Source organism: Anguilla rostrata, chromosome 5 (genome assembly GCF_018555375.3).
Source record: "Anguilla rostrata isolate EN2019 chromosome 5, ASM1855537v3, whole genome shotgun sequence".
Taxonomy (NCBI): Eukaryota; Metazoa; Chordata; class Actinopteri; order Anguilliformes; family Anguillidae; genus Anguilla; species Anguilla rostrata.
The window spans coordinates 17,293,200-17,730,699 of NC_057937.1; the positions used below are offsets into that span (position 1 = coordinate 17,293,200).

The 437,500-nt window shown below is 45.2% G+C and overlaps 22 protein-coding genes, 3 long non-coding RNA genes and 3 other non-coding genes across 39 annotated transcripts in view; 17 read left to right on the plus strand and 11 right to left on the minus strand.

The window, feature by feature from the left end:
• Positions 1-1,097, plus strand: part of nup93 (nucleoporin 93) — a 41,919-nt gene extending 40,822 nt beyond the window's left edge. For all 3 annotated transcript variants that reach the window (XM_064335431.1, XM_064335433.1, XM_064335434.1), the window contains one exon: positions 1-1,097. This exon is cut by the window's left edge. The gene's annotated coding sequence lies outside the window, so the exon portion shown is untranslated.
• A 2,632-nt stretch (positions 1,098-3,729) lies between these two features.
• slc12a3 (solute carrier family 12 member 3) lies at positions 3,730-20,219 on the plus strand. Its single transcript, XM_064335442.1, has 26 exons — positions 3,730-4,075; positions 4,760-4,903; positions 5,330-5,405; positions 6,056-6,151; positions 6,463-6,602; positions 6,778-6,888; positions 7,315-7,426; positions 7,723-7,853; positions 8,545-8,629; positions 9,038-9,195; positions 9,988-10,095; positions 10,201-10,324; positions 11,010-11,111; positions 12,037-12,192; positions 12,608-12,707; positions 13,061-13,172; positions 13,353-13,490; positions 14,025-14,131; positions 14,466-14,548; positions 14,644-14,709; positions 15,029-15,130; positions 15,615-15,726; positions 16,277-16,363; positions 16,944-17,079; positions 17,817-17,884; positions 18,190-20,219. The coding sequence occupies exons 1-26, from the start codon at positions 3,788-3,790 to the stop codon at positions 18,329-18,331; spliced, it is 3,084 nt and encodes a 1,027-aa protein (XP_064191512.1). The 5' UTR covers positions 3,730-3,787; the 3' UTR covers positions 18,332-20,219.
• On the minus strand, positions 15,738-17,810 carry LOC135254872 (uncharacterized). The gene is made up of 3 exons (XR_010329980.1): positions 17,234-17,810; positions 16,921-17,058; positions 15,738-16,414 (listed from the first exon to the last, which is right to left on the minus strand). It is a non-coding gene; the product is annotated as an uncharacterized LOC135254872 (long non-coding RNA).
• A 490-nt stretch (positions 20,220-20,709) lies between the features above and the next one.
• Positions 20,710-31,169, plus strand: herpud1 (homocysteine-inducible, endoplasmic reticulum stress-inducible, ubiquitin-like domain member 1). The gene is made up of 8 exons (XM_064335443.1): positions 20,710-21,199; positions 21,768-21,845; positions 22,889-22,966; positions 23,861-24,033; positions 24,812-24,922; positions 27,482-27,814; positions 29,540-29,651; positions 29,863-31,169. The coding sequence occupies exons 1-8, from the start codon at positions 21,041-21,043 to the stop codon at positions 30,079-30,081; spliced, it is 1,263 nt and encodes a 420-aa protein (XP_064191513.1). The 5' UTR covers positions 20,710-21,040; the 3' UTR covers positions 30,082-31,169.
• Positions 31,170-34,597: 3,428 nt separating this feature from the next.
• Positions 34,598-45,734, plus strand: cetp (cholesteryl ester transfer protein, plasma). Of its 2 annotated transcripts, XM_064335447.1 has the most exons (17): positions 34,870-35,009; positions 35,795-36,010; positions 37,060-37,174; positions 38,045-38,176; positions 38,810-38,880; positions 39,177-39,264; positions 39,764-39,833; positions 40,262-40,322; positions 40,563-40,654; positions 40,888-41,067; positions 41,471-41,521; positions 42,196-42,351; positions 42,704-42,771; positions 43,972-44,014; positions 44,091-44,160; positions 44,357-44,442; positions 45,291-45,734. In XM_064335447.1, exons 2-17 carry the CDS (start codon positions 35,887-35,889, stop codon positions 45,366-45,368), a joined length of 1,485 nt encoding a protein of 494 aa, XP_064191517.1. In that variant the 5' UTR covers positions 34,870-35,009; positions 35,795-35,886; the 3' UTR covers positions 45,369-45,734. The 2 variants fall into 2 exon arrangements, with proteins under 2 accessions (XP_064191516.1, XP_064191517.1); XM_064335446.1 differs by lacking the exon at positions 35,795-36,010 and having other exon boundaries at positions 34,598-35,009.
• Positions 45,735-48,753: 3,019 nt separating this feature from the next.
• Positions 48,754-81,170, plus strand: nlrc5 (NLR family, CARD domain containing 5). 2 transcript variants are annotated; one of them, XM_064335448.1, is made up of 50 exons: positions 48,754-48,899; positions 50,087-50,391; positions 50,954-50,995; positions 52,421-52,483; positions 53,316-55,062; positions 55,551-55,634; positions 55,866-55,949; positions 56,881-56,964; positions 57,538-57,627; positions 58,165-58,224; positions 58,734-58,781; positions 58,956-59,039; positions 59,485-59,574; positions 61,269-61,331; positions 61,606-61,641; positions 61,815-61,898; positions 62,047-62,130; positions 62,573-62,662; positions 63,274-63,321; positions 63,447-63,518; positions 64,306-64,389; positions 64,942-65,025; positions 65,400-65,489; positions 65,677-65,736; positions 66,396-66,479; positions 66,739-66,780; positions 67,292-67,375; positions 67,763-67,852; positions 68,201-68,266; positions 69,595-69,678; positions 70,043-70,126; positions 70,388-70,471; positions 70,836-70,922; positions 71,102-71,170; positions 71,826-71,876; positions 72,436-72,519; positions 72,639-72,722; positions 72,910-72,993; positions 73,263-73,346; positions 73,484-73,570; positions 73,971-74,054; positions 74,494-74,598; positions 76,067-76,150; positions 76,407-76,490; positions 76,735-76,818; positions 77,268-77,351; positions 77,690-77,767; positions 78,625-78,708; positions 79,100-79,183; positions 79,973-81,170. In XM_064335448.1, exons 2-50 carry the CDS (start codon positions 50,100-50,102, stop codon positions 80,052-80,054), a joined length of 5,664 nt encoding a protein of 1,887 aa, XP_064191518.1. In that variant the 5' UTR covers positions 48,754-48,899; positions 50,087-50,099; the 3' UTR covers positions 80,055-81,170. The 2 variants fall into 2 exon arrangements, with proteins under 2 accessions (XP_064191518.1, XP_064191519.1); XM_064335449.1 differs by lacking the exon at positions 66,739-66,780.
• A 1,499-nt stretch (positions 81,171-82,669) lies between these two features.
• Positions 82,670-128,495, plus strand: cpne2 (copine II). The gene is made up of 16 exons (XM_064335450.1): positions 82,670-83,118; positions 97,098-97,300; positions 102,215-102,394; positions 102,965-103,039; positions 103,137-103,208; positions 103,588-103,671; positions 104,450-104,539; positions 106,072-106,170; positions 108,762-108,848; positions 109,391-109,450; positions 110,791-110,924; positions 111,470-111,524; positions 113,680-113,731; positions 115,948-116,081; positions 124,189-124,425; positions 127,949-128,495. The coding sequence occupies exons 2-16, from the start codon at positions 97,127-97,129 to the stop codon at positions 128,054-128,056; spliced, it is 1,641 nt and encodes a 546-aa protein (XP_064191520.1). The 5' UTR covers positions 82,670-83,118; positions 97,098-97,126; the 3' UTR covers positions 128,057-128,495.
• A 2,581-nt stretch (positions 128,496-131,076) lies between these two features.
• Positions 131,077-142,102, minus strand: psme3ip1 (proteasome activator subunit 3 interacting protein 1). 2 transcript variants are annotated; one of them, XM_064335451.1, is made up of 9 exons: positions 141,973-142,102; positions 139,405-139,475; positions 138,566-138,694; positions 138,320-138,418; positions 136,937-137,059; positions 133,993-134,125; positions 132,937-133,007; positions 132,020-132,181; positions 131,077-131,444 (listed from the first exon to the last, which is right to left on the minus strand). In XM_064335451.1, the coding sequence occupies exons 3-9, from the start codon at positions 138,684-138,686 to the stop codon at positions 131,440-131,442; spliced, it is 714 nt and encodes a 237-aa protein (XP_064191521.1). In that variant the 5' UTR covers positions 138,687-138,694; positions 139,405-139,475; positions 141,973-142,102; the 3' UTR covers positions 131,077-131,439. The 2 variants fall into 2 exon arrangements, with proteins under 2 accessions (XP_064191521.1, XP_064191522.1); XM_064335452.1 differs by lacking the exon at positions 141,973-142,102 and adding an exon at positions 139,830-140,322.
• Positions 142,103-144,739: 2,637 nt separating this feature from the next.
• On the minus strand, positions 144,740-147,049 carry LOC135256100 (uncharacterized). Its single transcript, XR_010330372.1, has 3 exons — positions 146,705-147,049; positions 145,617-145,930; positions 144,740-145,099 (listed from the first exon to the last, which is right to left on the minus strand). It is a non-coding gene; the product is annotated as an uncharacterized LOC135256100 (long non-coding RNA).
• Positions 147,050-149,277: 2,228 nt separating this feature from the next.
• Positions 149,278-151,908, minus strand: LOC135254877 (uncharacterized). Its single transcript, XR_010329981.1, has 3 exons — positions 151,807-151,908; positions 149,968-150,182; positions 149,278-149,368 (listed from the first exon to the last, which is right to left on the minus strand). It is a non-coding gene; the product is annotated as an uncharacterized LOC135254877 (long non-coding RNA).
• Positions 151,909-153,108: 1,200 nt separating this feature from the next.
• On the plus strand, positions 153,109-176,404 carry rspry1 (ring finger and SPRY domain containing 1). Of its 2 annotated transcripts, none has more exons than XM_064335454.1 (15): positions 153,109-153,472; positions 154,369-154,894; positions 158,395-158,447; positions 162,812-162,924; positions 165,036-165,162; positions 167,175-167,233; positions 167,412-167,478; positions 169,164-169,295; positions 169,956-170,071; positions 171,624-171,767; positions 172,240-172,351; positions 172,595-172,697; positions 173,458-173,610; positions 174,655-174,759; positions 175,084-176,404. In XM_064335454.1, exons 2-15 carry the CDS (start codon positions 154,533-154,535, stop codon positions 175,178-175,180), a joined length of 1,743 nt encoding a protein of 580 aa, XP_064191524.1. In that variant the 5' UTR covers positions 153,109-153,472; positions 154,369-154,532; the 3' UTR covers positions 175,181-176,404. The 2 variants fall into 2 exon arrangements, with proteins under 2 accessions (XP_064191524.1, XP_064191525.1); XM_064335455.1 differs by having other exon boundaries at positions 154,381-154,894.
• A 5,685-nt stretch (positions 176,405-182,089) lies between these two features.
• Positions 182,090-187,633, plus strand: arl2bp (ADP-ribosylation factor-like 2 binding protein). The gene is made up of 7 exons (XM_064335457.1): positions 182,090-182,246; positions 182,906-182,975; positions 183,163-183,224; positions 184,000-184,106; positions 185,251-185,336; positions 185,822-185,918; positions 186,665-187,633. The coding sequence occupies exons 1-7, from the start codon at positions 182,228-182,230 to the stop codon at positions 186,770-186,772; spliced, it is 549 nt and encodes a 182-aa protein (XP_064191527.1). The 5' UTR covers positions 182,090-182,227; the 3' UTR covers positions 186,773-187,633.
• On the minus strand, positions 187,633-198,468 carry pllp (plasmolipin). Of its 2 annotated transcripts, XM_064335459.1 has the most exons (5): positions 198,262-198,468; positions 197,746-197,915; positions 191,176-191,349; positions 190,653-190,748; positions 187,633-188,458 (listed from the first exon to the last, which is right to left on the minus strand). In XM_064335459.1, the coding sequence occupies exons 2-5, from the start codon at positions 197,896-197,898 to the stop codon at positions 188,351-188,353; spliced, it is 531 nt and encodes a 176-aa protein (XP_064191529.1). In that variant the 5' UTR covers positions 197,899-197,915; positions 198,262-198,468; the 3' UTR covers positions 187,633-188,350. The 2 variants fall into 2 exon arrangements, with proteins under 2 accessions (XP_064191529.1, XP_064191528.1); XM_064335458.1 differs by lacking the exon at positions 198,262-198,468 and having other exon boundaries at positions 197,746-198,249.
• A 1,267-nt stretch (positions 198,469-199,735) lies between these two features.
• On the plus strand, positions 199,736-199,818 carry trnal-cag (transfer RNA leucine (anticodon CAG)). Its single transcript has one exon. It is a non-coding gene; the product is annotated as a tRNA-Leu (tRNA).
• Positions 199,819-201,444: 1,626 nt separating this feature from the next.
• On the minus strand, positions 201,445-201,527 carry trnal-cag (transfer RNA leucine (anticodon CAG)). The gene has a single exon. It is a non-coding gene; the product is annotated as a tRNA-Leu (tRNA).
• A 115-nt stretch (positions 201,528-201,642) lies between these two features.
• tmppe (transmembrane protein with metallophosphoesterase domain) lies at positions 201,643-210,455 on the plus strand. Its single transcript, XM_064335456.1, has 5 exons — positions 201,643-202,662; positions 202,908-203,018; positions 203,699-203,864; positions 204,731-204,870; positions 208,315-210,455. Exons 1-5 carry the CDS (start codon positions 201,924-201,926, stop codon positions 208,503-208,505), a joined length of 1,347 nt encoding a protein of 448 aa, XP_064191526.1. The 5' UTR covers positions 201,643-201,923; the 3' UTR covers positions 208,506-210,455.
• Positions 210,456-211,196: 741 nt separating this feature from the next.
• On the plus strand, positions 211,197-227,664 carry tgm2l (transglutaminase 2, like). Its single transcript, XM_064335460.1, has 13 exons — positions 211,197-211,339; positions 213,086-213,262; positions 214,560-214,793; positions 215,487-215,605; positions 216,821-216,949; positions 217,616-217,793; positions 218,857-218,995; positions 219,675-219,778; positions 220,219-220,461; positions 220,870-221,139; positions 222,123-222,283; positions 223,006-223,142; positions 224,884-227,664. Exons 1-13 carry the CDS (start codon positions 211,324-211,326, stop codon positions 225,029-225,031), a joined length of 2,055 nt encoding a protein of 684 aa, XP_064191530.1. The 5' UTR covers positions 211,197-211,323; the 3' UTR covers positions 225,032-227,664.
• Positions 225,690-226,619, minus strand: exosc6 (exosome component 6). Its single transcript, XM_064335462.1, has one exon. The coding sequence runs from the start codon at positions 226,617-226,619 to the stop codon at positions 225,795-225,797; it is 825 nt and encodes a 274-aa protein (XP_064191532.1). The 3' UTR covers positions 225,690-225,794.
• Positions 227,665-228,224: 560 nt separating the features above from the next.
• Positions 228,225-247,111, plus strand: aars1 (alanyl-tRNA synthetase 1). 3 transcript variants are annotated; one of them, XM_064335464.1, is made up of 22 exons: positions 228,302-228,381; positions 228,680-228,726; positions 231,827-231,985; positions 232,372-232,560; positions 232,738-232,883; positions 233,325-233,516; positions 234,542-234,686; positions 235,520-235,665; positions 235,941-236,049; positions 236,149-236,299; positions 236,913-237,037; positions 239,216-239,360; positions 239,934-240,112; positions 240,577-240,690; positions 241,247-241,453; positions 242,071-242,255; positions 242,559-242,667; positions 244,647-244,760; positions 245,043-245,162; positions 245,347-245,433; positions 245,563-245,676; positions 246,036-247,111. In XM_064335464.1, the coding sequence occupies exons 3-22, from the start codon at positions 231,842-231,844 to the stop codon at positions 246,219-246,221; spliced, it is 2,907 nt and encodes a 968-aa protein (XP_064191534.1). In that variant the 5' UTR covers positions 228,302-228,381; positions 228,680-228,726; positions 231,827-231,841; the 3' UTR covers positions 246,222-247,111. The 3 variants fall into 3 exon arrangements, with proteins under 3 accessions (XP_064191533.1, XP_064191534.1, XP_064191535.1); XM_064335463.1 differs by lacking the exon at positions 228,680-228,726 and having other exon boundaries at positions 228,225-228,381; XM_064335465.1 differs by lacking the exons at positions 228,302-228,381; positions 228,680-228,726 and adding an exon at positions 229,495-229,602.
• Positions 247,112-248,386: 1,275 nt separating this feature from the next.
• st3gal2 (ST3 beta-galactoside alpha-2,3-sialyltransferase 2) lies at positions 248,387-268,340 on the minus strand. The gene is made up of 6 exons (XM_064335466.1): positions 267,931-268,340; positions 261,694-261,887; positions 256,815-256,994; positions 256,455-256,500; positions 255,800-255,919; positions 248,387-253,260 (listed from the first exon to the last, which is right to left on the minus strand). Exons 1-6 carry the CDS (start codon positions 268,270-268,272, stop codon positions 253,087-253,089), a joined length of 1,056 nt encoding a protein of 351 aa, XP_064191536.1. The 5' UTR covers positions 268,273-268,340; the 3' UTR covers positions 248,387-253,086.
• Positions 268,341-288,784: 20,444 nt separating this feature from the next.
• LOC135254888 (stimulated by retinoic acid gene 6 protein-like) lies at positions 288,785-301,521 on the plus strand. Its single transcript, XM_064335469.1, has 19 exons — positions 288,785-289,051; positions 289,148-289,190; positions 289,893-289,954; positions 291,876-291,967; positions 292,628-292,770; positions 293,001-293,121; positions 293,450-293,535; positions 293,835-293,956; positions 294,807-294,883; positions 295,196-295,304; positions 295,812-295,875; positions 296,156-296,240; positions 296,450-296,525; positions 296,625-296,673; positions 296,801-296,903; positions 298,698-298,820; positions 299,030-299,196; positions 299,766-299,906; positions 300,366-301,521. The coding sequence occupies exons 3-19, from the start codon at positions 289,895-289,897 to the stop codon at positions 300,503-300,505; spliced, it is 1,758 nt and encodes a 585-aa protein (XP_064191539.1). The 5' UTR covers positions 288,785-289,051; positions 289,148-289,190; positions 289,893-289,894; the 3' UTR covers positions 300,506-301,521.
• Positions 301,467-311,464, minus strand: cog4 (component of oligomeric golgi complex 4). The gene is made up of 19 exons (XM_064335468.1): positions 311,287-311,464; positions 310,911-310,993; positions 310,682-310,796; positions 310,330-310,504; positions 309,686-309,879; positions 309,347-309,452; positions 309,004-309,161; positions 308,422-308,480; positions 308,083-308,216; positions 306,958-307,076; positions 306,411-306,577; positions 305,958-306,129; positions 305,395-305,457; positions 305,067-305,186; positions 304,873-304,965; positions 304,551-304,634; positions 303,887-303,988; positions 303,554-303,682; positions 301,467-302,051 (listed from the first exon to the last, which is right to left on the minus strand). Exons 1-19 carry the CDS (start codon positions 311,422-311,424, stop codon positions 301,917-301,919), a joined length of 2,346 nt encoding a protein of 781 aa, XP_064191538.1. The 5' UTR covers positions 311,425-311,464; the 3' UTR covers positions 301,467-301,916.
• A 198-nt stretch (positions 311,465-311,662) lies between these two features.
• Positions 311,663-343,982, plus strand: sf3b3 (splicing factor 3b, subunit 3). The gene is made up of 27 exons (XM_064335467.1): positions 311,663-311,820; positions 313,628-313,767; positions 313,896-314,051; positions 315,551-315,721; positions 318,999-319,171; positions 320,254-320,395; positions 320,962-321,074; positions 321,487-321,624; positions 322,238-322,341; positions 322,573-322,738; positions 323,345-323,440; positions 323,746-323,818; positions 325,624-325,775; positions 325,873-326,028; positions 326,687-326,842; positions 329,084-329,227; positions 329,788-329,910; positions 332,045-332,199; positions 333,023-333,197; positions 333,954-334,159; positions 334,382-334,535; positions 335,749-335,874; positions 339,255-339,467; positions 340,538-340,636; positions 341,668-341,811; positions 342,408-342,512; positions 343,108-343,982. The coding sequence occupies exons 2-27, from the start codon at positions 313,698-313,700 to the stop codon at positions 343,246-343,248; spliced, it is 3,651 nt and encodes a 1,216-aa protein (XP_064191537.1). The 5' UTR covers positions 311,663-311,820; positions 313,628-313,697; the 3' UTR covers positions 343,249-343,982.
• On the plus strand, positions 319,621-319,700 carry LOC135256214 (small nucleolar RNA SNORD111). The gene has a single exon (XR_010330419.1). It is a non-coding gene; the product is annotated as a small nucleolar RNA SNORD111 (small nucleolar RNA).
• A 7,024-nt stretch (positions 343,983-351,006) lies between the features above and the next one.
• On the plus strand, positions 351,007-366,361 carry il34 (interleukin 34). Of its 2 annotated transcripts, none has more exons than XM_064335470.1 (8): positions 351,007-351,817; positions 352,651-352,750; positions 353,495-353,816; positions 359,131-359,240; positions 359,672-359,749; positions 359,897-360,076; positions 360,688-360,841; positions 363,769-366,361. In XM_064335470.1, exons 3-8 carry the CDS (start codon positions 353,777-353,779, stop codon positions 363,822-363,824), a joined length of 618 nt encoding a protein of 205 aa, XP_064191540.1. In that variant the 5' UTR covers positions 351,007-351,817; positions 352,651-352,750; positions 353,495-353,776; the 3' UTR covers positions 363,825-366,361. The 2 variants fall into 2 exon arrangements, with proteins under 2 accessions (XP_064191540.1, XP_064191541.1); XM_064335471.1 differs by having other exon boundaries at positions 351,007-351,526.
• Positions 366,362-373,198: 6,837 nt separating this feature from the next.
• lonp2 (lon peptidase 2, peroxisomal) lies at positions 373,199-397,958 on the plus strand. The gene is made up of 15 exons (XM_064335472.1): positions 373,199-373,557; positions 374,919-375,177; positions 375,558-375,689; positions 377,224-377,346; positions 377,680-377,843; positions 379,255-379,349; positions 381,854-382,112; positions 384,886-385,027; positions 387,828-387,978; positions 388,313-388,439; positions 388,722-388,870; positions 391,996-392,129; positions 394,957-395,164; positions 395,580-395,770; positions 396,581-397,958. The coding sequence occupies exons 1-15, from the start codon at positions 373,325-373,327 to the stop codon at positions 396,809-396,811; spliced, it is 2,598 nt and encodes an 865-aa protein (XP_064191542.1). The 5' UTR covers positions 373,199-373,324; the 3' UTR covers positions 396,812-397,958.
• A 2,840-nt stretch (positions 397,959-400,798) lies between these two features.
• siah1 (siah E3 ubiquitin protein ligase 1) lies at positions 400,799-422,783 on the minus strand. Of its 2 annotated transcripts, none has more exons than XM_064335475.1 (3): positions 422,626-422,783; positions 410,587-410,643; positions 400,799-403,137 (listed from the first exon to the last, which is right to left on the minus strand). In XM_064335475.1, the coding sequence occupies exons 2-3, from the start codon at positions 410,594-410,596 to the stop codon at positions 402,287-402,289; spliced, it is 861 nt and encodes a 286-aa protein (XP_064191545.1). In that variant the 5' UTR covers positions 410,597-410,643; positions 422,626-422,783; the 3' UTR covers positions 400,799-402,286. The 2 variants fall into 2 exon arrangements, with proteins under 2 accessions (XP_064191545.1, XP_064191544.1); XM_064335474.1 differs by lacking the exon at positions 422,626-422,783 and adding an exon at positions 412,099-413,982.
• Positions 422,784-434,258: 11,475 nt separating this feature from the next.
• The window catches only part of n4bp1 (nedd4 binding protein 1), a 22,794-nt gene continuing 19,552 nt past the window's right edge, over positions 434,259-437,500 (minus strand). Inside the window, exons 5-7 of the mRNA XM_064335476.1 lie at positions 437,432-437,500; positions 436,844-436,945; positions 434,259-436,451 (exon numbers count right to left, since the gene is read on the minus strand). The exon at positions 437,432-437,500 is cut by the window's right edge and continues 39 nt beyond it. Of these exons, the coding sequence (XP_064191546.1) occupies positions 436,127-436,451; positions 436,844-436,945; positions 437,432-437,500 (496 nt within the window). The 3' untranslated portion in view covers positions 434,259-436,126. The remainder of the gene's footprint in view (positions 436,452-436,843; positions 436,946-437,431) is intronic.

The following is a 437,500-nucleotide window of genomic DNA, read 5'->3' on the forward strand; positions in this document are numbered from 1 at the left end:
TGCAATAAATGGACGCTTCCAAAGGATAGAAATGGAGCAAGACTAAAATCCAGCTTCGATGGCATGATTCTATGCACGTGATGAAAGGACGTCATACTAAAGTCTCCCCTACATTTGCATAATTTAGGAGTGGTCTTAAACATGCCAAAGAGAAAGGTACACATCAATCTAGTAGTTCTGTACCTGCCCACCCGATGGGTAATGTTTTTGGGGTCGCACCATGCAAATTTGCAATGGTCACCGATCCACCGGTCACCGATTCTTATCTACTTTATTGTTCAAGCTTTCACTGTACTTGTGATATCAAGCTCTATCTTCACTTTAACTATAAGGAAATCTGTACAGCCTTTTCCGGACTGTAGATCATTGGGACACTGTTGCCCTGCGGTTGTGTTAATAAAGAAGGTGGTTTTGGCGCAGTTTTGGAACAAATCTGATCAAGCTGCTTTGTTGCCCTCCCCCTTTTAGCCCCGCCCCTTAAAATTGCCTGTGATTCACACTACCACACCCAACACATAGACACATACTGAATACTCTGCTGCTCATTGCCATGGAGACCCAGCCCTGAGAAAGCACTAATCCCCCCCCCCCTCCTCGCCCCAAACTACTGTTCCTATAGAAATCAAATCTGAAGTTTGGGAACAGGATATGCTCTGGGCTTTTGCTGCCATGGAGACCAGCCAAGTGTGCCGCCCACATGCTGTCGTGGAGATTAAAGTGAAGTTTTGTGGCCGTTTATGCTCATCTGCTTCGTTCTCCTGGAACTTCAGAAGAGGATATGTTTTCTCCATGCCCCACGTCGCCATGGAGACGCAACGGGCATGGGTGCCGCAGCTGGTGTTGTGAATCAGGCCGATGCCGCACGACTGCTAGAACCCGGCTATTTCACAACACCAGGGTGGCACCGTGCCACTGCCAACGGGTCTCCAGGGCCGCAGGACATCACCGTGACAACCACAGTGCCTCTTTGTCTTCTGTGTCGTTTATTGCTTCCAATTGTTTTCTGGTGTTATTTTGTCAGTTTTGCCGTTATGTATTACATGAAAAAAACTCTTATTCTTCAACTTTTGTTTCAATAAACACTTTTTTAATCTGTTGCATCGCACTCCTGTGGTGAACTGTAGGTGTGTGTTGTGTGAAGAAAAACATACTGCTAAAAACAGAAAAAAAAGCTGGAAAGCACCCAACACTTAATAGCTCTCAAAATGAGAAATTCACGGAAATAAAATGGCTGAATGAACTGACTGTATCTTTAAAACTTTTACCTTCACCCTTTACAAATCACAAGTCACCTCTGTAGAAATACCACTGATCTCAATAGTGAATGCATGGTCAGATTTTGTGGGCTTCATAAATAGGGACAAGTTATCTGAGTGATGTAAATTTTAGCTAATCGAACACAGAATTTTACATGGGATCAAGTCCTTGGACACATCAATGACCCTGCTTTTATTGCAGTCCCTCTATGTGACTCACAATGATTAGATTTTCTTCTGGGAAGGTAAATTCACTGTTTTGCTGTTTATTCAGACCATGGGATTGTAGTATAATAGCAATACCAGCCTTTACAGCATTATAGATCTACAAGAGAAGTGAGAATCATTCTTAGTCACCTCATTGGCAATAACTGGGTAAACAAACATTTAGAAATATAGGAGCCTGCAATCATGTACATTACCTTGGTACAATCACAATGACTTTACAAATAAATGAGTATAGAAATTACAGTACGTGCAATATACGTAAGAACAAATAAATGCAAGAATTTGTCCTACAGTGAAATTAAGAAACCCTCAATGTGTGCATCTGTAGACTACATCAAGACATTCTTGACATCCCTTATTTATTCATTTATTTTGGTCAGAGCCTGTATTCATAAAGAACTGCAGGATTCAAGGATCAGTTTGACCTTTTGACCTGTTTGACAGGAAAACTCCGCCCCTAGATCACCATTCCTGCTCTGAGACACTTTATGATCACAAGCCCAGGCCGCTAACCACATAAAGGTGAAGGGCGGCCATTTTGGGATTTCACGCTCTATTATTCATTCATAATGGCCGGTATCTCCCCGCAGCATGGGCTTTGGGCCTGCTCTGAGGTCAGCATGAATTAACAAATTTATAGACTGCCCAGGTTAATGAAAGAACGCAGTGTACGCACAGGACTGACAAGGTCACCCTGAGGAAAGCAGGTGTGTCTTTTGTCTTTAACACAACATGACCAAGAGTGTTTTCAAGGTTGATTTACATTATACATATTATTACATGGTATTGTAGTATATGGGTCCCAACTTTTTGGTCATCCTAACTACTGTCAGTATTCTCATGCAGTTTACAATGCCGTCTTTTAGTGGCAAGATATAAATCAGACCTGTGTTTGTGGATCTGTATTAAGGTCATCTGGAACACTTAAATTCATTTTATTCATTAATAGTGTTTGACCAGGAAGCTCAGTTATAAAATAAAATAGTTTATATTGAGGATCTGGAACTGAACAAAGAAGAAGAACAGGCTTAAGTTCTCTGTTGGAGAACAATGAGTTTTTCAGGCTGTGTGGTAAATCATGAGAGTTTCCAGGTTATCCAAAAACTGTTCACTAAGGGTAAGGTAATAGGGTTATCATGATTTGCTTTGACAATGTGCCATGACATCCATAACAGCCAATCTGTCAGTTTATTTGTGATTATTTCATGTTTTGCGGCAGATTACAAACACCGATTTAGTTTATAATTTATGACACTCTTAGGACTTGGGCATACAAAGTAATTGGCGACATAGAAAAGAAGGGGCGACATAGCTCAGGAGGTAAGACCGATTGTCTGGCAGTCGGAGGGTTGCCGGTTCAAACCCCGCCCTGGGCGTGTTGAAGTGTCCTTGAGCAAGACACCTAACCTCTAACTGCTCTGGCGAATGAGAGGCATCAATTGTAAAGCGCTTTGGATAAAAGCGCTATATAAATGCAGTCCATTTACATTTACCAATTGCTGCAAAGAAAACTTCAAACTCAAAACACACCCGTAAACTTATGTCAGCTAACGTTTCTCAGCATATAAGTAGAAATAAATTATTATATTGATTATGTCTGGTCTTCTGTCATTTGTATTAAAGTTCTATCTATGTTACAGAAATAAATACCAGTTTGGCTACAGGTCACTGTTTTGGTGAATTTATCAACACGGCTGTATAGCTACATCAATCATTTTCACACTTTTATTACTCAGGTCTTCACTAAAAGAATTTATTATTACTAATATTATGAATGGCATAATATTAGTAATAATAAATACAAAATGTACTATTTATTTAAAGGATCAGAACACCTGTTTTCCCCACAAAGAAAGAGAGTTATCCATTAGCCAGCCCAGCAGTAGTGAAAGGATAACAGTCAGTGCACGGCTGAGCTGTGTTTGACATGGTAATCAAGGTGCATTGAAATGTTACTTCCTGATCCAAGTGTCAAAAAAATCCCATTAATTTTAAGCAGGTTTAGACTTCTTGTGTCCTTGTGATTTGCTGTTAAGGTTATCTGGCCATAGATCAGCAGTTATTCCGCGTAATCATGGTGTTGTACAAACAGTGTTATTGCAAAAGGCCTCGAGGTGATCTTTTTTTTTTTAAAAACCTTCAAAAAAAATTCTTGAGCCATCTAACATTACCATACATGTAGGCCTGCTGGTCCTGAAACCAATGGAAGGCGGTTACAGCCAGCTCTGTGGCGTATAAAACCTCAGCTGACTATATGGATCTCTCAGTTTTTGTGGAAATCATCTGTGGCGTCCACTCCAGTAATGGCAGATGTACCGCCGATCGAGTCCGTGAAAATGACCTCTTTTAACAAACAATTGAAAGTGCCGCCGGCAGGTTCGGATGAGAGTTATGCAAGGTACCTTTATGACAATTCGAAAGACGGTACTTACCACAGCAACGGTGAAGCAAACTCTCAAAGCTCTGCACCGTTCTCAGGCTACGATACTTTAGATGAGGCACCAAACTACGATTTTTATGCCAACACTGTGGTCCGAGGGAAAGTGCGCAAGTCAAGACCTTCTCTCTTCCAGCTCCAATCAGTACTTGAGGTGAGCCCAGGCTACTGGAAAGTGAATACAGGACTGTAGACCATTCAATCCAATTTCAGAATGCTGGTTAAATTAACTTTGTGTTTTGCATTGTAAAATACATAACCACTTAATAACCATGATAGATACACAACCTGATGTTGGACTACATCTTGTTGTTGAACGGAACAATGCGTTTTGGATATTGTACGGTCCTGTGTTTGTCTATATTGTTTTGAGATTTTGTTTGGTTTGTTTGTTTTTTGAGTGCTGTAAGACAAATTATGGTTTTGGAGGAAGGTGTTTAATTAAATGTAGAAAAAATTGTTTTGATAATTGGTGTCTTATTTAAGTTTCTGTCTTAGTTTTGATGAAACTGAAGTAAGAATTAGTTTTGCCCAGGTTAGTAGGATTGTATCCATAGTAGTGAATTACTGAATCTTCAGTATAAATGGGTGGTCCACAATCCTAGCGTTGGATAGCTATGACGGTCTGGCAGTTTTCGTTTTCTCCTTTAAATGCCAACGACCAATTCATACCCAAGAAACCAGGCGATTTGAGTTACTGTGTAATCCACTGCTTTAATTTATCAATTTAGTGTTGAGTAACACCAAGAAAAGACATACCCTGTGGCTCTCCAGAGCCAAAGCTGAGGACCACTGGCAAAAAAACAGAACTTTGGTCACCCCCGCTCCCGCCTTACAGGAGGATAGTAGTCCCCCACCGCTGTACGAGGAGGCCAACCGAGCGGCCCATGGGGGCATTAATGGTGAGGACAGCTCAGAGGATGAGGGGGAGATGGAGCCTGAAGTGGAGCCGACGAGGTTCGGGTGGGTGCAAGGGGTCATGGTGAGGCAACAGCGCCGCAACGAAACAATGAATGCTCACACTGTAGCAACACTGCTACAACAGCCAAAACCGCAAAAACACAGCCAAACCAATCGAGGTGTTAGTTTCATACTCGATATCAGTACCATCTCCAGAATGCAATTCAGAGAACTGTATTGTGTACTTCATCTCTACCTGAGCTGGGTCAAATATTGTATTTCAAGTACTTGTCATACGCAGTACTTGCAATTGAAATGCCAGTAGATTTCCTGCAGGTTATGCATTCATTGGGCAGGTTCACAAGGCATTTTAAGCATACTGATAGAATGAGCCAGAATGCAACATGTCTTCCTGTTTCCTAATCAATCAAAGTGTAATATGAACATGAGAATGGCTTGCAGCACCTGTGCCCTCTCTCATGTTTCTGAATCGCGCCAACACCTCCAGATTCGCTGTATGCTCAATATCTGGGGAGTGATCCTGTACCTACGACTGCCTTGGATTACAGCACAGGCTGGTATTGGTAAGTAACATAAAGTGTGTGTGTGTGCGTGCGTGCGTGCGTGCGTGCGTGCGTGCGTGCGTGTGTGTCTTTGAAGTGTACAAGTGAGGAAGTGCATGTGAGTTTAAAGTAGATGTGTTGAGGGGTGGTCAGGCTAAATATGCCACTGCTAACCTCAAGAATAGCTTGACGGTTGGTTTCAAAAGAGCTAAGACATAATACTATTGGAACTTTCACCCCATCTTCCTCATTTATTCTGTTATTTTAATTAACCAGAATGCTTCGCAAGAGGGTGATTTCAATGCCAATTTTGTAAATGTTCATAATTGTGTTAGTTACTATTTAATTTGAAAGAGTAAAATGTATGGTTTTACTTCAAATACTTTAAATCAGGGGTGTCCATTGTTATGAGGAAAGGGTTGATGCAGGTGCAGGTGTTTGTTTTAGCTCGGCACTAAAACTCACGCTTGTACTCATCAATGTCTTGGCTGAAAATTATGATACTTCATGATTTGAATCAGGAGTCACATGTCTGCCTTGATTGTAGATGATTGTTTACTTTGGGGTCAAGGTAATATAGCCCAGTAATTCCATATATTATACACATTTGTTTGTGTACTTGAATAAGGTGTCCAACTTTGTGTAAACACTCTTTCCCCTCCTCTCCTCAGGTCTTACATGGGTCATCATCATTCTTTCCTCCTGCATCACTGGCATCACTGGCTTGTCCACCTCCGCTATTGCTACCAATGGCAAGGTCAAAGGAGGTACAGCACACCCATCTGTCAAGGACAAAGTATACAAGGCTGTATACTTCCCTCTCTGAAACTGGAATTCTTGTGTGTCTTGTAGTGTGTACCTCCTGTGCTACATGCAATTTGCCTGGACTGTACTTCCTGTTTGAAAGTTACTCTGCTGTACTTCCTGTCTGCTCAGTATCGGGACTGTACTTACTGTCTTTTCATTTGTTTGACTGTACTTCCTGTCACTAAGTACTGTACTTAATGTGTGTTGCTAAACTGGTTGGTACTTCTTGTATTGGACCTCATGGTGATGCAAATTCCTCTTCCTCCTGTAGGTGGCACTTACTTCCTGATCTCGCGCAGTTTGGGCCCTGAGCTTGGCGGGTCCATCGGGCTGATTTTCGCTTTCGCCAACGCAGTGGCGGTCGCCATGCACACCGTGGGCTTCGCTGAGACCGTGCAGTCACTCATGCAGGTAAAAAGCAGGCATGGGCGTGAGGCTGGGTAGAGGTCTGTACACTTGGCCCTTCTGCAACAGATTTGTACAGGAGTGTTCTTGAAGAGTTGGACTTGAATAGTTCAATAATTGGGCCTCGAAGGATCCTTGAGGAACTTTCTCCGTCCACACCTGCCCTCCTCTCCCCCTCCAGGAAAGTGGCGCCAGCATGGTGGACCCCATTAATGACATCCGCATCATTGGAGTAATCACTGTCACATGTCTGCTAGGTATATCTCTGGCTGGGATGGAATGGGAGTCGAAGGTCAGTCTGGTCATTAGAGGGCGCTCTGTTTCATATGTCACACATCACATCAGGGCTCCCCAACTGTGGACCTGGAGGGCCCCAGGGATGTACTGGTTTTTCTCATTTTTGTTGTTGCTCCACTCTTAATTGAATAGCTAATACTGTTGTTAATACAGTTAACTTGCCTCTCCTAGATTTTTGGCTCTGAGCTTGCTGAACTTCTCAACAAAAAAAAGCTGACCCTCCAAAACCAGGGTTGGGGAGCCCTACAGATCTCCCAACTGTCAGAAGGCATACCTTTGTCTTTCAGAGTGAAGTTTTTGTTGTGATGTGAGCCTTCAGCACATCTCTGTTAGCACAAGTTGAGTGGATGTGTAGATGGGACTAAATTTTAGACCCCTGCCCTAGCATTGCTGGCGTTTAACCTGAATGCTCCACTCACAGGCCCAGGTGATCTTTTTCCTGGTCATCATGATCTCTTTCGTAAACTACTTTGTGGGCACCGTCATCCCAGCCACGCCACAAAAGCAGGCCAGAGGCTTCTTCAGCTACAGAGGTCAGTGGCCATTTCCTGTATTATGTTCATTTCAAACTTGATTTGCTGCTCTGAGTTATATCACTCCTCCTCTTGGGTCATAATAAGCTACTAATTGACATCTACTCCATTTGTGAAACTCTTTTGCTTCATTACACAATTACATTGTCTTTTGTTTGGAAACCATTTAAATAGACAGTGCCAATCATTGTGAGTTTGTTTTCAAGCCATTATTGAACTGCATGTCATGGGATTCTTGAAATAGGATCATTCCTAAGAAAAGGCTCATTTCCCCCACATTGCCTTTGTGTCTCCAGCGGATATTTTTGCTGCCAACTTTGTGCCGCAATGGCGTGGGCCAGATGGCAGCTTCTTTGGCATGTTCTCCATCTTTTTCCCTTCGGCGACGGGCATCCTCGCCGGTGCCAACATCTCTGGGGACCTGAGGGCAAGTTCATTAATTTGGCTTGGCACATGTCCTTACCTAGGGTGACCTATCGTCAGTGACGAGAAAAATTATAAATAGTGTACCTCCCCAAAAAAGTGTTTGCTTTGCATATGGCTCTGAGATATAAACAAGGAAAGCAACCTATACTATGTATGACATATATACATGCAAGTACATATTTCAAATACATGCATTTGAAATACTGTCCATCCCTGCCTCCCATAGATATTGACTATATTGATGTTCTTTCCAAAAATATTCATGTACAGTAACTGCATGTTAACTGATGAAGCTCAGCTTACGAGCTCAATGAGCCAGAATTGAGCATGTAACTTCATTCTGTTCAGACAATCCAGAACACAACTTGAAATGTAATTCATTTTTTAATTCTCATACAACATTCTGGGCATTTTTGAGCTCATTAATTGATTTTAAATTTAATTTCCTGAATTGAATAAATTGAAATTGAATTCAACTCTGGTTTATATTATATCACCAGAGACGATAGGTGTAGATTGAGAGCCTAACGGAGGACCATCTATCAAAGAGCAGTGGGAATATTGTATCTAGTGCTGTTGATTTGTTGTGTTTTTTTATAGGTTTATTAAATTATCTATTAAATTAATTATTTTAATTAATTATTACATTCCATCCCCCTCGCTGTTATTCCAACATTGGTTCTGTTGTGTAGGACCCAGCGGTAGCCATTCCCAGAGGAACCTTGATGGCCATATTCTGGACCACCATGTCCTACCTCTTAATCTCCTCCACCATCGGTGAGCTCACAGCACTCCGCCCCCCTCGTCTGTCCGGAAACATCTGCCAATCAGCCATGAGTCAAACCTGTTCTTTTGGAGTCATCAAATATATATTTTTGTCAAAGCGTCTCATAATCAAGGTCCTGGTGGGATGGGTTTTTCTTTGGAGTTTGCCTATCTTATTTCCATGGCCTAAATTGGTTGTTGACTGAAAGGAAGCCACAAAAACCCACAAGAGACTGTGGTCTTCCAGGACCGGAGTTTGCGATACGTGTTATAAAGCAATGTAAAACACATCTATGTATACGCATGACATTGGTGAAATTTTAACCTTGAAATGTGTGTGTGTGTGTGTGTGTGTGTGTGTGTGTGCGTGTGGGCCTGTGTGTATACACGTTTGCATGGGACCTTGCGTGCGTCTGTCAGCATCATGCGTGTTACGTGATGCATCGGGTAGTATGAACGACTCCGTGCCAATTTCTGAAACCGGCAACTGCGTTGGACTGGGCTGTCGCTACGGCTGGGACTTCAGCGAGTGCACCAATAACAAAACCTGCGCCTTTGGCATCAGCAACTACTACCAGGTAACTGATCCTCTATAATGATAATGGGCCTCGTTCACAAAACGTTTCTTAAATTATTCATGCTTTTGTTCTTAAAAATGTTCCTACGAAAAACCAATATGGGATTCATGACACGTGTGTAGACCTTTGTTTTTGTGCATATCCTCGGTGTATGAGATGATGAATGCTGGCTGTTTGTGTACATTTTATGCTCAATCCTGTTCATGTGATTTGCATAAGGAAACAGGCATGAACAAATACATATAATAAAAAAATGATGGATGCCAAAATGGAAACTTCCTTATATGCAGTTTACGATCAAATGTGGTCATACACGTTTCGTGAATGAGGCCCAATATGTGTATTTTACATTTGATCTGTAAAGGCTTTTGCACTAGAAATATTGACAAAGAAATAAATGAATACATAAATCAAAATAAATGTAATGAAGGCCATTTTGAGCAGACATTTCGGTAGTAAATAATATTATACAAAATATATCTAAGGCTTTGACTCTAATGCAAATGACTCCTGCTGTGTCTGCTTTATGATTCACCACCCCTGTGAAATTCCTTAAGATGTCTCTCTCTCTCTCTCTCTCACTCACTCACTCTCTCCCTCTCTCTCTCTCTCCCTCCTCCCTCTCTCTCTTTCCCTCTTTCCTTCCCTCCCTCTCTCTCTCCCTCCATCTCTCTCTCTCTCACTCACTCTCTCCCTCCCCCCTCTCTCTCTTTCCCTCTTTCCTTCCCTCCCCCTCTCTCTCTCTCTCTCTCTCTCCCTGCCCCCTCACACTCTCTCCCCCCCCCTCTCCAGAGTATGAGCATGGTGTCAGGGTTTGCTCCCCTCATCGCAGCTGGCATTTTTGGGGCGACGCTCTCCTCAGCCCTGGCTTGCCTAGTCTCTGCACCCAAAGTCTTCCAGGTACTGTCTCCTTTCCCCCCTTACCCAATTTCCCACATTTCCATATAAAAAAGATTTGCACATGTGTGTGTGTTGTTATTCATTCTGTATCCCTTTCTCTTCCAGTGTCTGTGCAAAGACCGGCTGTATCCCTTCATTGGGATATTTGCGAAGGGTTACGGGAAGAACGATGAGCCAATCAGAGGCTATGTTCTGACCTACGTCATCGCCATCTGCTTCATTCTTATTGGTACGTCTCGTCATTTATCTATATAAACTCAGACATGCCTCCTGCTTCCAAACGAAACGCTCTTTTATAAAAAGGAGAGAGATCCATCCTCCTGCCTTACATATTTTTTTTAACATTATTCAGACGGGATAACAGAAAGAATAATATAAGAGAAGGGATATCTGCACGGAAAGTGTCATGACAGGGGAATCAAGCCTCCCAACTGTGGGCTGGATTCATGTAGGGCTTGAGAGTTGGCCGCATCACGGACTGCACCACATGTCTCACCAACACAACGGTTTCCAAGATTTTAAGAGCTGGTTCTCTTGCCATTGTTTGGTCATTTAAGACATGGATTTATTACCATTGTTTGGTCATTTAAGACATGGATTTATTACCATTGTTTGGTCATTTATTCATCCTAATGACTAAGGAGTGGCTATTTCTGAATGTGCCCTTGATGTAAGACAGTCTGTGAGGGAGCTGTGGACGCCCTCGTTCTTCAGGGTCGTAGATCTCTGCTGTAAGCCTGGCAAAGAAGTGCAGTTCAGAGCCATGAACACACCGTCTCTCTTTGGGACGCGACAAATAGCGTCTAATTAATCAAACGAACCAGGGCTGTGATGACGGCATTGATTCTGTGACTATGTGGGCTCCGAGGGTAATGTGATAAAGTGATATTGTCTCTCTGGCTCCGCCCATGCAGCTGAACTGAACACCATCGCTCCAATTATCTCCAACTTCTTCCTCTGCTCCTACGCCCTCATCAACTTCAGCTGCTTCCACGCCTCCATTACCAACTCACCAGGTGAGGAGGGGACCTGGGTGGGGCAGGGCAGAGAGGGGGAATTACTTTTGGAGAAAAGCCTGTAGAAAATAAGCGGGCATTATACTTTTGCTTGGTGCACAAATAATATTTTATGTCCACGAAAAACACAGTCATGGACACACAAACACACACACATACCCATGTAAATAAACGTATATGCACACACACCACAGGTGCAAACACACACATACACATAAACAGACACACGCACAAACACACATGCACATGTATATAGACATATACAACATATATATACCACAGACACAAGCACAAACATACACATAGACAGACACAAACTTACACACAAATACAAACATACATATGTATATAGACATATACTGTACACACATAACACAGAGACACAAACATACACACAGACAGACACAGACTTGCACACGAACACACACATGAATATAAACATATACAGTATATACATACCACAGACACAAGCACAAACATACGCATAGACAGACACAAACTCACACACAAACACAAACATACACATGTATATAGACATACACATACCACAGACACACACCCAACCACACACAGTCATGTGACAGAGGACTCCCACCCAAACACACACAGTCATGTGACAGAGGACTTGCACCCAAACACATACAGTTATGTGACAGAGGATTCAGATCCAAACACACACAGTCATGTGACAGATGACTCACACCCAAACACACACAGTCATGTGACAGAGGACTTGCACCCAAACACATACAGTTATGTGACAGAGGATTCAGATCCAAACACACACAGTCATGTGACAGAGGACTCGCACCCAAACACACACAGTTATGTGACAGAGGACTCCCACCTAAACACACACAGTCATGTGACCGAGGACTCGTACCCAAACTCACACAGTCATGTGACAGGGGTGTTACTCCCTCAGGCTGGCGTCCCTCCTTCCGGTACTACAGTAAGTGGCTGTCACTGCTGGGATCGGTGGTGTCTGTGATCATCATGTTCCTGCTGACCTGGTGGGCCGCGCTCATCGCCATCGGCATCGTCCTGTTCCTGCTGGGATACGTACTGTACAAAAAGCCCTGTGAGTGAAGCCATTAGCCATAGCTACCTTTACTCTCTCAGTCCCATTGAGCAGTTTTACCTTGTTCTAAAATCAGTGATCGTCCAATTCAACTCAATTTCTCGTCTAGCGCTTACAGAAACGCTGTCAGAAAGATGCTTTATGAGACAGCAAATACACAATGCATATGCAATAATAAATGTTTGTTTGCATACAGTATATGGTTCTTTTTTTGTTTGCATATGAGAACTGTGTGTACAGTTTCTGTGAATCGTGTGAATTTGTTTGCGAATCGTAAAATATGTGTGCCTATATGAATTGTGCGTAAATTATTTGAAAATACCATGTGAATTAAGTTACTTTTATATAATTTTATTTTATAAATTATGCTTGAATAGCGTGGGATTCACATGCCAACTGTGTATCTGACTCCTAGCTGTGAACTGGGGGTCCTCTGTCCAGGCCAGCTCCTACAACACGGCCCTGTCCCACTCTGTCAGCCTAAACTATGTAGACGACCACATTAAGAACTACAGGTAAACATGGGCACGTCCACAGACCAACTTGAGTCATCAGTATCTCAAATGATAAGAGTGGTCATTGCTTTGACTTACGTTAAATTTCATAGTAGGTGTAAGAAGTAGATTGAAGATATGGTGCTTTATAAAGCAAATAGATTTGCATCAAGTTGCTGCTTAAAGTCTATTGCATTAAATAGGTATGCTTATCTATCAAACAAGTGTTCAGGTTTTGTTAAAAACAAGATAATGAACTGACCAACCAAAAAAAAAAAGAAAAACCCAAACTACCTGCCTATTTTGCCTGTTTTAAATCTCCATCTCTCTCTCTGTCTCCTCTTGCCCCCACCCCACCATTCCCCCTTTCCAAGGCCCCAGTGTCTGGTCCTCACTGGCCCCCCCAGCCTCCGCCCAGCCCTGGTGGACTTTGTTAGCACCTTCACCAAGAACCTGAGCTTAATGATATGCGGGAACGTGGTTGTTGTGAGTAGTTCTGTATTTAACTATTCAATTCCACAAAACAATACAATAATCGTGATAAATGTATTTAACGGGCACACACACCTTTCTGTCTCACTCCTAATTTGTCCATCTCCCTTCCTTCTGTCTCTCCCCCTTCCCTGTCCCTTTCTGACCCTGCCCTCCTAAACCCGCCCCATCCAGGCTGGCCCCTCCCCTGCAGCCACGGAATCGGCGGGAAGTAGCAGTCATGTGGCCTGGTTGAACAAGCGACATGTCAGGTCCTTCTACCGTGGCGTGGTGGCGGATGACCTGCGGGGCGGAGTCCAGATGTTGCTGCAGGTAAACCAGTCACTCCTCCCCCCTCTGCCACACCCCTACCACACGCAGTTATGGAATCATTAAATCAATCTTCCATTTTGCATGGCACCATTTACAAACGGGTTGTCGTATAGCACTTCTTTGAGGTTTTTTGTGGAGGCAATAAAAAAAAAACTAATAATTAAGCCAATATGAGGAAAGTTCTTCCCTGATCACTGAAATGTGGTAAAGCTGAACATAATATCTCTTTAAATACACAAAGTAGACTTTATTGTCAAGAGCTTCGAATTACAGGGTTCTGGTTGTAGAGAGTATAATTTTGAGATGTGCGTTTTGAGCGTTAAAAGGCCCAAATTACTGTATTGTTTCGTGTTCATTCTATTTGCATTCCTTTCGTTCTTTGGTCAATTTTACTTCAGTTTTTTAAAGCAATTTCAGGTGTTTAGCCTGCTGCATAGAAACACAACAGAGGGACAGCATTCCATTTTTTCTCATTTTTGCCGGTCCCTTTGGTGTCTGGTTCTGGTACTGCTGCTGGTTCTGCTTCTACGCCAGGCCTCTGGTTTGGGTCGAATGAAGCCCAACGTCCTGGTGATGGGATACAAACAGAACTGGAACCAGGACCGGCCGCACTGCGTGGAGAACTATGTGGGCATCTTACAGTGAGTTCAAACAATTATTTATTATGTGTGTGCGAGTGTATGTGTGTGTGTGTGAGTGCACGCATGCATCTTACAGTCAGTCATCTAACTCCTACATGAGTACCATTCATAGTACTGTAAGTGTGTGTTTCAGTGATGCCTTGGACCTATGGAACAGAGTATGATACTGAACATGCAACACTGTGTGCACTGCACATTTCAGCAGTCTGTAAAAACACTTGCGTACACACGTGTGTATGTTTGTGAGTGTACATTTATTCATGTGTGTGTGTGTTTTATGTGTGTGTGTGTGCGTGTGTGTGTGTGTCTGTGTGTTTATGTGTGTATGTTGCAGTGATGCATTCGACCTGCAGTACGGAGTGTGTGTTCTACGGATGAAGGAGGGACTGGATGTGTCCCACAGCCTGCAGGCACACGGTGAGGTGAACACGTCAAATGTAAAAAAAAGAAACCCTGCATTGTGTCTGCACACGATTCCTAAAGCCCTAAATCTACACTGCTGTCCCCTACAGTCAACCCTGTCTATGAGAGTGACATCGGACTTTGCCCCCCACCACCACTCCCTGCCAATGCCATATGTACGTATTAGAGCTCTATAGCATTATTTTATTGGTCTACACCTGGTGTCTGCAATCCTGGTCCTGGAGAGCCTTTTTATTGCTCAGAACTGAATTGATCATCCAATCAGATTATACAGTTCACGCAAAACACCTGGTTTCTTCAGTCTGAATTAGTTGCTGATTTTAAGATGAAAACAAAAAACTAGAGACCCTGCTACTCGCCAGGACCAGGACCATGATCTCTGGTATATACAATGTGGTGGGGATGGGTATTTCTCATTATCTGATTGGCTGAAATCATAAATACATACAGCTGATAGAAACATGTTGTTTGCAGTGGATCCTGACGCTTTGGTGGCCGCCCCGCAGACCAGCACAGGGTTCCAGTCCAAGCAGGGGAAGAAGACCATAGATGTCTACTGGCTCTCCGATGATGGAGGTGAGAGGTTACCATAGATACACAGTAAGGTCATCAGGCTGGAGGTTTCTCCGCAGAGGATAGCCAAAGACCTCCCTCAACTGTGCACTTGGGGAGCTGCTCAATTATTTGGTGCTAAGGAGTTCCAGGGATGGAACCTATGGCCCAGCAATGTAGTAACAGTATGGAAAGTACAAAATGGAGCTTCAGCCATCTTGGTTTCCACATAGACAATACATTAGGTGAGGCTAAACTCAAACCATTTTTTCACTTGCTCCACAACACATTTCCCCTTGAAATGAAGGATATTCTCTGTGCTTCACTGCCTCCCTCGTTGACATGAACAACATGCAAATTCACTTGTTAAATGTTCTCTTTGTTAAAAGCTAATGAAATTGGAGGAGTGTGATGGAAAGTTACAGTAGTTGTTTAATTAGATAGGGATGGGTGTGATGCTTATGTGATGTCACTGGGTCAGAGTGATGTCATCTTTGTGCGCCGGCAGGTCTGACGCTGATGCTGCCCTACCTGCTAAGCCGGAAGAAGCGCTGGGCAAGGTGCAAGGTGCGCGTGTTTGTGGGCGGAGAGAGACAGCGAATGGAGGAGCAGAAGCAGGAGTGAGTGCTGACCCTCTTCCCCAGTGGCGCATTCTGAGTAGTCAAAGGAGGAAGGAATTTGTCCAGTTTCTTAGGACTGTTACGAACATGACTGGTATACCTTCCTGTGATTGTGTGAATCCCACCACTCCCCCTCCTACCATGTGTCAGCAATAAACCAATCAGCTGGTGCCAGTTCATTGCCGGTGGTCCATCTGGGTTATCTGGTCAGATAGGTTAATAGGACTGGCCAGGAGATTATAAGGGAAACAATGCTTTACTGGGGGAGGGGGAAATTACTGTTTACAGAGTTTCACAGGTAGGTCCCAGACATATCCACTGGGTGTATGTCTCTTTCAATGATTTAGTCATTTGTATCATCATTGTAAGTTGCTATTTATGAACATTTTGCATTCAAGACAGCCAATGGAATATCACTCTTCTGTAACATTACATTTTAATCCATACAGTAGCCAACCACAAAAAGGAATCTGTACAATTCTGTCCTAAAATAACTCTCTTCATTGGAAAAAAATGGGGCATGGTCACATGACCATTGTCTCTCTTCCAGGATATTGGCCCTCATCAGCAAGTTCCGCCTCGGTTTCCATGATGTCGAGGTGCTTCCTGACATTGGCGGGAAGCCGCAGACTGAACAGTAGGGCATCACTGTTCTGACTCCTCTGTCCTACCGTTCTTCCATATTTCTCTGGGAAAGCAGTACACAGGCAACACTCTACAGCTTTCCCACAAGACGCCATTCAGAATAACCAAAATCCTCTGTAATGCATAACCCCTCTGTGTGTGTGTGTGTGTGTGTCTGTCTGTCTGTGCATACCCATACTCTTTTATCTATAGTTCAGAGAGTCTTATGTCCCTGTACAGGAGTCACTCACTCAGTCTTTCCCTGTATCTCTTACCCCCTCTCTGCCTCTTTTCCATTAGCTGTTTCTCTTCTCCCTTTCCTCTTTCTTTCTTCATTTGGTCTCCCTCTTATTCAGTTTTTCACATCTTATGCTTTATTGCGATGACATATTTGGGTATACACATTGCCAAAGTTTGCATAGCTGTCATAAAAATGAGCTTATTATATGAAGAGCGACAATAACAAGGAACGACAAGGCAATGACATCACCTACAGTGAAATGTATGAAAATGAGCAGGGGTCACTGAGCGGCCGCCTGTTCCCTCTCATTCTTTCTGTGCCCCTCTCACCCTCTCTTGTCCTCTCCCTCCAGTATGAAGAGATTTGAGGACATGTTGGGGCCCTACAGGCTGAATGACGGGCAGAAGGACAGCAGTGCAGTGGAGCAGCTGAGGGAAGGATGTCCCTGGATGATATCTGACGAGGAGCTGGAGAGAAACAAGGCCAAGGTGACGCTATTTCAGGAGTGTAGCACACAGACACACAGTATCTCTCTCTCTCTCACACACACCCACACAAACTCACACATACACCCACACACATACATACACACCAACACACACAAATGTCAGGTCACAAGTGTGTGGGTTTTGAGCAGCTTACTGTTGTACAGTGAGACTGTAAACTCCTCAGGGAAGGTGTCTGTGGTGTGGGGATGGCTGGTTTAAGCAGCCACACCTGCCCTGGGTCAAGCTAATTAGACCTGGCCAATTGGATAATTGGTTAAGAATTAGATAATTGGCCAGGCTAATTGGGCCCAGGAACAGGAGTGGCTGCACCTGTGCGTAGTGAGGTAATCACTGCGCACAGGTTAAATCTGCCATCCCCACTCACACGGGGAGCTTCGGTCATGACTGGGTTACATCTGCTCACTTTGGCGTTACCATCTTGCCAAACCCTCTTGAAAATAAATCTGGACTGTTTTAACATCATCTCCCTGTGTCTCTGTGCTGGAGGGCCCCAAAGAAAGCCACTTCGGTGGCCTGTGGTAGGCGTGTTTGCCACAGTGTCCGATCCAGCTAATCATGATTAATGAATGCTTGAAAGAAGTGACAAATTCACAAAATTATTGTCTGTAAACAGATTACCATACATATTCAAAAGTGTGTGTGCATGTGTGTGTGTGGGTGCATTTGTGCCTTTATGCCTGTGTGTTGACACTTGTGTGTGTGTTTATGTGTATCAGTCCCAAAGACAGGTCCGTCTGAATGAGATTCTACTGGATTACTCCAGAGATGCTGCCTTGATTGTCCTGTAAGTACTGTGTAGTAGCTCAAAAACAGACTGAGAGTTACTAGTCAAATTAACTCAACTGAAAATAACTGTACTTAATTGGCTCTGTCAGGGAAAATTATTGAAACAGCCTGTTAATGCAGAAAAGTACAGTTGTCCAACCTGGAATAAATGCTCAGAGTTCAGGGTTTGTTCAATCAAAATACAGTTTGTACTTCGACACCTTTATGCGTGTCTCTCTCTCTCTCTCTCTCTCTCTCTCTCTTTCTCTCTCCCTCTCTCCCTCCCTCTCTCTCTCTCTCCCTCCCTCCCTCCCTCCCCTGCAGGACCATGCCTGTGGGACGGAGAGGGGGGTGTCCCAGTACCCTCTACATGGCCTGGTTGGAAACCCTATCACGTGACCTGCGGCCCCCTGTCCTGCTCGTCAGGGGGAACCAAGAAAACGTTCTCACCTTATACTGCCAGTAACCCTGGACAACCCTTTCAACCAATCAAGAGCCTCCTAACAGCTAGGGCAACAGCTCATTGACTTTAAAGCTAACTGATACTGACCATCAACACTTGAAGACCGGTCTACTTACTGGTTATATTATAAGACAGGAACCTCCCTAAATTAAACTTGGTTATATTTTATAGTTGCTGCGTAAAGGTACCTATTAGATACAGTTTAATTGATTTCAAATAATCTCGTTTATATTGGCTAGCTACAGTTTGCTCATTTTTCTAGTGCACTTAGGAGAATGTTAACTACTAGCACTCAATGGAATGCATGGTGCTACTGTACATCTTGTGCTTGCTTATAGTAACAGTGCAGTGAGCTCTTGGGTATGGAAGTTCATTAAATGGAATTGAAAGTATCTTAAAATTCAGCAACAGTTGCTGAGCCAATTTAAATGAAAATGTGCAACTAACCAAAATGTATAGTCAGATGAATGTAATTTTGTCATGAATATTGGGGAAAATATGTTTAAGTGTGAAATATTTTTATAACTATTTTAATGGTGTCAAATAAGGATGAAAATATATTTGTTATATTTGCCACAGTTTGTGGAGTCCCAAGAATATGCCTTCACTAGAAATTCATATGCTGAGGAATCATAAATCAAGTTTTATGGTGCGTGCGACAATTTACAATTAAAAAAGTATGTGGCTGAACTAATACAGTCAACGCAAGGCCTCCCCATCTGATTAAAAACTGGTTAATATCCAGCTGTTTCTTCACTTTACTAATGCTGCCACCAAAAAGGTGTGATTCAGTGCCACGGAGGGCAGCTGGTTTTGTGCTATTTTTGTAACCACACACCGCTTCGTTAGCGTTTCTGTCAGATAGCAGAGAACTCAGAACAGAGCCACACGTGTTGTATGTCAGTGAGCAAACTGAATTGTTGCTCTTTAAAAATTGTACCAATATAACAATTCTTGTTGAAGTTCTACATATAAGCATATGCTACACATGACACTTTACCTGACGGTTTGTCATTTGATGTATTTTGTTTTGCATTGTTTTCCTGATTTAATCTTTTTTCCTGCTCTCTATGAAGCACTCTTGAGTGCTACAGAAAGGAAGCACAAAATAATAACAATAATTATTATTATTCAGCAATTGGAACTCATACACACATGGATTACATTTTATCTCTGTTCACACACTATTTTAGGTATTTTGTGCCACACAGTTCTTATAATAAGAAGATATCTATACAAAAGTCATAGTACTGTATAGATAACTCATACATAGCAACAACTGACCACCCTCTCTTTCCCTCTGAAAATTATCCTCTTCTGAAAATATAGTATATGGATTCAACCAACTTGGACCTGTACCAAATGAGTACTGGAATTTAAAAGTAAATGAACATTTCCTGAAGGAAGAGTCAATCATTTAAAAAGCAAATATGGATCAAATATACCAAGTGCACAGCCAGTGAATATTGATTTACAAATGCTTGGTATGTCCAAACAAAAACTGCCTGACTGAGTTTTGTATGCAGTACATGTACTTCGTCCCCATGTGTCTCTGAAGGGGATTATGGGTTTAAAATTGATACAAGGTATTTCTAATTTATTTTAAATTGATTTTATGCTGTGCACGCATATTTACTTGTGCTTTTGGGTACATATCAACTTGCATTTGTGAAGTATATAGCCTACTGTTTATCTTATACTTGATTACTGTATTATAAAAAATATATATATTTTGTAGGCTAACTGCCCTTGTATCTTCCGCATTCCTGTTGTTGCCCTGGAATTTCATGATAATGGTATATTTAACTAAAGCCTGGTGTTTTACTTGGTTTGTTATTGCAATATAGATCATTTTAATGACTTGACTTCAAATAAACCTTTCTGAAATCCTCATGTGCTTAAACTATTCTTACTAAAACGCCCAGAACAACTAGTTGTGTCTGTCAAGCAAATATGTGTCTAGCTATTTTATGAATGGCGTGTGTCATCGCCTGCTTTTAAACTATAACGAGAGTATATGTTAAAAAAGCATGTTGTTTTCGTTCCAACTGATGTTTGGCAATCTCACTAAGTAAAACAACAAGGCGGTCAAATTACAGACCCGGAATTCACAGGTCAAACACTTTTCTCTTTCTGTCTACAGATGTCTTGTGCTTTCATTGAAAAATCATAACAGTTTTTGTTTATACGTGAATATGAATACGCATTGTCAGCAGCCAACTAATACATCTTTGAATTCATGTTCAGCCGTTGATTTTTTCTAGATTGTTACATCAGCCTCATAGCTAGCGGTATTTACGTGGAGTATGCGCAATGATGTGCTATTCTTCCAAAGCTTCCACGTCTGAGCGCGAGTGTACATTAGCCAATCAGAGGCGGCCACACTGTATTTGGAAACAACCCTCCCTACGATTTATATCAGCCGACCAAAACTTCCTATTTCGCATCTGACAACCCAGAACTTTATTTTGTGCGGGCGTTCATTCCGTTGTTTTTGGTGTTTGTAAAAGATTCGGAATCGTCTGACGCGTTACAATTAGAGTAGATAAGTGCTACAAACCGTGTGTCTTTGTTTTTACTTTTGTGTAAATTTCGAATAGCATATCAACGTACTGTTCTGTTGGTTGTCGTCTTTTGCTGGGTTACACAACTCACTAGATTTAGGTTACTTTTTTGTAAAGGGAGGAAGTGTAAAAGTACATTCGCAAAAAAATGGATAACCCGAGTAGTTCTCCGGAACAAAGGACGCTTACGATCGTTGTTAAAACGCCGAATCAAGCCCACCACGATCAGATTATCAAAGGTATTGATATAAACTGGACGGTGAAGGATTTGAAGAAGCACTTATTCCAAGTATACCCAAATAACCCGGTAAGTGGAACACGGTCATTTGAAACAATGTATCGGTATGCAGATACCTCGTGTCACAACTCGTTCGCTATCATAAGACAGGCCATGGGCAGTAGAACAACAGTGCCGCTAACAAATATACATTGGTTGATTCGAACCCAGTTTCTTTTAAAGCTGCTTAAAATATCCGTGTGAGTGTGACGCAATCGTGGAATCGCAGTTTATAGAATTCTTAGCTAGAATCTTTAAATATGCATTTGTTGAAAGCCCCTCTGACCAGGACACACTTCTCAAATGCATAGTGACATAATTGATGTGCTTGACGTTCTGAGTACTCTTAATATAGTGAAACGTATCGAGCCTTTCATAGATACTAACTATTTAAATCCGCCTTTTGTGACATTGGGAATGTTACTTCCAGTTGGCGACTGAGTGCATGAAACCTTGAGTAGTTATCTTGTCAGTACGTAGCTCGAGCTTTGTAGATAAGCAGTAGCAGGTGTTGGCGACCACAGGCTGACAGAAGTGGACCCTGATGTTGTGTAATTCCTGCTGTCTTCTGACCTTTGATCTCCACCCTCCACAACAGCCCGAGAAAGACCAGAGAATCATCTACTCAGGCAAGCTGCTCCTGGACCACCTACCAATCCGAGATGCCTTCAGAAGGGTAACACCATTCATACATTCAAACATGTGCTTTTTTCATTTCTTATTTCTAGTCATCTCTTAAACTGTTCCTCTGGATCTCTGGGTTGTTCTAGGGGCTGTTTCAGGGAATGCCATAACAAACAGTGGTGGTATTTTCCTTTTACTAGAGGAACATTTTGCAGCTGCTTTATTTAGCATTTGATGTGCTAAAAAGGTTAAATCTAGTTTCTCTGTTTGTCACCCTGTGTCCCCAACATTCCAAAATACATGTAACATTCCACCATCCACTGAAATGAAGTAGGATCCAGTGTTTCGAATTTAACAAATTAGGTTTATTTGTTGGAGTCCTGCTTGGCTAGTGTTTCTGGCCAGTGTTGGATGTGTAAAAGCTGTGGTGCCTCCCTCTGTTACTGTGCCTGAACGACACAATGGGAGCTCAGATGAATAGCACAAAGGAGGCCCTAGACATCCCAGAGTTCCCTGGTGAATCCAGCTCACAGAAGCACCTCAGTTTAGCTCTTCTCCTCTTCCTGTTCCAAACACCCAGTTATATTTCTTTTTCGTTAGCCACAGTAACTGCTTGCAGTTTTGCATTAATTCAAAGCCTAGCTTCCATCCAAATTGTGAGTTTTGACTAGAGTTGGGTGTTGTCCGGGTATCTGGCAGGATATCACATTCCAACTAAACCAACTAAACCTGATCCTATATACCCCTGGAGCTGTGTTTACCAATCTGACTGACCAGTTATCAATGATCAGCCTGTCAAACCTGACTAACGGTGAGCTCAACTGGGAAAAACATCATAGATAGGGCCACTGTATTGCCAGGAACGGGAAACTTTGATCCAGAAAGTGTCGTGGGCCACTTCACAAGAAAATATCTGAAAAGAATGAGATTTATGAGACCTGAGCCTTCAGATTCCATCTGGTTTTTCCTCTGTGCCGTAAGTTATGTGCTCTAACCCTGGATTCTGTGTTCTCAGTTCTGTGTTCTGACCCTGGGTTGTGTGTGCTGTGTTCCAACATTGTGCTCAGTGTTCTAAATGTTCTGTGTTCTTCTCAGTCGGACCCAATGCCCACCGTTCACCTGGTCTGCGCCTTCAGGGCTCTACCGGCGGGTCAACTGGGAGCTCAGCCCAAGGTAGGCCCCTCCCCCTTTCCAGAATTCTCCCTGGTGCTTTTTTGTTGTCGTTCATGTTAATGACCTGGGCTTTTCTGAAACAAAATGCAAGAAATGCTACACGCCGGATGCTTATCTACAGAGGAAGCTGTACTTCTCCATTGCATGTGCGGTAGAAACTTAACCCAGGCCACTTGTTTCCCTTAAATGATGAAGCACACCCTTTGATAAAGAACAAAAATGAGATGAGTCTGCAGATGAGCTATATGTATAAAGGCAGAGGGTGTGTTCTCAGCTGCTCAGTTCTCACAGTGCCGGGCCTGTAGTCACAAAGCGTCTCAAGGTATTACTGCTGATCTAGGATCAGTTTGGGCTGTTGGCTCACAGTGGATAAGGATAGCACGGGGGACAGAAACCTGATCCTAGATCAGCGCTCCTATTCCTATTCCCAGATGCTTTATGAATATAGGGTCTGATCGGGAGAGAAGTGGAGCACTGTCACCAGAAACCTCTTCTCCCCTGTGCCGCTCGGCGACGCTCCTTTGTCTGCTGTGTTGTGTGAGAGGACTGTGTGAGAGGTGTTGTTTCCCCTTTTTTTGTGACTCGAGACAGGTGCATCCAGCGCTCCGTAGCCATGCCTGCCCGGCCCCCTCCCCGGGGGGCTGTGTTTCGGTTCGATGTGTTTTTTTTTCTGAAAGGAAGCCGTTAAGTTGCAGATTCGATTAGAGACGACGCCGCAGTTTCACACCAGGTGGTTTTATTTTTTAGATGCTCAGCCGCGCGAGAAGCGTGCGCTGGCAGAAAACCACTTCCTGGTTTGTGCGCGCGCGTGCACGGGCGCGGCGTTCGTGGCATTTCCTGGTGTGCGCGAGTTTGCGGTTTCAGATGTGAACAGTATCTGCCTGTCGCCCCCAGGCTCAGGTGACGCCGGCGGAGCAGCGGAGGGGGGGTCCCTCGCCCCTCGTGACTGGAGAGGACTCGGGCGCCCCCGCGACCCCTCCATCACCCCCGTCGGGGCCCCAAGCAGATGGGCTGAGACGCAGAGGACACCCCACGGGCTCGACGCCCCCCTGGACCGGTGCCACAGCGTGAGTAATGTGCCCCCCCCCCCTCCCCCCAAAACACGGTTGGGGTTACACTGCACCTCCGGGTTCCTGAGAGACTCAGAGACCGAGGGTCTATTATGTACATTAAAAATAAGACCAGTTAAAAGTGGGGGTGACTTTTCTGTCAGGTAATGGTGAGTGTGTGGTATACCTCCATTAGGTTTTTGACTGTGTGGTATCTCTCTCTGTTCTTTGCTCTTAATAGTGACTGCACTTTAGACCACTCTGTTTACTCACGTGGCTGACGCTGGCCACATGGTGTTTTGATATTGTTGATATTGACCATGTGGTGTACTATGAGACTGTAGGGCACATCATAGTGTTGCTAAGGGTGACCGGGTTTTGGAATGATATTCATGGGGCCTGATGGGTATATATCATAGTGTTGTTTACAGCGACAGCGCTGTATGTAGGAATTTTGTTGATCTTGACCGTGTGATATATTGGCAGAATGTTGTTTACTGTGACCCCCCTGCACTTATAACTTTGCTGACGGATGACCGTAGCGCCCGTGGGGACATTGTTTACCGCGAGGCGACCGCGAAGGTCCGTCCTAATGTTGCCGGCGGAGGTCCGCGGCGGCGTGCCGGAATGCCGTTAATCCCCGACCGCGTGCCCCGTCGGCGGAATGTTGTTTACGCTGACCCCCTGCGCCGCGTAGCGTCCCCGGCGGCCATCGGCGCGTACGCTAGAATGTTGTTTATGGCGAGCGCGGGTCGCGTCGCTGCGTCGCTGACCGTCGGGGTTGTCCCTCCCGCAGGCCCTCCCCGGCGCAGATGACACACCCGACGTTCCCCACCTACTCCCTCTACAGTCCCCAGCAGCTGCTCTGGCTGCAGCAGATGTACGCCCGCCAGTACTACATGCATTAGTAAGTGCTCACTCCATTACCGCCAGTACTACATGCATTAGTAAGTGCTCACTCTTTATTACCGCCAGTACTACATGCATTAGTAAGTGCTCACTCCATTACCGCCAGTACTACATGCATTAGTAAGTGCTCACTCTTTATTACCGCCAGTACTACATGCATTAGTAAGTGCTCACTCTCCATTACCGCCAGTACTACATGCATTAGTAAGTGCTCACTCTTTATTACCGCCAGTACTACATGCATTAGTAAGTGCTCACTCTCCATTACCGCCAGTACTACATGCATTAGTAAGTGCTCACTCCATTACCGCCAGTACTACATGCATTAGTAAGTGCTCACTCTCCATTACCGCCAGTACTACATGCATTAGTAAGTGCTCACTCTCCAGTTACCGCCAGTACTACATGCATTAGTAAGTGCTCACTCTCCATTACCGCCAGTACTACATGCATTAGTAAGTGCTCACTCTCCGTTACCGCCAGTACTACATGCATTAGTAAGTGCTCACTCTCCATTACCGCCAGTACTACATGCATTAGTAAGTGCTCACTCCATTACCGCCAGTACTACATGCATTAGTAAGTGCTCACTCTCCATTACCGCCAGTACTACATGCATTAGTAAGTGCTCGCTCTCCATTACCGCCAGTACTACATGCATTAGTAAGTGCTCACTCTCCATTACCGCCAGTACTACATGCATTAGTAAGTGCTCACTCTCCATTACCGCCAGTACTACATGCATTAGTAAGTGCTCACTCTCCATTACCGCCAGTACTACATGCATTAGTAAGTGCTCGCTCTCCATTACGCCAGTACTACATGCATTAGTAAGTGCTCACTCTCCATTACCGCCAGTACTACATGCATTAGTAAGTGCTCGCTCTCCATTACCGCCAGTACTACATGCATTAGTAAGTGCTCACTCTCCATTACCCGCCAGTACTACATGCATTAGTAAGTGCTCGCTCTCCATTACCGCCAGTACTACATGCATTAGTAAGTGCTCACTCTCCATTACCGCCAGTACTACATGCATTAGTAAGTGCTCGCTCTCCATTACCGCCAGTACTACATGCATTAGTAAGTGCTCACTCTCCATTACCGCCAGTACTACATGCATTAGTAAGTGCTCGCTCTCCATTACCGCCAGTACTACATGCATTAGTAAGTGCTCCTCTCCATTACCGCCAGTACTACATGCATTAGTAAGTGCTCACTCTCCATTACCGCCAGTACTACATGCATTAGTAAGTGCTCACTCCATTACCGCCAGTACTACATGCATTAGTAAGTGCTCACTCTCCATTACCGCCAGTACTACATGCATTAGTAAGTGCTCACTCTCCATTACCGCCAGTACTACATGCATTAGTAAGTGCTCACTCTCCATTACCGCCAGTACTACATGCATTAGTAAGTGCTCGCTCTCCATTACCGCCAGTACTACATGCATTAGTAAGTGCTCACTCTCCATTACCGCCAGTACTACATGCATTAGTAAGTGCTCACTCTCCATTACCGCCAGTACTACATGCATTAGTAAGTGCTCACTCTCCATTACCGCCAGTACTACATGCATTAGTAAGTGCTCACTCTCCATTACCGCCAGTACTACATGCATTAGTAAGTGCTCACTCTCCATTACCGCCAGTACTACATGCATTAGTAAGTGCTCACTCCATTACCGCCAGTACTACATGCATTAGTAAGTGCTCACTCTTTATTACAGCCAGTACTACATGCATTAGTAAGTATTCACTCTCCATTACCGCCAGTACTACGTGCATTAGTAAGTGCTCTCTCTTTATTACCTGCATGAGTGAATGGTCCTTTCTCCTACAAGCATTAGTAAGTACTCACTCTCTACTGGTACCTGGTTGAGTAATTCAATAAACTTTATTTATCCCTGCGGGGAAATTAATTGCTGGGCATATCATCAGTCAACATCAAAAACAGACTGGACACAATACACATAACAACCTGATGTCATATACAACAGAAATTCAAATAAACAAGCTCACTTGTAAAGGCTCACTTTGTAGTGCCTACTACATGCAGTAGTGGCACTCACTCTCTCCTACTGCGTGCATTAGTAAGAACTCACTTGCCTACTACTGTACTATGTAATTGCTACTACTACCTGTATACCCCATGCATTAGTGAATACTTGTTCTCTACTACTGTAATACATGTGTGGACTCATGTATGTGGGTAAAAATGTCTCTGTATAAGAGCTGCCTGTCGCATAATAAATTCAACAAGCAGCTGTGGAATGCTAATCCTTCCTCTGCCCCTCTCCCCCATGGGATTTGTTTTGGATGCCTTCTGCTGCCAAGTGCTGATCCAGGGTCAGGTTACTTGCACAAAATTCCATCATCACCTTTGAGAGTTAAAGGGTTATACTGATTCAGGATCAGTGCTTGGAGGTAGAATCCATGCTATCTGCCAGTGTGATTCACTGAAATATGGAGGAGCAGACTTCCCATAATGCTTTGCTGGTGCTGTCCTCGTTTTCCCCGCGCTCACCCTGCCCTCTCCCAATTTGACCATTTAGCCAGGCCGCCATGGCAGCCGCTGCCTCCGCCCCCGTGACGCCCGCCCCCGCCCCCCACCCCGCCGCCCTGCCCAACCCGGCGCCCATCGACAACCTGCCGGCCAATCAGAACGTGGCCGACCCCCAGTTCATCAACCCGGGCGGGGCCAACCCGAACTTGCGCATGAACGCCCAGGGCGGGCCGGTGATGGAGGACGAGGAGGACGGCAACCGCGATTGGCTGGACTGGGCGTACACGGCGGCGCGCTTCACGGTCTTCCTCAGCATCGTGTACTTCTACTCCACCCTCAGCCGCTTCGTCCTGGTCATGAGCAGCCTGTTCTTCATGTACCTGTGAGTGCGCCTTTATTCTCATATACATATTCATATTCTCATCTGTATTAATATCTGCCGGTAAAATGTTAATTTATCAGTCTGCTACTCGTGTACCTGTGAGTGTGGCTTTATTCTTATATACATATTCATATTCTTATCCATATTAATATCTGCCGGTAAAATGTTCATTTGTCTATTCATGTACCTTTGACTGTACTTGGCTCATATTACATAATCGCATTCTTACGAATAGGTGGACGCTTCTTTCTAATCGGTGTTTTTATCTGCAGTTGAACTGAGTTGAGTCATCGGTTTGGTCCACATGTACCACTGATTGTGCTTTGTATTTTTCAAATATACCTTCGTATATACAGCTGCAGTATGTGGGCTCTGTGTTGTGCTAGCAGGTGCAAGCAAGCAGGTTTTGGTGCTAGGCAGTAACCTCCAGGATACCGGTTGTTTGTTGTTGGGGTGGGCTCGTCCGGGATCGTGTGTGTGTGTGTGTGTGTGTGTGTGTGTGGTTTTTGTACAGCCGTCAGGATACGTGTCGTTTGCTTGTGGGTGGGCTGTCGGATCGTGCGTGTGTGTGTGTGTGTGTGTGTGGTTTTTGTACAGCCGGAGGAAACTGCTTTGCTTGTACTGTACCTGTCCTTGAGCGTTATGTAAACAGTGCCGAGTCAGTGTTCTTAACCGCTCATTCTAGAACGTACTAGGAGGGGCGGAGCTTCATATGTGCGCGGTGTGTCATCACTCATCACTCCTAGACGTGAATGTTTCCTTGTGTTTGTGTCTGTAAATGCCAGTCTGATATACCAGTATTCCAGTAAATCACAGAAGGTTAGGCAGGAAAAAAACAGAACTGTTCAGAAGGGTAATCTTTCACTTAGAAGAAGCATTTATTGATTTTACAGTTTGGCTGAAAGCTAGCAATTTATCCAGTTACTCTCACTAATTCAAAGTGGACACCGAACAATATCAATAGTTCAAAATCAAAAGCTCACTGGTTGGCAATTCAGGGGATGTTTGTTTTTTTCTTTCATTTTCTGGGCGCAACGACAGATACAGAGGAACGCTAAGCTCAGTGCTAATCATAACCCCAACAATAATGTCAAAACTCATTTGGAGTCACCATTTCGGGCCACTCTGTTTTACTGCTCTGGTCACTAACCTAAAGCACGTGGCCCTGGTATTTTCCACTGTTCAGCTGGAACAGGGATAGCCCTGCTCTGCATGCTGATTGGCTGTCTCGCTCTGCTCTTGTTGGTTTAGGATAAGCTGGAGGTCGCGCTCAAGGACGCAAGCGTTCGCTGATTTAAAAAAAAAAAGACTTGTGCTGGGATAGCCGAGCACACCTTTGCCAAAGCTTTAATAGCAGCGGCTAATCTGTCAATTTGTCTCTGGCATTGATTTAGCTGGTCTGGGAATGTTGGGGATTGCTTTCAATGCAGTGTTAAAAGCGGAAGATTAGCACAGCCTGACACATTCACGCATTGGTGGCGAAACTAAACTAATCCACTACATTTCTTTGCATGGCTGACCTCTTTGGCTCCACTATGTGGATATGTCACGGTCTGTTCAACCCCTGTTTCATTAACCGTGTTCCCTGTGGCTCTTGTCCTTCATTGTGGATTGCGCAGTTAAGATGTCGGAATACTGACCCCTCCCACTTTCTCTCTGTATTTGGGAGTGTCACGGTTTGCCTGTATTTACCTGTATTTACCTGTTCCTCTCCTTGCTCCTCAGGCACACGGCTGGCTGGTTCCCCTTCCGCCGGAGGCCCGTAGTCCCAGTTGCAAATGAACAGGCGCCAGAGGTCATCCAGAACCAGCAGAACCAGAACAGGAACCCAGAGCTGGTAAGACCCGAACCTCCTGCTGGACATTTGTGAAGTGCCTAGTGGGCTAACTGTAATGGATTTAAACCTGCTGTAGTCTTTTTCTCCGCTTCTCCATTGTCACAGTCACTGAAACCCTGTGTGTGTGTTTGTGTGTGTAGGTGTGTGTGTGTGTGTGTATGTGTGTGTAACTGTTCTGGATCTGAGAGTTCACAAACCTGTTTGTTTGCAGGGGGATGTCCCAGTTGGTGGAGGCAATGCAAATGCAGATGAGGGTGCAGAAGAAGAGGGCGGGGCGGTGCAGGAAGGGGCGGTACCGGAAGACGCCGCTCTCCCAAACGCGGTGCTCGTGCCCCCGCACAGAGTGTCTCTGGCCTGGACTGTGTGGGTCTTCTTCAAGGGCTTCTTCGCCTCCCTGATCCCCGACCTTCCGCAGGGCGTGGCCAACTGAACGGCAGCGGCACGGCGGCACCATGACATCACTGTGGGGGCGGGGCCAAGCCTTGTGGGGGTGGAGATTTTACGTGGTCGGAGAGCGTTTTTGGGATGTCCTGTGGAGGAGAGCCGTCTGTGGTGATTTCTGTCACATTCACGCTGAGGGAGAAGCTGTCTGTTAACTTATAAACATTCCTGCCCCCTCACAAAGGACAGTTGCCAATCCAGCTGTGTCGCCCCCGGCAACCGTGGTCAGGGAACTGAGCACCGCCCCTTTTCTCCAGAACTCCTGCGGATGCGTAAGAGACGTGTAAATCTGCGTGACTCAAGGGCAGCACTTTTGTATACGGTTGAGTTCCTCTTTTTTAATATTATTATGCACGTTGCTTCTCGCCGCGGCTATCTTCAGTCGAGGTTTGTCCGCCCTCCTGTCCTAACGAAGCCACGCCCCTCTTCCAGGATTTTGATTGGACCTGAGGTGTGACGGCGCAGCGAGCGTGTGCGAGCACGAGCGCGCACGTGTGCCCGAATGCTGGTGCACTGGGAGGTATTAAGTGTATCTGTGTGTGTAGAGGAAAGATGGGGGCTCATGTGTCCTAGTCAGAGGACCATGCAGTAGAGAGAGAGAGACAGAGGGGGAGAGATTAGGGGGAGAGATTAGGCTGAAGGCAGCACTCGTTTGTCTCTTTCGCTTTTCCTTTCCCTTCCCTTTCTATGCCAAAGCTGCAGGTGAAGATGCAAAAGAAGTTTCTATTGATCAAGTGTCTTGTGACCCACAATTGATTTGAAGTAATAATTCTCAGCATTGTGGATATTAATCCTTAACATGCACATGCTAAATGTAGTTTAATATTAATGTCTCTCTTGGTATCAACATTTAAGTAATCTATACAATACTAATCCCATTTGGGATGGTTCCTTTTAATGGTACCCACATACACTGAGTGTAGTTTTATTATTTCTGCCAATTAAATCAGTCTGTTTAATATATTTCCATGCTTTCTATTGTAAAGACCAGCTCTTTTATCGACGCTGTTGAGAAAATGTCTGAAATGAATCTGTATTCGCGTGAAGGTTTATTAAATAAATCTATTTATTTTGTCAGTCTGGCCTCTGTTTCGAGTGTGTGAGTCATTGTCGTGAGGGGTCGAGGATGACGTGCAGAGACCAAGGTTCTTCTTTTAACAGTGGTCGTGTCAACCTTCATGGAATGTAATACTGTATATACCTCCAAATTTCTGTTTTTGAAAAAAAAATGTCAGCGGATGAATGCTTGCATATTACTATACTGTTCTCGCAATAAAAATAATAGAAATAATATTGTCCTGAGAAAATCTTGGTTGTTCAAAATGTAATTTTAACTGTAAGTGGAATCGAAGCCCTTTAATAGTGCATGAGTCCAAGCCTTGTGTTTAATTTACTGTACGCAGTGTTGGAGCTGTTGGTGCGCCAGCCATTTTCTATAGGGCTGATCTATAATCTTCTTTTACCGGGCAAATGAGCAGCTAGAATATTTCCTCTGTGGCAAATATATGCACACAATTTAAACATTCACCTTTTAGCGTATAGATAGATAGACACTCAACTTTAGGAACTTTTGGAACTTCTGTTCCTGTGGTGGTTGATCCACAGCAATATTGGTCAGTACAGCTCACATAACATGAAGAAAGAGGGCATTGAAGATCCATTCAATCTTTAGTCGACATCCACCTGTTGCCATAACAAACAGCGTCAGTCTACCCAAAATGATCCTTGATCTGTTTTGAGATAGTAAGATCATATAAATATTTCCAGCATGTGGCTGAACCACTCAGAACTCATCTGCCCAGTTTTAAAGTGACTGTTGCCCGGCAACCTGGAAAATGGTGCTGGTGCATGGGTGATAGGTGACTTCCCCAGGCCTGGATGTTTCTGTTTTGTATTCGTGTCCTTACTGGTTGAGTCACGTTTTCATCTGATACTTCTTTTTTTTTTTTTTTTGGCTGCTTACGTTCAGGTCGGTGCGGACAGCTTATTCCTGGAACCGATATTCCCGGCATGTTTTTTTTGTACGGTCTTGAGAGTCGTAAAAATATCACAGGGCGGGTGGGGTGAGAGGGGTTTCTCAAGAAGTCTCTGAAGTCACACCAGACAACCACCACATCCTTTTGATTTAAAGCAGAAATGGGTCATCAGTTTTTTCTTGATTATTACTTACTTTACAAAACAAAACTAATGATTATTACAAAACGTCTTCAGCCCCATCCCCTGACCCAGCATCTACTGAGAGAACACAGTGTCCCGCCAAATAAGGTCCATGCAAGCTCCTTGCGTACTGTTTACTGCACATTATAAACAGTTTCCAGAAAAAAGCAACCTTTGTCCTAATTTAAGTCATTACGTACAGACCCAGTCCAATATATAGTTTCCTTGGAAAAGAAACTTTATACAGTTTCCAACTTGATACAGAAATAAAGTGAAAACAATGTAACGCAATGCACTTTCTAAATATGGTGGTGACCTAGCCATGTCTGGTAGTTTTTTTTTACTGTGTTTTTGTCAGTCCAGTAGGAAAAATGTTTTATTATCAGCCTCTTTTTTTCAGCTGGATGGTTTGGATGAACTCTTCCTTGAGTTCTAGCATGACTAAAATTGAACCGAGCCATCTGTCATCTTTTGAGTCATTTTTTTCTTCTTCTATACGCAAGTTCAATAATTGCTACATGTAGAATTAATCTCCCTTTGCCTTTATTATTCAAATTATATACATTATCCTACAATATTTCATCTTGGGTTGTATGCCCAGATATATTGTTATGGTTTGTTGGATGTTCTGGAATGAAGCTAAGCAGTTGTCCAATCAGGATTCATTGCGTCTCACAACCAAGACGCTATGCCCCCTTTTACACTTTGTTGCTTTTGGAACAAAAAATTGTAAATGGTTTACATTTGGAATTAAGTTACACACACTCTCTCTCTCTCTCTCTCTCTCTCTCTCTCACACACACACACACACACATATACAATGAGCTTCATAATGGTTAGGACAAAAACAGAATGTTTACTTGATTTGGCCCTGTACTCCACAGGCTCGTTGTGATGACGAAGGTCACATTCTTAATGACATTCCAAGCAGTGGATTTTCATAAGTCTAAAATTTGGCCTATGTTTCTGACTGTTCTTTCTTGTTTCTTTGCCTCATAATGGCTTCCTTGACTTCATTGGCACAACTGTGGTACTCATGCTGACAAACACCAGACTCCAAAGAAAATTAAAAGGCTAGAAGCAAAACTAGATACTGAAAGCAATTGATACTGAAGTCTTATACTTGCACTAAGAAAGCAATTGAACATACCTGACTAATCAGAAACACCTGTGATGCAATTTGACAAACATTATGATGGTCTGAAATGGGGAACTATTTATAAAAAGTGCTGTAACATCTGTATGGTCAAACAAAAATGTAAAAAAATACAGTGAATTTTTTGAATACAAATTTAAAATTGTGAAGTACAGAGCCAAATCAAGAAAAAATATGTCTTTGTCCCAAACATTATGAAGCTCACTGGATATATATATATATATATATTCTGTATATATCATATATATATAATAATTTGCAAGTAACACTTCAAAAGAAACCCAACAATCAATGACTGAACAGTGCCTGCAGTACTTGCACTCATGGTAAAGCAGCAATGTGGGTAAACCAATATGGTCTTCCTCCAGTTGCAATAGCCCCACTGGTGCTATCTAACAGTGAACAGATGGTGTCCTCGTTTCACCTGTTGGCCTCACCTCTGAATGGCTTGTGTCTGCCATTTGGCAGAGATGTGTGGCACAGCCCCTATCGCAGCTGAATCGGGCTGGGGCTCGGGCACCGTTTCTCTCTGCTTTCTACCTGTCTGATGAATGCATTCTCCCAAAATAACCTGCTCGACCCCCACCAGTCCGGCTTCAGGCCTGCCCACTCGACAGAGACTGCACTCCTCTCTGTCAGCCTCTCATTCACCCGCTCGTAACACACACCAACAGCAAAAGGTGCCCCCCAGCTTGTTGAACGCAATTAGGGGTTGGGTCTTGCTCCAGAACACTTTCACATTTTTTACCCAGCGAGCCAGGGCTCAAACTGGCAACTCCACGATTGCCAGATAATTGTTCTAGCTCTGGGGGTAATTTCACACCTGATGAAAACAAAAAATATAAAACTTTAAATTGTTAAACTTTCACCCAAGGGAAGAGCTATCCTCAATACACAAATGTGGGCTGCACTGACGATGTCTTGGCACTGAAACACATTTGTTCTACAAAAAATATTTGTTTGAACTGACTTGTTTTTGAGTTGAGGGATTGATTGTTTTGTTTTGGAACTCTCACAGAGAACTTGCTTCAGTAGCTGGCTTCCTGATTGGAGGAGAACAGGGACTGGGTGGAGCATCCGCCCCCTCCAGCAGAGAGACCCTCTGACCCACCCAGCTATTTATTGCCCTATAGTAACCCCGTCCTGGTGTGAATACTGATGGGAAAGGTTGGCCAATTCTCTCACACACACACACACACATACACACAAACAAAAGAACAGCACACACAAACACGGCTCTTGTTGGTTAAAGAATTAGCATCTATGTCTCTACGAGCTCCCATCCCACCCCCACCCAGGATGGGACAGCCCCCCTGCCCTGTTGTTACCTCCTCTCCAGCTCTCCCTCCATACCCAGGTGGAGTCAAACAAAGCGGATCTACAGGGAAAGATTCCCAGAACTACGCACTCAATATAAGAGCCAACGGGACGTCCCGAGTTTATTCGGCCGGCTGTCAGGTCACGAGCTGCGATGGCGAAGCTTCTGTCCCTGTCCCTCCTGCTGGGGAGCCTGATTGGGACGACCCAGTCGTGTGTGGATCAGGCTTCCGCGCACACGCGCACTGGGATCGTCTGCAGAGTCACCTACCCAGCGGCACTTGTCTGTGAGTACAGCTGTCCGTCTGTCCATCAAACTCTTTCCCTGTCTCCTCTCTCTCTCTCTCTCTCTCTTATTGCATGCAAGTCTCTAAGGGTGAGCATCTCTCCTCTTATTCTGAATCCACATTCAAATATGCAACAGCACATGAGACAGGAACCAGTCTACATCAGGACACCAGTCAATAAATTAAATCTATTCCCATAACGGATTGAGCTGTGATTTGGCTGAGTGGATTGATCTTGTCTTAAACTCAAAAAATTTGATATTTTAAATCTTGGAGACCACAGCAGCCGTCAGTAGATATTCCAAAACCCTGAAGTTCACATTGAACAAATCTGCTCATCTCTCAGCAGCTGGTGACTTTTGGATCTGTTCTGGCCTTAAATGTAAATTATAGTTTACTCTCACAGTAACAAACTCTTTCGCTGTAATGAACTGTAAATTAAGCCTCATAGAACATTACCTCTCTTTAATGAATTATAGCCTTCACTGTGGATAACTTACTAGAGTAAGTGAGCCTCATTTCCACCATATTTCCCAAAAACAGCAACTATTTCAGTTTAATTATAACTTTCATCTTTTCTCTAACCTCTTACCATCTCTTAAGTCTGTAATTAAGTTGTAACACAAATGTAACTCACTATACCCCTGTAACACTCTGTCAACTACAGTATGACTCTCTCTGTGATCGCTATCGTGCTTTAACAGTTTCTTCACTTGTCTCAGCCACTTAAATTGTGATAGCAGAGGTCTCCCCACTCTCTGTCTTTTTTTCTCTCTCCCCCTCAGCCTCTCTCACCCTCTCTCTCGCCATGGCAACTTTCTGAGCACAGTTCTCTGATTTCACGGATAATCACTGAAAGCATCTAAATCAAACATCCATGAGCCAATTCCACAGTAGCTGTGCTCAGCTGGGCTCCTCACCAAAAGCTAATGGAAGTTTTTTGGCTTTGAACTGTGCATCTAATTGGGGTGTTGGGACAATAAGTTTACAAAACATGAAAGGTACTTTGGTGGTTTTGTAACTGAATCCTACGGTGACAGTTGCTTCCTAATAATTGTATTTTCTTTCTTAATGACCAAGTCTCTCTCTGTTGCCTCAAATTCTCTGCAACTAATCAGTAAATGTGTGTCTATTTTGTATATGTTGTGCAGTTTGATTCCTTAACCATTTCATAACTTTCACATTTATGTTTTGCCTCCAAGTAGTATGCTATAGTCTTCCTGCCTCTGGGAGACTACAATATCCATGTTTAGAGCTGATGTTGCATACAGGCATAAGGACTTTTGCAGATTACAGTCTTGCCTGTATTTTTTAATTTCATGCCAACTTCTGCCCATACTCATTTCCTTTGCCTGATCATTTACCCAAACTGACATTTTAGCTCCATTTCTTAATAAGGCCCTCATGACACAAAAATGCTTGTCCTTGCATCCTTATATGTAATGTTTTACTGTGGTCTACTCTATGAGTGAACATTCATTGATGTGTGAAGCTAAATTTATTCATTGAACCAGGGTATTTTGGTAGAAACATACACTGTATACATATCCTCAGGAACAGAATGGCCCACCCCTGATTTAGATGCTGTGTATAAGACAATTTTTCTTTGCCACCCAAATGTGCAAGTCCATGGTGAATGGCAAAGCTGGGACATATCCTTGCACTGTCTTTCCTGATGTGTCAAACATGCACATCTGCCCCAATGTGTAGCACGCAGTTATGTTAAGCTGATTTGCAGTTATGTTAGAAATATAATGTTATATGGCTGTCTTCTGAAAAGCATCCAGGAGATAACATGAATGGAACATTACAGATGGGGGTGGGTGTTCCTCTGTGGTGAAACAGAGTTTCTGAGCAAAGTATTGTAAGGGTTCCCGCAGTGCAAATTTGATTTGAGGGCATTTTCTACAATGTTTGGCAAGATGATCAGGTCTTGAAAATTCCTTCTCTACTCATATGGAAAACTGGGTCAGTCTTTTCTTCTGTCCCCCTGTTGCTAGAGCTGGTGACGTCATCGTTTGTCCCACTGAGGTATTCATTCTCTCTGCAGTGAATGAAAAAACCTCTGAAGTGATCCAGGCCGTCTTCCAGCACGCCCAATACCCCGATGTTAAGGGCAAGAAATCCCTGCCCGTAATAGGGAGGGCTCAGTACAACCTCAAGAAGTGAGTGTGCCGCTTACCCACAACTCAATCAGCACTTACTCAACATCCATCCGCTTCCCATTCATTTCTACGCTCGTATCCTCAACTCAATCAGCACTTACTCAACATCCATCCGCTTTTCATTCATTTCTACGCTTGCACCCTCAACTCAATCAGCACTTACTCAACATCCATCCGCTTCCCATTCATTTCTACGCTTGCACCCTCAACTCAATCAGCACTTACTCAACATCCATCCGCTTCCCATTCATTTCTACGCTTGCACCCTCAACTCAATCAGCACTTACTCAACATCCATCCGCTTCCCATTCATTTCTACACTTGTACCCTCAACTCAATCAGTACTTACTCAACATCCACCCGCTTCCCATTCAGTTCTACGCTTGTACCCACAACTCAATCAGCACTTACTCAACATCCATACACTTCTCATTCATTTCTACCCAGCTCAGTACTCATCATTACTTAGTAAATACACAACATTTGGCCAATACTCACTACTCAGTACTTAATGGCTTGTCGGGTGATCACCCAGTACTCTCACAGCCAACCCAGTAATGATTCTGTTGTACCTACTTGTTTAACTCTCACTGTGGTCATCCACTACATGCTCAGAACTCACATATCTTGCACACTACATGGCTGATGCCTTGATAATTCAAAACTCACCATTTCAGCAGTTAATAAACCAATGTTCATTCATTCATCTCACTTAAGTTGGTCAACCCAGACAGGCTCATGTCACCGTAAGGCCACAGGCCTGGCACATGAGACCACCACTTCCTGCACTTTGATCCCATGGATAAAACCCAATATGTTAACCGTGACTGGGACTGCATATATCTCACTCTGATTTCTTACCTCTCTCAGTCTACATATCTACAATCTAGCGATTGGGCGGAGCGAAGTTGAGCTGCGAGAAGATGATGTCGTCGGGATCTCCATCGCTAACGTCTCCGCCACCTTCCAGGGAACCCTCAGATACGAATATGGAAACTGGCTGTGAGTCATGTCCTTTTCCATCACACCCCATCTGGAACTAAATCAAGTTAACATACTGTAGTCCACGGCGTGGTAGCCTGCCCGAAACCTGTGAAAAGTGCATAGTTTATGATCAGCAGAGGTGGAAAGTCCAGGGATCAGAAAGTTAAAGTCCTGCTTTGTGTGTCTTCCACCCATAAACTCAGCCAGCTGATTTTACAAGTCAGTCTACCTACTGGATGAAGAATTGTACTAATTAGCAAATCCAGGTGATTGGAACAAAATACTGGGGAGGACTTTCTGAACCTGGTTGTTTTCACCTCAGTGTGCTTGTAGTTCATCACTGTTGTTTAAATTGGGATTTATTTATATTTTCTCCCATGATTTTTGACAGAACTTTATGTCATTAGGACAATATCAAAGCAACATAATTTTATGTTATGTGTTAACTGGACTTGTGAATGTGTGTTTTTAAGCATGTGGCAAGCCCTTTGCTGTACATGAATACCCAATAATACACAATAGTGTTAAATGTCTTTATTTGTTCTTTGAGCAAAGAAAGGAAGTAGAGGAAATTGCTGGTGGGGGGAAATGGGAAAACAGGCGTAATATGGCACTGTCAAATTACATCCTGATGTCATCTCTGTTGGACAGCATCAAGGTGGCGCAATCTGTGGCTTTTGAGATCGAGACCCATATTGATCTGGTCATTAACCCAAGGCTATGTAAGTACCATGCCAGCACAATCATGAGTAAAGTCAAAGGTCAATGTGAAACAACATTTATAAGAGATTTCACTCCACCTCTTTCCAAGAACATCATTACAGAACTTATCTAATGATAGACTTTGTTATTATACATGCCATGTCCCTTGAAGGCTTGTGACCACCTCCCATCTCTCTCTCTCTCTCTCCTTTATCTGCTCTTGCTCTCCTTTCTTTCTCTCTATCTCTCTCTCTTGCTCTCTCACCTCTCTCTCCCTCCCTCCCTCTCTCTCTCTCTCTCTCTCTCTCTCTCTCAGATTGCAGTAATGGAAAAGTTGCTACAGACACCTCAGACTGCTACCTCACCTTCCACAAGCTCACACTCCTACTACAGGGAGACAGAGAGTGAGTGAGCATTGCCACCACCCATCTCTCAGTACAAACCACCATATCTCCAGACCCCAGAGTTCACCAAAATGGGCAAAATACATTACATTGTACTTTGTTACAAATGACAAAAGGTGTTATCAAAAAAGTGTAATCTAATGTAAAATTAATATAATCAATAAAGTACAGCCCAAATGATGGAGGCCTATGTTGCTTCGAAGATGTTACAGAGGTATAAACCAGATCAAAAAATACAGAATTGAAGAATATATTTTATACCCACCAAATCCACAGATTACAGTCATCCACGTGTGTGCGTATATATGTGTGTGTGTGTGTGTGTGTGTGTGTGCATGTGCGTTTGCATGTGTTTGTGTGTGTGTGTGTGTTCGTGGTGTGGATGTCTTAATTAATGAGGGAGTTTCAAAATTGTATCTGTGTTTGTGCACTGTATGCCTGCTTTCATATGTGAATACATCTGTTTGTCTTTTTCTCTGTGGTTGCTGCTGGGATACAGCCCGAACTGGCTGAAGAGAGTTTTCACAGACTTTCTCTCATTTACCATCAAAATGGTCGTCAAAAGCCAGGTAAGGACTGCAGCGGGGGGGGTGACCAAGAGCCAGTGCTTGCGGTAGAGAGAGGGAATGAACACAAATGGCAGGGATGGGTCATGAAGTCACGCCTGACCACAGATGCTGACCTGGGACTGTTGCTCTACAAGCACAAATATGTGGCTCAACACTGCCCCCTGCTGTCTCATCAGAAGAGGAACAATTTTCCACTTCTGAAGCTGAACAATGGCTTAAGTCAGGGATACTCGAATCTGGCTCTCGATGCCAGCAGTACGGCTGGTTTTCTTTTTTATCTGATCATTAATTGATTGACCTCAGGAGCCAGATTTTAGAATCCCAGGCATATGCACAGTCAAAAAGAGATATTCTTTCAGTTCTAAGGTTGCAATATACAGTATATATACAATTTTTGTATGTGCTCTATCTTTTTGGTTTTATTTCAGATCTGTAAAGAAATAAACAATCTGGCAACCATTTTGGCTGACTTCATCCAAGAGACAGCAGGTATGAGGGTGAATTATGGGTTTACTGGCATCTAAAGCTGTATGGAAAATAAAATGTTTGATATGTGTATGGTGATTTATGATGACAATGACAATAATTATGATGATGATGATGATGGTGATGATGATGAAGCACTATCAGATCTTAAGGAAGCTTTAGCATGTGAACTTGTGCGTGTAGTGTACACGTAGCATGCATTGTGTATGCATACTTGGCCAATCTATGTGATCGATCCCACAGAGCACTTTTTGAGCGATGGCGACATTGGCATGGACGTGTCTATCACCTCTGCCCCCTTCATTACGTCCAATTACATCGAGTCTTACCACAAGGTACCATCCCCCATCTGTCTGTCTGTCTGTCTGCTACCAGAGTGTGACACTCTTTTCAGTCCTTTTGAGTGTAGTGCAGGCTCAAGCGTAGGCCTATGTTTATATGGTTCCCATCCCATTGTGTATGATTGACGTTAATGATGTAATATACATATTGTACATAATTATACACATAATGCACATTATATTTGTTTGGTTTGGTTGTGATGACCTTCCTTTCCCATGATTCCCAGGGGCTGACCCGCTACAACAATCACACTGCAGTCATCAACGCCTCGGTGTTCAGTCCCGCCCAGCTGACCGAGCATCGCATGCTGTACTTCTGGGTGTCTGATGACATGCTGGGTCCCCTCGTGACTGCTGCGCACCAAGACGGCCGCTTTTTCTGCAACTTCACAGGAAAAGAGCTGGCAGTATGTCTCTTAGAGGGCAGTGTGGAGCAGTGGTCAGAGAAGCAGTGGTCAGAGCTGTACTGTGGAGCAGCTGAGTAGCTATGTGGAAGAGTGATAGTTCTGGTCTCAAGACAAAAGAGTCACTGTAAATAATATCTCTTTTAATTTGACTTATTGTTTCAATAACAAATTGTAATCTACTCCTAGTGTGAGCAGATTCCCCAGAAGGCTGTGTACATAATGCAATGAGAACATACAATATTGGCAGTTACAGTCAGAAAACCCATTGAACATGATCTACACATGATTTTTTCCCCACAGTCTATTGATTTTTGATTTACTTAATTTGTCATGACATGTCATGAGTGCCTTTTCTTTTGCATTATTACATTATTGTGATACAGGTTTATGACTGTGATTTCAGGGCCTTTTTGAGACGGATCTATCTACACCTATGCCCACTCTCTTGGACCAGGTATGCTGATTGGCTGGTTAACCTACGTGGGGTTGGTCTGTCTGGCTACACTCCTTCACGCATACTTATAGAGGCTGCAAATTATAAACGTTGTAGTGTAAAGAATCAGAGAGGTATAATTTTGTTTGGAGTTTTGTAGAACTGCAGTACTGAATATATAGGGAACAAATAGAATATTTTTGGGACAGAGGCAGCCAATCACAGAAGCTGCCTATGGCCATGTGATCAACCTGCTGGGCACAGGCACCATGGAAACATGGAAATCCTGACTTGCTGAGCTCCAGTAAATTTGTGTATTCAATGTGAAGGTAACAAATGTTCCTTAACAGCAAACAAAATCAAATAGTTGGCTCCAAATCCTACTGAAAAGGTGACATACTCTTAATATTTGATGCCACTTCAAAATCAATGGACTGCATTTCAAATCAAATGACAATCAGTTACTTCAACATAAGAAAATGTGATTTTGCATATATGTGTATATCTGTACGCATGACAGAGCATATGTGTGCATGAGAGTATCAGGTTGTTCATGTCTGTGTGTTAATGTGTGTGATTAGGCACGTCTGTGTATAGCTCTGTGTGTGATTAGGTATGTCTGTGTATGTATCTGTGTGTGATTAGGTATGTCTGAGTATCTCTGTGTGTGACTGAGCATGTCTGTGTGGTATCAGTTGTTGTCCTCAGGCAACTCGGTGCTGAAGGCATGGAGTACGTCCGTGCCCCACCTCTGGACGACCCCCCAGGGCACATTTGTCCGTTCTGTGGCTGCAGTGGAGTGGACCAGTGGTTCCGATGACCTGGACGCCCCCGCTCTCTACTTTGAGGCGGTCAGCTGACCTCATCTTGTGACATGTGACCCCCTCTGGGATACACCAGCAGACTGTCACCCTTTTTGCTCGTCGCAGTATATGACATCACCACAGATTTCATTTAAAAAACCATTTGGTTCAGCACCACAATAGTTATACACACAGAACAGTGCTTGATTCCAAACAACACTTTTTTTCCCACCTCGGACGTATAAACATGGCGGGGGGGGGGGGGTTAACATTAGAAGCCAAAATTTTACAGGTATTTAACATCTTCACACAATTAGCTATCTTAAGCAGTGCCGTGTCTTAAACACAAATATAAGACTGATAACTGATACCAGCTCATTAACAACTCACTCTCTTCCAGGAAGTGGAGGTGGTTGTCAGAGCAGACTATGCTGAGAAGAAGCTAATCCTGAATGCCACGGCAACACAGTGAGTGTGACGCAGGCCTGACCAATGGCTGCACACAGGGCCGCAATGCAGATTTCCTCATTCGTAACCAGGGACTCATAAACAGCACGTTTGCTGCTAAGCTATATACTAAAATGTTTAGCGTTAATAACCATCTAGCAGTTTTTACTAGTGCCCACAAGGGACAAAACATGCTCTGTCAGAGTAAAATGTACTGTATCCGTGTTTTTTAGGACAAGGCAGTTAACTTTGTATGTATTAAATAAGGAACAAATGAAATAGAAAGATTTGTTGATTTTTTAAAAAGCCTCAGTTCTCCAATGAAAATGCTGAGGTTGTCAACACAGTGGTTATTATGCATTTTTGGAGTTAGCAAGACTGCACGGACTCTGCTTTCTTAAACTAGGCCAATAAGCAATACTATTACTAAACAGACGAATGTTTGAAATTCCTTCTGGACTTCCACAAGGTTCTATTTTGGGCCTACTATTCTTCTCTTTGTACATCCTCTTGGCAGAGTCATCAAAAAACTGGTATTAATTTCCACCGTTGTGCCAATGATACTGAAGTGCATATTTCTGTGTTACCCGAGGATAAATGCTCAGTCAGCACCGTAGTCAGATGCGTGACACATGTACGGCTATGAATGCCTCAGCATTTTCCCCAGAGGGGAAAGCACAAATTTTGACAATATCCAATATGATAGGACATGTTGCATCTGTTTTGATCTCTGAGCTGATCTGTCTTTGCACTGGTCATTTTCAAATTTTAGAATTGAATGTAAGTTCCTCTTGCTTACTAAGCTCAAGTTGAAGACCTGGCTGAAAGACCTGTTTAAAATAGTTTTGATATTATTTTTCTGTTGCATCATAACATTACCTCTTTCCTGTTTTGGTCATGCATTGTTACATTTTTTTTAAATCAACTGTTTATGTTTTAATTTACATGTTTTTTTTCTAACCTTTCTTTGATTGACTGGTCTTATTTGTTTTACAGTTTGCACTTTGGGTTACAACAATTACTTGAATAATGCATTAGAAATAAAATTATTATTAATTATGCACAATGAGGATACTTATCATTTATTATAATTATTGTTGTTGTTGTTGTTGTTGTTGTCAATGGCAACTAAAATTTCTCATATATAATCTTGTGCTATTCTTCACTTAAAGAGCGTATAGATATGTGAGCTTTAACTTGTTTTTAATTTGATTTTTGTAGAGTCTCCATCCTGACGGGTTCTTTCTCCCCAGGGAAACAGCAGGTGCGTGGCAGTGATGTGAAAGCCTGATCTGTGTCTGTGTTTGATTACTTTTGTCTGATGCATATTTGTGCCCTAGCTGTCAGAGGGTCAGGTGGAGTACCTGAAAGAGGCAGTTGAGAAAATTGGCATTCCAAAAGTAATATCCTGTAAGTCTCTCACCAAAACTACACTTAAATGGTGTGTGTGTGTGTGTGTGTGTGTGTGTGTGTGTGTGTGTGTATGTGTGTTTTTGAGTGTGTGTTAGTGTTTCTATGTGTGTGTGTGCGAGTGTGTGTCTGCACATGTTTGTGTGTCTGTGTGTGTGTGTGTCTCTAATCGATCATGTAATCCTCCCACATATAGACATGGAGCCTGGTCTCACCACTGTGATGAACAGACAGGGCCTGGACCTGTTTGAGATCATAAATCCTGAGGTTTTGTTCCACCAGGTAGCGTGAGCTCATCTGAACACACCTGTGTGCACCTGTCAGTATACCTGTCTCACACCTGGAGCCTGATCACAAACTGCAGCAGCAGTGCACTGGCACTGTAGCCTACACTAATGAGCCCCAGGGTTTGGCCCACCTCAGTAAATTAATTTAAATTCAATTTTTGAATTGAAAATGGCCATGATGGTCTATATGAGAAACTTACAATGACTTACAATTGAATCCCAACCCAGGTGGGTTCTTATATTCTCTGACCCTACAACCCACGTAATGACCAAAAATTGTTTTCTGTGACCTACCCCATGATAGAATCTAGCATTTACCATATGGACAGATATGGAATCATGTCAACCAAACTGCAAGCACACTGTGACCATTGGTGTTAATGTTTGTGGAAAGTGAATACACATTAGTACCCAGGTTATGTTTGTTTTGTGAGTCTCATGACCCAGTCCTACACAACAGGACATAAAATCTGTTCTGTAATACCACTGTTATTGGTGCTTTACCGGTTTAAGGGAAACAGCGTGGCCTATCAGACTGTAACACTGTTCCAGACTTTGAGCCCTACAATACAGCCCATTTGTATTCTTTCATCATCTTCCCCCTTTCCCCCTCATTTATGTTTCGATGTCTCTGATCTCCGCTTTTGTTCCCCACTTGTCTTTTTCTCTCTCTGTCTCTTGCTGAAACTCTAATTCAGATATGCTTTAGTGGGCAACTGAACAAGGGTATAAACAGGGCATATGATTAGATATGGTGTGACATATTTAATAACACTACTCCTGCTACTACTACTACTATCAATAGTAATAATAATTATATATCTTTCTCTCCCTCTCTTTCAGGGGTATGTGATTGTTCAGCTGGACTTTGGATTCCCTCATCACCTGTTGGTAGACTTCCTGAAAAGAACTTTGGAGTGATGACATGTTACATATACACATACACGTCTGCAGATACAGTGTCTGGCCATTTGGACAGTGTTGATGTGCACAATGTGTTACACTTTGTTTTTAACTGTTATATGTACAAATGTAACTATTTGTCAGCTCATTTTAATGTTTTAGTTATGAATTTATTCAATATGTTGTTGTTAATATGCATAGCAGCATAAATTATACTAGCACCAGAACCAGTAAATATCTGAACTTTTTTGTCCTAGTTATTGTGTAATGATGTTACTGACTTGCTAGGAGCCCACAGAAACCTGAGTAGTCTTGTTTGTGTATGGTATTGCGTAATTTATAATAAAAAAGTTTCACGACAAAAAATAAAATTAAATAAATTCATCATAGGGAGTTTTTGAGTGACAAAATCCCCTAAAACCACACTTTCACATTGCGCTTACTGTAAAATGTGAACATCCCCTTTTGCCAATATCTGCTTTTATAAATCCAGCCACTAGAAGGCAGTATATATACAGTACTGTGCAAAACTCTTTGGCCACACAAAGAAAATTATATTTAAAGCTATTTGTCTTGGCAGTAAGTGTTTATTTGCCCAAGCAAATACCATACAATGCTATATGAATGCATGAATGAATTAATATTTATATAGCACTTTTCCGAACGCTCAAAGTGCTTTTCAGTGATGAGTGGGAACTCACCTCACCAACCACCAAGTATAGCACCCACCTGGGTGATGCATGGCTGCCATTTTGCACCAGAACGCTCACCACACATTAGTTAAGGTGGCCAATTAATGGCTAGAAAAGCACAGGCTTGGTTACCAAGCCTCTCCTCAAGGCACCCTGGCCATTTCCTGTATTTATTCAATTCCCACACCAACACAGCTCATTCAACTTAGTGAGATACGGATTAGATAAACTAGGTGTGCTGGTGTTATAATCTGGCAAACATATGGAATAGGTGGGTGCGTTGAGGAGAGATCTGGAAAGCAAGCCTGTGTTTTTCTACCCATATCAAAAGATATCAATAACTCAAGAAATTCTTGTTACTTTTTACCAAGTTAATGTTTATCTGTATTTATTGAAATGTTATATAGTATTATTATTATTTTTATATACGATGACTTGAAGCGAAAATCTTCTGATGAAACACTCACAGTTTTTGATTAGACTGGCCACCTCAAACCCCGAATTCAAAATAATGGAAGCTGTGTGGGAACGGTTAGACACGGAAAAAAACTAAAAGCAGGCAAAGTTGAAATAAGAGTTATAGCAAGGCCCGCAAAAAGCTTGAAATAGTTTCATTCAGCTGCAAGATGATCTACTCGAGTAATTTGCTTCAGTTTTGCATTCTGAAGGAGGCCATGCAAAATACTGACTTACTTTTAAAACGCAAGAAGTTTTTTCTACTTTTCATTGTATTAATGTTGTATAAACACTTTGTGTTTACATCAATGCTATATCGCATTTTCTTTTTTCTCAAATAAATACTTACTGCTCATATAAATGGATTTAATTAGAATTTTTTGGACAGGATGTGTTGAATGTTGTGCCTGTTGAACAGGAAGTTCACTCAGAATAGTTTGCTATTCTTTTCAGCACTCCCATGAGATGTTTCATTCCTTGCTGTGGGAATGTCACCTCTGCTAGGTTGGTGGTGCACTGTAACATATTAGAATATGTAATTGGCGTACAGTGGCCACTGAAAATGGTCCTCTTAGTCACCATCCCTGAAACGTTCTGCAAACAGATGCTCTTTGCTCATTATTTTCTGCCTGGCTCGTGAAATGAGGTGGGGGGGGTCAAAGAGGAAGTTGTTGTATCTGCACAGGTCCAGAGGTTTGGAGTTACTGTTGATATCAGCCATATTACGTGGGGTTACTGGGGCAAGCAGGTATGACAGCAAGAGGCAAAATTGTCATGAAGTACACCTACAACTCAAATCACTATGACCTAATGACCTTAGCAAGGGTGCAGACCTAAAGCTGAAGGCATCTAGCTACTGAATTATATTTAAGATGCCGTTCCAGATCTAACAGGTTCCAGTCAACCTCTGGACTTGTTTTCTTTCCTGTTCTTCCTTCTAATTAGTGAGGAGTGAAGGAACAGTCCTTCCTGACCTATCAGCAGGTTAACAGAGACGGGCTTGAGCCCAGAACTAATAAACCTCTGGCATGGACATCTTGAAGAGAGAAATACTTGAGTGTCTTTCAGATCTGACCTTTGCTTCCTTCTAACCCTGCCCATCCATATTCTTTGCCAGAATAATACCAACTCATTCCACAGTCAGTGCCTAAGCAGCAAGGGTCTGAAATGTATGATCACAGCAGCACATAAAAAACAAAGAAAAAGGCTATTCAAACTCATTAAAACTTATTTTGGTTTACTCAGAAGAGGGTGGGGAGGTAAGAAGGAGATTGCCCAGAACCATTTTGTAAATAAAGATACACCAGTGGAGATGTGGTCCTGCCAGGAATTTGTGCACCGACCATGAAGTTGTGACTATATTCCTAAATTCAATGTGGACACCCTTTAACCATATACTGACGGAGCAGTACAATGTCTCAAGAGTGAATCTCACCCCTGAGCATTTCATAAACACCACTTCATTTGATGAAGTAATAATGAAGTAGCTGGTTACCTCTACCCCTACTTCAACTTTTACATAGACAGATCCAAAAAACTATGTCTATGTGTCTAAAACTATGTCCCTATTTTTTAGTGGTAAAATGCTTTGGAATCACATTTGTATAAATGGCATTATATGATCTGCACACTATTTAAATAAACAACATAATTGCATCCATTACTAATAAAAGACACCCTCCTACCACAGGGTGTATGCTTACAAAATTCAAATCTGACCATTTTTAGTTTCCCCCCCCCCTCCCACCATCATGACCCTTTTCACCCTCTAGTTCAAACGGCTGTTTGGTGCAGAAAATCAGAAACCACAAGGTCAAACTGAATTACTCTATGATGCAAGTGAATTTGGCTCTGCTTTGCCTTCAATATGGAAAGGCGATATTGAAAAGAGGCATGTTTTTTTTTTATATCAACATCGCATTGTTTGTTCTTCACTTGAACTGTAAGCTTAATGTTTGCATTTATGCAACAGGTACTACTACTACTCTATGCTGTTGTATCTCATGATGAAAATCCTGCAAAGAAAGAGCAATGAAAAGACACACCACTGCAGACCTGAAGACGATTTGACCATTTGACATGTGATTAACTATCTCCAGTCTCCCATAATGTGACCGCGAAGCCAGTCACCTTATATAATTGGCATAACATTTTGGAATTTTGTGGGAAAATCTGCGTCATTGGTAGGCCTACTGAAACTTTTTTCACCACGTGTAGTTCATTTATCTACTTATGAATACGTACGCTGCGGAGACTGAACTGTCCTCCGCGAGCGTGTGTGTGTGTATGTTTTGTTTTTTCTCTTACTGCAGATCGAAAATAACCGAAAATGAAACCAATATGCCCTTACCTTTCACTTTCGCATTCTGTTACAATGCGTTGCGATGCGCTGCTATCTGCGGTAAGATTGTGTTTAAATATGACCTTTTTCTATGTTTAAGATATTTGGCTTATAGAAATTAATTTAATGATAGTTCCCTAATGTTTTCGTGTGTTGTTTGCTCACTGGGTGGGAAAGGGTTAGTGGCAACAAAAAATATACACAAATAGGACAAGGCGTGCACTCCTCTGTTCGTGTACGTGTTGCCGTATTTGTCAATAGAGTCTGTCGTAGCCTAGCCTACATGTCACTGTTACTTGTAGGTTTGTTAAAACGGGGCTATGCAAGTTATAGCCTACAGCATGCACGCCATGGATCTACAGAATTAAACAGAATAAAACGCCAATTCAAAGACCGGCACGAATGAATACTGCTAATTAAATTACAATTTCAACTAACACATCTCGGCAGTGGCAACCATACAGCCCGCCCATGTTCAGTACGAATTTCTTTTCACCGTTAACGACTAGGCTACACATCGATGGGCGCGTGCCTCTAATGCCCAGTCCTGTGTGCTTTATTATAATTTTTTTTATAAAGACTAATTCCAAGCAGCAGCACGTATTAAATAGATTGCGATGGTGTTAGCAAATGCTATGAATTTGATGGTCTTACGGGTACGGGGTTTCGATTCACGTTCATAGATTGGAGAAAATAGGCTATAGGTTCATGAATGAAACGCTCGGCACCGCGGAATGTTCACATCTTGCATTCATAATTTTAATATTAAGATATCGGCTACTTTTTAAAAGATTGTGTTGCATTCGTGTATGTATTTGTTTATTATGGATATCGCGCTCTTCAGAATTATTGGCACCCTCATTTACTTTGAAGAAAATGCTGGCTAAAATGTACTTATTTAAATGATCATAAACAATTTTATTCTGAAAAAAATGTTTTCCACAGTTATTAGCACCCCTGCATTTATTACATTGTGCATCATCCCTTTGCAGTGTTTAATGTTTAACAACACTGAGCCTTCTTTGATGTTTGATTAGGTGGGAAAACCTCATCAAACATCAGCAAGGGATCTGAGACCATTCCTTTCTCGCAGAATCTCTATAGAGAGATCAGACTCGTTGGTCTTCTCATGTGGACTCTTCTCTGCAGCCCACCGTCCTTACATAACCTTCTGTATTTTCAATGGGGTTTAGGTCAGGAAACTGCGGGTACCAACCACAATCTGAATAGCCTATGCATCTTTTCAGCTGATGTCTCGGGATGGAAGAGGTTGCAGAGGAGGCGGATGTCCTCACGGTGGTAGCTGAAGTGCGCTCGAGGCTGGTCGAGGTCCTGTACAGAAATCCAGACCCGGGACTTGAGTCTTTATTGCAACTGGCGGGACCTGCAGCTTCTGAGCGGCTTCGGCGCGTGACAGACAGGAGAGAGCGCATTTCCCTGCTGGTGGATCATTTTAGAAGCACGCGACCAGAATGTGCCCGGTTTGTACACATCGCATCAATGCAATGCGAACTGCCCCTGGACTTGGAATCTCGGCTGCTCTCTGCAGCTGGTAAGATATGTAGCGCCCGCTCACATTGACGTGAAATTTATCTGAAATATAATGTAGCCTGGGGCCGGAAACTTGTCTTTTAGCTCTAGAAATATTTAGACATATCCCAGTCTCTTGTGTCCTTTGAGCAAAGCAAATAATCACAATTTCTTCTGTAAGTACCCAGCTGTGTGAATTCATTATTTGAGAAAACAATTTGCTACCTGGGTTTATGTTTGAAACATGACCAGATTTTAAAAACACACTGACTGAAATAATTAATAATAATTAAATTAAAGCAAAGCCATCTTTTTAATTGAGCGCTTTCAACAGGGACTTATGAAGAAATATTGCATTGACTTCAGTCAGACTACATAAACCATTCAAGATAATTAAAATAAAATATATTCTGTTGTCTTAGGGCAGGACGGTTTATCTATAGAGCAGCACAGTTTGCCATTTTCCATAGCAAACATGGCCTAATCCTTTATAAGGTTATGTATAATGGTAGTAAATTTTTTATGAATGAATACAGCACAAGGTCGCAGGTTGGTCCTGAGGTCACTGGTTTTGTCTGTTCCAGGTTGCCATGCAAATGAGGAGACCCCAGACCATGCCGATCCTGGTAAACCCTGCTACACCTCTGCATGGCTTCCTAAATGTGATACTCTACAGCAGAGATGCTCTTATCTGGCCCTTAAGACCAGCAGTACGGCTGGTTTTCTACTTTTCTACCCAATGCAGGGGGAACAATTTTCCCAAATGAACATTGAAAGTATAATAATTCTATTTAGGTGTTAAAAAGTACCCTGTACAAGCAAAAAAAATGTACATATTAATTATGTATTGCTGGCTATAGTCACAGTGTATGTACCAATAGGGTACCACACGCCTTTGTAGATTTTTAAGTATTGTGTCATACATTTTGTATGTAGTTAATTGATCGATTAATGTCACAGATTAGCCAGGGATTTAACTCACACCTGGTGTCCCAGTTTTAAATCAGTCCTAATTAGAGGGTAAAAATGAAAACCAGCAGTATTATTGACCTTTAGGACCAGATTTGACTATAGCTCATGACTAAAGATGATGCTGTTCACATCAAAACAATGGTTAACAAATGAAATGAGTATTTCCATAACAATTAGTCATGAGTTAGTAGAGCAGATTTATCTCTCCTTTCATTCTGGAGTAAAGATCTGACATGCTGAATTTGACGTGATAGGTTAAAAACTCATTAGTTCATGCTGAATACATTTTTTTTTTTTTGAAAACAGCCTCAATTTGTCTCAGGGACTGATGGATTTTTGATCTGAAGTAACCTTTAGTCTGCACACTTCCTAATAACCACACATCCCTTAAAATTCAAACAACAGATTCAAACAGTTAGTAAAGGTTAAAAAAGAGGAGGGGGGCAGTGTGTGTGTATTATGTCTGTGTGAAAGAGAGAGTGTGTGTGCCTGAGAAATACTGGGAGGGGAAAGACAGAGTCACACACACTGCTCTATTCTCAGCCTGGCTCTTTGACCTCAGGTGGCAGACCTGGCGACAAACACAATTCTGTAAACACTGCGGATGGCACCCAGCTACAATAACACTAGAGGAGATTATGCACTTTAATTCTGATTATGCACTTTAATTCTTTAAAGTCTGCTGCCCTGTTGCCCGTGTAATACATTGGTGCACATTTTTTGCAGTTTTAGCACATGATATGAGTAGCACGGCATTTGTGTTTCCCTTCAGCCTGTGTGAATATGTCCGTGTTCCTGTTTCCTAACATTTCAAGGAGATACAGTACGTGCATAATTTGAAAAGCCGTTTGTAATCCGTTGCTTAGACACGTGACAGCCTATCAGAAACCCCACCCTCCCACCCCTCCAGGAGACTTCATGGGCTGCCAAATAAGGAAATGAAAGGCAGGAGGTGTTTTTTGAAAACGAAAGAAAAAGAAGTTAGCGTTCATTTCAACATTAGGCGATGTGTTTTTGAGAGTATTGCTTTTTTTGAGATGGATTTCCATGTAAGTTTTATCATTATGTTGTTGGCACAGAGCGCATCATTGACCAACCAGATGAGCATGTTCCCCAGCACCCTGGCAAACGGCTGAGAAGAGGTACAAATGGCACCAAGCACAGCCCAACCCACATCTGCTCTCAGCACTGCCTGCTCTTAAGGGGGCACTCCATCTAGCCGAAAAAATATATTCATATATTATTTATTATATTATATAAATATATATTATTTATATCATATATTTCTATGTTTATCACATTAAGAATAATTAATCTACCTTTATCTGTTTGAGCTTCCTTGGGGGGAGTTTTAAATGTTTTAATTACATTGAAGATCCTCCACAATATTTCACCTTAGTTATGACATCCTTTTTTTTAAAGTAAATTTGAAACATCCTTGTTCCCACCCTAGTTTGGAATGCCTAATTCAATGCCTGTAGCAGCATCCGTGCAGTGACCCCTGATGCTGATTCAGGAGAGTGTAGACATCTCAGATATCCAGAGCATGCGCAGGCAACTAAGAATATTTATGAGTTCGAGGAGTTCTACTGGGAAGACTAGAGTGATAAAAAGTTCAAAAAGCATGAATAGAAAGACTTGTAAAACAAAGACTGAAATATTTTGAAGCTTTTGTATATCAGCCAAAGGAGCAGTTTCTAAGTTCCATGTTTAGTTGCATTTAGTATTTTGAATCTGTAATAAATTTAAATAAATACTAGTCATGCATTAAAATTTGCAGGAAGATGTCATGTTTGTCATTGTATCATGTAGAGATCGGATCAGCTTCTGTTACCTTCAAGATTCATTTTAGCCCTTCAATTGACCAGGAGTGCCAAAATTGTTGCAAACAACCCTATATCTATGGTACGTAAATACATGTTAAATATGTATGTATCTAATATCATGTCTGTATGTATTTTTCAATGCATTCAGACTATGTGGAAAGCTACAGCACTGCAGTAAAGACCACGCTGCTGCAGAAGTATGAGAGGGTGACCAAGGGTGTGGCCAGGGAGGTACGGCTGGACAGGGCCAGGGTCATCCTGCAGCACAGGACCACGTCCAGACAGAGGGAGAGATTGAAGTCTCTGTCTCTTGACAGTGAGGACAGTTCCACAGAGGATGTGGTGACAGTACAGTCCCTACTCAGCTCCCTCTCCAAATCTCCCCTGACTGTGCTGCTGGGTCCAGCCGGGTCAGGGAAGACTGTGTTGATGCACTGTGTGGGCCAGCAATGGGCCCGTGGGGAACTCCCGGACTTCCACTTGCTCTTCCTGCTGGAGTTCCGTCAGCTCAATTTGGTCACACGGAAGCTGACGCTGATAGAGCTGCTCTTCCACTTCTTCCCTTGGTCTGATGACACCTGCAGCCACACGCACAGAGAGGAGGAGGAGGAGGCACGTAAGGCAGTGCTGGCCTACATGCAGGCTAACCCTGAGAAGGTCTGTGTGATCTTTGATGGTTACGACGAGTTCCGCTCGAAGTTCACCCGCTGGAAGACGGATGCCAGTTGGGACCCCTGGCGTACGCTGTTGGTCCTGGAACTTTTCTCGGGGCTGTGCGGCGGGAGGATCCTCCGTGGCTGCTCGGTGCTGGTGACCTGCAGGCCCCGGAACACAGTGGACCTTCCGGAAAGGGCCATGGAAGGCGAGCTGCTAGGGTTCGACCGACAGCAGGTCAAGGAGTACGCCGAGCAGTACTTCCAGGGCAAAGGTCACAAGGAGGACTCGGTACGCCACCTCCTGGCCAGTCATCATATCCTCACCATGTGCTATGTGCCGGCGCTCTGCCACCTGTGCTGCGTCTGCCTTGACCACCACTTTTCCCAGGGGCCCCACTCTACCACTCAGCTGCCTGCTACTGTCACTCAGGTCTACCTCCAGATCCTCACCGCCTTCCTCAGCAAGGTATCGGGAGGCAGGCCGGAGGACGAGGCCACGCCCCCTATACAGAGGGATCAGGTGGAGCTAAAAGAGGTATGTCAGCTAGCCATGGAGGGGCTGGACGGCAGCAGGATTGTGTTCTCCACCAATAGCGTCTCGCCACACCTGCTGGAATTCGCCACTAGAGCGGGGTTCCTGTCCCAGTTCCAGCTGACGCATGACGACGGGTCCCAGGGGGTGGGGTGTGCTTTTTCCCACCTGGCCATGCAGGAGTTCCTGGGCGCGTTGCACCTCATGACCAGCCAGAGCGTGGAGGAGCCCCAGCTCAGGAGCAATCTCAATCTGAAGTCCCGCTGGACGGCCCGCACCGACCCCAAGACCGTCTTCACCGACACCCTCCAACTGTTCGTGTGCGGGCTGGCCGCTCCCGCCTGCGCCCCTTCCCTGGTCCAGCTGATGGGGGGCGGGGACGGGGCCAAGGGGCGGGTGGAGAAGCGGCGGGGCGCGGTGCTGAGGATCCTGCGGGGCTTCGCGGGGAACCCCCACCTGACGGGGCCCAAGCTGGTGGAGCTGTGCTGCTGCGCCCTGGAGACGCAGGACGTCCCCCTGGCCAGGGCGGTGGCGGCCAGGCCCGGCTTCGAGTTGCGCAACATCCGCCTGGCCCCCCCCGACATGGACGCCCTGGCCTTCGTGGTGTCGGCCGCGGCGGCGCCCGTGGGCCTGGACTTCGCCGGGTGCTCCATGGAGACGGAGTGCCTGCAGGCCCTGCCCAGCTGCCCGAGCATCGACTACCTCATGTGAGTCAGTCAGTCAATCAGTGAGCCGTTCAGCGAGTCGCTCAGTTGATCACACAATAAACCACTCTCAATTATTCCCTCGCTCCAACAATAAGGTTATTACTGTGCTGTATTTGTATTGTATTGATGTGCTCAAATATTTCAACCATGTGGCTTTTTAATGATAATTTTGATGTTTGCATTTAGTTTTGAAGGTTGTGTACACACTAGTGAAATTAGTGCCAAAGTGAGTGGAAAAAAACAAACTTCAAAAGAAGCAACACTTATGTTGCAACATCAGAAAGAAATCGAAAGTACTTTATCTGAAAATGAAGCTTAGATTACAGAAGTTATGTCATGAGTTCTCAAAAATATGCTTTCCTGATAAACCTACCAAAGTAACCTGTCTGGATTAACATATTTTAAGCAAGAGAATGTGCATTTATTTTCTTGTCTTTGTGCCTACGATTCCTCTGTGTATTTTTTAATCTTGTTGTACGTGCTCTCAGTTTTCGTAGCAGGAAGTATGGCGACGCGTTTGCAGAAGTGCTTTCTGGCGTCCTTCCCGGACTACCTGCCCTGAGAAAGCTTGAGTGAGTTTGACACCTACTTGTAACACGTCTGTCCTCTCCCTAAACTGTCCCGTCCCCTGTTCCTCTGTGTTCCTCTTTATACCACCCCCAGTCTCTAGCATACCAACAGGAAGAGAGTGTACTCGTTCATGATACTGACCTGAATTTATTTGTGTGTGTGTGTGTGTGTGTGTGTGTGTGTGTTTGTGTGTATTTGTGCAGTATGTATAACAGTGTGTTGTTGACCCCTAGATTGATATGTGGACGTCTGACGGAGGTTGGAGCTGCTAAATTGACCACTGCTCTGGAGAGCTGCCCAGAGATCAGTGAACTCAAGTATGGGACAATTCCAATATTATAAACAATGTTAACAATTATGAATAATAATATGATGTAATTGTTACTGAATTCATTATTATAAATGTTAATAAGAATATAACCATTATTATTATTATTATTATTTATTTATTTTTTTATTTTTTTTGTTATTATTATATTTGAGGCATAGAATGTGTTGAGTAACTCACCCTTGGTCTTGGAATGATCACAGTGTCAGTTGGCTTAAACTCGAGCTAGGCCCTTAAAGAGTAATTGCACTCTCTGTTTCAGCCTGCCTCTGCCTACTTCACAATTTTGAAAAATGCTGCCTGGGTGGGTGCAGTGTGTCCATCTCATTTGCATAAATTATTCTCTATGCAAATGACTTTGTACACTGTTGGTGCACCTGACTCATGAAACTCATACAGTCAAACTAAGCATTGCAGATCAAATATGAATCAAGATTCAGCAAATGTATGGCCTATTTCTCACATCATATTTTAGTGGAATATGAGTTTATGAACAGCTCACCATGTTTCTCCGGTTTGAAAATGTTGGACCAAAACCAATCTAGCCAAACAGGTGCCAGCAGTGTTCAAGTGGTGCCCAGATACTTTTGGTTCTGTACTCTGACATCAAGAATGGGGCAGGGCTAGAGTGGAATGCAGAAAACATTTTTCGGTCATTGGAGGACTGCACCAAAGCATTTCCTACCAGTTTTTTTCTGCCAAATGATATTATTTCAGAAATAACAGATGGATTAAATGCTTCTTTGTCAAGTAGGCATAGAAACATTAAAAGAGGTTTAAGCACAGGAACAGTTTAGCCTCTCAGCACTGGGTGGTGGGCTGGCAGGCCTGTTGGACTCTGGCTCTCTAGTACTGGCACTGAGCTGAGTCACCCAGACTTGGCATGATGGTCATGTAGTCATGTGAACTCCCTCTGACAGCCTCAGCGATAATCACCTCAGAGACGACGGCCTCAGGAAAGTGGCAGACAAGTTCCCCAAGCTGACGTCCCTTCGTTCGGTCTCGTGAGTATGCGACTTCCTGTCAACCCAGGCCTTCCACAACTACCAAATAGTTCCACAACAGCTTCCTGTGGTTTAACAAGCCTGAAATAAGATGGTGGGAAAGTGGGGCGGGGACCTTATATGGTAATGACAATCACAAACTGTCATTCTAAATTATTCATTTGTTTAGTACAGTATGTAGTCTCATCCAAACTGGAGTGTGATAATAAACACATATGAAAGGGTTCACTGCGATCATGATCTTAATGTAATGTGGAGCACCATGGAGAGACTGCGTGTTTCTTTGTGTTGTGGGGTCTTTGTGTTTTGTGTGTGTTGGTGCATTATGGCTTTTGCTTAGGCTAGTGTTGTTTTGTGCTGCCTGTGTGTTGTGGGTATGGTGGTGCATTTATGTGTGTGTATGGAATTTAGTCCGCCCTAGCTGGATTTAAAGGTGATTATCTGTGGTAGGGCAATACATACACCATACCGAAAGTGTTTGGTGTGTGGTGCAGAGTCAAAATTATGCATTAGGAAACACAGAATGACAACTCACTTATATACCAATGATGCCTGTGTTGTGTTCGTTCCTAGATTGGGGAAGAATAGTTGCAGTCTGGATGGAATCCTCACCCTCCTTGAGAAGATGGCGGCTTACCCCACTATTCAGGCCATACACACTGAGTGAGTCAGGAGCATTCTACTTCCTGTTTACTTTCTGTTCTTCATCTACATTATATCTCTTATTTAGTAAAATAGAAAAAAAAAATCTAAAAGACTGCAAACAAGTGTAAATATCATCTCAGAAATGATTAGACATTAAATAACTTTAATGCTCAATTAACATCAAATCTGTGAGAATACATGGAAAATGGTGATCTTTCATTTAAAAACTTTTAAATACTGCACAGTTGGTTAACAAAATACTTGACTGTTTCCATAACAATGAGGTAAGCACTGATTGAGTGTATCTGTCTTGTCAGCCTGAACTTTGACCTGGTGAATTGTGGGGGCAATAGCAACCATCAGCAGAATTTTGAAACTTGAACTGAACAAAATTACTTCAGAAAATGTTCTAGAATCCTCTTTTTCGCTCACAACCTTCTGACCTGAACCCCAGGCTATAAACAAGGCTGGAAAAACTATTGTAAACTTTTTTTTAAATACTTCGAAAATTATCTGACCAGTTACGAAGTAGTTACAAAATATTTTTTCTTTCAGTGGCCAGAAGGACTTCAGTGAAATCAGAGTGTTATTTTCTCAGCGATCCAAGTCTTTAAGGTGAGCGTTTGATGTCTTATGGAGAGCAGTGGAGAAGAGGAACCTGAATTCTGCTTCTCCTGTGTCTGAGCAGATCCGCATTGCATCAGATCCTCATTACTCTCCAGACCTGGCTCAACTCAAAAAAGATGTTTTATTTACAACTACTGTATGCAAACTATGACTAGCTATTAACTCAGCCACACCTTCATTCACTGTATGTATCCCTTTGAATACTGCTTGCCAGGTATTTGGAGTAAGAGCTTGTCTGCTTAAGTTTAGGATTGAGAATAAGAGACTTTAGACATTACACTGTCATTCTACATCTCTCTGTCTTGCTCCTCCCCTGTTCTCCTTCCTTGTATTTTTCTCTCTTCCTTTATCTCTTTCCCTTGCCCTTCTCTCTCTCTCTCTCTCTCTCTCTTTTCCTCTGTCTCAAATTTAAGATGCTTCATTGGCCTTTGCATGTACTGTCAAAAACGCTTTACGTAAGCAAGCATTAATGGCCCTCATCTCTCTGACACTCTCAGTGCTCAGGCAGATCACTGTGGCTCGACCCCTACTGGACGCACTGTCAGGTATGTGACACAGCTACTGGTTCCAGGGATGTGCTGTCTCACAGGCGGTGGTGATGTGTCAAACTGTGTCCTTAAGATGTTTTTGTGTAAAGAGAAGTAAAACTGTAAAACGGTGAAAGGAAACCTGAACTCAAAACTGTGTTTTTAAGATGTTATTTTGTTCAATTCCTTCAGGCTTCTGAACTGCGGCTTTACAGCTGAAAAGATGAATCAGCTTTGTCAGATCCTGACAAAATGTCCTGGCATGTCTGCCATTGAGTAAGTTTCTTCAGTTAACATGAAACAAAAACTGGATGGTGACATGTTTTCCTTTTTTTTATTTCTATGACATTTCTGTTTCTATTTCCTTGCCACTCAAATATTATATATTCTTAAATACACAGTTGTGGAATATATCTAACATTACATTTTAAAATAGGTCCACTGACAGTATATTGCAAGGTATTCCATTCCTGAATGGAGTGCACCCAAAGTATAATCTGAACAGACTAGAAGGCACTTTTGCAAATAAGAATGGTTTTTGCATAATCTTTGCAATGCGCTGCTTTCAGCCAAAGAGTCAGTATCACAACACAAGCACACCTTTGTAGGCTTCACTATAAAGAGGAGCGACATCCGATCCCCGTGCCCGTGTTTAGGCAGCTGGGTGCTTTCTCGTGTGTATTTGAGCCCTGTGACATCACAGTGTCGTTCTCCCCTTCAGTTTGAGCGGAAGCACAGTGTCGCTGGACGGGCTGGAGATTCTGACTCGGACTCTGGCTGTGCGTCCCGACGTGAGCGAGATGGACGTCAGGTGCGCCGTGTCGGAGTTCCCGGAAGGGCTTCTCTCTGATTCTTTTATTTTTATTTTAGAATTAATGAACGCAAATAATTGACTTGAAAACTAACCTAACCAGCGACAGTGTGTCAAAGTAATGAGCTGAACTTGTGCTCAGACATGAGTAGGTTTAATGCCTAGGAGGGGTGCCTTACTCAGATTCTGTAGTACCTGAGTAAGGCAATCTCCCAGGATTCATCTTTTGTAAGTATTCAGCTGGTTTGTATATAAAACTAAATGAATAAAAATCCAGGATGTATAACTTAAATAGACCTGGACAGAGATGGGCAGTATTTCAACTACATGTATACGCAGCCATGGAATATATTTACCTTTGCATTTTCATGTATTTACATATGTCTGAAATTATATTTACATGTGTTTTTCACCTGTATTTCTGTGCCATATGCAAAACAACCTGCACATCCACCATTTTGTTGTAGTTTTTAAGCTGTTCTTTAAAAATGAAAAAATCATGAGTAGGCAATAACAGGCAATCACATACTGTACCCTCCATAATGTTAGGCACGTATTTTTTCTTGATTTGCCTCTGTACTCCACAATTTTAAATTTGCAGTCGAAATTAAAGCACAAACCAGAATGTATAAAAATACCTTTTAATAAAAGCTGAGAAGCACACGTGAATTATAGGATACAGATCCAAATCATGGAAATAAATGTGGCTTTCTCCCAAACATTATGGAGGACACTGTATGTCAGATGTACACAAATCCAATTTGAGTGTGTGTGATTGGTATACTTTAGTGTAGCCTACTTTGGCCCGTCATTTGCTTATGTCTGTCCTGCAAAGAGCCTGTGCAGTGTGGGCTGTGTGCTCCATCCAACCCCCCTGACACCACATACCCCCCCCCCCCCCAACCCCCAAACTTTACCAGCACGTAAAAAGTTTAAATCTTAAATACATTATTTAAGAAAACAATGTAAAGCTGCATCTATGGGGAAAAAATGATTCAATCCTTTCGTTTTCCTGGCATATCTATGAAATAAAGAACAGGGCAGAGAGTGGATCACTGCCTGCAGACTGTGGATTCAGCTAGCCTTCATCCGGGCTGTCCTCACATATCACAAAGTTAAATCTGTAAAGGAATACCAGTGCCAATCCTCACATTTTAACCCTTAAACATACCAATCTGAGCCGGGTGTTGAGTGAGGCCTGCTTCATTGCAGTGCTGTGGTAAGGCTGCTGTAAAGACGCGGTCTTTTGTTTGCGCAAGTCAGCTGGTGCTGACTCATTTTGTCCCATACGCTGGGTTTGTGATGCAAGGTGGTGTAAGGTTGTTTCCTGTCTGCGCCGGATATCTGAAGCTCTGAAGCAGTGCTGTGCTATCAGGCCGTGTCAGTTTCTGATTCTGCTCTGTTTGATTATCGTTCCATCCCTTCGTTTCAATGGCATTGGACTCTTTGTATTACTCTCGTTTTTGTATGTCTCTGTGATGGGGAAAGGGGTTTTGATGCATGTAAATGCACGCAAGCAGACGTACACACACAGTAATATTATTGCATCATGCATCATATATTGCAGTTTTATATTAGGCCCTGGCAGTGTATGAATGCAGTCCCCTCTGGCTGCTTCCTGTGGTATTGATGTGGAAAGAATGGCGGTGATGATTTTCAGGCCTTTCATGGCTGCTTCTCTTTAATGCCCTCAGGCTTCAGGAGCCAACAAAGATATCTGTTCTGTACTCACCAGAGACACAGAGACACACACCTGGGTAAGAGCTTGACTCCCGAAATGGGTTATTAATATTATTAGTAGTATTATTATCAACAACCACAACAATAAAATAATAATTATATGAATACTATGACAAGGAGTACTACTACGACTACTACTAATAACAATAACAGTAACAATGCTTGTATGTTTATTAGAACCAAGGTTAATTAAGTACGTATAGACTGTGTATTATCTCAGATTTAATTACATACGTCAATTCTGATTAATGTTAATCTAGCATACTGTTCTGTACTTCTTCCTGTCTGTAGTACGGTGACAGTCAAGAAAACTGAAAAAAGACTTCGGTAAGTCCTCATTACACTGTCAGCTCAGTATTACTAATAATGAGTTACTGGGACTATGATAATAATGATGATGATAATGATGAGGAGGACGATAACGATGATGATGACGATGCTGATGAAGATGTTAAGTGTGGTGACTGTGCTGCCTCCCGTACACCAATGATGTTTTTCAGCCTGGTGTCCTGTGGACTTCGCCCTCCTGACCTAACCAGGTTGTGTGAGGCCCTGAGGGAGTGCACTGCACTAACTCTGTTGGAGTAAGTATGAGTAAACATACTCCAGCACTGAACACTGACTACTCCACAGTCCAGCAAAGGCCGGAAATTAAGCCAGATCTTAATGAGACAGTTTTATATTTGTCCTTCCACCCTCTGTTCATCACCCTCTCCCTCTCTCTCACTGCAGTGTGTCTGGCAATGCACTTGGGGACAAGGGACTGAAGACACTAGTAGATTTCATTCCTCAACTGAGCGTGATCCAGGAAATAAAGTAAGAGGTTGCCGTGACTACTGCTGGCAGGTGCCACTTATGTCCCAGGAAATGAGTTTGCCCGAGATACTTGTCCATAGATTTGCCACCTTCCCCAATTAAAATTAAAATAAAATGTTGTTTAAAAAAAATAAAGGGAGCCACACCTGAGGGTGTTTCTGTGGCATAGCTGGCATACCTCACCCTTTTTATGGACCAGGTGTCAGCCTTTAGTTTTAGCAGTATGACAGGCTGAGAAAGTGCAGTACATTAAATAGGCAGCATTTGTGCTTTATTCTTTTTTGATAATTCATGACACTTGCTTTGTGCTTCCCTGCCCTGATTTCCATTTCTTCTGGTGGAGGTTGTTTTTTCACAGCCTGGACTGAATGAGTTCACAGTGTAACTGAATATCGTTTTGAGAAAGTGTGCTGCTGCATTTGTCCTCCCTGTGTCCCTGTAGTGTCAGCGAGAATGCAGTGACCATGGAGGGGGTCCTATACCTGGCGGGCACCCTCTGTACATGTTTAACATTACAGAAGGTGGAGGTTAGGTATGTATGCATACACATACACAAACGCACACCAGCTCAGAAACACATGCAGTGAGCTCCATAATGTTTGGGACAAATACTTTTTTTTTCTTGATTTGACTCTCTACTCAAGAATTTTGGATTTGTTATCAAACACAGATTTTTATTAAAGTGTTTTTTTTAAAAAGAACCTTTTGATTTCACCTTGTAGAAATTACAGCACATTTTATGCATAGCCCATTAATTTCACGGCACCATGATGTTTGGGACAAATGGCTTCACAATTGTTTCTGATTGGTCAGGTGTGCTCAATTGCTTCTTTAGTGCAAGTATAAGAGAGCTTTCAATATCTACAGGTATTTTTGATTCTTTTGGAGTCTGTTATTTGCATTTGTCAGCATAAGGACCAGAGTTGTGCCAAACCTTAGGCTTACCAAAATCAACAGTTTGGAACATCATGAAGAAGAAGAGAGCACTAGTGAGCTCAGTAATGGCAAAGGGCCTGGTTGATCAAGGAAGACCTTTACAGTTTATGACTGAAGAATTCTCCTGTACCTGACTAATCAGAAACACCTGTGAAGCCCAATTTGGGTACATGTTTTGTGAATGATTATATTTTCTCTTTTAATCAGTCATGGGGGTAAGAAATGTCTGGTGATGAAGTTTCGCTCCAGTGTAAGGTAATGTGAACTTTGGCTTGGTCAAATTTCTATTTATAAGCTACTGTACAAGCAGCACTCAGTTTAGTGAAGAGATTCAACAGGACGCCGTCTTGTGATGTTTCATGTAATTGCTGTCCTATCAGGAGGAAGTCTGGGGAGCGGCCAGATGTCCCACACCCACAGCAGAACGGGATACACCTGTCTAAGAAATTCAGGTAACACATATGCATATTAAACAGAGAGAAGACACCAGCACTCTTACTGTTCTCTCAAAGTTTTACCTTTATAGTGACTCATTATCTAAATAATAAACTGTATTTATTAATAGTTTCTTGTAAATACTTCTCAAACTATCGTCTGGATTAAAAGGAACAAAACAATTGTTAAAACAGAAAGAAGATGTGAAAAGATACATCAAGGCATTCAACACAACAATGAAAGTCATAAATTAAAGAGATTGAAGATTAAAGGTCATAAATTAAAGATCAAACGTAAGATAAAGGAGTTATAAAAGTTTTACACAGCTAACAGCAGCTTGACTACTGTAGGTGTGGTTTTAAAAGTAATTGGTTATCTTGCTATCTATTCTTTCAGGCAATGCATTCCATAGCTTACATGAGCTACTTTAATGTCTCATCCAGACATTTCTCATTCCTTTCTCATTCCTTTGGTTATGACTGTTAAAAGAATGTGTCTGGCTGGTGTTTTGTTAAGTGCTTAGTATTAAATTACTTTTGATTCATTCATCAGCTGAAATGCAACATGTTAAAGCACTACTGCAAAAAACGTTTTTCATACACTTAAACACAGTTTGGCATGTGCCTTTTACATTGAGTCCATGTACTATAATTCATTTCCGTCTGAGTCCTCCTCATATCACCATAATAAATCTGTGAATCTGCCGTAACTCTCACGGACTCAAGGCCAGTCGGGTTCGCTATGACGACGCGAGCCAGCCCAGCTTCGCGTACTCTGAGGTAATGAGGCCTCTCTGCGTTGCAGCCTCACTCACAGCGATGTCCAGCCTTCCAGAATCGACAGGCTCTGTGGGAAGTTGTCACACTGTCCAGAACAACTGGAGCTCAAGTGAGTTTTCCAGCAGGCCGAGTATTGACTGTGTGAGGTGGACAGTGTGAGAATAACATTGCGCTGGGTTAACAGAGTGCGGCCGCTTGAGGTGAATCATGTTTCTTTTCAGACTCTAAAATTAGTTCAGATTGCAAATGGCCAGACCACAAGAGTCACTTATTGTAGCAGCAATCAGCCATACCAGGCCATACCATCTAACAATGGACAGAGGGTGGTTTGCTGAATATGTGATATATGTGATGTATGCCTCCTCTTGTTCTCCCACTCCTTTGTTCACTCCCTTGTGTCTCATAGTTTATGTTTGAATTTGTCCTAAACTGGCTTGGTGTTGATGTCATTGGTGAGGTAACATTGCTTACAGCACAAAAATGTCTTACAAAATTGAGTTTCATTGCTCTTAACTGCACTTCTTTCATGAGGCTTACAGTGGAGCCTAGCACACGAGGATAGGTCAGTGCAGCCTAGACTGTGCTCTGGGTATGGGCAGGTTAAACTATGGTTTCTTGCTGTTATATGGAACTTCTGATCTATTTTCCCATTTCTCTGCAGTTTTTCCCACAGCTCCCTGAGTGATGTGTCCATCGAGAAGCTTCTGCAGCGACTGCCGCACATGGCTACTCTGCAGCTGCTGCAGTAAGACCTCCCACACTGATCTCTAACTCATACTGATCCAGCGATACCTGATACCCCTTACACTAACTCCTGATATCGCTGATACCGATCCTGCGATACCTGATATCCCTTACACTAACTCCTGGCATCGCTGATAACGATCGTGCGATACCTGATACCCCTTACACTAACTCCTGATATCGCTGATACCGATCCTGCGATACCTGATATCCCTTACACTAACTCCTGATATCGCTATTATTACTCTTGATATCATTAATATTGATTATTGGTCACCTGATATCACTGATACTGATGAAATAATATAACATATAGTAATCTCACGTTTATCCTTCTGTAGAAACAGGTCTGACTGTCTCATCTCTTTTGCTCAGATTAAATCATGTCCAGATGTCTACAGAGGGTGCCTTGCTATTAGTCAGATCACTGATTGACTGCCAACGCGTCAAGGCAGTGGAACTCCGGTACAGTAGCACACCATCGTGCCAACAAACTCACTTTCCCACAAATCCATTGGTTTGTGTAACAGGCTACCCTCATCGCACTGCTGCTACTACAGATTTTGGGAGCTGCGAATGACATTATACCATCATCGCTCATTTTTTGAAATTATTGTCTAGATTTCCTCTTCCTTCTGATGCATTTTCCCAGGTCGCAGGGAGAAGCCTGCATCAAGTTTCAACAAATAAAAGCAGAAGAGGTGGCATGCAAGTGAGTGAATGCTCAGTTTAACTGTAGTCTTAGCTAGCTGTTTTCCTCTTCTGTTTTTCCATTTTACACTTTTGCTTTTTTTGAGAGCCATTTGTCTCTCATAAACACTTCTACTACCCCAAAACTTTGCTGTAGCATTGATTTGGGGCGATGGGGAGGGTGGGAGAGAGATTGCTATAAGGGTGGCTACCAGCTGAGGTTAGTTTTTTAAATAGCAAGTGTGCAAATTTATTTGATGTAAATCTAAGCCAATAAGATTTAGGAATATAACACATGCTGTTGTACTTATATTTATTTCACAAATATTTACTTTCACAAATGCCGGACTAGTAAGTGCCCGACTGGAGGTTGCGCCAGATGATGTACTTCTGACCACCCTACAGCATAATGATAATTTTTCAGCTGTGATCTCATCAATCTGTGGTGCCCCCAGCGCTTTATGGTCAAACTGTAGACACTGTCCCCTGGTATAGCTCTTGGTCAAACTTTGGACCCCACTATGATCTGTGATCTGTTTGAATTGTGGCTCCCCCCCAATACTGCAACCTGTTAAGACAGCCCCCTGAACCTGGCCTGGTCAAATTGTGGTCCCCGCCCCCTCATTGGGATGGGGTTGCACTGTGGTTTCCCTGACTCCTGCTCTTTGTGGGCCCCTCCAGACTGACGCAGTACCAGCTGACCTGTGGAAATGTGGAGAAGCTGTCTGGTATCCTGCAACAGTGCCCCCGAATCTCAGACCTGGAGTAAGCATTCCTCCCCCCCCCACCATGTGTGTTAAAGCTTTCTCCAGCTACCAGTACTTGCGTGTTAAGACTACATCAGCTGCACAAATGCAGCGGAAAGGCGGGTTCCGATCAAGTCATCGGCCATGAATGTTGTTTTTTTCAACATTTTCACTGGAAAATTTTGTTCACTGTGGACTGCTCATGTTGTGGTCTGTGAGATGCAATGTGTCAAATCTTTCAGGCCAGAGTTAACAATGAGTTTGATCTGCTCCAACAGCTCTAAGGCAGGCAGCAGCTGTTCCTGGAGATCTACAGTCCTGTAGGTCTTCATTTCAACCCTAATTTGGTACACCTGATTCTACTAATTCTACTAATAGCAACAACTCACAAAGGTCTCTAGCTGGTGAATGAGGTCTGCTTTGTTAGGGTTGGAGTGAACACCTACGGGATGGTCGATCTCCAAGAACAGGGATGAGCCCTTCTCTAAGGGAAAACTTTTAGTATGCTAACCATCACTTACATGTTGTCTTTACTCAGTGACTATCTATGTTCATTCATGACTTGTTCTGTTGTTGCAGCTTTGATGTGAACGGGGCTTCGTAATTCTCATTCTGCACTACAGTAGTTCTCTCTCTCTCTCTCTCTCTCTCTGTGTCAGGTGTTCTCTGTTTCCTCACACCTATCAGATGTGTGGGTAGACACTGATATTTTTGGAACGTGGTTCATCATTACAGAAACACCTGTCCCAGTTTTGTGGCATCATGTGATCGAAAGCTTCTTGCTTATTTATGTATTTGCACGAGCTCATCTGATCGCCTTTTAAATTTCAGTCTGTCTGGTAACCTGCTGAGAGACGAAGGCGTGCGGTGCTTTGTGGAGTTCTTACCCAAGCTACAGATCTCCAACTCTGTGAAGTAAGCAGGCTTTCCAGAAGTTTCCACGGAGAGCACGGTGCATGTGATTTCTGCTGGCAAAGCATTGCTCTTATGTCTCCTAAGTACTGAAGCAGCATCTCATCTGACACAATCTCTATTGTAGCTGTTTACAGCATTGAACTTTGGTTGTGTCGGTGGTAAAGAGTGTCGTAGCAAGATTTTTACAGTTTTTTTTTTTTACCACCACCACCTTCCCCCTAACCACAACTCCAGATTCTCAGATTCTCACATACTTTCTTGTTCCACTGGAAAACATTTTAAAGATGTGTTTGTGACCTGGCAGAATGTCAAGAAGACAGCCAAGAAAAATGTAACACAGTTATGGCTTTGGCTTTCTTCAGGTGGTATCTGAATTTTTCTCCACAGGCTCAATGACAACAGACTGACCCAGACTGGGGCTCTCTGCTTGGCGAACTCCATAACCATATGCAAGCGTGTCATGGCAGTGGAAGTGAGGTGAGGCCATCACCTACCAATCAACAACATGCAACCTTGGCAAAATACCTGTCAGTTAGGCTGTCTCTCTGCTAAGAGCCACTCTTCATAGTCTAGAAATGTTTAGATCTCAAGAGATCTCAAGACGCTTTTGCCCATATAAGAGATGGCCATGCCAAGGAATGTGCCTACTTATACAATGGTCAGCCCCTCAATTAGCTTCCATAAACTTTAGCTCTGCCTTCACTGAATTCATGTGATTTTCATAGAAAATGTGGGTTGCATCCTGCAGGTGAACGACATTGCTTTCACCAAGGTTTCCATGCAAGGCTTCTCCAGTTTACACAGTTTCATAATTTTGTCTTGTAGCCTAGGGTTGGAGATGAAGTCTCTCATTCGGTTTATACAGGACAACGACAGTGGCAAAGCACTCAGGTAAGCTCGGCGAACCCCCTTCTGGAAGAGAAATAACTATTCTATTTAAACAACCACATCCTTCCCTACACAGTCTGCAAGCAACTGAGAAATTGAATGTCTGTAGTATAATGCAGGAGTATGCACAATTCTCTTTCACCCTATGAATGCTAGAATTGTCTCAAGGAAACAGACCTAGGTTAAATACGTATTTATTTTGGATTCAAATACTTTTCTGTGCTCTATTGATCTTGCCTGGTGTAATTGAGCCTGCCAATATGACCAGAAGGTGGGGTTTGCACTTTTTGACAGTATTTAATTGGTTCCAATACACCAGACAAGATCAGTAAAGCTTAGAAAGGTATTTGAATCCAAAACAAATACGTATTTGACCCAGGTCTGCAAGGAAATAGCAAATAAGAATTCATTTCTTATTATGTGCACTTGGGTTGACCAACACTCAACCGGGGAGACAGAGTGTACCCTCTTTTTGGTGTTATTCAGCACTTAATTAAAGAAATTTAAACAATTTGCAGACATTAGCAAAAATTTGATGATTAAGCATTTAACTCATCTTTCTTGGTTTCTTGGGGCTAAATTGGTGGCTTATTTATTTTGAAAACAAAAATCAACAGATTGTATTATTTTCCAGGGTCAGCAGTTCCTATATGTGTGCATACATGTATTCATGCGTATGTGAGTCATTCTCAATGTTTATGCTTCTGTATGTGTATGTGTATGCGTATGGTTGTGTACCTGTATTAATTTATTTAAATTCAGTTTTTACACTTTGGGCCCTATTCTGGTGGCAATGGTAGTGCAAATGCATATGAATAATAATATTACTATGTACCGTTAGCCGATTAATATTCAAATAAATTGAATAATAATACATCTGGTATTTCACGACTACTTAAACTGTTTCACTTTCAAACTTAATGTCCTAATTGTATTGTTTAGTAATAGTCCTAGACATGCTGTTTTGTCTATTTTTCTGGTTCTGGAGGTTCATGGTTCATTGCAGTTTAATGTCCATCTTTTTGCATCAGAGCTTGATATTGATAAGCATAAATCTGGTGCTACTTCAGATTTCTCACAGGATCGGTTGACTGTGATGGACTTGTTAGTTGCAGAGCAGCATGACAAGTGCATCCGTGAAATGTAATTGAAGTGGAAAAAACTTAAAAAAGTAGTACAGTCTATAAAGTTTTAGTTGGCCTACTACAAGTTATAATTAAAGGGCTGTGGTTTGGTTTGCCACTAGAGTTTGATAATGACTGTGAAACAGGGCCCTTGAAGTTCTCCCTCTGACCCTCTCTCTTTTTCTCTCTGTCCCTTTCTCTCTTTAGTCTCCGAGAGTGTTGCTTTGGAACTGCCCACCTTCAGAAATTGGCTGATATTCTCCAAAACTGCCCCCATCTGCACAGATTGGAGTGAGTATGTGGGAGAAATTACCTACCTGACATCTATCACTATCTATCGTGGTGACAGTTTTGAGATCGGGGTGTTCATGACTGTGATGGCGGTGGTGGGGAGGGTGATGACAGCAACAGTATGGGTGAGGGTCATAATGACATAAAGTGTTGGGTCATAAAGTGTTGAGGATGGTAGTGGCAATGAAGATGAAACTGCTAATGACCGTAATGACAGTGTTAATGTGTTGAGACTGTAATAATGACACTGCTGATGATGACAATGATGTAATAATGGTGATTATGGTGGTGATAGTGATGTAATGTTTATGAAATTATGTTGTGTTATTTTTTAATCTCCTTGGGTAATGGTGACCTCTTTCAGGTTGTGTTGTAACACACTGCCGAATGAGGGGTTCCAGATTCTGCAGAGAGCTCTGAGCGGACTTCCCTCTCTGCAGCTTCTGGGGTTAGTGTACTCACATATACTGAATTAATGCGCTGTATTTTCTCTCTCTCACTCTCTCTCTCTCTCTCTCGCTCACACACACACACGCACACACACAAAAGAAGTGTGAAGCATACACATTCCCAGTCTCCATCTCACATTACGCAGACTTTTGTGCAAATGGTCAATATGTTTTCACCATAAAGATACTCTGTGGCTCTATAACCCTAACAGACTCATGATTTAAATGGGTTAATTCAGCCAGATATTTCCTCCCTTCAGGATTAGGAAGAATGGGCTGAGTGCTCAGGTGATCAAGGAACTGCTGAAGGAACTGGGCAGCCTTACCAACCACCTGGAAATCAGGTGAGGGCGTGGTTCAGGTGTCCCTTTGGTCCCAATGACCTTTTAAGGGTGTCAAACCAGTTTCCCAATTTACTGTTTCCATGAACTTACAAAGGTCTGGCTGAGTTCTCAGCTCTGGGAATGAGGGACAACTCTGAGGAGTGAGGTTTTTATAGAGGGAGGGAGATGTTGGAGATGAAAACAAATATGGAAACAAGGTGTTTGTGACCACTGTTCATGTTCACTGTATCAAATTGAATGGATTACATCATAAGGACAAATGTGTGCAGTCCTTTTAGGTTTGAGTTAGGGGCATGATGTGTCGCATAAATGATGCATGCACAAAGGTTGATGATGTCACAATAATGGTGTATTTTCTTTTCAGAATCGAGGAGCCCTGGATCAAAGAGGAAGCAGCGGTCCAGCTGGTGTCCAGCTGCCTGGACCTGAATTCCAGCATAACCAAGATCAGGTGTCTCATGATATGCCCATACCCTCCTTGTGACATCATTAGCTTTGGCTGACCTGCTTCCGAACAGGAGTACTTGTTCCTGGTCCTGGAGGGCCATAGTCCAGCAAGTCTTCCCAGCTATCTTTCAGATGTAATTTGTGGTTAATCATTGAGTTGACAATCTCTTTATTTTCCTGCAGAGTCTATAAAACAACTGTCAGCATCACGCTGGAAAAAGAGGACACCATGACAACGCCGCTCCCTTCCCGGTAAAATGCCCCACTACATGCCCCACATGCCCCACTTTGGGTGGCCTACCCACCGTAGTTAGACAGGGGCATGTGTGTGGGGTTAACCACAGCTGTAACATTTTGTGACTTGTTCTCTGAAAGTATGTTATGGTAAAAAAAAAAAGGTCAGCACTGATGTGGGGTGTGTTTCGGATGATATTGAGGTATATGACAGAAACGGATTGTTTTCTAACCTTTCTGTATGACCACTAAATAAGTGAGCGAAATATAGCATCCAGTAGGTAAGATGCAGGTTTTATATCTTTTTGGAATGTCCATACAGACATTATTTATTATCTAATCTGTTCTGGAGTTTTTAGTCTTCCTAGAATGCTATCTAATGTAGTTAGCTAGCAAGCTAATGCAAAAATGCAATAATTTGCAAGTACAGAAGCATCAGCCAAGATCCTGTCTTTACATACATATTGGAGGAGTATCTCCGGAGCAATATGTTGAGATTTGCAAGTAGCGAACTGTTGAAGTTTCCTGCTAGCTGGTAAGAAATTTTGCGAGCACAAACCAAATGAGTTTCTACTGTTACCATAGTTTTTTGGGCTTGCTGGAGAAAAAGAAAACAGCCTCAGTGCGATGAGTGAATAAAACAGTTCCTGTTGTATCTTGCTTTGTTTTCCAGAGATAACTCCATGAAGGCAACTTCAACTTTGTCTCCTGTGAAATCCATTGGGTAAGAGATTGGGCCTTGCAGTTTATTTTGAAAATCAACTGAAAAGCCAAGGGCTTGTTATTCTGCTATATGAAAAGGTAGCCAGTGCACGCTGTACTATATTGATAGCACCTTAGAGTATTCAAGTCCAGGCTTGGCATGGTGTAAGTCAGTCTCTGGAAAATTACTTTTTTGTGCTGTAATTTTAGAGCAGGGGTGTCAAACTTCAGTCCTCCTGGGCCGCATTGTTTGCTGGTTTTCGGTGTTTCAGCAAAAGTAATCAAGTCATTGATTGGCTAGGGAGTACTCACACCTTTTTCTCAATGCCTTAATTGGCTGCTCATTGAAATCACATATACCTGCAGACACTGTGGCCCTCTAGGCAGTTTTGACACCCCTGTTTTAGAGGTTTGAGTTTTAGAGGGTTCCTACCAGCGTATATTATTTTGAGACCTTATCCTCATTTCGTTGGAGAGCTAATTTCACAATGTATTTTTATGTAGTCCTTCTAGCAGTATAGTCATTAGAAGGTCTCTCATATGCAAATGTCACTGTCTTATCCTCTTACTCTGCCCTGTAGCCTAGTTGACTGTGATCTTCAAGGTCATCACCTCCAGTTTCTACAAGCCATCAGCCAAAACTGCCCAGTACTGCAGGAGCTAGAGTAAGAACACTCATAGACATGTCTGTGTGTGTGTGTGTGTGTGTGTGCAATTGTGTTTGTGGTGTGTATATGTGTGTTTGTTTTACACTCATGTATCTTTTCCTCTCCATCACCTTTAGTTTGTCCAACAATAGCATGAGTAGGGAAGGGGCAGAGTTTCTTTCCGCCACCCTCCCAAGTTTGCCCGATCTCAGGAGACTCAGGTGGGTTGTTATGCTTGCCACCAACTGCCTCTGGATTAAATAATGGAATGCCGAGGTTTAATCAACCATAATAATTCACTCAAAAACTGTCACCAAACAAAAACTCGAAGCAAAATGAAGTTCTCGGTAGATGAGTCTCAAGAATACTGTGATTCATTAATTTTTTTATGTATGCTAATGTTTTCAGGTTAGGGTCGAAACAGACTTCTGAGGATGGAGTAGAGATTCTCACACAGGGCCTGTCCCACTGTCACAGCATAGAGAGCCTGAGGTAAGCCCTGACCTGTTCCTCCTCTCACTGCAGTAACAACTGTCACTCACTGTAAGTGGCCTGCTGATAAATCTCAAGCACTTATTTTAAATACACTCTTTTAGATGGCAGTAAATTTTGCTCCTTTTGTGAACCACCCATTCCTGACAGCTTCTTATATGGATGGGTTCCCATACTGCTTGTGAGATGGACAAACGCTATGTGTGATGTCATGTTTTGAATTATTGTCTAACCCTGTTGTCCACCCACCCACCCTCTTTCTCCTTCAGCTTGGCTCATCATGTGATCAGCGACAGGGGTGCCGCTACCCTGAGCAGGATGCTGCCCAGACTTCAGAACCTCAGAGCCATCGAGTAAGCATCCGTCCCTTCCCCTCCATTCAAAATTACATAAAAATGTAGTTCTGCCTCAGCAATCCCCTCCAGCTCCTGCAAGGATGGAGGGAGAAATCATTTTTCTTTCACTCTCTCTTGCGCCCTCTGTCCTTCAGTCTGTCCTACTGCTCCGTCCTCACCACTGTGGGATCACACGACCTGCTCCACGGTCTGCGCTTGTGCGCCGCCCTGGAGGACATCAGGTGAGGCGCACTGTCATTATTTCAGTTTTCGTTCGTTTTCTTTTTGCACTACCTGTAGTTGCAGATGGTGCTAACAGTGCTAGCTAACTGTGATGTGGTAAAATTGGCCAAAATATATGAGCAGTATGAAGTCTGGGGCTTGGTGCTTTGCAGCCCCCACCACATCTGACCATATTCATTTTTAAAGCCCATTTTAATTATGTATTTATATGATGATATGAGATACAGAGGTTTCCCCATACTGCTGTGCTGTGCTGTTTTGTTTCTCATATTGCATTTGAATGTTTCTTATGGCACTGTGTAATGGTTTTATTTTAATTTGTTTTACACAAGTGGCCTAATGAATTTCCCCGGTGGAACAGTAATTTTGACTGATTAACTGACTGTCTCCTGGTGCTAGCCTGGACTCAGTTCAGCTGGATGCTGAGGGGATCTCTCTCCTGGCTGCTGGACTCCAGCACATGGCTTCTGTCAGGAGACTGATGTGAGTACGGTTTACTGATACACCGCAACGCTCCACTCATTCCTTATACGTAGTGTACCTCACCATGGGCCTGACTAGTAGGGATGGGGATGGGAGGAGCTACCATGGGGCATAAATCACTCAGTCCTATATGAACCAATCAAAAAGGTTTGTTCAGTATATGAAAACACTATGATTGGTTCATGTCAGAGAATTGCTGATAACGGGTGATACCCACACCCATTTTTGATTCAAGAAGTCCATCAATAAGGACTTCACTGTCTTATCATCAGCATTTGTCATCATCCCTGTCATCATAATCTCATTATGTACTGTTGATCCTTTCACCTCTGGAAAATTTAACAACATGAGGATTTATGGAATTGACCCTGCGAAAATGTAATACAGAATCTTCAACTCACTGAGGCTGTTTTTTTCACGCCATGCATTTGAACCCCAGATTGAACAAGATCGCCATGACGACAGGCAGCTCAGAGCAAGGGGGTGAGGCCATAATGGTTCTGCTGAGGTCTCTGGAGGGGTTCCACAGGATGGAGGAGATTGAGTGAGTTTCCCACCCCCCCCCCCCCTCACTTGCTTGCTCCTGCTTCAGATCCACTCCAGGTTTCACCTCGAGACAGGAATTGGTAGTGCTTCAAATATGTATCAAGTGGTTGTAACACGTATTTTAATGTATTGCCATAAATGTATGAATCAGTTGGTAAACTGAGGATAAAGTTAGACTTCTATTTCAGAGCTAAATCTTGTTTTAGTTATAAAATCAAGAGGAAACTCATTTTAGCTGATTTTTTAACAGTTTTAGACTATGGAGACATACTTTACATGCATGCTTCCTTCACTATTTTACATGCCTTGGACCCCGTTTACCATAGGGCTTTGCGGCAGTGTAATATAATGGCTAAGGAGTTGTAACCTAAAGGTCGCAGGTTCGATTCTCCAGTAGGACACTGCCGTTGTACCAGTAAGGTACTTAACCTGCATTGCTCCAGTATATATCCAGCTGTATAATTGGATACAATGTAAGGATAAGAGCGTCTGCTAAAATGCCTGTGAACATTTGCAAAAATTGATCCACTGGTATATATTCATTTATAAAACAATAATTGGTCTACTTCCTTCTTACCTCAGCTATCTGCTAATTAGAAATTCACTAAAATGGACTGCATTTATTTTACAATTGATGCCTCTCATTCACCCATTCACACACACCCCAACGGTGAAGGGCTGCTATGCAAGGCACCAATCAGCTCATTCGGAGCAATTAGGAGTTAGGTGTCTTGCTCAGGGACACTTCGACACGCCCAGGGCGGGGGATCAAACCGGCAACCCTCCGACTGCCAAACAACCGCTCTTACCTCCTGAGCTATGTCGCCCCCTTATGTCGTTATCACCTTCGCTCTAGTGATGTGATGCTCTTGAAAGTCCCTCATCCCTCATTCCTGTAATGAATTTGGAAAGTTGAGTTTCAGATATTTTGCACCGTACAGTTGGAACAATCTTCAAAAAAATTACTTTCAATTGCTGTCTTCAAGTATGTAATTCATGAAATATGTTCCTGTTTTTAACTTCTGCTTTGCTTTTTAATTACTGTTTCAATACTGTCTCATTCCCCATTTGATGTTCATAACTCCTTTGTGTACTCTCTTGTGTAACTTTGTGTTTCATGGCAGGTCCCCCTTACAAAAGAGTCTCAATTGGGGTTTTTTACTGGTTAAATAAAGCTTTAAAAAGAGTTCTATCATCATTATTGCATATTGTATATTTTTTTATTCCTTATTTGGTGTTTCAGTGTCTTTTTGTGGGATGGCTGTTCCTTGTTATGTACTTTTTAAATTGCAAAGGAATTTCCTTCCTGGAAAAGGAAAGGTCTTCGTTATCTCTGTCTAATCTAAATCGGCTAAATTATTACTGACTTGTCAGTGTAAGTGAATATAATAACCATGCATCAGGATCCTCATATGCATCGGTGTGACTCTCATGAACCCGCTGTCTTCTCTCCTGGCATCCTGCAGACTGGATGAGATTTGGATGGGTGACCATGGGGTCCAGGAGCTGGTCAGACACCTCCGAACTTGGCTAAGGCTCAGGAGGATCAGGTGCGATCTACAACCGTTTTAAAGATAAGAATTCTATCCAAAATGAGCCAATGCGGATGCAGGTTTCTGTTTTAGCCCAGTACTGGTACTACTTCTTAAGGTCTTGATTGAATACCATGATCAGTTAATTAGTTGAATCAGGTGTGATAGTGCGGGGCTAAACCAAATCCTACACCCTCACCAGCCTTTTGGGATATGATTGGAAACCCCCCAGTTTAAACACTCCCCATCTGTCCCTCCGCCTCCCCCTTCCCAGCCTGTCAAAGAACTTTGTGAGTGATACAGGAGGAGAGCTGCTTGTGGAGACCCTGGGCCACTGTACCACACTGGAGGAAATCATGTAAGAATCAAACCAGCAACCCCCTGTCATACATATTATGCAGAATAGCCGAGGGACACTTCATGATCCCTTTCAGATTGAGCAGAAATATGGTGTTCTGCGTGGGTCTGATGGTAATCGTGGTGGTGGTTTCTGGTCTGACACAATACTTATAAAGTACATCCAAGGAGTATTTGTCACAATGCAATGCGCTATTTTGTATTTTATTTTTTTCTTCCAGTCTAACCCCACCCTTGTGTCTTAGTCTTTCCAGAAACAGCCTTGGGGTTCTGAGTGCAGCCAAACTGGGTCAGGTTCTCCCTGTGCTTCCTCAGCTCAGAGTTCTGGAGTAAGCCACATACCTTTACACTTTCCCAGAATGCATTGCAATAAATTGAAGGTATAGGGTACCTATACACATTTCATTTTGCTGTTATTTAGCCAGGTATGTCAAGTGAGTACACAATCATCTTTTGCAGTGATAACAACCTGGAGCATCATTGTGGGTCAGGGTGCAAGGGATCGTGTAGCCAAATGTTAGGGGTCATTTGGTGGCTAGATGTAGAGAGCTAATTCTGTCGGAATTTGGCCAGAACATACGGGTTAACATCTCTACTATTTTGAAAGGTGCCATGTGGATCTTTATTGATCACTATGAGTCAGGACCTCAGTTTAACGTCTCAAAAAGAGGGGATATGTAATTCCCTTTTTTGAGCCAATTCATGTGACATTCCGTTCTTGTCCATTGAATTCTAGATTTACAATGTTGCTTTTGTGTTGTTGTTTTTTCCCCTCCAGCCTGTCAGAGAACCACTTTGGGGCAGAAGGAGCTGTGAAACTATCAGAGTCTCTGGTCCAGATGAAATCTTTACAGAAACTCAAGTAAGATATGCCCAATTTCTATAGGCTACAGTTTACAGAAATGTCTGACCACCTGCTAATTTCCAAGAGCCAAACAGGGCTCCCAGGACCTAGACTGTGCTAACATGAAGAAACAGTAAATGTCTTAGGTCAAGGGCCTCTGGTCTCTGTGTGTATGTGTGTCTGTGCGTACATGTTTGCATGTGTGAGTGTATGTGTGCGTACATGTATGTATGCGCGTGTGCGTACATGCATGTTTGTGTTTATATTTGGGTGCAGAGCACACTTGTGGTTGGGGAGACCTGTCGCTGCACATGCGGCTGTACAGTTTTAACCTGTGCTCTGCGTCTGCTTTGCAGGCTGATCTCCATTGGGACCCAGGAGCTTACCGGTTTGGCTGCCTCGCTGAGACACTGCGTCTGTGCAGAGGAAGTCAGGTGGGCGCAGACGTATTGTACGTGCAGTCTGAGGCTGATGTGACAGTGACCTTTGCCCTGACCCCACACTACAGACCCAGACAGAAAGGAAATTGTGTAACTCACGAGTTTCCATAATCCTGCTGTGCTCCGCCCCTCTTTGAATACAAGGTCACACGCCCCCTCCATTCTGTATGCATTGATGACTCTAGTCTCTCTTTGTTAATCCACCTCACTCCCACTCCTTCATTTTCCTCTCTCCTTCCTCTCTCTCTGTATTCTGATCTTTCAAATCCCTTCAGAGAATAAACTGCTGAACTGAAAGGAAAGGAAAGGAAAGTAATGTAATTTTGCACAAATTTATATTTCTACTTGTCACACGCCATGACTACCCTGGAAGGGACAGAAGAGCTGGACACACGGATATACGGATTTCTCCGGCGTTTTTATTTCGGTTAAGAGAGAGAGAGCAATCGGGAAAAAAAAAAGAAAAAACCTTTGCCCGTCACCCTCACGGTATCTAGGCAAAAACAACAAACTAAAACAACAAAGACAAAATAAAAGGAACTTTTACAGTTTTATACAGTTTCACTTTTCAGCTCGGTCTGTCTCAGGGGATCCCCGGTCTACTGTGGGAAGAAGCACACTTTTAAATCCTGGACTGATACGTAATATCATCCAGGTGTGTGCCTGCTTAACCAGTAGGTGTGGTCCTCTAATTGCCCTGAATTCCTCCCGCAGACTGAGCCCTGCCACACTACTGTACGGAGTTACAGGTTAATTCAGGGTTAATTCAACTTTTACAGTGATTCTGTGACTGATAATGTCTCTCTCTCTCTCCCTCTCCCTCTCTCTCTCTTTCTCTCTGTCTCACTCAGTCTGGCCTGGAATGGCTGTGATGACTCGGTGGCCTTGAAATTAGCAGAGGTCCTGCCTCAGTGTCAGAAGCTGAAATGTCTGGAGTGAGTTCCGACTTTTTCCCACAATCCCGCTTTCCACCACCCACCACTTCCCATTTACAGAGGAGTCTTTCGTTTTCAGTTTCTCCAAAACCTGCCCCTCGTGATATACTATGCAGTGCTTATTGTTGTTCTTAAATTACCAGTGAATTTATTTTTGTGATAGATTTCCAGCTCAGATCTCTAGCATTTGCTTCCTGAAGTGAAATAGGACCCACTTTTTGTTGGTTGTTATGTAATAAAATATATATCTTTGTTTGGAGAATTACAGTAGCACAAAACCTGCTTTGTTGGTTAAAATGTGAATTGTGCAACATGATCTCTGTTCTGCAGGTTTATGTATTGTATAATCCCAGTGTTGGAGTTTACAGTCTTGTCTTATCTCTGTACACAGTTTGGAGTGCAATAAGATTAGCTTAGCGGGAGCTGAGGAACTGGCTAAAAGCTTACGATCCTGCCCGTCTGTTGAAGTTATCAGGTAAATACTATTGTGGGGTCTCAGCCTGTGGGTTTGTCCATTCTACACCCCTGGTCATGCTTCTGGTGCATTGCATTACATTGGTAGAATGGGCACCAGCTGTCTGTCTGTGGCAGCTGTGCATGACGTGTTCTCCTTCACTGTGAAGACTGCAGCTCAGCTGTCGGACTGCAGAGTGAATGTAAGGACACAGCTGGCAGCACATGATTTAGATGCGCTGATGAGACCAGAGTGGAACTATGGTATAGAAACATTCACTGATTATGTTCCTTGATGGTCATTTGTATTCTGTACAACATTTAGATGAAAACACATTAATTAAATTAAATTAGCATTTTTATTATTCCCAATTCTTATTATTCTTTCTTTGTGTTAATACTTCTACAACTACTATTATTGCTACTACTGCTATTACTTCTACAACTAATAATAATAATTATTATTATCATCATCATCATAATCATAATTGGATGAGAAATAATATATTTGGGTTAAATTGCTTTCAATAAAAAGATGACACAATTTGTATTTACTGGCAATTGCATGTTACTGATTGTGTTGGGATGATGAGGTTTCAAACAACCAAAAATGGACGATGTGAACCAGTCAATGTGTGTTTCTGTGTGATTGTGATTTTGTCAGTGATTGACATGCCAGTGATTGACAGCTCATAGTGGCTTCACCCATTATGCAGTCCATGAAGCCTCACTCGCTTCTCACTAGTCTCTGGTGTTTTACTTGATCAGTGGGCACATTCTGATTTCTGTGTTCCCCGTGTGCGCGTTTTAGACTCTGGAAAAACCACATCGGCAGTGAAGCTGCTGAACGTCTGGGGACCAAGGAGCCGAGACTGAACTTCTCCTCCACCTAGGCTGCAGCCTGCTGAGGCCCACACAAAGAAGACGCTCATTAAACCCAGAGGAACTCTGCAGTGAGGGACACACTACCTGCAGATCGGCAGCTGTGCGCTTAGCACGCTTGCGTTTGAGTGCAGTCCTTCAGTAAAGCAATGGCCGGAGTTTGCAAATCGGCACTACGTCGGTCCACTGGTGGACTGTTCAGAAGCTGTGGAGATGAGGACCAACTGTGAAGTGAAGGCAAAATGGGTGGTGAATGGTCCTGCCACCGGTGGTCTGCCGTAATGCCGATTTTCAGACCACTGACGCGCCAACATCAGTTCCCTTGGCAGTCAGACAGGTCCTTGCTTGCTGGAGAAGGTAAGATTGGGAGAGGTATGATAAGAAGCACTATTTTGCTTCCTTGTAACAAGGGAACAAAGGAGACATTGACTTCTAACAATGGAACATCCCCTGAAAATGCAATATAAATTGAAATAAAATGTGGGCCTCCAAAACAGACAGTTAGGTGGTTAATATAGCAGAAGCAGGCAAAGCTGTTGTTTTCCTTCTGACATTTCTTTTTAATCCTTACCCCCCACCCTTTCCCTTTCTTTCTGCCGTTATTTATGATGAAACAACATCCTCATATTGACATACAGGATAATGACCAGTGTTGCCAACTCTTATGGATAGTCTCCAGATCTACCTGTATAGTACACTGTTCCAAAGTTGTCAAAGCAAGACGTAAAACTAATGCTGGGGCATTAAGATTAGATATTTTTATATCTCGAGTTCTGTATAGTAAAATTCTAATCAATGTCTGATGCATTTTTTTTCCACTTGTTTTCACCTAATTTTGTTAACCCTGGAGACAAATCCATTGAAGTGGCAATACTGTAATGGCTGCTGCCTGATGAAGTCTCATCTACACAGATGCATAAGGACTGAGCAGGCCCCTTTGAGTGACAATACTATTGTCACTCGAAGCCATAATCCATTTCTCTGACTGCTTCTTTTGTGTTTCCTTCTGTGCCTGTTGTTTTTGTTCATTCTTTGTATTTTTTAAAATAACTGTAAGCATTCTACATTCTGGAATGCTGTATGCTGTGCCAATTGCAATGCAATAATAAATTCCAAATATTGCTTGACACTTTGTGTGGTAGTCTTCTGTTTTGGGATTTGAACCTTTTTTTTATCAGTGTGAGTTACGTGGTTATTTGATCGACATCTTGTGAAACAAATATTGTTTTTATATTAAAAGAGATACTTGCTGTTTTTTTTGTTTGTTTGTTTGTTTTTTGTGGTGCCTTGAGGGTGGTCTTGTGGGCCATGACATCTTCAACATACATAGAAGAAGGTATTAGAGGGTCAGTGGTCGACGGGAGGTCAGTCTGCTTTAATGCATAATGGTAATGTGATGTCACGTTGTAGAAGTGTTTTTGTGCAAGAGAAACGGCATACAGTACGTGTGAATGCTTTTCATAACGCACAAATGATGATGACTGATGTGATCCGAAATTGGAAATACTGTAGCTGCTGTTACTGCTGTTCTTAGCCACTAGATGGTAGCACATATTCATAAAGATATCTTGATCGTGAGAAAAAGTTTTCAGCTTCCTAGGGCAGATACAGTAAAATATTATCGTGTTATGTTACTAAAAGATGGATGTGTCTCTTCTAAATACATATCACGAGGTTGTGTATAGTCAGAGAGCTCAGTGCATCTAAAACAACATTTTAGGATAACCACTGTGCATAGCCTATTTTGTGTAGCTAGCTACTACAAATGCTCGACAAAACTTCACTTCTTGTCATTACAAAGCCAAAGCTCATAGCGCCAATCCCACTTTAGCCATTGCCGCACCAAATAAATAATTGTGTAAATAAATACAGAATTAGGTGGAATTAAATGGGGACTGATATCTAGGTCATTTCAGCGTCTTTGGTATTGTGAACGGATAATTTAAACGGCTTTATGTTTGTCGCTAAATTATATTTTAAATATTTCACACGACTGCTACTGAGAAATATGAACATTGTCCAAAATTTACGTCATAAAATAAAACGAATTAAAATGGAGAACAATCACCTGAATTAAATTATTTTATTTTTTTATTTTATTTGGCTGCTCATATTGTCTCCATCTTTCCTCGTAGCTAATCATTCATGCCTACCCTTGTAAACACAGAATCAATTGTAGTCAACAATGAATAATACGACATTGCTTCTAATAATTAATATTTGATACTGTAATACATAAATACACAAACACATTCCAATAAACATAAAATTAAATCACGTGTAGAAACCAGACACCCAAAATCTCGGCGTTAGGTAATTTCTGGGGGGGGGGGGGGGAACAACAACAACAAAAAAGAAACAAATCATTAAAGCAATTAATCTCAAATAGTAATACGGGAAATACAATGTCTCGTTTGGTTAGTCTATTTCACGGAATTATCCTCGTTTTTATTATATTCAGAAACGTTTTGTAAATGATTTGGAAGAACATTCGTGTTCTCAGCGCCTTTAGGGCAACAACAGAAAATGCAACCGTTTAATGCCGTAGTACAGCATGCGTTCAAAGACATGGGTGACGAGATCAATCTATATTTTCATAAAGAGAAAACCACGTGGTTGAGATGTTGCCTGTGCGGGTATTGGTAGTGATTCTGTTTGCAAACAGCACTTCTCAGGCGGGTGTGTCTACGCTGCACGGTTACATCAGCTGCACTTACATGTGCGCAGGAACGAAGAAACTATTTCAGAAAGTGTGTTAGTAGACTAGTATATGTGCGTTTATTCGTGTACGCTGCTTGGCAGAATAGCCACGATTAGGGCGGAGTTCTCCGATTGCAAAGTGAAGGGTCGCTGGACTAGCCATTTTCACGTTACTCACGAGAGGACATTGTCAAATGTAGATTCAATCTAGGTTGGATTCATTTCCCAATCAGCACGTAGCTTCGTCTCGGTTGGTAGTGGCACCGTTATATTGGATATAAACAACGCCGTGCACGATCTTGGAACATCGGAACTTGAGTTCAAAACTCGAAGAAGGAAAGGCACTCGTAGCAGAACAGCGCTCGACAGTATAGGGTAAGTGATTTTGGTCCGATGTACATCTTGAAATATGACTCCAGAATATAATTCGTACTTGATTGTAGTTTAAAATAGTCGCCGGACAGTATCTGTGGCATAGATTGAAATATCGGTGGAAATCGGTATAACTGCTTTTTCTTAAACAAATGAAAGTTCGTGGGATTGGGTATATGTAGTGATTGTATATGCAAAATACAATAACGAGGTATATAATGCAGGGATTCAGTGCAAGCTTCCTGCTGTAAAATGGCTGTTAAAAGAAGTCTCCCAGAGTGAAGCGTTCTCGAAGGATTTGTACCATTATCGCTGTCTTACTTGGGTTCGGTCACTAGTTTCTTCGTTTTGCAAGAAAGTAAACACCTTACGACTTCTGCTATCCCAGTAGCTGCGGTACTGCAAGTCGTGCGTAATTACACTTCGGTTAACTTTAATGCAATCGCGGCGCGATGAATAAACCGTCTGTTAATTAAATACATGGTAATGTCTCCGTAGGCTTGATGTGGGAAAACGATATAACGTTGTTGTGCTATTTTCAGTTAAGCCCCAAGTCCACGTATGTCATGATGGTAGGTGTTGTTGTGTCAACGTGTTGTTGAATTTGTAAAACCAGGAATGCTTTGCGTCAGTCGGACGGGGGGAGCAGTGTTAGTACTAATTTTCTGTTTCTTCCCCTCAGTACTGTTAAGTAACTTGATTGTCCTTTTGAATTCGATCATTTGCGCCACACGCGGCGTACTTTCACTATGGTTTAGTTTACTCTTCTCTGTACAGGGGGTTGGGGCGAGGTGACGTCAGAAGAACCATTTGCGCTGCCACGTTCCAAATCTTGAGTGCTTGGGTGGGGACACTTTAATTTTCGCAATGCACTAGCTGATCGTAGGCCAAGTACTGAGAGCATACAGATAAGACGTAGCGCACTCCCACAATAGCACATGTCTCTGAATGTGTGTTACTCTACTTTGAGGGTTTGAATGAACAGAATTACTGTCATCGAGTGAGCTTCAGGAGGTGAACTTTGCATTCAGCATTTGCATGCGAATGTCACAGCTTGTTGTGACATGCAGTGGGAAAAAAATGTGCGGTAGTCCTAAATGACAGTATGTTCAAATATTGTTCACGGGATTGCAAGTTTTTGGATATTTGGCGAGATACAGTGGCGACTTAACTTTAAATGATCTAAGGGACTTGGTTATATTTTTGAAGTCGAGTATTTCATACATCCAGTGTTATGTAGGCCTCATCTTTGTTATGATTATATGCAGGGTAGTTGGATAATGTGAGATTTTGCTTTACATGAGGGGACCACTGTCCAGCAGATGATGTGGACTCATCCTGGAGATAAGTAGATGATAAGCTGTCATTCTGGGTAGAATACTCTTGCTTGACCCTGCGACTTTGAAGTCTTGGGCTGGAATTCCATCAACAAATAAAATGTCCTTAACTATGAGTATCAATTAAAAGCAGAATTAACATTTTCCTTCACAAACACTGTTTGGCGAGTTCAGTAGATTACGAAACTCACCAAAACGAGTTTGGTAAGAAAAGGTTCTTGCTTTAACTTGTAAGTTAAGGACGCATGTTGATTGAATTAGAGGCCTATGTCTGCCTGTAGCCATGAGCCTGTTGTCTGCTGTAAACAGTCTCAGGTGCAGATTGTCTGTCAAGTGAAATTTTATGTTATCAGAGTTTGGTTTTGTTACATTCAATTTACAATTTGTACTCTCTGTGAACAAATTTGCCAGCAGAGATGTGCGCTCAACTTTCTTTCAATTAGAACACAAAACAGGACCTTTTTTAAAGAAGGGATAAGTAGCCCCCCCCCCCCACACATACACACACACACACACACACGTATACACACACACACACATGTATATACACACACACACACAAACAGCTGATCGTGGGCTGTCTGTTGCTGCTGTAGCTGAACAGAGCAGGCTGATTTGTTCTAGGTCTACAGCGCATGCGAGGCAGTGAACACGGTGTGTCTCGTGGCTGTTTGCACGTTCTGCTGTGCGTTTCCGTTCCCATTGACCGTCCGGTGGAGCGCCGTTAGTGGACCGGGGGTCAGACTGTCAACTGCCGTCGCTCCGGACACGCGGGAAGCAGAGCACTTTGCCACCGACGTCAACGTGGTCACTTCCCACGGTGAAGTCTCTGGAATCCCGCCGCCCAATCGTTGTGGCTTGTCGCATCAGTCAGAGTGACGTCTTGATAAAAGACCCAAATATCAACCCGCATGCATACAGATATTTTAGTTTATTATCGTTTGTCATTTATTGCATGCAGGACTTACCGATATTAGGACTTTTGACCCCCTTCATTGATTACCCCCAAAAAATCTTCTTGGGAGCTAATTTCACAACCAAGTGCCTCAAATGGAGTTATGCCACTACAGCGTAAACTTTTTAAAAGAAAAAGCAAGATTACGATACAGCCCAAGTATTGTTTATGGAATAAAATAGCCTGTCGTAAAACACATGCTGAAGATCATAACAGAGCACACTAGCAGTATTATAACAACAGTGCGATACAGTACCATAAGATGCTATGTACACACGTTCAACATGAATTAAAGTCAAAATCCGCTGAAAGCACCAAATCGGAGGAATAAGTATCTAAGTGCAGGTAAGCTATTTCTTATACCAATTAAGAGTATTCAGTTGTAACTACCCTGTGGCTTGGAGTTTAATTCCGAAGACAAGGCGCTGATTTCAGAACAATTCAAAGTTCTCCCCCCACCTGTTCTTTGGTGATTCTGACTGTGGGATTCACAAAGAAAATCGGCTTTTCCTGTACAGCAGAGCGCCCGAGGAAGTAGAAGACTCAAACAGATCCTCCTACAAAACGTACAGCTCCGTGAAGAGATTTATACTGCGGTCATGAAGCAGGACTGAATTCAAGCCTGAATTTTTCGGAGAACAAGTGATCAGGGTGTTGTGTTTCGAGCAGTGTGTGTGTGTGTGTGCAAATTTAATAACCGGAACTGCTGTAGTGTAGATTCTGTGAACCACTCCCTCCACCCCTTCCCAAAAAAGAAAAATCAGGCATTCTGCTGGATAGGCCTAATCCGTCCTGGACATTACACAGGCATGCATCAGCATTCCACTGTCTTTATCAGGTGTGATTTGTCTTTGAAATTTTTACACAAATGAGTGTGGCCATCTAGACAAAGCTAGTGGCTTATTATTAATGTTTTTTTTATTATTGATGTTTCAAATAATGACAAACAAAGGGGATCCCAGATATCTACAAAGGGTAATCAGTCAGGGTTGCAGTCAATTTTTCAGATTATGAATTAATATTAGTTGAATTTTAATGAATAATTCCTGGATTAACTGCATTGAATTGACCCGAACACTGATAGATAGATAGACAGACAGATGTATACATATCTATCTATCTGTGTGCACGCAAATGTGTGTTTCACTTATATGAAGATCCACTTTTGTCATAATGTGTTTCACTAAAATTTGTTGTGATGACAGAATTTGTGCAGGCCCTTTAGAATCAGAGAGAACACTGAATAATTAGAACAGTTAGTTGTAATGAGATTATCTGTTCATGGTGCTCCCCCTCCCTCACTGTCACACATGCTCGCACACTCATGCTGTTTTTCTCACTCTCTCACTCTCACACATGCACACACTCATGCTGTTTTTCTCACTTCTCCTGCACATCGCACTCATCGTTTCCACTCTCTCACGTCACACTGCACCACACTCATGCTGTTTTTCTCACTCTCTCACTGTCACACATGCACGCACACTCATGCTGTTTTTCTCACTCTCTCACTGTCACACATGCACGCACACTCATGCTGTTTTTCTCACTCTCTCACTCTCACACATGCACACACTCATGCTGTTTTTCTCACTCTCTCACTCTCACACATGCACACACTCATGCTGTTTTTCTCACTCTCTCACTCTCCCTCACTCTCACACATGCACACACACTCATGCTGTTTTTCTCACTCTCACACATGCACACACTCTTGCTGTTTCTCTCACTCTCACACATGCACACACACTCATGCTGTTTTTCTCACTCTCACTCTCACACATGCACACACACACATGCTGTTTTTCTCACTCTCACACATGCATGCACACACACATGCTGTTTTTCTCACTCTCACACATGCACACATACACATGCTGTTTTTCTCACTCTCACACATGCACACACTCTTGCTATTTCTCTCACTCTCACATGCACACACACTCTTGCTGTTTTTTCTCACTCTGTCACACTCACACATGTACACACACATGTACACCTGCTCTTTTTCACATCTGCTTTTTTTTGCTTTTTTGCTCAGTCACTCAGAGCCAGTGTGGCAGAGGCCTCCTAGCTGAGTTTCCTAGCGGAAAGAGGCCATTCTCAGGCTCTTCCCTGTCTCTTCCTTTCCTTTTCCCTTTCCCTCTTTCTCTAGATAGATCTCTATCTCTTTTTGTAATGATTCCATTGGAATTCCAGTATGAAAACATTCTCTCTCTCTCTCTCACTCTCTCTCAATTCAGTTTTTCAATTCAGTAATATTTTATTGGCATGACTGTACATACACGATGTTGCCAAAGCAGTTCACACATGATACACAAGACAAATAATTAATACAGTGAAATAAAATAAATATATGATTTTAAAACAGACAACCTACAAGTTGAGTGACAAACACTAACAAGAACAAAAACTACTAACAAAACAAATAATGGAGACGATGCCTTTCTGGTTGTTCCTGATTTTGTAACAGGAGGCCACATAATGCTACTCAGTGCTACACATTCTGTTTTGTCCTCCTGTAGCTATATAGAGGAGTTTTTCCATATTATTGTAATTTGGGAAGTTAGGGGAAATGGTTCCCTGGATGAGAACCGATTTAAGATATTTATTGACTTAACTAGAATACCAGGCTGCGTTCTCAAATCGCTAAGCATGGGAAATATTCATGGATTCTGGGCTGGCAGAAAAATACCATATTTATGGTGGAGATTTGGAGGGGGGAGGGAGTGAGGGAGGGAAGCAGGGAAAGAGAGTGAGAGGGAGGGAGGGAGGGAGAGAGAGAGTGTGTGTGTCTGTGAGACTGAGTGTGTGTGTGTGTGGGGGGGGGGGGGTGCAGGGTCTGTAATGAACTAGGGCTTATAGCATCCAGAATTATTGACCCATATCCAGGCTGGTTGTGTGTCTGAGGAGTGGGATGAGATGCATGTGGGTGAGGCACTTGTGTTTATCGCTGACGGGTAATGATGTTTGCGTGCTGGTTGTTAATGTATCTGATTGTGTAGAAATGGTGACAGACACCAGCACACACACACAAACGCACAATGACGCACACACACGCACAAACACAAGCACGCACACTCACTCAAATCAGAGTAATACTTCGCTACCATATAATCATCTCACAGTGCTGCTGTGATGTTCCAGCACCCTAACAGCACAGCTGCACTATTGCTCAAATGTTCCAAGAATTAGATCTTTCTTTTTTTGGTATCTTATCAAGCTGGAAGGCAAAAAAAAGATCAGTTGTCTTGAGTCTTTTCTCTGGAGGGCTGGCGTGGGTGCAGGCTTTTGCTGTAGCTTGGCATGAAAACAGCCAAGTCAACTAATCAACTAGTTGTGGTCATCAGTCAAGAGGTTCATTAGGTGACTCAGGGGTTTTTGTGCTTGGCACACACACCAGCACTTCTTGGATAAGGTCCTGGAGTTCTGCGGTAAATCTTTACAGCACCTGGTTTCCAGACAGCTCAAAAGGTTACAATTGCATAGTTTTAGTTTGTAAATACAAAAATGTGAAATTGGCATGCTTATGGCCTTGCAGCTGTCTTAGGTGTTTAATTTACAGGTGCTTTAGGGTTTGAGGCACTTAGAGATATGTGTGGGTCTGCATGGGTCTCAGGGTTACTCAGAGGCCATGGTGAAAAGGTGGATTCTGAGGTGGAACTGTATCACCTACTCTGCCTGACCACATCCAGGCATTGTCATGGAAACATGTGGCATTGCCTTTGACAGTGACGGGAGAGAGAGGTCTCACGAGTCATATAATGGGCAGGCCTGCCACTGACTTCTGACAACCGATGACATCACTGCTCGCCAAACACAATAAACCAGTCCAAGCAGTTTTTGCTTTTCCACAGCCACTTTCTGACTTTGATGGTTATTTGTTTGCATGTTTTTTTGTTGTGTCAAGCCTGCAGTTTTGGCCCTTCTAACCCCCTTGGTCCTCATTCGGGTCAGTCATGGGTGTAAATGGGTGTGGTCATGGTCAAGGGGCAAGGTTATAACAGGTAGCTTGGAATGCAGAACATGGAAGGTAGGAAGGTATCATTCAACGGGAATATGATGTCTTCACTAAGGAGAAGTTGTGTGGGAGGTAGGCTATGTGGAGCAATGTTGGCTCCTTAGACGCCTGATGGTGGACATGAAAGTTGGACAGCAGCCTGGCTGTACCCGTCTGGTCCAAGTGGGGAACTGCACCTATAGGCAGCGCATGATGTTAATGGTCAGACATGAATTGTAGGTGGAGCTTTTTTGAGGTCCACATACAAGTCATCAGGGGTTCACGTGGAGGGGCGGATAAGCATTCCAATTCATCCAATCTCTGCTGCTCTCCTTAAAGACACCCGCCCCCCAAAACCCCTCACCCAGCGACCCACCACACTTCACCCACTCGGGAAACCAGACTGTTTCCGCTAACCCAACCACATTTTATCGCACCTGGTGAGACAGGTAACAGGCAATTAAGCGTTAAAAATACTGCCCCGGTAAGTGGTGTTTACTGTGTCACATGACGGTGAGCCAGACTTTCCACTAGTATCTGTTTTTTTTTTTTTTTTCTTAAAAGCAAATCGGGCTGTTGTGTCTGAGCTAGACTTTTCCACCACGTCAGGCTCACGGTTCGAGACAAGCGGGATGGAACGTGGCTATCGTGGCGCAGGTGGCACTTACGGGAATGGGGGTATATATGCGGGGTTGGGGCCGGGCTTTGGGACAGGGATGGTGAGAGACCGAGGAGGGACACTGACCTTGCGTGGGTTGGGAGAATGCTGGGGGATTTGGGGTGAGTAGTTAGCTGCCTCCTTAATCTTGTTACGGCAAATAAAATTTTACACACAAACACACTTGCATGCACGTACCAACTCTCACACTTTTTTTTTCTTGCTTCAGCACACACACATGCCAGGTCACTCTGTTCTTTTCACCCAGATTCCAGGAGGATAGAACTGCACTCAACCAAAAATGTAATACATATTGATTACAATAAATTTAATAAAGGACTGAATAAATTCATTGAAATTTAGATTTGAATACACTGTGTTTTGTTAAATTATTGGCTGAGTGCTGACCTGTTTTACTTTAAATCTTATCACTATTTTGGCTTCTGCATCCTGGTTCAACATTCATCACAATGCAATGTTTGAGCATAATTTTTTAACTCAATTCTGTTTACCTGGACCCTGTGGGTCCAGACCAGGTAGGGGTACCTATCAGGTGTGCACTGGTCATGTCCCCTGGGGGTACAAAGGGTGCATTTTATCATGGCGGATTTGAAATTGAATGTTGAATTTGAATCTCTTTTTAAAGTTTTGTTAGCGTATTTTTAATTTGATTGTTTGTGTTTTGTATTTCATTAAAGCTATGGTTATTTGATTTTTAATGTACCAATGAGAATGCAGAAAAGACGTGCGCTCATAATTGAAATGATCCGCGCGCAGTGTACGTACTGCTTGGGACAGCTTCAAACTGCTTTCTCCCTAGCCCCAGGAAACGTTGTTCCAGATTTGATCATTTAAGAACATGTGCTGTTGAGGCATCTGAAAAGGATTACACAACTTTAAAAAAAGCTATGAGATTGTCGCCTTGTACCAATGCTGTCATTGTGTCCTCCTGCCAAGAACTGTCCACCTTTTGTGGAAAAGATAGTGACTCATTCATTTCAGCCCGGGCAGTGATGGAACAAAATGGAGCGTGCTTTTTGTTACAATGCTGCGTTTGGGTTTCTTCATGCATTCAAACTCCTCAGTTGGGAAAATAATGACAAAGGAGTAAAATAATGAGCTCCTATAGTCTGTTTCAGACGTGCACATGCATGCACATGTCTGTGGCGGTGTGTGGGTGAAAGAGGGGGAGAGAGAGCGAGTGTAATTGTGTGTGTGTGTGTGTGTGTGTGTGTGGATGTGTGTGGGTGTATTTGTATGACTGAGAGAGAGAGTGTGTGTGTGCAAGGTACAGAGAGAGAGAGAGTGACACAGAGAAGAAGAGAGCAAGTGTATTTTTGTCTGCATGTGCGGTTGTGTCTGTGATAGCGTGTTTTTGTGAATTTTTGGGTAGGCCTGTCGCTAAGAGAAACAGTGTGTATTCAGTGGGGGTGAAATAAGTGCGTGTGAGAGAGAGAGAACTTGCGAGTGAGTGTCTGTGTGAGAGTTATCATGCATGGCACAACCGCAGACGGGGCCAAGGAGTCGGGAGCAGGCAGTGATATGAGACTTCGCTCTGTTACAGAAGTAGGTTACTGGGCCATCTTGACTCGCTTCAGATGTTTTATGTGTAACCACCTTTAACCGTTCCTATAGTACATTATGTACCAGCTCTGAAAACCCTGGATTGCGGGGTTGTCGTTGGAGAGTTACCCCTGCACTGTCAGAAGCTAGCGACCCAGAGAGCGAGCACCTGTCGGACCACCGTTGGTGCCAGCTGTCGATTGGCCAGCATTTTGCAAATCGCTGCTACGGTAGTCCGCAGGAAGGGGAACGATCCCCAAGTGGTCTGTGGCTCTTTCAGCGAGGGCCATTCACAAAACAGCTGTACTAATGGCGGGCCGCCCATTGGTAGCTAGTGGGCACTGCCTGTTCACTGCCTGGGAACTAAACCACTTTATTTAAAGTGCTTATGGCTGTAGTCCTGCAGTCATACAGCCTGCAGCCCAGGGGGCACTTCAGTCTGTAACCCTCTTGTGTGTAGAATGGAGGGATTTGATTGGTTAGAAATGAAGCCTGGTTGAATGTGCATCTGAGGTGGAATGGCCTTACTGCATCCTATGCAGGTCTTCACTGTTCCCATACACTTCAGTTCCTCATCCTGTGTAGTTTTATAGCTCTCTCACAAATGGAACATATACTACAAAATACTGTAAATATGTACAGAGCTATGGTTGTGCAGGAATAAAATGTAACTGTGGAGACAAAAATTAATTACAAACCAGCTAGCTGTCAAATTTAACAGACAAGAAGCTTGCTTTTTAACTGAGGATAAAACAATCACAGCAGAAATAATATTTTCAGCTAATATCTAGTTAGTTTGTTCTCTAAATTTCTTTTAGCTTGCTGGCAATAAATTAAGTATATGAGTTGGATAGATATCTACCATTATTGTTTTACTTCAGTAAATTGCTGTTTATTTTAAGAGTAAATATCTCAAATCGATTGACACATTGTGCCAATGGATGATCTCAGTCTCAATGTAGCTACGTATTACTGAATGATCAATTTTAGGTTAGTTAGGCTTAGGTTAGTTATTTATAAGCATGCGTTGGTACAGAAATGAATGAATGATAAAGCTGTAACAGTGATTTTTGATAACCAAGTTACAGTTGAGAAAGGACAAAGTATTCACGCTAGCTGATGGAATGCTGTGTGTTTTGGACTGTACCTGTAGGGCATTTCAGAATCTGTCCTGATCAATACCTGCACTGAAGCACTGCGCTCTGTCCTTTTGGGACCTGAGTATCATGTGACGGGGGAGCGATATGCCACTTTCCTGGGAGCGGCCTGCTTATTTTCTCTGTACAGCCAGAGATGACAGAGTCTGTGTGGCGAGGGTGTGGTTGAGCTGAAACCCAACACCGAAGATTTCAGCCCTAGCGCACTGTTCCGCAGTGCGGGCCCTGGCTGTCGGAGGCAAAAGAGATGAGCATCTTTCTCTCCGTGCGTCTGCATGGTGTGCACCAACATGATACCCACTTTCCCCCTTGACTCCAATCCTTGTCTCTGATTTCACACTGTGACAAGATGGGCTTTCCCAGATGTGAATCAGCAAAGCTGAATGAATGCGCTAATGTTTTTACCAGCATTTAGATTTTCTTTGGAACACTACAATGTTCCTAACTTGAACGTTTGAAACATTGTAGTGTGTTTCAGGCTCACTTTACTTTTTATATGTTTGAACCGAAATATGATGAAAAGAATTAAAATGAAAGAACAGAAATCAAAAGAAAAAGAAATATACAGAAATGTGTTTCATTGTTTTTAATCTGCAGTCTTGTACTGTGGTATCATATTTTTTGTGCAATAGTGGTGTGCACTGCACCAGTCAGAGCCATGCCTGTGTGTCTGTGTAATGCTCAGTAGAGCTTCCAGGTGCTTGTGGTTTACTCTTGCAGCTGGAAACTGCTCAGCTAGTCTGCAGTACCAGCAGTAGCAGGCATTGTAATGCAATGCTGGTTTTTTAATCTGTCTGGTTTATTGGACAGAAGCTATTGTTCTCAGGGTGTGGTCTTGCAGTAGGGACTGAGATCAAGTTGTTTCTGGTCTTGTTTTTGAGGGGCCAGCTTACCGTCTGTTAAAATTAGTTCAGAAATGTTGGATAACTACTTCAGCATCTTCTGAAGCACTTTCATTGGCTTGCAGATAGGTCGCTCAATAAGAACCACCTCATTTTTCTCACTTCCTGCAAGTTTATCCATGTTTGCCATCCGTGTAGGTTAACCTGTGTCTCGATAAAGATGCAAATGAGCATCTACAAGGAGTTGTTTGCTTCTGCTCTCGTCCAGGTTTGCAGTGTTCACTCTATCCAGTCTTGAAAACACTGCTGTGTAGTATTTAGACGTAGCATCATTGGCTTTGATTTACCAAGCGTGGCCCACAGTTTTCTAGAAAGACACAACCGGTACCAATGGCCAGAAAATGCTATCCTGTTGGTGATCTACTGTCAGTCATAGAAGATCTTGTGAAGTGCTTGAAATCTAAAGGAGTTAAGTTGCATACGTCTCCTTGACAAGAACATTGTGGCGGGGAACCTGAATCAAGACCTTCGTAGGTTTTACTTTGTAGTATGGAATCCTGTTTTCCACCTGTCATTTGGTGGGGTTGGTGAAAACGGTGGTGCAATGACAGGCATGATGTTTTCAGTTTTCTGTTGCCTTGCTTTTCTGATAAACTGTAAAGTTAGCCAGGGGTTTTCCTCAAAATAGGGTTTAGGTGGTGACTGTGTGTGACAGCGACTGTGGTTGATTCGGCTTTACAGCTGTCACCTTGTCCCGTGGTCTCCCTATATTTAGCTTCATTAAGGATGTAAAGTTTTAGTCTTCAAGAGACCACCACGATGCATTGATATATGCAAAAAATGTAAACGTGTGACAAAAACATAAACAAATAAATTGGAACAATGTAAATATTTATTGAAGGCTTACAGCCTATACAAAATGCTTTAAACATTGTAAGTCTAGGCCTACATCACATCATTCTACAGGTATAGTAGTAATTGGAATTGTCATATGTCTTAAAATGGGTTCCATTTTTGTCACTTTAAAACTAAAGAGAAAATATGAATTAACCTTTTAACTTAATGAATCTGCACAAATGCCTGCTTGCTTTATTGAGATTATTTTAATACATTTACTCAATGAATGTTTGCACCCTTCTTTTTGTCACTGGTGTTACTTGTACCCTACACAACATTAAAGGCTTTTCAGAAGTTCAATCTGCACAGAACAGTGTAGGTAAATGCGATAGAATCCACTTAATTGCTTAACAGATTATCGCATAATTCTGGTATTAGCATAGACTTGCCAAATCCTGAACCATTTCCCATTCATTCCATTCATTCCAGAGATAAACCATTGGCACATATTTTTGAAATTTTCATGAGATTACAGTATGTGCAATTACATCACACAATAATAAGTATGGTTGACTCCTAAGTTGCACACACGGTCATTAGCAGTCTGTCTGTTTCATTCTTTAATGCGAGTAGCCTAAGTAGAATCTACTGTAGGTAATTTAGTGTGTCTAAGGTTGCAGGCAAATTTAAGAGCAGTCAAAACTTTAAAAATCTGAAATTACCAGCAAGCCTGTTGTGAACTTCCTGCCCCAATTGTGATTTGTTGCATTTCATTGTTCATAGGTTGGTCAGCTGGGCTGCACTTTTTGGTGGGCTTATCCTCAAATAAAATTGACAGATGTTATATCTGCAGGGATAGAAAAAAGCTTGGCAAGCAAGGCTAAGGTGTTTCTGGATTCAAAAGAAATAAGGATCCCTTCAGAGAGAACATCAGGCAATCAGCAGTGTCTTAGCAAGAAGAAGCCCTTCCCTCATCTCAGTGTCTTTATCTGATACAGTTTGTGTAGTAAGTGTGACTGTGTTTTCAGATTAATTATCTGTCGCAATACCCATTTATCATTTCTAATGCACTCGGTGTTTTTTCTTCCTACCTTTTACATCACTTTTTTTACATCAGCCTCAGTCTTTCCCTGTCTTTATCAATTCTCCTTCTTCGTGACAGTGGCTCTGCAAAAGCGTCTGTACCAGTAAAATGTAATTGAGCAGTGATGTTCTGCAAAGGAGCCTTGCATGCTCCAGAGTAATGTGTGGAATGTACAGAGATGGACCACTGACTTGTGGGGCTTTTATAGATGTTATGAGAAAATTGTAATTTTTCAGCATCCCTAAAATGTACTTGCGTGGGTTAGGCTAATGCATGTGTATTTTAGGGCGTTCTGACGGTAAAGCACAAACATATTGGAGGAGGGGATGGAAATGTATCCACATGACCTGCTGCAGCTGATTTATCATGGCTGGTGGTCGTTGCGGTAATTGCATCTGTTTTTCTTAAGAGGAGACTTCATCAGTGTGTTAGAGTAGGGAAGAGTCGCCATAAATGTAACAGTTTTCGAAATTTTGCTGATTTATTCAGAAAATATTTATCTTTGCACTATGAAATTTTACTTGAAACAACTTTGTCATGTCATTAGCCATTTGCCATTTCAATTACATTCATGACTTAATCGAGTCGGATACAATTAAAACCGAGATGCATGCAATCTGATGTTACATTCATGCCAGTCGGCAGAGGCCTGGATAATTGTAACAGCAAATTAAAACGCCCTATAATGTGCGTGCAGGTTTTTTTTCTGCACATACCAATGTTATGCTCCCAGAAGCAAGGGTTCCACAAGGCTCCTCTGTGTCTCCATAGAAGAATCCTATCTAGTTGAAGGGTTCTTTGTCTTTGTTCACATTTCAAGGTGACCGTGCCTGTCCATTGCATTCATGGATCCTGACGCTTGTCCAAAACCCTTGACTTCACCCGAGATGGAGCAGTACAACGATGTTGCTTTCCTGCATGCGCAAGACGCATCTTAAATACCGCCAGCGCATTTAAATGAACTCTCAGCGGCTGCGCTCATCTGCATAACCCGTCTTAGTAAATACCCTGCTAAATTGAAAACATGTGGTGATTTATAATTTTGTGGCTCTGAAGGTAATTTGCGGCATACTTAGTAAATATGGCCCTATACTGTATGTGTAGAGAGCTTTGCTGGGTGTAGTTTTCTAATAGGTTTGTGTATTAGAGCTTTTTCCAGGGTGTAGTACTGTGTGTTCAATGTATCAGACCTTACAGTGAACTGTACAGGGTACAGAGAAGTATTCTTTTAGCTTTTGCTGTGCATCAGAGTGTCTTTGCGTGGTGTAGCTTAAAGTCAGGATCTGAGACTGCAGCCCTGAGCCTCTGTGTCTCCTGGTTTACAGTCAGTTTAAGTGCTTAATCTCAGTCATTTATGGGAAAGGCTAAACTGGCTATTCCACATGGCATGTGTCCAAGGCTGAATGTGGCTGCCGGCTGGAAGGAAACTGCGGAATCCTGCAGGCGCTGGGGTCCTCTGGGAGCTTAGGTCCCTGATCTGAAATGTTAATCCATAATCATAAAGAATGTAAGATGAAGTGCTGATATGTGTCTGTCTGTCTGTTCCCAGGCTGTGGCAGGGCAGCCTCTGTGGCCCCCATGGCCTACACCCTTGGCTCCGGGCCCGACCCTGGGCCCGCCGTCGGCACCCAGTACTGCGTCACCAAGGTGGAGCTGTCCGTCAGCGGCGCCAACCTGCTGGACCGGGACGTCACCTCAAAGTCCGACCCCTTCTGCGTGCTCTTCCTGGAGGTGGACAGCAACTGGGTGGAGGTGAGGGAGAGATGGAGGAGAGGAGGAAGGGGTAGAGGTGTGGGAGAGATGGTGGGGAGGAGGAAGGGTGTGGCAGTGAGGGAGAGATGGAGCAGAGGGTGAAGGGTGTGGTGGTGAGGGAGAGATGGAGGGGAGGAGGAAGGGTGTGGCTGTGAGGGAGAGATGGAGCAGAGGGTGAAGGGTGTGGTGGTGAGGGAGAGATGGAGGGGAGGAGGAAGGGTGTGGCAGTGAGGGAGAGATAGAGCAGAGGGTGAAGGGTGTGGTGGTGAGGGAGAGATGGAGGGGAGGAGGAAGGGTGTGCGTAGAGAGAGGCAGAGGGTGAAGGGGGTGGTGGGATAGATAGGAGGTTGGGATGGGGTTTAGGGGGAGTGGGGGGTCTGTGAAAAGGGCACAAATTTGTGTGAGGCTGAGAGGGGAGAGAATTTTTGAGGGTGAGTGGGGGGAGTCAGAGTAAAATCAAATAAAATCCATTAAATTAAACTGAAACTGTACAAATGAAAGATATAGTAACCAAGTACAGAACCTAAAGACATTCTTATGAACAATTATTTTTATGGAATGCAAATGCTTTAAAGCTTACATAATATGCTTATGGGCTTGTGCCCATAGACATATTTACATACATATTTTTTTCGGCTACATGTAACTGACAGCAGGTTTTATTTTTTTTTGATTGTTTGTTTTTTTTTTTAATGAGTGTCTATGTAGTATATAAGCTTCTGTGAGATTGTGAAACTAATAGTGTAAGATTTGGGGCTGGGGACCCAGGGTCATTTGTAAGAATGCAGAGCATGAATACTACAGTTTCCTGCTATTGGCCAATAGGGCAAGCCTGAACAGGAAACTGGTGCCACAGTTGCCTGGGTGACGGTGGAAGCACACAATGTGCGAGAGCGAGAACGCTGAAACAGGAAGGAAGTCCTTTGAAGAAAGAAAAAATCCTGCATTTTTCACTGAGTAGTGTATATAGCGTGAGACTTTTGATGTTCATTTATTGAAACTCTGAATTTTCAAACCTATCCCAGCCGCCTATGATAGAGTGTATAGAGAGAGAGAGAGAGAGAGAGAGAGTGGGGTGGGCATACATGGGAGGAGGGTGCTGTCATTACAAACAGAGAAGGGATAAGATAATGGGGAAGGAAAAATAAATTAGCATGAATTAGATGCCAGTGTAATAATCCCTGTGAAGGTAGCTTTGTCACTCATCTGAATGACATTACACCCAGGGAAGAGGGAAGGAGGGGGGTGGAGAGAGACAGGCGGGCCATGAGTGAACAGTGTGAATGGGGGGAAGGAAAGAAAAAGCGATGGATAGATGGAGAGAAAGAGTAAGGAAAAAAGAGGCAGAGAGATTACCAGACATTTCCAGCGCATGTGGGTGAAATGTTGGTGCTATTGTAATGTATTGTCTGAACATTCTAAGAATAAACCCAGTGGTATTCCTTCAAAGAAAAAAAGCAGTACAAATTATATCACAGTTTTGCCAGCTATTTATCAAGCTGTTGTCTGCGCTACAGTTGTCGTCATAACGTACAAAGGGAAATTTTAATTACTGTTTGCTGTAGCCTGAGTTATTTTGCGCACAACACGATGATGTAGCAAGACCACAATGAAGATGCAATATGTCCTTATAAGGGCTGTGCAGCTAGGGTCATGCACTTTTTTCCTGGCTACATAACCCACTGAATGCATAGAATACATTCCCCGTGACCCATCCCTTGTAGTCTAACGTATGTTCAGATATTTTGAAGAAACAGCCCCGTTTAACTCGAATGTGTGTTGTGCATGTGTGGTGCTTGCAGTCCGTTCTCCTATTCCTGTTGTGGCAGAAGTCTGTCTAATCCCTGCCCCCATTTCTAAGAGTTCTCGAAATGCCCCTCCACGCTCTGCACATGAGGCTGTCTCTATGACAGCCCCACAGGCTGCGAGTGTGACTCACACAGTGTGTGTGTGTGCGTGTTTGTGTATGTCTGTGTGTGTGTTTGTCTGCACCCCTGTTTCTGCATCTGTATAAGTGTGTGGCTTTTTTAAGCTGGTGTGTGAGCTTGTGTGTATGTGACCACGAGAGAGATTAAAAGAGTGTACATCTGTATAAGTCCTTTTTACAACTTTTTCATGTTTTTGAGTCTGTGGCTTTTGTGTGTGTGTGTGTGTGTGTCTGTGTCTGTGTGTGTGTGTGCATTTGCTTGTCTGTGTACTGCAAACTCTTCGCCCAGAACATTAAGAGATCACCAGAACCAGTAACCCCTATCCTCGCTGCCATCTCTAAGCAACTAGAACCAGCCAATGCTGTATGAGGCCACTGGCCTGGTGAAAATTCTGCCAAACTCGAGCTGCTGGAGTCGTGAGCCTGCAAGGTCAGGCTCAGGATCCGGGTCCTCTGAGCCATGGAGCACCACAGAGAGGTGGTTAGGCCCAGAGAAATCTCACTTCATCCCTCAAATGCACAAGCCTGAATGGGAAGCAGAACAGCCACACGGCTCCTTGTCTCTTACTGCTCGTTTCATGTGTCTTACTTGAGAATAGGTGTTTTTTTTATTGTGTCACTTGTGGACAGAGAGTGAAGTGTGATGACACCTTACTGATTATGTAACTGGTGGTCAGGAGGTGGTATTTGGGGGGGGGGGGGTTGTGGGACATGAATAGGAAGTGGGGGGTGATGCCGTATGTGCAGCGCATCCATGTTCACACGGCGGGAGAGTGAAACGGGAACGAAGAAGAGGAAAGGGACATTTTACAATCAGTTCAGAGCGACCATGCGTTAGTCACCCACTGACTGCCTTTATCATTATCAATGAATTGGGCGGGGCCCACCCCAGTTTCCCCTCCCATACCCCAGGCTTCACATCATCACAGCCATTCATGCCAAATTGCACTGCACGAAAATGAGAATGTGCCAAATAATAATTCAGTTATAATTATGGCAGTTATTGTGAAATGTTCTGCTGTTTCTGATTTGGGCTGCATTGTGTTCACTGAGTGCTGTTACAGGCCTTGTGAGATTCTACATTTCTTCTCCCTCTGTCATTGAGGGCATGAGTGGGCTTGCAGGCTCAGTCCTTCACAGTCCATCTAGTACAAGCTAAGCTGCTACTGTAAGTGGTGAACCATGTGACCTGAACTTATTCCCCTGCCTAAAACCTCCGGGGACCTATGAATTCATTTCTGAGGTATTATACACACATAAAGTGTTAAAATGAAGTCGTAAATTGTATGTATGGTGGAGTTATGTTGTGGTTGTTGCACACAGTGTGAAAACAATACAAAACATGCTCAGTGCAAAACAAGATTGCTTGCAGAATGAGTCACCGTTTTCAGGTTCAAGAGCACGAACACTGTCACTGAAAATGTAACAAGACCACTTATTGATTTATTTTTAGATTGGATGCAATTTCATGATTCTAATTGCTAGATGCATTAAAACTAAAAGCTGTTAATTTACTGTGTAGCTTTCAGACTTTGAAGCCAACATGTTTGATTTTTATGAGAATAATGGTTTTGAATTCACACAGCTTTTAAGTAGGCCTAAGCTTTCATGCAGACACATTTGAAGTGCAGTTGAAGTTACAGGCTTGACACCTTTTCAAGACTGTTAGAAGTTTGTGTGAATGACATCAACTTCTACTCATTTTAAATTGAGTGCATTTTGGTCTGTGATATCCCCGTTATGCAAGAGAAGTGTCTACATTTGTTCTCACTTTTTCTTATTGCCACTGTGAACTGGGTCTTAGATCTGTACTCAATGCCAAAATCACTATTTACATCTTTCCACAGTCTATTGTATTTCAGTGTAGATTTTAAATATTTTGAATCTGCTAACATTCATGAGAGAAAAACAGTCCTCTGTAACAAATTTGTTATCTACACTTGTAAACTTTTTGTCAACTTCCAAATAACTGATTTGATTTGATCTTATTATTATATATTAGTTTCTATACAACAAACTACTGTATCATTTTGAATTCATTTGGGAGAGAAGCAAAAGTGCTCTATAATGAGGCCTCCCCAGTATTGAAATTTGTTCTTGAATTGATATGGTATGTTAACTGTACCTATATTTTGGGCGGAAACCTGGCAAATGAAATTCAATATAGCTAAATGTTCTACATGTGGGAAATAAAAGCATAAGGAAGGATTACACGTTTTCAAGACCAGACTTGTTGCGGTGCTAGAAACTGTCTTGTTTGTAGCTAAACGGTGAGCACTGGGTACTCATTAGTGGTAGGACAATGGTGAGCATTTCTGGGCTGAATGGCCTGTTCTCATCCTTATGTTATCTGTTCATACAGGTTTAGCATGGGTAGTGAATACAGTCACGGAACATCCAGGGGTAAAACTAGTCCCATGTCAATAGGGCTTTAGATAATTGATAGACACATGCTTTGATTTAACCCTGAAACCATGAGGAGGTCATATCATTTTCTATTTTTACTGATGTTGGTGTGATATAATGATTTTGTATGGATCCAGAGAGGACGCAAAAACATAAATTACGAATCACCTGCCTGTCCTACTTCAATATTTGGCACCGGCTGTAGTTTTAGAACCCAGAGTTTGAAGTGATGTCATCCACATATCTGGAGCATCAACATGACCTCAAGTACCAAACACCCACAGCTTTTGTCCTGAGTAGGAAACACTAGAAGGGTTGTTTGGGTCCAGCCCACTCGGCTGTATGTGGTTTTGTGTGTTTGTGTGATTGGGCATTGTTGTGTGCATGATTTTCTGTTTTGTTGCTTGCATATGTGTGCATTTGTATTTCTGGGTGTATTTGTACCTAGATTTGGGGCTATTGGATTTATGGATTTGTTATGCCTGTAAAGGCATTCTAGTTTGTAAAGGGACAGAAGACATGACTAAAGTCCTCTCCTGTGTGTTTGTGTGCCTGTGCACGTGTGTGTGTGTTTATTCCAGATTGGGCGAACAGAGACAGCAGTGAACAACCTGAACCCAGTGTTTGGGGTGAAGTTCCAGGTTGACTACCACTTTGAGGAGATCCAGAAGCTCAAGTTCGCCATGTTCGACGAGGACAAGTGCAGCACTCAGCTGTACGAGCACGACTTCCTTGGAGAGTTCACCTGCACATTGGGGGTGGTACGCTGTCCCCTCTCACCTGGTTCTCACCTGTCCTTGCCCTCTGACGTCTCTCACCTGTTACCCCTGCTCTATGACCTCACACCATGTTCTCAACTCTCAAACCTCCCTCCCCTGTACCTGGCCTCTGCTACCCGGCTTTCACCTTAACCTGTGACCACTCTCAGCTGACTGCTTCGGCCTGTTAATACTTACACTTCTCTCTGATCTTTCTCATGGGTCACCTGTCAGTGACCTGACGTCTCATCTGGTTCTCACCTGCCCATGACTTCTCTGTTGTGTCTTACCCACTATTCCCAGGGTCTTCAGCACTGTGTACTCCTTTGCACTCTACTTATATCGACTCCCTTCCTCTCTCTGTTGCTTATCTAGCATAGTGGGGCTTGCACAATCAGCTAGAAAGCTTGGATTTCTGCTGTGAAATTTCCTCTGAAATCAGGCTTTGAGGAGCAGTTAGGTTTATTGCAGCTCAGAGGACTTAGAGTTCTGTGCTTCTCATGTGTCTCCTGCCCGTTTGAGTTTGCCCCTCTCTTGCATCTGTCTAACCTCTCTGGTACCTCCCTCCCGCAGATCGTGTCCAGTAAGAACTTGCATCGGCCACTCATACTGGCCAATGGCAAGCCAGCGGGCAAAGGAACTATCACGGTGAGAGACGATGTGCAAAACACGTCACACAGGAACGCACGCATTCGCTCACGTGCTCAAACACTGCTGACATTGTCATCTTCGGTCTCTATTGCAGATAACTGCACAGGAGCTGTCAGACAACAGAATAATAACGATGAACATGTGTGGGAGAAAGTTAGACAAAAAGGTGAGGGACAAAATGGATCACGTGGGTCTGAAATTGACTCTCTCTGTATTTAGCCCTTGGCACCGAAAGTTGAGTGAATAGTGTAATCAGTCACTTTAAGTGGTAATGCTTCCCTGTATTCATCTCTCAATCTGTTTCTGCTACAAAGTTCTACTTCCCCCCAGCATTTCACTCATTAATTTATGCCAAATCTTCTTTGTGTTTTGTTACAATACCTACTGAATATAACCTTTTTTCATGTTGTTGAAGTGCATGTGACAACATTTTTACACAATATTTCTGCAATATGCAGACTGAGAGACTTAGGTGTCTGTGAAATGTTGTCCCCCAAATAACAAGATTTACAGATCCTCCTTTTTTTAAACTTTTTTGATTCCAGGATTTCTTTGGAAAATCAGACCCTTATTTAGAGTTTCACAAGCAGGGGGAGGACGGGAAGTGGATGCTGGTTCACAGGACAGAGGTAAGTGTTTGTCACATGGGTTGGGGGTGGAGAGGGTGTGGGATGTGGGGGAGGGATGCCTGAACGCCTGCTAGTGTATGCTCAGTTTATTTATGGAGTGACAGAGTTTAACAGGTGAGCACACCTCATTTTATTATGGAAACAAATTATCTGCATACTCATGACACTCTTTCAGCTCAGATTTTTTGTTTCTGTCTCATTCTCTCTCTCACTGACACACTCACAAACACACAAAACATACACACACGCTCTCTCTCTTGCTCTCTTTCACGCACACATACGCACACGCATTCTCATAGATAAACCGATTACGGTACAGTCGTCCGGTTAAAACTTCTGCTTTAATCTATGATAGAGTTAACTGTTAGCAGATTCAGCAGTCTAAGAGCCTATCTGCCCCTCACCTCTAACAATGCCGTACAATGTTTAAAGTATACTGTTAAAGGGGAGTGGGAGAATTGAGCCCATTGGTTAAAGAGAGAAATAATATGTGAGTAGACTGGAGGAGATCAGAGTTCATATGTGAACTTAGCTGAGATACTGTCTTGTGTGGCTGTAGCCTAGGTGATCCACCTTGTTTTCATTCCGACTGGAATGTGTATGTGTCTGTGTGTACAGTATGTGTACAGTATGTGTGTTTCTGTGTGTGTGTCTGTGTGTACAGTATGTTTCTGTGTGTGTGTGTGTGTGTCCCTGTGTGTGTCTGTGTGCACAGTATGTGTCTGTTTGTGCCTGTGTGTGTCTGTATGTAACTATATATATATGTGTGCCCTCTTAGGTGATTAAGAACACTCTGGATCCCGTGTGGAAACCCTTCACCATCCCACTTATCTCCCTCTGCAATGGAGATGTCGACAGGAACATCAAGGTGGGTCCCCCAGGGGCTCTGCTTCCTGAGTATGTGTCATAGAGGGCTGGGACTCCAGAGGATTGGTTATTGATGGGCGGGGCTTCCTGGGAATTGGTCAGCGAGGGGTGTGGCTTCTGAGGATAAGCCAGTGAGGGGCGTGGCTTCTTGAAGATTGGTCACTGAGGGGCGGGGTTTTCTAAGCATGGGTCATTGAGGGCTAGGGTTCCTAAGTATGTCATTGAGCCTTTTCAAGGGTGTCTGATCTGAGAAGTGGGGCTACCTGTGCATTATATGTTGTTGGTCTTTTTGAAGGTTGATGGGGCTCAATTAAATTTCTTAGCTGCGGACCCTTTTGAGGTTTGTTTGGGTGGTCAGGATGTTGGCACTGTCTGGAGCCATGGAGTCTGGTACGGGCAATAAGCAAAAAGAGCTTCAGTATAATCGAAAAATACTGCATAATTGATAATAGGTGATGATACATTAATAAAACCCCAGTTTAATAATTAATAAGCGCAGACACAGCTGTGGAGCATCAGTATGTTTTTTCTCATTATTTGCAGATTTACAGATGTGAGAGCTCCCAGGAGAAAGAGCTCTTTGATGAAATGAACATCAAAATTTGCTTTCCTGTCTCTTTGCATGGAGGCCCTGCGATTGGCTACTTATGCGGGGAATGAATGGCAGGCAGGGTCTTAATAGCATGTTCAGTGTTAAGTGATACTGAGGCGCATATAAGATTAATTTATTATTAATAAATATATACCATTACGGCAAAATTAAGCTCCACTCAAACATAATGTGAGCTGCTCTGTGGCTGCAAAGTAGAACAGGGTCAACAAGCACCCTCTTGGCAGCCATCCCACCGCTTCCTCTCTCGCACGGTCGCCCGCTGGTGTGCCCATTGTCTCACGCTAGCCCAGAATAGCCTTCAGGAAGTTTTCCACATCCGCGTTTACATTTCCACCTGACTAACTAGCACCTGGTCGATCCTGTTTTTATTACTGTTGTTATTCCTAATTTTCAGTACTTAAAATTGAAAGTTTCCCAAAACAAGCGTTTGTGGGCTGTTACCTTGAAAATCTCTTTCATCATAAGAGGGGCTGTAGGACTGTAGGTTTGCACAGGGATTATTTACGCTGTTTGGCACGGCTTAGTTTGCACATTGTACCTCTCAGTCGGTGGCATGAATGTTGCGTGTTACTGTTGTGTAGTGGTTAGGAAACTGGGTTTGTAACTCGGGTTGCAGGGTCCATTCCAAAGTGAAGCACTACCCTTTAGCAAGGTGCTGAACCTGAAGTACTTCGGGTAATATCCAGTTGTATAAGTGAATAATTCGCCAACAAGAAAAGTAAGCTCTGTAAGTCACTCTGGTGGGTGGCTGCAAAGCACCTAAGTCGAGTACTTAAATAAATGCACGTAAATAATGAGTAATATGACTATGTGAGTAGAATGGAGTAGAAGAAAGTTTTGTTTTTTGTGCTCTGTTTGGATAGTGCTGGGATTTTCGAGCGTGGTCTATATCCCTGCTCTCCTGCTTTCCTCTCTCGTAGGTGCTATGCTATGACTACGACAACGATGGAGGCCACGACTTCATCGGGGAGTTCCAGACCACTGTGGCCAAGATGAGCGAAGCCCAGAACTCCCTGGAGGTGAGAGCTGACTCTCCCACTGACCTGCTGTGGGGTGGGGGCAGAAGAGTGGTCTCTATCACCAGCTACTGTGGGGCCAGAGGACTGGGGTAGAGCACTCTGCCACTGACTGGTGTGTGGTGTAGTTCAACTGGCTGAGCTGAGGGTTTTACGGACTGTCTGTGCAGCATAGCCACGGAGATTATCGAGTCATTTCCTGTGAGCTGCCAGTATTTGCACAGAGGGCCCGTTGTACGTTACAGTTCTCCCCCCGTAGTAGGCAGTGGTAGAGTCCACAGTTTCACCACCACCCCTCACCCCTGTCGACAACCCTGTTCTCCCGCAGTAGCTGGTGGAAAAGTCCACTCTTCACTCACCCAGTTTGCCTGTAATCACACAGTTCAGTTGTGGTTTTAGCGGGGCTGAATGTGTTGGGTTTTCTCTGAGAATGTTGTTGCGGCGCGTTGCTAAGCGACAGAGCATAGCCACCTCAATTTTTTTTCCCCCTCTGAGTGGATTGTTCAACGTCCTCTTGGTTTCACGACAAGCTAGAGTCCTCCTGCTGGGCAGTTCCCCCAGGGCCTGTGATCGGGTCAGCTGGGCCAGGTCCAATTTTGGTGCCCCAAGGTACAGGCTATACATAACGAAACTCACATTTGTCCAATAATTATTCAGTTTAGTCCAAAATAATCTTCCTCACCTTGCTGGTTCTTATATCCGGTTTTGTCCAGTTTCTCCCCCCAAGGTAATGCAGGTCAACTTATCTTGTAACATCGTGCTCAAATTCTCTGGATTGGATGACCTGCTCTACACTCCATTACTCTGAATCGGGTGACCTATTCTTTCCTCTGTTCTTTACTCTGGATTGGTTGACTGGTCCTATTCTCTGTTCATTACTCTGGATTGGCGGTTCAGTTCATGATCTAATGTAAATTGAAGTGCTGTGCTGTTGTTAGGCTGTTATTAGTTAGTCAATAGGAGTGATGTTGCACAGTACATGATGGAAAGTCTTGAAAATTGGAAATGTTCGTTTTCGCTCTCTCTCTCTCAGCCTGTTATTTTGTACTGTAGTATATTGTAGTGTATCCTAAATTCATATCTAGAGTGCAAATGAAGATCAATTAAGTTTCCCTGCTGCCTTGCCTAATGAAGGCGAGAGTGCCCCCTGTCTGCGTGGTCAGAGTGTTACAAGTGTTGCAAAGAGGGCGATGTCCTCACCCTGTAACGGTTGACCAATAATTAGACAGCAAACCTGTTCTCCTCAAGGCAAGAATACGTGTAATTGAGAGAGCGATGGAGAGAGACAAAGAGAGAGAGAGAGGGAGAGATGCTGGAAGAGAAAGCGAGGGTGAAAGAGAGATAAGCAGAGCATTGTCTTTGAGATGCAAATCACTCTGGCTTCACAGTTCTCTCTCTCTTTTTTCCTGCTCTGGCACTTCTGTTGCCGCCTGTCACAGAAGCGCAGATAAGTAAACTGATGAACTCATTTAAATAAAAGACAAAGACTGGGTTTAGGATGCGTTTCAGTGCAGTGGAGATGGTGGTCAGTGTTGTGGGTGGGGGCAGGAATAATAATTTATTTTTTTTAACGGCGCGTTTGTTGTGCAGTGGCTGCAACGAAATGTTTTGCATCTCATTGTCGAAGTCGGAATCACAAGCGCGCTTACACGTTTTTTGTTTTTTTCTTTCCCGCTCGGCATTTCACGCGGTCCTCGCGTCGCGTTACTGTCAAAAGAAGGCGCTCCTCGCGTTCTCTCGCACCGTTTACACTGTCTGTTTGCTTAGCAGGCTTCCCTGTCTCTCTGCTGTACTGGTAGATCATGGTCAGTCATTTGATGGAACAGGAACTCACCCTCACGTTGTTATTTCTTTGTTTTTTTTTTTCTTTTTTACAAATCTCCACTTCCTTGTGAATATGGTTGTACGCTTCCCCTAAAATGACTAGAGCGGTTTACAGTTTGTCAAGTTTTCCACATCACGGTTGGCGCTCACGAGATTTTGGTTGTTTTGAGGTCTTGTTGGAGGGAAGCCACTTCAAGAGTTGGAGGGGTGTCGGTTTCCGTCGAATGCTAACAGATCCAGTTCCGTCCTTCAAAGCCAAATTGAAGTTCTTTAACATCTGAGATGCCATTGTTGGAGTGTTATTTTCGTCTCATTGTACTGCTGAAACTGTTCACTCTCTCCAAGTTTGGTTTCAGTCCTTTAGATGGTTCTGATGCAGCACCATTCCTGGCTAAGCCTGAATGCGTTAATCAATTGTCCTTTTTTATGCATTTTCCAATTTTTTTTTCCTCCAAACTTGGAATGCCCAGTTGCATTGACTAGCTGTGCTCATTGCTGCAACTATTATCGGCTGGCAGAGAAGCAAACGCTCTCCTCCAGAGAGAGATGAGATGTGGTCCCTCCAGCCATCTAAATCCCTCCCTCCATGGAAAATGGCAAGACCAGTTATGCCTATGCCCCAATCAGGACTCAATACTAGACCAGTAGGCCCATCCGCACACTAGAGCAGTGCATTAGCGGGATGTGCCTGATATTGGCTTAACTTGAGCAGCCTCTTAGTATTTCTCTTGTGTTCCCGTGGTAACGCCCTCGCCGTCCGATCCTCCCAGGTGGAATTCGAGTGCATCAATCCCAAGAAGCAGAGGAAGAAGAAGAGCTACAAAAACTCTGGGATTATTATTCTGAAGTCATGCAGGGTAAGCGGCTCATCACCCCCCCCCCCCATTTCCTAATGAGGCGTTTCGCTATGCAAATGGGAGAGGAAATGAAAGCTAAACAAACCTTCGCTAAGTGTATTAGAAATGCATGACAAATCACTATGTGTACATTTGCTGATTTGCCTATTAATTGATTCTTTTTGTGTTATTACGGACTAAGCGCTTGTAATTGTCGCTTTGCTGCAAGCGATTTTAATTTTCCTTTTGCCGCCAGATTAATGTAATAACCTTCGATTCCCAAATCTATCATAGCAATAACTTTGGGTGGGAAATGGCCTGCGGCTCGCTTATTGTTTCTTACTCACCTGAGTCGGCAGCGTACGCTGTGTAGCTGCAAAGCAAGAGTCCTTTATTTCACAGGGCCGCATCGAAGCCTGGCACCTTCTGCTAAAAATGTCATTATTAGCCAGTTGGCACAGGCGTGGCAGTCTCGTCACAGGGACGGACCGAGCCGTCGCTAATCGTTTGTTCATGAGTCACGGGGCAACGGGTGTGTGACACAGCTGGTCGTGTCTCCTCAGATTGCGAGAGACTACTCCTTCTTGGACTACATTCTGGGAGGATGCCAGCTGATGTTTACAGTAAGTATGAACTCGGCCCTCCTGCCTCTCCTGTGAACTTTGACCCCTGGCCCTCACCATGACCCCTTACGCCCCGCCCCTTCAGTAACATCAGTATGCCCACTCCTATATGTTTTGCGAAAAAAATAAATAAAAAAATGTACACACAAGCACATGCGCACACGCACGTAGCCACACACACACAGACCCCGCCAGCGGCTCCGTCACACAGGGCGACCGTGATCGAACGCGACAGCGGAGGCCAGGGAGGTGACATCATCTGAATGCAGTGCGAGGCGCGTTTTTGATCCCTCCTGTTTACACCGGTTCGACGCGAGCTCTTTTGTAGCCCTCGAACAACAGACGCAAAGCTTCTCCCACATTACGCGCTCGCTCCCTGTTGCTCCAGTTACGCGGTGCTGTTTTTTATGGTCATGTTTGCTCATTTTTTCCAGTTATGAAACATGGCATTGTCCTGGTGAACAGGATCTATATATAACACGGGAGATTTTTTTTTTTTCTCCTTCTACTTGCGTGATTGTCGGAAAGACGCAGATTGAGAGAGAAGGTGAGGTTGCTATAGTTACCGCAGCCTGTGTAGAAGCGGTTTGTATGTCTGAAGAGGAGGGAGCGAGAGAGGGAGAGAAAGAGCATTCAGACAAAAACCAGAGAGAGAGACCTTGGTGATACTGGGGGGGGGGGAGTACAAAAACTCACTTGTGAAGACATTGCCGGTCTATACAGCTCCTGTTGAGATCATTCTGGTACACTGCAGCTTGTTCTTGCGCTGCCATAATGCTAACAGGTGGGAGCTGCGTCAAGAGTGGCCTGTATGTGTTTGCATGTTGGGTTTAAGGCACACTTCCACTGAGTCTATTTCTGAGGAGCTCTGCGCAAGTACGCAGCAGTGCACATTACCTTTTTGGAGGGAAGCCTCTTCAAGAGTAGGGGGGTATCTGTTTCTGTCAAATGCTAACACATCCAGTTCCTACCTTCATAGCCAAATTGAAGTTCTTTAACATCTGAGATGCCATTGTTGAGGTGTTATTTTCGTCTCATTGTACTGCTGAAGCTGTTCACTCTCTCCAAGTTTGGTTTCAGTCCTTTAGATGGTTCTGACGCAGCACCATTCCTGGCTAAGCCTCAATGCGTTAATCAGTTGTCCTTTTTTATGCATTTTCCCTTTTTTTCCCCCTCCAAACTTGGAGTGCCCGTTTGCATTGACTGCCAGTCCCTCTCCTGCGGTGCAGAGCCTGTGAAAGGGGCCTTGCTGAGGCTGAAATCTGTCCCCTCTCCGTGCGTGCTTGCGTGCCTATATTTCCTTTTCCCCTCCATTCATTTCATCTCTCTGTGAATCTCAGGTGGGCATTGATTTTACCGCCTCCAACGGGAACCCGAGAGAGCCGTCTTCTCTGCACTACATCAACCCCATGGGCACCAACGAGTACCTGTCCGCCATCTGGGCTGTGGGCCAGATCATCCAGGACTATGACAGGTGAGTGCTCATAGCTACAGCATCTGCTTACACTGTGATTATTATCCACAGCGACACACTGCTGCATCTGGGTACACTGGGATTATTATCCACAGCGACACACTGCTGCATCTGGGTACACTGGGATTATAATCCACAGCAACACACTGCTACATCTGGGTACACTGGGATTATAATACACAGTGACACACCACAGCATCATGCTATACTGTGATTGTATTCTCTGTCTATAGGCCACAGACACATTATGGATATACACTAATTTGAAAGTTATATGCCACATCTATGAACTCAGTTCCATTGTGCACTGCTAATGCAGCTCAACTTCACCGACTTCTAAGCTTTGCCGAATGCTAGATTCTGCACATTTTGTTCTTTTCAGGCCTCATTTTGTTGACCTGTGCACCTCACTTTTTCTCCGTCTCTCTTTTTTCACTCTTCTCACTCGCTATCATTCCCTCTCCTTTGCTCCTTCTCCTCTCTCACTTCTCCTCTTTTTCCTCTGGCTCGCCCTCGTCCCGCTCCTGATGGTGTCTCTTCCTCAGCGATAAGATGTTTCCTGCCCTGGGGTTTGGTGCACAGCTTCCTCCTGACTGGAAGGTAAATACTTTCAGTATCATGAGCAGGAAATGGATAATAAGCAGGAAATGAGGGTCTGCTGGATATAATGTTCAGAAAGCGAGTCACAAGTTTTCATGACCTACTTGCTACATGGCAAGGCAGGAATCATATGGGTTCCATGTGGAACTAATGAAACCAGTTAGCAGAACCAACCACGGCAGAAAAGAATAACAATTATTATTATGACTGTTGTGCAAAGTAATATGGAGTAGTATGTACTGTACTAATAATTAATACTCAGAGGTGGAAAATTCAGGTTCAGAAATTAAAAGTCCTCCCCAGTATTTTGTTCCAGTCATGTGGATTTGCTAATTAGCAGAATTCTTCAGCTAGGAGGTAAAACTAATTAGTGAAATCAGCTGGCTGTGTTCATGGGTGGAAGAAACACGTGGTAGGACCTTCATTTTCTGACCCCCTGGACTTTCCACCTCAGTTAATACTACATTAGAACACATCGATACTGCTTTAACTCAATTGTAGACATAACAACTGAGGACGTGAACATTTTGTACTTCTTTGTGTGCTGTGAAACACTATTGTTGTGGTGTTGTAGGAGACACCATATTGATTTGTAGCATGGAACCAGAGTGGAACAGAAAAAATGCTAGGCATGATCAACATCCCCCCCCCCCCCCCGAGCGAGCACGTTTCCCCACTTCCATATAACCGACGCCCTACAGGCGCCGCGTCCGCGGCATAAATCAGTTAATCACCGCGCCCTGACGCCCTGAGGGCACTCTGTTTGATGTCGGCGTACTATATGGACCACGCTTCTGTGTACATTTTGTCACACTTTGCTTGCAGAGAACGCAGGCTCTGATCAAGAGTCTGGGGTTGGGAGATGGAGGGAGCGAGAGACAGAGGGGAGGAGAAGAGGGTGGGAGAGAGGGGGAGGGCAGAGAGAAAGAGAGAGAGGGAAGAGAAAAATGCAACGAATATATCCGTATTTCCATGATTATGCAATGGGTTCATTGTCTCCGTTGGGTTGCCATGGCAGCGCATCGTGGAGAAAGGAGAGAAGAGCAGGAAGTGAGGAGGAAGAAAGGGAACAGAGGGGAGGCTCAGCAATCGACAGAGGAACATGTTGCTCCGTGAAGTTTTGTACTGGGCTGAACAACTGCGTGAAATAAAGAGAAGTGAAGAAGAAGGACGGAGGGAGGAGAGTGAGAAGTGGAGAGTGGGGAAAAGATAGGAAGAGCAGGAAGAGGAGAAGGATGGGAGGGTTAGAGTGGAGGAGGGATAGGGATGAGTGTTTGACAGTTTTAACCAAAATTTGACTGCTAAAATGTGCCAAACACTGTGAAAGAACACAAGGAACAAGAATATTTATTTTAATACTGAAAACAAAAAAGCTGGTTTTCCAAAGGGATGGGACAACATGCCACTGAGAGTCAGGGAAGGGATAGAGAAGATTGAATGGGGAAAGGGGAGGGGAAAGAGAAGATTGAATGGGGAAAGGGGAGGGGATAGATAAGATAGGAGGGGGAAAGAGGGAGGGGAAAGAAGATAGGAGGGGGAAAGGGCAGGGGAAAGAGAAGATAGGAGGGGGAAAGGGAGGGGATAGAGATGATTGAATGGGGAAAGGGGAGGGGAAAGAGAAGATAGGAGGGGGAAAGAGGGAGGGGAAAGAAACGATAGGAGGGGGAAAGAGGGAGGGCAAAGAAAAGAAGGGGGAGAGGAACAGGACTGACAGTGTGGCAGGAGCCCTCCCCGCAGGAAGATCCTGTGACTGTACAAGAACAAAAAAGAACATTTTTAAACCGTCTTTTAAGTGGCATTGATTTGGCACAACCGTTAACTGACAACACTGTGGTTTTCTCCTGTTGTGTGATGCAGATAATTGTTATTGCCACATGCTGTACACTTAACAGCCTCGTCGGATGCGCGTAATTAATTGCTATGAAATGGCTCTGCTGCGGACGGCTCCGGTGATGACAGGCCGTCGGCGACGGGAACGGGGACAGGGTGCTTGTAGACGTCGGGAAACGTCTCGAGGAGCGGTCCCTCGTCCCTGCGCCTCGCGGCCGATCTGTCCCCGCGTCGCGAGCGTTCGCCGTCGCCACGGCAACCTCTCTACCCGCTTCCTTCGCCCTGACGGCCGCCATCGGCGCTCTGTTTTGTTCCGCCCCCGCAGGTGTCGCACGAATTCGCCATCAACTTCGACCCCACCAACCCCTTCTGCTCAGGTGAGTGAGTGAGTTTGACACAACGGGGTTTAGCAAAGGTTTCATAAATAGTTCACATTCTACTCCTGCCTTGGGGGGGGGGGGGGGGATTGCACCTTCAAATGGTGCAAAGGTGCCAAACATTTTCATCACACTATTTATAAACCAGTGCATGAATAAGATGTACGTCTGTAAACAATGTAGATTAATTAAAATGTTTTTTATTGTCTATAGTGGGAGTTGTCCTGACAGTCAAAGACTGTAAATAGTCCACAGGAAGTCTGTAAATAGTCCTTCAGAAGTGCAAGAAATGAGGGAGGGAAAATGACAGGCTCCTAATTGGCTGTCGGTTAGGGTGCTCACTGCATGTATGAGCTTGGCCACATAGCTTAAGGATGACAGGACTGAGCCGACTACCAATAGGACTCTATGGTGGGCAGACCCGGCTCCCCCAAGGATAGTGTGTGCCTCACTAGGCTCAACAATACACCAGGAGCCCACAGGTTACCCAGTGCTGTCAGTGAGAGATAGCGCTTCTTGTTTAATTGCTGCTGGTTTCTTATAGCAGTGTGTCATCTGTTGCATAGAAAATGGCCGCTGGGTCGCAGATGGTTAGGCTGGAGAAGACCATCAGGGTGGCAGTGTAGGGTAATTGTCTTATTCTTGGAAAAGTTACTTGTGACTCATTTGAGACGCTGCTGTTGTGCTCTTTGGGCACTTAGTCTGAATTATTTTGTTAAATATTCAGTCGCATAAATTGGTTAGCATGTGAAACTTTAAGCAGTGCAGGTCACTTTGGGTAAGTCTGACTGCTGAGCAAATCAAAACATAGAAATAATAAAGAAGCTCTGTTTGTGTTCAGATGCAGTGCTTCTTACACCGGTGCGGGCAGTGTAAAGGAGCTGCCCTTTCAAAACAGCGGAGGAAACAAAAAGCAGAAGGAGTGCGGTCTTCAGTGGGGCCACAGCGGGCTGTGGCGTGTCGTACCGCTGCGATCTGCACCAAACCTCGCTGCGCGTCGGCTTCCGTCTGGAGAGATCTCCGGATCTCTGAGCTCGCCGCAAAGCCTGGCGGGCTCTTGCGCCTCTTAACTGCCTTCAGGAAGAAGCGCTTCTCCACTTACTGTCGGAGCGAAAATGTGCTTTTCGCCTCCCCTGCGCCCCGCGTCTGCTGACAGAAACGCGGTTTTAAATACCTCCTGCCGTCCAAAGGTTTAATCCCTTTTCAAGACGTTAAGCGCTCGCCGCGTTGAGTCACGGCGTGTAATTGGGACGCGCTCGGCGCGGCTGAACACGCCGACGGCGGCGCGCTGGGCGGGCCGGGCGGCGTTACCGCCGCCACCGCGCGGGCGGAAGAGACGCGTGCCGTCCCCCCGCTTCTGGGGTGCGGGACCAGAGCCGGGCCGTTGCACGGGTTTCCTGCCAAATCCTGCGCTTGATTGCGGAGTTGATTTTATTCCAGCCGTTTGTTTGATTCGTCCTGCAGATTTCGCATGTATCCTTGGAGAGGCTAATTTGTTGTGGTCCAATATAGGAGCGAACCATTTTCATCAGTGCGTGCAGCAGTTTGGAAAATGAAGCCGGAACAACTGGTTGGAATGAAAGACAGAATACACACTCCAGGCCCTCTATGGAAGACAGCTGTGAATCTCTGGCCTTGCTCAGTGCATTATTATATGCAAAATATTAGAGGGAAAAATCAACAGTTTTGCGTCATCACGTCATTTACTGGTTTACCTCCAAATTTTCATCTGAAACCTTCTCCTCAGTCATCAATAATGCAATGTCTCTCATTTTACACTTGCATTCGAAAACTTGGGCTTTCAGAATGCAACGTCAAGCACTTGGCAGTGCAGCTGAATGCAGCATACCGGGTTTTCAAATGAGGGTCCCAGAATAAAACATGCATGCTATAGGTAATGCGAGAGTCAGGCGTCTGTTTACACAGGGGCAGCGTTCCTGATTCCTGGAATGGTGGTTCGAAGATATGGTTTCATTGTTTGGGACAGTCCCTGCAGAGCAGAGTAAAGCAGAGCCTGAGCTTCCTGCTGCTTTCTGCCTCTCGAAGACTGACCCTGGATCAGCATATTCAACCCAGATCTCAACCCCCATCATTATGTCACAAACGCATAAACTGATCCAGGGTCCAGTGACTAAAGGGGCGGGGCTGTGCGACGTTGAGGTATGTGCATGTTTCCATAGTGATGTAACGCATTTCCTGTTTCCACACGGCAACAGGCGTGGAAGGGATCGTCCAGGCCTACTCCACCTGCCTGCCACACATCCGCTTCTACGGCCCCACCAACTTCTCTCCCATCATCAACCACGTGGCCAAATTCGCCTCGCAGGCCGTCCAGCAGGCAACTGCTGCTGTAAGTGGGGGTGGGGGGTAAGACGGAACAGGGCTGAATTGGGGGGTGGGGGTGTAGTAATAAAAAACCATAACAAAATGTTTTTGGCTGGACCGCAACAGCGGGGCCAGCCCTATAAATGCAAATGTCTGTGACTGAGTGACTGAGTGATGAAGTTACACCATTGGTTGGCCGAGTTATGAAGTTACACCATTGGTCGGCCGGATGAAGTATGTTAGGTCCAGCCATATACTAGGTTTTGACCTGGTCTTGTTACATTGTGCAGTTATCATATCATCATATCACAATATGCTTCATAACTTACCACCACAAAAAGCGGAAAGTCCTGGGGTCAGATAGTAATGGTCCTGCCATGTCTTTCTTCCACCCATGAACACCAGCCAGCCGATTTCACTCATTTTTAAACAGTGCAGCCGCAGGACTGAGGCTGCATGCGCTGGATTGGATCGGAGCCTTTGTGGCCAGCCTCTTTGGCATCGGCCTACATTGCAGAGGCATCCTTTCAGCTCCCTTGAGTCATGTAGTATGAACCGGTCTCGAAGGGAAGGACTGGCTAGTTTCCTCTGACCCACTGAAACAGCAATCTTCATTCCTAGTCCTAGAGAGCCCCAGGGTCTGCTGGTCTTTGTTTTCGCCTTAATACCAAGCAACCATTTCCCAAAAAACCAGGTAAGGTGAGTTCGCTGTGTTAATCAACTGCTTTAATCGATCAATTAAGTGCCGAGTAACGTAAAAAATCTACGGACCCACCGGGACCAGCGGCCCGTCAGGACCAGGAATGAAGATCACTGCACAAAGGGCTCGAAGTTCTGATCCGTAGCCAGAACGCCGTTTTCCCACTGGGAATGCCGACTGCGATGCTGCATTGGGCACGACTTCGTTTCCTGGTTCTCCTTTGAGACCGTGATCATAATTCCATATCTGACCCGCGTTCAGGCTTCACACTCAGAGCATCACACCCCCGCGGGAATGAAATGTTTATTGCGGTTACCATAACAACCAGCACACGCCATCGTCCATGGTGACGGTAAGCCGATTGTGACGCACTTGCTGCCGTTCTCACAGGAGTATCAGAAATGGCTTTCCTTTCCAGATTGACAACAATCCTGTCCATTTCTGACAGCAGTATTAGGCAAGTGGGAGAGGGACCCGTTTGTGTCATTTAAAAAGCAGCCGCCGCCATCCCTTCAGACCGCAGTTATTACCATAATCCGACCTGACAGGAATACCATTTATCTGCTCAAAGCGAACGGGATATTTAATTGCTACGTGATCTCTGCTGTCTCAGGGTAGCCAGATAACTAATAGGGCTAAACAAACAGACTGAACCGTACGGGTTCTGGTACAGTTCTAATCTTAGTCCAGATCTTCCACAAGAACTATGTAGCTCTGTAGCTGACAATTTTGAAAGAGTTCTGATATTGTAATACAGCTGAGACACCTGCTGTTGTGCTCTAAACTTTAAAGCTGGTTCCCAGGTTGTTAAAAAAATCCCCGTCTTCCTGAAAATATACTAACAGCTGGCTTGTAATCCCTCAGCCAGTGAGTAGCTCAACGGTTTTGCATAATATGAGTCGATCCCAAGCCTTTCGCACTGAGAGAAGGAAAGGCTTACGTATTTTCGCACGGATGGAAAGGGGAAAGCAGTGAGGTCATTCGACAGCGGGCTCCTCGGCCAATGGCTGATGGATTTTCAAGCACTTATTAAAATGTTCCTTCGCATTCGTAAAGGAGAGAGGTTTCCTCAAAACTCGCCGCTCCCTCTTCTCAGCTGAATCACCTCTGGGATTCCGTCGGGTTCCGGAAGAAGCAGCGCAAAAATAGAAAAATGTTCAAATGGAAAAAGCGTGCTACTTTACTTGAACGTGTTCCAGTTGGTTTTTTTTTTTCAACGCCGGTGACAATGGTGCTCTGTGTTGGTTTCGTGGTGCAGGAAGAGGCGGTTAAAATGCAGTTGGGTTATTTGACCACAGTCAAGGGTTATTAGACCCTTAGTGTTTTCAACTCATGGTGCTCTGGCTCACATTTTTTCTGTGGTCATGGAATTGACCACTCCCTTGCATATGACCACCCCCCTTCCAAACACACAGACACACGCAGAAACACACCCACACACACACACACACACACACACACACACACGCATGCACTACGATCAATCACACACCCAGGGGTTGCCGTGTGACTCCTCTGTGGATGTAGTCTTTAATGAGGCTCCTTGCTGTTGTGGATACAGGCCAGTGTGTCAGTGGGAGGGTACAGTAAATGAGGGAGGGAGTGGGGCCCCGTGTGTGTGTATGTGTGTACAGTGTGTGTGCATGTGTACAATGCATGCTTGTCCTCGCACACATTTTCGCATGCGTGAGAATGAGCATTTTGCAAATCAGCACAAGAGCCATCCCCTAGTGGCAGGATTGCTCACCAACTATTTCACTTTAAGAGCTGAACCCCATCTCAGTTTCCTCACCTCGACTGTCCACTGGCACACAGGCACAAGCAGAAACAGGCTGCACGGAGAGACACAGGCAGAAACTGGTTATACGGAGAGACACAGGCAGAAACAGACTGTACAGGGAGACTCAGGGAGAAACAGGCTGTGCAGGGAGACTTAGGGAGAAACAGGCTGTGCAGGGAGACTCGGGGAGAAACAGGCTGTGCAGGGAGACTCGGGGAGAAACAGGCTGTGCAGGGAGACTCAGGCAGAAACAGGCTGTACAGGGAGACTCAGGCAGAAACAGGCTGCACAGGGAGACTCAGGGAGAAACAGGCTGTACAGGCAGACGCAGGCAGAAACAGGCTGCACAGGGAGACGCAGGCAGAAACAGGCTGCACAGGGAGACGCAGGCAGAAACCGGCTGAACAGAGAGACACAGCAGGGCAAATGGGGGGCCTAATTGTACTATGTGAAAGAGCAGGAATGGGCGGGCGTGTTATCAGTTCAAAGTGTACCGAAGCTGCTTTGAAAGACACTCGCTGTTCCACTCATTTTATCAGCCTGGAGAAAGGCAGCCATTAAAATTTCCTTCCAATTACGGTTTATTTATAGAGAATAGGCTCAGCGCACAAAATGGTCCCTCTCTTTCTCTCCCTTTCTCACCCTTTTCCCCCGTTCCCCTCGTTTGTTTTTAAACACTAATGAGATGTTGCTCAAAGGCACAACCAACATGGTCTCCTGCCTGCAGCAAGACATTAAGAGAAGTGTCTCAGAGAAGGATTTGACAGTGAAAAGATGAGGGGGCTCTAGTGACTCGGGTGACCTTTTTACTGTATTGGGGGGGATTTTGGGGGTAATGACCTTGCCCAACTTGAAGGTGGCAACCCATGGGACTGACAGTTTCCCTGGGGAAGAAGAGGGGGTTGATGGGGGCCCTATTATCATAGAAGAGCAGGTGGGGGATGGGTGGATTGGGGGGGGCTGCGTTTTACGGTCTGGGAGGTTGTCATGGGAACCCATTCCACATGTGTAGATGCAGAGAAAATTAACTGGCAAGAAAGCAGGCCCAGGGTGAGTGACAGAGAGAACAACAGAGAGACAGATTTAGAAGTTAAAACAGGGGGAGAGGAACAAGAGTTCTGTTACGAAGACGAGTTCCATTATCAGGAAAAAAATGTATGTTCTTGCTCGGCATCATCACCTTCATTGGACCGTTTTGTACTGCTGCTCGATCCGAGCCGGAGGAAACTGTTCCACGCCCTTCCTCCAGGGGGTGCTGACGCCCCGCCTGTCAGGCAGAACTCAAAGGGGGGTTTTCAGAGTGCAGGCAGACAGAAGCTGGCCTTTGCATACGAAACTCACCACCTGAAGATGAATATGAGGGGTAATTAATGAGCTCAACTCTTCATTTCTGGCTCTTTAACAGAATTTTTCCAGCCGGTTAGCGTACTTGAGCTTGTCTCCGCGCACAGACAGGCCGAGCCAACCTGGGCGGAGGAGATAATAGCGTGCCGTTACTAAGCGCGTCGTTTGAAGGTTCGGGAAAACAGCGCGGAGCCTTTTTTGTCCTTAATTGCTCCCTGTCAGCTTGCAGACGGAGGCAGTTGGCTCCCTCTTCTCGTGTTCTCCAGAGGCGAGGGGAGCGTCGCGGCTTCGCTCCGCGTTCGATGATGTCGCAGCGGACCTTCGAGGTCACTAATTAAGCACCGCGTGTCGTGAGGTGTTAACATAGGGGCGGGAGCCATGTTAGCACTAGCGCCCCCCACAGTGAGTGTGGAGGTCAGCGGTCAGGGGAGAAGGCCTTGACGGGGCACGGTGCCCGCGTAGCTCACCGCTGTGGTGGCACAGCACTGCACCACCCGTCCTTTTATGGCGGGCAGCAGAGTGCATCTTTGGGAATCGTTTGAGAAATTACGATAGTGTGGCGCCTTTTGAGTGCTTGAGAGAGAGAGACAGAGACAGAGAGAGAGAGAGAGAGAGAGAGAAAAGGAATTGTCATACTGGAATTCCAATGGAATGAGAATTAGTGTCAATAAAAGACACTAATGAGAGGGTGAGGAATGAGCATTTGTAGCGGGGAAGAGTCTGGGGTGTGCATGTGTCTGTGTGCGTGTGTGTGTGTGCATGTCCCTGTCCCTTAATGAGTCACTAATAAGCAGGCCTGTTGGTACATTAAAGGGACAGACTTCTGAGGGCACAGCAGGGGAGGGAGGGGCCTCTATCAAACACCAGCTAGTGCTGCTGGCCCCTCCAACCAATCAGTGATGGGGAGTGGGGGCGGGTTGTCATGTACACTAGGCAAAGACTGGGCTTTCACAAAGGAAGCAACAGTGGGCTATAACTGAGTGGCTGTGTGTTTGTGTGTGTATGTGTGTCTGCACAGGAGTGCGTGTGTGTCTGTGTGTGTTTATGTTTGTGTTTGTCTGTGTATATGTGAGAGAGAGAGAGAGAGCATAATTCTGTCTGTAAAACCATAATGATGCTGATTTCTGGTAATGAGTTTGGGGAGTCAGTGTGGTAGACCCTGAGTAACATTCTCCTGTCAGAACACACTCCTTTCCCCCCAGTGACAAGAGTGTAGAATTTGGGCCTGTTTTTGTTCTGCTCATGTCTTGTGGCTTGTTCTGGTGCTCGCATGGTATCAACTTGCTTCCCATTTAGAACAATGATCTGTCTGAACAACGGAAGAGTTCTCTTCTTGCGTAATGCTATTTCCTGAGCACAGCAGCCACAGATAACAGCACGGGTAACCGCATTCATGAGAAGCAGTCACAGCGCACAGAGCACAATAGTCACCAGCACAGTCGTCACAGGGTACAGTAATAAGTAGATAAGTTATACAGTACTGAACCAAGTGGGGTAATTTGCATTTAACACATCCTATCTACTTGTGCAGGGCACAGTAATCATAAGCTCAGTCATCACAATGGTCAGGAATCTGCTAGGTTACCAGTCACCGAACCCAGCTGTTGTTGATTCAGTTTTTAAAAAAAGCAGTGATGGGCTGGAGGAAAGAGCAGCCCAGCTCTAGTCTCATTAGCTTAGCCACTCGCTATGCAACCTGTATCTGGAGAGCCCTGCACACCAGCAGTTGCAGCTCCCTGCTAGCGCACACTCAGTGCCCAGGGCCCGTGTCAGACAGGCCACCCGGGGCCCTCACTCTGTCATGCCACGGCTGGTTACAGAGCCCCCCCCCCATCCTCCCCCCGCCCCTCGCCTTCCCCTTCCTGTCCTCCGGCAGCTCATGTAGAGCTGTCAAGTCAGAGCAACTTTGCTGCGGTCGGATCTTATCAATTCACCGTTCACTCTAATGCACGATTCAGGAAAGAGGATAGAATGAGAAGATCGTTCACTAGCAATGGGAAAAGGAGTTCTGTGAATGCCATAATAGGCGGAGCTACAGTGAGCTGTCAGTCTCTGGCTTTGTTTGAGCAAGCGAATGAAAAGGCCTGACTCTCCACCGCAGCGCATCGTGGTTGGTCCATAGCAGTGAGTCACTGATTGGCGTGTTGTAGCTGTGTAAATTTTTTGGTGTTATGAAAGCCCTGCGCTTCACTGTGGCTGCTCAGGCGGTGGTGGGGCAGGGCACAGCGATGTTCAGTTCAACTTGCCTTGCGGGTCTGAGCATATTCTTCATGTTAAAATTAGCATTGACAAGCTGTTGTTGGGGGGGGGGAGAGGGTAAGCGGTTAGCGCAGCTAATTCTTCTTATTTTGGCTTTGCTATTCTCTCTGGTTCTGTCGCCTTTCCCTTTCTCTATTCCTCTGTGCTCTCCTCTACTCTCATTCCATCTGTTCTCTTTCTCCTCCCTCTGTTTCGCTATCTCTGTAGCTCAATTCAATTAAAACCATTTTTGGCATGACAAAAAAGAGCAACAGAGGGAGAAAAAGAAAAAAACATACACTTGATCCTCTCATTCTTCTCATCACTTTCTCCAGGTCCCCATACCCCCCTCTCCCTCTCCCTCTCCTTCTCCATCTCTCTCTCTCTCTCTTTCTCCCTGTAAATTTCTCTCTCTTGTCTGCCTGGCTCCCTTTTCATATTCCCAAGACTTAGCATCTTAGGACACATGATGGGTACTGAGGAGGCTGTAGGTTTGTAGCACTGGACTGCCATCTTATCTCAGCCCTTAACTAGAAAGAATGGACTCAGTAGAGTGCCAACTTCTGCCAAGGTACAACAACGTCCTCTCGCATGAAAGTAAATATCTTACCAGTCCTGTCATCACTTGTTAAGATATGGTTAGCCTGATGGTGGCGCTAAAGGAAAGCGCATGGGGTCACCAGAGTCAATAGGTTTCTTCCTCTTGGGAGTATCAGTGTGAACAGCAAATTACATGGCAATCCAGCCATTACTTTTCCAAAAGTATTTTGTCAAGGAGAGATGGACAAACCGATGGATAGACAAACATTATTAAATTATTTCTTTGGTAGAGAAATTTTTTTTAGCTCTAGACAATTGTTTTTTTTTTCTCCCAAAGGGCTGAAATAATTTTTAATTAATTTAAAATGTCTTTTACTCTGGATTTTTCCAGCTTGAATGAAGTACTCATTAATATTCTGCCTGTAATCGAGGGACTGATAGTGTTCCTCCCAAATTAGCTTGTACACCTGTGGTGACGCTATATAGTTTGGTATATAAGACCATCTTCAGCACACAGCATCACTTCAGTGATAAAGGCAAAACGCCAAAATGTTTGAATCTCATTTTAAAACGACTGAGCGAGGATCTTTCCTGAAAGTCATTGCCTACAGCGAGCAAACCAAGGTCAACAGAGAGGACTGATGAGACAGCCTGGTTAATGGGGCCGCTACACAGGGACGCGTCGCTGGATTCTCACGCTCGAGTGAAACCCACTCCACTCCTCATCTTTTGAAAGGATGTGGCCTTGAAGGCGCTCGACCCTGATCCTACGGTTCGCGCCCTCTCCTGCAGGACTTCAGCACACGTGCTGAATATCGTGGAATGCTCTGGAATGGCTGTACCTGTTCTGTAGGGGCAGACGGTTTAGATGGTTTGGAGTTCAGGCTGAGGCCTGTATGGCCGCACGGTGCCTGCTGGTCTTCAGAGTGTCTTGGCGCTTAAGTGCCTCATTTAAATAATTAATTGGCTAAAGAGTGAAATTGGCTTGCTGATTGAAGGGAAACCGCACAGGCCTGCACTCTGTCCTTCCAGATTAGTGCTGGCTGCATGCATGCGAATGTCACTCTTTAACTCTGCTAAATCTGCATCTGTGCGACCGCCACTCCGGTCCAAGCTCTGCAGGGCTCAGCTTGCCTGGAGACAGGGTCCCATATGTCCCGGGCAGACGGAGGGTTTGGGGGCAAGGGGGACAGGTTTGCGGGCAGGCTCTCGTGTGGAGTCTTGTGGCTGTGCCCTTAAATTGGTGAGAAATTACAGAGAACGCTGCTGTTTGCCCACGTGGGCGTCATGGGAAATCAGTTTTTTTTGTTTGTTTGTTTGTTTGCTCATTTAACAAACTTGGACTGGTACCTTTTTGTGGCATCTACTCACTTCTGCTCCATAACATCCCTTTGTGGGAGTGTTTCTCTGTTTTGGTCTGTAGTCTCACTTCCTCTCTTGCTCTGTGCCCCCCTCATGGTAACTACTCTGTAGGCCCCCTCCCCCTGTCTGTTCTGATGGTACATTCCTCTCTCCTCCCCCACCCTACAGCAATACTTCACCCTGCTGATCATCACGGACGGCGTGATCAGCGACATGGACGAGACGCGCCACGCCGTGGTGCAGGCCGCCAAGCTGCCCATGTCCATCATCATCATCGGCGTGGGCAACGCCGACTTCGCCGCCATGGAGTTCCTGGACGGGGACAACCGCGTGCTGCGGTCGTACACGGGCGAGGAGGCCGTCAGGGACATTGTGCAGTTTGTCCCCTTCCGGGACTTCCGCAACGTGAGTCCCCCTCCCTTTACTTTCCCCCCCTCCGCAGTCTCAGTAATAATAATAATAATGCACTATTCTACAGCAACTTATCATACAAAAAGCCACACAAACATAGAAAAGAGAATTGTCAGTTGCACATCGCCCTGTGGATCTACCACCCTCAGTCGACATTGGCACTGTCTGGATTCGATCCGAGACTCAAAAGTACGGGGCTCCTCCTTGCACCACAGCATGTCGTTTTAACTGGATGAGCCACCCAGCAGCCCATGAGCATATATTTAAGAGATCATTTAATGATGGCACAGAGGTGTGAAATCATACGGGAAAACAGGAAAACAACCTAGGTTGTATTACGTACATTATGGTGGACAGATTCGAATACATATTTTAATTGAAATACAACAAAGGCATTTCTGTTCCCAATTTTATGTGACTAAGGTGTCTTGTAGAAATTAGTGTTGGCACACATTTTTCGGCTTTTGGTAAATGAGAAATGGTCTAAAACTGGTTTAATCGTACACAGCATAGCAAGGAGAGGCAGTTGCAATTCACACAAAACTTCACTCCGCAACCTTAGTCACATTTGAGAATCGGCCTTTCGCGCCTGTATCTGATAGATTTCAGTATTCGCCAGCCGCAGCGAGCGAGGCTGTAATCGCCATACAATTTTTAGTGTCAGCGCATCGGTCTGCCACAGGTAAATGTAATTGTCTCTGGCACCCCAAGGTACATTCACTCTATGGCATTCTACTGGATTCCTAGCTATCAGTCCGCGTCCGTCCACTCTTCTGATGTTCCTCTTCATTGGCAAAAGCCAGTGTTCAATAGGAGTGTGTCCAGTGCAGTGGGAAATGGAGGCCTGTCCCCCGGCACATTTTTAATGGTCTTACTCTTTAACGGTACACGGCAGATTGTGGCTGGATCAAAGCTGGCCTTCGCGATCACTAAAAGTGTCTGGGCCTACCGGTTCATTAATAGACAGACAGCTGTGGACCAATCACTGTGCTCTCTTCATCCTGTCAGTCTTTTTAGAGGTAATTAGAGCTCAGAGGCTGTCAGTGCTCTGGAAGATCTTCTGCCATTCACTTTTATAGATTATTTCCATTCCCCCTCATTTTTCCTTCAGTTGAGAGTTGAAAACTATGTGAGATATGGTTTGAATGCTCAGTTGTTTGGTCAAGTGATCATGATGTTCTCCACGGCGAGGGATTTTTTTGTTGCCTCCGTCCGTCCAGTCTGCGTCCCACTGTGACGCAATATTGGACTTTGGTGGTTTAGGTCCAGTCACGTGACTCAACCATTTACCTGAGTTCTCAAATTCAACAAAAGTCCTGGACTCAATGATGAACTGGTTAGATTTTGGTGGTCAAAGGTCAAGGTCACTGTGACCTCACAAAACACATTTTTGGCCATAACTCAAGAATTCATATGCTAATTATGACAGTTTCTCACAGATGTCTAATAGGATAAAATGATGACTTGATGACATTTTATATCCAAATGGTCAATATAGCCAGGAAAAGGAACCAGGGAAGGAGTGAATTATCACTTGCATGAAGCCTTTCCTCCTGGCTAGGCCCCATTGTTTAGAGATTGTACTTAAGCTGTGCCCTTTCAAATACAAGCTCTCCTCCGAGACTTAGGTGCTGAGAGCCATTGGAAAGCAACCCTGAGTGACTAGAAATTATAATATGTGAAGAGTCATTGATCTAGCCAGGAAAAGGAACCAGGGAAGGAGTGAATTATCACATGCATGAAGCCTTGGTGAAGTGATGATATTTTATATCCAAACTGGTTGGCTGAGGCATACAACCGCGAGGCGGTGTTTCTAGTTTTATTAAGGTCATTCACCTGGCTAGGTCTTTACATGGACCGGAAAAAGCTAAACCAATTTGCCATGAAGCTTAGCATTTATTTTAATTAACATTTTAAGGGAAAATAAGTGTGTACTGTGACATTCTTCAGCATAGAATGAACATTAGTTTGAAGAATAGTTCCCAGGAAGGGCATGGAGATTGCATAACTCATGAAATTGCCCCTGACAATTTTGTGTTAAAAGATAATATCTGGAATAAGTACTGATAATACTAAATAATGCATATAAAAAAGCTTTTAAATGTATGTAATACATTGTTGAAATATACACATACAACATCATTAGGTGTTGAGTGGTCTCCATAAGTAAGTACTGTGTATTAAGATGTAGTTACATAGTACTTACATAATACTGACATATGTAGTTGCACAGGAACCTGGCCACTTTAATCTAAATTCTGTCAAATATGTGATAGAAATGACTGGCGGGTCAACAGGAAAACAGAAGGCATGATTATCACACATAATATGGCCTGTGAGGATGGATTATGAGCAGTTCTGGAATCAGTGTTGTGGTATCAGAGGACAGTTCTGACAATAGTGCTGAAGCTTAAGAGGACAGGTCTGAGGTCTGTCACAGAGTCCAGCTCTGTGATGTCAGAGATCACATGATCAGAGCTCTTTTAGTGCCTGGAGACGAGGCTGCTTGTGGCTGCTCTGGACTCACACCAGTTCTGCTGTGCTTGTGTGAACAGGAGTGGGAGTGGGAGTGGGAGTGGGCGTTCTGGGCCCCATGTGACTTCCTTAACAGGAGGAGAGAGCAGACACCAAAGCCTGGCTCCAGCCCATCCACAGGAAATGAGAAATTAATTTCATACAGGAAGTGCGGGGTGGCAGAAAACATGCTTGCCCCTGCCAGGTTTCCCTGCAACACAACTAATGAGGGAATCTGCCATGATACACTTTGATCTCCAGTTAACAATCGCAGGAGTTCTGGGAATGAAGACAAGCAATGCTTATATCCGGCAGCATTGAAATCTTAATTTTCCTTGTTCCTTTCCTCAGTTGCTTCTGAACATGTCACAATTAAACAAGGAAGTGAAGGTCACCATTTTGAGTCAACATCTTTCTTGAGTGAAACCCTCAGCACCTATACACTCTAACTTTGTTTTGCTTTGATAAGACTTTAATTATAATATCTTTTTGGGACAACTGCATATAAATAATATTTTAAAATATAATTGAATGGCTCATTATTATATTCGGTATCGTTAAGCTTCATTTTACATTACCTTTCCGTTTCTTATTTGTGACATTTACAAAATGCGTCTGCTGTTCATTCTTTTCATCCTTACTTACACTTACGCAATGATATTTATTTCACTTATATGTTTAGACCAAAGTGTTGTGAGACTCAGTTATGTACAGTGCAGTTTGTTTTTACAAAGGAAGCATCGTTGGCCAAAGACAGATTAGGTTTTCATCATTCATTGCAAGTTGAACGTACGGTCATAGCAACCAGTTAGCCCTTTCACAGCAAGGTCAACAGCAAGGCAACCAGACAGGGAAAGAAGGAATGTGTTTTTTAAAGCGATGGAATGCGGCCCCTAGCTGAGTTTACACGACTCAGCTAAAAGGAATCCAGCCCAATAGAAAATGCTAAAAGAAAAAAGCTTAATTTGATACTGGTATTTTTGTGGGTTTTACTGTCTTTCAGGCGCCGAAGGAAACTTTAGCCAAATCGGTGCTTGCGGAGTTGCCCCAGCAGGTCACACAGTATTTCAAGCAGAGGAACCTGTCGCCTAGCAACAAAGCGCCAGAGTGAAGGCTTGAGGCCTGGGACTGATTTGCATGTTGCCAAAATCTCCTCGCTGTTTACAAAAATAAAAAAATAAATAAAAAGACACGCAAACAAACAAAGCAAACTGCATGAAAAATTTAAATACGTTTTTAATACCTTGTACGATTTTTAAAACCGACCCCTCTAACCCCGCTAACCACCTCCCCTCCCCCCACCCCGGCCCAGTCCAGATGCAAGACTTTTTAGAAAACAATGAAAAAAGAAAACAAGGAACACTACTCAAGCTCCAAGGCTTAAAAAGAGAGAGAAACAAGAAAAAAAGTATTGAATGTACCTTTGTACTGATGTTATCTGTTTTATTACCGTTGTTGTTTTTATTTTATAATAAAATGATGTTAATAATGTTTTATGTATCTCTTATGTAGTGCATTGTAAAATCTGTGATAAAAAAATGAGTACCCTTGTCAAGGTGTGACGTTGGTGATTTCCTACGGTTTACTTGTTAGTTTCTGTTAACACTCAGGTCAATAAATTCATCAGCTGCAGAGACTAAAATATTAGGAACTGTGTCTGTGTGAATAGACACTGTGTGTGTGTGTGCGTGCGTGCGTGTGCGTGCATGTGCAAATGAGAATTTTAAATATATATTTTTCAGTATGTTATTGTCTGTGTGTATGTAAGTACTTGAGTTGTTATGTTTTAGAGTGTGTATTGAGTATATAGGGGTCATTATGTGTGCCTGTGAGTTCAATCAATCAATCAAACTTTATTTATAAAGCACATTTCCGACAGCCGGTGCAACTCAATGTGCTGTACATAAAAAGAGTTTGATTTGATTAGATTAGATTATTTAGCACAATTAAAATATGAAACAGAAGAGATTTAAAAAACAGTGAAATAGTGCAGGAAGAGGCAAGAAACCCAAGGGGCTTATACATGGCCTCACCCTAAATAAAACGACAACAAAAACATACAAAAATAGATAGAGCATAAATAAATAAGAAATATTGTTTGCTAAATATAGGATAAGATACAACAAACAAAAAAAAAACTAAAATACATGTGTTTGTGAATGTGTATGTGTATGCTTCCTACTTCACCGTAAGAGTGTGAATGTATGTGTGTGTGTGTGCATATGCATGTGCACACAAACAAGCGAGCGAGCAAGTTTATCCGTGTTCGTGTGTGCCAGTGTGTATCTGCGTACACATGGACATGTGACCCACTTTGTGAGTTAGTCAGAAGATTCTTTAAACTGAGTTGGTGTGTGTAGAGGTCATTAAGCTTTAGTGTGAGTGTCCATACTAGAGCTATTATGCTTTCGTGTGTGTGTATAGGGGGGTTATTATATTACGAGAGCAGCGTGTGTATTTCTGAAAAGATGTTTTTGTTTGTATGTGTGAGAGCTGTGGGTTAGAGGGTAAGCAAATGTTTGTATAAAGACAGCAGTTTGTGAGGTTTTGTGTGTGTGTGTGTGTGTGTCTACAGGAATCCCTGTGTTGAGGATATATATAGCGGGTCTAGACTGAGCATGCACAGCGTGTGTCCATGCCGTGATAACATGTTGGTATTCAGCAGAAATACCATTGCAGGAGGTTCAGTGGGGCATTTCAACAGTGGAGCCATTCAGATGGAGCGGGTGCTGTTATGACCACACTGGTAAGTACACCAGTTAGATTTTCACTCAGATTGGAAAGGTAAATACGCTTCTATTTTGTACCTTTTTACCCCTTTTATAATCATGGTTTGTACTGAAGCACACACACTCTTCTGATAAACTGATAAACTTACCCCCAGCTCCAAACTTAGACATGCATTTTTTACATACTACAACCCACCCAGCATACTACAGGAGAGCTAGCGTTATGTGCCCCCCCAGCCCCATTTTTTTGGATGTAACTAAAATTTTTAAACCAATTGCATCAATTCTGTGCAAGCTGAAGGGAATTCAAACTTGCGATTCAGACATAAAATGTGAGACAAAGGGAAGCGGTTGAATAGCGTGAGGCGTGTGTGAAATGTCACACTTCTGCAAGCCGCCCTCTGAGAACCTGACCAATGGATAAGCTGCAACGTCCAGGCCTGTGCCGATTGGAGGAGATGCATAACCGCTTATCGCCTTGTGTATAGCTAGCGGGTTAGCCTATTACCCCTTATGAAACTATATTAAATCGAAGTCTGAAAATAACACAAAAATATACTTACAGAGTAACACACACACACACTCATGGACACAGGCATACATGGTCAACCCCTCTGGCTGTGTCAGTCCACACACTAGCACAACTTTGACCCACTCATTGTGGTGCATATGATCTTTTTCACACCGCCATCATAACGTTTATTTGCGATACACTCAGCTGAAAGGGTTGGTTCTTATCCAGTCAGTTTATAATCCCTTTATGACACTGGAGAACTAGGCCAGGGTCAAATAAATTTATTTTAAGGACTTTTAACTTCATAGCACATAAATATATATATATATATATATACATATACATATACATATATGCTGTAAATATATAATGGATACATCTACTTTTACCAGTTTTAATAACATTCTTTCAAGAACTGCAGAAGCATTTCACATTTTACCAGAATCTAAATGGTTCAAATTCTTATTTGACCAGGGTCAGCAAAAAACGTAATTTCTTGTAATGTGCGCATTTGAAATTGCAGTTGCATTTTTGAGTGAATTTTATTGTGCAGTGTGCATTTATGTTGAATAAACAGCAGGTGTAACTGCTGTTAATAAGCCAACCTTTGTGCTTCTGGGTAAGATTCAGATATGCAGGGCGGGTGGTGTAGTGGTCGGAGAACTGGACTACAGTAATAAGGATGTAGACTTGATTCTAGATCGCCCATCTTTTTTTTTTGCCTTGGAAACGAGGGGTGTGGACTCTTTAGCCAATCAGTGACTTAAGCAAATCACTTAGTGCTGAAATAAATCAAGATGATACAGGGTGTTACTGCTGCCTTCCCAGCACTGCAGCTTGAAACCCGCTATAAAGAGTCTTCAAAAAAACACACGCACAACTCAAAGCCACTCTGAAAACTGTTCCTTTTATTCAGCTCCCCCCACCACAAACTTGACTTGCATAAAATTTCCACATCACACACACACAGAGAGAACACTCTTGAAGAAAGAAGATAAAATTCGCCTAACAAAACACTCTCTTCCCCCAGTTTTAACAAAAACACCAACAAAATAAAAATAAAACCAAAGTAGAGAACATTTTGCAGCAATTCCTTGCGCAGCATCTTCTGGTGCTGCGCAAGACGAGGTCTTTCTGTGAAGGGGGGAGGTGTCATCCTTTGGTCCTCCGCTCCCATGTCTTCCCTTCGCTCATTGGCTGAGCAGAAGGAGGGGGCGGGGCACTGCGTGCTGGAGGCTGGGCTGCTGAGGGTTAAACTGTGGAATTAAACACACGGCAAGGGGGGCGGAGTTAAATCACACGGCCGGCGGGGGGGAGGGGGGTTAACCTCAACCTCAGAAGAGCTCGTGCATGTTTGTCTAAAAATGTCAAACTGTTAAGCACACTGCAGCTGCCTAAAGTAGCCTCATACTGTGTACATTTGAAATTTGTGTGTGCCAATGTAATGTCTGATGCGTTTGTGTGTGTATTTACTGGGTGTAGCTTGGCTAGTTAGCTTGTAAGCGCAGTGAGGTGCAGTAAGGCTAAGGCCTTGTAGCAGGTTACCATGACAACACTATCAGGTGACACAAGCCTCAGGGTCGGAATAACAACGTTATCCTTTGCTAGAGCCATTTTTTTTGCCTTTAGCCGACTGGTAATGTGTTCGCCTTAGGAGCCTTTGGGCGAGTGAGAGGTACGGGTTCAAATCTCGCTTCTCACTCCTTATTACCATGGACTCAGGCCAGTATTTTTGCGCGTGTACACGGACGTAACCGTGGATGCAAGAATGCGTGTGCGTGTATATGTATGTGTGTGCGTGTTTTTGTGTGCGCATGCGCGCCCTCTCTACCTTCGCTGTCGCTGCTGGATTCGGAGTCGCTGCTGCCGGAGTAGGCTCCCAGCCCCGGCAGTATGCCCACGCAGACGGCGGCCGACGGCAGGTGGACCACGCCCGGCCGGGCGGCGCCCGCAGAGACGGGGCGCCTGCTCTCGCCTTCACTCGCCTCCTGCTCTGAGGACACAACAGACACGCAGATACAGTGACACAGCTCGCTTCACCCGGCCCCGACGGCCGGGCGGGGCCTCCTCCAGCGCAAAGTGGGAGGAGCTAACGCACGCTCACTGACGGGGACCAATCGCTGTGCGCCGCTGCGGAGACCGACGTCTTTGATTCGTTCTAACAGGTCTGCGACTGACAGTTCGCTGGAGCTTCAGCCATCACGGGGTTCACAAAACCTCAAGCTTCTCACACTGGTGTCATTTCCCACATCCAAATTTTCCCGTCGTTATTATAGCTAAATCTGGTTACTAAATTGTATTTTATATACCTTTTAAATGTTACTAAAGGAACTCTGGGCTGCTGAACCTGAAAGGTACTATGCAAATGTATTATAAATTATTATAGTACATAACCATGAACACTAGAACCACATCCAGCAACAGCATACACCGTTTACATAACACTTGTTTATCCAGCAAATACTGAGAGGTTGTGTATTTGTATAGTCCGGTAGTTTGCATTTAACCGATAGCCACTCTAGTCATTAATATAATGAGCGTTGCTGTTATATTGCATTACAGTGTGGATGTTAAAGTGCCTGTGATAGTGTTACTGTAGTTTTACTCCCACAGCAGTAGTGTCAGTTTTGTGTGACGGCTAATAAATATCTGAGCATGAGTGTATGGTTTTAGAAAAGTACCCAATGCATGATAGGCGCCCCACTGCCCCGCCTCCTCAGACCTCTGACTCCGCCCCCTACAACCCACCTGTTCGGGTAACGATCACCTCGGTCCCCTCCTGCTTCTGTTTCTTGGAGCTGTCTGACGACTGTGAGGAGCTTCAGTTGAGCGAGAGGGACGGAAGGAGAGGAAGGGAGGAAGGGATGCAGACAATAAAAATATTAATATTTATTTAATTGTAGCCATTTTTATTTAGTTTTGTTATCATGTTCCATATTTTCCAATTATCATGCATTTATGTTCACTGCTTTGAAAACATTGTTTTACCATGAACAGTTGTGCCAATAAAGCATATGTGAATTTAAATTTGAAAGGGGAGAGAATGGAGGTCACCGTAGTGGCTCTACAGTTGCATCCAAAAACCATAAACTTGCATCCTTTTGTCCCTCACCGGACCTACAGTACTGTGCAAAAGTCTTAGGCACCTGTAAAAAAAGAAAAAATGCTGTACAGCTAAGAGCTTCAAAAATATGAAATGAAGGTTATTAATATCGAAAAATAATATAAGTAGCATAAATATTATATTTATAAATAAATCATGTTTGGTGTGACCACCCTTCGCCTTTAAAACATCATTCTTAGGTACACTGTCCTGCAGTTTTCAAAAATCGCTGTAGTGTCAAGCATTTTGAAACTTGCACAGTTCTTCTGCAGATTTGGCGTTCGCTGATTTGGCTCTCCAGTAATCCGAGACCCTTGATCAAGTTTTATCTGAAAAGTACTTTACTAAATATACTTTATTACAATCCAAAAGTATCTGTAAAATTCATTTTTGAAAATTCATGTTTGGAAATCTCAAATTTGGTCTTTTCTACTGACACATTAATGCAGAAAACAAAAAATAAACATCTAAGATCAAATATATACTATACATTATATTTAAAAATCTAGGGTGCCTAAGACTTTTGCACAGCACTGCATATAGTCTGGACAAGGTCAAGCAACGTGGTAGAAACATCTCCTAGTCAACAACAATGAAGATCAGAGAAGTGAGGGATGGAAGGATGGAGGGACGGAGGGAGGCAGGGGGGATGCTGACTTTGGGCGGGGCCCTTATCTGCAGCAGAAGGGGGCGGGCCTCACCTGCGTCTTTTCACCGCCCCGGCGAGCAGGTGAGCCTGGGACAGGTGGCTCTTGTGTTCGGTCGGTTTGGGGGCCGCCCGCTTTTCCGGCTCCTTCCGGCTCTCGCTGTGGGCCGTGAGCCTGCTCCGGGCGTTGTGAGGAGGCGGGGTTAAGGGGAGGACCACAGAAAGGGCAGCACAGACACGACGCCGCTCGGACACACCGCACTCCGAATAGCACACCTATACTCGCACGTACTCCAAAAGAAGGGTCCCCATTATCCTACCACTCACAAAAGTGTTCGCCTCAGAAAGCTGAAACAATCACCCTGAGCCACCAATTACCCTCCACTAAACCAGAACTACCAATTACCCTCCACTAAACCAGAACCACCAATCAGCTGCCGCAAATTCAGAGCCATCCTAATCCAAAAACACCCGTCCCTCTCCACTAAACCACAACCACCGATCCAATCCTCCTTACTAATTTATCTGTATTTATTTATTTGACAGGGACAATACACATTGATCAACATCACTATTCTGTGATGTAAATGTGCCAGATTTAGCTAGATCGCTAATTTCCATCTGTTGTCCCTGGGCAGGCTGATGTCAACACATTAATAACAAGCAGACCAGACTAGAAGCCATAGTACAACATTGAAAGCACATAAAAACAGACACACAGAGCTTGTAAGCAGGCATGAGCAACACAGAAGCAGGCACATGCAAAGGACCAGAACCTTGACCAGAACCATTCATTTTCCAAGTGTCTCCCTCTGTTTTCGGACAACTTCAGGGCACACGGTGATACGCGACTCAGAAGAGAGCGAGGCAGACAAACGGGAGATCAAAAAAAAAAAAACTACGGCTCACTGCTGCAAGCCCGCGCCAAGATTACTAACCTTCCCTGCCCGTCGTCGCAGACAGCCTGTCCGTGAGGTGTAGTTGCCGTGACAACGTCTGCTCCTAGTTATGTACAAATGGACGCAGATACGGACTGTGCATAGACGTGTATATAAAGGGCTATATTTACATGGGGCTTTAACTCCTATACGGATCACCAGATATGGATGTAAATACCCTCAAATTAAAACAGACAGTCTGCACTTGAACCTCATATTCATCGTTTTATTTCACATGCAATGTGCTGGAGTTCAGAGCCAAAACATAACATTTTCGCTGCCCTGATACTCCCGTATTTAGCTGTCCGAGTCCATCTGGACAGGCGACTGAAAAACTGCCTAAATATTAATGTACATGTAGGCTTGTGTGGTGTGAGAAGGGTTGACAACCCCCCCTCCCCCCCCCCCCCCACATCCATCAGGACATTACACTGGTCCAGGCAGAGGGCCGGTCAGAGAGCGGGAGGTGTGGTCATAAACTGCGAGTCTCCAGGGAACCATTCTTTGCAGGCGCAGGCAGAGAGCAGTTAAATCAGAGGGAAGGTCTCTCTCTGCCTGCACGGGAACTGCTGTGCTGCCACGCCTGGAGATCTGGGCTCCATCAAAGCTCTTTCAGTGAGAATTAGAATAAGATCTGGGGAACCATACGCTGACTATTTATACAAAAAAATCTTGTAAAAAGAGGGCTAATTAATTAGTTCTAATTCTGTACATTTTCCCCCTCCTTAGGTAATTGCTCTGAGTCTCTGGGGCGGCAGGGCATCGTACGGCTCTTCATGACTCAATCAGTTCCTATAGTAACGGCGGAACCCTCCGGGTCCCAGAGCAGGCGGGGATGAGAGAGTCTGTTCGCATCCTTACAGTATGAGAGAGACTGAGGGGAGGGGGTGGAGCAACAGTCAGAGGGAGGGAAAGGAGGAGAAAGAGGAGGAAGACTGAGAAAGGGTGGGGAAAGGAATGAGAAGAGAGCGAGGGAAAGAGAAATGGGAGAAAGAAAAATTGAAAGAAAGAATGGAAAATGATTGAGAGAGAGAGACAGAGGGTGTTTGCTTTACCCACTTAATTTTCTCTGGGCTCTGGCTATACCCCATGCCTGCACTCTGCGCTGATATGCCCTACTCTAGGGGGTGGAGTTATCATCTCCAGTTTAATTCTAGCAGGTGACAGGCTAATGCTAATTATACTGACTGTCCCATCTTCCTCTGTAAACACAACAAATAAACATATTGCCCCAAAAAGCACAGGTGGGAGCGCTGAACAAACAGGAATGAGTCACGCGGACCGCGCCAATCTGGGCACACCCTTCCCAGAATGCAAGTGTGAAACATCGACGCAGGACTGCTTTTCACCCTTCCTATGGAGCCAAACAAGAACAAACCAGCACGAAGCCTCTTCTGCTACGATCCCGCTGTAGCGAAGCTGGCGACAGCCGACTGGGAAAAAGCTGTTCCGCCCACTGCCGGGGCTCGGCCAATCGGGCGGCAGCGAGAGGCGCTGCGCTTTTCCGACAGCGGCAAAATGGCCAAGGGCGCTCTTCAGCGGCTCCAGTCAGCGCGAAAGCGCAGACTAATGAATAAAGGAACCGGCAAATGAACGTGTGAACGGTCCGCGGGGGTGCGAACGAGCTGGCGAACGGGCCCTCCTGCGCCCCGCGGATTCACGCGGCGCGCCCGCGCGCGGACGGCCCGGCTGACGGCGAACGAACGAGCGAGCGAGCGAAATTAAACGATTTGATGAGCCCCCGCGTGCGCTGCGTGGCTCCTCCCCACTGCGCCCGCATCCCATGCCGAATGCCGAGAGAGAGATATTTTGTCGCGCGTGTAAAATTCGCATTTTAAACACAGATTAAATTTGATTACGTTTTCAGGTACTAGTGAGGACCTGAAGAATTCTCCTCTCTGTTTTTATCGCGCATTCACTTTAATCAACTCAACATTCCGAAGGCAATTCACTCTGTGAGACAAAGAATGAAGCCTCTTTGAATTCTTTGTTGACTGAATGTGAATGAACAAATGCCTGAATGGACGCAGGCGATGAGGACTGGAAGACAGCGGAAGGATATTCTGTACTCCTTCAGCTCCTGCATCTCCTCGTCCCTCCGCTGCTTCTCCACCAGAGACTGCTGCCTGGAGACCTCGTCCAGGAAGTGGCTCTCATCCTCGTCCAGACCCTTCACCATGTTTTCTGCGCAGTGATAAAAAAAAAAATAACGGCAATTAAAAAGCAGAAAAACAAACCAGGTTAACCAGCCGCTCCAGCGCTTCGCTGTGGAGACGGTGTACGGCGAAATCTACAGCGAGGCTGACTATTTTGGCAACAGGAGCACCTCACTTGTCAGACTCTTAATGAGAGATCGAGGGACTGGAATGAAGACAACGGCTGCCGTTGCCAATCGCTGTTCTGAGGCATCAGGACCCATTAAGATGCGTCAAAAATTGCAACTGCTTTGAGTTCTCCACCTGCACAGGAATCAGCACTCCTTCAACTAGTGAAAAATTTAAAAAATTCACATTTTAAGACATAATTTGTTTACACGCATGAATCACACTAGTGCACTGTTTCATTAATAAAGTACGGAAAATATTAGACCCGCATTTTCATCATCATAAAAAAATAATCTGTTCCCCAGAAAATGGTAGTTGAAGGACCCTGCAGGGGATACAGACGCACATGTACGGAAAGCTGAAAGCAAAGAAATGGGGGGATGGGGGGGGGGGTGGTCACCAGGGAGACAGGGAGGCTGCTGTAACCAAGCCAGACTCCAGTCATCGCTCACAGGAACAGACCTGTTGCTGATCTAGAGGCAGCCACAGACCCCATCTGTTCTCTCCGTCTCACACACACGCACAAACACACACACACACGCACGCACGCACACCCAACAAAACACACACCCACGCAAAGCCACCCCCACACACATGCATGCACCAACGCAATACACACACACACACACCCACGCACAAAGCCACCCACGCGCCCACACACACACACACACAGATAGACATAGACACAACCAGCCCTCTGCAGTATACACACACACACAAACACACACAGACACGCCACGCACGCACACACACACACTCTTCAGGCCCTACTGTCACGCCACTGTCTCCACACTCTGGAGCTGAGGTGTGCAGTGGGCGTGATAGAGAAGGTGTCATTCTGAGTGTGACTGAGTCCAGTCTGTGTCTCACAAGTGAGAGAGAGAGGGTGAGAGTGAGGGAGAGAGAGAGAGGGTGAGAGAGAGAGAGAGAGAGAGGGTGAGAGAGAGGGAGGGAGAGAGAGAGAGAGAGAGAGAGAGAGAGAGGGAGAGGGAGAGAGAGAGAGGGTGAGAGAGAGGGAGGGAGAGAGAGAGAGAGAGAGAGAGAGAGAGGGAGGGAGTGAGAGAGAGGGTGAGGGAGAGAGGAAGGGGAGATAAGGGTAGAGAAGGAGAGAGAGACTTACTGAATTTGAACTGCTCCTCATACTCTTCCTGCTTCTTGTCTTTCTGCTCCTGAAGTCGCTCAAACAGAGACCTGGCGTCATACTCCTCCTCTGGAGCCTCTGCACAGGGGGACCACATTCAGGGACGCACACAAACAGCAAAGGTTATAACGGACAAACAGAAGGTAGTAAAGGCTTTTCTGGACGGGTTTTCATAGGGGTAGGACAGTGGTTTGAGGACAGGCATTCATATAGAGGGGGTCTAACCTTCGGGGTCCTCAGGTTTCCTGACTTTCTCCCACTCCTCCTGCCTCTTCTTCCTCTTCTCCTCGATCTCCGACTCTGACACAAACTTGCGGCCTAAGTCCACACCCCCCGCTTCAGCCATCACAGCACCTGGCAGACATGAAAGACGCATGTGTATACATGCACACACGAACGCAGGCACATACACGCACACACGCAAGCACACACACACACGCACACGTACACACATACACATACACACGCACGCGAGCACACATAGACACACGCACACATACACACACCCGTACACACACACTGGTACTTCATCTCTCTCTGCAAAATGGCAACTCTACACTAGGTCTCCGATCTTAGCCAAGAAAGGTCAGGGAAGATTCAGGCTTTTGTTCCAGCCCAACAATGAAGCTCTTGATTCAACTAACCAGGGTTAGCAAAAGACCATGATTAGAGGGTTAGCTGATTCAGGTTTTTTAGTGCCAGGCTCAAGCCAAAGCTTGCAACTACACCAGCACTTTGCAGGAGAGACCCCTGGCAACTCCATGCCACTTAAGAGAGGAACAGAGAGCATCTTCAAACTCTTAAGTTACAGCTATCAGTGTAACAGCAGACCCTACATTTACAGATGCAATACATCATGACATCCATACAAACGCAGCTGTTTCTCAATTTGCCTTCCTCAAATCACTTGTCTTCAGTCATAAATGGCTGTATGGGGACTGCATGAGAACTGCCCTTTGAAACAAGTGTGCAATAACTGCCCTAGAGGCAACTCTCCACTCCGAATGAACAGGTGACACTGGAATCTTGGGCATTTCTGAGTTGAGCAGGAGAAACACACTCACTGGAGTCAAGCCAATGAGAACGACTGGGTGCTGTTCATGAGGTCCGCTGTCCTATGCAGAATCTGGGCGTCCTGTCCGGGTGAGAAAGGGGGCGAGATCAGAGACAAGACATCGAGAGTTTGCTCGCCAGTTTGAGAGTGGGTCGGTAACTAATCCATCCAGCCCACCTAATAGTTCCCATTTAACAGGCTTAAAAATCTTGTTCCTTCACCATACAAATCGCTGTACAATTTTGAGGTAAAGGGGGGTAGGAGATACAGAGGCTCTATCATTTAGAGAGAAGAATAATGAATTGTGTTACATCCAAGGGCGCAATGTTGTTTATTCTTCTTATAATAATAATAATAATGATAATTAGTCGTAGTCTTTAGTCTTTTTATTTGCTTTGCAAGGTTGTAAGTATGTAAATATTGCAAATGACTCACCCTTTAACTTTAAATAAGGAAGCTGTAGTAGGGAGTCGGGAGCAATTTCTTTTGAATGTTTCGTTTTCTTCTGTGCTTGGTTAGGGAGGAAGCTGGGTTACATTTTTGTTGTTATTGTGCGCTTTTGGTTTGTTAGGGTTTTTTTTATTTATTCCTTCCTCAATAGGTTGCGGTGCTTTGTTTGTTTTGGCCTGCCCCCTCCCATAGACCTGAATTGCTTCTCTTTTCTGTTTATTAAATAAAAATGTTAAGTTTTTTATACAAATTTTGTTGGTCTGGTCGGTGCTGGGACGGGAGAGGGAATTCACACCTACACTTTTTATGTTGCGCCCCTAACCTAGACTGTGGGAGTAACAATTGACTTGCATTATTTTCATTTTATAGAACTAAATTACAGTTGTATTCATGGCACAAAAGGTCTTTGTTGTTAGAGAGATAACTAAAAATGAAATCAATAAACCTGATCCTTCCCGCTCGCTCTGCTCTCCACGCCCACTAACGGGGGTCCTGACAGTTCAGCAGGTCCAGGATTGTTGCAGTATATGCGGCAAACAGGCTCCGCGTTCAACGCCGGCGGTGTACAGATTCCCCGCTCCTTCCCTCCCACTACCGCCCCCGTGCACGCTAAAGTCTATCGAATGCCCTCAGGCCGAGGCTATGAACCACATCTCTTGCGCGCTGGGACACTGCAATCGACAGATGCGCCTGCAATCAATTGTTCCAGCAAAAGTTCTTGAAGCCCACCACAACTGCAAATACTCCGGTGTATCGTCAAAGCAAACACACATATTGTATGGAAGATGGTCATTATGAGGCAATATAACCTACCCTGTCCCAGCATCAGTCTCAGAATACTCCATACAATCTAAAGGTGTATGTCGCCATCTCCTGACTCATTTAGGAAATGCATAACAGAAATAAACGTTCGCTTTTAGCTGTACATGGGGGGGAAGTACCAGCTGTTGTAAAATTATGTACATATAGTAATCGCGAAACAGATTCTCTTTATGTATAGATAAAATGAACACCTGTGCCTGGTGGCAATGCACTAAACGTCCACAGGATTAGTAGTCAACTCTCAGTGAGTAATAACAATAATAACCATGTTCATATGAAATAGGCTAAACTCCTAACAGCACTGTAGTCACAGTTCTTTGAATTTGAATACGTTTTCGAACTTTGGTAGGTTAAACTAAGATTTACAAGCCAATACATATGTTCCAATGGATTTTATGAGAAACTGTGTAGTCTTAACATAAAATTGGTTTCAGTTTCATGTTAAGACGACGCAAATTCTCATAAAATCCATTGGAGACGACGAGTATTATTAGCTTTAAAATTTTTGTTATCATCAAACAAATATGTCAATCTGATGTCGTTACTGACCAGAGAACTGGACATCTGTGCTAGATAATTATATAGCTAGAAGAATAACTTAATTTAAAAAAATACAATTTATAAAGGTATCCAAAAAATAATAACACGGTGGGATTACCGAGCTATCTAGCTAGATCTTGTCAATTGCATAAGGCACAAGAAACCAGATCAGCGATCGATCTCTACCCTGCAAAACCACCTGAATCGTAAAATTCTGTATCGACTGTAGATAACTGGGCCAATAGTGTGTGTGCATTTTTGACAGCTAGCAATATTCCTATATTGACAAGCAAGTAGAAGTAGCTAGCTAACATAATCTGAATGGCCCACTCCTGCCTAGTGGCTAGCTGCAAGCTACTTGACTGCCTTGCCAAATCGCTCATCTTGGGCCCACGACAATATTTCTAGAACACCTTGACCCAAGATAAATTAATTATCTAGTTAGCTATTAACTGGTTACTGAAAAGCAAACACCATTTTGATGTTGTGTAAATTAGCTAACGTTAGCTAGGTCGGTATTAACCAGTGTTAGTCTAGCTGCGTTCTTGCAACGAGGTAGCTACAAACCATTAGCAAGCTACAGTAGCTAGCTAACTTAATAGACAGTCAAACACATTAGAAAATAGTGACCAGGTCTATTTCCTAAATGCTAATCAAACCAGTTATTGCATTCAATCGTAAAGTGCAAATATTGTATTATATCACTCATAAATAACAGCTGTGTTGCTAATCCTAGACAAAAAAATACATTAAACATCAGCTTTACCTGATCCAAGTAGCCTTGTGTCACTGTGAACACTGTCCGTTTCTTCCTGTCATTTTGTGTAGTATTGTGGGAAATGTAGTGTTGGGCCAAAAACGACAAAAACAACAACAATAATAATAATAATAATGATGATGATAATAATAATAATAATAATAATAATAATAATAATAAACTGCACAAAATTATGCACGTGTGAAAACTGACATCCGCAATATGGAACTGTATGATTCAACTGCAGGTTTGGTTTAAAGCTCTAGACCACACAACTGCATACCACCTGGAACAGCTAATCCTAATTTCACCATAGTTTTGTTGTTCCAGTTGTAATGCAGTTCTGAGGTGTAGGCGTTTAAAGCTGAGATTTAAACCCCGGCTAATCACATTACAAATGACGGCCAAAATGGATAGGCCTATGTTTTAGACATTGACGGTTGAGGTTTGTATTTTCATTCTCTGCAAATGTTCACGTGTTTAAGTTGTACTGCAGTCATTCAAAAGCAGTCTGGGATCTGAACAGGATGTTGTACTTTTTTTTTTCATACCCATTGTATTTTCCAACTTACGTGCTACAGGTACATGCCAAGCTACCCGGGTCCCTGTTCAGACTTGATATGCAATGACTATATATTAATTTGGGAAAATATTTCTAAATATAAAACCTTTTTTTAACAAAAAAAAACAACTTTTTAAAATTTTGCTGGGGGTCTCTGGATACCTTTGAACCTGGGTGGGGGTCTATGGAGAAGAAAATGATGAAAGCCGCTGCTCTTGAGTAATCTGTGTGTTAATATTCCAGACGCCTTGACGGAAGATTCCGTTCAAAGATGGCTGTACTTAATAAAGTTTGAAATGGGAACCTCTTTCTATTATTTGCGTGGTTGTGAAGTGCTTCTCAATGTGTGCACATTGAACTCAATTCAGACCGAACGATCCAAAATGATCTGCTTGTTTACGTAGGCTGCATTACATATAGACCATTTATCTTAATATAGTCAGGAAAGATTGATACGAGACGAAGATTGTTCGTTTACCAGATCCATTCATTTTATGTTTAAAGATTAGTGGATCAACATGTGCTTACTGTGAACTAAAGACTTAGCCGCGCCCAACGCTGGAATAGTTTTATGACTGTCTTGTTGCTATGTAGCTGTAAATGATGACCCCGTTAGTGCTGGCATGCATGGACCTATTTTTATACAGTCTATGGCATGAACTCAAGTTTCGTCTTTTTTTTCTTGATGGGTTTAAGTAAGATGGTCCTATGTCCGTGCTTAGAGGGGCACTTCCGCCCCATGCGCTGCAAAACATCAAACCGTTTCCTTGAAAGAAACGATTGCCTCTCGAGGAAGCACCTATTTTGGGAGGCACACGGTGCTGTTTCAGAACATTTCAGAATTTTTCTGTGAGTTAGGTCTGCAGTAAGCCCATGTGTACATGCTGCTCTGGGCACAAATGTGCTTCATGACACTGGCACTTTCGCACGACTCCACAAAACAACCACAGCTTCCATAACAAACCTTGGCATTCATTACATACGTTGTTGATTTTGTGCTAACTTCAGGGTAATTATGCAATTAGAATTTTTTTCTAGAAGCTAGTCTTATTAATTTACAGTTGCCTCCATAGTAGCAGAACAACCAGGCCTGTTCTCCGAATGAGTATACTGACTGACATCTCGTGTGGTAGTAGCCAAATCAGGTAATGGGGACCATTTCAAATCACACATTTTGTAGGTCTGCTTATAAGCATTTCTTATTTGCAACACAAATTCTTAAAAAATTATTTTAAACCACGCTGCACTTCAACACACCAAACAGTTCAAAATAGGCAGATATTAATATTCGTCAAACAGCAGAGGGAGAAGGGCAGGTGGGCTTTAGCCACACTCCGCCCGGTAGAGTGAGAGCACCTATTATCGACCACCTTCGTTCGACAGACAGGAAAACGTAAACTGATTTGCAACTATATAGGAAGTTGCAAGGAAAAATGTAGGAAAAATGTCCTTGTTATCCCCTAGTGGTTATTTTTTCAGTAGGCTACTTTCGCGATTTCTTTCTGTTCCGGCAAATAAGTCAGAGGTGGTCCTAAGGCAAGCCGTTTTAACATTTAATCGAACCACGCTCCTATCTGTAGATATCTGTAACAGCATTTCTCCTAGTCAAAATTGTATTCTCACTAGTCAGAATGGTAATTAGAGATATCTGCAATGACATTCTCACTAGTAGAAATTGTATTTCAAGATATCTAAAACTTTATTTTATTTAAGCTAAATAGCGGTTTAACAAAACAGTTATTTTAGTAACTTGCTGTTCCCAGCTCATTTCTCTGGTATCGTGAGGGCATTTTGGAATAAAGTATTGAAAACAAATTATGTAACATGTATCACAAGAAATTAATTCACTGCAATCATGTGATGAAGGTGATACAACCTTTAGGGTGGGGATGAATAATTGTGGACGCTGGAGTTACAGAAATGATAAGTCTTCAAACTCTGAGGAGATAACACCACTAAGATACTTTCGGGTTTTCACTGAAACTGAGACTTTGAATGAACTAAATAGAGTACCTACATGGCAACTATGTGAAAAATAGCCTGACTTGAGTGCATGTGGTCACACCAAAGCTGTGAGTTGCTCTGTGGAATTGGAGCGACAGCGTGTAGGCTATGTAAAAGCACACTCCAAGGAGAAGGGAGTTATGCTCTCACAACTGAAGGACTTTCAAAATGCAGTTGTCAGTTAAATTCCATTTTATTTGAATTGCAATTTTTACAGACAGTTGGCACCAGGCCTGAACCCCCAAGACAATGAGCAAGTAAGATCACCAGTGGAATGAAAAACACTCAAAACTGTGGCGAGAAAAAACTCCCCAATGGGAAGAAATCTCGGGAGGAACCCGGTTGTAGAGGGGGAGCCCATCCTCCGCTGGCTGGCCTGGTGTCAACTGTAAAGATAGGCTGACAGGTAATGGAGAACGGCTGCTGCCTGCAGAGATGCAATCAAGTGGTCACACTATGCCACAGATCCCCAATGCCTCAGACATCTTAGCGATGACAAGGAACTGGAGGAAGTCCAGGGAGGCGTAGTCCGACAGCGTCCCACGTGGTGGAGTGGCGATGCCATGCACCCTGTGACAAAGGACAAGGTTTGGGAGGGATTGATAGAGAGATGTGGGTGGGCATGAGTGTCTCCTGTGTGAGAATGGGAGTGATAGACAGGTAGAAACAAACAGCATCTGCACAACAGAAGTCATATGGACAGCTCTTAATTTAGCCTGGCTTACCTAGTCTCTAAACTGACCACATCTACCCCCCTAGACTGGGCTGCTGGTGAATCCCAGACTCTTGTTCACCTTGCTGGAACATCTTCCAGGCCCAAGTTCATAAGAGCAGATCTAGTTCACCACTCCCAACTCATTTATGAATACGGATGTGTGTATGAACCAGTGACTTCTTCTACCTAAGATAACATACATTTAACAGCATACACAGAAACTATATTAGGCTATTCCTACTGGACTTGTGCATCATTATCAATATGTGTTGTTAGAACATAACTAAAGCTGTCTTATTATAACCCAAGTATCAAACTAAGCACTATTTATTTTGGAGCAATTCAATACAATTTTCGAGACTCTTTCCTCACCATCTTCTCCATCGTTTAATGCTTCTTGTGCTGTTTTGTGGCGACTTGACTTCTTTTGGCTCCTCAATGAGTTCAGATAAGTCCAGAGAGCTGGTGAAAGATCCCAGTGTCCTGGTAGCTCTGCTGGATCGCCCAGGACCAAATTCATAACTGTAGGCTAGTGGTGATCTGGGATCAAGTTCTAGCCCACTTTGCCTTCTTTGCCCTAATCAATGGTTAAGGCCAGGCTATGGGCCAAGGAAAACCGATCCCAAATCACCACTCCTAGAGGATGAATATGGCCCATGGCTGTTGTCCATTGCCATAAATGAATACTGCAAAAGATTAAAAGAATAAAGATCCGACTCAGCGAGATCAAACCGAAAGAATCATCTGGGAGCATAATTCCTTCACAGAATAATGGATGTGTGTACGAAGCAGTGACTTCTTCTTGCTAAGATAACATACATTTAACAGCATACACATAAACTATATTAGGCAATTCCTACTGGACTTGTGCATTATTATCAATATGTGTTGTTAGAACATAACTAAAGCTGTCTTATTATAACCCAAGTATCAAACTAAGCACTATTTATTTTGGAGCAATTCAATACAATTTTCGAGACTCTTTCTTGTGGGTGGGCATGAGTGTCTCCTGTGTGAGAATGGGAGTGATAGACAGGTAGAAACAAACATAGCATCTGCACAACAGAAGTCATATGGACAGCTCTTAATTTAGCCTGGCTTACCTAGTCTCTAAACTGACCACATCTACCCCCCTAGACTGGGCTGCTGGTGAATCCCAGACTCCTGTTCACCTTGCTGGAACATCTTCCAGGCCCAAGTTCATAAGAGCAGATCTAGTTCACCACTCCCAACTCATTTATGAATACGGATGTGTGTATGAACCAGTGACTTCTTCTAGCTAAGATAACATACATTTAACAGCATACACAGAAACTGTATTAGGCTATTCCTACTGGACTTGTGCATCATTATCAATATGTGTTGTTAGAACATAACTAAAGCTGTCTTATTATAACCCAAGTATCAAACTAAGTTTATTTTGGAGCAATTCAATACAATTTTCAAGACTTTTTCCTCACCATCTTCTCCATCGTTTAATGCTTCTTGTGCTGTTTTGTGGCGACTTGACTTCTGTTTGCTTCTCAATGAGTTCAGATAAGTCCAGAGAGCTGGTGAAAGATCCCAGTGTCCTGGTAGCTCTGCTGGATCGCCCAGGACCAAATTCATAACTGTAGGCTAGTGGTGATCTGGGATCAAGTTCTAGCCCACTTTGCCTTTTTTGCCCTAATCAATGGTTAAGGCCAGGCTATGGGCCAAGGAAAACTGATCCCAAATCACCACTCCTAGAGGATGAATATGGCCCGTGGCTGCTGTCCATTGCCATAAATGAATACTGCAAAAGATTTAAAGAATAAAGATCCGACTCAGTGAGATCAAACTGAAAGAATCGTCTGGGAGCATAATTGCTTCACAGAATAATGGATGCGTGTATGAAACATTTAACAGCATACACACAAACTATATTGGGCTATTCCTACTGGACTTGTGCATCATTATCAATATGTGTTGTTAGAACATAGCTAACTAAAGCTGTCTTATATATAACCCAAGTATCAAACTAAGCACTATTTATTTTGGAGCAATTCAATACAATAAATAAATTAACAAGAAAATAAATTTCAAGATACTTTTCTCCACAGGTCGCGAATGCTTAATCGTACACAATATTGAGATCCCCCAATGCGTTTCAATTGACCGCGTTTCAATTGGTTAGCCAATCCTAAACTAACCAAAACTGCCCCGCATTATAGCCTAGGCCATGTTAATGCTTTCCACATGTCCTGTGTTTTACTGAATTTACCTTTTGTAGCTTCATGGTCCGAACACAATTATTGCAATTCAGAGAACAGCAAACCCAGCACTGAAATCCCAATTTAGCTAGATTTCTTCACTTGCTGCATGCAAAGCGTTACGACATTTACAGCAAATGTCTAGTCCGCTAACCTTGGCTGAATGTAGGGCGTCCACATTGAAAGCCAGGTCATCGGCGGTAATAGCGGCTCCAAAGTCGATCAGTTTTACTTGGAAGGGCTGGCGGCGCTGATTCACGAGCATGTTTTCTGCTTGATGTCAGTTTGGCCAGGGCTGTGACCACCTGGAGAACAACCTTCCGGATGTCCCATATTTTAAACTTCATCAGCGCGTTGGCTTTCAGGAAGGCATCCAAGGTCTGGTCCATTACCTCTTCCACCAAGTAAATGTGAAACTCGTCCGCGAAAGCTTCGTAAAAGCAAACGATGCGGTAGATCGAAAGCATTCTCGCCCGTTAGAGCAGCGAGAAGTCGTGCTTCTTGAATGCATATCCTCGAGTCGAGTGAACACGGGACATTCTCTTCACGGCCACCATTTTCCAGTCGCTACGACGCTGGGCCTGGCGACCTGGGCGAACATACCATGGCCTAAGCTCTCGACAGAATCTCGACAGAATCCCGAAAGCGTCCCGAACGTCCCGAAAGCTTTGTCCTGCCACAAAGAACATGAGTTTGTACAAGGTACAGTACTTGACCTGTTTTTTTGTTGTTGTGTGTTAAATTTATATATGAAATTTCAAACGTTTTGATGACGTAACAACAGACCATGCATTTTCCACATGGGACTTCTATTGCGTCACGTTCTGGTAGTCATAACTATAAATGCATTCAATGAATGGAAAAATTAAGCAAAAATTCATAATAAATAAAATCAATAAAAATTATGTAGCCTACCGCTACATAATAGCGGTAGGCTACATAATAATCCCAGATCCAGAATATAAATTAAAGCAGGGTGAAATTGATTCATCTGAATTTATCATCTAAACCAGAACTAGGTCCGCATTGGTGGAAAGGGGGTATCTGTGGTGGATACTCATCTTGAGAGGGAACCAATAATCATAAGATTATACTCACTTGAAGAATGCTGTCTGTTTTACCTGGATATTACGTGCTCTACAGCTAGATAATGATGCTGTGATCTGATGGGTGAAGGGACTTTTCATTCCTCCTGAAATACTCACCACTACCACTGTCGGCCCATGATGAAGAGCAGGAGCCATCATGAACGGATTTTTGCCTGAGGAATAACCGTCACTAACCGCCCCTCACTGGGCACACATTTAGGCTCAGGTACAGTTCCGGCCTGCACGTGCCAAGTGGAGGCAATTACACATGATAAAATGATGAATCTGTCTTTATGTACTGGGCTGAAGGCAGCTTTTGCGAATAACAGAAAACAAACTGATGGCCTGACTTTTAAGTACAGATTTATTTGTATTGTATGCAGACACCACATTCCCTTTAAAAAATAAAATTTTAACATGCCATTTGCAATGCTTATCATCTGTATGACTGGCTATTTATAGGAGCAGATGTTGCTCATCTGAGAACTGAGCCTGGGGGCTAAAGCCCTGCAGAGGTTTGCTGGTCTTGTGCAGAGATTCTAAGACGTCATGGGTTTGGGTAATCAGGGTTCAGGACAATGTCAGAAATTGATTAGAAGGATGGCAGGTGTTGATTCGCTGAACTTTGGAGAATGGCAGGTGCTGATTGGCTAGCCTTGAGAGCATGGCAGTTGACCATTTGCTGAACTTGGGAGGACAGGAGAGGTGGAACCTCTGTAGTTAGGAGGATGAGAGGCACTGAGACGTACTCGGTTGGTTTTGGTCGTCGGATCCAGAACTGACGACCACAATCCTAGTCAATCGTCTACGAAGAGTGAAGGTCAGACGGAGAGGTCAGAACATCTGAAGGTACCTTAATGTAGACAGACATTCAAAATGTATGCATGCGTATGCGTGCTCCCTTCGGTTTCATCATTGATAAAATACCAAATGGCACCACCTGCTGGAACACCGTGGAAAGTTAACATTTTGTAGGCCCTCTCTTTAAGATTTACAACGCTTCTCTGGCATTTAACCTATACCATCAGATGCTGTGGGGTCATTTCACCTTTCATTAGAGATACCGTCGATTATAATTTATTGTCAGATTTCTCTGTAATTTGTCTTGTGTCACAAGCCGTACACCTTTTCACACGGAGGAACAGGAACACACTGATACTCTTAAGACAGACGGTACTAACACATTTGATTAATAATAGATCATTATAAAAGGCACACAGGTACCCATCTAACCCATCTTAACTGCACTGGCCCACACTGCACCCTGCCCATAGCACATTGGCACAGTTACATTTCATTTCCCCAGCCCACAGCACTTCCCCATGTTCCCTGTGCTGCCCATGGAAAAGTGCGTGATGGAGAACTACACGCGGCCCTTCCAGCACCTGTGCGTTTAAGACTTACTGCATTAAGAGCTTCTGGTCCTGACGGCGCCGGCGGATGCAGCAGAAGATCGAAACGGCCAGAAATACTACCAGCACCACCACGATGATGATGATGAAGGTGTCGGATTCCAAAAGTTTCCTGAATTTTCCAAGAATTTTCTGAAATTGCCTGTAATTGGTGGTGATGTGAGGCTCTGAGCTGCCCATGGTCCAGGCCCTGCCCCCAAACGCGACCTGCAAGAAGGGAAAGGGCTAAAGCTCATCTATGAGCAGAAACTCCAGCACAACAATCAAACACCATCATCACACACTGATTGCTGTGTCAAGTGCAAATTAGGGAAGACACGACTTCAACAGAAACCATTTGTATTTATGTAAATAATTACATTTATGGGGGATGAGTATATTAATTTTGCGCTTTCATCTTTATGAAATGTTGGAGAGCAGGTGCTAAAGGGATATGAGATTTAAAATAACCAAAAATGGCTAATGGCGCGGCGCTATCAGTGACTCACAGATGTAAACAAATCATGATTTGCTGAGCAAAATAATTTTCAGTGATTGACAACTTCATTGTCACCCCATCTTTCATGAAAACTCACTCTGACGACCAATGAACTGCGATAAACGAATAATATTAACAACAATAATTTTTACTTTTTTTGTTTTGTTTTTACAAAATAAGAGGCCTGTCCTTATTACACACGTATTTTATGCTAATGTAGACAGCTTTTTAAATAATAAATGATCAATAGGCTACATGTTTTAATTGATTTGGGACCGTCAAAAACACTGCAGAACGTAGGCTACCTATTAGGATTGCAAGCTGTGTTTCCGTTTTCTCTGCTCTTACAATAACCGGAGGAAAGCTTATTATCCTGAAGATAATAGAGCCAACATAAATAACCGGATTTTGTTTTGTTACGCAACAGGCTGTCCCCTGTATGACAAATTACGACGTAATAGTGTTTACCCGAGCGGATGACTTGGCTCTTACAACAAGGTAGCTAGGTTAACCCATGGTCCGATTAAATGGTTTCTGCTACCTGGGTAAATAGATTATTTTTGAGAATCACCAAGTTCGTCACAAAACTCATAATGCTATTTGCTAGCCAGCTAGATCGTTACGTCATTATGTGAGAAAGACATTTAAACATTTGTTTGACAAATAGCACCCTTGAAAGCAGGCGGAGCCTGGAGGGGATTATGCGTTTGGTCGCGCGTGTTTGTGCTTGTGTGTTTGTGTATCTGTCCGCAGCTAATCTCTAACCGGCCGCTAGGGGCTGCAAGTGATCAACAAGTGCTTCGCCTGGCGGAGATCTGCACTCTACTGAGTGCACTCTTCTAGTTTGAATTGATTTCCATCATTGTCCATTGAAATGCATTGAGTGCTAACTCCTCACTCCTCCTAACCGGCCGGTAGGGGCCGCAAGTGATCAACAATTGCTTCCAAACGGACAGACAAGCCTGGCGGAGATCTGCATTCTACTGAGTGCACTCTTATAGTTGAAAATAAATTAGGCTAATTCCTAAAGCAGCTTCTGGTGTCTTGTATGTGATTTTAAAATGACAAATTATAATTATGTCATGAAATGATGGACATTTGTGGAATAAAAGTTTCTTGTGGAAATGATTCTGGGCTAGACTAGGCGGGAAAACGTCCGCCATACGTTTACAGTTAACAAAAGCTATAGCAGAACATTCCCACAACTTGCACGCGTTTACAAACCATGATTTCTAAAATGACTATCCAAAGACTAATAATCTTTAACTAAGTTATTTCTGTTTATCTGTATTACGATATCTTTACTGATGCTCCCCGATGTGAACAGTTAACTTTTTGAACTTCATTACGCACCCTGCTCTATGAACCCTCGTTCGCCATTCGAGTCGTCAGGCATCGGGAGAAAACGGAATTTACCGAAGGTGACGTCAGACGCTTCGCAAGTCCTGTGCGCTAGCTGCGAAGAGGCAACAAGACACATTTTTTTATCGACAAACGTTCAAAAATACAATGTGATACATTAAAACAATATCAAAGACAAATTCTGTAAATATGTATAAGAGACAACTACAATAAGCACAAATGACACTGATAAACGGAAAGAGCAAAGGAAAGAGAAAAGAATAAAAAAAGACACGGGGATGCATTGTATATTGATCATAATGACATAAAAACCTTATATAATTGACAAATATTAAAAGTTCTGATGGCCTTTGCCAACAAGACACAGCGCGACATCAATTACGCTGTAGGCGGATTTAAAGCCAACGATATGCTGTAGATCGAATGCGTAGCCTGGACTTGGAGCTGAATAAGGTTTGGAAAGTCTACAAACTGTACACCCTATATTATTGTAAATGTGTCTACCTTCGTTTAAATCGTCAGTTTTTTCCCCTATTGGTCGACAGATTAGAACTTCTAACATGAGGTTTTTAGTTGGGAGACGTGGTCTAGCCCAGACTAAGCAACTTTCATTAGGCTAGGCTCATCTGTTTCATTCAAAAGCCAATTAAAACAATGGCTTAGGCTACACGTGCAATGATAGATTTCATAATCAACAACGCATTAGAGCGCCACCTACATTCGTCAAATTCAAGTAACATTTATTCACATTTGTCAAGAGCCCCGTTCGTTGTAACATCTGTAATCCGCTACACTATATTGTAGGCTATTCCGGATCCATTCAGAATAAATTGTGCACATGCACCATGAAATATGATGGCCGTTGATATTCCTGTATGGTCTTCAGAGTAGGCTAAGTCCCTTGTGTATAAAATTTACCTAACTCTATTAGATGTGCACACGTTTGCGTTATAGACTGTTTTGTAGGAGAGCTGTGCTTTTTAAATTCGCAACCTAGCGTTTTGCCATTCGTTTATCTTCTCAGAAACTTTTCTTTAAAGACGTGGCTGTGATTTCCCTCAGTCTATAAGTCGCATTAGCTTTAAGACTTTCGTAATTGATTAAAAGAAATGGGTCTCGCTTTCGCTACAAAAATATAAAGAACCAAGATTCGGTTTGTGGTTACCAGAACAACGTGTTCCAAATAAGAATACTGAATACCGGGTCAACAGCGGAATATTATTGTGCATGTAAACGTAGGCAACTCACGACTGGCAATTGTGTATTAGTTACTAGGAGGAGCCTGGGGGGGGGGGTCTTGTAGAACAGCAGTTCCTACTGACATCATCAGCACTCACCGCCTGATTCGGGCCAGGAACAATATCAGAGAAGCCAGAAGCGGTAGTTAGCTTGCTAGTTACCTCTCATGTTCAGTCGGGCTATGGTTGACGTGCGGGATTTACAGTTAATAAACACTAAGGGAATTGGAAGAAACCATCTACTTTAACCTGACCACGTCCCAGAACTAAAAGGTCGGTTCGAAAACACAAACTAGCCAGCTGTCGTAGCTAACTAGCGTGCTACTTCCCATTTGCGTCCTGCTGGAGAGGCCTGCCTCTTTCGTTCATCACCGCCCTAGAGTAGGAAGCTTTTACCGAGATTCTCAACTGTTTGCTGGGTAAGTGTGGGTGTAGACCAGTTGGTTATCTATCGCAGTGTTTCAGTGAATTCAGTTTATTTTTATAAGAACTAATAGTTTTTAAATATACATATTTTTACAGTAAGTTAAATGAATTTCAAGCCAGCAAGCTAACTTGGCTAAATTAATGAGCTGTCTGCTTTAATCAGCACTAGTCTAGCTATCTAGACTTACATAGACGGGTAGGTTGGCATGTGGCTAGTTAACTAAATTAGCTAACTATCCGAATTGTATTTTTCTGAATTTGCTGATCGATTTTAAATGTGCAATAGTTTTATACTATCTACTTGGCTTCTTAGTTAAAATAGATGGTTAGTTAACGTGAGTATGCAGCTAGCTACCGATACCTATCGTGTTAATTGACAACATAGCTAATAGATAACAGTAATGAGTTTTATTATCATGTGAATTTGCGAAGTAACTAACTTTGGTAATTTAGCTGCTTTTATTGTAGCTGCATTATCGACTAACGAGATAATTATCAAGTTGTTGGATATCACTTAGGAGTTAGATTTATATAACTAGCTACTATATTACTACAATAAGAATTGTTACCATTTGGAACGAATGATCCATTTCACTAGTTACTCAGTATTTCTTTTCTAAGACATTCAAGTAGCGAGTATGAGTGGAGTTGCTAGACATTACGCCCTTGAGTTTTAAAAAGATGCGACCAATCTTACCTAACTTTAAGATTTTTACTTAACTAATGTTGGTGAACGAACTAGCTGGGACATACTTGTGTCACTATTTTGAAATTGTGTCATATAGAATCAGTGCTCTGCGTCTGCCAGAAGTGTCTAATATTTGAATCGGCGTATCTGACCAAGAGGCAAATGCTTGCCGTATGTTATTATTTTCTTACACTGGCGCAGCTTTTTTTTAAGGTCCGCCTGATGTGCAGCCCCAGCGACGATGCTTGTTGACTCTGCAGCACCCGCTGCGTGGCCCGCTGCTCAGCTGCCAACAGTTAGCAGTTGCACCATGCCTGACTCCGCCTGGATCGTCACGAGACGGTTCCTCAAGTCCTCCAAATGATATGATCGTAGCCGCCTGGATTGCATTCTGTGCCAGCAGAAGCCTTGCGCGTGGTCTGCTGCTCACCTTAGAGCAGCTGCACTTGCTACGGTTTTGGGAGCGTGCCACCGCAGCCGGGACCATGGGCAACAGCTGTGTGTGCAGAGAAGACAGTGATGTGGAGGACGGACCGGCGCATCGCGGGCAGCTGAGACGCGTTGATCATGCAGCCGCAGAGCCACCGGAATCACGCAGTAGCCGGCCCCGGGACCCAGTCAGACCGCCTCGGCGCGGCCGTGGACCTCATGAACCTCGGAGGAAGAAGCAGAACGTGGATGGACTGGTACTGGATACCTTGGCCGTCATCAGGACACTAGTTGACAAGTAAGTGCACACCGAAAGTTTAGCGAAGGTACCCTATACTTGATTCGTTGCATTTTATTACAAACCCGAGTTCACAATGAAATGGTACCATTCAAGTCGCACATGACATTCAATATTTGTTTGCAACCCCTTCAAAGAAACAAAATGTGACATGGAAATTGTTTGGAGTGGAGGTCACAGAGATGAAGGCCTTTGTGAACAATGGGAACTGTCAGAACTCATTTGTCATTAAGAAAAGTTGAGCATTTTGAAGGCACTCTGTCACCCTGCGGAAAATCCAAACTTAATGTTTACCATCTGTCTCCATGTTTAGCTTCACATCGTGGTAATGTTTATTCATCTGATGTCAAACCAACAGGGCAGCATATGTCTGTTTTCATTAGCCTGGCTAGTGGATAGGTAATGTTTTAAGTAATACAGTGCTTTTATGTGCGTGCACACTTAATGGTCCATTGGTTAGGCATAGATTAGGTACTCCTGCTGGGTTTGTCTGTGGGTAATTGCATTCTCTGCATTCAAATTAGTTGCTTGTGGGGTGCTGTTCGCTGATTTTTCCGTTAAGCGCAGACCAACCAGTTTCCAGCCTAGCTGAAGTCTCGGCAGTGCGGTGCACACCGACCTGCGTCTGCACTTCCTCCCGGCAACCTTGCCCGATTGCAGCAGCCTGTGGGAAGTGTAGTCTGAGGCTTTGTGCTGTAAAAACCAGAGTGGGCACAGCCAGGTGTGCCCAGACAGCAGATTTCAACAGGACCTCTCAGGAGCAAACGCTTCCCAGCCAGGGCATCTGCTGCGCCGTGTTTCTCAGTGACTGTTCCGGAGATGTTGCAAGAATAACTCTTTCTGCATTTTGGAGCCTCCAGCTATGGAAATTACCCGGCTAGGTTTTGGTGTTATGTGGGGGTGTGATTATTTATGATTAATCTGGGAATCATTTATTTTATTCTACCCCCCCCCTAAATATAGAGGGCTTCTGTGTGATATCTACGCGTACATATCGAAACATGTTCTAAAACAGAATATACTTGTGGCTTCACAGACATTTAGGATCTGAAACATCATTATTTCCGTTTTAGTCAGACATAATGAGATGAGATTTATTGGACCCTGTGAGATAATTTATCTTCTGCATTTTACCGATGGGTTAGTTAGTTACTTAGTTACTAGTTACCTGGGAACAGTGGGCAGCCACAGTGCAGCACCCGGGGACCAACTCCAGTTCTGAGGCCAATGCCTTGGTCATGGACGATGGCAGGCGTTCACCTAATCTAGTCTTTCGGTGTGGGAGGAAACGGGAGTGTCAGGAGGAAGCTCCCAAAAAAAAAAGGGGGAGTACATGCAAACTCCACGCAGAGAGGATCTGGCCTGAGGATCGAATCCGGAACCTCCTCTTCGCGAGGTGTAACCACCGCACCACCGTGCCACTCTCTGTGTACATGGTTTGTCACAGTAGAGCCAATCTGAGTGGTGGTTACACCTGCATGTAGTTGTTTTGTAGACACTGTTATCCAGAGTGACATACAAAAGTGCACATGTAGGTTTAGTGGAAGATCAGAGGCAAGGTGGTAATGGTCAGTACATAAACCTACACCATAACGGTAAATTCCATAGAAGGTGCCAGTGGGAGGTTGGGCATGTGGTGACTGGTGAGTAGTAGTGAATCTGAATGGTTTGAGGATATAGTCTTGTTTATCACAGGCAGTTATTATGGGTCGGTAACCCCGAATAAAGTTCAGGGTTTGTAGGGTGTGGAGCGAATCAGTCTCGTTGGAACATAAAGGCGGGTCCCGGCTTGAAAGGGGTGCCCGTTCCCCGCCGGCCCAACGATCAGGACAGTACAAGGGCGCCGTGATTTCGACAGGGTCCCGCCTACGCCCGCCCCGTCCGCTCCTCAGAGAGCTGGGCTCGGGGCCGCGGGACCGGGCCGCCAGGAGAGACGCCGAAGCTCCCCGCTGTGCTGACCCTCTGCATTTTTTAACCGGGAAGCGTTTTAGCTATTCATATATTCACTGCTTTTACTTATTCATCTCCAGCGCCGTAGCCACCGGGCTGTCGCAGAGCCTTCAGCTGGCTTCATGTATTTTTAAAAGGGCCCAGGCCGGCCTCCGTGCCAGCTGTTGCTTCTGCTCGTCTCCGTACGCGCACTACGCACACCCACGCTGTAGTCGGCTCTCTCGTTCATTGGACGTACGCACGCGCGCGCGCACACTGACACGCACACACAGACACACACACAGACACACACACACACACAGACGCATGCACACATACCAGTGGACACCCATTTATCGCACGTTGATCTGACACACAGACACCCATACCTTTCTCCCCTCTCTCACAAATTTAATTGGGCTCCTTTCTCTCACACGCACACCCACATTTGCAAGCTGTTTTATGGGCCTGCGACCGCACTCAGTAGCTCACGAAACGGCTCCGCTGTGTCAAACCAAACTATGGGCACACGGGCATACTCTGCAGCTCATTTCTGTTGCTTCTGCTCTCATGGACGGTCACGTTCTAGAAGCTTCAGCCCAGGGCCTCCTGCGTCAAGAGAGAGGGTGTCACCAACAGTGACACGTCTTCCCGCTCTCTCTCTCTCGCGCGCGCGCGCACACACACGCACACACACATCATATGTTTATTTTCGGAGCCAGCTTGCATGCTCGCATTGACCCTTTTCTAACGTGGTATATTCGGTGTGATATGTTGGTAAAAGCTCCCTTTCTGATGGCATCTCGTTAGAGCAGCGCAGGGGGGGCCAGGGAATGGTGCCCCACGGGCCCCTTGCCTTCCCCCTCGCCCTCGTCCGCGCGCTGAAAAATCAATCCATCACCGCCGCTCTGCATCGCCTCACCTCTGTAATCATCCTCGATGCGACGTACCCAAAGGAGCCTCTGATTCACTCCTGTCTTGCTGTCCTCGACAGAGTCTGCAGTCTGCTTTGGCCTCCGGTGAAATGCTGGTCTGATTTACTGTGGGTAAGGAGGCAGTTGCTGTGGTAATAGGGAACTCTCATAATGATTGAAAAATTAACCTGACCCAGTTGAAGGGTGGCCGGGATGCTGCTCTGTTTTCCTCTGATGGGCCGTTGCTGTGGGATGGAGTGCTTCTCCTCCCCCCCCCCCTTCCCCCAGGGAGCCATACTGGTTGTCACCAGAGTCTCGTCAGGACGAGTGATGGGCGGGCATGACGGGGCTGGGCCATTTCCCATAAATCCCGGGGCCTTTTTCCTGTTCCGCTGCTGCTCGGAGCCCGAGGTTCTCAGAAACGCTCTCAAGTCCAATAGCGCCAGTGGGGAACCAGTTTCACAAACCCTAAAGGGGTGGAGCTATCACATCATCATCCATTTGAACCAATCCTAATGTTTGGGCATGGCAAATGGGCAGGGTTCTTTCTGTGGAGAGCAGGATATTGTCCACCCGTTAAGAGGTTTGTGAAAGCTCACTGTAACTCGAGAAATGACTCATTAAAATCCTGTTTCTCTCTTTTTTCCCCCCCTCCAGTGACCAAGAGCCGCCATACTCCATGATCACACTGCACGAGATGGCCGAGACAGGTAATTAGGGCGTCCGTCTTAATGGTGTGATGTCATTACTGTGTCATTACCACGTCGCAATGGTAAACCGCTGCAGCAGTGTTTCGAGAGAACATTTGGAAGTGAAGGAGAGACTTTCTCTCTTGATGAATAAATCCATATCCATTTCCTGCTCATCAAGCCAGTGAGTTGAGCACATTCTGCTTCCGGAACTGAGCAGTTTTTTTAAACTTCTGCGATATCGTAGTCAGGAGCGCACACAATGAAAATGTATGTGCTTTTGCAGTGTAGAGAAAGCGAGGGCTTCTTCAGGTGGATTATGTTTTTAACGCTAAAACCGCTTAATACTTAAGACAAGGCCCAGAAAAACTGTTTACAGAAACACTTCAGAAGAGTCCAGTCGTCATTGTCATGACTCAGATTTTGTGCATGACACGAGTATTATGCGTAGGTAATCATGTCTAGATATCGCATCTGCAGCGTCCGGTCAGCGAGTCCTCTCAGTTTTTCCAGATGCGCTTAGTCACTTGACACATTGAGGAGCTCCTCCTCCTCCTCACGAAACGAAGATCTGGCGCGGGCCGCGATGCGAAGCGAGCGCCCTACCGGACGCTCGTCCGCAAGCCGAGAAGCCGGCTCTGCTCCCTCGCGCGATGACGCGCGGCGCCCAAGCCATCGCGTCCAGCCAGACCCGTTTCATCACAGCAAACAGGAGGATGCAAAGTCCTGCCAGAAAAAGAAGCTTTTTTTCCCCTCTGGCCAATTAAAGCGCTGTAAAATTCATGTAGGAAAAGCACAGAGCCGTGCGAGCGTGCCAGCCTGCGGTTCTGAGCATGATATCACGATTTAAGGCCCACAGGATGTGGGGTGGAATGCCCCAGTCTTGCAAGCGTGTGCTTGATCCCAGTGGAGTGGAGGAATGCTCCTCCTGACGTTTGTAATGCCCTCTGCCAGTCGATGACTTGATTGCCTTTTAATGTTCTAGTGGAGGCAGACCTTCACTTTTATTTTCCGTTCTGTTATATTGCGAATTGGAAGTCTGAGGCTGGGCTCGAGCTTTAACACTTTCAGGTGTAAGATCACAAATATGTGATTAGAATGTTCTTAACTGAACGTTCTAATGCTGATGTAACAATCACTACTGGTAATTGAAAGCAACGGAGTCCTAGAACACTGACTGAGAATTCTGAGAAAACATTCCAAAAATCCTACTCTTCAAAGCCAAGATGTTAGATTGCAAATATGTAATTAGAATGTTCTTAACTGAACATTCTAATGCTGATTTAACAATCACTACTGAGGTGCGTTCAAGTTCAGGGAACAAGGCGAACGTTTGCAAACTATTTCAAACTTTTTTTCGTTAGCTTTGTGTTCGCCGCGAACGTTTGCAAACATAAAAGAATGGTCTGAAAAGGTAGTTTGCAGCGAACAAAAATGGACGCTGGACTGAGGAAAATGTTCCCAGATGGGTATTTCAATTGAAGATGCCGATAAGTGTGATCAGTTTTTTTCAATAATGTGATTGCTAACGCTGGCCAATGTTATTATTGTTCGCTAGCTAGCTATTGTTTTTTTTATCATCGATGATCACAGAAGCGGCTGTGAGTACAAACACTCTCGTCACCATGTCTGTTTATGTTTAATGCAAACAATTTGGAATGTTCGTAAAAAGCCGTTCGAATTGAACTGTTCAGAGAAAACATGTTCGCCACGAACATTCGCCTCTGTTCGCTGAACTTGAACGCACCTCTGGTAATTGAAAGCAAGGGAGTTCTAGAATGCTGGCTTAGAATTTTGAAGAAGAAAAATAAAATACACAAAAAACTACTCTTCAGCGGGTTAAAGGCCTGTGTCCTTACCTCCCAGCCGCATTCCGATCGGCTCTTCCCTCGTTTCTTTGAAGCCTGGTTAATTCATTAATGCGGGCCTTCGGAGATCGGGGCCCCGCCTGTGGATCGGTTACTGGCGGCAGCCTGAAGCCATTCCGCTGGCCCGCTCAAGGCTGCCCCGCCCAGACTCGCGTCGCCGCGCAGCTATGTTCCCGTCTGCCACCCCCCCTCCGCCCCCCGGGGGGGTCAAGGCCTGGCTCCAGAATGTTCCGCCTGGTGTCTCCCTCGGGTAGGATGCGGCAGAGAATCTGAAAGCCTGTTCTAAATCGGGTGTTCTTGTGTGCGTGCGTGTGCGTGTGTGTGTGTGTGTGTGTGTGTGTGTGCGCTTTCAGGGTAAACTTTAATTTTATTTAATTTTAAATGAAATTGTTAACGCGTTATTTATAAATCCTGTGAAAGAAAGCCTGCCTGAACGTAGGAGGACATGATTTGTCAGGAAGTTACTGGGTAATTGTGCAACCTACACGCCTCTCATTTTCTATCCGTCTCTCTCCTCTCTTTTATCCTATCTTATCTCTCTCTCTCTCTCTCTCTCTCTCTCTCTCTCTCATTACTGGGTGGAAATAATGTAGGAAACATTGGGTAGCATTGCTTTAGAATGTTGTGCTCTTTCATTTGTGTGAGATGCAGCCCATATGTTAGTTGACTTCATTTTCATATTTGCAATTTAAATGGAACCCCCAGTTGTTCGATGCACACAGCATATTCTCTCTAAATGTGCACAGGTTAGCATTCATTTTATCGGCAGGAATGATACTTTGAACATTATTATATAAACCATCCCGCCCAACACACACACGCGCGCACACACACACACAGTACTGTTCCTAGTTGTTAATCTGTCTTTCAATTAGCTGCACTGAACAATGTTGAATTTTATTTTTGCTCTTTTTGTATTTGGCCAGGTAGGGTATTAGGTATAGAATATTTCAGCTGTCCAAGGACATGCCAATGGTGGAATGGAATGTTAAGGGCATTGGATGATTGGTGATGTAATAAGTAAGCCTTTCCCCCACTGGTATTGGGGTGTGGGGGGGGCGGGGGGGTGTCAGTGCCCCTGTCGCATGTTATTTGTATGATCTCCTGTTTTTTGTGGGGGGGCCACAAGGATTCAGTTTGTTCCTGGAATGCAGCTGCTGTCGATATGGCCTTTGTGGAGTGAGAGAGTGTTTTTCCTCAGAATAGCTAATATTCGCCCTTGCTTCAGCTTTGGCGGCTCTCACAAGCCTGGCTTTTCAAACATCTGGCAAAAAGCAGGTGAACGCGAATCTTTTTCAAGGTAATGCTGGTTATCTCGTGCCATCTAACGGTGCCTGCGACATTTAGCTTTGTGACAGAGGGGAGCCCAAGCCAGGCTGTCGGCCCAAGACTGGCTCAAGTATCAAAACGTTGTTACTCCGGCCCTGATCCAGACAGATGGGGGTGACATGGTGGACCTAACGAATGCAGAACCCAGCCTGCTGTGTAATTGGTAGGCGGGTTAGACTTAACGGGGGAAAAGAGTCGATTCAGTTTCGCACAGAATAAGAAAATTTGGCCAGATGGGAAGACTTGAAGCCTCATCCTCAACAGCCTCAAGTATTTAAAAGTCCAGTTGAAGAGGGCCACAGATGTGATTTCCTTCTGTGGATTCCTTTCAATCGACGGCCAATTCAGGACACCAGGTGAAGGGACTTGTTCACATCTCAGCGACTCTAATTAAGCACTTGAGTGCAGGATATGACATTGAAGTCCCTGCTGTACAGAGATGCCTGGGGATCAATGCCTGCTTTCCACTGTGGTCATTCTCCCCCCCAGCCCGCCCTGTTTTTGTTTTTCACTTCACACTGGGGTCACAATGGGCACGGCTGATCTGCATGCGGCTTGATCCAGAGATTAGCTCTGGAATATTTGGCCTGAGTGTGTTTACTCTACCAGGAGAACCCCAAACCCCAGAGGCACTCTCCTCCCCACACAAACACCTGCCATTTTCTCTCTCTCCATCTCTCACTTATTCCATCTCTGTCTCTCTTTCTCTCTCAGTCTTTAATTCTGTGTCACTCACAATCTTCACTTCAATCATCACAAATTATCTTTCTGTCTTTGTAGTGTTCTCTTTCAAATTTAGAATGTTTCATTGGCAGGAAGTACATTTGTAAATTTTGCCAGTACGTACAGCAATACATTTGGACAGGAACACTGATGAATAATCAGTAAATACTGTACATAACTTGACAATGGCAGCAGTCGTGATCATAATGTTATTCTGCTTTTGTGTCTATTTAGATGTTATGGTTCTAGGTTGGCATAGTTACCAGCATAGTTACTCAGTCAGGTTGTGTCACTGTTGCTCATAGAAGTCATAAGTGGATGCTTTTATGTTCTCTCGCAGTCGGTCCGATGAGAACATTTGCAGCATTCGCGTCATGTGTTGAGTTAATGTTTTTCAGTGCCGCAGTTACCGTCCCCTTAACCTTTTCCCCCCGTCTCTCTTTATCTTTCGTCCCCTCCCCCCAGATGACGGCTGGCTGGAGGTGGTCCAGTCTCTCATTCGGGTGATCCCGCTGGACGACCCGCTGGGCCCGGCCGTGATCACCCTGCTCCTGGACGAGTGCCCGCTGCCGACCAAAGTGAGCGCCGTCCGCACCCCGTCAACGCCGAGCTCACGCCGCATCCCGCCTGCAGTCACCTCCGTGGAAATTTACAGCCGTTAGGATCGAAGAGGGCGGCACGCATGCAAATTAGCATCGAGCGTTACATTAACTGACATTTGGCAGACCCTCTCATCCAGAGCAATTTACATAAATGTAAATGTAAATCTTTACATCATATCCATTTATGTAGCTAGATATACTGAAGTGATTCGGGGGAAATGTCTTGCTCCAGGGTACATTGGCTGTGCCCTGCCTGGTGGGATTTGTACCTGAAACCCTTGGGTTTTAAGCCTTGGTCCCTAACCACTACACACTGCCACCAAAGGCATTGGTATAGGAGATTGAGTTTGGCTATAAAAGTTCCCATCTTTTTGGGTCTTAAGCAGCTATATCAGCTCATTGAAGGGAGTTTATCAGAGTTCCAGAGCCCACGCTGAGACTCTGGCCAGTGTCCAGGCTGCCACTTCCGTGGAGTCGCTGCTGCAGTGTGAGAACCCCCGCTCCTGAGACGGACTCGGATCGGTTTTCAGTAGCGGCATTTCACAGCGGTTTCTCAGCTGGCTTGGCGACGTTTAGCTGGCGGCGTCGCGGCTGGTTACAGTTAGTCCCGCCCTCTTCCCCTCCGAGCGAGCCAGTGAGTCACCGCACGCGTCTCCCTGGCTGCAGGCAAAGCTCCGCGTTCGCCTTCGCAGTTCCGAGCACTCGCGGTGCCTTCATCTCCCAGAGGCATCCTCTCCCTTTGAGATGAATTCCAGCCTGCCTTATGTCCCAGGGTTTACGTAGCTCTTTACAAACAGGCCACTGATAAAATGATTTGGCAGCGTTGGCAGTTATCGGTTAGGTTTGTCATCTGCACGGTCTAAGTGCTTTTAAACATTTGGTTGTGGGGCTGCGGGGAGTTTTTTCATCTGTGAAATACATTCCTGTTCCTCTTCAGTTTTGGGCAGTCCAGAAACCATCATATTTGTCACTATAAACCTGTGCGCTTGGCTAAAGAAATGATGTGTTCAAATGGTGTTGATTAGTGATGGATAGAAGGCAATTATATATTCATATTTTCTAGTACAGTGGCTCAGCTCATATAAAAGCAGGTGTACAATAAAAGTGTTCATACTTTCTTATAGGGTTGGGTTCCACCATTCTATGTATAAAAAACAAATAGATTCAAAATATGTGGGTAAAGACTTCACTTTCAGCCAGCTGTGTTCTCTGTGGACAGGCACACGCAGTGAGTGAGAAATAATACATATAGCTGAATGCATTCAGTCAACCCATACACAGTACAGCCAGAATCAAACTGAGGCAAGTATAAGATTTGGCTTCACTGCTGAATGTATGTGTATGGGTTGCCTGAATGCATTGGCTCATTTTATTATTTCTCGCTCACGGTGTGCAAGCAGGCGATAATGCAGTCATAGTGATAATGCAAAATGCAATACCTGCGACAGAACGGCAGCGCGCAAGTCTGGATATGCTTACAGCTGGATCAAACACAGTGATTCATGGAGTCAAATTACGTTAGATCGGAGAATTGCACCGTATTCCACTGCTAAAAAAATTTGTCTAATTTTTATGCTTGCGTAGTAAATACGCAAACGTTGGCTAGATATTGATAGATAAATGGCTAGCTATCTAGCTTAGTGTAGATGTGTAGGCTCAGCTTTTCAGTACCACCTGTTTAGCAAACAAAAACAACTTAGTCATTACTCTATAACCGTTTTCATAGACCTTCATCAATATAGCTAGCTATTTAACAATAATAATAATAATAATCAAAGAATAATCAATCAATCAATCACTTTTAATGACCACATGACCAAGGTCGGTGGAATTTGCTTCAGTACATGGTGGGAAGCTCAATACAGCAGTGTCAGTAACATCAAACATAGATAGACAATAAACAAGGTAACTCGTAACTAATATTTTTACCCAAAAAACGTAGCCGTACTTCTTCCAAGTATATACTTGAAAGTAAATAAAGTTAAAGCGAGGTTTGAGAAGAGAATCCTGCCGGCCATTAGAATAGAGAAGGAGCAGAGTAGCCCCATTCTGTCGGTCTGACTGCCGTGGCTCCGCCTCCTCCTCAGGACGCTCTGCAGAAGCTGTCGGACATGTTGAGTCTGAGCGCCGCTGTGGCGCGGCAGGACGCCGTCATCCCAGCCAAACACCGCAACACTACCGCCGTGCTGGGCTGCCTGGCCGAAAAGCTGGCTGGTGAGTCCTCTGAACGTATGCGCCCACACACACACACACACACACACGTCCCTACATATACATACTTAGGCATACATACACACAAACACACACACACACACACACGCCTACATATACATACTTAGGCATACACACACATGCTCACATACGCACACACAAACACATATACACACGTGTGTGTGCATTCATACTGTATACATATGCATACACACACACACACACACACAGATACAATTTCACTTGCAAATTCATCCACCTTCACACATTCACACGTACATACTCACACACCGAACTTTTGCTGTTTTCCTGTTTACATGGCAGATGGCAGAACAGTGAAAAGCAGCATGTTGTTTTATTTTATTAATTTTTCTGCGTGGCGCACCACACACTCCAGTGCGTCGGCAGAGGCGTTCAGGTCACACGCTGCACCTTGCCCCAGTTTGCTTTAGCAGAGCCCCCTCTGGGAGACACGAGCGACGCCCTTTCTCAGAGACGCGGCCCCCTGCACTTTGCTGCGCGTAACGCACCAAATCCCCCGCGCACTCTGCGCAGAGCTAGCTGGAGGTCAGTGAGGGCACGGCCTTGAGGTTCAAATAGGACGGCATAAACGGCGGAGACGCCGGTCGCTTTACAAAGCAGCCGGGAGGCACGGTGAGTCGTGCGGTAGAAGCACCCGCCGGCGTTGTGTGAAACGGCCATCGTCTGTTTATTATTAGCTCTACAAGGACGATGGGATGGAAGTTGGAGGCGCAGGTTTTTTCTTTTTTCTTGTTTTTTCGTTCGCATTATTTTTCCTGAGCGTCTGGCTTCTGCCGATGTTCAAACCCGCGCTGCCAATTAAGAGGACTGACATTTTAAAACCGAGTCGGGGGCATCTATTGTCTGATTCTGCGGCTGACTCACCGGCGGCAGAGCTCTTCTCCCCCGTCTCCTCGTCCGTCACTCCGCCGAAGTCTTGGCTAACTCGCCCTCGGTCTCCTGGTCCGCGCTCTGTGACAACCGCGGAAACTTCTCTGAGGTTCTCAACCCCGCTTCAGGGCTCTGAGCTTCCTGTGAAAGACGCATCCGTGCTCCAGAGCGACTGCGCTTCCGCAGTCCCCGACCGGACTTTTTCCCCACGGCGCGCGGGACTGCCTGCCGCCGTGGGCTATGCGTGGCAAATTGTGGTCACTCACTCACTCACTCATGTACGACCTGAGAGGGACGTTTGGTGGGACGCATGCGCAGGTGGTGCTTCGTTTAGTAGGACTTTTGCGCAGGTGCATCTCCCAAAATCACCACTTCGAACGGCACGAGATTTTTAAGCACTGCTTTATCGCCTAACGTTACTTTAGCTAACCCTAACATGTTAGCGTTTAAGCCTACTTTAGTTAACCTAGTTAGCGCGTACCACCAATACACACGGAGGACAACAAATAACGTTACAGAGGTGAGGACATGCCATAGCTAGCTAGCTATACAGTTAGCCAAGTTTTACCCATGACACTTTGTGCAGGTGCGCCATGGGTCTGGGTGGTTTCGTGCTTGTTACATTCCAGTTTTTAGGCATTTATTCAGAGTGACTTGGAAAACTTGCATTATTACATGCTATCCACTCATACAACTGGCTACATGACCAGCCTTGTGTTAAGTACCTTTTTGTGCCCTTGCTCTGTGGTGCAACTGAAGTGCCCTACTTGGGAAACAATTCTGCAGTGTCTGAGTTTCAAGGCCAATTGTGACTGAGGTGAAACTCCAAAATCAATGATCAGTGTTTGAATATGCTGCACTGTTGACCTTATTGTTATTGTTGGCCTTTTTAACTCTATGGCTGTAATCTGTTTGCCCTCTCATCCCTTTCCCTCTATGGTTTTGCAAGGTCTTATGCGGTTAAATGAACACTGCGGTGCTGAGTGCTGTGCTTTTGGACCCGTGTTTGTGACCCAGCTCTCTCTCTCGCTCTCTCTCTCTCTCTCTCTCTCACACACTCTACCTCTCTCTCTCTCTCTCTCTCGCTCTCTCTCTCTCGGCAGGTCCAGCGAGCATCGGCCTGCTCAGCCCCGGGACCCTGGAGTACCTGCTGGAGAGCCTGGTGAGTGAGCGCGCGCCGCCGCTGGCCCGGGTCTGTCTGCTGTGGAGGGGAGCGGTGAAGCGCTGGAGACCCACGCCTTTACCGCCCGCTCTGACTGGACCTGGCCTCACTGATTTACGACCGTGTCCCCGCACCGCCCTTCCGATTGGCTGACTGACCCGTCCCTCTCTGTTCCCAGAGTTCCGAGGCCCACCCCACCGTCATGCTCTTCGCTCTCATCGCTCTGGAGAAGTTCTCGCAGACTAGTAAGTGCGTGCCTGCGCATTAGTGACGCCCAGAACGGTGTTCATTTCTGCATTTCAGTTTCTCTTCTATTCTCCCTGCTTTTTCTTTCTCTTTCTGTTATTCTCTCTGCCACTCATTCTGCAAGGAAAGGGTTTGCATGAGGGCACTCTTCGGCTTCAATGTTAGGATGAACTGACCCTTTTACTGTCTGCCTCGGGAACCCCTCTGGGATGTGTTGTACTTGGAACATTATCCCCTCTCTTGGGTTTAGGCAGTAGGAAAGCAAGCTTGACATGTGGTACTAAATGGTGGATTGTGTTATAGCTCCACTATGTTGTTTGCTGAAATTATGTTTCAATTTATCAAGCTTTTTTTTGTAACTAGTGTATATGTTTTTTTTTTTTTTTTTTTTAATCACTTGCAACTTGGAAACATTGAACAGCTTAAATAATAAAATACATTTTGAAATCTATAGTAGAGTACTCAGTCAATTTCCACCATTTACGCTGTAATTGTTGAAAGGAGATGTTGCAAGGCAAAGAGTTGAAGAGTTTACAGCCTCTGGGAGTTTGCGATGGAAATTCATCTGCTGAGCAGTAGGACAAACAAGGCTTTAATTCTCAAGTGATCAATATTGGCCAGTGCAGTTTCTGCGCAAGAATATGAAATGAAGTATCCATTAAAGTGAAGCTAATGTTTAGTGAGTCATGCGCATGGTGGTCGGTGTTAATTACAGCAGAGCCCTGTTTACTGGGCTGGCGGTGGGACTGAGCTGGGTTTAATGGAGACGTAGTGCACTCTGCTGCACATTAGCGTTCAGCACGGCGAGGTTAAGGCTCCGCGCCCTCACGCCTAGAGCTCGGATAGCTCCAGGGCTAAGAATGACAGGGTTCTGTCAGCTTTTCTCCAAGCGTTTCTTATCTAAATGAGAATGTTCTCGTGTCATTTATTAATGCAGTCTGAAGTCCAAGGCTGCGTAAATAATTAAGCGTCGGGTGAATCAAAACGCAAAGTAATACGGTGAGCTCCGTAATGTTTGGGACAAAGTTCAAAATCCTGAGCCGACCTTTGAATTGCTTTTCCTGGGTTGATGACGGAGGAGAAGGCTTCTTTTATCGTAAACACAGGACCACAGCTAGAATTTTAAAAATCCTGCACAGTATGCCTTTAAGGCAACTAGCCTCCAAAACAAGTGGGAACTGAAGCGTAGGCCTGTCAGAGCACCACCAGAGATACCAAGCACCTGGCGATGTTTGTGGGTCACAGACTTCAAGCAGTCCTTAAATGCAAAGGATATACGACAAAGTACTAAACATGACTAGTTTAATTTGCATAACATTAATAGGTCCCAAACATTATGGTGGCCTGAAATGGATATATATATAATATATATAAAAAGTGGTGACATTTCTACATAGTGAATCCAAAGTGTGTAAAAATACCCTTAAATTTAACCACACGTGAATTGTTTGATTATAAGTCTAAATTTTTACAAAGCCAAATCAAAAAATATATATTTGTATTTGTCCCAAACATTATGGATGTCACTGTACACTTAAAATGTTATTTCAAGTATCTGTTAATTTACACAAGAGTAACATTGTAGAAACAAGAATCTGCCAATTTTTACAACATTTTAATGTGAATGTCCAGGCCTTGCGAAGAAATGCAGACGGCTAACTCTGGTGTTCTGCGCTCGTCTCAGGTGAGAACAAGTTGACAGTGTCGAATTCCTGCATCAGTGATCGGCTAGCTGTCCTGGAGTCCTGGGCCAACCACTCGGACTACCTTAAACGGCAGGTTGGGTTCTGCTCTCAGTGGAGCCTGGACAACCTCTGTGAGTCTTTCACGCTTCTGTCTGTGTGTCTGTGCACATGTGCGATTGAGGTGTGTGTGTGTGTGTGTGTCTGGCTGCATGTGTGTGTGTGTCTGTGTACATGTGTGATGGAGTTGCGTGTGTGTTTGTGTGTGTATGTGTGTGTGTGTGTCTGCTTGCGTGTGTGTGTGTGTGTTTATTTTGGGGATGATGAATTCTCATACGTGTATGATGGCTGCAGGCAGCTGATGTGGGGAGGGGGGGGTGTTGAGTGAGTTGTCGTGTAGTGAGGAGATTAAGAGATTTGACACCCCAGTCAGGACCCCCTCCCCTCCCCCCTCCGTAACAAAGTCAGACACAAATGACACACAACACTACAACAGCAACAGAAATTTAAGCCAAGTACTTATTTTTAAAAAACAGTTAGATGCTCCTGTGAGCTGTGTAAGCCTCAAACAATGGTTCTTACCATTTTCTTCACAACATCACGTTCAGCACATGCTGCTCAACCCTCACAGGGGATCTTGTGTGCTTTGGTTACATTTTCTGACATTGTAATGTATTAATACTTCTTTGGGAATTATTTTATATCTTGGAACATTTTTAGCATATCTTTGCCTGTCCCTGACGGTGGCTGGTGTTTTTTCGTGACTGTTGTGGCCCCCCTCTCTGTCTCCGCAGTCTTGAAGGAGGGGCGTCAGTTCACCTACGAGAAGGTGAACCTGGGCAACATCAACGCCATGCTGAACAGCAATGACGTCAGCGAGTATCTGAAGATCTCTCCCAGCGGGCTGGAAGTGAGTGCGGCCCCGTCTCCCTCCTCAGGGATGTTCCGGACATTTCCGGAGAAGTCAGGAAATGTATTTTTCGGTCCATGAATTTATTTATCTCTTATAAAGTCCACTCTTATCTGCTTTTATTGCTGGCATATAACATTTACTCCTGCTATTAGCTGGTAGTATAAAATGAGCGCTTTTAATTTGCATGCTTATGACATGCCCAAGTCTTCCTACTCGAGACAGTTATGGTCTGAAATTCAGGATTTCCGGATTAGTCGGGAACAATCGCATCCCCGCGCCACCGCCTCTCTCTTCCGCCTCTTCTCTTCCCAACTTCCACCTCCACCCGGCTGACGGACATGCTGTCTGACTCATTGGCCCCGCCCCCACTCTGATTTTGCAGACAGAGCCTGACTCAGTGTGGATTCGCCTGTGTACTGAGTGTCGTACAGGCGGCCTGAAATTTGTTTTGGGGGTTCGGGGGGGCCCCCCGCAGTGTGGAGAAGCTTTCATTTTTCGGGGTACTGAAAGCAGAAACAGCTTACCACGGACTGGTCAGCCAAAATTTCCTGTGAGATTTTAGAGCAAGTACCGCCACGACCTCCTCCTGCTGGCCGGGCCGGTGTTTGGGGTCGCGGTTCCAGAACTCAGCCCAACCATCTGCTGAGTAATTGGAACCTAAAACAGAGACCGGGTCAGGGGCCTGGCGGGTTATGTGGAAGAAAACTCAGTTCTGACTCTGGTTCGGAGGCTGGTCCAGCAGAATCACATTCATTAAAGCCTATGCCTGCGGTGAACACGTACACAGTACGTTCTGCAGTCTCCAGAGTTCACCTGAAGACAGTTGGTTCATTCCCTTTTTTATGCCAGTGATTTCTTTACGCAAACGTTTCTTTAGTAAATCATTGGTTATCCAATGATCTGCTTGCTTTAGCTTGACCAGCTCCATGGCTAAGGTAAGTTTTTCAAAGAGTGCATGAGAAAACAGAGGCCGTGCTCTAGCACTAGCTGGTCGATCCTGGGTGCACTGCAGCTGCCTGGTTTCATATCTCAAAACCTCCCACACCCAGCGTATTGGAAATCGCAGGAGTTCTGGTTGTGCACACTGCCACAAACAAGAGTTCTGTTTTTTTCAAACTTGGACAGTTATGAAAGCATGTCCTTTTGACGGTTCCCTGATTTTGCATTCTGTGTTCTGTCATTGTGACCAGACCTGTGTATGACCCACTTGGGATTTTAATTACATGGTAACAGTTAGCAAGTAGCCATTTGTTTATGCAACATTAGGTAATCGCACAAAGAGCCCCTTGAAATAAAGCGTGGCCCCTGTGGCTTATGTTTATGCATGCTCCTTGTGTGGTTGGGTACAGTATGTACTTTCTGTTAGAACTGGATAGAATATTGGAAATGTTTTAACTGTTGCGATGACAATACAATTTGGAAACACTGCTGCACATCTGTAGCACACCTTTCTCAGATAAAATATACATTAGAAAGAAGAATGTTGTTTTGTTTGTGTACACAGTGCACCGTATTTTGGGGTTGACCCCATACCTCCCTGTCTCCTCAGGCGCGCTGCGACGCTTCCTCTTTCGAGAGCGTGCGCTGCACCTTCTGCGTGGACTCGGGGGTGTGGTACTACGAGGTGACCGTCGTCACCTCAGGGGTCATGCAGATCGGCTGGGCCACCAGGGACAGCAAGTTCCTCAACCACGTGCGTGACCTAAGTGTGTGTGTGTGTCCCTGGAAGTGTGCGTGTGTGTGTGTGTGTGTGTGTGCCTGGAAGTGTGCGTGCGTGCGTGTGTGTGTGTGTGTGTGTGTGTGCGTGTGCGTGTGTGTGTCTGGAAGTGTGCGTGTGTGTGTCCCCATAAACATTTCGTTTTTTTTTTTTGTGTATGTATTGTGCATTTGCCTTTGTGTTGCGTTGTCAGAGTGATGCGCTTGCTTGCATTTTTGTGTGTTATTTTGAGTTGCAAGCGATATATAATACTTCTAATAATATAATACTGCGTGTGATTGAGAGACAGGATGTTTAATATCCGTTGGTGCGTGAAGCGGAGAGATTTGTAGAGAGATATGATATCTTTGAGAAAATGTGTGTAATTGCTGTTTGTGTGTGATCGGGAGAAGTGTGTGCATGAGATGGCGGTATGATGTAATGTTGTGATGTAATGTATGTGCTTCAGGAGGGCTACGGTATCGGGGATGATGAATTCTCATGCGCGTACGACGGCTGCAGGCAGCTGATCTGGTACAACGCCCGCAGTAAACCACACTCCCACCCCTGCTGGACGGAAGGTGCGTGCAACCCCAAACTACGTCCCCCTCGCAAATCACACCCAGGATAAGTGCTTCCATCTGACAACCTTCAATTCTTCTGCTGTGTAAAGTGCTTTGGGACCGTTTGTCCCGTGGGTCTACCCAAGCAGGTTTTTGTGCCAAACCACACAGACTTCCCCAGATTGAAATGTTGGAGGCGATCCTTGTTTCCCTTGAAGTGGGTGTGTTAGTTGTGTGACAGAGCCGTTCCCCCGCCTGCAGGCGATGCCATTGGCTTCCTGCTGGACCTGAGCAAGAAGCAGATGGTCTTCTACTTAAACGGGCACCAGCTGCCTCCCGAAAAGCAGGTCTTCTCTTCTACCACGTGAGTGGAGCCTGAAATTTCTTTCTCCCCCCTTTCTCTCTCTCTCTCTCGCTTTGTCACTCTTATTCCCTCTTCGACTGGGCAGTAGGGGGCACTCTTCTCTCTGGACCTAGTAGATCATCCATTACCTCAACACAGTGATGGAGGCACCGTGCTGTAGAAGGTGTCGTCCTTCAGAAAGGACATTAAGCCTGACTCACTATGGTCATTAAAAATCCCGTGGCGCTTTTCGAAATAGTAGGGATGTTAACCCCTGTGGCCTGGTCAAATTCCCACATAAACCGTCTCTACATGTGGCCACCTAATTTCCCCTTGCATCTCATTGGCTACATTATCCCTTATGTTCCCCGCCCACTTTGCTTCCCTAGGTTGACTTGCATGATTTAAAAAAATTACAATGAAAATCCCACCCTCTCTTTGTTCCATTCTCTCTCCCTCTTTCGTTATTCTTTCCATCTATCTCTCCCACACTCTTCCTTTTGTTCTATCTCCATCTTTCTTCTTCTCTCCCTCCCACTCCCCCTTCTCCCTTGTGCATTTTAAGGAGAATTGGTCCTAAATATGAGTACAGGTATTACCATAGATTTATAACCATAACTCAGCTATGATGACTGTTATCATACAGTATTTTGGATCAATTACCATAGATTTATAACCATATGTGCATTGGTTTTCGTTGGCATCCACCCTGCCCTGATTCGTAAATGTGGTTTATTTCTCATGTCCGTTTCCCTTCGGCCCCGCCCTCTCTCCCGTCCAGGTCTGGCTTCTTTGCGGCTGCGAGCTTCATGTCCTATCAGCAGTGCGAGTTCAACTTCGGGGCCACGCCCTTCCGACATCCGCCCCCCGTCAAGTTCAGCACCTTCAACGACTTTGCCTCGCTGGCGTCCGACGAGAAGATCATCCTGCCCAGGTGAGCCGTTGCCCCTCCCATTCCCTGGGCCCAACCTGAACAGCCAATCCCTGGGATCGAAGAGCTGCAGGAACATGCAGATTCCCACATTGTACCATTCCGCTTTTGAAATGGCTTAGTCATGCGCAAAAGGTTTTTGCTTTGCATAGTCACTCACTGGCACAATCCCACAGGCCTGTTTTGGGCCTGTCTTAATCCAGGCAGCCATACTGACATCACAACAGAAGGGTGAATAACTGGGTTCTTGCAACCAATGGGGAAATTTGACTGGGTTGCAAAGCAATAGCTTCATCGACAGTTCCAGTGCGTGATGGGATACATTATTCAGTTTGTTGCTTAACCAGTTGATTAATCTGGGTGTTGTACTCCACGTTGCTCTCTCCTGCTGCTGTTGGGTCACCCAGCCTTGTTTAGCTTATGTTGAGCGAGTGCTGAGGGTTGTGGGAACCCCACCCACACAGCCGGTGTTACCGGTGATTCTGGGGCAGATGCTCGATGCTGGAAACGCAGGTGTTTTATAGCAACTGTCCCAGGCCTGTGAGCCAGTTAGCTGGATGTTGCCAAAGCTGGTTCACGGAAAGAATGGTTCACAGGGAAACAATTGTACAGAGACCTAAGATGTCATTCATATGATTATATTAATAATAGCTGACATGTTAGGTAAGTGATTGGGCTAATTAAATAATTAAGAGCAGAAGTGGATACAGCCCTCCCAAGAAGATGGGTTCACCTCCCCTGGTGTAAACATCAAAGGCTTTAATCACGGTCCCTCTTTGCGATCTAATTGTAACTAATGACAAAGATGCAATTACTTGCATAAAATGGAGGCTGTGTGAAAATGATGAGCCTAGGTGGGCAGTGAATGGCCTGCTGTCTTCATTATACATTCTTACTGTAGCTTTTGTTTGGACGTTGATGTCTATTGATGGCGCGGTGCTGGATGCTCTGTAGTCAGTAGATAATGGATGGGCCGGGAGTGGCTGGATGGCCTGTTCTTATGCTCTGTGCTGCTGTCTGAAGCTCCGCCCCTCCCCTGCGTTTCAGGCACCGGCGCCTGGCTCTGCTGAAGCAGGTCAGCATCGGAGACAATTGCTGCAACATCTGCTGTGACCTGATGGCCGACACGGAGCTGCGGCCCTGCGGACACGGGTACGAGCCGGGGGGAGCCGTTTTAGGGTCTGGGGGGCTGCTGATGTACGGGGGTGTGTCGGGAATACGACTGGCTTTTCTGGCTGAGATTTCTGTTTAGTTGCTTTCTGACAGTGTAGCATTCAAAGACCCTCATGTTCCAAGTCCTTTGGGTGCGTGTGTCTGTGTGTGTGCGTGTGTGCGTGCGTCTGTCCGTCTGTCTTTTCCTTCCTTCCCTCCCTGCTTAGTCCTCTGCTTCCGTTTCCACTATGTCACAGTGCTGTAGACTGTGCTGAGCTGTTACCCATGCGTGCGTCTCTCATATCCTTCCCCCTTCTCCGGCAGCGGGATGTGCATGGAGTGTGCCTTACAGCTGGAGACCTGCCCGCTGTGCCGTCAGGACATCCGAAATCGCGTCAGGCTCATCTCGCACGTGTCCTGACACACGCGTCGCCCAGCCAATCAGGGGCCAGGATAAGGACAAGGCCGAGGACACGTCCCCCCCCTCTCCCCCCGCGACTGTCGCCGCTCAGACCCTGGCCCCAGACGCATACCACCGAGAGAGCGAGAGAAAGCCAGAGAGAAGGAAGGACAGATTTGATTTCTCCCTCTGAGCACCCTGCAACACACTCCCTGAGCACAGGTTTGGGAAGAAGAGCGCGTCCAGCTGGCTAAGACCAGAAGTATTCCAAAGAGCGAAGGATGGGAGAAGCTCCTGCTCACAGCTCGCCTGCTCTGCTCCGCCCACTCGCAGTCACGTGCCTCGCCCCTTTCCCCGCCCCACACTACTCTCTCAGATTTCGTTATTATGCAGACCTTCAGGTTCAGTGTTAACATCTGTTTTTTTTTAAATCAGATATTTTATTCCAGCAGTTGAAAGTGGAACAATAACAAAGACTGTTCTCTCACTTCAAAGATCCTGCAAGGCAGTGCCAGTGCTAGTCTTCTGACCTGAGGGACACGCCCATTTTAGTCTCCGCCCCCAAATCCCTGTTCCCTTCTTTCTCTCATTCCCCACCTACATTAAATGGGTTTGGAGTCATTCCTCGACTTTCTGCTGAGCGGTTTGGGTAAAAGACGAGTGTGTGCAGATCAACATATGCGATTGCTTAATTGTATAGAATGAATGAAACCTGTTTGGTAATAAAAGCTTGAATTAAAAGAAGAAAGAAATTCAACATTGCACAGTAGAGATTGTGGGAATATTTTGATACCAAGGGTGATTAAGATGACATCATCTCTTGGGCTACATTCCGTGGATGTCCCTCAGAAGAAATTCCTGAATCCCCACTACCCCCCCCCCCTTTCCCAAATGCAGCACTGTCTAAAATGGGGACTGTACTTGAAGGAGCAGGTGAGGTCATTATTTGACCTCGTTTTGGGATCCCGAAACTCCCGAAAATGTCTTTACACTTATTGCCACAACGCCAACCGCAGCGAACCAGTCACGGCATCAAGTCAGCAATCTCAGCATATGCAGTAAATACCATAGATATCTTTGCAAACAGGTGCCTGTGTTCAGTCAAGTAGAATTTTTTTTTTTTCCTTCATGAAAATTTTCTGGTCTGGTTTTTTTTTTTTATTAGCTGTAATTCACCCCTGTTGTAGTTTTCTGTCAAGATGTTCATTTTTATTTACAGACAATAAATTTGGGTTCCCAAAGTTAGGTTGTGTGGTCACATTCATCTTCATTTATTTTATTTGAATACGTTTTATTTTAATAACCGTTTTGGGTCAGCAGCAGGACCACAATGCCCAGCAGGCTGAGCTTGTGCACAGGGTATGCATTGAAAAATCCGAATGGCTAACTGAACTCATAAAATGTACATTTACTGTGTCCGGAGTTCCAAAGATCATAGAATATTATTTTAAGGATGAGCTTGAACTTATTTCTGGACTGTGACATTTGTAAGAAGTGGTGTGTTAAAGGGTACTTTGGAAATTGCAAGATTATTTATTGGTGGAATCAAGTGTAGTTTGTGGAATGTTGTCCAACTCCTCTGACACGATTGCTTGGAGACTGGATTCTAATTGTTGGGTTTTTTAAATCTTTTTTTTTTCTTTAATCGTCATTATGATAACCTTTACTTTTGATTAAAGCTGTTTTACTGTGCAAAGTCCCTTGCTCTTGTGTTGTGAGTACTGGACCTGAACAAATTATTCAACGTTGGATTCTCCAGTGATAATTGTAATCCAAAAAATAACCTTTTTGCCAAAATGTAGGTACTGTTCCAGGGTCAGTGCTTTGGGACAGGATCTGTCAGCCCCTTTCCCGATGGTGTTATATCATCTTTTTGTGACATTAAGCCTATAATAGTCGCTTGAATTAAAATTTTTAATTAGGTTTTTTTTTTGTCATATAAGCCACAAAATTAATATCCCCCTCCACAGGAAGATTGGGGTTTGGTATTTTGAAGACTGTTGATTACCTAGTTAACATTGGCTTTACATTTGAACCAATTAGTGGTGTGAATATTTGGGTTGATCAAGCCCTGGTGTTGGCTCGATGAAACATGTCAACAGCTTGTCTGATGGAGGGAATATCTGTTGGCTAAGGAAGTTGGCAGTCGGCATTGCTTGGAGCACAACAGTAATTTCTGGCTGCTCTTTTTGACTGGCAACATTGTTTGACCTTGCTGCTGTGGAAAGCTTCCTGACCTCTTTTGCTCGTTTTGCTTGAAGTCTGCTTTATCAGAGGGAGCAGATCAGTAATGCCGGTCTAGGATCCGGTTTGCCCCGTCTATATCCTATTATATTCATAGTGAGCTCAACAGTAATACTGATCCTAGATCAGCACTTATACTTGGATTCTTCATCAACATAAGCCATGTGCTGTTAGTGAAGGGGAAAGGCTGGGCCAGTCCAACAGGCTCTTTGAGTTGGTACCCGAGAGTGCTGTGTTAGCCTGCATGTTGTAAAGGTTGAATGTATACTTCATTATCCCCTAATATGTGTCCATTAGTTCTTAGAATTATTACCTATTACTGGCTGCTCTTCTAATTTTTGTATTATGCCATTTGATGACTGACATACACTTCCACTATTACAAGCATAGCTGCTTATGGTCGCTTTCAGTAATGGTTTGAGGGTGCAACACTTTAAGCACTGGAGTGAGGTCATGCAGAAAGTAGCGTCCTCTCGTTTGAGTATAACAGTATGTCTTGAGACCCTTGGTAATTTTGTGTCTTGTCATGAGTCAAAAGCAAAACGCTGATGTTGTGTGAGAGACGGCCTGTGTTGAGGGTGTGTTTGGTGTGACTTCCCCTCCCGCCCCTGACTCTGGAGCAGTCGGGTTTGTTTCATTCCTTCTTATGGGTCGGTGTATGTCTGTGGTTCAGTGGGGTGGGCGCTGCAATTGGCCTTCTGGTTTGGGCAGTTTTCCAGTTCTGCTGCAGCTGGGGCGCATCTCTGCCAAAACACTGCCTGTAAGTATCTCAGTGCTTGAAGTAGATGGTGGTTATTAAAAGTATTGTCATACAACCAATTCAAGTCAACAAATTCACCATAAAGCAAATCTCTGAAAGTAATTAAGTTGATGTAAAAAAAATCTAAAAAAATATTAATGGATTCTGTTGTTCCCAAATAGTTAATATTGAGTGCAATTAGTACACGATGGCTAATAATTGGAAAGGTTTACAAAGATGAGAACAAATCTTTAATTTTGGGGAGTTTATAGGCATCTGCATTGTAACTGCAGTACATTACAACTACTGTTTAAATATTTGTATACTTTTTCATCAAGTTTAAAAGAAAAGTTACTTTCTGGGATTGGTATTCAAATATTATGAAAGCATATTACTTTGAATTATTGTATAGATTACCTTTGAACCATTTAAATCATTATATTTCAATTCTGATGAAGAGGACCAACAAAATAGCAAAACAGTCCAGCTGGACAACCCAGGATTTGTGCGGCTATTGATTTTTGCCACCATTAGTGTTCTTTGATTTTAGTACCCAAGCATCATTACGCTTAATTGCTTCCGGAAAGCTTTCTATGAACACTGCTTAAACCATTTAATTATTTCGGGTCAAAGGGAGGCTTATTCAATTGGCTGTAGGAGCCATTTTCTCTTCAGTAGTTGCAGAAAAAAGAGCACAGCACTCACAGGGGTGTGAAATGAAGTTGGTCTATACCCACAAAATGGATGATTTCAGTTATCACAAGCTAAAGTGTCATTCAAAAGTAACAGGCAGCCTCTGAGCAGAGGGTCAAAGTACAGTCCATGTACTCTGAAATTGAAGGCTGGAATGTTAGCTGAATATCACCTGATTGCATTCCTTTTGAGGCATTCAGCAGATGCTATTATCTTGTTTCTGACACCGCTTACATTCGTTATACATACAGTGTTATGTACATAGCTGGATATTTACTGAAGTATGTTGATCAATGATACCATGACACTGCCTCCACTTCTGAATTGAAAGTGCAAACTTTGAATCAGAAGCCCACTTCACTATCCAATATGCTACACTGTAAGGTGAGTGGTGCTTGAAAATACCAGTATAAAATTGAACAATAACAATATATACACAAATTGTTATTTTAAAAAACCACTTTCAAAAAATTATTAATTGTAAGTGCCTTGCAAGCCATTTTAAATACACAATTCATACCACCAATGCACATTGCTCACCAATAATGAACAAATAATCCAAACATTGATTTTTCTTTTTTTTTTTGTGCCAGTTCTGTTAAGACATTACACAATGTTTAAGCTTAGGTTTGCTGCTCAAATAAACTCATTTTTAGCATGTCATTGAGAGTTTATTGTAACACGGAAGTTCTCTCATCTGACCCAGAACTTTTTGTTTAACAGAACCTTCACCATAAAGGGCACACACTTTTCCCATTTTATTGAGGAACCCTCCTGGGTTCCTGGACCAAAGATGAAAAACAAAGAGACAAATGATGTTTGTACTGACAGTCTATTAAAATGGCAGAACATTATTTGTAATGTCAAAAAATTAAGTTAACTTGGCTAGATAGGAGACCTGGTCACATCATCCCCATTATGACATCCGAAGAACTGATTCTGCTTATCTAGTCAGTTTTAGAGTTTGAAGTATCGCTGTGCCCGGCTGACTGGTAGGCCAGATATTACAGAACTGCTGTACATTGTTGCCTGCCCAGTGGCCTCCTCAGTCATTTCATTCTGTCCATTTGTTTCATTGCTCTGTCCATTTGTCCCCTCTTTCTCTTTTGTTCTCAATAACATTGACCAAAGCCTATTTTTTGCCTTCAGTTTTCTTAGCGCCGTCTTCCCCGCCTCTCCTTTCAAGGATTTTGTATCATCTTCTTCGAAGACTTCCACTGAAACCGATGCTGGCAGGGTCTTTGCTTTCACCATTTCTCCCTTCAGATCAACGTCTTCCCATTTCTCCCCCACGATCCCTTTCTCTAGTGCCGTGCTCTTCGTCGTCTCCAACTCTTCCCTGAGTCCCATAATTTCTGCTTCCAGGTGCATTCTCTCCTTCTTACTCTCTTTCTCAGATTGCTTCAACTCATTTTCCAAATGCACCCTCTCTGCTTTCCACTGTTCTCGTTCTCTCTGCCCCTCCTCATCCTTGTCCTCTCTCTCCTTCTGCCACAGCTTTCTCTCCATAAACATTTCATCTTTCACACTCTTCACCTCTCTCTTTTGCATTTCCCTGAGTTTTCTCATTTCCTCCTCCATGAGCTCTCTCTCCTTCTCCCATTCCTTCCTCTCCATATCCCTCCGTTTCTCCTGGTGCTCCCTCTCCCTCTCAAAGTACTCCCTCTCCTTTCCGCACTTTTCCCTGCACCTCCTCACCTCCCCCTCCATGCTCTCTCTCTCCTTTGACATCTTCCTCTGCAGCTTCCTCCGCTCCTCGTTAAACCCCTGCTCTTTCTCTGTGAACTCCTGCTCTCTCCTCATCTCTCGCTCCACGCATGCTCTGTCCAAGGCCATGGCCCTCTCCATTTTCTTGCACTGCCTCTCAAACTCTGTCTGCGTCTCTCCTTCCAGACTCTTCCCCACCTTCTCCAGCAGGCTCTTCATGCTGTTCCATGCCTCGCTCAGTTCCTCCTTCTCCTTCATCCTCTCCTCCTTTTTGGCCCTCAGCCACTTCTCCAGCGTCACTCTCTCCTTCTCGCACTGTTCTTTCTCCGTTTTAATTTTGTCCTCACGTGTCACTTCATTTACGTTTACCTGCCTCTCTCTAGAAAAGATATAGAGCTTAACACCAGAAGGCATTTACTTTTTCATATAATATACTTGTTGATATGAAGCCGCCTTGTACTCTTTGTTAGTACTGATTATGTAAGTTATTGTGATGCCATGAGGTTTCAAGGTATCAATGACAACAGCACATACGATTAATCAAAGATAAATTACTACTTTAGAGAAAACATCTTTCCTAGTATCTTCGACTGATCGCTCTGATGTGCAGAAAAAATATTAAGGGACAATTTGCACTGTCATATACAAAACCCAGATTGAATATAATTGCATAATACTAACTGCATATTACTGCGTTTCTCTCACTCTCTCTGAACTGTATTATGTGGGCCTACATAGGGTACATACGTATATCCAAAGCGGATTCTTTTTCTGATCGAGTCCATTCATGTAGGCTAATGGCCCATTATTCCCGCTGTCTTATATAAATAAAGTTGCCATGCTGACAGGTCGGTCGTAGTAACGAACGCTTTATTATAATCCTTAATGTTTAACCTTCATTGTGACGCCGTTATAAATTACTGCTGTTTCGTCGCACTTTGAATCGTAGACATTCCATAAGATATGTGCCACCCATTAAGAGACGTACGTACTCTGTGATCTTCACAAAGGCCCGTTCATGACAGCAAGTGTGACGAACAACTAATGCATTTATGAATCGTCGTCGCTTTTGACCTAGATGGGGAAATTCCGTTATGTTTATTAAATAATACCCATACCTGTATATAACACATTTGTGATAGGTTACTCATAATTAACGGAGGAATATTGTAAGGAGTAACTATCACGCGCTGAGTCCAATGGCCTAATCCACACTTTTCTCCTTCTTTTTGCACGGGAGGACATAAAACTTAAAATCAATGTTCTTGGCTTTGTTATTTGTACAGTCCAATACACAACAGCTTTTCTGCATTTAAATCTCGATAATCCACTGACTGTTAATACTCTGTCTTGCTATATCGTCGGACTTACTTTGTCCCACACCGTGGGGGCATAGCCTATTTTATACAGTCTATGATTCATACACTGTTTATATGATCATAGCGGACCCCGCCCCTTTATACTTAAATTGAACGTAAAGGACCAGTAATTGTTTATGAACCAGAATAATCGTTCTAATAAATGAAAAGAACCCCCAGTGTGGATTTCTTTTAATTTATTACAGAGCGGAACTAAAGTCATTTCGAAAGAATATTCTTGACGGACTGTATTATGATTGGGGAGCGTATTCCCGTTGCTGTGGAACCGTATGAAAGAGAGCTAACGTAAAAGACAACCAAAAGAGGATGGCTATGAGACAAAGAAGTAAGTCAAATATGTTTACTTATTTAATAACCTAAATTCAAAAATAATGGTATATATTAGATGAAAAATAATTTCTAGTTCTATGTTGAAAATAAGCCGACTTGAGACAATTTTTAAAAACATTGTGTCAACGTTAGCTGTATATCGTTAGCTTGATAATTTAGCAAGCTTGCTAGCTTTATACGTGAAGCATATATATGTTTTGCATTTATTTATATTTTTCCTTCGTTTTTGCTAAACAGAATTACATAAACGCAACGTTCGCTGGCTAATAGCACTTGGCTGCTGGCATGTACATAGCAGCTTGGCTGCCCATAATCAATCGTTGACGCGTAGCCGATTGTCATAGCAGGTGTGCTACAATTTCGTTCCGTTAACGTTAGCCTACTTTTAGCAAAGTGAACAATGTGAGAGTTGTAAGGCGTCAGCAATTGTTAGCTAAATACGATAGTGATGGCTGCTGTCGTTTGTGTGTGCGTGCCTTCCCATACCCAGACGGTGCCACAGTGGGCTAATCGGCTAATACTGATTAACAACATTGGCCCTCTCTGGGTCGCTGCTTACTGGCTAGGTCAGTTACCTGGAAACGGTACATGCTGGGCTGTGTCTTTGTGAAGCGGTGTTAATTTTTTAAAGCGGGACGTTGTGGCTTTTCTAAGATGTTTTGTTGGATGGCGAGGAGAACGCAGTTGAGATGGAAGACTTGGAGGAAGACTTCGCTGTGTCCAAGTAAGCGTGTGTGTGTGTTTTTTTTTCTTTCTTCATATTTCCCGTCAGGAGAATTTGTGTCATTGCTGCGAGGTGTGATTGACAAGCAATAAAATTTATTCCATCCGGCTGAAGGCATAATGCGTGTTAATCATCGCTATCATTATAATAATACCCTGTCACAGAACATCGTATTTCCTCTTCCTAGTTCGTCGGATGCAGATGCAGCCTTTGATACAGTAATTGGGAATATCGAGGACATCATCATGGGTAAGAGTCGGCTTGCATCAGTACACTTACGTTTGCTGACCACTGAAAAATATGTGAGATACTTTCACCACCAGTGGGATTGAGGTGCTGTACAGGAAGTTATGTGTAGGTATGTTTTTCACTAAATTTAATGCTGTGGGTTCAGGGATGATCAGCAAGGGATAAGGCTGTCATGATGTCACCATACTGGTAGAACAGTGAAGAGCTACACCAATTACAAAGTACAGTGGCTGACACCAGTAGAACAACACCTACAATAATGGTTCGATACTTTCTGGCTGTACTTCCAATATTCCTGATAGAATTTCTGGGAAGCAACCAGAAATTGTCCATCAGTCAGAGTCACTCTCAGCATTGTTCTTTTGGTTGTTAACAACAAATGATTGGAAGAGCTCCTCTCTTGATTTCTATGAGGAAGGTGATATCACGACTGTCTAATCCCTGTTTTGTTACCCCGCGGTAGGAATGGTAAAATAGAAATGGGACATTGGTGTCGTCACTATAGATTTCTCAGGGGTTACCACTTAGAAACCGGAGAGGACCTCAGCCAGTTGCGAGGTATGTTGGTAACGGCAAATGGAACAACGCCATCAGTGGAAGTGGAAGATACTTACTTCTGCTGAGCCTGCAGGGTAAAGTGACATCACATCTGTCTTATCCCTACTTCATCATCCCTGGGGAGTTTCAGGAAGTAGGCTACGCGCTGTACAAGATGTGGGCGCTGTGTGGGGACCTCGGTGAGGAGTACGCTGACGCTCTTGCCTGTGCTCCTCAGAGGAGCGCTTTCAGCAGCTGCAGCAGGGCTTCATGGAGAAATACTACCTGGAGTTCGACGACTCCGAGGAGAACAAGCTCAGCTACATGACCATCTTCCATGAATATGTGAGTTGTGCACACAGACATGTACATGCGTTGATTAAACTGCATACCAGCACTCGTATTCATGCATGCAGACAGACACACTTGCACACGCGCGCATTAATACTTGATCACTTGATCTCAAATTCAAACACACAGACCCACAGTGCAGTCTGTAAGGGCTGCAATTCCTGCATGGTTCTCCTGATAGGGATGTAAATATCCACAAATAAAGCTGACCGTCTGCACTTTCTTTTTTATAAATAGTTTTATTGGTGAAAAGCGTAAGCAAGCAATAAACACAATGCCGGGTTTACAGGTCACCATTTTTCATATTTTCTTTTCCCCACCCACCCTTCCACCCCGCCAAAACCCTGCACAACAACACCACATATTACAGGAAAAAAATAATAATAATTTTTTTTTTAAATAAGAAGGGGAAGACAGCAATTACCTATGAAAGCCAATACAATAATACTAACAATGGGGTGAGTGAATAGATGGCCAGGAAAAAGAGAGAAAAAAAAATAAATCTTCCAACTTGTTTGTATTTGGCCATGAGGTTAAGGAGTTCATTAATCAGGGGCCCGCTACAGGGCGATGGTATCGTGTAGAAACATAGACAATCAGTCAGGGGGAAGAACAGATAAGCCATTAAAATAGGAGACAGAGGGTTGCCACTTTTTTAGAAAGCGCTTGCTAGACCCTCTAAGTGTAAACTTTATCTTTCCTAAAACGACATCACATCTTCCAGCCAGGCAGAGAATGGAATGGGGGCGGGGGGGGTAGGCGTAGGCGATTTCTAGGTTAGGAGTATTCTTCGCCTGGCTAGAAGTGTTGCGAAAGCAATCATGTCGACCTCTTTGGAACTGCAAGGGAGGGGCTCCACTGGCAACCCAAAGATGGCCAGTAATGGGCAAGGCTATAACCTGTTATTCAACAGCGTCGAGAATACATAGAAAATCGAAGACCAATATTTTTTATTGTTTATTTTGGATCCCCATTAGCTGTTGCCGGAACGACTGCTAGTCTTCCAATATGTTCCAAGCTTTGGGCAAGACCAGAACATATGCGAGAGGTCTTCCTGTAGACATGAACGGTACATAATGTATACATGTTACTTATATGTGCATCACACTCAAACACAGAGCTGTCCTCTCTCTCTCAGATTGAGCTGCTGGAAAAAGACATTGAACAGCAGCTGGTAGAAAGAATCCCTGGATTTAGCATGAACTCATTCATTCGTTCACTCCAGTGAGTATAACCACCTTCATTTGTTCACTCTACACTGCTTCTCTGACCACTGCTCCACACTGCTTCTCTGACCACTGCTCCACACTCCTGCTCTGATCACTGCTCCACACTGCTGCTCTGGCGACTGCTCCACACTGCATCTCTGATCACTGCCCCACACTGCTGCTCTGACCGCTGCTCCACACTGCATCTCTGATCACTGCCCCACACTGCTGCTCTGACTGCTGCTCCACACTGCTGCTCTGACCAACTGTGTCGCACTGCTTCTGTGAATACCGCTCCACACTCCTGCCCTAACCACTGAACTCCCCCTTTCCACTTCTGGTGTCTCACCCCCAGCTGTTTTATGTCATGGCACTAGGTGGCAGCACATTGCTTCCGGGCACAGTTTGAGCTCGCGTGTGAGCGCGGAGAGATTGCATCTGACCGAGATGCGCGGCGACTGATCTCTATCTCTCCTCCCCGTCTCCCTCTGTCTTTTTCAGGCAGCACAAGGACGAGGTCTCCGGAGACATCTTTGACATGCTGCTCACTTTCACAGACTTCCTGGCCTTTAAAGAAATGTTTCTGGATTACAAAGCTGTGAGTCAGAGCCAAGGCGTTCAGTCTGTGTATCCGATCGGTATCACAGTTTGCGCTGCTTAGTGTCACATGCGCAGAGACAGCGTTATCTTTTTATCTGAAATGTACTTCTTGTCCCCAAGTGTGTAGTCTTATAACGTCAGATGCGTCCATGCTAACATTTTTTCTAAGGAGCACCTGTGCTCCTAAGTTTAAAAATTTGTGAGCGTGCCAGTGCATACCAGTTAGAAGTTGTGAAGTTACTTTTCCAGTTAGCACACATCAATTTTGAAGTTTTCAGGAGCAAATTCTCCTAAAACGGGAGTACTGTAGAGCACTCGTTAAGTGTCCAGCTTTTAGCTTACACCCCAGTGTTCTTTGCAAAAAAAAAAAAAGTCAAAGTCTAGTCATTTGATTGGTTTACATTATGGTCATTGCCTGAGGCTGTTTTTTGAATAGCCTGTACTGTGAGATGCCGTGGCGGAACCGCTCGGCGCAGGGTTGCAGGAAGTGCTCAGTCTGGTGGCTGAGTTTCCTCAGTCTCACTGAAACAAGAGGAAAGATAGGAGGGCATCGTGAAGCACAAAATGGGTGGAGCTAGCATGTGCTGTCAGTGGCTTTCTTATCTGTGCCAGCCACAGTGTTTTGCTATGCAGAGATGTCTCTGAAAGGTTCGCTCAGGTCGGTGATGGACAGTCAGACAGTAAAGTAGCTCCGCCCAGCTTTCTCTTGCCTCATTGTTTCCCTTTCTGCTCTTGTGTCTGCAGGAACGGGAGGGAAGGGGCCTGGACCTCAGCGCCGGATTGGTTGTTAAGTCTTTGAACTCCGCCCCCTCTCCACCCTTCACCACGTGCACGGCTTCCCAGATTCAGTGACCCCCCTTGAAGACAACTTACAGGAAACACAATCGCGCACATGCACACGTACACACACACACTCACACACGCACGCACAAAGGACTAACGAAGACCACTAACTACATTCCCTGTATTTAAATTGTATTCACCAGATTACCTTGTTTTCACTGCAGCGAGTCTCGCTGCCGAACCTTCATTTGTATATATTGGATGTTTTTGATCAGTTGAAGGCTGACGTGGTTACCACACAAGATATTACACCGTTCTTTAACGTTTTAACTCACGCCCCAGCGTTTTGCTCGGGTGAATGTTTCGGCGTCGCACGGCAGGGGTAGCTGGGATCATTTCAGAAGCGCCCAAGGAGAACTTGCGTCGTCAGTGTTTTTGCATTTGATTTTTTAACTGAGATGTATTTCATGCTTTATTTCGCTTTTTTTTGCCTCCGTTTGTGCTCTGCGAGCCGTCGTTACTTAGCGGAGTTTCAGGGATCCCTGACTAGAAGTTTCCGCGGTGGAGCTGGAAGGAATATAGCTACCCATTGTCGCTTCAAGAAGAAGAGAGAGTCTGACTTGCTTTCTCACAATATTGAGATTTAAAATACAATAGTCTTGTAACGGGGAGAATAGCATCAGTTTTGCACAGTCGTTCTTTCAGTGGTGAAAGATGTTTTTTAAAAATTCACATCCGCTTCTGTGTTGTCCCATCCCTAGGTGTTGTACGTTATGCGATGGGACTCTGTAATGAGAGATCTACAATTTTATCCAATTTTATAAATATTTTCTGTATTTAATTGTCGGTGTATTTGACCTGGCCTTGTTTCGTTTTCTGCCAGTGTCTTCTGTAAATATGGATTTATTTGGAATAAAGAGTCCAACGAGTCTTTGTCACACTGTCGTTTATAAATAATACAGACATTAAAGGACAATGCCAGCAACAGTGTTGTTGCTCAGTTTGCTTTACGGTCTTTGAAAATGAGTAATACAAAAACATCAGCCTTTTCTCACGTACGCAGCGAAGATAATCACACTCTGTCACAGCTCTGAACAGGCTTAAAAAATGCGTGTGTCAGCATAAGGCGGTGTCTGTGTCATGTATGCATAGTTTGGTGTATGTGTCTAGTGTGTTAGAGAGTGTCTGTGTAGTGCATGACTAGTTTGTGTGTGTGTGTCTCTGTGTCTGTGTCTGTTGTGGAGGTGGAAAGTCCAGGGGTCAGTAAGTAAAAGTCCTGCCAGGTGTTTCTTCCACCCATGAGCTCAGCCAGTTGATTTCACTAATTAGCTCTACCACCTGGCTGAGGAAGAGTGCTAATTAGCAAATCCCCCCCGAATAGACAGGCTACAGCCGTCTCCAGTCCCCAAGCGGTACCCGCCTCCGTGGTCATGGTGACACTTCCGGAGTGACGCGTGCCATTTAAACGAAAAGGGTCTTCGCTTTACTGTCTCGTCTTCATTCCGTCTGGAGTTCTTCGCCCGGGTTGTTTCACGTACGAGTCCATGAGGGTGGGCGGGGGGTACAGGTAGGTAATTGGGACGGGACTGTGAGGTGAAGGAGGGGTGTGGCTGGTCCATTTGTGGGGGGGGGGGGTGTCTGATGTGCCTATGCTGGGACAGTGCTGCTGGCGGCGTTGCTCCCGTCTCCCCTCCAAGATAAGAAGGCAAAGAAGGTGCTGGCGCCGTAGGCCAACGTCACCACAATGGCAAAGAACTAGAGAGAGAGAGAGAGAGATATCAGTGTTCCTGTCACGCAGTGAGCACAGCAGTGGACCTAAATTAGGTAAGTGGGTACAGGGTCTGCTTGTTTTTCTTTTCACCTTAAATTGAGACCCATGTACCCGGGTGAGGCGAGTAATCAACAGTTTTAATTTGTCAGTTAAGTGCTGAGCACCAGTAAAACCAGCAGGTCCTGCACACCTCCATTCAGGACCAAGATGGAGGACCACTGGGCAGTCTACGCAGTTTCTCAGGCCACTTGTAGTCCCTACAAGCAGCTTAAACAAGGCTTCTTGGGTCCCATTGTTGCAAGCTCCTGGTCAGAGTTGGTTAATGACAGCGCCTAACTGATGAGGGTTCAGCTGTCATGCACATTATGATCAATTCCTGTTCAGTTCTGTTCACTAAAAAACAAGCCTGGCTGCAGGGCCTGTTTCAACCAGTACACCACAACCCCCCCCCCCCCCCAGTAAATTGGTCTACTCATTTAATCATTTTTACTGTGAGGGTTTACATCTGCCTTTCCCAGAAACACTGCAGTGACATATTTGTCAAGTGCATGACAAAAGCTGAAGTCTATTATTTGCAGTCTGACCCAGTGAGTAATTGCACAAATAAAGTGAGTTGAGAATGGAGTCAGAAACAGCACACCGATCATGAATCAGCAAGTTGTGCTCACGGTTTGTATCCAACCCTTTCAGGTCACATGACCAAAATGATTAAATTTTATTTCTCTTGTTAAAATGGGTGTTTATAGGGCAGATTTTATAGGCCCCTAACTTTCTGGGAGAGTGACACCTGGGGTTACTTTTTAACACAGTATAATGTTTGTCTCTTGCATAACAAAGACGTTGAAAAGAAGTGGCCTGCTCTCCTGTTGGGGGGAGTGTAAAGTAGGAATGGGTGTGTAGCCCACTCTCTCAGCCCCCCTGAGTCGGTTGAACCTGTGCACTTGGAGAGAAAGATATTTGATCCGCGAGGCTCTATACTGCTGAGCTTGTCATTTGTTTTGCAGCGTTAGAGTAGCATTAGCAAAATGTTTGATCCTGTGGACAATTCTTCACAATTTCATTCCAGGGATATCTTGTGATTGGCGGGAGAGAGAGAAAACAAACGATTCCCTTTCAGAACTACGTTTGTTTACAACAGGATTTTCCAATTGCTTGCAAAGCTGTGTAATTCACCAACTGCTGAGAGAGACATTTCTTTCCGGATGCAGTCCTCCAAAGGAAAACCTTACTGGTTTTTGCTTACCGCAATGTAGAACATGTTTGGGTTCCCACTCTATAAACTCTGAATCTCGCTACCTTTTCTCATCTGACCGTATTGGACATGTCAAAACTATTACGCCAGAAATGCTTATCTTCACACAGGGCTACAGCCTGTATCGAGACTCGTATGACCAGTAGAGGCTACAGCCACCACCCCCCCCCCTCCCCAATTACAAAAAGGCAAAAAATGATTAGTTGCTGGCAATGATCTAATGCCTGGGGTATATAAATATATGAGATAAACTCTGTCAGATATGCTGTGATGAATCAGATTCTTGAGCAACGCTCGGTTATTCTGTGAAAGGGGGTGTGGGGCTGGTCAGGTGCTACTGAGTAAATAGGCTCTGGACTCTGACCAGAGATGTAAGCGAAGGATTGCATACTTAAACATGTCATAGAATCCACCTTGTAATCTGGAGTGTTAGGATGGATGGGTATATTTAGGGCTGATTTCAAGTAACTGGATGTTTTGTGCGTGTAATAAAGGGAAGTTGGTCTCTCTCAAAAATAACTCCCCTGCCCCACAGTGTGTGTATTCATTCACAGCCCAGTCTAGTTATTATCCAGCTTTTCAGTCTCTTTGGAGCTCCTCCACCCTCTTCTATTGTGGAGGCAGGCTGGGAGGAGGAGACGGGATTGGCTTTCTGGGTGAGGCTTCATGGACTTCAATATGGGCGGAGTTACCACGTTCTTGGTAATCAAATTGAAACAATTGTAGTGTTTACTGACTAAAATCAGTTTGGCAGCAGCTGGTATCTGTATCTATTATGTATTTCATGAAAACTCGCCTGCACTACAGTTCCCAAAGACAAAGGGTTACCCTTGTGTATTTGCCCTTGTTGGATTGGCACGAGGCTAGCAAAGCTTTATATGGGTAGACACCACGGTAAGCAGACCTGTTCCCTGCCCTGCACTCACCGCTGCTGCCCCCTGGTGGCTGTTGTACACAGATGCGGCATTGGCAAGGAAAGCTGAGAGGTAGAGGATCGTTGCTGTTGCATTGAAGACCAGCAGCTGTCAGAGAGAGATGAGACACAGGAGAATTACGGGTTATGATTCTACACAAAGCACTCCAGCTACTAAACATTCAACACAGCCTTTTAAAACAGTGCCATGCTGAATAAACAGGTTCTCTGTATCAATGGAATTCATTACTTGTGGTCTTTTATGTCACACTGCCAAAGATAATAATTTCTCTGCAGTCTGTCTGGAGACAATGCAGCCAAGACAGAATTAAATACCTTAGTGAGTACATTTTGGTATTGACTGCTGTGGTGAGACAGGCATTTCAGATGTAACAAGCACACGCGTTTATACACACATTACACAATTTTGAAGTACATATTTTCATGAACAATCATTCCATTGTTAGTGTTGATTGATTGTGTGTGTGCATGGGTGCAGGTGTATGTGTGTGTGTGAGAGTGTGTGTGCCAATTACCATCAGAGGCCAGGGCAGAAAGCCCAACTTGTTCCGAACCCCGAAGAAGAGTACGAAGAAGAGGAAGAGGGTGAGAAGCCAGAAGATCACGCTGACGAACATCACCCAGCCGTAGGCCGGGACGTTGGCATAGCCACTGGCTGCAATCAGGGCCCACACCAGCAGCCCCAACACCTGGGGAAAAAGCCAAGAGTCAGATACAACTACGCCCAGGGTAGCACAGATCCAGGAGAAACCTGAATCCTGTCCTACAGTCATATAGACCCTAGGCGAGATACAGACATACATAACTCATCAGTTTGTCTGGTATCTGGTTCTGATCAGACAGAACCAGATGCCAGACAAACGGTTGTATACACCTTGACAATACAACCATAATTATGAACTGAACAAAACCAGACAGAACCACAGTCCAATCAACCTAGACTTAAATCAACCTAATGTCCCTTACACCCAGCCCCAGAGTACCACTGAAGCTCAACCCTCCTATTATGTTCAAATTAACTAACAACTTTTATGTTTGGGGTCAATTTGACCCAAGCAATATAAACCTGCAGAAAATAATTGTAACTGAAAGTGTTACCCAAGTTTCTCTCTCAGCTACTTTAGGCCTTTCTACTGACCATCGTAATAGCCCAATAAATAAAACATGACTTCCCCCTTCCTCCCCTTATACATCAAGTATTGATTTTATATGACTATTGCGAAATATGCAAATGACTGTACAATCTCATTCATTGACCCAAAATTGAGAGCAAAGTATGTTTTAGTGTTTGCAGGGCTTTATGTTGGTATTAAGTGCTCATTAAAAAAGAAAAATAACATTTGAAAAGAAACACACCCTTTATTATCAAGCATAGTAACATTTTATGTTCAGGGTCAATTTGACCCCAGGAAAAAATATTTAAAATGTCAAACATTTCAAACGTTTAGGTTCAGAAAACACTCCAGAACATCAATAAGTAACACATGACAGTTATTCAATAATGAAGAAACACCAATTATTACATTACATTACATTACCAATAAAAATTAAATTAGTCACCAGAATTGAGTTTCGATAAAAAATGAACATAACAGCTCAACTAGGCACCCGTGGGTATCAATTCTTCATTCTGACGAGATAGGTGCAAGTTTGTCACGCTCCTGTCAACACTGGCTTGTTTCTCTGTCATCAAAGCGTATAATGTGGGAGAAAACATGAAATGTCTCCAGAGACATTGCGGCTGGAAAAATTGCCCTACCAGTGTCAGCATTCCAAAGGCTTGCTGTTGCTTCACCTTTTGACTTGTACACTCCTGCCAAAATAAGCAACCCAATATAGGATTGCTAGTGGGTCACACCCAGCTCTTTCCAAATGTCACCATACACACGCCTCCCCTCTAAGTTTGTCATCTCAAGAATATCCTTTTGCATTGATGGTGTTATGAAGAGTTCAAATGCAGACTTTATGTCTTGTACATGACTGCTAGCATATCTGGTGGGGCCTGGAACCATTTTGATGACATTAGCAGCACTACGTCTACCCTGTCTTTCAACTGATCCAGACCATAGTAGTTTTCCATTTTTGGAAGTGAACATGTCAGTTCTTGGTGGTTGAGAGATGACGGGGGTTTCTTGGGGGTTGAGAGATGACAGGAGGGTTTATTGGTGATTGAGAGGCAACAGGAAGGTTTCTTGGTGGTTGAGAGATGACAGGAGGGTTTCTTGGTGGTTGAGAGATGACAGGAGGGTCTTTTGGTGGTTGAGAGATGACAGGACGGTTTATTGGTGGTTGAGAAACGGAGTAGCACTGAAGCTTATGGTTTCCAGAATTCCCTTACTTAGAAGGCACAGCGCAGTGACCCCTGCTAATGTGAAAAAGATTAAATTTAAGACTACTTAGTTCTGAATATGTATCAGGTTAATTCCATTTGCAATGCAAGGTAACCATATAATAAGCAAATTTTGTAATAAAGCACCACAAAAGGCCTATTTGTGGGACAAAGGTAACATCAAGTACAGGATGTTCTGGCTAATATGGAACTGAGAGCAACCCTACCTTGCTGGACAAATCCAGGGTCATATAGTCCCAATTGATCAAGGGTGTGTTGCCTTTTCACCTGCTTTTCATGACCCATTTCTTAAAGATGTCTCAACAACATGACTTCCTGGGACTGACTCACAGTGCACAGAGGTTGCCAGAGAGCAGGGATTGATCAGCTCTCATTTCAGAACCCAACTGGCTGGAAGCGCATCGTGTTGATGACATCACTCCACCAGTAAAAGTACATGCACAAAAGGCTTGCTTTATACAGTGGAATTCTCTGTTCTAATTTGAATTCTAGATAAGGTATATCTGCAGTGTTATAATCAGCCAGACAACCTCACACTGCTGTTTATGGTGTTAATGCATATGAGAAATGGAGACATTTTATATAGGCAGAGATGTCACCGTGCTCTAAAAATGGCAATCATGAGGTAATCTGGCTGATCTCCCTTTTGCAGTACTGTTCACCACTGTTGGCATGTTGTCACTGCCCATTTCTGCCCAAAACCTGGAGGCGCCCCAGCACTCAGCCAAAGGTTCGCCAGAACATATCCAGTTCAACCGCTTTCCTTCTTCCAAGACTTGTTGGCAACATTAGGTGGAATTTATCCTAAAGCAGGGGTGCACAACTCCAGTGCAGTTTCTGTTTCAATCAATCCGTCTGACTCAATTTTATAAACTGGGTCACAACAGTGCTGGTTATGACAGTTAAAGACTTTTCGCCAAGGATAGGTGTACAGTCAGCAGCTGTAACTCATGAATCATGACTTTATCAAACATTTCAACTCAGATAAATGATCTGGCTGAACAAGATTAGAAGTTGACACAAATCAGGAAGCATTTCGTTCTGGTGAGAGAGTTGTTATAGCACAAGATAGCGTGCCTGCTCATGCATAAACCAGTAGTTCCCAACCCTGTTCCAGGCGCTCTACCATCCTGCAGATTTTCATTTCAACCCTAATTTGGCACACCTGATTCAACTAATTAGCAGCACAACAAGATCTCTAGCTGTTGGATATGGTGTGCTTTGCTTGGGTTGGAATGAAAACCTACAGGATGGCAGATCTCCAGGAATGGGGTTGGGAACCACTGTAGTAAATGCTGAGAGAAGCGCTGAGGCTTGACACAATGCTAACTGGCCTGGTGACCAAGGGTGAGAAAGCCGGTACCAGGAGGGCTGTATCTATTTCTGGATCATTATTTCATTAACCCTATCATTTACAGCATCTGTCATTCTAGTTACTTTCATTGATGAACTTATGAATGACACCTGACGACTGTTCTTGCGTCTCAATATGTATAGTACTGTTACTGTTTAATACAAATAAGGAACTGCCATTGATGTATAATGCAATTATTATTAGCAGGAACTTGCCAAACCTGAAACGGATCCTTTCAGGAACAGGGTTCCCCACCCCAGTTGCTAATACAAGTCTCCACAGGTGGAAAGTCCAGGGATCAGATACTAAAGGACGGAGTGTAGCACAGTGGGTAAGGAACTGGGCTTGTAACCGAAAGGTCGTAGGTTCGATTGCCGGGTAAGGACATTGCCGTTGTACCCTTGAGCAAGGTACTTAACCTCCATTGCTTCAGTATATATCCAGCTGTGTAAATGGATACAATGTAAAAATTCTGTGTAAAAAAAGTTGTGTAAGTCGCTCTGGATAAGAGCATTTAGTCTGCTAAATGCCTGTAATGTAATGTAATGTAAAGGCCCTGCCACGTGTTTCTTCCATCCATAAACTCAGCCATCTGATTTCACCAAGTAGTTCAACCGCATGGCTGAAGAATTGTGCTAATTAGCAAATACAGGTGGTTATAATTATATATATATTATACTGGGGAGGACTTCTACTTTCTGAACCTGGACTTTCCACCTCTGAAAGTCTCAATTGGCTAATAAAAAGCGATCTGGCGAATGGGATGGGCTCGTCTGGGGAGGCTATCCCAGTGTAAGAAAGCAGTGCTGATTAAGTCTGGTGTGGAATATTTGATGTGGGATGGGGATTACACAGAAACATTCTGCCTAGTTCTAATCTTATCCAGTTGATGTTTGTCCCCGATTTGAGTGTCAAACAGTGCTCAAGGTGATAGCGGAGCACCCCTTCACTGGCAGGCGCGTGTGTGTATAGCAGGCGTGTTAGTCTTTAAGGACCGCACTTTCTGCTGGTGTTCATTGTGTTTCAGCACATAAGTGATTAATTTAAGTCACTGATTAGCTAAAAAGTCCGCACACCTTGTTTCCAAGGTTTCAATCGGCTGCTGATTGAAAGGAAACCATAAACACCTGCAGACATTGTGGCTCTGTAGGACTGCTCTTGTACAGGGGTGGGGCTAAAATGTACAGTTTTTATGGCATTAAAGTTTCACAAGGGCCTAAACAGAAATTCACCACGTGCGTCTAGGTCACCGAACGATAAAGTCAAAATGACTACTCAGACGATGCAAAGTAATGACGTGATCTATTATTTACCGGCGGGATCGTGTTTCGCAGTTTACCGGCGCACCCCAAGAATGACACCCGACTCCCTTCGCGTTTTTGCCCACTTAGCCCGATAAAAATGTCCACGGCACAGTGAGTGAAGAGCAGTACTGGGTAAATTCAAAACAATCCGCCTCCACTTTGACCAGTACGCTCTAAACCAGTTTAATATTTTTTCCTTCACAGTAAGCACAAAAACACATATACGCTTGTATGTTACCTGAGCCATAACAACCTTTTAAAATCTCCCCCCCCCCACCCAAAAAAAGCATATCGCCTCTCCAAAGCTGACATGTGGATTTTTCTCCACTGTGGTGTTTGCCCACTTGCAGAATTCAAACAGGCCACTGTCTCATTCCATGCAGTGACTGAGTCAAAGTCCTCTGCAGCCACAGCAACAAAATAAAATGACTTTGCTCAACCCATTAAAAATTTTCACAATAACTTCCTGCATTTTAAGGGTATTCACACAGGTACTTCCTGGACTTCAAGATTATTCAGCAACCGAGAACATATCTGATATATGTGCTTCACATGAATACTCTTGAGGAATGCTGCTGTTGCCAGGGTCTGAAAGTGGTAGTGACATCATTTCCCATGCCTCTTCATAAAAAAACAAATGCAGTCCATTTATAAATGCAGTCCATTTCATACAATAAGCATGCAAAAAAAAAAATTACAGCTCAATGCAAATGGCTTTCGTCGTCCTGTTCTCTCTCTTATTACTCGGGGATATTTGATAACCAAATACCTGACCCAGAAGAGAGAAATAAAAGTTTCCCACGGGCGTTTCCTGGTTCCGTGTATTATACTGTATGTATTATAGATGTGAACAAAGATTGGTGTAAGAACGCTCTGTGCTGACAGGCTGTGCTGGAGTCGGTGTTAGGGGCGGGGACTGTATCTGAGAGAGTTGCCTCAAACACTGAGGCCCCTGGTGCACCCCTCCCCTGGAGACTCACACACCAGTGCTGGTGCTCACCTGCATTATTAAAGGCTCTCTTTGTTTGGGCAGGTGTGTTCGCCGGGGCAGGTAGACTGGCCTCTCCGCCCGCCGCATTTGTTTCGACACCCTCCCTGAGTGTTTGGGGTTGAGGCCCGGGGCGTGAGACAGCTAAGCCGCCGACCCTCCCGGGCAATGTAGAAAGACAGGGGCGTGGGGGAGAGGTCGGAGTCCGGGCACAGGGGATGGGAGGATGTTTTTGGGACCCCGCCCTGGGGAGGATCGTGGCGAGGCGGGTTTTAGCCTTGCATCCAACGATGGTGAAAAAAAGTTGCTTTTTTTGTTGAATGAGTGTTAGCTCAGTATTCCACATCAAATGAACCACGCATGAGCTCTGCCACTAAGCTCAAAAAACAGAGGGACACTGTTTGCCAATGGAACAGAATGTAGCTACTCCCCCTTGTTACAGATGAACAGGACATGTGGCGACAGCACACCAGACAGAGACACACCTGAGAGGCAGTACCAGTGTGGCGAGTTTCCTTCATCCCTCAAGCCAACCTGATATGTACTCTATGACGGCTGACTGCTACCTACACTCAGACACACACTTTAATGAGGCTCTGCCAGAACTGGCCCAATTAACACTGATTGATCTAACAGTTAGTTAAACATTAGACATTCCTATTGCCCTAATACCCATCAAAAGTGAACAATAAATTCCAGTAAAAAAAACTGTGAAACAGGCATTAGTTTGATTTCTCAATTCCCAACCTGAAAGGTCTGTTATGATCATTTCTGCTTGTAACCTTCTACCACAACATCTACTACCATTATTACAGTAACTACTAATGCTACTCCTATGACAACTGCTAATGGTTGCATAAAAAATACTTTAAAATAAAAGCTATATGACCATGCAAACTTTTTTTTACATGCAGAGTCCTGTCTGTCTTTACACCCCTATCTCCTCTGGAACACCCCAGTCATCTGAGAGGGGACACAGCGGAGCTCTAGCTCTCCGAAATGCAGTCGGACACATGTCAGGGAAAGGGGACACAGAGAGGGAGAGGGGAAAAAGGGAAAAGGATGCAGACGGCGTGTTTCTTCACTCACAATTTCCACCAGCATCAGGCCGGCTGGGATGGTCCTGAGGAAGTCCATGTCCATGGTGACGTACCGGGACGCCATCGCCTGGATGCGGTCCCCGCCGCCCTGGGGCGGGGGGGAGCTCGTCTCCGTGCTCACCTTGGCCGGAAAGTCCGCCATGGCTCCGGACCGCCCGCCTCAGAAAAAAAAAAAGGCAGAAAAGGGAAATCCGAAAAAAAAGGGGGGGCGGTGTCGTTACTTCTGGCGGCTGGAGCCCACACAAGCGCGTGGAGAGGAAGGGCGGCGATAGATGATTAGTGCTGCGCTGCGGTTCCAGCCACCGTCACCTCTGCGGCTCCTCTTTCCAGTTCGACAGGTGTCTCCCGGCAGCTCCTTATACCACACACTCTCTCTCTCTCTCTACCGCTCGCTCTCTCTCTCTCTCTCTTTTCACCTCCTCTCGCTCTCTGTCTCGTAAACACGCCTACTCCACACTGACACATCGAAAGGTTTTATATGCGCTGGGCGTTTCAGTGCGCTTACCTGTTAAATATTAACGCAGTGTGGGGTCAGCTGGTCTACGCGCAGTTTGAGCGCGGTTATTGGGGTTGAAGGGTGCTCTCCGGAAGCCTCCTCTTTCACCCATGTTGTTAGACCACAGGTCAAGTTGGTGCCTAATCCTAAACGTTGGATCACCCCTGATTAAAACCATTGGATTCTCCAATGACACGACATGTCTGAGAGAGAGAGAGAGAGAGTGCAAGATCAGCTTCAATTGCAACAATTCCACCACTTGACCTCAGAACACAAATATTGACACTCCGAAAGAGAGATTGCTGCAAGAAAACAAAAGCTAAACCACACAATTAAATTCCTATTCAGTTAGCTTTGAAGTTTTATTGCCACAACTAAAAAACTACATTTTATTTTTGCTTGTATAACATGTTTTATTATAAAACAAGTGACTTATAAATATCTCTAAATAGATCATATTTTTAGTAAGCCACAATTCACATTTGGGTGTGAATATGTGTGTTTAATTTTAAGAAATTACACATTATTATGCTTTTAAATTAAAATGTTTACTGTTGGAACCCAAGCATAAAATACAGGTACAGGTACCATTCAAATAACTGATTTTTATTTTATTTTTTACAAAAAACTTTTAAGCCATAGATCAGATTATTAATTTCATACAAAAAAGTGGCATTGCAAAAAATGTGGTCCTTGCTGGATTCATATTTTAGACCGCATTTTACTGTCTTTGAGCAAAGTGAAACCATAAATAACCATGTTGATAGCAATAATGAATATTGAATACATTCTGACATAAGTGTCTCATCTAAGACAAAGTTCTGGCGGCATCATTCGTTTTGAAACAAACTGAATGCAAACAAAGTCTGAAGAATCAAGAATGTGATCCACCACCGACGAGCTGCTCAGCCGTGCGCTGTATGTCAGAGTTAGAGTTGAGATGGAGTCCTACTTGCTGTTATATTGTAATGTTGATCTGCTTTTTTGCGGGTTATGGCATCACTCTCGGGATGGATATGAAGGCGTAACGCAAGCACAGTTTAAAGGTTCATTCTTCATGACAAGGGGCAAGAACTAGTGCTTCGAAAAGCGCATCCGTGGTTATGAAACGTTAAGCCACTTCCAAATAAACGGAGACGCTGCAATTCTGAAGGAGCTGGGCGTGCTGTTAGTCCTCGTTATTCGTAATGCTTGACGCTATAAAGCAGGCTCCAATTGAACGAGTCTTAATGTATTTAACGTAGGTCTACTGCCAATTTATGACGGGTGGTATTCGACAGAAATTTTTGTGGAATAGTCCACTAGTCGGTTTGCCTTTCTGTTTCTTTATAAGAACAGAGATACAACGGCGACTCCCCACCTGGAGGCTTTGGTAGCTCGTTCATATCCGACCGCGACCTATGATGTGATATTAAAATTATTATTTATTGTCTATATAACCAGAATTTGGACACTGGTTTCCTCAATCATGTCAACATAAATTGTCAGGATGGCCGAGCGGTCTAAGGCGCTGCGTTCAGGTCGCAGTCTCCTCTGGAGGCGTGGGTTCGAATCCCACTTCTGACATCGCTTTTCCCCCCCGAAGGAAATCGCGCATTGAGCTCTGTTGGACTCCCAAAATATTAACCTGGGGCGACGTGGGTTACAATACAACCGAGGACACCGCAAATGATCACATGCGTAAAACCATGAATATAATAGTTTGGTACGAGTAAAACCGTCATATATTAAGTGTCAATTTGCGTATAGAATATCAATATACAAGTTTTATTGTGCAATCTGTTTGCTTAACCCTTCAGAATGATTTTTCTAATATCTAATTCAGTGTTCAAGAACTCCATTGCTTTCGATTGCCAGTAGTCACTGTTACATGAATGCTCAGCCTCTACATTCTAATGACATATAAATAGTAATCAATCAATACTGTGTGCTTGTTTATAAAAAAAAAGGTTTATTTACATTGTTTACAATAGTACTGTTTCAGAAAATTGCTAAACAGTCATGTGTGTCTGAATCATTTTTCTTTTTTCCCATAACCATTTCTAAATAATGCTTATGCATTGGAGTCTTTCTCTCGTTTTTGCATTGGCTAATTAGTTTGAATCCCACTTCTGACAGTTAGTTCAGATTCAAAATTCTTTTCAGTTCGATTTGAAAACATTTGTGGGAGCTACTTCTACTTCTAATTTGGTATTTATTCTGTGTCAAAAGTGTACACATATGTGTCATCACCAAACGGGTTGTATTTTGACACATTTAACTGATTTTGATGTAATTTAACCTAATTTATATTTAAATAGTGCATGTGATATCGTAACTATCAAGCTAGACCTCCCTAGTCATCCATGTAGCCAGTTATTTGGATAAAACGTTGAGGTGGTGATGACACCACATTAGTTGAGAGCTCGCAATTCTTTTAGATTTTTCCCACGGCCTGCAGGGCATATTGTGGTCACTCACTCACTCACTCACGGATGACCTTTGAGGGACGTTTTGTGGGACACATGCGCAGGTGGTGCCAGCTTTAAAATTTTACATTTTCAAACTTAATTTTATATCTTTTTATTTTGTTTTATTTAGCTCTCTCGGTATAATGTTTTTGGTATCTCTTTATACTATTTGTACTGTTTTCTATTTTCTCCACTGTAACACTTTTTAATTACTTCTTTCTTATTTTTATGTACAGCACATTGAGCTGCATCACTTGTATGAAATGTGCTCTATAAATAAAATTTGATTGATTGATTGATTGATATATATATAATATTAACATATTTATACATATACAGTATTAATATTACAAATAATTACAACAATAATTAGAAATAACACAAAATGCCTAGCTGTGCCCCTGCCTAGTTTCCTGTCTATTTTTTGCATACTGTACCTCTGTTCTCCACATTTGGTATCCTTATTCAAGGTTCATGGCCTACTGTCCTCGCCTGCAATCAGGGATAGATGTCATTTTTAGACATCCCTTTAAAAAAGGGACAAGCGAATTAACCTTGGCAACTAGCTGGCTAGCTACGGATACGTATGAATATGAATTTTTACGACGTTTTAGCAAGCTAGTTATGAACCTCTGAAAATTTGCGCTGTCCTCGGTTGTACTGTAACCCACGTCGTCGCGAGTTAATTTTTTGGGAGCCCAACAGAGATTAATGCGCGATTTCCAACGGGGGAAAAAAGTGATGTCAGAAGTGGGATTCGAACCCACGCCTCCAGAGGAGACTGCGACCTGAACGCAGCGCCTTAGACCGCTCGGCCATCCTGACAATGTGACAAAAGTACTAGTGTTACAAAAAAAAAAATGAATTACTCTGTATGAAATTGTTGACCGCATGTCAATAATTGTATGTATTTTTATAGTTTCCCAACCCGACATCATAGCTATCGCATGCCTGTAGCAGCAAAATGCTTCTGCAACGTTGCAACACTGCCAGTGGACAACGCGCCGAGTTGAACCCAAGCTTGCGGAAGTAAATCAACACAGCTTGAATGTGTAGACCACTAGCTAGCTAAAGACTTTTGGAGTGTCGATAGGACACGATGAAGACGTCAAACTGGAGGTAGCGATTTAGTCTTCTCTGTTCGTGCTCCCGACAAGTCTTTCATTTGACCTTTGTCTTGTAAACACATTCGCCAGTAAGCGACACAGCACAAGCCGGAAAATGTTCAGCCTGGGGAAGTTGTCCATGGAAATTAAACTGGCCATCGCTACAGGGGTTGTGTTTTTCTCTATGCTGATTTCCCGAACTCTCTTGTCCGAGACCATGGACATTGTTACGCGAGCCAGATTATTCCGGGTTCAGTTCCTGCTGCTGGCCAACTCTATCTTGCTAATCGGCTCGCTCTACATTTGGAAAAAGACTGTGTCGGCGCTTACCAGCTCAATATGCATTTCTTCCCGGATAGCACAATGCTGGAGAGGAGTCGTGTTGCTGTTTCTCATATTCGCCCACTCCAGCCATCTGTCTATGTTTTACCTGGTTGGAGAAGAACCGTATTGGTTGGCGCTGATGAGCTACAGCTGTTTGGGCGCATACTTCATCCTCGTGTTTTTACTGTTTGCTTTCGGCTGTGCAGGATATTGTCATAAATTGGTGGCGCGAGGCGGATCGACGAACAAGACCGATCTCCCGACATGTGCAGCTACTGTTTCTGCCCCGTCCGCCTCTGGTCGCGTTCAAACGATCCTGGCTATCTTATTGACTGTAATCCTCACTGCTTTAGGTCTTAGAAACGCGTCCCTGCCTCCGGAGATAGTCCGGGTTGAGATCGCCTTGGAAAAACTCCCCCCCTCCCTGGACTACCTTAAGGTTGTCCTCTTGTCGGACATCCACTTAGGTCCCACTGTGGGACGGTCCAGGCTCGAGCTGATAGTATCCATGGTGAACAACCTTGATCCAGGTAGTTATCAAGAATTACTATGCCATAACTTCTACCAATTTGCATTTTTGTTCAAGTAGAGCAAGTTTTTCCTTAGCATTTGCATTTGATTACTTTGCAGTAGTGGTACAGTTCTTTTACAAGAAGTGGGGAGCAGCATGCATTCCACTGATTCAAATTGTTTAAATTCTTTAAGCCTGTGCTGTTAACACTGATCTGGGTGCTCACTGGATGTTTGGAGAGTGATTTAGTCTGCCTGTCCACAGACGTGGTTGTCATCGTCGGTGACCTCACTGACTCCCAGGTGTCTCGGCTACTGACCGTCTCTGAGCCACTGCGTAACATGAAGTCACGACTGGGATCCTACTTTGTCACAGGTGAGACGGGGTCAGGAGTCAAGGGTCAAGGGTGAAAAGGAAAGATTCCATTACTAGAATGGGTTGACAGATGAAGAAGCCTTTCTGCCTAGGTTAAGTTCTGCCACATTTTCTCAGTATCACAACCTGCTTCTTTTCTCCTTCCCTTCTCTCGGCACTGTGTGCCCCCTTTTCAGAAGTGGAAAATCCAGGTTTGGAAAGTAGAAGTCCTCCAGAAACCTGCATTTGCTAGTTAGCATAATTCCTCTGCCAGGAAGCAGGACTAATTAGTGAGATCAGGTGGCTGAGTTCATGGGCAGAAGAAACACATGGCAGGACTTTTACTTTCTCACCCCTGGACTGTCCACCTCTGCCCTTTTAAAAGTAGACAGAAGCGATGGGGGTGAGGGTTGCAGAAATGCACCGCCCTTCCTCCCCCATTTTCCTTCATAAAGTTTGTATTTTTTTACATTTCCTGTTACGTTTACCTTAAGGCATTTACATTATGCTCTTATCCAGGGTCATTTGTATTGAATTAAATAGAGATACTGAGTTAACAGCATCGTGGCCTGTAGTAGTTGTCATTACATTGACCTACAATAAAACATTCAGTTTCATAGTATGTGCAAGAGGATGACTGGGGATTTTTTGAGGAAGTTTTTGTAATGGATTTCTTTTCCCTCTCCCGTGCATGCTTTCAGGCAACCATGACTACTACACTGCGGATGTGGAGAGATGGTTTTCCCACCTGCGCTCCCTTGGCATCCAGCCCCTGCACAACGGGAATGCCAAGATCTTCCGGAAAGAGAGAAAGGAAGACTGGATCTGTTTGGCCGGCGTGGACGACCTGGAGGCCCGCATGCTACGGTGAGCGCAGCTCCCATGAGCCCTCGCATGCCTCTGCTGGATTTCCCTTCCCTTCGTGATGTGTACGGTGTGTGGGTTTCTGTTGTTACTCAACACTTAATTGATCAGTGAAAGGCGTTGATTACACAGTGATCTGACCTGGTTTCTTTGGTCTGAATGAATAAGGTTGCTGAGTTTTAAGGTGAAAACAAAAATCAACCACCCTGCAGCTCTCCAATAGCAAGAATGAATGCCACTGGAATAGAGAACTATTCTTTCTTATTCTGTTAGGCTTGGAATAATGTGCTACCAAGTATGTAAGTATGCAGAATGCAAGTATGCATAATGGAGCACAGCCAGACGGTCACAAAATATTTCAGAGAGCATTAGGAAGTTCAGAGTTTAAGAATCTAGAATTTCCCCCAAATAACATCATGCCCTAAAGAATCCAGATAAATATGAAGAAAATCAAGAATGAGTGGATTTCTCCATAAACCTGTGTCCATACCTTGTGTAGATGTGCATGGAATGACTGCTACAATTGATGTCTGAGGCCTTCTTTTTTGAACCCTCTTTAGAGCAGAGGTCCCCACTCTTATCAGAGAAGTCTTGATTGTAGATTGTGATTAGATGATTAATAGAATCAGGCATTTAGTGCTGGGCTAGAACAAAAGACTGGGGAGCTCTATTATAAAACTTGTGTGGGGACAAGATGTGCTTTAAGTCATCAAGGTGACAAGGATGTTCTTGTTGTTGCTTAGGCAACGATCATTTCTTATTTGGGTGATAATGGGGGTGTTGTCAGTTTGAGAATGGTGCGGGCCATTCACTTATTGGGATGACAGGGCAGGGTGTTCTATGTGTCATTGTGACCTGTGCTATGATAGGTATCCAGGACATGGGATGGATGTGACGGAAGCTCTGGATGGTTGTGATTGGGAGTTACCCATCATCCTCCTGGCCCACCAGCCACGTGCCGCCCTCCAAGCCCTGCAGGAGAGGCCTGACATTAACCTAGTGCTCTCAGGTAGGCCTCAGCGTATTTAAAGTGCATTCATATTTACTTATACTTAGGCGTTGAACAGATGTTCACATCCAGAAGGACTTACACAATGTACCTTTTTTAAGAAAAATGCACATAAAAAATGCTGACTTCTGTATTTCATTTTCAGTTTACATTCACTCTCATTCATTTACATTCATTTACTCTTTATATGTGTCTTGGACTCAGAAATTTTGGGAACCACCTCTAAGGTGGGCACCACAAGATCCTCGTGTTCTAGTTTAGTGAGTTACTGACTCTCCGGAATAGAGAACATACAGCCATGTTTCCCCTCAATTTGTTTAGGCAAGGCACCAGCAGTACCAACCACTGAGCATTCCTTGAAGTTTCAAAAATAGTTTTCTTTGCAGCTCAAAACAGGTTTTAGTACTGTCAACAGTAATAAAAATAAATAAACGGCTGTCTTTCAAACACTTTAAACAATATACTGATATTGAGTATGTAATTCATATAATATGATTAAAATAATGAATTATAAATATAATAATAAATAAATGATAATAATAAAAATATAATGTGTATATTATGTATATTAATCCTATTAATATTATTTTGTTGTATATATATATAACAACTTATTTTTAAATATTATATAATAGAAATATGTAATTGATTGTTTTTTAGAAAATGGTTATTAAAGTATGTCAGGTCCAATCCCAGTGTGCTAGTATCATTCCATGAGAGGAGGAAGCTTGATTCCTGTGCAGTCTGCCAGGTCTGCTGTAACACTGATGGGAAATACACTGGTGTTTATGTTGTGGCGTGCTGGACTCTGTGTACAGAGAGTGGGATTCTTGATGATGGTTCATCAGTGGACTCCCTGTCCTGACGTGACTCTCTCTGCAAATGTTTTTTGCCCTCAACTGCATCTTTAAAGAAGTGTTATTCCATGCATTACATTATGTCACTGTGCCCTTTGTTCTCTCTCTCTCTCTCACACACACACATATACACACTCTTTCTCCCTCTTGCTTTTGAATTTTTTTCTCTAGGTGTCTCTCCTTTTTGAGAAAAAGTTTTTTATTTAATAAATATACAATATTTCTCTGGGTCTGAATCTGTGGACTCCTCTCTCTGTGTTGACGGAGGAGCCTACAGATGGGGAGCCATCTCCTCGGCGGGAGGTGCCAGGGGCAGAACTGGTGGCCCCCACCTGACGACAGCGGTCTTTGCGTTCTTATTCAAAGAGGCTGTTGGTCTGAATGTCTGATGACTGACTGACTTTATATTTTTTCCTCTCCACTCCTCTTTCTTTTGAATTTGGTGACATTCATTCCCATGAAAGAGGCGATTCATGACTCAGCTCGTATGCCCTAACCAGGCCAGTATTTCCGAGGCATCACACTGCTCCCCTCCTATCCCTGTCCTGTCCCATGTTTGCTTGATAATGAAGTGCCTAGTTACCAGGGTGAGAGTGATCACGCAAAAAGGCACCCTTTCTCTCAGAAGTAAGATATCTATATTTCTTGTCTGTACAGTTGTGTAAGGAACCGGAGGAGTGTGTGATGCTTCTGGTTTCAGGTGCAGATACAAGATTCACCTCCAAACAGAGAGAAAAGACATAGAAGATCACATAGGCGCTCAGATGTGCTTTTGATTTAACATATTAACAGTTAGATAGGATAGTTAATGGAATAAGTTATCATGATTAATAGAGTGAGCTTCTGTAATTTATGTTAGTAATTTTGTCATAAGAGGCCAATGATATTATTATTTTATTTTATGTTATTTTTTAATTTTTTATTTTTATTATTTTGGGTCTAAATATTTCTCTAACTGATATTTTCTAACTGATTGTTTCAAATGGATGCAATGCCCAAACCTCTTGTAATTACCTTTCAGGTATGGTTTACTTACGGTTTTCATTTAGTTTAAATCCTGTTTGGTGGCCCAGTCTATCACTGTGTGCTACATGCCACCCCTGGTATTTGTTTACAGATTTCTTTCCAGGACGTATCTGTCAGGTGTAAGTCAGACTTGTTTTGCTCCACCTTTTTCTTTTTTTTTATGACAGCTGCTTTCAAGAGAAGAATGAATTTGCGAAATAGTTTCCGAACTGAAACAGTGCCTTATTGTACCTCCATTTGCAGAGCGCTGTTGCTGTAGCTACTGATTTCTGGTTACTTCCCATTTCTGGTTACACCAAAAGTGTCCCAGCTAAAACGTTGCTGTAAAACTTTGTAATCTGCGCAGAATGTATGCAGTGTTCCAGGCGAACCGTAGCGCAATCTTAAGTGCGGACTGACGCCTTGAATGGAGTTGACCTCTGAACTTTGGAATGTTGTTGCGAGGTTCCCTTGAATTAGCCCAGGAAGTTCCGTGACAGACGGTGATGTCACTTCGCAGGGGTGGAGGTCAGTTTTTCGGGGAGGTGTGAAGGCGTGGGCGGTCACCGTGGTCCTTTTTGGCCGTAGGATGAGGAGGACGCCCAATTCCGGAAACCTGACCGACGAGGCATTCCTCCTCTCCGCGTCATGGGCTGTCCCTCTGGAGGTCCGTCATGTCTCGCGAGATGGGGGCGGGGCCACTAATCCGCTGATTAGACGGCTGCGGGTCAGCTGGGATGAGGGCCTCGCGAAATATGTAACGGTAGCATGCTAAGCCGGCGATTTATCACGGTGTCCGGAACGTATTGTTCTGCTCTCCTCGGCGGGACACTCACCGTCCTCGGTTTCCTTATCGAGATGGACCGTGTATTGACTAACCGCGCCGATGTCAGTGCAGATAAACAGCCCAAAGCATGCTGCCTTCCTTGCTCTATTTGAAATATGGCGTAGAGTAGAATCTATTCATAGATTCTGTTCGTGAATCATCTTATATAATTCTGTCATTTCAGGCTCTATCTTTAGAAAGGTGCACTAGAGCCGGAGGACCATATGAATTGAGGCATTGCATGCATCTTCAGCCCTATTGGGGCAGAATCGTATGCAGTCATTCAAGCAAGCGTGCGCTAAAATGGTTGAACACAGTTTTGCATTCTGTATTTGCTGTGGGCATATTACAACTACAAAGAGCTCCAGGATGAAGGAGATCTGCGATCATGCAGATTTGTATGTTGTAAGGCTCACAAGTACAAATGTGCAGGTGCAATATGTCTCACTCTTAAATGAATAATCAACTCTTATTGGCTTTGTGGGTTATCAATCACGCAAATTTGCTTTATTATGCACAGCCACTCGTCGATATTCGTGTAATCCGTGAGTTTATGCACGCATTGAAATCTGCTTATCTGTGTTACTTGTTCATCCTTGCTAACTTAGCCTGGGTCTGATGGGGTAGTGGACCATGATATATTAAGACTATACAAAAATTAGCAGTGAAGCAAATTTGGACAGTTTTTAAAATGAGCGAGTTACAGACAGCTTTGTGTGACGCCTGTCTGTGCCTCCCTCTCCCCTCTGCTCTCAGGACACACCCACGCGGGACAGATCTTCCCCTTGTCCATCTTTGCCTACCTGGTGAACCCGTTCTTCTGTGGGCTGTATCGGGTCGGGGAGAGCAGCCAGGTGTACGTGTCGGCTGGCACAGTCTACTACGGCTTTCCCATGAGGCTCGGCAGCAGGGCTGAGATCACAGAGATCCTGCTCAGGACTCCCTGAGAGCGGGGGATATTGTCTCTCTCTTGCACATGCACACACTCATACACACACTCTCACACTCACACACACACCCACACAAACACACGTACGTACACTCACACACACACACACACGCATACACACACACACACATGCACCACAACATTGTTTGCCATTGTTTTTTTTTTGTTTTGGGGTTTTCTTTTTTTTTGTTTGCTTTCTCATTCCCAAAATCCACACACAACCACAAACCAGATTTGGGGACAATTCCTTATCAGTTCTGTTTGTTGTCAATGCAGATTTTTGTTCAATTAATTAATTGAAAATTCATAGTATATTATGGGCATTTCTATTTTATTTTATGAATTGATGTGGAATCGCCCCAGATCTGTTTCTCACACACTCTCACACACACACATAAATGAAGTGCCACTGATTCTTTGGACACCATTGTTAACATACATGTACACCTAGACTGTTAAGACTGTTATGTAGAAGCTGTGCAAGTAATCAGCCTGTTGCTTGCAAACAGCCAAAGAAATTCCTGTTTGTATCTGCAAGTTTATACACTGTGTAATCCTGTCACTTGGAGCCAGAGAGCAACACAGCATGCCTTAGATAACAGTCAGTCAGCCACCCACCAGAATGAACCTCAGAACACCAAGGAGAAATGTCATGCCACTGATATTAGTCCTCCTCATCTTCACCTGTAGCAAAGAATTCTTGACAAAGAACAGGAATAATAACACAACCTTCACATCCTTAGTGTATTATCATAATTGGAAAGGAAATGGAGAGCAGTTGCACCAATCACAGTAGTACTTCACGTCACTTCTTCCAGGATAGGGATGTCACAGGCCAGAGCCTCACGGTGCCAGGCAATGCCACTGGTGAGGAACTGCCCCCCATTTTGTTGCCTGTTTTACTGATTCTTTGGTGTGCCGGTTTGAAAAGTGGTTGTGGGTTAGCTTTGGAAAAAGGGAGTGTTCCGTCCCAAGTCTTAGCAGTTCTGAATACTGTAGTTCTGTAGTTTCAGCTGTTGAAAGAATGGAAGGTTCCAGTCTTTGTGTTTTTCACTGCAATAGGGACAATTCTTTTTATTACATGCCAACTTTTAGCGACAGCTTTCCCAAAGTCCATACAAAAGGTCCCTCCATTCTTTTGTCCACAGCTCAGAACATTGGAGACAGAGGAGTGCGATCTTTTGCATGGAGCTTGGAGCTGTGTACCACACTGTTGGCATTTTTATGCTGTGTGTTGTTATTTTAAATAGTTTACCAATCATTCTGTTGCCGGAATGAAGGAAAGAGGAGAGGAGTTAGAATTACAAAAATTGTGATCGCCAGGGTGATTCATTGAAGTTGTTAGTTCAGGTTTTATTAATTATTTTATATAATTGAGAGTTTTTAATGAAGTCGTTTTTAATTAAATTCTCTGCATTTGAGTCACTCACCTCCCGGAACTGTTTTTTTAGTTTTTTTTGCCAGTACTTTTAGCTTTGTTACTACGAGTCAACTGTGATCCACACTGTATGCCAAGAGTACAAGGTCGGGCGTCCCTACCACGCGCGTTTGGCCTCAGACCTCACCTCAACTTTGTCTGTGGTTTCAGACGGTGCGGTTTTTTCACTGCACTTGGGATATTTGCATACCCACTGGCGTGTTTGCTGTATGTGATGCATTGATAAGACACTTTAAACGTTCACAGAAAGCTTTATTGCACTGGCTTTGCCTATTTTAAGGACCATGTCTGCCTTGTTTGTCGTTTTAAAACCTGTGGAATCAATACATGTTTGTTTCGTAACATTTGAACTAAGCATGAATCTTTTCCCTTTACTAGTTTTGGAACAGGAAAGTTTGCAAGACAATCTTATGTTAGAAAAAAAAAGATATTATGTTTGCATTTAAATGAATGCCAAAATGGAACCTGCCATGCACTGAATGAAATGCAAATAAATTTTCAGCAATCCTACATTTTTTGGGCTGCAGAGGTGTTTTGTCCCCCCCCCCCCCCTCACACATCTGCTTGATGGTCACTGAAGGCCTTGGACACGCTTGGGCTTTTCTGAGCCAAGGTCCAATAGAATCTGCTCCATCACAGTGCCAGAGAAAACACCGGGAGAGCCAATCTGTCAAGGATGGCAAGTTTCCTGAAAGTTAAACCTGCCAGCCCGATGTAATTGTTCCTCTGCTTTCACTCACGCTCACCGTTCCATAAACTAAAACAAATGTATTGCATGGTCTTTTGAGGACTCCCCCCATTAAACATAATAAAATCCATGTTAAGTTTAGGTGATTCCAAGACAGGAAAGCACGATGACACTGTATTACCGGAATACAGATGGACACCTCCTCCTACCCCCCAGAACACACACACTCCCCCGACGGACAAAGAGCCCAGTGTCTGACCTAGGCTCAGAGAGGTTCCCGTACGCTTCTCACACGGCCTATAGCAAACACTTGACCTCACTTCCTGTCAGTTATTTAATATGTTGATGTAACCAATCGCGGCGCTGGGGCTGGTCAGAGCCAAGCCAGTGCTCTGAAGCTGCCAAAATCTGTGCTGACAAGAGTTTGCGGAGGGCGAGTGTGTGTGTGTGTGTGTGTGTGTGCGTTTGTGTGTGTGCACATATGATGGGGAAGGGGCTGGCGGACGGGATAGAGTGGGCTGGCGGGCGGGGTAGGGTGGAGTGCAGGGCGGAGGGCGGGGGGTTCTTCAGCAATATAAACGGAAGGTTCAAATGGATTCAGTAGGAAAGAGAGAGAGAAGGAGAGGACGCAGCTGAAAAAGGAGAGAGAGAAATCAGCTAACACACACGGACCCACACAGGAGCCACAGGATGACAGATCGCAGCGGTGAGTGACGGATGTCGCCCTTCTTGGTTTGTGACGCTTCACACTTGCAGTCCTCAGCCTGTGTTACCTCTGTATTGCAGTTGGCTGCTGTCAATGTTGTACGTCAGTATTATTCCCATTAATTGAGATGGAATTTTCCAGAAACATCCTCGACTTGCACTCAATTGCACATCAACTGTCATTATGAAGATGGCAAGCACTGTTCTGCATGTTTATCATTTAAGAGGTGTAGATCTTATGTGCTTGTGTTTATACATTAAATATACATTAATATATTTCTCCTGTACAAATTTTTGTAGGCACTAAGACTCCACTGCCGTGTGTAGTGAGGAATGTTAATGATGGTGTCGTATGGCTAGATTTCGGGGCTAGAGTGGTTGCAGCTGTGCTTCATTGTCTGTAACTGGTCCAGACTATATAGAGTCAAGTGAAGCTGAAGACACAGTTACATACATGCTCTCAAGTCAGGCAAATAAATGCTGAAATCAGCAAAATGCTGACATAGTGGAGAGAGGGTGAAAGTTTTGGCTTTGAACCCTACTGAGGGATGCCAGCGATATGTGTAAAATATGCAGAAGCTGATTGCGAAGAACCCCCCCTCTGACAAAACAAACAGTGTCACAATCACTTTTTTTGTGTTATTCTTTTGTAGACGAATGTTCCCAGTTGAAATAATATTTTCAGACTCAGGTTAGCCATAGAATGGTGATGTTATTTTGGTTTTACAGAATTTCTGCTGGTTTTAAAAAGGATGGTTTGCCAAAGGGAAAGGCTAGTATGGCTTTCTAGATCAAATTCTAAGTACAACATTAACCCCAAGTTAACATTAACGCATACTGGCACTTTCACGGTCTTCTTGGCAGAGTTGATTTTACTTTGTTTCAGTATCATCCACTTGCAAATTGCTTTTGACTTGATTGGGTATAATGTAGTCCTGTGTCTATTTTTCTATATTTAACATGAAACAGTTTCACTTGTACCCAGTATTCATTTTCTTATGAAATCTACATATATGTGACCAAATCTCACTTGTACAATTAATGTTGCTCCATGTAGTGGAATGTGTAAAGCAACATAACAAGCAATCACTGTACATTAAAAGGATGCTATTGCTAATTAGCGTGTTATTCTAATTAGGCGCTAGCGTGTTATTCACAGAAAACAGGTGAAGGGCCATATTTAGCTTCAAGGTACTGTGAGCTCTGCACTGTCATTTTTACTTCATCTCAGTAACCACTACCGGCCTTCAGTACTCTTGGCACTGATTGGCAGGAAGTGACCTCACACTGCTTGTTATTCCCGTGGTTTGTCTCAAATACATTTTTTAAAATGCTTTTATTAATATTTTGGCACATCCACAGGGGCAATTCTTTCAAAGGAATGTTCACCTATGGGTTTGGCACTGGAAGAGATTTGTTCTTGTTTGCACTCTCCCATACTGTTAGTGGATAATCCAGTACTGATTTGGCGTTCCAAAAATTGTGAAAAAAGGGTTAAATAATAATAATAATAATAATAATAATATTTTAAAATAAATAACTTTTGGTATGAAGGTGCTTAGGGTTTTCTAACTGTAGACTGAACCAGGTGTGTTCTGGCACCTCAGCTGTCTGTTAAATACAATAAACAAACACATTTAGTCTTCTTGCAGAGAAAGGTAAATGTGAAAGAGGAACACTTGCACACTAAAAGTGCTCCCGAACAAATGATGACATTTGAGTCCCGCTGCTTTCCTGCCTACGCCAGACGTGTTCAGCGGGGTGGACCTGCAGTGCAGGGTGAACAACCGAGCCCACCGCACAGAGGAGATGGATGCGGAGCGCCTGCTGGTCCGCAGGGGACAGCCCTTCTCCCTGGTTCTGCAGTGCACCGGGGCCCCGCCCCAGCCTCCCAGACACCGGCTCGCCCTCGTCCTGCACCTCGGTGAGCCCGCTCGCCTGGCTCCGCCCGCCGGGCTCTCATTGGTCAGCTGGTGTCACCACCAGGGATGGGGGAAAAAAATACACAATGGGTCCTCTTACAAAACAGAAAGTACCTCCCAAATAAATGTGTCTGTAATCTGCAATCAAAATGGTTGAGGAGAAGGTTGCTTTGCATGTGGTACAGAGTATGCAACATATATGTAACCCTGGTTAAATTTAAAATACGTTCATGCAATATATATTTCAGCATTTGAAATATTACCCATTTTAGATGGTATATTCTAGATGCTATATTGTCACACCAAGAATAGTTTGTTTTTAACCAACAGCTAAAAACAACAGAAAGCTTTAAAAAAAAAATGTTTTTTTTACAATGAATGCAACTTTTTAAAAAAGGCTCATGTTTATTTGAAAAGAACACTGCAATGATAGGTGAGAGACGACCGGTTAGCTGCGTATGAATGGATTCACACTATGAACCTGTATGGGGAATTCCTGGCCCTGGCTAGCAAGTAATTACATGCAAATTTTTATATTGCATGGTATGTGACTCATCATTATACTGTACACACTTTATACATCACAAACTGTTTTATAATGATTAAGACACTACAAGTTTTCCTGGTTGTGTTAACTGTTCAGTTCTCTCACATGTGAAGTCACAGCACTTACACACTTTCTAAACTACTAAAAAAAACTTGAACTGCAGGAGTCTTTGCATTCGTTGACAGGTGACAAATGACAATAAGTATTTTACGATGGAAAAAGCTGATAGCTATCACATTCTTAAACGTATTCCGCTCAAGGCAAAATATGCACTTTGTGGTACTACTGCTATATTCAACCTGAACAGCATTCTTTGCACACTTTCACCTGCTACACACAGTCACAGGCAGTAATTGACAGGCCTCCTTTGCTATGAGGAAAAAAAGTGTGATTTTTTTTGTTTTTGACTTCTGCTCAGATAGCTCATTAAAGTGCTTGTCTGTTTTATTTGCAATTCATTCACTTATTTTCATTTTCAGCAACAATAGATTTGGGAGTGTGTTAGGCAGAAAAACAAATTTTTTCATTGTCACTTTTGTGTGCTCTCTCTCTCTCTCTCTTTCTCAAATTAAAATTAAAATTTCAAAAATGCTTTATTGGCATGAAATACATTTGTACTTATTGCCAAAGCGTACTCACACAAACAGGAATAGGAATACAAACAACAGTGAAATACAAACAACAAACAACTCTCTTTCTCTCTCTCCCGCCCTCTCCCCCCCCCCCCCCACTCTCTCTCTCTGCCTGTGCAGGTAAGCAGAGTGAGGTCGTGGTGAAGGTGTCAGACTCGCGTGTTTGGGGGCGGGGCCAGTGGTGGTTCAGCCAGCAGAGGGCACAGAGTGAGCTGCTCCTGACGGTGCACAGCCCAGCGGACGCACCTGTGGGGCTGTACAGCATGACGGTGGTGCTGCTGTCCCCAGATGGGCAACTCCAGCAGAAGACCCCTGTTGGGCACTTCTACCTGCTCTTTAACCCCTGGTGTAAAGGTGGGAGTTACACAAACACACATACACACACAAAGAAACACACTGACACACATACTCACACACATGAACAAACACACGGACACACATACACACACATACTCACACACATGAACAAACACACGGACACACATACTCACACACGAACAAACACACAGACACACATACACACATACTCACATATGAACAGACACAGACACATATACAGTCATACATGTGAAAAAACATACATACACATGCTCACACACAACAAACACATGGGCACCTATGTGCACTGTAGTACACAAACAGAAAGACACTATTTCTGACATGAGATGTAGTGGCATAATACATCTCACATGGCATAATTTACAGCATATTGATCTGTCACCCACAGTCCCTCATATCACAGGGAATGCTGGGTATTGCCTTACATCCTCCCCATCACCCCATTTTGTTTCTTATATGCCCTGGTGACCCTCTGAGTATGATCTGCCCCTTGAGTACAGTGACCCAATCACTGCAGAAGAAAAAGACGCTCAAGGGGACAACAGTGCTCTCAAAATAATTTCCCTGCTATGTGTCGAGAGACAGGTCATGTTTATCAGCACCTTAATACCCTGTGGAGCATCTCCATCTCTCTCTCCCCATCTCCCTTTAATTCTTCCCTTCTTTTGCTGTCCGGTTGTGTACCTGCCCCCGTCCTCCCCCACGCAGGTGATCCAGTGCACCTCCCTGATGAGGAGCAGCTTCAGGAGTACATTCTCAATGAAAACGGGGTTCTGTATCAAGGCTCCTGGGACCATATCCGCACACTACCCTGGAACTTTGGGCAGGTAGTGCACCCGGTTCTGCACATGCCCTGCCCTGTCACAGACAGCAGCTGCGGAAAGTTCAACACACAGGCAGGGCGGGTTCATACAGGCGCTCTACAGTAATCACATAAACCAAACCTTTGTGTGATGGGTGACATTTTGGCTATAAGGGCGTTGCAACAAGAGGAGCTCGTTTTTGCCAGTGGATTTATTTTCTCTCAAATTCTAATGCAGAGAATAGTGAAATTTAGACAGTTTACAGGCAGGGATCGGACAACAGGGCAGAACATGGAGGAGAGAAGGGGAAAGGGTGCAGAACCCTGGGAATCGGCAGTCCGTGAGAGTTCTGGCAGCTCTGTGACAGGTCGGGTGAATTGTGACAGCTCGGTGATGGAGGGCTACTCAGTGCTCGGGCTGCAGTAGGCCAGGCCTGGCCAATATCCTCCTGGTGGATGTCAGGCATTTCTATTCGAGAGGTGCGAGATTAGTGAGTACACAAACAAGTGCTGGTTCCCCACCCTGGGAGACTGGCAGTTCTGGAGAGGCCTGGTTCCAGACTGACCTCAGGAGAGGGGGAGGGGAAGGAAAGGAGAAAGGGGGAGGAGAGAGGAGTGAAAAGCACTACCCGCAGGGTATGGGATACAAGCGTGATGCCGTTGGCATGGGTGCATACACTCTTGTGCCTTTGATTGGAAAACATATGAAATGCTTTTGCATTGGATATTGTACACACACTGGATTATGAGATGACTGATAGTTTTTGGCATAGGAAATATAAAGTGTAATATATTAGGTATATGATAAAATATAATACCTTTTGTGTAGGATTTATAAAACATTCAAAAAAAAAAAAAATATATATAATGTGTATATTTGGTACAGGAAATATAAAGTGTACCACCTTCGGCACAGGATATTTACAAATATAGTGCATTTTTCATTGTATATATGACATTACATATTTGGTGCATGATTATATAAAGTATAATGTATTTGGTATAGAAAATATCAAATATGGTATGTTCAATATATGAAGCATAGTGTCTGGTAGAGAATATATAAAGTGAATCATATTTGGGATGGGAAATTGTGTACGGTTTAATATAATAATATAGTATAATTAGCATAGGATATGAAAGTATATATCCTATGCTAATTATATATTTGGTATACAGTATTATATGATATGGTGATGTAAACTGAGTAAATTTCCCTCTTGTTTCTGTTCCCTGGTAGTTTGAAAAGGGCGTGGTGGATATCTGTTTTGAGATCCTGGACAACTCCCCTGCAGCGCTGAAGAACCCGGAGATGGACATGGCCAATCGCGGCGATCCGGTTTACGTGAGCAGGACCGTGACAGCAATGGTGAGTCTGCCAGACGCCATTGGCTGGCCAGGGGGAAGCGGAGAGTTACAGTCACACAAACACAAAACTCAACTTACGCGGAACTGTGTAATCGCAGTCACCATGAGCCCCTGCACTGCCTGCACTGGTCTGAGCATAACAAGCTAAAGCTGGAATATAGTCTACTCTGGCTCTAAAAAAACCAACCGTATGAAGCAACTGTCCTAAGCACTTCAAAAATCCCTCAAAAAAAGTTCTCCTGAAAATATTCGATGTAGATTATTTAGTATGTAGCATACCTTTGTCCTAAATATTTTTAGTAACCTATATATAACTATAAGTAATATATGTATGTAGTTCATATGAAACTGTTTGTTCACATTGGTGTCATTGACTATACTGGTGTTTTTGCCCTCTAGTGGTAAAATCTCAAACTCATCATTGAGTAAGGGAGAGCCTCTTCACTGTGTACAACTGCTTCATTCAGTCTGTAACTCTGGACTCAAAGTTTAATACCAATCATTTCCCTCAAGGTTTTGATATGAATGTCAGACAAAATGGCAGCCCTCACTGAACAAAAACTGTTCTATGAATGTTATAAAAACCATTTTGTCTGCTGATGACTTGATCTGAACTAGCCTTAGCCACATGACTGACCCACCGTGCTATCTGTGCACCTTGACGCAGGTGAATGCTAATGATGATCGGGGTGTGGTCTCGGGTCGTTGGGACGGGGAGTATTCGGACGGGGTGGCGCCCACGCGGTGGACGGGCAGTGTGCCCATCCTGCGACGCTGGAGCGAGGACGGGGCCCAGAGGGTGCGCTACGGCCAGTGCTGGGTGTTCTCCGGGGTGGCGTGCACAGGTGAGGAACATCACATACTCAACATCCAACAAACCACACTCTACAAGGGCAAGATGAGTGGGAGGACATGCCCAAAGGGGTGTGGTTAACACCGGTGGTGGGAGGAGGGGCTAAAATACCCAAATTAACTGCACGGACCTGTCCAGGGGGGTGTGGTTTGGGAAATGTAAAATGAGGAGTTCAAAACCATGTAAAGTACCATGGTCTGTGCGGGCATGGGTAATAATAATAATAATAATAATAATAATAATACATTTTATTTATAAAGCACTTTTCAAGCAGTATCTCAAAGTGCTGTACATGTTGTGAGGTCAATACACAAAAAAACAGTAGTACACTTTTTAAAAGAAAGAAAAATAAAATAAAATAAAATAAAACGACCAGTACCAGGAACACAGACAAAATAGTACAAGGTTAAAGGTTAAAACAACAAGTAAAGAAGTCAAGGAGGAAGTTATTTGAAGGCAATGCGGTACAGGTGGGTTTTGAGACCAGTTTTAAATGAGGAGAGTGTTTGAGGGAGCTGAAGGTGGTTTGGCAGTGAGTTCCAGAGGCGAGGGGCAACAGCACTGAAGGAGCGATCACCCATGGTGCGGAGTCTGGTCCTAGGAATCTGGAGTTGGTGGATGGCCTTGGACCTGAGACTGCGGGTGGAGGTTTGGGGATGTAGCAGGGCCTTCAGATAGGTGGGGGCATGTGAGTGAATGCATTTGAATGTGAGGAAGTGTAGGTAGAGGGAGCACACTACCAAAGGGTTGTGGTTTGTACAGGTAAGAGGAGGAGAGAGGACACTACCAATGGTGTGTAGTCTGTATAAATGAAAGGAGGTGGCAAGGCACATCAAAACAGACATGTTCTAATTGGACCAGAAAGACAAAGAAAGACAAACTGTGCACAGTTTATACAGATGAGAGGGAAACACACGGGATCACAGGAATATGAATATGAATCGGATACCTGTTACTTGCTAGTGAATCTGTTATTGAGTATCTGGAGAAACTTACTCAGAGACTGACCACTGACACTCTTTGGTGAGTAATACACCTTTTTTCCCTTCCCACAGTCCTCCGCTGTCTGGGCATCCCCACCCGCTGTGTCACCAACTACTCCTCAGCCCACGACACGGACGGAAACCTCGCCATCGACTACTGGTACAATGAGCAACTGGAGAGTGTGTCAATGGGCAGGAAGGACATGATATGGTGAGATCACTGTGCCTTTCTTCAGTCTCGGGCACATTTCCTGTCCTCGCTCTTTTCCACTTCCTGTTGCCTGCCTCTCTGACTTTCTGGGTTCTCAAACTTCACTTCACTCACAAAAGAGGAATTTGTTTAAAGATATATGCTTTAAGTATTTAATGTAATTACTGCAGTCACCGTAGGGGGGTGCTTGCACATGCCACATTGTTCCCCGGTGCATGGACGTCACCATAGTTTAAGCACTGGCCAAGGTCACATGATGCACTTTTATAATAGTCCTTTCTCCTCACCTGTAAGAAAGTGATCGGCTAAACTCCTACTTCCTCCTTGCTTCCTTTGCCAATTTCCTGTTACATCTCCTAGTTTTGCTCTTCTCTTTCTCTTTTCCATCCTGCAGAAATATATTGTACATTTGACCCATGTCTTCTGTGATAGTTGCTATAGCTAGATAACCTGTTCTGCAAAAGAGCTTTGTCTCCATAGCAACATGTCAACCTCCTGTTTTCTTTTCTGTGTGTGTGTGTGTGTGTGTATGTGTGTGTGTGTGTGTGTGTATGTGCGAGAGACATTGATATCTGACTTTTATCTGACTTCCTGTTATCTGCATCTGCTTGTACATTATAACCTAACTGGCTAAATCACCTACTGACTTCCTGCTTGTTGTAACTGGCGGTGTGTGCAGGAACTACCACTCCTGGGTGGAGTCATGGATGGGTCGCGAGGACTTGCCCAAGGGTTATGATGGGTGGCAGGTACTGGACCCCACGCCTCAGGAGAGAAGTGATGGTGAGACACAAGCCCTGCTGGCCAGACTCATAATGTTACAGTAATATGACACAGACCAGGTTGACACCTTGATGTGAAATGCTGCCTAACTTGCAAATAGTTGATAAAAGAATGGTCAGTTATCTTCTGGTTTATGAAAATCTTGAGTAGATATGGCTCTTCATTGCTCTGGATAGGAGCATCTGCTAAATAAATATAATGTATTGCAATGTATTGTAAATGTAATGCTTGAACCAATCGGATTACAGGAATCCTATCTCACAGACCGTAGCTTCCTTTCCCAGGCACTCAAGCGATAGATTGTCCAGTGCTGAGACCAGTGGAGCTATGACTACTGGGCAGTGTTTTACTTTGTCCATCAATTTATCTTTATCTCCCCCTTCCCCTTTCTCTCCTTCTATCTTTCAATCCTGTCCCGTTCCCCCCTTTCCCAATTTCAGAGGTGTACTGCTGCGGGCCCTGCCCGGTGCGGGCGATAAAGGAGGGGGAGGTGGGGGTGAAGTACGACGCCACGTTCGTGTTCTCAGAGGTGAACGCAGACCTGGCCACTTGGATTGTGCACCCAGACGGCCAGCGCTCCCAAGTCTCTGTCAACCAGAGGACCATCGGCCGCAACATCAGCACCAAGAGCATATATGGAGACTGGAGAGAGGACATCACTGATCTCTACAAATACCCAGAGGGTACAGCAACGCACACACACACACACATATGCAGAACTTGTACACACCAACACACGTACACATACACACATGTGCACAAACCCTATACACTCATACATGCATGCAAACACACACGCAAACACATGTACCCATAAAAACACACACACACACATAGAACACTAGCTCTGTGAATGTTTGTAGTGTAGACATACAATAAAAACAGACTTTTATGCATTTGACCAGCCTGTATAAGCAATAAAGGGTGTTTAAAGGGAATGCATCTCAATGTAAGTGAAGATCCGATTGCAGATGCAAACATGATCTCACCTACATGACTCAGGCCTGTGACCAAGCTGGGGGGTAGAACATAATCTGGATCCATAGTATATGGAACCTTCCGTAATTTACAAGTAACCCCCACCCCTCCAGGTTCGACGAAAGAGCGGGAGGTGTACGAGAAGGCGGGGCGGAGGGTGGCACAGCTGGACGGGGAGGAGCAGCAGCAGCTGGAGCTGTCCATCAGGCACGCCCAGGCGGTCCACGGCACGGACTTCGACGTGATCGTGGAGGTGCGGAACACGGGCGAGGTGGACACGCCCGCCCGGCTCACCATCAGCTCCAACGCCGTCACCTACAACAGCCTCCACCTGGGCGAGTGCCAGAAGAAGAGCGCCAGCCTCACGGTGCCAGCGCAGAAGGGTGAGCGGCACACTGAGCTCTGAAGTGAGCGTGGCATGGCTGTTAAATAATACCGCTGTTAAAAGGCAGCATTTCCTTCCAACATCCATTAGCTTATTCCATAAGTGAAAATTTGCACTGCGTAATTGTGAAAGCACATTCCATCAGCAGAGCATTGTGTAGCACATTAAAGTACAGCGTGGCACAGTGTCGTTGATTTACGTGCAGCACAGAATGGTGCACCAGAGCATAGACTAACAGAACAGAGCAAAGCATGTTAGAGCACAGCATTGCACTGAATTGTGCAACACAACAAAACACAACGCAACATAACAACATGGTAGGAAATAGCACAAACGCATGACATGACCGTACAGGACAGCACTCCTGTAACTCTACCACAGGATTTCATCATGGAGGACGGAGTGTGGCACAGTGGGTAAGGAACTGCGCTTGTAACCGAAAGGTCGTAGGTTCGAATCCCGGGTAAGGACACTGCCGTTGTACCCTTGAGCAAGGTACTTAACCTTCATTGCTTCAGTATATATCCAGCTGTATAAATGGATACAATGTAAAGTGCTATGTAAAAGTTGTGTAAGTCGCTCTGGATAAGAGCGTCTGCTAAATGCCTGTAATGTAATGTAATGTAATGTAATCATGCTTTCATCATGAGACAGAAGCATAGGCATGGAAAATTTCAACTGTGAGTGATTGCTAATTGCTAATTGCTCAGTAGAGGTTTCAGTCATGCCCCCAGTTAACTCAACAATGAAGTTAAATTGATAAGGGTACATTGCTAATTGTGTTATGTAATATGTCTTTGAGTATGTAGTATGTCTACTACTATGAGCTCTACACAATCGTGGTTTTCAGGTAGAAAATTGACATAAGTGCCACTTCAATAAGGCTCATTTATTATACTAATAATGTCCCAAAATGCGCTGCTGACTCCATCTGCGATTTTCTGTTACTTCTTCCCTTATCCCCTGTTATTCCCCATCCAGTCCTCAAGGAGGTGCTAAGGCTGCGGTATGACCACTACGGCTCATGTGTGTCTGAGCATCACGTGATCAGGGTTACTGCCCTGCTGCTGGCAAACAACCACCATGACATCATCCTGCAAGAGGTCAACATTCCTCTGAGCATGCCCCAGCTTGTGGTGAAGGTAGGGAACACCTGCTTGTACAGACAACAGGAAGTGATGTATGCAAAATATGGCGTGCCTCCTTGAGTGGCACATCATGACATCTCAGCAAAAATGCTTTCAACATAAAAAGTCTAGTTACTTGGATGTCTATAAACACAATATCAAAAAATCTCTGTGCACCAATTTCAATTTCAAAATGATGTTACAATTTACAACAAAACTTTCTTCACCATGTTTCACAGAAGCTAAAACTAAATAAAAAAGCAGTGCTACTGGTTTTCCTACATTCATTCAATTAATTTGGGCCTGTGCTTTTTAGTTAAGGTGCCAAACTGAGTACTGCATATATATGTGGCGTGGCCCATCAAGGCATAGTGGATGGCATACCCGCCATCCCAGTAACTAATGCGATTCTTTTCAAAAAATGTGTTATAAAAGTGGAGAGGAATGTTACATAATATCAAGATTAAGCACTGCTTTGCCAAGTAGTAACCAAGGTGTTGCAAAAGTGAATTGAATGGACCAGTTGGACCAAAATAAACAATACCAACTGTTGTATAGCATGCTCTCGTACGGTCTGGTTTCTGAACCTGAGGTTGTAAAAAAGGTTTCTGACATGTTGAAATTCATTATACTGTGTGAACTTTGTTCTTGAAGTATTGCTACTCACCATATTCATTTACAATGAGTTTGCTGACGTTAAACGTTTTTTCTTTTTTGCTTCTGTGCTTCTGTTTCAGGTCCTGGGAGAGGCGGTTGTGTCTCGCAAGGTGACCGCCCATATTACATTCACCAATCCGCTGCCTGTCTCCCTCCGAGGGGGCGTGTTCACTGTGGAAGGGGCCGGACTCACCAGAGCAAAGGAAATCCCAGCGCCGTATGTATCTTGGATTGTGAAAACAGACTCTGCACTAATGTTGTGGCACTCACATTGTTTTTTTTGAATTAGGATTATTTGAACGCACTGGTCTTAGACCAATTTTAGGGTGCAGAAATGATCATTAACAGCATTGTGTTTTGGAGAGGCTGTGTCTGGCTGCATGTGTACTTGTTGCCTGTGTGTTCGTGAATGAGGGCCTGCTTGCTTGTCGTATCCTGATGTATCTGTCATTTGCTGCATTTGAAAATTCCTCAGTAAGACTGTCTGTCAGGCTGCACTGACTGACTATGCTTGCCTGCTGTCTCTCTGGAACTGTACTTTCCCCTGAGAGGGAATTACTGTACTTCAATCCCTGATCTTTGCTCTTGTATTGCTCTGGATAAGAGCATCTGCTAAATGCCCATAAAGAAAGTAATAATATAATACAGAGAATACTGTACAGGTGTAGTACAGAGAATGCTGTCTGTACAGGTGTAGTACAGGCTGTGCTCTTTTTCTGTTTACCTCCCCCCTCCACGCCACCAAGCTCTACCACAGAGGGCCATCCAATCCAAACATGGCTCTGCTTCTGTCCTTCCATTTCAACCCTCTCCCCTCTCCAGCACCGTCCGCCAGCCCTTACCATACAAAGACCTCCGATCCAAAAATGTGATGTGAAAATATATCCCCGCTGTCTTCTTGGAATAGAAATGATATTTCATGAAGAAGAGGACTGGGAAGAATTTCATGGTCTTTTAAGTGTTATTTTCAATTATTGAATAGGTTTGTACTTGGGCCCAGTGTTCAATAAGATCTCAGTTAGTGCGTTTGTCCAAAAGGGCCCTCTTTGTACGGAATGTACCAGAACTGAATGTTCAGTTCCATTACTGAATAAAAAAACTCTGCCATATTATGAACAGTGATGTGGATGAACTCAAAAGAATGTGGTCAGTGCTAAGGACAGCCCTCTAATTTTATACTAGCAGTATGTCGCCAACCCTAACACTGATCTTTATGTACCCCTTCAATAAAGGTGCTGGTTTGAAATAACTGCTTCTGTAGAAGGGAAAGCATACCCATAAATGCTTCCAGTCTTTTAACACTACCAGTTACTCACCTTACACAGCATGCATTAAAATGACTTCTTTACACTTTCTCACCCTGTCTTTAATGGCTGAAAGTATCTGGTAACGTGTAACTCCTCCCAAATTTAACTATCTTCTTTTCTTTCTAATTGTAGGCACCATAGATCAAAACTACAGATCTGCAGTTCTGGAGAGCCAATGTGTATAGTGGGTTTTGTTCCACCCAGTAATTCTGATTCTGATTTAATATTCCTAACATAGTATGCACCAGTGGCGCTTCGCTCCTGTATTCCAGTCTACAGAAAATGATTGGGCGACAGTAAAATGTGTTCACTTATGCAGGCTGCAGCTATAATTAGATTTTTTTTTTTAAATCAGCTGATGTACATATGTTTAATAATTAATTAGATAATGAAGTTTGGCCCTTGTTATATACCCCTGCCGTCGCAGAACTCCTCTCCCCATTTCTGAGCGTTTGTGTTTGAAAGGGAGATTTAGAAAACCTGGGCAATAGGCCACCTAAATCAAGTTAGTCAGTGATTTATTTCTCTTGTACAATTTAACCATGCAAGAGAACTTTATCTGTGCGGAGTCGCTGATGACACACAAGACTCCATCCATTTTGGTGTGCGCATGCAGCATTGGACTTCCCATAACTACTTGTTCCTTCACAGAGGGGACATTTCACCAGGTCAGGAGGTCATGGTCAAGATCTCCTTCAGGCCCACTCGTCCAGGCCTCCGGAAGCTTCTGGTGGACTTTGATGCAGACCGGCTGAGGGACGTCAAGGGCATAGCCACTGTGATTGTCCGCAAAAAGTGAAAGGAGAAAGACCTGAAGCCACAAGGAGCCCAGACTGAGAAAATGTGTTCAATACAAACTGTATATTTGTGTTCAATACAAACTGTATATTTGTATATCTATAAAACTTTCCGTTGTGTACTGTATATCACAACCGGACTTGAGAAATGCACTCAGTTGCTGCCATGGAGATTATCCAGTTCTTATAAATGTGGTGTAAAAGATCCAGATTTGTCCAAGCCTAGCTAGAACCCAGATTTCGCATTGAATTAGTCAAAGATTTGTCACTGTAATAGTCTGTGAATTCGAACCACTGTTTTTTCCTAATTCTTTTATTATATTAATAAAAATGTATTGCATGATGTACTGGAGTTTTTGAGCCTGAGAATGCTTACGCCCATATGACTAACTTGCACTTTAGATGATTTCCTTCACCTTCTTTAAAACTACAGTAAGTATTAAATTCCTATTGCACATTCATTGCTGTTAAGTGAAATGGTGAAAATGTAACGGTTATTTCCAGACAGTGTTTCATCATCCCATGTAACATTCTTTTATCATCTTGTTAACGCTAAATCTGTTGACATGCTGCATTTTGCATACTGTTTTTGTAAATAGAGTCTGCATTTAAAAAGCTGCATTCAGTTCCTCGCGACTACATACAAATGGCAATTAAAAGTACAACGTCCATGTATTATTTATTAACAAAAGCATATTAAACATCAAATGTGAAGCATTGAATTTATATAAAAACGCGCAAGCAAGCGAGTCCAAAACAAGCCTGTCAGTTCTCAGGTGGTGGTGCCTTTCTACGCACGGACTTGATCAAGGCTTGCTGGACAACTGGATACAGCTTGTGGCATCCCTCGATGCAGACGCGCACGGCTTCAACCAGCGTGTCCTCTCTCATCTCCCCGTCTGACTGCAAGCCTGACACCTGGTTCAGAGTGGGCAACAGCGCCACCGTAACGCTGCCCTGGTTTTCCCCGTTGCTGGTGACCCAGCTGCCGCTCTCCTCTGGAAAAGTAGGGTCGATAAGATAGGTGTCTCCGTCCTGTCGGAGCGAGCAACCTAGTACCAGGTCGTACATCTCGATACCGGCGTCAGCGAGCGCCATGGAAGCACAGGTAACCGCGTGGGCAAGAACTGAGCCGTCGTTTTCCAGGATCATCACGTTGACTTCTATCTGCGAGCGCGGATACTTGTGCAGGCACACCCCTGGCCGCAGGCCCTCCAGCAAGGCATGGGACAGGTCCTTCTCCTCACTGCCCTGGATCCACGCGCCCCTCTTCTGGCAGGAGAACGGGGCTAATCTAAAGTCACATAACAGCCGCCCTGAATTCATATCCGTCTCGTCCTTTCTCTCGGTTTCCCGAGGGCCGTACACTGAACAGATCAGTTTCGTGTTCCCCGCTTCTATGTACGCAGACCCCTTGGCTTGGCTGACCAGACCGCATCGTGCGAATACCGGCCGCACGTCTGTCTGCCCTCGCTGTCGGCCATCCCCTCGACTTTCCTTCGAGAATACTTTCTTAGCGCTTTCAGGGATAAAAAGCAAAGGAGACTGTGATTCTTCCGGACCCCGCACTCTTTTTGTATCGACCGGCATGATAAACTAAAGCAAGTAAAGCATGCAACAAGCGACATACAAAGATGGAGTGCGATACGTTACGTCAGCGCAGTATTGGGCTGATGGGAGGTGAAGTCCACAGAAAGCAGCTATGTAAAACGTATTGTACAATTGGGACTTCAACTCCCGAAAGCCTCTATGTGAAACTTTTTTTTTGAGTTTATAAGAATATCTGGAAGAACGGTGCATTACCACCATCCAGTGTTGGTTCTACCCTCAGTTGATACTTTTTCAAAACAGTGGTTAGAGAGCTAAACCGGTTTGTTTTTGTTCGGATTCTGTTGAAAATATGTAACTAGAGTCTAGCAGATTACTTATACACACACCAACTTCCCGTTTGTCCTTCTGTGTAGGTGATGTGTGTGTGTGTGTGTGCGTGAGAGAGAGAGAAAAATGTTTAGTTACTTCATTTTTGTATTATTATTGCACAATCCAGATTACATTTAATCTATCACTACCCAACACTGTATATCGGTAATTCTGGGGCAAAACGGAGCCTTTTTAACATTGACCTCTTGGATCTTTCTGATATTTGACACCCATAATGTAACCTTGGAACAATTACCATTGGCAACTTTTGAGAAACACATAATCATTAATACAGTTGGGATGAAGTGCCCATTTTCTCTCTACAGTTTGACAATCGTGAATGGTAAAACAATATCTTGGTCTCATTGTAATCACAAAGACTTGTTATACAACATTCTTTGCATTAATCTGTTCCCGGAACTACTCCTCCACATTATTTAATTAGCTCAATCATATTTTATCTTATAGTTGCATAAGCACAACATACTGCAAGTGTATTTTAAATATTTTACTGTGCTCAAGTACAGGAGTGAACCAGTGTATAGAGCTATCAGAAAAGTAAATTTAAGATAACTGATTGGAACAAAAATCAGGACTGTAGTTGTGCATCATTACTGTAACCAGTCAACCTCCCCTTGTAACAGTACTATACAACAAAACGTAGAAGACATCCCACTCTGTGAATTGGCATGTGTATACTCTGGACTGTGTAGAACTATATGTAAAATGTGAGCAAATTTAGCTTTGAGATAATATGATTATTAATATTAATTCTTAATAAAAAAATAAAATTACTGTCTCCAATTTTCTTAACGCTGGTTTGTGTTTTTGAGAGGCCAAGGTTAAAAAGGGCCAATTTTCCCCTTACCTATATATGGTGCTTAGCTGGAATTACCAAGATTGCTAGCTGGTCAACGTTACATATTATATATTTAAATTGAAAAAAATTAAATAGATCTCAGACATTCCCTCGCCATGTTAGAATGACAGAAGTCATTTGAAAAGTATAGCTATGAACGTGGACAACACAGTCCTGGGACGGTTTCGGGAGATTTCAAAAACATATTATTTGCATAATGTTATTAGCTTTTTTTCAGAACGTATCGTGCGGAATATTTGATTTTATTTCATCAGTATATTTTTGTGCGTTAATGACGTAAAACGCAGTCTTCAAGCCGCATGTGCGGCTCGTTGCTTTTTCATTGCATCAGCCACGAGCCACCGGCACCGCGCGACCACATCCAGGTCGCTTTGCTGACAGTAAATTGACAGAAAGTTCAACCAATAGAAAAAGAGAAAGTTGCTACTCTGGCGTGAATAAACCAATGGGATATTCGTGGGTGCGCTTATTACTGTCTGTTTCGGTGTTGTTTCGCCCGCGTGCGTATACTGATTACGGTTTGAGAGAAGACGGATAAATCTTCCGATAAACGTGAGTACTGAAAAAGTGTGGAGCAGTTATATGCATTCTGAAGGGGTTTACTTGTAGAGCAATTTTTATTCCTTGCTAATTTGCCACATCAGCAGCCCATTTGCTTCAAAACCGGTTTGAGGAAATACAATTGAATGGTGTGCGTCATCTCTCTGCTGCAGGCTGTCTGAATAAGCCCGTGAATCAAAATATACTTAGATTCTTTCTTATCATATGTATAAATGAGGACGCGCCCTCTCTTTCATGTTTAGTTAATGTTACAACATTCATTTGTGTTGTTTTTCGGTTTGCATCATTGCTACCTGGCAAGTTACAGCCGCAACAAGGCCATTCAACTGACAGCTCGTAAGTTATAACGTACGTTGACAGTACAATTGCTATCCTCAGTTAGCCTATGTTAGTTATATGGAGAGAAGGAACCGTCTGTTTAACTGGAACTAGTTTACTGCATGCGGCTATCCAGTGTTGGCCTGCCACACTGTGTATTTATTACTCTGCGTTGCCAACAGTAATTAACGTTAGTCTTTAACGAGAAGTGGGTACTGTAGCTAGTTCTACTAGTCAGTGGTAATTATTTTGAACGAACGATAATAGAAACGGCAGCGTCATCGTCTGTTCGTAGTTAATCTGGCTGCAGACAGGTAGCTAACAATTAATCGAACGGTCGCGTTTATGTTCTGTCATAAACCACGCGATCCCCTCCGAGCATGGCAATAGAGGAGAGGAGAGGGAGAAGAGGAGAGATCAAGTCCGCTCTCTAGCGTTCGCGTTCAGTGTCACTTCCTAGAGCAGTGGTTCTCAGACTTGGTCCTGGGGGACCCCTATGTATGCTGGTTTTCGTTCACAAGCTGGTAATTTTTCTTAAATAGGTGCTTTTCATGTTTTAGAGCTGGGGTTCCAGAAAGGGCCAGTGTGGGTACACACACCCGATTCTACTAATCAACCACTAGAGTCATTGCTAAGCACCTTGATTAGTAGAATCAGGATCAGGTCCTTTCTGGATAAGGCTGGGGACCCCAGCTCTAAAACATGAAAAGCACCTAATTAAGAAAAATTAACAGCTTGTTAAAATTCTGGGATTGCTGTTGAGGTTGGAATGAAAACCAGCATACACAGGGGTCCCCCAGGACCGAGTTTGAGAACCACTGTCCTAGATTGTCAGTGGTTCTTAAAGTTGTAGCGTTATCTTGTATCTTGAAGTATGGGTCAAGTCACTTGCACGTACGAACCTATTTAGATAGTGAGGTGGGAGGTTCCATTCCGAAGTGGGACACTGCCATTTTACCCTTGAGCAAGGCGCATGAATTGCTTTACTACTTGTCCAACTATATAAATCGGTTGTATATAAAGGATGTAAGCTGCTCTGGATAATAGCGTTTGCTAAATACCTGAAATGTAATGGAAGGTAGTTAAAATAATAAAGCTAGTTGTAAAATAGTAAATTCCCTTATTTCTTTATGCAAGAAAAATACAAAACATGCTTGCTGAACTAATTTCAAATGAGCTGATATTGCAAAAAAAAAACAAAAAAACTGCCAAATATTGTTGGTCATTGGTATTTTCTGCCAGGTGTGTTAGCAAGAAAGACATGAACTCTTTTTGTGTCTATGTGTCTGAAATCATATTTAAGCAGCCATGTTCAATGAATGACGGTGCATATTTGTCTTAATTGTATTTGCCTTAAATGGTATAGCTATAAAAACTAATGACAAATGTTTATTTAAATGGATTTACAGTGGTTTAGAAACATAATAAATTAAGTTAGAAATTTTTGGATTTTGGAAAAGATGGTGGCTTGGGGCCTGTCATTTGGGACTTTATCCTCAAATGTTGCTAATATAGCCTGTGGAGTTGCTCCTAATTAACTGGACTGTTGACTTTTTATGTTGACTGTGATTTTCCATCTTGGCTGGGGGTTCCTTTGCATGCTGTCGCCTGTCGCGTTAGGTTAATTTGGGATGTTGCTACCTCTGGTGTAAATCCGGTCGCTATGCTGGAGGTGTGGTCGTCAGGACCGGGACCAGGGCTGTTTACTGCCCTGCGCTCCCTCCCCCAGATGTATTTCCGACAGCTGTTTCACTTCCTGCGTGTCTTCAGGGATTTATTAAGCCGGTCTCTGGAGTCGAAAAAGATGGCGAGGGGAAAAAAACGCTAAACGTATTTTGGAGCTTGCAAAGTATGTTGCAGTAAACTGATTGGCAGGTAGACCTTGTTTTGTGCTTCTTGTCCCATCTTGGTGGTCCAGGGATGGTTCACAGACCGCATTGTCCTCTTTGACCTCCAGAGGGCTGCAGAATAACAGGTGTCTGCAAGTCATAGCCGCAGCCCCACCTGAGGATTCCTCAAGCACGAAGAGGCCCTCTTGGCTCTAAGCAGCATCAGCCTCTGCCGTGTGCCCTATTAATTATAGCCACAGGTTGTGCTGACTGTCGGCTGCCTTCTGGTTCAATGCAGATGGTTGTCTCCAAAAATCGAACGCTCGAAAAAATGCTGTGTTTGAATAACTGCCTGGCGGGTTGGAAAATACTTCATTTTGTATAGTGTGGATGGAAGCAACTCTGTACGAAACGCAAATGGAAAGAGCTTTACTTTTATGTGAATGCCTGACTGGCACAACTCTTCTCTAGAGAACTGGGGACCTGCTCATTCTGTTTGTGTTCGCACACTACGAACTAACTTTTAACACCGTCTGAGCGGTGACCAATATGTAAGCATGTCGGTCCTGCAGGTCCACGAATACGGTATTGATAGTTATCTTGTCAACTCAATGCATCGGATGGGTCTTAAAAGGATTGCCGGCTCTTAGGATTTATGGAATGGTCTTGCTGTATAGGAGTGCTTTATTGTGGTTATTTAAGAGAGGAGCTGGGGCTCTACTGGGTGGCTTATCCTGTTGAGGCACTGTTCTGGTGTATGGATGGGCTCCACGGTCTGGTATCACCCGACCATGCAAGGGTGACTCATGATTTGCAGTTAAAGTAATGTTGCCCCGAGTTGGGGAGGGTTATGCATCTTGATGCTCTCTAGCAACCCCTGCTGGTCAATCAGTTGCACATGGTATGCTAGCTAAAGCACCAGCATGACGCGTCTTCCTCCAGCTGATGTCTCTGCAAGCTTAGCTCCTGGGCGGCAGTGTGAAAACAAGCGTCCGCCAACATTCTGAGGAGATTAAAGCATGGGTGTGACTGCGTGTGACTGGGCGTTCCAAAATCATGGAGGGGGGAGGGGAGGGGAGGGGAGGTACAGGATAAAAAAAGAGTTGTTTAGTGTGGCGGGCTAGCTTTCTAATTCTTTGAATAAATTACGGAATTTGCAATTTCTTAACCTTTTACCTCAATCAATATCAATGTTTCAATCAAGCCAGTGATTTTGAAAACTTGGAGAGGCCATTTTAAGATGGGTCCGTGCCTGCGTCTCTGTCTGTGTGTCTGTTCGTACCGTGTAGGCAGCAGCTCCCAAAATGGACTCCTCCCTGACTGCCGTTCAGATCCGCGAAAAGTTCTTCGACTTCTTCCGGCGCTACGAGCATCAGTACGTCCACTCGTCCGCCACCGTGCCGCTGGACGACCCCACCCTGCTCTTCGCCAATGCCGGCATGAACCAGGTACGGAGTGACATCACCAGCTGTTGTCCTGGTCGACTGAGAAACCACGGGTAGCTTATCGCTGTTTTTCTCTCACTGAAGTCTCCCAGACCTGAGGCTCTAACTGGTTTGAAATATCTTACTGTGGTCTAACCTACAAGTGATCCCGCATTGGTATATAGAGCTAATTAGTGTCAGGTAATTGGTGGAAATGGACACATGACTATGGGAATGGCCCATCAGGAAAGGAGTTCCCCACCCCTGACCCCAAGCATGATAGTTCAGTGCTTTTTCCATGTCAGAAAGGTTGTTTGATCCATTGATTAATTTGGTCTGCTGCCCTCTGGTGGAGATACAATTTTTCATATATACCCCTCTCTCTCTCTCTCCTTGTCCTCCCGCCACAGTTTAAGCCCATCTTCCTGAACACCATCGACCCCTCCCACCCGATGGCTCGCCTTCGCCGCGCGGTAAACTCGCAGAAGTGCATCCGCGCCGGCGGCAAGCACAACGACCTGGACGACGTGGGCAAGGACGTCTACCACCACACCTTCTTCGAGATGCTGGGGTCCTGGTCCTTCGGGGACTACTTTAAGGTGAACCTGACGGATTCACATCGCCCTGTGTCAGCGTCCTGTCCCGTTCCTGGGGCTGCTTGGAGATTTCAAATTGTGCCCTAATGCTTTGCGTGTGTGTGCATGCAGTGTATGTGTGTGCGTGCTTTCATTCATGCTCATTGTGCTCTCCTCTTTCTGTTCTTTCCCCCCTTGCAGCCACTGGCCTGTGAAATAGCCCTGGAGCTCCTCACTAAAGAGTTTGGGATCCCCATCGAGCGCCTGTACGTCACCTACTTTGGGGGGTGCGAGGAGGCCGGCCTGGAGCCAGACCTGGAGTGCAAAAAGATCTGGCTGGATGTGGGGTGAGTGGGATCAGGACCGCACGCGTGCAGCTCCAGGGCAGTTTCAGCATGGCTGCAGCTGAATGTGTGTGTCTGGCTTCCTCAGAAACGCTCTGTATTGACTTGTCCTCTTTATACCTGTTTGTATCCCTGCTCGCCTCTTCTCACTTCCTGTTCCCCCTCTGTAGCTGTGTGTATCTCCTTTTTGTTGTTGTTGTCTGTTTTCTCTCTCTACACGTGTGCAGGAATGGGGCAGTGTCTGAAGGCATATTTGCACATACGTGTTCCCTATGTAACTGGGGCTGCTAGCCTCATTTTGCGTGGTTTGTACCTCCTTTGGCACCCTTAAAGCAGCCTAGGCCTCGACCGTTTAGCTGGCAGTTTGCATTTATTCGGGAGGCGCTGTGTGACCGATCCTTACGGTGTGTTTTTTTGTCCGTCCCCCGCCTGCGCGTTCCTCAGGATGGAGGAGTCTCGCATCCTCCCCGGCAGCATGAAGGACAACTTCTGGGAGATGGGGGACACGGGCCCCTGCGGCCCCTGCAGCGAGATCCACTTCGACCGCATCGGGGGCCGAGACGCCGCGCACCTGGTCAACATGGACGACCCCAACGTGCTGGAGGTCTGGAACCTGGTGTTCATCCAGTACAACAGGTAGCCGACACGCACACAGACACGCACATGTACACACACACACACACACACACACACACGACACGGCCGTGCCCCTGCGCGGATACCACTGGGACATTACCGGTACTTACTGGACGACCAACTGCGGATCTGGACCTGCACGTTACCGTGCACGCGTACGCGCGCACAGACACGCACACGTACACACACACACACACACACTGGCAACTTGCATGTAGCATTATTTCCCCTAGGATTGGTTCTGGCAGTGGTGCATGAGTTTCACAAGGGTTCTCAGGTTTACAGTGTAATTCAGCGTTGCATGCACTCATCTACAAACACACATGCCTGCACACGCTGCTGATTCTTGGAACTTCGCCGCAGCTGATTTACGCCTCAGCTGATTCGCTGATGTTTGTGATGGCATCTCGTTCACGCGCGCCATTATGCCAGTCATCCACCACTTGTATGTTTTTACCACACGGTATGAATGAGATTGGGTAGCGAACAGCACCCCAAGAGACTCCCATAATGCTCCCTGAAACCGCTAGCAACCAAAGACGTTACATATCACAAGCTTTAGACTTTAAAACGAAAGTAAATGAGCGCCACCATTTACGCAAGTTTATCGGAATGTAAACAGTGTGGCAAAAGATGAATGTTCTGCTGATAGCAGTGTCAATGAAAGAAGTGTTTTTCTAGATTATATGGGCCACTGCTTCACTCGTTTGTTTCACCCAAGTTATTCTGAGCCAGTGGTCCCATTTGCCTCTAAGCATAGCTTAAAAGATAAATTCTAGCATCGGTTCCAGACATTCTGCAATGGTGCTGTGGCACTGCTGTCTATCTAGGGGAGACATTGCATAGTGTGTGGTAACACACTTTAAAACCTATTTTCAAAGCACAATGATGTAACGCACACAAACACCCTGACACACACACACACACACACACACACACACACACACACATTCGCACACACATTCACCTCGTCTCCAGACCCTTACCTGATTGGCTCTCCTCCCCTCTGCCTCCCCCACTTCCAGGGAGTCTGAGACCGTGCTGAAGCCCCTCCCTAAGAAGAGCATTGATACCGGCATGGGACTGGAGCGCCTGGTCTCCGTCCTGCAGAACAAGATGTCCAACTACGACACCGACCTCTTCATCCCATACTTCGAGGCCATCCAGAAGGCAAGGCCCTCACTAGACTCCCAAATCACCCCCCTCCCCAGGATTTTCCTGGTTAATTACAAAATTCTGATTTCCAGACCCTGAACACTTCCCACTAGCGTTTAGCTGTATTGCTGAACATTCCCCCCTGCTATAAACTGTCAGAGATTGCAGAAGCACACTAGATGCACGTCCTTATGGCAAACCCAAATCCTCTGTCTCTGGTCGAGGCGTCCAGGGTATGGGAATGAGGATTTGCTGGTTTAATCAGGAAAGGTCCATCGCTGCTGGCTCCTCTGTAGCGCTCGGGTGTGCGGGCCCTCTCCGTCTGTCCTTCCGTCAGTGATTTCTCCACCTATCTGTCTGTCCTGACGTCTGGTGAGCCATGTTCCTACAGTTCTGATTGGTCGGCTGTATAACACTGCAGTCTGCAGGGGTTGACATTAACGGTTGTCCTGGGGTAGGTAAGCGAAGGAGTCAGGCGAGTGGAGAGTGGTCTGTGGCTGCCTGATTGGGGAAAGTGAAATTTTGTTACGTTAGCGAATCAGACGAATCGCACAAGAAAGGACCATCCCTTATTCCATGTTGCAGTCAATTCATTCAAGTACCAAAAGAATGGTAGCATGGTTTGATGTTCTTGATGCAAGTTATTGCCTATTTCAGCAAAGAGTAATATTGGTCTCCACTATAACCAAAACATAGACTGTGTCATTTTCAATCAAATACTGTAGCAGTAACACAAATTTGGAATGGGCTGGTTGTCTGTATTGAAGTGCGTGTGAGCGTGTGTATCTGTTACTGTGCAGGTACGCGTGTGTGTAACTGCGATGCTCTCGTCCGTTTCTTGGCTGCAGGGTACGGGTGCCAGGCCGTACACGGGGAAGGTTGGTGCTGAGGACACTGAAGGCATTGACATGGCGTACCGTGTGCTGGCAGACCACGCCCGCACCATCACCATCGCCCTCTCCGACGGGGGACGACCCGACAACACAGGCAGAGGGTGAGCACTGTGTGTGTGTGTGTGTGTGTGTGTGGTTGTGTCTCAGTGTTGTTACCGGCGTGTGTCCGTGTGTCTGTTTGTATGTCTGTGTGTTTCTGCTGTTACCTATATATATGTGCGTGTGTGTTTGTCTCAGTGCTGTCACCTGTTACAGCAGCGTGTGTGTACGTGTGAGCACACTAAGCCTTTTTCCTCCTGTCTGTGTGTGTGTGTGGCGTTTGCGTGTGTGTGTGTGTGTGTGTGTGTGTGTCATGCATGTGTGTGTGTATTCACAGGTACGTGCTGAGGAGGATCCTGCGTCGTGCGGTCAGGTACGCCCATGAGAAGCTGGGAGCTAAGAAGGGGTTCTTCGCCACGCTGGTGGATGTGGTGGTGGAGTCCCTGGTGAGGACCGCTTCTCCCTCCTCCTGCTTTCTACAACTCTCCCTCTCCTTTTCTCCCTAGTAATCTCACCTCCTCCCATTCTCACCTCCTCCCCTACAGGGAGACGCTTTCCCTGAGCTCAGGAAGGACCCTGACATGGTCAAAGACGTCATCAACGAGGAAGAGGAGCAGTTCCTCAAGACGCTCACCAGAGGGCGCCGTATCCTGGACAGGAAGATCCAGAGCCTGGCAGACAGCAAGACCATCCCAGGTACACAGGCAGGGAGCAGGGGGGGGGGTCTTTAGCAAGGCACACCACTTTTTTTGTATGGGCCAGGAGTCCTACCTTGCTGGTGCCTGTTTCAGAAGTCTGACTGAAATCCCCAAGCACGGCTCACTCAGGGCTTCCTTTGAAAGCAGGGCCTGTCTCTCTCTCTCTCTCCCTTCTCCTCCTCTCTTTGAGACGTGTGCGTTTTCTCTCTGTCTCTGAACCGGTGGTATCTGGCTTTAAATCCTGTCACTGTCCATCAATCGCCCCTATCTCTTTAATGCCTCCCCCCATCTCTCTCTCTCTCTCTCTCCCTCGCTCTTTCTCTCTCTGAAGGAGTGAGTGACAGTCTGGTGCTGATTCTCCAATACTGCATTACAACTCAGCTTTTCTTCTCTTTTCTTTTTCTCTCCTTTTTTTCTTTTGACATCACCAAACAATTGTTATAGAAAGAACTTTCATAAGTTGAGAATATAGCTCTAACTATAGCACAAAAAAAGGATAGCCTGGTGTCCGTCCTTAAAATGTCATTGAATAGTCAAGGAAAATGATAATGGTTAAAAGCAAGGAATGAAATATAGTGAATATGAGGACTAACGCTCTGTTTGCTGCCCAGGGGACACGGCCTGGCTGCTGTACGACACGTACGGCTTCCCCCTGGACCTGACCGCTCTCATCGCCGAGGAGAGGGGTTTGGGAGTGGACATGGAGGGCTTCGAGGAGGAGAAGAAGGCGGCCCAGGTGAGACCCAGAGAGAGGCCAGCCTCACCTTCCAGGCTTACACCTCCTTACACCCGGGAGGTGGGAAATCCAGGTTCGGAAAGTCCGCCCCGGTATTTTATTCCAGTCACCTGGATTTGCTAATTAGCGCAGTTCTTCAGCCAGGAGGTTGAACTAATGAGTGAAATCAGCTGGCTGAGCTCATGGGTGGAGGAAACACACGGCTGCACGTTTACTTTCTGACCCCTGGACTTTCCACCTTTGCTTATACCCGAGGAGTCTAGAAGCCTGTCATTGTCGTTCAGTTTTTTTTTTTTTTGTGTTGTTCAGCTGCAAGCCGGGTGAGAGCCATTAACCTGCCCGGTTTTCAGCCTCGTATCCAGCGTTTTATAACCAGCCTTTCCAGCCCTGTGGAGGGTCTAAAGCCGGTCAGAGCCGGTGATTTGAACGTAAACCGCTAGACGCGGGAAAGTGGGTGAGCGGCGAGCGGTAATGGATCTCGCCGCTGTGAACCGCCCTCTTAAGAGTCTGATGTGTTTAAGCTGACACGTCCCTGGCGTGCCTGTCACTGACACGGTGAGCGCTTCACTCAGACGAGAGAGAGAGAGAGAGTGCAGAGATAGAGACGGAGAGAGAGAGAGAGAGAGTGGGAGGGAGAGAGAGAGAGAGAGAGTCCGAGAGAGAGACAAATGGAGAGAGAGAGAAAGGGAAATGGAGGGAGGGAGAGGGAGAGAGTGCAGAGAGAGAGAGAGAGAGAGCGCAACAGACAGAGAGAGAGAGAGAGTAAGGGAAATGGAGGGAGGGAGAGAGTGCAGAGAGAGAGCGCGACAGACAGAGAGAGAGAATGAGAGGGTGAGAGTGGAGCTCAAACAGGGAGAGAAGAAGGCTGGTTGTCGAGGGGAGGGGGCGGCACCCTGCAGGCCTGTCGCCACACGCCCGTGTTTCAGGGTCCAGTGGCGGCGGCGGCGGCGCGGAAAGCGGCCCCGGGGGGATTGTGGGACGGAAAAGGGCAGAACTAGCAGACGGTGGAAATGGCCCGGCGCTGGGGCGGCCGGCGGAGCGGAAAGCGCCGCGCTCGCTTCGCCCCCGAGGCTCCTGGGATTGAGCCGCACTCCGTCGCTCTCGCGCCGCTCCCTTTAATTAAGTATGCGCGTTGGAGCGGGAGCCGCAGTGTGGCAGGTCTGGGCCACCTCTCTTACAAATGGGCCTTTGTGTTCACGAAGCAGCCTTAACAACGAGTGAACGAACCAAGCATCTCCCTCCGTCCTCCCTTCGTCTCTCTTGTCCTCCGATTCAATTCACGAACGTTCCACACCTTGTTAAGCAGAAAAATACAGTGCGCACATGGACATCTGCTAAAACAATATTTTAAAAGATCTTTTTCCTTTATATCGGGATCTGTTTTGTACAATCATTCGTTTGGTCTGTTTTCATAGTCTCTTGCCAGGGCCCCGGTCTGACAGTATTTCTCCAGCAACCGGCAGTCATTTTGAAGCAGACAGGCTTGGCCGGGGGAATAGAATGGAGGCTGTGGAGTCACTGAGCCTCTGCTGGAGTGTGGGGGGATTTATCAGTTGTCAAGTGCTCTGAGGTTGTGTTGTATTGGAAGAATCTACGTGCGTGGCTGGTGAGGGTACACACATGCAGGTTTTAAAGAGCCAGCGCAATCAGATGTTTTAAGGGTTTTTAAGGGTTTAAGCCACAAGATGACATTACAAATAGCATTTCCCTTTTTGTTTTTTTTTTTTTAAACCTGTTGTTCACCAGGTAAGTTACCATCAAAACTGAGTCTAAAGTGTCTATACTTTAATTCTGGAGGCAGGGATGGATCTGGAAATTTTGTGCTGGAAAAAATAAGATGAGAGAGGGCCCCCCAATGTGCATGCACACACACACACACACACACACACATGCTGACGAGGCCCATCTGTCCCTTCACTTCAAGTTTATCTCTGTTGGGCGCGCTGCCAATCAGTTAAAACGCAAATTGGAATGTCGCATGCCGAAGTAGCACGGCGTCCAGGACCAGTTTTGGGACAAACCGGCCCAATGACCTCCCGCGTCCAATGGCGTTCTTTTTCCAAATCGCCGGCATTTCGGCGCCCTGCTCGAGCTGAAACCCGGGGCGATCTCTCTCCGGTTTGAAAAGTCTGTCCGCGGCGGCGGCGGCGGCGTCACGGTGTCCGTCTCCCCCTCCAGCTGCGGTCCCAGGGGAAGGGCTCCGGGGAGGAGGACCACATCATGCTGGACATCTACTCCATCGAGGAGCTGCGCAACAAGGGCATGCCGGCGACCGACGACCTGCCCAAGTACCGCTACGCCGCCGAGAACAACGGCGCCTACGGTGAGCCGCCGCTAGCGCGCTGCCTCGTACGCTGCCACGCCCACGCTGTCTCCCGCGTACCGTCTCAAACTCTGTACTGAACATTCATTATAACTCAAACAGTGTATGTGTGCGTTTGCATGTGTGCATGTTTAGCTCTGTTTGTGTTTGAGGTGTGAGTGTGTGTGTAGGGTAGTGTTTGAGCGTTGTGTGTGTTTGTGTATTTGGGCATCTCCATGCCAGAGTATTGTGTGTGTGTGTGTATGTAGGGTGTGTGTATGGCTTGTATATTGTATATATGTGTGTGTGTGTGTGTGTGTGTATGTAGGGTGTGTGTATGGCTTGTATATTGTATATATGTGTGTGTGTGTGTGTGTGTGTGCGCGTGCGCGTGTAGGGTGTATGTATGGCTTGTATATTGTGCGTGCGTGTGTGTGCGTGTGTGTGTGCCTGTGCGTGCGTGCGTGTGTGTGTGTGTGTGTGTGTGTAGGGTGTATGTATGGCTTGTATATTGTGTGTGTACAGTGTGTGTGCGTGTGTGTCTGTGTGTGCACGCGTGCTGAAGCGTCTGAGCCGCCCGTGCGCTCGTTCCAGTGTTCGAGCCGGCCGTGGGCACGGTCCTGGCTCTGAGGAGAGAGCGCGCGTTCGTGGACGAGGTGACCACGGGCCAGGAGTGCGGGGTGCTGCTGGACCAGACCTCCTTCTACGCCGAGCAGGGCGGGCAGACCTACGACGAGGGCTACATGCTCAGAGAGGACGACTCCGCAGAGGACGTGAGTGCCCAGCGCCACCAGGGGGCAGCACCGCGCACAGCCTGTTCAGATGGATTCGTTTCTGTCCTAATCATAATCCTCACTGGTATTATTATCATCAGGGTCTCACTGATTGCGCCTCTTATATTTAATTGTACAAAATGAGCTGTGTATTATCTCACACACACACCCCAAATCAAGTTTAATTTACATCTTCTGCTCTCCCTTACTCTCCCTTACTCCCTTTTTCCTTCCCTCTCTTCTCCGTCTGCCTTGCTTTCTCTTGCCTCTTCCCTCTCTCCCTCTCCTCCGTTTTCATTTCCTCACTCTTGACTGCCTTCTCCTTCCATCGTTTTTCCCTTCTCTCTCACCACTTTCTTCTTCTCTCCCTTGCTCTCATCATTTCTGCCCGCTCCTCTCTCTCTCCCCCTCTCCATCTCTCCTTTGCTCCCTGTCCTCCGTTTCTCCTCCCTTCCCCGGAGCAGAAGATGGAGTTCACGGTGAAGAACACGCAGGTGCGGGGCGGGTACGTGCTCCACGTGGGGACGGTGTACGGGACGCTGAAGGTCGGGGACCGGGTCACCCTGCACGTTGACGAGGTAGGCGCCCCCCCCCCCCCCCACAGCCCTCTCCCCCATACCTCTCCCGTTCTTACGGTCCGTTCAACTGACTGCGTCCCTTCTCCCTCTTTACACGTCTCCCTGTTCCACTCCCGTTTCTCTCCTCCACCTCCTGTTGTTCTCCATCTCCCCTCTTTTCTTTTGTCTCACCCTCATCCCCCTCTCTTTCCCTTCATCGTTTTGCACACTGCCCGTCTCCCATCCCCTCCTCTCTTTCGGTACCAACCCCTTCCTCTCTCTCCTCCCTCTATCCTTTATCCTTCCTTTCCCTCGTCCATTTTTTCCATTTTCTTCCTACCTCGTTTTCTTCAACCCTCTATCACTTTCTGTCTCTATTGCTGTCTCTATTTTCTCTATCATCTCTCTCCAATCCTGTTTCTACCCAACCGTCTCTCTCCCTCTCCCTCCCTCTCTCTCTCCCTCCCTCCCTCTCTCCCTCTCTCCCCCTCTCTCCCTCCCTCACCCTCTCCCTCTTTCTCTCCCCCTCACCTTCTCTTCCTCTCTCTCCCTCCCTCTCTCTCTACCTCTCCCCCAGGCTCGCCGCCGGCCCATCATGAGTAACCACACAGCCACTCACATCCTGAACTTCGCCCTGCGGGGGGTCCTGGGCGAGGCCGACCAGCGGGGGTCCCTGGTGGCCCCCGACCGCCTCCGCTTCGACTTCACCGCCAAGGGCGCGCTCAGCACGGGGGAGGTGCGCCGCACCGAGGAGATCGCCTGCGCCATGATCCGCGACGCAAAGGTCAGGGGTCAGGGGTCAGAGGTCGGGGTGGGGAAGGTCACTTCCGTACATTTACATTCAGCGGCACAAAATGGCTGCCGAATTGACAAGCTGTTAAAATGGTGGAGGCGTAGGTTGCAAGCTTTATATGAAAAAGAATTTATAGATAAAAAATTCCATTGCGTTTTGTTTTGCAGTGGGCAGCTGCTGCTTTTCATCATTTCAGCATTTCTGTGTTGACAGTGACCTCCGTGAACTCGAATCGTTCCCTCTCTTGTGCTGTCAGTCTTAACAGTGTTCTGTCATCCCCCTTCACCCCGTCTCACTCACTCCCTCTCTCTGTCTACTGCTGCTGTTTCTCTCCTCCCACACATGTTCTCATTTGCTTCATTCCACCTCCACTGTCTTCTTTCTCTCTCTCTCTGTCACTCTCTCGATCTCTGTCTCGCTCTCTCTCTCTCTCCCTCTCTCTCTCTGTCTCTCTCTCTCATTCTCTGTCTCTCTTTGTCTCTGTTTCTCACACTCTCTATCACTCTTTCTCTCACTTGCCCTCTCTTTCTCTCCGTTTGTCTTTCTCTGCCTCCCTCTCTCTCTCTCTCTCCCTCCCTCCCTCCCTCCCGCTCCCTCTGTCTCTGTAGCCGGTGTATGCGATGGACGTTCCTCTGGCCGCCGCCAAGGCGATCCAGGGCCTGCGCGCGGTGTTTGACGAGACGTACCCGGACCCGGTGCGCGTGGTGTCCATCGGGATCCCCGTCCCCGAGCTGCTGGCCGACCCCGGCAGCCCCGCCGGCTCGCTCACCTCCATCGAGTTCTGCGGGGGCACGTGAGTGCGCCCCGGGGCCATCCGGACCTTTCCGGAAACATCCAAAGTTCCACACGTTCACAACAAAGAGGGGGGCAGGGGGCAGGGAAGGGAATGGAGAGGAGGAAGAGGGGTGGGGGAAGGGAATGGAGGGAGGAGGAGGAGGAGGAAGGGAAGGAGAGGAGGAAGAGGGGGGGGGAAGAGAGAGGGAAAAAGGCAAGAGAGTGGGAGAGGTGGAGGAGTGGGAGAGGGAAGGAAGGGGAAACCGCTCGAGAGCAGGGAAGTGCCTGCCTGCCTGACCTTTTGTCCTCTTTTGGCATTCAGCCACCTGCAGAACTCCGCCCACGCTGCTCCTTTCGTCATCGTGTCCGAGGAGGCCATCGCCAAGGGCATCCGGCGCATCGTCGCAGTGACGGGGGCGGAGGCCCAGAAGGTGAGAGAGGAGAGCGGAGGCGTGTGTGTGTGCGTGTGTGTGTGCGTGTGCGTGTGCGTGTGCTGTGCGTGTGCGTGTGCGTGTGTGTGTGTGTAGAGGTTGAATCCTCAGCAGCGATGGCAGTGAGGCATCGTGAGTGCATAAATGGGCGGAGCTACTGTCTATATGCTATCGGTGACTTGCTGTTTTGAGCCAGTCATTGTGTTGTGGAGAGCACTGCCAGATCTGATTTGTTTTGACAAGGCCGTGATTGACACCTTGTCGCAGCTCCACCATTATTCGTGACGATACTCCACCACTAATAAAAATACTGTTTATAAGTCTGCTGATGTAGGTGTGTGTCCCTCATCCAGTAGAACTAGTTTATTTTCCCCCTATCAGTCATCTCTGAATTGGGCGAGGGCTTATTTCGGCCTTATTAAAATACCTTTTCATTTTGAGTGCTTTTCACAACGCAGGAGAATCGCCGTGTCCTCCCACCCTTTGATTCATTTTTTTAAAATGTAAAAACAAACGCGCTTTCATCTGGCGTGGAGCAGGAGCGGAGTCCTTGGGCTGCGATCCTGCCAAATGGTATCGTGCCTACTGGAGAAACAGACGTTTGTTTTTCTAGTGCTGTCATTTTCAGGATGCCTTGATGTGTACGGCTCTCTCCATGTGTATGACAGGGAGCTGCCAAAAAAACGAAAAGCTTGAGCAAGTGAGGGATGCAAAATGTATCGAAAGCAGATGTGTTTCCTGAACCAAACCCTTTAGAGTTGGTTTCTTGGAAATGTTTTTTTCAGAATTCAAAGTCAGTGTTCTAGAACTGTATTGCTTTACATTTCCAGTAGAGATTGCTGCAACCGCCTTAGAATGTTCAGTAAAGAACATTCTAATCACATATTTGTGGTATTACACCTTAAAGGGTTAATTACTTAAGCAAGTAACATCTCGGTATGCTCAGGGTTGTGTGTAAAAAGGCCTAGTTGGCTATTATTTCGGCTGCCATAGAAGAAGAGCTCGGTTGTTAGAGCACATTTTGGCAGGAGCCTCAGTGAATAAGGATGCTGAACTTGCCGTTTCGTCGGGAACAAATGATGTTGGCATTAGACTTTTGAGGGAGAGACCACATCGAATAGGGGCAACTGTGGTCAAAAGCACCAAGTTAACTCCACTGTGATATCCCCGCACCAGTTCAGGATGCAAGGCTAAGTAAGTTGACTGCTAACACCAGTCTGGTGTGAGCAGACACAGTTCATCATGAACGGTCTGTGGAGAAATACAGAGAAGGATGCTATGGTCGTTGTTGTTGTTTCTGTTATTTTGGCAGTTACCTGTGCGCTCACATTTATTCATTTAACAGACACTCTCATCCAGAACCGCTCAAAGGGATGGTTCTGTTTCTGTGTTTTTTTGTAATATTAAAGTTTATTGCCCAAAGCAACTTGAATATATTAAGCGTAATTGTTTATGGAACTTGTTGCTTCTGCTGGAGTTACTCGTGTGGTGTAGTTTATTGCTTTAGACCATTAACTCCCAAATGCCTCTATACCAACCAATGTAAAGCTGGTAGATCTTCAGAAGTTGCGTAAGAATCTAAAATATCCTTCATTTGGCACTGCCCCGGACTAATCACAAACATATATACTAAAGCTGAAATAATGTTTTAAAATAAAAGCTCCAGAAAGTGATCTATCCCTTTAACAGCTTACATGTTTTTCTTTTGTTTTCATTTCTTTTTTTCCATGCAGTCCATTTATACAGCTGTGTATCTGAAACAAGGTCATGCATCCTACTGAAGGGCAAAGCAGTGCACCGAGGCATCAAACCTGCAACCTCTAAATTAGCACAGTTCCGTTGGACTTGGACCACACACTGCCAACCTCGATGTGCGCGTCATTCAAACTCTCCTCCTCTTTGTGTGTGTGTGTGCGTGTGTGTGCGTGTGTGCGCGTGCGTGTGCGTGTGTGTGTGTATGCGTGCGTGTTCTCTCACAGGCCCAGAGAAAAGCAGACGCTCTCAGGCAGTCCCTCTCTGCTCTGGGGGAGCAGGTGAAGGCACAGACCGCCCCCAACAAGGACGTGCAGAAGGAGATTGCAGACTTGACTGAGGTTAGCACCTCCACCGCACTTGTTTGCGCGGTGTATGTGTCCCGGTGTGGGTGCTTGTGTGTGCATCCCTGTGTGTCCCTGTGCGTCCCTGTGTGTGTGTTTGTGTGTGTGTGTCCTTGTGTGTGCATCCCTGTGCGTCCCTGTGTCCCTGTGTGTCCCTGTGCATCCCTGTGTGTTCCTGTGTGTGCGTCCCTGTGTGTCCATGTGTGTGTATTGGTGTGTAATGCATATTGTGTGGTGTTCAGACATGTCTGTGTGTGCGGTTTCTCCCTCTCTCTGCAGACCCTGGGCATGGCCGTGATCTCTCAGTGGCAGAAGGACGAGATGAGGGAATCCCTGAAGGGGCTGAAGAAGACCATGGACGACCTGGACCGCGCCAGCAAGGCCGACGTGCAGAAGCGGGTGAGCGCGGGCACGGGCGCGGGCGACGGGCGGGTGCCGTGCCACCTTTGCCGCCACCCTGCCTCCCTGCGTTTAGCAGCGCAGCGGCTGGGTCTGAGGGCGCGCCATAATGCCGTTTCCAGCAGTGCCCGGGTCCGTGAGTGCCTTTATCTCCGCATCGACCTCGCTCTTTTCCTCCCCTCAGGTATTAGAGAAGACAAAGCAAATGATCGACAGCAACCCCAACCAGCCCCTGGCCGTCATGGAGATGGAGAACGGAGCCTCTGCGAAGGTAACCCTTTCCTGGCTCCCTGTAGGTGTGGAGCGTCTCTCCTCCGAAGTGCCTGCAGCAGGGTGCATCTCTCCCGCAGGGCCCTGCGCTCTAACTCGCTCTCTCTTGTCTTGCCCCCCCCCCCCCCAGGCTCTGAATGAGTCTCTGAAGCTGCTGAAGTCTCAATCCCCCAAGACTGCCGCCATGCTCTTCACTGTAGACAGCGAGGCGGGCAAGATCGTCTGCCTGTGCCAGGTGCCCCAGGTAAGCTCTTAGGAGGCCTGTGTGTGTGTGTGTGTGTGTGTGCCTGTCTGTCTGTCTGTTGTCATTTACATTTATGTGCATTTACCATGACATACTGTTTCTATTCAGCTACTTTTTACATTTGTGCACATGCAAATGAGACTTGATTGTCTGTAGGGTTTTCCACCAATTATTCCATATGGTATTCCATCTCATGACAAACTTTGGCAATTTGTCTTGAAAATATGTGGAGGGACCCAAAGCCAATAACACAAATATGATTACTGTAAAAACTGTTTTTCAGTTTCTTAAGGGCCTAAGAAATATTAAATCCCCTTCTCCCGCTTTCCCTCACCCCCCCTTTTTTTGCATCTTTTCAGGAAGTGGCAAATAAGGGCCTGAAGGCCAGCGAGTGGGTGCAGGAACTCTGCCCCCTGCTGGACGGAAAGGGAGGAGGCAAGGACATGTCCGCCCAGGCCACTGGCAGGAACACGCACTGCATACAGGAAGCGCTGCAGCTGGCCAACGAGTTCGCTCGCCTCAAACTGGACAACATGGAGAACTAACAGTCGGGGGAAGAAGGGGGTGGGGTTCATTTGGGCAGGGTGGTGGGGGGGTTGAGGTGAAGGGAAAAGGACTGAGAGTCCTCCAATGCATACCCTGGGGTGTCCCGGCTCCACAGCCACTCAGACATTCCAGACAGCGAGTTGTACAAGCAGATTTACTCATCTTGTGCTAGGGAATGAAGGCAGACAGCGCCTCCTCTCTGTGTGGAGGGGGACTGCAGTGCATGTGTAGATAACCTGCTTTGTTTTTTCCTCTATCATTTGTCTCATCCATCAAGCTCTTCCGCACATGTTGTCTCGCCCACATTGTGGGGTGGATGTATTCTAGTCTTAACTGATGTAATTGTTGGTATGTGGGTGGTGGGGGGAAAAAAAAGGAGTGTTGTGTCTGGAGAAGACCAGCCCACTAACGAATAGCCGTCCTCTGGCTCTCCCTCCCACTTTTCTACACTCCTTATCCTTGTGATGTCACTTCCTGCAGGATGACTGAGAAAAATCTACCCCCGCCTCCCAATTCAAAACTGACATTACTTGCACTATAAGAACAGGAAACATCCAGCCCTGCTGTGTAGGCGAACTGAAGAATCGGCCGAGCCCGAAGCACACAGCGGTCAACCGCGGTCCTACCGCTGCTGTCTGCCCGTTTAATAAACGGTCGACCGCGGGGAGCTGTGCTAGTCCGTTCATTAGCCTGGGCGCGGGGAAACGAGCCGTCTCATTTTCACGCGTCGTGTCAAACGGGGAAAGAAGCGGTAATAAATCACGCGGCGGATGGCTGTCCCGCGCGGAGCCGGTGGAGATTTATTATAACACGCTGATTACAGTCTGATGTTGTGACCTGTTGCTGTCGGCCCGTGTCTGCATCCCTCAATAAAGACTAGTCACACGCAGCCGCTTCTTTCAGACGAGTTCATTTCGCGTGTGTGTGTGTGTGTGTGTGTCGGTGTGTGTGTGCGTGCGTGCGTGCGTGCGCGCTGTGCTTGTCGTGCTGTACACATTACATTACAATCGCTTGGCAGACACTCTATGAAGTGAAGAACGTGTACTCTCAGGAATGCGAGATGTGATGACCGAGAAGGCACAGACGCCCGTTTATAATCAATAAGTGTAAGTTAGGGCAAGTTTACGTAACTAACAACAAATTGGATTGTAACTAAAGAAAGCAGTACTAGATAAAGATAATACGGGGTCAGGGGAGCCATGGTGTAAACTGAATGTTGAGTACGCCGTGTGTGCGTGCGTGCATGTCTTTTCATCTCCGTTTTGGTGCCCCTGCCCATGCATGCCCGTGTCAGACCAGGTGAGACCAGGTCAAGGGGAGCCACGTGGCTCGTACTGTTGCGAGCAGTTAATCTGGACCCAGGGCCAGAGCCCGCCCTCCGTTTCAAACGGGCGCCTCGGTTCAGCCATACATCATCCCCGCTCTCATTACCTTCACCTTGACTGGCGCTGCCACGGGGACGGAAGGGAAACGACCTTGCTCAGAATCTCAGATCGGGTTTGTCAATGGTACCGACCATCCTACGGCTGGACCTAGGCACGCCCCTCCCATCCTGGCCTGGCGGGGAGCGCATACCCATTTACTACATCCAGCAGTTATCTCCTTCTGCATCTGCTTCCAGTGCTTTGGGCTTTGTTGTCAGACTTGGGTTTTTGCTAATGACTCTGTTGTGACTGCCCCTGGCCTAAACCTTTACAAGTGTGCTTTCGCACGTCTCTGGGTAAGAGTCGCTGACAAACGGCTAAATGTGGAACTAAGTCCTGGTGCGCGTTCGAGATTCGAACCGTTTCGTGTGGTTTCACGGGGGTTCCCCTCGAAGGCCGCCTTCACGCTAAACGGTTTGCGGCGATCTCAGATGTTTCCCCCCGTTTTGTGGGCACGCCAGAGGTGTAGCCAGAAGCAGAGAGCTGCGTAATTAACAATTGATGACACGGGATGCAATCGGGATCCGCATCAGCGGCCGTGGTGAAGGCTCCCTGCAGCTGGCCCTGAGCCCAGCACACCTCCTGTGAGGCGAGTCAGACGGCAGTGTGCAGTCGACCCTACGAGTCACGCAAGTGACATGAACGACGACGGCAGCGTAGCTGGTGTTTGTGTGTGTGTGTGTGTGTGTGTGTGAGAGGGAGACTATACAGTCAGAAGGGATGGATACAAAACCAACATCTGTCCTTTCACCGTCACATTTATTTTTTTTACAATAGCATAAGATAAAAACAGTCCTTTGTCGCACAGGTAAATTGTGGTTATAAAAGGAAAGGACAGATCAAATGATAATCGTAACACTGATGACAGTCCTAAGAGCAGTAACACTCAGAGTATGTACAGTTTGTGTCGTTGGTAAATAAAGTGTGCCAGACGCATGTGTCCTGTGGGACGGGGGGAGGGGGGCGTTGGTAGATCCCCTCTCTGCCCCCTCACCTCCCCATCACACTTCAACAAGACCCTTAAAAACATTTTCAAATTTTAAGAAAACTCCCAGAATGACTTTCTGAATGAGTCGGAGAGAGAGAGAGGGTTCATTCCAAGCGCTTATTTTCCCTCCACGCATCCTTTCCTCGTGTCCTTTCCCTCGCTCCTTAGCTCCACCCGTCAGAGGACGCAAGGAAAGGAAGCAAGGAAAGGACACAAGGATGGAGGAATCGAGGAAACGTGAACCTGGCAAGTGGAACGTCCTTTTTCAGTGAAGCGGCAGACTGAAACCACATCAATTACAGACGTGGCAGATGCGGAGAGGTGGATCCACAGGTCAATCATTTATACGTCACGTTCAAAAAAAATACTTCCACTTACTAAAGATGCACTCATAGGCTTTGGGAGCCTACTCGCTCTTTACTCCTGGCTCAGTCAAGGAGCAATTAACAGGTTGGAAAGACCAAAAAGATGGACCTTGTTCGATTTCCAGATCGGGCAAGGACCGAGGAGACAAAGAGGGGAATAATAAGCAACTGGAATGAGCCCAGAGACTCCCGAGTCATTTCAGATGCTTTAATAAAAATGTGCATTTTAGCCACCACCGCAAGTAGGTGGCGGTGTTTCCATCAGGTTATATTCAGAGACTGCGCAGGGGCTCAAAGGGTTAGCTGTGTTGTGAACAGGGACGTGAGTGGGACCGCCAGGCTTGTTGGGATTCACTGATATTTAAATCAGACGAACAGTGGTATTCCACTGCAGCAGCCCATCCACGGACAGTGGTATTCGCTGAGCCCACAGCTGCAGCCCATCCACGTGCCGTACAGGTCACGACATCACAAAGGGAAATGTGACAAAGTGTCAACGGTTTGCGATGGGGGAAGAGGGGACTTTGGCAGAGTCTGGGATGAAAACTATTTGAATCCTGCAAGCCTCTTGAGCCTATCAGCTTCCCTAGAGTGAGCCTCTGAGCCAATCAGAGAACCACCGTTGAGAGAATGTGGCAAAAACCCTTCAGAGTGGTTTGGAAGGGGGTTAATCATGAGCTGCAACATAAATTCTAAATAAACAGGCCCAAAAACAACTGGAGCAATATGACGACTGTCACCATAACACTCTTTGGTGAAATATTGCACATCAATTTTGTTCTCTTGTCACATACTGAAAATATTGTAAGGGTGGCAGAAGAGCTGTCCTTGATATGACAAAAGAAAGTGCCTGTGGTGGAGGGATATGTAACTATAAACATATTTTATGTTCAGGTGCTATTGTCAGAGATCTCTGTATCTCAACTCACAAAATAGGGTCAGGTAAGTCGCAAAATTAAAAATGTAACAATGCCAGATAATGTAACAATGGCAGGTAATGTAACAACGACAGGTAATGTAACAACGACAGGTAATGTAACAGCGGCAGGTGATGTAACAATGCCAGGTAATGTAACAATGCCAGATAATGTAACAATGCCAGGTAATGTAACAATGCCAGGTAATGTAACAATGCCAGGCCATCACTGTAAATAAGATTCCAAGGTTAATTGTCCTGCCTGGTAAAATAAAGATCAAATAAAAATAGATTTTAAAAGATAAAAATGTAAAAATGAGAAGAAAAAGGTGAGCATCTTTGTTCTCCCAGGAAAGAGAGAGAAATAGAAAACGGTGAAAAGGTGGGAATGGTCTGATCTCTAGCACCCAGTGACAGAGAACTGAAGTAATTTCTCTCTCTCTCTCTCTCTCTCTCCTGGTGTCTCTTCGTTTTCAGCACCTTCCTTTTTTTCAGAGGCTTATAAAAAAGGGAGTCGGGCGAACATGGTAAATGTACAGAGTGTGAAAAGGACGCAGTGATTCTAATTCGCGGTTTAAAAAAGGCACGCCATCGTCATGGTAACCCTCTCTGGAAAAAAACAGGAAGAGAGGCATTGTGTTGAGGGAATGGGATTGGGGAGAGGCGGGGTGGGGGAATCTCAAAGGAGGTGGGACGGAGAGGCGGCAGGTCTGGTTGGGGGGGGGGGGGGGTAAATGTGACCACCCCTCATCATACAATGGGGAGATGCAGCAGCAGCCAGACTGGGGAACTGGGGCCTGTTCCATTTGGGAAAATAATGATGAATGCCCCCTTGTTTGTGTGTGTGTGTGTGTGTGTGTGTGTGTGTAAGCGTATGTGCTGACTGGATCCCTGCACTGTCCCAGACTGAAAACCAGGTTGGAAAGTTGGAAAGATGGAGGAAGCAGCCCAATAGTATATAGTGAATGACTGCTTGACCTCCCCTTTACATGGGCCTTATTTGATATATATATCAATCATTCACATACACATGCATTATACATTGTAATAAACTGTGACATTGGAGAGTGCCCCCCTAGTGGCGGGACAATGCAGGGAGGCATAAGAGAGAGTGCTTAGGAGCACCCTGTGAAGCAAATAACTAGCTTGCAGGGAAAAGGCACTAGGGCGTGTGTGTGTCTGTGTGTGTGTCTGTGTGTGTCTGTGTGCGTGTGTGTGTGTGTGTGTGCTCCTGTGTGCACAACCTACAGACAATATGCATATCTGTGTTCTTGGGATCTACCTGAAAATCAAAACTTGCAGAAAGACAAAGCAATGTGTGTGCTGCAGAAAGTCTCTCACACACCCACACACACAGACAGACACCTGATTTCATACATTCGTAGGCTACTCCTTTAAAAAAAAGAAATCTAAACTGCAGGCTTTTTTTTTTTTTTTTTGCTTTTAGCTTTTCTTCCTTTAAAAAAAAAAAAATCTGATGTTGTCACGGAAACAGCGTACAAGCAGAAATCGCGTGGGGCCGGGCAGACGGCGATAAAGAAACGAGCGGGGAGAACAGGAGGCGAAGGGCGGCCATGTCAAAGTTGAAGCCTTCTGGTTCCCGCTCCTGCGCGGTGGCGGGATCGACTGGCACCCGCGCTCTCGACTGACATCGGTGCGGTTTCCATGGCAGCGCGGCGTGAGGAAAAAAAACGTCGGTGCAGAAAATCGATGCCTGCCCAATGTTTCGCTCCGCGCCCCTCCGTGGCGCTGTACGCCCGTGGCGCGTGGGCGAGGCCGACGTCTGCGGCTCCCGCGGTTCCTTCTTTTGAAAAAAGGAGACGTCGGTGCCGCTCGCCGAGCCGTCGCTCGATAAAGATATCGCTGAACTGAGTCCCAATTCAGGGAACAAAAAGTGGTGGAATGGCAAGGGCTTTAGATATGCGGAATCTGCATTATGACAACATCTGATGATGTCACACATCTGCTGCCGCTAAGTGGAGAGAGGTTGGAACCGGCACCTCAGGTGCTTCCAGAAGGTAACATCTAGTGTACTCTAGAACTGTACCGTGTGTGTTCAGGTATGAGTGCCTGTATGTAGGTTATGCTCGCCAGTCACAACAGCAGCAACATCATGTTACCTCAGAGTATGTGCCTGCATTGATGCTGAAGGCGTGTGTGCACCTGTGTAGACTGCGTGTCATAGTTAAGCTACCTCAGTGACCTTCTATTCGGCTAAGTCAGAAAGCTTGAACCAATCAGACATTGCAGCCAATCAGAGAGCACCTATATCAAGACACCAGGGTGTGACTGCGGTGCAGCCCGCCTTCACCTCCAAACCCAATCAGCAGGCCTGTCAGTCACATGACCTCTGAACGCACAAAAAGAGGAGCAGAACACGAGGGCTTCAAATCGAACCCGAATAAAACAAATGAGCAAAAGCTAAGAAAGGAAAACCGCTGATGGTGCAGCCCAAACATGCCTTTTGGGCTTGGCCCAAAGTGATGCCAGGGCTTTACCATTCAGAACTGACAAACAGAAATATAATTACTGGCGAAAGTCCTTTAGTCAAAAGAGCACGTAAACTTCACTCTCTGGCTCCCCTTAGTGACCATCTTTGCTATGTGCAGGGCGGTCCTGGAGTCAAAGTCCCCGCCCACTTTGCAGGCCAGATGAGTGGGGGAGTCTGCGGAGTCTGGCTTTGAGGTTCACCTCCAAAGGCATGTGATTGTTCGGCCCCCCACTGCGTACACTGACAGTAAATTGGTTTAAAAGGAGCCATACTTGGCAGGCCAACCCTTTGATTGACAGAGCGCAGTCCTCTCCGTTCTCCCAGGAATGCTTTCCTGACACAGAGGGGAGGGCTGTTAGCCTGCAGGGGGCGATACTGGGACACCAGTTAAAAATCCTGATCTCTGCAGCAGGAGGTAGAACGTCCCAAATCTGCTCCCGTGTTCAAGCTCTAAAGTGATAAGAGGTTTGAAGAGTATTTCTCTAGGCAGATAATGGCCCCAAGCACTGATCCAGGATCAGTCTCAGAAATGTCCGCGGTGTTATGATTAGGGGTTTTGGATCCTGGTTTACTACTACTGGGGCCCCACTTCACCCAGAGCCCATGTGCATGAACATGCAAGCAGAGAGCCTAGTGGCTGATGGGTAATGTAGCTTTCACTTCCTGCCGTTCCGCCCGCCTCACTTCCCGGGGAACACGGTGATCTTGCCGGCCTTGGCCAGGGAGTCTATGATCTGGGCCTCGAAGTCAGCATCGTGGACCCCCGTCTTGCGGAACTCGCCGGAATACCGGTTCTGCTCCCAATAGTGGTGCCAATTGCCCCGGCTGTCGGCCCCAAAGCCAAATACATTCACCTGCAAGGATAGAGTAAGAGACAAATGCATTCACCTGCAAGGACAGAGTAAGAGACAAATGCATTCACCTGCAAGGACAGAGTCAGAGACAAATGCATTCACCTGCAAGGACAGAGTCAGAGACAAATACATTCACCTGCAAGGACAGAGTCAGAGACAAATACATTCACCTGCAAGGACAGAGTAAGAGACAAATACATTCACCTGCAAGGACAGAGTAAGAGACAAATGCATTCACCTGCAAGGACAGAGTAAGAGACAAATGCATTCACCTGCAAGGACAGAGTAAGAGACAAATACATTCACCTGCAAGGACAGAGTCAGAGACAAATGCATTCACCTGCAAGGACAGAGTAAGAGACAAATGCATTCACCTGCAAGGACAGAGTAAGAGACAAATGCATTCACCTGCAAGGGCATAGTAAATGCATTCATTTACGTGTGCAGAGAGAAGCAGACACATTAACCTCCACAGAGACAAACATTAGCCTGTGCCCACAGAGAGAAATATGGTCCTAACACTCACATACAGTGATCTGCACAGACAAAAAAGGGCTCATTTGTTTCTTCTGGATCAGTGCTATATACTGCAAATGCAGTTGAGATACACATATAATGATCACGATGCAGGAAGTTAATCCTGTTCACTGAACTCATCATATTAGTTTCTACATGCTATAATGAACAGGGAATTTAAACACTGTACAAATGCCAAAAAATTAGTGAGCTCCATAATGTTTGGGACAAAGACATTTTTTTCTTGACTTGGCTTTGTATTGCACAATTTCATATTTTTAATCAAACAATTCACATGTGATTAAAGTGCACATCCTCAGCTTTTATTGAAGGGTATTTTTTAATACATTTTTGTTCCACCATGTACAGCATGGTTACAGTTTGCTAAAGAGTACTTAAAAGAGCCTGCAGAGTTCTGGAAAAAAGGACTTGTGGATAGATGAGACCATGATTCACTTGTGTCAGAGGGATAGCAATAGCAAAGTGTGGAGGCCAAAAGGATCTGCCCAAGATCCAAAGCACCCCCTCACCTGTGAAACATGGTTGTGGGCGTGTTATGGTTTGGACATGCAGGGATGCCACAGGCACTGGCTCACTTGTCTTTTTTAGCAGCAGCAAAATGAATTCTGAAGTGTACAGAAACATCTTATCTGCTCAACTTCAAGCAAATGCCTCCAAACTCATTGGACGGCACTTCATCCCACAGCAAGACAAAAATCCCAAACATACTGCTAAAGTAACAAAGGAGATTTTCAAAGCCAAAAACTGGGAAATTCTTGACTAGCCAAGTCATTGGCTGAATCTAACTGAACATGCATTTCATATGCTGAAGAGAAAACATGAGGCAACTAGCCCCTGAAACAAGCAGGAGCTGAAGATGGCTTCAATACAGGCCTGGCAGAGCATCATTGGAGAAGATACTCACCACCTGGTGATGTCTGTGAGTCATTGCATTCAAAAGATATGGAACAAAGTACTAAACAACTACCTTAATTTACATAATATTAATATGGCCCAGACATTATGGTGCCAGGAAATGGGGGAATATGTATAAAAAGATTGATTACAAATCTAAATCATCTCTTGTGGAGTACAGAGCCAAATCAAGAAAAAATGTCTTTGTCCCAAGCATTATCAAGCTCACTGTATGTACATTTGCAGACAGACAAGCAGGCCAACAATATTACATTGACCTGCTCTGCTTGGTGAATGTTTTGCACCTTCATTTTCAGAGACCTGTGTGTTTGTGCATGTGTGTGTGTGTGTGTTTGTGCATGCGCCAGACCTGGTTTCACTATATATTTGAAATACTTAACTTCAGATGCTAATCCAATTTTATGCTTTAATGCAGGGGTGGCCAACCCTGGTCCTGGGGAGCCGCAGGGTTTGCTGGTTTTTGTTTTCACCTTAAATACAGCAACCACTTAGACTGAAGCAACCAGGTGAGGTGAGTTAACTGCGTAATCAACTGCTATAATCGATCAATTAAGTGCAGAGTAAAAACAAATACCAGCAGACCCTGTGGCTCTCCAGGACCAGGGTTGGCCACCCCTGCTTTAATAGTGTTCTCTCTTCATGTCAAATTTGTAACCGTACCCCCATCAGTGCTCATAGCTTCAACCTCCACTACCGATTGATGAGAAAGCACATAACATGCGCTGTCCTCAAAGCTCGCAGGTCAGGGTTGCGCAGACATGAGTCAGAGGAAGACACGTAGCTCAACCACACACTAGAATACCACCGCGTTGACAGGATGAGCCAGAAGCCCCGTTTATACAATTCTTAATAACGACAGCAGCCACTGATAATATTTTATTGGTGGCTGCTGTTGTTATTAACGACACAGGCTAAGGTATTTTTGACCCAGGCCTGGTGCATGTGTGTTTGTGCGTGTGAGTTTGTGTGTGTATGAACTCTGTGTGTGTGTGTGTGTACTGTACGTGCCTGTGTGTGAGATGACGTTGCATGGTCATGTTTCGTTTTTAGTGCTGTGATACAGGGGGAAAGTAGACGCGGGCCCCACCTCGTCGCACACGTGCAGAGCGAAGAACAGGACCAGCATGCCTGTGGAGGGGTAGCGGCCGTGGTGCCGGGTCCAGCGGTCATGGATGTACTTAAAGAACGCGGGGTTGTATATCTGGACCTGGAGGGACAGAGAGAGGGAAGTAACCTTGGTCAGTCACAATCACAGCTCTGATATTGGGGGGCAGTAACCTGACCCAATCACAGCTCTGATACTGGGCCACAGTAACATGGACCAATCACGGCTCTGATACTGGGCAGCAGTAACCTGGACCAATCACAGGTCTGATACTGGGCCACAGTAACATGGACCAATCACGGCTCTGATACTGGGCAGCAGTAACCTGGACCAATCACAGGGCTGATACTGGGGAGGGCAGTATCCTGGACTAATCACAGCTCTGATGCTGTGGGCAGTAACAAGCACCAAACACAGCTTTGAGACTAGGGGAGGACAATAACCTGAACCAATCAGAGTTCAGAGATTTGTGGAGAGCAGGAATCTGGAACAATCACTGCTTTGAGATTGTGGGCAGACAGCGTTATGTGGTGGTCTTCACCAGTAACAGCCACACTGAGATGTAAATGCTGATAACAGCTGCCTGCTAAAGACCTTGTCACTGACACTGATACTGTGAACGGAGACAGAAAAGTACCTTGTCTTTATCAACACGCAGGAACTGCTTCACTGGAGCATAGGTACTGGAGGGGAAGAAAAGAAGAGAGGGGAGGGGCGTGAAAAAGAGTAGGAGGTAGAGAGAGAATGAGAGAAAGGTTACCGTAATTAAAGTTGAACTGAACCAGCGTTACCAGACAGTTTGACAGGAGATGAAGCACAACTCAGTAATGCAGTGTACATTTTTTCTAGCACCTTCCTATCTCAGAAACAGGAATTTCAGGCCCTGTGGTGAAACAGGCTCTGATCCTGGATCAGTCTGAGATCTTTCACATCCAGGACCGTTGTGTATGTGCGTGCACGTAGGTGTGCATGCGTGGCAGTACATCTCCGCACTCACAAGCGTATCTGGCCGGTGGACAGCGCGCTAGTGATCCACAGAAGGTCCAAGGTCTTGAAGGGCACCAGGACGAAGCTGACGTTGGCCGCCAGGTTCTTGGCGCTCTCAGGGTACATGAAGTGGTGGGTGGTGTGGCTGCCGGCGTCCTCCTCGTACCCCACCGTGGGAGCCAGGTTGATCCTGACAGACAGACAGACAAATGGACTGAAGCCTCTCAGAGCAGGCGGGAGGCACGAACAGATGGACAGACGGGGAGGCAGACAGACGGATGTACGCACGCTCAGGCAGAATGAAATGAACTCAGCCCACGCAGGTGGAGCTGCACAGAACAGAGCTGCTGCTGCTGCGGCTGCTGCTGATGGGTTTCATTACAGCCATTTATCCAGCCACCCACGCACACAGCACCTCATTAAGCGAGCTGAGGTACTGCTTTGAGCACAAACACACACACACACACCACAAACAAATACACACACACACACACACAAACACACACACACACACACAAATACACACACACACACACACAAACTCACCACAAACAAATGTGCACACATACACACAAACACACACACACAAACAAATACACACACACACACAAACCCACCAAAAACAAATGTGCACACACACATGCAGACACACACACACATAACAAACAAATGTGCACATACACCACAAACAAATACACACACACACCCACACAAATACATATGCACACACACACACACCACAAACAAACACACACACACACATACCACAAAAAAATATGAAATGCACACACACACACACACACACACACCACACAACAACACAAACACAATGCACACACACACACACACACTTCCAAACAAATACAAACTGACACACACACATCCCACGAAACACACACCACACCCAAAACATACAGGACACACACACCCCAGATATCAAATTCGCATCCACAAAAAAAAAAACACAATACACACACACATGCACACACGCACACACACATTCCAAACAAATTACATTACATTACATTATGTACACAAACTGACATAAGCATACATTTCCCCACTTGCCCGGAAACACACCCACACGCCATACATACAGGGACACACACCTCTCGTGTCTATGATTATCAATATTCTGTCTCCCACATAAAAAAACAAACACATAAACATAAACGATTCTGTATATTCTGAGTCTGTGTGACCATGATAAAAAAGAGAAAGCAAGAATGTGTGGTTTTGTGTGCTAGTAGTACAGTGAATAAGCGTACGTGCCAGTAGGTGTGTGTGTGTGTGTGCGCGCAGCTGTGGGGGCAGACTGCTGGCTTTAGTGTTGTCCTTCATTGTGTTCTATGTTTGAGGGCATTATTACAATAATCTACTTTAAGAGCTGAGTGTTTCTGTTCTTTATCTTCTTAAGACACAAAGCCAGGCATGTGAGCCATGGGATGGGCTATTCTCCAAAGGACTTGGGGGAGGTCACATTACCAGGGAAAGGAGGGGAGGTGGGGTCATAGAACATCACCTGTCCCTTCCTCCCTCATATCAAAAATACAGACTTGTCTTTGCAATTTTGGAACTCAGGATATATTTTTCTCATGCTCTCTCTCTCTTTCTCTCTCTCCCTCTCTCTCTCTCTCACTCATTAGAGTACTGACAGTCTATCTTCTCATTTTCCAGACTCTCATTAGACATCTTCATCTGAAAGGGTGATTCTCTTTCGTTTTCCACAGCCACACACAACACACACACACACACACGCACCACACCCAAAACCAAAACCCCTTTACCCCATCACACAGGTCTCGGTCTCACAAAGAGGGCTCAAACGACCACCTGTCAAACTGTAAAATGAGACAGATGAATCTATAAAAACAGGCTGCTCTGAAGCAGAGGGAGATGTTTACAGCAGGATCAAGGCTGTGACTGCGTGATCAATCACGCACACTTGTCTCACATACAAATACCAACACGCTCTGTCTTCCTCATTTTCCCTCTCATATTTTCTCCCCCTTTTCCGCTCTCTGTCTCTCTCTCTCCCTACCACTCACTCACACACGCAGACACACACATGCACACACGCACACACACACACACACATACACACGTGCGTGCACACACACACACACACACACGCATGCACACACACACACACATGCATGCACGCGCACACAGACACACACACACACACACACATGCACGCACGCGCACACACACACACACACGCACACACACACACACACACACACACACACACACACACACACACACACACACACACACACACACACACACGCGCACGCACGCGCACACGCACACACCACACACACGCGCACGCACGCACGCACGCGCACACACACACACACACACACATACACACACACATATAAAAACAGGCACATTCATGGTCAATGCCCTTGGTCTCTTCGGCCACTCGCACACACACGGCCGAGTGTGAGGAGAAGGCCGCCCAGCGCGAGAGACGGGGAGGGGGGAAACAGAGACGGAGACAGAGAGAGAGATGGTGCCCGTTAGGAGTGCATGAAATGAGCGAGAAGATTAATTGGAGATGTTAGCGAGAGTGACAGAGGAGAGAGACACTCCCAGACGTGTCATCTCAATCCTCTATCCCTCTCTCCCCGTCCATCCTTTCTCTGACTCATTTTCTGTCTGTCTCTCTGCAATTCTCACTTTCTCTCGTTCTCAATACATACATACATACATATACATGTACATACACACACAGTGAACTCCATAATGTTTGGGACAGACTTTCCATTTTCAAATTTTAGATTTGTGATGACACAATTCATATGTCTAAGTGCACATTCTCAGCTTTTATTTAAGGTTACTTTTATACACTTCGTAGAAATTACACCATGTTTTATACATAGCCCCCATATCAGGGTGGCATAATGTTTGGGACATATTAATGTTATGAAAATCAGAGCAGTTATGTTTAGTACTTCACATCCTTTGCATGCAATGAGTGCTTAAAGTCTTGGAATCATAGACATAACCAGGTGCTGAATATGTTCTCTGGTGATGCTCAGCTAGGCGTATAATGCAGTCATCTTCAGCTCCTGCTTGTTTTGGAAGCTAGTTGCCTTACATTTTCTCTTCAGCATATGAAACATATGTCCAGTTGGATTCAGATCAGGTAACTGACTTGGCTAGCCAAGAATTTTCAAGAGCCAAGAGTTTTTGACTTTGAAAAACTCCTCTGCTGATTTAGCAGTAGGTTTGGGATCATTGTCTTGCCGTAGGATGAAGCGCCATCCAATGAGTTTGGAGGTATTTGTTTTAACTTGAGCAGATACAGTAAGATGCTTCTGTACACTTCAGAATTCACTCAGCTGCTGCTATAAGCAGTTGCATCATCAATGAAGACAAGTGAGCCAGGAACTGTGGCAGCCATACATGCCCAAACCATAACACCTCAGGCAGTTCCTTTATGCCTCCACACTCAGCTCTTGCCATCACTCTGATACAAATGAATCTTGATCTTATCTTGTCAAGAACTGTGCAGGCTCTTTTAGACACTCTACAGCAAACTGTAATCTGGTCATCCTGTTTTTGCAGCTAGTGGTTTGCATCTTGCATTGTAGCCTTTGTAGTACTTTGTGAAGTCTTCTGCGGACAGTAGTCATCTTCGGTCATCAACTGTAGAGGTATTCCTTGGCCTACCAGGCGCTTTGTTTTTACTGAGCTCACCAGTGCTTACTTTTTTCTTAACAATGTTACAAACAGTTGATTTTGGTAAGCCTACAGTCTCTGACTGTCTTTTTCTTATCTCTCAACCACATGATGGCTTCCTTGACTTTCACTGGCACAACTCTGGTTGACATACTCCAATAACAGACTCCAAAGGCAATAAAAAGCCTAGAGTCAAGACTAGCTACTAAAAGCACTCTTATACCTGCTCTACACATCTGACTAATCAGAAACACCTGTGAAGCAATTTGTCCCAAACATTATGGAGCTCACTGTATGAATATATCTACCTAATCTATCAGTGGCTTTATTTGTCATTGGAGTTGCCAAAGCTCAATCATACTTTCAACAAACATCATGAAACTGATAAAAAAAGGACATAGTTCAAATAGTAAAATAGGTACAGCAAGATGTATTCTTTCTGAAAGAGAATGGGCAATGTTTGAACAGTCTGTCACACAAGGATGAATCTAGTTAGTTTAACTGAAATAAATGTCTTCATATTTCTGATAAACAAAGTGGCTGAGGCAGAAACACACACACACTCACACACATGCACACTCAGAAAAAAGTACAACTACAGTAACAAAAACAGAAATGTTGCTTCCTCTGAATACCACTGTCTTCGCTGCACACCAACTGTCTCTCCTCTCCCCTCCCACTCCCTTTTCCACCGAACCACCACTCTTCCACTTACATAACTGAGAATGCTCTTAGAACAGCTATATTAGTCAGCATTAACTACATTTTAAAATTATATATTCACTGTTGCTTGACATGTTAAACGTTTTTTGTCAACGGAAAAAAAACTTAAGGGTTGCAGCTGCCTCACTCAGACTCACTTGCAAAATAAATTACTAATTTCAAGACACTTCTTGGTTACATAAATGTACTTGGAATTGAATGGAAAAAAAAAATCATTCATTGTTGAAAGCAATGCCTTTCAGCATATACCCTTCTACAGGGTTTGGTGGCTACATGCCAAAACGTGTTGGTTTTAACAAAAAAGGGATTACTTTCTTCAGGCCAACTCAAAGTATAGCTGGAGGTTTTGATTTTCATTCCTGCTGCTGCCTATCCCATGCACCTTTGTAGCTTAGCGAAGAAGCCGCAGTGCTCTCCACGCTTAAACGAAGGGTACATCATAAAAATGAGCGAAACTGTCTTCCCTCCCTCACCTCATGATGAAGTTGTGCCTGTCAATCAGCCTGCCGTACCCCGCCCCCCGCAGGTTGCCGGAGTTTCCCACCACGGCACAGCGCTGGCAACGGCCGGGGTCCCAGGACCCGTAGGGGGAGTGGCCCGGGATCACCTGGAAGAGGCGCGACAGCACCTGCTGTATGCTGTGGGGCTTGAACTGTGGCTGCAGCATCTGTAGGGGGCGACAGAGAGGCGGGAGAAATCCCAGATCAGAAGCCCACCAGGACAGGACACGACAGGTGAAAATCAGGTGGAAAATCCAGGTTCGGAAAGTAAGAGTCCTCCCCAGTATTCTGTTCCAATCACCTGGATTTTCTAATTAGCACAATTCTTCATCCAGAAGGTAGAACTAATTAGTGAAATCATCTGAGCTCATGGGTGCAAGAAACACATGGCAAGACTTACTTTCTGACCTCTGGACTTTCCACCGCTGGTGAAAATACACTACAATGTATCTTTTTACAAAAAACAAATGAGCTCCAAATAAATCTACCAATGAGCATATCAAAGAATAGGCTGTTTTATCGGTGATGACAGAAAGTAAATCCACACGTGTTTGTAAAATGGTCTAGATTTAACTCGCCTCAAAAATCAGCCTAGTCAAACAAACAAATATTAATTTGTTGGAAACCTCTGCTTTTTGGGCCATTATCAAATTTAGACTATTCTACAAATGCATGAGTGTGAGTTTATTTTCTTTCATTGTCTGTATGTCTACCCAGCACCTGAAAAAAGATATTTTCATCGCTTTAATTTTGAGGTGAGCATGTCTACTGGCCTTTATGCTTCATAGGCGCATAACAAAAGGTACACTTTTACTCCCCAATGTGATTAATAAATGAGCACCTAATAGTTCAGCAACTTTTCCACCACATGAAGAACCCAAAATCAGAGAAAATCAGGTGTTGAATGCCACAAGTAAACTAAAATGAAGTATGAGCCGGACACAGTTTTGTTTACTCCCCAGTGCAATTAATAAAAAAGCACCACATACAAACGACGTTTCCATTTGCTGCAGCTTCTCATCAGCCTGACAGAGAGCCGCACGACGGCCAGAAACGTCACTTACATCTGGCGCTAATAAATGAACTGCCCGGAGGAGCAAACAGAGTGCGCGCCGATCATCCTTCACCTTCAGTCTGCCGCTGAGTTCGGCGACCGCCCAAGTTTCCTGAGTGCGTTTTGTTATTTTCCGTGATGGCGCAGAGGAAAAGAGGGAAAAGAGCCGAGCAACCTAGATCACGTGTGTAACGCGTGCAGCGAACTAACATCTAAAATGCACGCGTTTGAAACTCTGCCTGTCTCTGGGAAGGGACGAAATCAGGAGAGTTACAGAACGAAGGAACATAAATGGAGGAGGGGTGACGTGGACAGACGGAAGTGACGGAGTCTGATCTGCAACAGAGATGAGACTGGGCGTGGCCTCCAGCCTCTCCTGTGCTTCTACCTGGAGACCGGCACATCCTGTTCCCGCCCCCCTGCACTCCCCCGCCCCCAGTGTTCACGGCTGGTGCCACAGCCTGGCAGAAGCACCTGGCACGGCTCGGCCTGCGGGCAAGCAGCTGATTTCCGACACATGCTCCCTGCCACATCCGCCAGGCTGGCCACTCCATTTCGGCTCTCAGTAGTTCACTGTGACCCTCAACAAAAATCTTCCTTCTATCTAATCGAGATACTCCCAGTGTCATTTTGTATGTGGGTTCTAATGGCATTAGAGCCAAAAGTCAGATGTTTTAAAAGCTGATTTTCAGAACTACTCTAGCTACCCTTTAACACACTGGAAAACGAGTAGTTATCACTGGCCCCCTCCGCACGTCCCGGAGAGGCATAGAGAAGTGGTTCAGGTTGTTCTCACTTCACACTTGGCTGAGAGACCACTGCACTTCCACTGGAGCCCCTTACACTGACAATTCTGATTTATTCAGGAAGAGGCCTGCCTTCTTCAGGCAAGATGGTATTCATTCAAATAGGAGGCGTGCCCAGACGCTCTCTGAGAACACCGCAGCTGGCCTCAAGCCGTGATGGTCTCTGCGTGCTGTTTCTTCCAGGGTCTGAGCAGAGCACTCCTCAAATTTCTACAGGATCTTCCTCTCAATCCCAAGGATGTCCTTTTAATTTTACCACTAACCAGCATGCTGGACCAGGATACAGTAGGGACTTTTATAGCTATACAAATCTGAATGCAAACACAGGAAACAGATTTATTAATAGCTTGGGATAACTCTAGATCACCCAGTCTATTGGTCATCAAAAGCCCTACTGTAAACATGTCTGCCTCGGCAGAAATTTTGACCTACAGTAATGTACAGCAAAAAAATCTTGTACAAATAAATACTCAGCCTTTTGACATTTTGTTATAATAGTACATCTGAATTAGAATCACCACAAGATTATTTTAAAACATGTCATGGGATAGGACTATTGCCCTTAAATATTAGGAGCCTAATCCCAAGGTTGGACTTTGTTCATGTTTTAATTGATGAAACTTCTCCTGATATTTTCAGACTTTCTGAAACCTGGCTCAGAAAAAAAGTTTCAAATTCGGACACATTCATTGATGAATATAATTTATTATGTCAGATTTAAAGGAGGAGGGGTTTTGATATTTGTAAATGATTGTGTTGCTATATCTGAACTTGCTGCTGCCTCATTGTCTAAGCAGTTTGAATATATTGTTCTTGACATCTGCATTGGGGGGGGACGCCCATTTTTACTATTATTGGTATTTACCGTCCTCCCTCAGCAATTAGTGAGGCATTAGAAGACACTGGCAAATTACTGTCAAATTATGCTTCGTCCAAATTGATTGTTATGGGTGATTTCAATTTTGACTGGCTCTCTAAAAAGGCTGAAAGAAATTTGCTTTGATTTAAATTTTACACAAAACCCACAAGGCGCTGATTGATATTTTAATGTATTGACAAATAGGCTAGCTCAATACATCAGTGTCGACTGCCTAATTGCATGTATCCAAAATGCCAGAAAATGAAAATGTAGCACCAGTGTTATTACAAAATGAAACTTCAAACATTTTTTTAAACTGGGTTTTCTTCATGAACTTTATTAGTCTGACTTAGAAAGAAATTGTTACATCTCTGATTCTGACCAATCCCTGGACCATTTCTCTCATGTATTTAATTCCATTGCTGATAAACATGCCCCCTATAAGAACTTCAGGATTAAAAACCGGTTTAACCCCTGGGTTTCCTCAGATCTTTCTGCAGCTATGCATATCAGCGAAAAGCGTGGTCCAAAGCTAGAATGACTGGCACTCCAGCCGACTAGCTGAGCTTTAGGCAACTGAGGAACCAACGCATTTCCATGATAAGGAAAGCAAAGTCTGATTATTCCTGACCTCTCTTTCAAGCTGTAATGGAGATGCACATAGATTCAGGAAAAACTGTGAAATCTTTGAAAAAAAATCCCACCACTACTCTTCCTTCCGGCATTTTCAGTGAAAATGATTTTATTATAAATAAAACAGATATGGCAGAAGCTTTTCATCATCATTTCATCTCCTCTGGCCATTTGTTTGATAGGCCGTCTGTTGACATTGCTCCAGATAGCCATACCCTTAGTCCAGTAACAGAAATTTCATCCAACCCATTGTGTCCAATCAAATTTTCTTTTAGACCTGTAAGTTGTAATGAAGTTTATAATGCACTGGCAAGCATACATACAAGGACGTCAGTGAGAGAAGCCAATCTTGATTCTTGCTCTTTAGCAAACAGATGGAAACTGCATTCTGTTTCTGTTTATCTATAAGTCCAGACTTAAGAAACGTCCCCAATATCTCTCATCTTTAATTACTTTTAAATCCAGTAATTATGATACCAGCTCTCAGGTCTTTTCTTACACCACATGTAGACACTAAGCTGGGGAAAACAGGTTTTCAGTACTATGCCGCTCACAGATGGAATACATTTTTAAAAACTTGGAAATCACAATCTTGTCCCCTTAAAAAATTTGAAGTATTATACATGGATTTTCTTAATGTTGTATGTAGTTGCTTCCTTTGATATATCCCTGTATGATGTTTTACTACTGAATGTTAACTTGTGATTTAATTGTACTTGCCAGTTTTTATACATTTGGTTGCAGGTATCTTCCTCAACAAGACTACCTATAAAAATAAAGGATAGGTAAATAAATGAGTAAAATAAAAATGTAACTGCCTTACATTATAACACAGCGAATATAACTGCCTTACCTTGTAATACAGTGTCTATAACTGCCTTACTTCGTAACACATTATAACAGGCTTACCTCATAAAATAGTGAATGTAACTGCCTTTTGCCTTAAAAGAGTGAAATATGCACATTTACTCTAAACCTTAGTGAATATAGCTGCCTTACCCATTACCATAATGAATACAATGCCTAACCCTTGGTTGGGGGCAATTCAATTTAGTCAGTTCAGAAAAGCAATTAAAATTCAATTTGGGCACTGAGAAATACCAATAATACTCTTTTATGATTTTTGAATGAATACATTTGAATTCATTTTCTCAACGGAAATGGAACTGACCCCAACTCTGTTCCTTCACATGTGCACTGGCTCCTGCTGCCTTGACAGGAATATGCTGACTGTACATAGGATTAAATTCCAACTGCTGCTACAATGTAGAGAATTTGCTCTTACCTGACTTATTTTGTAATACTGTACATGCTGTCTGGCACTGTGATATTATGAATTTGCTTTTGACTGTACGCTCAGGAAATTACTAAGCATGTCTGTTCCCCCTACCACCTCTTATTATCTTTCTCTAGCATTCTCACTCCCTCCTTCTCTATGTTATGTGCTCCTGTTTTTTTATTTTTGCGGAAATTAGTTTGTTGTAATTTTCCTTCTTTTGTCCAGTAGGAGTCGCTCTCTCCGCGGGCCGAAGCGGGTACGCGCGCAGGCGTGTGCACTGGTCGGTTCCGGGTGCAGATTGCCGTGATTGGCCGTAAAAGATGGCGGTTCGGGACATCGTTCTCTCTCTCTTTGTTCTTGTAGAGACGCTACAAGCAGCGACTACCGACTACTGTGTCTTGTCTTGTTTTGTTTAACAGTCAACATTGTTCTTTGTCAAAAATCACGTTGCATACTTCATAGACCATGTGGTAAGGTCTTCTTTTCTTTTGCACCTTTTTACTGTAATTAGTCAGGGTAGAGTAGCAGTGGACCGGAAGACTCACTTCCCCCTTTCTCCCCTTTAATTTGATTTTTCTCTTGTCCCATCCTCCACGGCAGTGAGGGCAGAACTTATGTTACATTTAGACAGCGAGCGTTAGGTTAGATCTGCTGGCTCTGTCCTGCCTGTTTGTTTGTGGGTGTCTGTATTGTATTCGGCTATTGGGTTTTGTAATGAATATATACTTTGTATTCTGGCAAAGAAGGTTGTGGTGTATTTAAATGTGTCGGGCTATGGGCTGACAGCCGGCTACTGAAACTCAGCAGTCTTGGGACGTAACCCACTTCCTTCCTCACTTCACTCTATCTTCAGTTTTTACTGAACAATGTTATTGCTTTTAGCAACAAGTGCCTTTTAGCTCCTGATCATTATATGTCTGTTTTTTTTTTTTTTTTTGGTATGCTTTTAATATGAAACTTTTATTTTTCTGCTGCCATCTTGACCAGGACTCCCAGGCAGAAGAGATATTGTATCTCAATGGGACCTTCCTGGTTAAATAAAGGATAATAAAATAAAAGAATTAAATCTTGAGGCAAGAACTGTGGCTTTATCCTGGATTTGATTTGCACAACGAGGCTCGACTTTTCTCCACGGGATTTCAAGGCACGGTTTCAGTTTATTCCATTTTAGTGGAATTCCTCAACGTGTCTTTTAAGCAGGCACGCCCTTTCCTTTCCTTGGCTGAGTGGCCAGTACGATCCTGCTCCAACTTACAAACACAGACCAGAGATCTCAGCACACATACCAGGGATCTTATTATAAACAGACCGGCGGGCAAGTAACAGAAAGAGAGGTGAAACGAGAGAAGAACAGAGAACAAGAGAGACAGAAAGAGATAGACAGAGACAACGAGAAAGAGGGAAATAGTGAGAGACAGAAAAAAAAGAGAGAGAGGGAAGAAAATCCAAAGGTGGAAAGAGAAGTAAGGAGGAAAGAGATGAGAATAGTGAGGTTGAAGGGAGAAAGACTGAAGAGCTGAGAGGAGAAGAGGAAAGGAGATCCTGTTGAGGAGTTGTGTGTCACGGGCAGCTCACTTACCACCCACCAGTAGTACACGTCGGAAGGAAGCTGGATGTTGTCCCGGGTCCAGACGGGTGAGATATCAGGGTCGTAATTTTCGTCGAACCATTCCGAGACGCCGGGGTCCCCCACGCAGCGCTGGCAGGCGCAGGTTTTGGGCTGGCCGCCCCCTTGTGGGCCGAGCCGGTGGGTGCCGGTGTAGCTGGGCACCAGCTTGACCCGCCGAGACTCCTCCCAGCTCGGGGGATCCAGGTATGGCAACCCGGTGCCGCCCCGGAGGGAGAGGGAGAAGAGCAGGGAGGTGAGGAAGAGCAGGGCCAGGGACCCCAGCAGCACCCAGACGCGCAAGGAGCAGCGCATGGCTGGCCCTCCTGCTCCACCCACACCCGCACCCGGTCCTGATCCCCACGACCTCTGAGCCCGCCCCACGCCGCCCCACCCCCACCCCCACCCCTGCTCACGATGTTGCGTGACGCCTGGGGTCGGGCCCCCCCAGTCCCATCTGCCTCCGCCGCCACCTGCCACCACCCCCCCCACGCTTGTCTGGCCTCCGTTCAGCCTCCCAGCGTCCCCGCCCAGCCCAGAAGGAAAAGAGGCGAGTCAACACCTCAATCTTCGACCGCCCCTCTTGTTCCCGCCTTACAGGACCAGCAGGGGTCAGTGTTTCTGTCCTTCTGCTCTCTCCCTACACAGTAGCATGCACTAGTGTGACCCCCCCCTCCAAAGTCTAGCCAACAAGTTCAGGGTCCTGTTCCTGCACGCATGTTGGCTGTACGTCCATCTGTCAGTTTGTCTCTATATCTCTCTTGTCTTGTCCTGTCTGTGCAGTAGACCTCCTGCTCAGCAGGTAGGTAGTCTAGAGGGACGCAGGTAGAAAGTCATTGGTTCCATGGTGGCCACGCCCTCCGCCCCACCCCTTTTCCTTTGCCCCGTTCTTTCCAAACTTCTACACAGCGCGGGCGATTAGGAGGAGCTTCGGAAATAGCGTGGAAACAGGCAGCCAGGGGTCCAGCGAAAGAGTATGTGCAGAGTCCATGACCGTTCCAGAGGAACGTGAGGTCCCAATTCTGGTCTGCGTTCCACCTCCGTGGTAGGGGGGTAAAACCGGGTTCCAGATGTTGTCAATCTGCCAAGTGCACTGAAGGACAAGAAAGAGTAGAAGAACAACAAGGAAGAAATTTTAGAGGATGGAGGAGACCACCAACCAGCCAGGACTGCCCACGCTACAGAAAAGGTCCAATCGGATTGCAGTCCAGGGGAAGCCTTCAGGATCAGTCCAACCCCTGAAACAGCTTTACCACTACCAGCCTTGGGAGAAAAAGACCGCTCACAAGAAAATACAAAATAACAAAAATCTAATTTCTTCTGTTGAGGGGGCAAGGGGTTGGAGGGGATGGGGGCACAAGCTGCTCCCTAGCCTCCGAGTCTCTCCTGACAGCCTGCAGTGGAGTAAGTAATGTGTGAGTGTGTGTGTGCGTGTGTGTGAGCATGTGTGTGTGTGCGAGTGTGTGTATGTGTGTGTGTGTGTGTGCATGAGTGTGTGTGTGTGTGTGTGCCTGTGTGTGTGTGAGCATGTGTGTGTGTGCGAGTGTGCGTGTGTGTGTGCGTTTTTGTGTGTGTGTGCACGAGTGTGTGTGTGTGTGCGTGTGTGTGTATGTGAGCATGTGTGTGTGTGTGTGTGTGTGTGTGTGTGTGTGTGTGTGTGTGTGTGTGTGTGCATGTGTGGCGAGTGTGCTGTGTGTGTGTTTGTGTGTGTGTAGTGTGTGTATGTGAGCATGTGTGTGTGTGTGAGTGTGTGAGTGTGTGAGTGTGCGAGTGTGTGTGTATGTGTGTGTGTGTGTTTTTGCGTGTGAGTGTGTATATGTATACATGTGCGGCAGTGCTGTTTAATTGCATTGTGTATCCTTTGGGAGGACAGTGGGGAAGGTGGGGGCATTATACTTTGACCCCTGAGCTGCTAATCATCTAATCTAATCTAATCATCGCAACCACATCCTGCCCAACACGGTGCCCGCTATTACTCTCTCCCTCTCACTTCCCTTTCTCTTTCTCTATCTCCCTCTCACTTCCCTTTCTCTTTCTCTATCTCCCTCTCACTTCCCTTTCTCTTTCTCTATCTCCCTCTCACTTCCCTTTCTCTTTCTCTATCTCCCTCTCTCTCAACTGCCCATAATGTCCTCCACCCTCCTCCAGATCCATTCTTATGTCTCTCAGCCAGTCCATCCTTCTCACCTGTGTGGTTAGTAAGTGCCCAGCTCTCTATCTGCGCAGACAGGCAGACGGCCAGACTGGGCCTCCCTCTGAGACTCCTCTTTCAGGAGTATGAGCCTCTCTCACTGCCTCCACTGCGCCCCAAATTCTCACCAGGAGGGAAGGACGAAGGTCCTGTCGGGCAGAGAAGAAGGGGAGGGAGAGAAGGATGGGGGAGAGAGGGGGGAGAGAGAAAGAGAGAGTCAATACAGTAGTAATCTGTGTCTGTTATGGAAAGGGTGGAAAGAATTACGCTGCATTCAAAAACACTGCCGGTGGCGTTTCTTTGAGGATGTGACAAAGAGTGGGAGTTTTTTCCCTCCAGTGAGTACGCTGGGCTGCTGCGCGTGTGTGCTGTGTGTGTGTGTGTGTGTGTGTGTGTGTGTGTGCGTGTGTGTGTGTGTGTGCGTGCGTGTGCTGTGTGTGCTGCGTGTGTGTGAGACAGCATCACCCCTGCAGCAAGCCCGGGTCTTTTTGGCCGACTGCCCTCTCCTCTGAAACACTCATCCTTTCCTTATTCAGTTCCAGCACTTCACAAAAAAAACGCGCTGCCACCCGATAAATGATATTCATGAATTCAAGCGGGCGACTTGTGCTCAGACCCCTCCGTGTTCTTTGAGCGACTGCGAGAGATGCTAGCGGGGAGGTCAGAGATAGCCCTGGCCCTGTTTACCGGCTGGCTGTCGGGCCCGTGGAGCTACTGAGTGTGCCCGCTGACAATCGTGTGTTAAACTGAGATAAGCGCACCGTGCTCCGGCCACCCACGAACGCCGAGAGAAACGTCGCGTTTTTTTCCCCCTCCAGTCCCTTTTTGACTGGACGTGCAAACCAGCCAATCAGCCCGCTGCTTTCATTCCCCAGGCTTTGTGCATGCGTTATTTCAGTTTACAGCACTGCCACCAACCCAACTCAGAACTCCAATCTGATTGGTGCGTTTTACCCTGGCATCCTTACATTGGCCCTGCTTTGACAGATTCACCCAGCTTGTTATCACTTTCTACAGATCAGTTTTATTCATTAGGCATTTTATTAATTAGGCATTTATTTATTTACTCATTATGTATTTATTTATTTTAATTATGTTTATTGAACTGGCAACATTGTTTACCTTGAACATTCCAATCAGGAAAGAATATCTGAATTTTTATATCACAGATGGTCTGTATGTGCATCTGTGTATGAGTACGTATATGTGCTGAAGTTGGCTTGTGTCTTGTGTAGAGCGTGTGTTGCTGTGGCTTTGGTGCTGTTAGGTATGGTGTGTTTGTGCTTGCATGTGTGTGTACTCTGGGGTGTGTGCAAGTATGAATGCATAGTTGGAGGCAAGATAAAGTCAGTTTTGAATGTTATTTATAGCTACACTCATTTGAAAGGTAAGTAGTATTTTGTAACACAATACACTCTAGAGTTTTATTACATACCCTTGCCCCTTCTTACATGCTCAGTGGGTATTGGTCATCATTAAACCAAGCTGACCAATTGCAAGTCCATTCTTGCATGAGCAGCTGCTGTCAAACTTGAGACCACCATGCCTCCAGACAAGCAAAGATCTGTCTGAGCAAGATGTTCCTATGGCAACTGGGAGTGTCCAGACCAGAGCCATCAAAAAGCATACGGCCCACCGCCCAACCTGCCCGGAATAACATGCCTTCCATCTGCACTCAATCACTCCACCCCCCAACCCCGCCTTAACTCAACCGATGATGTCATCATCAAGGCGACCAACCCCACCAATCCCACAGGGGGCATCTAAACAATTTTCAACAGAATTTTGAATACGTTGTTTTCTGTGTCTGTGGCCATTTGCCAGACTTCACAAACCTAAAAATGTGTGACATACCATGTGCTGTCAACGAGAATAACATGGCTGCTTGCTGTTTGATTGGTTCATAGGAGTCGGTGATTGAAAGCACATGGTAGTTCCACCTGTAAAGGGGTCTACGAAGCCTTACTCTCCATTTCCTAATCTATCCAACAACTTACCCAGCTGTCAATCAAAATCTATATATCTACAATTCAAAGCACCCGCCCCCCCACATTACCCCAAGCTCCCTCTCCCACAAGTGACTCACTGACGACCTCTTTTATTATGTTTAATGATATCATTATATTTAATATTAAAGTGGCGCCCATTGTGCTAATGTGGAAAATACACACATCTATCGGAGCAGACAGGTGGACAGATGAAGGCGAAGGGCTTTTCCCCTCTCCTCAGCCAATGGGAGCCTCCTCCTCTCTGCTCTGTTCCCTGCTCTCGCTCTCCCTTCTCTCTCTTTCTCTCTGCCTCTTTCCTTTTCGCCTCCTTTCACCGTTCACCCCCCCCCGGGTATCTAAGAAGAGGTCACACCGTTCTCCGAAAAGGGGAGCAGAGACAATGGGACTCGAGGCTCGCCAATATCCTGCCGGCTCGAATCTATATTTCACTGCTCGCTTTCACTCGGCAAACAAGGCGAGGGCACCGCTTCTGCCAGGCCCGAAAACACACACTTGCGCGTGTGTGTGCCGTGGCCTATTGAATTATTGATCCCGCTCCAGTTGTGACGCTTTGATCGCGGCTCTGCAGACCGCGGCTGGAGAGGAGACCTGCTCTGACGCGCTCGAGGTGCAGCGGCTGCGCGCGCCGCGGTCTCAGAGGAGGTCAGCGCGCAGACAACAGCTTTGGACGCAAGAACAATGGGAACCCGATCCCTCCGCGCGCGGATAATCTGGATTAGCCCGGGACGAACAGGACGGACACACGTGGACCACAGCCCACACGACACGTGAAAGTGCGCGCTGTGTGTGTGTGTGTGTCCGTGCAGTGTGTGTGTGTGCACGCTGTGTGTGTCTGTGCACAGTGCGCACAAGCGTGTGTGTGTGTGCAAGCGTGTGTGAAAGCATGCGTGCGTGCATGACTGCAGTAATGCTGCTCATATTCATTGTCAGCTTGTGCATGCGTGTAGTTTATAGACACTTGTATGTGTGAACGGCTGACAGACACTTGTAGACAGGCAATTTATACACACATACACAAACACACTCATGCACGTGCACATACGGTGAGATATGGAAAGTATGTTTACCATCGACCTCTTTTCCATCTTTCTTTCATCCCTCCCTCACCTCTCCCTCAGTCTTTCCCCTCTCCTCTTTAGTCCATCCATCAGCCCTTCCCCCCTCTTCTCACTCTCATTCTCCTTTCTTCTTTTATCCCATTTTCTATTTCACCCTCTCTCCCTTTGTTTCTTCTCTCTTCCTTTCCTCATTCTTTCTTTCTTTCTTTTTGTCCATCTGTTCCAGTTCCTCTACTTCCCCTCTTTACTTCAATTCAGTTCCCTCTGCCATTTTCTCTCTCATTCGGCTTTCAGGCCGACGCATTCACTGCAAACTCTGCCACCCTTTTCTTTCTTTTCTCCCTCTCGTTTTTCTTCTGTGTACCTCCCGAGAGTACCTCCCGATTTCCCTCCCTCTCAGACTCCAGATATGCGGAGGGATTACAATAACAGGGCTGTCTGACATTTTTGCCAAAAATGAGTAAGCAGTGGAACGCCCTCTCTCCTATTTTTTCCCCATACAACACGTTAGCATTTAAACACGTCAAACCATGCACAGACACAACATAAAGCAATGACGTGATTTGAGACTTTAATATTCGAAAGATTTCTATGTCCAAATACAAATGTACATAATTTAATATTGCATAGTTCTATTTAGAACCATGTAATTCCAAGTTTTCAAAGCATTAAAACTATGTTCTCTGAATACACGCTACCAAGTACACTCTCGCTCGATGCTTTGCACATCTGGCATATTTATTAGGCACTGACTGCAGATGTGGGGAAACGAGGTACAGATCTTTGGCCCGCCTCAATATGCTAAACATTACTTTTTCCATTACTTTTTTCCACTCACAAACAGCGTTCACTGCAAGGCAAAAGTTCGCCTCGCAATAATCACAGTGCCTAGATGTGTGTAAAATGCATTGTCATCACATCGGGGTAAAGTAAGTATTTGAAATGTTTGTACTTTTACAATGGTGATACATTTAACACTCCTGCAGATCCCTGACAAATCAAATTTTCAACAAAACACCTTACAAAAACCAACCAACGCAATCACATGAAACTCGATTTTTATTCACTTATCTTTTATTTATTCAGAGTCCCACTGAGATCAAAAGCTTTTGTTCAGAGAAGTCCTGGCCAAGATGGAATTTTATACTAAACATTGAGGAAAATACCTATTATTGAGGAAAATAGATGTTTCTTTCAATTTCATTTCTGGGAAATATACTGGTATCTTAAAAGCCTGAAGTAAAACAATAAAATAAAATAAAAAATTTCCCTTTTAAAAAATTAATGTACTGCCAATATAAGACCAGAAAAAAAGATTCAAAATACACTGCCGCTTTCAGATATTGCAATATACATTTTTTTTTTCAAAAAACAATATTGTAAAATTATTATATTTTCCAAAACTGCACATATTTGCTATTCACTGCAGTTTACTAAGGTTCGGTAAGGTTGGACTCAGGTCTGATTGTACTGGCTGCGGTCACAGGCCCCTGCCAATATGGCTGGCTGCCTCACAGTCACTCAGCTAAGCCCTGTTTCCCGTCACAGGAAGGCAGGTGCCCAGGAAGTGGCTTTTTGTGACGCACTTGTGTACGCTTCAATACCCAGTGAAAGCGTTTGTGCTCGCCTTACCGCTGGTTGTCTGACACCCCTCCCTTTCGCCTTTTACTTCTCTCTTCCTTCCCCCCTTTCAGTCTGCATCCGCTCAATTCAAACAGATTTGCTATCCCAATCAATATTCACATTGATCCGAAACAATTACATTACATAAATAATAAACAACAAGTTATAACGAGAGACACAATTACAAAAAAAAAACTCAATTTTTTTAAAAATGGCAAAATGTAATGAAACATTATGGTCCTGGGTAAGTCACTATCCCTTAGTGGTAGACAGCGATGTAACGGATCGCTCTCTACCTCCTTATCTCCCACACCCTCGTTGCGTCTTTCTTTATCTCCCTCCCCACCCGCAGAGCTTCCTCTCTCTCCCTCTCTTTGAGGAAGTGAATGGGAGACCGCGTGCTTCTATCTTGGGCCTTTCTAGGACAGGTTGAGATAAGTGAGACACACTTTCTCTGCAGCAGGCCTGGAATGTAGAACGCCACCCAGTACGGGAACCACTCAAAACCTCCAAACACATGGCAGACAGACAGACAGACAGACAGACACACAAGCCACAAATGCACTGCACCCTTCACAGGAAGACCCACAAAATCCAACTTGCATTGCATGGGCCTTTAGCTGTTTAGTCAGACATTTCCTAATGAGCTGATTTTCTAAGCTTTTCTAAAGGAAGACAGGTAACATCTTTTTTTGTTCTAGGATGCACTTTGAGGGGGATTCGCTTGATTTTTAAAGTGACCCGAATAATTTTGTCAGCACAGCACTCCTCACACAGCATGCGCCAAGTGATGACACAGAGACTGAAGACTGAAAATGAGAGAGAGATGTAGAGTGAAGTCTTTTCCCCCATCATTCTTTCTGACTCAAGACACGCACAGTATGGGGGTGAGGGGTAACCGTTTTCACAGGTGCAGTATGTGTCTCCAGCAGTCACATCATGCGAACAGCGACGCTGACGCCTTCATAGCGTATAACGGAAAGCAGAGTGGAGACTCGGCTCCTCGGAAAGCCTCGCGCCTCCTCCCCCCGCGCCCACCCCTCGGCGCTCCCGCCTTACGTAACGAACTCAGATTATTATCGCGTTTTCGCACGGTTTCGCGGTTTTTACGGCTTGCTATGGACGTTGTTCGTGCGTATTCACAGCGCAACTCGCATCGTGCCGACTAATACGCTTTGAGATCAACATATTTAAGGTGCATTTGGTGCTTTTGAGACGGCGCGTTTGCATTTGCTGGTCGGAGAATCTCGTTATCCAGTGTCTGGCGCTGTTGCTCGTTTTCCCTCAGGGGGGATGTGCTCTTGCATTGTAAACGGCTCGGGATAAGAGTGCCTGCTAAATGAATGAAATGTAATGTAATGCAATCACTCTACCTGCAAATGGGATCGGGGTCAGGAGCGTTTATGTTGCTTCCTGCAATGAGGATAGCAGGCGCGGCCTCGACCGGGAAAGGAAGCGGTCTTTCTCGGACCGCCTACGTCCCTTTCTTTTCCGTTAGGGGACCACAAGCAGGCCACAGGGCACACCCGCAGACCTGAAGTTCAAAGAGTAACCTGGAGGCAACTGTGCTAACCTCCATCTAAGTTAGTGCATAAGAAGAACAGGCATTTTACCAGGCTTGACAGGCTAGGTTACCATGGTTTCCTATGGACTACAGTTCAAATGCGAACACGGGTGTTTGTTTGGGTAACACATCCAAACACATATTAACGCACCTGGACACACCTAAATCACACATTTACATACATAGAACCCAAACATACAAAACAGGCACAAACACAAAGAAACCATAGAAAAAGGTAAAGGTACGCAAAGGTACAACGCACAAACTCGAAGCAGTACGCAAAAAGAAGCACTTTGAAAACAAAACAAAACAAATATGCATATAAATACAGTCACATATGCACAAAAAACCTGCATTACCATGGAGAACCAAATGGATATACACACCAATGCAGTGACACACAAGCTCATGGCAACTATCAGAGCCCAACCCTGGCGGCTTTGGCTGCCTGTTGGTGGAGGGGCTGGTAAGGTTGCGGCCCAGATGAATTTACGGGCACAGCCATCATAAGCATGGGCGTTCAGCGCTAAACCTCGGATAATACCTGTCTTTGTTCCCAATTAGAAAATGAATTGAATTTTAGACTGCATTTTCCCCCCATTCACCCATTTTTTTTCCTGCTCACACAGCCTGGTTTTCTTTCTTTATTTGTTCTTAAACCCTCAAATCCTGTGTATTCCTGAGTCAGAGAATCGGAATGAGGAAGGGGGGACAGTGTTGGAGAACTCCTAATACCCTCCAACCACCTAGAAGACCAAAATATCCTCCCTCTGATGCAGAAAGGCACATACACACATGCAAACAGACGCAGACAGACAGACAGACAGACACACAAACGCACCTCCCCTCTCTACACAACAGCAGAGTGCACTTGTAGAAATGTATTCCCTGGTCATGCATGTTTTATCTCAATAAGGTGTCTTCTTAGGAAATACTTAATCACACTCCTACGTCTATAACACAGGATGGCCAACTGTGCCACAGCCTGGATAAGCACACACACACACACACACACACTCACACACACACACGAACAGTCAAACAAATAAACACAATGAGTTGATGAGATCCGTTTGGCTCTTTTCTCTCCGCAGCTGTCATTTCGTCTGTCGGGTTGAGTTGACCTCCCACTCACACACTCACACGCGCACACACGCAAACCCATACACGTACATGCGCATACACTCACACACACACACACACCCTAACTCATAAGGTAAAGTATTCCACACATCCCATGCTGTGGGGGTGGTGGGAGCACATGAGTGACCTGAGTATCTGCTGATAGAAGAAAACCGGGACTGAAAATTGAGAAGAAGAAAGAAGGGGAGAGGCGAGACGGGGGGACGTTACTGTGGCAACGCAGCATCGCCACTGGCTGTCATGGGGATGCACCAATAAAATAAATAAAACCTGAGGATTCTCAGCTGCTGGAAGGCAGAAAGGGGCAGAGATGGAGAGATGGAGAGGTGTGGAAGGCACAGCGGGGACTCTGGAGTTATCACCTTCAACCCCATCAGCAGTAATCTCAGCCTAAACACCGTCTCCGTGACCGGGCTGATCTGAGCTGATCTCCTCCCCCACGATTTAACCTGTTTAAAGAGGTTTATGCGAAAGCCACTCAAGGAAAGAACAGGAATTTGGTTAAGTCCCCATCCAGTCATCTTTACGCCTCCACTTTGGTTCCACGCGGGGGGTCAACCGGGCCCAGACAGATCAGCAACATTCTGCACAAGCATACGCTGTGAATTTTATCAAAAATAAATCAGTCGCATTCCTTTCTGAATTTGCTGCTCTCACAAGTAAGCAACAACGCTCCTCATGGTTCAATCACACAAAATGAAAACATGTTTGTTTGATCACTGATTACAAACATAGGCTTTCATAATTAACCATAATTATATAGACCTTTAAAAAACAACATTCCCTAAGTCACCTGCACTGAAGTTAGCTAACATTAATGAGCTAGCTGGCATTAGCTGTGAGCATGCTGCTGGACAGGACAAATATGTATATGATGCACAGGGATACATATTTAAGATGCATTTTATTCTTGTTTTTATTGTTAGAATTTTTCATTTGAGGATCATCATGCACTTCTCATGGTCTTACTAAAATATTTTCACTAGCAATATTTAGCATGAGTGTCTCTTTCTTTGGTAAGCTGTAATAGATCATATACTCATATATGTTTCCCCTTTTTTATCAGTGTGCAGCTAATTTACTACAAAATATATATCCATCCACTAAGCAACACACGTTGTTTATTGCATCCATTCAGTAAGCAACACACATGTTGTTTATTGTATCCATTCAGTAAGCAACACACATGTTGTTTATTGTATCCATTCAGTAAGCAACACACATGTTGTTTATATGACAAAGTGTGAGGCACGACGAATTCTCAAAAAAAATTTTTTTTAATTTATGCAATCTGAGAATTGAGTGTGAGCAACTTTATTTAGAATATAAACACTAATAATATACCACCACATTGTCAGCAAACAAGAATTCAATTAATTCAGCAGGCTGAAAAAAAAAAGCAATCGGTGGACACATAATCCAGAAGCCCATTCAAGGAAATGTTCCCCAGACAACAATCGTTGCCACTGTATCCTCCATCTTAAGACCACAGTGCATGAAATAGCTTATGTATTAACTTCAGTCATATAGGATGAAGCGCATTTTCAACGCATAAGGACAAAAAAAATACTTAAAGGTTTAATTGAACGTAAAAATGAGCAGCACTAAAAAACCATGCAAAATTGAAAACAGAATCCATGGTATTACACTTAGAAAACATTTTGTTATGAAAATTAAACTTCAACTAAAGTTTTAAAAGAAAACATGGAAATCTGGGCTCACACGGAAATCCCATGTTGCATTTAACTCCTCCCACATGAGAGAGCCAAGCCCAGCAGCAGAAAGACATGAGTCAGACCCCCACGGAGCCGGAGCAAGACAGCAGTGTGTGTGTGTGCGTGCGTGTGTGTGTGTGTGTCTGTGTGTGTGTGTGCGTGTGTGTGTGTGTGCATGCGCGCGTGTGTGTGTGTGTGTGCGTGCGCGCGCGCGTGTGTGTGTGTGTGAGTGCGTGTGTGTGTGTGTGTGCGTGTTGTGTGTGTGTGTGTGTGTGTGTCCCTTGTGGATTTTTGCATGGTCATAGTCAGCAGGCTTTTAATGGCATTCTCCTGTAAGCTGCACAGTAGGCAAACAACCAAAAATGACAAATGCCAACACTGATTGCCTTTGAGAAACATGCACACACACACACACACACACACATGCGTGAACATACACATTAAGTGCAATGCCTCCCATAGCTTCATAGCTTTCCAGAGAATTGAATACTACGATACCAAAGTGGCATTCGAACGAATAAACAATTTTCAGACTTGCTGAACCGTGAGCCTGAATCCCTGTGGGCTGGTCCCTGTAGAGCACCGCCCCCTCATTAGCTCTAGCCAATGGGAGCCCAGTCAATAAGAGATGGTTCTCTTACCCACAACCCCCACATCTCGCCTGGCGGATCTGCTGCTTAATGTACCCCCAAAGGCTTAAACCCCTTCTTTCTCCACCCATAAATGTGAGCACTATCAGAGAAGCACTGAAGGAGGGTGTGCACTTATGAAAACGGAATATACTGCAATATACCGCAAATATAAAGAAATTTAGGAAAACTGATAAACATATTTTAAAGCTACATATTTTGAAAAATATACATGTATTGTGATATGTGAACGTGGTAATAATTCATATTTCAGTTCATGTATTGTGAAGTGTTGCACAATCTTTTCTGACCTTGACGGTGCTTCTCATTTCAGTGTATTTCAGAACGTGCCTCTCCTGTAAGGGTTGGGTGCATTGTCACAGTCGGAACAGAGCACGGTGTGCCATTTTGTACGGCTCAGACTGTGCCGTATGTCGTACGCCGATGCTCCTGGGCTTTGGGGGGGGGAATCAGGGACGGCGTTCTCAGAGAAACGCCTCTGCTCATCTGTCAGCGAACGCCTTTGAGGGCCGTCTGCTTACTGCAAGTGTGAGCAGGAGCCGACCATGTGTTACTAAACTGGACCGACGCAAAACAAGGATCGAAACGCATTCTAACTTTCCCAGACGAGCAGCCCCAGGAACGACCCATCACTGCCTCCTCAGAACTCGGAGCGCAAGCTATTCTCCATTTATCCTGGAGGGTACAGGACACTTCCTCGTTCTAATTGCGGGTATAGCGCATGTCCCCATTTTATTTGTTTAGGATATTGCGTATCTCCAATTTCTCATGGCTTTGGGTAGAGTATATAAAAACAATTCAATTCAAAGGCGCTTTGTTGGCATAAACACAAATACGCATAGTATTACCAAAATAATAACTCAAACAAAATGTAATTCATCAGTAACAATATCAACTGCATTGGGCATACTCTTATTGATTTATTTAAGAACATTTAAGTACTGATTACCTCTTTCTGGAAAAAAAAACTAATTTAAAGAAATAATAATAACAATAATTTCAACGGGTGACATCCCACTCATTGTTTCTCAGGCAACAGCACAGCATCCTGAACTGGGTAGAAATGCTGCGTTTATGTTTTTTTAAATATCTGCCACTGCATTGCTCCCTGATTTTCATATAGTGCAGTGGTTCCATAACAGTGGGTTGTGAGGGCGGTTGATGCGAAGTGCAATACGCACAACAAAAATTAATTAACTGCCTGCATAAAACACACCTTCCTTTGATATTTACAACAGGCAAATTAAAGTCTGCATCTGCGGATGAGCACCACTTGTTAAAGTGCACGTGCGGTTGCATGAACACAATTCATAAATGAACATGCATTTGGCTACATTTTAATACAAGAAATATATGCACTCATTAAGTGGGCTATGGGCTGATAAAGTTTGAGAACCACTGGTATGGTATATTTCCAATTTGTCCCTGCTTTGGATGAACACGTCTCAAATTCCTGTCCTCTTTTGGGTATAGTAGCTTAGACAGCATGCATTTCCCCCTGATCAGAGTTCCGCTTGGTCAATATGGTTACTCATGTAGTAGGACTGAACAAACCTGCAATATCAACAACCAGTTGTGTGGGTGGCCTGCGGACAAACTGTTTTTAGCCCACTCCCCTTGTCTCTCCCCCTCTCCTCTGTCTCACTATTCCTTTCTCCCCCTCTTGCCTCTTTCATCTCACCATCTCTCCCCCTCCATCTCTCTCTCTTTCCTCTCCCACTTCTCTCCCTGTCTTCATGCCTCCCCCTCCCTCTCTCTCTCCGCCCCTGCCTCCCCCCCCGTGTCCTGTGGGAGATTATCCGAGGCCCAGGGTCAGGGCACGCTGCCAGGGTCCAGCGCAGACAGCGCTTGCATCTGAGACCAGAGAGAGGCTGAGAGGAATCCCAGGGCAACAGGACAGAGGAGCGCGGCCTCGGCACTGTAGCACTGACGGTTAACCTCTCGTTCGCCACAACAACAGGAAACGGCTAAAAAGAGAGTCCCGTTCAGCACAGGTGCCCTAGGAAAGCGAGTGATGTCATCCACTGTGCCCTAATAAAGCAAAGGCGGAGGGCGGGTTAAAAAAAAAACAAAAACGAAATCTCTCCTGAGAACGGGCTGTTCAGTCAAATTTGCATGCAATTAGCTAACAACTGAGCAAATATCAGCTCATGATGTGGTGCGATGCAATACAGCAAGTCAAATCTGATGTGTATGTGTGTGTGTGTGTGTGTGTGTGTGAATATATATATATATATATATGCATACATGTCTATATGTACATACATAGATGTGTGTATGAGTGTATATGTATATATGTATGCATCCGCATATAATGTTTACATACGTGTGTTTAGATATATACTGTATGTGTGTACACATGAATATATAATATAATTGATCAGCTTCCAATATACATATATGCATATAGTTATTTATTATTTTTATTCATGTTTGTAAAACTGTTTACTATTCTTTGGCAACACAATGTTATTTGTCATGCCAAGAAAGAGAGAGAGAGAGAAAGAGAGAGAGAGATCACAGGCTGTAGCTTTGGTCTCTCACTCATACTATGCATGTGTGCGTACATGGATGTACAATTGTGTTAGCAATGAATCTCACCCTAAACAATGAGAATGCTTACACACATTTGTACATACTCTGCCTTAACAGTAGGGCCGAGCAAATTTTCCCTGTATTAGGAAAAACTTGCAACTACCAGGAAGGATCATACGGCAAATTTTACCGCAGGTTTCGTGTCAGCTGCCGTGTGCTGTAAAAAAATATCCCGTACAAAAATGTTGAACAGACTGGCGGCACTGTTGCCAGTGACAAACCATTTAATGAAGGGGAAAAAACTGTATAAATCCTGTTATTTTATGAGATGGCTGCTAAATCGTTTGTTACTGCTGTTATTCTACATGACTTGACAGTGTTTTGAAAAAACATTTTTCTCTCAATATTAGAACATTGTACCATAAAAATATATTTTTAATTTTATTACATTTTTTTACAGTGTGAGGCAGTGTTTCTAACAGGACTCTCATTTAGTCCCTACCTCCCATCTGTTGGCAACAGGGAGCGGGTTTACCAGTGCTGGAGAGTGGGGTCAAGTCTGTTTGGTCGGAAATATCTCAACTTGAATTGGTGTCTGAAAGTGGGGAATTTCCAAATCACATAAGTTCAAGACTCTGTGTGTGAGTCTATTACATTTAACATGTTTTATATTGATCTAAAACTAAGAATTATTTAAGAATACTGATATTCTTTACATTCTTTTTTGTTTTTGGTAGATTTTTTTTCTTACATAACTAAACATAAAGTTATATATTTTTAAATATATTTATTTATCCAACATATTGTGTCATAATTCGTATGGGTCTCCTGGATCTTTGACGTCAGGGTCAGTAAAAAAATGCACTGTATTTTCGGTTGAATTAATTTTGCGTTACATTCCGCCGGTGGCAATTAATACTAGCAAGGACTTCCGCGTCTCTTTGAATTGTCGCGGGCCACTTTTATGGCATAAGTCCACGCTAAAGCTACGCGTGTCAGACAGCGTCGCTTTCAATTTCACGGATACATGTACGCGCGTAATTTATGGGAGTACTATGAATGCTTTCCGTCCTGTTGATTTAATGTTAAAATTAAGTAGGTCTAACAGCGTGAACGTAAAAACAGAAGGATGTAGGCCCAGGTCTGCAATCTCCGGTTCTCATGAGCATAAGGAATGTGGCAGGTGTTGGAATTTAGTTGTCGCCCCAACCGCAGTTACATCGTTTAATAAATCGAAACAGTATACAGTAGGCTAACCCAAGACAGATTTGAAAACACATTAAGGCAAAACAACGAAGATAACAGTAGCTACATCACTCGATGCACACAGAAACCCTATTTGCATAAAATACATACCGGCAAACACTTCACAAACATTTCTGTCATTCGTGTGATTAGGCCTACATTAAATGCCTGCTCGGTTGTGACTATCTAAAAGAGTTTGCGGCACTGTCTGCAAGTGCGACTAAGTGGTTATTATCATGAATGTGTATGCTATGTCGAAGCAGTACTTGAATTAAGAGAAAGATGTGTATATATCCTGCGGATTCATTTATCTGATGGTAGAGAAATAGAACATTATCTATCGAATAAGTAGGCTATCTAGCCTATTGTTATTTTCCCTGTATTCCCAACCAGAATCCAACCTAACCAACATTAGTGATTATTTCTAAAATGTTTAGCGCTCTCGCAAAATTCTTTGGATTGCTAGATAGACCCCTTGAACTGGTGACCCCATACGTTGCCGTCACAAATGTCAGGTTTGCCCGACTTTCTCTCATCCATGATGCTGCACATCCGAATGAAGGTAGGCCTATGAATAATCATTTTGAAAGCACTTTAAAGCAGTAAACTACTTATGCAAGTGTGTTTGAAAGAGAAAAGAGGGAGACAACGACAGGTTTCTGTGGCTATCAGCTGGAGTGATTTCCTGTCGCACTGTCGACAAAGTTGCTGTAGCGAATGAGAGACAATATGGAAATTATTCCGTGTGGAGTGTTGATCGTCAGTCAGTCTTTCGTTCTGTTAGCACCGCTGCTGCGCGAGCCGTCTGAAACGTTAATTAAACCACGACTGCAACTACACCGCTGCTGCCTGCCAAAAGTTTTTTTTTCCCCTCCAGAGGCGGCCCTAGAGTCCAGTGCATGTGCAGAAACGCAACCTCGGCGCCTCGCTGTCCCCATTGGGGAATTGCTAATGCCAAAGAGGGGCTGAGAGTGTGCGGGGGAAGCGCGCATATCCTACCTGCCGCATACCATACAGGGGTTCAGTCAGTCTATTAGGCCATTAACGGAGAAAACGCAGGCTATCACTCTGGGGACTGGGCTGGCGCTTACTGAATTGGATTTAACTGCAGACACCCTCTCCAACTCTTGATCCTTTGTGGCAATACTAGGCTTGTCCTCGATGTTTCTTAGCAACGCGGACAGATCGGTAGGGGGTCCACGGTATGATAAGACCCTGCATAAATAAACCGCTGCAACCACAGGCGGTGCGATAACCAATAGACACTTGGAATACCACATTAAATGATATCACCAACTATACCACATTAAATGATATCACCAACTATACCAAGGGAGCGCGCACACAAAACATAGGCTTCAATCTACATTCCCGAAAACCACTTAGCCAAAAACACATCTGTCAACATGCTTTCCCCAACCACCCATTCAAGCTCTCCCATACAATCTTAAAACGCATGTATTATTAACAATCACATCTAAGATATCAAAATATAATTTAGGCATGAGGGTTTATTTTAGCAATGGTACCCTTACCTCATACAGGCTATCTTGCAATGACCGGATCTTCCCCAACTCCAGAAAAGCTTTTCTTCTCTTCCAATCCGTGCAGTGTCTTCTTCGGGAAACCAGATCCAGCCTCCTACAAAGACTTTATTAAATATGGAATCGGATAGGCTACGCACTTTTACAAATCTGATATTCCTTTCCCACTGAGATTTGAATTACGTGTTTCTCTCCCCCCTCTCCCCCTCCTTTTTTTACTGAAATCTTAGCATGTGAGAGAACAGTCCGGTGAGCATTCATTAAAATTCACAACGACAGCAAGAATGTGTTCTCCGGTCTGCTGCTACGCATCATCAGATGTTGCCAAATGTGTAATATTTATATAGGCTACGAGACATGTTCAGCAATATTATTTCGCTGTTTCTACGCCTGTGTTACGTGTCTTCTTAGCCCCTGTGTAGCAGAGACGGGTCGGTTCCTACCTCTGTTCGAAAGCCGTGTGTCCCTGCCCAGACTCGGAGTCCGACAGCGTCTATGGCAGTCCCCAAAAAGGAGAGCTCCGCATACCACTAGTCCATCTTTAGATTTTCGGGAAATGTAGTCCCCGGCAGCAATACCACCAGATGCGCCTGGCAAGCTGAAGTGAAAAGCATAAAACTACATCAAACGTGAAACATTCCGGTTCACGCAAAATATTTGAGGATAACGATTTCAGGGAATTGTAGTTTACGATGAATAACTAAGCCATCAATCGTGTGGGATACAGGGTTGATATTTTACTATAATTCCCAGAATACCCCTCGGAGTGAGGGTCCGCGATGTTACAAAACAATACGGAGGCTCTCCATCATTTATCCGAGCTACACTGTAATCTGCAGGGAGGCACAACCCCCTCTCCGATGCTGACGATAAAAGACGGCTATTTATACGACAGGGTAACTGCAGGCAACCCCTGACGTATTCCTTTTCGGCTATGAATTAAATAAAAACTCCATTAATCACATATATTATTCAGTGGTATGTATCAACACGTTCTTTGGAAGGACTAGGCTAGGCTACAATATATTTGTGTATTGGGCGGGCGGGATTCAATAATTGCAGCATTTAAATAATTTATTTTTCTTTTTGTAAAACAGAAACACTCTAATTCATTGTTTTTAAGTTGTGGCCTATAAAATATCTATAATGATTAATTATTAATGTACAATTTGAGTCATTCTATGATACAAAGGAAAAGACAAAGTACATTTAGCAAACTGTTGCTAATTCTTATTAGGGCTTAGATAAATGCTCTTAGAGTAGCAGTGTCTCATTTGGAAACCGAGCCTGCTTCACCTTCAGCATTTCAAACCCATATTCTTCTCCTTCAAAGTATACTCTACATTCAAGTTGGCGTCCACTTAAGTACACTAACATTTCAGCATAATGCCAAATTTGCATTACAGTCAACTTGATGACTGTGGGGTGGCTTAGAATATATTTTGTGAATTCTATATCTAATTTACTGGAGAAATTAAGGTAAAGTATCTAATTGCAGGGATTGACCCCTGTTGTCCAGAGCTTTAACCGTAAATTAATTTTTCCTTTATGTAATGATGGCACAAGAAGCCCTTTATATACCATGAAAAAGTATTTTCCCCCTTCCTGGTTTTCTCTTTTGTTGCATATATTTCACTCTGAATGGTTTCAGATCGTTTGACAAAATGTAATATTAGACAAAGTGAAACTGAGTAAACACAAAACACATTTTTAAAATTATTACTTCATTAATTTAATGAAAATAGTTATCAAACACCCATAGCACCCATGTGAAAAAGTAATTGCCCTCTTGGTTACTCAACTAATTAACCAAAATTAGTGGATTATTTGATTCAGCTGATTGAACACAGCTCAGCTTGATTGCAGCCCATCCTGTTGAATCTAAACCTCACTCATATTGAACCTTACCATTAGAGTTATGTAGTCACCACAAAGTTTTTACAGGCACGCTATGCCATGATCAAAATGAATTCCCGAAGAGAAGAGAAAAAAAGTTGCTGAAATATATCAGTCTGAAAAGGGTTGCAAACCATTCCTAAGGCTGTGGGACTCCACCGAACCACAGTGAGAGCGATTATGTCCAAATGGAGAACACTTGGAACGGTGATGAATCTTTCCAGGAGTGGCCACCCTTCCAAAATCTCCGCAAGGCACAGCAACAGCTCACCCAGGATGTCACAAAAGATCCCAGAAGAACATCAATAGAACTGCGGGCCCCTCTAACCTCAGCTATGGTCAGTGTTCATGACTCCACAATAAGAAAGAACCTGGAGTGGAATTGGGAGTAGCAAGGAGGGAACCACTGCTAACAAAGTGAAACATCAATGGCCATCTCACATTTGCACAAAAGCACCTTGATGATCCTCAAGCCATTGGGATGATGTTCTATCAATAAATGAGTCAAAAGTGGAACTTTTAGCAGGACAGGTGTCCTTTATGTCTGGCAAATACAGAAAATACAGCATTTCACAGTAAAAACCTCATACCAGCAGTCAAACATGGTGGCCGTAGTATGATGGAGTAGGGATGCTTTGCTGCCTTGCAACCTGGATGACTTACCATTATTGAAGAAACAATTCATTCTGCTCTGTACTAAAAAAATCTTGCAGAATGTCTGGTCATCTGTCCGTGAGCTGAAGCTGAAGGGTCGTTTGGTTATGCAAAAAGACAATGATCCAATAGCTGAAATCTGAATAGTTGAAAAGAAACAAAATTTAAGTTTTGGAGTGGCGTAGTCAAAGTCCTGACTTGAACCCAATAGAGATGCTGTGCAAGCACCTGAAATTATGTTGAAAAACAGCCAATTTGTCACAATTTAAGCAGTTCTGCAAGGAAGAGTGGGCTAAAATTCCTCCACATTGATGTGAAAGACTGATATCAAATAGGAAGCATTTAGTTGCAACTACTGCTGCTAAAAGTTGTGCAACCAGTTATTAAGTTTAAGGGGACATTTATTTCATGGAGGCGATATGGGTAATTGATAACTTTCTTAATTAAATAAACAAAATAATTTAAACATTATTAATGTTATCAAAACAGAAGTATCTGTGTTGACAATTCTGTTTTTATTGTGTTTTTCATATTGACTTTGTTACCTGGACTGAATTATCTATTTTGGATGCGCAATCTTTGGATGTGTTACGGTGTTATTCATATTATCAATGCAATGCAGACTGTATAGCACATGTGTTAAACATGTTGTCTTGCTGATGAGGATATCTATGTTGTCTGTAATGCCTTTATTATATGTTTGAGGAATCAAGTACTTCAGGTGAAGGTCATGGCGTAGAAGAAAAATAGCTGAAGCTGAAACCACATTCTGTACACATCTTTGAAGGGCAAATAGTCAACTATGATTATTTTTTATAATAATAATTATATTTATTATTTATGATAATTTTTTAATTAAGCCATGTGATCCGAAGTTTCACAGTCATGTTGCATTGGTGAGAGGTGTAAGTTTCCCATTTTTTGGGAACAGGAAATGGCCAATGTCTGCTGGTCAGGAGTCGGGCTATCATACCTGTCACAAACATGGGGGCAGTTTTTGAACACAAACTGTACACGATGTTACTTGTCAGCATTTGTTAAACAATGATTTTCATGAATTGTCTTCGTTAGCATCTTTCATTGGGTACTCAGGAGGCTCCCCATGGCTGCTCATATCGGTGTGCCTCACCCATGACACCCACCCCTCATTTGCTTCTGCTGTTCTGGTCTGTTTTACTTTCGTTTCAAGGTGGTGTTGAGGGTTTCCTTTAACCACGTGCGACAGTCACATCCACTCAGTTAAAGAAGCCCGCCATCGCATACCACAGTAAGTTCTCTCTTCCAACAATCAGCTACTTTTACTAAGGAATTTACATTTTCAGTGTTTAAAAACTTTACACTTTGTTTTCATTATCCTCTGTAGGTGGTGTGAAATTGTACATGGTTCCAGACAAATCATTTAAAAGGTAAGCAAGCTATAAGAAATGCAATAAGACAATACAACTTCAAGAGACATGTAGAGACATTTTTCAATAAATTATTCAGAGATATTTCCAAAAATTAATACTTGTGCAAAGTACTTCTGCTATGTCGCAACTCCAGACACTTGAAATGTTATTCCTAGTTTAAGTCGCTGCTTAGCTTTGGTTGTAGTTTGGAATGTCTTGAAATGAATCGATAATTGATACGTATTTTGGATTATGAATCTTTTTCCCAACATTTTTATACCTTATTGTTGATCATCCAGTAATATTCTGGGGGAAATTAAGTGAACCTGCTAATGAAATATGTGTGAACTGTTTCCTCGCAATAACGCACGGCAGCAGCCTCTGATAATTTATCTGCTCTCCCGCACGCTGGGGTGAGAAGCTACTTGGCTGCTCGTGCTGATTTTGGTCATGACTGCTGGAACATAGATATGAAGTGGGTGATCTGAACAGGTCCCGCAACAGCACAGTTATATCACAGATAACAAGCAGAATATGGGCATGATTTTAGTGCCACATACAACGCAACATGTTCGCATGGTGTGGCAAATTGCTTTTTTTTTTTTTCTTCGAAAATGTCTTTTGATTCAAGGATGTGGGTAGAGCATTTATGCTCAGTGTTATGCAGTACATTGACATGGCAACAAAGGATTGTGGTCTGCATCTGTTGTTGGTTCACAGGGATGGATGAAATGAGCATGTGCAGGAGTTTCAATGGGCTACACTACTGGCTGATACCTGCAGTAAGTCTGCTGTCTTTAAGCCCGGCACTCAGAATCACCATGCGTTTGGATGGCTTATACAGTCAGGTCCATAAATATTTGGACATTGACAAAGTTATTGTTATTTTAGCTGTCTACCACAGCATATTGGAGTTGAAATTAAACAATGAATATGAGCTCAAAGTGCAGCCTGTCATGGTCCTGTTTTCCTGTCTGTGTTTCCCCTGTTGGGCTGCCAGATGGCGGCACTTCTGTTTTGTGTCCTGCTCCCCCCCTGTTAATTGTATGATTGTTTCATTGTCTCGTTATCCCATCATTGTTCCCACCTGTGTCTTTTCCCCTCCTTCTGGTTTGATTGTTTTTTGAGTTCACCTGTGTCTTGTTATCCCCTCCTTTTTTGGTTTGATTGTTTTGAGTTCACCTGTGTCTTGTTACCCCTTGTCTATTTAAGTTCTCTGTTCCCTTGACTCGGGTGCTGGTTCCTTGTGTTTGTTTCCTATCTCTGTTTGCAAACCGTTTGTACCTGCCTGTATTTTGTTCCTGACTTGTGTTTCGTTTGACCTTCCCTTGTGCTCTGCCTTCCCGTGTTCTGCCCTGCCTGTGTTTTTGAGTTCCTGTTGTTTTCTGTTTCATTAGATTATTTTTTGAGTTTGTGTTTTACCCCATTGTGGCCTTGTCTGTTCCCTGTTTGTTCACCTGTCGTTAGTAAAGTCTTTGTTAATTTTCCCTTTTTGAGTTTCGTGGTTTTTTCCCCACTCTGCGCCTGGGTCCCAGCACCCGTACCGTGACACAGCCTCAAACCACCGTGCTGCTGCCAGATATGCAGTAGATACTACAAGCATTGTTTCTCCTGAATATTTTTTCCATTGAGTTCAACAGGAAAATTAATCAGGAGAAACAACGCTTGTAGTATCTACTGCATATCTGGCAGCAGCACGGTGGTTTGAGGCTCATTTGATACCTTGATGACTTAAAGCCATTTAGCCAACACATGTGTTCCATACTGTATCAGCATCTGGCATCTAGTCCCACCCCCCAATAACCCATAGATATCCACTCAAATGCAAAGAGTTTTTGTATCGCTTGTAGGACAAGCTGACAATAAGATATCCAAACTCTGATGATGTTGATAGGTCACAGACATCAGGAAGTCATGGCATGCAAAGAATATGCAACCAAATACAAAACATGACTCTTTTATTTGACATTATGTTAATTTGTCTAAAACACTGAAATGGGGGACTACATATAAAAAGTGCTGTAATTACTACATGGTGAAACCAAAATGTATAAGAATACCCTTTAATAAAAGCTCTGAGTCTGCACTTTGACCATGTGTGAATTGTTTGATTACAAACTGAGAAAATAAAATATAAAATCAGAAAAAGCAGAAAAATGCAGGTGGGTTTTAATGTTGTGGCGGATCGGTGTATAGCCCTGGTACACCCTGTGTATACTGTTTGTGAGTAACATCTGTGTGTATATTCCATGTGAACAACTGTGAGTGAGATTGGCTTGTGGGTGGTGGTTTGACTATTAGTAAACATAATAAGCAATATATATATATATATATATATATATTATTCAGAGCTTCTCATATAGGTATTCAAAGTGTGTTCCAGGTGTGAGGAAATAGCAGGCAGTGGTAAACCATAGCACACATAAATAAAGAGGAACAAAAACTAGCAATTCTGGTGAGCAGTGGAAATGATGCTTGCAATTCAAACATCAGGGGAAAAATAAAAAGTAATTACAAGGAATAAAGTGTGTTTTAAATATGTGTGAATAGAGTGTTAGAAATATGAGAAGCCTTGGGGGGGTGAAGTGTATCAGCTGGCATGTGTGTGTGTGTGTGTGTGTGTGCTTATTTCATAGATAAGAGATATCTGGAATGCTTTTCAGACTCAGTGTATCTGAGCTGAAGTAATGTCTTTGATGGTAGGTGCTGTTCGCGTGTTTGTCTTCCCTCTTGAGAACGCGAAAGAATGCCCTCAACCACACAGTTCCTCTGCGTCAAAGATTCAGCCTTCCACTGTGAGTCAAACTTTTCTTCTTGATTCTAGAAGTTTTTTTGGCTGGACCGCAACAGTGGGGCCAGGCCTACAAACGCAAATGTCTGTGACTGAGTGACTGACTGAGTGAGTGAGTGAGTGATGACGTTACAGCATTGGTCGGCTGGATTATGTGTGTTAGCTCCAGCCATATACTACGTTTTAACCTGGTCTTGTTGTCTGTATGCCTTGTTTTAGCATATCTATTTGTACCTGTTGATTTTGTTGTTGTAAAGAGCTTTGAGTGTGAGAAAAAATATTTTAATAATTACAACAACAACAACAATAATAATGATAATAATGATAATAATAACAATAATAACAACAACAACAATAATAATAATAATAATAATAATAATAATATCATTATTACTATTATTATTGTTGTTGTTGTTGTTGTTATTATTGCATGTAAGGTGGTGTTGCACTGCTGTTGTACCCTCGAGAAAAATAGCCTTAACATTCTTGGAATTCTTCTAAAATATCAACCCTACATGCCAGTTAATTATTAATTGTAACTAAATTTCTTCAGTAAAATGTCCAGATGTCTGTGGAGGCTGTATGCCCCCCAAAAATACCAAAAAATCGTATAAATGCAGTGTATATGTATACGTATATATTTAAAAAATGTATTTATATATAGGCCTCTGAAGCTCCTCAGCACCCACAGTGATCGATGGAGCTTTGCTGTAGCCTTTGGAGCCCTCTTCAGCATGTTCCTGGAGAGGCTGATTGGACCAGAAGTAGTCGGCTGCCTTTATTATAAGGTCCCCCTGTGGACCATAGGTATGGAACGCACTTGTGTACTGAATATTTTGTAGAGAACCAAAATGTTGACAAAATTGTGCCAAATTTTCAGGAACAAGTTCTTATACCTGTTATGAGTTAGTGCAAATGCAAATTGGTAATTGCAATATCACAGAAATACGATTACAATCGGTATCGTGCCATATCTGGGTATTTGTGTCAAATTATGGGTAATTGTCTCTCTTCCTCTCTGTATGTCCGTCTTTAAGGTTTGATACAAGTCCTCAGTGCCCTGGAAATATCAGTGGTACACTACCCGATCTTCACGTGCCTCACTCAGGAGAACAGTGCCCTTGCAAACCTGCTGGGCTTCGTCTATACCCTGGCCTGGCGAGTACCACACCTACCCTAATAGGATCGGAATATATATGAAAATATATTCAGTAAATATATCATCAGTATGTTGCAACAGTATATCACAAAATATGCAAATTATTGCCAGTTGCCGGTATTGTAATATACTGCACTCCTTTGTTCCATTCATTTCTTTCGAAAAAGTAGTCAGTATTTATAAGATATTGCAGCAGATTCCATTTCTGTAAGGGCATCCACAGTCACTCTACTGGCCCCTCCAGCTACTTGCTATTGGCTACGGCACATTCACTTTGAAACTCATCAGTGGCCATTTTCTTTGCTAACAGCTGGTTCTCATTCACAGGTTTATCTATCAGACTGTGATGACTGTTTCTAGCCCTCCTGATCAGAGGGCTGTTTTCCCATTTTCATTCCGGGGGAATGACAATAGTAGGTCTTAGCTGAGCGTGTCAAATTTTCATGAATGCCCCCCCCTGACTGGATAAGTTTCAAGATCATTATCTTGCTTAATGCTTGTGTGCAGCTTGAATACTGATATAATATTAATATATTAGGATTATTCTGTTAATATGAATGTCTAGTAAGGACCCTGACAGACTACAGTCTGCAGACAATTGACAGATGCAGTTCTCCACTGACTTGCATAATAAAATTTGTTTGTATTGTCATTTTCTCCACCATCTTCTGGTGTTGGCTGAACTCTCTCTCTCTCCTGACCCCTCCCTCAGGGAGAATGAGGTGGTACCACATACTCCCCTCTCTGCTGTGCACGGCCTTACTTGTCCTGTACTTCATCTTCTTCTTCTTCAAACTGATGCTCCTCAGGCAGAGAGGACAGCCACAGGAGGAGGTACCCTGCCCTGCCCTTCCCTGACCCTCACTGCTTCTGTCCTCAGCCTCCTCACCATCCAGGCACCACATCTGCAGAATCAAACCCCAAATTACTGTAAAAGGCTTGACAGAACTGAAACATCCTTTTGCTTGTGTACTCAGTTGGCCTGAAATGTTCTCAGTGATTTTGGTCAGGAACAATTAAGCATTTTTCTGTGTGCTGTTGACGGAAAAACAAACTTTGATCCAGCTCTTTTCTAAAAGTTTCTGGTCACTCAGGTACTGACTGAGACAGGCAGACCAGGAGTTCTAGATATATTTCCTTTCTAATGTTAACCAATGATCAACGTCAATAAATCTGCTTCTGTGCCTGTATAAGCAGCAAAAGTAACAGATGTTTTAAAAAAATGTCTTAAAAAAAAGAGATTTATGATAAATGAGTTGTGGCCTACCCATGTGTATGCTGAAGCATACTGGAAGCAGTGCTTAAGTATTATACATAAGAATACCCTAAGTATAATCAAAGTTTATATCAAGTATGCATAGTATTTTTTTCCATCTGGGTTCAGTGTTGAGGAAGTGGCCGTCTGGCCACGTTCATGCTGCAATTTCATGAAGAACATTTTACGGTTAGCCCTGTGGGTCACACACAGAGTTCTGGCGGGAAGGCAAGCGCTGAAAATGAATCCACCAGCGCAAACACGCCCACAGTTGGCTCGCGTAAATGTAACGACAGGAACAGAAATGTCGTTCTCAGTCCGCTTCGCGCCCGCGGTTCTGTCCCACCAACTCTGTCCAGCAACCGAAATGTTTTCTTAGTGTGCCGGGTGTTCTGGGTTCTGGGAGTAAATATCTGGTCTGTGTTGCAGGAAGGCAGGCCCATCGCTCTGGCGCACCATACGGAGTATGTGAAACGCCTGCTGCGTCCCAAGGTCCCAGAGCCTCCGTGAGTTCTACACCTGTGTGTGTGTGTGTGTGTGTGTTTGAGTGTGTGTGTGCGCTTGTGTATGTTTATTTCAAGTCTTAGAACCCAGACCCATCTGATGTGAACACACTAAGTTGATCTGAATAGTTTAAAAATATTGGTTCCTTTGAAAAAGTGAGGGAGCTCATCACTACATGAACTGTATTGCAGGCTTTCACCAGGCATACACATACACAAGGCTACTGCATAATACAGTATAAAATATAGACTTCATGTTTGGGTTTTGCATTTTCCTCATGTGAACTGTGACTCTTGGTCGCCCCCTGCCTGTAGTGGGAAGAAGAACTGGTTTCAGAGACGTCTGTACAAGTGGGATGCTTGTTTCCGTTTTCCAGCCCGAATGCTCATTATGGTGGCAATGGCCCTCACTGGGGTCTACAGGGTGAGTGTGATCATGGACATGAGCACGTAAACTCCACACGCTTATCTACCTCTGAGTGGGCCCTACACATACTCCTACGCTAAAAAACGTCGTAATCAAATCTGATACGAGCCAGTGCTAACTGGCTAGCAGCCCAAGAGGGTATTATAATGACTGTAGCATTACCTAGGGAAGAAGGGATTCACTTGGCCGGAAGGACAGTGCTTCATGGCTTTACCAGCGCCCCCCGCTGTTCAATCAGCCACCCACACCCTGGCTCCTTAAGCCCTGCATGCAATATCTTCCTCCGCTCATACGGTATGAGCTCAGCTCGCAGACCCTGGTGTGGAGAGAAGCAGCACTGTGACAGCACGTGTTTCGGGAAGAGAGAGCACGTTCGTCCGTCCTCCCCTGAACAGGGGGAGAGAGTTTTTGAGGTTCATCTTTCTCATTTTGCTCCTCTCTGCTGAATGAGTCATCTGAAATGCATGGGGCCTTATCTTGATGTTTGGACACCTTCTTTTGCAGATTGCATTTGCAGAAAGAATTGCTGATACATTAATGGCAATGACTGCAAACAGAGATTTTACAGGTGAGTGTTTTACAAAACCAATATGGTCAACGCGGTCAGTGTGGTCAGCATGGTCATGGTTTACTTTCTTCTCCACCGTTCTGTCAGCACATTTGGGCAGAAGGCAGTTCCGCAGTCTGTGCGGAGCAGTTGTTGTGGAGGCTGTTGTGTGGAGGTTGTTTTATTATGGCTTTTGATGGAAGTTGTTGTGATCAGTCATTCATCAGTCATGTGTGTGAATCCCTGTTTTTTTAGCTGAAGTATTGTACAGTATTACAGTATTACATTTATGCCCCTGTAGAGTTTGCAGTGATATACGGACTTATCACCGCCTTCACTGTCTTGGCCATCATCATTCACATCTGTCGAATTATGGTGCAGTACAGGTAGGCTGTGCAAGTGCGTGCGGACACACGTACACGACACACATTTTCACAGCAACCTCACTCTCGCGCACGCGACCACACGCGCTCGTTCACGGTTCTCCTTCACTCGCGGGAAAAAAATATTGCATATCTCCCTCTCACCGCTGCGCTCACGTGACCTCACACGCGTGTGCACATGAGCCGTCACAGCTGTTGCTCACTCTCGCCAGGGTCCAGATGAGGAGACTGTACAAAGGAGACCGGGCCGACCTGCCGCGAAAGCTCCCAGCAACAGATGTTGCCGTGGTGAGAGAACACTCTGCGCGTACCGTCCCCGCATTTAGATCTGCGTACCGATAATATGGATGAACATGCAGCTTTGCTTTCTTTTTGTATCGTCTCCAGGCGAGGAGCATGTCGTACATTGGGTTGCAGTTGACCTTCATCTGCTTGGGTGGGTACAGCGCTAAGGATTCAGCTCCATTTTACTGTTCGCCCCGCCCAGTCTCAAAAACAACCGCTTTTTTCCTATTCATAATTTCTGTTGCTGGAGTTATTCTTCTGTTTTTTTCCCCCCACAGGAATGCAGATTTTGTCTGTGTTTATCTCTGTGGTAGCTTTTTTAATCATCTTTCCTTTTGTGGTGGGGACGCTGATTTTCTTCAAAGAGTTTGCATACATACTGTAAGTTTACTTCCCTTCTTTTTATTTACTCAAATCATATATAACAGCTCATCATCCCAGCTGGGATTCGAACCAATAACCTACAGGAGCCACATCTAATCTGATCCATGCATTGCATGTAGCCATCCACCCGCTTAGTCCACTTTTGTTTGGATTCAGTCCATGTAGGTGGTGTTGTGGTGTAGACTTGAAACCAAAAGGTTTGCCAGTTTAAATCTTGAATGGGACACTGCTGTTGTATCCTTGAACAGGATTACTCATTATTTTAATTTTAGATTATAAAAGCCAGATGTCTTTAGACCAATGTATAATAATATTAGTGATAATTACCCAAATTGATCATATCTATTGACTAATAATACTGATAGGAAATGTATAATAATAAAAGTGATAATTACCCAAATCGATCATATCTATTGACTAATAATACTGATAGGAAATGTATAATAATATAAGTGATAATTACCAAAATTGATCATATCTATTGACTAATAATACTGATAGGGAATCTAGAATATTTAGAGCAGCCACTGTATTCAAAGGAAGTGGGACAAATTATTCGGACTGTTTAACTGGACACAAAAGTCTGAATAATGATTTCAGAATAAGTCTTTACTCAGGAACAAAAATATAGTTGTTTGCATTTTTAAAAAAAGTCACTTTCAGATGTGTGATATGCACCTAGGACTATGAAAAAAGAAATAACAATCAGATGTTCTGTCTGCAAACCCACATCAGTTTGATTCGTACGACATTAAAGAAGGACAAGTAGCTGAAATGTCTACATTTTTGTCGTATATATTGAATATTGTAAAACAACACAAGCAAAAGTGCCAGTCTAGTTATTGAGTGCAAACATCTTTTGAATCACTTGAAGAAAAACACTATTACCGAAGTCTATGCATTTTACATTAAACTATTTATTATTTCCTGCCCAAATTTGATGGCAAACAACTAGCAGATGAGAGCACCGGTAATAAAAAAAGTTAATTCTTTGAAAACCTTATAATCAAGTTACATGTAAACTTCAGAAGAAAACAATTTAAGCTTTCATAAAGGTGCACTTTCTAAAACTAAATTTTGTTCAAAATCCTGTCATAGATGTATTTAGAGGACTAACTCAGTTTAACACCTTTGAAAATATCTGTAACACATTTATTCTTATTCTTCTTAACACCTGCTGCTGCAATGGGTTAAGAGTGATTGTCTCACTTGATTAAGTTTAATGCTTCGTTTTAGTTTTCACCCTTATGACAAGTAATCGTCAGAAATGTATTAATTCTTGTCAGTTTCACCGAATGTAATCTACATTGCAAATCTGAGAGGAAGAAATTGAGATCTGCCTTAAATTATGTGTTTTTGACAGCATAGACGTACCTCAAACAAAGCATTTCCTCCACAAAGTGAATTGCGAGCTGATAATTGTCAAGCAAATACAAATTCAGCATTCAAGTACTTCAATCAATGTTAATTTACTGAACCAAGAGAGAAACAAAACCAGCACTTGCAGTGGTCCATCAGGATAAAGGAAACATTTTAGGTGTTACAGTATACTAGAGATACCAGACACTGTTCTGCCAATCACAGACTTGTATGAAAAAAATCTAGACTTTTCTACATACTCGCACTATGATGTCAGTCACTGGTAATTTGTGGTATCTCCAAACTTTGGAATGAAGTATGTGTACCTCAGGCTCCTGTTGCTAGTTTAATGTGATGCAAGATGTCTTTCATTCCTCTTTTTGAGGGAGAGTTTGCGCTTTTCTTTACTCCCGATGTTGTTCATCTCCTCAGGTTGGCCACTCTCCCGATCCTGCTCATGGCCTTCCTTCTGAGGAGGCTTGTAGTGCGTCGTTTCTTCCTCCAGGACAAACTGGGCCCCAACGACACTCAGAAGCCCCTCGCCTTTAAAAACACGTATGTGTCGCCAAGGCAGCGACATTCAGGGGCCGCGCACCCTCTTTCGTCCGTTTAACCAGGAACATTTTCCATGTTAAAGGCAGACAGGGAACATCTACATATTCTCACTTGTTTCTGTCCCCTATCCCTCTCTGCCTCTTTCTCTTACTCTTTCTCTTACTCTTTGACTCTTCTCATCTCCCCCCCCCTTTCTTTCTCTCCTGCAGCCAAGCCCTGGAGAACGCTCGCTACTTCACCCTGTCCTTCTTCGTGATTAAGGGTGCGATTGAATTTGTTGCCCAGTTGTTGATCAGAATCGTACTGGGTGGCCTGAACCTGGCCCGGATTGACTCGACCACCAACCCATCTAACCAGGGGGGCCTGCTGGACACTGGTAAGCAGCCCACCTTCTCCCCCATCTCTCACACAAACAATAAGAATAGAAGAAGAAGTAGCAAAAACCACCCTAGTGTTTACTGCCATGTAACCTAATTTTAAAGAAACAAGTATGCCTACAGGATTGTAAGTTCCGAAGTATAAGAAAATGTGTGACATGTTTTGCTTAATGTTTGGCACAGGTTAAATGGGTGCTTGGGGGCAGCTAAAATGAATGCATTGTAAAAGATAAGTGTGCGTCAGTGCCCCCTTTCTGCAGTAGTTTGTTATTACATGCGACTACGCATGGGCCAATATTATCATTAAAGCAGGAGTTTCAAATTCCCTTGTCTACAAACTCTTCAGATTTCTTTTGGTTTCATCTCAGCCAGCAGCCAATTTAGGCCTTGGAAGTGTTCACTTAAGTGCGTTTACTTAAATTTCGCACAAGCGCAGAAACACAGAAATCTCGTTTTTAGACTCCAGGATTTGAGTTTGAGATGCTGTATTAAATATTGACAGTGCCTGCCTGCCTGCCTGCCTTTGTGTGTGAGCATGCCCCCTATGAGCAGTGTACTGTCGTTGCAGCGTATTTGACCTGGGTATCGGTGCTGATGGTGGATTCCGCTCACACCAACCCAACCGCTCTCAACTTCTGTCACCTCCTGGTGCAGTCCAGCCAGCCCGACCCTGGGGTGAACACCAAATTGCGCACAACTGCAAGGACAGGTGGGCCATCTCATCCAATACAACACAAATGCTGTTTTTCAACCAGCTTTACAAACTGCCCTTAAATCTGTAAACTGTTGACCCGCTGGGAATGATCACACTTGTAGCCAAACTTCAGGTATACAGGAAGTGCTTGTTGGCTGCAGACCCGATACATAGGTTGCCCATATACTTTATTTCTTCTAATTGTTTTAGTACAGGTTGTTCTGAACTATGTTACAAACTAGTTTGTTTAGCATTGAGGTCTTGGAGGTGTGTGGTTGGTTGCTCCTTCCTTGAGTCTCTCGGGAATGTGAATGTGAATCATGATCTTGACCTCGATGAGCAGGTGGAAGCCGGAAATGTCTTAGAAATGTCTTTCTGATTCCAGCAACATAAAGCACATTTGCCTGGCTCTGGTGTTGAATGCAAAGGTAATTCATGCTTGTACGTATCTGTGGCTCTCTCTCTCTCCTCCAGCGGCTGGAGCCAGGCGCAGGTGGTGGCTGGCCTACACCCTGCTCAGAAACCCGGGCCTGGTGGTAGTCCGCAGGCAGGGGGTCGTCCTGCCCGTCACACCCACTGCCCCGCCCGCAGCGATGATCATGCTGGAGCCCTGAGTAGTCGCCTGCACCCTACTCCTGCACTCCTTTGGAAACTTCTAGAACTAGTAGCTCCTTCTTGCCCATTTTGGTATTCCTGCTTCGGGTGGTCGTTGGCCACAGGTTTCACAGATCTCTACTGCATGGCTGATTCCCTTCACCTTTCCCCCAGTGTCAGCCCATCCACATGCTGTAAAGATCAGTGAACCTGAGCAGAATGACTTGCTCTCTGCCCTTTCTTCGAGAACAGGGATCTCACGCTATTCTTGCTCAGTTCCGCCCCCAGTCTGCTTCTGTCAGCAGCTCTTTGTGTGTGAGCACCCCGTTTAGTAGTAGTTTACAATTTTAGTGAATTAGGCCTGGCATGTGTTTGTGTGTGTTGCCTGCAAACAGTAGTCATTAAAGCAGGGATCAAAAACTCCAGTTCAGGGCGGCAGCAGTGCCTGCCAGGATTTTGTGGTTTCCAATCGGCAGCCATTTTTTGTAAACAAGGTGTGAATGGCAATCAGTGACTCAAAGTGCTTAAGTACTGCGTACCAAAAAACTAGCATATACTTTGGCTGCCCAAGACTGGAGTTTGAGATCTGTCCTTAAGAACATTGCATACTATTGGGCATGCTCGATGTACCTTTCCGGGGAAAAATGGTGAGACCCATGTGAAAATACAGCTGTTTTTATGAGGCATTGGAACACGCAACATCGTTTTTTCCAGTGAGACAGTCTCATAAGTAAATTACAGACTTGGTATTCAAACTGCCGTTCCAAACCAGCCACACTGGTGCTTTCATAAGAAACCAATTCTTTGGTTCTGCTTATAAATATGTTTGATAGTGACAGAAATTCCCTGCTCTGTCTTCTCCATATTGCTTGTTTGTCTTGTGGTGTGTTCACGGGTAGTTCTGATTGGTGAGGTGAAGTTTTGGTGCGCGAAAACAAGAACACCCATTGTTTCTTTATAAAATTAGAAGTCCTGCTTCAGTTTTGAACTGTTTTTCAAAATATTTTAATAAAAAATTTTTATAAGGTTTTTCCAACATATGTATTGTTTTTTATACATTAAATCTCACTGCTTCCATTTCACATTTCACATGATTCTTTGACAGTCACATGACTCAAGGCTCCTCCATGATTGGTTTCAGTAACGTTCTTGTGTTGTTAGTCCCTGCAATACCAGATAAGTCCAGCAGGGGCCAAGAGCCGTTACAATTCCATTTCTTCCGGAGGACCAGCAGTCGTTTCCAGTACAGTGGAAATCCCACCACCATTTTGTGAGACATTCAAACCCTCCCCCACCCTTCTGCCAATGGCTTGTGCACACGCTCACTTGAGTGTACTTGAGTGGAGCACACTAGCGGAAAAAGACGTGCACATCGTGCTCAGGCTATGGAGGTGAGGGTTCAGAGGTCGTAGGTAAAAGCGGGGTCGAAGGCTATAGCCGCAGTCTCTTGATGTCCTCGCTGCGGAAGTCGATTCTGAGCGCCAGCACCTGCCGGACCTCCGCAGGGGTCAGGCGCCAGGTCAGGGGTCCGGAATTGGGACCCCAGTAATCCAAAATCTCTGTCACCTGAACGTGATACGCAAACACACAGAGAACAATCCGGATTATTAACACCCATGTCTTCCTGCTTCAAAGGCCTTAAACAGCGGTTCTCATCCCTGGTCCTGGAAGAGCCCCTGTGTATGGCCCTTGTATTCCAACCTTAACTGCAATTCACAAAGTATAAAGAGCAGTTAATAGGTTTTAAATTAGACATTTTGTCTGAGGAGCGATGGTTTACCCTCTTAACAGAATATTCATGTTACAATAGTCCACATTTATTTAAGGGCTTATTTAAGGACATTTTAGTTCACAGACAACTGATGCATTAAATTTCTTGCAATACGCTGTGGCAAATTATTCCACTTGAAAAGGGGTCACATTTTGTACTGGCTGACTGACAGATCTACAGATGAAAGTAGTGAAGTTCCACATGCTGAAAGTGTGGGGTTCTAACTGCTCACTGTCATTTAAGAAAACAAAGAGTTCAACGACAAAGAAAATTGTAATTGAGCCCAATCTGCATCCAGTTAAAATCTGTTGCGGACTAAATTTTGGAACCTTAATAAAACATGAGATAGTTTGGAACGAAAACCAGCACCCAAAAGTGCCCTCCAGGACCAAGGCTGAGAAGGGACCTTGCGAGAGACAGTCAGACATGGTTTCCCACAGCTGGGTTTGACCCGGTCCAGCACTAGCAGTGTGCAATACTGAAGCTGGCCCAGATCAGATCACACTTCCAAACAGTCATCAGCTTCTTCATGACTTTGTAACACAATAACTTGAGCTGGATTACACCTGCTAGTGAGTGAACACAGATGAAATCCCCTGTCCCCTTGCTATAAACTTGCAGCGTGCAGGTCCAGAGTATCTCATATATAGTTATTTATTTAGCAGGTACCATGCATGAATCATTAGCTGTACCAGTATTAGCCGCAAAGCTAATTTTCATCTACAGTCCCTGGGCTGGAAACATTGAAAACATTAAAACTTCAGAGTAAAAAAAGAAAAGCATAGTACAAGATTAAACGGGTGCTTCAAATGTCAGAGGATTCAAAAATTGAAAAAAAGAGAAAAAAACCCACAGAGCTATTTAAAAATTAATCCGAGGGTTAAGTATTAGGTTGAAAGAACCGAGTCATGTTCCATTTTGAGAGCAATTAGTCAGGCCGGGTTTCAGATGTGAAGTGAAGAGACTGACAGAGGGTGAGAGCGCTGAGGAGATTCAGAAGGGACTGTCAGGGATGGGATGTTTCCTGTGCTGATGTTTCAGACCATAACAGGTAGAGGACTTGGGAATTTCACAAGCGCATATCAAAGTCAAGCTTTTGATCGCTGATGGCAGGAGATGTTTTTCAACAATAGAGCCAAATCCTAGAGGCCCCACAGACATTAAGGGTCTGAAAAATCACACCCTTTACAGAAAATGACAGAGAAAAATGGATGAAGAGATGAAGATGGAAGGAGATAGGGCATTGTGGGAGAAGGAGAGGAGAGGACAAAAGACAAGGGGGGGGGGGGGTGCTCACCCTCTCCAGGTTGAGAATGGTGGCCATCTGTGTGAGCCGGGCGAACTTGTCTCTGATGGTCCAGGTGGTGACGGTGGTCAGGTAGGCCACCAGAGAGCGAAGCTCTTTATCGAACTGCAGCCCCCCCAGCTGGGAAGGAAGAGACACAGTGCAATTACTTTGCCTGTACGGTGGGCTGCACTTCAGCAACACGTTTCCCGGATCTCCAAGGACTTCTAAGTGGAAAACCGCACTTCTGCCACTACCAATGCGGGTCATCTCCTCAGCAAGTGCGCAACATCGTTTCGTTGCATAGTAGCCCCTGACACGTCGCTGAGCCCCTCCCCTCCTTACCCTGCTGAAGGTGCATTTTAGCACCGCCTTCTCCATCTCCAAGGAAATCAGACTGGTCATCAGGCTGGTCAGGGTGTCGTAGATGACTGGGGAGAGTCCGGCCTACAGTGAACATGATAATACCATTGTACTCATATCTACTCTGGTAGGCAGGCACCCTTTATCCATAACCGTTTCTCACATGTATTAACAAATGTTTTTTCTACATCTTGGAAATGAGTTACGTATACTACACCTAGACAAGACACAGGACACTACATCTAAACTGACTTTCTTATCCATTTGTATAGATGGAACTTCACTTTAGTGTTGAGAGGTTAGCCCATCTGGGTATCAAACTTTCAGACTCTAGGGCTATTATTATAAACTTCTCCTGGTTTAAATGTGTATGTAATTGAGTGATCCCACACCCCGCCCACACTTGGTTGTTGTTGCTATGTTGGTCAAGCTTTCTGAAAAATGGTCGGAGTCATTCATTAGTCAGCTACTGTACCACAAAAAACAACTGATCAATTTTGGGGATTAGGCAATGCATCAGATAGAAGCTGACAGCAAGGCCTTCCATTTGAAGCAATCACATATGCACATATTGCCTTAGGAACCACAGCAACGGTGCCTGTCAGTGGGTGGAGTCTGCTCTGTGTGTCCACTCTGACACGCCTACCTTGAATTCGGCCATCAGCTGCTCCAGGTTGACGATGAACTGCTGCACCCACGGGTCGTTAGCCTCGTACTCGTTAAACTCATCCTGCGGCACACAAACAGGAAAGGGGCTCTCAGTTCCCCAACAAAGTTTTGGGGAGGTTTAAGGGCCGCCTCATCGATCAGAAGCTTCCAGACCTTTCCAATCCTTCCCAGAATGTATATAGTATTTAGCAAGCACTGCTTTTCAGTCTGCACTGCGAAGATGTAAGAAATGACAGTAAATATGAATGTGCGGGAGTACGTTTCTGTGTGTGTGTGTGAGAGTGCGTGTTTGTACTTACCTCCTCAATGTTGTGCGATATAGACAGGAAGTTGCTAATCCAGGGCTTGACCTGTGGTTTGATGGCGGTGTTGTTCAGTTCTGTCAGCCCCTCCTGTAACAAGCCCACACGCACACAGCGGTTCAATATTAAGACACAGCTGACATTGTATTACGCCAGCTGGCAGACAGACAGGCAGTCACATGGGCGCTCACCTGCAGGAGATCCTTGAACTTGCTGGACGTGCTCACCAGGTCTGCCAGACAGCTGTCAATCTTGGCCTGTGCCTGTTCCCCCGAGCCAAAGCCCTGGCTGAACAGCTTGGCACAGTCATTCTGAGGGACAAGGACAGGCAGAGGTATTTAATCCACAGAATCCCTGCGGGAATTACCAGGGCTGATGAAGACGGATAGGGAACAGGACGGCGGTGTCGTCACCCTTTGCACGGGAAGCAGGAGCTCCCCACGAGCAGGGAATACGTTAGCGCCCACAAATAGAACGTGCACAAACAGAAATAGATCACTTGGTATGGCGTAGCCTCACCTCCAGGTTCTTCTTTAGGGTGATGATGTTCTCACTGCACACTTCCACATTATTCAGTGTCACCTGAGAAACAGAGAAAGAGGGGGAAGTCATCTACTAATACATTTTAGCATGGCCCTTTTCCATTACATTACATTACATTACAGGCATTTAGCAGATGCTCTTGTCCAGAGCGACTTACAATTTTTACATAGCATTTACATTGCATCCATTTATACAGCTGGACATACTGCATACTGAAGCAACGCAGGTTAGGTACCTTGCTCAAGCGTACAACTGCAGTGTCCTACCTGGGACTCGAACTTGTGACCTTCAGATTACAAGACCAGTTCCTTACCCATTATACTACACTGCCGCCAAATTTAGTCCAGTTTGTGGAATTGTCAGGATGATAACGTTATCGTTGTGTACTGGAGTGTACAGGGGTTAGTGGGTATCGGACTGAGGCTGTATAAGCAAACTGTATCAAGGTCAGAGTTCACAGGGCTGGTGTATATGAGGATCAGTGTGCGTGGAAGCGAGTCTGTGTGCGGCTCCATGTGTGCAGGAACGAGGGGACCCACCAGGAAGGAGGCCTTGGCGTCCTCGGCGCTCTCGATGCCCATGGCCATGGTGTTGAACTTGCCCTGCTGCAGGCTGCTCTGCATCAGGCTGACGGCGCTGCTCACGCCCCGCTGGATGTCCTGCAGCGTGGTCGCCGGGAAACCCTGCCGAAGCTTATTGCACAGCACCTCCCTGTGGCCGTCAAAGGTATAGCAGCAAGGGAGCGGTGGGAAAAGAGTGAAACACAGGGTAGCTGCGGTTAACACCTGGAATGAAGCACTGGATGGGTTAAAGTGCAGAGTCCCAACGAAAACAGGGGTGGCTGTGGGGGTGAGAATGGAACAGGGGTGTAGCCAAAATACACAGATGTGGGAAAAACTGGAAATGCCACATATTAAAATGAAAGACCAGAAGGCTGCATATGCAGAGATTTTTGAAGGAAGACAGATGCACCCTGGAGGGGACAGGCGTACCTGAAATCGGACTCCAGCACGGAGGTGGCATGGTTGATCATTGCGCAGAGGCAGTCGATGCTGGAGCTGGACAGAGCCCTGCTGATGCACTTCTTCACAATGTAGAAGCAGTCGTCCACCATGCTGGAGGTCAGCTGACCCTTCTCAAACGTGTCCATGGCAACGGCCTGAGGAACACGAGTATGTATGTGATGTGTTATGTAGATGAAGTATGCAACTTGTTATGCAGATGTAGTTAGTATGTGATGTGTTATGTAGATGTAGTATGCAAACCGTTATGTAGATGTAGTATGTGATGTGTTACTTAAATGTAGTATGCAGATGTAGTTAGTATGTGATGTGTTGTAGATACTTAGTATGTGTTGTGTCAGGTGGATGTATTATGTAGCGTGTTGTGTCGATGTAGTATTTGGTGTGTTATGTATAGATGTAGTATGTGATGTATTATGTGTAGATCTAGTATATGACGTGTCATGGAGATGTAGTATATCATGTGTTACAGTACGTAGATGTAGTATGTGATGTGTAGACGCTGCATGCTGTGCACCTTGTTGACGCTCTCTCTCATGTAGTACTCCTCCATGGGGATGTAGTACCCGATCAGCTCCTGCATGGTTCGGCTCAGCAGGCAGTGCTTCAGCAGCTTTTCCATGCTCTGCTGGTGCTCTGCTCCAACACAGAGAGACACAGTCACACTGTGGTCATCACAGGCCCTTCACAACCACAGACACCCTGCACAGTCACTACAGTGCAGTCACCAGCAATACACAGCCAGAGAACAAAGTCACTATAGACAGTCACATTGCGCAGTCATCGCACGGAGACACAGTCAAACAGTGCAGCGAAAACACAGATGCAGTTTCAATGTACAGTCACCACATACAGAACCAATTACACTAAAGTCACCAGGGACACAGTCACATGGCAGAGTCACCACACAGAGACACAACCAAACTGTAGTCACCATAGAAACAGTCACACAGCACTGTCACACAGTCCTCAAAACAATAATTAGACAATTATGCCAAATTTGTTTTTTACAGTTCTGTATGATTAAGGAACTCACCAGCTTAAGGGTCACCAGACCAACTGACTGTTTTTACAATTAGATCTAGAGATACTTTTGCCTATTTTAATAATAGAAAATATGTGATGTAGCTCCATTTCTTTGTTACAGTGAAATTTATATATGTTTAATGCGCAAATGGACTGCTGTAGTACAATGGACATAGTTAAATTCAAAAGGGAATCTGCTTCTGGTGGGTGATGCCTTTAAGACTCTTGACAGAACTCCAGAATCCCCTACAATCCAATTCTCTCCATCAGGCATCTCAAACTCAAATCCTGGAGGGTAGCAGTGTCAGTGTTTCTCATGCATTTCGTTACTTAAGAGCTTAATTTAAGAGTCTTATTGGCTAAAGAGTTCACGTACTGTGATTTCAAGGCCTAAAATGGCTGTTGATTGCGAGAAAACATCAAAAACATGCAGACACTGCAGCTCTCCAAGTTTGGAGTTTGAGATCTCTGCTCCACATGATCTTTAGTAAGCTCATTTATCACAAAGGGCAATTATCTATTCCAGTCTATGTTCTCTCCCCTATATATTGTCCATAGGCTGCTTACTGTACAAACCTATTGTAACCCAAACACACACACACACACACACACACACCCTGTGCGGTGGCCTTGGGAGCGGTGGCGTCCCCGACCTCGAAGTCGGCGGTGATGCGTCGGCGCAGGAAGCGCAGGTAAAGCTCCGCCCGGGCGTTCATCACAGCGACCTCCAGCAGCACGGGGTCCAGCTCCCTAAACACACAACCCCCATTAGCATGCCTAACCCTCACAGAGGGAACGGACTGACCTGAGGTCAGTTTCACCTCATAGAATGTTCCTATTTAACCCTCAGAGACCGAACTGTGGTCAGTCACAGCCCACAGGATTTTTAAATCTAATTTCACAGAGGAGCGGGGAGGGCGCAATAAAATTCCCTCCAGGGCAAGTGTACACTGACCTGGGCTCCATCTTTTCTGTGGGCACACTTCTCATCATACTGCTTTGGACAATCTGAAACTGCAGGGGGAGGGAGGACAGAAGGTAGGGAAAGAAAGAGAGAAACAGAGAGAGGTTGAGAGAGAGAGCAAGAGTGAGAGAGACCACTCATTTTTTTACTTGTTACTCTGAGCAGCTGATACAAGCTCTAAAACTCTAAAAGAGAAACAAACCAAGTTATTGGTGTTACAGTGCACATTAGTATCCATAACATTAATCAAAAACAAGCCTGTATTTCAGAAAAGTACTGTGGGAAATGGAGTCCCATAAGCATCAGTGCTGGGACCTCTGCTTTTCCTCATTTGCATAAATTATCTTGATAGGGATATTACTTTATGGGAGGAACAAAATTACAATATATCCAAATTGAATTAATGAGGAAAGACTAAATATACCTAATCCCTTCAGGTTTACCAAATGGAGACTAAAGGCCAATTTTATAAGAGGTTTTAAAATTCATGAAAGGGATTAAGTGACCAGAGGTAGCACAGTGGAGAAGACATCACGCACACACGCGCACACACACACGCGCACACACACACACCTTGTTCTGGTAGTCCCTCTGACGGATGAATTTATCCACCACTTTCTCAGCCTGCCGGTCACACTCCACCTGCAGGTGTTTGATCAGGGTGTAGAGACGGCCAGGGCCATAGTAAGTCTCCACAATGGGCTGATGGGTCTCCACGATCCGTGCTATACCTGACACACACACACACACACACACGCATGGATGCACGCACAAAAAACAAATGGGTACACACATTATGTTAATTTTTCCTCTTTGGTTCTTATAAGGAATAACAAATTTTAGTACAATTTCCTACCCCAGAAAAGATTGTAAAAACACACATGATGCACACATGCACATGTGCACGGAATCTCACCCTCCAGCAGTAGTGTCAAGGTGTCGGCAAAGATGAGAGCTGCCCTACGTTCACCCAGCTCACCACCTACTGCCAGGATCAGGTTCTCCTCTGACTTACTGGCCAACTGAGAGAAGAGAGAGACAGGGAGAGGGAGAGGGAGAGAGTTTTTGAAATATTTGAAACCATATGTACTGGGGGGAAAAAACTACATGGGTCAAAGTTGTACTGTAAATCGGTTAGATTAGATTTATGAGTCATATTTAAAAAGCCATTACATTTCTTCAAATTAAGAACAGCTTACAAACATTTTTAAATGTAACCAATTAATCAAACCCAATCTAACAGTGTCAGACCTACCTGGGTGCAGAGGTACTGGGCAAAGCGGGCCAGGCCCTGGTCATGGAGGCCCAGCAGGGGAAAGATCTTGAAGAACCTCTCCACCTGGGCGAGGTCTCCATCAGCGATGGCCTGATCCAGGCGCTCCTTCACGAGGGCCTTCAGCTTCTGCTCAGCCTCCTGCAGGAGAGCCAAGCTCGCGTCCACCGCACTGCCTGATGAGAAATAACAGCCGCTAACTATGAAGTACAAACCAGGGTAAGTCAATAATCTAAAACTTGTTATAGAATCAGTTAATCACATGCATTTTGCCATTTTGAGCCTTGCAGGCCACCTTAATAAGTCATAAATGTCTCAGAATTATTTAGCCCAGACACTGAGTTAGTTTTGACACTTATATATGATAATAATGACAAATAATTCCAACTGAAAACATGCATGTGTACCCAAAACAAATAATTTTCTGAAGCCTACCCTGGAAAGCATATTAGTCAAAGTTTACACAGTTAATTAAACTAATTAGACCAGTTAAATCAGCAGAAGCAACCTATACATCATAGATCAAATCAAATGAGTTACTGACATCCCTGAACTACCATCCTCTAAGTGGGTTGTCAGGGCTATAAGTGCCGAATGAATCCAGCCCCTTTGAGCCAGGCCCTTACTCTCTCCGCCCTGTCGGCTCAGCTCAATGACAGACTGATCCAGGGACAGGTAGCGGTGCACGTGGGCCGCCGCCTGCTCGTAGTCCTCGTTGCGCAGAGCAGTCTGGACCCCGTCCGTGCAGAACTTCAGGTCCAGGATGTCATCGGCCCGCTGAATCGCCTGGTACAGCCGGTTCTGCAGGGATTGCAACAAGCAGCAGAGAGTGAAGGGTCAGGATAGCAGTGCTTAGAAAAAGTGGCCACAGCCAATGCTGTGAATGTGTGTAATGTCCGCTTGACTGTGGCAGCACATGGCAGATGGAGACATCTTCATATGCTGTTTGCAAACAGGGTGTCGGTGGGTGGGCTGTACCTTTGCCAGGTCCAGCTGTCGCACTTTGCTGCTGACGTTTTCGGCAAGGCTGCAGGTGAAGGTGATCATGCCAGACAGCTGGCTCGCGTCTCCCTCAATCAGCTGCAGGTTGGGCCTGAAAGTACAAGTTGCTATGTGAAACAGAGGAGAGGAATGGGACAGGAATGGGCAGATATGCAGTTTATAAGAAGTTTAAACATCACTTGTCTGTCTCAACTATGAGGCTCACCCCATCCTCTGCAGAGCGAGCATCTTGGTCTCTATGTTGCCGCGTTGACTAACCAGCCCCTCAAGCTCCGAGTCCACCAGCTTCTGTAAGAGGAGAACGTAGCAAATCGCAACGGTTAAATATCTATTTGCCACCCATGTAAGACAATAGCACTGCAATACTCTTAAATCAATAGCAGAAATCCAACGAATGGTTGCAGTGTGCATATTAGATTATATATTAATTACATTTAATTTATTATAGAATCATTTCGCTGCCAAGATTTGAATAAGTTTGACCAGATACAGCCGTCCGGATTCAGTACTGTCAGGAGCCCCACCGAAATAGGACACCAACACCTCCAATTTCTTCTTTGCCCCTATCCATCCATTCTCACCTCCTCTTCGCATAGCTGCTGGTACACCCGCTCCAGCTCATCCAGCTCAGTAAGGTTTTCGATAGTGTCAATGCTGACAGCGGAGGAACCCGCCGAGGCACTCCGTTTCATCGCCACAGACGAGTTGGTTTCCGACATCTTTTCCCCACATAAACAGAAAACGCGTCACTTCCGCATTTTTTTTTTTTTGTAGACCCGTGTCGTTTGGTATGCGCCGTCTTGGTACAAAGACCATACGCGTAAAACATGTCGTATAATGATTACCTAGATAGTTGGCTTTTTAAAAAACACGATTAAAATATACATGTCAAAATATGTAGACAATATTTTAATTACAACACGAATATTTTTTGAATTTCTGTAGATTTCAAAAAGGCATGTTTTAGGACGTCTACATGCACGCCATCTCATGTTGCAGACGAAGGCCCCCAATCGGCATCTTATCGACAACATTCTAACCAGTAGACAAATGAATGGGGTTGATATAATTTTTTACATCTATTTTATATCGAAACCATCCTGGCAGATAAACTGGTAAGGTATCCTCGTACGTCCTCTGTACAGTCTACTGCATCCTATCAGATGTATATATTGCAGGATTTGTATTGCATTTATATTAACGTTTTGGCGGTTATCCGGGTCAGGGTACTTTTTTTAAGGAAAGGGTATTCGATCGGTTGCTAGCAAAGTTTTGTCAAACTTAGTCCCTATTGTATGCTTTCGTATGTTCCCACAAATTACATAGTTGTATTTGTGATTTTTTGCTCCACATTCCAATGGGTAAATCGTGCATTTCTTATGTAAGTGTATGTGAATTAATTTGGTTTTCTGACAAAGCTAACGTTAGCTAATTTTGTGGCCCGAACTGCATTCATCGGGTGCTGGGCATACAGTTTTCCGATCCTATTTCAATGCATTTTATGATCATTACAGCTTCATTTGTTCTGAGATGCATTCGTTGCTTCTCAATATGCTAGCTATAATTGTACCGAAGGTTCTGATCCTTGCTTGAAGACATTGTAAGATGTACCGTGGTTCGTTATGGAAGCTATGCAGCTAGGTATCGTTCGCTAAGTTAGTTCAACGTTGCTGCACAAAATTGGCGGACATTATGAACTGAGGTAGACACCTGATCTGGGAAAAACAACTTAATTACCCATCTATCATTTTGGTGTGACCGGTTATGTTGCCTGTCTGGCGTCATTGATGTACGTTTGCTTGGATCATGGGTTCCCAAACACTGTCCTGGGCCCCCCGTGTATGTTGGTTTTCGTTCCAACCAGTTGCTATCCTAGAATTTTAACAAGTTATTTGTTCATAAGTAGGGCTAATTACCGTCTTAAGCTGCATTATGTCAGTAATAGCTGTGCATGCGATAACGAATTGAATTCCTACTTATTGTGTTATATTACAAACATTTGCTTATAAAAAGGTTGGAATTCGAATTAGGATGAGATGAGTCAGTAGGCTTCTAATTGGTGAAAGTGTGGATGCCTGGCTACTAAAACAAAACATCTGGAAGATAATGAAGAAGTCAAAAACAAAGCAAATGATAATGAGTCAAGCCTCCATTGTGTTAGTAAGTTTAAGGAAAAAAATATGGAAGAAATTAAACTGTGTTCAACAACCTAATTTGAGGTTATTGATTTACTTGTCTTTCATTTGATCAAAACATACCTCTAATGTAATGGTTAGCAACGTAGCACAATAAGCATAATATCAACATGGCAATTGTATTATACGTGGCATGCAAAGCTATTTCAGACATAATATGACTTAAAAGGGTAATAATCCCTCTAAACGTGAGACGCACCTAATTATGAAAAATAAGCAGCTTGTTAAAATTTTGGGATTGTGATTGGAATAAAAGCCATCATACACAGGGTGGCCCCAGGACCGAGTTTAGGAATCATTGCGCTTGTTGTATAGCCTTGTCAGCCATTTTGACAGAACCCCCTGAACAAAACGCTCCCTTTGTGGGTCTGTGTTTCAGCTGAGCAGGCTCAGTGTCCAGTTAGCTTCTTTTCGTAAAAGTGCAATATTGCTATGCAGCTACGCTTGTTGGTGTCACTGGGTATTTCTGTGCCTGGTTGTGTTCGTGCAGATATTGCTGCAGTTTATATTGGAATTACCTTGCGTAGCTTGTCCTTAGCACTGGTTGCATGTTAGACATCTTATGATACTACCATCACACCAAGAGCATACCTGACCTGAAAATATTTTCTTAAACTGGGGGGAGCTGGGGACTTGAACCAAGAACCTTTAGGTTGCATGTGCACTTTATGCCACACTAGCCCAGATGCGACTGAAGAATGTTAAACCTTGTCCATTTCTCTTTCAGCTGTCCTGAGTAGAAGGAGCCTCTGTAGCTCTCTTTTTCCCTGTGCCCCAGCAGTCAAGAAGCAGACATCATGTTTCTGTACAACCTGACTCTGCAGCGAGCCACAGGCATCACCCACGCCATACATGGCAACTTCTCTGGTAAGCGTTGTCCATCAGTTTCCGATTCCGGTAGTCCCTGTAGCTCGTCCCTTCTCTCCCACCACAAGTTCTAGAACCTGGGAACCTATCTGCCTCTGCTCCATTGTTTTCTCTTAATTCCCCTGTAGGAACCAAGCAGCAGGAGATTGTTGTTTCCCGGGGGAAGATCTTGGAGCTGCTGCGCCCTGATGCCAACACTGGGAAGGTGCACACACTGCTCACCATGGAGGTGTTTGGCATCATCCGCTCCCTCATGGCTTTTAGGCTTACTGGAGGGACCAAAGGTAACTGAATTCAGTCCAGACCAGACACATAGGTGCTCGTCTACGTAGAGAAGGGTCCCTGAAGGGCACGGGGTCTGCTGGTTTTTGTTTTCACCTTGAAATCAGCGGTCGGTTCTGACCCAAGAAACCAGGTGTGTTGAGGTAACTAATCAGCTACTTCAGTTGATCAATGAAGTGCGGAGTATCAGTTAAAATAAGCAGATCCAGCAGGCCTCCAGGCCTAGACTTGTGGACCCCTTATTGTGCGAAAAAGCTGACTGACAAAGTCACTAAGAGAGTGGGTATGTGAAGTTCACCAGGTCTTTTAAGTTGGGAAAGGGAATCATTTTATAAAACTTTAAATTGGCCAAAATATTGTATTGTATCATATATATTATTGCAGTTCGTTGCATAGTGACCGGGCAAGTTATTGGAAACCACACTGGCCTCAAATTGTACTTTCCGTAAGGGTGAACAAGCTGTACTTTGTGTATGGTTTTGTTTTGCCGCAGCCATAAACATGCTGTGAAGTGATGAGTTTTCATGTCTCTTCTCTGACTGATTATCACTGGAGAGAGTCTGTATACCTCTGATCTCAGCCTCGACTCTGTCACACACTCACACGCATGCACAGCCACTCGCACACACACCCACTCACCCACTTATTGATGGTATGTAGGTATTTGGTTTTCCAATACAAATGACAAAATATGTAAACTGAAATATTCTGTAGTAGTAGAACATTAAAGATCAATCAAAATGCAATAATAAATTTCACATTTCAATAGGAATATGAACACTGAACGTTGTGAACTATTGCATAACATTCAGAAATGGGATAGTAAATATTAAAACCTCCTAATGTGCAACACCTGAAAATGTTACTATACACTATACAGAAAAAGTAGCTATTCATGCAAAAAAAAAAATTTAACTAATACCAGAAACTGAACTCATTCCAAACTGTCAGTGTGCCCCTACATGGCACCAACCTGACTTTATAGTGCGAGTTGAATTCCAAACAAACAGACCGTTCATCTTATGTTTACATTGCAAATCCTTTATCTTATTGTTGTAATGTCCAATTTTTAAATATTGTATGAAAAAGAATAAAATATCAATAATCACTGGAGAGAGTCTGTATACCTAAAAATAAGGTGTATCGCCCAGCTCTATCCTAAATACTGAAGAAATGTAGATGCAGAGAGGCAGTTCTGTTGCATGCATTTATTTTGAGTGACCTATGGTTGCACTTCTTTTGTGAATGAAAAAGTAGTTTCCCTGAAAGAATAACAAAGTGTTACTTCGATAAGTTATGGGACTGAAAAGCTCAGGCTGTGTATACACAGGAATGATAAAATGGGGAGAAGACCGTTGTGATGTCATTTTACTTTACCGAAAGAACATCATGGGAAGTGTCCACCAATCACCATTGGAGTTGTGGTATTGGTACTTACAGATGTACTCCATGACTGATGGAGCTCCTCTCTGAGTAAGGCGAATCTTATCCCTGTGTTCAGACTACATCGTGGTGGGCAGCGACTCAGGGCGTATTGTGATCCTGGAGTACCACCCGTCCAAGAACATGTTTGAGAAGGTGCACCAGGAGACCTTCGGCAAGAGCGGCTGCAGGCGCATCGTCCCGGGGCAGTTCCTCGCCGTGGACCCCAAGGGCAGAGCCGTCATGATCGGTGAGTCAGACCGTCCCTCAGTTTATTCGACATGCTGAGCTCTGATTGGCTCACAGTTTCAGTGTGGCATCATTGACCCAGTCAAACTTGGGATAACGTACCATGTGTCGACAAATCGGGACTGCGGTAAGATAACCTTTTTGGTGCCGTTCATTGGTCGGTGATACCGCCCTAGAGGGACATCACAAATGAAGTGAATTGAAATTGACACTTGAAATAAGGTGTTGTTTTTGTCAAGCCACCTGGCTGTTTCTTTCAACACAGTGTTTCATAATAGCTGTTTGCAATTTAATGAAGTAAAACCATATGTCCCTGCTCAATAAATTCCTCGTCTAAATTTCTTTAGCTGTTTTTAGTTTGCTGCGCTTGCATGTTTTCCATCAAATGCAGATTACAACACACTGCTGTTTTCGTTGGCATGCTATTTAATGCCTATTTTTATTGAATGTTGGCAGCCCTTAATGGCTTAGAGGGTTTTTTCCTGGCTCAGAATAGGGCTTAGGTGGCAACATCCTGTGACAGCGACAGCGACGTTTGGTCCGACTTTACATTGTAATCGTGATCTGCTATATGATTTGAATGTAATTAAAATGGTACATGCTAAATACACTTTAATTGATGTTCCCAAGGGATACATGTGTGTTAAGCAGATTTTGCCATAAAATCATGCAGTTGGTAACCTCATTCGCTGTTGCAGTTCGTTGCATAGTGACCGGGCAAGTTATTGGAAACCACACTGGCCACAAATTGTACTTTCCGTAAGGGTGAACAAGCTGTACTTTGTGTATGGTTTTGTTTTGCCGCAGCCATAAACATGCTGTGAAGTGATGAGTTTTCATGTCTCTTCTCTGACTGATTATCACTGGAGAGAGCCTGTATACCTCTGATCTCAGCCTCACATGCATGCACAGCCACTCGCACACACACCCACACACACACGCACACTTGATGCCACCATCAACTTGATGCGTTGTCTCCTGTATTTAGCTACAATTTGAACGCAAAGTTCTGGTCTTCAAGAGACCATCCACAATGCATTGAGGTGTAGGGTATCAGAAACTAACAAAAACTACATTTGTGACAAAAAGTAAAAAGTTGGAACAATTTAAATATTTATTGAAAGGTTAGCCTACATATTGTAAGTGACAGAACTGCAGGGAAAGTATAGCCTATACTGAAGGATTTACACATTGTAAGGGGGTCATTCTACAGGAATAGTGGTATTTTGAATTGTAATATGTCTTGGAAATGTTTCATTTATGACACTGCTTTGGGTACAATATTAATTAAACTTTTAACTTGGTGTATGCACACAAATGCAAGCTTACTGTTTTTATACATTCACTCTAAGAATGCTTGAGCGATCCTTTTTTGTCACTGGTTTTACTTGTACCCAACACATTAAAGGCTTTTCAGAATTTTATTTCTCGGTTCAATCTGCACAGAAGCAAAAAGAGTGTAGGGTAATACGGTAGAATCCGCTAAATTGTATTACGGATTATCGCTTATTTTGTGTATTTGCATAGAATTGCCAAATCCCAAACCATTTCCCATTCATTCCATTGTAAAGAGATCGCATATTTGCATAAACCATTAGCACATATTTCTAATATTTTCATGGAATTATGCCCAATTACATCGCATAATGATCTATTAGTATAAGTTAAATGTTGGCAGATGTGGCATAAATAAACTGACAATTTCCCTATAAAGACACAAAACCACAAAAATGTACGAAGGTAGGCGGTTTCTGTTGAAAATAATGTTGATAGCGGATGTCTGAGTGTTTGTTTCATTCTTTTATCCAATTAAGTGGATTCTGCTGTGGTTAATTTAGCACGTGTAAGGTCGCATGGAAACTTGAATGCCGTCATAACTTTAAAAACTTGCAGTATCATTCATGACTAAATTGTACCGATAAATATATGAGCCATTTCTATTTGGTTTTTTTTTTTTGGGCCCGATTTATAGGCGGCTTGAAAAAGCACTTAGTCAGCTCGCCTAAGACATTTAAATGCAGGAAAAACTCTGGCCTATGAATCCCCACACAATCCTAATTATTAAGTTAATTATCCAAGGTTTTTACTATACTGAGGTATGATTTTTTTGTGTGTCTGACATTTGGCATGTTTTGGATTAGAATGGTATGGCAGCACCGACTGTTCTAACTCTCCTTTCCCAAGGACGATGTGAAATGGTAGTGTTAGTATTTGCACTGCTTTGTAGCGGGTTTCTGTCTCTTTATTCCTCACCACCTACAAAGCCCTCCACAACCTATCTCCCCCCTACCTCTCCGACCTCCTCCACCATCATGTCCCCTCCCGATCCCTCAGGTCCGGTGATGCCAGCCACCTGGAAACCCCCAGAACCAAGCGCCGAACCTGGGGTGATAGGGCCTTTTAAGTTGCTGCCCCCTCCCTGTGAAACACACTCCCTAACCACATCAAAGATGCCCCCACCCTCCCATCCTTCAAAACCGCCCTCAAAACCCGCCTCTTCAGACTTGCTTTCCCCAGCTAACCCCCCACCCCCTGTGTTGTTTTTACTGTTTTTATTTTTTTTAAACTTTTTGACAATTTCTTTTATCCTTCAACCTAATAGTTTTTTATTTCTCTTTGTTTCTTTTAAATTTTTTCCCCCATGTAAAGTGACTGAGTCCTTAGAAAAGCGCTATATAAATCTGAGGTATTACTATTATTATTATTTATGTTATTATTCTGCAGTGCTTGTGGAACGCTATTGCCCTACTGCCGTGATTTTAGCTCAGGGGCGGGGCACCCCTTTGCGTGAGGTCCATATTCTGGGTTTTGCTTCCACCATTTGCCCTGAGTCAGTAAGAATGTACACAATGTGTACTGGTTCACTCACATGAAACCACGGTAAATTGTCTCGTAGGGACTCATCTGTTATCAGTGAGCTTATCAGCAAATGTAGCTAAAATGTCAGCTTGGATTATTGTATGAATTATTTCATGGTCCTTCAGGTATAGGGTTTCTCTCTTCCCCTGCTTTGAGTGCATGTGGCATATACCAGACTTTTAATTTGGTTGCCTTAGCATTAGGAATATAAGAGGTTTTTAGTAGGCAGTTGTGCCTCAGGAATAGAGCAGGCTATGGTTTTATTGGGTGGTCATCATGCATCAGAAATAGAGCAAGGTGTGGTTTTATTGGACAGACATGCGTCAGGAATACAGCAGGCTGCGGTTTTATTCAGCGGTCATGTATCAGGAATACAGCCGAATGCGCTTTGATTGGCCGGTTGTGGTGCCCCTCCCCAGGTGCCATCGAGAAGCAGAAGCTGGTGTACATTCTGAACCGTGATGCTGCGGCCCGACTCACCATCTCCTCTCCGCTGGAGGCCCACAAGGCCAACACCCTGGTGTACCACGTGGTGGGCGTGGACGTGGGCTTTGAGAACCCCATGTTCGCCTGCCTGGAGATGGACTATGAGGTGAGGGCCCTAGCTATTCGCGTGCACACACACACATACTCACACATGCGCACACACACGCATACACATGCACACACATGCACACTCACACACACTCACGCTCTTCCCATACATTCATATCCACTAGAACTTCATAGAACTGTGCAATGTGCTCCGTGTAGCCTACCAATATTTAGGGCTCCTACATTGTAAGGTGATCTGCTATATGATTTGAATGTAATTAAAATGGTACATGCTAAATACACTTGAATTGATGTTCCCAAGGGATACATGTGTGTTAATAGATTTTGCCATAAAATCATGCAGTTGGTAACCTAATTCGCTATTGCAGTTCGTTGCATAGTGAACGGGCAAGTTATTGGAAACCACACTGGCCACAAATTGTACTTTCCGTAAGGGTGAACAAGCTGTAATTTGTGTGAGGTTATATTTTGCCGCAGCCATAAACATGCTGTGAAGTGATGAGTTTTCATGTCTCTTCTCTGACTGATTATCACTGGAGAGAGTCTATATACCTCTGATCTCAGCCTTGACTCTGTCACGCACACACACACACACCCACACACACACACCCCCACCCCCACCCACTCGCACGCAAACCCACTCACATGCGCGACACACATGCATGCACAGATAACATTGTCAGGTTTTCGACTGAACAGGCTGTAAAATTGTTTTTGCTAACCCATCCAAAACCAACTGGCCTCTGAACCATTTGCTCATTTTTTCCCTCCTCCTCCCTTTTTCTCTCTTCCTCTCCGTCTTCCTGCCACTGTCTGGCACTCGTCTCCCTGAAACTCCCGCTCTTGACCCCTTGTTCCCTCCGTTTCTGTCCTCTCTCTCTCCCTCTCTCCCTCTCTCCCTCTCTCTCTCTCTCTCTCTCTCTCTCTCTCTCCCTCTCTCTCCCTCTCCCTCTCCCTCTCCCTCTCCCTCTCCCTCTCCCTCTCCCTCTCCCTCTCCCTCTCCCTCTCCCTCTCCCTCTCCCTCTCCCTCTCCCTCTCCCTCTCCCTCTCCCTCTCCCTCTCCCTCTCCCTCTCCCTCTCTCTCTCTCTCTCTCTCTCCCTCTCTCTCTCTCTCTCTAGGAAGCGGACAACGACCCGACCGGTGAGGCGGCGGCCAACACCCAGCAGACGCTGACGTTCTACGAGCTGGACCTGGGCCTGAATCACGTGGTGCGCAAGTACAGCGAGGCGCTGGAGGAGCACGGCAACTTCCTCATCACAGGTACTTCAGCGCTGCTGCCGCCAGCGGGCAGCCTGTGATCAAGTGTTGCTCAATATCTGACACCAGGGAGAAGTGTGAGGCAAAGCCTTCGTAACGGTTACTGTGCTGCATCTGCCACCAGGGGGCAGTGTGAGTGGACGTCCCTGCTGTATGGCTTTCTTCTGTTTGCATTGTGCCTCTGTGTGTTGTGTAAGTGTGACATAGGATGTAGTTGCACTGTAGGTGTGATGAAGGTTTTTTTTTTTTTCGCCTCTTCTGACTTTTTCTTACTCAAGCATCTGTGTCCCACTGCCCCCTACACACATGAACTCACCTAGTGTACTAGTAAGAATTCCTACTGCATTGAATACAGCAGATTGTGCAGAGAAGTTAAGATTGAATTTCAGCTTGCTTACCGAGGAAGTGATGAGAGTTTTCATGTCTCTTCTCTGACTGATTCACTGGAGAGAGCCTGTATACCTCTGATCTTACGTGTGAGCACTGCGTTCGGACATGTGGGTGGAGCCAACGCAACTTGTGTTGGGTTGAAAACCTCTGATTTCTCTCTTCTTCTCTTCCCCTCTCAGTTCCGGGAGGCTCTGATGGCCCCAGTGGAGTGCTCATCTGCTCTGAGAATTACATCACCTATAAAAACTTTGGGGACCAGCCTGACATCCGCTGCCCCATCCCACGCAGAAGGGTGAGTGTGGGGGCAGGAGGGGGGGCTGGGTGGATTCCTTCTGGCCTTCGTTGTGTCTGTTTACTGGCAGCAGTGTAGTATGATGTTATGCTCTTGTTATTTTCTGTGTTTATTCTGTTGTACTGTGCAGCACTTTGTGTGTGGGGAAAAGCACTTCACAAATAAAAAGAATTATTATTAATATTATTGTTATAATGGCTAGGAAACTGGGTTTGTAATTCAGGGGTTGCAGGTCTGAATCCCACATGGGGGAACTGCTGTACCCTTAAGCAAGGCGCATTACCTTCAGCAGTATGTTCCGCTATGCTAACTTATTAAGTGAAAGTGGAAGCTGCTTGAGCTGCGGGTAGGAGCTTGCCCTAAAGCTGTGTGCTGCTGGGTTGATGTTTGACTCTTTCTCTCTCCTGCACAGAATGACCTGGATGACCCCGAGCGGGGCATGATCTTCGTCTGCTCGGCCACGCACAAGACCAAGTCCATGTTCTTCTTCCTGGCCCAGACCGAGCAGGGCGACATCTTCAAGGTCACCCTGGAGACGGACGAGGAGATGGTGAGGGACGGGCGAGGGCGGGGCGGGGCGGGGCGTCCAGGGTCGAAGGGCGCTGTTTATGACATTCGCGTATTCAGTTATTTTTCTGTTCTGGATGGCCGTTCTTATTTAGTTTTACAATTCGCATACATCTCCACACCCACAATTTTACAGTTTCCACCCATATTGACAATGTCATAAGTCAGTCTTAACTCTGTCACTGCCTTCATGGGGTGGCAATCACATGCGGAAAAAACGTTGGCTTTATTGTGTACTTTTTGGCATTTATGTCCAGGACTGGTCCTTCTGTGTTATCTCTGACGTATTGTCACTTAACAGATGAGGGCCGAAATGGGAAGTAAATTATGTTCTTACACGCTGCGTGCGCTCAGACTCTGAGGGATAATGAGGTGGTGGGAGAACGAGGTTTCGGCCCGCCCCACTATGGGTAACGCTACAATGAGCTGTTTGAACCAATCAAAAGCTTTGGCGCTCCACAGCGAAGTGCAACGAATTGTCAAATCAGTAGCTTACTTATTTCCAAATGGTGAGAGGTGTCACATTTGCGTTGTCGTGGCCTGAATGCTGGGTTTTGGAGTTGGAAATCAGGGGTTGTTTCTGTGGTGTCTCCCAGGTGACGGAGATCAGAATGAAATACTTTGACACCATCCCCGTGGCGACGGCCATGTGCGTTCTGAAAACCGGCTTCCTGTTTGTGTCCTCCGAATTTGGCAACCAGTGAGTGACATGACCACCCCCCCTCTCTCACACACACACACACACACACACACACACACACACTCTGTCTCTCTTCAATCTCTCTCTCTCTCTCATAAAAACTCACGTGTCACTCACTTGCTCGCACACAGTCCACTGTCATTTATTGCTGTGCAAACTGCTCTGACCGTTCCCCTCTCCTGTGTTGGTTATCTTGGCCAAATTGCGCAACGTCGTTCTTTTTTGCGCTAGTTACCTGTACCAGATCGCCCACCTGGGCGACGATGACGAAGAGCCCGAGTTCTCCTCCGCCATGCCCCTGGAGGAGGGCGACACCTTCTTCTTCCAGCCCCGCCCCCTGAAGAACCTGGTGCTGGTGGACGAGCAGGAGAACCTGTCCCCAATCATGGCCTGCCAGGTGCGTGCGTGCATACTGTCATGTTTTTGTATAGCGCTTTGGTGTTTTTTTTTCAGTAGTATTGTGGGGTTTTTTTGTGTTTTTTTTTTCTGTAGTGCTGATGGTTTTTATGGGATATGGATGTTTTTGTCTAGCACTGTGATTATTTGTATGTAGCAATATGATGGTTTTTGTGTAGTAATGTGGTTTTTGTGCAGTATCGTGGTGGTTTTTAGGCTGTAATGTGAGGGTTTTTAGGCTGTAATGTGAGGGTTTTTAGGCTGTAATGTGAGGGTTTTTGTGCAGTATCGTGGTGGTTTTTAGGCTGTAATGTGAGGGTTTTTAGGCTGTAATGTGAGGGTTTTTGTGCAGTATCGTGGTGGTTTTTAGGCTGTAATGTGAGGGTTTTTGTGCAGTATCGTGGTGGTTTTTAGGCTGTAATGTGAGGGTTTTTAGGCTGTAATGTGAGGGTTTTTGTGCAGTATCGTGGTGGTTTTTAGGCTGTAATGTGAGGGTTTTTAGGCTGTATCGTGAGGGTTGCAGTTTCACGGCTGTTTTTGTGCAGTAATGTGCTTTTTTTCCCCCTGTATCCTGGTGATTTACGCTCATCCCGATCTCTCCCCCCAGATCGCCGATCTGGCCAATGAGGACACTCCTCAGCTGTACGTGGCGTGCGGGCGGGGGCCCAAGTCCACTCTGAGGGTCCTGAGACATGGGCTGGAGGTAAGACTGCTGTTTACACTGTGTGTGTACTCGCCGATTACATCGTACGCTCTCTGTGCATGCGCACGTAGGCCACGTAGAAGTGATGAGTTTTCATGTCTCTTCTCTGACTGATTTCCACTGGAGAGAGTCTGTATACCTCTGATCCCGGCCCCTACGTGCACGTCTAATGGCGATTCTGTATGTGCTCGTACGCGTGACTGCGTTCATGCGTGCGTGCTCGTGTGTGTGTGTGTGTGTGTAAGCTTGTGCGTAAGCATGTGCGTGTAGTCCTGTAACCACGTCTGTGTTCCATCTCACTCCAGGTGTCGGAGATGGCCGTGTCCGAGCTGCCCGGTAACCCCAATGCTGTGTGGACAGTGCGCCGACACATTGAGGGTACTGTAGCTTTCTCTCTCAATCTCTCATGTCTCTCTCTCTCTTTCTCTCTCACTCAGTCCCGCTCTCTTTCACGCATTATGTCGCATAGTTCAGAGACTCCGGTTAGCACGCGGACGTCCCGTACAGGATGTGACATCGCACCCCGGTGCAGCAGCGAGTGCTGTTCAGTCCCTCGGCCTGGGCACCTCGGTCCCGAGCCCAGTCGGCCAATCGCGTGACCCCTTGTCACGCGCAGCCGCCAGCTGTTGTCCAAACCGTCCCGCAGAGCTTTAGGGATCCGCGTTTGTTTGGCAGACGGTCTAATCCCGGTCATAAGTTTTACCGTCGGTTATACGAGCCGGCGTCGGAGGACTTGAGCGCGCCGCGAAAAGAAATAAATTTATCCGCGCGGATGAAATGCGGCACTGCGGAACCCTGCCCGCTACGCGGTTAGATTTAACGGGCTTGGCGTCCCCCCCCCCCCGTCTGTCGGGCACCTCGTTAGGGCGGCGAAGGAGCCGCACCGCTGGTCGGAACGCGCGCGGTCCACTGGAACGGGCCCGCGACTGAGCGCGCCCAGAGCTTACGTAACGTCCGCCGGCCTTCGGCCTCCCGGGCCGCCCGCTGGGCCCGAGCCAGTCAGATGGGCACACGGACACGGATACGCACGGGTACACACGGACACGGATACACACGGACGCGGATACACACGGGTACACACGGGCACGGGTACACGCGCACGCGGGTACACACGGGCACGGGTACACACGGACGCGACTCTGAACACACGTGCGTAACTACGCTGCGCCTGTGTCATTGTTACGGCAGCGTATAACCTGCGCTGTAACAATTTGTTTTAGCGCGGTTGGATTGTGCAGCGCAGTCTCCCTTTGAGGCGAAGTTTCATTCTGGGTATATGAGACCCAGTGCCAAGCGTTTCCCGAGAAGCATGTGACTTCTTCTCCACCGCAGGGTGACTACTGCCAAGCCCTGCACTGTCACAGCTGGGCAGTGCAGCTTTGCTGGCTCCAACTCCAGGTGGCCTCATACAGCTTATTTTGGATGTACTTTTGTAGATTTAAATCAGATATTATTAATTCTGTTAAATTCACGATAAAAATGAAAGCTGTGTTGCACAATTAACTGTAAACAGGGCTTGCAATAACACCCCATTTGTTAGAGATTTCCCCACCTGATTTATTAGCTTTCTTGGCCATTTAAAAATGCTTTTTTAGGGATATAGTGATACTAATGATGGAACTCCTACTATGCAGTGGAATTGCTTTTGCGGGTGCTTTAGTTTAGGTAGGTTTGGCAACTTCTTGGTGGGAGGAGGGGGGTATTTTTCTTTACGTTTTTGGCGCAATGCTTATTGTACCATTTATCCCGTTGAGATCTCAAATATGTGATAAGGATGGCTTTTAACGGAACATTCGTACGCTGATGTCACAGTCACTCCTGGTCACTGAAAGCAAAGGAGTTCTAGAACACCTTAGACTTAGAATTCTGAACGGTCCAAACTCCCACTCTTAAAATGGTCCGGCCTTCATTTTTGGGGTTCCGATGGCCGACGACTTCGAGCGCTTTCTGAAGAAGTGATGAGTTTTCATGTCTCTTCTCTGACTGATTATCACTGGAGAGAGCCTGTACACCTCTGATCTCGTCTGAGCGAACGCTGTATTTGCACATGTGGGGTAAAACCTTTGCGGCTTGTGACCGGGTTTGTTCGAGAGCCACGGTTGTGAAAGGCGTGTGTGTGTGTTCGTGCTCACGCTGGCCCCACCCTGAACTCAACGTTTTTCTCTCCCCCGTCGCCACCGCAGATGAGTTTGACGCTTACATCATCGTGTCCTTCGTCAACGCCACGCTGGTGCTGTCCATCGGAGAGACCGTAGAGGAAGTGACGGACTCCGGCTTCCTGGGGACCACGCCCACCCTGTCCTGCTCCCTGCTGGGGGAGGACGCCTTGGTGCAGGTAAAGCTTCCGGATCTTTCCTGAACTTCCTTACTCCCGCCCACCCACCCCAGTTTCTCAGACAGTCCTCTCGCCCCCCCGCCGTGTTTTCCCGCAGGTGTACCCGGACGGGATCCGCCACATCCGCGCGGACAAGCGCGTGAACGAGTGGAAGACCCCGGGGAAGAAGACCATCGTGCGCTGCGCGGTCAACCAGAGGCAGGTGGTCATCGCGCTGACCGGCGGCGAGCTGGTCTACTTCGAGATGGACCCGGTCAGTACCACTTTGACCATTTTTAAAAAAATGCTTCGTCCCTCTCCCCGTTTTGGAATTTCAACTCCGGCTTACCAGCCACGCTAGTTGTGTGCTGTCTGCATCGTGGATTGGGGACAGCGTTGAGCCTGCACCAACATGCGCTGGATAAGGACTCTCCATGTGCAGCTTAATTTATTGTATTTGTTTGGAGGGGGGGGATACATAAATCAGCACGTAGAAAAAATGTGGCGCCTCAGCTGGTGAGCTGTTAACATTGGATTTGATGAACAGGCTCCTGATTCTCTTTAGCCTCTGCGACACTGCGACGTACATCTGATAAAAGTCTGTTACCTTTAAAATTTCCATGAAGTTTGGCATCAGTTGCAACACATCTGCTGCAAAGAAATTACACATCTGCTTTCACTGGAGATTGCCACATTGTTTTGAACTGCATTCAAACTGGGCCTGCGTTACTGAGGAAGTGATGAGTGTTTTCATGTCTCTTCTCTGACTAATTATTCCTGGAGAGAGTTTGTACACCTCTGATCTAACATATGTGAGTATTGCATTAGGATGTGGGTTGAACCAACACAACCTGTATTTGGAAAATGGGTTGAAGACGACCAATTTCGCTCTCTCTCTCTCCCTCTCTCTCGCTCCCCCCTTCCCTCTGTAGTCAGGGCAGCTGAACGAGTACACGGAGAGGAAGGAGATGTCCGCGGACGTCGTGTGCATGAGCCTGGCCAACGTGCCGCCCGGCGAGCAGCGCTCCCGCTTCCTGGCCGTGGGATTGGTGGACAACACCGTCCGCATCATCTCCCTGGACCCCTCGGTGAGCCCCTCCCTCCCTCCGCCCGTCCGCCCGTCCGTGCTCCACCCTGCAGGTCTTACTCTTGGGCTGCCTCCGAATTACTAATGCGTGCTTTAAATATAAATGTACTACACCCTTATTTCAGCCCTGTGAAATAGAAATGTACTACACCCTTATTTCAGCCCTGTGAAATAGAAATGTACTACACCCTTATTTCAGCCCTGTGAAATAGAAATGTACTACACCCTTATTTCAGCCCTGTGAAATAGAAATGTACTACACCCTTATTTCAGCCCTGTGAAATAGAAATGTACTGCACCCTTATTTCAGCCCTGTGAAATAGAAATGTACTACACCCTTATTTCAGCCCTGTGAAATAGAAATGTACTACACCCTTATTTCAGCCCTGTGAAATAGAAATGGCAAAGCACAGTACTCTCAAGTCATCTTAACTCTTTCAAAAATGTATTGTACTTTATTGTTGTCTCCCCTGCATCTCCCGTTATAACCTTTGGCCTATACTGCCTAGACGTTTACTCTTGTCTGTAGCCGCTGGTCTGTTTCCTTCTTACTCGTCTGTTGAGCCGGAATGGAGGGGGCCACAGAGTGCATTCCTCTCCCCAGCAGTGTTTGGAAATCGCTGCCGGGACGCAAGTTCAGGCAAATAAACACGGGATCGCGGCGCTGGGGGGCGTAAAGTAATAAAGAAAGTGGATGCTTCGTTGCTCCTCGCTCTCTTATCGTCCCGCCATCTCTCCCCTTCATCATTCCGTCTCCCCTCCTCCCTTCACGCGCTCTCGTATTTCAGTCAGAAAAATGTTGCTTATTGCCACCGTCGGCTCGCACATTTTAATGTCATCGCTAGGGCCGGGAGACATGACTGTACTCTGTGGGGTATCGATGCTGATCGACCGCTAACGCGACGGCGGCTACATACGATGTCTGCTCGGCGAAGTGCACTTCCTCCCGGAGGCGTCTCGCCCTGAAAGAGCATCTCCCTGCGTAGCGGAGAGCCAAAAACGCATTCCTCCGCGTTAGCCTGTTCAAGCTGAATGCGCTCGGGCGAGGCGAGTCGGGCACGGTGTACAGGGCAAGAGGCTATCGTGCTACGCCGGGGCGCATCGCGCTACGTCGGGGCACATCGTGCTACGTCGGGGCGCATCGTGCTACGTCGGGGCGCATCGTGCTACGTCGGGGCGCATCGTGCTACGTCGGGGCGCACCGTGCTACGCCGGTGCCCGGGAAGGCGTCGCTTTCTCGCCCACTCGTCCTTCGTTATTTTGGCACTTTGACACTTTTGCAACGTTGCCTAGTACCCAGGTAATTTAAAAGGCGTTTTGTTTTCGTTTAATCTCTTCTCGAGTGTTCTAACCTCGGGAACAGTAAGCAAGCCACTCCCTGGAGATGTAACATCTAGTGTGTTCATAACACAGGACATCAAATATATATTTTGGCTCCAAACCATTTGGTGCTGAGCGTGTAAAGGCATTTTAAGATCAGGTGTTTGGCACACGGAGAGCCGGTGCAGAGCTCTTAAGCACTGGAGTTGTGTGGTCCACTTTCTTAATCTTGGTTAGAATTCTGGATTAGCTGTGGCTGCCTGACAGCTTTTTTAAGGGAAATTCTGTTAATTCACCATTACAGTAGTCGAGCCAACTAAAAATAAAGGCACGGATTAGTTTTTCTGAGTCTTGTTTTGACATGAAGGTCTTTCATTCTTGCCATGGTTTTTGGTGATAGTAAACTGATATAGTAACACTTCAATTTAATTTAGTTATTGAGAGAAACTGGGGCGTGCTCCATACAGTATTAATGAAAATGCATGAAATGGTGGCAGTAGTTGGATTTTTTCTAAGGGATACAGTATGTAAGTATGCAGGACACTGTTCCGCAAAAAACGGGGTCAGCTGTGTTAATCGCTGCAGAAGTCTGGAAGCTCCACCCATAGCTCAGGAGGTAAGACCGATTGTCTGGCAGTCGGAGGGTTGTCGGTTCAAACCCCGCCCTGGGCGTGTCGAAGTGTCCTTGAGCAAGACACCTAACCCCTAACTGCTCTGGCAAATGAGAGGCATCAATTGTAAAGCGCTTTGGATAAAAGCGCTATATAAATGCAGTCCATTTACCATTCCAGGGGATGATGGGATGGGTAGTTTTTTCTTTTTTATTCTCCTGTAAACCTGAACATCTCTCTCTCTCTCTCTCCCCCTCCCTCCCCCCTCTATCCATCTCTTTCTCTCTCTTTTTCTCCCCCCCTCCCCACAGGACTGCTTGCAGCCCCTCAGTATGCAGGCTTTGCCTGCCCAGCCCGAGTCTCTCTGCATAGTGGAGATGGGCGGGGTGGAGAAGCAGGACGAGCTGGGAGACAAGGGCTCCATCGGCTTCCTGTACCTCAACATCGGGCTGCAGGTACGCCTTTTTTGTTTGTGTGTGCGTGTTTGTCAGTGTCCGTGTCCGTGTCCGTGTCGTGTGCGTGCGGGTAAGTTTGCCTGTACAAGTCACTCTGTAATGGCGTCTGCTAAATAGACACTGTGTGCATATGCATGCAAGTGTGTCCCTGTGTGTGTGTGTATGCACGCGCGTGGGTGTGTTTGTGTGTGTTTGTGTGTGTGTGTGTGTGTGCCTGCGCAATCCTTTTCATATGTTTAATCACTCTGGTCTGTCTCCCTTTATAACTATTGAATGAGACGTGCTCTTATTTCACCCGTCCGTTTGCATTATCCCAGCGTTTACCCCAGAGGTCTCCATTTCATTTCATTTCCTGGTAGACTCTTGTGTTTTGGTTTAAGACCCAAGTCAGTTGATTGGCTTAAGACTCCGCATAGCCCTAAATTGGCGGATGATTAAAAGGAAACCACAAGAATTTGATGAGTTGAAGATTTCTGCTCTAACCCTCGTCTCCTCTCGGATCTTTTTGGCGGTCAGAATCTCACCCCTCTTTTGGTCTCGTCTCTTCCCGTTTCGTGCAGAACGGTGTCCTGCTCCGGACGGTGCTGGACCCAGTGACCGGCGACCTGTCCGACACTCGCACACGCTACCTGGGGTCACGTCCCGTCAAGCTCTTCCGGGTCAGGATGCAGGGACAGGAAGCTGTAAGTGAACTGGAATTGGCTGTAGCCATCTAAACACACACAAAGTCCTATGTACTTTGACCCTATGGGAGTGCTCTTGCTGGAGTGTATTCAGATAGGGTAGCTGAAAATTATTTTCCCAAAAAATCTATACAGATACTGAAATTATAATATGAACTGTCCTTACATAAATGTAGTGTCCTGAAGTTGTGTTTTAATATGATATACTGACTGTTTTTGTAACTTTAAAACTCACATTTCCCCAACTTTTAATAATGGAAATAGGACCTCGACCGCACCAAAACAGACAGCCTTGACCGAGTTGTCTATTTCTTAGGCCGTCTGTTACCAAACCTCTCCTTGAGTCCAGGTATTTGGTTGGGGTTCCACCTCAGGAACTCCTGATCCAACTAGTTACTTGATAGAGGAGTGGCTTGGGAACCACTGGCTTAGACTTAAAAGGTTCAGGAACACTGGTCCATGTAAAAGTTAATGTTTAAAATGATTTTATTTTATTATTTTTTTAATTGGGTTTTTTATGCACTCAATTCTGGCAGTTGGCTGAAGTTTGAGATGTCTGAATTCTGGAGTGCAGGCTGATATTTTGGCTGGACATTTGACAAATCTTTCTTCCTAACATAAAAAATCCCAAATATAGCATGTCAGTTGTTTAATGGGTTTCTGAAGATTTCAGGCTCCAATCATGTTAACGATGACATACAGCGAAGTTTAGATGCTCAGTAAAAATTTCAAAAACTTCTTACTTAATCTGCATGGCAACTTTGCAATCATCAGTAGCGGTCATGTGACATTTGTGATGCTTCAGTAAATGAATTACTTTTCAAGATATAATGCAGTCCTGTACTGGGAGATTTCTTTTGTCAAGTGTGTGTGCCACTGCCTTGATTGAACAATTTGGCCTTGAATGTTTAATTACGGAGGAAGTAATGTTAAAAGTCAGTTTTTATGGTAGTGATAGCTACAGATGTTTTAATTCTACACTTCCTTAGAACAGCGATTCTAGCGAAAGGCTAACCACGTGATTGCAGTCTGTTTGATCTCCGCTGCAGGAAAGTAAATGATCAACAAACAACGCTTTGCCATTACACACGGTTTTGTTTGGCAGCAAAGGTTGATCCCTGTATGTGACATCACCATGTGGAGTGCCTGTATAGAGTGCTCATTTTTCTAAATCTACACACACCAAAAAAAATAGCATTCGTGGTTCAAGTTATAATCCATAGTTTAATCCTCAAAAATGCGCCTCCTGCTTTCACACGTTAAGTGAAAGTGAAAGCTGTAGAGCTATGTGAGCAAGCTCAGACAGCTGCCTTTCAGAGATTGGCAAGACTGAAAGCTTTATTGTTACTTGGTGAAAGCGATGTGCAATATTTGGTTTATAGTTGTGACAAGCAAGAAGCGGGATTTTCTCAGGCTAAATAAGATTATAGTAATGCACTGTTATCCATTTAGGAGTATTAGTTTTAAGTGCATCCATGTACTTTGAAGTGTTTTTTTTTGTACTGGTAGACTCCTCCTTGTTCTGTGTAATTGTAGTAGTAATGGTTAGGGAACTCTGCTTGTAACTGAGAGGTTGCTGGTTTAGTGCTGCCTTTGCCCCCTTCAGTAAGGTACTTATTTTTGTCAATCTGGATAGGTGCGTCCGCTATTTGCAAAGTTACAAATGGAACGTCTGTCAGATGGACTGATTTGCTGACCTATTTTTCCACACGTCAGTAATGCGACAGCGAAGCGCGGGGATGCCTTTGAACTTGAAGAGCCTCTTGGCTTTTGGCATTTTGCATTGTCCTCCTCAATGGACGCAGTGGCATCTCCGGGAGTCCCGCTTGATGTGGGTGAGCTGGGTGAAAGAGGCCTTTGTGTTGATGATTCAGATGGTGACCTCAGAAGTCACGTTTCAATAGTGCAGTGACTCTCCAAGGGCTAGATCCAGGGAGTGACTGTACAGATTTCGTCATCGTTGCACAAAAACAACGGGTCCTCTTATCGGCACGCTTGCTCATTGACACGCTTGTTGCTTCGTTCTTCCGGGGTGATGGAACTGAGGTCACCTGGAAGTGAGGGGTGGTGGGTTAGGTGGGCTTGTTGGATGTCCTTCGCCCTAGTGACTGTTGACCTCCATTTTGTTTCTCAGGTCCTGGCCATGTCCAGCCGGTCCTGGCTGAGCTACTCGTACCAGTCCCGCTTCCACCTGACGCCGCTGTCCTACGAGACGCTGGAGTACGCCTCGGGCTTCGCCTCTGAGCAGTGCCCCGAGGGCATCGTGGCCATCTCCACCAACACCCTGAGGTGAGCTCCGCCCCCCCGGGACACGCCCGCACGCAACGGGGACACGCCCAATCTATCCCAGGTCTGCCCACGTGCTTTGCGGGCACCCCATGTGGTCTTGGCCCCGGCCCCGGCCACGTGCTCTGACACACCCATATACCCCCTCAACGCGCCCACACGCATCACAGACACACACTCAAACCCACACACTGACTCACTCGCACATATCACAGACGCTCTTGTCTTTGCTCTTCCGAATTGGCTCAGGAGGTTGTAGCTGAGAGCACACAATTAAATTAATCATTGCGAATACCTTATAATTAAAAAATAATTCCCTGTAAAGTATATTTAACAATGAAGAAATGAGCATGTGATCTTGGACTGTGACTTTGGCTCTGTGTTCTAAAGTCAACATTCTGGGGATATGTTGGTTAATGTTTAGCCTGCCAGCTTTGCAGTTACTGTGGTAATTTTCTTGAACGTGTCGGTGTGTAATCCTAAAAATGAATGCCTAAGCAAATGTTTTTGTTGATACCATTTGAGAGGTTTGTTCCTGGCTACCATAGTCATTCTAATGAGCTCTTTCTTCCTTTCTCTTCCTCTCCCCCATCTCTCTGCCCTTCTCCTCTCTCTTCCTCTCCCCCATCTCTCTGACCCTCCCCTCTCTCTTCCTCTCCTCAATCTCTCTGCCCTTCCCCTATCGCTTCTTCTCCTCCATCTCTCTGCCCTTCTCCTCTCTCTTCCTCTCCCCCATCTCTCTGACCTTCTCCTCTCTCTTCCTCTCCCCCATCTCTCTGACCTTCCCCTCTCCTCGTTCCTCGCCGCTCTCTTCTCTTCCCCTCAGGATTTTGGCTCTGGAGAAACTGGGCGCGGTCTTCAACCAGGTGGCCTTCCCCCTGCAGTACACGCCCCGCAAGTTTGTGATCCACAGCGAGACCAACAACCTCGTCCTGATCGAGACAGACCACAACGCCTACACCGAGGCCACCAAAGCCCAGCGCAAGCAGCAGATGGCCGAGGTGAGCCCAGCCCACCAGCAGGGGGCGCCCTTTCTTGCTCTTTACAGCTGGGTACGGTGAAGCTGAAACGGAAGGGCTAGGGCTCAGTAATGGGCCAGGTTCAACTCTGTGATTTGACACCACCTTTGTACCCTTGAGCTAGGGACTCTCCACCTTATAGCTGTACTTGAAGGACAGTTGGGATCCTCAGAAAAGAGCTGCTGAGTTCATCTGAAATGCAGTGAAAGTACAGTAGAGAACAGAAAGAGGCCTGGTCTGAAGTCATGAGTGTTTTCATATCTGTTTTCCCATCTGATTTTCACTGGAGTGGATAACCACCTACAAACAAACACACACACTGTGGTTGCAGCACAGTCTCACAGCTGCGTTACTGGCTTGGACCGTTACAGCATTTTCTTGGCTGTTGTTGGAGAGGAGTGATGACCTCATAATCCTATGGAATGACATTCAGGGATCACATCATCTGCTGCAGGAGGAGCCAGTGCCTCATTTTGCACAGAGCCAGATCGCCACTCCCGTTGCTGATTTAGTATTCGGTTTCAAATTGGAGCTGGTTAGCGGTTACCGTTTCAGCAGCTCAGTGTATGTAGGCCATGTGTTGGTTTATTTTAATTGTGCCCATTCCTATATCAGTTTCGTTTGGGTTTTGGGTCGGGTACGTTGATCCTGGGTCAGGTTCGCTGATCCTGGGTCAGGTATGCTGATCAAAGGCGATTTGGCAAGGCTTCCCCCGTTACTCACTGTTGCCACCTGCAGGAAATGGTGGAGGCGGCGGGGGAAGACGAGAGGGAGCTTGCTGCGGAAATGGCCGCCGCCTTCCTGAACGAGAACCTTCCGGAAGCCATCTTCGGAGCGCCCAAGGCGGGGTCGGGCCAGTGGGCCTCTCTGGTGCGGCTCTTCAACCCCATTCAGGGCACCACCTTGGACCAGGTCCAACTGGAGCAGAATGAGGCTGCGTTCAGGTAACTCAGGAGGGGAGGGGGTACTTTTATTAAAATTACTTTGCTATTTATACTGGTAAAAGGTAAATGCCTAACTATTGAAAGGAATACATAAATGAATGTCATAATAGCATTTGTGTTATTTGCATTCAGAGCCTTCAGTGCAGGCCTGAACATTTGCAACAAATTGATTGTCACCATAGAGACGTAGTAAGTGTGTAAGTAATTTACCTGTGTCTGCAGTGTGGCTGTGTGTCGGTTCGCCGGTGGTGAAGATTGGTACGTCCTGGTGGGCGTGGCCAGGGACCTGATTCTGAACCCGCGTTCAGTGGGAGGCGGCTTCATCTACACCTATCGTCTGGTTGGGGGCGGGGACAAGCTGGAGTTTGTACATAAGGTAAGCGACAAGGAAACTGACCAGTCCGCAGAGGGCAATGTGGATTTGCGTCCCCTCCTTTCCAACAAGCGCTCAAATGGTTCAGTCATGGTAACCTGACTCCAGAAACTTCCCGGTTGTTCTGTGCGGAATAATTGATGAGTTTAGGGCAACGCCAATGCGCAAGTTTCGACAAGAAAGATAAGGTCACTGACTGTTCCATCGACAACAAATTCCATTACATTTCTTATAAATGATGAATGTGTATTACGCAATAGCTCTTCGTGCATGGAGGGTGACAACAGCATGCAGGCTTTGAAATGTGAAAGAAGTGTCACTGCCAGGTTTTTTTTTCCCCCATAAGTTATACCAACTGTGATGCTTTTTTGTGTCTCTGTTTCTATCATGGAGGTCATAAAAGTGCAGGACGAACATCTGGGACACAGGCATTGCCTTCCCTTTCTACTTATCTACCTGACTTGTTTTATTTTTTGTTTTCCTGGTGAATCCTTTTTTCCTCTGGGTCGGATTCACATAGCTCCCTACTCCCTGGATTGTTCCTTAGCCTTTTTAAAATATTTTTTTTAAATCAAACTTGGCACTTAAATGTAGTTCTTCGGAAAATATGACCGGCTTGGAATCGAATCAGTTTGTAAATGAGTACTCAACATCTTTTGCAAGCTCACCGCACGCTGAGTAATTTAGGCTGGTCTCATCATGAATCAGTGCCCGAATCTTACCCTTTTGCTTGAGCCGTTTAATTTCTTCCATTTGGCATGGGCCCTTATCGAGAGTGACAACAGTCCTCAGGATTTGTGTGCAGTCGTTCTTATCTCTCTTCTTTTGTAATTCCGAAGCTGTGGGAGATTTTGATTTGCTATAGATAATTTCAGAAGGAAGCAATTGTTGAGAACAAAGCCGTGCTTTGTATTCCAGTTTTCCTTTTGGCCTGGTTTTTTTTTAATTTTTTTTTTAACAAAAGTGCTTGAACTACAGCACAGAGCTTTGTTAGAAGAGCTTAACAGAGTGAGATCTGACTGGTTATTCATTTTTTTTCTGTCATCATGCTTAATCCTTTTTTTCTTTTCCGCCATACAAATGAATTTTAAAATAATCACCCTTTAATAAAAAATTTTTGAAAAGTGAAGCCAGTTGTAGCAGACTAAACAGTGGGCATGTGTTGTGCAAACATTGCTTGCTCGACTGATTGATTGACGGGATGCTCTGTTTGCAGACTCCGGTAGAGGACGTCCCATTGGCCATTGCCCCATTCCAGGGGCGTGTCCTGGTGGGCGTGGGAAAACTGCTGCGCATCTACGACCTGGGCAAGAAGAAGCTGCTCCGGAAGTGTGAGAACAAGGTACTGCAGGAGACCCTGCTGTGGAGTGTGGGCTGCTGGTGGAGACACTGAAGTGATTGCTCTGCATAGTGTCCTGGCGTTGTGTATGGAGTAGACCCATGATCTTCAATCCTGGTCCTGGAAAGCCACAGAGTCTGCTGGTTTTTGTTTTCGCCTAAAGATAAGCAACTGATTAGGACTCGAGAAACCAGGTGACCGGAGTTACCTGTGTAAACAGCTGCCTTCACAGATCCGTTGCTGTGCTTCTGAAGTTCTGAGTAACAACAAAAGCCAGACCTGGGTCTGCAGGACCAGGATTGAGAACTTCTGGAGTAGACTGACAAAGAATAGATTACCTTGTGCAGTGTGTTAAATGTCTCCAATCACAATATATGGTGTAAATATTACTGCATATATTACAATATACGGTATAAATCTTACTATGTCCTGGTAAGACTGGTGTTACGAGGAGGTCCTGGTAAAGCTGGTGTTACAATAAGGTCCTGGTAAAGCTGGTGTTACAATAAGGTCCTGGTCAGGCTGGTGTTATTATGAGGTCCTGGTCAGGCTGGTGTTACAATAAGGTCCTGGTCAGGCTGGTGTTACAATAAGGTCCTGGTCAGGCTGGTGTTACACTTAAGGTCCTGGTCAGGCTGGTGTTACAATAAGGTCCTGGTCAGGCTGGTGTTACAATAAGGTCCTGCTAAAGCTGGTATTACAATAAGGTCATGCTAAAGCTGGTGTTACACCTAGGTCCTGGTTAGGTTGGTGTTACAATAAGGTCCTGGTCAGGTTGGTTTTACGGTTTTACGAGGAGGTCTTGGTCAGGCTGGTGTTACAATAAGGTCCTGGTAAAGCTGGTGTTATTATGAGGTCCTGGTCAGGCTGGTGTTATTATGAGGTCCTGGTCAGGCTGGTGTTATTATGAGGTCCTGGTCAGGCTGGTGTTATTATGAGGTCCTGGTCAGGCTGGTGTTATTATGAGGTCCTGGTAAAGCTGGTGTTATTATGAGGTCCTGGTAAGGCTGGTGTTATTATGAGGTCCTGGTAAAGCTGGTGTTATTATGAGGTCTTGGTAAGGCTGGTGTTATTATGAGGTCCTGGTAAGGCTGGTGTTATTATGAGGTCCTGGTAAGGCTGGTGTTATGAGTAGGATCTGTCCGCTGTCCCACCTGCATGGGTATCGCTCTGTAGCAGTGGACACTGCAGGCCCCGTATCGGTCTATAGAGTAAGGCTGGTGCTACGGGAGGAGGTAACTGTGGCCTCACCTGTGTTGGTTTTAACCCGTGTGGGGGAGACTACGCAGGAAGCGAAAGGAACACGCTTACAGGGCGGCCAAGTTTTGAGTTCCTGAAAGCCGAGACCCTTCCTCCTCCTGCTGCTTGTTTCTGGGCTCTTTACTGGAGGAGGAGGAGGAGGAGGGAAAAATAGGTATGAAGGTATGCGTGTGCCAGAGTGGAGAATGACGTTTCTACAGCAACGGCCGGCTCAGCCCTCCTCCCGAAGGCCATTTGCTCGCAGCGCAATGTTGATGATTTATTTAGCGACGCGGCTTTGGTTTCCTCGAGGTTTGCAGCATGTGCACAAATAGCTCTCAACCTTTACTGATTTTTACCCTCCAAAGGTAATGCACAAGACGGTTGCCTGGAGTATTTACAGTAAATCCTGCGACAGGGATTAACTTTACATTTACTGAACAAACAGCTCAACCCAGAAAGTCGGTCAGACCAATCCGCACTCGAGTCACCAGCTGGGAAGAGCTTTGTGGCCGGTTGACGTTTATCTATGTATTCTTTTTTGTGTGTGTGTCTGTGTTCTGCAGATATTTGTTTCGAGCAGAAAGTCATTAGTAGCCTTGAGTTTGTTGTTCTGAGTGAGACTTTCACTGAAGCAAGTATTAATAGAGAGTTTCATGTTCCGTTATACACAAAAGGCCTTTAATAACCTGCTTGAGCCTTTTGGCTTTATGTGAGACCCACAGTACTAGCCTAAGAGAAGGTGCTGCCAAAGTTGCTCTTCCAGGAAGTGGTGGGCAGATCCGGTCCGAAACTAATAAGCAAAAATTCCACTAAACTAAAAATGATTCAGAAATTTTGGCAGCTATTCATAGACCTATTGTGGGTTTCCAGATATGAAAAGGGTTCATCACTGGGCCAGGGTTAATTTAGGTTAATTTAGGCCGTATCAGCCAACACTAGTCTGCTGCCGTTCCCCACTGGTTAAAAATGCTGTCCAGCTAACGTTTTGGATTGGTTTGAGTGCTTTTGACCCAGAAACACATTTTGTCATTTATGATATTTTTAGTATTATTGACGGCATGACGATACTTGGTTTTTCAATGGAAATTACCAGAGACATTAACTGAAATATAGTGTAACGGTTGAAAAATAAGCATTAAAAAAAAATGCAGTGATCAATTTTCCTTTTTATTAGGAGCATGAATCCCGAACGGCGTAAAATGTAAAATAACGTTCAAGAACTTGTAAACAAAAAAAAAAAATTTAACTTGCAAATGTTAGGCTACTGTACAAAATATTTGAGTAAAAAAAGAAAAAAAAAAAGGTTTGTAATTGAAATGAAAAAAACGAAGTACGACTGGGCATTTTTTCCCCCCTGTTTGGCACTAGCGTTTGTTTTGGCACACGCCAAAGATTTTGCTGTGCAGGAACGACCCTGCTTGTTTGTTTCCAGTGCAGTTTTGGTTACGAAGCATTAGCATTCATTCATATGGGTGCTTTTATAAAGTTTATGCATTTGCTTCTTGTTTTGTAGAATTTTATTTTCATTTTCAATTATCCATCTTTACATACTAGACAAGACCACACAAAACAAGCACTCATTCATGCACTCATTCATACCCACACTCCCCCACCTCTCCTCCATCCCATTCGTTCCTCATCACACCAACATCACAAAACACACACAGAACAGGGGAGTCCAAATTGGCAGGTTCCTTCCAGGATCATGCCCAGTCCACCTTTTCCTTCCGTGGAGTAGTGACATCTCATTCCCTCACCATAAAACTCCCACAGGCAGGTGGTCCTGTGGAGGTTGTCTCGGTGGAAAGAGAGAGTTCAGTTAGTAAGATCTAAATAATGGCTTCCCTTTTAATTTTATTTTTATTTTTAGTTTTATTTTATTATTATTATTATTTTTTTTTTCCCCATTTCCTTTTTTCCTTTAATTTATCTGAGTTTATGCAATTGTACACAGTTCGTAAGTGTGAGCCAGCTATATTAGAGGCTTTTTTTGCAGGCTCCCTTTCAGAATCTCAGAATGAAAGAATTTTACATTATTGCGAAAATGGCTTGGTTTGTTAATGTGATCGATGTGCGTTTTTTAAATAAGCGAGGTTTTCTTTTCACGCTCGGAGTGACGGACTTGTTGTCGGTGCTTGCAGCATGTGCCGAACCTGGTGACGGGCATCCACACCATTGGGCAGCGCGTCATCGTGTCCGACGTCCAGGAGAGCCTCTTCTGGGTCCGCTACAAGCGCAACGAGAACCAGCTGATCATATTCGCCGACGACACGCACCCCCGCTGGGTCACCACCGCCTGCCTGCTGGACTACGACACCATGGCTTCCGCCGACAAGTTCGGCAACATCAGCATCGTAAGACCTTCTGCCTCTCCCCCCTCTGTTCCACCTCTCCTCTTCCCCTCTCTCCTCTTCCCCTCTCTCCTCTTCCCCTCTCTCCTCTTCTCCTCTCTCCTCTTCTCTCTTCAGGCTCGGAGCTGTTCCTGGCTTTTTCCTGATTATTTCTTTTCCAGACCTGAATACCTGAAACTTTTGTCAGTTACAACGCAAGCGTGCCCAAGTGGCCCCAGAGAAATTAATGGTCTGAAAAAACGTGCTTTTCCTGATCAGTCAGGGGGAAATCGGGGCCCAATCAGGGGCCTTCACATCCGTCTCTTCTCCGCCCTTACTTGCATGCTGCAGTCTGTCGTTCTTTGCTTGCCAGGGCGGGGGTGGGAATCTCGAGCTCAGAAGCGCCTCTGTTCTCTCTGAACAAGACCGAACAGCAGCTGTACCACCCAGTGGCATTCTCCTGCCTGTCCTGGCTGAAGCTCCGTGGGGCTGGGCTTGTGCGAGGGGTTTTGCTGTCATTGGCTCGCCGGGTTGTTATACAGTACAGAAACGCTTGATTGGCTTATACCACAGACTGACAGCACTCCTCCCATTAGGGGATTTATTAGGGGTTCTGCCTGTAAGATTTTCTAGGTTTACTCATTGAAACCTCATCATATTTTTTTGGTTATGCAATGATTAACTGTGCCAAAGTAGTCAGCACTGTGCTGTGAGGTTGCCAGAGCAGGGAAATGGAGTCCTTGGAGGAACTGTGAGAAGTTGTACTCGTTCCATCATTTACGTAACTTGGCCTGCTTCAGTTAATATCCTGCTGTGTAAAAAGCACCATGTGTAAAATGCATGCTGTGTGAGTTGCCTTGGATAAGTGCATGTTCTTAGGGAAAGTACAGCTATTAAAGTGTGGGGTGTCAAAGTATGACCGCAGCGGCAATACAGTGAAACCAAACCGTCAGAAGATCCAATTTGGAGGATTAAGAAGTAGAATCAAAACGCCACACTTGGCTTGCTATCAGACATTGTATGAAAGAATGAGAGTGCTGAGAACTCTGGGATATGTAGTTCACATTATTCACATTATCCCTCCTGCTTCCCAGGTCCGCCTGCCTCCCAACACGAGTGACGATGTAGACGAAGACCCCACAGGGAACAAGGCACTGTGGGACAGGGGGCTACTCAACGGTGCTTCCCAAAAGGTAAGGACCCTGGTGTACCCAGCTGCACCGCTTACATCACAGCAGTCAGAGCTAACGACGCTGTATGAGGAAACCGTGTGCGTCTGTACGCGTCGGCATGCCCGTCCATCAGGTGAAAGATTCTGGTGTCTGGTTCCTGCCATGTTGGTGGTGCACTCCCATAAAAGATCACTGCTTGCCAAGCCGGTATCCAGTTCCCCTGGAGCGAGTGTGCGTCTGTGCGCGCGCACACGCCTGTGGTACTTGTGTGTGTGTGTGTGCGCGCGCGCGCGTGTGTGTGTGTGTGTGTTTTTGTGTGTGTCTGTTTGCGCGTGTGTGTGTGTGTGTGTTTTATGTGTGTGTGTGTGTTTTTTTGTGTGTGTGTGTGTGTGTGTGTTTGCGTGTGTGTGTGTCTGTTTGCGCGTGTGTCTGTGTGTGTTTGCTTGCTTGCGTGTGTGTGTGTCTCTGTTTGCGTGTGTGTGTGTGTCTCTGTTTGCGTGTGTGTGTGTTTGCGTGTGTGCCTTTGGGAGTTGCCCACTTTAGGAATACTTCCCACCGGACTCATCTGTTCCCACAGCCATTAAGTGGGACTGTGGTTAAGAGCCTGAGGAAAAACTACTGACCTTGTCAATGGGAATTTCCCACACTGCATGCCATTGTGTGCGTTTACGGGCCTTCTGGACCATGCCAATTTAACAGGTTCGTTAAAACAAATGGATATTTGTTAATGAACTACATGTACACGTAGAAGTCTACCCACGGGGTGCAGTTTTATTGTATTTTTGTTGTAAGATCCAGGTTAATTGATGTCCCGGGATGGCTTGTTCCTCCCTCGCTTCCTAACGTGGATCTCTCTGGAAGTTCTTCTGCTTTCTGCGAAACATCAGACCACAAACGGCACATCTGTGGCTCGCCACACGTGGAACGGGTGCTTCCCGGGGCCGATGGCAGGAAGCGTGTCGCTCCTCCCCGGGTCAGGTCGGCATCGCTCCCCTCTGTCTGGCCGCCTAACCGTACGCTCCCCGTCCCCCCTCCCCTTCCCTCCCCTCCAGGCGGAGGTGATCATGAACTACCACATCGGCGAGACGGTGCTCTCCCTGCAGAAGACCACGCTGATCCCCGGGGGGTCCGAGTCACTGGTCTACACCACGCTGTCGGGCGGCATCGGCATCCTGGTGCCCTTCACCTCCCACGAGGTACGGCCGAGCGCCGCGTAGCGCCCCGCGGGCTAGCGGGGCGACTGCAGGGTCTCAGACATTTCTGAGACGTGACGTTAATGACTGCAGTAACTGGTTTGTAAAAAAAAAAACCCCAATAATCTGGTAGGAATGTGCAGGTTTAGCAAAGGCTTTAGTGCTTTTTTTAAGTACTAATCTTGTCGTAGCCTTGTTTTCCCCCCTGCTCTTTATCGTTCATTTTCTGTTTCCTAATTGTTTGCTGTGTGCCTAAGTGTCTGCCCTGTCTAAGTTCATTTAGGCTGAGCTGTTGCATCTGGTTTGCCTTCAGTGTGCTGTTCTTTCTCCCTCTTGTTTCTCACAATGTTCTTTTTCAATGAACCGTCTTCCTCCTATCATATTCCCTTTGCCCCCTGTCACCCTCCATCTCTCCCTCTCTCTCTGTCTCCCTCCTTTTCTCCCCTTTTGTCTGTCCCCACCACTTCCTCTCTTTCTCCCCCTCCTCTGCCCCTCTGCGCTGTTTTTATTTGACCTAAACTCACTCTGGCCCCATTGCTCTCTGTTCTGCTCCCACTCCATCCCCCCCTCCCCCTCCCTCTCCTCTCTCGCTCTCTCAGGATCATGACTTCTTCCAGCACTTGGAGATGCACATGCGGTCGGAGTTCCCGCCCCTTTGCGGGAGGGACCACCTCAGTTTCCGCTCCTACTATTTCCCTGTTAAGGTAAGCATGGACACATACAGGTGCACGCCCACACAAACATACGCACAAATGCACACGGACCCTACGGCAAAGACCTGGACCCCTTTCTGTCCTGAAATACCCACATCACTGGACCTTTACTACCTTTACTGTGATTTAGCTTCTTCATTTGTATCGTTTTGTTTAATGGCTAATAAGTGTGTGTGGGAGCTTCGGGGGGAAGCGTAGTTTGGAGCTGTCAGATTGATTTAATTCGAATGGAGGGTTTGGCTCAGATATGCTTCCAGCTGATTGGCTCGTAAAAATGCTTTCATGTGTTCAGCTCAGTCATTTAATAATGTGATAACGGCTTTTAAAAAGCTGTTTGAAAAAAAAAAATTAATTGCCATAATTTTGCCTTAATAAATTTTTCCAAAAATGTAGCTGCATGCAGGTTCTGTCTGACACACATGCTCACACGTGCGCGCACAGAATTGTGTCCGCTGTTGCGCTCATTGCAGGTGATGGACTGGGCCAATTGGCGGTGGTTGTTTGTGTGTGTGTGTGTGTGTGTGTGTGTGTGTGTGTACTTCCCTGCCTGTGCGTGTGTTTACTATATATGTGCCTCCCTGTGCAGAATGTGATTGACGGGGACCTGTGCGAGCAGTTCAACTCCATGGACCCACACAAGCAGAAGGGGGTGTCCGAGGAGCTGGACCGCACGCCCCCCGAGGTTTCCAAGAAACTGGAGGACATTCGCACCCGCTACGCCTTCTAGATCCCCGCGCCGTTTCAGGGCCCGAAAAAGCCTCGGACACAACTTTTTTATTTTTTTTGGAGAGACTGAAATACTCGAGGAATGATAATTGGCATCTTTTTTTTTTTTTCCCCTCACCTTCTTTTTTAGTATTTGTTTGAAAATGCACCAGACAGTGGTCAGCCAATCAGAAATGTGTTTAGTTCTGTGTGTTCAGCTGTGCTCCCCCGGGGGGTTTGTGGGGTGCACACATTGCCTGCTGAGTGCCATTGGGGCAAAAAAAAAAAGACCTTTGACCACAGAGTTAGAGCCACATGAAAAAAAAATTTCCCCCTCTCTGCTTTGTGTTTATACACATTATCTGAGCTGTTTTTTGCTGTCTGGAAAGCTTTTATATATTGTTGCTGATGGGTTTCAAATGCAGGAAGTACAAAGACTTTTTAAGGATAGAGAACCAGACTTGTCTAAATTATATGAAAAAAGAAAGTAGAGCCAGTGTAATTTGCAGCTTTAGGCCGTCGCTGCGGTGATGCAGCGCGGAGGCTAACGGTAGAGCCCCCCGCCGTTTCCCCAGCTCCCTTCTGCCGGCCGCATTTGTTCCACGGCAGAACTCACAAAACCAAACCTCAGCTACGACCATACGGCCACCGAGCTGCGGGAGAAGAGCTGTGCTGATTTGTGTTGACGCTGGAACATTGTTGAGGGGTGGGATGGGGTACCTGTTTTGTAAATAAACCTTTTCTACAGTGTGTGTACTTTGTGCTACTGTGGTGATTGCTTGGGTGAGGATGGAGAGGGGAGTGTTGGGTTTATGCTCTTGTTCAAGTTGCTACTTGAATTTTCTCTGAACTTTCATTTTGTTTTTCTAGACCACATTTTTAGACCATATTTTCTTTAATCCAATCTGCATTGCTGTCAGTGAGGCCCCCTTGGATTTGGAGCAAATTACCTTCCTGTTAGCCTTAATCATTCACTTGATTTGTTGAAGCATTGCCCTCATGGATTGCCTGCTGCTGGGAATCATTGCTGTGAAGGAAGCTATGAAGCTGGTATGAGTCTGGGATGGAATGTAATTATATATCTTCAGGGTCCTGGAATAGTGGAGGAAATGAACTGCACACTGAAGATGGCCCTGGTAAAGCTGCTACAGGCAGAGGGCTGGGTGATTTCCCATGTTTCCTACCAAACTTTTGAGCATCCAAGCAACTCTCAACCAACCAGGTGACTGGAATGTCCCCATATGACATGACAATATGACAGGAAGAGCCAGCCGGAAGCAGATGGTCTGCCACAAATAGGCAACTTTGTCCTGTTTAAGGAAATGCTGTGGTACAACTGAGCAAGCTGCCAAATGGCTAGAGGAAGCAAGTCTGGTCTGAGCAGCTGATAGGGTAGAGGAAGAGGTAGGACTGGGTAAAGCCTGTTAGGAGCTTATAAACATGATGGACAGTACCGGTTGGATATTGTCGACCAGGTACGCTAGTGTCAATCACAAAGTCCCAATTGTCAAAACGGATGGCTATTTGTCAAAAATCTGGCAAGTAGATGAAGCAGTGGGGCCTGAGGAGATTGAGTTAATAGAGTTGATGTCTGAGGTGGGATCGAAGATCGAAGTGCAAATTGGTAAGGGTTTGTGTGCGCGCGCCCGCTGTTGAGTGGTAGGAGAGGCCTCTACGCATTCCGAGGGTGCTGGCTGAGGCGTAAGTCCACCCCATCCAGCGGAGAGTTGTCCACAGCAGCAATGCTAGAGTTCCAATCATGGGTGTACCGGAGAAATTTGCCAGTGGGACAATTGCAGACTGGGGAGTCAGGGTTGGGGAGGGGGGGCAACCTTCAATATTTGGGTGCACTAATAAAAAAACTGGGTGTGCCCATACTGGCCCCCCTACTCATTTTGCTAACTCCAGGAGCATCATGGAATCCCTCCACTGTTAAAGCAAATGGCACAAATACCTGTGTCATACCCAGTCAGTCCGGCTGGGACAAACTCACTGGTCAAGCCACTCAAATGCAAGTCAAACCCCTAAAGTCATCTTGAACACTTTGAATGCCTGAAAACACACCCTTCTGCATGTCGGGGACACTTTGTAAGTGACTGCACTGTAACCTGTGCTCCAGTTCAACCATGCTGATGTCTTCACTCCTCTCATTGCCTCCAGGAAGATCCAGTCAAGCATGTCAGGTACTGTAATGCTTCCTCATCTGTGGCCTGAAGCTGTATGTTGCACAACGTAACTCTATCTGCTTTATGGGGCAGAATTTAAAGAATTTAACCTACCAGGACTGGCCCCCATCCTGCCCAAAGACACTTGCCGAACCTGCATCTGGAATTGAATTTAAACCGATTGACCTCATGCTAATTGAAGGTGGCACCACTGTACTGCTTCTAGCTACTGTATCTCAATCTGACTTCAGTTCTCAGTAAGTATAACTCCGGTTCAGCCCACTCCCCTAAAACAATGAGTGACTCTGAAAACAACAAGGCTATCTATCAGATCATGTGCTGTGGCCAACTTCTGTCAAATTATGACTCTCTAGAGACATTTCGGGTGACTTAATGACTGTGCTTCTGCATATGTATCGCTTTGTCACTTTCAGCCTCTAACAGTTCCTGGTCTGCCTGAGACACTACTATTAACTGGAGGAGACCCACTGGATAGGGCTCATTCCTTCTGTCACCACAACCCAGCACAGTCTCTTTTTCCCAAATTAACCAACTGCAATTTCATATACACTGATACAAATGCAAACACCAGTATTCTGTGTCAGTTTCAGACAGACTATATTAAACGTATGCTGTTTAAATAGCATTAGCTTGAATCCTTATATATCCTTGCCCTTCTTCATAAAGAGAGTTAATGAAGTCCACTCTGCTCATCGTTTGTTTTCTACCCATAGCTCTTTCATGATTTTTATTTTCTCTGTTCCCCATTCTCACCAATGGGGCAACTAGCCCCTTTCCTGAGTCACCCTGAAGCCTGCTGTCTATTCCCCATATGCCAGCTACCCCACCCGTAGACCACCACCTTCGAATGCGTCACGCAACCTGTCCAAAACAGGCTGAGTTTGTATTTCTGAACCCACACCCTGAGTCGGCCAGTGGAGCATGGGCCCCCCTTACTGAATCTGGTTGTTTCCAAGATTTCTTCCTACATGTGTTCCAGGGAATTTTTCCTTGCCACTGCTGCCTCTGCCTTGCTATGTGGGGGTTTAGGCCCGGGTAAACTGAGAAACGTATGGTGACAAATCCTTTTGTAAAATGCGCTTTATAAATCCAATTTGATTGATTGATTGTAGTTTCCATTATTTTGCCTGCAGCCTGATGTGTTGTACTATAGGCGAAAATGTGACATGGGGTGATGTATCGCTAAACCAAAGACCTATGTGCATTAATATTTTGCTTTTATTGATATAATTCAGTGTGCTTTCTGTTGCTGAAAATGCAAGTTGAAAGTTTGTGTCTGTGAAAGATGCTTGCAGGAGGTGTACAGCAAGATAATGGGATGTTTATTGAATATGCAGAAGCAGGCTGCAAGCCTAAAATATGTTCTGTCTTCATGCAACCAGTGTGTTTTGCATCTGCTCAGCATAGCTACAGGCACCTGTTGCTTGTCAGAAAAACGTTGTAAAGGCATTCAACCCAAACCCAGAAAATGTTACATGAATTTAATCGCAAGATGAGGATATAATCTCAATCTTGTGATAATAAAATTCTTTTTTTAAATATAACTAATAAAATTCTTGCCAAAGGCTGGTAAGTTAATATTTATGTGACAGGACATAACTCTATATTGTGTGAACTACTCCCTTGAGAAATGCTCTGTTAGCTCTTCCAGTTCTGTTCCTAAACAAATTGCATACAAAACTTGTGGCATGGAACTGAAATATGTTTTCTGAAACGGTTTTCTTTCATCACTGGAAAAATATTTTGGTATAGCCATATTTTTACCATGATTATGAATATTTTTTATAGCTCTGTCATTGAATGGTATAATTATTATTAGCCCTAAAAGCATTGGTGGTGCTAGTAGTATTTTGAGTAGTAGTATCAGTTGTAGTTGTGTGGAATTAAATGTACTTTGGCAAAGAGTTTACAGATCTGTGAAATGTTCAAATCTTAACTATGAGCAACGTTTGAGGTGAAACTTACTACGCACTTGTGGTGTACAATGTACTAATTCTTTTGGGACTGGAAACCATTGTTCCTTGACTCCTGCTCCTACCCTTGTCTCTCAGTGGCTTGGCTTGGAGCAGAGTTGTGACACACGCTTGACTGGCAGGGGGTCACATAGTTGTTAAATGAGCTAGCAGTGACTGAATTGTGTGTCTGAGCAAAAAATGTGGCCGTGGTTTGTCGGCAGATATGTAAACAGAATGACTTGAAAAAATGTACCCTTTAATTGTCTCATTATCTGCCAAACAAAAAGTAATCACTTGGTGACCTGCGACGTCAATTGGGTTGATGATTCCCACAAGGAGTCGATTAGGCAATACGTTTCAACCACTTGGGAAGTTGAGCATACTTCTAAAATTGAATTACTATGGATTACAGCTGGTGTTAAAGTGGCGGTCCGATGTGAAATACACATGGACATTGGGAGTCCGCAGGCTTCTGGCAACCATTACCCCAGGATCCCCTTACAAAAATAGAGCGTACTGCACTATATTGTAAATATGTGGATTTTAGGGAACAACAAGGATAAACATTTTTCACGTGGTTTTGAAATATATTGCAATATCTCAAAGTAGCAAGAATTTATTTACAGTATTTGTCCAAGTTTCGAAGTGCTGCAAAATCGTTTGTGATCTTGATTATATATCGGCTAGAAATATCTGTACAAAATAAGTAATTGTACCTTACTGAACCCGTGTTCAGCAGTTGTCTACGACCATGAAATGCACTTTTTTGTACGTCGCTTTGGATAAAAGCGTCTGCCAAATGAATGTAATGTAATGTAATGTAATATCCGCGAATGCAGGACACAAAACTAGACTCGTTTAGATTACATTACAAAAAATAGGGCCCGTGTAACCTCCAGCTTCAGACCGTTTCCTCAGTGAGTCGGTGACGCAGCGTGGAGGCGAACAGTAGAGCCATGGCGGTTTTCCCAGCTGCCGTCTGCAGCTTTTCCGAGGCAGAACACACAAACCCAAACCATACGGCCAAACCCAAAACCTCGACCCGACGGCCATCGAGCTGCAGGAAATATCTGCGTGGATTTGCGCTAATGCTGGAACATTGTTGAGGGGTGGAATGGGGGTCGCTGTTTTTATAAAGAGAACGTCTCTACTGTGTTTGCGTCTATTTTATTGTGCTGCTATTTGATTGGGGATGTGGGGGGCTTTGTGAGAGCTTGGGGAACAGTGTTGATGAAGGGCGGAAGTGTGGGATGTGTGCACGTATCACGCGAGTTGCTTCTTGCATTTTCTCTGCTACTTTTATTTATTGCTTTTTCTAGATCACATTTTTCCGACCATGTTTGCTCTCCATTTCTTTCTGACTGTTTCCCTGTGTCACTGCTTGCATGGTGCATTGTAGAGTTCCTCAGAAGACCGGTTGTTCCAGTCAGTTGCACATGACCCGGATAGCATTGCCCTGGTTACACATTAGGAGGCCAGTAGAGATGATAGCGTTGATTCTTTATTTTCTTCATCCTTTTGAACAAACACAAAAGTTCTGTCCCACTACAAAAATACCTCATCTTTTAAGACATTCTTGAAATATTATGTTACCTGTGGTACACAAAAGTTTAACACCTTGAGTTTGATTAAGGGTGTATTCCTGGCATCTTCTTGTGCAAACAGAATGGCTCCAGACCGGACGCAGGAAGTAAAGGACACTGGATCCATGCCCTTTTCCTCAAGATGGTCACTGCCCCATGAGTGTCAGCGGGTTGTGCTCACCCTGGTAACACCTGAGAACACCTCTACCTGGCGTCTCCTTTCTCTGCACGCCTGCGATAGGATCGTAACGGGTTCAGACTGTGTGTGTGCATGTGTGCATAGAGTTCTTAATAAGTAGGACCGCCTCAGGGACATGGCAGAAAATGTCAGTTTTGGAGTTCGGATACAAACTAAAACATGCTTTTCTGACATGGAAAGTAAAAGAGAAGACAGACCAGTTTTTGCGTTCACTGACTTTAAATTCCTGGAACAAAAGCGCCATATACAGGCACCCAAAAATAAGGTGTCTGATTCTGTGTAACCTTAATTGTTTAGTGGGGGGCGGGGCGGGGGGGGGGGGGGGGGGCTTTTGTGCATAAGTATAGCAACCTGATGACTCACTCTGGTAAAATTAGTAGAGAGCTTGAAAAAGGTTCATATGATACATAGAGGGGAAAAGTAACCACTTCCTTGGTGCTGCAAATGCTACATGCTGTTAGTGCTTGTCAATCTGACACATTATTTCCATCAACTTCATAGCCTTTTTCTGAGCTTCCAAGAGTAAACGATGACTAATGATGTGACTTCTACGATCATATGGCAGAGGAGCAAATCTGAACAAGACAATAACTGGAGAGGGAACCGCACAAGCTACAACACGCTTTGTATTACGTGTCCTGTGCATTACTGTTTATGCCTTTAATAAGAACAATAAGCACATGCAATACTGCTGTAATCTTGATTATATGTATATTTTCAATATATTAGTGGTATATTCCATTTCTGTGAGGATCTTGCGTGGGTGATTTTCCCAGTAATGTCATGTCTCCTCTCCTGCTGGCATGACTCCAGTGACAGGGTTAATAGATTCATGGAGGCTGAGTGGAGAATATTTTGGGGATGAGCTGAGGATTTACACAAATATTAACACAGACTGGTCATCAGCACTTTCACACGCTTTTGCACTTTGGAAAGACCCAGAAATCCACCTGTGAAATAACAGATGGCTCTATTCCATATGAGGCATCTGCTGTTCGCAAACAAAATTTTCTTTCCTGCCATTGACCAAAAGGACCCATCTACCACTCCACATTTACTCTAAAGGGAATCCTGAGAAAGGAACTATTTTTTGTAGCATGCTAAATTGTGATCACGGAGTGAAAGAACAAATAGAAGCCAACCATGCACCACTAGGAGGAGGTCCACCATTGCTGAAAGTCATGAGGTTGGGGGGGTAATTTAGGGTTTGGGTGGAAGGATGGAGGGACCAGAGATGGGAGCTAGTTTCATCAGCCCTGGATTATATTCTGGGTTGGAGGAAGAGGAGTGGAGGCATGCGACATTTTGCAGACTGACATTCTTCCTCAGTTGGCATCATCTTTGGGTCTCGACCTGGGATTTCCCCAGTGATGTATTGTCTGCACTCACAGATGGTGTTGTTGACGATTATGTTTTTAAAAGGGGTCTGTGGTTGGAATCCCCCTTCTCTAAAGTTTCCACACCAAAACTGCCCCTTTCTTGGTTGTCTGAATACGTAAGTTGCAGAGTTGTCATTTTAAATGGATGGTCAGACAAGTCCATGTTATCACCATCAAGACTGACAAAAAACAGGTTAACGAAATATGAATTAACTATATTGAATGCCTCCACATTCAGCAAAGAGTGCTGATCAATACGGAATTATTATTAGGCTCCCTAATACATGACTATTCTGCTTTGGCTTCATTTTTAGTAATGCCTGTATTCCAAATTCAAGCCAAACCAGATTCGGTGCAGAGAGATTTATGCGTACTCCTAGCATTTCACAAACATTTGCCAGCCGATCTTTCAACTCCGGTCAATTCGTCGATGAAAGCAGAATCTCGAGACCGAGGTGCGGCGACGGAGGAAAGAGAAGAATCCGTTGTAGTGGTCAGTGGGGGCGTTTGTGGCCGGACAGGCTAATACCTCTGAGCGTGAGTGCGCGAACAGACGGGGTGAGTGGCGAAGGAGGCGGTTTTCGCCTCAGAGCGCGTGGGATCCCTGACACCCCACCACGGGGCATGACATGTCTTAAGACAATTTATTGCAAGCTGTGACACATTGCTGTGGTCTTTCGGTGTCCCAAAGGGATAAAGCTGGATCAGGATTGGGCCGTAGTATGAATAACTTCGAAAAGCTCACCGTTGGAGAGCCATATCTCGGAATTGACGGCAATGAGAAAACGATGAATTGTATTCTGGTTTAGATATTATTTTATAGGCTATTCAGATTTCTGTCAATATCTCTCTAACACAAGTGTCTATTCACGGGAGGCACCGGGAGAGTGGCTAGACACCCTCGAAAGTGAAAGTAAATATTATCGTCTGGCATCGCCGTGATTCGCGAGGCGACGTGGACAAGCACGAGGCTACTCTTGAACGGACATTAATATCTGGTAAGACAGGAAGCTGTTGACTTCACGACATAGAAAGTGGACAACATCGTGCTGGGGTTTTAGCCTTGGGAAATTCCACTTTTTATTTCCATTTGTAATGGAAAGGGGGAGTGCGTTTCTTTGAGAGTATTTTATGATCTACGTCACAGCTAAGGGAGATTATTCTCTCTCAATGACTACACACGCGCGCGGATCCCGCTTTGTCCCACGCTTAAAACCTTGAGGTCAGTCTTTCAGGTGTCCATTTGCACCTTGGGGATGGCGCCAAGTAGGACAATCCAGGGCTGAGAGGTGCGTATAGCCTTTTATTTTTCGGTCTTTGAGGAACAAACTACAGGTGTTGTCCAGCTCACTGAATTTTGCGCATGGCGCAGCAAGAACATAGCAGGCTACGCGAGGACTGAGACACATTGCAAAGTACAGTAGTGCTGACCGGAACGCTTTTACGATTCTGTTCCGACCTTTACGAAGCTTTGACTATATAAAACGATAAATACTGCATAGGCATATGCAAATGCACTGAACATATAACGCAGCAGTCTCATTCGAAAACGATAGCAAATATTTGATAACAGCTCGTGGCGTATTACTTCACTGACAGGCATGTTTCAGATTTAAAAAGTATTGGAATTGAATGTTTTTTTTTTTTTTAAATCGTGGAACTCTTAGTGATCTTACCAAAGGGATTATTGGTTTTCTTCGTTTTATGTGAGACGTACAGGTGCTGAGAAAGTAATATCAAAGCGAGAGGACACCATGAAGTTTAGTAAATAACGAGATTGTTCGTGACCTTACCGAAACATTAAATGTTATACTGATTGGCAGTGTAATTAATCCACATTGAGTTGTTTTGTAATTAAACCAATATTTAATATTTTATATTTAATAAACTATCCATATTTTTAAAATAGTTAATGTGTCGCTCGATTTTGTTTTTGTTTATCCATTCATTTAATCTTATTGCGCAATCATAGACTGTAATTTAACCTGAACGAACTGAAACCCTCTTCCTTGTTTCCACGTGTTGTGCACGAGCATGTTCATCACGTTTATCTAGACATCCCTGCTTGCTTATCTGTCCTCTGTCTTCTGGGTCTTTACAATGCACCGTGTCTGTGTCACAGAACTGTATGAGGAGAAGGAGAATCAAAGAGGAAGACCTTCTGAGGGGACGAGCATCCTCGCGAACTGCGTCAGTCCTGCAGGAGGAAGAGACCTAGACCGGTGAGTCAGGGGTGGGATATGGGTGGGGATGAATGTGAAGCATTCTCCATCTAACTCTTCTGTCCTGACCTTGGCTCAAAGGAATGTGTGTAAAATTTTGCATGCTGTTCAGTTTTACTCGTCATCCTGTGCAGGGAATTAACATCTGGGTCATTAACCGCATGCTGAAATACAGGCTTATTTGTGTATTTATTTACTTATTTTTATTAATTTATTTTCCTTACTTATTTATTTTTATTAGGCTAATTTATTTATGTAGTCTCCAAGTTGGGTTGGGTTCTGGACTAGTAGCTGAGGATATGAATTTGAAACAAGTTTATGCTCTGGATTTACCAGTCATATTAGATTAGCCAAAAAAGGAATGTTTAGTAACATATTTCAACCTGGGGGTTGTCCTCGGACATTTTCCCAGTTTGTACTTGTTCCTTTGAGTGGTTGTGCCTCAGTTATTCTAACAGTTTAGTACAGGTCCTCCCCCCCCAAATTTTCTTGTTAGATTAGCAAAAAAAAAAAAAAGGAAAAAAAAAGAACAACTACACATCTGTTTAGGTCCACACAGCTGCATATGGGAGGTGGAAAACAAATCTGAACCCCCTGGAAATTTGTAGGAGTGTGTTTATTGGTTCAGGCAAGGTAAGCTTTCAGACTCTCCTGACCTTAGTTAGATAATCGGATCCGAAGCCCCTGCCTGCGAGGCAGAGAGGCTGCTCGACTCGTCGCTCACTCTCTGATCTGGCTGTGCAGCTGAGAGCGCCCCGCCCCCCTCGCCAGCAGCTGCCACGGAGAGCAGCGGAGGAGACCGCCGCCGATCACCCGCCGGAGGACCGCCCGCCGCGCTTCGTTTTTCCGCTTCGGGGCCCCCACCCGCCCCCCCCCCGCCGCCCCGGGAGAGGAGGGAGAGGGAGACGGGACAGCGAGGGAGACGGGACAGCGAGGGCGAGAGACGGGCGCGACCCCCGGGAGACCGACCCTTCTGCGTGTGCCGGAGCCGCCTGCGGTCCTCCCCCCCCCCCCCCCCCCGGAGCCATGACCCGTGCAGCGATTTGGCTCTCTGCACTGGTATTGGGTAAGAGAGCGTGGGCTTGCAGCGCGGGGCGCGCGTGTGGAAGGGGGCCGGGCGGGGGGCGAGGCGGTCACGGCAACCCCGTATTTTCTCTCCCCCCGGGGAGCACGGCTGTTGAGTCAGGGATTAAGGAAGGGTCTGGAAGGGATGATGAAGAGGGGAAAAATGACCCTTCTGTTCCGAGCGCGAGTGTGCATGTGTGTGTGCCTGCGTGAAAACCGGTGTGTGTCGGTGCGCGTGTGTTTGTGTTTGACCAGATGCGTGTCCGTGCGCAGGATCAGACGTGTGCGTGTTTCTCCGCGTAAATGGACTGCGTGAGCGGGAGTGCGGCGGACACAACGCACGTACGCGCAGGCGCACGGGCGTGCGTTTGTTTTATACGCGCGGTATCAGATGCATGCGTGTGCGTTTATATGCGCACGGCGTGTGTGAGCGAGCCAATTGTGGAGTTGGGCTGAACATGTCTGGCCTGGAGGAAAATGAGGGGCTAATTACCTTAACAGATGTTATTTTTAGTTGAGTTGATAAATCACTGCCGTGTCATGAGGGCCAGACTCAGGTTGCTGACAGCATTTCCAAGAGCCATGTGAGGGAGCAGGCTGAGCTCATCTGACTCAGCTGGTTCTTGGTTCGAGCCCTGGGGAAGACAGCATTGCTATCAAACCCAGTCCAGTGAAGTTTTGCTCGGGTAATTGTTGGATATCGAGTTGGTATCGAGAGTGTGAATGTTCTTTAATGCTGTGTAGTGTATTGCAAAACCAATAAACTGAGTGGGATGAAGAGAGAGGACTTGCAGTTGTAATAGTAATTGAGTCTACTTATATAGCTCCTTTCATGGTTTTCAAAACACTAGACCCTGAGGGAAGGTGGGGGCCCATTTCCTCAGACATATGCTCACCGGGTGAAAGCACAGCAGACATTTTTCATTATAATTCTCATTAAAAATCAGCGGAGGTGGAGAGGGTTGGTTTTTATTAGAGGGAGGATTATTAGAGACTCAGAGCAAGTCCTAGCCTTAAATCAACTCTAAATCAACAGCGTTTTTGTGAGTCCAGCCGGGACAGTGCGTGTGCTGTTAAATTTGAAAGTACTCTGTTGGTGTTGATTTCACTCTGCTCTGTGTAGGTTTTTAAACTGGGGATGATTGGGTGGCCAGATTCAGGGGAACAGATTTGGAATTTTTCTTTGCGTTCTTGATAACCCCCCCAAACACACACACACACACACACACACACACACACACACACACACACACACACACACACTGCGAGAGTGCTGACTGAGAGAGTGTGCCAACCACATTGGGCTGCTCCCTCTCTCATTATGGACAGTCTGACAGCAAAATCATGCCACCCGGAATACAGGAATACAATGTAATATTTGGGAATATACAGAGAAAACATTTTTATTCAAAATTACAAATTTGGCGCCCAGCATGGTGCCGAACGTGTCCAGTTCCCACCCTAATTTGGAACAGGGGAAAGCATTTTTAACTCTGACCAATCCAAACACTGTGTGCCACCCTCTCTGGTCACACGCTGTGTAGAGTTATGGGTCATGGCCGGGTTAGTGTAGCGTAGAAGCATGAGTGATGGTTCAGTGCACTCCGGGAGTATGGTTACAGGATTCAGTGCAGCGTGGAATTATGGGAAAGGACTTCAGAGATTTTTCCACTTTTATGCGGTACAGCAGGGCTGCACCAGAATGGGCAATTATTGGCCAGATTCCATGCCAACTCCTGTTCTTAATTATTTAAATAACCTGGTTATTTATGTGATTAGATTCATTTATTTTTGGTTCTTGTTTTTAGTCATGAGCTGTAGTGAGACCTCTGTATCCTTGATTAAAGTGCTTTATTGTGGCCTGATAAAGAAAGGAACAAATGCTGGTGTATTACTGCTGTTTATGCAAGAATAATTTGTTGGAACAAAAACCAGGATTGGAGTTGCGGTTGTACAAAACACTTTCTGTTGGTGGACTTGGTGAATTCTGGGAATTTTCAAAATGGAAATGAATTTGGTGGAAATGGAAATTTTCTGGAATTTCTGGGAATGAATAGGCTTTTTTGAACGCTGATTGCTTTTTCCGTCCATTTTACTCTCTTTGCCATCAATTGAATATGCTGTTCAAGACAAATAAAAATGGATTTCAAAACTTTTTTAGGTTATAGCTTTGAGATTTAATTAAGTAAAATTGTACTTCATAACATTGATTTAATGTTCTTTCACTTGTTAGCTATTCTTTTACCTTTTACTTTAGTTTTTATAGAGAATCTTATGTAACTTTTAATCTAAAATAAAAGTATGATGTATCAGTCATCTACAATATAAAGATACACTTTTACATTTGTGTGGGTCTAATGCCACTGTAATAACCAGCAACATTATACCTTCTGTGTATAGAATTGTCAAAGTTACAATCAGCATGTACTGAAATAGATAAGAGTGCAGTCTTTGAAACAAAACATGCATAAAACTATACTAATACATTGATACGGCTTTTATGTTCACTAACAAGCTTGCATTTATTAGCAGTTACATGCATCAAACTGTCCGCAGCCTAGCCATTCTCTAATGAGCAGCACATGTCATGGAGCAGTGGGACTCTGCAGGCTGTTTCCAAATATAATTTCAATATCAATATCGTTATTTAGATCGTATTACACATTATCGCCACATCATGAAGAAAGCACTCAACCCTAAGCTGAATAGCAGTCGCAGGTTAATGGCTGAAAGCGTTCCTTTTCGCAGTGAGCATCTGATGCGAGGGCATGATCTTTGCAATTCATGTTCTGTCACTGCTACAGGGTACCCGATTGCTCACACGAGAACTCAGGACTCAGCACCTGTTTGTTCAATGGAGCTTTGTGAGAAAAACAATCTATCCTGTCTTTAGATGTATGTATTAGATTTATTTTCATGTCACATGTACCTCCATCCAGTGCTTATATTGTACTTTGTATCATTATCTTGATGTTTTAGCTTGTCATGACTCCTAGTTTGACTTGGCATAGGTTAGGTCAGAGAGTATTGTTTACTGTATGAACTGGACACAATGTGTTCATGGCTACGAATCACTATTGTTCCTTATCGGACCTGTGTTTTGTACTGTAGTTGTTCCAATGACCTTCGATGTGCACTTATTCGCTTTGGATAAAAATGTCTGCTAAATAAGTTAATGTAATGTCAATTGAATTACAAAGATCCAGCGATTATGGTATGAAGGTCTGTTTCAAGATTAGGAACCGCCTTCGAAATCCCCCAAATCTTCCCTCCCTTTGCAACCTGCTTAAAGTGGAAACTGCTGGGAGTCAATGAAGGACATCTGGCTGGGGTGCATGGGGGAAGCAGCAACAGATTTGTCGGTGTAATGTACACTCCAGCGGAGTGGCCAGCATTTTATGCCAGGTTGATGATGCAACAGATCCGTAAAGCTCAAAGCAGATGAAAATTGCAACAGCAGAGCGAGATGAGAGTGATGAATTTTCATGAGAAAATCGGGTGAACGGAACCATTTTGCCTTCAAACTCTGGTCTGAGACTGCAGCACCCGTCAGCAGATGTTCCAAAACTCGGTAGTTCACGCTGGACATAATTTCTCCTGAAGCTATCCTAAAAACCTTTTTTTTTTTTGGCTCCTGAATTTTTGATCAACAGTAAATCATCCTTTATCGCTAACATATTTTAAAAGCACTTAGTCATGTGTGGACTTTTCAGAAAGGGTTCAGGTCACGTGTGGCTACGATTATAGTTAGGAGACAATTGCATTATGAAAATGTGGGTAGGGTTTTTTTTTTTGCACTGGTTGCAGTTCTGGCTCTGTCCCTTCTTCGGGAATCCTGGGCTGTAATTTTGATGGGAACGTGGATGTGCAGTTTTGGGAAATGTTTGTTGGACCGGACGCTGGTGTTGGTTTTGGCTCGGGCGGAGAGCTCGTGGAAGCATTTGTCATCTCCTCCGCTGTGTTCTGGAGCCTTGTCCCGGATCCCAGAGGGCACCAGCGTTTCGGTTCAGCAGAGCTCACGCCGCAACCGAGCGCTGTCGAGCGCGATAGCCGCCAAGCGGGTCAAACGACGGTCTCCGGGGATGGCGGTTTGTAGAACGGGAATGCGGTGTAATTTTTAAAAAAAGGCTCGGATTACACAGGGCTGCGCGTCCAGCCTCTGTGCCTGGGAGTTGCAGAAAGGGGCGGCCATGTTCTGTTTTTATTAGTCTCCCACTTGGTTAATGTCCCCAGCTCAACCCACCTTTAACCTTGTTGTTCATGCCTGTCGTCTCTTTGGGTGAGAGCTGAGCCCCTGCATTCTCTGCATTTGCAAACTACAAAATAATGTAGAGAAAGCAAACCTGCGTTAAATACGCAAGAATTTAAGCATTTGTATTTGAAAATGCAATTTTCTGCGTATTCACGTATTTTGAAATAGAACACCCAGAAAGAATTACTTCTTCTGACTAAAGTTTTCAAGCACCATTTGGAAAAACTCAAATTTTCTGACCAAAGGCGTTCGAAGTATTTTAAAGAGTTCCCAAAAATAGTATTTTGGTCTTCAAATACTTTTCCCCAAATGCATTTCAGATATCCTGAAATACTTTGCTCTATGATGATCCATAAAATGATTACTGTGTATAACATAATCCTAATTATTTTAACATTTTTTTCACAAATTTCTGATGTTTCGGTGTGATACTAAAATACTGTGTTTACTTGCATTATGACATAAGCATCTTGTTAGCTCCTACTCCATCTTTACTGGAACTTATGGTTCTTTAGTCTTCCTTGACTAACATTTGACCTGAAGAAGCTGATCCTGGAAGCAGTGTCATTGCTTCCTCAGGCAGATATGCTTACAAAAACATCGTCTTTAGACGGGGAGCTCAAACCCATTACACACGTCTCATAAAATCCGATGAGTAATCCGACAGGGTATTCAAGTTGGCTCGCCACCTGCTTTTATGAATTGGGGCACGTGACCTCCGTTCAGCCTCAGATTTTGTCTTAACATTCTTTTTTGAAAAAAACAAAAAAAGGGGTGGTAAGGGCGTTCCCGTTTGTCAGATGAGCCGTTATTGAGACGTATGCATGTGAATGCAGGGGCCCCTGAGGGCGGCGGGGCCATGGGCGGACCCACCGCTCGGGCCTGGCACACCGCCCCTCGGGGCACTCGAGAAACATCGGCGGTCCCTACCCAGGTCCTGCAGAGATAAACAGAAGCTGGTAGAGGGAAAGGAATCATGGGAACAGGAAGTGGAGGAATAGATGCCAGGGTTGAATCGCCACAGATGACCAGCGCTGAGATGCCGCTCTGCTGCCCTCTGTAGGTTTAACCTGGTTACTGCCGGCTGCGGTGATGTCCACTCCACCCCGCATCTGCACGTCTATAGACACCCTGAAGGACAGGCTCAACTTCACCAACAGGAGACAGTACATGGTAAGATGGAGAGAGAGAGAGAGAGAGAGATAGAGCACCCTCTTTATTTAGATCTTGTAGTGACTTTTTGTTGTAAAACATTTATAGATTCTTAACCAGTACCACTGTTCACCTGTGTCAAGCCAACGCATAAAGGCATAATTAAGTAAAAATAAAAGATATACACAAAATCACTAAGTCAGTGCTTTTCATACCCCACATATCTAACATTGTCCATATGAAGGACATAAATAGCTTCATTTATACTCAAAAACCAAAACTTAAATTGACCAATGTTTTTCATCAATTTATTGAATTGGTACAGAGATAGGAGAAGTAGAGGAGTGAGAGATAGGAATTGTTAGAGAAAGGAAAAGCCAGACAGAGGGAATGATATCATCTCTGCTGAAACACAAAAGGCTCACAACCGTTATCTTCTCCCTCAATTACAGAAGCACAATTTTCCGATTAACTACACCATTCGAGTGCATTATGTTGAGGTCTTCAGGGTGCACAACATCAGTCTCCTGGTGAGTCTCTTCCCCCATCTCCCCCGCCTGGCCTCTTGCTACACTGCACTCATTCCCTTGAGTTCCTCTTTACCTCTACTCTTCCCCTCATCCGTGCACGTCTCCCTCTCCCTCTCTCCGTCCTCCCTCCTTCCCCCTCTCCTCCAGAACAGGACGGAGGAGCTGAAGGCCCGGGACCTGCAGGAGCTGTGGCTCCTGATCAATCAGGAGGTGCTGAAGAAGGTGCTGAGGGTGCTTCCCGAAAGGCACCCGTCCCGCACGTACGCCTCGGACCTGGAGAACCTGTTCAGGATAATCCAGCAGCTCTTCCTGCAGGAGCTGGGCGAGGTGAGCGGCTGGTGCTCGGACCGCAGCGCAGTCCCCTCTTCTTTCACACTTTCCCCTCCTCCCCAAAACTCCTCCCTACGGCCTGCTCGCACAACCATTTTTGAAGGTTCGTTTCCCTAACGCAGAGGTGGGAAGCGAAGGCCATGGCCGTTTTTGGTTTCCGAGCCAACTTCTGGCCTTAATTACTTAATCAGTCATAACATTTACACAGTCTGACATTTTAGCTAAATTTCTTATTAAGTGCATGAATGACAGCTGAAGACTGTTCTTGTGTCCCTGTACGAAATGTGTGCTGTGATATAATCTACCAGTTAACCAGGGTTGGTGTATACAGCCAATTAGCTCATTTAGCCAGGGTAACTGGTGGAAACAAAAATGTGCATGCACACCGGCCTGTCATTGCCTACTCCTGCTCTAATGTCCCTTGTGCTTCTCTCTTTGTGGTGTGCGTGTGTGCATTTGTGCATGCGTCTGTGTGTGTGTGTGCCTGTGCGTGCGTGTGTGTGCGTGTGTGTGTGTGTGCGTGCATGTACGTGTGTGTGTGTGTGTGCGTGTGCGTGCACATGCGTGCGTGTGTGTGTGTGTGCGTGCGTGTGTGTGTGTGCTGTTAGTGGGAGCCTCCTGAGGTGCTGCAGGAGGTCCTGGACAGTGTGAGAGATCCAGAGGTCACAGAGTGGAAGTCGGTGAAGCCCAAAGCCCTGCTGGACAACTGCTACCGCACCATGCACTGTCTGTTCTGCGACTGCTTCCAGTGCCAGGAGAACTGTGAGTTATTATACCCTCACCCCCTCTCTCTTATACCCGCACTCTCACCCACTCACCTCACCCACTGATCCCACACTGTCATATATTAATCCACTTGCACGTCCCTACTCACCCTTTCATCCACTTACCCCTTACTCTGGTTCATTCACCTCTGTGTCCTCTCTTACTCACCCCACTGCCACCGCCCACTCATCCCCCCGGATAAGTGCTAATGTGTTCTCGTGGGATAGGCTGTGGGCCTTGTGTTAGGGTCAGTCCTGTAAATATTGTTGCAAGGAAACGTTTCTGGAAACCTCAGACCGGCGGCTTGTTTTTTGCGCAAGTCTCGGCCCGTCGCTAACGTCGCCCGCGCTTCCCCGCGCGGCGCTGGAGGTAAACTTCGCCTGGAATTGAAATTGGGAGGGCTCCAGGCTCGCTGTTTTTTTTTTTTAAGGGAGAACTGATAGAACTGGTTCGGGAGGAGGAATGTGTTTTCGCTACCCCGCTCTCCCGCGCCGGGCGTGTCTCTCTCCCGCGCTGAGGTAATCGGCGGCGAGTTGCACAAGCAGTCACGCCGTGGTGACTCTCAGGAGCTGGCAGAGGGCCCTCGGGGGCCCGCAGTGCGTCTCTCTCGCTGGGGACATTTTGTGCGGCGTACCGTAGCGGTCCGTCGCCGATCCTTTTTGCTGTCATATCCTTCTGCCTAGTTGGCTTTGCAGTGGTTAGGTCAGAATAGTGTTCACTGTGTGAACTGTGTTCTTGGCTAGAAATAGCTGTACAAAATAAGTATTGTACCTTACTGAACCTGTGTTTAGCAGTTGTCTATGACCATGAAATGCACTTTTTGTACGTCGCTTTAGATAAAAGCGTCTGCCAAGTAAATGTAATGTAATGTAATGTAATGCTGTCTCACCGCAAAAACAAAAAAGAGTCAATCTCAACTAGTGTTTTCGTCTCATATTTAGACTTAAAATCATATTTCTATGACTTGTTTTGGTAAGTACGACATCTATATCGCCAGTGAGGTGAGAGTTTGACCCATTTAAAGATTTGCCAACGGTGGAGGAAAATTTCGCTTGTCAAGCAAATATTAACTTAAAGCAAGCGAATGTTTTCTAATGGGGAAAAAAAAAGATTTTAAGTCTCATTACAAGACTAAAATACATAGGCAGACTTTTTTTGCAGTGTTTTTGAAGTGGACAGGAGCTGGTTAACAGGGAGAATATTCAGATTTTTTAGAGGATTGCAGGCAGTTGGCCCTCCTTGTTTATTTTCTCACTTCAGTCAAGCGGAAAGCAGATGGTTACACAAAGAGTTGGGATCACAGTACAAAGATTACCAGGGCTGGTGAATGAGGAGGAGCCATTATGGGCTGAGAGTCAGCTCTCCTGTGGACTACATTACCCAGTCTCCTCAGAGAGAATCCTCTGGAGTGAATATATAGGAGAAGTTTCATGTGAGGATAAAATTGAAATTGTTTATCTTATCTAGAACCGCAGATTAGAGCCCATACAACTGTGAGAGAACTTTGGCATCAGTCAAAAGCTCATTGTCTGACTGTTATAATATAGACAAAAGCCATTGTGAAAACCTAGAAACCAGAGAACACAGTGAGCCAAGTGGAGGACTGGTGTCTGGAACAGTGGGGTTGTGTACTGTATTTTGACTGATAATTTTCCTACTGGGTTGAATACAAGACATGACGTTTATGAGTTGGATTCTTGTACAAAGAGTACAAAGATTTGATTAACAAACTAGCTTAACTGGATAATGGACAATATGTTTTGATTCGTAGTGTATTATGGATTTTTGCAGAATCATCAGGAATGTTTTCTGCATGAAATTACCTGAATGTATGTAAAGTCTATCAAATTTGAAAAGTGATTGTCGTAGATTAATAACTTTTTAAACATCTGGAGTGGTACAGATTTTGATTTACCGTTGTTTGGTTCTGATATTTTTGTTGAACTGAAAGTAGTAAAATAGTTTATTGCATGAAACTAAAAATTAATGTTTACACCTTTATTAAAACAGAACTCAAGACGTTTCCAGTAACTATAATTACCACGTTTTATGATAAATTAAGCCTATGGGGAATTATTTATATATTATTTATATATTTGTAGCTCTCAGAGATATTGAATTACATGCCAATTGGGTCAAGAAGACATTATAAAAAACCTGCCAGAGCAGAAGTTGCAGTATTAAACCTGAGACTATTTCAGCCCAGACCCAGAGGCACCCAGAGGTGTTTTTTCCTTTGTAAAAGTAGTTGGCTCTTCATAGTCTCATCTCTAGGTGTGTTGAATCCATTGTTATTCATTACTGGCACACATTAAACAGTGGTTCTAATAGTGGCAGTACTTTGAATTCTCTGTATATTTATACTAGAGGTTCCTGCCTTTGCCCTATGCGAGTTACTTAGTTTGGTTTGATAGTCAGAAAATATAGGTCACATAGTTAAAACTGTAATATTGAATAAGGATTAATTCTATGTCTGTTTGTCTGATGTTGTTATTGTTAATGATTTTTATAATGTCTCTTCTCATGACTGATATGTTAATTGTTTGACGTTAATACCAATGAACTGTTGATGCCAGTCAGTTGTTTGCCTTTGACTTTAATTAATGGCTTGTTCTTCTTTTTCCTTTTATCCTCACCTTTACCCTAATAATATAATGCCTCACATTGGTGTACGCTAAACGAGCCACTTAAATCTGAACACACCCATGGAACCACACAATGTGTATACAAAGAAAACAAAAAAACCCAGGAGTCTCATTTCATTGCCAGTGTTGATTATGACTACTGAGAAAGATGACAAATACTGGCTATGTCCAATGGGAGAGAGCTCGGTTTAGCCTGTAACCAATGGGAGAGAGAACAGTAGATTGTGATCAATGAGCAACAGTGACTGATTGCTGCTGTTTCTCTTTTTTCCCCACCAGTCTGTGATGTTCTTCACTGGAAGAGAGGGAACAAGAGGCCGCCCAAACAGGCCTGAAGAAGCCTCTCTCTCTCTCTCTCTCTCTCTCCAAGGGGGAGTCGGGCAGGACTGAGCCCAAGGTTCTGCCTCGCCCAGCGATCTCCAGGCAGGCAGGGGCATGCTCTGTGCTGAACACTACTCTTCAACGCTCTGCTTCTGTTTGCTGTCATGGAGACAGCCTCCAAAAAAAAACAAAACAAAACACTGCACGGGGCCCCCCCACCCCCTCCCCTCCCACCCCTCGTCCGTCCACATGTCCGTTCCCAACATGCCACGCCCGCCAAGAAGGGGACTCCCGATTGGTTTAGGACGCACGCTCACGGTGCTCCGTCTCTGCAGCTGATTGGGTCTCCGATGGTAACACCTGGCTCTCCTGCCTGGCAGAGAGCCCTGGGGAGAACACGCTCCGATCCCGCGAGACGCCGCTGCAGGCAGCCAAGGCTTCGTAGCTTCTGCGCTTCTAGCATGCTTCAGTGCAGTCAGTCCAGTCCGTAGTGCTTCACCGCTAGCCGCCGTGGAGTGTGTACATAAATGTAAACCCGATCGCGTCTGTGCTGCTGCGAATCAACAGCTTCCAGAGGCCTTTCGTAGGGCTTTTCCAAAATAGGCCTCGCAGCCGCCCCGCGCGCCTGCAACCCGTGCCCTGTGCACGCGCCGAGAAAGCCGTCAGGAAGCTGGAAAGGACATTCCACAGCCCCAGTCACAGCTCGCCTCTCTCTACCCCAGGGTAGCCGAGACTCAATGACTGCGTGCCCGCGGCTGTGTCCTGATCACAGTGGTCCTGATCAACTGTAATATCCTTCTTTTATACAGCGTTGTCGTGTTTGATATTTTTTCGGAAAGCCGAGTTCGTGAGGAACAGTTTGTTGTCGTTGGTTTTGTGGTGTAGTGGGCATTTCATTTCAGGGTCCTCGCCAAGGTTGGTGTTCTGGTGCGTTCTCACCGATTCCGGCGCTCGACGCGTTCTGTTCATTTTCCGCGTGGAGGCTGTGCGGTGTGTGGTGGTTGCGGCCCGGCGAGTGGTGTGGTGCGTTCGCCGGTTCTGTATTCGCATAGGGTATGCTCCACCATTATTCTATGGGAGAAGAAACCAGCGCAGCTCGCCTGGCTCACGAAACAGCAACTGCATTGCCCGTTTCTCGACCTTCTTCAGAAACACATTTCTGTGGACTGTCTAGGTGGAATAAGAGAAAGCTTACGAACAGGCCGCCATGTTGTTCTGGTTTGAAGATGGGGAGCCAAAACCGACTGCAGTGCATCTGTCCAATCAGGGACAGGCTACACCACTCGTTCGGGTCCCGCCGAATCAAACGGACAGTTTGGGGAATCGGTGAGAACGCACCTTCAGATGCAAATCGATTTGCAGTATTCAGTGTTAATGCCCCTCTGTGTCGGTGGCATAAAGGTGTGGTGTGACTTTTTACCGATAAGGCAGGAGAAAGCAATTTTATGTTTCGGTGAGCCCAGTAGTTCAGATTCTCCTTTGGTCTGTTATGGTTTTGTTTGATGTTTCGGGTATATTTGGGGAAACTGGCGTTGTTCAGGGGCTCTTATCAACACTGCGTATAGTCCATTGGTACGGTACTCTGTTCAAATTTTTTGTACTTTGTAACTCAGATGCAATTTGGTTGTTTTTATACTTTCATCTGTGCGATAAGTATGTAACATTTGTATTATGTAACTCTACCAATCTGAACATTTTAGGATACATTTATTTGTCTCAACTTGGCACTCCTCCTAATCTTGTTGAAGGTTAACTGCTTTACGGTGTCTCACACAGAGTCTCTGATAGCTTGCCATTCGTAGGCCCTTTCCTGTGTCTTTGTGGGTATACCATACTGTTACAGCACTAATGTACTGTTAGACCGCTACCAGCCCCTGGCATATAGTCCTGCGCTCTAATTTATTTAGAACACAACAGCAAAGGCACAGTGCTCAAACTACGCTGGAGGCCAACGCTTGGCACTCTTGTGTTCTGTAATGTCTGTAGGCAGTGAGGTTTCTAAGTTTTATAATGGAGTCAGATGTAAAATAAAATATATAGGATGTATCCCCTCGAAATTCCATTCCCGAAACAGCCGACGTAAGCGTAACCACGCCATCCCTTACCCACTTTCCGTTTCGTCACTGGGCGGAAAAGTGGTCGTCCCTACACTTTTGTGCCAAAATGGCTGTTCTTTGTAGCTTAGGCTAAGCTATTAGATGTTGGTGAACTGTGTACTTTGTCTTTCTTCAGTGCTGTGTCCTTGTAAAATTGCATGCAGATGTTTAGCCAACTTGCTGGCTTAGTTGGCTAATTTCCGCAACCTGTAATATTGGCCTTGATCATTTCTTGGGTGATTTTATTTACAGCAAAGATGACCTTGAGAAAGCCCAATAACCAAGTATGAAAATATATACATATCTATATATATTGATCATGGCCAGATCTAAATAACAAATATAGTTTACTTTTTTATGTGGATATTTTTGTGTAACTATTTATTTGGGAATGTTGCCCACGTGCAGATTGTCCTTGTGAGGAAATGATTGAAATAAATGGCAAGATAACCCTGCCTGGTCTTTTTTTTTTTTGGTCTTCCTATTTTCTGATAATTATGCTGAATGAGTGCTGTATGTACAATTTCATTACATTCACTACAGTAAAAACAACATTGCTATTTTTGAAAGAATGACAGTGTATATGAAGGATTGAATCATACAAAAGTATTTTAAGAGAACAGCGAACTACATTATGTGGCAAGATTGGGGTTGTGTGTGTTCAGCAGCTTGGAATAGGGTTAGTCTTTGATTTTGGATGACCAAATTTTTTTCATTAGTGGGATATAACACTGTAGTGTCATGTATTTGTATTTTTTCAGTGAAATACGTTTTACAAAATAAATGACTTCAAACACATAACTTCTGATTTTTTTTATTGAATTGATGACATTTCAGTAGAGCAGCACGGTGGTGCAGTGTGTAGCACTGTCACCTCACAGCAAGAAAGTAGAGTTTGAATCCTGGCCGAGGGTCTTTCTGCGTGGAGTTTGTGTGTTCTCCCCTTGTCTTTGCGAGATTCCTCTAGGTACTCTGGTTTCCGTACACAGTCCGAAGACAAGCAGGTTAGGTTAACTGGAGAGTTCACTGAACATCATGGTTAGTATACTCAACAAAGCTCCATGTTCTTCATGGTCAGTATACTCAACAGAACTCCATGTTCTTCATGGGCAGTATACTCAACAGAACTCCATGTTCTTCCTGGTCAGTATACTCAACAGAACTCCACGTTCTTCATGGGCAATATACTCAACAGAACTCCATGTTCTTCCTGGTCAGTATACTCAACAGAACTCCACGTTCTTCATGGTCAGTATACTCAACAGAACTCCATGTTCTTCGTTTTATGTCACTCCACGCCACTGGGGGTCATACAGATTTATCCAAGATGCTTTGCACAACTCAGGATCACTGACACCCAAGATCATGGAAATTTTGTGTCAGGAATTTTAGCACATTTAGTTGACTTTCAAATCTCTGTGATTGATCATAAAGATGACAATATCCTTGCACGAGTTCAGCAACTCTTCCTTCAAAAGTATTCTAGTCATGACCACGATGATGCCACCACAGGACAGTACAGTGATGAGATAAATTGGAAAATGAAATTTTGTAAAATAGATTTATTTAATTGATTAATTATTATCAATGATATCAATTATAAATGAAATAGCTGAATTAATTCATAGACAGAGCAACATGTAGATCAAAATGAATAGCACAGAACCAGGTTGAAATGATTGAAATGATGATACAAGCATTCAAAATTTAAAGATGAAGGTTCATCTACCTTAACAAACAATGGATATGACAGACATAGATAGTGTCAGACAAGGAAGTGGGGTGCTGAGGTGCTGCAGCACCCCCTACCTTCCAGATTGTTTAACTACAGCAGCAGATAAATATTGTGAATATTTCTTTTATTTTTAACTAGGGTATTTTGGGCATAGTGGGCCAGCGTGTTTTTGGTGGGGTGGAGTTTTTATGGTATTTTAAACGTCTATTAGCCTATCACATTTGTCTTTGCCATTTGACACACTTACTCATGGTCATTTGACGTTGGCAGGCAGTTTTTAGCCTTGTTAGCAGTTTCATTATGTTGCAAAAGGGAATTGCAGAATTTTTCAAGAGCTCCATCGAATCAAAAGTACCGAGGGCAAATTCGGATTCAGTGTCCTTCAGTTCTGTTGCCAACATTTCTGTTCGCATCAGCAGCCCTGGCCCAAATGAAAGAGAGCAGAGTGACCCTTCAATCCAGCTAGTCTCACAACTTAAATTTTCTCGCCAGGTATTTTGGAACCAAAAACTTAAGATGCTTCAAAGCAGGTTGGTTTGAATGGTGGAAATGGCTTCATTATGTGAAAGAGATGGATAAAGCCTCATGCCTCATTTTCTGCTCTGCTGTAGAAAAGAAGCTAATAAAGGAGGCGAGGACAAAGGCTGACAACACATTTTGAAAAGGCAGCTTTTCAAGGGAAAGCAAGGGGAAAATGCAGAGAATGTGAAAAAACACGTTTTCATTTGGAAGCTGTCAATAAGATTGCAGCATTGAGCAGTATCAGCGCCCATCAACTCCCTGCTGTCAGGGTTGGTGGCAAAATAACAAAACACTGCAAGGATGGTTCTATAACTGGGTTTCAGGTCTTTCTATTTTGTAAAGAATTGCCTCAGTGAGGTAAATTTCAGCGCGATTCAGTGTTTCGGTAGCTCATGTCTGAGTGTATGTATTTGCTACCAGAAGCTCATGATTGGCTGCTCAGGAGAGACACGAGTCTGATATGGTTAAGAATGAAATTGCTGAACGCTTTGCACATGCTGTCCAGTGTGAGATAGTTTCTTGGGCATCGAACAGTCTTTACTATGAACTGACCACTGATGGTACCACCAGCACTTCATCAGAGCAGAGCATCTTTTCATTTGCACTACCTTGATCCAGACCTTACCCTGCAAGAGTGCATTTGTAGGATTTTAAACAAACACCTCAGCACAAACTCTAGTTTCCAGCATGAAAGATATCTTTTTGCATTTGAACCTCCCTTTGGAAAAACTACAGGGTTACAGTTTTGATGGGGCTAATGTCATGTCCGGTCGCTTCTCTGGGATGCAACTGAAATTGATTTTGGCAGGCACGTTGTTCGTACATTGCTGCAACCATTCGCTTAATCTGACCCTGCAAGAGGTAGCATAAGAGGTGCACCTGTGGATCGACGCCCTGAACTGTTCAGAGCAGCCCTACTCTCATTAGGGAATCAGCTAAACAAAAACACATATACAAGTCTTTCTTTGGTGATGAGGATGTATGCAGTATACTCGGGTTGTGTCCAACGAGGTGGTGTGTGAGGATGAAAACAATATGGAGGATATGCTGTGGCTGTGGCCCACTTTAGGAGACGTTAGATGCACTCCAGCAGGACCCGCTTTAAAGGAAAGAACTGCCTTTGGCCTTCTTAGTTGCAAGGCAAAAAGCCTGCTGAGTATGCAAGCAATATGGAGTGCATAAAGATGCTCAAAAAACACATTACATTACATTTATTTGACAGATGCTTTTATCCAAAGCAACATACAATAAGTGCATACCGAAGGTCATTGGAACAACTACAAATCACAGGTCCGATAAGGAACAATGCTCATTTTGTAATAGTTATTCATAGCCATGAACGCATTAAGTCCAGTTCACACAGTAAACATTACTCTCTGACCTAACCTATGCTAAGTCAAACTAGGAGGCATGACAAACTACAACATCAAAATAATGATACAATTTACAATGATACAAATGACAATATAAGTGCTGGATGGAGGTACATGTAACATGAAAGTGGCACAGGAGGTACATGTGTAGCATGAAAGAGGGGGACTTAAGTGATAACACTGTTCATGCAAATCAAATTTCCCTACATGGGACAATAAAGATTGATTGATTTATTGAATGTTTGACATACACTAAGAAAGGAAAAAGCTATAGATAAACACTGTGGCCAAAACAAAAGCATATGCAGCTGAAAACAGCCTGAAGTTGCCTAACCCAAGCAGAATAAGCAGGGCATTTTATGAAGCACTTCATCCTAGTGAGGTCAGAAATCGAGTACAGTTTGATCAAAGCAGGATGACTGCTGCATGGAGGGAACACAGAAGACCAGTCAGACAGGCTGACCTGAGTTCCCTCCAGCTTCCCAGAAACATGGACAGAGCGTCTCTACACCTGCAGCTGAGCATGCTGGGTGACCTCATTAAGGACCAAGCATTCCACACAGTCCACGAAACTGGACTTCATGTGTCAAACTTGCATCCGCAAACAAGAGGGCTCTTCAAGGAGGTGGAAAAGCTGAAGCGGTTGTGTTTGTGTTTACCTGTCCACTGCTTCCTCAGAGACATCTTTCTCAGCGTCGGCTGAAAACCTGGCCCCGTGACACTCTCACTCAGGAGAGATTTACCCATCTGGCGTTGCTACATGCCCACAGTGACATTTTGGATGACATTCAGGCCCTAATGAGGGGTTTTATCAGCATCACTCCTGATGCAAGTCCACCTTTGGAGTGCTCCAGACTACATAAGGTAAGATTACTTTATATTGCCGCTGACACGCAGTGGCTGCTTATAATGTATGCTTGTCTTCAAGATATGCTGATTTGATTACAGCTCTGTATTATAACATAGGCCCAACTAACCGATTAAACGGTTTCATTATTAAGGGTGATTAAAAACATTGCAGTTGCCTGTCACTTGTGTGGAGCTAAATTATCCTCCCACTCTCTCTCTCTTGCTCTCTATCTATATCATCCTTCCTCTAGTCAAGATTTTGTCACTACATGTTCTGTAAAGGGTGTAAATTATTTCTACTAGCCATTAGGTATACATTTTTTTAGTTTAATGAGGAACTACTTGATTTTTGCACAGCACACCATCCTGCCGCTGCCAATTTCAGCAACCAAACTCAAAATGATTTCCAGCATCACTGGACATAAATATAAATTCAATTCTGGATATATAAGTACAATTCCCGAATATATAAATTCAATTTCCGAATATATAACTTCAATTTCTGAATATATAAATTCAATTCTGGATATATAAGTACAATTCTTGAATATATAAATTCAATTCCCGAATATATAATTACAATTCTGAATATATCAATTCAATTTCTGAATATATAAATTCAATTCTGGATATATAAGTACAATTTCCGAATATATAAATTCAATTTCCGAATATATAACTTCAATTCTGAATATATATATAACTCGGTTTATAATCAGGCATATCACAAGACAGCCGTTTTTACTTTTTGAATAATTTCTTTTTTTTTCTTCATGGGCTACTGAGTGAGAAAAACAAGTTTAACATTAGCATCAGTAAAATTTGACAGTACAATCAAGGATAAGCAAACAAAAACGTTAAATAATTAAAATTTGAATGAGGCAATAATTCGGACTTCATTAAGGGGTCCTTATTTTCTTGGTATCAGGACCTTTCAAGTAGGGGCACCAAATTTCACAGGGAATGGCCCAAAGAGCTAGAGAAATAGAAAATAATCTCTTAACCAGCGAGAGTTTCATAGAAACCCTTGCTGCAGCATGCGACAGAATACCGTGTTATGGCTCAATGGCAAGCTCCAGCGCACACCAAACTACGGAGGAAGAGGTCTGCACGCTATTTCGCCGAGGCTCTCAACCAGGCGAACGTTTCCCGGCTCCTGTTTACAACCTGAGGCAATTCTCCAAACCGCGCAAAGAGTACAAAGTACAAATCAAAATCAAACAGGCCTAGTGATTGTAACAGTTCTAGTTTTTTCAATTTTCGTACCGCACTCTAGTCTGAGTTGGCCTGCTTGAGAACGGCTAAAAACACGAAAACAATTCATAACAAGATGGCTAGCGGTAGTGCGCCTGCCATGACAGTTCCACCAAACATAGGCCCTACCACTCTTTGAGAAACAAAAAAATAATAATTCATGTGTATGAATACTTTGCCCTTGGTTATATAATCAAGACAACATTGTCAAAAACACGTTTGGAAACACTGTCATTGCTCATTTTAAACTGAAAGAGGAAACGCATCTAGCTAGCTAACTTAGCCAAGCACCTCAAACAGCGACATCGCGAGTTATTCAGAGTTTAAGCAGCTCATCTGTACTCTTTCCGCGGTTTGGAGAAGTGTCTCAGGTTGTAAACAGGAGCAAGGAAACGTTCGCCTGATTGAGAGCCTCGGCGAAATAGCATGCAGACCTCTTCCTCCGTAGTTTGGTGTGCGCTGGAACTTGGAATGTCATAAAATCAGTTAGCGAGCTATATGTTATGTTATGATTAGCAAATTACGTTTTAGCCAGCTAGCTTGTTAGCAAGCACATATTTGGATATTCAATGTTGAAACTGCAGATGCACGTTTATTTTAGTTGTTAATTGTAATTACAAAATGTATTGACGGACATCGCGACAAGCCTAAGATATATCAGCTGATTTTAAAATGTGTGGGTAGTTTTTATCAGCGATGAAAACAAACAGCTCCTTAGTGAACTGAACACCATTACACAGGCGATCTGACAAGCAGTATAAATCTTTATTAGAACAAATACAGCACAAACAACATGTCACAAAATAGTAACGGTAGTACAAAACTTAATTCAGAGATATTTCACTTCGGTATAATAACATAAGTAATTTTGTGGAGCCTAACATTCAAGTTTGCATGACATTGTAATATGGTAAGATTACAAAACACAGGGCCAAGTGACTTGAAAGAATTGAGGAAATATTGGGTAGGATTGCTTTGGAATACATGATATTAAATTTCGGTGAGGCAAGATAGCCTATATTGTTAGTAGTACCGTAACTTGGCGTCATTTTGATATCAATACTTTTAATGGCAGGCCTGGATTTTGGCAGTCTGAATGAATGAGTTATTGACGGCGTATGTCTTGTATGTGTAACTTGGCATTTTTGTACGTTGAAAACGTGTTTTTTTTATGAGATTATGTTATACACTTGGGTAGATATCAGGCTCAGGCCCTCCTAACTCGAGTACGAGTAGCTCACTTTCTGTTAGCCATTAGCTTTGTTAGCCAAACATTAATTCAATTGGTGCTGAGAGTCACCACCTGACAGCTATTTAACAAAGTCAGTATTAATAAAGCACGCGTAAACACTTCGTCATATGTTTATTTGCTTGCATTAATACAGATCTTGTCATTAAAACGTGCCAATATACAAAAAACCACATTATGTTTTTATTTGTTCTGGGCCACGTGCACTTTCAACTCCACTTTATCACGCCATTTACTGTAATGACAGGCGTCGATGTGTTATGACACTTCTAGCCACGAGGGGGCACCTAGTGGTGTGCGCAGAAAAGGATATTTGTCTCTTACAGGGATCCGTACTTTGCACTTATTTTGCTCATCAGCTGCTTGACTGAGATGAAATAGTCGTACACTTCATTGCTTACAAAACTTGTGGAAAAGGCTCTTTAAAACGCCGACCATGACATCCAACAGCGGTATTCGAATCCCGAGCCGACTGCCTCTGCTCTTAACCCACGAAGGCGTGCTTTTACCGGGGTCCACGATGCGGATTAGTGTAGACACAGCGAGGAACATGCAGTTGGTTAAGAGCAGGCTTCTGAAGGGGACCTCGCTTAAAAGCACCATCATCGGGGTGATCCCCAACACTCGAGACCCCGAGCACGACACCGATGATCTCCCAACGCTGCACAGGTCGTTAGCAACTTACGTATTCTCGTCAACCTCCACCCATGAAGCTGTCGCTGTCATTTTTTATAATGATACCCAGCAATCAAGTTCATTAACCGGTGTGATGTAACACATTAACACTATAATAATGTTATTCATTTGTAAGATAAGTAATTTGCTGATTATTGAGTAAAATGCTTCATAAACAATTAACTTTTTAGGTACCTAAGATTAATATTGTAGACCTACGTTGGCTTCTTGCTTAGCTTTCACGAGTTTAGCATGATGCTAGCTTGCTAGCTAATTTGCCTAGCTTTGTAGAGAGCTAATCATACTGATGACTAATTTGATAGCTCAAATGAAGTAAAAACCATCTGAATTTGAATTGGAATACAAACTGTATGTCACATTATTAGTACTACGCAATGCTGAAATTTCCATTGCTTTCTGGAAAGATCGTTGGGGCCAGGCGGACTTTACCCTTGTGTGTTATGCCAGAGTCCATATTTGAAGTTGTTGCAGAATAACCGTTTTGCAGTGCGGACCCGTATTAATCTTCAGTCTTCCATAGTCACAGGGCGCATGAACATTTTCACATTGTTTCCCGAGCTTTTTCTTGTGTTGTTTGATTCAACAAACGGCACAGTAGCCTACCTGTGTGTCCGTGCGTTCTGTGCCTCCCACACTGCATCTTTTATTATATTTTCACCACACGATAGGATAGCCTAGTATTCATTCGTTTAGTAAAGAAATCAAAACAAAATACATCTGTATGTAGCCTACTACATGCCATGTGCAATCCTGAGATGGCACCAAGGCAACACATCAAAGTAAATACGCCAACTATAAAACAGTGCTTCACAATCTAAAGAAAAGCAAGGTAAAACAGAAAAGTTTAGCTTGTATATAGTTAGTGTGTTTACTTTGAGTCGTTGCCTTGTTGCAGTCTGCAATGTTCTAAGGACTAGAGTTCTGTGAACTGGTAGAGCACATGGGGGTCCATACAGATGTTTTTTTCTTCTTTAAATAAATGATTACTATCCTAATGTGTGGCACATCGTGATTGATAGTGCTGCTTGTGTTCAAAATGTCTTGGTTTGTAGTCTTGTTATCTCTGTCATCAGTCCTGGGGGGCAGAGTTGGGGGGACAGGTTGTCTTGATTTGTTTTAGGTTGTGCCTTGTGAGGACCATTAATATATGGATTCAAATCATAATTAACTGACGTACCAGGTGGGCGAATATAATATGAATATAATAAGTGATAGAAATGCGAGCGTGGCCTGCTCACACTGCGCGGAGTAGAAGTCTGCGTTGAAGCCTCGTGTAAATCGGTCACGTTGTGGCGCGGTGTTCGTTTTAATCCTCCTTCGCGCTGTTTCGCTAGGATCGGCACGGCCGGGCTAGCGGTGCAGGTTGTGGGCAGCAACTGGCCGAAGCCTCACTACACGCTGCTGATCACGGGGGTGTGTCGCTTCCGCGTGGCGCAGCTGCTGAAGGAGCGCCCCTTCCCCGTGGGCGAGGTCGTGCAGCTGGACAAACTGGAGCAGTACGCCAGCGCAGACGCTGCAGACGCAGTCGACGCAGCCAGCGCAGACGGGGAGCTCGGGGAACTGTCGCAGAGGTTCTACCAGGTGGCAGTGCAGGTGCGTGTGCACGTGTGTGTCTGGGGTGGAGACCAGTCATAAGTTATCAAAGTTATCAACTGAACAACTTTTCCAGTGGGGATCAGAATATAAAGTCATCACTGGAGAAGTGATTGGAGTGTGATTTGTTTCTTTGGAGACCTTAACTCAGGGTGCTGAACTGTACTTCTTTCTGCACTGAGAAACCAGCGTAGGCCCCGGTTTCAAACCCACCGCAGGCTAACCCCTTTACATGTGTGTGTTGTATGTGCATCGAGTTTGTCACCAATACCTCACTCTTACTGTGTAGCAGTGCAGTATAGCCCTATAAGCATTCAGTCTGCATCGCTCTGTGACATGCTCTCTCTCCCTCTTCCTTCCTGTCTCTTTCCCTTTGCCAGCTGCTGAGTATGTTGGACATGTCTGTCCCTGTTGTTGCTAAGTTACGGCGGCTGCTGGACAGTCTCCCCAGAGAGACTCTGCCAGATGTCCTGGCTGCCATGATCCGCACGTCCAACCAGGAGAAACTGGAGGTACAGTACTGAGCGTGTGTGTGTGTGCGTGCGTGCATGTGTGTGTGTATGTGAGGATTTTTGATTGCATGTGTGCAGAAGAAGCTGTTAAAAACAGCATGATCAGATTTAGTCAGTTTAGGTCTTTACATTGTGTGAGTGTATGTGTGTGTGTATGCGTGCGAGCGAGAGTGAGTGTGACTGTGCGCGTGATTGTGTGTTTGTGTTACAGGTATGTTGGTATATGGAGTCGGCTTGTGTGAGTGATTGTGCACATGATTGTGCATTTGTGTTACAGGCATGTTGATACTGTATGTTGTATTTGTGTGTATGTGAGTGAATGCTTGTGTGTGAGCGAGAGATTGTGCACGTGATTGTGTACTTCTGTTGCAGGTATATTGGTATCTGAAGAAAAACATTTTTTCAACGTACAAAAATGGCAAGTTACTCACACATACAAAGCACTGATATCAAAATTAGGCCAAATTATGGAAACCAATATTAACAATATCTAGCAAGAATTACAGGTAACATAGCTAGATAGCTAGTTATTTTGTTTTTTGATCCTTAACTAGCATCAAAAAGCTAGCCTCGACCTCAAATGATTGTGTAAGTATTCGTTTCTGCATATGATGATGTAGTATGTTTCACAAGTGAAATCTGATTATTTACATGTTACACTCTAGATGAATGAGTCAACTAAAACGTAGTTCAATCTGAAATCTATTGGGGTAGGTTTGCATCTCTGCCTGTATCTAGGAAACACCAAACACCATGAATCCTGACCTTTTTTTTTTCTTTTTTTTTTACCAGTATCACACAATGTATGTATTACTGCGGCCTGGAGCTGCTCCAAATGGGAGTACCCTGCCTCCAAAGGGGCATGGCCTAGGGTTGTGGTTCGGAATAGGATTAGGGGTACACTAAGCTCTGCCCGTTTGGAGCTCAGCCACACCCCTTTAGAGCTAGACCAATTCCCTTTGGAGCTTCTCCTGGCGCCAGTGATGCCCTTCTCACGTTACATTCTGATGATTTCATTGTGGAGGAGAGCTGACGTTATGTAACCACCCAGCTGTCAGAAGCAAGTCACTGTGACACTCTGGTTTTAAAGGCTATTTTTATTTGCTAAATTTTTCTACTAGAGGAAAAAATAGCACAACGCAATCGCAGCACTTGGAGTGACGAATGCATTCGGGAGGTGCTAGGCCTCGATAGCTCGTCGCTGGGTTCCCCGCTGATACCGAATTTGTGGTTGTGAGTTGGCGAACCTGTAAGTGATTGTGTATTTTTTACATTTAATTTGGTACAGTTTGTTGTATTTGTTTGCGTGAGTGAATGTGTGTGTGTTTGAGTGATTGTGTATTTGTGTTACAGGTAAGTTGGTGCAGTTTGTTGAATGTGTGTGTGTGAGTGAGTGTGTGTGTGTTTGAGTGATTGTGTATTTGTTTTACAGGTAAGTTGGTACAGTTTGTTGAATTTGTGTGTGTGAGTGAGTGTGTGTGTGTGTGTGTGAGTGATTGTGTAATTGTGTTACAGCTGTGTTTTTTGTTTCCAGGTTTTGGATGCAGTGAGCCTTGAGGAACGTTTTAAGAAGACTCTGCCGCTGCTGACGAGACAGATCGAGGGCCTCAAACTGCTCCAGAAGACCAGGAAACCCAGACCGGACGATGATAAGAAGGTACAGCTCTCCCTGTGACCTCTGACCCTATCTGTCTGTGTGATAGGGAAACATGTTGCAAACAGGTGGAAACAGTTTTGAGTGAACTGCCCATTCAGATGTTCATGATATGGGGAAATTATAACAGGTATTGAATTCACTCTCTTTGTCCTGCCACATCTGAGCACTTAAGTGTCTCTATATTTACTAAAGCACTTGTCAGAAATATCTAAAATTTCTCATTTTCTCTTTCTGCTCCTCTCTACTCTCCATCTGCTCCTCTTTCCCTCTCTCAATCCCTTTCTCTTCTCCCTCTTGCTTCTGTACTTTTACTTTGTGCCCTCTGTCCTCCAGGTGCTGGCAGTGCGGAGGGGCGGGGTGTTTCCAGGGCGACAGTTCTCCCTGGAGGAGGACGGTGAGGAAGACGAAGGTGACGACATAGCCTTGCTGGAGAAGAAGGTCAGAGGGGCCAATATGCCAGAGCCGGCCCTGCGCGTGTGCCTCAAGGAGCTCAAACGGTACCCCCCCATCCCCCCGTCCACGCATCCATCTGTGTGTGTCTGACGATGGGACGTCCCGTCTGTCCACACTGTGTTTCTGCCTGCTTTTTTTTTTTTTTTTACAAACATTTAAATAGTATGTTCTTCTAGTTCTCTTCCATTTTATCACTCCCCTGTTGTGTTGATAAGAGCTGTCCTGTTATTGTAGAATGTATTCTATTCTACTATTTATTTGACAGCCCAAGTTTCCTCTGACCTGGCATATTGCTGTGCTTTTGACACTTTCCATACCCAGGGACACGGGTGCCAAATGCACATCAGTGTTCACTCCCCGTTTGCCTCTATCTGTTAATATCCTGAAAAACACACTAGCAAATAACTACAACTACCAGAATTCTCAGTGGGTTACCTGTATACCGGGTCCGTTTGGTTGCGCTATTTGTGCATGTATCTGTGTGTATATGTACATGTGTAGTGATGTGCTCCCTTTCTTGCTCTTTCTCATTAGCTGCTTTCATACATGCTTCTTAAATGTTCCAGCAATTTTCCATGTTGGCCTCATGTGTGGCCAGAGTCAGTTTTCTGGGTTAGAAACTAGTAAGATTTATGGAAATCTTTCACCAAGGATCTAGTGTGAACAAAAGCAGCAACATTTCTGGATAAGACTTGCACAATGTTTGGATAATCTTTTACAAGACCTTTTGTTTCTGGCACAATTTCTTGAAACCTTTACTGAATCTGTCCTATCAAAAACTCTTGCACAAACGAGGCATTGCATGTAGAAGATATTGGAGCTGCATTGTGTGATTCTGTGAGGGAAATGTGAACATTTATTTTGAGAATGGAATAAACAGTGTTGCTATCCTTGCTTCATATGGCTTTGATAATTGTTAGAACACCATTAAAATAGCCACAAATGGCTTGTGTGCTGTGCAATAGCCTACTTCTCCCTGGTAAATATCTTTTTCAGGCTCTTCCAGTGTAAGTTGCTGCTTTCTCCGATGTGGCAAGGTGGCTAGTGCCACATATCAGTGGCTGATTTAGCTAGCTATTTAACTTGGCTAACAGAATTTTAATTGCATTTTACCGAGAACCACTCTGTGTTCAAGTATTGATTTTTAGCTGATAAACCATGCTTCCTTTGTTTATCTAGTGGTAGCTACTTTATTTGGAATCATATAACGGAGTTATATTGACTAAAGATGTTACCATACATCATCTTAAAACTATCAGTTTTCAACTATGTTGCGTTAGTAGGTTTTACATCGCTGCTAAATCTGTTGGCAATCTGACTGTTTTAAAGACATGGTAATGTAACGTTAATATTTGTCCTGCATTGCTTCCGAGGGTAGGCAAAACCTATCTGGAACAGTCATGTCATGTGTGGAAAATGTGTGAAAGGGGCTTTTCTGTCTGTCTGTTTGTGCAGATTGAAGAAGATGCCCCAGTCAATGCCAGAGTACGCCCTCACCCGAAACTACGTGGAGCTGATGGTGGAACTTCCGTGGAGCAAGTCTACAACAGGTAACACATCTGTTTGCACACACACGCACGCTTGTGCACTCACACACCCATTAAACTGCACATGTATATGCGTGGGGGGGGGGGGGGAGGGGCATTTTCATATTTTTTTCCCTGCGCAAATCATTTCTAGATCCATCTCTGCCTGATAGAGGTATAATTGGTCATTCATTCCTTCCAGGAAAAGGCCTATAGATACATTTAAATATATATTTAAAGAGATATTTCTTTTATTTTGTTTGTTCATGGTGTCTTGCACCTGTTTGCAAGTCATAATGACATTACAGCTTGTTGCCACCAGGGGGAGCACTACACTGCATTTTTCTTTTTGGCCCAGTACCAAGGTGGTAATGTACCACAGGCCTAGAAAGAAAGGGTGGAGTTACTGCTTTAATGTGAAATCCAAGTCCTCTATGAGATTTGCGGTGGTCCACTACTCTACTCCACCCATGTACACAGACACACCCACACAAACACACACCATACACACACACACACACACACACACACTCACATACACTCAAACGCTCTCAGAAATGTACCTGTTTGGTGTTGGGAGCAGCTTAGCTCCTGTAGTAGTCCAGGTGCTGGCAATCCAAACAGATAACACCTCTGACTCTTTAAAGCAGGGAACAGCTGATGGCAGATGAGGCGGAGATGTTTTGGGCGTGGAGACTGAACTCTTTCCTGCTACCCAGTTACACTTCTGTCTGGAGTGACTAGAGGAAGACCTGCATTTAAAAATGTTTTATTTTACAACATATAAGTGAGACTGCCTAAACCACAGTAGGCTCCCAATGAAAAACAAAACATAAAATGATAATAAAGAAACGTATTAAGAATGTTGTAACTTTAACTCTATATACTCAGGGGGAAAAAAAGTAAAAAATAAATAAATGTATCAGTTAAAGTAAAAAATGGGGGGGAAGGTGGTGGGTTGAGTTACTACATGATCGGTTATGTACCTGATGTGTTATGTCCAAGGTGTGTGGGTGCATCCGTGTTTGCGAGTGTGTATGTATGTACGTCAGCATCTGCACGTGTGTAGGTGTATTTGTGTGTGCTTGTAGCGTGAGTTCCGTGGCAAATTGAAGCCCTGCGCTTTTACCCGACACAACACTTTCCCTCAGAAAGAGTTATAGAGCATCTAAATCTCTTGTGTTTGGTTTTATTGTGTAGATTCTTATTTTTATTGCCCGGCATGAGGCTGGGAGGACGTTTTTTCGAAAAATTTTAAGGCATTTAGGCAGGGGGAGGAGGAGTGGCTGTTCTGGGTGTAATACACAGCTCAAAACAGGACAAAACAGGGGCACGGCGTTTGTTCACGGTCCGGGTGGAGGGCGAAGTGGAGAGGAGAACAACAGCAGTGTTTACGGGGGGTGTGGAGACGCCTTCACCTGCGATGACGCTGGCGGTGTGTGTGTGTGTGTGTTCCGTTTTATCTGCTGTTCGAATCGGGCATCTCTCTTCCAAAAGATCCTGTCTGTGTGCGTGCGTGCATGCGTGGGTGCGTGTGCGTGTGCTTGGGTGTGTGCGCACGTGCGTGCGTGTGTGTGGGCGTGCGTGTGTGCACGTGTGCAGGTATGCGTGCGTGTGTGTGTGTGCGCGTGCGTGTGCATGCGTGTGAGCATTGTGTATGCTCCCCTGTCGTGTTTTCTCAGAAAAGACGGTTTGTGTTTTTGTAGCGTCTGTGCTGATGAAGCCGTCGGGCGCGTGTGCTGCAGCCCTTGCGCCCGCGCCTCATTTACCCCCGCGCTCTTATCTGCACTGTTTGTGTTCATGCCCTCGTGCGTACGTGCGCACCAAGCACTGCCCCGCCGTGGGTCTTTCGCACTGAAAGTGCTAGCGCAGCGCAGCCACAGCTCGCTCTGCATCGTTTCAAGTGGGCAGAGGCACACCAACTACGATACGCCACAGTCCAAATCGTTCGGGGCATGATCGTTGTTTTTGCATCGTTAGCCCGAATGGGGATAGAGGACGTGATCGGCCATGCGCGTAACTTGCACCCAGCTGTCTGCTAGGACGTTATCTGGAACGTTTTTTCCGTGTGAAACTCAACAGCGAAAGTTTCTCACGAGCGACTGCGCTCTTTGAACTTGTCCTTGTGGAAAGTTCTCTTTGTGAAACCGGCAGTGGAGTTCTTGTACGGACGTTGGAACACGGTGCTACACTACGGCACATTGTTCACTGTTCACGTCCTTATGAGGGATGGTGTGCGTAGCATGCGGCTCTGAAGGGAAATGAAACACAAATCCAGTACACTGTGGGCTTGGTGTCCATTCCTTTACTGTTTGGTCTGTTCAGTGATTATATTCAATGAATTGATTAAAAAACCTCATTGAATATCTGAATGTGGGCATTTGGTGAGGTCATTTCCAGAACTGAGTGAAATTGAAGTACTCCAGCCCTTGGAGTGGTGTAAATCTTTCAGGTTAAGCATGCGGATTTTGGGATTTGAACCCATGACCCGCTGGTTGTTGGGTTTCTGACCTCTGCCCGGCCCCCAGACTGCCTGGACATCCGCGCGGCTCGCGTGCTGCTGGACAGCGACCACTACGCCATGGAGAAGCTGAAGCGGCGGGTCCTGGAGTACCTGGCGGTGCGCCAGCTGAAGAGGGCGCTCAAGGGCCCCATCCTGTGCTTCGTGGGCCCGCCCGGCGTGGGCAAGACCAGCGTGGGCCGCTCCATCGCCCGGACCCTGGGCCGCGAGTTCCACCGCATCGCGCTGGGCGGGGTCTGCGACCAGTCCGACATCCGGGGCCACAGGTATGGAGTCTGTGTGTGTGTGTGTGTGTCTGTGTGTGTGTGTGTCTGTCTGTCTGAGTCTGTGTCCGTATGTATGTGTCTGTGTGTGTGTGTGTGTGTGTCCGTATGTATGTGTCTGTCTGAGTCTGTGTCCGTGTGTATGTGTCTTTGTGTGTGTGTGTGTCTGAGTCTGTGTCCGTATGTATGTGTCTGTGTGTGTGTGTGTCTGTTTCTGTCTGTGTGTGTGTCTGAGTTTGTGTGTGTGTCTGTCTGTCTGAGTCTGTGTCTGTGTGTCTACGTCAGTGTCACAGGTACATTTATCAGAGACTGAAAAGTTCTGCACATTTCCGTGGATTCCCGTGTGCTAGAGCTCTCCGTCTGGCTTCATTATGTGCAATCTTACTTCCTCCTTTCCTTTCCTGTTTTTTATTTTTGGCTCCGGGCATCAATGTGCCCTCAAAATTTCACAACCTGCACACACTGAGTGATTATTGAATAACCATTACTGGCTTGGCAGTTGTGCAAATGGGCCTTTTGTTTATGGTGCGTATTTGCGAGCACTGGTGAGATTTGAGACATCAAAATCCCACTGAAGTCTTTCCACCCCCGGGTTTACACTACGTTTACTCATTTAGTAAGTGCTCTTAATCAGAGAGACTTAACACTGCCCACATGTTGTATGCGTTCAGTTGGTTTAGTTATTTTACTGAAGCTGTTGAGGTTGAGTGCCTTTTTTGGGTGTGTCCCAGCTGGGAATCAAACTGGGTCTAACTTACGCACAGTCCCCTTAGTAGGGGTCAACAGGCTCTGCTCTGGAGGACTTTTGTGTGATTTTTTTTATTTCCAATCAATTTCATGATTAATTAAGATTGTTGAAAATGTATTTAAGTCGCATAACATTCAGTTTAAGCAGATTTTTAGCACTGTGCAAGTTCGGGTCATTACAGTTTCCTTTGAACTCATCGTTTTCCCAAATGGTTTAGTTTCAGGACACAAGGTTGCCACACAGTCAGCCTGAATGTGCCATTAAGGGTCTAAATCCTGCTTCATTAAACCTTGCTAATTAAAAGTGATTAAGAGCTTGTTGCACTTCAGTAAAAACGAAAACTGGCTTACGCGAGGGCTCTCCAGCACAAAGTATTGGAGCACCTGTCCTAGCAATTATACTGGACTGCCACCCTGTTGGGGGGGTGGGAGGGTGGGGTTAGAGCCGCTGAATCACCAAAGTGCGGAAGGTGCGCACACGCACACACACACACACCGTAGGATGGGGGTGGAGTTTGGGAAGCAGGATGTGGGTCTAATACTCGCTCTGGTGTGGGATGTGAGTGGGCGGGGTTTAATTGCTTTGAGCCTATCAGAAAGCCAGGAGGCAGATATGGTGCGGTTAGACCTTAATCTGAGGATTAGCCTGGCAGAGAGGGGTGTTGTAATTACTCCTACAATCTGCTTTCCTGTGTCTGTCTCACTACCTGTGTGTGTGTGGTCACGCGCATGTTTGTGTGTATGTATGTGTGCGTGTGGAGGATGTGTAGGTGAGAGAACCTCTCATTAGCTCCTCTCCAATCCCTGTGTGGGGAGAGGGGATGGGTGGGGGGGGGGGGATACAGTAGCGGGGGTGTATATAATCACTGAAATATTATGAGAGAAGTATAAGAGAGAAAAAAAAAGAACAACCATCAGTCATTACCCATGATGTAATTTTTGTTACTTTTGTGATCTCACATTGCCTGTGGATTGGGTGGGGGGTGGGGGGTGAGGAGCGATGGCTACTTCATGAGCAGGTTTGGGCAGGTTGAGCCCACCCCCCTGCTCTGTGGCCCATCTTGCGTGTTCCACCTATCTGTCTGCTGTGCTTCTGTGTGTGCGAAACATTCCTGATTGCATTTGTGAATTTACATGCGCATGTATCTACATGTTAATGTGTATATGATATCTGTTTGTGAGTGCATGTGTGGGAGGTCTGAGTGTGTGTGTGTGTGTGTGTGTGTGTGTCTGTGTGCGTGAGATAGGGAGTGGGACTCAGTCTTTCACTGAGTGATGTTCACCTTTCCCTCTAATTATGGAGGGACTCTTTGTTTTTCCACTGCGCTGTGTAGGATGGCGTTTTATATTGGCACAGTTACTGCTCGCCCTGCGCTGATTCATACAGGAGTCCTAGTTTAACCAACCTTTCCTCCTCCTCTGCACTCTTCTCTCTGTCTCTGTTTCTTTCTGTTTTTCACCAAACCCGTCTGCCTCTTTCTGTAACCTGCTCTATGATGTGTTCCTTCATCTTCTCTCCTCCCTCTACCTGCCCCACATCTTGTCCTTTTTATTTTCTCTTTTCTCTCTCTCCTCGCTCTCTTCCTTTTTCCTCATTTCTTCCTCTCTCTGCTTTTTCTGCCATCCGTCCTCAATGCCCTTATTCCCTCTCTCCTCTCGGTTCTCTTGTTCTTTCCGTTCTCTTTTCCTTTCTTTCGCATTCTGTGCATTCTGTGCTCTCTGCTCATTTTTCCCACTCAATCTGTGCTCTGTCTCTCTCCTCATTCTTTGCACTCTTTCCCTCTCTCTCCTCATTCTCTCCTCTCTTTCCCTCTCTCTCCTCATTCTCTGCTCTCTCCCAACTCTGCTCTCTCTCTCTTGCTCTCTCTCTCCTCATTCTCTGTCTCTCTCTCTCTCTCTCTCTCTCTCTCTCTCTCTCTCTCTCTGTCCTCTCTCTTCTCTCTGTCTCTCTCTCTCTCTCTCTCTCTCTCTCTCTCTCTCTCTCTCTCTCTCTCTCTCTCTCTCTCTCTCTCTCTCTCTCTCTCTCCAGGCGTACCTATGTGGGGAGCATGCCCGGCCGCATCATTAACGGGCTGAAGACGGTGGGCGTGAACAACCCCGTGTTTCTGCTCGATGAGGTAGACAAACTGGGAAAGAGTCTGCAGGGAGACCCTGCCGCCGCCCTGCTGGAGGTGAGGGGAACTTCAGGGGGGATGGAAACCACCAGCAAAAGTGATTTGAACTGAATTCAGACAGCGGGGCCCCTCCCATCTCTGTCAAAAATGTTGGGACAGTAAGGAAAAATGATCTGGTTGCTGTTGCAAAAGCGAAGGATGGAAAAATGGAAGCCTGACAGAAAGATGTCCCCTGGGGAGGGGCGGGGCAGGACGGAGCGGGCAGGGCGGGGCTCTGAACTGTGTCATCCGGTCGTGTGCTAACCCCTCTGCCCCAGTTTTCGGCGGGCTTTCCCATAAGCGTCCCGTTTCCTGTAAGCCCCACGCAAAGGGGGGATTAGGGGTCCCGTAGAAGATTAAGGAGAGCAAGCAGATAAATGGCTGCGGAGGAGCCTGCTGCTGAGGTTCATTCAGGTTTATGTGGGCGTGGTCGGGTTGTGTATCGGGGGGCGGGTGGGGGGGGGGTGGGTGGAGGACAGGTTAGAGGTTGTGTGGTCCTACATCACTACAGTGATTGGAATGCTGATAAATCTCCCCCACAACCCCCACCCCCCCCCCCCACCCAGACGCATTTCGCCACATCCCAGTCCTTCAGCTCAGATACCACACACGCAGGCACGCACGCGCACGCACAAACACAAACACACACATCACTGCCCTTGTGTTTATCAGCACACCTGCACACTTCACTTACTTCTAGGTTACTTTGCATATTTGTATTGTTTATTTTCTCTTTGACATCCTGAAATATTATGAATCATATAATGGATATAGATCTGGTTAAATTAGAGTGTATTTCATATGTCATCTGTAATAACTGTATTGTCTGTTACGCCATATATTATTTCCTTTTTATTTGTACACTGAAACTCAAAAAACAGTTGAAATATACAATTGCACGTACACACACACACACACACAAATACTGAAACAGCAGCACACACACAGTGGCAAGCACACACACGCATATGCAAACCCTTGCATGCACAGAAACGAAAGTGGACGCGCTGTCACGCAGACACGAATGCAGACAAATAAAAACACGCTGACGCAAATGCGTATGCAAACGCGCATGCCTGCAGTCGCATGAAAGCATGCTTGTGTGATCTTGGTCTCTCTCAGACAGATAGGGGCGCATGCACCCACCACGCAAAGCCACAGCTGTGTAATCTCACGCGTAGTGTCTCAAAAACAGGCACACTCTCACGCACTCGCTCTCTACCTTACACACACACACACACACACACACACACACACACACGCTCTCACACTCGCTCTCTATCTTACACACACACACACACACTCGCTCTCTATCTTACACACACACACACATACACACACTCTCACACACTCGCTCTCTCTTACACACACACACACACACACACACACTCGCTCTCTACCTTACACACACACACACACACACACGCACTCTCACTCACACACACACACACTCGCTCTCTATCTTACACACGCACACACACGCACTCTCACTCACACACACACACACTCGCTCTCTATCTTACACACACACACACTCGCTCTCTATCTTACACACACACACTCGCTCTCACACACTCGCTCTCTATCTTACACACATACACACACACACACACACACATGCACACACATACACACACACTCGCTCTCTCTTACACACATACACACACACACACACACACATCACATACATACACACACACTCGCTCTCTCTTACACACACACACACACACACACACACACTCATACACTCACTCTATCTTACACACACACACACACACACACACACACTCATACACTCACTCTATCTTACACGCACAAACACACACACATGCACACACATACACACACACTCGCTCTCTCTTACACACACACACACACACACACACACACTCATACACTCACTCTATCTTACACACACACACACACACACACACACACTCATACACTCACTCTATCTTACACACACACACACACACACACACACACTCATACACTCACTCTATCTTACACGCACAAACACACACACTTGACGGGTTTGTGTTGTTTGGCATTTCTTCGCTGTAATCCTCTTATCGGTTGGTGCGTGTGGTTTAGTCATGACGTTGTCTGAGAGAATCTTGTCTGTAGATCTGTGGAGGTGCATTGTGCTCTCTGTTCTGGTTCTGCCCTCCTTTCTTTTTCTCTCCCTCTCTCTTCTCTGATTCCTGCCCCTGCAATTTCTCTCTCCACCCCTCCTCTTTTTCTCCCTGTTCAATTTCTCTTTGCCATTGTATCTTTTGGCTCTTCCTTTTTTCTCCCTCTGCTTTTTCTCTCTTTATCACTCTTTTTTTACTCTTGCAGTGAACCACCCTTCTTCACAAGCTCAGACAGTTAGGAGTTTCCATGGTTCCATGTGTTGGAGTTCAGACAAACACTTCCTGTGTTCCCACCAACTTTGGAGAGAGTTTCAGGGAGAAAGCTTCCTTCCAATTTTGGGAGGGGGAGAGGAAGGAAGGAAGGAATGGGAGGAGAAGAGTAGGGAAGTGAGGTTTTGCAGTAGAGCCCACTTTCTCCCTCGCACATCTATATTTGTTTTCTTTTTCGGTGCTATAAAATTGGTTTTCAGCCTTGTTTTCATTGTAGAGTCAACCATTTACTGCTCTTCGTTTTCCAGTATTACTCTGTGACACTACTTTAAAAAACACTTCCTTTTAAATGGAAGGTGATCCATATGTCTGTTGGTAGAGGCATTTTGTGTAACTGTGTGTTTGTGTGTGTGGGCATTTTGCACAAAAAGCCAGGCTCTTTCTTATCTTGGCCGTGTCTGTGTTTGCTCCAGGTTCTGGACCCGGAGCAGAACCACAGCTTCACTGATCATTACCTCAATGTGGCCTTTGACCTTTCTCAAGTGCTGTTCATTGCCACGGCGAACACCACGGCAACCATACCCCCTGCCCTGCTGGACAGAATGGAGGTGCTGCAGGTGCCAGGTCAGGGGTCAAGGGTCAGATGTCATGGGCACAGGCTGTGTCTAAGCAGTGTAATTGAGTTTGTGCCAAGCTATAGATTGAGCAGTAATTCATTTCCATGTGAATTTCCATTTGAATAACATGAGTTAAAAAGCTATATATAGCAATCAAGTGGTAACTGAACCTTAGGATCTATATACTGTACCATTTTATATATGTACATACGTCTGTGTGCGCATACACATGTGTATGTGTATAATTCTATCTGTCTTTTGTGTGTGTCTATTGTATGCGTGATATGTATGTGAATTTGTGTTGAATGTGTGTGTGTGTGTGTGTGTGTACTGTACTGTAGGGTACACTCAGGAGGAGAAGGTGGAGATTGCTCATCGTCACTTGATACCCCACCAGCTGGAGCAGCATGGGCTGACCCCCCAACAGCTGCAGATACCCCAGGACACCACGAAGGACATCATCAGCAGGTACCCCCTCACTCAGATCACATACGGTACCCACACATATGTATATATGTTTATATAACATAACATAATGATGAAAACAGGCCATTCAACACAACAATGCTTGCTCAGCTGAATCTACTTATCAATTACAGTTGGTTAATTGGTTGAGGGGGCAATCACTTTTTCCAAATGGGTGATATGGATGTTTGATAAAGTTTTTCATTAAATAGTTGAAATAATTTTTTGAATGTGTTTACTCCCTTTGTCTGATATTTCTGTCTGTGCGGGTGTTTGCCCACCCAGGTACACCCGAGAGGCAGGCGTGCGCTCGCTGGAGAGGAAGTTCGGGGCGATCTGTCGGGCGGTGGCTGTCAAAGTGGCGGAGGGGCACAAGGCGGCCAAGCCTGACCCCCCGCTTCCGGACTCCTCCCACGCCGGGGGCGAGGTCGGAGGTGAGACGCAGCTTGGGCCTGGGCGGAGTGGTTTTTGACGGCCAGTCAGTTGAAATTTGATTTTAAAAACATGGGCAGTTCAGTACATTCAACATTCGGAATGGTGATGGCCTTGGGTGAAGTTGAACTGCAGCCAATGCTATACTTAGAATCCCTGCACTAACAGGTGTCCCTTAAGTGCATGGTGCCACACAGTGACCTAAGCAGGAAAACCAGTCCTGAGTCCTCCACAGACATAGAGTTTCATAGTGCTAGCTTCAAAAACATAGAGTTTCATGGCTCTAGATTGTACATGGCAAAAAGAACAAGTGTACTGCAGGTCAGGAGCGAAGTCTTTGAAAGGGTAGACTGAAGCAGGGGGCAAGGTCTCATGCATGCTAAACCAGAAGGCCACTGTCAATCTTGGGTCTGCGTGTGTCCTGCTGTGGCTTTGTCAGGACAAGCGATCGATGAATAAATGACGTTTCTCTTGGATTTTAACCAGCAGTCACTCTGAAAGCCAGTCCTGTGCCCTGGTCCTAGTCCCGTTAGACTGTGGTGTGAAAACACACAGAAGACGAGGCCTTAGTTTGTATAGATGCTCAGAAATGGGGGTCAAAACTAATACTTTGTGGAGCTGGCTGATAGTGGAGCAGGTCCTGCCACTATAAGAGCTGTTCACTAGCATGCACGCGCATAGACATGGAAAAAATCCAGGTTCAGAAACTAGAGGTCCTCCCCAGTATTTTGTTAATTTGCTAATTTGCTAATTTGCACAATTCTTCAGCCAGGAGGTGGGAGTAATTAGTGAAATCAGCTGGCTGAAGAATTCATGGGTGAAAATAACACATTGTAGGGCTTTTACTTTCTGACCCCTAGACTTTCCACGTCTGTCTGAACACACGCGCACACACACACACACACACACACATACATACACACACGCTCACACACACATACACGCACACACACACATGCACACACTCACGAATAAACACAGCCTTTTCTGCTGGCCGAACGCTCACCCGTCAGGCATACCAGCCTCCCTCTTGACTGCATTCCGTCACCACACACAGGGCACACCAGAGGAGCGCCACCCTCCCCACCCATAACCCCCCCCCCCCCCCCCCCCGTTCCCCCCCCCAGCTGCTGTGGCACTGAGCGGTTGTGTAACAGGAACGGGAGGAATAATGCTGCCAGTCTGCATGACCGTCTGGGGGAGGGGAGGGGAGGGGAGGGGAGGGGTCGTGTATGGTGCAGCTACGGTGGTAGACCCGAGGTCATGTGACTCCTCCCACCCACCTGCTTTTACTCTGTGCACCAACTAGAGGGAGGGAGGGGGGGTAACTTAACCCTTCCGTGCTCTGCGCGGACGGCGCTCTGTTGCCAGGTAACGGTGACATTATTGGGAATGCAGCACAAAGCAGGGGGTGGGGGGTGTGGGAGGGGGATGTTTGTGCATGTGTGTGTGCGTGTGCGTGTGGGGGTTTAACTCTCAGCTGCAGTAGTCATGTGACAGCTGTCACACGTGCAGCCTTTCCTTCACACTTTTCCCTCCCGATCCTTTCTTTTCTTCCTTCATTTATCTCTCCTACCCGGACCTCTGACTTTCTTTCCTGCTTGGCCTGTCTTTTTTTCCCTCCTTCTCATTTCTTTCCTCCATTCCTCCTCCTTTCTCTCATTGGCTTTTCTCTCTGCCTCCCTCGCTCTTTTTCTCTCTTCTCTCTCTCGTTCTGTAGCGGTGGGTGAGGAGAGGGGTCTGAAGTTTTGGCCGGGCCTGCGTTGCGGAATTTCGGATGGTTTTTAATAAGAATGTCGGTCGGAGCAGGAAAGCCACCCTCTCCTTGTCCAAATTCCTCTGTGTTAGGAACACACAGTCTGAAGGCTGGGCTTCCTGCTGGACCCGGGTGTCCATATTATCAATGCAGCGTTTAGCTCATAAACTGGACAAAGGCTACAGTTCTGTCCGGGAGGAATCTAACTGAGATAACTGCCAAATAAAGCCCGGCAGCTGCAATGCAAAGGAAATAAAATGTTTCATTTTTTTTATTCTCTCCCTCCCTCTGTCTCACTTTCTCTTTGTCCCTTTTCTCTGTAGCCTTTTCTGTCTCCCCCGTTCTCCATCTCTGTCTTTCTGTCTCTCCCTCTGTCGTTTTCTTTCTCCCTGCCTGACCCTCCCCTCCCTCTGACTCTCTCTCTCTCTTTCTCTCTCTCTCTGCTCCCTCCCTCCCCCGCCTTCTTGCCCTGAGTTTTGGTGCTGAGCGTGAATGCTCCCTCTGTTGCGGTTGAGCACCCCCCCCCCCCCCCCCCCCCCGCGCACGCGTGATTGGCAGTCGGGGTCACGTGACCCGCGGGCAGCCACTGGCACGTGGGGAAAAGAGGCCGTGGGGCATCTTTCTCACAAAACCAGCCTGGGGCGTTCAGAGAGGCAGGTGTCCTCCCGCCTTACCCCCACCCCGAATTTGCACCCGCAATGCCAAGGGGAGCGATGATCATCAGGCAGGTGTTGGGGGGGGAGACCGCACCCCCCCCCGTACAGATGAGTCCCCTGTGTCCCTGTCAGCCATCTGTGGGGTTTTCGTTTATGTGAGGAAGACCAGCAGCTGGGCTCTTCCACTCCTCTCCACCCCCTGTACCCCCTTCTCTCCCTTCATCTCCCCTTCCTCCCCCTGCCCCCATTTTGACTGCTACTTTCAGGGCTTAGACTGTCATGACATCACAATGTACTGTATTACCACAGCAGGGTTTTATGCATGAAATGCATGATACTGTAACAGCTGTTGCATGTAGCAAAATGATACGTAAGCATGCTCTCTCTCTCTATTTCTTTCTCTCTCTCTCACCCCATATATGACTGTCTCTGTCTGTCCATCTCTCTCTATTCACTTGCATTCTCTGTTATTGACATGACAAGTTGGCGTACTGTTGGTAGAACAAAAAAAGGAAAACTTGCACAGTCAACAGAGTGGGGTATTAACAAAAAAAGGAAGATAAAAATAATTATTTGGTATAACAACGAGGATCATGAATCCAGCAAAGCACTGATATATTTGCTTGCTCACTCCCTCCAACTCTGACATTATCTCTGTCTGTCTTTCGGTCTGTGTCTGTCTGTCTGTCTGTCTCTCTGTGTGTCTGCTCTCCAGCCCAGGAGCAAGAGGGCAGGGGGCAGGAGACTCTGGGGGACCCGGGTGACTTGGCCCTGCCCCCTGAGATGCCCATCGTGCTGGACTGCCACGCCCTCAAGGACATCCTGGGCCCGCCCCTCTACGAGATGGAGGTGAGCTGTCGGTGGGGCAGGGTTCTCTCTAGAACAGTCATGCCTCCACCCCTCCATCTCCTTTATGCAGATTGAAGAAATGTGGGTGGGTCCAATGTGGCTTTGAATACAACTGAGGCCACCCTCTACCTCATTCTACCTGCCTGCATTTACATTGAAGCTGAATTCAAGTCTTGTGCAATGGTTGCCCATTTACTCCTGTGGTTAGTTACATATATGTAACTACAATATGACTACTATAATGGTCTTGGGAATAATTAATATATGAACTATTAATGAAGAGTAATTAATAGTGTAAACGTATTAACACTAGTTGTTGTCATTGAGTGTCTTCTTGTGTATGCAAGAAATGATGACTAGGGTCACATACTCAAGAAATGTTTCACTTTGGTGTTTAAATAATGAAATAATTGGACAACTTAAGGCGGATAATTGGTTGGAACTAAAACCAGCTTAACCTGCCACCCCAGGCCATGATTCTCATTTGATGATGCATTGAATTTTGTTTGAAATAAAAAGGAATTTCCTCTGAACCATCTGATTGGAACCTATCCTAAACGGGCGAGAGAATCAAGCACACACTCATTCCCCTCGTTCCCCCGTTCAGCTCTTTGTTTTTCCTGCCTTCTCCCTTCTTCTTTCCCTCGTCCTCTCTCGCTTCCAAACTTTCTCTCGCTCCTTCCCTCTCCTCTCACTCTCTCTCTCTCCTCCAAGCGTGGGGAGGTGCTCTACGGATGAGGGGGGGGGGCTCTGCGTTTCTTGGCAACCCTCGGCTCTGTCCCCCCCTCTAGTTCCCCTTTAGACCTGAGCGCTCTCTCTGTCTCTCTCTGACTGGCGTGCTGCGGCAGCAGCAGCGCCGCGCCGCCGTGCTAATCGGCTGTAGCGGAGCGCGACGCTCTTGAGCGTGCAGCGAGCCGCCGTGGAGCGCTCCGTCAGCGAAGGCACGTGAGGCTGATGTCACCAGGTGCGTTTCCCCCGCCGACATCATCGCCCGCGGCGCCGCCGGCTCTCGCGCGGGGGGAACGCGCTGGCGTGCAGCGAGAGGACGCGGGCGGGAAACGGCTCCAGCCCAAAGCGGCTTCGCGCCCGCTCTCAGCGCAAAGGAAAACATGTCTCCTGCAGTTCAGTGGTTCTTTAGGGCTGTTTTAGCACAAAGCATTAACAGGGCTTGGAATACACCCCTCCCCTCCCCTCTCCTCTCCTATTCTCGCTCTCTCTCTCTCTCCCTCCCTGTCCCTCTCTCTCTCCCCCCCCTCCCTGTCCCCCTCTTCCTCCCTCCCTCCCTATCCCTCTCACTCTCTCTCTCTCTCCTTCTCCCTCTCTCACTCTCTCTCTCTCTCCCTCTCCCTCTCTCTCTCCTTCGCTCGTGCTTTTGGGCCAGCAGGATTATGCTGTATCATACCCAGGGTTCACAGCTGCATCGCTGGAGGGGCTGGGGTGTGTGTGCTGGTACTTGTTCCAGACAGTTATACTGATCTATTTTAAACTGCTACATACACCAACACCGTTTTACTCCTGTACCAGACCGCAGCAAAACATGAGCGGCCTACAGCAGCAGCAGCAGCTTAGGAATTTATCAAAATTAGCAGAGCAAATAAATGATTTGGGGCAAATTATATAATGAACAGCAGAAGATGATGATGATGATAATAATAATAGTAGTAATAATAATATAATAACTTATAATGTGCCCTTCATTTGTAGTCTTAAGTGTCTGCAATTAAAACACAAAAAGGTTTTTAAATAAATTGACATTTAAATGCATATTTCACTGAAGAACTGGAATTCTACAGTCCATCAGTTGAGTTGAAGTAGTTTGTTGTAGTGCTGTAAGAGAGGGAGAGCTGTGCATTTGTATGTGAGGGAAATGGAAAGAAGTGTGGATAGCGGAATGGTGTGAAGCTTGATTACTCCTTTAGAAGAGGTGTTTTTGGGATACACAATTTTATTTCCAAGACCAGGAACAGAAGGCAAAATGTATATTATGAATATGAGATTTCGTTTTTCTGTAGTAAATTATGTATTTACCTATAGGTACCTTTCCTTTTGTGTTAGCTACATGCAGTGTTTTGTTGTCATACTTACAGTACATAGTATATCTTGATATGGGAGTGTCTTATAAGCCTTCAAGGGCTGGCATCTGAAATGGTGCAAGATACTTAAACTCTGTCAATCAATCTAAAAATACAATGACAAATACAGGTAAGAGCTATCGATTAAGGGAGTGGCAAGCGGCGTCTCCTTACATTACATAACGCAGACGTCATTCCAGCCTTGGGGGATGGGGGGTCGGGGGGGGGGGGCTTCACAAGGGGTCTGGAATGTGTCTGATTCATCGCCTGAGGGGGGTGGGGTCAGGAAGGGGTGAGAATCAGGTGATCAGATGACACCCCAGCCTCTGGGGTGTTTGGGGGTGGGTTTCATACTGTTTTTGGGTGGGGCGGTGGGGGGGGGGGTTACACATTGTCCCACTATGTTTTTTGTCCCATTATTCAGGCTGAGACATGTGGATCTTCCCTTCCTCTTAGAGGGAGATTTATAATCCAATAATGCTCATTTCAAATTTGAATTTGAGTGAGACAGGCATTTGTGAGAGAATGAGATAGATAGTGAGAGTGAGAGAGTAGGAGAGGTAGTGAGAGTGTGTGAGAGAGAAACCCAGATATTCATTGATTGTAGATAGGAGGATTGCATGGTTTCTGTCTTTCATCACTGCAGTTTCCAAGGAGACTCTTAATCCCCACTTTGATTTTGTCTGCAGCTGTTCGCTTACCTCTCCTTGTAAGGGCATGATTGACAGGTGTCACTCAACCCCTCCTCCCCGTAGGTGTCTGAGCGTCTGACGCTGCCGGGCGTGGCCATTGGGCTGGCCTGGACGCCGCTGGGCGGGGAGATCATGTTCGTGGAGGCCAGTCGCATGGAGGGGGAGGGGCAGCTGACCCTGACCGGGCAGCTGGGTGATGTCATGAAGGAGTCTGCCCAATTGGCCATCAGCTGGTTGCGCAGCAACGCAAAGACATACCAGCTGACCAATCGTGAGTCACACCGACACGCGTGCTGATACATAAATAAACCTACCAACAGTTTAGTCGCTTGTGCACTTGTGCAGTTATACATAAATGAACCTACCAATTGACCAACTGTGAGTGTGAACACACATACACACACACACGCACATACACTTTGTATCTACTCAATGTCAGTGTTTAATGAATGCTTATTAATTTATACACACACTTGCACATATACCCACTCATACACACATTCATTTATTTACATACACACAAGTTCATAACACACACTTGTTCACAATACTTGCTCACATTCATAAACACACACAAAAATTCCATACAAACGCTCTTCAGGACCATGTAGGGAAACACTGAGGCCATATTTTGTTCAAATATGATTATTTGTCTGAGAGAGTTTTTGTGTGTGCGTATGATGCAGTAGCGGGTGGGGCAGACCCTCTGGAGGGGACGGACATTCACCTGCACTTCCCGGCGGGTGCAGTGACCAAGGACGGCCCCTCTGCTGGCGTCACCATGGTGACGTGCCTGGCCTCGCTGTTCAGTGGTCGCCTTGTGCGTTCTGATGTGGCCATGACTGGAGAGATCACACTGAGGGGCCTAGTGCTGCCGGTGAGTAAACCAAACACTAATCACACTGCTGGGATCAATACACTAAGCACTAAACACTAATCACACTGCTGGGATCTGTACACTAAGCACTAAACACTAATCACACTGAGGGGCCTAGTGCTGCCGGTGAGTAAACCAAACACTAATCACACTGCTGGGATCAGTACACTAAGCACTAAACACTAATCACACTGCTGGGATCTGTACACTAAGCACTAAACACTAATCACACTGAGGGGCCTAGTGCTGCCAGTGAGTAGACCAAACACTAATCACATTGCTGGGATCAGTACACTAAGCACAAAACACTAATCACACTGCTGGGATCTGTACACTAAGCACTAAACACTAATCACACTGAGGGGCCTAGTGCTGCCAGTGAGTAGACCAAACACTAATCACACTGCTGGGATCTGTACACTAAGCACTAAACACTAATCACACTGCTGGGATCTGTACACTAAGCACTAAACACTAATCACACTGAGGGGCCTAGTGCTGCCGGTGAGTAAACGCATGCTATGTGGTTATCATGGTGAACTGTCTCTTTAGGTGTGCAGTTATTCAGAAATGTGTGCATGTATTTACATTGAGTGCTTTTGTGTGTGTAAGACTGCTCTGCTCAACCCTGTTCCTGGAGAGTCCTGTTGGTTTTCACTCCAGCCCTAGCAAAGCACACCTCAGTCAACAGCCAGAGATCTCTTGGAGCTGCTAATTAGCAGAATGAACCTGCAGGACGGTAGATCTCCAGGAGCAGGGCTGGGCAGCCCTGGTGTAAGAGCATGAGCGGTGACTGGCTGCTGTCCCCAGGTGGGCGGGATCAAGGACAAGGTCCTGGCAGCTCACAGGGCGGGTCTGAAGCGCGTGGTCCTGCCCAAACGCAACGAGAAGGACCTGGAGGAGATCCCGCCTCACATCCGAGCCGAGCTGGACTTCGTCACGGCCAGCTCGCTGGACGAGGTGCTCAACGCCGCTTTCGACGGCGGCTTCCCCGCCACCCAGGAACCCTTCGCCCCTCCGCAGGTCGTCAGCAAACTCTGAGGGCACAGCCCTCTCCCCTCCTACCTACCCTCGGAAAACTCCTCCAACAGACATCCCCCTTCCTGTTCCTCTTATCAAGGGTGTGGTTTCTTCCTGATGAATCAGAAATACTGATTTTTCAGACCCTAAATGTCTGGAAGCGGAAGAGGTTTTGGATACGTCACAAGCACATACGTCAGGCTTTTGCACATCGACAGGATTTTCAGCAACAAACCCAACAAAAGTGCAATTTCAGGTCATTAAAATCTGTATTTCCTGAGTAAGCAGGAAAGTCACTTCCCTGCTAATATACTCTTAGGTAAAGAAACACTAGCTGAAAAGTGACCTTATATATAATGAGTAACTGTCGGGAGAATTTAATTTCTTTGTTTTTGTTTTGACTGCACTGAACGCATTACTTAACAGCCTTTTCCCCACTTAGATGATGTCACGCAATCTCCTTAATTTTGGGATTTGGGGATTCTAACCCTCCCACTAGGTAATTCATTGAAGGAATTATTTTGCCATAGTTGGGAGTGTGCTTTCAGTGTGTAATTGCTCAAAATGGCCACAGTTGTCTGTCTTATTTTGTTGAGATGTATGAGTTGTGTGGATCTGATCAGCAGTGGCCTAAGCTTTGTGTGCAGTTGACAACAACCTCACTGTTCATGCGTGTCCTGATTGGTTAAATCAGATTTGGACGGGGTCCATAACAGGGTCATTGCTATATTTTACCTTTTCTTTTTTTTTTTGAATTGTCCATGACACTGCTCGTTGGTACTGTCCTGTCATTGGTGAGCAGGCTCTTGACTGTGAGGACTAACCACATGTAGCCACGGATTAATAAATAGAATGGTCAACCAGCTGTATTCGTTGGGAGATTCACATACAAACAGATAATGGAAATGTTAATATATTTGTGTCCTTGTGAAGGTCATGGCTTAGCATTCAAGCAGTGAGAATGAATGAACTCATTAAATTGGAGCAGCTTGTGTAACCCTGTTCTAAAACCAGTTTCTCAAATCAGTGAGAAATTGAATTTAAGATTACACGTCCCTCAAAAGTGGTAAAAATATGGTAGAAATGTCTTTTGTTCCACTTCTGAAAAGGTTGCGTTGCGATGAAACTGTTTTACCATTTGATTAAACTAATTGGATTGCTGTCTTAAGTCTCTTTTACTTTGTATCTGCTAACTGATGGAAACTCTAAGCCTTACTGGTCTTACTTACATCGTATTACATCTTAAAGCAATTTTTACCTACTTATGATAAAATGACTATATTCTTGCACCTTGATTCAAACCATACAATTAGATGTGTGTACTTTGTATGACTGTGCTTACCAGCTGTCAGGGAAAATTAGTTACCTGCTTATGTAAATGTAAGCAGTCTATATTGTTAATGGCTTTCTGTAAATGTAAACTTGTGAGTGATGTTAATTTACCTTATGTGCTCAACTTAAATGGCCGTAGCAAACCTAAAAATTGGTCTTTTCAAAACCTACGCCATGGAGACATAGCTTCCAACTATACCATAATAATGTGGTGGTTTCTGTCAATATTCTTTATGATCACTATGACTATTTTATTTGATCTTCTGTTTAGTGGCTGAAGCGGAAAAGGGGTAGACTTGGTTAATATTTGTATGTGTTATCTCCCAGAAATAAACCAGCTGCACAAGAATTGGTGACAGTGAGCAGTCTTCCCTCTGTACTAAACTGATGTCCAATGACCCAGTGCAGTGATTGGGACACTGTGCTGTCGGAGGGGGTGTCTTTCGAATGAGACATTGAACTAAGGTCTTGACTCGCTGTGCTCATGTATTCCAGCACGTAGCTCTAGATTTGGGATTTTACCAGTGTCCTGGCCATGTTCCCGTCCTGGCTTTCTAAAAGTAAAGCACCCCAAAGAATTTTGCGATACAAGGTCCCTCCCTCTCTGCCTCAGCTGGTGGTTGGTGAGGAGGTTGTGGTGCAATATTGCTGTTGTACCTCAGCCAGGTGTCTGGGATGCAATGGTGAGGTGAATTATATGTGCATATTCAATCCATTCTTAGTTATTTTACATTCAATAATTCATAGTATTTTTACTGACAAAATTTACTTCAGTCATCCCTGCTTATGAAAAGACTGACTTTGCTTAAAAATTCATGATTTGTGTGGCATTTTCTGTTGATTTATGCAATATTGAAATGATTGGATTGGAAGACAGCCTAAAGCTAAGATCTTAGCTACTTTGAAAATTAGATTCCTACCGACTGGCAGAAACATCAAGCACTGGTCAATGAAAGTAATGAAAAACAGTTCTTTTTACTGATAAATGTAAATAATAAATCTCTGATATTATTTGTCCTGATGCAAAAACATTGTCTGGTCTTAGCAGAAGTAGGCTTATCACCTGTTGACCTGCCAATAACTACTTCTGATTCTACTTCTCAGACTTTGTCATTTAAATTTGAGTTATTTTTCCCCCTAACTGCTAGAGTTACTGATATACATTTTGGTTAAAACAAATAGACCGTGTTCTTATCTGTTGAAGGCAACCTTGAGGAACTGTGTCTTTACCTTCAGAGGTTCAGGACAAGAACGCCACAGAGAACACGAGGCCGTAAACCTGGCCACGTCGGAGACGTGTTTTGGAGACACGGCAAAGCTGGATGGCGGTGGTGAAACAGGCGGAGAGGGGAGGGCGTGTTGGGAGAGGGGAGGGCGTGTTGGGAGAGGGGAGAGCGTGTTGGGAGACGTTCTCAGATGTAGGGCAGCAGAACTCCAGCCCCGGAGCTCAAGTTTCCCGAGGATTTCTCCAGACTTAAGCCCCAGACGCCACCGTTCCTCAGCTGTCGGGGTACGAGGCCTCTGCTCCTAAGACAGAGGAGAGAGAAAAAAACAACCCCGCACGATCCGACTGCCAATCACAGCCGACCCCAGACAAAAGCCTCAAGTGTCTGTTTTTAGCGAAGATTGGCCGTATGACAAGATAATGTTCGGTTCTGCGAGTTGCAGTCAGATTATAGTACGCCAGGGTAACTTACAGCAAAGACAAACGGAAACGCCAATTTGCATTCTTAATATGAATGACCGCCTAGTCATACCTAATTTTAAAAAAAAAATGTGTAGCTCCTGTAGTCTGAGCGAAGTAGGTCACTTGACAGTAATTACCATTTCCTCTGCACAGTTTCGCAGTTCTTGCTGACTGAAAATACACCTAGCTGGCACTCTTGCGCTGACTCAACCTCTCCGGTTCTGGTAAACTGCTGCGTGGTTTCCTGGTTCAAACCAAGGTGGCAAGGTGCTTACAGGGACAGGGGCGGGGTGAAAGGATGACATCAGCATGAATAAGCGAAACTCTGTACAGGCCAGGGTTGCCTGGTGTGGGAGTGATTCAGTCCACGGCACAGCTCTTCCCCACCCATCTTAAGTGGATCCCCCCTTATTGATCAGGACCCTGTAAGCTGTGTATAAAATTTATGTGTGTGCTTTTATTTAAGGCTCACCGAGGCTTTGCACGTATTTTATGAATACTGCACACGTGGCAACCACCACAAAGACATCCCCTAGTCCCAAAACACACAGCCATTGCTGTAGTGTGAACTCATCCCCATTCCCAAACACCCCTCTCTCCCAGCTCTGAACGACCATGTCCAAAACACATCCCCACCCCCACCCAAAACCCAACCTGGCAACCTACCACCGCACGGCTACCTCCACTTCTCACGAACACCTGCAAGAGCCTACAAGACTCTTTCCCCACTGGCTCTCGCACGGGTGGACTCTCTCTCTCTCTCTCTCTCTCTCACTTTCTCTCAATCTCTCTCGCTCTCTCTTCTACAGAGGGAAGGGGGGATCCTGTTAGGACCTGTTCTAGATGGAAAGCTGGAGGAACGAAACGATCCCCCCCTCTTTTCTACGCCACATTCCTCAGATCTCCGTCGTCAGGCGGAGCTCGACGGGATCGGGCCGAAACAACCGACGACAAGAGCGTTCGAAAATAAAACGAGACGCGACGAGAGGTATGAAAAAGATAGATTTATTTAATGGCAAAAAAATAAAACAAAAACAAAGGAACAAGAAACAAAAACTAAAACGACGAGACTAGCCGTACAGAGAGGGCGAGAGCGGGAGAGAGGCTGGGGCCAGCGGCACCCAGTCATAGGAGGTGCTTGGCCCCTCCGCCCTCCTCCCGGCTCACGCAGACCCAACTGACGAAACGAGGAGAAGAGAGAGAGAGAAAAAACAAAAACACTGGAAAGTAGGGGGAAAAAAACAAAAACAAAACAAAAAAAACCAAGGTCACAGAACGACAGCGTGAAGAACGTTACAGTCTACAAACACTGAAGATTAGCCACAACTTTACAACAGCTTCAACTTTTCCTTTTTCTTAAAATGCATTACAAAAAAAAAAAAAAAAAAAGATAATCATTACAATTTGAATAATAATAATAATAATAATAATCGTAATAATAATATTACAATGTAAATGGCCCCCATTCTCGGGCAGGTCTCGAGTGGTTTAAGCAGAAATTGTCGGGACTCCAGAGGACCCTTCATCTCGGCCGCCAATCAATTCAAGTTGCAGGACCTCACAGGGGGGCGGGGACACGAGAGAACAACCCATAATAAATCGAAAAAAAAAATAAAACGATAAACAATAAACGGAACTTTCATAAAAGTTAGTGTTTCACTTTGAAATGCAACTTTTTTTTCTTTTTGAGGAAACCCCACCCCCCCCCTCCCCCTCCCCTCCCCCTCAGTTTACAGTCATTCCTCCAGCACCTCCCAGCTAAAACAATTTTATTCTAATATTATAATAATATTACTATAATAATAAAATTAACTGGAACCCCCCCCCCTCCTCGCTTGCGCACACACGCAAAGTGTCTATTCTGCGTGTGCGTGAGGGCATCTTCCGGTCTCCTCAGGAAAAAAAATTATATTAAACAATAAATGCTTAACCGTACTATAATAATTTCACACAGCTATATATTCAAGCTGAAGGTTGAAATTAATTTATTGAAAATTAAACTCAAGGAAACTGTTTGCTGGATGTACCAAGCGAGCAACTGGGCAGATTCAAAAGGCTAACCGTAGTCCGAGCTCCCGCGCTCCGAAACGTGGAAAGATTGCGGTCCGATCATCTGCCTCGTGCAATGACGGTTGTGTCGCTGAGCATGCCTCCACGCATATTTATAAACACTGTACTACAGACCGTTACCGACAAGAGCCTCCTGGCACAAGGATACTGAGAGGATGGTAGGCTGCGACAGGAGCTGACCATCTGGTTTGCGCAGAGAATCTGCGCTAGGAAGCTGGCGAACGGCTTGATACGCTGGACAAACACAAAGTTCCTTGGGTGAGATCTTCAACTTTTTTTTAACGGATGAGAGCCCGAGGTAATCCCCTTAGCGCGCGTGCGTGCGTGTGTGTGTCTGTGTGTGTGTACGGTAGGCGCACGTCCGTCTGTCCGTCAGTCGAGTCAAACTCCGCCCTCCCGCCCCGCCCTCAGCACATGGAGATGGTGACGTTGATGCCCAGGTTGCCGTTCTCGGCGAAGAGCTGGGCGATGGACGTGTCGAACACCAGGCAGTCGCTGTTCATGATGGCCGTGGCGATGCCCTCGTGGATGGAGCGCGGCGTGGCCTCCCAGGTGAGCCGCCGCCGGTGGCCGTTGAGCTCCAGGCGGTAGGCGAAGTTCTCGGCCTGCTTGCGCGTGCCGATGAGCTGCACGATGGCGAAGAACTGCTGGTGCCCGTCGTACTTCTCCTGCTTCTCCAGCACCAGCATGAAGTGGAAGCCGAAGCAGGACTGCATCATCACCCAGTCCACCGCGCCCGGCAGGTTGATGTCCGTGGCCAGGAAGACGATGTCCTCGCCCTGCAGCGTGGTGATGGACTTGTGCTGGTGCATCAGGTGGGGCATGACGGCGTCCAGCGAGCCCTGCCACTTGCAGGACGCCCCGGGGCAGGGGCAGGAGTAGGGCCGGAACTCGCACAGCTCCTCGTGCTCGGCCTTCTCCGTGTGCGGCAGCGTCACCTCGCAGCCCGACGAGGCGTACTTGCAGGGGAAGAGCACCGAGTTGGCCACCTTCTCCATGGCCAGGTTGCGGATGGAGCCCAGCGGCCCGCGGCAGGTGGGGCAGCAGGTCAGCTTGGGCCGGCAGTTGCTGCAGACCAGGTGGCCGCTCTGGCACTGCAGGATGGGCGGCAGCACATAGTCGAAGCAGACGGGGCACTCGAACAGGCTGGCCAGGTCGCTGTTGGACGCCGTGGTGCCCGAGAGCGCCGGCACGCGCTGGGACGGGGCGCACTTGGAGGTTCCGGTGGGGAGCGCTGCAGCGGTCTGGCGACTCATTTCTGCGGGACAGACAGAAAGAGAGAGAGGGAAGGAGATGGGGGGAAAAGGAGGGAGGGAGAGAGGGAAGAGATGGGGGAAAGGAGGGAGGAGAGAGGGAAGGAGAGGGGAGAGGAGAGAGAGGGAAGGAGATGGGGAGAGAGAGGAGGGGGAAGGAGATGGGGAGAGAGAGAGAGAGAGGGGGAGAGGAGAGGGGGAAGGAGATGGGAGAGGAGGAAAAGAGAGAGAGGGGGAAGAGAGAGAGATGGAAGGAGATGCGGGAGAGACAGAGAGAGAGAGACGGGGGAGCGAGAGAGGGAAGGAGATGGAGAGAGAGAGGGAAGGAGGAATAAAAGGAGAGAGGAAGAGAAGGAGAGAGAGAGAGAGAACATTAATAATCATTAATTTTAGCCTCACATAAATATGGCACATGAAAGTTATGCAGATATGGATTTCATTACAGATATGGTCTTCTGTGAGAGTAATCAATTGTTAAAATGTTTTTATTTTTTTTTTTACTGGATTACACATGCACTCAATTATATTGAACAGGCTAAATCAGAGACACACTCAGAAATAATTAGAAAAGGCAACGAAAAGGATTTTCTCTGCAGTTGTTGAACATGACATTCAAATGCAGGAATAGATTTGGAACAGGAGTGACAGGAACATTGCTTCCCAATATGCATTAACGGCTGACTGGCTGACTGAAAACCATCGCCAATCATCTAACTTGGGAACCGTATTTTATGAATCACTGCATACTCCAACTTCAAGCACAGTTATTTTACGTCAAAATCTGCTGTAAAACTGCAGTTCAAGAAACGTTCCTCATCATGCTGTCTTTGGCGTATAGTTTTACTCCAGAAATACGTTTCCGGATCAATCCGGAAAAACAGAATCCCCGTTTTTCACAACTATATGTAAATACAGGTGTTTATTCATAAATGTGGACCACAAAATAATCAGAATTAACCATCCAATCAAGGTGCTAACACTCAAAATGCTGCCTGTGTGGTCTTGAAGGAACATAATGCCTTTCCCTCAATTTTTCTGCATTGTGGTTGCACAATAGCCAATCAGGGGCTAATCAGCGAGCTACTTGGTAACCGGTATCCAAGCTTATTGTTGCATAGCAGCCACTGCACTGGAGATCAATACAAATGTGATCACCTAAGACCGGTGGTGGGGGGGAAAAAAAACAAATGTCCCAGGATGCACTGGTGCGGCTCAGCGAGAGGGAACAGGGTGTACCGTCCCCGTCCCAGACGCAGTGGGCCCCGAGCCGCTGGAGCGGGCTGGGCTGCGCGGGGGGCTATTTTTAGCCTCTGGAGAAATCCGCAGGTTTTAACAGCCGCGTAAAAAAAAGAGAAAAACAGAGAGATGCGAGACGGGGAAAACGGACCCAGATGGCTGTGGAAGTGCTCGCGCTTCCTGTCGAGCTGTTCCCATAGAGACGTGGGTGGGGGGGGGGGGCGGGTTTGGTGGTGGTGGTGGTGGTGAGGATCTCGTGCCTGTGTCTCCCCGTGAACGCGCCCCACCGAATCAAGCGTCCTCCTCCTCCCGAACGTGGCCCCGCCCACTCCGGTCACATGCCCGGCGAGGCCCCCCGTGCCACGGCTCCTTCAGCCGCCGTTTTTTTTTCTTTCTGGGATCTACTCGCTCTCCTGGCCCGCGGCCGTACCTCACGCTCCTGACAGCCTTAAGTGCGATTCGATTTGCTCTGCAAACGAGAGCGCAGAGATAAAGCCCGCTCTCGGGCGGATTTGATTTGTTACGCTTCGCTTGGACCGTGCGACTGAAATGCGTTCCAGGTGTTGCGCGATCGGGCAACGCGGAGACGGGCTGAAGAGCCCAATCTGCGGCGCTGGAGAGACAGCGCGGGGAGCTCCAGCTTCACCAAAACACTGCCGTGGCTCAGCTCTCAACCAAAACACACAGCACTGGGCTCTTTAACGAAAAAACAACACTACTTCTTAAAGCGGCCTTAACTTGGCTCTCAAAAGAAATACACACATACCTTAGCCCCTAAAAGCACAGACTTAACTTTGATCTGAAAAACAGACACGAATGAGCCCTTAAAAACACCAACTTTACTTCTCAAAACATTGAACTTGGCTCTTAACAAAAACGCGTACACAACTTTGCTCTTAACGGATGCAACAACACAGCTTAGCTCTTGGAGCACAGATGCAAATCAATACTTCGTAAAAATACGGTCAAAACTTAGCTTTTAAAACAGACTTAACTTGGCTCTTAAAAACAAACACACACACAACTTTGCTCTTAACAACAACACGCCCATAACTTAGCTCTTAAAGCACAGACTTGACGGCTCCTAACACAAACATAATTATCTATAAACAAAACAGAGAAAACACCAACTTAAACTGTCTTAAAGCAGATTAACTTTAGCCCTTGAGGGCAGAGATATGCTTAGATAAGTTTGCTAAATCAAGCACTTCGGAGAAATGAGGCAACTAATTGTAAAAAACACAAAAAGCAATGGTGCCGTTTTGCACAAGAAACCGCTTTGAGAGATCGGAGATCCAGATATCAGATATCTGACACACCACCTCACAGTTATATACAGTTAAGGGAAGAGGGAAACGTACAGCTAGCTTAAAACATTAAGCTTCGTCCAGCTATACGCATGAAGAGGAGAGAGAGACTCAGACTGTACCCTGTAGTGTACAGACAGAACCTGAGAGTGGGCACCGCCATTATGGATCTGTTTCACATCAAGTCAAAGGAGGATATGCAGCTTCAGCATCCTCCATATTTTGTTAAACTGGTGCTCTTCCACACATTGAAGGCTCATCCCTGCTTTGTCACTTTGAAGGCACCTGGCTTTCCCACCATTTGGCTTTACCAACATGTGCAACAGTAAGGCATCATATGAACAACCTTGACGGACGACAAGACACAGAGACGCTATGTGAGTGAAAGTCACTTAGCCTCCAAATTGGCAATGAGATAAAGCGTCAAATCAGACCTGCCAATGTCTGTTTCTGAGGTAAGATAACGGGACTCGGCCTAGCTTTAAGTGGGGACAGAGCAGAAGGAGAACGGCTGCGGAATGGGGCGGGGTTTCATGGAGTTGGCGGGGTCTGGACACTGGGGCAGAGAGGAGGGGAGGGTTACAATTGGTCTGTCTGGCTCTGTGCCTGTGCCTGTTTAAGAAGCCCGCCCACACACACACACACACACACACACACACACACACACACAGACAGAGTGTGTGGGAGACAGAGACTCTCGAATGGCTCCCGGACCAAAGTTTGGCTGCGCCACTGTTTACAACAGCAGTCATTTGTATATCTGTGAGTCCAGATCAGCGCTTTCCAATGCAGGCGAGCTCTGAGGACCGCTTCATTAGGGCGATGACAGATGTGCTGGAGCGACACGTGCGTGTGTGTGTGCGTGTGTGTGCGTGTGTGTGTGTGTTTGTGTGCGTGTGCACGCTCCGCCCGTAAAAACATCTCCCCGATAAAGGCCGGTTTATTTTTACACATCCCAGATAGCTTTTCTGAGTGCCTGAGTAAGGGAACCAAATTAGAACCGGGCAGGACAGAGACAAGGGCATCTGCAGCAACACTGACCAATATGAGGCTGGAGCCAGCTGGGAATAGTTCCACTGTGCGTGTGTGTGTTTGTGTGTGTGCGCTTGTGCATACATGTGTGCGTGTGAGAGAGAGAGAGAGACAGAGAGAGAGAGACAGAGAGTGTGTGATGGCGTGTGGGAGAAAGACTGAGAATGTGTGAGTGTGAGAGAGAGGAGGAAGAAAGGTAGGAGCTGTAGAGTTCAGAGAGCACTTTCTACTCCAAGCCGTGTTCCACTTTCGACTGTGTGTCTAAAAGCGGCAGGGTTCACTCACTGACTCATCAGCTCATGTCGTTTTGTGGAACAGCTGTCATTTGTCATTTTCCGGGTGTTACCGAGTTCGCCATGGTAACCGCATGCGGCTGTGAGCGGCACAGCCAGCAGGGCCGATGCCACGGCCACACGCCCATGGGCCATCGCTCAAGGCTTCGGGCACCTTGGGCGGCACACCCCAGCTTTAAAAGCGGGCCACATTCGCACTGTTTCCAGGAAACACAAATACCACAGGCTGCGTTTAATGGGATTACAATGCTCAATTTACCTTTGGTGCATTCCCACAATCGATACCTGAGCGTGTTTCAGTGCCTTTTATCATCCGCATCAATACAACAGGACGCAAGCTTATAACAGCAGCAGAACAAACCAGGAGCGTGGATTAAGCTGAGCTGGAACAAGGATGGCCACAGCATGGCATTCTACGAGACTCAAAGGTGCAGCACGTATCTCTGCACACTGTTTTATTATTAGAGTCGTATTATACTTGTGATGTTACAGAATCTGTGTGTGCGCAGCTGGCAGTGTGCTTGTAAGCGGAAAGGTGATTACACAGCGTGGCCCCTGGGGAAGTGGCCCCTGGATGCTGGAGGGATGTGTGCGTGGCCCCTGATAGCAGAATCCCTGCAGAGGGAGAGCTTTTCCTTCCACAGCACCAGCTGGGAGAACAGCCTGATGCAACAACTGGAAATGGTTTCACACGGCGCACTGGGAGAGGGAGAGGGAGAGGGAGAGAGAGAGACAGAGAGAGAGAGAGAGGGGGGAGCGGGAGAGGGAGAGGGAGAGAGAGAGAAGGGGGAGCGGGAGAGGGGCTTTTTCCTGTGTGTGTGTGTGTGTGTGATACTGTGTGTGTGTGTGTGTGTGTGTGTGTGTGTGTGTGTGTGTGTGTGTGTGTGTGTGTGTGTGTGTGTGTGTGTGTGTGTGTGTGTGTGTGAGTGCTTGTGATACTGTGTGTGTGTGTGTGTGTGTGTGTGTGTGTGTGTGTGCGTTCGCATGCATGCGTGCGTGAGTGAGAGAGGGTGTACATGTGCACACGTGTAAAGCAGCGAGTGGTACTGTGGGAAAGGTCTGACTGATGCAGAGATGCAGAGCAAAGACATCCTGTGTGAGTCGACAGTAGCGAGCCCGAGCAAGGATACCAGCACTCTGCTGCACTCCTCTGGGTGGAGTGAGTGTGTGTGTGTGTGTGTGTGTGTGTGTGCTTGTGATACTGTGCATGTGTGTGTGTGTGTGTGTGTGTGTGAGTGCTTGTGATACTGTGTGTGCGTGTGTGTGTGTGTGTGTGTGTGCACAAGCCTGTGTGAGTGCTTGTGATACTGTGTGTGTGCACGCAAGCGTGTGTGAGTGCTTGTGATACTATGTGTGTGTCGCAAGTGTGTGATGTTGTGATCGTGTGTGGTTGGTCCAAGGTTTTGAGTGCTTGTGATACTATGTGTGTGTGCGAAGCGGGTGATGCTGATAACTGTGTGTGTGTGTGTGCGCAGCTGTGTGATGCTGTGTCTGGTGTGTGTGTGTTGTGTTGCCAGAGTGTAGTAGAATTCCTGTGCATGTTTGTAAAGGGGGCAGCTTGCTCGGTCCCGGGCGTTTTTGGGTGGGGGGTGGGGAAGAGATTCCAGTATTCCAGAGAGAAAATGCTGTGACCTGAGAGGTCAAACTGTGGCACTGCTATTCCACAAACAGAGAGAGAGCCAGAGGGACAGAGATCACAGCCATCAGCCCAGACCCATCTAAAGCCCGGCACGGCGCGCAGCAAATAACTGCCCCCCCAACCACGAGGGCAGAACTCAGGGGTTCCACCCATACCCCCAGGACAGGAGTTACCGAGGAAACGGCGCTGCTCCCGGCCCTGGGGGGGGCCGCCCCATGTCTCCCCCTCCATTAACGGAATGATCAGAGGAGCCGGGGAGCAGCGCGGGCCCTGCCCTAAACCAGAGGGCCCCGCCCCAGGCCGGAGGGCCCCGCCCTAAACCAGAGGGCCCCGCCCTAAACCAGAGGGCCCCGCCCCAGGCCGGAGGGCCCCGCCCTAAACCAGAGGGCCCCGCCCCAGGCCGGAGGGCCCCGCCCTAAACCAGAGGGCCCCGCCCTAGACCGGAGGGCCCCGCCCTAGACCGGAGGGCCCCGCCCCAGACCGGAGGGCCCCGCCCTAGACCGGAGGGCCCCGCCCCAGACCGGAGGGCCCCGCCCTAAACCGGAGGGCCCCGCCCTAAACCAGAGGGCCCCGCCCTAGACCGGAAGGCCCCGCCCTAGACCGGAGGGCCCAGCATTAGACCAGAGGGCCCCGCCCCAGGCCGGAGGGCCCCGCCCTAGAACGAGGGCCCCGCCCCAGACCGGTAGGGCCGCCTAGACGAGGCCCGCTTTAGACCAGAGGGCCCCGCCCCAGACCGGAGGGCCCCGCCCTAGACCGGAGGGCCCAGCATTAGACCGGAGGGCCCCGCCCTAGACCGGAGGGCCCCGCCCCAGACCGGAGGGCCCCGCCCTAGACCGGAGGGCCCCGCCCTAGACTGGAGGGCCCAGCATTAGACCGGAGGGCCCCGCCCCAGACCGGAGGGCCCCGCCCTAGACCGGAGGGCCCAGCATTAGACCGGAGGGCCCCGCCCTAGACCGGAGGGCCCCGCCCCAGACCGGAGGGCCCAGCATTAGACCGGAGGGCCCCGCCCTAGACCGGAGGGCCCCGCCCCAGACCGGAGGGCCCGGAGGCGGCGCCTCCTGTTCACGCGCTCCCTCATTGGCTGTTCAGTAAGCAGGCTTAATGCAGAGCAGCTGGACACCAGCGCGCTCCGTAAACACACAGGGTCACACGCACCCGTTTCAGGGGAAACAAGCCCGCTCTCCCCTCGCCTCGGCACAGGGCACGCTCACACCCCACGCGCTCTCTCGCCGCATCACACCCTCACGCACGCTCTCGCCTCCCCTCCCCTGCACACTCCGCCTCACGACACACCCTGCGCATCACCCGTCACCGCACGCATCACACCCTCACAAAACACCCTCCCGCATGCTCACGTTCTCCACATCGCTCTAGCACCATCGCCCTCCCAAACGCTCCCGCACACACACTGTGCCCGCCCCACAAACACCCAGGAGGCCATGAGCATTTAATTCTTTAAGCTGTTAAGATCACAAATATGTGATTAGAATGTTCTTAACGGAACATTCTAATGCTGATGTCACAATCACTCCTGGTCACTCAAAGCAAAGGAGCTCTAGAACACCGACTGAGAATTCTGAAGGAACATTCCAAACTCCTACTCTTCCAACGGACAATGATGAGCGAAGGAAGAGGGCCCATAAGGCACTAAGCCTGTGTACGCAGACTCGTGGGGCGACATAGCTCACAAGTAGACGATGTTGCGTCGGAAGGGTTGCGGTTAAACCGTCGGGGTGTGAGTTCTGAGCAAGACACCAACCCTAGCTTGGCGAATGAGAGGCATCATTGTAACCTTTGGATAAACCGCTATAATGCAGTCCACTTACCATACCAGGGAATCAGAGGCGCGGTACAGTCAGAAGAGGGTGTCGGAGCACCAGGAAGAACCCCCCCCCCCAACCGAACGCACAAATGGGCACAGGACGACGGCCATGCAGGCAGCCTTACCTTCGTCCATAAGATTTCCACTGAAGGCTTTCTTCTTCTCTGGAAACACAGGGCCCTCTGCAATGGAGAGAGAAACACGCGGGTGTCACAGCAGCCCACAGGGAAGGACAGACAGCACGTATGCGCCTACGGCACGGTCAATGAGCTAAGGCCAGTTCTCACAGGTAGGACCAGCACGCCTATACAAACACTCCCAGCTCCAGCCTCAAATCTTCATTTTTACAAAAGATGTCACTTAAAAATCGCGGGTGGACAACACTTTTCCAACTGCATGCCAGAGGACGTCGCTTTCATTCAGCACAACCAGGAAGGAAACCACAAACTGCCACCGTTTAAACTGACACGAGCTTATTTCGCCCCCTTGTGGTGCAACGAGGCACTGTCGCTCACTGCAGAGGGAGCTGCTAAAACCCAGTGAGCAGGCTGATCGAGTGCCAATGGCGTACAGCACTTCTACGGTCAACAAATTACTGTGGGGGGGGAGGAGGGGGGGGTCAAGCAGCACGTTCCGCTCCAAATGAGAAAGACACATGGGATTGCGGTTGTTGCAGGCTGCAAAAAAACTGCTCACGCACCCTGGCATGCGACAGGTCCCTGATCACTCACAGAATGTGTGCTGATATACACACCATACACACACACACACACACACACACACACACACTCAGAAACACGAACACACACGCAATCCAAAGTGCAGCTGGCTCCTGGCCTGACTTCACTGCAAACTCCTGGCACATAACCCCGGCCAGCAACTAGCCTACGTTTACGGCCAAGCGGCAGGACACATCCGCGCCAGAAGCACTGTAACATGCCAGAACAACAAATCTCCCTGAAACATTACTGAACAGTAAAGAGAGATAGAGTACATGAGAGAGTATGAGAGTACAAGCACCCATTACAAAACAACCTTCAAGTGCTTTCTATCCCGATAGACCCACATAAGAACTTCCAAGTCTGCCTAAGACAAGAAACTCACACACACACACACACACACACACACACACACACACACACACACACACACACACACACACACACACACACACACACACACACACACACACACACACACACACACACAGAACCTACAGATACTGCAGTGTCCCTGCCCACAGTACAGTCAGAAGGGAGTTTGACAGTCCCCCAAACCCCAACAAACCCAAGGCATTTTGGGTACTCCGCCCCCTTTAAACACACAAAAGGCGGGGGGTTACCACGAGGACAGAGAGCTTGGGCCGAGAAGACCCAAAGACACACGCCTCACACCCCTGGGAGGAAGGACAGGGTGGAGGGAGAAAAGGATGGGGAAAGAGAGAGAGAGAGAGATGGGGATGGGGGAAGAGGGGGAGAGGGGGATGGGGGGGAGAGAGGGAGAGAGAGAGAGATGGGGATGGGGAGGAGAGAGGGAGGGAGAGAGATGGGGATGGGGGGGAAAGAGAGAGAGAGAGAGATGGGAGGAGGGGGAGAGAGGGAGAGGGGGAGAGGAGAGGGGCGGGCGCAGCGCGTTACCTTTACTCTTGGCGGCGGTTCGAGCCGCGATGCAGGTGAAGGCCTGCAGCAGCCGCTTCCAGGAGCACGCGGGCGGCAGCCGAGCCCTCGCCGTCATGAGGGGAGGCCGCGCTCATCCTCGCGCTTCTCCATGGAAACCAACCGCGCCCCCCCCCTCCCCTCCCCCCGCCGGCTCCCCCCCACCCGGGGCCCACGGAGCCGGCCTCTGCCCCCCCCACGGAGAGAGGGCCCCCCCCAGGTGGGACAGAGCAGTGACACGCTAGCCCCGGTCTGTAGCAGCCAAAACCCTCGCGCGCAGAAAAAAAGGTGAACCCTCCGGTTCCACAGCCTCGGTATTCACTTAGTCACCGGCCCGTTCGCGGATCCAGAGCCCTCTTTAAAAAGTACAGACCGAGGAACAAAAAAACACCAAACTAACGGCGAGCGCGAAGGGGCGAAAGGAAGGGGGGGGGGGGGGGTTAGCGAGGGAGGAGCGCAGAACAGCTACCAAAACACAGTCCGCTGTAATCCAGGAATGTTCCACTCGGTCTCCGGTTCCCACAGCCTGGCAGGAGGCGGGGGAGGAGGTCCAGAGAAGAGGAGGGGAGGGGAGGGGGGGAGGCGAAGATCGCCGGAGCCCCCGCCTGGCCTCTCCCGCCTCGCGGAGAGCGCGGCCGACGTCCCTCCCGCCGAACAGCCCCACGGGTCCCGCGAGCGGAGCCCGGTCACGGTCACGGTCCGGTCCGGTCCGGCGACCGCACGGTTCAGGTCAGTGATAGGCTGGCTGTGCGGGGGGTGCCAGGTGTAGCGTACGGTCCCGTTCCCCTTCCCAACCGCTCCTCTGGCTCTCTCTCTCTCATTAGTGCTGCTCTCCTCGCCTGAGCTGCTGAGCAGAGTGGAGCTGGAGAGCGAGCAAACAAGCAAGCACCTCTCTCCCTCTCTCTCTCTCTCTCTCTCGCTCTCTCACTCTCGCCCCCTCCCTCTCTCTCTCTCTCTTTCCCCAGCGGGGCCCGGCCCGGCCCAGCTCAAGTTACTCGGCCGAAGGCTCCGCCCCCGGCAGGCCCGACTCCGCCCTCCTCCCTTCTTTCCCCCCCCCTCCTCTTCCCGGTGTCCAGACAAAGGAGGGGCAGGAGAGTCGTCCGGGCCTGCCCGGGGCCTCCAAAAAAAAAACAAAACAAAAAAAACACATGCCCCACGCCCATCTCCCTCCCCACAACACAACACAACGCGAGGGGTGTGCTTTTCCCCCCCGATAAAACCCGGAAAGGCTCATTCCTCACAGCCCTGAATACCCCAGCCAGAGGCGCGGGGCGCCGTGACAGCACCCGCAGCTCAGCACTCTGACAGCTGACCGCGGGAGAGAATGTTCTGCAGTAAGAAAAGGGAAATACTCGAGGCCCGAGGGTCTGGAAAAACACGTATTTCCTGCTTGACCGGGGGGAGGGTGGGGAGGGAGTCTTGTCGCTCGACCGGGAAGGTCGGCACGCGGCGGCAGCCGAGAGGTGGCGGGAGCCATTAATCCGCGGCATTAGGCCCGCATTATTCCACACCGCGCGCGGTCATAATCATCGCCATCAGCAAACCCGCCCTCCGGGCAGCCATTATCACAGCGTATATCCTTCAGTGACCTCACAAAGAGAGAGAGAGAGAGAGAGAGAGAGAGAGGGGCTGGAGACTTATGGCTTTTGAATTGGCCTGCAGTAGCGCTTGCACGCTCCGCTCGGAATCCTCCTACAATGCCCAATAAAAAGGCGCTGTAAAGGCCACTGGAAGCGCGGCTGTCAACAGCGTGAGCCCTGGGAGCGAACAGAAGGCCCCAAGCACCACCTGTGATTACTAAAAACACAGCCCCTCCCTGCGTGTTCTCTCAAATAACCCTCTCACCCCCACCGCAGACACGCACGCAAGCACAACACAAACACACACACTCATACACACACTCACACAAACACAACACACACACACACACTCATACAGACACACATGCACGTACACACACTCACGCAAACACAACACACACACACACACGCATACAGACACACACTCACACACACACTCATACAGACACACATGCACGTACACACACGCACACAAACACAACACACACACACACGCATACAGACAGACACACACACACTCATACAGACACACATGCACGTACACACACTCACGCAAGCACAACACACACACACACTCATACAGACACACATGCACTGTACCACTCAAACACACATCGCATACAGACACACAATCTTAAGACAGACACAAAACACCCTTACCATGTAGAGACTACTACACAGACACCGTTCAGTCTACACCAGTAGGAGCTGTGCGAACAATATAAATCATTGCTGATATGACACCCACTCAGCAGCAAGGCCTCGCAGCTTCCGTGCCAATGACAAAATTCACACCATCACACAGGAGCTGTGCGACCTCGCTGCTGATTGGCTGTCATATCAACACCCAACAGATATTATTGGTGACGCACTTATTCCAGGTGCATTAGCGGTCACTGATCCCTGGTCGGTGGAAAATCTCCACTTCCTGTTCACCCCTGGGCATATCAAAATAGTAATAAGACGGTCATTACATCACATCACTTATCGCGTAGGTGCCCTACCAAAGGTGATTAGCGAATACTACTCAGCAGCAGCCAGAAAGGATCCACCAATCATTGCCAGCGTTGTCCCATTGATAGTCACCAAGGAAATCTATGATTGGTGGACCTCCTGTATGTTTTGTCTATTGAAAAATTTACATCACAACTGTCTTATTCCAATATTATTATCCCTGTTCCCACCTCAGAAACAAGAGCCAATAATCAAGGACCAACTACTCAGCGGCTGGCTGGAATCTGGAGAGAAGGAACCAGCAGGCGTGGCTCTGCCCAGAGGTGCCATCAATCCAGCATCACTAGGGTCTGTGGAAATGAGGAGCCAGGGGGCATACATGGTACTTCAGCAGCCAATTAGAACACAGCTGTTAGCCCGCAGTGTTTGTGATGTCGCGTCACAGATAATTACCGCAAACAAATGGGCTGAAAGGCCTCAGCCTGACTAGCACAGGTTGGCCAAACCACCATTCAACAAAACAACCTCCACTGATCCAGTGAGCTGAAGGGCACCATTTTACCAATTTTTTATTTTTATCTTTTTTACTTTTACAGACATCAAATTTTATAATTTCGTCACCATCCTGTCGAGTGTGATGCTAGCAAATTAAACCGTGTCATCACACAGAAACGCACACCGGCACTGGTCAGGTGCGGGGGTGCAGAGGACAGGGAAAGGCTGGTCTTGTAACCCGAAGGTTGTAGGGTTCATTCTCATGAGGGGCACAGCTACTTGCTAGCAGAGGAAGGCACTTACGCCAAATGGCTCCGGCGAATGTGTCGGTAACAGTGACTAACGCGCTTCACTTTCCCGTCAGACGTTAGCCCCAGCCGTCATCCGCCCCGAGCGTTGCGCAATAGCTGGTGAATCACAGCGCCGGAGGGCAGTGGCCACGCGACACCTGCGCACAGAAGCCTGCCATGCAAAACCGCCCGTTTGCATTCAGGAGCAGCCCAGAGGCGCCGCTCGCGCCCGAAACCCGCGGCGACCGAGACGCGCGGCCTGGCGACGCGCCAACAGGATGCAAAAACGGGTTCCCGGCGGAACCTGCCCCCACCCACTCCAAACAGGACGGACACACACACGCGCACACGCGCACCCACACGCTAGCACGTGCGCCGGAGTACCGCTAACGCGAAGGTGAGGTCATCCCCGTCGTCCAATCGGAGACGGGCCTCGGGGGGGGGGGCGCGCCGCGGCTAGGCTTCCTTTTAAAGAGGAAGAGTTTGATCGGTCAGCGGCGATAGGGGGACTTCTAGAGTAGACGATGTCTGGCAGTCGAGGGTGCGTCAACCGCCCTGGTGTCGAAGTGTCCTAGCAGACACCTACCCTACCCTACGCTCTGGCGATGAGAGCATAGTAAGCGCTTGATAAAGCGCTATATAAGATATTACCATACTCTCCTGAGGTGCGAGCCTCGTGTATAACCCAAGTGCTGCCGTTTCCGGTTATGAGCGTGGGGCTGTCATCTGCGCCGCTACGCGCTCCCCGGGCCCTCGTGGTCGTCCCAGCAGGCCGAGGGGTCTGCCGCGAGTTCCCCGAGCAACGGCCGACTCCAGGCCCGTTCTGCCGCCTACTCTTAGACCAGCGGGAACCAACCCTGTTCCTGGAGATCTGCCGTCCTCTAGGTCTTCACTCCACCCCTAACAAAGCACAAACCTCACTCACAGCTAGAGATCTCGTTCAGCTGCTAATCAGTAGAATCAGGGTTGAAATGATAACCTGCAGGATGGCAGATCTCCAGGTAACAGGGTTGGTTACAGCAGGGTTGGTTAGACAGAGCCATCATTAATATCTCAAGACTGAGAGGGAGAAAAAAAAAGCCTAGCTGGGATATTGGCTCAACAACCTGACGAACGTGTTGTTTTCCACCTTTAATCCATATGAGGTCATCGGAAACAACCTCCGACACGCTGCTCTCCCCTCGGCCGACACACCTGGCTCGCTACTCAAAAGTTCGGGGAACCCCCTGCTCATTTTTGTTTTCGCCTTAGGAAGCATTAAGCTGTTTGGGCATGAAAAAGCAGGTGAGGAGAGCCAACCGTGTAATCAACTGCTTTAAACTGGCCAGCACTATTGCTTGGGAGGTGATTTGCTATGGGCCATATGACTGCGCCATGGGCCACCGTCACATGCTAGCGTGCTGGGAATTTCTATGGTGCTCTTAGCTGCTCGGTACTAACGTAAGCGAGAGTGAACGACTGAACCGTGCAATATTACATAATGTCCTTAGCTGTAATGCCACAATGTGCCTGGGATTAGCCAAGCGATTAAGAGCAGAATAAATCAACTACCCGCCCCCCCTGACAGCCCACTCCCAGAAGGCACTGTGACCCCCCCCCCCCCCCCACCCCCAAGCCCAACCCCTTTACAGGAGCTCTCATAAACACTGTAAGTAACCCAATGGAAGAAGTGCGCAGCTGACATTTTGGCTCTAGAGACGCTTTGCTGCAAATCTACTGCTGGACACAAAGGGCTAATAAACTAACAGGCAGGGGGCATGGCTGACAAGCAGGTGGGGTCCCGAAGGCCCGAGAGCCTGCTCTCCATTTGCACAACAACAGGGGTGTCAAAATCAACTCCTGGAGGACTGCTGAGTATGCTGGGGTCTACCCCCCCTCCCCTTTCCAGTCAATTACCCTGACCTAATTAGTCCAATTAGCTCATTAACGGTGTTCATTTACATTTCCCAAAATGCAATGCAGGGTAACATTGTTTTGGAGTCTTCAGTCTCCTTATTGAATAGACAGGGCTGGGACGAGCCAAAAGAATACCCTGCTGGATATTGGCCCTAGCAGGTGTTTTGTACCGATGTAGCTGATGTAGCCTATTCTGCCGTGCAGCGCTGTTTTGCAGCAGGTCAATTTCGGTACCTGTGACGTGTTAAGAACTGGATCAAACCGGTCCAGTAGCCTCAGCCTCCGATAGAAATAACCGAGCTGCCGGAACACTCTGGAGGACCACCTCACATGCATCAAGTAGGTCACAAGACAAGATACAACAGTCTCTAAAACTTCAACTTCGACAAGTTTCACACCTTGAAGCCAACAACTGGAGACCTGCTTTAAAATCAAACTCTACTGGGGGCGGAGGGGGACTTACATTTACAGAATGGAATATGAAGAGCATCTCTTGTTTGGTTCCCCGTTCAAAATTGACCTTGTTTCTGTAAGGCGGTTTACAGAAGTGTTCTCCTTATCAGACCTCCAAAAGAAAACAGACTTCACTGTGCTGACAGGAGGTCAGCAAGTGTGAATAAAGAGATAATGCTCAGTTGCAAAACATCCGATTGGATCAGTATTATGTCAAACTTAAGTTCTCCATAGTACAGTGTAATCATGTTTTGCATTGATGGAAAGCCGATGTCATGGAGAACAAGCTGGTGTCTTTGTTGGTGGGGTGCTGACTAAAGATCTTGATACCTATGGGTCAGCGCCCAGCCAGACACAAAGGTTAACCTGGCGTGATATGCTTACAGAGATAGTGAAAGCAGGATCATTGATACCGCTTTGTCCTGATTGCGTCTTTATACGATGACTTGGTGTTTCGCTTTGATCTCAGGGGAAGCATGCAATGATTTGGAGAGACTCGTTAACACTGTCTCCTGCGCAGATGCATTCATTTCACCACCCACATTTTGCACCATTGTATATCATCATAATTACTAAATACAATGAATGCAGGTTATTGTTCAGTGTAAGTGGGCATTCCAATTGGACTCTTACCACTGCACACCTAGCAGTTTTAAGGTCCTAACATACACACAGAACTCTGCACGCCACAGTCACCCACCTATACACTTGTGTCATAGCAGGATACACAATTGTATTCATGCAGGCTCCACGAGCCAAAGACATGTCAGCGTCTACCAAGTTAGATGGCCATCTGTATAGAGAAACACTACTGGCTAACTAACCGTTAGCACAGAGGAAAGGTTAAAGCACTATTTGAGAGTCAGATCAAGACGACGCTAAATGAATCCCGCTCCAGTAGCACCGACTCCACGCGTTCCTTCGCCACTCAGATACTTCCGCCGCTTGGTTTGCGGAGGGGTTTCTTACAGTTGGTGATACTGACATGACAAGTTCTGGTTTCTTGCTGTTGGTGACTGTTAGACGTGCCATTTGGTGCATGAGGAGTTTCCTACAGTTCTTCTTCTTTGGATTTAACAAGTCAAGGCCTTTACAAACACAGGGAGCGACGTGCTTCAGTACTGCGGTCTCTCCAGCTGTAAGGGCTCTTTTCTGAAAGGCCACTGGCTGTTCTCTGTATTGTGCTGCTTGCATTAACGTCTTTCCTTTCTCCTCTGTATCCAACATGAGGTGAAAAGACTGAAAGGAGAGAGGGATAATATGAGAGAGCAAATCTGACTGAAGAGACGAATGACTCTCGAATGCGCAGGACAGAATCGAGTGTTCCCTTCAGCAGGTAAAGAGCTTTCTACCTGTAGTGTTGTGCGTTGTGTTTAGAAGCCTGATGGCAATCCCCACAGAGCTGTGCAGGTCCACAGGGCACAAACAGGTGAGAAAGAGATGCAAGAGGTGCAAATAGGAAACACCTTAAGAGGTTAAGAGAGCCTACCCCAACCCCGCAAGCGCCGCCTAAACCACTTCCTTCCTGTCACGGGGATGCAGCGGTGAGGAAGGGGCGGGGGTGTGAGGCGGGGGCGGGGCGAGGCGAGGCAGCACACGTGCCGTCACATCCGAGAAAGCGCCGAGGTCTTTGTCACGGGGCCGAAGAGACGGATCACGAGTCGCCGGGACGCCGCTCCGAAAAACAAAGAGCGACCGTGTTCGGCCGCGGGTAGCGAAGGACCAAAACACGGGCGTGGCCAGAGCCGCTCCTCGTGGCTGAACTTGAACCGGGGGGGGGGGGTTTCCATGGCGATGGTCACCTGCCGGTCGAGAACTACGCAGGCGAGAACAGTGGACAGTTTTTTTTTCCTGTGTTTGTACCCGAGCGCAAAAAAGTGCTGACGGAGCAGATGAAGGCCGTTCTCCTCCTGCTATAAAACTCCCGTCAGAGACGCTGACCCTGCGCTTACCCCCCCCGTTTCCACGCTCCAACCCTCCTTACCCTCCCGCCCCCGCGGCCGGACACTGACAGGGGAGCTGGAGACCGCCATCCCCCTGGAATAAAAACCACAGGGAAACAGTCCAGGAATGCTTCGAAATGACCTGAGGGGAGGCGTGTCACAGGGCGCCATGGGGATGCCCACGTTGCCGTGGAGAAAGGAGGTTAAAGGTTGGGAGGTGAACGGGCACATGCAAGCACATACCCTGCTTTACGCAAGGGACAGATGGCCAGCTACCTCTAGGTTCAATACGATTATTATCCAAGATGTTGCCTGCTACCAAAAGGACAAGCGAGAGAAAAGGAGAGAAAGAAGAAAAAGAAAAGGTGAGAGAGAGTGAGGAAGAGAGAAAGAGAGGGAGGGAGGGAGGAACAAAGTGAGACTGAGGAGGGAGAAAGGTGTGAGCTGTTAAGAGTTCAGAGAGCACTTTATACTTCAAACTGCATTCCAGTTTCAGTCTAAAAGCGGCAGGGTTCACTCACTGACTCATCAGCTCATGTCGTTTTGTGGAACAGCTGTCATTTGTCATTTTCCGGGTGTTACCGAGTTCGCCATGGTAACCGCATGCAGCTGTGAGCGGCACAGCCAGCAGGGCCGATGCCACGGCCACACGGCCACGGGCCATCGCTCAAGGCTTCGGGCACCTTGGGCGGCACACCCCAGCATTAAAAGCGGGCCACATTCGCACTGTTTCCAGGAAACACAAATACCACAGGCTGCGTTTAATGGGATTACAATGCTCAATTTACCTTTGGTGCATTCCCACAATCGATACCTGAAGTGCATAAAGTCATGAACGTGTACAATGTCTTGCATCCACATCAATACATGGATCAAGCTCACAACATAGTACCCTATCGAACTTAAGGTGCAGCTGGTAACTTAGCACATTATGCATTTATTACTCTAGTTAATTGAAGCTGCTTATAATGTGGCCTCAATGGGCATGTTATGCAAATACATAGCTTCCCCGTTAGCTGTTTGCTTTCATAACAAACAAGCTGGTGGAGGACTACTGTTCATCTGAATGCAAGCAGTTCCTGGACAGCCCTTGGAAAAGTATCACTTACAGAGCCGGACTCACAGAGAGGACATGGGAGACCACAGGGAGACCGCTGGAAAACCGCTGGTCCAGCTCGGAGCCGCAAACACGAAAAGGACCCAATAGAAAAATCACACTTAGTTATATGAACTGGATTTTATTTTCGGCTAGTGGGCATTATGTCATATCCACAATAGCTGGGCGGGCTTTGGGTGTACAGACAGACTGCATTTAGAACAGGGCGATCCAGGGACTGAAACGAGAGCTTTCCCCACGCCAGGAAAATTAAATGCGCCAGCAGAATTTCAGTACTTTGACACATTACGTCATTATCGCGCCAAAGCTTATTGCACTCTAGATGAAAGGCCAGGTCTGTCGCCGACATTACATTCTTGGGTTAAACGAGGACATTGTGCTCATTTCATATGCTCCTCCCCAATGTCGATACAAACGACAGAAAGATCCAAGCTCAGCTAGCCTAGTCCACCGCCAACGTTGACGTGCTTGCCTAGAGTTCAACACTGTCGTCTTGGTGATGAGTACACACAGAAGCCTATCTTTTAAGTTAAGCATTTTCCCTTTGACAAGTAGCTAAAGTTACGCATACGTACCCCAATATGCCTTTTGTTTAACGGGGTAGGCCAAAATTAAGGGAACATGCAAACGAGCTCAATTTCCATATGAATCGCCGCCTGCTCAAACACTAGAGACATCTGTCAACAAAAATCGACGTCGTGGGAGGACAACCTGGTCTTTTGTCCCCCTTTACTTCTGCTGCACGAAGAGTCAGCTATCAACACGGTGTAAATTAACAAACGGTTTACCAGCTATACAATATCGCTGCAGTGAACATAACGTTACTGTATTAACGTTAACAGTGATTCCTGACGATGAAGCACTGGTGTTTCTACCAGCTAGCTAACCACAATGTATCAAAAATGCCAACTCGTAGACAGTTAACCTGTCTAGCGCAACAAGCAAGCTAGCTTCCCATCTCCCCAGAGCACCACGCTGTGAAATCGGCCATCTAATTACACACCCAATCAAAAAGCTTATTATATTCTAGCATAGTTGACCATTTGTTTATTATGTTGACACAGCATTAAACACGTTGCTGCACATATCAGAAACAGCCAGTGCTACACGAGTAACACGCATAGCTAGCTGCCTCGTTACAGGGAATAACGTTACTAGCAAGCTAGCTAGACTAGAACCAAGCCGTTTCACCCCACAGTTTCCAGACACATAGCGCTAGGCCGCGGCGCTCCGGCACCGCCTCCCCTTGGGTCAGCTTTCACACGGACATTCGGCGCAGCCATGCACACACAAAAGCTGCACAAGTCAAACACTGCACCCAGAAAACCACAACACAGTTTAACCCTTGGCATTACACACCCACAGCTAGCCAATAGTTTGGGAAGCGGACAGTATGTTCTCACGTCAAACTGAGGTGCCATATGTAACATTATCGAGCTTGCTAACGTTGGCCATCACCAACATCTTCACTCACGGATCATTTTGAAGGTTATCTTATTTTAAAAACCCGCTGCATAAAGATATAGTTTAAAATATGTCATAAAGCAATGCATCAACTTGAATGATTCGCCATTTAAAAAACTGCCCGCTAGTCACCTCTTCTCTGGATTAGTCTCTCAGCGAAATGAATTAGTCGGTTTAGCTAGGCTAGCTACACGACAGGCAGCTTCGGCTAGCTTGCTACTTGTTCTCCGTGGAAACACAAAGCAAACCTCAGTTGGTATCGAATGTATTCCTACGAGAAATCCCTGCTCGGATACAACCGGGGGTCGGCCGCTTACCTCAGAAGAAATGTCCTCCTTAATCTTTTTAATTTGCGTGAAATAATCCGCCAGGGATACCACCCGTATTTTTATCCTTTACTCGTATCGGTGTTTCTGTTTCCACATTGACGCGGCTGTCGGTCTCGGTCCTGCGCACTGACTGTTGTTGAAATACTTTTCCACGGGAACTGCTCTCGCAGCTGACGGGTACGCGCGATTTCGCAGACATGAACGCGCTGCCGATCGTTTTTTACCACGCGACTCTGGAAAGCATCTGCTTTGCTATTTTTAAAATAAGTTGCGATTTTTTGTCTTATCAGCCTATTCGTATATACAATGAATTATGAATATCTGCAGGTGCATATATCTAAGACTAAGTAAAGATTATTTACAATGCAATAGATAATTTATACAATTTAAATGCAAACATGTATATCAGGAAAATTGATTCATGTTATGTCTCCATAAGAATAATATCTAGTTGTCTATATGTGCAACCGAATTACATATATCAGATCAGTGTATAGTGCAGAAATATGCAATGCACTTTAAGGCATCTATCTGAAATAGCTTATACCTTCTGTTTGGTGTTATCAGCTGTGTCTCCAAGTCCAAGAAGCATTGTTTCTGGATCAATGCTGCAGATTTTCTCTGCAGTGCTGGTTTTTTTCTTCTTTCTTTTACTTTCTTTTTATTTTGTTAAAACTGGTCTTCTGTTTTTAAATTGCTCAGGATTTGAAATGTAACGGACACCAGTCAAGCAGTTATCCTATTTTCTTTCCAGAAATGGATGATTCTTTTATGTAGGAAAGTGGACTGTGTCTACTGTTCAATCTCCAAAGACTAATGCATCAGCCTTTTGGAATAATGACATGAATGTCATGGCTGCAGTGATGCAGTCTGTCTCAATGGTTGTGTAAGGCCTTTGGGTAGTTTTTTCTCCTCTATGCAGCCAATAATTTGACATACAGTATAATTGAATTCCAGTGCGCCTACACCCACCTTTACCAATCTACCTCCATCTCACTACTTTAAAGTTACTGAATTATTAACCAACCCAGGACGTCAGGCACTGAAGCCCATCCAAACTTAGCAACAGTGATACCTTTAGCTGCAATGTGCTCTTTGTCTGAATAGATACAGTTACACAGACTCAGCAGCTAGCCTCTGTGTGGTAGCAAGTTACTTAAGAAGCAACTACACACGCACCCACACCCCACACATACTCGAACATACTTACATATGCGTACACATATATACACACTCAGACACACACACACACACACACACTCACAGACGTATATTTACACATGTATGGACACACTTGTGTGTCAAAATTCTGGACGTACACAAATACATTAATTTGCACATACATGCATTTCTCCATAAATAAATGCATGTCTGGCATAATTTGTGTGATGGTGTCAGGGTAGTGAGGATTAAGTAAAAAATGCAATTTCTGAATCTAGACATTTCAACAGCTAACACCCTCATTTCATGTTCAGCACTCTCAATACCGAACACAAGTGCATCAACAGTGAAAACTCCTCACTTATCCAACATGTAAAATGCATTTTTTAAATTTCATTTGTTAATTTATCGACCAGTTATCAATCAAATCACCAAATTAAAACTGCCTTAAAAAACAATTAATGTTACAGACATAGACAAGTTACAGTCACAAAAGAAATGAATGAAAGTAGGTGCTACAGCATGTCTCTCCCAAGTAACCCCAAGAATGTGCTTAGACCAAAATTCAAAAACCAACAGGCAGCAGAATATTCCAAAAAGACCAGGGATGAAATGTAGAACACTAGACCTAGCAACCTGGCAACCTACAACTAACTCTCCAAACTAAAAGAAAGGCACACCTTTAATCTAGTTGAAAGAGGAGGGGGCACCCCCTCTTCTCCTGGCCCGTGCATACTTAAGTAATAATCAAGGGGATTCAAGGAGTACTGATTTCTTCCCCTTTTTATATTATTATTATTATTATTATTATTATTATTATTGGTTAAGGTCAATCTGAAGTACACACCATCTTTACAAGGTTATAGGGAAATTAACCATCTCCTACAGAGCATTATGGTGACATTAAATATTACGAATTTTGAGATCTTTTTGAGAATGACAGCCTTGGCTATTATCGAAATGTTTGTGAGCTACTATGTGGAGAGACTAGATCAGGAAATAATCAAACCAAGTTACAAAGTCAGCAGTGACAGTCTTTATTCTGGTATGGTCTGACTCAGAATCTCCAAAATAGTGCCTGGGGATGCATTTACCAGTTTCAAGGTGTGGAATCTTAATAGTATGAGGCATGAGGCCAGCATGAGGTTTCCCTGGTCTCGCCTGATGACACACACACATTCATACATACACACGCACACCCATACTCACAACCACATTTGTACCTCTAATGGCTACCCCCACAGCCAGTTCCTGCCCTCTGTGTCTTATCTCTATATTATCTAGTGCACAGAACAGGCCAAATGGTGACGTAGGGTTCTGACAATAGGCACATAATGGCTGACTGGATACAGACCAACGTTCAGACTGTAGGTGACACACACAGCATTGTGAAGAACGATGTCAGTCACTCACATTTCTCTTGCCTGGTGGGCTCTCTCTCTCTCTCTCTCTCTCTCTCTCTCTCTTTCTCTCTCTCTCTCTCTCTCTCTCTCCCTCATGGCCATAGATACATTTTATATCCTATTATTTTTCTGTACATTATCTGGATCAGTTATCCAATAAATTCTTCAAGGACACCTTCATTCTGTGGCCGCTTGAAATGATCCGCATCCAAATCTGCAGTTATATTTAGGTTTGGCCTAAAGGTTTCAGACCTAGAAAATTTAATCAATCATGAATTACTTTTCCAAAAGCCTTCATGAAAAATACCACAGTTCGTTTTGTCATACATAAAGAACTAACTTCTTTTGGTTCTATTGGTATAATTCTCCACTACAGTCTAATTTGTACCTGTCTACACCACTGCCTCCACCTCATCATATTTGATTCCATTGATTTGTTCAACATCTGATCGGAACCCCCGTTTGCACCCACTGGTTCAGTTGGATGTTTATATACAGTATGCAAACATGGCAACCCCGTGCTGTGATGGAAAACCCTCAGACAGACCCTGCCTATCACAGAGATCACCTGACCAGGTGCAGAGTGAGGCTGACACCTATCCCTGGCAGACTCCACCCCCTCTCGTCCTTCCAGAACACTGCAAACTGAGTGCGCTGGGGTGTAACTCTCTCCCACCCTGGCCAGACACACGAACACAAGGCCTCTTATCATCTCTTATTCCCAGGTTCCCTCTCCCTGACTCACTGCTCCTGTCTGGTGTAGATGATGTCATTCAGACGCGAGGGGAACCCCTCTGCCAGACAGTCCCTGAATCACCTTCCAAACTCCAGACTAGACGAGGTATTATTACTGCCCAGGGCAGGGAGTAGGTGAGATCAGTGCGCTCACCTGGGCGGGAGGATCACAGGGCAAGGCTCCTCCCTCTCTGCATCTGGAGTACTCTCCTTTTCCCAAGGCTGTTTTCAGTGTTCCCTAGGAAACTATATTCATTTTGCCAACTTGGCTCCGTAGAAAGTAATATCATTTGGCTGGCAGTGTAATATAACGTTTAGGGAATAGACTTGCCACCCAGAGATTTCAGGTTCAATTCACAGGTGGGGCACTTGTGCCCTTGAGCAAGCAACTTCAGTAAATGCACACATAATGTACACATTATGAATTGCATGTAAAATGTTGCGCAAGTTGTTCTGGATGAGAGCGTCTGCTACATGCCTACAACTGTAAATGATATTCGGTAAGCAGAGCGAGCTGCTCCTGCGTGAGCCATCAGGGAATTTGACCACACCCTGAGGGAACAGTTATACCACCACCGAATGGAGAGAGAGAAAAAAGAGAGGGGGTGAGAAATCAAACACCTGTTCGGTCAGCACTGCAGTGTCCTTTCCTGTTTGGGAGGATTCATGCCCTGCACCATGTTTTCCTTGCTTGTGACCTTCCAATTGTCAAGTGGCACTTTTGTGTGTAGCTGGCAGGCGCCATTTTGTGCCAAAACCGCTCAGTTGCATTTTTCACTGAACATTCACATCTATGCCTGATGTCAAATGGCAACTGTTCATCACTGTGTCCACATTTATCTGTGCGCCGTCGGTAAGCACACTGGAAAAAAGCCAATGAACAGCCAGTGAAATGATAATGTCATGGGTAATTCATTTGTATATACTTTTCACAAGATTGAAAAAAGATTAGTTATTTCTTGTTTGTTTTTTTATTTAAAAAAAGCTTTAAATAGCTGTACCTGCTTGATTTAATTTTTATAAATAAAATGATTGAATTTTCGTGGGATTGTTTGGTCTTTATTTTGGGAGAATGTTTACAGAATTCTCAGAATATACTGCAAGGCTTTATTCCGGAAGAATACAGAGTGCCTGTTTTGCGTGTTAAAGAGTTGTCTGTATTCTCAAGACTCTGGAAAACATCGTTCATTACAGTTGGTCAACATTACAAAGCAGGGGAGATAGTGTGGCTCATTCTGTTGGACAGCTGATTTTCAACCCATATATGAATCCTGGGGGTTTGAGTCCTCACTGAGCCTCTGTACACTCTCTGTACTGTGGCCCCTTCATTATCAGTAGCTGTCATTGGCTTCTCCCGGGCTATGCCATAGATTCCATTTGGAGAAGAAAAACTAGTGAACTAAAAAAAAGCAAAAAACAAAAAACTAAACAAAAACCTCTTGATGGGCGTAACCTGTCTACCAGAATGGACAGTTACCTTTTCCCAATATCACTGGCAAACAGCCTGTGTGTTTGTGAGCTTCTTATTGCAGAGCTCTCAGTGAGAAAGCAGCCATCATCAGACTTCTTCATCTTCATTACTGCGACTTCTTCAACACTTTGCTCAGTTATGTCGCCCTGAGCCATTCATTAATAGCTACAGAAGCTTTATCTTGATTTTTTTTTTTAGTTGTACTTGGTTGCACGCACAAGCAGAGGTCTGTGATATCTGTATATGTTTTTCAATTACATGGATTTAAACCATGGAAAATACAAAGCCACGTTTCCCTCCACCCAGGGCCATTTATCCCTCTAGACCAAGACTGAAAATGTTCAAAGTGGTAAGATTATCCAGCCGCAAGCAAGCTACCAAATCGCGAAGGCAGATTAAAACACTGCAAAATGCTGTGCAGTGTAACAAAGAGAAATGCTCTTTATAAAAATTTTGCAACATAGCTGTCGGAGGAGAGCTCTGTGGTCTGCAGAACGCTTTTAAATATTTCACTGCATGAAGTGTGAAGTCAAAAAAGAGTCTAATTAATGTTGTCTACTGGTGTGACTGATGTCATGCACAGAGGCATTATGACTTTTTGACACAGTCTGAGTATATACACTGCTGCAGGTTTTGTGTGTGTGTATATGTGTGGTCTGGGCCGTGCTACAGGCCCTACAAGTGTGATGCTGACCGACACCAGTGTCCACGCGCCCATTTGCCTCTCTGTGAGTAGAGTCTCTCAGTCTAATTTCTTCTGCTGTCAGGAAAACATCAGTTTCTTTCGCAATCTGAAATAGACATTTGATTCCATTCAGACCAATCCACCAGAAGACCAGCGAACAGAATGAGGCCAGCTTAAAAGGGTGTGTGCGTATATTTCCACAGAAATAAGGAAAAACACATTCATACATATTCACCAAGTAATAAAGCCAAGGGGCGTAAATTACATTTTTAAAGCAGCACTATTTTACTGCGTTAAACTGCGGAGGCGTTGGATTTCCCCAACGAGGAAAGGAACTGCATCTCACGCAGGAGGAGAGGGGGAACGAGGGTGAGCTGACGAGGGACCGGTTATGCAAGCACATTGTACAAGCACCCTGGGGTGGGGGGGGGGGGGGCAGTGGGTAAACAACCGAGAGTGGGGGGAGAGAGCAGCTCCCAAGAATGTTGAGCTGTTCTGGAATGTTGATGATCCTAAGACATTCTGCCCTGGACATGACTTATGCTTTTTTTTCCCCCCTGCTTTTTATAGTCTTGTAGAAATGGGGGGAGGGGGAGAGAAAGAGAGGCCAGAGGGGGAGGAGAGAGAGAAAGGGAGAGAGCGGGTGGGGGAGGGGGCGGCGAGCGGACCGACGGCCCCGTTGGGTCTCCACTCCACCCCGGGCTCGCTCTCCACCCGGCAGCGGAGAGAATGCGTGCAGGGAGAACTCTCTCTGACTAATTAGAGCCTATCACAGACCGCGAGCGCACGCCCCGCCCCCTCCTCCCTCAAGCCGACCGAAATGTAAACACGCTAATTCTCACTCGGCGCAGGCACCGGGAAAGCGGCGAAAACACACGCAGATGAGCCAGGCGGCCAAGGGAGCAGCTTCTGGAAAGGAGACCGGCAGAATCCCCCGCTCCCCTTTGCCTTGCACTCTCTGAACTCCACAAACCATGTCTGCGCACACGCTGCCAGTGACACTGAACGGGACTGCAGCCAGTGAGCAAAGCAGGGGTTTCCAAACTGTGAGTCGTGACTATATGTAGGGCTGCCTGAAAACTTTGGGGAAATAAAAGTAAAAAAAAAAGATTTTGTAATTTTTTTGTCTCTTCAAAGTATGTGAATATAGACCACCACATATTGAACATCGCCACAACCCAACTGTAATAAAGCAATGTGGCATGAGAGGTCACGGCTAAACAGTGTTGTCTGGCATGAGGCGCGTGAGTGGAGTGTTGGGGGTCATGATGAATTTGTGAGCATTCATTTGAGGTTGCATCAGAAAAAGGTTTGGGAGCCCCTAGAGTAGAGGTGTATGAAGCGAATGAGGGACTCTAAGTGAATAAGGTTAACAGTGAGTAGGGGAGCGAATGGTTGAAGGGACAATGTGTGAGGACCAAATGTATTGTGGGAGCTAATGATTGTAAACATTAAATAATGAGGATTCAAAATTCTAAATAAATTCATGTTACTCAGCCAATACAGAATTTTATTCAGAATTTTTTTTCACCTCATCATACACTACAAAGGTATGCAGACATCTGACATTCAACATCACATCCACAATTATGGTTATTAAAATGGAGTTGGACCACCCTTAGCTGGTATAACAACCTCCACTCTTCTGGGAAGGCTTTACACAAAATGTTGGAGCACTGCTGCGGGGATTTGCTTCCATTTGGCCAGAAGAGCATTAGTGAGGTCGGGCACTGACTGGGTGATTAGGCCAGGATTGCAGTTGGCTTTCCAATTGATTCGAAAGGTATTGGATGGGGTTTAGGTCAGGGCTCAGTGCAGGCCAGTCACGTTCTTCCGAACCGTTTTCAACAAAACCATTTCTATACGGACCTTGCTGTGCGCCCAAGGGCATTGTCATGCTGAAACAGGAAAGGGCCGTGCCCAAACTGTTGGGGAAGCACAGAATTGTCTAGAATGTGATTGTATGTTGTAGCATTAAGAGTTGCCTTCACTGGAACTAAGGGGCATAGACCAAATGATGAAAAACAGCCCCAAACCAAGGGGTGTCCAGATACTTTTGGTCATACAGTGTACTTCTGTCAATAAGAATAAAAAACAAAAATAAATGAGCTATATTGTTCTTGCAGACAATATTCATTTCATAGTTACTTCTTGATTTTGATTCAGCATGTGAATGAACAAGTGTAGGAGCATTACCCCCACTCACCATTTCCCAAGAAACAGACGCTTTCCCAGAGGAAAGAACAGGATCTTTTCCCACTGTTACATTTCTGAATCTTTTATGAACAGTTTGCTGTGAGACTTAGAAAAGACGTAGGCGCGGAAACAATAGCATTTAGCATATGGCTGTACATCTGCAGAGATTCAGTTGACTGAAGTGAGCTTAGTGAACAAGCCATTTAGATGAAAACAATGAGATCTAGTGATGGTCACTATGAATGTTCAGTCATTCTAAGTACAAATCAGAGTTTTTTCCCCACAAAATATGAAAGGCTCAGCTGCCTAGCTAAAGTTCCCCCTGCTTGATTGCAGTTGAATACAACAACGAGGTGCCAACCTGAACAGAGTCATTCTAATAGTGAAACTCCTTGGCGATTGCTCCAGTCCGATTAAGTCTTATTTTTCCCCCAACCACAGATGGTGCTAATGAAACTGGTCCTGTGTCACTTTCTACTGTTTGGAAAACTGAAGCTGCAGTAATATGGAACTTATATTCCACAATACGCACATACGAAAATTCACTTTAATCAGTTATTGTATTTGGTGCCATTGTTGTCCAATTTTACGCTGTCAAAGTGTCATGTGACTGCCCCGTAACTTGCTGTAATATTGGCAGCTGTTTCAAGTGCACACCCATGAACTTTCACATACTGCTGGATGATGTGTTAGAAAGTGTCAAAAAGGTCACCTTTTACACAAACCCATAACTCTGTTACATAACCAGGTGCCACTGAGTTTCTAAAGCAGCCAATCAACACCTGACATGCATCAAGTCACCTGTGACTGGTGACTGGGCTTACCCCTGACCAGTGAAGAGAAGAACACAGTTCCCACAACTATCAGGGAGGGGTGGAGATTCACTTGGGAGGTTTTGGCAGGCCCAAACCATAACAAGACCTCATTGGCAGGAGGGGGATAATGTTCAATTAGAAGGCAGCTTCTTTAGACTCAGTCATTTAACAGATACTCTTACACAGAGTGACATAACACACATTCATTTGATTAAACTATGCATCTGTACAGCAGGATCAGCAAGTACTTTGCTCAAGGGCAAGACAGCAGGGACTTGCATGAGTATCAAACCTACATCCTCTGAAATACAAGGTTAGTTCCCTGTCCCTTATACTACACCGACACATGGGTAGAAATACATTCATTATCCACCACCACTTATCTGTGAGGGTAGTGAATGAGCCATTTAGATGAAAAAAAAGGAATCTAGAGATGGTCACTATGAATGATCAGTCATTCTAAATACAATTCAGTTCTTTTTCCGCAAGATGTCAAGTCTCAGCTGCTCAGCTAAAGTTCCCCCTGCTTGAGAGTATTTCTGATGGTGAAACTCCTTGGCAATCACACCAGTCCAATTCAGTCTTCTGTTACCACTTATCACAGATGGCGCAAGTGAAACTGGTCCAGCGTCACTTCCTACTGCGGTTCGGAAAACCGAAGCTGCAGCAACATGGAACTTTTATTCTACAATACGGACATACGAAAATTCACTTTAATCAGTTCTTGTATTTTGCGTTATTGAGTGTACAAATTCATTTGTAGACTCCATCCATCCATCCATATTTCCTGGTCAGGGTTGCAGGGGTGCTGGAACCTATCCCAGCATGCAGCGGGTAAAAGGCAGGAATACACCCTGGACAGGTTGCAAGTCCATTATTGGGCCCACAAACCATTTACTTACACATTCATACCTACTGGCAAATTAGTCTCCAATTAGCCTACTGCATGTCTGTGGACTTTGGGAGGAAAGTAGAGTCTCTAGAAAGGCCCTTGATCTGGATTCAACTCAATACCTTCATGATGTGAGGCAACAATGCTACTCACTGCACTGTATACTGAACTTTAATAAACTCACAAAATTATTTAGTTTAAATGTGTTTTGTACATTATGATTACCATTATGCTAATTTAATAGCTATTTAACAAAAGAATCTTTATTCAAGGTTCCATACATCTTTTTTACAGTAACGTTTTATTCATATTTTCTGCATGTAACTATTGCTTTAATACATACCTATGTATGAACAATAGATGTTCATGTTCTCAAAGAAAAGATTACCAAAACACTGAGGCAAAAAGGATATTTTTAGTTGAGAATGCGGTTAGGTTAGTTGAGAATAGTTTTCTTTAGTTCAGAACACACAGTTCAGTTCTGAAGTTATTAGCTCACCTTTCTTGGCTCAAAGTCATCCACTGTTCCGCTGTGGAAGTGTCATGTGAACGCCTGTAACTTGGTGTAATATCGGCAGCTTTTTCAAGAGCACACCCACGAACCTTCACGTGCTACTGGGTGATGTGTCAAAAAGGTCACCTTTAACACAAACCCATGACTTTGTTACATAACAAGGTGCCACTGAGTTCTAAGGCAACTCATCAACATTTGATACGCCTTAAGTTACCTGTGACTGGGGCTACCTTTGACCAGTGGAGATTCACTTTGGTGTTGTCAGGCACTACCCATAACAAGACCTCACTGGCAGGAGGGTGCTAATGTCCAATTAGAAGACAATTTCAATATTTACTCTGGTATTAAACAGATCCTCCTACACAGAGTAACATACCGCACTTTCATTTTATGTATACTATCTATACAGCAGCATCTGGTCAAGCACTTTGCTCAAGGGTATAACAGCAGTGACTTATATGGGAATGAAATTCCCAACCTCTGACATATAAGGTTTGTTCCCTGATCATTATACTACACCAACACATTGGGAGAAATCCATTAATTATCCACCAGACTTCTCTGAGTTTCTGCTGTTGACACAGGGTGTTGCGGTTGTGACCATAATAAATTAACTGTCTCTGGCTTTTAGGAACTGTACAATTTACTATTAAGTAATTTAGCAAATTATTTTTGAAAAGTATATTTCACGTGGCAAACAAATGCCACAAGAGCTAGGGATAAGTTACAATCATACCTTCAAGCTGCATGCCTCCAACCTACAGGTGGAGAGAAGGGTTATGCTTCCATTTAATAAACAGAAACACTGAGGTGAAGAGATGAGGTTTTAGATGTTTGTGCAAGACAGCCAGAGAATCTTCCTTTGGTCCTTCTACTGCTGGGGGATGAGGGCAGAGAAGAGCTGGGAGCATGAGGAGCAGCAGCTATATGCTTGAAGAGACGGGACATTGAGGTGTCAACACGACGCAGAATAAAGAGGCCTGATTGGAGCGTATGGTGTAATTATTACTGTAGGGCAGGAAGGGCCAGTACCCTTTGAAGTTCGGTATGCCAGGGCAAGAGATTTAAACTGAAAGCCATGGGAAGCCAGTGAAGGGTGTTCAAAGTTGGCGTGATGTGTCTGAATTTAGGTCGGTTAAAGACCAGGCAGGCAGCAGCATTCTGGGCTGCCAGCAGCCGCCCCATGACATGAGGTGACAGGTGGGCGAGTACAGGTGTCCTTCCAGACAGAGCTGGTAGTCCGTATTCATCCATAATCTGCATAGAGAAAACCAATTTTCCTGCGATGTTTCGAGAGGTCAGAAATCCACCTCATGCTGTGTTTACTACAATTTGTGGTTCGGAGCCGGGCAAATCCAGTGGCTCTCCTATTGGCTGTTCCCATGCCGACTGACAGCCTCGTCTCTCAGGGGTCACCCATGCGCTCAGCTCAGCCATGTACTCCATCTTATGTTCTTTTAAGGCAAACTCCGCCACCCACTCTGTCACTTATGATGAATTAAATACGCAGCAGCTCAATTAAAAACTGAAAGCCTCTCGGCCTTTATCAGGCTTTGCCTCCTGGGAGCGAACACTCCTTTACGTCACCTCACCAACTTGTTCTCTTTTGGACTTCCCTGCTTTAATTACCTTCGCCATTTAATTTTCATTGTTAAAATTAGTGTAATAAGGTTTTGTCATTTTTTTCATGACCAGTGCAAACCCCTCCCACCCCCCCACCAAAAAAAGAGCACACCAAATAATAATAAATAAAGAAAACATGTCCTTTAATGACTTCACCGCCTTTGGGAAAGCTCAAGGAAGTTTCTCCTGCTAAATAAAACAAAGTCCTGGGGTCTGTGGAACCAACTGGAATAATATCGCCCCCCCCCCCGCTTTCGTCTTAAATATAAAAAAATAAACATAACAGCAACCAACCAGGAGGGAAAAAAAGCATGGCAGTCCTTTTCCATTGCACCCACAGGACACAGCAGAAAGCGACTCGGAAACACAGGCGGTCCGACCCCTCGTCACGGCTTCCTGGGCCAGACGGCGGCGACATGGCAATGCCTGGAGAACGCTCACGAATGCGATAACACAATGGAACCCGCGCACCTCCCGACCCCTGATGCGATGGATCAGCCACAACAGCACTGCACATGACAACAATGCGCGTGTCTTTATGTCTGTACAAGGCATTTCTCCTTGCGAAGGAGAAAGGGAATTTACAAAACATTGTTAGGCTGTCTCGAAGCTTACTGGGACCTCTTTATATGGTAAACAGCGGCCTCTGGTGGTCTTCTGGTAGAACTGACAATGAACTACCGTTTGTAAGTGTGTTACCTTTGTGCTCATCTGTATTAGGAACTGTACATTGTGTCGGAGGAGCGAGCGAGCGGCTTTTTAAATAGATATTTGCTCCCATATTCTCCCTCCTTTACCTGTCCCTGTTGCTGCGTGTTCTGATTATGCGGGGCCAAGAGGAACATGGAACTGTAACACGGCTAAGTCGTTAGAGGTGTGTCAGTCTGTGCTTAAATATCGGTGGACTTAGTTAAGGTAAGGAAGCGCAGTTCTTTCGCGAAACGTACGGCGAGGGAGCGCGTGTGCTCACAATGTCCTGCTACCAAAAACTTTTGAGTGTTGCATTGTGGGAAAGGGGATCATTGCAATGGACACTGAAGTTCCCGTGTGTAAACAGTAAACAGACAGAGAGAGGGAACGCGGTCCAGTTCTCTGCGGGGAAAAAGGTGTCTGTAAAAACATGTTTTTATGGTAAGTGCTCCCCCTTTTCCTTCCCTCCTTCAGTCTTTTCTCTCTTTCGAACGAGTCCTGCGTTTCAGGTTGCCGTGGTAGTGAGGATACCTCTCTCTGTGCAGCAAAAGGATTTAACGTCTTATGTACAAAAAGGAAATCAAGTCTTAGTGATTCTGTTCATAACAGCTCCAAAACAGAAAGGCTCCCTTTCCCAAATGAGTCTCTGTGCAGGGAAAACTACAGCGAAGCACAAAATCTCTCCCGCTTTCAAAGTCACCTGAATCTGCAGAAATAAATTATGAGGAAACATTTATATTTCATATATACACGTGTGATCGGCCACTCCCGCCAAACCCGCCCTCCCTCCCCGCCCAAAAATTCCACTCGAAAAATCACTTTGATTGACATTACCCAGCATTCCATTGGATCATCAGACAGGAACAGGCAGCGGAAAGTGAGTGTGCTGGAGGAAGGTGGAAATGGGGGGGGATAGATTCACTAGAACCTTCGATTAAGTGGACTGCAGCGTGAAGCTGACTCCATATTGTCCCCATAGTGTGGTGGATCATCCAGTCCCGTTTAATGATTACACTAAAAGAGCTCAGTGCTGAACCCTGTTCTCAGAGGCCACGCCCCCCCCAGGGCCTTACGCTACTATTTTTCCCAAGGGGAAAAAAATGTGTGCCCCTAAGCTGAAAAACACAGGAGCACAGCAAAGCATCCCAATTAGTAGGTGTGCTCCTAAATGATTTTATTCCGGTTAGCACAACACCCATTCCCGGGAGCAAAAGCTCTTAAAATGGGAGCGCTGCAGAGTCCCGCCCCCCTCCCTCCTCCTCAGACGGACAGACTGACGGACAGCTGGACGGACGAACGGGGGCTCAGCCCAGCAGCAGGCCCGACAGGGCGTTGAGGTCGCGCATGTAGGGGTTCTCGCTCAGGATGCGGTCGATGCGGGGCCTCTGGTCGGGGAAGATGACGTACAGCTGCCTCTTCAGGTCCGCCGTCTCGCCGGGGGAGCGCTGGGGCGGCGGGGAGGGGGACGGGCGGGGCGGGGCCCAGCCGGGCGGCCCCGTGTGGGGCCAGCGGGACGGGGGCCGGGTCTGGGGGGCCAGGGAGGGCCGCGGGGCCGACTGGAGGGCCTGGACGTAGACGGGCGGGGTGACCCGGAGCTCTGGCCGGGAGGGCGCGGTGACCGGGCTGTGTCTGTGGGGAGGGAGACCGCACAGAGTTAGAGTGAGCTCTGAGAGTGAGCCACAGGGCCTCCCTGTGAAGCCTTCACAGGCTACACTCCTGCACACCAACGCTCACCAACGCGCAGAAACAAAACCCTCTTTCAAATCGTTTTCATTATGCTTAGTAACTGAAAACAAGTGTATGAATATGCATTTGATCCTGGGAGAAAGAGAGATAGAGAGAAACAGACACACACACATGCGCGCACGCACACACATACACTCACTCGCACGCACAGACACACACACACACACGTGCACGCACATGCACGAGCACACACACACACACACACTCACTCGCATGCACAGACACAGACACACACACACACACACACACACACACTCAAACTCACACACACACACCTGAAGTCCTTGCGTAAGAAGTCCTCCAGCTGGGGGCCATGCTTGCCGAGGGGGTCATCTGGGATCAGGAAGTGGTCTTCCACAAAGGTGAACTGCAGCAGCCTGCAACAACACAGCACTGACCCTGAGTCTGTGTGCAGCAACACAGCACTGACCCTGAGCCTGTGTGTGCAGTAACACAGCACTGACCCTGAGTCTGTGTGTGCAGCAACACAGCACTGACCCTGAGTCGTGTGTGCAACAACACAGCACTGACCCTGAGTCTGTGTGTATTAAACAGCACTGACCCTGAGCCTGTGTATATTAAACAGCACTGACCCTGAGTCTGTGTATATTAAACAGCACTGACCCTGAGTCTGTGTATATTAAACAGCACTGACCCTGAGTCTGTGTGCATTAAACAGCACTGACCCTGAGCCTGTGTATATTAAACAGCACTGACCCTGAGTCTGTGTGTATTAAACAGCACTGACCCTGAGTCTGTGTGTGCAGTAACACAGCACTGACCCTGAGTCTGTGTATATTAAACAGCACTGACCCTGAGTCTGTGTGCATTAAACAGCACTGACTTGCGGTTACGCCCCTAACCTCTCTTTGATGATTTGTTTCCATGCCTCCGATGTGTCCACAAAATCCCGCAGGTTGTCATTGGTGACG

Coding starts and splice junctions, on each gene's coding strand:
- slc12a3 (XM_064335442.1), top strand. CDS start 3,788: ATGGCAGATGTACCGCCGATCGAGTCCGTGAAAATGACCTCTTTTAAC. Junction 12,708..13,060: donor GACCACATTAAGAACTACAG/GTAAACATGGGC, acceptor CCCCTTTCCAAG/GCCCCAGTGTCTGGTCCTCA. Junction 17,080..17,816: donor TGGAGAGAAACAAGGCCAAG/GTGACGCTATTT, acceptor TATGTGTATCAG/TCCCAAAGACAGGTCCGTCT.
- herpud1 (XM_064335443.1), top strand. CDS start 21,041: ATGGATAACCCGAGTAGTTCTCCGGAACAAAGGACGCTTACGATCGTT. Junction 27,815..29,539: donor AGCCTGTTCTTCATGTACCT/GTGAGTGCGCCT, acceptor CTTGCTCCTCAG/GCACACGGCTGGCTGGTTCC. Junction 29,652..29,862: donor AGAACAGGAACCCAGAGCTG/GTAAGACCCGAA, acceptor GTTTGTTTGCAG/GGGGATGTCCCAGTTGGTGG.
- cetp (XM_064335446.1), top strand. CDS start 34,877: ATGGCGAAGCTTCTGTCCCTGTCCCTCCTGCTGGGGAGCCTGATTGGG. Junction 38,177..38,809: donor TACGAATATGGAAACTGGCT/GTGAGTCATGTC, acceptor TCTGTTGGACAG/CATCAAGGTGGCGCAATCTG. Junction 40,655..40,887: donor ACATCGAGTCTTACCACAAG/GTACCATCCCCC, acceptor CATGATTCCCAG/GGGCTGACCCGCTACAACAA.
- nlrc5 (XM_064335448.1), top strand. CDS start 50,100: ATGGAAGAGGTTGCAGAGGAGGCGGATGTCCTCACGGTGGTAGCTGAA. Junction 52,484..53,315: donor TGGCAAACGGCTGAGAAGAG/GTACAAATGGCA, acceptor CAATGCATTCAG/ACTATGTGGAAAGCTACAGC. Junction 55,635..55,865: donor CCTGCCCTGAGAAAGCTTGA/GTGAGTTTGACA, acceptor GTTGACCCCTAG/ATTGATATGTGGACGTCTGA.
- cpne2 (XM_064335450.1), top strand. CDS start 97,127: ATGGCCTACACCCTTGGCTCCGGGCCCGACCCTGGGCCCGCCGTCGGC. Junction 97,301..102,214: donor TGGACAGCAACTGGGTGGAG/GTGAGGGAGAGA, acceptor TGTTTATTCCAG/ATTGGGCGAACAGAGACAGC. Junction 104,540..106,071: donor ATGTCGACAGGAACATCAAG/GTGGGTCCCCCA, acceptor CCTCTCTCGTAG/GTGCTATGCTATGACTACGA.
- psme3ip1 (XM_064335451.1), bottom strand. CDS start 138,686: ATGGCTGAAGCGGGGGGTGTGGACTTAGGCCGCAAGTTTGTGTCAGAG. Junction 138,419..138,565: donor GAAACCTGAGGACCCCGAAG/GTTAGACCCCCT, acceptor CCCCCTGTGCAG/AGGCTCCAGAGGAGGAGTAT. Junction 137,060..138,319: donor TGAGGAGCAGTTCAAATTCA/GTAAGTCTCTCT, acceptor ATCACTGCGCAG/AAAACATGGTGAAGGGTCTG.
- rspry1 (XM_064335454.1), top strand. CDS start 154,533: ATGATCGTAGCCGCCTGGATTGCATTCTGTGCCAGCAGAAGCCTTGCG. Junction 167,234..167,411: donor AGTACCTGCTGGAGAGCCTG/GTGAGTGAGCGC, acceptor CTCTGTTCCCAG/AGTTCCGAGGCCCACCCCAC. Junction 172,352..172,594: donor CCACCCCTGCTGGACGGAAG/GTGCGTGCAACC, acceptor CCCCGCCTGCAG/GCGATGCCATTGGCTTCCTG.
- arl2bp (XM_064335457.1), top strand. Junction 183,225..183,999: donor TATCGAGGACATCATCATGG/GTAAGAGTCGGC, acceptor TGTGCTCCTCAG/AGGAGCGCTTTCAGCAGCTG. Junction 185,337..185,821: donor TCATTCATTCGTTCACTCCA/GTGAGTATAACC, acceptor TGTCTTTTTCAG/GCAGCACAAGGACGAGGTCT.
- pllp (XM_064335459.1), bottom strand. CDS start 197,898: ATGGCGGACTTTCCGGCCAAGGTGAGCACGGAGACGAGCTCCCCCCCG. Junction 191,350..197,745: donor GCCTGATGCTGGTGGAAATT/GTGAGTGAAGAA, acceptor CTTTTTCCCCAG/GTGTTGGGGCTGCTGGTGTG. Junction 188,459..190,652: donor GCCACCAGGGGGCAGCAGCG/GTGAGTGCAGGG, acceptor CTCTCTCTCTAG/TTCTTTGCCATTGTGGTGAC.
- tmppe (XM_064335456.1), top strand. CDS start 201,924: ATGTTCAGCCTGGGGAAGTTGTCCATGGAAATTAAACTGGCCATCGCT. Junction 202,663..202,907: donor GGTGAACAACCTTGATCCAG/GTAGTTATCAAG, acceptor GCCTGTCCACAG/ACGTGGTTGTCATCGTCGGT. Junction 203,019..203,698: donor GGGATCCTACTTTGTCACAG/GTGAGACGGGGT, acceptor GCATGCTTTCAG/GCAACCATGACTACTACACT.
- tgm2l (XM_064335460.1), top strand. Junction 216,950..217,615: donor GCAGGACCGTGACAGCAATG/GTGAGTCTGCCA, acceptor ACCTTGACGCAG/GTGAATGCTAATGATGATCG. Junction 222,284..223,005: donor TGCCCCAGCTTGTGGTGAAG/GTAGGGAACACC, acceptor CTTCTGTTTCAG/GTCCTGGGAGAGGCGGTTGT.
- exosc6 (XM_064335462.1), bottom strand. CDS start 226,619: ATGCCGGTCGATACAAAAAGAGTGCGGGGTCCGGAAGAATCACAGTCT.
- aars1 (XM_064335463.1), top strand. CDS start 231,842: ATGGACTCCTCCCTGACTGCCGTTCAGATCCGCGAAAAGTTCTTCGAC. Junction 231,986..232,371: donor CCAATGCCGGCATGAACCAG/GTACGGAGTGAC, acceptor CTCCCGCCACAG/TTTAAGCCCATCTTCCTGAA. Junction 237,038..239,215: donor AGGAGAAGAAGGCGGCCCAG/GTGAGACCCAGA, acceptor CTCCCCCTCCAG/CTGCGGTCCCAGGGGAAGGG.
- st3gal2 (XM_064335466.1), bottom strand. CDS start 268,272: ATGCGCTGCTCCTTGCGCGTCTGGGTGCTGCTGGGGTCCCTGGCCCTG. Junction 261,888..267,930: donor ACGTGTACTACTGGTGGGTG/GTAAGTGAGCTG, acceptor CGCCCCCTACAG/ATGCTGCAGCCACAGTTCAA. Junction 253,261..255,799: donor CTCTGCACGTGTGCGACGAG/GTGGGGCCCGCG, acceptor CTATCCTTGCAG/GTGAATGTATTTGGCTTTGG.
- LOC135254888 (XM_064335469.1), top strand. CDS start 289,895: ATGGATGAAATGAGCATGTGCAGGAGTTTCAATGGGCTACACTACTGG. Junction 293,536..293,834: donor ATTCCGGGGGAATGACAATA/GTAGGTCTTAGC, acceptor CCCCTCCCTCAG/GGAGAATGAGGTGGTACCAC. Junction 299,907..300,365: donor GCGCACAACTGCAAGGACAG/GTGGGCCATCTC, acceptor TCTCTCCTCCAG/CGGCTGGAGCCAGGCGCAGG.
- cog4 (XM_064335468.1), bottom strand. CDS start 311,424: ATGTCGGAAACCAACTCGTCTGTGGCGATGAAACGGAGTGCCTCGGCG. Junction 309,453..309,685: donor CCCAGTACCTCTGCACCCAG/GTAGGTCTGACA, acceptor CTCTTCTCTCAG/TTGGCCAGTAAGTCAGAGGA. Junction 309,162..309,346: donor CTTGACACTACTGCTGGAGG/GTGAGATTCCGT, acceptor TGTGTGTGTCAG/GTATAGCACGGATCGTGGAG.
- sf3b3 (XM_064335467.1), top strand. CDS start 313,698: ATGTTTCTGTACAACCTGACTCTGCAGCGAGCCACAGGCATCACCCAC. Junction 329,228..329,787: donor ACCTCAACATCGGGCTGCAG/GTACGCCTTTTT, acceptor CGTTTCGTGCAG/AACGGTGTCCTGCTCCGGAC. Junction 334,536..335,748: donor AGCTGGAGTTTGTACATAAG/GTAAGCGACAAG, acceptor CTCTGTTTGCAG/ACTCCGGTAGAGGACGTCCC.
- il34 (XM_064335470.1), top strand. CDS start 353,777: ATGACCCGTGCAGCGATTTGGCTCTCTGCACTGGTATTGG. Junction 359,750..359,896: donor TGCACAACATCAGTCTCCTG/GTGAGTCTCTTC, acceptor CCTCTCCTCCAG/AACAGGACGGAGGAGCTGAA. Junction 360,077..360,687: donor TCCTGCAGGAGCTGGGCGAG/GTGAGCGGCTGG, acceptor GTGTGCTGTTAG/TGGGAGCCTCCTGAGGTGCT.
- lonp2 (XM_064335472.1), top strand. CDS start 373,325: ATGACATCCAACAGCGGTATTCGAATCCCGAGCCGACTGCCTCTGCTC. Junction 375,690..377,223: donor CCAACCAGGAGAAACTGGAG/GTACAGTACTGA, acceptor TTTTGTTTCCAG/GTTTTGGATGCAGTGAGCCT. Junction 385,028..387,827: donor CTGCCGCCGCCCTGCTGGAG/GTGAGGGGAACT, acceptor TGTTTGCTCCAG/GTTCTGGACCCGGAGCAGAA.
- siah1 (XM_064335474.1), bottom strand. CDS start 412,195: ATGACGGCGAGGGCTCGGCTGCCGCCCGCGTGCTCCTGGAAGCGGCTG. Junction 410,644..412,098: donor AACCGCCGCCAAGAGTAAAG/GTAACGCGCTGC, acceptor TCTCCATTGCAG/AGGGCCCTGTGTTTCCAGAG. Junction 403,138..410,586: donor TGGAAATCTTATGGACGAAG/GTAAGGCTGCCT, acceptor TCTGTCCCGCAG/AAATGAGTCGCCAGACCGCT.